At 37.1% G+C, this 543,570-nt stretch overlaps 2 protein-coding genes and 1 long non-coding RNA gene across 13 annotated transcripts; 2 read left to right on the top strand and 1 right to left on the bottom strand.

Annotated features, from left to right (window-relative positions):
* Positions 1–113,149: 113,149 nt before the first annotated feature.
* Positions 113,150–453,019, bottom strand: PLPPR5 (phospholipid phosphatase related 5). 10 transcript variants are annotated; one of them, XM_073008554.1, is made up of 9 exons: positions 452,901–453,019; positions 340,922–340,999; positions 229,171–229,359; positions 182,238–182,370; positions 178,465–178,715; positions 145,265–145,441; positions 137,946–138,065; positions 120,110–120,246; positions 113,150–116,001 (listed from the first exon to the last, which is right to left on the bottom strand). In XM_073008554.1, the coding sequence occupies exons 2-8, from the start codon at positions 340,991–340,993 to the stop codon at positions 120,112–120,114; spliced, it is 1,077 nt and encodes a 358-aa protein (XP_072864655.1). In that variant the 5' UTR covers positions 340,994–340,999; positions 452,901–453,019; the 3' UTR covers positions 113,150–116,001; positions 120,110–120,111. The 10 variants fall into 10 exon arrangements, with proteins under 10 accessions (XP_072864655.1, XP_037838620.2, XP_037838632.2 ...); XM_037982692.2 differs by lacking the exon at positions 120,110–120,246 and adding an exon at positions 136,054–136,116 and having other exon boundaries at positions 137,931–138,065; positions 452,901–453,016; XM_037982704.2 differs by lacking the exon at positions 120,110–120,246 and adding an exon at positions 123,777–123,811 and having other exon boundaries at positions 137,931–138,065; positions 452,901–453,016.
* LOC119618562 (uncharacterized) lies at positions 421,100–432,341 on the top strand. 2 transcript variants are annotated; one of them, XR_005234933.2, is made up of 3 exons: positions 421,100–421,217; positions 422,782–422,918; positions 430,476–432,341. It is a non-coding gene; the product is annotated as an uncharacterized lncRNA (long non-coding RNA). The 2 variants fall into 2 exon arrangements; XR_012090021.1 differs by lacking the exon at positions 430,476–432,341 and having other exon boundaries at positions 422,782–422,926.
* A 43,419-nt stretch (positions 453,020–496,438) lies between the features above and the next one.
* On the top strand, positions 496,439–542,241 carry PLPPR4 (phospholipid phosphatase related 4). The gene is made up of 7 exons (XM_007977848.3): positions 496,439–496,808; positions 520,407–520,592; positions 529,545–529,674; positions 531,836–532,031; positions 534,041–534,098; positions 534,869–535,042; positions 538,337–542,241. The coding sequence occupies exons 1-7, from the start codon at positions 496,587–496,589 to the stop codon at positions 539,660–539,662; spliced, it is 2,292 nt and encodes a 763-aa protein (XP_007976039.1). The 5' UTR covers positions 496,439–496,586; the 3' UTR covers positions 539,663–542,241.
* Positions 542,242–543,570: the final 1,329 nt, after the last annotated feature.

Below are 543,570 nucleotides of genomic sequence, written 5' to 3'. Positions count from 1 at the left end.
TTTCTTCTCTTTTTAGTTTCTGGAAAATAGCACAGATTTTACCAAAACGTATTCAGTGACAATGACTCATCTTTTACTCTTTCACTTTAGAGGCACCTTGTTAAACAGAAAAGGTTAGGGAAATGTAAATATTGCTAGTTTTAATAAACCTTTGCTATGACAACAATTTTTGATAAAGTGCTTTATTCTTACGTATTGTAAGTTTTTTGTCAAAACTTTGGAGTTACAGACTTAGCTCATGAAATTTATAGAAAATGTCAGCCATATAACCTAAATGATCAAGCCAGCCCTCATTGTGAAGTCAATCATTATATTTCAATTTAAATAAACATACAAATTCATATTTTCATGAGAATCATCTCCCTTCTGAATTTTAAGATCATTACATGGATAGATAGGTGATAGATGGGAGGATGGGTGCACAGATAGGTGAATAGATAGATCACCCTTTCTACTACCTTGTCATTTGCATAAAATAAAGCATCACAACTTTCAGCATTTCTCAATAGACTCATTGCTTTGCTCTCATGAGACACAGTCACTGGAGCAAAGCATTCTTTGATGATCTTCCAGAGACAGACGAGATTGAGGTCACTAAATGAAAATTAAATAAACCCTGCCTCACCCAAAATTATTCTGAACATTGCAACATTGACCAGAACGCAGCATTTTTAATTACACAGCACATACACACACCCCATAGATATATGAGAAATATTTTAATTTTAATTTTCTCTTTGTTTAGCGACTAGTGGATTTGCACTCTTAGGCAATTAGCCATAGTAAAATTCCAGATGTGTAAGAGCTGTGCCTCTCTTTTTTAAATTGAGAGAGCGTCTACTGTAAAAAGGAAGGAAAGAAAATTAGGTACGACTTCTAGAAAGGAGGAATATTCTCAAGCAGTTTTAGAAAAGAATAGATTTAGGAATTTAGTATCTAGGAACTGATAACCAGAAACACTACCCATACTTGAGTACTTTCTGGAAATTTTCTTCTGTAGCCCCAGGCTAGTTTGAAGACTACTGGTCTGAATGACCTTCCATACTTTCTCTTCACCTCCTCTAAAGTCCAATCACGTAGACTGACTTAGCATTCTCCAAACACAGCTGCACTTTCATCTTTCTATAATTGTGCTCATGTTTTTCCTTCTGTTGATGAGTTCTTCCTTCCTGCCTTTCAAACTCCTACTCATTTAAGACCCACCTTAATGTCATCCAGTCTTTGATGAATTTTCCTATTATCTCCAAGAATCACTCTTCCCTCCATCCTCCTGTGGCACTTTATAGCTACGTTTATTTTTTGTAACATGTACCACTGTTCCTGAAGTCTACCTGCTTAGATCATTCTGGGAATAATACAGTCACAGGAATAATAATTATTCTCTAATTCTCTGTGTCATATTCTCAGCCTCAAACTGTACTAGTTCTATGCCATTAGAGAAAAATATGAAAATGTTCAGTGCATAACAAACTGAAGAGCTATATTTGAACCAAAGGCTGAGATGGTAATTTAGAATTTATTGCTGTAGTCCCCATTAGAGATTACTGAGATCTTAACCAAACTTGTGGTTATAGATATTTGAAAAGAGTAGCTAAAACATTAGAGGAAAAAATTCAGAATTTTATTTTGAAAGCTAAGAAAGGACAGAGTTTCAGGATACATAAAAAAAATTAAAGTGAATTGCTCCAAAGAGAACTTATAGGAAATGGACCTACAGAACTAAGGAATTAGGAATTACATGCTAACTATAGTGAGTAGTGAGTAGTGAGTAGTGAGTAGTGAGTAGTGAGTAGTGAGTAGTTTTGTTTATAATTCAGTGGCCAGATTTCACCACAAATTCAATGGCCAGTCACATAGCACACCTACCTTTAAGGGGTATTGGATAATTTAATATTTATTTTTGCACACAGCTTCCACAGAATAAAATTAGAGCTCCATTACTAGGGTAAAATGGAAGTCTAGATATAGGGCGGATAATCAGCAGTATCTGTAATACACAACCTGTGGTGGACAGTACAGAAATCCCATTTCTCACTGCTGTCTGACTGCTGCAGTGAATTGCCGACTTGAAGACTAAGTCTTAGGAGATGTCTTCAAGCCTGATCCCAAACTTCATGATTGCCCAGAGCTCCTCTCATAGGTCTTATAGATTCTTTCCCCACTATTTATTTCTTCAGAATCATCATTGCAGTCACATAATTTTACTTTTGAATATTAATACAAAATATAAATATTCCTTAGAATAGCATCACAGTAACTTATCTTTTCCCCTTCCTTTCTTCATTCCTCTTTCCCCTTTATTTTCTTCATTTCTTATAATCATTCTTTCTCTTGGTATTTCATGCTCCTGTATATTTCTGTCATAATGTAACACATCCCCTTTAAAGGAATTCAGATTCTAATATTTCAAGAGAGAGAGAATTGTGCTAAAATCAATACTTTTCTGGAGAGAAAACCTTTTAATTTAATTATGATATTAGAAAAACATAAAAAACTCAAAGTGGCTTGATGGCATAATTTGTATCCTTTAATGAAGGCTTACCTACAACCAAAGAACTATATAATATCTGCTTTTAAATTTTAAATTTTAGGATTCAAAATACATAATAGCTGCCTTTTCTTTTTCCTTCTAGAAGGACTTATGCAAATTCTAACAGGCAAGATTACTTTGTGTTTCTTTGGAAATATGTGATAGAAATCATCAAAAATTTCATTTATGAGTTTTTTTTTTTCTTTAAGGCAAGGATGCTACAAATACTGGAAGATATTTTGGTGTATAATTCGCTTTTAGAGAAAAACATTATCAAATTCTGTTACAACAAGTGAAGATTATAACCTTTTCCATATAAGAAATATAAGGTGTTATACTGTCATGATGTGGAATTCTAAATTGTGGATGAGACAAGCTAACTTAGCAAATCAGTTCATGAATTCATAGATAAAACTGTGAACCCAGGTCTTTGGACACAGCATATGACCTGTGTCGTTATGCAGATTCCTAGGCTTACCAAGGCCTAACACTTGGTTTAATGCTCTGCTGTCACAGACTTGGAAGTCTTGTAATTTTTAAACAAAAGGTCTAATGTTTTCATCTTGCATTGTGCCCCACACATTATACGTGGGCCCTGGTTCCAGTTATTTGAAAACAGAGTCAGAATTAGAACTTTTCATCCCCTCTTTTTGTACTCTCACTTCCTTAGCCAAATATCGTTTCAAGTGAATCTCCTTACTCCTTGGAATAACTTTCCTCCTAATATACAGTGTCTGGCTGCCTTTCTCCAGATAGTATACAAGTATCTAATGCCATCTTTCTTAATTACATCAAGTAAATGGCAAAGAGTTGGGAAGGGAAATGCTTTATTTACAGTTTCCTTGCTCTATATAGGAGGCATTCTGTGTAGGCGCCTTTGGCTGTCATTCATCATCAGCACAAGTTCAGTGCAAAGTACACATCCACAAAAAGCTTTTAAAATTAAGGGTCAGGTTGGGCATGGAGGCTTACACCTGTGATCCCAGTGCTTTGTGAAGCCAAGCTGGGAGGATCATTTGAGACCAGTTGAAAATCAGTCTGAGCAACATAACAAGACCCTGTCTCTCCAAAAAGTGCAAAAATTAGCTGGGTGTCGTGGTATGCACCAGTAGTCCCAGCTACTCAGGAGGCTGAGGCAGGAGGATTGCTTGAGCTTAGGAGGTTGAGGCTGCAGTGAGCTATGATTATGCCACTGCACTCCAGCCTGGGTGACAGAGTTAAACTCTGTATCTAATATATATACATACATACATATATATATATATATATAATATATATAGTATTGCTAGTCTGATAGTAAATAGGAAATTGTATGTTTTAGAAAAAGAAAAGTTACTATTTTTTATATTTTTAAAGCATTCCTGTACCTATACAAGACGGGAGGAGAAACAGTCAATAATACATGAAAGATATTCAATATCTGGGAAAGATATATATGTGTAGATATAGTGTATTTATAACTTTATGTATTATACATTATAAATATATGCTATATAATTGTTTAGGGAGGAATAATACCTAATTACTTTTTTCAGATATAAATTTTCCCTCCTTCCCACTTGGTATCGATTGTTTTTTACATTTTACATTTTGAATGAAGATCCTTCTCTTCTTCTTTAGCTGTTCTCTGTCCATTTTGGGTAAATTATAGCCCCAACTATTACTAAGCTGAAGAGTTTTCCAAGGAAACATTTGCCAAATCTTCTAAAAAGAACTCTTTTCTCAGAGGGAAGAAATGTGTGAAGCTTCCCTGACCCCAGCTAAGTGAGCACCTTGCTCCTGAAATGGTTCAGAAGCACCTGCAGATTTTGTGTTTGTTTTTTGCACTGTTGACTGGTGGATACACCTCAGCCTCAGCACATGGGCCAGCTTGGGCTGCTAAGTCATTGGAAGTTTTCAAAATTTTCTTCATAAAGTAAAAATTTTCTCAAAATTGTTCTCTAAATGTTGTCACTCAAAAAATGAATGCCCCATATTCTTTTCCTCTTTACATGTAGAACAAGTATTTTTCTTTATAGCTTAATGCCTCCTAGATATTAATTTGCTTAACAATCCTTAAATAGACTGGTGAATATATTTATCACCAGTTATTAATTGTTGACCACCTAATGTGCTGAGCATGATCAAAGCCACAGAAGTACTTGACATTAGTTATGCAGATAAGGCAACCAGGTGCTCTCTTAACTAATGGTCAAGAATTAGGGCTCTGAGTTTAAGAATTAATCATTTATTATCTGTGTTACTTTGGGCAAGTTTATCCATTTTTCTGAGTCTCAGGGTTTTTATCTATCTATCTGTCTATCTATCTAAATAGTAAAATAGTGCATCAGTTTTCTAGGGCTGCCATAACAATAGACCATAATTCTGGAGGCTAGAAGTCCAAGATCAAGGTGTCAGCAGGTTTGGTTTCTTCTGAGTCCTCTCTCCTTGTTTTTGTTTTTAAGGATTGTCACTTTTTCACTGTGTCCACACATGGTGAACTGTTCCCCACCATCCTGAAGCAGCTGGCTTGATAGAATAGTGGAATGGCCTTTTGAAGACTCATTTACAGCAAATCTGAGGGGTGGTACCTTGCAGGGCTGGGTCAATATTCTGCAACAGGCTGTAGATACTCTGAATTAGTGTGCAATATATTGTGCTGTTTCTTCCACAGCAGACACTCAAATGTCCAGGAATCAAGGGGTAGAAATGGTAGCAGTACCATTTGTAACCAACTAGTAAAATATTTGCTTTCCGTTCCTATGACCTCATGCTCTGCTTGCCTAGGGGTCTCAGTTCCAAATGGGGGAATACTTCCACCAGGACAGATAACAATTATTCCATTGAACCAGCAGTTAAGACTACCACACAACCTCTTTAGGCTACTCATGCCTCTGAATCAATAGGCAAATACGGGAATTACTTGTTAGCTGCAGTGATTGATCCTAACTATTATACCAAGGAGAAATTGGACGGATACTAAGTAAGACTCTGTCCAATACAAGAGATCCCTTAGGGTTTCTCATAGTATTACCATACCCTGTGATTAAAATCAATGGAAAAAAACAACCCAATCCAGATAGAATTGCTAATGGCCCAGACCCTTCAGGAATGAAGGTTTGGGTCACCCCACCAGGGAAGGAAATATGACCAGCTGAGGTGATAGAAGGCAGAATGGGCAGTGAAAGAAGGTAATTACAGATCTCAGCTACGACCATGTGATCAGTTGCAGAAATATGTACTGTAATTGTCATAAGTATTTCTTCCTTGTTTTGTTATCAGTATGTTTGTGTGTATGCATGCACATACATATGTATGTATTAATATATATATAATATATAGTATCTTTGTTTTCTTCCCTTTCTTTTCCCCTTATTATGTGATATAAGATGTATTGACTTCGTGTCATAGTATTAAGTATTGTTGACTTCATATCATAATATTTAAATTACAAGGTATCAAGAAGAGAACACATCATGTAAGGACTTCACATCCTTTTCCGGGAAAAGAGTGCATTTTCAGTTGTACATAGGACAGTTGTATTATGCTAGATGGAAGTATGACCTCGTTATTGTCTTTATTGGAGATTAAAGTACAGTAGCCCCCTTATCTGCGGCAGATATGTTCCAGCACCCCCAGTGGATGCCTGAAACTGAGGATAATCCCAACCCTATAAATAATATGCAGGAATTTCTTTTTACTTCTTCACAATTTCACAGATAGAACATTCGTTTTCACTGTAGATCCTAACAACCTCAGCATACGATTTTTTTTTCTTTCCTTATTAAGTCAAGAACTTTCACTTTTTAACTTAAAGGAAGTACTTTATAACTTCTCTTTGGCATACCCAAATTGCCAGTATCACTACTCTTGCGCCTGGGAAATACAGTTAAGTAAAATAAGGGCTACTTGAACACAAGCACTGTAAACCATGACAGTCAATTTGACAACCAAGTTAGCTACTAAGTGGCTAATGGGCAGAGAGAATAGACAGTGGATATGCCAGACAAAGGGAGGACTCACATCTCAGGGACAGAGTGGGATGGTGTGAGATTTCAGCACACCACTCAGAACAGTGTGTAATTTAAAACTTATGAATTGATTATTTCTGGACTTTTTATTTAATATTTTTGGACCACAGTTGACTTCGAGTAGCTGAAACCAAAGAAATCAAAACAGTGAGTCTGGGGGGATTACTGTATGGTTAAAGATGTGTATGGGCACCAAGTTCACATGGAGTGCCCTTGTGATGATTAATTTTATGTGTCTACTTGGCTGAGCTATGGTGCCCAGATAGCTGGTCAAATGTTATTCAGAATGTTTCTGTGAGGATGTTTTTGGATGGCATTTACATTTAAATCCATGACCTTTGAATAAAATATATTGTTCTTGGTGATGCAGGCCTGGATAGAACAAAAGACTGACTTGCCCTGAGCAAGAGGAAATTCTGCCAGCAGACTGCCTTGGACCTTCATGTGCAACATTGCCTCTTTCCTAGGCCTCCAGCCCGCTGGTCCACCCTGCAGATTTTTTTTTTTTTTTTTTTTTTTTTTTTTTTTTTTTTTTTGGCCGCCTTCATAATCTTGAGAGCCTTAAAATAAATCTCCTTGACTTACAATGGGGTTATATCCTGATAAGCCCATCATATGTTGAAATATCCAGTGTCAAAAATGTATTTAGGACACCCAACCTACTGAACAGGATATCTTAGTCTAGCCTACCTTAAATGTGCTGAGAACACTTACCTCAGCCCACAGTTGGGCAAAATCATCTAACACAAAGCCTGTTATATAATACAATATTAAATAGCTCATATAAATGATTGAATATTGTACTGAAAGTGAAAAACAGAATAGTGCATGGCTACACGAAGTATGGTTTCTAATGAATACCTATTGCTTTTACACCGTCATAAAGTTGAAAAACCCTAGATCAAACCATTGTAAGTCAGGCACCATCTGTATATAAAATCCTATTGATTCTGTTTCTCTGGAGAACTCTTAACTACTACAATGCCTTATAGTCTGTGTGTTGTCTGAGTCCTAATCTCCTCTTCTTATAAGCACATTGGTCATACTGGATTAGAGATCACCTATATGAGTTCATTTTACCTAACTCATTTCTTTAGAGACCCCATCTCCAAATACAGTCACATTCTGAGGTACAGTGTTGGAAATTTAACATAAGGATTTTGAGGGGGACGTAATTCAGTCCATAACAAACAGTGTGATAATAGTGCCTCAGAGAGCTCTGAAGTGAGAATTAAATATGTTAATACATGTCAAGTACTAAATACAATGCCTGGCACATAGCAACAGAAATATAATCGGTAGAATTTTTTTTCACCATAACCTTTTGAGTTCACTAAAATTTTTATGACAAACTTAATTTGCATGGCTGATGAATGTTGGAATGGTGAGGCTCTGTATATCTCAACATTTCCTGGGTTGAGTTAACATAGTAAATTGAGGCATCCCTTTTCTCCTTAGGCAACTCCACAGCAGTAATGACTACTGGTGATCATTTTTGCAAAATATTCTCAAAATATGTCTCAAGAAAGTCAGAATTAGATAGATCATTGTTTTGGAGTTTTGTTTCTAATCTATAATGAACTAAGAAAGTCCAAATGAATTTATTCATAAAACATGTAAAATATATTTTTAAGTAAATAAGAGCAACCAATTGAGTCATTTATTTAAGAAATACTTATCTACTTATTGAATGATACTATGTGTCCTATTATACACCGGGAGGATCCAGTGGTGAAGAAAATGACAAAGTCTGCTCTCTTGGAGCTTACATTCTAGTGGAGAGAGATCTAGAGTAAGCAAACGGGCAAATGCTTAATATGATGGCAACAAATACAGTGAAGAAAACTATATCAAGGCAAGGGGTTAGAGAGTGGGGCAGCTATATGACACAGGGTAGTCAGTGACTGCCTCTTTGAGAAGACAGTGATATAGATGAAGTAGTGATGAAGCCAGTCTTGCGGGTACAGAGGGAGGAGTATCTCAGGAGAGGGAACAGTAAATACGAATACGCTAAGCCAACATTAAGCTTGGTGTCTTCAAGAACAACAGGGAAGCCAGGATGATTGGAGCAATGTGAGGGAGGGAGGGGAAGAGTGCTGGGGATGATATCAGAGTGGTCACAGGTAACAGATCGTGTGATATAATCTCTGCCTTTCTGCACAAATTATGTTAAATCAAATCATTTTTAAATTGAAAATTTTAAAGAGATATTTTTAAAGTTTGCTTATCTTCAAAGAGATCATGCTAACATATTATCATGTATTTATGACTTTGAAAAGATATAATATACATGAAGCAGCCTACCCATTGAGACTATTCCAAACATTGTAGCTATTATTTTTATTTAAAATAAATATTAATCTCCATAATTCACAGTTTACGATTTATGTACTATTTGATTCAATAATAAACAAGTATTTTGGAGTATGTGTGCCAGTCACTCTTATTGGTGATGGAGTTAATGTTGAAAAAGATGAACATCTCTGCTCACAAGCAGTCACCAGCAAGTACTTTTCTACCAAGTGTGGGCACAGGGAAATTAACACTATAATAGCACTTAGAAGAAAATCTAGGTATCAGATTACTAAAATCTGAGAAATTTAAATAAAATGGTTATATTTAATTTTGCATTCCTGGTTTGTATTCTCATTATATTTGGAAAGATTTCTTCTAATAGTTATTTTACACCTGACTATTAGATACTATTAGGATATTTAGTCTAGAGCAAATATGGATATATAGCTCCAAGAATCAAATGAATTTTATATAACTTTCAGTGTCCTTCTTTTAGTATAATGTAAATTGTTCTTGTCCTTGATGAGGATTACTCTACAATCGTGGAAATATTAACAATCAGATAGAGAGAACAACTTTATTACAGATTTGGCACAGTTAATTTATTCCTTTTAGCATTCAGAAATCCTTCATAAAAGTAGATAACAAAGAGTCTAATGTATAATCTTGTTGTGAGTGGGTGGTTATGCATTGAGATATCTGACACCCAGTTGTTAGAAGATCAGAAAAATGCAAAACCCAACTGAAAGTTTAATTGTGTTTTCTTGTCACATGTGGCACAGCAGAAAAAGGGAGGTACACTGTGCAGGGAACACTCTTTCTGAAGGCTGAGAGCCATTCATTTTGCACCATGTCCAAACAAATCTTAAGGAGAAGAATAAATTTGTTTCTATCATGCTCACCTTCATTCAATAATTTAATAATTCATTCACTCCAAGTTCTTTAAACATAAATAAGAGAAGCATAATTATATAAATGATTACTATTCCAACATACATTGACTCTAGTTCTAGTACAGGAAGCAAAGACACACTTGACTGAATTAATTCAGTGATTCTCAAACTTTGAACTTTTACCATTTCATTCTCTCCTGTTACACTGCTACACTGAGTTTTCAGGAGCTATTACCAACTAGCCACATGGCTCCCAGCCATTCTTTGAATCCAGCTTGTCTGAGGAAAAAGAGGATGTAAAGAGGGTAAAGAAGTGCAGAGAGGCATTGTACCCAATTCCACAGTTTTTTTTTTTTTGTTTTTTTGTGTTTTTGTTTTTTTTCTGAAATGGAGTTGCACTCTTATAGCCCAGGCTGGAGTGCAGTGGCATAATCTTGGCTCACCGCAACCTCCGCCTCCTGGGTTCAAGCAACTCTCCTACCTCAGCCTCCCAAGTAGCTGGGATTACAGGTGTGAGCCACTAAGCCTGGCTAATTTTTGCATGTTTAATAGATATGGGGTATCACCATGTTGGCCAGGCTGGTCTCGAACTCCTGACCTCAGGTCTGGAACTCCCACCTACCTTGGCCTCTCAAACTGCTGGGATTACAGGCATGAGCCACCGTGCCCAGCCCCAATTCCAGAAACTTATGGGTCATTGCCATCCCCACTGGACTGGCTTTGAAGCTCCATTGACACTATATTTTCAAGCCCACAGTCCTTTGAGAAGCCTGTGACCCCAGATAAATATGAAAGAGAAGTTTGTAATAATATGGTATTGATTTCATTATGATGTGTTTACAATACTTCACACGTGATGCGTGACAATTTTTTCCATGGCTACTTCAATAAATTTGTAATCTATAAAAATATCATTTTCCCCCATTATGAATCTAGAGTAAAATAAGGGTCTACCAGGCAACAATGCTCTTCCAGGAAAAGAAACATAGGAGATGGATAATTCTATTTTATTGTGACAACGGATAATATTTTTGACAGATACTGGGTTAAGCACCTTACATGTGATTATTCCTTCTCAGTATTATGAAACTGAAACAATTATTATATTTATTCACATAAGGAAAGTAAGCCTTGGAGAAGTGAAATAGCTCATACAATTTCACACAACAATCAATGTGTTTCACACCTAAGTCAGTGCTCTTAACCATGCCCCTAAGTTCCCTTCCCCAGTCTAAGAAATCAAGAATTTATTTTGGAAGCATCAGTCACTTTGTGTTTCTCTGAAACATTAGATCTACAGTGGTGGGAAGAGTGGAGCTTTCCCAGCAAAGTGCCTTGGAAGAGAGAAAGAGTGCCAGCCACACTATGTAGAGGCAGAATCACTGCCTGCTGCCAGACACAGCCAGCCTCCCTCACCTTTAGAAACCCTGTTGAACCTCAGGGAGGAGGACCTATCAGTGTCCACACATTTGGTGATCTACCTGGTAAGTCTTGGAGAACTACTAATAATCAGTCTGCTTGGGTGGACTTTTTTTTTTATTATTATTATACTTTAAGTTCTAGGGTACATGTGCATAACGTGCAGGTTTGTTACATATGTATACTTGTGCCATGTTGCTGTGCTGCACCCATCAACTTGTCATTTACATCAGGTATCACTCCCAGTGCAGTCCCTCCCCCCTCCCCCCTCCCCATGATAGGCCCCGGTGTGTGATGTTCCCCTTCCCGAGTCCAAGTGATCTCATTGTTCAGTTCCCACCTATGAGTGAGAACATGCGGTGTTTGGTTTTCTGTTCTTGTGATAGTTTGCTGAGAATGATGGTTTCCAGCTGCATCCATGTCCCTACAAAGGACACAAACTCATTCTTTTTTATGGCTGCATAGTATTCCATGGTGTATATGTGCCACATTTTCTTAATCCAGTCTGTCACTGATGGACATTTGGGTTGATTCCAAGTCTTTGCTATTGTGAATAGTGCCACAATAAACATACGTGTGCATGTGTCTTTATAGTAGCATGATTTGTAATCCTTTGGGTATATACCCAGTAATGGGATGGCTGGGTCATATGGTACATTTAGTTCTAGATCCTTGAGGAATCACCATACTGTTTTCCATAATGGTTGAACTAGTTTACAATCCCACCAACAGTGTAAAAGTGTTCCTATTTCTCCACATCCTTTCCAGCACCTATTGTTTCCTGACTTTTTAATGATTGCCATTCTAACTGGTGTGAGATGGTATCTCATTGTGGTTTTGATTTGCATTTCTCTGATGGCCAGTGATGATGAGCATTTTTTCATGTGTCTGTTGGCTGTATGAATATCTTCTTTTGAGAAATGTCTGTTCATATCCTTTGCCCACTTTTTGATGGGGTTGTTTGTTTTTTTCTTGTAAATTTGTTTGAGTTCTTTGTAGGTTCTGGATATTAGCCGTTTGTCAGATGAGTAGATTGCAAAAATTTTCTCCCATTCTGTAGGTTGCTTATTCACTCTGATGGTAGTTTCTTTTGCTGTGCAGAAGCTCTTTAGTTTAATTAGATCCCATTTGTCAATTTTGGCTTTTGCTGTCGTTGCTTTTGGTGTTTTAGACATGAAGTCTTTGCCCATGCCTATGTCCTGAATGGTACTACCTAGGTTTTCCTCTAGGATTTTTATGGTATTAGGTCTAACATTTAAGTCTCTAATCCATCTTGAATTAATTTTCGTATAAGGAGTAAGGAAAGGATCCAGTTTCAGCTTTCTACTTATGGCTAGCCAATTTTCCCAGCACCATTTATTAAATAGGGAAACCTATCCCCATTTCTTGTTTCTCTCAGGTTTGTCAAAGATCAGATGGCTGTAGATGTGTGGTATTATTTCTGAGGACTCTATTCTGTTCCATTGGTCTATATCTCTGTTTTGGTACCAGTACCATGCTGTTTTGGTTCCTGTAGCCTTGTAGTATAGTTTGAAGTCAGGTAGCGTGATGCCTCCAGCTTTGTTCTTTTGACTTAGGATTGTCTTGGAGATGCGGGCTCTTTTTTGGTTCCATATGAACTTTAAAGCAGTTTTTTCCAATTCTGTGAAGAAACTCATTGGTAGCTTGATGGGGATGGCATTGAATCTATAAATTACCTTGGGCAGTATGGCCATTTTCACGATATTGATTCTTCCTATCCATGAGCATGGTATGTTCTTCCATTTGTTTGTGTCCTCTTTTATTTCACTGAGCAGTGGTTTGTAGTTCTCCTTGAAGAGGTCCTTTACATCCCTTGTAAGTTGGATTCCTGGGTATTTTATTCTCTTTGAAGCAATTGTGAATGGAAGTTCATTCATGATTTGGCTCTCTGTTTGTCTGTTACTGGTGTATAAGAATGCTTGTGATTTTTGCACATTAATTTTGTATCCTGAGACTTTGCTGAAGTTGCTTATCAGCTTAAGGAGATTTTGGGCTGAGACAATGGGGTTTTCTAAATATACAATCATGTCATCTGCAAACAGGGACAATTTGACTTCTTCTTTTCCTAACTGAATCCTCTTGATTTCTTTCTCTTGCCTGATTGCCCTAGCCAGAACTTCCAACACTATGTTGAATAGGAGTGGTGAGAGAGGGCATCCCTGTCTTGTGCCAGTTTTCAAAGGGAATTTTTCCAGTTTTTGCCCATTCAGTATGATATTGGCTGTGGGTTTGTCATAAATAGCTCTTATTATTTTGAGGTACATTCCATCAATACCGAATTTATTGAGCGTTTTTAGCATGAAGGGCTGTTGAATTTTGTCAAAAGCCTTTTCTGCACCTATTGAGATAATCATGTGGTTCTTGTCTTTGGTTCTGTTTCTATGCTGGATTATGTTTATTGATTTGCGAATGTTGAACCAGCCTTGCATCCCAGGGATGAAGCCCACTTGATTATGGTGGATAAGCTTTTTGATGTGTTGCTGAATCCGGTTTGCCAGTATTTTATTGAGGATTTTTGCATCGATGTTCATCAGGGATATTGGTCTAAAATTCTCTTTTTTTGTTGTGTCTCTGCCAGGCTTTGGTATCAGGATGATGTTGGCCTCATAAAATGAGTTAGGGAGGATTCCCTCTTTTTCTATTGTTTGGAATAGTTTCAGAAGGAATGGTACCAGCTCCTCCTTGTACCTGTGGTAGAATTCAGCTGTGAATCCATCTGGTCCTGGACTTTTTTTGGTTGGTAGGCTATTAATTATTGCCTCAATTTCAGAGCCTGCTATTGGTCTATTCAGGGATTCAACTTCTTCCTGGTTTAGTCTTGGAAGAGTGCAAATGTCCAGGAAATTATCCATTTCTTCTAGATTTTCCAGTTTATTTGCATAGAGGTGTTTATAGTATTCTCTGATGGTGGTTTGTATTTCTGTGGGGTTGGTGGTGATATCCCCTTTATCATTTTTTATTGCGTCAATTTGATTCTTCTCTCTTTTCTTCTTTATTAGTCTTGCTAGCGGTCTGTCAATTTTGTTGATCTTTTCAAAAAACCAACTCCTGGATTCATTGATTTTTTGGAGGGTTTTTTGTGTTTCTATCTCCTTCAGTTCTGCTCTGATCTTAGTTATTTCTTGCCTTCTGCTAGCTTTCGAATGTGTTTGCTCTTGCTTCTCTAGTTCTTTTAACTGCAATGTTAGAGTGTCAATTTTAGATCTTTCCTGCTTTCTCTTGTGGGCATTTAGTGCTATAAATTTCCCTCTACACACTGCTTTAAATGTGTCCCAGAGATTCTGGTATGTTGTATCTTTGTTCTCATTGGTTTCAAAGAACATCTTTATTTCTGCCTTCATTTCATTATGAACCCAGTAGTCATTCAGGAGCAGGTTGTTCAGTTTCCATGTAGTTGAGCGGTTTTGATTGAGTTTCTTAGTCCTGAGTTCTAGTTTGATTGCACTGTGGTCTGAGAGACAGTTTGTTATAATTTCTGTTCTTGTACATTTGCTGAGGAGTGCTTTACTTCCAATTATGTGGTCAATTTTGGAGTAAGTGCGATGTGGTGCTGAGAAGAATGTATATTCTGTTGATTTGGGGTGGAGAGTTCTATAGATGTCTATTAGGTCTGCTTGCTGCAGAGATGAGTTCAATTCCTGGATATCCTTGTTAACTTTCTGTCTCGTTGATCTGTCTAATGTTGACAGTGGAGTGTTGAAGTCTCCCATTATTATTGTATGGGAGTCTAAGTCTCTTTGTAAGTCTCTAAGGACTTGCTTTATGAATCTGGGTGCTCCTGTATTGGGTGCATATATATTTAGGATAGTTAGCTCTTCCTGTTGAATTGATCCCTTTACCATTATGTAATGGCCTTCTTTGTCTCTTTTGATCTTTGATGGTTTAAATTCTGTTTTATCAGAGACTAGTATTGCAACCCCTGCTTTTTTTTGTTCTCCATTTGCTTGGTAAATCTTCCCCCATCCCTTTATTTTGAGCCTATGTATGTCTCTGCATGTGAGATGGGTCTCCTGAATACAGCAGATTGATGGGTCTTGACTCTTTATCCAGTTTGCCAGTCTGTGTCTTTTAATTGGAGCATTTAGTCCATTTACATTTAAGGTTAAGATTGTTATGTGTGAACTTGATCATGCCATTATGATATTAACTGGTTATTTTGCTCGTTAGTTGATGCAGTTTCTTCCTAGCCTTGATGGTCTTTACATTTTGGCATGTTTTTGCAATGGCTGGTACCGGTTGTTCCTTTCCATGTTTAGTGCTTCCTTCAGGGTCTCTTGTAAGGCAGGCCTGGTGGTGAGAAAATCTCTAAGCATTTGCTTATCTGTAAAAGATTTTATTTCTCCTTCACTTATGAAACTTAGTTTGGCTGGATATGAAATTCTGGGTTTAAAATTCTTTTCTTTAAGAATGTTGAATATTGGCCCCCACTCTCTTCTGGCTTGGAGAGTTTCTGCCGAGAGATCTGCTGTTAGTCTGATGGGCTTCCCTTTGTGGGTAACCCGACCTTTCTCTCTGGCTGCCCTTAAGATTTTTTCCTTCATTTCAACTTTGGTGAATCTGGCAATTTTGTGTCTTGGAGTTGCTCTTCTCGAGGAGTATCTTTGTGGCGTTCTCTGTATTTCCTGGATTTGAATGTTGGCCTGCCCTACTAGGTCGGGGAAGTTCTCCTGGATAATATCCTGAAGAGTGTTTTCCAACTTGGTTCCATTTTCCCCCTCACTTTCAGGCACCCCAATCAGACGTAGATTTGGTCTTTTTACATAATCCCATACTTCTTGCAGGCTTTGTTCATTTCTTTTTCTTCTTTTTTCTTTTGGTTTCTCTTCTCTCTTCATTTCATTCATTTGATCCTCAATCGCTGATACTCTTTCTTCCAGTTGATTGAGTCGGTTACTGAAGCTTGTGCATTTGTCACGTATTTCTCGTGTCATGGTTTTCATCTCTTTCATTTTGTTTATGACCTTCTCTGCATTAATTACTCTAGCCATCAATTCTTCCACTTTTTTTTCAAGATTTTTAGTTTCTTTGCGCTGGGTACGTAATTCCTCCTTTAGCTCTGAGAAATTTGATGGACTGAAGCCTTCTTCTCTCATCTCGTCGAAGTCATTCTCCGTCCAGCTTTGATCCGTTGCTGGCAATGAGCTGCGCCCCTTTGCCGGGGGAGATGTGCTCTTATTTTTTGAATTTCCAGCTTTTCTGCCCTGCTTTTCCCCCATCTTTGTGGTTTTATCTGCCTCTGGTCTTTGATAATGGTGATGTACTGATGGGGTTTTGGTGTAGGTGTCCTTCCTGTTTGATAGTTTTCCTTCTAACAGTCAGGACCCTCAGCTGTAGGTCTGTTGGAGATTGCTTGAGGTCCACTCCAGACCCTGTTTGCCTGGGTATCAGCAGCAGAGGCTGCAGAAGATAGAATATTGCTGAACAGCGAGTGTACCTGTCTGATTCTTGCTTTGGAAGCTTCCTCTCAGGGGAGTACTCCACCCTGTGAGGTGTGGGGTGTCAGACTGCCCCTAGTGGGCGATGACTCCCAGTTAGGCTACTCAGGGGTCAGGGACCCACTTGAGCAGGCAGTCTGTCCCTTCTCAGATCTCAACCTCCGTGTTGGGAGATCCACTGGTCTCTTCAAAGCTGTCAGACAGAGTCGTTTGCGTCTGCAGAGGTTTCTGCTGCATTTGTTATTGTTTACTGTGCCCTCTCCCCAGAGGTGGAGTCTACAGAGACAGGCAGGTTTCCTTGAGCTGCTGTGAGCTCCACCCAGTTAGAGCTTCCCAGCAGCTTTGTTTACCTACTTAAGCCTCAGCAATGGCGGGCGCCCCTCCCCCAGCCTCTCGCTGCCTTGCCGGTAGATCACAGACTGCTGTGCTAGCAATGAGGGAGGCTCCGTGGGCGTGGGACCCTCCCGGCCAGGTGTGGGATACAATCTCCTGGTGTGCCCGTTTCCTTAAAGCACAGTATTGGGGTGGGAGTTACCTGATCTTCCAGGTGTTGTGTGTCTCAGTTCCCCTGGCTAGAAAAAGGGATTCCCTTCCCCCTTGCGCTTCTCAGGTGAGGCGATGCCTCGTCCTGCTTCAGCTCTTGCTTGTCGGGCTGCAGCAGCCGACCAGCACCGATTGTCCAGCACTCCCTAGTGAGATGAACCCAGTACCTCAGTTGAAAATGCAGAAATCACTGGTCTTCTGTGTCGCTCGCGCTGGGAGTTGGAGACTGGAGCTGTTCCTATTCAGCCATCTTGCTCTGCCCCTCCTTGGGTGGACTTTTATCCTGTCTTCATGTGAAGTCGCTTGACTTCCTAGAATATCTGCAAAATTAGGGAATATATGAGCTGACTGTTGAAGTATTTTCCTACTCTGAAGTTATTTGGATCTATGAGATATCTCATTTGGATAGTCATTTACCCTCATCTTTACCTCAGCCCTCATTTTATATCATGATATTTCTTTTCTAATGTTCAGTCCGTCCTGCATTCTTCCTTCTTAGCAAAACCATTCAGAGTTAGGAAAGAAATTAAACTAGTGAATGTGCAACTGTCAACTCAGCTTTAAACTACAAGATTTCAAAGAAACTATGCTATTCTTCCCAGTTAAGCTTGTCTAAATCTTTTAATCTCCCAAATAACATCCTAAACCAAAACCTCCATTCTTACTATTAGTAAGAAGTTTCAAGCAGGTATCCTGGTAACTGTAACGCTTACTGACTTTTCAGTGACAATAAGTGATGAGGTATGCTTTGTAAATCTAGCATGAATATACTAATCTATTTATTGAATGCCATTTGAGGTTTCCGTTTAAGCTTTTCAGTGGTCCTTGGGTAAAGATTGGGCCAGTTTCTTGCTGGTGTGTGTTTAATTTAGTTATAACAGATGTTCTATTTATTGTGTAAATGGGATAATTCTGAGGTCTAGTTGTGATTTCCTCTCATTTCCTAATATGTCTAGAATACACGCCACGGACAATTTGCAAGTACCCAGCATCATTCCTCTAATGACATAGACACCTTAGGTTTAAGGAGATTAATACTATTATAACTTCAAAGTCCTTTGATGAAAAACAACACAATTATGGGATAAAAAATATTCACAAATGTTTTCTTAGTTCTTTCTAGTACCCTTAGCACCAAACATGAGACTACTATTCCCAGATTCATGTTATAGCTCTACATACAGCCAATTCAACCATTTTTGATTAAGCAATCTGCCAGTTTCATACTGTGTAATGATCCAACCAATTTAACTGAATTTTTAAGGATTTTGAAATAACCAAGCAGTCAATTCAGGCCAAACAGCTCATTTTACCTGCAGGTATAGTCTAAGCAATTGATTTGAAGGTTTATCAGTTAGTATGTTTTCTCCACACAAAAATTATGTGTTATTATAAAATATTTCCATTGCTCTATTGTGCTTTTAAAAAATATTCAATTATTTTTCTAAAATTAAGTTTACAGAGAAGTATCCTACATTTTAAAAAAGAATAAAATGTAGAACCAATAGTTTCTGTATTTATCTCTAGTGCCTATTGAGAACAGCTTTAAGTTGGCAACAAAAAATCAAAATTAATATCTAGTGCTTTAATAAACACAGCTACTCAAGAATAGTATTAAAGTATTAATTTTAAAAGGTAATTTTTAAAAAGATAAAGTGAGAAATATTTACTCAAAGCAATGCTCCTTAAACAACAACAACAACAAAAATTCTGGTTGAAGCCATCAGTTTTTCTGTTTTGTTTTTGTTTTTAGGTTTTCTTATGTGAAGTATTTTACAAAGGAACATTTGGGTCTACGTGATTGGTCAGACATAAAAGCTGCTATGGGAATATTTTATTCATTATTTAGAATTCTGAGGCTTTTGAAGTTATCACTTAGAAGCAAAATGAATACACTTAGGGACATATACTTCCAACTATGAGGGAGTAACATAAAACAGAATTATCACCCAACCTGAAAAATAAACAAATTGATAAAATGTATGAAATAAATGTTATCAAAACACTAGCATCAAGCAATGTAGGACAATGATTTCCGAGAGACAGGAGAAAATGATGTGAGCCCTGTTATTTCCCTATCTTATTACCTTCAAGATTGTTTCCAGGACAGATTATACGGAGGCAGAATCTAGGCAGAGCTGGACCAGTTCTCTGAGTTGAAGAGACAGAGCTGGGAGTATGTGGGACAGTCTGCTGGAGAAGAGAGAACTTCACAGAGCTGGAACTCCAGAAGTCAACAGCAAGCCCCTCCATGTCTTTAGCAGAGTGCTGCTAAGTGCCCATGCATGAGGAGACCACCCAAAGACAGAGGAAAAAAACTGCCTAAACAGAGTAAAGGTGACATTGCCTAGAGGTGACTTAAGACTGGACATAGCACCCATTCCCACCAGCCAAACTGGAGAAATCTCATGTTTCATGGGACACTGGGTAAAGCACACTGACCTGTCTTCAATAGTAGTAAATAATTAGGCTAAAACACCTTTCCAGTCATGCGAAACAAACCTTAAAAGCAAGCTTCAACAGTATCCAAATAAATTACTCATGTATCAAGAAGAAAGCTCAAGAATATCCATAGGAATCCAAAAACATTTAACATCCAACATAGTAAAGTTTGCAATGTCAGGAATTCAATAAAATATTATAAACTGGCAAGATAGTACAAAAATATGATTTATAATGAGAGGAAATGTCAACTGGAAACCAGAACTGACACAGATATTACAATTAGCAAATAAAGACATAAAAACAGTTATATAACTATTATATGTGTTCAAATATTAAGTATAGAAATGGAATTTATAAGAAAGACAAAAATGGAATTTCTAGAAATGAAAACTAACATGTGTGAGGGGAACAATATATTGGATGGAATTAATGACAAATGCAACATTGCAGATGTAAATATTGGTAAACATGGTGACATGAAAATGAAAACCATCAAGATAAAACACAAAAATAAAGGATAATTTTTTTAAAAATGAATGGACTATATAGATATAAGACAATTTCAAGTGGTCTAATATGTTTGTAAGTTAAGTGGCCAAGGCAGGGAGTGAGACAGAAAAAATACTGAAGAAAGTAAGTTTGAAAATTTTCAAATTTGATAAAAACAGTAAACTCACAGATCCAAGAAGCACAAAGAATCCCAAATTCAAGAAACATGAATACAATTATAACACAGTTCATCATAATCCAACTAATTGGGTTTTTTAATTAAAAATTTGTTTTGAGACACCCAATTTTTTTTTTCTCTGTCACCCAGGTTAAAGTTCAGTGACACAAACATAGCTCACTGCTGCCCCAAACTCCTGGGCTCAAGCAATCCTCCCACTTCAGTCTACTAAGTAGCTAGGACTACAGACATATGCTACCACACCTGGCTAATTTTTAAAATTTTTGGTAGAAACCTGGTCTCACTATGTTGTCCAGACTTATCTCAAACTCCTGGCCCCAGGTGATCCTGCATCCTGAGCCTCCCAAAGCACTGGGATTCCAGGTGTGATCCACCAAACCAAGCCTATAATCCAATTGTAAAAACCAATGATAAAAAGAAAATTTAAAAATATGTTATTTATTTATATCCTCCCCAAACTCAATAAAAGAGAAACAATTTGTTTATTAAATATAGTCAAAAGATTTGAACAGATACTTCACCAAATAAAATATACCTTTATGGCAAATAAGCAAATGAAATAATAAAAAATTCTGTTAGTTATTTAAAAATGCAAATAAAAACCACAATTAAATAACACCACATACCTATTAGAATGGATTAAACTAAAGACCAAGCATATCATGTGCTCACAAAAAATGGAGCAACTGCTAGTGAGAATAGAATGAGAGATTTCATTACCACCAGGCCTGCCCTGCAAGAACTCCTGAAAGAAGCACTAAAGCCAGGTGTGGTGGCTTGTACCTGTAGTCCTAGCACTTTGGGAGGCCCAGGTGGGTGGATCACCTGAGGTCAGGAGTTCGAGATCAGTCTGGCCAACATGGTGATACTTTGTCTCTACTAAAAATATGAAAATTAGCTGGGTGTGGTGGCGGGCCCCTATAATCCCAGCTACTTGGAGGTTGAGGCAGGAGAATTGCTTGAAACCGGGAGGCAGAACTTGTAGTGAGCTGTTCATCCCTGGGAGGCAAGGCTGGTTCAACATATGCAAATCAGTAAATGTAATCCATCACGTAAACAGAACTAAAGGCAAAAATTACATGATTATCTCAATAGATGCAGAAAAGGCCTTTGATAAAATTCAACTTCCTTTTATGGTAAAAACTCTCAATAAACTAGGTACTGATGGAAAATATCTCAAAATAATAAGAGCTATTTATGACAAACCCACAGCCAATATCATACTGAATGGGCAAAAGCTGAAAGCATTCCCTTTGAAAACTGGTACAAGACAGGGATGCCGCTTCTCACCTTCTATTCAACATAATATTGGAAGTTCTGGCCAGGGCTATCAGGCAAGCAAAAGCAATAAACGTATTCAAATAGGAAGAGAGGAAGTCAAATCATCCCTATTTGCAGATGACATGATTATCTATTTAGAAAACCCCATCATCTCAGCCCCAAAACTCTTTAAACTGATAAGCAACTTCAGCAAAGTCTCAGGATACAAAATGAACGTGCAAAAATCACAAGCATTCCTTTATACCAACAATAGACAAGCAGAGAGCCAAATCATGAGTGAACTCCCATTCACAATTGCTACAAAGAGAATATAATACCTAGCAATACAGCTACCTAGAGATGTGAACGATCTCTTCAAGGAGAAATACAAACCACTGCTCAAGGAAATAAGAGAAGACAAAAGCAAATGGAAAAACATTTCATCCTCATGGATAGGAAGAATCAGTATCATGAAAATGGTCATACTGCCCCAAGTAATTTATAGATTCAATGCTATTCCCATCAAGCTACCATTGACTTTTTTCACAGAATCAGAAAAAACTACTTTAAATTTCATATGGAATGAAGGAAAACCTCATATAGCCAAGACAATCATAAGCAAAATGACAAAGCTTGAGGCATCGCACTACCTGACTTCAAACTACACTACAAGGCTACAGTAACCCAAACAGCATACTACTGGCACCAAAACAGACCTATAGACCCAGGGAACAGAATAGAGACCTCAGAAACAACACCACACATCTACTACCATCTGATCCTTGACAAACCTGACAAAAACAAGCAGTGGGGAAAGGATCTCCAATTCAGTAAATGGTGCTGGGAAAACTGGCTAGCCATACACAGAAAACTGAAACTGGACCCCATCTTTACACCTTATGCAAAAATTAACTCGATGAATTAAAGACTTAAATGTAAAACCCAAAACCATAAAAACCCTAGAAGAAAATCTAGGCAATACCATTTAGGACATAGGAACGGACAAAACTTCATGATGAAAACGCCAAAAGCAATTGTGACAAAAGCTGAAATTGACAAATGGGATCTAATGAAACTAAAGAGTGTCTGTACAGCAAAAGGAAATATCATCAGAGTGAACAGGCAACCTACATAATGGGAGAAAATTTTTGCAATCTACCCATCTGACAAATGTTGAATATCCAGTATTTACAAGGAGCTTAAACAAAATTACAAAACAAAAACAAAAACAAAAAACCATGAAAAAGTGGGCAAAGGAAACAAACAGACACTTCTCAAAATAAGACATTTATGTGGCCAACAAATATATGAAAAAAATCTCAACATCACTGATTATTAGAGAAATGCAAATCAAAACCACAATGAGATTCCATCTCTTGCCAGTCAGAATGGTGATTACTAAAAAGTCAAGAAACAATAGGTGCTGGTGAGGCTGTGGAGAAATAGGAACGCTTTTACACTGTTGGTGGGAATGTAAATTAGTTCAACCATTGTGGAAGGCAGTGTGTCAATTCCTCAAGGATCTGGAACCAAAAATAGCATTCCATCCAGCAATCCCATTACTGGGTATATACCCAAAGGAATATAATTCATTCTACTATGAAGACACATGCACACATGTGTTTATCACAGCACTATTCACAATAGCAAAGACATGGAACCAACCCAAATGCCCATCAATGATAGACTGGTTAAAGTAAATGTGGTACAAAAACACTGTGGAATACTGTGCAGCCACAAAAAGGAATGAGATCATGTCCTTTACAGGGACATGGATGGAGCTGGAAGCCATCATCCTCAGCAAATGAACACAGGAACAGAAAACCAAATACCGCATGTTCTCACTCATAAGTGGGAGTTGAACAATGAGAATACGTGGACACAGGGTGGGGAACATCACATACCAGGGCCTGTTGGCGGGTGAGGGGTGAGGGGAGGGAACTTAGAGAACAGGTCAATAGGTGTAGCAAACCACCATGGCACACACATAATTATGTAACAAACCTGCACATTTCGCACATGTATCCTGGAACTTAAAGTAAAATTTTAAAAAGAAAAAGAAAAAATATTTGTAGGTCTATTATACAGTTACAACTATTATTAATATTTGGCATACCTTACCTACATTATTTGTATGTAAGTACATGTCATAATAATACTATTATGTGTAGTATTATAATTATATAATATAAATAGTATTATAATAATGCTATTATTATAATAATACTGTTGTGTATTATAATTATATAATATAAATAGTATTATAATAATACTATTATTATGTGTATCTTGCTTTTTTCACTTGATATTAAAGAAGAGATTTTTGTACTAAACATTCATTTTAATAGCCATTATAAATTCAATCATGTAGACATACCATAATTTATTATCAATCTCCTGTTGCTGTATGTTCACATAGTTTTAAATGGTCCACTATTATAAATAATATTGCAGTATTCATCTTTTGAGTACAGCTGCTTTCTTGGGAAGGTTTCTCTGACTTAGAATTATTTTCTTAAGAATATCTTTAACCTAAAAATGTCTCTTTCTAACATAAAAATTCATTATTATCTACTGAGCACTTACCATGCAAGATACCAAGATATCATTATGGCGTAAATTATGCTTTGAGTGGTTGCGTATTTACATGTGTTAAGTTGGTGCACAAGTAATTGGTTTTACTTTTTGCAATTACTTTTGCACCAACCTCATATGTCTCTCCCATCAGACTATGGCAGTCTCCCATTAGACCATGTCGTGAGGGCAGGACATTTGTCTTTTATCCTTATATTTCTGACACTCGATGTAATATCAGGAAAATGGATTATAACCAATACTTGAACTGAAATTAGAATAAAAATCTGGACTATTATTAAACTCACACTTCACTTTTATCATAATCTCAGGTGAGGCCAGTAGTTCTGATAGAAACAGAAGGCAGGGAAATTCTTGGCAGAAGAGAGTGGGTCCCCAGTGACGGCCCCACCCTCAAGCCTGGAACTGCGACCCAAAATGAGAACATACTTTCCCGCTCTCCCGCTTCAATAATGCCTTTTCCAAAACCACCCGTGGCCCGCCCTGCCCCCCATCCTGTGCCCATTAAAAACCGCAGGCTCTCCGGCAGAAAGAGGAGGGGAGGGGAAGCAACTGAATGTCAGAGACTATGGTTGGATGTCAGAGAGAAGAGGCTTGATTTCAGAGGGACAGCTTGATGGCAGTGTAGCTTTGGAAAGTAGTCCCTCTGAGTACGGCTGGACTCCAGGAGAAAATTACCTCCCCACTCCACCCCCTTTTCATCTCCTCTTCCTGCTGAGAGCCACTTTCAATGGCAATAACCCCACCCCACCACCACCTCACATTTACCGTCTCCAATTTGTTCCTGTAACATCATTCTTCTTGGACACTGGACAAGAACTCGAGTGCAGGTGCAAAAGGCTGTGACACTGACCCTCCACTGAGCTGTTAACACTTAAGCCATCTGCAGACGGCAAGCTAAACGAGCACTGATTGTAACACTCCTTCTGTGAAACTCCTTCTGGGGCTTCAAGGGTCACAGGCATCCCTCTAGACGCTGCTGTGGGGGCAATACAAAATTCATTCCTGCTGGCACCCAAAACTGCTTGCCCTGGATCCTGCACCTGCTCACCTGTGCGCCCCCTGTCGTGAGTGATAGAATGCAATGTGTTCAAGTGAGTGGAGTTCGTCCCTGCTGCCACTGAAGCACCTAGCTAGGTCCAGCGCCCAGGTACTCCAGTTCCCCCTACAAAGGGATCAGGAAGATTTCCTGCTTCAGTTTAGAGTTTCACCTTCACCCCTATGTGGCATTTTCCAGTCGCTATGAATTTGGCTCTTATATAGTCTGTGTATTTTCATCCAACTCTATAGTGCTGTTTATTTTAAAACACACACACACACACACACACACACACACACAAGATATTCTCTAAATTGTGTAATAATGTGCCTGCATTTTACTGGAGATGGCTCCCCACTGACAACTATTAATCCCACCACAAATATGTTTACTTTTCGAGATTCAAAAACCAAAAATGTGATAGGATCTTTGACTTTATGTCTGTGTTTGGTCTTGCTACCAACTGCCAACTGACTTTGAGATTCCAAAGGAAAATCTTTTCATATGTGCCTTCTGAGCATTGTATACTTTATGTCCTAAGAATTTAGGATTCAACTAGTTCTGCTCTGAGGGTGGGGTGTTTTGGTTTGTAGAAATATTGAGGCAGCAATGCATCAGCAAGTTTGTATTGGGAAGAGAGATGAATATTTCAAGCTCATATTCATATTGCCTTGGGAGGAATTTGTAATCTGGATCCCACAGCTGTTGCTGAGTGAACCAGTGGGGTCGTTTTCTTCTGGCTAAGCCAGTAGGGGGTTCCCAAAGCCTGTCTCTACTGCAAGATGTTCTCTGCATTTTTATTACTTGCTATAACCTTAACAACTGTGTTTGGAAATGCATAATTTTAAAAAAAACCTCTTATAAATTATGTATGTTTCTATTGACTTAAAATCACACTCATTCACAGGTTCTGTGTTGGGGAGAAAACAAAGAGCATTTGGATGGGGTTAGATTCTTAAAACATTTCTCAAAAGAGGAAGCTAAATGGAAAGACTAATTTATCTGAATATTATGTATGAGGGTTTTTGAGGTGATTTCATAAAATCTGGGGAGGGGGGAGTTGTGTGCCTAGCATGCTGAGATGGGATCCATCCATGTTATCTGCCTCTCCTTCGAAGCACTGTGCTGCTTCAAAAATGGACTCTAGATCTTAGGGCTGGAAGGCTTTGTGATGGCATGAGGCTGTCAGCTAAGGGACAGCAGAAGGGATCATGTTTTAGAGGAAAGAATTTTTTTTTGAAGTAGACATTGGGGACAAGCAGTTTGTGCCAAATTTTCTATATCACTATGCTGCTCACAGCAAAACAGTGCTTTGCATGTAGTAGGTTCTCTGAAAATCTTTGTTAGTCTGCTATTGTATTCTTTGGTTTTAGCTTTGAGGAATTCTTTGGGTCTGTTTAATTCTTTTACTTTTGAAGGATAAACACCTAAAGCTATATTAACAAGATATGGTTACATAATAGAAACATAGCAGCCTCTGAAAACACTTGCTGTTCTTTTGTTTCCATCAAACTTGCTTTAGAAAGAAAAAATAAATCAAGATTTTCCCCGATATTGTTCTCGTCTTTAGAGTTTCTCACTTTAATCTGAAAGGAGGCATTGAGTTCTTTGAGTCACACTGTTCTTATCCTTGACCCACTTGATTCCTAAAGTTAATTTCTTATTTTTAAAATGCACATTACATCATCTGTTTGTATGAATACTTACAAAAAAAAGAACTTGTGGTTAAAAATCCCCTGTGATTCCAAAAGCTGTTTTTATGACTTTTAAGTGTGCAATATTGAGTTGATGAACATAATAAGTTTTTTTTTTTTTTTAATTTAACAGCAATATGTTTCCCTCACTGAGCTTTGACTGGGTCTTATGAAGAGGATTCTCAGAGTGGAGCCTCAGAGAGCAAGGCAGTCATTACTGACTTTACTAAAGTTTTGTGAATATATGTTGCCATATCACCAACATTTCCGTGATTTAAATTCAACACCAAATTGGCTCTGGTAATGTTAACCAACAGACTGGATGCAATTCCAGTAGCACATATTTCGACATCTTATCTAAGGGACCTTAGCTGTTCTCCTGCAGAAATAAGTTTGGAGCAGGGCTGCAATGCAACCTTAATTATGGGGTAGATGGACCAGCTACAATAGGATGTTCTGCTGCTAGATGTTCTGTTCCAGAGAAGGATGCAATCAGTTCAAGCTATTTTTGACTGATGTTTCAGATTGTGGTCTAGTAAACAGGTCTGAAAATAGCTACTTTTTAAAAGACTGTAAATTCCTGTAATTAGGGTATGATTTAAAAATTAACCCTAAAAAGAATAAGTGTTGGAGGATGGAGCAGCTTTCAGTTTTGAATTACTAGCTGGATGCAGTAGCACTCCATTCTTAAAAGACAAGGAAGCAGGTCATTAGAGGGGAGGCATCTAAATGCTATGTGTCAGAAATGAAAGGAAAATGGTTTCTTTACTGCTGAAGAACTGTGTAATTAGCTGAGATAACAAGCATTGATATTTATTGTTGTGGAATGCAAGGAAGAAACTGAAAAACAGAACTCCTGGTGTCTCCACTCCACATCTGCTTAACTTAATTTGGGGGTAATTTTATCATTTTAATCTGCATGTTGCTCTTCCCCAGTTGCTAAAGTACCCTGGTGCATACCAGATGTCAGACACTTAATGAGGCTTCTGAGGTTTAGGATAAATTTGATTGCAGGTGTTTAGTGCCTGTCAGGCCTTTGGACAAACCCATAAGCTGGTGGTTCCTGGTTTTCAATGATTCACAATACTCAACTCTTTAGTAAATGTTAGTGGCCATTCTAGCCACTAGGAGGAGCTGGAGGCTACCCCATCCACTACTCAACATGTAAGACTGGTCCAGATGTAAGAGCAAAATATTTTACTGTAGTAGGGTACTACGAAGTCAGTACTACAAAAGATGGAATTAGATCTCAGCCCATAAAGATATGACTTGAAGGAGCATATAGTGGTTAATAGTGATAGTTCCTAGGGTCTAGGTTTTAAGTCCTGCAAAATAGCAAATTTTCCTAAGTCTCAAGTTTCCTCAACTTTGAAATAAAGTTAGTATTAGTACCTATCCCATAGGTCGTTGTGAGCAAGAAATAAGACAATCCAGGTAAAGGACTTAGCTACAGTGTTAGTACTGCCTCATCAAATTTATATATATTATGATCTAATGCTTAGGTGTTCACTTTATCTTGGGGAATCCTCTTCTGTAGAGCTTGGATTCCGGCTAAGGTAGATGATGACTTGATCACCTATACTAGGATCATCGGTTCCCTTCCAGAAGTAGTTTAGTCTAGTAGTTTGAAGCACAGAGTCTAGAGGCATACAGTTCTGAGTGGGAGTCCTGGTTTGGACACTTAGTAACCCTGTGACCCTGGGAAGGTTATTTAAGCTTGTTAGATGTCAGTTTTCATAATCTTTATATGAATAAAACAGTAATACCTTAATTACATGGTTGTTAGGATTACAATGAAAAGACTCTTGGAACTATGTTTTCAATAGTGTCTGGTGCATGGTAGTACTCAATAAATGTTTGCTAGTACTATTATTCCTTACTCCCAATACTTTATTTACTTAAAAAAATCTTCTGTGCTTTCTATTATACTTTACTTCAAAATTTCAGACATGATTGGTTATACAAAATTTTTTTATAAGACAAGTAGGTCTTCCCATTTCCCCTGAACTAGTTGCAACTTTGATTCTGATCATCTCTACCTCGGTCACTTTAGGATTACAAACTGTTGTATCAGGATATACAGAGTTCATTTTCTTATTCTTAGATGTCTTACTTTTTAGCTAATATACCTGGATTTGAAGACCTGTTAGATGTGATATTGTGAGAAAGAACCTCTCAACATTAGTCTCCTCATTCTTAAAAAGGGACTAATAATATCTAGTTTGTAGCACTGTATTTTAAAATACTATTATTTGGATAAAGCACAGTGCTTGGCACATGGTGGGCACTCAGAAAATGAGCCAGATTGCTGGGGGAAGGTGGGGGTTGAGGGGCAGAGGGGTTTACCTAAATTTTCACTTGGCTTCTTAATTTAATCCTTTTCCTTCCTCCCTTTGGGATAGATGTTTTCTCCTTTGTCCATTTTTATTTCCATTACTTTCCAAGCCACTAGATCCAACCTCAAAATCTACCAGCCATTAAGTAAGGAAATATAAGCTGGTGCCAGTTGCACTGATCACTGATGCTTTGGTATTTTCATTGCTGATGGGAAACAGTAAATAATAACTGAATACATTGTTTAGATTCTCAAGAAAGTCAAACATTAGGGGATTGTAAGGCTAGGATGGAAATCCATGGAACATTATGGTTGGAAAAGGGCAAAGAGCCTATGGTCAGCGCCAAGTAGGAAGACATTTGGTGCATCGATGTATAAGGGACTCTAAAACAAATACAGCCATTTAATTCAGGTTTCTACATACAACTCCTTTGGTAGCTGGCTTCTTTCATAGTTTGGCTTCTGCCAAATTGAAGTGCACTTTGGAGTAAAAATTAAAACAAAACCAAGCATTCCTTGCCACCTGTGATGGATCTCTGTTGGGAATTTTTCCAACAGGTGACAATCACTCTGAGAACAGCCAGTTGACAGCTGCATGAAGTCAGCAGTTTGAGCTGAAATTGAAAAATGCATGTGATAGTGCTGTTTAGTGAGAACTGGAAATTTTCCCCCTAAACTTTAAATGCTCTAATATACCTGCCAAGATGTTTTCTGATTTAGAAAATTGCAAAAGAAGCTAAAAAGAGAGAAAGAACTACCGAGAAGGTAAAAATATTTTGCTGACATAAAAGACAATAGAAAAGAGCTTTCAGTGTTACTTTGAACAGAATTTTGTAATGTATCCTTATAAGGTACTTCTGTATCCATACATATAAACTATGAGTAAAGAAAATTACAATAAATAAATAAATAAATAAAAAGAAAATTACAAAAGAAAAGAATATTCAAAATTAAGTTAGAATATTACATTAAATGCAGTGCGTGTGATTACCTTAGTTATCTTAAATACAATGAAAGAAATATAAAAAGACACTTTCTCTCTTTTTTAATAAATAATTGTTGGTTGGATATTTTGGAGATAGTGGTTTAGGTGTGCATGGAATTACTTGCTGGTCCAGTTTATCCATATACCTAGATGTGACTCTGGTATGAGCACAAGATATTCTGTTACGGAGTTAGATGAGCTGTTTCTGCTTTGGTAAGAAATAGGCTACTAATATGTCTAGTGATACAGATGCTGAGAGTTAATCCTGGATAACAAATGAAGAGGAAATTAAGTGAAAATATTAGCAACACTGGACTCAACAAGGTTCATTTTGCTATGTCACATTCCATAAATGTTGACTCATCATCTCTAACATATTCTCTAAATTTGGTGAAAATCCTTTTATCTGTTTTTAAGGGATGTGATCACAGACAGAAATTTTATTTTATGTATTTGCTACTTCTAGCATCTACAGCTAGTTACTGGAATCTCTGTGTTCCAATTAAGAGTTTCTGGGAATAAATTGGATGGGAGTGGAGAGCAGAGAAAGTAAAATGCCCTGTATGGGTCAGGTTGAACAAAGCATGGGGTCATGAGTTAAAGTTCTTTAAGGATAACTCATGGGTAGGGGAGGGAGGGGGGTTGAGAAGATACGGTAGGCTGCACACCCAACCCCAAGTGTGTCAAAAATACATTCCCTTTACAAATGAGGAAATGAGGCTCGGTTTTCTTCACTGTTTAGGATCTGAGTGAGATCTGAAGTCTCTGAGCCTTCAGGTAATTCAAAGTGAGAACGGTAGTCATCGTTAAAATACATGTGGCAAAGTCCATCAGTGTGTTGATAACTACCGTGATACTTTTTGAAATATTACATTCTTTCACATGTATTTTTCTTATTTGTGTGTGTGTCTGTTTTATTGTTCTCTAAGCGTATCATCTAGGGAATAGGAAAGTCCTTCACCACTCAGAAGAAAATCCTATGCTATTCTGAAGGGTGAAAAATGAAGGCTCTGACTTTTAAGTTCTTTGTGGTTTCCTGGATATAGACTTGGTCTTAGAAGAGGTTTTGTGAATTGGGGAACTTTTTTCCTAGTGGCATATGATAGTATGGGGCTTTTTGCTTTCTGGTATGTAATGCCCAAAAACCATATTTAATGAGAAAATATAGCACGATTTGTAATCCATTCAAAGGTATTCAAACACAGATTTATTTTTTATGTTAATTGAAGGTTGAAGGGTAACTTTTGTTGCTTAGATTAACAGTAAGCAGATCTTTCAAATAAACTACTTTTGATGTACTAAGTTACAAATACATGAGTCTTGCCCCTGTTTGAATGACCTGAGCTCCCTTTCTTTTTCTTTGGAGAGGGGGATAACTAGATAATATTGAACATAAATGAAACATATTCAAAGTTAATTGTCTTTCCTTTTCTGTGATGACCAATTTTTCCTTTTTTTTGTATTTTTATTGTTTTACCATAATTGTACATATTTTGGTGGTACATGTGATATTTGGATACATGTACAAAACATGTAGTCATCAAATCAGAATAATTGGGATATCCATTATCTCAAACATTTATCTTTTCTTAATGTTGGAAGCATTACAATTCTTCTCTTCCGGCTATTTTGAAATACACAGTAAATTATTGTTAACTACAATTTCCCTATTGTACTGTCAAATGCTAGAATGTATTCCTTTGTTCTAAGTGAATTTTTGTACCCTTAACCAACTTCTTTTTATCCCTTCCTCCTTACCTTCCCAGACTCCAGTGACCATCATTTTACTCTTTCCTTCTATGAGATCCATTTTTTTAGTCTCCACGTATAAGCAAGAACATGCAAGGTTCTCTTGTGTTTCTGTGCCTGGCTTATTTCACTTAATGTAAGGACTTCTAGTGACATCCTTATTGTTACAATTGACAAAATTTCATTATTTGTGTGACTGAATAATATTCCATTGTAGAATAGTTTTCTGTATTCATTCATCTGTTGGCGTACACATAGGTTTATTCCATATTTTAGCTATTGTGAATTGTGGTGTAACAGCTATGTGACTGCAGATATCTTGTTGATATACTAACTTCCTTTCTTTTCTTTTTCTGTTTTTTTTTTTTTTTTTTTTTTTTTTTTTTGCGACAGAGTCTAGCTCTGTCACCAGGCTGAGTACAGTGGCGCGATCTCAGCTCACTGCAACCTCCGCCTCCCAGGTTTAAGCAATTCTCCTGCCTCAGCCTCCCGAGCAGCTGGGATTACAGGTTCACACCACCACACTGGGCCAATTTTTTTTTTTTTTTTTAATTTTAGTAGAGATGGGGTTTCACCATGTTGGCCAGGATGGTCTCCATCTCCTGACCTTGTGATCTGCCTGCCTCAACCTCCCTAAACTAACTTCCTTTCTTTTGGCTACATATCCAGTAGTGGGACTGCTGGATCATATGGCAGTTCTATTTTTAGATTTTTGAGGAACCTCCATACTGTTTTCCATAATGAGTGTACTAATTTACAGTCTCACCAGCAGTGGACAAACATTCCTCTTTCTCCCCATCCTCACCAGCATTTACTTTTTGTCTTTTTGATAGTAGCCATTCTAACTGGGATGAGATAATATTTTATCATAGTTTTGATTGCATTTCCCTGATGATTAGTGATGTAGAACTTTTTTCTTTTTTTCAGATACTGGTTGGCCATCTTTTTTTTTCAACTTTTATTTTATGTTCAGGTGATACATGTGCAGGTTTGTTACCTGGCTTACTGACAGACGCTGAGGTTTGTGTTACGAATGTTCGCATCACCCAGGTACTGAGCATACTACCTAATAGTTACTTTTTCAACCCTTGCTCCCCCTCCTCCTCCCTCTGGTAGTCCCCAGTTTCTATTGTTGCCATCTCTATGGCCGTGAGTACCCAGTGTTGAGTTCTCTCTCTTATAAGTGAGAACATGTAGTATTTGATTTTCTGTTCCTGCATTAATTCGCTTGGAATAATGGCCTCCAGTTCCATCCATTTTGCTGCAAAAGACATGATTTCATCCCGCTTATGGCTGCATAGTATTCCATGGTATACATGTACCACATTTTCTTTATCCAGTCCACCATTGATGGGCACCTAGGTTGACTCCCTGTCTTTGCTATTGTGAATAGTACTGTGGTGAACATGTGAGTGCATGTGTCTTTTTGGTAGAATGATTTCTTTTTTCTTTTCGACATACCCCTAATGATGGGATTGCTGGGTCAAATGGTAGTTCTGTTTTAAGTTCATTGAGAAATCCCCAAGCTGCTTTCCACAGTGGTTGAACTAACTTATATTATCGCCAGCAATGTATATAAGTGTTCCCTGTTCTCTGCAATCTTACCAATATCTGTAATTTTTTGACTTTTTAATAATAGCTGTTCTGATTGGTATGAGATGGTTTCTCATTATGGTTTTGATTTGTATTACTCTGATGATTAGTGATGTTGAGCATATTTTTATAAGTTTGCTGGCTACTTGTATGTCTTGTTTTGACAAGTGTCGTTTCATGTATTTTGTTCATTTTTAATGGGGTTATTTGTTTTCTACTTATTCAATTAAATTCCTCATAGATTCTGGATACTAGACCTTTGCCAGATGCACAGTTTGTGAATATCTTCTACCATTCTCTAGATTGTCTTTTACTCTGTTGATAGTTTCTTTTGCTGTGGAGAAGCTTTTTAGTTTAATTAAGTCTGACTTGTCAATTTTCGTTTTTGTTGTAATTGTTTTTGAGGACTTGGTCTTAATTTCTCTCTCAAAGTTGATGTCTAGAATGGTGTTTCCTAGGTTCCTTTCTAGGATTCTTATAGTTTGATGTCTTAAATTTAAATCTTTAATCCATCTTGAGATAATTTTTGTATATGGTTAAAGGCAAGGGTTCAGTTTCGTTCTTCTGCATATAGACAGTCAGCTATGCCATTTGTTGAATAGAGTCCTTTCCCCATTACTTCTTTTTGTCAACTTTGTCAAGATCAGATGACTTTAGGTGTGCAGCTTTATCTCTGGGTTCTCTATTCCATCCTGCTGGTCCATGTGTCTGCTTTTATACCAGTACCATGCTATTTTGGTTACTGTAGCCTTGTAGTATAGTTTGAAGTTGGATAATGTGATGCCTCTTTCTTTCTTTTCTTTTTCCTTAGCATTGCTTCAGCTATTCAGGCTCTTCTTTTCTGGTTCTACATGAATTTTTGAATTTTTTGCAGTTCTGTGAAAAATGACATTGGTAGTTTGATAGAAAGTATGTTGAATCTGTAGATTGCTTTGGGCAGTGTGGCCATTTTAATAATATTGATTCTTTCAATCTATAAGCATGGAATATTTTTCCATTTGTTTGTGTCATCTGTGATATCTTTTAGCAGTGTTTTGTAGTTCTCCTTGTAGAGTTCTTCCACTTCCTCAGCTAGATGTATTCCTAGATGTATTTATCGTTATCATGAATGGGATTGCATTCTTAATTTGTCTCTCAGCTTGAACATTGTAGGTGGACTGAAATCCTACCACAAAAACACACTTAAGTATATAGCCTACAGGCCCTATCAAGCAACTGCACAATAGAAACTACAAAGCAACCAGTTAATAACTTCAATATAGGATCAAAATTTTATATATCAGTATTATCCTTGAACGTAAATTGTCTAAATTCTCTACTTACAAGACACAGAGTGGCGAGTTGAATAAAGAAAAACAATGTCCATCTGTCCATTGTCTTCAACGGACCCATATATAAAAACACCCATAGGCCCAAAGTAAAGGGTTGGAGAAAGATCTACCATGCAATTGGAAAACAAAAAACAGCAGGAGTTGCTGTTCTTATATCAGATAAAACAAGATTTAAATAAAAAATAGTAAAAAAAAAAAAACAAACAAACAAACCAAATAGGGCATTACATAATGATAAAGGGTTCAATTCAACAAGAAGACATAACCTAAATGCATATGCACCCAACATTGAAGCACCCAGATTCATAAAACCAGTACTTATAGATATACAAAAAGACTTAGACAGCCACACAGTAATAGTGGGGGACTTAAAGACCCCACTGACAGCATTAGACAGACCATCAAGGGAGAAAAGTAACAGAAAAATTTTGGACTCACAGTCGACACTTGACCAAATGAACCTAATAGACATTTAGATTACTAAATAAGTAATAGACAATATATTACTCCACTTATCAACCACAGGATATACATTATCATCTGCACACAGCAAATACTCCAAGACCACCCTCATGCTCAAAAATTTGGCCATAAAGCCAGTCTCAATAAATTCAGAAAATTGAAATTATACCAAACATACTGTTGGACCACAGTGGAATAAAACTAGAAATCAATACCAAGAAGGTCTCTCAAAACCACACAATTATATGGGAAATTATATGGAAATTAAACAACTTGCTACTGAGTGACTTTTGAGTAAACAATGAAATTAAGACAGAAATTTTTTTAAAAAATTAAATAAATGAAAACAGAGATACATCATACCAAAATCCCTGGAATGCAGCAAATGCAGTGTCAAGAGAAAGGATTATAATGCTAAATGCTTACCTCAAAAAGTTAGAAAGATCTCAAGTTAATTATTTAGCATAACACCTAGAAGAACTAGAAAAACAAGAACAAACCAATGCCAAAGCTAGCAGAAGAAAGAAAATAACGAAAATCAGAGCAGAACTGAACAAAATTGAAATCCAATATTTCATCTAAAGAATCAATGGAACCAAAAGTTGTCTTTGGAAAAGATAAACAAGATCAATAGACTGCTAGCTAGATTGACAAAGAAAAAAAAAAAGAAAGAAAAGAAAAGAAAGAGGTTCAATCAGAAAGAAAAAAGAAAAAAGAAAAAAAAAAGAAAGAAAAGAAAGAGGTTCAATCAGAAAGAAAAAAGCACAATCAGAAATGACAAAGATGACTGCATTAGTCTGTTCTCATGCTGCTAATAAAGACATACCTGAGATTGGGTAATTTATAAAGGAAAGAAGTTTATTGACTCACAGTTCCTCATGGCTGGGGAGGACTCAAGAAAGTTACAATCATAGCGGAAGGGGAAGCAAACATTTTCTTTCTTCACATGAAGGCAGCAAGGTGAAGTGCAGAGCAAAGGAGGGAAAAATTCCCTTATAAAACTATCAGATCTTGTGAGAACTCACTCATTATCACAAGAACAGTGTGGAGGTAACTCCTCCATGATTTAATCACCTACCACCAGGTTCATCCCATGACACAAGGGGGTTGTGGAAACTACAGTTCAAGATGAGATTTGGGTGGGGACACAGCCAAATCATATAAGTCCACCCCTGGCGCCTTCCAAATCTCATGTCCTCACAATTAAAACACAGTCATGCCCTTCCAACCATCCTCCAAAGTCTCAACTCATTTCAGCATTAACCCAAAAGTCCAAGTCCAAAGTCTCATCTGAGACCAGGCAAGTCCCTTCCGCCTATGTGCCTGTAAAATAAAAAGCGAGTTACTTACCTCCTAGATACAATGGGAGTACAGGCATTGGGTAAATAAACTCATTCCAAATGGGAGACATTGGCCAAAACAAAGGGGCTACAGGCTCTGTGCAAGTCCAAAATCCAATATGGCAGCCATTAAACCTTAAAGTTCCAAAATGATCTCCTTTGACTCCATGTCTCACATCCAGGTCACACTGATGCAAGAGGTAGTTTCCCATGGCCTTGGGCAGCTCTTCTCTTGTGGCTTTGCAGGGTACAGCCCCCAACTCTTAGCTGGTTTTATGAGCTGGCATTGAGTGTCTGTGGCTTTTCCAGGCTCACAGTACAAGCTGTCAGTGGATCTACCATTCTGGGGTCTGGAGGACAGTGGCCCTCTTCTCAAAGCTCCACTAGGCAGTACCCCAGTAGGGACATTGTGTGGGGGCTCCAACCCCACATTTTCCTCCCACACTGCCCTAGCAGAGGTTCTCCATGAGGGCTCTTCCACTGCAGCAAACTTCTGCCTGGACATCCAGGCATTTCCATACATCCTCTGAAATCTAGGTGGAAGTTCCCAAACCTCAATTATTGACTTCTGTATACCTGCAGGCTCAACACCACATGAAAGTTGCCAAGGTTTGGGGCTTGTGCCCTCTGAAGCCATGGCCTGAGCTTTACCTTGGCTCCTTTTAGCCATGGCTGGAGCAGCTGGGATGCAGGGCACCAAGTTCCTAGGCTTCAGAGAGAAGTGGGGCCCTGGGCCCAGCCCAGGAAACCATTTTTTTCCTCACAGACATCCAGGCCTGTGATGAGAGGGGCTGCTGCAAAGCTCTCTGACATGCCCTGGAGACATTTTCCCCATTGTCTTGGTGATTAACATTCAGCTCCTTGTTGCTTATGCAAATTTCTGCAGCAGGCTTCAATTTCTCACCAGAAAATGGGTTTTTCTTTTCTGTTGCATCATCAGTTGGCAAATTTTCCAAACGTTTATTCTCTGCTTCCTCTTGAAGCTTTGCCGCTTAGAAATTTCTTCTTCCAGATACCCTACATTTTCTCTCTCAAGTTCAAAGTTCCACAGGTCTCCAGGGCAGGGACAAAATGCTGCCAATCTCTTTGCTAAAGAGTAATAAAAATCACTTCTGCTCCAGTTCCCAAAAAGTTCCTCATCTCCATTTGAGACCACCTCAGCCTGAACTTTATTGTCCATATTACTATCAGCATTTTAGTCAAAGCCATTCAACAAGTCTCTAGGAAGTTCCAAACTTTCTCACATTTTCCTCTCTTTTTCTGAGCCTCTGCCAACCTCTGCCTGTTACCAGTTCCAAAGTCTTTTCCACATTTTTGGGTAAACTTGTAGCAATACCCCACTCTACTGGTACCAGTTTACTGTATTATTCCATTTTCACACTGCTAATAAGGACATACCCAAGACTCTTTCCTTTATAAAGGAAAGGTGTTTAATTGACTCACAATTCTGCAAGGCTGGGGAGGCCTCAGGAAACTTATAATCATGGTGGAAGGGGAAGAAAACATGCCCCTTCCCATGATGACAGCAAAGAGGAAGGGGAAAGCCTTTTATAAAACCATCAGATCTTGTTAAAACTCACTCACTATCACAAGAACCGCATGGAGGTAACCACCTTCATGATTCAATTACCTCTCACTGGGTTCCTCCCATGACACAGGGGAATTATGGAAATTACAATTCAAGATGAGATTTTGGTGAGAGCACAGCCAAACCATATCGGTGACACTACAACCAATCTCACAGAAATACGAAAGATCCTCAGAGACTATTATGAACACCTCTATACACACAAACTAGAAAATCTAGAGGAAATCGAAAATTCCTGGAAACACACAATCTCCCAAGATTAAATCAGGAAGGAATTGAGATCCTGAAGAGACCAATATTGAGTTCTGAAATTGAGTCAGAAATTAAAAATCTACTAACCAAAGAAAGCCCTGGACTGGATGGATTCATAAATTCTACCCAACATTCAAAGAAGAGCTGGTATTAAACTCTACTAAAATTATTCCAAACTCTACTGAAACTATTCCAAAAAATCGAGGAGGAGGGACTCCTCCCAAACTCATTCTATGAAGCCAGCATCACCCTGATACCAAAACCTGGCAAAGACACAAAGGAAAAAGAAAACTACAAGCCAATATCATTGATGAACATATACACAAAAAACCTTCAGTAAAATACTAGCAAACCAAATCTAAAATCTCATTCACCATGATCAAGTAGGCTTCACTCCTGGGATACAAAGTTGGTTTAACACACAAATCATTAAATGTGATTCACCACATAAACAGAATTAAAAGCAAAAACCATGCGATCATCTCAATATTCATGTAAAAAGCTTTTGATAAATCCAACATCCCTTCATGATAAAACCCTGAAGAATCTAGGCATCAAAGGAACATACTTCAAGATAACAAGAACCATCTATGACAAATCCACAGCCAATATTATACTGAATTGGAGAAAATGGGGAGCATTCCCCTTGAGAATTGGAACAAGACAAGGATGCCCACTCCTATTCAACACAGTACTAGAATTCCTAGTCAGAACAATCGGACAAGAGAAAGAAATAAAAGGCATCCAAGTAGAAAAATAAGTCAAACCATCTCTCTTTGCAGACAATGTGATTCCATACCTAGAAACTCTAAAGACTCCTCAAAAAGGCTCTTGGAACTGATAAATAACTTCTGTAAAGCTTCAAGATACAAAATAATTGTGTCTTTTTTTTTTTTTTTTTTTTTTTGAGAAATCACTGATGCTGAACACCATTTATAAATACCCCATGCTTTCTAGTAGGTCAACTGTCTGGCTAAGTGCATCAGTTTTCTAGAGAGGGGCTTTTGAGGCTTAGTTCAGATGGAGTATGAAATGATGGCTCTTTCCTTACTTTCTCAATATGCTCATCAAACAAACAATTTTAGACCACACCTAACAGTATGAGGGAACTTGGACTCATTTATTTTTGTTATGTCTAGCTTCTATCGCAATGTCTCACACATAGTAGGTACTCAATTATTATTTATTACATGAACAAAACAACTTTTTTCTTAAGAGTTTACTTGAAATAAGACATTTATTTGGAAATTTCTGTCATTGGAAGGTGTTCAGACAAGGCACAGTAGTCCAAATTGAAAATAAACCATAAACTAACCTAGAATGAGTGCAGTTCTGAGTGACCCTAGAAACCATCCAGTATTCACTATGCCATTTTTTTTCTGGGATATTCTGACAGATGCAGTCTTCCATATTCACCCAAGGCTGATGTGATTCTAGGCCAACTATGCTCATATGTGGCCAGAATATAGGATACAGAATAAAATAATTCATTTTCCACTATCTCTCTATACTCATATTCTCTCTCCTCTTCATTCCCATTCTTTCAGAAAATATTAAAGATGTGAACAATGTTCAGGGCCATGGGAACAGAGGTAGGTACTTACCTTCAAGGATCTTTCAGTATTCAAATTATAGTGGGAAATAATAGCTTAATGAAATATTATGAATCCTCTGACTAAGAAGTTATGGTCATTACAATGTTTGTACAGAAAAAAATGAGATTATTTTCATCTTGAAATTTGGAACGTGACACCACGATATCTTTGTAAAGTTTGTAACACTTTAAAAGAGTCTTAAAATATGAATAGTTATTCTTTAGATATTTCTTAAAGTTCATGATTGTGTCACTTTAGAGGATAAAGAAAATCAGGTGTTAACCTGTAAATGAGAACTTAAGAAAAGAAAACAAAATATGAAAACAAAACATTGAAAAATATGAAATTGAAAACAAAATATGAAAACAGAAATTGAAAACAAAATATGTTTAAGGTTATCTCCCTTTAGAAGAATAGTACATGTCATATTAAGCCATCTGCTGCAGATGTTTATCAGGTAGACTGTGAAGTAGAATGATATTCCAAAGCAGAGAGGAAGCAATCAGCATGGTGTGCTTGGTGAGCACAAGTTGTCCACTATGAAGCACGGGTTGGAGGTATAGATGATGCTAGAGATGTATCTCTCATTTGCTGATATGGAAAATGCATGACTTTCTTCTCTCAAATGTCTTTACTGCCTATCTGTATCTGAGGTTTGAATTCTGGAAGTTCTTGAAGATATTTAATGGTCATTTTCTAAGATATGACTATATAAAAATATAAGGAAGGCAGAAAGGAGAGAATACAATCACAAAATGATAAAATAAAAATTATAAGAATATATTTATTGGCTCTAAGTGCTATTCTCTAAATCTTAAAATTTCTAATGGGGTTTCAGATCATATGTTTTTTTTTTCCCCTAGCAGATGTTCATAGACAATTTCTGCTTGCAAAAAGCTGTGGGAAATGTCCAACCAAAAGGAGGCTGGAGTGATAAATCTGTGGCAGGTTTTTGTTGATAAATTTATTCAGATGATGAACACAATTTACATACTTAGATGCTCATTTTTATTGCAAGAGCCTTTGGAAAAAATATTTGATCCACTATTTAAGGTCTCTAATATCACAAATGCCTTTTAAATTGACCTATATCTAACCCTGCCTGTCATCTCAACTCAGCCTATTCTATTAACATCACCTTTTCTAAATCCATTGCATGGAATTTAGAAATGGAATAGTGTTCAAATAATACGATGAAAAGGGAAAACAAAGAGCCTTCTAAACTGAGCTTCCCAAGTGTTTTTTTTTTTTTTTTTTTTTTTCTCATTGTGCTGTCTTTCTCACATTTGTATACCCAGTAACACAATGACATGATCATAGTTCATTGGTCATAAAGACTAACTCATACTAATCAAATTTAAGTAAACTGATTTTTATTTCATCAGTTCACAATAAGGGATTTTCATTTCCAGCCATTAAGATATCCTTCTTCTGCCCAGGTAAATTCCTACCTAGTTACAGAGTCTGGAGTTGTTGCATTGGCTATTAGGATGTTCATTGATAGGCACAGAATCAGAGAAAGAGAAACAGAAAATTTGAGATAGGTTTTACTCATCCTTGGTGAGACGCTTTAAATCTTCCCTGCTTCACAACTGGTTACACCTCTCTAGTGAGTAAGAAATGTGTTTCTAAGATATCATGTCTGTTTTCTTTAGCAAGTGTTGAAGAACTACTGCCAAACTCATTCTCTGCTTTTCATTTTTCTATGACTCATAAAGGTTGTTTCCACTTTTCTTAACACATTTCTTCTTTATGAAGATTTTTGTCACCCAGTCTTGGAAGTCACATGGTGTAACTTCCACAGTACTCAGTGAGTGCAGGCAGTCACAAAACCCTACCCATGTTCACTATAAGGGGACACAGATACCACCACTCAATCACAGGAGACTCAAGATCACATTGTAAGATCACAGAATGAGAGAAGCTGATGATGGGCATCTTTGCAAATACAGTTTGCCACAATCCAGGCTCTGGTCACAACAATTCACATTACTTTTATAGGTAAAATACATCCACCCCTGCCTCAAGACTTCCAAAGTGTAATTCATTACAGCATCTGCTCAAAGCCCAGTATTTCATTATTTAGCTCAGGTCTATGTTCCTTAGATGCAGTTCCTCAAGTACAGCTCCTTCAGTACTTGAAGGAATTCAGTTCCTCTCAATTTAAACAGCTTCGAATTAAAAGAGACAAATTATCTGTTCTCTACCTTTCTCCTCACTGCCCCAACATATAATTCTGGGACAGAAATAAGATAACTACTCAAAACCGGGGGATATGATAGACGGTATTCACTGGTTCATAGCAGCTGTAATATGCAGTGGGACACATCTTGCCAATTCTTTGATCAGTCCTGTTCGTTGGGAGTTGTTCTCAGTATTTCTTGGTTGTGTCTTCTGAGTTTCTCCTTTTCCACAAGAATAGGTCTTTGGTTTCATTTGAGAAGTCGTCTCAGCCTGCTTTCTGCCTGTAGAATATTGTGAGTACAAAGGTTTCTTCTCATCTTGTACTGTTTCTGCTTTTTTCCACGTGTAATCCCAATGCTTGTGCCAAAACAATTTTTTAAAATGTTGAGACTGTTTTATGAATCTTACTAGGGTTCATCCCAATTTTAAAAAGCCACAAGTAGAAGTATCTTTAAGACTGGCCCTTGTCTATCTTGGAATCACTGAGGGCAGCTTCCCACCAAAATACAAGCTTCACATTTTGGTGCAGAGAATCTGCAAGACATTCTCTTAAACACTTGAAAGTGCTTTTTGTTTGTCTGAAAGCTTTTAATGAGGCACTATATTAGAACTTTCTAAAGTTTTAACAAAAGAGCTTATAGTCCCATCCAGAGTTTGACCTTTGGTGTGGTTCTTTCTTAATTTGAAAATCATTTCCAACCTGGAAACACTGGAAATGAAAAATAGTCTTATTTTCAAGTCCAGTAAGTCCTAAGTCCTTACTCCTTGATATTTATTAACAGGGTTTTTTTTTTCTTATTCGTCAACTTATTCTTTTCGTATTTTATCAAAGGCTTGGAAAGGAAGCCAGGTGACAATAGTAATATTATGCTGGAAATCTCCTTAGCTATATCATTACATTCAAAGAGCACATGAGGTACATACTCTATTTTTTATCACATTACAGAGGGCAATGGTGTTGATAAATTCTCCATCATTACATAACAAGGAACACATTCCTGTATTTGCAATAGTTCCCCCCCCCCCCCCCCATTTAAGCCTTCACTTAACAAGCTTTCGGGCTTGAGACCTTTTAAGTATCGGTTAAAACTCTCCTCAAATCCATTTCAGACATCACTAACAGTCTCCTCAAATTCCTTTAGTTTCCATTCACCACTGCACCCTCAAACCAATCCAGGTGCTTTAGGTCTTTGTCAAGACAGTATCCATTTACAGGTATCACGTTACATATTAGCTGCTCATTAATACATAACAAATCACTCCAAATCATAGAAGCTTAAAACAACAAAAATCATTTATTTGTTAACAATTCTATAATTTGGGCAGATGTAACTCCTTTTTGCTCCACGCAGTGTCAAACAGGACAGCCATTTTCATGAGGGTTTACTCACTGGAGGCTACTGCCTGCAAGCTCAGTCAGGGTTGTGGGCCAGGGACCGTGGTTGCTCTTCACATAGGTCTCTCCGTGTGGTTCTGGGTCTTCCTCCCAGCTGGGTTCTAAGGCTGAGAATTCCAGGAAAACAAAGTGGAAGTATGTGGCATTTTTGTAATGCTGACTCAGAAGACGCATAACATCATTTCAGCTGAAGTCTATTGGTTAAGAAGTTTCAAGGTCATATTGTTAGAAGAATATGTGGAATGGGAGATAATTGTAACTGCCATGTTTGGAAAAAAAACACCTGCTACAACGATTACTATTGAGAAAGGTCCTGTTTATGGGCCATTCCTGAACTACCTATTCATACTCATTGCCCATTGTAAAATCTTCAATTTTGACTTTTTATTGATTTGTATATGTGCTTTGTATATTGAGAATATTAACCTGTTGTCTATCGTATCTGTTGCCAGTATATTTTTTTTTCCTGAGGACATTTCTTTTAATGTGAATTCCAGTGGCTTCTTAACGGTGCTATACTGGGATAGGCATCCCCAATACACATGCTCGAACTGTGCTGTGGCTAAGATTTATAGGAATATTCAATTCTATCGGGCTCTTATTACATATTTGAAAATAAATAATTTATAAGTTAAAATAAGAACATTATACTTGCTTTGGGGTGGGGAAACAATATCATTCTGGGAGGACATTAAAGGGAAGTATTTCCCAGAGTAAGTAATAAAATATATTTTTTATGTGCAAAAATTAGACAGTGCCTAGCACCTAGTAAGTGCTTGTTTAATGGTCAGCTTCCTTCCAATTTCTCTTTCATCAGCGTTGATCTTCGTTTGGGTTCTCCCCAAAGGAATCTCCCAAAAGCATTCACTGGGAGAACGAGGTGGGTATGAGTAGTTTATTTGGGAAGGTATTCCAACAAGCAGAGTGAGGTAGTGGGAACAAGAGACAGGGAAGAGAGGAGGTAGGGAAGACAGGATGGTGTTACACTGGGCTACCCATGTGAACAAGAGGGACTGAGTCCACTGGGGCTCTTTATAAAGTTAAAAAAAAAAAAAAAAAAAAAAGGAACTCAGAATAATTGCATCAAGTAATGAGAAAGCTGGAGTACCAGACCATCAGATGTAGCCCCTCATTGGTTGTGTTACTCCTGGGATCATTAAACTATTGCACTTCTACCCTTCCATAAATGCAAGTGCTTGAGATAAGAAGCCATGGGCATGGACAGCAACTGCTTATGAAGCCACAGGTGACCTCTGTGACAGACATGTATATGGGCAGCGCTCTGGCAGCATTGATTGCAGCGATATATTGGATAAAGTGAAAAAGGAAATAACATCTATAAATGTGAAATAACAGAAATGGAGCAAGGAAAAAAAGAAATTCATTTGTGGAGGAAAGATTAATTCCCCTCTAACTTCTAAGAATTATGTAAAAATCAAATACTTTTACTAGGCCAGGCGCGGTGGCTCAAGCCTGTAATCCCAGCACTTTGGGAGGCCGAGACGGGCGGATCACGAGGTCAGGAGATCGAGACCATCCTGGCTAACCCGGTGAAACCCCGTCTCTACTAAAAAAATACAAAAAACTAGCCGGGCGAGGTGGCGGGCGCCTGTAGTCCCAGCTACTCGGGAGGCTGAGGCAGGAGAATGGCGTGAACCCGGGAGGCGGAGCTTGCAGTGAGCAGAGATCCGGCCACTGCACTCCAGCCTGGGCGACAGAGCGAGACTCCGTCTCAAAAAAAAAAAAAAAAAAAAAAAAAATACTTTTACTATAACTTTAGGGGTCAAATAAAATAAAGGTCTTCAAAAAAGTTTTATATTTAATTATCTGAGATGAACATGTGAATGGGTACATTTCTAAGTCAAAAGTAATGACTTTACCTGAGTTATCTGCATAAAAACTGTCTTTTTGAAAGAAATAGAAAAGGTATTAGAAAAGAGAATGCTGATTTACTACAGAGAGATATGACTTTGACAAAATGAAAAGACAAAATGAAAAAAGTTCATCCTTCCCTTTCCCTCCCTCCCTTTCTTCTTTCTTTCTTTCTGAGAATGTGCAAATCAAAGAGAAAGTTGTTGAAAAATGTTTATGAAGATAGATTTAACCTTCTATAACTTTACCTTTAATTTATAAAGGACCTCTTAAGATAATAACATTCTTATGATTAATTGTTGCCAATCTTTTAGTATTTATTTGACCCTTAGAAACTGTATACTGTTTACATTAGCTGGAAGCTGCCACAGTCTGATCATCATTCAGTGAAGATCTCCCTGTAAATGATACAAGAATTAACTTAACGAACATACAGAGTAAAATTAAATGTCAACTTTTATTCCATACTTTTCTTCCATCTGCCAGAGTGATTTTAAATGCCAGCTTTAAAAAGTGCAGAGCAACCAGCCGGCCTTTCAGCGGGGCTTGCACATGGCTGCCTATGGCGTGTGGTGTTCGGGTGTTCTTCTGCACACTGGCTCCCAGCACTGCTGAGCCCTAGCCTGGTGGTGGTACTGGGCTGCACATGGCAGTAATCCCTTGTCCATCTGTGCCCTTTCTCTGCCTGGAATAAGACGTTATGGTTGAACAGCTCTGTTTTGTCCTTTTTCTGATGATTTCTTGAATTTTGTATCTTGGCTATTACATTGGCAAAAGTTCTGCTTTCCTCTTTCAAGAGAATGCTTTATCTTCTCTTTCCTTCTAGACTGCTGTATTTGTTGGTTGTGAGCCAGCATTACACAACGTTACGTTTTGGGATTTGGTTGTAATTACCTGATGAAATATGAAAGCTTGTGAGTTAGACTGTGGGAGGAAACAAGAGTTTAATTTTTAAATTTCTCTGTATAAATCAAATAGCCTAACCTAGGATATTAGTAATCTACCTGGAATAAATTACTCACTTCCATCAGATTCTACAATAACACTGTGCACACTGCCTTCACATTACTAATTGACACTTGCTTAATATATATTTTATCCACTTGTTTATTTTTCATAGTCACATTAGAAAGAAAGTTCTAAGAAGACAGGGACTCTGAATTTCTTCTGTGCAGATATACATCCAGCATACCTGGTACATAGCAGGTGTTCAATAAACAAATCTTGAATAATTGAGTGCATGTCGTCTTGCTGCCTGTTGATCTCATCCACCTTAAATTGTGTTGTGTTAGGAATCAATAAAATCGGCAACAACTATGCCTACCTTTGTAAAAATATATCACTTGGAAGGGTCACTGCAAATTTGCCTCAGAACAGTTTTTTTAATCAATGTAGCATATAAGGAATTTAAAAAATGAACAAATTAGAAATAATACACTATCTACTTCTAGCTAAAATACATGTATTCTTCTATCAGCTTGCATGCACGTTAATCTGAATTTGAGGCTGGAAGGTACATAATCACATTGCTTAAGGTCAAGGTTCACAAATGTGAAGTCCAAAATAATAGGTAAAGAACCCCAGAAGGTAGTAATGTAGATATGAAAACAGAACTGTTGAAAGAGAAAAAATACAGCTAGAAAAGCCAGGGTCAAAAGCTGTGGGCACTGGTGAAGGGATCATTGGAAGGATATTTGGGAAGTTAAGGAATGGTGGTGGTCAGGCAAGGTGAGGGTTAAACTGCTTGGTCACAAGAGGTGGCTAATATGTATATTCTTGCTGCCATTTGAGTCAATAACACACACCTTCCAAGCAGCCTTGCTGGGGGTCATTCCTCTTTTTAAAAACGACCACTTCCTCCAGGCTGTCTGTTGATGTGCTGGCCTAATCACCTATGAAGCACTCCAGTGCTTTCTACAATGTTCTTATAGTGACCAAATACCAGTAGGGCTCATTTTTTTAAGACCTCAAACCATCTTGGTATAGTTCTGATTGTTAAGATGTTTATCTTTTGGTTTTAATTCTATTCTTAAGAACTGATAGATCATATCTTGTTACCCTTATATATGACTGGCTTCTTAAAATACTTGAAGAGAGTCATTATTCCTTGTACTGGTCTGGGTAATTATTGACCATATGAGACAAACCCTGAAATATTAAGGTCTTAGAAAAATAAAGGCTTATTTCTTTCTCATGTGGGTCAGGATGCCTTTCTGAATCCTGTACTATGCTTTCTGGAACATGTGGCCTTCAGGATTACTTTTCCAGAGGAAAAGAGAGATGGAAGCAGCAGAGTAACTGTTAATTGCCATGCCTTTGAAGTGATGTATCTCTCTGCCTACTGGCCAGAATTAGTCATGTGGCCACAACCTAACTGCAACGGACTGGGAAAAGTAGGAGAGCCCTTGGATATTTAGACAACACTAAATGTGTTGTCTGCTATGTAATGCTCCCAGAGTTTTGGTTTTTTTTTTTCCTTTATTGTTTCAACTGGCTAGATTTCTCAGAACCTTGAAATATTTTCTTTTAATTTCTCTTTCAATTATTTCTTATAGGACAGAATCTCAAGTACCCTAATTCCCCAAAACCTCTAACATCTTCTATATAGTTTATTAACTGTACTTTAGTACAGTTTTTACTGTCCAACATTGTATCCAAGCACTTTTGCTCACATAGCTTAAAGACTATTGGGACAAGCAAATAGGAAATTCAAGTAAGATGTAAGATGTAAGAAGTATATTGATGTTGCAAGTACAGAGGTGTGTGTAGCCACACACAAACAATATCCCTAACTTCAACCTTGCCTGAATGAAGAGATCTAATCTGAAATCGAAGAAATTAATTGGAGTCAGCCAGGAGGGAGGAAAACTGAGGCTGCCAGTGTCAGGGCAAAGGGAAGGGCATGCGTGAAATCCAAGGCCCAAGTGCACAGTGAACATGATGCATTCAGAGAACTACTGGAACCTCATTCCTACTGGAGGATGTAAGGTGAACGGGAATTGGGCAGGGATGAACTCAGATTTAAGCACTGGCCCAATCATTCAGAAGCCAGGAAAATATACTTACAGTTTTCACTTTATAATAAAAGCAATGGGATTCATTGAAGCTGTTAAGCAGGGAGATGGAAAGGTCAGACATATTTTAGAAAGATTTTTTTAGCTTCAATGGTCAGATCAGATTCAGACTAGAATGGCCTAAATTTAAAGGTAGAAAGATCAGTTAGGTGACACTCATAACAGTCTCAATGGGAATGTATAGTATTCTGTAAGAGGATTTTTTTAAAAAAAGATACTGAGGAGTTTAGACAGCAGGTTCCCAAGATACCTTCAACCTGCTCCATCCAGAACCGAAATCCACTTGGGTTTCTGACTCCAAGGAACCACATCCAATTAGGTGTTTCTAACCCGCTGATGTTGTAAATACCACACTTTTAGTTCGAGTTTAAATATGACACCGGGATAGATGTATATTTATCCCTCTTTCAGCTAAAATTTGAGCTTATTCGGGGATCACATTTTATACCTCACTTTACTTCTATTTGCAGTTGTAGGTTTATTATAAATAGTTTAATTAATGCTAATTTAAAACACAAATATAGCATAACATATAAAACAAAACCAATTTGAAATCATTATTATCATAATGCACTTGTACATGTATTATAATGTACATTATTATAATATATTATTATAAAGCACATGTACAATGATGTATATGTACATTATTATGATAATGGACATGTACATGTGGCTGTAATAATAAATAGTAATGTCTTTCTCTGTCAAGTAATCAGAGATTATCTAATAATTATTTATTTATCCAATAATTCCCTGATCTTGCAATGCTGCTCTGGAATATATTTACAGTTGAATGTCTTTATTCACCAACAGGAACAAAGTAACCAAAATATGGGTTAAGTAGATGAAGGAGCCCCCCGCTCAGGAGTGATATAGCTTAGAGGAAGGTTTGCATATGATTATCTCTTTGAACTACTAATCTGGCAAGGAAAAAATACTCAAAATAATTAAGCTAGTTCATTCTTTGAAAATGGATTAGAAGTATACATCTTTGAAAGTAAATGAAACATATTTGTCATAGGAAACACTGCAAATAGTAGTGTCTTTTTGACGTGAACTGGAAAAGAGGACAAATATTTACTGGATCCCCAGACCTCAAGGAATAAAGTGCCAACGTCTAAGAGAGGTATTGTTAACCACACCTTTACCACAAATATGGAGCTTCCTTGGTCATAAAGTATCAATGGTGAAACACATGTAAGAAAATATTTGTTAAATTTGCAAAGCACGTGTGTGGCATATATGAGGAAGCCTTTTTGCACACATATCTGCAAGTGAGTTACATTCACCATTTGCCTAAAAAGGAGCCAACATGTGCTTGCATAGTGGAAGCTGATCACTCTGTTTTGGCAAAGAAATGAACATCTCAGTGGGAGCTGAGCACCACCACAGAGCTGAGATTCTTGTTAAATTAAGATTATCCAATCTCACTGAGGAGAAAAATAATTTACATATTTATACCTCAAGCTCTTAATTTTCCAGACAGGTCTTAATAAGAACTGTGCTTTATATAAGAAAACAAGGAAACTAAATATTTATTGCATTCCTCTAAATATTAGTGTGGCCACTAATATTCCTAACAGACTTCAATTCCCAAAGTATTTAATTTCAAATATTTAAGCTTCTTGAAGAGAAGGATCTATTAGCTTTTGTTATATTCTTACCGCATACAAAGAAAGTGTTCAGTAAATATTCATAAAGTGAATATATGAATGAATGATTTACATTGATCCTATTTTGTATTTTGTTTCCTAAACTCCTAAATAGTTAATTTTATGATGTTCTTATTCTAATTAGGACTAGGTTTATAAAGTCAACACTATATCTTATAATTCAGTACAAGCAATAATTGTTTTCATTTTGAAATATTAACAAAGTCGGTTATAAAAAATCTATACTTTTTGCATCGATAAATGTTTAATGGTGCTAAATCATTCAAAATGTCTCTTCACTTGATATTTTAAGGAAACATGTTCAAGGAAATGTTACTCCTTTTTTCTTTTCCATCTGTAAAAGATTTGTACATTGGCTATTGACAAAATAATAATCCCTATCATCATTATAAGAATTCGTTTTCATAGAGAGAACAATTCCATCGGTTTCTTAAGATTAAAAAGAGACTTTAGGTAATAGATTCTTATTTGCTTTTCACAAGGTCTGGGTGTGCATTGCAATATTTACTTTTAGGAACCCAAGAGGACAGGAATGTGGCATGTGTAGTTACAGGTTCTGATTGAAGAAATTCCCAATTCAGCACTGCCAGCCGAACGTTTAAAGTTCTATCTGCCTAAATCTTCATCGTGCTAGCAGCTCTGCACCAGCGATTTAGTAGCAAATTGGCAGTAACTTTGTATCTTTCTTTGCTTTAAATATAAGAATAGGAGATTCAAGTCTATTAGCTATCAAAGTAAGTCAGTCTCTTGAAAGCTACACTTATTGTGAAAATAATAATTATAGAGATTACTAAAAACGTGAAGTCTGTAGGATGTAAATGTTAAGTGGAATAAATTTTATTAAAAATATAGTTGCAAATACACAAGGATTAGAAGCTAACACGCAAAAATTAAAAGAACTAGTTAAGATTTAGGGTTATAGGTAACTATTTTTCCTTTTACAAAATTATATTCAAGACTATTGGAACACTATCTTTTTTAGTTTTAAAATGATACAGCAGGACAATCTGGTGCCATTATAGCACAAAAGATTATTCTAGAAACATCAACAAACAGTCTGGGATTTCTTTGTAAAAATGGATATGATGCCTTTAGAATTGTTACAGTATTCTGTGTTTCTAATCCAGGCTTTTAGTTCATACTACCTTTTCCTACTTGTCCAAAACTAAATCTTCTTCATTCATGTTGTAACTAAACTACTAACTCCTGGGAAGTTTAACTGATAATTATTTTAAGCAAAAAATAAACTATGGATAGTAAGTATCCAGATAAACTAGAAGATTAGAAAGGACTAAAATAAAAATAATCATTAATGAAAAGGAAAACAAAATTGTCATACTCGTATCAACTATTAATCTGAGTAAACACTGAATTACATTTTGAAATTATTAAAAAATTCTTAACCATTTTTTATTTTTAAATCTTGCACATTAACATATTCTTACTCATGGAATATTTACCAGTTCGTGACAGATACAAATAATAATATTTTGTGATAATAAAACTTGAACTCATGTCTTTTGTATTTGCAACAGAGAAAAGATGAATAAGTGGTATGTGATTTATTTCATAAGTGGAATAAAACTTCTTTTTCTTTTCTTTTCTTTCTTCTTCTTTTTTTTTTTTTTTTTTTTTGAGACAGAGTCTTGCTCTGTTGCCAGGCTGGAGTGCAGTGGTGCAACCTTGGCTGACTGCAACCTCCTTCTCCCGGGTTCAAGCGATTCTCCTGCCTCAGCCTCCCGAGTAGCTGGGACTACAGGTGTGTGCCACCACACCCAGCTAAGTTTTGTGTTTTTAGTAGAGATGAGATTTCACCGTGTTGACCAGGATGGTCTCAATCTCCTGACCTCGTGATCTGCCCACCATGGCCTCCTAAAGTGCTGGGATTACAGGCGTAAGCTACTGTGCCCAGCCCCCTTCTTTTTCTTAAAGTTATACTTCTTTAGAACAATATGAAATAGTTATTCATGGGAAAAATGCAAGTTTTACATATAAAATTACCTTGCCATTTTTTTCTCCTTTCTTATCAGAGAGAGATCTTTAATTTTATGCAATACTCTAGTCCTGTCATCATCCACAGCCCAAGATTAACCTGAGCTTTTATTCTCAAGAAAATTTGCAAATCACTTTTATATCAAAAATAAGAAATGTTTTCCTCTATCTCACACCACCAAATAATATCATGTATTAAAATTTTTCAGTAATCAACTGAGGAATATAGTAAGAGGTTACACAAGGAACAAATAGAAAATGACAACTGAGTTTGATGTATGACTGCTTAACCTGGAGAAGCCAGGTCCTGCAAGGAAGAACTCTTTTATGAAACACACACACACACACACACACACACACACACACACACACACCCCACAGCCAGTTAGAAGGAAATATTGATATTATTAAATACACTAGGGTGCCAATCTGCTCATGTAATACTAAGCATCAGAATAACATTCTGAGCATAAAAGATTTAGAAAGAAAGAGAATCATGGCTCTGGAATGAACAGTCAATAATATGACAACTATAAAAGGCCTATTTGGAATTCAGAGATCAAAAAGGAGCTGTAGTCTTTGCTGCTCCATTAGGAATTAGGCCCAAATCACTTCCCTTTTTTATGACAGTATTCAACTGCGCACTTTAGATCTTCCCAACAGAAAGCCTAATGAGCCCTGTGGAGGCCACACTACCTGCCAAGAAAATAATCCATCCTCCAAAAGCCCCAGTGACAATATTTCTCAATGCTCAAAAAAAAAAAAAAAAACCTGCTGAAATGTTGTCACTCAAAAGACTTTCTACAATCCTCCCTGGCAATCCTATAGAATGTAATGACTGAAAAGCCAAAGTACAAAAAGGAATCATCATTTCCAAATTTAGAAAAGAAAAAAAGTGCCATAAGTCAGAAAATTAACTACTGACTGTCAAAGATGACCTTCAAGAAGTGTCAAACAATTCTGTCATGGCTTCTCAAACTAGCCTAGCAGGAATGCTCGATAACTAAGAAGAGGCCACAGTGCTTTCATTCACTGTCCTGCTAATGTGCAACCTGTTCTTAAAATTCTTATTGCTGCTTCATTTTGGAGATACATTTTAAGACAGAATAATCCAATCCCTAGGTCATTGAGTGAGGAAATTTGGTAACAGGAATGTTACAAAGAAGAGAGCTTTCTTTTTTCCATATTTTTCTTCTTTTTTTTTTAACCTCTTATTGGCCATCTTTTTCTTTTTTTCAATCAAACATCAATATTGTTTTTAACCTTTATATTTGAGAAAAGGACAGATTGCCCTCTGGGGTATTCAGAAATCAGTATTTATGACCCTGATAAGGCTACTTCTCTAGATTTCTATTATAGAAATAAATGGACATGCATCATGAGTAAGGTACCATATCTACCCTCAAAAAGCTTGTATTATAGTTATTATACGACAAATATAGGGTACTAAGGGCTGTAGTAAGGCAACAATAGAGATCTAAGTAGTCCTATAAATGTATACCAAGTTTAGTCTTGGAAAATGCAAGATATTTTTTCTGGAAAAAATGATGATTAAACTGAGACCATAAAAAGAGTACGATATGGGAGGCTGAGGCAGAGGATCACTTGATGCCATGGTATGAGACCAGCCTTGGCAACAAAGCAAGACCCCATCTCTACAAAAGATAAAAATAAAGAAGTTATCTGGGCATGATGGTGCATGCCCGTAAGCCCTAGCTACTTGGGAGGCGAAGGCGTGAAAATTACTTGAGCCCAGAAGTTCCAGATGTAGTGAGTCCTAATCATGCCACTGCACTCCAATCTCCAAACCAGATGACAGATGAAGACCCTATCTGTTAAAATAAATAAATAAATAAAGGAGTAGGAGTTGCCCTCTTAACGTGTCAGCCTTTGATTATACAATAAAGAACTTAGAAGATCAAAGTTGTTATTTCAGCTGGCAAGTCACTTAAGCTCTGTGTCTTGATTGTCTCTACTCTGAAACTAATTTTTCCAAACTTACAGGATTATTGTAAGCATAAGGATGTCTGAGATTAGGAAACTAAAAGTGAGTGCTCAGCGTGATATGGTTTGGATGTTTGTCTCCTCCAAATCTTGTACTGAAATGTGACTCCCAATATTCGAGGTGGGACCTGGGAGGTGATTGGATCATGGTGGTGGATTGTTCATGAGTGGTTTAATAATATCCCCTTGGTGTTAAGTGAGTTCTCTCTCAGTTAATTCACGCAAGATCTCATTGTTTAAAGGAGTCTGAGACCTCCTCTTGCTCTCTCTCTTGCTCCCTGTCTCAATGTGTAAAATGCTGATTTCCCTTTACCTTTCACCATGATCACAAGTTTCCTGAGGCCCTCACCAGAAGCAGATGCTGGCACCAGGCTTTCTGTACAGCCTGTGAAATTATGAGCTAAAATAAACTTTTTTTCCTGATAAATTACTCAGCCTCAGGTATTTCTTTATAGCAATTTAAGAATGGATTACCATAGAAAATTGGTACTGAGAATGGGGTACTGCTATAAAGATACCTGTAGATGAGGAGGCAGCTCTGGAAATGGGTAACAGGTAGAGTTTGAAAGAATTTGGAGGGCTCCAAGTAGATAAGAAGATGAGGGAAAGATTTCAGCTTTTTAGATAACTGGTTAAATAGTTGTGACCAAAAATGCTGATAGAGATACGGACAGTGAAGGCCAGGCTAACGAGGTCTCAGAGAGAAATGAGGAAGTTATTGGAGTAAAGATCACTCAGGTTATGGGTTCAAGTGATTCTGCTTCCTCAGCCTCCTGAGTAGCTGGGATGACAGGCATGTACAACCACATTGGGCTATTTTTTGTATTTTTAGTAGAGATACGGTTTCATGTTGCCCAACTGGCCTCCAACTCCTAGAATCAAGTGATCCACCCACCTGGACCTCCCAAGGTGCTGGGGTTCCAGGTGTGAGCCACTATGCCTGCCCAATTATTCTCTTTTCTAATGAAAAAACAAGGACCTAGAGAAGCAAATGATTTGGCCAGTCATCTAGCCCACACTAAATAACTAAATAATTTAGACACACACTAACAGATTCTATGTATATGACTTTTACAATAGACAAATCTATACTTATGGTGATAAATATTAGAGCAGTGATTTCCTTGAGAAATGGGAGTAGATTTATTGGAAAGGAGGAGCAGGAGGATATTTTCTGTGGTGATGGAAATATTCTACATCTTGCTTGCAGTAGTGGTTACACAGTTATATCTGTTGAATAAAACTCAGCAAAGTGGACATAAAATTATTTATTTCATTCTATGTAAATAATACTTTAATCTAAAAATAAAATATGAGGAAGAATCAAAACTGCACATGTTAAAAATAAACATTTTTTATTAAGAAAAGGCTTGAAATTTGAAACACAGTTTTGTGTTAATCTCTTTGGGATTGTTTTATTATTTGTTCACTTTTTTGCTATACATCTGTGTTCTCAAATTTTTCTAAAATTGAAATTCATTTATTTTTATTACCATCTAAAAATTTATTAGATGTTTAAGGACCTAGGAAGAATATTTGTTAAACTCATTCCCCTTGTGCAAAAGCTTGACTGGAGCATCATGAACGTGAGTGCTTCTGAGTAAGAAAGGCTGAAGACCAGAAAAGAGGAGAAAGAAACAGGAGGATTAAAAATACAAGTGTGTATTATTAATAATATATTTTGAAGGTGTAGATATGATCAACCAGAATTTTGAGCTTGGTAAGGTGAAAACTAAAATATCTAATTATGAAAAAGTATCATTAATATATCCTCCAAGATCAAAGAGAAAATAAATGAGAGCATGTTGCAAAGTAAAAATACGCATAACAATGTAAAGTTTATTTTTTAACTGAGAATCATGAAGGCTAATAGTTTATAAAAGAGGATGTGTCCTGATCCTAGGAGAAAAGTCTATTAGCAGAGGTACTATCTGACACTTTTACTCAGAGATGAAGTAATGGCAAGGGATGCATTCTGTTGACAGCAACTAGTGTTCAAAAATTTTGATCTATGCTAGTCAAAGTTGTTTCACCCAGGATTTTTGGACTTGGAAATCAATGAGAGCAAATGTTATTTAGCTTCTAATTGGATCTCCTTCTTCATGCTGACTGTAAAGGAATCTGATCTGGCAAAACAAATATTTGGTGTAATTTGTTAGCAAGAAGAGTATGTTTTTACATGACTTCAGGAGAGCAGCGGATCACTGCAATTTATTCCGAAAAGTCTCTAAACATTATTGACTAGTACTTAGTATTGTAATAATACTATGCATACCAACCTGGAGGTTTGTAATTGAGGACTTTGTTCCTTCCTTTAACTTTTTTTTTCACTTTTTTATTTTTTATTTTTATTTTTTACCCAATGTGGTGTTTCTGCAATGAGAGTGAAATACCTAATTTGTTATTGAAATATTGTAATGTACAACTTGATTGCAAACAAGTGGCAGATTCTTACCAGTACAGGCATACCTGAGAGATACTGTGGATTCAGTTCCAGACCACTACAATAAAAGGAATAGCAGCATAAAGTGAGTAATAATTTTTTTTTTGTTTTCTCAGTGCGTATAAAAGTTATGGTTACCCTACACTACAGTCTATTAAGTGGGCAATTACATTATGTCAAAAATGTGCATAAACTTAATTTAAAGATACTTTATTGCTAAAAATGCTAAAGATCATCTGAGCCTCAGGGAATCCTAATCTGATTGCTGGCGGAGGGGCGTGCGTCGATGTTACTGGCTTCTGATTGGTCAGAGTGCTCATTGGTGAATATTGGAGTGGCTGTGGCAGTTTCTAAAAATAAGAAAACAAGGAAGTTTTCTGTATCCTTTGAATTCCTTTCACCAAAGATTTCTCTATCATGGGATGCTGTTTCATAGCATTTTACCCATGGTACAACTTCTTTCAAAACTGGACTCAGTCCTCTCAATTTGTGCCACTGCCTAATTAACTAATTCTATGAAAGATTCTAAATTCTTTGTCGTCATTTCAACAACGTTTGCGACATCTTTACCAGGCATAGATTTCTTCTCAAGAAACAATTTTCTTTGCTCATCCGTAAGAAGTAACTCCTCATCTGTTTATGTTTTATGAGATTTCAACAATTCAGTCACCTCTTCAGGCTCCATTTCTAATTAATATTCTCTTGCTTTCTCCACAACATCTGCAGTTACCTCCTTCATAGATCTCTTGAATTCTTTAAAGTTATCCATAGTGATTGGAATCAACTTACTCTAAACTCCCATTAATGTTGATATTTTGACCTGTCTTAATGTTCTTAATGGCATTAGAATGGGAAATTCTTTTCAGAGGATTTTAATTAGTTTCCCCAGTTCCATCAGAGGAATCACTAGGCTTCCATAGCCTTACTTAATGTATTATTTCAAAGAATAAGACTTGGAAGTCAAAATTAATCCTTGACCCATAGATTATGAATGTTGCGTTAGCTGAAAACAACATTAATCTTACACATCTTCATCAAAGATCTTGGCTGACCAGGTGCATTGTCAGTGAGCAGTAATACTTTGAAAGGAATCTTTTTTTGAGCAGTAGATCTCAAGAGTGGGCTTAAAATATCGAGTAAACCATACCCTAAACAGATGTTCTGTCATCCAGGCTTTGTTGTTCAATTTACAGAACACAGGCAGAGGAGATTTAGCATAATCTTTAACGGCCCTAGAATATTTGAAACGGTAAATGAGCATTAGCTTCAACTTAAAGTTGCCAGTTACATTAACCCCTAACAAGAGAGTCAGCCTGTCCTTTGAAACTTTGAAGCCAAGCATTGACATCTTTTCTCAAGCTATGAATGTCCTAGATGGCATATTTTTCCAATAGAAGGCTGTTTGGTCTACATTGAAAATCTGTTGTTTAGTGCAGCCACCCTCATGAATGATCTTATCTAGATCTTCTGGGTAACTGGCTACAGCTTCTACATCAGCACTCGCTGCTTTACCTTGCACTTTTATGTTATGGAGACGACTTCTTTCCTTAAACCCCATGAACCAACTTCTAGCTCCAAAAATTTCTTCTGCAGTTTCCTCACCTCTCTGAGACAGTTACAGAATTGAAGAGAGTTAGGGTTTTGCTCTGGTTTAAGCTTTGCCTTAAGAAAGTGGTGTGGCTGGTTTGATTTTCTAACCAGATCACTCAAACTTTCTCCATATTAGACATAGAGCTGTTTTCCTTTCACATTATTCATGTGTTCACTGGAGTAGCACTTTTAATTTCATTCAATATATTCTCATTTATATTCATAATTTGGCTAACTGGCACAAGAGGCCTAGCTTTTGGTCTTTTTCAACTTTCAATATGCCTTCCTCACTAAGCTTAATCATTTCTACCTTGCCAGGATAGAAATCGAGGGCCCAGTAGGAGGTTTTGTAGCAATGCAAGTGAGAGATGTTGATAATTTAGGCCCAATGGTAACAGTGAAGGTGGTGAAAAATAATTAGATCTTGAATATATTTTAAGGTTAGAGCAAACAAATAAAAACAATTTGGATGTGTAGTATAAGATAAAGATATCCCAGAATGACTCTAAGTTTTTGATCTGAAGAACCAGAATTTAAGAGCACCTAATGAACCTCAAAATACATGAAACAAAAACTGATCAAACTGAAGGGGGAAATAGACAAATTCACAATTATGAATAGAGACTTAACTCTCTTCTAAAACTAACTAATAGAAGAAGTAGACTAAAAATTCAATAAGGATATAAAAGACTTAAGTAACACTACCAACAAACCTGACCCCATTTACTATTAATAAAATATTATGGCAAACAACTGCACAATAGCAACTCTTTCCTAATGCATCTCAACATTTTAAAAATTATTACCCCCTGACCTGAGAAAAAATTAAATTTAAATTCTCCCTAATAAGACAAATTAAGTCTTAAGTCATTGTCTCCCTAATGAGAGAAATTAAATCTTACATAGTAAGCGTCAGATAAGGTTGAGTTTTGGAGTGCCACACATCATTGTAACATCCAATATTTTTTTCTCTTATCACCAATAATCAACTTTCATCCCCTTGAAGCCAATATCACTCTATTAAGAACACGTACTGCAGAGCTGAAGTCATAAGGACAGTATAATTCCATGTATAGAAATTCTAGAAGGAGCAAAATTAATCTCCACGATGATAGAAATTATATAAAATGTGGTTGCCTGTGGTGGGTGGAGGCACAGGTAAATTCCAGGAGTGATAAAAATATTTCATATCTTCACTGTCCCATTGTGATATTGGTATCCCATTTGTCATATCTCATGAAATTTTGTACTTGAAATCACTATATGTAAATTTTTCCTCAATTTAAAGATTGATAATTTAACTTAAAAGAATATAGTTTCACAAATTTGTCTTCCCAAATATGTACAAATTTTTGTACATAAATAAAATGTTCAAATAAATACCTGCTAGTAAGCATATTGATACTCAGTGATTGATACTCACTTGATACTCAGTGATAAAATATTTTCATTTTGCTTTCTAAATGTTATATGAAGATTAAATCCAAGAAAGACAAGACGGCATAAAGAATAGTATATGGAAAGCGAAAACCAGAATGGCTGTATGGGCACTTGAAACATGGTTTCTACTGAATGCATATTGCTTTCACACCAGCATAAAGTCAAAAAATCGTAAGTCAGAGACTGTCTATCCGTTTCGGTTTAGACACTTCTCAGGGATTGTGCTGTAAATGACCTCTTAGTTTATCTATATAGGAGCAGCGTTAGGTAAAAACATAGAACCGATCTAAATTTCTTAAGTTCAGAGGATTTAAGTTTCTTTTTTAATTCATTCATATATACACTCATGATGAGTTCATTCATTAGTCATTTCTCACTCCTTTCTCTAGGGAGCAGCAGGAAGTTGCCTAAATTAGAATACCCAGATTCTAGTTCTATAATTTCAGTTTATATCAAAGCCCTTATGTAGGAAAAACAAAACAAAAAATTAGCTTGACATGGTGGTGGGCACCTGTAATCCCAGCTTCTTGGGAGGCTGAGGCAGGAGCATCACTTGAACCTGGGAGGCTGAGGTTGCCGTGAGCTGAGATTGCGCCATTGCACTCCAGCCTAGGCAACAAGAGTGAAACTTCATCTCAAAAATAAATAAATAAATAAAAAACCAAACCAAAACACACACACACACACACACACACACACACACACACACACACACACACCAGCTTTGAAGCTTGGAGGGTTAACTGACTATCATGAATGATGCCGGTGACTGGAGAAAGGGTCTGGCGATTTAGTGCCTACCTGTCATGCCTAAGAGGAAAATGCTGAGCGCTCTGACACTTTTGCCTATTTCCTCTGGACTCTGCCGATTCTTTCATCTCAGAACAGAATAGAACATGGGCTGAAGGCAAACAGAGACAATGAAGGCTATGGATGTGTAGTTTTCATTCAATCTGTTTGCTTCAGCCTCTTGAAAAATGTTACATGGTGAGAAGGGCAGAGGAAAGGCAAAATCTATAAGCAGAGTCTTTATCTTGAACTCCACTATCGAGTTTGGAATGAGACCTGGAAAATGCTTATTTATGACCACCTGGATTCCATCATTAAAAATTAATTTTAGAGTGAAATCACTATTTATTTGTTTAATTTTCTTGGCTTTGACGTGACAATGCATTCGGTACATATGAAGTCATATTGTTTTATTGTGCAAGAGAAATTAACATAACCTCAAATCATTCTTTTCAGACTCAGTTTTCAAACAAGTATCCTGGTTTCATTGGAAACTGATGTCCTATATATCTGCAATGTGTAGGGAAACTGCTACTTTTTGATTGTGTGCAAAAGTAAATGAGATGTCATAAAATCAATCAGCTATGTAAAGGATTGTCTGTCTTCAGTAATGAATGGTTTCCTCTTAACATTTGGTTAATTTTTCTTGCTGTGATTTTAAAGAGTGTCTCTTGAATTCAAGCTACAGATGATATATGGGATTAGCAGCCACTTATAATAATGTCACCTTGCTACTCTGACTGCTTTTGAAGTTGATTCTGGGCTACAACATATTTTTAAAAGGCTTTGTTTCAGTGACAACATTGCCACCAGCTGATGTTTCTTCTTTTTCACTTCTGGAAAATAACTGCAGAATCTTTGGGAAAACTCCGATTGCTGGTTCAACTCTAGTTTGAAGGAGGTACCACTTCCCTCTTCATATGACTGAACTGGGAGCCCTAGCACTAGACTAATTAAATAGAGACCTAAATAATAGAGCAAAAGAGAAGACAGACTCATCCAACCTAATCTTTTGTTTTATATCTGAGATAACAGAGGTCCACAGTGGTTTCCCCAGAGTCCTACATTGTATGTCTCTAGACTTAGCAACCAATCCCCTTTCCATTGAACCTCTCTTTTATTTAAAAATTAAAGCAATTTGGAAAGTCAGTGATACAAAATGTGTTAACCATGAAATTATTATGCTTACCTCTGTATTACTAGTTTCTAGGCCTTAATTATTAATTCTTATATCTGGAGCTCTTGGAATAAGTTGCTGGTTGTAGCTCTTATGAATATGACTACAGTTTATTTTGTTTTCCTTCTTACCATTGGTCAGGCGATTCATTCCTAAACCTTATGTTTTCCTCCTTGGAATTTGTAAACTATCATGTACTTTTTCTGTATTGGTAAAAGGTCTTCCTTTCCCTGCCATTGAAATGGTGGCCTTTCACTAAATGCTTAGACCCATTTAGATAGGCTCCTGTTTTACTGCCAGAATCTATTTCTTCCTAAATACATAAGTCTTTGATTGTATAACAAACAGGGTTAAACAAATTGTACTCATTTCATCTAACTTAGCAAATAGAATGGCTAGCCATTGGATGAAACTTCTAAAACTTCAATAAGCAATTGTCTCACACTATAATTATTTCTGGTATACCTATTCTCATCTATTACTAGTTACCTTTTTGTACTAAATTATAGTGCTAGTGCTTTTCTTTGATGAACTTTAATGGAATTCTTAAATAGATTTTGAACTTAAGTCAATACTGCATTTTTAAGAAGGCTCTATTATTAAACAAATAAAAGTAGCACATAGAAACTTCATGTTTTCTTTGAGTATCATTTGTCCCCCAGGCTTAATAATATTTGCAGATAAAATTACAGAGTACCAATTTTTTATCATTACTTACAAAAAATAGCCTTTGAAGGAACATGAGTGAGGAAACTATTCAGTCAGAAAATGTGTGTGTCACTCTGTGATTTCATCACTTATGACGGATATTAAAAAAGAAAAAAATAAATATATATTTGAGACACCCAGGCTAGATTGTGTAGTGGCATGATCATAGCTCACTATAGCCTCAATCTCCTGGGTTCAAGCAATCCTCCCTCCTCAGCCTCCTGAGTAGTTGGGACTACAGGTGCACACCAGCATGCCCAACTAAACTTTTTAAAATTTTGTAGACAGGAGGTATCCCTATGTTGCCTATACTGGTCTCAAACACTTGGGCTCCAGCAGTCCTCCTGTCTCAGCCTCCCAAAGTGCTGCAAATACAGGCATGAGACACCAGACCCGGCAGATTATATAATTTTAAAAGCTACCCAGGAAATAACAGTAAACTCTGTTCTTCTGTTAGGATAATATAATTTTTAATAAAAATGAATACAGTGAGTTATTTTCATATTGAACCCAAGTCTAAGTCCTCTAGCAAAGCATTTTCTATTGACTCACTTTAATACAGAACATTTAGCTCATAGATAAATTAATGCTGGTTATCGCATATTTCCCTTTGGATAGTTCCCCCCGCCTCAGTCTGGGACCAGCTATAAGTTATTTGGTTGCGTTTATTAGTTCTTAGAAAATGCTTTCACAACCTGGCAGATTTCTTGCATAACTGCACACCATGCATTGCATCAAAATGAGTGACATTCTCAGCACTGAAATTTAGAGCTTCTTATTGTGCATTAGCAAATCGTGCAGTCGTGCTGCTGACCTAGCTAATTTGAGGAAAAGGTCTTCTCAAAAGCCAAGTGCTGCTGTTGAATGCTAACTTTGTTTTAATGATCTTCTATCGAGCAAAATAACAACAACAACAACAAAAATACCCAGAAAGCTCAGTCATACCTCATAAGGTCAGACCCATCACACACAGAGTACACATGTATTATTAAAGACTGGCTGTGCCCAGTAATTATGTCCAATCTGATTTGTAGCCTTAAACTATCAGGGATAAGTGTAAGCAGAACCACGTGAAAACTCTTCACCCATGTCTAAATTCTTTCTTTAGAATATCACTCTGGAATGCTATAGTAGTAACCACGTTCCTGAAATAGGGTTTAGTAGCATTTCCCCTGCTTATTTCTCTCCTTCCTCTACCACCAAGTAGGATTTTCTACTCTTGATTACATAACAGACAGTGGATTTCAGAGTAGCCCAGAACCCCAGATAACCAACTTGGAGCTTTGAGAATGCTGGTTTTATGCCCATACTATACTCTGTATTTCTTCCCCATTTGGAGCTTACTCCATTTGGTTGCTATTTATAGATTTAGCTCTGTGTCAGTAACAGATATGGCTAAGCTACATCTCCTCCTTTCATAGAATGAAGTTGTTGCTGGAAGTTCTACTGAGTTAGGAACTATATGTCCTGACCCTTACGCATCCAGGTTAAATAATTTTCACCAATGGAACATGAATGGGATGGTCACTTTTGGACGGGGGTTCCTAAAAGTTAGTTATGTCTTCTCCAATGTCTCTCCCACTCTCTCCCTTTTCTCTTCTGCTGGCTGGAGCAGAGGACACAGAACTTTTAAGGGAATCCAGTGCCACAAGACAGGAGCCTGGTTCTCTGAATGACTCTATCAAGGAAAGCCTGTCAAATAGGGACTATCACCTTAGAGTTTTGCCTAAGAAATACACATCTATTGGGTTTGGGCATAGAAATTTGGTGGTTTATTTGTTACAGCAGCTAGCATTTCCTAACCATAATAGTTTTTATGTGTTTTCCAAGAAGTAAAATGACTCATTCATTTTTGAAACTTCTTATATGCTCAATTCCCACTCAGTATCTAGCACAGTATTTTCATACTAAATGGGTAACAATAAAACTGTTCCTTATTGAATACTAGAGATTGAACACAGAGAGATTGTGTATGTTGCTCAAGGTTATACAGTTAATAAGAGTTTAAACCCATGTTGTCTAATTTCAAAACATTTCTTTTGCACTAAGCTTAACTGCATCTTTGCAAATTTCACTTATGGAGAGATATATCTAGGCTAGCTTTTCATTTTGCACAAGTTGTCTCATTTAATCATCAAACAAGCATATGCAGAAGGTACTCAATCACAGAAGAGACAAGACTATTTTATAGAGTATATACAATTAAGCATTTTTTCAGCACTTGCACTGTGTACAGCTTAATGATATGTGAAATCCAAAGAAAATAGATTTATTTTCTCTTTCAGAGAGTGGTTAGACAAACACTAAACGCAACTGGAGAACTGAAGTAATTCATAATAGAACATTAAAATCAAGATAGCCTATAACTTGGATATGCAAGACTTAACTAGAAAGGTATTACATTTGTTTGGTAGGGCTTCCATAACAAAGTACCACAAACTAGGTGGCTCAAACAACAGAAATTTATTGTCTCATGGTTCTGGAGACTATAAATCTAAGATCAATTTGTTGGAAGGGTTGATTTTTTCTGAGGGCTGTGAGAGAGAATCTATTGTTCCATGCTTCTTGCCCAGTTTCTGGCGGTTTGCTGGTAATCTTTCACATTTCTTGGCTTGTAGAAGCATCACCCCGATCTCCGCCTTCATCTTCACATGGCATTCTCTCTGTATGCATGTCTATCTCCTAATTTCTCCTTTTCGTAAGGACTTCATAAGGACTCACTTGATTAATGCATATTCTAATAACCTCATTTTCATTTGATAACCTTTCTAAGACCCTGTCTCCAAATAAGGTCACATTCTGAGGTACCTGAGGTTGGGACTTCATCATATGATTTGTGTGTGTGTGTATGTGTGTGTGTGTGTGTGTGTGTAGCGGACACAATTCAAACATAGCAGATAGTCACTCATTTAATTATTGAACACATAACCATGAAATACCTGCTGGATGCAAGGCACTGTTTTAGATGCTGGGAAAGTCAGTAGTGAACAAAACAGATAAAGTTCCTGCCCTGAGGACTCATTAGTGCCTGTCTAGCCTAAGATGCTGTACACTGTACCCCTCTGGACTCCTTATGAATTATCTCTATACATTATTATAACAATTTAATTTCATATTTCAAATAGCTGAAAGAAGATACACTCTGCCCTTTGAAATCCTGGAAGATAAATAAATAATTTAGCTATATTTAATAAATGAATTCATTCCATCTAGTAGTAAAGTTTGCAAAGCTGTTTTTATTTTTCTTTTGGGCCCCGGCATGACACTTAGTGAATTAATTTTGGCTGCTCATCAAATGACATAGCATACAACAAGGTAAGCAAATTAACTCTTATTTAATGTAACATCGCTTTACATTAATCTTGCATTTCTAAATTATTAAAATGCTTTAAACACTCCAGGCCTGATACTTCTGGTGCTAAGCAATTTGCAAAATGATATACTAGTGACTTTTTAAAAAGTTATTGCCACATCTGCTCTTTGCCCAAGTGCAAGAGCCTAGTATACAGAAAATAATATTAAGCTCCAAGTGGATACAAGATACAGGAAAGGAATCTTGGCAAAAGGTTCAGCAGTGTTCAAAAGAAGGAGATCCTCATGGACAACAGCTAACAGGAGTTATTCTGAAAAGATGTATATTTTAGAGCTTCTCCTAGAAGGAATCCAGAAACAGGCCTTTATGATATAAAGTGAAAAAATTAACACTTGATACTATAAAATCTGCCAATTTCTTGAGAAAAGAAAAATAAATTCTCCTCAGGTATCCTCTTGGACCAGTAAGGCTCAGCACTCACTATTGTTGGCATCAAGGTGACATCTGTTGAATAGTAAGAGTGTTCCTCCATCTGAATATAGGACAGTTCTATGAAAACATTCTTGGAAACCTATTCCCAGACTTTCTTTTTCTTTTCTTTTCTTTTTTTTTGAATCGGAGTTTCACTCTTGTTGCCCAGGCTGGAGTGCAATGGTACAATCTCAGCTCACTGCAACTTCCTGGGTTCAAGTGATTCTCCTTTCCTCAGCCCCCTGAGTAGTTGCGACTACAGGCACAGGCCACCATGCTCAGCTAATTTTTGTGTTTTTAGTAGAGATGGGGTTTCGCCATGTTGGTCAGGCTGGTCTAGAACTCCTGACCTCCTATGATTCACAGCCTTTGCCTTCCAAAATGCTGGGATTACAGGTGTGAGCCACCGCGCCCAGCCCACTCCCAGACTTTTTTGTTTCTTCTTCCTGGAACACCTGGCCTTCCCCACACTTATCTTCTATTTGCCTAGCTAATCTTCTTAGCTTCAGTTGACACATTTGAGTTACTACCTTTGAGAAGTTCTCCCTAAGTCCTCAATTATAGATTAATGTGCTCTGCTATTTGATCCCCTAACACAGTGCTACTTAGCCCTGCCACAGTCTCCACCAGTCTTCGGGGTAAATATCAACCCACTCATTTGTCTCTTCTACTACACAATGAACTTCACGCTAGAAATCACATCTGTTTCACTGTTGTAGACCTGGTAGCTAGAACATAGAATTGCTCAGTGTTAACTTGTCAAAAGAAAAAGTGAGAATGATAAACACTGTATGCAATTACTTTTTCTAATAACCTTGTTATATTTAACTTACACTAGAAAAGCACAGCGTAGAGTGAATGAATAGTAAATGAATAGGGATTTTCATTCACTCTTGCTGTCCTATCATTCATCGTTGGGTGAGATTTGAGAAGTCAACCTGGCTGAGACTTAGGATTCTAATGAATAAGATATAAATAAAAATAATAGTCTTACTTCACAGGTTGAGGATTACTTGAGACACGTATGCAAAAATGTCTGTGACAGGTTATATAACTATTAGGTTTGTTCTTATCACTTAAAAAAATAAAACAATGTCACACGTCAGGAGGCATGAAATCCACTTTCGAAAATAAGCTTGCAAACATCCCCAAATCCATTTTTTTGCTAAAAATGCTTTTGGTAAGTTATCCTCTATATCATCAACAAATATTTACTGAACTCATACTGGAAATAAAATTTCTTTCCTTTCATCAAAAACATTTGCATTTTGGGTGAAAGCACAGGAGGCTTGGCATTGTCAAATGCATTTCTTAATTAAATAATGAGTCATTTGACCCTTTTCATTTTCTAGATTGCATCCTTTGGAAGACATTTGTTCAGAATAGAATCTTAATGTTCTTAATGTTGTTGTTGTTGTTGTTGTTTTCTCACTAAGCTCAGAGAAACTTTCGTGAGATAAAGTAACGAAACCTACCACTCTTTTTGGCTCTTTTTATCCTTATTTTTTCCTTGTGGCACAGTATCAGCTTACTGTTTTAGTTTCCTATTACTGCTGTAATGAATTACTACACAATTGGTGACTTGAAAGTACACAGTTTTTTTCTCTTACAAATCTGGAGTTCACCTACAATCAAAATGTTGACAACACTGTGTAACTTCTGGGGGCTTCATGGGGAATCAATTGTCTCACTTATTTCTGTTTCTAGAGGCTGCCTGCATTCTGTGGATCATCATCTCTTTTTTTTGTACCATTGTTACCTCTTGCTTCCGTTGTCACATCTCCTGACATCTCATGACCCTCTTGTCTTCTCCTCATAAGGACACTTGTGTTTACCTTGGACCTACCTGTCTAACCAAGGAAAATCTCCCCATCTCAAAATCTTTAATCACAACTACACTCCCTTTTGTAATGTAAGGTATCACATTCACAGGTTCTAGAGATTTAGACCTCCTTGAATCCTAATGAACATCTTTGGGAGACCATAATTCTGTCTACTTCAACGCTCAAAACATTTTTTTCTTTTTGAACTATTGCTACTAAAAGCACCAGATTCACTATTATCTGTGATTATAAATAATCCTTTCTGGGTTGCATCAGGTATCTTAATTAGGTTGTATTATATAGCTTTAGTTGCTATGTGACAAATTAAAACTTTGTGGCTTGAAAAAACAGTAGACAGTGATTATCTCACATAGTCTCTGTGGGTAAGGGATTCTGTAGTGGCTTAGCTGGGTGGTTCTGGCCCAGGTTCTCTCAGGAAGTTTCAGTCAAGATGTTGTCATGGCTGCCATCATCCGAAGGTCTCACTGAGCAGCAAGATCTGATTCCAAAATGACACACTCACACGTATAGTAAGTTGATGCTGGCTATCACTGGAGGCTTCAGTTCTTCACCAAATGACCCTCTGCATAGGCTTCCTAAGAATCCTCATTACATGGCAGCTGAGTTCCCCCAGAGAGAATAATCCAATAAATGGCAAGGTGAAAACCACAGTGTTTTTGGATCTACCCTTAGAAGTCATCACTATCAGTTCCACAGTGTTCACCTGATCGCGCAGGCAAGCCATGAGTCAGTGTATAGACGACTGTACGACATCGTGAATACCAGGAGGGAAAAATCTTTCGGGGCCATTTTTGAGCTTGGTTGTATACATAGGTTTATACAAATTAGTGTGCCTTTTGGTGTGCTTGAGTGTTAAATACATTTGAGATTAAAGGAGACACAGCTCTTCAATGGGTCTTAATAAATGACAAAAGGAAATTATGAACTTTTTCTCAGACAGAACTTTATTTCTTAATATATCCAGTCACATGTATAGTATTTTATGTTAACAAAATACAGTTGTGTATATTTATTGGTTACAAAGTGATGTTATGCTTTTAAAACATAACATGAAAAGATTGAATTAAGGCAGTTAACATATCCATCACCTCAAATTTCTAACGTTTTAAAACACTTTTATTTTAGATTTAGGAGTACATGTGTGGGTTTGTTACATAGGTAAATTGCGTGTCATGGCGATTTGGTGTACAGATTATTTCACCATTCAGGCAATAAGCATAGTACTCTATAGGAACTCTTTCAATCCTCACCCTTCTCCCTCCCTGCACTCCCAAGTAGGCCCTGGTGTCTGTGGTTCCCTTCTTTGTGTCCATATGTACTCAATGTTTAGCTCCCACTTACGAATGAGAACGTGTGGTATTTGGTTCCTGTGTTCGTTTGCTTAGGATAATGGCCTCCAGCTCCACCATGTTGCTGCAGAGGACGTGACCTCATTGCTTTTTATGGCTGCATAGTATTCCATGGTGTGTATGTAGCACATTTCCTTTATTCAGTCTACCATTGATGGGCATCTAGATTGATCCCATGTTTTTGCTATTGTGAATAGTGCTGTGATGAACATGCACATGCATGTGTCTTTAAGGTAGAATGATATATATTCCTTTGGAAAATCCCCAATAATGGGATTGCTGGGTCAAATGGTAATTCTGCTGAGTCCTTTGAAAAATCACCAATGTGTTTTCCACAGCGGCTGAGCTAATTTACATTCTCAGCATCAGTGTATAAGCATTTCTTTTTCTCTGCAACCTTACCAACATCTGTTATTTTTTAACTTTTTAATTATAGCCATTCTGACTGGTGTGAGATGATATCTCATTGTGTTTGTTTATTTGTTTGTTTTTGAGATAAAGACTCTCTCTGTTGCCCAGGCTGGAGTGCAATGGCACTGCCTCAGCTCATTGCAATGTCCTCCTACCAGGTTCAAGCAATTCTCCTGTCTCAGCCTCCCGAGTAGCTGGGATTACCGGTCCCTGCCACCACGCCTGGCTAATTTTTGTATTTTTAGTAGAGACGGAATTTCACCAGTTGGCCAGGCTGGTCTCAAATTCCTGACCTCTACTGATCCACCCACCTCAGCCTCCCAAAGTGTTGGGATTACAGGAGTGAGTCATCATGCCTGGCCTCATTTTGGTTTTGATTTGCATTTCTCTAATGATCAGTGATGTTGATCATTTTTTCATATACTTGTCGGTCATGTACATGTCTTATTTTAGTAAGTGTCTGTTCATGTCCTTTGCCCACTTTTTAATGGGGTTGTTTTTTTGCTTGTTAATTTGTTTAAGTTCCTTATAGATTCTGGATAATAGGACTCTGTCAGATACACAGTTTGCAAATATTTTCTCCCATCCTGAAGGTCGTCTGTTTACTTTGTTAATAGTTTCTTTTGCTGTGTAGAAGTTCTTTAGTTTAATTAGGTCCCTCTTGTTAATTTCCGGGGTTTTATTTGCAATTGCTTTTGGAGTTTTTGTCATGAAATCCTTGCCAGGACCTGTGTTCAGAAAGGTATTTCCTAGTTTGTCTTCAAGGGTTGTTTTAATTTTAGGTTTTACATTTAAATATTTAATACATCTTGAGTTGATTTTTGTATATGGTGCAAGGAAGGGTTCCAGTTTCGATCTTCTGCTTGTGACAAGATATTTAATCTAGCACCATTTATTGAATAGGGAGTCCTTTTCCCATTGCTAGTTTTTGTTGATTTTGTTGAAGATTAGATGGTTGTAGGTGTGCAGCATTATTTCTGGGCTTGCTATTCTGTTCCATTGGTCTATGTGTCTGCTTTTGTAGCACTACCGTGCTGTATTGGTTACTGTAGCCTTATAATATAGTTTGAAGCTGGGTAATGTGATGCCTTCAGCTTTTATCTTTTTGCTTAGGATAGCCTTGCCTATTCAGGCTCTTTTTTGGTTCCATATAAATTGTTACAGTTTTTTTCTAGTTCTGTGAAGAATGTCATTGGTGGTCTGATAGCAATAGCATTGAATCTATAAGCTGCTTGGGCAGTGTGGCCGTTTTAATGATATTGATTTTTCCTATCCATGAGCATGGAATATTTTTCCGTTTGTTTGTGTCTTCTCTGATTTCTTTGAGCAGTGTTTTGTAATTCTCTTTGTAGAGAACTTTCACCTCCCTGGTTAGCTATATTCCTAGATATTTTATTCTTTTTTGTGGCTATCTTAAGTGGCATTGCATTCTTGACTTGGCTCTCAGCTTGGATAGCACCGGTGTATAGGAATGCTAGTAATTTATGTACATTAATTTTGTATTCTGAAATTTTGCTGAAGTTGTTTATTAGCTCAAGGAGCTTTTGGGCGGAGACTGTGGGGTGTTCTAGGTGAGAATCATACCATCTGCAAACAGGGATAGTTTGACTTTCTCTCTTCCTATTTGGATGTCTTCTATTTTTTCTCTTGCCTGATTGCTCTGACCAGGACTTTCAGGATTATGTTGAATAGGAGTGGTGAGAAAGGTCATCCTTGTCTTGTTCTGTTTTTCAAAAGGAATGCTTCCAGCCTTTGCGCATTCAGTCTAATGTTGGCTATGGTTTTGTCATAGATGGCTCTTAATATTTTGAAGTATGTTCATTCAGTGCCTACTTTGTTGAAGGTTTTTAACATGAAGGGGTGTTGAATTTTATTGAAAGCCTTTTCTGCATCTATTAAGGTGATTGTGTATTTTTTTTTCAATTCTGTTTATGTAATGAATCACATTTGTTGATTTGCATAGGTTGAACCAAGCTTGCATCCCAGGGAGAAACTTTACTTGGTTGTGGTGGATTAGCTTTTTGAAGTGCTCCTGGACTCAGTTTGCTAGTGTTTTGTCGAGAATTTTGTCATCTATGGTCATCAAAAATATTGGCCTCTAGTTTTACTTATTTATTACTTATTTATTTATTTTCCCAGACAGAGTCTTGTGCTGTTGCCCAGGCTGCAGTGCAGTGGCACAATCTCAGCTCAGTGCAACCTCCACCTCCCAGGTTCATGCAATTCTCCTGCCTCAGCCTCCCGAGTAGCTTAGATTGCAGGTACACACCACCATGCCCAGCTAATTTTTGTGTTTTTAGTAGAGATGGGGTTTCACCATGATGGCCAGGCTGGTCTCAAACTCCTGACCTCGTCATCTGCCCGCCTTGGGCTCCCAAAGAGCTGGGATTACAGGCGTGAGGCACTGTGCCTCGCCAAGTTTTATTTTTTGTTGTGTCTCTACCAGGTTTTGGCCTCACAGGATGATTTAGGGAGGAGTTCTTCGTCCTCAATTCTGTGTGATACTTTCAGTAGAAATGATACCAGGTCTTTATACATCTGGTAGAATTTGATTGCAAATCCATCTGGTCCTGGACTTTTTTTGATTTGTAGTCTTTTTATTACTGATTTAATTTTGGGACTCATTATTCGTCTATTCAGGAATTAAATTTCTCTCCTGGTTCAGTCTTGAGATGTTATATGTTTCTAGGAATTTATCCAATTTATCCATCTCTTCTAGATCTTCTAACTTGTGTGCATAGAAGTGTTCATAGTAGTTTCTGAGGGTATTTTTTTTTTCCTGTGGGGCCAGTGGAAAAGTCCCCTTTGTCATTTCGAATTGTGTTCAGTGGATCTTCTCTCTCTCTCTTTTTTTTTTTTATGTATTAGTCAAGCTAGTGGTCTATATATCTTATTAATTCGTTCAAGCAACAAAATCCTGGATTCATTGCTCTTTTGTATGGTTTTTCCCATGTCAATTTCCTTTAGTTCAGCTCTGTTTTTACTTATTTCTTGTCTTACACTAGCTTTGAGATTGGTTTGCTCTAATTTATCTATTTCCTCTAGTTATGATGTTAGATTGGTAATTTGAGATCTTACTAACTTTTTGATATGGGTATTTCATGCTATAACCTTCCCTCTTAACACTGCCTTAGCTGTGTCACAGAGATTCTGGTGTGTTATATCTTAGTTTTCATTAGTTTCAAGCAACTTCTTGATCTTTGCATTAATTTAATTATTCACCCAAAAGTCTTTCAGGAGCTGGTTGTTTAATTTTCATGTAATTGTATGGTTTTGAGCAGTTTTCTTAGTATTTATTTCTATTTTCATTGCACTGTGGTCCAAGAGTGTGGTTGGTGTGATTTCAGTTTTTAAAATTTGTTAATGATTGTTTTGTGTCCAATTATATGGTTGATTTTAGAGTATGTTCCATGTGCAGATGAGAACAATGTATGTTATGTTGTTTTTGGGTGGAGGGTTCTATAGATGTCTATTAGGTGTATTTGGACAAGTGTTGAGTTCTGGTTCTAAATATCTCTGTTAGTTTTCTGCATTGATGATGTGTCTAATACTGTCAGTGGCATGCCGAAGTCTCCCACTAGTATTGTGTAGTTATCTAAGTCTCTTTGTAAGTCTCTAAGAACTTACTTTATGAATCTGGGTGCTCCTGTGTTGGGTGTATATATATTTAGGATAATTATATATTCTTGTTTAATTGAGCCCTTTACTATTATGTAATGCCCTTGTTTTTCTTTTTTCTGTTTGTTAATTTTTTAAACATTTTTTTGTGATGAGAATATTACAAATATACTCTTTTAGTGATACTGAAATTTACAAACTCAGTGATTAGCTATCTTCACGCTATGTTGTTGATCTAAAAATAAATCAGATATATTCCTCTTTTATAACTGAGGAAGTGCTCTATATTATTCTTCTTTTTAAATTGACATATAATAGTTGTACATATTTTAAAGGTACATGTGATATTTTGATACCTTTACATAATGTGTACAGGTATCCATCATGTCAAACATTTATGTTTTCTCTGTGTTGGGAACATTACAATTAATAGTTTTTATAAATGTAGATGTAGAGGCATAGGAGGTAAATTTGGGGGATCAAAATTCTTTACATACTCCCGAAGAGAATTTTTAAATTTTTGTATTTCTTAAGCTATGAATACATCCAATTTAAGTTACATTTAATTAATTTTTAAGCTATGTATTGAACAAATGCAACTTACCAAAAATAAAACTATTTCATGAAATTATGACTATTCCACAAAAATTAGAATACATATTTGTCATATAAATAATAGCAGTTGTTTAAGGCACTACTTACAGCTAAAATGGTGAGCTGTCAGGTGACCTGCAACCCATGATGCGTTACTTCCTATTGACTTTGGAATGTCTGGTTTTTACAAACTAAAGAGAGGGCTCCTAGGTAATAAATTCTCATTAGTCTTTGTTGATAGATTGTCTAGATTTCTTTGAATAAATGAAGGCCTCTGCAACATTGCCCAGCAGGTAGAAAACACTTAGCAAATCCTCTTCAGATGATACCTTATGGGATCTACACACAATTGCCATTTTCCAGTTCTATTTTTTTTCTTAGACTATTAACCTGGAGAAATAGAATAAATTGTCTTTACAGACCAACATCCATGTTATAGCTTCCATTCACATTTAAGATAAAGTCTAAATATGTGCAGACTTTCACAACTGGGTGTTTGCAGTCCTCCCCAGGTTCATCTCCCTGACCTCTCCAGCCCTCCCTCCTAGGATACATATTATTTTCTCTGACAGTATTAAATGATCAACATTTTTAAAAATTCACCAATCACTGTATCACCTCCATGACTTCGTATGTTCGTGTCTCTTCCTGAAATAATATGCCTATCATTTTTCCCCACTGATTTCTTACTGATTCTTTAGGTCTCAGCTCAGGTGGCTCCTTATCTGAAAAGTGCTTCTTGAGCCTACCGTTCTGAGTTATGTATCTCTCTTATGTGTCACGACATAATTGTTATAATATTATAATATGCAAGATCATAATATTATAAGACTGAAACTATGGCTCATAATGCCCTCTTTGCATTTCTTTGTATCCTAAACACAAAGTACTTGCTCACTAAATGTCTGTTGAATGAGCAGATGGTCAGTTATATGTATAAATGAATGGCTAAGGTATAAGTCCATCAGTTAGAAGCCTGACTCTACCTGTAAAATTATCAGCTTGTGATTAATGTTGAGGATGCACCTTATCTGACCTCATACTCAGTGGGGTTATGATGATAAGTGCCACTCACAACAAAATTACCTAGTAAGGTAATCCATTCATTATCATACTTAAAGAAGGCAGTAAGGCATCTCCATAACCCATGAGGTAACATTTTGTCTCAGAATTCTGTAATTTAAAGTTTTCAGGGGACATTTATAAATCTAGTAAAATTTAAAGTAGGTTCTCAAATTCCTGGGACTTTTTTGGTTTCTTGAAGCCCACTATCAAAAAGTAGTTAACAGATCCTATGGAAAATAAACACTTGTTATTAGGAGAAGTAGTAAAAGTTAATGGTGAATTAATCACGAATATACTTACGCATGGTTTCACTGTCCAAGGTTTCAGTTATTCTGGGTCAACAATGGTCTGAAAATATTAAACGAAAAATTCCAGAAGTAAACAATTCATACACTTAAAATTGCATGGCATTCTCAGTAGTGTGATGAAATCTTGTGCCAGCCTGCTCCATTCCAGCTGGGATGTGAATCACCTCTTTCTCTAGTGTATCTAGGCTGTGAATGTTACCTGCCCGGTAGTCACTTAGTAGCTGTTTCCATTACCAGATAAATTGTCATGTTATCGCCTTTCTTGTGTTCAAGAAAGCCTTATTTTACTTAATAATGACCCCAAAGCACAAGAATAGTGGTGCTGTCATATTGTTATATTTGTTCTATTTTATTATTATTTATTGTTGTTAATCTCTTACTGTGCCTAGTTTATAAATTAGATTATTATAGATACATATGAATAGGCTGAAACATACTATATATACATTTTGGTATTAGTTACTAGATGTCTTGGAACATATTCTCTGCCAATAATATATGCTGATAATACTGTTGTATCAGGAAACTGTTTGATGTATTAAGAAATCCTTCCTATTTGATAAATACTTTAAAGGTTTTGATGTGCCCTTAGGAATATTGGATTCCATAGTTCTATGCAGTTGACAGACTGGATCTGAAGAAACTGAAGTTCAGTATGTTATTTGTCCAAATCAGACAGGCAGACAATAAACATTTCTTGATTACCTTCTATGTAGATGCTGGTAATATGAGCTCCCTGGCTTCAGAGAGCTTGCAGTTCTATAGGAAAGACATACATTAATCAAATAAATAAAAATGTATACATTTCCAGTAGAATGCAAAAGAGAATTTCAGGGTGCAACAGGAGACTATTATCAGAATAAGAAGTATACTTAGGGGGAAAATTTTCTTGGAGAAAGAGATACTGAAAGTAAGATTAGTAGGATAAGTAAGAGGTTGGTCCTATAGCAGACTCAGGGTTGGAGTTCCAATACCCTGATTTAAAATTCAGTTATCTCTAATGCAAGACATGTTAGGAGGGAAAATTTAGTGAATGGTCCACTGCAAGTTATTTCACATAATTTCATCACACAAATGTTAGAAATTGATTTCTAACTGTAGTCTAATAATCTAGTAAATTAATCCCTAAGAACATTTTCCCTCTGCTGAGGAATCACCTTAAAGTGAAGAAATGTAGCAAAGACGAAAGGGAAATGGACATCTGGTCATCAATAATTTTTCTTCTTTAATATAATTCGACATTTTCCCAGCCTGAAAGTCTCATTTTTCAGAATTCCCTCTTGTTGCTTTCCGAATTCATCACATTCTGCTTAGTGTGCTAGAGAATACTGACAAATTGCATACTTCAGTTTCATATGTAATGGTTTCTCATAGTCTATTTTTCTTATTTTCTTGTTCTAACAGGAGCCAAAAGTGTTTTGAATATCTCATCATCTCTTCATTTGTCTTCCCTCTCTAAACGACAGAAAGGGTGGTAAGAAGAGAGAGGGAAGGAGCGAAGAAGTGAGGGAGACAAAGAGAAAGAGAAAGATAGAGAGAAAGAAAGAACCTCCGTCTCATCACATGGAAACTGATTTTGTTATCAATAGGTGTGAAATCTTCAAAGTTGTTAGTAGTTCGGGGGTTGGTTGAGACTGCCAGAGATGTAGCAGTAACACTTTCTTATGGCACCATAGGAAGCGTCAAGACCGACCAGACACTTCAGCAGCCAGAAAAGCAGATTTACTGCAGCCATTCTTTCCTGGGCTATTTATAGAGACCACGATTGTTGTCATCAAAAGTAAGTTTGAAATCAGACTCTCTTTTGAATCTCTGTGAGCATCTTTGAAGCTCTCCTGTGAATCTCTTTTGGGGTGGCTTTTCCCCTCCTGCTCTTGTAATGCATCAGGGCCTGGAGGTGGTGCAGGAATGCCTTTTGCTCCTACTGTCCCTTCCAGAACATTTTATTTCCTTTCCAAGCCCTACCCCTCATGTGTTAATCTCATGTCAACAAATGACACTCAGATGTAGCCCATATACCAATCTATCTGCTAACTAAAGTCAGCTTTTTCCTTGAAGATGTTAAATCCTGGCTTACTGTCCATCTCTTCCACAGTACTCCTATCATAACTGGGTGTGATTTCAGTAATCATATAGGTTATTTTTCTAAACCCCAACATTTCCATTTCCTTAACTGTTCTCCTCAAATGATATTTTTTTCCTCTAAACCGTCTCTGACATTCACTCCAATGACTGAAATCACTCCATAATCTTAAATGTAAGCATCCTAATCTCTGAAAGTATCTGTTATCTTTTCTGCTCATTCCTACTATTGTTCTGACTTAGTGTTTCAACCCCCTTTGAGAATGAAATCCATTGATTCTACCAGCTTTTTACTTATCCTCATGCCCTCCCTTCTTTCCTTAAATTCCATTGTTAATCTTCATAATCATTTCCTCAAATACCTTTCATGTGCTTGATTGAGGCAACGCCTCAATCCTGGTTAAATCGAAATCTCTGCTATCTTGCACCTGTAGCTGCTCAGATGCAAATGTATGGAGAAAAACAAACAACCGGGATTACTGGTCTCACTTAAATTCACAATTGATTACTTTAATTGTGCCTGTATATGCTGCTCAGCAGTAGTGCTCTTTTTCCCACTCCATTTATTTTTATGTTTTCCAAAATGAATACTTAGTACTTCCTCTTCTCTCCTGAAGCTTCTAACTTCCACCTCCTCTTCACCGTCCTCATTCTCAGCTGATAACGCAATCAGAATTTCCCAAGTTTCTGTCATTTCTGTACAATCTGTGTTCCCTCTTACAATAGAACTGCCTGTCCTCTGTTTTAAAGCCAACCTCTTTTTCCCTTTGGTGCTAAATCCCATTACCTTTTGCCCAATTAAAAATATCATTTCAACTAACTCTCTTTTTTTTCTTAATATCTGAATTGTAGTTATTTTCTCTCTGTTAGATTTTTGTTATTGGTATAGAAAAATGCTAGTATTTCTTATATCTTAAAAAATTATCTTAACCCAACTTTCTCATTATTTCTCTTCTTTTAGAAAAGCTATCCTCAAAACAGTTATCTCCACACACTGGCTTCTTCTGTATCCATTTTCTCTTACATTCACTACAGTGAGGTTCACACTCCCACTGTCTCACCTCAAGCGTTTTTCAGGTCACAAATTGATGGGTTCTAAATCAAAGGTCGATTCACAGTTTTCACCTTAACTTGACCTACAAGTGGAAGTTTACAAATTTGCTTATTTTCTCCTCCTTGAAACACTATCCCTCCTTAAAACACTTTAGTAGAGATGGGCTTTCACCATGTTGGCCAGCCTGGTCTCAAACTCATGACCTCAGGTGATCTGCTTGCCTCAGCCTCCCAAAGTGCTGGGATTGCAGGTGTGAGCCACCGTGCATGGCACAAGCATCTTAAACTAGTGGTTGTGATCAAAACTCAGCTCATACTATTTCTGCTCCAAACCTGGTTCTTTTTTAATCTCCCTCATTTCAGTTAATGGTGGCTTCATCTTTTTGTATACTCAGGCCAAAATCTCAAATTAATCCTTGACTTCTCTTGTTCTCTCAAACCTCATATTTCTCTATCAGCAAATCCTATTGTCTATGGTTTTACAATGTATTTATAATCTGACCAATCCTTACACTCTGTTACTATCCTTATCCATGCCGACACCGTCTCTCACCTGGATAAATGTAATAACCACCTAACTGGCATCTTTATCTCTCTTCTTGCTTCTCTTTCTTGCCTATTCTTACATAGCAATCAGAGTGATTAAACATATTTGCTAATATGTATGACAATTTATTCTTTGACACATTTATTTAGAAGTGTGTGGTTCAATGTTCATGTCTTAGGAGACTTTTCCACTTTAAAATTGATTTCTAGGTTTAATTTTATTGTAGTTAAGGAACATACTTTTTGTGATTACAGTCTTTTAAATTTATTAAGACTCAATTTTATGAGCTAGCTTATGATCTGTTTTGACAAATGTTCCATGTGTACTTAAAAGTAAAATATATTTTCTGCAGTTGTTGGGTGTCGTACTCCGTAAATTCCAATTAGATCAAGTTAGGTAATAAAATTGAAAATTCTTCCAATTTTCCATATCTTTATTGAACTTTTGTCAGTTACATCTATCAATTACTGAGAGAAAAGTGTTAAAATTGTCAAGTGTATTGTGGATTTTGCTATATTTTTCTTTTCCTCTTTTCATTTCTTTCAAATACTTTGAAACTGTATTATTCAACTAAATGTATTTAGGGTTGTTATACCTACCTTATGAATTGACACTTTAATCATTATGAATTCTTTCTTATCTCTATTAATCCTCTTTGTCTTTAAAGTCTGCTTTGTCTGATATTAATATAGCCATAGAATTTTTAAATTGGTCTTTGCCTGGCATATAATTTTCTATCCTTTTACTTTCAACATATCTATGTCGTTATACTTAAAATAGAACCTAAATGCTAAAATGGATCCTAAATGCTGAAATAGATCCTAGCACTGTAAACAGCATTTAGTTGGTCTTTTTCTAGTGGACAATCACTGTCTTTTAAATAGAGTGGTTTAGTCTATTTAGATTTACTGAATTTACTGATGTGGTGGAGTTTAGGCCCACCGACTTGTTCCTTGTTTTCTATAGGTCTATGTTTCCTTTGTTCTATTGTTATTCTAAACAATGTGTTATTAGAACATTTAAAAAATAACCTTTCATATTTACCCTCATGTTTCCCATCTTCAGTACTCTTCATTACTTCTGGTAGGTTCAGATTTTTATCTGGGGGCATAAAATAGGTAGGTTTGACGTGAGAATTTCCTTTGTATTTGTGTAGTGTGCATCTGCTGATATTGAACTTACTAAGCATTTATTTGTCCAAAATATCTTTATTTTGCCTTCATTTTGGATCATTTTTATGGATAGATATGTTTCCTGGAGAGATATATATATATATATGAATATATATAAACTGATATATATATTCATATAAAATAATATTATATATATTCATATATACTAATACTATGTATATATTCCTCTCTCTCTCTCTCTCTCTATATATATATATATATATATATATTCATTCTAGGCTAGTAGACTTTTCCTTTCAAAACATTAAAGACGTTCTCCTATTATCTTTTGGCTTCTATTGATTTATAATGAGAAGACAGCTATCATTCTTATGGTTGTATCCCTAAATATAATGTTATCTGCCCTTTGCTGGTTTTAAGATTTTCTCCCCCTCCTTTTTTTTTTTTTTTTTCTTTGTATGCTTCTGTTTCAGTTCGATGTGCCCCATGTGGCCTTTATATTTACTAAGCCTCCTGAAATTTTCTGGACTTGTGGGTTGATATTTTTAATAAAATTTTAAAATGTTTTGGCCATTATCTTTTCCAATCTTTTTTTGTCCTCCATTTTCTCACTGTCTTTCTGGATTCTAGTTGCATGTACGTTAACGTGACATTGTGTCACTTGATATGGAAACTTTAACCTGCATTTTCCATTCTTTTATTTTTATTCTCTGTATGTGAGATTAGATAATTTCTACTGACCTGACTTTGAGATTACTAACACTTTTTCTGCTTTTTCAAGTCTGCTGTTAAGCACTTCAATAAATTATTTGTCATAGAGAGATTTTACTTTTAGACTTAAAATTGCTCTTTGGTTCTTTTCTAGTCTTTCAGCTTTTTGCTGAAAATTCTCCATCTGTTTGTACCTATCTGTATTGTTCACTAAAGTTTTTGACATACTTATAATAGCCCTTTTAAATCCTTTACTGCTAACTCCAAAATTTGGATTATGTGTGGGTCTTTCATAAGCCAATTTTTTGTTGATGGATTTCAGGTTCTTGCTTCTTGCATATTTAGTAATTTTATTGATGCTGAATGTTGCAAATTATATATGGTAGAGCTTCTGGATTATGTCATTTCCAGCTCAAGAGAGAGCATTGTGCTGAACAACAGTCAAATTTGTGGCAGATAACTTTGATCTAATTTTCTCTGAGTCCTAGCATGTGGTTTTTACTCTTAGGCTGTGGTCCTAACCCCTGAGGCATGGGCTTCCTAGGTTCTCAGCCAAATACTAACATTGTTCAAAAAGGTGCCTTCATCTGGATAGATGGGAATGCCAATATTTCCCCAGCACCGTAAGACCTTTGAAGTCTCTATTCACCTTTCAGTTCCCCAACAGTTTTTTTGCTTATCCTCACAGAATCATGCCCCACCCATGTACAACTTAGAATTTGATCAATGTCTTGGCAGGAAACTTCTATGCAAATTTCTCAGACTTTCTCGATGTGGTTTTCTCTCTTCAGAGCCTTGCCCTAACAACTCCAAGATGACATTAAGTCCTCAAACTCTAATATCCATCTTTTTAACCCACTTATCTTTTTCTCTATCCAGTTATGTAGAGGTTTTTTGCTTGTTCAATTTTCTGAAAAATAATTTGGAAATCTCCCCCAGACAGAAAGCCATAATGAGTGAATGAGTGAATGAAACTGACTCTATGAGGCTCCCTTCTTTCAAGGATCACGGCCTTGTGCTTTCCATTGTTCAATATCTGAAAACAGTTTTTTAAAATAATATTTTTCCCAATTTTATAATTCTTTACTATGGGAGGATAAGTACAATACTAGTTACTTGATTGTGAACTGAATCATGATTTGTTATTTTTCATCATTTTTGACAGTTTTAAGTTTTCCCCTAGAAAAACAATTTTAAAATGGCAATTTTTTTTCAGTCCTAGGAAAATATGCTGTAGAAATTCTGAGTGATTAATATAATGAGATCACATTTTAAGCGCTCATGATGGTGGTTGAGGTAGAGATGGTCATGGGGTATGTATGTGTGTCTAGGGTAAATTCTCAAGTTGGAATATAAGACATAAGTTACATATGCTCATAATTGTTATTGAAAATCCCTCAGAGTGGAGATTCACATGTTGTCTCTTGGGAAGTCCAACAGATAGTTGCTCTGCTTCTTTGAGCATCAGGTGACGAAGTTAGCTAGTGTTTACGGCCCATGTTATTAAAAAAATTCTTCTATCCGCAAGCCTTAGATCACAAAGTGCTTATAGTAGGAGAGAAACTTGGGAGATTGATACCTACGGAGGAAACATTAGATTTATATTTCCTGTCTTGTACCCTCCTTGGGGAATGCACTCTTTAGTAAAATGATAGACTTGTTTTTCTTCTATCTTTTTCCTATTTAGTAGTGAATTTTATTCTCTCTCTCCCCCACCCCTTTTTCATCTGTGAATTTTGTCCTCTCTTCTTTCTCTCTCTCTTTGTCCTCACATCTCCCTCACTTGAGTACAGGGCTAGTGGCATTTTTCATAAGTTACATATGTAGACTGGTCTCCAGTAGTGTGCATAGCCAGAGACCTGTGTAGATGAATTGGTTATAGCATAGAGTTACAGGTTTGGGACCTGTTATGCTACAGGCTGATGAGTTTCTTTTCCTTGGTTACTTGGCCACAGATATCATTCTGACATTCATAATTATATTCAGGTGGTTTTGTATAAGATCAGTAGAAAACCCATGATGACTCTAATAATAATTCAGTGCAAGTGCCATGCTACAGGTTTTCAGGTATGGAGGATGTCAGGACAGTCTCTTTGCTCTTTTGTTACTTGAGTCATTAATTCTGGTCAGCACTGATGGCCATCTAATTTCAGCTTGTCTTGAGTAATTGGAGAGGAGGATAATTAAAAAATTAGAAAAAAATTGAAAATATTTTTTCTGCCAATTCTTTTAAATTTATCAACTTTATCTTCTTTTTATCATATAATGATAGGTATAGTTTTTATATAACTAAAACTTTATTCACCCATTTATACCTGAGGTTGCAATTTTTTGAATTTTTGCAATCAAAGTTTGGCGATGACCTTGAGCAGTAGGATATAAATAGCTACCACATGCTTAGCATTCCAATAATGGAACACTAGGCATAAATGACAAGATAAAATTAAAGTATAAAACAAGCACACATATAGAATATGTATAACTTAATTTGTTTTGATTCATGCATATTCTTGTGAAATTGTCACCACAATAAAGAAAGTGAATACATACATCATCCCCCCAAATTTACTCATGTCCCTTTGTAATCCATTCCTCCTCCACTCCCATTTCAATGAAACTACTGATTTGCTTTCTATCACTGTAAATTAGTTTACATTTTCTAGAATTGTATATAAATGAAATATAATGTATATACTATTTTAAGTTACTTCTTTCACTCAGCATAACACTTTTCATATTAATCTGTGTTATGTGTGTCAGTAATTCCTTCCTTTTTTTTTTTTTTTGCTGGGTAAATGTCCATTGTATAGACCTACCACAATTCGTTTTTCTCATTTAACTGTTGATGGGCATTTGGATTTTTCTGGCTTTTGTTTATTACAAATAAAAAAATCTATGAATGTTCATGTACAATCTTTGAGAGGACATATGTTTTTATTTCTTTTGAGTAAATATCTGGGAATAGAATGGCTGTGTGTATGGCAAATGAATATTTAACTTTTTAGGAAACTAACAGTTTTGGCTATACTGTTAGCCAAAATTGTGATACCATTCTATATTCTCAACAGTTGTAAACAACATCTTCACTTACCCTACATGTTCAACAACATATGATATGGCCAGACTCTCTATTATTTTTTAAATTTAGCTATTCTAACCTATACGTAGTGGTAACTCGTTATAGCTTTAGTTTGCATTTTCATGCTGCCTAAATATGTGAAACATTTCTTCCTGTACTTATTTGCCATTCACATATATTGTTTTGTAAAATTATCTGTTCAAATCCTTTGACCATGTTTTTAGAGTTGGGATCTCACTCTGTTGCCCAGGCTGAAGTGCAGCTGCACTATCATGGCACACTGCCGCCTAGAAACTCTGGGCTCAGGAGATCTTCCTGCCTCAGCCTCTCAAGTCATCATTTGCCCATTTTTTATTAGGTTGTTTGTCTTTGTACTATTGAGTTTTAAGGGTTTTTTATTTATATAAATATAAGGGGTCCAATAGCAGTGTAGTTACATTAATGTATTGTGTAGTGGTGAAGTCTGGGCTTTTGGTATAAACGTCACCCGAACAGTGTACATTGTACCCAGTAAGTAATTTCTCATCCATTGCCTTCCCCCCACTCTCCCACCCTTCTGAGTCTCCAATATCTATCATTCCACACTCTATGTCCATGTATTAAAATATATATTATTTGGCTCCCATTTATAAGTGAGAACATATGATATTTTGAATTCCGTTTCTGAATTGTTTCACTTAAGGTAATGGTCTCTAGTTCCATTCATGTTGCTGCAAAAAACATGATTCATTTTTATGGCTGAATAACATTCCATTGTGTATATTTGCCACATTATCTTTATGTATTCATCCATTAATGGACACTTAGGTTGATTCATTATCTTTGCAATTGTAAATAGTGCTGTGATAAACATACAAGAGCAGGTATATTTTTGATGTAATGATTTATTTTCGCTTGAGTGGATAACCAGTAGGGAGATTGCCAGATTAAATGGTGGTTCTATTTGTATTTATTTGAGAAATCTCCATACTGTTTTCCATAGTGGTTGTACTAGTTTACATTCCACCAACAGTGTATAAGTGTTCCCCTTTTCTCCACATCCTTGCTGATATCTGTTAGTTTTTGCCTTTTTAATAATAACAACTATTCAGTCTGGTCTAAGATGATAGATTACTGTAGTTTTAATTTGCATTTCTCTGATGGTAAATGATATTGAGCACTTTTTCATATGCTTACTGGCCATTTGTATGTCTTCTTTTGAAAAGTATCTATTCATGTCCTTCACCTACCTTTTAATGGGGTTATTTATTTCGATTGTTGAGTTGTTTGAGTTACTTGTAGATTCTGGATATCAATTTTCTATTGGTTTCATAGTTTGCAGATATTTTCTCCCATTCTGCAGATTATCTGTCCACTTTGTTGATTATTTCTTTTGCCATGCAGAAGCTTTTTAGTTTAATTACTTTCTATTTGTCTATTTTTGTTGTTGGAGGTGGTGGTGCTTTTGAGATCTTTGTCATGAATTCTTTACCTAGACCAATATCCAGCAGTTTTCTCTAGGATTTCTTCTAGTACTTTTATGGTTTCAGCTCTTACATTTAAGTCTTTGATCCATCTTGAGTTGATTTCTGTATATGGTGAGAGATAGGGGTCCAGTTTCATTCTTCTCAATGTGGCAATCCAAATTTTCCAGCACCATTTATTAAAAAGGGTGTCTTTTCCCCAGCATATGTTTTTGTCACCTTTGTCAAAGAATAGTTGGCTATAGATATATGGCTTTATTTCTGAGTTTTCTATTCTGTTTCATTGGTTTATGTCTCTATTTTTATACTAGTATCATGCTGTTTGGGTTACTATAGCCTTCTAGTATAATTTGAAGTCAGGTAATGCTATGTCTCCAACTTTGTTCTTTTTCTTTAGAATTGCTTTGGCTATTCAGTCTCCCATTTTGATTCCATATGAATTTTAAGATTTTTTTTTTCTAATTCCATTAAAATGGCATTGGTATATTGGTATTTTGAAAGCGGTTGGATTGAATCTGTAGTTTTCTTTGGGCAGTATGGTTATTTTAGTGATATTAATTCTTCTGATCAGTTAGCACAAAATATTTTTTATTTGTTTATCTTATATATAGTTTCTTTCATCAGCACTTTATAGTTTTCCTTGTAGAGATCTTTTACCTCCTTCATTAAATACATCCCTGGGTGTATGTGTGTGTGTGTGTATATATATATAGCTATTTACATGGGATTGCCTCCTTAAATTGCTTCTCAGCTTGATTGTTATTGGTGGGTAGAAATGCTAATAATTTTTGCACATGGATGTTGTATCCCAAAACTTTACTGAATATGTTTATCAAATCTAAGAGTTTTGGAGGAATCTTAAGGGATTTTGGTGTAATATCATAACATCTAAGAAGAGAGATAATTTAAATTCCTTTTTTCCAATTTGGATGCCTTTTCTTTCTTTCTCTTGCCTGATTGCTCTGCCTAGGACTTTCACTACTATGTTAAATAGAAGTAGTAAAAGTGGGCATCCTTGTCTTGTTCCAGTTCTTATGGGACTGCTTACAACTTTTCTCCATTCAGGATAATATTAGCTATGTGTTCATTGTATATGACATTTATTATTTTGAGGTATGTTTTTTCTGCTTTTTTTTCAGTGTTTTTTAATCATGAAGGATGCAGAATTTTATCAAAACGTTTTCTGCATCTATTGAGATGATCATATAGTATATTATTCTGTTTTCATGCTACTGATAAAGACATACCTGAGAATGAGTAATTTATAAAGAAAAAGAAGTTTAATAGACTCACAGTTCCACATGGCTGGGGAGGCCTCACAATCATAGTGGAAGGGCGAAAGCACATCTTACGTGGCAGCAGGCAAGAGAGAATGAGAGCTAAGCAAAATGGGAAACTCCTTATAAAATCATCAGATCTTGAGAGATTTATTCATTACTATAAGAATAGTATGGGGGAAACTACCCTATGATTTAATTCTGTCCCACTGGGTCCCTCCCACTCACATAGGAATTATGGGACCTACAATTCAAGATAAGGTTTGGGTAGGAACACAGCCAAACCATATCATTCCACCCCTGCTCCCCACGAAATCTCATGCCCTCACACTTCAAAACCAATCATACCTTCCTAACAGTCCACTAAAGTCTTAACTCATTCCAGCATTAACTCAAAAGTTCACAGTCCAAAGTCTTATCTGAGAAAAAGCAAGTCCTTTCTAACTATGAGCCTGTAAAATCAAAAGCAAGTTAGTTACTTTCTAGATATAATTGGGGTACAGCCATAGGGTAAATACACCCATTCCAAATGGAAGAACTTGCCCAAAATAAAAGGGCTACAGGCCCCATGCAAGTCTGAAATCCAATAGAGCATCCATTAAACCCTAAGGTTCCAAAACGATCTCCTTTGACTCAATGTGCCACATCCAGGACACACTGATGTGAGAGGTGGGTTCCCATGGTTTTGGGCAGCTCTGCCCCAGTGGCTTTGCAGGGTACAGCCTCCTTCCTGACTGCTTTCATGGGTTGGCATTGAGTGTCTGTGACTTTTCCAGGTGCACAATGCAAGCTATCAGTAGATATACAATTCTGGGTTGTGGAGGATGTAGGCCTTCATCTCACAGCTCCATGAGGCAGTGCTCCAGTAGGAATTCTGCGTGGGGTCTCCAACCCCACATTTTGCTTCTGCACTGCCTTAACAGAGGTTCTCCATGAGGGCATTGACCCTGCAGGAAACTTCTTTCTGGACATCCAGGCATTTCCATACATCCTTTGAAATCTAGGTGGAGGTTCCCAAACCTCAGTTCTTTACTTCTGCACTTGCAGGCTTAACATCATGTGTAAGCTGCCATTGTTTGGGGCTTGCACTCTGAAGCCATGCTCCAAGCTGTACCTTGGCCCCTTTTAGCCAAGGCTAGAGCAGCTGGGATGCAGGGTACCAAGTCCCTAGACTGCACAGAGCAAGAGGCCCTGGGCCCAGCCCATGCAACCATTTTTTTCTCCTAGGCCTCCAGGCCTGTGATGGGAAGGGCTGCCATGCAGACTTCTGACATGCATGGAGACATTTGCCCCATTGTCTTGGTAATTAACATTTGGTTCCTCTTTACTTATGCAAGTTTCTGCAGCCTGCTTAATTTCTCCTTAGAATTTTTTTTTTTTATTATTTCCTATCAGATTGTCAGCCTGTAAATTTTCTGAACTTTTATGCTCTGTTTCTCTTTTAAAACTGAATGCTTTTAACAGCACCCAAGTCACATCTTGAATGTTTTGCTGCTTAGAAATTTCTTCTGCCAGATACCCTAAGTCATCTCCCTCAAGTTCAAAGTTCAACAAATCTGTAGGGCAGGGACAAAATTCTGCTAGTCCCTTTGCTAAAACATAGCAAGAGTCACCTTTACTTCAGTTCCCGACAAGTTTCTCATCTCCATCTGAGACCACATCAGCCTGGATTTCATTGTCCATATCATTATCAACATTTTGGTCAAAGCCATTGAACAAATCTCTAGGAAGTTCCAAACTTTCCCACATTTTCCTGTCTTCTTCTGAGCCCTCCAAACTGTTCCAACCTCTGCCTGTTTGTCAGTTCCAAAGTTACTTCCATATTTTTAGATATCTTTACAGCAGTGCCCCACTCTACTCTATTAGTCTGTTTTCATGCCACTGATAAAGACATACCTGATACTGGGTAATTTATAAAGAAAAAAAGGTTTAATGGACTCATAGTTCCATGTGACTGGGGAGACCTCACAATCATGATGGAAGGCAAAAGGCACATTTTACATGGCAGCAAACAGGACAGAATGAGAGCCAAGCAAAAAGGGAAGCCCTTTACAAAACCATCAGATCTTATGATACTTATTCACTACCATGAGAACAGTATGGGGAAAACTGCCCCATGATTTAATTATCTCCCAATGGGTCCCTCCCACAGCATGTAGGAATTATGGGACCTACAATTCAAGATGAGATTTTGGTGGGGACACAGCCAAACCATATCATATAATTTTTATCCTTAATTTTTTTATGTCATGAATCACATACATTGATTTGCATATATCAAACCATACATTTATAGTATTCAATATATTACATGAGATAGTCACTATTATAAAATAAGCTTTGTGTTAGATGATTTTGCTTAACCAGAGGCTAATGTTCTGAGCTCATTTAGGGTAGGCTAGGCCAAGCTATAATGTTGGGTGGATTTAGTGTACTAAAGTGCATTTTTGACTTACAATACTTTTAATTTACTATGAGTTTATTGAGATATAACCCCATCATAAATTGAGGAACATCTGCATATGTGTTCCAAATATTTTCTTGCAAGCTCTGGATTTCCTCTTCATTTTCTTAATGGTATATTTCAAAGAAGAAATTGAGGCCAAGGCAGGTAATTTGACTTGCTTAAAATTTCTCAGTTAAAAATATCAGTGGAATTTGAACTCAATTCTTTTTGTTTTCCAAATCCTACCTCTTAGTCGTTATGCTTTATTACTAAAGAATCATGAAATTATTTATTTATACTAAAATATTTTAATAAATGCCTCTTATTTTGTAGTTTCAGCACTTGAGCAGTGGTTCTACATAAATGAACAACACATGCTCCCCATCTACTTTAAGATCCCAAGCAAATATAAGGAAAAATAAAAAATCTGAAAAGGTATGTTGAATGCTATCATAAAGGTAAATAGCACAGGTAAGGAAAACTGTTACTATCTGGGATTGTTGAGGAACTGGTCAAATAGAATTGCCGTTTGGTCAGTGTTCAAAAGATACAATGGATATGGATAGCTGAAAAGAATAGTGTAAACATGGTAAAGCCAGAGAGGTGTGAAAGCAAGTGGTCTCTGCAGAATTGGGACTAAATATTAGATTGCTTGAGAAAGTGGCAAAAAGCACCATTTTAAATACATATTTTGTTCTGATAATATCACATGCTTTGATGCATAGACATTAACCTACTATGAACATTATCTGATTATGATAGAAGCATAGATTTTAAATAGTTATTTGGGCATAAGTTTCAATGACTGGCAAAATGAGAATGAGACTTGTGGTCAGGAAGCAATTGAAAGCTTATTGTAATACAAGAAAAGAAATTAAACTGACAGGAATTGTTCAGGGGAAGAGGAAGGGCTGAATTTTAATGAATAATCAATAGTTCAGTTATGGAATAGGTATCATCCTCTTCAAGTACAATGAATTGGCCAAATTAAACATAGTTTATTAGATTACTAGCTAGCTATGAAAAACCCTGAAGGGAAAGAGTACCCAACACTCCACATATTAGGTAATTGGGAATCATTATTATTTTATAACATGGCTGGGCTATAACATTGGCTCAAATGCCAACAAGCTGAAAAGAAGGCAAGAAGGTCTGTAATAAGGAACAAACACAGAAAACCCATATATGTATATAAAATGAATATATGACCCAGAAAAAGGCAAGGTCATTCTAATATTCTACAATATTGCCAATAGCCAAGACTGTCTTAGGCATTTACATGAGCTGGGAAAAACTGCTGTAATCAGTATTAAACAAGGGTGACTCATGACGTTCCTTGCCCCACACAGTCCAGTAGGCTAATGTGTCCTAACACAGTTAGTCAAAGGTCTTAGAGAGCCAAAGGCTGCATATGTCCTGAGAAAAGTAACCAGAGTATCATTATTTTAGAATTAAAAAACAAATGATAGCATGTTGCATTGGATACACAGACCTAACTTGTGTATCCTCAAGTGGTTTATAAAAATCAGTCCAACTAAAGATTATAAATTTTCTCGTAAAATTCAGATTTCTGGATTCTCTTGAAATATTAGATGATCCAGTGGTGAAGGGTCTTAATTCTGGTATCACAACAACTGACATGAGCTACACATAGCAATCTTCACCCATCTGTCTGGGCACATACCCCTCATTCATACAATGAAAAACATATTCACAAAAAGACCAAGGTATCACTCATTGTTATCTTCCTGGTCTTCTAAGCATTTGCTTTCACGGTCTCTGATTTAAGGTGCAAGTAAAATCTCAAGTGCCAGAGTATTTCATAGCTGGATCCAATAGAGAAGAAACAATAGGACTCCTAAAGGATGAGTAAAGAAGTTGGAATTACTTATTTTCAAAGATATAATGAGAAGTTTTGAGAAATATCATCAGCATGAAGGCTGACACCTGGAAAAGAAGATCTCAACTGCATTAAATTAAGTAGGATTTCTGATGAGGTCCCACCTAAGGCAAATTTTACTTAATGTCTAAAAAGCCACCTTTCCCTTTGCCCCTTTCTTTCTCTTCAACATTAAGTTATAGCATCACATTTTCTGGTCTTTATGTAAAATGTGCATATATTTGTGTATAATGTATATATTATACATATACATTTACAAAATATCTTCCAAAATATTCTCAGTAGCTAAGAAGAATGGGATTCTATAATTATCTCTGGTTTTAATTATGGGGTACTGTCAAAGGCTTGGGTTTTAGATTCATTTATTCTTTCAACAAATATTTATTTAGTTCCTAAGAATCTAGTCATGGTCAAGGTTCTTTTTTTCTTGAAGCTTAAATTCTAGTAAGGGAATATATGTAATAAATAATAATAATGCAAGTAAATATTTCTGCATATTGATAAGAGTTATGAAGAATAAATGAGTTGTTGGGTTGGAGAGTGGCCAATGGCTATAAACAATGGCCACTTTCTGTGTAGCAAATTTCCCAGTGGAGATACTGTAGTTGGTTTTAAAAATTACTTAAAACACAGTGCCACCCAGCCACCTAGCTAGGAATTTGCTATTTGACTATTTCATATTCACTATATGTAAGGGTCATCCCAGCAGTTGTAATCTGCCAAGTGTTGCTATACAAAGATTTCTAGGATTCAGCATGTTTAATTACCTAATTGGAAGCACTCCTTGCATCTAATGGGCATTTTTTTCTTGGTACTTTTTTCCCCACTTATCAAAGAAGCCAGCACTTTCTTAAATGTCTAAGGTTTGCTAAGGCCAAAAGGTTATTTTCGAAGCAATGAGTCTATAAATTGCTAAGTTTTGTGGTGGAGGAAATAGAAAAAATATATTTTGGGAGGGAATGAAGTATGGTAATCACTCTAGGCAGGCTTAATTATGGAGAAACTAAGAGGTGGGCATGTGGGAGGAGACTTGAAACTTAATTTAGTCTCTTCCATAATTTTGTCTAAGTTCAGCTCTGTCAATACGCTTAGGATATCCTGACTTTGATGCGCTCTATCTCTAGGATTAATTTTTCCCTTCCAGAGAAGACATAATGTCATTAGAGTAAATCATGACTTCTTATATAATTGCTCATCTGCTGATAAGGAAGACAGGGCCACCTGATTCCAGCCATGAGCAGATCGTGTCTTCCCTATCCACTGAGTTGCTGAGTGAAGCCTGATTCTGAAGCTGCATTCAGGTGTTATCAGTGCCTTCTGTTCTTGTAATGTCTCAAGAAAGATTTCAATAGAAATCAAGAGAGATCACTAGACATAGCAGCAAAGAGAAAGAGAAAGCATTATTTTAGCTTATGCACAAGGTAGTCAGCACCACAAAAGGAAAAGGGCAGCGTGCTCCCCAAGGGTAGTATGTGGATTTGTTTTATGGGGACTTTCTATAGGGAAGGATTTCATCAGGGCATGTATAAGAGGGTTTTTTCTAGCACTTGTGCAATGACTCTACATGTTTCTTCATACACCACTTGTAATATTACAATTTTAAATCTCCACCGCTGGGTGTGTGACTTTTAGTATTAAAATGAGGGGGAGGGGCAGTTATAAGATAAAGTTTAAGTCTACCTGCACATATGGAGCTACAGGGAAGTCCTTCGCCCACTAAAGCAGGAACTTGTGGTTAATAGCTTCTGGGGTTTTTTGTTGCTGGTTGGCTGGAAGTTAGGTAAGCTACAGTTTGAGTAAAGGGTTTTTGATCTTTTTCTCTAAACCATATCAAAACAGGAAATGAGCCAGTCGGCCTGTCTGGCTGACTCAGTGAGAATGGATTCAGTCATAGATTAGCAATGTCTGCCATAAAAACAGAAATAAAAGCAAACCTATGAGGGCTTGGGACATAGAGTTGTGGCAAAATGAACTAAAAATGATTTATCAAAATGCTACGCTTTAGAGCTTCTTGACTTATAGATAAGCAGGAATAATAGGCTAAGCATGTTCCCAGACCATTTTCCCAGGATACTTGGTAGATCTTGGAATAGGCTTTTCATGTAGAAAAGCAAATAGGACTGAGAGGTGGCCGCCCTGGGATGAGAGGGGCCCTGTCCTCAAATTTGTCTCACTCCAAACTTGTCAGAAGTCAAAAATCCATGCTTGAAAGAACAAGTTTTCAGGGTGTGTAGAGGGTTAATTAACTCATCCATTGTTTTCAGTGTAAGCAGATGGAAATCACACAAATAGAATCCTATTTAGGCTGTGCTAGAAATGAATTGCAGCCTGGCAACAAGCCCTGTACCTTTAAGAGACATGAGCCTTGTTTCCCTTTATTATTCTTAATTTTTCATCAACGATCTCAACATGTCTATTTTTTTTTTTTTTTTTTTTTTTTTTTTTTTTTTTTTTTTTTTTTGAGACAGAGTCTTGCTCTGTCACCCAGGCTGGAGCTCCACTTTCTGGGTTCATGCCGTTCTCCTGCCTCAGCATGGGTAGCTGGGACTACAGGCGCCCACCACCACACCCAGCTAATTTTTTGTATTTTTAGTAGAGACAAGATTTCACTGTGTTAGCCAGGATGGTCTCGATCTCCTGACCTTGTGATCCGCCCATCTCAGCTTCCCAAAGTGCTGGGATTACAAGCGTGAGCCACCGTGCCCGGCCAACAATGTCTAGTTCTTAATATGTAAATGAATATTCGTAGAGAGGCTGCCAGGTAGATGTTAGGCATTTTTATGAGTAACTGATAACAAATAATAGATGATGTTGAAGTCTGGATAGCAAAGAAAGTCTTCTGTGACATTCAGGCTGTTCAGCAAGAAGATGCAATGAGTAAAAACAGTTTTTAAAAATTGTAACATAATAGGCATTAATTTTAAGTAAACTCTATTTTAGAATAGGTTTACAAAAATTGGTGAATGTGGTGTAAGAGAATTCCCATATACTCTAGTAAACCCATTTGGACATTTTACATTAACGTGGCGCATGTTTCATAGTTAATGAACTCAGCGATACATTATTAACTAAAGTCCATACTTTATTCTGATTTTCTTAGTTTTTACCTAATGTCCTTGTTCTGCTCCAGGATCCTATCTAGGATATCATATTATATTTACCTGTCTTATCTCATACTGTTCTTGGCCGTGACAGTTTTCCAGGCTTTTGTTGTTTTTGATGATTTGGACCACTTTGAGGGGTACTAGCCAGGTATTTTGTAGAATGTCTGTTAATGGAGATGTGATTGATATTTTTCTCATGATTAGACTGGGTTTATGGTTTTGAGAATACTACAGAGGTAAAGTGCCATTCTCAGTGCATCACATGGGGGGTACATACTATAAACATGATTTATGGCTATTAATATTATTTTTGATCATCTGACTGAGGTAGTATTTGTTATGTTTTTCCATTGTAAAGTTACTTTGTAAATCGAAAATAAAATGCTGAGCCCCTCTGACCATCTATATGGACCCCTTCTCTTGGCCTAGGGCATTCCAAAGTTAGCCTGGAAATCTCACTCAGCTCATGATGGAAAGGGGGAGTTGGACATGCCTCATTATGCCCACCTCCCTTTTGAAATTCAGGCCCAGCTGACTGACACTAGCATCAACACAGATCTTAACACTGATAAAACAGACTCTTTAAGTCTGATAAGAAACATTTACAATCGATTCTCTGAAGCCTGCAACATGGAGTGTTCACCTGCATGTTAGAACCTTGGTCTCTACAACCCCTTATCTTAACCCAGACATTCCTTTCTATTGAGTCTAAGTCTTCATACAATAACTTAACTCTCAGCCAATTGCCAGTCAGAAAATCTTTGAATCTACCCATGACCTGGAAGCCCCCACTTCCAGTTGTCCCACCATTTTGGACCAAACCAATGTACATCTTACATGCACTGATTGATGTCTTATGTCTCCTTAAAACGTATGAAACCAAGTTGTAGCCTGATTACCTTAGGCACATGTTCTCAGGATTTCCTGAGAGCTGCGTTGTGGGCCATTGGTCACTCATATTGGGCTCAGACTAAATCTCTTCAAATACTTCACAGAGTTTTACCCTTTTTATCAACACTCTTTTTCATATCATCCTTTCTGTACGGGAGTCACTATATGTAGGACACACTTAAGGAGTGGCAGCTATATTTCACCTTTGTGAGACTGGAGTATCTACCTATTCACAATTATGCTGTGTAGGTGTGTCTATTCCTCCCTCATTTATTAATGTATTAATTCAATCATTTATTTACATCTGTATGGAATCATTGTTCTTTTAATATATGTTATATAATCTGTACAATATTGTATTATTTATTTTCTTGCTCAAATTGTTCCAATATTGGCCATTGGGATAACGTTTAGTTGAGCCCTATGTCACTTTAACATCCACCTATCACATGTCATGGGGTTCAGGACACATTACCCCAAAATATGACCTTGGCATTTGAGATACAAGCAGAAGTAGGAGGATCACTCTCATCTTCCCGCCTTTCTTCTCTTCTGCATCAGATCGTAAAAGCTTCCTCCAGAGACATCTCCTTAAGCTTGGTCCTAAGGTACAGAAACATCCTGTCCTTGAAGACACAGAGACACTAAGAAGAATCTGAAGTTAGGCCTTGCTAAATTCAGTCCGATTTATTACCATAAGATCATCCCTCCCCCTTGTTTAACTATACTTCTGCACAGGTTTCCACTCTTTAAACCTAAGCATAAAAATACACAAATTTCCCTGTTTCTTTGGGTCTTCATTTCTGAAGGATCATTCTCGAGTCATGTACAAAAAGTTAACTTATGTGATTTTCTCTTGTTAATCTGCCTTTTGTTATAGGCGCTCCAGCCATAAACCTCACAATAGGTGAGAAGAAGATATTGCTTTTCCTTCCCTACGTGTGTGTGTGTGCGCGCGTGTGTGTGTGTATGTGTGCCACTTCTTTACTGTTCCAGGCTTATCTTGTATATTTTCTCTCCCAGTCTGAGAATTAACATTCTTTTAAGAAGTCCTACCTAAAAGGTGTGTACTTTTATTGGAGAATGGTATTAAAACCAAGATAAAGGCACTGGGTGTGCTCATTGCTACTGATTTGCATTTCTCTGATGACCAGTGATGATGAGCATTTTCTCATGTGTCTGTTGGCTGCATGAATGTCTTCTTTTGAAAAGTGTCTGTTCATATCCTTTGCCCACTTTTTGATGGGGTTGTTTGATTTTTTTCTTGTAAATTTGTTTAAGTTCTTTGTAGATTCTGGGTATTAGCTCTTTGTCAGATGGGTAGATTGCAACAATTTTATCCCATTCTGTAGGTTGCCTGTTCACTCTTATGGTAGTTTCTTTTGCTGTGCAGAAGCTCTTTAGTTTAATTAGATCCCATTTGTGTATTTTGGCTTTTGTTGCCATTGCTTTTGGTGTTTTAGTCATAAAGTCCTTGCCCATGCCTATGTCCTGAATGGTATTGCCTAGGTTTTCTTCTAGGGTTTTTAATGGTTTTAGGTCTAACATGTAAGTCTTTAATCCATCTTGAATTAATTTTTGTATGAGGTGTAAGGAAGGGATTCAATTTCAGCTTTCTACATATAGCCAGTTTTCCCAGCACCATTTATTAAATAGGGAATCCTTTCCCCACTTCTTGTTTTTGTCAGGTTTGTCAAAGATCAGATGGTTGTAGATGTATGGTGTTATTTCTGAGGCCTCTGTTCTGTTCCATTGGTCTATCTCTCTGTTTTGGTAACAGTAGTATGCAGTTTTGGTTACTGTAGTCTTGTAGCATAGTTTGAAGTAAGGTAGTGTGATGCCTCCAGCTTTGTTCTTTTCGCATAGGATTGTCTTCGCAATGTGGGCTCTTTTTTGGTTCCATATGAACTTTAAAGTAGTTTTTTCCAATTCTGTGAAGAAAGTCATTGGTAGCTTGATGGGGATGACATTGAATCTATAAATTACCGTGGGCAGTATGGCCATTTTCACAATATTGATTCTTCCTATCCATGAACATAGAATGTTCTTACATTTGTTTGTGGCCTCTTTCATTTCGTTGAGCAGTGGTTTGTAGTTCTCCTTGAAGAGGTCCTTTACATCCCTTGTAAGTTGGATTCCTAGGTATTTTATTGTCTTCATAGCAATTATGAATGGGAGTTCACTCATGATTTGACTCTCTGTTTGTCTGTTATTGGTGTATAAGAATGCTTGTGATTTTTGCACATTGATTTTGTATCCTGAGACTTTGCTGAGGTTGCTTATCAGCTTAAGGAGATTTTGGGCTGAGATGATGGGGTTTTCTAAATGTACAAATCATGTCATCTGCAAACAGGGACAATTTGACTTCCTCTTTTCCTAACTGAATAGCCTTTATTTCTTTCTCTTGCCTGATTGCCCTGGCCAGAACCTAACTCTATGTTGAATAGGAGTGGTGAGAGAGGGCATCCCTGTCTTGTTCCGGTTTTCAAAGGGAATGCTTCCATTTTTTGCCCATTCAGTATAATACTGGCTGTGGGTTGGTCATAAATAGCTCTTATCATTTTGAGATACATTCCATCAATACCAAATTTATTGAGAGTTTTTAGCATGAAGGGCTGTTGAATTTTGTTGAAGGACTTTTCTGCATCTATTGAGATAATCATATGGTTTTTGTCGTTGGTTCTGTTTATGTGATGGATTATGTTTACTGATTTGTGGTATGTTGAACCAGCCTTGCATCTCACAGATAAAGCCAACTTGATAGTGGTGGATAAGCTTTTTAATGTGCTGCTGGATTTGGTTTACCACTATCTTACTGAGGATTTTCGCATCAATGTTCATCAGGGATATTGGTCTGAAATTCTCTTTTATTGTGTCTCTGCCAGGCTTTGGTATCAGGATGATGCTGGCCTTATAAAATAATTTAGCAAGGATTCCCTCTTTTCCTATTGATTGGAATAGTTTCAGAAAGAATGGTGCCAGCTCCTCTTTGTACCTCTGGTAGAATCTGGCTGTGAATCCATCTGGTCCTGGACTTTTTTTTGTTGGTAGGCTATTGATTATTGCCTCAATTTCAGAGCCTGATATTGGTCTTTTCAGATATTCAACTTCTTCCTGTTTTAGTCTTGGGAGGGTGTATGTGTCCAGGAATTTATCTATTTCTTCTAGTTTTTCTAGTTTTTTTTTTTTTTGTGTGTAGAGGTATTTATAGTACTCTCTGATGGTAGTTTGTATTTCTGTGGGATCAGTGGTGATATCCCCTATATCATTTTTTATTTAATTTTTCACTCTTTTCTTCTTTATTAGTCTTGCCAGTAGTCTGTCAATTTTGTCCATCTTTTCAAAAAACCAGCTCCTGGGTTCATTGATTTTTTTCCAAGGGTTTTTTGTGTCTCTATCTCCTTCAGTTCTGCTCTGATCTTAGTTATTTCTTGCCTTCTGCTAGCTTTTCAATTTGTTTGCTCTTGCTTCTCTAGTTCTTTTAATTGTGATGTTAGGGTGTCAATTTAGATCTTTCCTGCTTTCTCTTATGGGCATTTAGTGCTATAAATTTCCCTCTACACACTGCTTTAAATATGTCCCAGAGATTCTGGTATGTTGTGTCTTTGTTCTCATTGGTTTCAAAGAACATCTTTATGTCTGCCTTCATTTCGTGATTTACCCAGTAGTCATTCAGGAACAGATTGGTCAGTTTCCATGTAGTTGTGTGGTTTGGAGTGAGTTTCTTAATCCTGAGTTCTAATTTGATTGCACTGTGGTCTGAGAAGACAGTTTGTTGTGATTTTTGTTCTTTTACATTTGCTAAGGAGTGCTTTACTTCCAACCATGTGGTCAATTTTGGAATAAGTTCAATGTGGTGCTGAGAAGAATGTATATTCTGCTGATTTGGGGTGGAGAGTTCTGTAGATGTCTGTTAGGTCTGCTTGGTGCAGAGCTGAGTTCAAGTCCTGGATATCCTTAATAACCTTCTGTCTCGATCTGTCTAACATTGACAATGGGGTGTTAAAGTATACCATTATTATTGTGTGGGAGTCTAAGTCTCTTTTTAGGTCTCTCAGGACTTGCTTTATGAATCTGGGTGCTCTGGGCGCTCCTGTATTGGGTGCATATATACTTAGGATAGTTAGCTCCTCTTGTTGAATTGATCCTTTTACCATTATGTAATGGCCTTCTTTGTCTCTTTTGATCTTTGTTGATTTAAAGTATGTTTTATCAGAGACTAGGACTGCAACCCCTGCTTTTTTTTTTTTTTTTTTTTTGCCTTTGGTTTGCTTGGTAGATCTTCCTGTATCCCTTTATTTTGAGCCTATGTGTGTCTCTGCATGTGAATTGTGTCTCCTGAATACAGCACATTGATGGGGCTTGCTTCTTTATCCAGTCTGCCATTCTGTGTCTTTTAATTGGGGCATTTAGCCCATTTACATTTACGGTTCATACTGTTATGTGTGAATTTGAACCTGTCATTATCACGTTAGCTGGTTGTTTTGCCTGTTAGTTGATGCAGTTTCTTCCTAGCATAGATGGTCTTTACAATTTGGCATATTTTTGCAGTGGCTGGTACCAATTGTTCCTTTCCAAGTTTAGTGCTTCCTTCAGGAGCTCTTGTGAGGCAGGCCTGGAGTTGACAAAATCTCTGAGCATTGCTTACCTGTAAAGGATTTTATTTCTCCTTCACTTATGAAGCTTAGTTTGTCTGGATATGAAATTCTGGGTTGAAAATTCTTTTCAATAAGAATGTTGAATATTGGCCCCCACTCTCTTCTGGCTTTTAGGGTTTCTGCTGAGAGATCTACTGTTAGTCTGAGGGGCTTCCCTTTGTGGGTAATCCAACCTTTCTCTCTGGCTGCCTTAGCATTTTTTCCTTCATTTCAACCTTGGTGAATCTGACAATTATGTGTCTTGGGGTTGCTCTTCTCGAGGAGTATCTTTGTACTCTTCTCTCTATTTCCTGAATTTGAATGTTGGCCTGCCTTGCTAGGTTGGGGAAGTTCTCCTAGATAATATCCTGAAGAGTGTTTTCCAACTTGGTTCCATTCTCCCCGTCACTTTCAGGTACACCAATCAAACGTAGATTTGGTCTTTTCACATAGTCCCATATTTCTTGGAGGCTTTATTTGTTTCTTTTACTCTTTTTTGTCTAAACTACTTTTCTTGCTTCATTTCATTAATTTGATCTTCAATCATGGATACCCTTTCTTCCACTTGATCGAATCAGCTACTGAAGCTTGTGCATGTGTCATGTAGTTCTCATGCCATGGTTTTCAGCTCCATCAGGTCATTTAGGGTCTTCTCTATACTGTTTATTCTAGTTAGCCATTCGTCTAGTCTTTTTTCAAGGTTTTTAGCTTCCTTGAAATGGGTTTGAACCTCCTCCTTTAGCTTGGAGAAGTTTGTTATTACCAACTTTCAGAAGCCTACTTCTGTCAACTCATCAGTCATTCTCCATCCTGCTTTCCTTTCATTGCTGGCGAGGAGCTGTGATTCTTTGGAGGAGAAGGGGTGCTCTGGTTTTTAGAAATTTTAGGTTTTCTGCTCTGATTTCTCTCCATCTTTGTGCTTTTATCTACCTTTGGTCTTTGATGATGGTGAACTACAGATGGGGTTTTGGTGTGGATGTCCTTTTTTTTGATCTTGATGCTATTCCTTTCTGTTTGTTAGTCTTCCTTCTAACAGTCAGGTCCCTCAGCTGCAATTCTGTTGTGGTTGGCTGGAGGTCCACTCCAGACCCTGTTTGCCTGGGTATCACCAGCAGAGGCTGCAGAACAGCAAATATTGCACAACAGAAAATATTGTTGCCTGATCCTTCCTCTGGAAGCTTCATCTCAGAGGGACACCTGGCTGTATGAGGTGTCAGTCCCTACTGGGAGATGCCTCCAAGTTAGGCTGCATGGGGGTCAGACACTCACTTGAGGAGGCAGTCTGTCCGTTCTCTAAGCTCAAACATCATCTGGGAGAACCATTGCTCTCTTCAGAGCTGTCAGGCAGGTACGTTTCAGTCTGCAGAAGTTTCTGCTGCCTTTTGTTTAGCTATGCCCTGTCCCTGGAGGTGGAGTCTACAGAGACAGGTGGGCCTTGTTCAGCTTCAGTGGGTTCCACCCAGTTCGAGCTTCCAGACTGCTTTGTTTACCTACTCAAGACTCATCAATGGCAGACGTCTCTCCCCCAGCCAGGCTTGCTGCCTTGCAGTTCTATCTCGGACTAGCAATGAGCAAGGCTCTGTGAACGTGGGACCCACTGAGTCAGGCACGGTATATAATCTTCTGGTGTGCCCTTTGCTAAGACCATTGGAAAAGTGAAGTGTTTAGGTGGTAGTGTCCCGATTTTTCCAGTACAGTCTGTCACGGCTTCTTTTGGCTAGGAAAGGGAAATCCCCTCACCCCTTGTGCTTCCCTGGTGAGGTGATGCCCTGCCCTGCTTCGACTTGCCCTCCGTGGGCTGCACTCACTTTCCGACCAGTCCCAATGAGACAAACCAGTTCCCTCAGTTGGAAATGCAGAAATCACCCATCTTCTGCATCGATCACGCTGGGAGCTAAAGACCAGAGCTGTTTCTATTCAGCCATCTTGGAACAGAACCCAATACAGTACATTTTAGCTTCTCAAAGTACTATAACTTTGTTTCTTATTTTACTCTCAGAACCATCCTGTGAGATAAGATAAATCTTATATATTTTCACTTTACAAATAAGGAAATTCAGGGACAGAATGTAAGCGGCTAGCACAAACCCATCCTTTTTAGCAGTGGAAATAAAGCAAAAAGCTAAGTTTCTCTGTTCCAGATATTTTTCACTGCCTAATCCAGGGTTTCCAAACCTTAGTACTACTGACATTTTAGGCCAGATCATTCTTTGTTGTGGGACTTGTCCTGCAGCTGTACCATACATTGTAGGATGTTTAGCAGCATCCCTGGCCTCTACCCAATGAATGCCAGGAAGAAACTTCCCCTCCCCAAGTTGTGACAGCAAAAATGTCTCAAGACATTTCCAAATGTCCCCTGGGGAACAAACTTGCTCTCTTTAGAGAACTACTAGCTTTAGTACATAATCCACTTTTAAGCAATGAAGGCAGAGATGCCTTGCCTCCAAACTTCAGTAATGTGGATATCAAATATTTAAAAATTTTTAATCTATGTTTTAAAATAATGTATTAGAAATGTGTTGATATGAGTTATCTTTGTGTCCCCACCCAAATCTCACCATGAATTGTAATGCCCAGGAGTTGAGGGAGGGTCTTGGTGGGAGGTGATTGGATCATGAGGACAGTTTCCCCTATGCTGTTCTTGTGATAATGAGGGAGTTTTCAGGAGATCTGATGGCTTAAAAATGGCAGTTTCTCCTGCTTTCTTTTGCTCCCATGGTACATATGCCTTGCTTCCCCTGTGCCTTACACCAAGATTGCAAGTGCCCTGCGGCCTCCCTAGCCATGTGGAACTGTGAGTCAATTAAACCTATTTTCTTTATTAATTACCCAGTCTTGGGTATCATCTTTATAGCAGTGTGAAAATGGACTAATACATATGTTATAGATTATTATATCATTCACTAAATTGCAGATGTATTTGTTTAAGGAATAGGGCACCATTTGCAACAGTAATTTAAAGTAGAAATCACAAAAGTGCTGATTTTATGATTATAAATTAGTATAGAATAAAGTTCAGTCAGATTACAGGATATAGAACTAGGATTTTAGTCAAGATCAAATCCATTGAATGGGAAGGCACTATTCTCTGTGGTCATTTTAATTATATTTTTTAGTTAATTACATAAGCAGTACTGTAGAATTACTTAAGCATTTGACAAAGGTAAAGAAATGACTACAGTGTTTTTTTAAATGACAACACATTTGCACATTCCAAATTTCACTTTTCCACGTTCACTTTTATTTATTTTATTTATTTATTTATTTATTTATTTTTATTATACTTTAAGTTCTAGGGTACATGTGCATAACGTGCAGGTTTGTTACATATGTATACTTGTGCCATGTTGCTGTGCTGCACCCATCAACTCGTCAGTACCCATCAACTCGTCATTTACATCAAGTATAACTCCCAATGCAATCCCTCCCCCCTCCCCCTCCCCCCTCCCCATGATAGGCCCCGGTGTGTGATGTTCCCCTTCCCAAGTCCAAGTGATCTCATTGTTCAGTTCCCACCTATGAGTGAGAACATGCGGTGTTTGGTTTTCTGTTCTCGTGATAGTTTGCTAAGAATGATGGTTTCCAGCTGCATCCATGTCCCTACAAAGGACACAAACTCATCCTTTTTTATGGCTGCATAGTATTCCATGGTGTATATGTGCCACATTTTCTTAATCCAGTCTGTCACTGACGGACATTTGGGTTGATTCCAAGTCTTTGCTATTGTGAATAGTGCCGCAATAAATATATGTGTGCATGTGTCTTTATAGCAGCATGATTTATAATCCTTTGGGTATATACCCAGTAATGGGATGGCTGGGTCATATGGTACATCTAGTTCTAGATCCTTGAGGAATCGCCATACTGTTTTCCATAATGGTTGAACTAGTTTACAGTCCCACCAACAGTGTAAAAGTGTTCCTATTTCTCCACATCCTCTCCAGCACCTGTTGTTTCCTGACTTTTGAATGATCGCCATTCTAACTGGTGTGAGATGGTATCTCATTGTGGTTTTGATTTGCATTTCTCTGATGGCCAGTGATGATGAGCATTTTTTCATGTGTCTGTTGGCTGTATGAACGTCTTCTTTTGAGAAATGTCTGTTCATATCCTTTGCCCACTTTTTGATGGGGTTGTTTGTTTTTTTCTTGTAAATTTGTTTGAGTTCTTTGTAGGTTCTGGATATTAGCCCTTTGTCAGATGAGTAGATTGCAAAAATTTTCTCCCATTCTGTAGGTTGCTTGTTCACTCTGATGGTAGTTTCTTTTGCTGTGCAGAAGCTCTTTAGTTTAATTAGATCCCATTTGTCAATTTTGGCTTTTGCTGCCGTTGCTTTTGGTGTTTTAGACATGAAGTCTTTCCCCATGCCTATGTCCTGAATGGTACTACCTAGGTTTTCCTCTAGGGTTTTTATGGTATTAGGTCTAACATTTAAGTCTCTAATCCATCTTGAATTAATTTTCGTGTAAGGAGTAAGGAAAGGATCCAGTTTCAGCTTTCTACTCATGGCTAGCCAATTTTCCCAGCACCATTTATTAAATAGGGAATCCTTTCCCCATTTCTTGTTTCTCTCAGGTTTGTCAAAGATCAGATGGCTGTAGATGTGTGGTATTATTTCTGAGGACTCTGTTCTGTTCCATTGGTCTATATCTCTGTTTTGGTACCAGTACCATGCTGTTTTGGTTACTGTAGCCTTGTAGTATAGTTTGAAGTCAGGTAGCGTGATGCCTCCAGCTTTGTTCTTTTGACTTAGGATTGTCTTGGAGATGCGGGCTCTTTTTTGGTTCCATATGAATTTTAAAGCAGTTTTTTCCAATTCTGTGAAGAAACTCATTGGTAGCTTGATGGGGATGGCATTGAATCTATAAATAACCTTGGGCAGTATGGCCATTTTCACGAAATTAATTCTTCCTATTCACGGGCATGGTATGTTCTTCCATTTGTTTGTGTCCTCTTTTATTTCACTGAGCAGTGGTTTGTAGTTCTTCTTGAAGAGGTCCTTTACATCCCTTGTAAGTTGGATTCCTAGGTATTTTATTCTCTTTGAAGCGATTGTGAATGGAAGTTCATTCATGATTTGGCTCTCTGTTTGTCTGTTACTGGTGTATAAGAATGCAGAATCAAATAGACACAATAAAAAATGATAAAGGGGATATCACCACCGACCCCACAGAAATACAAACTACTATCAGAGAATACTATAAACACCTCTACACAAATAAACTAGAAAATCTAGAAGAAATGGATTATTTCCTGGACACTTACACTCTTCCAAGACTAAACCAGGAAGAAGTTGAATCCCTGAATAGTCCAATAGCAGGCTCTGAAATTGAGGCAATAATTAATAGCCTACCAACCAAAAAATGTCCAGGACCAGATGGATTCACAGCTGAATTCTACCAGAGGTACAAGGAGGAGCTGGTACCATTCCTTCTGAAACTATTCCAATCAATAGAAAAAGTGTGAATCCTCCCTAACTCATTTTATGAGGCCAATATCATCCTGATACCAAAGCCTGGCAGAGACACAACAAAAAAAGAGAATTTTAGACCAATATCCCTGATGAATATTGATGCAAAAATCCTCAATAAAATACTGGCAAACCGGATTCAGCAGCACATCAAAAAGCTTATCCACCATGATCAAGTGGGCTTCATCCCTGGCATGCAAGACTGGTTCAACATTCGCAAATCAATAAACATAATCCAGCATATAAACAGAACCAAAGACAAGAACCACATGATTATCTCAATAGATGCAGAAAAGGCTTTTGACAAAATTCAACAGCCCTTCATGCTAAAAACTCTCAAGAAATTCGGTATTGATGGAACGTACCTCAAAATAATAAGAGCTATTTATGACAAACCCACAGCCAGTATCATACTGAATGGGCAAAAACTGGAAAAATTCCCTTTGAAAACTGGCACAAGACAGGGATGCCCTCTCTCACCACTCCTATTCAACATAGTGTTGGAAGTTCTGGCTAGGGCAATCAGGCAAGAGAAAGAAATCAAGGGTATTCAGTTAGGAAAAGAAGAAGTCAAATTGTCCCTCTTTGCAGATGACATGATTGTATATTTAGAAAACCCCATTGTCTCAGTCCAAAATCTCCTTAAGCTGATCAGCAACTTCAGCAAAGTCTCAGGATACAAAATTAATGTGCAAAAACCACGTTCACTTTTAATCTCACACATTTACATTTATGATTTTTACATAACAGTAATTGTAGGGTATAATTTGTATCTTTTTAACATAAAATTGTATCATAAACATTTTCCTGTTGCTACAGAATGTGCATAATTATCATTTAATGCCTACATAATATTCTACGTAATTGGTAAACCATAATTCATTTAACTGTTCTCCTATTGCTGTGTATTTAGGTTGTTTTTGCTATCACAAATAACGCTGCTACAATCATCTTTGTGATTATTAAATTATATTACTTTTGGAGACAGATTCACAGGAATGAAATTACTGAGTCAAGGTTATTCGCATTTTAGTGGCGCATGAAATGCAATGCCAAAGTACTTTCCAAAGGGATTTACACTGCCAGCAGAAATATATATTTGCATCAGAAATATTATATTCTTGCCAGAATTAGGCATTTTAATCTTTTCTGTGTTTTGTAACTGAATTGTTACAAAATTTATTTTGAGTCTTTCATTTTTGATGCTGGAATACACACACACCCCCAAAATTTAAAAATAATTTCCATGAGTTTATATCAGGATATAAACAGTATATACAATTCTCTGACAACATCTGGATTAACCTGGATAGAAGAGAATTTAGCTTACTATTGCTTCTGTTATCCTTACAATGTTCCTGGGAATTTGGTGAATTAGAAATAAAAAGCAATAATGAAAAAAAAAGAAGAGTTGAAAAACAGCAATGTTATTTTTCAAAATATATGTTGTTAAAGTGAACAGTGTTAGAGTTTCAATTGCTGGTGGCCCAGCTGCTACGTCTATATGTCTTTAGTATTTCAAGATTAGAACCAAGTACTCGGAATAAATATAAAGGCATCTGAAAAGGTATGGATCTGATCCCAGATGTTGTCACCATATGTCTTATGAAATTCCTATTTAAAAATATGAAGTCTATATCATTTGACTTCTCTCGTATAATATACAAGTTGTTCTCCTATAACACAAAACACTGAATCATAAATAAAGCAAGCTAGTTAAGATTGCATGAAATTTTTATAGCATTGAAATTTCACATTCAATCACTGCGATTTAGGATCCCAGAGGTTTAAATTTCATTTGTAATAAAACTGTTTTAACATCGAACCATATGCTGGAATCATTCTCTAAGAGAGCAAATATTATTATTTGAGATCTGTTTGGACGCTTGAAGATTATTCTTCATCATGACATCCATGAACCTCACGTTTCACTTTTTTACTTTTAGTAGTGAGAAAAAAAAATATTCGACTTAAAGATATACTTATCCACAACCATAGATATACTTATCCATAATCACAGTAACACTTTTGATGATCAAATAACTTTAATTTGAGCCATAAATAAAGGGCCATCTGAAATCAGAAGTACAGGAAATAAGTCAGAGTAGCAGCAATGGAAACATCCCTCACAAAGCCCAGACATTTTACTTTATATGACAGAAATAGAGTCCATTTCTGCCTATTTGACTTAATTTTACATACAATAACACCATGGTTATCTGTGTTACATTGGCATCCTTTAGTTCTTCTGCAGGGCATAACTATAAGAGATGAAATTTCAAGACAGTGGATAGCTGTTACGGATTGAATTGTGTTTCACCCCCCCCAAATTCATATGGTGAGGTCCCAATCCTTAATGTAACTGTGTTTGGAAATTGGGCCTTTAGGAGACAATTAAGGTTCAATTAGGTCATAAGGATGGAGCCCAAATCCCATATAACTGGTGTCCTTATAAAAAGAGACACCATAGATCTCTGTCTCCATGTGTGTATGGAGAAGGCTGTCATCTGCAGCCCACGGAGAGAGCCCTCACAAGACACCAATCCCACTGGCACCTTGATCTTGGACTTCCAGTCTCCAGAACTGTGGGAAAATAAATTTCTGTTGTTTAAGTCTCTCAGTCTATGATAATCTTTTATAGCAGCCTGAGCTGACAAATACAATAGCAGATTGGAAGTAGGTGAGCAAGTCTCTAAGATAGTTTTCAAGACAAGAAATAATGAGAATTAACAGCAGAGGGCAGATAAAGCCATTAAAAAAGGTGAACAGATAAAAACAAAACAAAGCAAAACAAAAAACCAACCAAATAAACAATCACAGTTTCTGAGATGCTTTAGACCAAGGGACCCAACTCCCCTATATAGCTCTTTATAACTTCCAAGAACTTTATTAGAGCACCAACAAATGATTCATGTTCAAAGGGTGTGGTGGGTTACATTATGTGTGTATGTGTACCAAGCCAGAATGTGAGCAATATAATTTTAAAAGATAGTTAAAATATTAAATACAGGCCAGGCATTGTGGCTCATGCCTGTAATCTCGGCATTTTGGGAGGTCAAGGCGGGTGGATCACCAAAGGTCAGGAGTTCGAGACCAACCTAGCCCACATGACAAAACCTGTCTCTACTAAAAATACAAAAAGTTAGCCAGGCATGATGGTGAACGCCTGTAATCCCAGCTACTCAGGGGTCTGAGACAGGAGAATCACTTGAACCCAGGAGGTGGAGGTTGCAGTAAGGTGAGATTGTTCCACTGCACTCCAGCTCAGGCATCAGAGTGAGATTCTGTCTTTGAAAAAACATCACTTTTGAAAAACTTTGGAAAAACATCACTTTTCCTCATCCCCCTTCCTCTGAATAGCTGAAGTGATACTCTAATACAAATACTTTTCTATCCATTGATCAGAACAGTATTTTAAAATTTGGCCATAGGAAAATAAGTGACCAGAGAAATACATCTAATAATTAACAGTTAGGAGACTACAAAGTTCTTTGCTGTGTATTAATATAAAGTATAGACAATATTTATTTTAAAAGGAAGGCATATATATGGGATTATATTCATATATATAGGGTTTTTTATATGTGTATATAGGTGTGTATATATGTATTAAAAATAGGTGTATATCTATATGTATTAAAACATATATGTATCAAATACATATATACACACACAGCCCCATATATATGTATAGACAGGACTGCCTGTTTATATTTACATATAGGGATATTTATGCGGGTGTGTGGTTTGTATATATATCTCTCTATATAAATACAGACAGGCAGTCCTTACTTTGTATAGCAGTGTGAGACCAAAAAAAAAGACCATGCAAGCTGAAACCAAGAAAAGTGATCTTAATAAGCAATGGAAAAAATATATAATTAATGTTACCTTTAAATGTTTACATTTTGTTTACATTTAACAAAATGTTTACATTTAACAAAATGCTTACATTTTGTTGAAGTATTTAAAACTCTCTTAATGACAGTTTTAAATATACAGAAAAATAAAAAAATGCTGATATTTATTCCATACTCTGTTATCTAAAACAGAAATGTTGAGAATTAAATGTCTTATTTCTTCATAAAAATTTTATCGAGTAGTTTTGTTATAGACTGAATGTTTGTGTTTCCCATAAACTCGAATATTGATGCTCTAATCTCCAATGTGGTGGTATTTGGAGGCGGGGCCCTTGGGAGGTAATTAGGTTTAGATTAGGTCCTGAGTGTGGGGCCTTCGTGATGGGATTAGTATCTTTACATAAGGAAGAAGAAACCAGAGCTCACTCTCCCTCTCACCATGTGAGACAGGTAGAAGGCACAGGGAGAAGGCATCTGTCTGCAAGCCAGCAAGAGAGCCGTCCCCAGAATCTGGCCATTGTAGCTGGCACTCTGATTTCGGATTTCCTAGCCTCCAGAACTGTGAGAAATAAATGTCTGTTACAGTCAAGTGCCACAGACTGATGATGTTTCAATCAGTGAGAGGCCACACCTATGACGCTGGTCCCATAAGATTATAATACCATATTTTTCCCATAACTTTTCTATGTTTAGATACGTTAGATACACAAATACTTACCATCGTGTTACAAATTCCTGGAGTATCCAGTGCAGTAACATGCTGTACAGGTTTATAGCCTAGGAACAATAGGTTATATATCTTAGAGTCTAGGTGTGCGGCGGGCTCTAACATCTAGATCTGTGTCAGGACACTCCATGATGTTCACACGACAAAATAACCTAATGATGCCTTTCTCAGTACACGGCCCCGTCCTTAAGTGATGCATGACTGTATTTAAGCCACTCAGTCTATGGTAGTTTGTCACTGCATCCCAAGCTAAGACAAGTTTGAACAGTGTTTACCACCACCTTCTTGTCATATAACTTAGGATATGGGTCAAGCATCTTTTCTGTGCCTACGCTAATTGCCATATCCTTGTCTAAGTTTGGATCCATTACTAATTAATTTTTTATCCTTTGTATTTTCAGTGTTGTGAAATATCTCCAAGAATTCCTTTAATGTGAGGTTTTTTTAGTCAGAATTATTTCCTCTATGATATCTTCATATTTTTCAGTCACAGCCTTTTCTCCCATGTATATTAATAAGCTCACTTTCACTGAGTTTCTCTGGTTGCATTTCTAGAGTCTCTCAGATGGTGGTGGTAGTTTCAGCATTTCCAAGGTTGGCTACGCTATGTCTTTTATAAGTCTATTTATATTCAATATTCAAATTTCACTTTCAGTATTGCCACCTTTTTGTCTTTGCTGTAGTTCCATTTTCGTTGACCAGATCCTGTTTAAATTATGCATTCTTTTGTAAGATGTCATGTGGATTTATTACTGGGAGACAAGGAGTCAGCACATACATGCTTTGCTGTCTGTGCATGAACAGAACGGCAAATATTCAGTGACAGATCACTGGAAGACTTTGAAGGAAGTGAGATGACTGGTCACTAATCATATGTGCATTTGTTATTTTTATAGTGATTTCTGGACTGAAGAACTGGCGGCAAAGTTTGTGCATTGGATCGTTACTCTCAGTTATTATGCTGTAACTAAAATTTGAAAGCTGTTTTGGGGGGAGTAGTGTTATTTAACTAAATCGTAGTAACTGAAATTTCTAAAAATCAGAATTATACAAAGCAAGCATATGCATATATATACACACACACACATCACACGTACATATATAGACTCAATGTGTCGTAACCTGATCTTATATTTTAGTTACTTTCCTATTCTTTCTGCCTAGGTGGTTTTTCTCCTTTATTTTTATTTCTGCTTGTAAAATTATGCTCTCTTCCTTCATTATTGCCTATTGAAGAAGATCTAGGAAATTTGTAGACAAAACTTCAGCAAGCTCCCTGTTGCTGTCAGGTGCTGGACAGACAGTTCTCTAGACAGCCATCACAAAGGCATTTTGGAATGTCCTCGGTGATTGGTGGCATGGCCAGTATTTTACAGTTACAACAAGCTTGCTTTCTATTGTCATTTGTGGGTTTCTCATGTTTATCAGAATAAATCGGTACTGGACAAGTTAGGAACTCAACTCTGGGGAGTACTGCTTGAACAAGTTTAGCAGCAGTAAAAGTGTATGATATATTGAATGCAAAAATGGCCCTTGTTCTCCACCCATCTCTGTGTTCACCTCTTTGTAATGTGACTTTGTAGCTCCTCCCTCACTTCTTAAATCTAGCTGGCCTTGGGACTTGCCTTGGCCAATTGACTGAGATGGCCAAGTGATAACGTACTACTGCCTTGCATGCCTCTACTCTCTCAGCCCATTCTGCCAAAGAGCCTACCTAGCCTGATGGAGTTTGAGAGACCATATAGAAAAAAATGAAGTTATTCCAAGAGAAGCCATCCTAGACCAGCATACAGCCAGATGACTCCCTTATATGAGACAGCCCCGTGAAGATCAGCCAGAGCCTCCCAACACGATCATGGCTGCATGGAAACTTCAGCTCAGACCAGAAAAGGGACTTGGCTGAACCACAGACTTATGAAGGATAGTAATGCTTATTATATAGAATTTTAGGGTTTTTAAAATTACCAATAGCTGAATAATACAATACTGTTTATGGAGGCACTGCTTTTTGTTTTCTTAAATTAACCTAGCTGCTGTTGTAATCTATAAAAAATGCCCTTTCTTTAGTCCTCAGCAGCAGATTAACTCCGAGCCAGTTCTCCTACTTGAACTTAAAAGAGATCTCTTACAGCTCCATCACCAGAGCTGCTGAAGTGTACAGTCTGGAAGGGCAGAGGCCAGATCCTTCTATGCACTGTTTAGTCAGCACATTGCAAATTATCTGCTTCACAGGATCACTCAATAAATAAGCCAAATGAATGAAGGCTGAAAGTGCTTCTTGACAAGGAGCAATACATCTAGAGATGCCTGATTAATGCTCAAAACATCTCACCATTTTGAAGAGGTTTTCCTTTAAAACAAAATTCAACTAAAATTTCATTTTTGCTCCTCCTAAGAATAAATAATTCTTTTTCTACAAGCAATAAGAGTTTCCATGCAAAAATGAGAACACATTTATAAATGAAATAATATGCTGGTAATCATACCGGAAGATGGTACCTGTCCATATCACTCGTCTAAAGAATGAAACCTTTGAGACACTGCTTTGAGTTTTCCTGTGAACACTAAAAGCGGTTGTGTCCACTCATCTATATTTTCTTATCTGAAGCTCCCTTGTGAGCAAGGCCACAGATTTGAAAGACAGGAATCTGAGTTTACAATTTAGATGCTATGATCCATTCATGGCTCATAAGACTTGGTGTAAAGAGAACAGACTTATTATTTTATTCAATGTTGGCCATGTCCTGAGGATCTATTAGGCTAAGATCAGACTATAATCTAAAGTGGACAGGAAAGAGTAATTTGAATACTCTCGTTTTTCTTAAAAGAGATTCATTCACTTAAAGTCTGGAGGAAATTCCCTTAATTGATATTCTAAAAGAACTGTAATTTGGAAAATTCATTAGAAAGCCCATGCCTGGCAAATTTTGAGATCAATATTTTCAAAGCATAAATAGAACAATTTGGTATATTTCCAGGGCAACTTTTTAGAGCATGCAATCAAAATGTAATAAATGGTGCCTTAGAGGCCGGAGTATGCTAATTTACATCCAATCTTAAATTCTTTGCTCAACATAGAAGTGAGCCTATACAGTGGATCATATACCCACTCAGTGTCTCAAATAGTTTCTAGGGAGTTGTGATTTGGAAATAAGGATGTTAGTAAGATCCCAGGATGGTCCACGAGATGCAGAGGGTAATTGAGCTGTCCAAGGAACTGGTCTAATCTGATCCATTGTGATCCATTTCCAAACATTCTTCAGTCACTCTGAGAATTCTTTCATGCACATTAACAAGCATTCCTTATTCCTCTACCCACTATCAAGACCAATATATCACAAAGTCAAAAATCAGTTTTCAATTGAATTTTTAAATTTTTATTTGAAAAATACAATACACAGCAGAGAATTATTTCCTCCCCTACTGTTCTTTCACAAAGGAAACTGTATGGTAAATGTAACTGAGATATTTGGCTAGGATAGATCCTGAGAAAAGAGAGGCCCAGTTAGAAGTGGAAAATACAAAGTCTGTCAAAGAAGATTCACCTCTCTTTTAACATAAAAGAGCCTTTTAAGTTATCATAGGAATCAGATAAAACATGTGCAGAATTTCTGCCATGCAAACAGAGACTACTGAAATTTTCAAGTTGACCAAATTACACTGACCTGGGCCCCAAGTAAGTAGAATAAAAAGGAGATGTCTTTATCAGAAAGATATGTGTTTGCCTGCTTTTACTAGCCTACATATGTACATATTTACATATTAATGTTTTCTGAAATACGATTTTCATTATTCTCAGTAATAGCATCATGAATAAGGGCTATTTTCTGGCTTTTGCCTTATTCACATGTATCTTGCCTTTTTCATCTGAATTTTCTTCATGACAGCATCACTCACTGTACAATCTTGAGCCCATGATGTGTAAATAGTAGAGGTGACTTTACTCTGGTTCTGGGTTAAATCTGAGTTTTTGAAGAATTTATAACACTTGTATTCAGATCAGGTTTAGCAAGGTGCAAAGAAGCAACCTTGACACGGGAATATATAGGCAAAGCTTCCAACAGGAAAAATATTCCTGGTTGGCTCCTTGGAAGTCTGATGTACAATCAATAGAACTGATAAAACTCTGGAAGCTTTACTAGTAATCTAGCTTTCTAAGACATTATGATCATCCCCTTCACTTTCATTCTCAATAAGTGAATTCCCTATTACTGTTATTGCCTAAAAAATCTTTAAAGAGGGTCAGGACATCCAAAGTTTCTTCATGTTCTAAATTTCCAACAGGACTGAATTGCTCTAGAGGTCTGAAATTAGTAGAAATTTGGATTTTCTTTTCTTTTTGGCTCTACTACAAGTGTTTTAGCTTCCACCATGATAGAAATGGGCAAATAAAATCTATCTGGGGAGTAATGGTCAATCTTTGGTTATATTTATTTGCTGATCTCTGTTGAAATTACAGAGAAAATTAAAAGTTTGCTTTCTTTAGTACTGTAAAGTTTAGAAAGATTCATTTCAGTCAATTACTGCCAGAGTTACTTTGCCATATAAGCTAAAGTTACTTAGGGTAGTTTTAATTATTGCAAAGTTATTGTTGAGGAGTTTGCCTTCCTTATATTATGGTGATTTTAATCTGTAATTCCACATGCTAAATGTAAGGTATGTCCCTTGGGCCCTCTCCTGAGTGGGAGGCTGGGGCCTGAGGGTGAGGGTGGAAGGAGAGATGTTGAGTTTAGGCTTCTCTTTTACAAAGAGCCTCACATCTAGACTCTTGATATTCGTTATTTTAAAACTGGATTACAATTATTATATAGTTGTGTATTTGCAAACTGTTCATTCTTAAAACAAACATTTAAAATACAGCAGAGCTTTCATAATTGTATTCTGGCATTTCTTTATTTTTTGAACCATAGGTAGTTGCCCAGGATTCTACTGAGCTCTGAAAGGCCTCAATGTCCAAAATGAGATGACAGCTGTGCTATATTAAAAAGGAATATGAGTTCAGGTTCAGAAAACCTGAATTTAGGCTTCAACTATGTCTCTTACTAGTTTGTGATTTGGCATGTTATTTACCCTGTCGTGGCTTCATTTTTCTTATCTGTAAAAATAAAGCCATACTCTTCATGTTTATACCAGGTTATTATGAGGATTACATAAAATAGTTGGTGTAAATATACTTTGTAAACTATAAAGTACTACACAAATGCAAAGTAAAATACATTAACCATATTTCTAGCATTTATATAATTTAAATTATGTGTCAGGGTATAGTTCTTTCCCGTTTAAATTATGTAGAATCTTTAGTAGTAAAAAAGCCTAAGAATGGAGCCTTTGACCACTCTTGAGACACTGCTACTCATGGGAAATTACTCAATAATAAGGGACCAGTGCTGAATTTCCTGATTTAAGCTATCCTAAATACTGCCTGCATTCAAAAACAAGTCTTGAATTAAGCCACAATTGTCAGGAGAAGAAGTCCAAATAAATAATTTTTAATTATGATACATTACTTATTACAGTAAAAATTGGCATTTTCCCCTTCAAAAGCAGAAGCACCAGTCTTAGAATGTATAATATGAATGGTATTTTAAGTGAAATATAACATAATATAATGTGGAAACATTATTTTACTATAGAACATACTTTCTAAAAGGAATTTCACACACTGAAATGTTAGAATGGAAATAATGTCATGCTGAATAATAAAATAAAAACCCCCATGACTTTCAAAGTCCACTTCAAATTAAACATGGCATACTGCTGACTAGATATATGAAAATTAAAAAAAAAAACTAGCCCAAAATAGAAGGTTTTCTATATAAATACGATTTATGTAGAGGTTTCCCTTAACATAATTGCAGTGATTCTGTGAGAAACTAAAGTGAATGTTTTATTGAAGGATTTTGTTCATTTGGTCATCACATTTTTGTTGAACACCTACTTTGTGCTAGGCTTTGTTGTAAGTGCTGGGGACACAGAAAAAAAAAAGACAATCCTGCCCTCGAGGAGCTCACAGTCTAGTGGGGGAAACAGATAGGTGGACATTGATTTTAAAATTATAAAAAATATTAAACAACGTTATAAACTTCCTTTGCAATCAAACAAACTTTGGGTGTTATGAGTGGATGGTAAAAAGGGATGATGTCCAATGCAGTGAAAAACCATCTGCTTCAATATCATGTGACTTCTGCGAAGGCAGTGATGTGGTTCTGCAAAAAGAAAAAGGAATGACAAAGTGAGAGGCTTGGGAACATTAGCTTTGCAAAACATGTAGTACCTTTACAAATAATCATTAGCTTATATGCTGAATGTTGAAGTTGCCAAAACATCCAGCATTATTAAACTAAGTTTTATGTATTAGTACATAATTTTCGCTGCTAATTACATATTTTATTCAATAATCTTAATTATCCAAATAGATTAAAATGTTATACCTGCTTTATTCAAAATTAACTCTGAAATTTGAAAAGATAAAAATGGCAATGCCAGACACGTTAATATTCTGTTCAGTGTTAATGGAATTTTAATGCTGCATGTTGGAGTTTCAGATTAATTGCTCCCTGAGAGACAGATGGTGTAGAATGAGGTGGTGAAATGCTGACTAAAATGGCATTTGCTAGTTGACAAAAATCTACTTAAACACTTCATTTTTGATGCATGAATCCTGACTCCAGACTGTAGTCTCTGTTGTTTACCTCTACCATAGAATTCTTTACAGAGCCTTTTTTTTTTTTTTTTTGGAAAGCAACAGAATTATGTACAAAGAAACTCTGTGGAATGGCTAATATTTAAATAGATTCAGGCATGAAACAGGCCATGTCATGCCTGCTGAAGTATTGCAATGAAAAACTACTATTACATAATTAATCATGCTACATATGGGCTTATGTCAAGATCTAACGTGACTGACAGCCCCAACAACTAACATCAACATTACAAAAGGGTTCTACCATCATACTACCCATTTTAAATGTGTTTGTGTAGTTTTTGTATGGATTTTGCATTGGCTTTTTTATAATAAATGATATCATAAACAGAATTTCATATGATGAATGTATGCCATAAAATTTTCTCAACATACATGTAGCTTTTTTCAAGTTTAAGTATTTTAATTCATCAAAACATATTTTAAATGTGTGTAAAGAAATTAAAATTCATTTTCATTGAATTTAGGCATATTAAACCACACAAAAGGAATCTCACTGATTACAATTTAGGGCATTATCTTCTAGGCTTGACCCACTTAATACTAGAGAAAAACAAAATTAGTAAGAATCAGGAGTGAGCAGAGCATGCTGAGTTTTTCACTAACTCCTGGTAACACTTTAGAAACTTTAATTTCCCATTTAAAAATGCATGATGAAAATGCCTGAACATTCAGTAGCTCATCTCTACGTTTTCTTTTGCTTTCCTTACAAAAGCTCAGGCATGACTTTAGGGTAAAGATGACTTGTCAGAGATATGTAATGCACTATGATTGAATTAAAACAATAAGAACTGTGGAAATCATACATCACAGTTTTATTTCCAGTGGCCCCAGGGGTACTTGAAACCAGTGACTGAGAAAATGCAATTTGATATAGAGTGTTTCAGCACAAAACCGTCAAGAACATCACACTTCTTAATAGGATCTAGAACAACATAATTTCTGGAAAGATGTTAAGATAGAAATTAAAGATTAATCAGTCAGTAACAACTGGTGGGTAGAAAAAGGGTCAATAAGGGGCAGTAGAGAGAAAAGAAATGAGGTAAGAAAGAACATGGGTGGTGTCCCAAAGGCCACTGGCGTTGGCCTCAGTGTTCCCATTGACCCAGATAATGAAGGGAGGGTTCGCAAGGCTCATTAAGTTTGCTGAAGATGATCTTAAGGGGACAACCACCAATCTGGAAGGCAGAATTAAATACACATTAAAGGACTTTAAAAAACAGAGAAATAATCAGAAGCAAATCACTGATGATCAGTGCACAGCTTGACAGAAATAGAGGAAAAACCAAGTGCACAGTGCAAGCTGGAGAGTGTGACAAAGAAAACTGTAATAACTGTAGGGTGACCATATAATTTATCATCTAAATATGGACATGTGGAAGGGGGAAAAGGGTGCTAATACTACACAAGGACAACAGGCTTAAATAAGGATTGTCCGAAATAGTAATATAAAGTCACCCTATACTGTGGTTTAATGTGTCCACTAAAATGCACATGTTGGAAACTTAATCTCTAAGGTAACAGTGTTGATAGGTGGGGCCTAATGGGAGGTGATTAGACCTCTAGGGTTCTGCCCTCATGAATGAATTAATGCCTTTATCATAGGTGAGGGTTTGTTATAAAAAAGCAAGTTTAGTCCCCTTCTCTCTTGTTCCCTCTTTTTGTGCTTCCACTATGTTATGATGCAGAAAGAAGGTGTGAGCACCTTGACCTAGGACTTCCCAGCCTCCAGAATCCTGAGCTGACACATTTCAGCTCCTCATAAATTACCCAGTTTGTGGTATTCTGTTATAGCAGCACAAAACAGACTAAGAAACCTTCATAATGAGGCATGGAATATATAACTGTAGGTGAGCTATTGAGATCTAGAAAATACTGGAATTCAGTCTTAGCATTTAAAATCACATGCTTCAGTGATCACTAGATCTCCCTTTAACTGCCCATAAATTTTAAGCCATATTAGTCTTTTCCTATGCCAAAATATTACCAAGTTAAACTACAAGGACAACAGTTAATTTCTAGACTGACTATATTTTTAGATCCCAGGATTCTAGGGAAAATTCTTGCCCCTTTCCCCAAAGGGGCATCCTTTCCATTTCACATCACTTAAGTTTTCACTTCTGAGATGATTTCATTTTTTCCTATTTGACTGGGATTAGAAGTATCCTGCTTGGGGCTCATTATTTTAAGGTAGTTGTGGTTAGCAGACAGATAAACAGATGAAAATAAAACATTGAAGTGACTGTGCCTAGGAAGAGAAAATTACATGACAGGAGTGTACAGACATATCAGAGAGCTTCTGTTCCTTCACTTTACTGTTTAAGAGCAAATTAACCTATGTCATAAATGAAAGAGATCGATTATTTATCTCAGTAGTTTTTTTTTTTTTTTTAAATTCTTTTCTGGCACAGGGGTGATTTTCCCTGAAGGAATCTAAAGAAGGGCCAAGATAATTACTGGAGGTCCTTTTATAAGAATCTATTATATGATGCTACATTATACAACTTACATTACCAAGGTGTATGTACATGCATAATTTGAAATATACAGATGGCCTAATTCCTGTGCAGGAAGTTATTGTCTATTCACTTCCCAGCAGCATTTTTCCCAGTAACATGGAAAACCAGAATTGTGTTTAATATTTTCAGATTGTTGTCTTGAGAAATGGACTGCCTATGAGGCAAAGTAGTTGATCAAGTGTTTTTCTTTTTCAATATGGCTAAATTCTTAATATGCAACACTAAATCTTATTAGATGATAGTGCAAAAAAGTGGTAGGCAAACCAAAAAACTCATGCTTAAAAGTTATATTCAGAATTGCGAGATGAAAGTGGTCATAAAATTTACTGTCACAATTCCTGGTACCTTCTGCAATTACATTAACAGAGGCTTACCACGGAGATGACAAAGCTTGACCCCAAATAGCTGAAGATCAGAATATGCTACATGAAGCATCCATTAGAAAGTGTTCACTCAGGTGCACAGCAAACCAGTGAGCAAAATACTGAGTCTGATCCTTGAGTGCAGGGGTCACAAGGGAAAGCAAACACTTTGTTTCTGGAAAGTTGTACTGGATACTTAAATTTAATACATTTGAAAGTCTCTATAGCATGTCCATTTTTAAAAGCTCTAAGTTCTGCATGAAAATCTCTGTTTTACTATTTATTCTATACCTCCCCATAGAAAATACAGTCTGTAATTTTGAAAAATGTTACTTAAGACAAAACTGTCATGATTAATGACATGAAACTTTGGTGATGACTTGCCATCTGGCAAGATCTGTCACTCAACAATCAACAAATCAGGGGAAAAATGTGGGAAAATGCAAAAAAAGCACTCCAGGGAAGTGTTTGGAATTACAGCTACAGGAATACAAGCAAAATGCCATTGTTAATGGCTTCTTAGTTAAGGAATGCTAAATTCATATTAATGATGGAAAAATAACATGTATTTGAAAGATTAATAATTATAACAACAACAGCAGCAACCAAAAGCTCTAGTTCCTATATTGCTTTTGGTTGTAAGGAAAACCTGCACAGAAGGACACATTTTTCTGCATTTGTCTTAGCTTTGCAACCCAATTCCAACACCAGTGCGCTCCAGCGCACATACGTTTATTGCCTTAATTGAAGGTGTTCACAGTGGCTTATTCCCATTATCCAGCTGAAGAGCCTGGCAAGACAGTCTTTAAAAGACCTTTCCTGTGAATTTTCTTCTTCACCATTCTCAATAGGTTGATTTCGGCACACCTACAAAAGGTGTTTTACATATTACTTAAATGTTTATTTAAACATTGACTTAATTTATTCAAAGTACTGGTTTATTTAAAGTTCTATGTTGTTACATTGTTAGGCCAAATGCTGAGATTAAATATTATTCCAGTTTCATTCTTTCAAGATGATTGATGATAAAAAGTTTTTGTGTTTGAATAGGAGAGGTTATCAACGATCAGCATAGGTTTTCAACCTAAACATAAAATGGGATCTGTGCATCTGTCTTTCATGCAATGATTTATGTCTTTGACTCTGTTGCTGAGGAAGCTGTGTGGTACAGTGGTCTTTGCAGTCAAGTCATCTGAATGTCAAGTGTTTAAATGTGGTCTCCATCACAACTGAAATTTTAACAAGCAATTTAACCTTTCACAGACCCAGCTTTCTCATCTGTGAAATAGAGGTAAGAATACAAACTTTTTGAATGGATTTTTATTAAGATGAAATGGGATTATATATACAAGGGTCCCTGTCCCTACTCAAACATATTCATCATTTATTTATAGTTACTAATAAAAGTCACAAGCTAAAAAGGAAAGTTAAAAAAAGAAAAAGTAAAATAAATAAATAATTTTTAATTGGTTAGAATTTTACAAATAAAGCTCACTATCTGAATATAAAATACACTATTCTAACAATCTGCAATGCTCATATCCAAACAAACTTTAAAACCCCAAAAATGTTTCTTTTAAGATTGGTGTAAACTAATTTGGTGGCAAAACCTGATGTGTTGTGAGGCAATTTACACACAGTTTTGCTGCAGAAATTCTCATCTGTGATTACAATTGTTGCTCCAGACACTGCTTGTGTAACTGAATATGCATATTCCTAAAATATAAAATATTCTGAATTCTGTAAAAACATCTGACACTAAGGATTCTGGAGAAGGAATCATGGTCCAACAAATTAATCAACAATTCTGACATAGCCTACATTGCATCAGGAAAAGATAGGTGGATGTCATGATCTCGAATACTGTCCCTGTTTATTTCGCGATTTGCTTCTTTAACTCATTCATTTGCTTCATTCATTGTGTCCTTTAAAGAGGGGAAAGTGAGCAGAAGAGAGGAAAAAAGCAGAGTATATGGAGTATGTGTTGGAATGTTCTACTTTGTCACATTGTTTTCCTTCTGCTAGCTTGTGAAGTTGGTATTTTAGTAAAGAGAAACAATGTTAAAACCATTTAAGAAGACATTGGTTAAATTCAGATTTGAAGCTGTGAAACTGATTCTAAAATTTATGTTCAGCAATTTCTTGTTAAGAAGCTGGAGACATAAAAGCTATCATGAGACAGAACCAAAGTTTTCTTGGGAAAAGTGACTTTTTGGGGGGATTATTAACCTTTCTGTACAGTGGTTCTGTTTCAGTTCAGAGTTTTATATTGGTTCAGAGTTTTGTTTCCATTAAGAAGTTTCCCTTTTTTTTTTTTTTTTTTTACTATTCAGAGAAAAGAGCTAACACAGCTATCTTCTGAAAGAATCTCTAGGCAGCTTTCTCTGATAATTAAATCAGAGGCAGGCCCAGTTTTTACGAGAGCATTAGCTACAGATCTTAGGAAGTATTTCCAAGTCCAGAGAAGCCAAAGAAGCTTAAGGCTTTTCACACCAAATCTTTAGAGGCACTGATTCTCTACTGTGGCTTCATGCTGGAATCATCAGGATCTTTAAGAAAATACTGATGCAACCCCAGAGACCAGGATTTAATTGGTATGAGGCATGGCCTGGTTACTGGAATTTTTAAAGGCTCTCTGGATGATTGTAATATACAGCCAATATTGAGAACCACTGTGTGAGAGGTTCTGCAGGCCCAGCTGTATGCAGGCCCAGCTGTATCCAGATCAAGTGCTGGCTCTAAATCCAGATCACCTGATATGCCTGATGTAGTACAACTCCTGGGGCCCAACCCCAGGTCTTCTGGATCAGAATGTCTTGGGGTGAAACCCAGATATCTTCTCTTTTTTCAAATGCCACAAGCAATGGATTGTCTTTTATGCCAGTCTGAGTACCACAGCCTAAAGTTAAAGAAAAGTGATTAATGAAGTAAGTATTATCCGGGATGTAAAATCAATTCCTTCTTTAAGATGCTATACTTTCAGTGGCAAAAGAGTATTGCTTAAAAAATCAGTGAACTTGAATAATTCCAAAAAGTACATCTTTGAATTCAAGCCTTTTGACATTAACTGCACATTATATGTCATGCTTAAAGCTGCACAATGCATAAAGGTGTTAAGAAGACCTTTAGCAAATACCTGTTTGTTTCAATCTTTTTTTTTGAGACAGCATCTTGCTCTGTCACCCAGGCTGTAGTGCAGTGGCAAGATCTCAGATCACTGCAAACTCTGCCTCCTGGGTTCAAGCGATTCTCCTGCCTCAGCTTCCCAAGTAGCTGGGATTACAGGTGCACACCACCACACCCAGCTAATTGCTTGTTTCACTTTAACTCAATGTTTCCCAAAGGTATTGATATGAAATTTCATGGAAGTCTATTAATACTAATGTGTCCATGGTATTTGTCTTCTAAGTTTGTTAACCTCCTCAACTATAATAACCTTCCTCTCTACCACACTTCTATCCCATATCCATAGCTATATTCTCAATCAGTAATCATGTTTGAAATGTAAAATCCCAACTTACCTCCTGTCTTACCTCCCTCACACAACAAGGTTTCTTTGGCCATGAGGAAACTTCCTGACTACTAATTTATCCATCTGATCCAGTCTATCACGCTCCTTACGAATTCTGCTTCTTTTTCACTCCTTCTGGACCTCATGGTTGATCATATGATCAATCTTTAACAGCATCCTCAAGTTTCTTGCCCTCGTGCCCTTATCTTGCCTGCTAAACAAAACCGTTGCATGAACTGGATTATCCACCCGGAACATTCTTCTCTTTCGCCCTCACTTGGTTCATGGTCCTGCAGCTCTCCCCTAAGATGATGTTTCAAGCATTGCTGCATTGCTTCAAGCATTGCTAAAGGTCTCCCTTTAAGCGTTCCTCCGGTATAGTCATCATCATCTTCTGTATATGATTACAAAATTCTCTCTGTCCCCACGAGACATACCATAGTGCTCCGTATTTGATATTTGTTACATTTCATATATTACAAATCTGATTATAATGATAAGGTAACTCAACAGTAAATTGTATCCATGCCTTGTTTCATATACTAATACTTTAACCTATAAAATTGGCTTCTTCTTAGTTATTTCATTTTCCTTTAACTTTTTAAAATGCTTTAGATTTACTAAATAAGCATCCTAACAGTACTTGACAGAGGAGAATCGGAGGATGTGGATAATGGACCAAGTGCATGATAAATTCTTGTAGAACCAGGAGTTGATTAAAACTCCTCATTTAAAAACTTGCTTATTTTCACAAAAAGGCACCAGTTGATAAAAATCTGAATGAGCTACAACTAGATTCATTTCAGAACCATTCAAAATCATAAGGGCCATTAGAAATGACACAGATAACTTGAAAAATGTTTCATAAAGGTAAATATATGCTTACCATGCCACCTGGCATTCTCACTGCTAGGTATTTATCTAAAAGAAATAAAATATATGTATTCACAAAAAACTGTATGTGAATGTTTATATCAGCTTTACTCATAATTGCCAAAAATGGAAATAACCCAACCTTCAATTGGTAAATGGATAAACAAACTGTGGTGCATCCACACAACAGGATACTACTCAGCAATTAAATGGGAAAAACACAGACTACAGATGCATGTAACAAATAAGTCAGACTCAGAAACTCAAAATGCATGAGTCCTCTTATATAATATCCTGAGAATGGCAGAACATGAGGAACCAAAACAAATCAGTGGTTTCTCCAAGTTGGAGATTGAAGGAGGGATGACTACAAAGGGGAAGGCAGAAACATTTGTGAGTCACAGAAATGTTATCGAACTTGATTATGGTGATAATTTCATGAAAGTAGGCATTCGTCAAAACTCCTAAAACTATATGCCAAGAAAGGATGTTACAAGATGCAAATTATGCTTTAATAAATCCCAATTTAAAAAATTAGGACCACCAGCCATAACATGAAGTCTAAAGGCCAAGACATGTCTTAAATTTGGTTTGTCAGTTATTGAATTATTGTTTTAACATCTGGTGGTTTCAGCACAAAAGAAAAATACAGAATAAGTTTATTGAAAAATATTCGAAAATATAAATTGAAATGAGAACTTTATTATTTTTGGCCTATAAGATTGTAAAGATTATGAAGAACAATATTCTCCACTGTTGTGAGAACATACGGATATGAATTCAACCAAAAGCCTTAAAAGTGTTCATACTCTGTTTCAGCATTTCTATGTCTATGAATTTATCTTAAATTATTAATTGAGCTTAGAAAAATATATACTTAAGGAACATTTACCTTAGTATTACTTATAATTGTGGGAAATTGGAAGTGGAAGCAATTATCTATGTCTAACAAATGTAAAGGTTTATATATGGATTATAACTTTTAAAAACACAATGTTATTATGCAGCACAGTGATTATGATTTGGAGCTCTGAAGTGACAAATATGGAACATATTTCTGTGAAAATGGAAAGTAAGGATTCATATTCTTGTTTCAGAACACAGACCAGTTGTGTGACCTTGGGTGTATTACTTAACCTATGTCCTGTTCTCTGTAAAATGGAAATAAGACACACTCAAATGACTTCACATATTTTATATGTGAAGTTCTCTGCATAATTCCAAGCACATATTAAGCTATAATTGAAGATTAGCTTTTAATATTATTCCTGATATGACTGTTGTATTTATTGATCTGAAATTATATGTCTATGATGCAATGTTACATGAATAAAAGCAATAAAATATACAGGGAAATTCTGTATTCAACACAAACCCACACACACATTCACTGGGTCTTGAAGGTTATTTTAAGAAAATGTTTCCTCTGATTATTGTGATAACCCTATAGATACTTCCTATTCATTTTTTGTTTGGCTTATTCAGATTTTCAGATCATAAATATATATAAATTATTTACTAATTGCTTCTTTAATCAAAACTATGAAAAATAAACTTCTTGTTTCATAGAACTGTGAATTGAGTCATTGCTTATTTACCTAGTTTTAGTCAAATACAATTTTATATTTTTTCAACAAAATGTTTTCACAGAACTGTGATTCTCTGATTGATTTTGAAGGCCCTCCATTGTGTCTCCAGGATGATCCCCAATAAGGAAACAGACCTGTAAAAAGAGGGAGATGAACGACTGGGATCAGGTTCCCATCCATGTGTAACTAATTATGTGTGCATTGGAAATGATGTTTAAATCTGTCATTGATTATTCTCTCCTTAATTAATGACTGAATGAATCATATAATTTAAAGATACAGTCATCAATTCTATATTTATTCACATAAATCAGATGAGAAAGTTTCTAGTCTATATTCCAAAGTAATTTAATAAGAGATGCTTTTATAAAAGGCCTGTTAGATAACTGAGGGGAAAAGCTGTCTTTTATTCTTCATGTAGTATGTAATAATTCATAAATAGTGTGGAAAAATAGATACTGAGTATACTGGAGTATAAATAGGAAAATGACATATGGCAAAATAATAACAGAATATGCTAGTATTTTTAACCTAAAATGTTGATGCCTGTTGGAAATTTTTAAGCTTCTACTTTCAATTTCCTTTTTTTAAACAAAATTAAATTTTACAAATGAGAACACATTATAGCATGTAAATATTGATTTACTTCAAATATTTTTCATAAATGCTCAAAGCTTAAAGAAAAATGCCTACATATGAATATATTTAGTTCCACTAACTATTCCAATATCTAATCACTAATAAGATTGTTTTGACAAGGTCCTATATAACATTTATATTACAGTTCAGCAGCTCCGTAAAACAAAGATTTGCATTATAGAAAATCAACTGAATCTTAAATAGATTGCCAGAGTTACTCACGCACAGCATTCTGAAACCTCAAAGGAATTTATCACAGGAAACGCAGTAATGTATAATCATATTTGTCTTGGCAAGAAACCACAGGATTGTTTTGCTATTGCTATGACACTAATATATGCAACATTTTATACTACAATATTTCCTGCATATGTGCAACGTATGAAATAGACAATCCGTATAAACTTTTAAATCCATGAAGTCTTTGTATGGGAGTATCCTAGTGTGAAATTAAAAAGAATTCTCATTAAAGAAATTATTGTTGCGGGAGGAAACTAACTTGTGTGAAGCACCTATGTGCCAAGAAGTCTATCTGTGATGTGTTAATTCCAACAATTATCCTACAAGGAAACCAACATCGGATCAATTCTTCAGATAAGGAGAGGAGTGATTTGTCTAACTCCACTTCAATATTATGCAGCTGCACCAGACTTCAAACCTAGCTCCAAAAATCCAAGCTCTCTGTCCGCCCATCACTCTGACTAAATTCCACTTCACGTTTCACCATGACCACTGTAATCTTATAAACTCTGCAAAAGAGTCAATCAATGTAAAGTTCAGTTCCTTGGGTCACCGGGAGCTCTTTCAGAACATTCCTATCGATGTAATTTTTTTTTTTTGCAGTTGCCATGGGAATTAAACATGGCAATTTTCATCTATAATAGTATATACTCATTATACTATTTCTAAATTTTTGGAGCTATTATCACTTCTTATCACTGTCATTCAGCTGATGTTTCTGTTAAGAGGGGTGTGCTTTTACATGATGAGCTTCATTGGGTAGTGTAGGTTGGTCAAAAGCCCCTTATCCTAGGTATAAAACTGAATCTTGTAAACTATTTCAAATATCATGACTTTCCCTTTCTTTTTGGCAAGAGAGAATTCCCTTTGGTTCAATTGATTAAGAGCACATCAACCTAAGAAAAAATAGTGCCTGGATTTAGATAGAAAAAATCATTTCCTCAAAAAGCATTTTCAAATTAGCCAGGAGTGGTTATTGTGGCCTGTTGTACTTGCCTTAATAAAACTATACGGATATTAATTTTCCTTAGATCTACTGGAAATATCCCATTTTCTATCAAATCCTATTCATCCTTGTATTTATTTTTAAGTATTTTTGTTCCTTTATCAGATAAAGTCTTTTTTTCTAGATTTTCTATATGGCATCAGTTAAAATGCATAATTCATACATTATCTCCCTGTGCTGACCTCTGCCAGTCTCATAGACTCAGCATTGGTCCTTGGAGTGAGAATAAGCACAGGCAGGAGAGAGAGGACTACAGAGCTCAGTGCTTTGCTGCTGGGGTGACTGCAGTCTGTCCTGTGAGGATTGTCTGAAAGGAATGCCAGTGCACACCTTACCCGTTAATTATAAAGGATAGGAAGCTGTGAAGAAAGAACAGGGAAAGGCCATAGATGAAGGATCAGCATACACTATGGGTAAGGGAGAGGGATGGTTTTCTTAGTGACACTCTGGCTGGGAGCCCTTTTCTACTGTAAATCATGAGGTGAGATAAGTCCTCTACATCAGCACCTTACAGCAGACTTTGCCAAATGACATCTGGCCAGTCACAATGGCATAACATGGCTTGGTTTTACTGAGATCTAGTAAGCATCATCTGCAACATTCAACTGGATTCTTAAGATAGCCTTTCAGATTCTTTTGTTGTTTCATATTGCTCTCTTATTCTCCTCTCTGAACCAGCCCTTTCCTTCCTTAAAGTCCTTTTTCGAAGGACTTTAAGGAAGTCCTTTTTGGAAGGTACCCAATTGCTTACAGCATAAAAATCAACTTCTTAATGTTGTATAAAAGATCCTTCATAACCGTTATCCAAGGTCACACAGAACACTTTTCCATGTATTTATTTCCTAATTGTATTTGCTCTCTAATGATTTGCCTATTCATGAACTTTACCAATCAGGATGTTTTCTATATTATAGACATCAACTTTTTGACATGTGTGTTGTTTATATTTTATACTTTGTAATTGGCCTTTTGTAAATAATTTTAAACTACTCTTGGTAACTTATTTTTTAAAATGCTTGAACATTTTTTCTAGTTGCCAATGCCAAGAATGAAGCACTGATAATGAGTCCCACCTTTATGAAATCTGCAGAATTTTATATTTTTACATTTTTGCTGGTATTATCTAGAATTCATCTCATTTTGTCATCTTAATTTTCTTTTCTTATATATCTTCTACTTAAATTTTATAGTTTTGTACAGTTTGTTACTTTATTTTACTAATTAGTTTTAATTTTACTAGTTTTATATTGAAATGATTTCTATTCTTTCTGCCAATTCATTCATATCCTGATTTGATCTCTAGTTACTGGTGTATTACTCAGTTAATTGCTAAATATTTTCTGTACCTTTTTGTGAGTAGTTTAATTCCTGAATTCTTGTATAGCTGATATTTTAAGGTTGTTTTAATACTTAAATGACCTTTTGGGTAGAAATAGGATTACATCATGAACTAATTCCTTGAAAATTCTGAAGACATTACTACATCTAGAAAAGATAGAGTAGGATAGATGTTGCATCTAATGTTATGCAGACACAAGTCTGAGACCAGCATGCTGTCAGCCTTGGATAGGTCAACAACTCTTTCTGTCTTTGTGGTTGTCTTAGTTTTCACTAGGTAATGCTATATACCCAGTATATACACAGTGTGTGGCTATATACAGTGTGTGGCTATATACAGTGTGTGTATATATTATATATATAATATGTGTGTATATATATAATGTATAATATATATAATATGTGATATATATTATATAATATATATTCTATATATTTTATATATACACACACACTAGGTATATAGTATTACCTAGTGCGTGTGTATATATATTGTATATATATACTGTATATATAAAATATATATATGTGTGTATATATAGTATAACCACCCCAAAGGCTCAGTGACTTCCAACAATAATACTTATTTCATCCTCATGCTACATGTTGTTGGCCAGGTTCTTAATCTGCTCTAGGCCACAGGTTGGGGGCAGGCTGGCTTCTCCTGTCTTTCCATTTTACAGCTCAGGCTGAGGCAGCAGTACTTGTCTGGAAAACGATCTTTTCCTGCAAGAAGGCAGGGGCAAGAACACTGGCAGAAACTCATGATAGCTCTACATGTTTCTGATTAATGAAGTTTATATCAGGTCTATTCACATGTTATTGACCAAGTCCACAGTAACTGGAGTAGGGAGAACACTCTGCCTAGGGAAGGAAATAGCTAATAACTGGGAACAATACTACTACCTATCACAGAACTTACAGAGTTCTTTCTTGAGTACTGAAATTCAAAAATTTCACTGAGAAACATCTAATTCCAATACATATTTCAATAGTTATTGTTTATCCTTTTAACCCTTCCAGCTTAAAGATTCAAGTATTTATTTGGAAGAAAAGTTCCTTTAAAGTGTATTTCTAAATGTTGCTATTGCCCCACTTGTCATCTCCTTCAGATACAATGATTCACATGTTAGGTTTCTGTGGTATGTCCTCCACATCTATGATCTTTTCTCAGATACCAATTTAATTCTCATTTTTTAAATTATAAAATAATATAACCAACAAGCTTTTCCAGTGTGAACTTTGTTCTTTATGGTTTCTAGTATAGTTTTAATCCCACGATGACATTATTTGTTTTCTTATATTACATTCCTGATTGTGTCAGCTATCTTTCATCTGACATTCATTTCACAAGTTTTCTTTAATTTCCTTGACTGTGGGAAGAAGATGGTATCTACAATAAGTTTAATTATTTTTATTGTTTATATATATATATATATATATATATATATATATATATATATATATATTTTTATGAAGTCTCACTCTGTTGCCCAGGCTGGAGTGCAGTGCCATGATCTTGGTTTGCTGTAACCTCCGCCTCCCAGTTTCAAGCGATTCTCCTGCCTCAGCTTCCCAAGTAGCTGGGACTACAGGCACGTGCCACCAGGCCCAGATAATTTTTATATTTTCAGTAGAGGCGAGATTTCACCATGTTGGCCAGGCTGGTCTCGAACTCCTGACCTCAGGTGATCCACCCGCCTTGGCCTCCCAAAGTACTGGGATTACAGGTGTGAGCCACCGCGCCCAGCCAAATTTCTTGTAATCTTTTGTTTATTTCTTAAAAAAAAAATTGTACCAAATGCACAATTTGGCAGAGAAAAATAAACCAAATACTTTCAGAAAGGTCGTGCGAGCCCTAAGGAAGTACAGGGTTTTAAATTACCCTGGGGGAGTTTTTCTGAGGGCCTTTTGTCTATCTGAACATATCAGCAGTCAATCCAATGAGGAAGCACTGGAACCTCTTCAGAGAGCAGGTTGGTTTGTTTGTTCGTTTCTTAAAAACAAACAAACAAAACCCCCCAAAAAAACCCATGCTCTATTAAAATATCTCTTTCTCTCTCTTCTGTGTCATTTGAAAGGATTTAAGTTCTTGTCCTGATTATTCATGCTTGAAATAGGACAGATTTAGCTCAGTTCATTTTCCTAAAATGAGTGGGAAAGGAGTCATCAGTTATCTCTTAATGATAACCATGAATTGCTAGGGAATCCTCTACTTAGATCATGAGCAGAAAAGCTGGAGGATGTAGTTTTACATCATCAGTCTGAGAGGACTGTGAGAAGAAGCTAAGACCATGAGCATTTTCAGGAAGGTCACTTTGTCTCTATACAATTTCATTCATTATGTTTGTTGAAACAAGGAAGACTACCGATCAGTTCAGTCGAACTTCTATTCGAGGAGTATGTGCAATCCTTGCAGGCAGGTTTTGGTTCTGGACAAAGGGAACTCCTCATCCAGGTGTGAGGTACCCATCCAGTTCATAAAAGCTTTCCTTCATCTGGCATGAACCCCTAATAGTGAGAAGCCTAATCTGAGGACAGCTTCTTGCCTCAGAGCTTTCTTTGGGCATTTGCTTATTTGCTAACTCTGTCTCAACATGGTGTTAATCCAAGGTGTTGAGATGTTCTCCAAATGAAATGAACTCCTTACTCTGTTAGAGATTGCTCCTCGCTCTCATTCCCACTCTTTGGAATGGGATATTATTGGGGCCGCATAGAATTTTAGCTACTCCTACAGCACTGTCTTTCTTAAAGAGCAAAGGAAAAATGGCATTGTCCTTTGTGGGATTTCCTAAAACTGGGTTTATTTGTACCATATCTAGTCAAAATGCCAAAAGAATTTTACTTTATCTAGTTTTCACTCTTGGTGACACAGCTATTAAGATATTAATTCCTACATTATTTTTGATAATATAGGAGTGTAAAGGTAATGAAATGTAAACGTCTCCATCTCTAGTTCCTAGAGTCAGACATCTGTTTCTTGGACTCCTAAGAATAATTAATAGAGACTTTGTGTCTTGGAGATATCCTGAAGCCAGCAACACCGAAGCTTTTGTTTTGTTTGAGATATGTGGGCCATTGAAGACCAGAGCCAGCAAAGCATGAATTTCAGAGAAAGGGGTGGTGTGGCCCATGAGGATATTTGGCTCCCTGGGTCCTTGGGTGGATGGGGGGTTTGTAGATCCTGTAAATGACAAGCATCTGCACACGGCTCACATGAAGGGCCCCAGGGCTACTGGTACCTAAAATAGGGATGGCTGCAGGTGCCACAGAAAGCTGAACCCTGGGTATGAAGGTATGAGAGATACCCCCAAGATTTCCATACACAATTTGGCAGAGAAAACTAAACCAAACACTTTCAGAAAGGTTGTGTGAGCCCTAAGGAAGTAGAGGGTTTTAAATTACCCTGGGGGAGTTTTTCTGAGGGCCTTTTGTCTATCTGAACGTATCAGCAGTCAATCCAATGAGGAAGCACTGGAACCTCCTCAGAGAGCACCTTAAATAATTGAATAATTTTTAAAAAGATAATGACTTTCAGTCATAAATTTATTCATGAATAGTATAGTATTTCATTGTAGGAAGAAGGAAAAGAAGGAAGAAAAGAAAGAAGGAAAGAAGGAAGGGAGGAGGGAAGGAAAGGAGGGAGGGAGGGAGGGAGGAAGGAAGGAAGGAAGGAAGGAAGGAGGAAGGAAGGAAAGAAAGGTCAGAAATGTGGAAAAGGTCATGGTCCACTAACCTCAGTTGACTCCTTCAGTTTAAGCATTGCTCTGACTGGTGTCTGTTTCTCTCTTTCCTTCCTTCCTTCCTTCCGTCCTTCCTTCCTTTCCTTCCTTCCTTTTTTTTCTTTCTTTCTTTCTTTCTTTCTCTCTCTCTCTCATCCACATGTCCCTTTCTATACTACTAAAGATAAATAGATGGTATTTTGCATAAATGATTTTATTATATATACATTTAATATACATATAAAGTCTTTTTTTAAAAAACTTTCCAATATATATGGAAAACTTCCCATGTCTTGATTTACCTCATCCATTTTAGCTTTTAAATAATAATAATAATTATAGTTATGATTATTAAGGGTTTCACTGGTACCAGACACGGTTTAAGTGCTTTACCATTAACTTATTGAACTCATATAATGATCAATTTATGAAAGAGAAAACTGAATCACCAAGCATTTAAGTGAGTTGCCTAAGTTCAAAATTATCCAAAATTCTCAGCTAGTTTGCCTCCAGAACCTAAGAGCAAAAGCACTACACTACAATGTACTGGATCCCGTTGATTTAATAATTCACTACTCATATATATTTAAGCTTTTCATGATCTAATACGACAAAGAGTCATAGAAAAGTTACTAGTAACCTGAATATTTAGTGGACGTTGGGATATAATGGGCCAGTTTCCACAGATTATTAATTATTTTCACAAACCAAATGTAATGAATGTTCAGATATACTTGGCTTTCAGAAAAATCAGGACTTTTCCTCATAAACTATGGTAATTAGCTATATGAAAAACTCCCTATAATTAAGGGATAAATTGCTGGTGTAAAAATAAAGAATGCTGGTATGCTATAATTACACTGCAGCTTATAGTTTGTCAAACATGTACTTTGAACATAAAAGGTTATATAAGTACATAATTTCTAAACGAAACCCTTTGCCTTCTCCATACAAAAGTGACAACCAGAAAATGACAGCTTGGCATAATAATGCTAAAACTCTTGGTCATGCTTGCAGACCAAACTTTCACACCAGGCTCCCTTACTTTTTTCAGAGGGCCAGCTTTAAGGTCTAATGCCACTCTCCAACTATCAATTATTAAGATCAAAGTACTGGGAAGAATTTTGCATTTACTTGTTTACCAATATGAGCCATGATTAATGCAATAAGGTGAGTACTCGCTTAGTGATGTTCACAGGCTCTTGGAAACCAAGTTTAAGTAGAATGAAGTATAATGAAACCAATTTGACCACAGGCTAATGGATATAAGCAGGAATTAAGTTTCTATGGCATATTTCTGGTCACAAAGACATCACCAAACTTCTAAATAAAGACCAAAATGGTTCTAATATAAAACACTGGAATAAATGTGATTATACATACATACATTTAAGAAAGATTAATAGAAACAAGCATGATAATGATCTGCCCAATTATTTTGGTTCAGGGTAGCATGTGGCCAGAACCTAGCATAGCAGCTCAGGGCAAAGGCAGTAACCAGCCCTGGACAGGATGCCATCCCACAGCAGGTGCACTAACACACACACATCACATTCACCCACACTGGGATCATTTAAGCATGCCACTTCACCTAATAGGTAGCCTTTGAAAGGTGGGAGGAAAACAGGGTAGAAAAGCCAAGCAGACATGGGGAGAATGTGCAAACTCCAGACAGCAGCCCTAGCTAGAGAGAGAAAGAGTGTGTGTGTGTGTGTGTGTGTGTGTGTGTGTGTGTTTTCTCATCGGTGTTAGAAATAAATGATATTGAATAAAATGATGTAATTCGAAGACCTGCTGTGTATTTATCCCAAATGCTCCCTCCTTATCACACACAAAAAGAGAAAGCTATTGTAGGCTTCCCTTAAGTGGTAGCCTTCCTCCCTTTCTGCCTGATGAACACAAATACATGTCCTCTCAGCAGCACAGTTCCAAAGGCATGCCTGAGATGTATTCTTAGCACCTGGCCTTGTGATCATCCCATGCTCTTTGTGAGTGCAGGGGGCAGAACTTGCACTGTGCAGACAGCATCCTGCCTGGGAACAGGAATACAAAGATGGGAGAGTAAAGCTGGAGCTCAGCAGGGTGTGGTGCCAATGTACTATAGTGAGTAAGGGGAGAACCGAATCAGATTCAAACCATTTTTATTTCCTAGCTACCGGAGTGAAAACAGAGTGCATAAATTTGTTATGAACCAAAAAATTAATAAAAGAAACATGCCACTTAACCTAATATGTACACGAATACATATATTAACGAATACTCATCTCTAACAATTTATACATGAATAGAATATTTTTGCTTTTACTATCAAATATTTCAAAGCTCCCTATAAATAAAAATGAACTAGCATAACATTGACAAGAACCTTTTAAATAATTTAATAGATATAATGATGTAATGATATATATGAATATTTGGCAATGCTAGAAAGCTACCAAAGAACATTCATGCAAATAAATGTTAAAAGGTAGAAGGCAGTGATTATTACTGAAGTTAATTTCAGACATATACAAAATGAAAAGGTTGTAATAGTTACCCTGACCATATTATTCAAAATATATCTAAGATCTCTTCCTATATTTCACAACCCTTATTTTTTAGAGATGGGGTCAGAGATGGGGTCTCTAACTGTTGCCCAGGCTGGAGTACAGTGGTGTGATCATAGCTCACTGCAGCCTGGAACTCCTGGGCTCAAGCAATTATCCTATCTCAGTCTCCTGAGTCTCTAGGACTACAGGCACATGCCACCACACCTGGCTAATTTTTATTTTTAATTTTTTTTTGTAGAAATGGAGTCTCACTATTGTTACAGCCCAGGGTGGTCTCGAATTCCTGACCTTAAGGGATCCTTCCCCCTTAGCCTCCCAAAGCACTGGCATTACAAGCATGAACCATTATCCCTGGGCTAAATTCTACTGTTTTTAATCTTTATTTAGTAAGTTAAACAAGATCTAATTTTGTACAGATTATTCAACTTTTAAACACATTTTCTTACATAGGTATGTGTCTCAAAACATTACATTGTATATTTTTTCTCAGCTGTTTATCAATGATCTGGACTTTTGCAAATTACTTAACCAGTTGGAAGTTCAGTTTTCTTAACTGTAAAATGGGAATATGCATTGTAATAGGATATCAGCTAAGTCACTATAGAAAAGAAATTAGAACAATTTAATGGCTGAGAGGAGAAAGTAGTTCACTTCTTTCTCAGAACCATCTAGGCTGGGTGAAATCTGCTCCATAAGCTCATCCAGGGACCCAGGTTAGCAGGATAGATTGATCATCTTACAAAGGGATTTCCGAGGTTGCTCCAGTCATACCTTTTTCATTTGGTGAGAAAGGGTAGAGAATGTCCAGGGCAAGAGTCTTCAAAGAGATAAATCAGAGGTTGAACTTATTCCTTCTGCTCACATTCCATTTGTCTAAACTTGGTCTCATGGTTACACCTAACTGCAAGGGAAGCTGGGAAACATAGATTGTAGCTGGGCAGTCATGAATATAGCTAAAATTAGGGGATTCAATTATTAAAAGGAAGAAGGGGAGAAGGAATACTGAGTATTAGCAGTTCTTACCATTATAATGAGGATCATGTTTAAAAATTGCTGTGAGTACTGAAATTGTATTTGTAGAGCATAGAAGTATTTTGTGGGATTTATATAAACCATCAGCACAGGACTTGACACATACTGATGATCATTAAATGGTAGTCATTATTAGTGTTAGTATATTATTATTATTAAATACTTCTATCCTTACCTGAATGCTTGAATTCTCTCCAAAGTATCATGGGCAAGTAATTATTTAGCTATTCTGGAATTCCTATAGTAAAAGGAAATTTTATCTCTCTTAAGGCAGCCATTTCATTTTCAGAGTTTTTCTTCTTTCTAGCCATTATTTATCTTCTTACACTCACTTTGCTTTGTCCTAATTGTGATCTCAGACACCCTCCAGAACAAATCTCACCCCTCTGTCACACAAGAGTCCTTCAGATTCTTATGGGAAGCTATTGCTTCTTTCATGAGTTTTCTTTAAGCACTTTTTTTTGTTCCTCCAACAGTCCCTCATAATCCATGATGTTGAGTACATCCCAAAGAAATTCATTCACTCATTTAATAAATATTTATTGAGTATCAACTATTTTATCAATGCCCACTTTAAAACTGTGTTGTCAAGATCAGTACAAAATATTCAAAGTTGGTCTGACCAGAGCCTAGCAGTGCACACCATCAACCCCCTCATTCAGGGTATCATTTTCCCCAAGTGGGCCTTAAGACCATTTAACTCTTTTGGTAGTCCTATCATACTGTTGACACATGTTGACTTGGTGCCTGTTACACCCCAAGCCTTTTTCATTTGTGCAATTAACCTAGATGTACCCTACTTTACACATGAAGTTTTTAAAAAATCCAAATATGAAATGTTTCCTTTATTTCTAGTTAAATATGAATTGCATCTCATTGCAGTCACTGAAGAATTTTTATTCTTTCGTTGAATATGTTAATTATCTTTCACAGATACACACAATCTGAACACCTGATTAGTGTGTAACTGACTCTTCAGCTAAGATACCGACCAAATGTGGAAGTGAACAAGATTGAAGAGAAGCCACTAGTATACCTCAGAGCAATCATTTAACTAGTTACAAATGCACATAACTGCACCAACATTTAGGAAATATTATCCTATGTGGTTCTTCCAAAAGTCTCAAGAAAAGTTTTTGTCAAATACTTGGTTTCCATGCTCACTGCCATGCCCCATGAGGCCTTGGCCCATGAGGCCAAGTGCTACTCTCTGGCTGCATTCAGCCCAATGGAGTCTCAGAATCTCCCTCATTAGAAGAACATGACTGGTGCTTTCCTGATGTCAGACCTTTGTGCACTGAGATTCAACAAATCTTTATTGAATTGTGAATGTGGGCCAGGCATTGTGCTGAGCACTTTCTCATATAAATGGAACATGGAAGACACGGAATATATTTTGTAAAAAATGCAATATATTCGCAAGGAAAACTATTTTATTTTTCCTATGTGTGAGACCAGTACACAATGTTCCTTATTTAGAAACTACGGCAAAGTACTAAATGGATTTCACATACAGGTACTCCTCACCTTTTAGCATGAGGAAGACAAACAGATATTTTATTTTTTGATACAGTCTCACTCTGTTGCCTAAGCTGGACTGCAGTGGCATGATCTTGGCTCACTGCAACCTTTGCTTCTCAGGTTCAAGTGATTCTGGTGCCTCAGCCTCCCAAGTAGCTGGGACTACAGGTGCATGCCACCATGCCCAGCTAATTTTTGTATTTTTTTTGGTAGAGGTGAGGTTTCTTCACGTTGGCCAGGCTGGTCTTGAACTCCTGGTCTCAAGTGATCTGTCCGCCTTGGCCTCCCAAAGAGCTGGGATTGATTACAGGCCAGGTGTGAGCCACTGTGACCAACCTACAGATTTTTAAAATGTGATATATATTTTTCTATTATTATCTCTTTAGTAACTAAATTCTTGCTAAATATCACATTACACTCTGAGGCTAAGTAAATCAACATAAACTGTGTGGACATGCTCCAGATATACATACAGGAATGATGATTCATTTGCTCTAGATATTATAATTTCGAATTTAAATTGTGAATCACCTGTACAGATGTTACCTTTTCCAAAGGACTTTCTACTCGAGGAATGCTGATTGTTGGCATCTGTGCCAGATTATCCATGTGTATATGCTCATTTTCTGCTTGTCTTCCTTTGAAATTATTTACCACGCACACAACCTAAAATTTCAGAAAACAATTACAGTTAAAGCAAACTGTGCTCACTGTGACTTTCACCCTTTTGAGGAGCTTAATAAATCTAAACATCTAAGAAAGTATTAAAGTTACTTAAATGTTACATGTATATGAATTTATACCGATTTATCATATACATTTATTGTAAAGTTTATTGTATAAATTTTAATAGCTGCTCCAATGCAGATATGTTTAAGAAAACTCACAGTTAATATGTAGCTCACTCAATTATGACAATTTTACTATTCCAACATTTTCATTAAAGTATAGTCAATGCTCAAATCGATCATAACACCAACCTTATAAAAACTCATAGCAAGCTAACCTTTTCCTAATATGGCTAACCTACAATTTAATTTAAATGCTAATTATTTTTCATTGCTTCAGTATCATTATATTCATAATAAACCTTTTACAATTGACACTCTCTAATTTAGCAGCATCCCTTAATTAACGTAGTTTGTTGTCTATTATTGTGTCCCATATATACTTGGCATACCCACAATAGCTTACTGGGGCTACCACTGAAAATAGAAAACCCTCTACATAAAGAAAATTGACCCTTGTTTCAATGGATTATATCTCACAGGTGACAGAATTTGAACAAAACCAGAGGTTCTCATACTTAATGTGCATAAAAATACATTTTTGGCATTGTTAAAAATGCATACTCTGAAGCCCTCCCCTAAAGATTCTGATTTAGTAAATGAAGAATGGGGCCTAGGAGTTGGCACTTCAAAAATACATTCAAGAAGCTTCTAATGCAAGCGAATCATATTTAAGAAATAATGAATTAAACATACCTGGAAAATTATTTGCTACTGTTTGCTTATACAATAAACAAGGTATTCTTGGGAAAGGTATTCTTGAGTTTTATTTTCTGTGCTTCATATTCTATTACAAATCAAAATACAGGACTTACTTGCAGCTATAACCTAACGTTCATTTTGTAAAGTAAGTACTTAATATATAATTATACATTTACATTTCATATTTTCACAAATGTTACACTGAAAAGCCTTTTCTTTAGTAGAATTCATTACTGAATATCTTCAAAGGCCAATTAGATCTTGGTTGCTTTCCAGTTTTTAAATAAAATTTACAAATCCATAAACTAATAACATGCACTGAGACTTTCTGTCAGAAAAAATACTTCTTTTCAAACTGTTATAGACTTCTTATCCTTCCACTTCCCAGAAGAACTACAGATTAGAAACATAGATCAAAGCCTGATAATTTGATACCTCAACTTTGCAGTTGCCACTTTAAAGATCTTTAAAGCAAGGGACAGTAAAGGCTTAGAGATGGGTCCTTGATAAAACTACTACCTCATGATGTTACCAGCTTCATGACCCCACAAAGGTCAAACAGATATTGATTGCTCTAGAGATAAGGTAAGCAAATTTTTCGTGTTAAAGGAAGATAGTAAATATTTTTGGCTTTGTAGCCTTACAACCTTTGCTGCAACTGTTCAACTGCCTTTTTGGTGCAAAAATAGCCATTGACAGTTCATAAACAAATAGGAGTGTCAATATTCAAAAATAACTTTGTTTACAAAGATAGGCAGCAGATCAAATTTGGGTCTGTGGGCTGCAGTTGGCTGACTGACCACTGCTCTAAAATACAAAGGATATAGTCAAGAATTTTAGCCAACAATAACAACAATGAAACAAATAAGCAGTTTCACACCCATTCCATGAAATACATACACATATACACATATTTCCCTTTTCACTAGTATTAAAAATTATTGGAAAATTGGGAAGATGAATAACATCGCTAATAATTATTTTGAAGTAAAATTTGTTAAAAATGAAATAACTATACATAGATATATGGATCTCATGTGATAAAAGTTTATCTAGAGACAATATGGGCTTCTGGAATGATAATTATTTTATATTATGTAGGTTTTGGAAACTCTTCGAAACAATGTATTGGTTATCTCTTTGCCTTAATTAAGGATCAAGGTAATTCCACTGAAGCAGCTAGGAATTTGCATATGAAATACTTAAGTGGCTAACCCATAGCAGATACTTATCAAATTGTATCTACTAGCATCATGATTATTCTTCTTATTCTTAGTATTTTAATTATCGGGAAATAAATTACCTAATCCTCTGTAGAGTTAGACTCCAATATTTAATAAGTCTTGTCTGCTAACATTTACAAGTATGGAACAGATGTCCTGTTTGTAAAAATGGTGATAAGAAAAAGTGAGGGACCTGGTTTTTGATCTTGAGCATGCCTGAGTCTATACATTCTCAGACAGTTCTCTGGGTCTCAGTTTTATCAATTTGAAAGTAAAAAGGTTGCAACAGATCACTAAATTAACTTCATTTCTTTGGCTGGCAAAGGTATGACAATTCAACAACTACTCAAAACTAAACTCAAGATCTGTCCCCTCCAGCACCCACTCCAAACTTGATCTTTTCTCTGGACACTTTCAAGGAAAAGCAGCATGCCACCCCATCCCTCAACACCCACCTCCACCCCAATGCAGCTGCACAAAGCTAAAAACTTGAATTAATCCTTTACATCTCTTACACATGACCAGTTACTGAATCTGCTCAATGTTACTTTCTAAATATCTTGATATCTAAGTATCTTGATTTCTTATATTTTCTTCATTTTATCTCCTCCACCAACTCCAAGAACTAAGCAACTACCACCTGTTGCCTGGATACCTACACAGCTTCATAAACTCTCTCTCTAAATCTAATCTTGGCCCCTCTATTTCCACCATAATGTGAGAATGATCTTTCCAAATGCAAACTGGATTGTGTTACCCCCTTAATGCCATTCATGGCTTGGCTTTCCCTATTTCTTAATGTGTAAACTCTGGCCCAGGCCCACTTTTGCAGCCTTCCTTCTCTGTTTTCAAAACACTTTCTGTTAGCTTTCACTTCCTGCTGTTTGGATACTCCTCACCTTCACTGTCTTTGGATGCCATATCTTACTCAGACGTGATATCTCATCTCAGCTTCACTTCCTCATGGATGCCTTCCTTGAACTCCTAGCTAGGATGGTTTATTTTTTGTTTGTTTGTTTGCTTTTTGCTCACATGGAGCTGTGATTCTTTTTATCAGAGCACTTAGTATGAAATTAAACATCATTTAAAGTAATACTTTGATTGATGTGTCTCTTCCAAGTTCCACAAATGCAGAGATATTCTTTTTTGCTCACCGCTGTGTTCCCACTGTCACAGTGAAGGATCAGATTAATGAATGAGCAAGCATCTAGGACAGAAATTGTCAAATTTTCTGATGTGCTTATACAATTTAACGTTACTCTGCTTTCAGACGTTCTGTTTTTACATGAGTGACTTCCACATGTATAATTCTTGTAATTCTATTCTTTCCTACCAAGATGATATGAGTAAATCATCACTATATATATATTTTCTTTTTCCTGTCGTGATGATTACTTAATCTGATCCATTCTTGTTCATTTTCACTCTTTGTGGTAAGTGAAACATCATTATTGTATGGGGTTAAGTGCATGGGCTTTGGGGTCAAACTGGTCTGGATCGTAATCCTGCATCTCTCAGTTACTAGCTTTGTGAACATGGGCAAGTTACTTCATATAATCAGGCTTCAAATTTTTTTAAACCTGCAAAATGAAGACAATAAAAACATTTCACTGAGCCGTTCTGAGGGTTAATTGCAATAATGTAGTAAAGAGCACAATAGCTATTATTGTTACTGTTATATATGATAACATGACAAGCTATTGTTGCGGCTCAATAAACTTGAGCTATTCTGCCTGACACTGTCATATATATCATAATCAATCTACAAATATTGTTCAACTAGTATTTGTTTTGTATTTTGCTAAGTATGGTGATTCTGCTGTCTAACCTGAAACAAAATCCCCATAAGAGTAATACAATTAACACAGCATTAATTCCTTATTAAATTATAAGAGGACAGACTCAAAGAGTGGTAGAAATTCAGGAAAAAATGGAAAAATCAGCCAATCAGGGAAACTTCCCAGGGAAACTGGATCTTGTCTGAGACAAATCTCAAGTGTCTAAAGGTTCTAAATATAGTCACCAAACGTGAAGACTGTGGTATTCAATGTCGTGTCTGCACTAGGCTGCACTTCTTACATGTGGGATTTCACTTAATCCTTAAAAGAATTCTGGGAAGTAAATAAAACATTCTTTATTCATTCTTTCATGTATTAATTCATTCATCATACATTTACTCAGTACTTCCTCTGTACCAGACCTTGTTCTAGTTACTGGGAATATGCAGTGAACAAAACAAACAAACTTCACAAGGAGCTTACATTCTAGTGGGATTGATAGGAAAGCAAAACCAAAAAAGTTCCATATGGTATATTGCACACTAATTTATTACACATTAATTAATATTACATATTAAAGGCTGAAACATCCTACGTAGAAAAGTAAAGTAGGGAATGAGGAAAGGAATCCTCAAGGAGAAGTAGTCATTTTAAACATGGTTCAGGGAAGGCCTCACTATTTTAGTAAGAAGCAATAATGTCTACAATTCAAAATTATGGTCAGAGAGCAAAGATACAAGACATGGAAGAAATATTTTTAGAGTGGAAATGAACCTGGCCTAAATGAATCACTGGTGTGTGGAATGAAACAGGAGAAGGAGCCAAAGGCAAATGTTAGGCATGGAGTCTGGGTGACTGGGTATTCTGGGTTCCCTTAACCAAGACAGAGATCTGGAGTAGATTAGTATTAATTTTATTTTGGAATCACTTTAGAATTCTGCACACATGGCAAGATAATTAGAAACACCCTAGGATATTACAACATATTATAGGCCAGAGCTGGAGTTACTGTTCAAAATAAATGTGTTGAGTTTCCCAAATGAGAAAATTGGGAATCATCATAGAAGGCTCCCTGTGCCTCATCCATATCACCTTCCATGTTCCACCAGGCTTCAAACCATTCCACCTGCTAAATATTCTGGAGGACAAGATGGATATCCTCCCTCTTTGTGCCACTGAGGACCAATCTGCACCATCCTGTTTCCCTGGTGCTGCATAACCCATCTCTTCTATCCTCAACTTTGTCTTATCGTCCTGCAAATATATTTTCAAAACACAAATCTCACATAGGGAAAAAGGGACTGAGAGGAAGCAAACTAGAGTTTATGGAACTTTTTCCAGTCATTCATGTAGTCATTCGCTGAACTCGTACTATTTTGTTTAACCTTTATAGAGCCTTATAATAATCCTTTAGGGAGGCTGTTATTTAGCCACATTTAAATATAACTATAGGCATTCACATTCATAAATGGTTGTGAATGAATGCATAAATGCATTTTTAGTCATTATATAGGCATTATTTACATATAATCTTTTCATGAAGTCATTTTCCTGGGAGAATGGGAATGTTCAAAGGGCTATCATGGAATGTTCTCAACATGTGCAATTGGAGGGTCTTGAGCTCAAGGGGGATCCAGAGCTCAGCTCAACATTCACTAGACAGGGAAGCGACTTGGAAGGCGCCAGCATTCTGGTGTTGGCTTTGTAAGGTAAAGTGTTCACTTGAAGTGTAGGGAAGGTGGCAATAGCCACAGATAAACAAGAAGGCTGATGAAATGCCAGTGAATATGTTATGGACCCGCAGAGCTGAAACACAGTTGCATCTGACACTACTGCTTTGAAATTTTGGCTACGTGTATGCTCTTGGCTTTGCCTGTAATCTTTTTGTAAGGATTTATGTAAAGTTTGTTGTTGGTTTTGCTTTCTGAATGTTAACCAGTTTCAACTGTGTGAGTGAATGCAAAAAAAAAAAAAAAAGGTTTTGGTTCAAGCCAGGGCCCCAGTTTTCATGAGGCTACAGGATACCTCCTGGAATGAGAGAAGGTTGAGTCTAAGTCTCCCAGGGACCTTGGGAATCACAGAGAGTGGTATCAAAAAGAAGCACAGGATGCAGTACAGAGATGAGGTCATGGCGACTACTTTACCGCAGGAGATTCTAGAGGAAATAACTTATTTAAAATGCCCAGTACATAAATTATGTTTCAGCATTTGGTAGCTGGAAAGATTCACTGAAGTGTTTGCTTACTGATTATTAACTAGTAAAATGAGGCCAACAAAGTAAAGTTACATGTAAGGACAATGTAAATGTAATCAAAATGGACATAAAATATTTTTTAAATTATAATGTGTCAATGCAAAAATATGTTTGATTCATAGTCTACACATTGTTTCATTTGTGTAAAATGTGGTATACTCATAATGACTAGTGCACATGAGTACAGAGGGAAGTTCGGGCTGTTTATCACATACTTATAAAATGTTATATACTCATGACTTATACTACAATTTAATAGTATAATCTAATAGTATAATCAGATTTTATGGTATAAACATCAGTAAGTATTTGGTACTGATAATAAGTTAGAAAAATACTTAGAAATGCATATCAACCCTTGACTATTGCCTCTCGTTAAATAAATAATGATGAATTCTAAAGTCAGACTAAAATACATTTTCTAACAACCAAAACCTATGGAGATATTCCTAGAAGATTTTATAATAAGAGTATAAATGGAATGCTTACTTCATAATAAGTCACTGTGTATGCTGTTTACTGTGTGGTGAAATATGATTTGATATGGTACGGTCTTGGAAACTATTCATGAGTTTTCAGTTACTGACGTAAAATGCCTCATCTCACAGGTGAGGTTGACCTGTTAGAAAGCACTGGGACATGGAGGCTCAGGGAGAGTACAGCAGGGAGGCACTAGGGAACTTTGGGATGCTCTCGATACCACAGGATGCCAACTTCCGTGAGGAATTTTAAAAAAAATATCCAAACCAGTCCTGAAACTCACCTATAACATTTTTAAAGATTTATATAAAGTTTGTTATAAATCCTTAAAAAATATTATAGGCAGTTTTTACCCCAGTCTTAAAAACTATTTGGGAGGGACAGTGTGTTTTTTGGCCAGTTCTATTTTATACAAAAATATATTGTTCAACTTTAAGTGTAGGATTTGTATTTTTTTCATCCCCAAACCTGACTTGTGGCAGAACAAATGGGGGAGGAGGAAGAAATGAATGACTTAAATGAATGACTTGTTTGATATACTACATTTAGACAAACCCAGTGATTCACACTTGTATTTTCTCATAGGTGATTATGCAAGTTAATTAAAAACCCAATGATATATACAGAAATTTGTACTTACCAGAAATACTGCTATAGATATTCCAACCAGAAAGCCTGCTATAACATCTGACCAATGATTTCGATATTCTGCTACTCTGTTGAGTCCAGTAAGAAATGCCAAACACATTAAGCCCAAGCATAGAACTGGCTTAGCAAGTCTGGTTCCCTTGGCTTTGATTGTGTTGGTAATGTACATCTGAAATGTTAAATAAAAAACATGACTTTTCATGAAGATATTTCCTTTATTAGCATAGAATATCATGTGTATATACAAACATATATTTATAGACATACATATGGCTGTATGGTTCAAATCATTAACTGGAGTTTATGAAGTTTTTGAAATAAGTTTCTTTTTAAAAGCAGAATTCAAGAGTAGCAATTGTTTCATTTTACTTACCTTATATGGCAATCTGTTACAAATGGCCAATTCTTAATATTTTAAGATTATTAATCATCTAGAAACACCAAGCACAGATAGTCCAATTGTCTTTTTTTCTTTTTATTCTTACTATCTCCATTCTTGTTTTATCTGAATTTTCATTTTAGATCAACCTCAACAATATTGTTAGAAGGGGGAAAACTCACGAAGTGTTTAAGTGTTTTTAATGTTTCCATTTGTGTATGCCATATTTAGAGGATGCATACTTCATAAAAACCAGGATTGTGAATATAGCTAGAAAAAATAAAATGGAATAGATTTCTACCAAACAGATGTTACTTTGAAGAAAGAATTTAAGATTCAATGTAATGCCAAGGTTGCTTTCATGTTGTTAAATGAAGTTGTGAAATTACTTTAACTACATTTTATCAGCCAGGATTAGGACAATAAAATACTTAAGTATAATAAGGGAAATGTGTCAACTAGAAACAAAACAATGAATAAATACCTACATTTCTGGCATCTGGACATACGCTAATGAACATATGGTGTCAACTGACTGCAAGGAATGAAATGTCATAAGCCACCATGCTCAAGAATTATTTGGTCCTTCCCCCATCTAACTTATTATATAGCTCAACTGCTCTTAATGTTATGCATTACTTTATAAGCCAATTTGTTGACTCTATTTAATTATTATTTCAAGTCATTAGTAGAGCAATTGTAAAAGAGATTACTTTGATAATGTAATCAGGTTTTATGGTATAAACATCAGGAAGTATCTGGTACTGATAATATACTCAGAAAAATTCTTAGAAATGCATATATACCCTTAACTATTGTCCCTGGTTAAATAAACAATACATGCGCTTAAGAGAGTAAACTAAAATCAGAATTTAAGTTTTAAGTTCATACCAGCCATTTTAGAGCACTATGAAATCCAGTAATTATCTTCTCTATTTTTTTTTTTTCTGGGCAAAGTTTGCAGCCCTTATAGCTGCCAAAAGGGGCTGTTTAAATATGTAAGCAGTCCAAGTGATACAAGGCATCTCTCTAGCCAAGTTCTAGCCTTTTACAATCCATCCCAGGTCTCAATAGTCTGGGGCAGGTAGAGCTGAACTGACTCCATCTTGACCTGTGACTTTCAGAGCTGCGTCTGTGTGTCTAAGCCTGTGCTTGGAAAAGCTTGATAATTTCAGTTATGGAGGATAAGTATACATGAGAGGGGAACAGGAAGAGATGAGAAAGAGAAAATGATGCTTTTGCCAATCTGAGAGAATGTGTTAAAGAGTTCTGCCCACATGAATAACAAGGCCAGGCTATCACACCACTTCAGGTTTCTAGTGATGCAGCTAATTGAGTAACTCCTTGTATGACTAGTGTATATGAATAGAGAGGGAAATTTGGGCTTCTTGTGAGGTTTTCTTTAACTCAGCTATAAGGCTGGTTAATTGTTTCTTACTTTTACATTTCTTTACATCTGTTAATACTCAATATATTCTGTCCTCATTAAGACAAAATAAACGTGGGATGATAACAAAATAATATTAATACTGTTAGTATCAATTATAGCTACCATTTCATGAGTGATTGCTCTTCAAGGCAATGTTTTAAGCATTTTATTAACAGATTACTTATCTCATTCAATCTACAAAACAATCATCTAAGTTCGGTATCATCATTACCTCCATTTTATAGGTTAAAAACTGAATCAAGACAAAGTTTATTATGAAGACTGCACAGTTTGATGATTGCGGTGGCACTGTTGAGAAAAGACAGGTGTAAATGGAAAGTAAAGGGAAGGCACTTGGGTATCTCCTAACCTTCCTTTCTTCCTTTCTTCATTGACTTCTTGCCTGGAGAAAATGGCCAATGAGCATAAGCTGAGTATCAGTGAATGCAGGCCAGTCAGGAACTAAAGACAGGAGAAAGGAGGCCACCACAGAATCATAGAACTATGATGGCTCTATGCTCTGCTATTAGGGAGAAGTGGGAAATAGTGTAAATGTGGTCCTTGTGCAAAATACCCTACAGAATCTATTTGGCTTCAGAAAACACTTGCCTTTCCCTCGCCCCCAAAGACCATCTCAGATACAGCCCAGCCTTTACTTGGCCAAGTTGTATGAGCCCATAGTAAAATGTGGGCTTGGGCTACATCCCTGTGAAGTTTCTCTTGAATGTCAAGTTGATTGTCAAATTGCCCTAATGACTCAAGCAAGGTTTATAAGGAGCCCACAGACAGTCTAGCCACAATGCAAACTCATGAAAAAGCTTCTATTTTAGGAATAGCCTGGTATTTGGCTTTTCCCTCCATCAGAGTGGAGAGTGGACAGTGGCTGAATTTCAAGGGTTATGTGAATTTCAAGGGTTATAGATTTAATTTTAAAGTAGATCATAGCAGTGCTTTATAATGTACAAATTTTTCTGTAGCATAATCAGTTGGCATGGATGTTACAAAAGAAAAATTAAGAGAGCTTTCACTTGTACTCAGCAACTCTTTAGTACTTTGTGAACATAAGTGCCTTTTAAACCAGTCTAATTGTGTTATCCTTACAGAAAGTCTATTATTCTTAATTTGCAGAAAGGAAATTATGGCATAATAATCTATTAAGCATGTTGGATACAGAACAGGAATTGATTATTTATGCTCTCTTGGTTTTTAATTCACTTATGAAACCATCTAGGTTGACCAGATGTCAAAATGTAGCTAAAATAAAATGCAAACAGCAGGGTGTGTGATTTGAGCAGGATGGTATTCACTCAGTCCTCTAGGGTCAGTAGATGCTCACTACCTCACAGGCCAACCCATTTAATCATTATTAGCAGAGCTTATTCATCCATTCCACAAATATCCATTAGCACTAAGATGCAGAAAGCCAAAGCTGATCATTTGCTCCCTGTTAAGAGCCTTGTGTATATTCTTCTATACTTTTTCTCTTTGCTTATACAAATATATACAATAATTAACACACATATAAAAAGGTTTTGCTTACTTGTTTGCTTTTACTAAAATATAATCATAATATCCTATTAGTTTGTAATATGCATTGACTCACTTGTTATAATATATATCTATTTTTTGTGTAAATTGAGAAAACATTGAACTATTATTAACAACAAAATAATACTATTATAAAAATAAATGAAAATAAACACACACACACATATTTATTAAGCACCTACTATGTACCAGAGACTGTGCTAGGTTTCTTCAAAGAGGAGACATCTATGGTTAGATCCTGAAGAATGAGCATGAGAGTTCCAGGTAAAAGGGAAGTGATGGGGGAAACGTATCCTAGCCAACATATGCAGTCCTCCTCTGTGTTCTCAAATCACCTTGTTCCTCATCTGAGAACACTGGCCACAATGTATGGTTATAATTTATTTTCATTGGTTCCTTCACTAGAGTGAGGACATAGAAGCCAAGTCTAGGCTATTCATTGTGGTCTAGCTTTTGGAGAACCTTTTTCCTTCTCTTGTTTTCATGCTTCTTTCACCTTTCTTGTGCTATTTAGCCCTAAAGACATCCACTAATTGTTTATTTGCAGATGATTGTATGTATTCTTTTACTATTTGCCTTTTCTACAGATGAAACAGCCTCAATTCCCCTCAGTATGGGAATAACTCAGTGGCCAGATCCCTCAGCACTCTGCACAGTCTAGTGCTTTTGACATCTGTTAGTACTTCTCTCAAAGAGTATAGCCCAAAATTAAGTGCCCACTTAATTTTGCCTACTATCAACTGACCAGCCCAAAGTGCAGCTGAGACTTTTCTAGATTGCACCCTATAGTCTTACTCATTGATCTGTATCTCATAGTCAGGTCAGGATTGGATTATCTTTAAACCGATTTCCAGATTTTGATGACTTTGATTGATGCAATCTAACAGGGTACTGGGTTTGATTAGTGTGCGTGTGCGTGTGTGTGTGTGTGTGTGTGAGAGAGAGAGAGAGAGAGAGAGAGGGAGTGTTTTAATAACTTCATAGCATTATTGGTCAAACTGTGTTTGCAGTCCACTGAATCTTCCATGACTTCTTCACATGAACTGATGCCTTATCAAGTTCCCCTTACCCTGGGCTCCTGAAATTGTTCAAAAAATCAAATTTATTATTGTTTTCAAAACAATATTTTACCCTGTCAACACCATTTTGAACTTTTATGCTGGCATCTATCATAGTATATTAGTTATCTTTCTCCCGGATTCTAGTTAGTTCCAGACAGATCACCAATAACAAGACAGCATCAAGGACAGAGCCTCATGGCACTTCGCCTGAGATCTGTTTACAAACTGCTACTGACATTTTTCGCATAACATTTTTATTTAAAAAAATGGGGCATTCATTTATTAAGCCAACCTTGTAGTGTCCTGAAAGTTTTATTTATGTACCCAGACTTCATATTCTTGTTTCATTGATAAATTTGCCAAACAGCAATGTAAAGGTGTCTGATGGGGTGTGTAACAAAATTGTGATGCAATGGTGGAAAGACCATGGACTTTGCCAGACAGACCTGTGTTCACTTAATTCAGACCTTTCAGGATTGTGATGGGGGTCAGGAGTGCTAATGGTGGTGCAATAAGCAGTGGGATATTGAAGTCATAAATTTTCTGTACGGTGCTATAATCTAGATTGCATAAAACATGCAATAACTCTAGTTTCCATAACTGATCTAAACTTCATCATAAGCACCCATCTTCCACTGCATAGAAATGGGATGGGAGGAATTCTGAATAAATGCTTAGTTGTTCTGTTTCTCACTATTCTCTCTTCTGGAAAAACAACAGTGGGGTCTAGTTGGAGGCCTGCAAGACCTCAAGGTCAAGGTGGGGAGGCAACCCACCAGCCTTCACTGGCCTCCACTGCCAGGTTTGTGTCCCACTGCTTCATTGGTGCCCTACTGACAACCACTGTTAAGGTCCTTGTGGCCCCATACTGACTTGGTCCATTTAGGCTCACAGGAAATAAAGATCCTTTTCATCTCCTGCACATCTTCCTTGTAGTCCCAGGTGGGCTGCCTACCCTCCCAAGCTCTGCTGCAGGGTCCCTGGGCTCCCACTGTCTTCTCTGTGGACTTACCTGCTGCAGGTATATTAAGAGAAATTGTTTTCCCAGTTTCAAGCCAGAAATGAAGTACAAGCCCTTCTACTTTCTGTTATCTCCACAACCTCTCTGGAGTTTCTGTTATCCAGTGACCAACTGCCTTCTTTGGGTTTCTAACGTATGGGTGCTCACCTAAGTGGGCACATCAAGCCCCTTCCTCTCCCCCAATCCTCCACTTCCTAGGACAGGAAGTACTCCCTTCCCTTCCCCTAGGTTCGTGTTATCACCCTTTATAAGTTGTGTTTTCTCTATAAAATACTCAGATAATAAAATATAATAATAATACTTACATTATATATAATATTTTATTACACTCAAAATATTCAGATATTCAAATTTTGCTTTTGATATGTAAAGCTTTGATATTTAGAAATTCCTGTTCTCTCTTGACAAAGCTAGCCTCATTTAATTACTGAAGCTAAACACTTCTTTTTCCTCTTATCTTGAAGTCTTTCCTTGAGGCACTGAACCAGTACGGTAGCCAGTAGCTACTGTAGCCATTAGCACTTGAAACGTGATGAGGCCAACTATAGTACTAAATTTTCAATTCTATTTGATTTTAATGAAAAGGATTTCAAAACTGGTACTCAATTAGATTGTTAGAAAATGTTAATATATGTTTGAAACAAATTGGGCTTCACATCTACTTTTTACACTGTAAATTTTATATCTAAATACAGAACAAGGATTTCAGAGGAAAAGGTAGTGTCTGAACTGAGATGTAGTTTGCAAGTGTCAAACATACACTGGATTTAGAAAATTTTGAAAAAGAAAAATGCAAACTATCTTATTACTAACATGTTGATACATGTTGAAATAACATATTAATACATGTTGAAACAATTGATAATAGTTTGGATATACTGGGTTAAACAAGATATTAAATATTAATATCACCTTTTTACTTTAAAAATGTGACTATTAGCCATTTTAAAATCATATATATATGGTTCACTTTCTGTTTCTATTGGACAATGCTGACCTAAAGAGCATCATAATTTAAAGGGTATACAAAATGATCAGTAAATATTCCAAAAAAGATTTTACCCATTTCCGCAGTTATTGCTACTTTATTATTTTTATTTATTTTATTGCTTCGAGGTGGGTACTGATCCTAAAACTATTTTACAGGCTACCTGAGCTTCATTAGACAACATTTATCCACATATTTTCATTTACATTTATTTTTAAATATTTGTTAATATATTACCATTTCAAATGGCACATAGTGCAATAAAATAATACTATCATGGAATTATTTAGAGTTTTCTAAGTTAAACTATCATATACAGCCTATTTTTTCAAATTCTAATTATCATAATGGCTACTTTTAAAAAAACTTTACTTCATCAAAGTTAACTGGTTGTTTTGTATTTTATGGATACTTTTAGAGACTTGGGAGATTCCGTATTTAGTCAGTGTAAGCTAGGAGGAAAAGTTCAGCTTTAGGAATTTAATAGTCAGGGTTAAAAGTTCAATCTACTACCAGTTAGCTCTGTGACCTTACACAAATTCGCTGACTCTTAGTTACATCACTTGTAAAATGAAAATAACTAATCTGTAGGATTTAGAATGGTAGTCACAAAAGAAGTGTAAGTTTCATTGCCGTCACATGGCACCATGAAAATTTTTGTTTGCTTTGTGATGAGAATAAACTAAAAGGATTAAAACAACATATTTGGATTAAAACTATGTACGTGTTAGGAGAAATAATGTATTCTAACTTATGGGCATGGGGATAAAGCTCCTTATTGTATTCGAAAATCAAGAGTAAACATCCACTTTCTTTACAATATCCTTAATGGGTACCTAACAAAAGATTACATCATCATGAACACAGAATTTATCCTGTAGCTGATGTCCTTGAATGAAAAACACTGAGTCACAAATGTGATGTAAGTAACAACAACCTCAGTGTTCAGGACCAGCTGGTACATGAAGTTAAGATCTGAATATGCTCAGTAACTCTGCTGCCCACAGCACAAAGGCCGATTGATGGTTTGGTTATGAATAACAGCTCCTTCATCACGGACACATTTACCTAATCCCTAAAATGCAGCCATGGCTGATTTTACATGGAGACTATTTATCTCCAGTATGACTGCCCCCCGACCCAATAAATATACTGCACATGTAGCATTTCATCCATCAGCTAGCAGAACAAATACACTTTTGCTTGACATTATCATCTATGAAATCAAGAACCATACATATTCACCACTTAACACTTGTTTTCCATACACCAGATAGAAAGTGAGATGATATTTACATAAAGATAGCTTGTGATCTTATTTCTGGGTTTTATACAAGCACAAAAAATATATAATAAAAAAGCTGTGTTGCATCTAAAGAATTACCTGCAAGCAAAAGATATTTGATGGTTACAATTCTATCCCATCATCTCCAAGATTTAAAATTCCCTGACAAGAAAGTAAGGAACTGAAATCAACATGTTAAAGACTAATCTGGAAATTTTAAATACTAAAAAAAATTATGCACAAGACTATAGGGTGAATTGAAGGGTTAGATTTGGTATACCTTAAATAAAAATGAAGTAGAATCTGCAAAATTTAAAACACATAAATAAAAAAATTAAGTTTACTGTCAGGGACAAGAAATTAGTAGTATAACAATAAAAGCATATTTCAAGTATCTCTGAGTAGTCCTCAAAGATGTCTGAATTTGTACTTAAATCTTTAGGACTCAAAATATTTCTCAGGATTTCTTCAGATAAGGAAAGAAACTATAATTAATGATAATGTGATTATCTATATGTCTGATCTTTGTATGATCTATACTATGTATATAATATACATATATAGAACCAGAAAATGTTAAATATTAAGTGACAATTGGATTCTAGATCGTGAGATACTGTCGAGATACTGTCTTAAATTATATAACAGAAAAAGAGTCATCATACCTTAGAAAGATAAATATAATATTGCAGCACATATAGGTTTGTGATCAGCAACAAAATACTGTACTCAACTCCACACTAATTTCAATAAATATCATTAATATTAATGACAATGTGATATATCAAAGGATGTCTTAAAATTTAAGAGTGTGCTTATAGCATATTTCTGACCTCATTCGTAACCCTCATCAGTGAGTAAGTAAAGGGCAGGGGAGAAGTTTTCCCAGTTGGGTCCTCAGGAAGTGCTCTTCTTTCCCCCTCTCAAGGCTTGCGATTTTCCTCCCCAACTCCTTCAATTTTCATTCAATGAAAAGCTTCCTATATCCATTCCCACTGAGTCCCCACCCAGCTTCCAACTCTTACTTTACTCCCTTTCAAGAAGGAGGAACGTGATGCGGGTGAACCTCTGTAACCTCTCTTCTCCCACACCTACAAGGTTCTACCATTCACAACAAAAACTGCGTTTAAGGCATGTTAAGTTATCAAAGGTGTCAAAACACATCTCTCTACTTAGTGCCTGCTTGCACCTCAAATCACATCCTCAGCCTTAGTCCCAGCTGTTGGAGGAGCAGAATGACTCTTTCTCACTTTGCTACCAGTATTCTGTTCATAATTATTATAAAAAGAGTTATTTTTACATAAAAATATTTATCTTTTTCTCCCATGCTAGCTTATATGGGCTAGAAATATCCCTTTCTCTTTGTAACCTCAGTGTCTGGTATGGTTCTTGGCTCAATCTCAGTAACAGCTAATCATAATAAAAGTTAAAGTTTCATGAATGCTTACTATGTGTCAAGAACTGTGCTCAGTGCTTTACATGCACTCAATCAGGTAATCCAAACAATTCCATGACACTGGTACTCAACAACAGAGGTAACTAAGACACAGAAAGGTTAAGTAACTTATCCATGGACTTAAGGTTAGAAGATGATGAAGCTGGGATTCATACTCAAGCAGTTCACTTACAGAGCCCATGCTCTAACAAAGATGCATTAATATATGCAGTACAGGAGTCAAGGATCCTTTCTCCCTCAGCCCTGGAGAGGAAGGCCGGGCTGGAGTAGTCCTCAAGCAGAGGTAAGACTACTTACCTTCAACAGCATGCCTGAAGCGGGAGCTGAAAATGACTCAGTGTGTCAGTCTGAAGGCTGTGTGGGTGGAGGCGGGGGTGAGTACAGAGAGGAGTAGCAGGAATTAAGCCAGAGAGGTTAACGGGAGCCAGGTTCAAAAACCTTTGTGTGCCAAGTGAAGGAGTTGGGATTTGTATTAAAAGGAAAACGGGAGTACATAAAGGGGACATGAGAACGTGACAGGAGTACCTTTGAATTTTAAAGTATCACTTTGGAAGAAGCGGCTCCCAGTGCTGGATCATCACATCCTGAACTAGAGTCATGGCAATTCTTGGTTAATTGGATGCGTGCTTATGTGCACCCATGAGTTTGAACTGGGTGAGGTCATGGGTGGAAGGTGAAAGTGCAGTGAAGGAGGAATAAAACATAACAAGTCTCAGGCCTCAGTGGCCAACAGAAGTTTCTAGGCAGGAAATCTATAGTTCCACTTGGAAGTACAATTATATCCAGACATACAACAAGAATCAAGATGTTCCACCTGCTTTCTCATGGAAACGCTGTACCTCATGGTAGTCCTATAGCACGATTGATAATATATTTTAAGTACATCATGGGTTAAATAGGGTTTTGAAGGCTGAGTTAGATACCTAAACTCTGTGTATGACATGATTTCCATCAGGTCACAGTTTCAAACAACTGAGTTAAAACACCAACTAGGCCTCCATGGAGACAGGGGATATGTTTGTTTTGCCCCTTACTCAATACTCAGCCCTGGCACAGGGTCAATCAATGGATGAATAAATGAACATACTGCTTTGGAGAGCTGGGCTTGTGTATATCACATTGCTTATATCTAATTAGAACAAAAATATATACAAAATGTACAGCAACTCTCACAATGAATAATTTATGTGACCTTTCAGCCTTATGCATTACTTTAGCTATTTTTTAGGTGTGTAGTAGTTACTGTATTTTGGAAATGACCTCTAAGAAACCATATATTTTCCAGGAATCTATTGATTTTTCTAAAAAACTAATGTACTTAACAGGCTGTGGTAAAAGAATCTCTACTTTCCCTCCAGCCTGCAGTAAGCATGCACATTAGTTGCCTATAATGAGTGGATAATGGCCCAGATAGCATCAGCGGATCTGAGTTCCAGTCTTGATCCTTCAGTACATTAGGGTTATGATGTTAGGTGGGTGATGACTTATCCTCACTGAGTCTCCTCACTGGTCAAATCTGGAAAGCAGCAAGGTCTGCTTTACTACAGCTCCACATTCCTTTATCTGAGCCCTCAAGTAGAGAAGTATTTCAGAATTCAGAACATTTTCAGATTTTGGGTAATATGATCTAGGTACTGGCCATTGATACCTCCAGTGTGGTCAGGGCTGCACCCTACCATAAAACACATTCACATTTCTACCTCAAAACAGATGGCTACTCACAGGAAGCAGAATAAGTAAAGAACTCCAATAAATTCAGGTCAGATAAAGTTTTTCATCCAGGGACAAACAAAATTTTGTCTTTCCTTGCATAGAGAGGGCTTTTTTAAAAAAAGATTTCAGAATTAAGAATAAAGGATTATGAAACTGAGCTGTTCTGAGGACCAGATGAGACAATGACACTAAAGAACAAAGTGCAGAGATGAAAAGCTGAGCTTTGCATAACCAAAGCTGGTGTTGTAACTACTTGGCAAGCTCCAATTATGGTGGCAGGAAGGCATTTCCATCTAGCTCTGAAACCTGAGAAAGTGCTGTAGACACACTGACCATTCGAATAGCCGGAGAATGTTGGTTGATTTGGGAAGGCCTTTCCTGGGAAAGGGGCAGCCAGGGTTGGGGTTGTCTCTGATGCATGTAGTGAGGTGAGGAAAGGCACCAGGGGGCAGGAAGTCAGGCACGATTTGGGCAACATGAGCAGATATGTATCTGGCTAAAGCTGGAGAATCATGGTGGGAAAACTAGCTTGGCCTTGAAAGCTGTGTGGAGGAATTTGTTACTTGTGCAAAAGGAGAGGGGGTAGTGTCCTAGGTGCTTGAGGGGCTAAAGGAAGATGTTTCTGGGAGGTGGGCACCAGGGGAGGAAGACAGAACACAGGGATCCTAGGCTCTCATTGGCAGCATCAGGAGACACAGAAGTTGGAACCAGAAGGCAGAGAAGTTTAACCATGCTTCTGGGATAAATGTCCATGGGAATGTGGGACACAGGAGAAATTATTTCACAGGCCTGTTCTCCCAACTCTTGCTTTTCTGGGACCTGGAGCTTGGGTGGCAATAGGACGCAGTGAGGGAGCAGAGCAGGCGTGTGCTTGCTGATAGGTAGGAGCCAATGGATGCAAGCTTGTCATCCCTGGGCAAAACACAGAAGGAAGAGTGGATGCAGACTGTATGTTTCATGGCAGATAAGAAAAGATTTCCTAGAATACCACTGAACATATAGTACACAGAAAAAGCTATTAATTAAAAGTTTAAAAACAGCTTGAGGCTTCATGAGAAGGAAAAAGCGTGCAGAATACATTCATTCATTCCTATTCTCATTCATCCAGTTTCAACTACTATTTATGGTGTCTTTCCTATGTCCTGGATAATGAGTTCGGGCTAGCAATATAGAGATAGGGAAGTTTGTTGCTGCTGACCTCAAGGAGCTCTTAGTCCAAGAGAAAGCGGAGACACATAAAAGACTAATTAATAAGCATAACTGAGGTGTATATTGAGGAGCACAAATCACAGAAATAATTCACAGGAAATAGAAGTCAGGTTGATCAACAGTTTCTTCTAAGTCTCAAGTATAAAAAGACTCTTACCCTCAAGCAAAATGGAAACAACCACCAACCTGGACAAGAGGGGAGTGTTAGGTACAACTTTCTGTAGGGGCCCTTTTTATGAGAGATTTAAAAATGAGGGAGCAGGAGAAGAAGAGTGAGGGGAAAGGAATTCTACGCAGATAAAAACAGGAGACACTATGTGTAAAGAAACGGTTACAAATTCACTTAAGGTAAAGTCAGGTAATATAAACGAGCCAAGTGTCCCAGTAAAGACAAAGCCAACAGCAAAGGCAGAGTGATATAAAGCCAATGGCTCCAGCCTTGTGTTGAAGACACAATGAGTGAGGACTGAGACCAACAGATGAGAACATGTGTCTTCTAGAGGGGAGAACAGTGCTCAGATCCAAACAGTTATTGTCATTACTGACCGTAAGTCCAGGGTCACCATATCACTCATATTTCAAGAATAAGATGTAAAGTTCTGATATGACATTTATCAACTTTAAAAGCTTGGCAAGTCATAAAATATTTTTTTAATGTGCTAGACTATTGTGAATAGTGCAAAGACTTGGATACAACCCAAATGTCCATCAATAATAGATGATAAAGAAAATGTGGCACATATACACTATGGAATACTATACAGCCATAAAAAGGATGAGTTCATGTCCTTTGCAGGGTCATGGATGAAGCTGGAAACCATCATTCTCAGCAAACTATTGCAAGAACAGAAAACCAAACACCACATGTTCTCACTCCTAAGTGGGAGTTGTACAATGAGAACACATGGACATAGGGAGGGGAACATCACACACCGTTTGTGGGGTGGAGGGGTAGGGGAGGCATAACATTAGGAGAAATACCTAATGTAGGTGACGGGTTGACGGGTGCAGCAAACCACCATGGCACGTGTATACCTAGGTAACAAACCTGTACGTTCTGCACATGTACTCCAGAACTTAAAGTATAATAAATAAAATGTGCTAGACAAATACTAACAGATTTTCCAGTTGGACTAGGAATGCACCATTAGTTCACTTCCCTAAAGGAGTGAGCAAGAGCACAGAAAGCTCACCAGACGGCAAGGAGTTAAGTAAATTCCCACTGCACTCAGAAAAAAGTTCCAGCTTCCAAGCATGAGGAGAAAGGTCTTTCCTGACATGGCCTTTCATTGCTTTTCCGCCTCATCCTATCCCTCCCTTTCCAGAATCTATGTTCTAGCCATGGTAAACTACTTACGGTTTGCTCCAATTTGCTCTGTTATCTCATCTCTCAGACTCCTTGTCGTGGGTGGAATAGGGGCCCCCAAAATGACACATCCAAGTCTTAATCCTGGCAACCTGTGAATATTCCCTTAGTTGGAAAATCGTCTTTGCAGATCTCATTAGTTAAAGATCTTAAGATGAGATCATTCCGGATTTAGGGTGGGCCCTAAAGCCAATAGGAAGTATCTTTAAAAGAAGAGAAGACAAAGACAGAAGAAAGGGTGGGATGCACGTAAAAGGCCACATGAATGTGACCTTGTGGAGGCGGAGATTGGAGTGATTCTGTCACAAGCCAAGGAACACTCATAGCCACCAGAAGCTGGAAGATGCAACCAAGTGTCCTCCCCTAGAGCCTTCAGAGGGAGCAGAGTCCTGCTAAACCCTTACTTTCAGATTGCTGGCCTCCAGAACCATGTGAGAATAAATTTATATTGTTATAAGCCACCAATTTCGTGGTAATTTGTAGCCCTAGAAAATGAATGCAGTCCTCAACCACCCACCATCCTTGCCTGTCTCTTCCTTAGATATCACTTCTGCCTCCTAAAAGCCTTCTGGCTGCCCCATTACCCTGTGCCCATGCATGAGAGCACTTATTATACACGTAATTGGTGGTGCTGGGTTGTTTTTGGCCTCCTACTCCCGCCTGCATCTGGGTGTTAAGCACCCTCAGAGTACGGGCTGCATGTCTTTGCCTTTAAGTTCCTAGACCCGCTGTGTGCTCAATAATTGTTTGTTAAATTGGCTAATAAGTGAATCAATTTTTATTTTCAATGTTTTGTAATTTAACTAACTTATAATTGCTTGGTTTTATGACCTATATTTCTTCTCTAATACGTAGTCTAGAAGTTATAAATTGATATAAAAATATAGTGAAATCGGCCGGGCACGGTGGCTCAAGCCTGTAATCCCAGCACTTTGGGAGGCCGAGACGGGCGGATCACGAGGTCAGGAGATCGAGACCATCCTGGCTAACACAGTGAAACCCTGTCTCTTCTAAAGAATACAAAAAATTAGCCGGGCATAGTGGCAAGCGCCTATAGTCCCAGCTACTCAGGAGGCTGAGGCAGGAGAATGGTGTGAACCCGGGAGGCGGAGCTTGCAGTGAGCCGAGATTGTGCCACTGCACTCCAGCCTGGGCGACAGAGCAAGACTCTGTCTCAAAAAAAAAACAAAACAAAAAAAACCAAAAAACAATTTTATATATATATATAGTGAAATCAAGATTCATATATTTTGAGTCCTTTTAGAAATCTCTTATTGGACACTAAGATAACTGGTGACAGTGAAAATGACTAATCAATAATGACAATCTAGATCTGTTAATGTAAAGGAAAAGATAAAGGTCACTACAGAAGAAAAATCCTGGGGATTATTTGTGACCACCAGGTCAATACAAGTCAAGAGCATGATGTGTCTGATCAAACAATTAAGCAAGCACACTACAAACCAAAACTAATGCCATATTTGATTCATTATCACTGGATCATTTTTGAGGTGTCTGTACAAACATTAGGTCTGTGACATCCCTCCATCTGTAAAGCACTTTATGGTTCATAGAATTAAAAAAATATTAAAGCTGAAGGAAGTTTACAGAAAATCTAGGTGCTTCTAAACCACATTCATGAATTCTTGGGTAACTCACAGAGGGGCTTCTGGAGTCTTTATGGAGTTGGGGGTGGGTTACATGATTGTATGTTATAGGACTGGGTATATAGTTTGTAGGGTCCAGTGCAAAATGAAAACGAATGACAGACAGTTTTTCAAAAATCATTACAAATTACAAAATAGTGACAGCAGAGCATTAAACCAAGCATGCAGCCCTCCTGAACACGGGCCCTGTGTGAGCTGGTAGGTGCTGGAGACAGGACCTGAAGCGGGTCACACATCCATGAAACCAGGCCAGCACATCATAATCTCCATTTCAGAAAGTTGCGTAGGCAATTTATATAAAGAATGAATGAATTTCAACCAGCAAGAGTAGAGGCTATTAGGACATTTTTATTAGCAATCCAGGCAAGCCATAATGAGGGCCTGAACTAAGTCTGTACAAGTGGGAGGGGAGAGCTGTTTTATCATCCTAGGTAATATGACTGTTCACCTTTACTATTTAATTTTCTTCATTTTAAGTATATTTGTAATAACCCCCAATTTATGATACCAACACCATAGAGCTTCATGAAATAGAAAGTACCCAATAAGAAAACTTTATGGGATAAGGAAAATCAATTACAAGAACAAGTCAAACGTCCCTGTGATTGTATGTTGAAAATAGCCCCACTGAATTAGTGGGTGTCACTATATGTAAGTTAAACTTCATAGCAAGGAATATGAGAACACAGGGGCCATTAAGAATAGTTAAATATAAGAAATATGCTTGCTTTATGTGCAGTGGTTCCTTTCACGTTCCTTATCTGGCGGGTGCACTCTGATTACTTGCTCACTCTTTACTGAGAAGCCCGCAGTATCAGAACACTGCATTATGCCATGGCCATGCAGGTAGCAAAAGACCATGCTGGAAATCAAAATCCCACTCTCTTCCAAAAAAACTACAGAGACATTCGCCGCCTGGAACGAAGTGCCCAGGGTAAGGGACCTGGAATTCTGCATGGACAGCCACCTCAACGTGCACCTGAGTTTACTGGCTGCAAGGGGGAGGCAACGGAATGAAGCAGTTCCCAGAATAGACATGGGGGATGTTCTGGATTCAGATCCTGTCTCCAGCATATACCAGCTGTGTGACTCTGGGCAAATATACCAGCTGTGTGACTCTGGGCAAATATACCAGCTGTGTGACTCTGGGCAAGCTACTGAATTTCTCTGAGCCTCAGTTTTCTCATCTTTAATTTGAGAATTATAATAGTACCTATGCAATTTGACTATAAGGATTAAATGAGATAATCTATGTAAAGCACTTAGCACAGTACTGGCATAAACAGTAGAAAGAAATCACTTATTATTTACACAAATACAGTGAACCCTTCTGTGAAAAAAATGAGTTAAAAGGTCTTAAGTTTAAGGGCTTTTTAGTGTGTAAGGAGCATTCTGAAGTGGGTTGCTGAAGGGTTCTGTGCTGTACAAGATGCTGAGGACATGGCTATGAGCAGCCATAGACTCAGCTAGAGACAAGGAGTCCTCCAGCCAGCATCTCCAAATTCAACCCAGTTGTCTCCATGTCTACAGGCATGTTGGGAGTACTCAGAATTATTTACGGGTGTGCAACAACATTTCCTGATCCTCAGGATGTGCATGGATCCCCTTCAGGCAGTATCTCCAACTATGGGATTGCTTAAAAGTTTTCCCAGTTGAGACTGGAATGGTGAAGAAGCTTAGTAGGAGGACGTGTGGGGTCTTATATAAATGCCAAGGTGCATCAGACAATCTCTCTTGGCTTTAACAGAATTGTCAGAGATAATGCAAATGGGTACTTTATTTAAGGAACTAGACCTATTTATTCAGAACAATCGATCCAGTGCTTTGTGTAGGCACAACCTCTAAGTCTTGGGTATTTTTTCTGCATCGGAATACATTGAGACAATAGATTTATTAGAAGACAAGGGCAAGTCATCTATTAGAAAGTCTTACTTCCAAATAATGAGCACTGAATATATGGCTGTTGTTGTTTGAACAAATCAACATATTTGTCTAAGTCTGGGTTATATTTACACACCAGCTGGCATTGTGATCACTATAGAGAAACAGTCTGTAGCCTCAGAGATGTTACAGTCTACATGAGGTAGGAATACACACATGATAACTGGACAAGGGTAATCTCTAAACTTTTTAAGTGCCACATCTACCAAGACCTGCAGAGATCAGAACACGGGCAGTGGCAAACTAAGGGTGGGGCGTAGCAGCAGTCTGCCCAGGTGCAGGCAGTGAGAGGATGCAACAGTAAAACCTACTAAATGTCTATCTGCTTTTTATTGTTGCCATGCTGTAGCAGTTCTAAGCAGTGTCAGTGATAACACACTCCTGCCCTCTAAATCTCTTGTTTGTTGTGGCACACTGTATTCTCCAAAGATAGCTGTAACAGTCTCTAACCCCTTGCATTCTTCAATCTTCCCTATTAAGAGGTGGAATCAAATTTCCCTCCCTCTGAATCTGAGCAGCCTTAGCAATCTGCTTGTAATCAAGAAAACACAGTAGATGTGGCACCATGAGCTCATACGATTGAGCTCGTAAGATGCATTTCTGCCTGGTTCACTGGAACACTGGTGCTTGGAGTCTTGTAGGAAGCTGCACTCCCTGGAGCTGCCACACTGTGTGGAAGCCAAGGCATGTGAGAAGATTATGGGTAGGTTGTTGTGTTCTTCACCTCCTCATAGCCCAAGTGCAGTAAGGTGAATGAACAATCCTTCAGATAATTGCAGCTCCTGGCTATCAAGTCACCTTTGAAGTCAGCCTTTGAGTCTTCCCAGTTAAGGTTGGAAACACCATGGAGAAGAGAGAAGATAGCCACATTTTGCCTTTTTCAAATATCTGACCTACAGAGTCTGTGAGCATAGTAAAATGGTTGTTTTATGCTAAGTTTGGGGTGGCTTATAATGGAGCAATAGTAAACAGAACATTGATATAAGTTGAAATAACTTGCAGTTATTGTTGAGTATTAATAATATGTATGTAAGCTTCAAATAAGCATGCTTTTGTTACATAATCTCTAATAAATACTGTATTACACATGGAAATTAATTCAAGGAATGCCCAGCTATATACATTTGCCCCCTAGCAGACATGTGGACTCAGCTACTCATAATCATCTAGAGAGTAAGCTCATAAAGTTTGGGAATCATTTGTGACTTTTGCTACATTTAGTGTCTCCAGTCCCTGTGGTGGTGCATTTAAACTGTAGATATGAAAAAAAGAAAAAGGAAAAAAAGACATGATAGCATAGTAATTATAAAAATGAAGAAGGAGAACTTGAGCTATTTCAGTTCTTCCAATCTATGTGACCACCTGGATTTTTTTTTTTCATGTCTAAATCTTAAAACAGTAAACTAGTGTGAATGCAAAGTATAGTATTTTTGCTGGGTGTGTTGGCTCATACCTATAATCCTAGATACTTGGAAGGCTGAATGGGAGGACTGCCTGAGCCCAGGAGTTCAGGGCTGCAGTGAGGAATATACAAATAATGAAGCAGCCTGAGAAACAGGGTGATTTTCTCAAAAAAAAAAAAAAAAAAAGAAGTATAGTATTTTTACTGGGTAAGTGCAAATTTTAGTCCATACATAAAATAGCATACTGAATATTTATAGCTTTAAAATTAAAATACATTTATATATTTATATAAATGTAAATATATATTTAAATTACTTATTATATATTCAAAGTAATATATATCATTCTGTCACAAAGACACATGTACATGTATGTTCACTGCACCACTACTCACAATAGCAAAGACATAGAATCAACTATGGGCTCATAAAAGATGATGAAGTTCTGCCTGGTACACTGGAACACTGGTGCTTGAAGTCTAAATTCCCATCAATGATAGACTGGATAAAGAATACGTAGCACATATATACAATGGAATACTATGCAGCTGTAAAAATGAATGAGATCGTGTCCTCTAAAGGAACATGGATGTATCTGGCAGTCATTATCCTTAGCAAACTCATGTAGGAACAGAATACCAAAACCAAATACCACATGTTCTCACGTACAAGTGGGAACTAAGTGATGAGAACACATAGAGAGGAACAGCACACACTGGGGCCTATTGAAGAGTGGAGGGTGAGAGGAGAGAGAAGATCAGGAAAAATAACTAATGGGTCCTAGGCTTAACACTTGGGTGATGAAATAATCTGGACAACAAACCCCTATGGCACATGTTTACCTAGATAGCAAACCTGCATATGTACCCCTGAAATTAAAATAAAAGTTAAAAAATTAAATATATCTTAAAATGTTTAAATTTAACAATGCACATATAGTATATTTTTAAAATATATTTTACCTATTCTTATCTTAAAACTAAAAAATAAATCAATAAAATAATGATTATTATCACATAATTATTACTGAAAATAATTTTTCCATATAGAGAAAGAGATGCTAAAAGTGATTTGCTTTTGTGTCAAATATGCTAGGTGCACCACTGAAGATGCGCAGATTAATTTTAAATAAAAAGATGAGAAAAAGCCTTAAAAAGGGGATTGGCCTTAATCTAGGTTGCAAAGGTAAAAATAAGTTTTTTCTTTTTTCCCACTACTTAGCATCTAACCCCCTTCTTGTGATTGGGAAATTCTCCACACGTATTGTCTCCTGTGTGGGAAGCATATATTATATCCCACTACCAAAGCTAAACAAAAATCTGAGTGTGGCCTTCCTCAAAGCCTTGGCAGGCCGGCCACTGGCACATGATCCACACTTAACCAGATGCTCTGCAAACGATGCAAAGAAGCGGGTGAAGTGAAACATCCCTGCCACTGGCAGCCACAGTGGTGGCAGCACAGGTGGAGGCATGGAGAAGCGGTGGTGCCGGCGACGCCAGGGTCCTGCAGTTACAGCCGTGTATCCTCAGCGCACCCTTCCTGTTGTCTGGTCTTGACTGTGGTTCTGGCTGCTTAGGTTCTAACGGTTCCTGCTCATTCCCTGGGCCTCATTTTCAAGCCTCTCCTTTCACCTCATTTTATTTAAATCAACTTGACTCATTTTCTATTATTTATCATAGAGAACGCTGATGGACACACAAAAAGGTGAATACAGTTTTGATGGGTGGAGGCACTGGAAATGTAGGTTGAGAGAAGAGCACAAAGAGTCTAGTGTAAACGAGTGGACTAGAGTGATCAAAAGTAGTCTAATATGGACTGGGTTCGCATGAAGTGACAGAGGGCATTATGTAGTAAGGGAGGGGGTTCAGGTTGGGCACCATGACAAAATGCCATAGGCTGAGTGGCTTAAACGACAAAACTTCATTTTCTCACAGATCTAGAGGCTGGAAGTCCCAGATGAGGGTGCTGGCATACTTGAGTACTGGCGTGGGCTCTTTCTGGCTTGCACATGCTGCCCTCTTGCTGTGTCCTCACATGGTGGAGAGAGCTAGGATGCAAGCTCTTTTCTGTCTCTTCTTATAAGGACACAATCCCATCATGGGGGCCTTACTCCTTCATGATCTCATCTAACCCTAATCAGTTCCCAAAGGCTTCATCTCTAAATATTATCACTTAGGGGTTAGGGCTTCAACATATGAATCAAGGGAGGACAAAATTTAGTCCATATCTGGAGGGAAGACAGCTTTTTAGCCAGGTCTAAGAGCGCCTTATATAGCGCACGTAGGAGTGTAACGCTTGAAAGGGCTTTCACTGGGAGGACAGGTTATGGAGAGATTTTATGCAAAGGGAGAAGTGCTGATAACTCATGCTTTAGGGATGTTACTCCAGTGGCGAAGTGCAGAATGGACAGAGATGAGAAAAGAATTATGTTAGGAAATTTATTGGAGATGATCCTGCAATAGGCAAGGCAAACAACACAAAGAAGCTAAATTCAACCAGTAGAATAACATATATGATGAGTCTGGATTTGAGAGATATTTCAAATATTTTAAACGAACAGAATTAATCAGACATCTGGATGTGGGGATGTGGAAGAGGGAGCAGTTGAGAGCGACTCAGAGATTTCAGGCTTGGGTAACTGGAGGGTAGGAATGCCAATAATCAAGTCAGAAGACACAAAAGCAGATGGTTGGGAGCAGTGGTAAGATCATGGTTTTGGTTTTGGAAATTCTGAGAGTAAGTGCTGAGACACTCCAGAGATATGTTCAAGTTAGGCATAAAGTCTGGAGCTGAAGAGAGAGGTTAAGGCCAATGAAGGAGTTGTGGGGTTCACTTGAAAGGCATGGAGGTGGGAATAGATGAGATCACTGTTGGAAGGGATAACAGAGGGAAGAAAAGATCTAGAACAGAAACTCGCTAACTGCTGGTAACAGCTTTCTGACATTGCAATAAAGCACTTAATGAGAAGAAAAGCAAATTTGAAGAATATAATGTTTCCAACATATTAAAAAGAGACAAGCTGAAATAGAGGGAATAATTAAGAGTATCCATGCTATTGAGAAGGCCAGCAAGACAAGGATCTGAAGAGGTTCTTGATAAGATCTGGGGTATGAGGTCTGAGGAGTGGTTTCAGGAGAGTGAGTGTGCACGTGTGTGTGTGCGTGCGTGTGTGTGTTTGTGGAAGTGGAAGGGGCAAACCCCATGTAACCGGTTTATAAGGTGAGAAAGTGTACAATAGTCTTTCCAGAAATTTCTTTCAAAGATGGGATGGTAGCTTGAATTAATGGAAAATTTTTGTGCGATTGTGGGTTTTGTTTTTTTGATAGTGGAATTTTTAGCCTGTCCAAGGAGAACATATTTCCCTATGATGTACAGAAGTTAACAGCATAAGTCTCTGTAATAGAAAGATGCCTGATTAATGTATTTGACAGAACAAAGAAAGCAGTAAATACACTGTACATAAAGTACTTAGCACAGTAAGGACACAATAATTATTTTTATACCCCAAATTGCTGTATTATTATAGAGAGATTTCTACTTGTTCTTTGGAGGCTTTTGTTCTCCTTCCAAGAGTTTCTTTAAACGGCATAAACAAACAAACAGCTCAAAGCAGACGGCTTATAAGAAGGTAACCTTTATTGTAATACAACAGAAGAGGTACCAAGAAATCTCCTCGATTTAAATGCATCCTCAATTTAGAAGGAGTTTGATAACTGCAATTACAGTGAGAGAGAGAGAGAGAGAAAGTCTCGCTCTGTCGCCCAGGCTGGAGTGCAGTGGCGCAATCTTGGCTCACTGCAACCTCCGCCTCCTGGGTTCAAGCAATTCTCCAGCCTCAGCCTCCTGAGTAGCTAGAATTACAGACATGCACCACCATGCCTGGCTAATTTTTTTTTCGTATTATTAGTAGAGATGGAGTTTCACCCTCAAGTGATCCGCCTCAGCCTCCCAAAGCTCTGGGTTTACAGGCATGAGCCACTGCACCCGGCCTACAGTGCTATACATTTTTTCCTATATGTTAAGGCACTTAAAATGTAAATATAGACACAGGGAGGTTCAGAGACGGTACTATACCATGCTGTTAATCTCTGGCTGTGCATTAGCTTGTTAGATCCTCTCTGCATTAGGACTAGGTGAAAGCAGTGTGGCAGCCACAGAGGTAAGTTTCTCTCATCTCTATTTCAAGAAATATTGTGTCATTCTGCTGTAAGGAGACCAGTGAGCTGAGTTTCCACCTCTAGTGCATTGGATGGTAAAAGCTTCCTGCTGATCTGGCTCCTACAAGCATGGAGAAAGTGATAGCTCTATCTGAATGACGGTGAACAGCCTGAATTGTCTTGGCAAATGGGTAGGAGGAGGAATTAAAAGGCTCCAGGAAGTGGGCATTGCTGGAATGTACACATCACGTGAGAACTGAAGGCCCACCAGATAATTATTAGCCTTGAGGGGTGGACACGTCATTCACTGAGGCGTCAGAGTGTACTGGTGAGAGGGACACCAGCATCACTCAGAAGTTCAGTGATTCCTTTCCTCTGCAGGACAGGGCTGATGGTAGGGGAGGCTGTCACAAAGCTGGGTGCCTTAATATCAACGGGGATTACAGGGTCCCTGAAGAAAGAGAAGCCAGATGCTGGGCTTAACCACCAAAAACTAGTGGGTTCCAACTGTCACAACAATGCACAAAGTCAGAGTGACAGCCAAAGGGACTTAATACACAGAAAGTTATAGAGGTGGTTTATAGAACATAGCATCCATGAGGGGCAAAATAGACAGGGAGCCACGAGATTACCTAATATGTATCATCCCAAGAAAAGGGGAATGTATGATCTGAGGGTGGGTGCCCCAGGGAAAATCTTCAACCCTTTGCACAGTTACCAACACTGAATGACTTCATTGCCTGAAGAGGCATCAGGTCCCCAGAGGGAAGGACCCTGAAACACTACAGGAGGTATACATTGTAATGACATCCCCAGTCCTTCTTCAAAAAGACCCACAGCCATTTACTCAGGTTGCCATATACTGGAGAAAGAAAAAAATCTAGATATTTTGAGGATGACTGGACACAAGGTCTGTGTAGACAATGATACCTGGAGACCTGAATTAGTGTCATCACGGCCCCCTGTTAGAGTAGGGACATATAAGCCTAGGTAATAAATGAGTCCAGGCCAAAGTCTGGCTGAGAGTGGATCTCTTAAGTCTGTGAGCATATCCAGGGGTCATTTTTCTCAGTCCATGAGTGCATAAATGGGGATGCACAATACTTGACAAGAGGAGTAACTACTTATTAGGGGAATTCAATTGAAATCTTCTGAAACTCCAAGATAATAAATAAAAACTACTACTGCATTATTGAAGGGAGGATGGTGAAGATTTAATGTCACCTCTTAAGATCTCAATAATGCAGGAGTGCTGGCTTTTCTATTTCCATGTAATTCGCAAGACTGTTCAGATCCTGAAGGATAAGTGTAGACCACTGAATCTTCAACCAACCAATATTGGCCATTGATTTGTTTAATGGGTTCTTTCCAATTCTATTCAAAAAAGAGGATGAGGAACAGTTCACATTCACCTGGTACAGGCAATTCTTTACATCATAGTTGATGTCAGTGCTATATTAACCCTCCCACTCTCTGCCATAACTTAGACTAAAGAGATAGAGATAGTTTGGATGTCCCACAGTTTAGATGTCATTGGTCATTTATATACAAGACATCATGCTGACAAGACAAACCAGAGGTGGCTAGCACACTGTAGGCCTTGGTAAGACATACACATTCCAGATTTGGGGAGATAAATCTTACAATATTCAGGGCCTAATGACATCAGTAAAGATTTTAGGGATCCAGTGGTCAGCGGCATGCCAGACATTCCCTCCAAAGTAATTGATAATTACTGCATCCCATACCCCTACCACAAAGACGGAAGCACAGTACTTTGTAGATCACTTTGAGTTTTGGGAAAAACACATCCCATACCAATAAGTATTGCTCCGCCCCATATACTAAGTGCTATTATCTGAATGTGTGTATCCCCCTCACAAACTTATATGTTGAGATCCTAACTTGCAAACTGATGGTATTAAGAGGTGGGGTGCTTAGGTTTTGAGGGCAGAGCCCAGAGAGCTAGCTCATACTTTCCACCATGTGAGGGCACAATGAGTAGAGACCATGTATGAACCAGAAAGCAGGCCCTTGCCAGACACTAAATGACCAGAGCCTTGATCTTCTACTGTCTAGTCTCCAAAGCTGTGAGAAATGAATTTCTTTTGTTTATATGTTGTACTCAATTTATGATATTTTGTTAGAGCTATCTGAATGGACTAAGATACTGGGTGGCATACAAAGCTGCCAACTTTGAATAGAACTTGAAGCAAGAAAGGGCTCTGCAGCAGCAGGTACAGGCTGTGGGGAAAGCAGCTCTGGTACTTGGGCCATGTGATCCAGCAGATGTTTCAGGGATTGATGTGTCAGTGGTGGGAAAACATAGAGTCTGGAGCTTATGGCAGGTTCCAGTGGGGGAATCGCAATGTATGCCCCAGGGGTCCGGGAGTAAGGCCATGTCACCTGCAACAGATAATTGTGTTGTTTGAAAAACAGACTCAAGCATGTTGCTGGGCCTGACATCAAATGACCATGGATTCAGAGTTGCTCATTATAAGTTGTTGTTGTTGTTCTGTTCCACCTTTTCAAAGTGATATTACCTACCATGGAGTTCTACCCAGCTATAAGCACTGCCAGTGTTGGTTTTGTTGTTACTCAGTCAATTGTTGCAAATGGAAAAGAAGTTAAAAATACTTAGAAGTTGTCACTTTAAAAAACAAACTTATTTAACATCTTAAATGATTTGCAGAGCAGAATATATAAAAATTATAAAATATGCATTCACTTAAAATTAAAGAACAACCAAAATCCAATAATCAAGACTATTTATATGGCTTTTAGTGCTTGAGCTACCTGGTCATCTGGAAAATAAGACATGAGACAGGAATTTCTGGAGCACACACGTTTTCAACTATCTTCCTAATTCATATTATGCATCATTTAATTAAAATCAACTAGCAAGTTTCCTTCACCTACTGTGCATGAAGCACTGCACTCAGGATAACTCAAAATTAGGCTGCCTTCTCTTCAATGGGGTGCATTCCAGGAGGTAGTATGATGTAAAAGATCAAATATCGACTTTGGAGCCACAGTGGCCTGGGTCACATTTCTGGTTGTAAAACATACTAGCTGAATATCCCTGGACAAGTTAACTAGCTTCTCGTAGTCTCAATTTTGTTACCTGTAAAATAAAGACAGTCGTACTTTCATTTTAGCCACTCTAAACAATTAGCCATATAAAGAGGTAAGGTAAAGTAACTAGTACAATAGTAGGCCGATAGTCACTTTTCAATAAATGGTAACTGGGACATGGGTTTGAAGTAAAACAGCAGAACAATTGGCCCATGAACTTGGCCACATTTAGCCATAGTGTAAGTAAGCTGGTGATGGTTTAGAAACTCTGAGGTGTACACTATAGTACTGGTTCTAGGTCTAGATCTGATTTGTTTATTCCTGTGCTTTAGGAGAAAGTGCTTAGAGATTCCTTAGCAGCTCCAATCGGTACTCACCCTGCCATGGCTCAGGCTTGGCAGCTCACAGAGTCCTAGCTTACTCCATCCCTCAGAAACTATGACTTTCATTTCATTTTATCTGGTCCTGGTCGCATCAGTATACGGGCTCCCAGTCTTAAGGAAACCAGCTAAATCCAAATCCAAATCCAAATCCAAATCCTGAGATTCTGTCTAGGGATTTTGATTTTATGCCCGAGATTCTGTGCTGATCTTCTTAAAAGCTTTCCTTTGCCTTTAGTTTCTTTCAATTTTAATTCCCTCTTTACTCTCTACCAGACCATTTTTAAGCTCCTGAAGGAGTTTATATCAGTATGTAGAGACTTTATGCATTCTAGGTATTCAATATATATTTATGGAATTGAATCAAACACAAGCATTCTGAAGCACTGCTTCTGTAATGTCATTTCTCAGTTCCACATTGCTTATTAATTCAAGTCATAAAGCCTCAGATTGGTTTACCAAGTCTTCCTGATTCATTCACCCTTGCTAATCCTTAAATCCCGCAGTTCCAAATATACGCCCCTGTGCTGATGTTCCCCCTTACCTGTTTCTGATTGTTTCAGTGTTTCTTGTTTTTTGCCTTTGCTCCTGCTATTGCCTTTCCCTGGGACACTTCTTCTCCCCCTATCCAAATAATGTCCATCTTCAAGACTCACCCGAAGTACCACTCACCTCTGAAGCACTTCCCGTGATGCTTGCCAGCAGGACCTCATCCCTCCTGGACATTGGGTGGGACTCGTCATTACCAGATACTCTAACAATCATATTCCATAGAGAACTTTATTATACCCACTCCTCAGGGCAGACTAATCCAGCATTACAGTAAGCACAGTACCTAGGGCTCGTGACACTTTGAAGCACCCGTGAAAATATCATAACTTTTTTTAGAAGCAGAAGGTAAATGTGAATTTTTAGGTTAAAGAAAATATTTACTGTATAGCAAGTATATATTATTTTTATAGAAATACACTTGTAAAATATTATTTTTAATTTTATTTATTGTGGAAGGGGCCCATGAAGGCAAAAGTACCTAGGGTCCATGGAAGTCATAATACAGCCCTGTCTTATATTGTCCTATAATAGAAAGTCTTCTTTTCTTGATTAGAATGTTCAAGATGCTATCAGCAGTACCCAAGCTGACGTTTGCTAACGTCTAAGAAACCCCAGACACATAAATATAATTCTGTGGCATATTTTTCAATATTTCAAAGAGCCTAATCAAATAGTATATTTACCCATAATAAGCCCACATGCATTAACTAAAACGTCAATGTTCTTTGCTTTTGGCTGGGAGTACACTAAGTCATTTGGTGACACTGGTGATCTCGTGCTGGTTAGTGGTTGTTGAAGACATGGGAATTTCTGTGATGTGACTGAAGAACCAGAAAACCATTATAAAGCCACACGTCACTCACAGAATACCCAAATATAAGTGTCTTTTACAGAAGCCAAGTAAAATTAAGGTAAGGATGCAGAGTATCCCTGGGTCTTTAGTCATTTACTTAACTGTTTATCATCATCTAAGCCATTTTAATAGTTTTATGTGTGTAATTGCAAAACAGCATTATTATATTTTTGATTATGAGCAATTATGTAATACCTGGGCCTAAGATAGAATGGGAAAGTATTTAAAGATTTAAAAACTGTTTTAAAGATTTTAAAACATGCAGTTCATGGAGGAGTGTGGGGAAAGGGAGACAGGGTTAATACTGAAAGGGGTCCATGGCAGTGAAAATAGTGGAACCGAGTGGATACTTCATGAATGTCTTTTGTACTGTCCCCAACTACATCAATAACACTTAGCTGAAGGCTAATAGGTGAAACATCAATCAACTAATAATAGTGGTCATGGCACCAGTAGTCATAGCAATAGTATAGCAGTCACATTATGAGTGCATGCTCGGTAAATATTTTTGATGCATTACATAGTAAACGCTTCATCAAATTTGCTTATTTGAAATTTAGAGCATAGGGACCTTATACATTTCAGCATTACATTATTCCTAAGCAGGGAGCTTTAGAGGAATGGCTTTCTGATTGCAGCCAGATCTCTTTTGCCAGTGAAAAGAAGCACATGATGGCAGCCTGGAGCTTTTCATCTGGCTCACCCTATTGTTTCTCCTCCAAACACAATCACTGACCAGTCTCATGAAATCACCTGCTACAAGTAAACTGACATGCACTCCCTGAATTCTTATACCTCCAAGTGAGGGCGTGCTCATGCTCTTGTACAGAATTAGGTAATAAGTCTCAAAAGAAGAGGGGGGCAAATAGACACTAGTGGGTTGTGTTTGTTTATTTAACCCTTGTCTCAGCAGCCTGTGAGCAGTGGTTGTTGTGCATGGGACTTTGTGAGCTTATTATAAAAGATGACTGTGTGGGTCATGAGAGTGGGATAATGCCAACGACTGGCCACCAATGGGGAGGGGGAGAGAGGGAATGATATTTTAGAGTTTCCACCAGTATTCTGGGAAAAGGGTGGGATAAATTGTTTAATGCCACAAATTCTTCCCATCCCAGTATATCCTCCTCATTACAATATGGCTTTGCTGCACTTCCCATCTCTAGGTGGAATCTATTTCTCTACTCCCAACAATCTGGGCTGGCCCTGTGATTTATCTGGACAATAAAATACAGTAACAGAGATGTGTAACAAGCTTAGGAACCTAAGTCTCAAGGTACCCTGCAGCTTGAGATGTTACCGTATTGGAAGGCAGCTCTGAGATGCCATCAGGGAAGATGACCCTTGTGAGAAAGACCTCTTGAGAAGGAGAGAGGCCCAGCTATTTGTGCTGCCTTAGCTGAGCCCAAACCCCAGATCTCTGAATTAGCTGAATGTGTCCCATGAGAGAAGCAAGGATTGACTACCAGGAAAACCTCAAGGTCAACCCTACATATCCTGACAATAACAGATTGTTGTTGTTTTAAGGTCTAGGGTGGTTTATAATGCAGCAACACATAGCAGAAACAGAGGCCAATACATACAACTGACCCTTTTTTCTTGACATTTTCAAAAATCTAAGGTCAGAATTGGAAGTGACCCAAGGAGGTCATTTCATGTCTGCCTATTTCAAAAATTTATGAGGTTAACTGGAAATTCACCAAACATAATTTTTCATTCTCAACCTTGATGTTCATTTTCCTTTAATTGAAAAAAAAGCTGTAACCATTTATATGAAAAGAAATACCACAACGGTAAATTTAAACATTCTAATGTCACTGAACACTGAATTGTAAATTTGATGACCGAGGGTTAAATAACTCTCACAATTTTTTTTTTTCCTGGAGAAAATAGGAATAGAGCTTATTCTTATTATTATTATTCCTGAAAGTTCTCAGTAAAGCAAAATAAACCTCCATGATCAACTCAGCCTCAAAACCTTAATTAAAGGCAGATGTTAAGGGAGAGTTCAAATTCCTTAGTTTTATTTCCTAATCCAAATAAAGAGGCATCAGAAACATATTTTTCAGTTATTATTTATGTACTCCATAACAGGGCTCATTTATTTTTATTTATGCATTTACGTATGTTTATAACACCAACACCAAATTAAATAAATATGCCTTTAACTAAATACAGCCATAAGGCCATTTCCACAGAGGATACTGAATATATGGCTGCTTTCTACTATTTACTATCCATCAACATTCTGGCAAACATTTCATGAGACTGCATTAGTTTGAAACACCCCAACATTCCTACTATCAAGTTTTCCCAAGGTGCCTCTAGTGAAAGTGGGAAAGCAGATATTTGTATGTAAGTTCAAATACAACAGCAAAACCTGCCTATAAGGCTGACATGTGCAGCAGGAGTTATATTCAGAGTTGCCATAGCAGCCACCCACACTTACACACACACAAAGGGGTGGTGGGGTAAGACAGAGAAATAGCAGGGAACAGAATCTATTGTTAAAAAGACAGAAGTACCCATCAATGTAATTACAAGCAGGAATCCTAGTTTGTAGTCTGAACCAGTGTTTAATGGTAGAAGATTTCCCAGTGCTGGAGTGTCTATTAAGGGATTTTGCTCTAAATGAATCTACCATCTGCACCCTTGGCCTTACAGTTTACTGGACGCTGGTATTATGCAGGAAAGAATTCAGCTGTAGATACACACACTAGAGCTAAAATAATCTAATGTTTCCTTCTCCGGAACATTCAGAAACATTGTCACCAGAAAAATTTGTGGTTCTATGGATCTGAGAAAGTTACTTTACTTTTTGAGTCTCTTAATTTATAAAATAGGTAAAATAATATCACATACTTTAAGAAAATGTTACGAGAATTCAATAAAGTATCACAAATAATCAATTATTAAATAAACAATAATTATGATAAATAACTTTAAAAATACAAAGGAATTAGTAAAGTATTAACTAAGTTAGTAAAAGTGAAGCAATTGGTGCCTGACACACGGTAAATGTTCAACAAATGTTTGCTATAATAATTATTATCATTAATATTTCCAATTTTTATTACAGAACAGTATGATTTATAATTCAGAAGTTTATAAAACAAATGCATGCTGGCGGCAAGTAGATTGTAGCAAGACAAGATGTTAAGATTTTTCTAGTGCATAAACAATAATACTTTCTCCTGTAGCAATGCCTTTGAAACACTATTTTGCCAGAATAAAAAGGCCAAGTATATTATTATAGCAGCACAATCAACACCACTGGCAAACATTGGTTACACAGCAAAATCTAACGTGTACTGTGTTTTAAATTTTCATTTATTTGTTTTTTTAGAGACAGAGTCTTCTTTTGTTACCCAGGCTGAAATGTAGTTGAGTGATCATAGCTCACTGTAACCTCAAACTCCTGGACTCAAGAGATTCTCCCGTCTTAGCCTCTCATGTAGCTGGGACTACAGGCATGCAGCACCACACCTGGGTGAGGTGTTGCTTTTTTTTTTTTTTTTTTTTTTCCTCTCTCTCTGTTTTTGTAAAGATGGGGTCTCCCAGGTTGCCTAGGCTGGTTTCAAACTCCAAAGTGATCTTTCTGCCTTGTGGTCTCCCACAGTGCTAGTATTACAGGTATGAGCCACCACGTCCCATCTGAATCTAATATCTATTAGTATTAAAATATTTGTATAAGAACATTTGGGGTCAGAGAGTATTCTTGAATTTGTCTCCCATCATTGACTTGGCCATGTATTTATCACAGATATATCTGCAATTCACACCCAGATACAAACATAAACATCAAATTTAGATGTGATGGCAATGAGTGAAAAGGATTTTGTGACTTCTGATTCACTCAAGCTTCAATCCCTGTTTTAAGGCTGAGGGCTTCATATTCTAGTAGAGGTGAAACATAGAGTCAAGCAATTTCTTTAATAGAAAAGAATATGCATGGGTTACCATACTCCATATCAGGCCCAGAGGTACCTTAGAATGTGCAAGAAAAAGCAAGGCTAATGGGCTAAAGGAAACAGGGGAAATTAGAATAACAGACTTTGGGGGCACAGTGGGATGGCAAGGAGAGAGTTGTAACAGACAAACTTTAGAAAAGTTAGGAAGCAGTGGAAGAGAAAATAAATAGGATAGGATTAAGGAAAGAATCCTTGACTCCATAAAAAGTTTCTGGATGGGAGTTTTAAAATGTCCAGGCAGTGAGGGACAGAATTAACTTGGCTTAAAAACTTTAAAAATGTTAAAATGTATAATCTATGGTTCTAAAGTTATCCTGTCATTCTAAATGTTATGCATAACGTTACATTTCTCTTCCTAAATTGTCCTTCTATTTAGTAATCTTTATTTGAATCTCAAGTAGCGATGTCACAAGGTATTCCATATATTCTCTCTGCCTTTAGAAATAACAAGATTGTATGGAAAACATTTCCATTATCAAATAGCTCTCTGAGCGAAGAAAAATAATTCCAAGTTTTTCCAAATCATTAGAAATAATCAAATTTGGTTTCAAATTGGTCCTGAGACTTTACAGATCTCTAGTTAATAAGCTGAAATTGGAAGGAAGTAGATTTAGCACCACTGGGAAGGAGAACCCCAGAAGACATTTAAATTCTCTGGTCTGGCCGGGTGCAGCAGCTAACGCCTGTAATCCCAGCACTTTGGGAGGCCGACGTGGGTGGATCACTTGAGGTCTAAAGTTTGAGACCATCCTGGATAACACGGTGAAACCCCATCTCTACTAAAAATACAAAAATTAGCCAGGCATGGTGGCGGTCACCTGTAGTCCCAGCTACTCGGGAGGCTGAGGCAGGAGAATGGCGTGAACCTGGGAGGTGGAGCTTGCAGTGAGCTGAGATGGCACCACTGCACTCCAGCTTGGGCAACAGAGCGAGACTCTGGCAAACAAACAAACAAAAAAAAATTCTGACCTTATAGAGGTTTGTGGAAAAGCCTACAGGGAACACTTTTGGAGTCCACCTCCTGAGCTGTAAGGCACATCTTTGTGAGGAGTGAGAGGTTGATGGTACCACTGCTGGGGACAAGAGCTGCCTGCCAAGGCTGCCCTTCTTTGTCCTTCTGTATATGGGTAATGCACTCACTCACTTCTAACTAAAGGTCCTAGGATAGCTGCATGGGGACCTGGCTCTTGCCACAAAGATGATGGCCAATACTTAAGATTAAAGGAAAAAATAGAATTTCTAAGGACTCTTTGGTTAGTTCTATGAGAAAACATTAAATGCTAATTGAGATATGATGATACAGTTGCCAGTAACAACAGTGCTTTCTAGAAAAAAAAAGGGCCCCTTTCACTCCTAGCAGTGACTATGAGAGCTTGGATAGGCACTAAGAGGCCTAGGTAGTTCTCTTAATCATGCTATTACAAGTTCATGGGGAATGCTACAGAACAAATTTGTTTCCACTAAGTCCTATTTAATATAAAGACAAACATATTCTCAAATAGAAATGCTAATGGCCACATTTTTTAATACAACCAACTATCCACACATAATCTCACGAGAGACAACTGTCTTAATTTTGTTCAGAATACCAACAGCTATTATGAAAAATAGATTAAATGGCCTACAGAAAGATATGAATGTGCTTTAAGTGACTTTCATTATGGCAGGGAAAAAGAATGTCTACACTGGAAAAATTAACACTAATACAGACTAAGACAACAAATGTATAATCCTTACTTACAGTCAGATACATAGCTGCATAGACACTGAGAGCTGCTTCTTTGGATGGAAAGGTTTTCCGTGCTCTCATGATGAGATCTGGGTTGCCAGTACAGGCCTCTTCCCCACTGATGAACTGTGTATACTGTTGACATCCAAGTGCTGTATAATTGGGCTTACACAGGGCAAGGAAATGTGGGGCCAGATTTCCTGTGACTACTTGTCCAGCATTTACAAAGATATCTGTAGCAAACAGTCCAAATGTATAAATTCCTGGGGAAGAAAACAAATAATTTTAACTTCTTGCTGTGTGTGTGTGTGTGTGTGTGTGTGTGTGTGTGAATTTCAGTTTATAATAAACCAAAATGGAAATATCTTAGAAACTATAAATATTCCGTACGTATACATAGTTCCTTTCATTTCATTCCTCTCCAGTTATTTCCTTGGCTTTCTGGCGTGGTGAAAGTGGTAATTGCGCTACTACTACATGGTTTTTGTGCATGGCAGGTTTATAAGACATAAGATAAAATAAGAACATGTATTCTCAGACTCCGGGTAATATAATTGTTTCATGGAGTCATGTGTTCCTTAAGAGGGTATAGTCTATCATGCTCTACTAATGTCAGCAATTTTATTTTTTCCCCTATTTTTGAATTTTTTTTAATCGCACTAACATAAAGCAAAGCAGTTGTCTCTCTTTGATTACGCTCTTACTCCCATTCAGACTGATGTTAACGCTGCTGGAGGTGCCAATTAGCAGTAAATCCAGCGCCATCGGTTTTCATTTAAATATGGAAAATCTTAAGTAAAGCAGAATGCTTTCAGAGCAATCTCTACATTGCCTTCAGAAACACATTTTGTTAAAGTCATAGAACAGCTAGCAATTTATTTCTACCTTATCTTTTATGGATTGACTTTCAACTGATCCAATGTGGACTATTTAGTAAATAAGGCACTCAAAATTATAGGCTATTAATTATTTTTACGTTTTAAAATTTATTTACTTTGGTTACCTGAAGGTATAGAACTAAGTGTGTAGATATTTTTTCCTCCTTTGCTAAGGAACTTCCCAATTTACTTGAATACTAAAAACATTTTCTAAATTCAAAGTCATTTGTCATTATTGTTAAAACTTATTTTTCTATTATACAGGCAAAACAATTTTTGGCATTAATTTAAATTAAACTTACAGCTACAATCTTTAAGGATGTGGTACCAATGAAAAGAAATTCATGCTTTTATAATTTTGGGAATAAAATCCAACAGGACCTTTTAAAACTATCCCAAATTAATACTTCTAAAAGTATTGATTTATTAAAATGTCATATACTTATGTTATAATAATTAGATGTTTTTCTTTTTAGTCATATATTTCTGGATTGTTTGTTTCCCAAGCCTTTTAATCATTATTAGCTGTTGTATAGTATATCACCATAAAAGTTGTACTAGATCAAATAATTTTCCAGTATTAGATGGATAGCTGTTCTTTTAAATTTTTAAAATATTATATAAGATTACAAAAGGTTTACATACAAAAACCCCCACACAGCAAAACGCTATGTATATACAAATGGAAATGAAACAAAGATATTAGTTCTCTCTTCATCTAAAAATTCTAAAAGAAAACAATAAGAAGCCCTTTTTTTAACATCTCACCAGCCTTCTATGAATCATACAAAGTAAAGGTTATCAAAATCAGAAATTTGAGAGAGGCAGAGAAATTAAAGAGAACCGAGCTCAACAAAACTTCTCCTTCCAAAATCTCATGGCCAAGCATGGGAACCTAAATTACAAGTCTTCTTCATTTGTACACATTTGAAATCTAGGCTGTTTGGTGCAATGGGTTTTCCTGTTGGTAACAGAAATATTTGATAAGAATGTGGAAATGTCTCTTGACACTCTAAAGTTCCCAAATGTGTTTTCGAATTAAAATGTCAGTGCACCAGGCCCAAGGCTAATACTGTAGTTGACTACAAAGATAATTATTAAAGTGAGATCCTTTGAGTGTATCTACTCCACTGACCTAAAGAATAAAGTCACTACACAGAATGATGTACTATTATACAGAGAGGCTTTGCTTACATGCTTCCACTTTATTATAGCTAGAAACATCCAAATCATAAGGGAACAAGAAACAAATGAGGCTTTCGTATTTTATAAAATCACATAAGAAGAAGCATGCAGAGACTTAAAAGCATACTGTAAGCCAAATATTCTTTAGAAATATGTGTGCAAATGCAGAAAAATATTTTACTTAAATAGGCACAATGTAATTTGCTTAACAGTATTTAGGAAAGCAGCGATTTCTTTAAATACTTTTAATTCTGAGCATATTGTTGTATATTGCTTTTTTAAAAAATTAAATGACTTATACAAAAAGAAATTAGTCAAGAACACAGTATTGACACATGTGAAGAAAATAACTTTTAGGGTTTCATATAAAAGTTGTCCCTTTAACGGGATAAATGAGGGCTTTGGAGATACAAAACTTGATGTCAGTAAAAATAACAGTCTCGGATATGAAGGCCTTTCATCTTCAGAGAGATCTAAAAGCCTGATGACATTTGGCTAGTCTTTAATGAGTTTATAGATAGATTAGGTGATCTACGCATAATATCTTCAAAGTCTTCATCTTGATCCCTTCAATATGAGAACTATGTTGAAGAGTTACATTATCTTTAGTGCATCTCTTAATACTAATAAAAAATTATCTTAAATGGCATTTAGTAGATACAGATATACTTATTTTTATCTGACAAATCCAGGAAACAATTATTTATATTACATTGTATTGTGTCAGTTAAAAAAAAATGTGTCTAGGCTAAGTTCCTACTGAATTAAAATGATTTTCAATAATTCATACATGCATATATTTATTATTGCTAGTATTTCAGATTAAAAGTTAAATTATTAGTGAATCTTGTCCTCTACTAAAATCCTCAATACGTTTTTGTTTATATATGTTCTCACTCATAGGCGGGAACTGAACAATGAGATCACTTGGACTCGGGAAGGGGAACATCACACACCGGGGCCTATCATGGGGAGGGGGGAGGGGGGAGGGATTGCATTGGGAGTTATACCTGATGTAAATGACGAGTTGATGGGTGCAGCACACCAACATGGCACAAGTATACATATGTAGCAAACCTGCACGTTGTGCACATGTACCCTACAACTTGAAGTTTAATAATAAATAAATTTAAAAAATAATAATAAATAAAAAAATAAAAATAAAAATCAACCTAGAAGTAGTGCATGGAGTGCTACATTTCTTCTATTTGCCAAGTTATTTTTCTGTCCTTCGTGATGTTCAACAACCCACCTGGATTATCACCACCCTCCCACTAAGTATGGTCCAAAGATTTTCATAAACACAGTAATCATGTAATTTTTGGTTCTTAAAGAATATTAAACATCCAAAGGTGGTGTTCTTTTTGCCTTAAAGGAATGTGGAAATGACACCCTAAAGTGGGATCTTGCTATATTACAGAGAAAGTAGTATGTAATGTTTACTTTAAAAATTTTTAGTTTATTTTTCATTTCAGTAGATTTTAGGGGAACAGGTGGTGTTTGGTTACATGAGTAAGTTCTTTAGTGGTAATGTCTGGGATTTTGATACAACCATCACCCAAGCAGTGCGTAATGTTTACTTTTAAAAGCAAATTAAAACATTTCAAAGAAAAAAAAAACAAAACAATATTTACCAACAGTTACAATGTGAGTCATTTTAAGGGTTAGCTTATACACAGACACTGTTTCAGAAATATTAAAAATAATTTAATGAACACATACCAAGAAATCGGACCGTTCGGCGCACCAGCGGGTTTATATAGCAACAGTCTCCAGTTAAAATAGTTTTTTCCTGGTTTTCAAAATCCCTTGTGGCTAGTTGTAGGCAAAAGACAGCAGTTTCTCCAACTATTATCTTGAAAGAAAATAAAAGATTAAGGAATATTAGAATTTAACCAGTATAAACGTAAAATATTTTTATTTTAAAAAGGTAAAATGGAGCTCTTTGGAACGGTAATAAACTCAATGTAAAACAGAGCCATAATCGATTTCCTAGATCCTTTGATTACAGCCTTGTCCCTATGTATGTAAACCACATTTTTCTCATATTGAAAAATTATGAACAAAAATAGACAACACTTTTTATTTTCTAAAAGTCTTAATTAAAAAATTAAAACATACAAAAGATATGTAAGGAAGTACTCATTTATTTTTGGTGTGTAATTAAGCTCCATGTTTTATTTTTTTAAGTTACTATCTTATTTAAATTTGACTCTGCTACAGAATTCACAACAGATTCTCCATGCAAATATTTTTTAAAGCATCGGATATACACATACTAATTTAAAATCATATTAATACTTTTATAAATGAGAAAAAATAAATCTGCACACGTTTGACCTTGAGAGCCTCCTGTTCTGACACATTACTAGGACTTGTCATAATTAATATACTACTTATACTTTAGTATAAATGTTATTTTGATCTTCATTAAAACCATATGAAACTACGAATAGCATCCTACCCTTTTTAGAAGTAAAGAAACACCAAGACTTAGAACACAAGTGATTGCCCAAGTGCTGGCAATGGGAACAAAGTTCTGTTACAGATGCTTTGCTCTACTCTGCTGATTTATTAAAGGACCTGGCTATCTTACACTGGTATTTGTACCAATGGTTGTGATTTTTATACACGGTCCTCAAAATCACCCAGTAAGGTATTACAGCAAGTATTATTATTCTATTTTACAAAAGAGGAAATGGAGATTTAGGGAGGTTAAATAATGTGTTCCTTTTAAGGCCAGTCAGAAGCCAAGCAGAAATTTCTGACTCTATTTAATACTATGAACAACAGCACGAGAAATAAGATTAAGAGAAAAAGAAACTGGAGCTAACAGTGTGTCTACTAATTTGTCATTGTGAAGTTTGCTTTTATTATGTCTTGTCAAGCTTAATTAACAGGTTATACAGGGAGTCCCTGACATTCCCTGGGGAAATTCTTTTGGGGTCTCTATGAAAAGTAGTATCTATGATTACAAGATATTCAAAATAGAAAGAGTGAGGTAGAGAAGGAGATTACAGGAGAGTAGGTGTTTGACCTATTTTACCCCAGTGTGAACAGAAGATTATGAGACATCTCTTTTCATCCTTCTTTCTACCTCCTTTTCCTCTTTTCTTGCTATACTTCTTTGTCCCAGTAGCCCAGGGTTCAATGTTAAATCAGAAGACGTTGAGTGGAATTAATTAAAAGAGACTAGTTCTTGCCTATTTGGTGAGACTGGATTGAGTTGGAAGAGATAAGAACTTCCAACTTCCTCCTGAGTTTTAACTATGGCATTGGTGAAGTAGAGCGGATGTGTGATGAAACAGTTCATCCAGCCAAAGGATGCACAAGAATTATTTTTCATGAGTATTTGGAGAATCTGACAAGTAGACGAACTGTGTGTTTGATACCTTATCTCTCTTTCTGAATAACTTTTTTCTCATGTCCTACCTCCTCTTCATTGCACCTTGAAAGAAATTACCATGATGATGTTTTCTGGGTTTTCAGATTCAACTTCTTCTGGGTCTGTTTTACCACAGAATGTTCCAAAGTCTAACAATGCATCATCCACTCCACTTCATGAGCTGACCGGCTGTGCATATGATGGCTGTCCTCTCAGCCTCCTATTCTCCACTGCAGCTTCCACTGGGTCTCCATCCCCAGGCAGGCCCCACTCCATGGTACACTGCACCCCAACTCAGGCTAACATGCTAACCTCCCTAGAAGGTAGTAGATACCCAATCATTCTTATTTAATGCATAAAGGCATCACATTTTCAAGAAACTCTCAGCTTCAATAGATCAGAATGTCCTAGTCTGCTATTAACCTTTTGCCTGACTTCTAATAACCAACTCTGGCTTGTTCCTATGATGAAGGATCTATCCTGTACCTAGTTCCTAAAACCGGAGTCTGTATATGAAGTCCTTGACTTGATAATTCTTTTTAGTTACCAGGGTCTTAACAGACCAAGAACTGCCTTGTTGGGGCCACCTTTCCCAGGGCTCTCTTCCCAGTAGCTTTCTAACGCTGACCTCTTGCTTGCCTGCGTCTCAGCACATTTCACATTGCTGAATTTCTGATTTGTGTCCTGGGCATTTCTGTCAGAACAGTTTCTCAGTCACTGTCAGTTGGCTGCCACTATAAGAAACACACTTGAACTATGTTAACCAAAATAGTAAGTTTATTCTAGAGTTAGTTTCCTCAGAATTGAAGGGCAGGGAGCTTGGGGATTAGGCCCATGAATGGAAAGTCCTCAGGAGTCCAGGCAACAACTGACGCCATTTCATTCTCCCTCTTTCCCTGGCGTCACACTGTCTCTCATCTCAGTTTCTCTGTGTATGCCTTTCTGCCAGCCAGTGTTCCTGATTCTGAGCATACATGATTTCCCCAATTGTCTTCAAGAAGCTTATCTTGAATTTGTCAGCTCAGTTCAAGGAAACAGTTCAACTGATAAGATTTTCCAAACCTCAATTCCAAATTCCCAGGAGGTTTAGGTTGAGACAAGGCATCTCCCCCAGTCCAATGAGCCAAGGTTAAGAAGGTATGTCATGTACATGAAAATGTCACTGTGGGTAGAGGAGGCAGTTCTCAAACACAGAGTTGCTGTGCTCAGATGCCGATGTCAAACGCCTGTCCATCACATCTTGCTGGACTCCCTTCAGCCAATTCTTGGTCTAGACTAGCTCTTTCCGGCATGTTCTCTGGATACTGCATTCTGTCCACCTACTTGGACTTCATCTGCAAGGACCTACTTGGACTTCTGCTTTCCTCCAAGGGTATGTCTAATTCACATCCCCTAGTTCTCTTTCCCCCAGAGCTCACTGTGATATCCATGGAACCCCTCATCAAAACCATATTCTCTCTTAACTTCCCCCACCCAACTTCCTGAGTTAAAACTCCAATTGTTTACTGTTCTCAGATAATAATAATAATTATTATTATTATTTTAGATGAAGTCTCACTCTGTCACCCACGCTGGAGTGCAGTGGCACAATCTTGGCTCACTGCAACCTCCTCCTTCCAGGTTCAAGCAATTCTCCTGTCTCAGCCTCAGGTGGGACTACAGGCACATGCCACCACACCGTTAATTTTTGTATTTTTAGTACAGATTGCGTTTCACCATGTTGGCCAGGCTAGTCTCGAATTCCTGACCTCAGGTGATCCACCCACGTCAGCCTCCCGACGTGCTGGGATTACAGGCATGAGCCACTGCGCCCAGCCTGCTCTCAGATAAATTCAAATAAATGAAAATAAAATAATCCTAATTATGATGAATGTATTTATGTAAATGCCTTCTGAGTTAAGGGCGCGGTGGTAGACACTAATGTTTGAAGAAAGGCTTATAATCTAATGGGGTAGACACAAGCAAATTGGTTAATAATGGTACAAAGTTGCACAGGCTGAGCTTTATTTGACTGGTTTGGACAATATATGCTAGGAGAACGCTTAGGAAGAAGTGTCACTGTGTCACTGAGGGAATCTGTGGTGGCAATGACACATGTCACTCAAATCTCCCACTGCAGAGATGTTTACAGACAGATGGCCCCGGCTGCTGCTCCTCTGGATCCAGTACTGTATCCATGCTGAGGCCACACTTCTACAGGCTCCTCCTAGCTAATGACTAAGCATGGTGGGGGTACTAAGGTGAGCCTAATCTTCTGAGACATGGGATACCTCCAACTGGCAATTTTGGTTTAAAGATTCTCCATGAGCCTGACCAAATCCTTCTTAGAGTCATGCTTCCTATACAATCCCACTACCCCAACGAGACTACCTAACCTAGTCTGAAGTGTTTCCCACCCAGTCTTCCTTCTTTCTCCCTCGTGCGCACGGAGCGGGGCAGACCTCCATCACAGTCTGAAGGCTGTCTTTGCTGTCTCTGGCTTATCCCTCAACTTCTGCTTTTCACAGATTTTTTTTCTAACAACTCTTGTACTTCTAATCTCACTTGATAATTGCTTCTAGGAGAATATAAACATACACAGCATCAAAGATAGACAGGGTGTGATCCTTACTACACTTAGAGCTTATTATTAGATAAATGTAGAGAATTCAAAAACAACTCCAACTAGAAAGTATTTGGAGAGGAGGAGGTAACCTTTCTCCTATTAGCTCTCAGCTTGACCTCAACAGAGGCTAAAGTAGACTGAGTTTGCCTTGAAGGCAGAGGCACAGCAGGTAGCATTTGGTAAATGTTAACCACTGTCATAACTGTTGAAAAAATTATTGGCAACAAAAGCATCATTAACAATAGCAATGTCGCTATTAAGGCCAACAGCATTAGTATACAGTCTAATATATATGTAATTGTATGCAGTTTATATTTCTATTAATAATTGATATTCATATCTATTCTTTCTTCCTAAGCTTAGCACACTACTAGGCACGAAGTAGGGAATTTTCATTTTCTACTGTCCTATATATCCACCCTTATGAATAATTTAATACCAGGTCATATTGACTCTAATGCATACATTTCTCTTTTTCCTCTTGAATTTGGATCAGAGACTCTGGCCAGTGAGTTACAGACCTCAGTTCTATATTATCTGGTATTTTATTTTGGCTCTCTTTTCCTGACAGAAGCTCTCCCTAGTGGACTTCATTCCTCCTAAGACTTTACCAACCTCTGCTCCACTAAGGAATCCCAGATCTTCATATTTCCCCTAAACCCCAGATGCAGGTCTCCATCCACCTATTAAACAGCAGCATCTCAACATGCTCATATCTACCTATTGGAAGGCCACACAGCCTTTACACCCAAAATAAAATCCATGTGTTCCTCCTAATCGTCCATGTCACTATCTCAATTAATCCATTCAATTTCTACTTGGACTCAAGCTAAAACTCTCATACATTTACGTATCATGCTGACACTTCCAGTTCCCTCATTTGTCTCTTTTTATCTGTTGCTTTTATTTATATTATTTTTAATTGACACAAAATTATATACATTTATGGTGTGCAACATAATGTCGTGAAATATGTATACATCATGTAATGGTTAAATCAAGCTTATTTAACATATGTATTACCTCACATAGTTAGCATTTTTGTGGTGAAAACACTTAGAATCTACTCTGTTAACAATTTTTAAGTATACAGCACATTCTTATTAACTATAGTCACCATGTTGTACAAGAGATCTTATTCTTCTAACTGAATCTCCATCAATTGCTAAATCCTGTTGATTACATATCTTAATTCTATTTCAAGTAAGACTACTTTTTTCACCACCTCCATTTTAAAATCCAGTCCCTCTTCACTTTTTTCCTGCATTAAAGAATACTCAGAACTTGCATTTGTGTTTCCATTTTCTCTGCTCTTCAAACTGTTACTGTCAGATTGGTCTATTGAAAGCAAATTTTGTATAATCCAAATTTTCTTTTCTTTTTCTGGAAACAGGGTCTCCCTCTGTCACCCAGGCTGGAGTGCAGTGGTGCAATTATGGCTCACTGCAACCTTGAATTCCTGGACTCAAGCCATCCTCCCACCTCAGCTTCCTGGGTAGCTAAGAGTAACTACTAGAGGTATGTGCCACCACACCTAATTAATTTCTTTTATTTTTTATTTTTAGTTTTTGTAGAGATGGGGTCTTGCTATGCTTCTGGTCTTGAAGTCCTGGCCTGAAGTGACCCTCCCAAAGCACGGGGATTACAGGCATAAGCCACCACACCCAGCCACACATTTTCTATTTACAATTTTCAGTGTGTCCTCATAGCTTGTGGATTGACTAAAATTTCATAAGAGATCATTTATTGCTGAGCCTAAACCTATCTTTCACAGCTTCAGCAATTCCTACATAGTCTTCAGACACTCTGTGCTCTAGTGACGGCTAGCATTTTCATTCTTCAACATATCCAGTATTTCCGTACATCCAGGTTTTTATGCTTGGTCCATGGCTTAGTATATCTTGGTAGGCAGTGCATGGTTCTGTGCTTGAGACATGATTTAAATATTGCCTATTCTATTGCAACTTTATTTTATTCCTGGTGCAGTTCATCCTTCCCTTCTCTGTGTTCCAATGGCACGTTGTACATTTATTATGATAATTTCCATATGCTTTTATAAGTATCAGTAACATCTGTGTCTTCCACTCAGTTGAGAGCTTCTCTGAGGTAAGGATTGCATAACATTTATCTTTAAACTTCTACTATTATAGCACAGTGACTGACAATAAATGTGAATACTGTATGAATGAATAAAATGCAGTTCAGTCTTCCCATCTCATAGGTAAGGGAACCTACAGAGAGAGAGAGAGAAAGAGAGGTTGAACATGCCTGAGTCACATGGTAACTGGCACAGCCAGAGTCTGAATCCAAGTTCAGAGTTTTAGTTTGACCATAGTCTCTGGCTGGGAACGTGTGAGCCTCTCCTCCAGCTTTTCCAAGTTAAGATAGGTCAGTCTCTGCTGCCCACTTACAGGTCACACACTGGAGTCCTACCACATTCCTAGCATCTTTACAGTTTCAAAAGGTTGGATATGGGGCATAAAGCACCTCAAAAGGACCTCTGGACTTCTCTGGTGTCCAGGTATAAGAGAGCTGAATATAGAAAAAAATATTTTCCTGATCCTATTAACGTACAAGCCAGTCTACCAACAAATACCAAAAACATTTACATCGCCCTTTCTAACTCCATTGTAATTTTTTGAGACACTCTTTTCACTGAAATGTCTTCATGTCTTCTTTGCATATCCTTGGCTCTTAGGTGCCACTGAGGATCTGGTGTTTTGGTTGTTTTCTCGCCTTTATCCAGGGTTCTTAATTCTGGAATCACGCACTAGATTCCCAAAGCAGCCCTGGGGCAAAGAGCATAAATGGTTTGCTTTCCCCACTGGGAGTGGGAAATATGAGGTTTCAAGGTCACAGAAGCCAGAGATAGAGATGCTAAAAGCTCTGTCACTTCATAGTTTTCTTTGATAAAACTTCCTTTCTTCTGTGAATCAACCAATGAAAGCTGTTTCTAGACAGAGTTGAGAGGATGGATGGTATTAACTGAGATCGACTGAGAAGCAGCATGGCCCCTCCTCCCTCCCACAGGCACCAACTGTCTATAGAGCAGGAGAAAGACGCAGAACCTTGGGAAGGACACCTGTGGTCCCGGTGGGAAGGATCAGCTGGCCTCCCATGAATCAGCCTTTCACGGAGGTGATCCTCCCCCACCTCAGGAAAAACTCTCCATTGCCTGGGACATGAAAGAAAAAGGAACAGAAAAAGGACTCTGCTGGTAGACAGAGGGCAGGCGGGCACAGTAAGGGCAGAGCTGTCAACCCTCACCCTGTTTCTCTTACATCTGACTTCCAACTCCCTCATCTGGGCCCACTAAACTCAACCATCCCTACTCCTCCTCTGCCAAGGGAGGCAAAGCACCTGCCTATTCCCAGTTGTACAAGAAGCCCTCAAACAACTTCCAGGGAAGATGAGTAACTGTTCGTAGTCCTTATCAATCTGACATGGAATGTGATGAGATGCCCACCAAGGGCTCAGAAACGAATACTGAAGAGCTTTCACTGCTTTATTTATTTATTTTGGAAGCAGGCTCTTGTTCTGTTGCCCAGGCTGGAGTGCCATGGTGCAATCACACCTCACTGCAGCCTCGACCTCCTGGACTCAAATAATCCTCCCGCCTCAGCCTTCCAAGTAGATGAGACTACAGGCATGTGCAACCATGCCCAGCTAATTTTTGATTTTTTTTTTTTTTTTTTTTGGTAGAGATAGGATTTCATTACGTTGCCCAGGCTGGTCTTGAATTCTTGGGCTTATGCGATCCGCCCACCTCAGCCTCCCAAAGTGCTGGGATTACAGGCATGAACCACCGCACCTGGCCTCACTATTTTATGCATTCAGAGCTGGGTCTGAGCAATCTGTGGTGTTTCTTAGTCACAGTCCCATCCTTATTGTAATCTGACAGTCCACCTCATTGGGAGGAAGAGTTCTGCTCCTGTACCCCAGCCTGATAGAAGCCCTGCACCTCACTGACAGACCATCTCGAACTTGAGTATCACATTCCTTATTACACTCCATCTCCTTGCTGGACATTACACTGTGCTTTATTGATCTCAGTGTTGAACATTATGAAGCTCCTCGAATCTTGCCCTGCCTAACAAGCTGAATCTACACACTGTCTGTCCCTTCCTAATGACTCAACTAAGTATCCATCCTGTCTTTGAGGACAGGTCTGGTATCTAGCCTTGTTTTTTTCTTTTTTTCTTTTTTATCAATTACCTTCTTTGGTAATGAGTAAAAAGTCCCATTCTGCTGATGAATAGCAACTTACAAGAATGCAGGTGTGAATCATAAATGTCTCCAGGATGCACACATCACTTTGTTCTCATACCTTAACCTTTGTTATGCATAGGCCAACTTCGTTATCTACGGTCCTTGATGACAAAATACTGAAGTTTTACTAGGAAGGGAAAAATCGCTGTAGATTTTCATCAAATGTCAAACTCCAAATAGCTCTATGTTTTCATTTATAAGTACACAATTAGAAATTCCTCTCCCCTTTAACTGGTGGTGACTCAAAGATATTCACGCATTGATTTGAAATTGGTACAAGAAAGCCATTTCAGATGTAATGCAGCAAAACAGAAGTTATGTAATCAGCGTGATAGTATTTGGCACGCGTTTCACATCCTTCAGAGAGGTGTGAAATAATATCCAAAAAGCAAAATTAATCCACAGAAGTACAGCTATGGGACACACCTAAACTTTAAACTCTGAATGTGGGAATCCAGTGAAATGTGGGGTTTTATTTGTTACAGAAGCTGGAACTTGCTAATTTCCCTGTTTTTAAAAAGAGACAGAGCAAGTCTCAGTCTCAGGGTCTTTTGCAGAAAACAATGCCTGGCTAGAATTTCTAAAACAATGTAGACTTTTTGTATTCATTTCACGGTTCCCTTCTGCTTATCAAGTGATACTGGTTTTCCATTTGTAGTAATAATAGAATGTATTCTTTTATAATAATTTGTTAGTAAAGTGAACTGATTTTAAGAAAAAATGAATGCTAGCTGGGTTGGTATGCAGCTATGATGTAAGGCATGAAGGTGATGTCCTGAGAGGAAAATTTGGGAAACATTTAACATATAATAAAAGCTCATTTACACTGTTGATGTACATAGGGCCTAGGTTTTAGGCACTGTTCTATGTGCTTTCCAAATATTGGCTAATTTAATCTTCAAAGCAATCTGATGAGGTAGGTGCTATTATTGAAATCTAGTTACAGAAGAAGAAAATAAAGAATAAAATACCCTATACATGTTACTAGCCATGGTTATAATTGTGGGGATGTGGCAACCAGGAAGCCCTAATACTCTGGGGAAAGCACAGTTTAAGCGAAGTGGAGGGACAAAGGCTGCTTAGATGGAAGGATATGAGGTCAAGAATTGGATTTGATCCTTTGAGTTGTGGATTTGATCCGTTGAGTTAAGATTTACAGTCTTTAGGAGACCCTTGTAAAATGTAGATACCAGAGGATAAGAAACATGAAGCTACCAACTCAACCACTGGGTGGGATGAGCTTATTAACTCACTTTTCAATTGGGAAAGATATGTGTCAATTTTGAGAGCTCTACAGACAGTAGCTCTCAAATGTGGTCCCTGAACCAACAGTATCTGCAATCTGGGAGCTTGACAGAAATGCACATTCTCCGGCCCCACCCCTACTGACTCAAGAACTCTGGGGGTGGGGTCTGGCCGTGTGTGTTTCAACAAGCCCTCTAAGCTCTGTAAGATATTTCAGGGGGTCTAAAACTCCTTTTTATTATGTTGTAAATTTGTCAAGGATATGTTAAAAGGGACTTTTAGATACTGATTCAAACAAATAATTATTATGTACTCACACTGTGCAAAGAGCTATTCTAGGTATTGCAATAAAAGGGTGGGATTATAGAAAGAGAGGTTAAATAAATCCTAAAGTAAAAACAAATCCAACTCTCTCACTTTCTGGATATTTTAAGTGAGATGTGAAGAGATGAACCGTCCTGAGAAGGATGGCTCACTCAATCAATGCTCAGCACCCAGGAAGGCCACTCCCATCCTGTCTGTGAGTCTACTGCATGGCCCTGCATGGCCCACCGTGTTTAAAACGGGGAGGACATCAAAGAAACTGATAACTTCGCTTGCACTTATTTATGCATATGCCAGTGCAGACACGTGTAAAAATACTAGTAGAGAAATGAAGGAGGGATGAGATTAGGGGTAAGTGATGATTGAGAACTGAGTGTGCAACTCACCAAAACTTGCACAAAAAGAAACTCAGTGCTCCTTTTTGAAACAATCTGGCAGAAACGTATCTAATCTTTCTCAGTCTCATGTAAGTGGTGTAATCAATATTAACCCTCCAGGGCCTGAGAACTTGAGAGTATAGGATGGAAATGTACTGCCTAGAATCTCTGTCTCAAGCACTGAAAAACGACAAACGCTTGTCCCTCCAAGGCAGTACAGTGAGTCTGAACTGAAGAGCCAGAATGCATGGGGGTGAGTGTTGACTTTACCTCTTATTAGCTGAATGACCTTAATTAAGTCATATAACTTCCCTTCACCTCAATGTTATCATATACAAAATGGAAACAATAGAAATAATGCCATCACGGGGCTGTGGTGAGGTTATTGTTATAACATTCATAGTAAAGGGGCTGGCACAGAGTAAGCACTATGTAAATTTTAGTCATTATTAGGTAGCCCTGAGGGCTCTTTCCAAGTCGTATCTGTGATGGATTAGTGTTTGTTTTAAGGGAGTAAAGGAGTCTGGGATGCCCAGAATAGGGTAATAGAGTTGTTTGATAATTTGAGACAAAGTAAAAGTCCTGACACTAATCTTTCACTGCACATGTAGATGCAGGATCGGTGGGAAGATAAAGAAAAAGGAGATTCAGTCTGCTGAACAAGAACACCAAGATTCACAAGCTACGAGCATCCTTTTTAAACGACAAGAAGCTGGTGAAACCATTAACAAACACTTCCCTAGCTAAAGCAAATGCTGCTGATTAAACTTTACATGATGTTTATGCTTTGCCCAACCACTCACATAAATGTAGCAAACATAAGCTCTAAGAAAAATGAATGATAAGAGTACTGTAATATAAACTCATGTTATATACTTATAGTTTGCTTTTAATTTTAATATATAAAGTCAATGTCTCCATGTCACAGATCTACTGTTGGCCAGTACTGTTAGAATGTACCTATCATTCCTCAAAACAGCAAGCTTATAATTAATAAAAAATTAGTATGTAAGTTATTAGTAAGCTTTCCAGTTATTCTAAAATACCCATTAGAATTATTTTTCCCTCTTATCAACAATAAAAAAGCAACATGATAAAATTTAAATACTCTCTAGGACTTTGAGATGATGGACATTTTAGAAATAAACCTTTGAAGCACAAGCAAAATTTAACTGTTCCCTAGGTCAATGTTTCTCAAATAATATTTATGTAGCAGGATGTTAAGTGATATTTTCTAGCAAAAAAAAAATTCTGGTGAAAAAACATCAGCTAAAACCTTACTTGTTCATCAAGATTCATAAATTATATTACTAGGCATTATATGCCTGTATCAAAATATTTCATGTATGCCATAAATATATAAACGTACTATGTACCCATAAAAGTGAAAAAAATAAATTTAAAAATAACATAAAAAGATTCATAATTTCCAGCAGCCGCATGATGGCATTATTTTATTGTGTTCAGCATACAGAAAAGGACACAATGGCACAGAAAGATTATATGACTTATGTAAGGTCATTCAGCTAATAAGGTACAAAGCCAGACCCAATCCCATGCAGTCTAGTTTTGGAGTTCAACTTGACATTATAATATCTTATTATTTTGCTTTATGTTAGGAAGAAAAGTCTAGCAGCTTAAGCTTTCTCATATGACACTCTGAATTTATGAGTACATTTTCCTCCCAACTACTTTTCTTGTATGAATCAAAAGCATGACAATCTGTTAAAGAAAATTGTTAACTTTACTGGCCAGTGTTTTCCAAACTTATTTGAGCTTAGAAATATATATTCTGGGGACAATCTTAAATATCTGGTAGAACTCAGGGCCCAGAAGCACTATAGGGAATAGGCAAAAGCAAAAGTCTTCTTCCTTTCTAGAGGACAGAAGCTTAGATTAAGGAAAGATAGTGTAGTGTAGCTACGGTATGATAGAGAAAAGAGTTAGAGGTCTTCAGAAGGCAAAAGTAAGGCTGAGAAACGCTGTCTTTAGAAAGTAACAAACTCATTCACCACTTCCCTGGTTATTAGAAAAAGAAGAACGGGAACTTTAAAACAAACGAGAACAAATATTACTTCACACATGGGATAGAAAAAATATGATTCTAAAAGTCAACCCAGGTAGGAAACTAAAAAGACATTTAAGTAGAGTTTTCAGATTTATGTGTGGCAGAAGTGACTAGGGGAGGATATAAGGATTTACCTGATCTTTTGGATCTATGGCTTAGAAGAAAAACATTCTTTTTCTTATAGTATGGAAGAGCTATACTTTTCCTCACTGAATTTCCTTGGAGTGTCTCTGACAACTGTATCTGGGGAGAATTATCACGGACCTGAATCAGTGGGGTAGCTCTCTGCTAATGTCTGGTAGCAGACAGTAAATCCTACCTCTTTTTCTTTTTCTCTTTCTTTCTCCCTTCCTCTCTTTCTTTTTTCTTTTTTCCTTCCTTCCTTCCTTCCTTCCTTCCTTCCTTCCTTCCTTCCTTCCTTTCTTCTCTTTTCTCTTTTTTTCTTTTTTAGCTAGTTCAGAAAAATCTATGTTGCTATGTGGTTGAGATGTCCTCAGTTCCAAAATACATGTTTCTGTTATACAATGGGACTGCATTATGAGTGGTCACCTGTAAGTGCCCTACTGCTGCATTCAGAGAATATATATTCAATTGACTAAACCGTGATACTCTGAGTTACACTCTCCTTTTCATGAAAATAGGCTTTTGAGGTGACAGCTCTGCCTAGAAAAGCAGAAACAGTATTTCTTGCAATTTCAAATTCATCATACAGATCATTCCCTTGAGGCCATCTTCTTCTGGTTTTCTTGGCTTTCATCTCTCCCATCTTTAAACAGACTGCCAGAACAAATGTCTTTTAAGGCCACTTATTTTTTGCTGAAAAAAGGACTAGACATTTGAAGGACTTTATTTTTAAAACGCTTTTCACAGGAAGAGTAAATGTTGATTACATAGGAAATCCTTATATTTTACCAAGCCATTAAAAATGTTTGATGAGAATACACAAAGAAAAGCATGATTGAAACCCAAAAATAAATGAATGAGTCTTGGAACATAAACTCATTTTGCAGTCTGGTCTCATTTGTGCTTAGGATAAATGCAGCTTTGCAGCTTACTGTTCACGTGTACCAGGAAAAGGTGCGATTATAATTTAAATGTGAAATCCTAACAGCTTGGAATGGGCTGAATTTATTATGCAAGCCAATTTAAGGGTTTCCAATACACAATGGGAAATATATTTAGAAAACAGATTATTATTCCAAATGTCTTTAATTTCAGTTTAAAATATATATGTATAAATGTATTTATTATACAAATTCATAAATATATTCCCTTTCCTTGTCATTTTAAAAAGCGACAAATAGCATTTACCCTAGACCAAGTACTGTCATAAACATCTTACATACATTAATTTGACTGGGTCCTCATAACTACCTTATGAGGTCGATATTATCACCTCATTTTACAGGTAAGGAAACTGAGGCACAAAGAGGTTAAGTAATTTTCCCAGGGTCTCACAGCTATTAAATGACAGACCTCACAGTCTGACTTCAATTTTAATATTATATTCATCATAAGAGATTCTTGTAGGAATGGAGTCAAAGCACTTTATGAGATACATATTAACCTACTTTATCACTCAATGTCAAACTTGACATTATAATATTTTATTATTTTGTTTTATTTTAGGAAGAAAAGTTAAAACTTTTTATCGGAACTTCTGCACTTATAATTTCTTCCAATAAGCGTTTCTGCATAAGGCATACAAATGCTTGATAAACCAATAAGACGCTCTAATAAACAGTGACATTTATTCAAATGAGGAGTAGAGAACAAAGTCTGTATTGGTGGCCAGTGTGATGAGGCCTGGAATGTTCATTTCTGCAGTGTTTTCCCAGACTAAAATACATCGTATTTTTAGAAGCAGCCTGCTACTCCAAAATGTCTTTTGAAATATTGGTGATGGGGCAGTTTGGTGAGAGGTGAAGAAAATAACATGATTTCAGATAATATTAACAGGAAGCTCATTTATGAAAAATAAACTTTGGAGAAGAGTTATACATTCATATCACTTCTCAAAGCAATAATGATTATGTATTTATTTGTAGATGTTGCATAGCATAGCAGAAGCCCATAGAAGTGGTGTGTAGGTCTTCCTATTGATTCTAAATGTTAAGGAAAAAAAAGTATGACTACACTATCTCTTTCACATATAACTTACTCAATTTTTATCCGATTTCCCCTCCCTTCAAGATTCAGATTAGCGTTTCCATTTTTGTTTTTAAACTCTGAGATAGGAATCCCTGACTTTTATACTTGTGAGGCAATCTGTCTCATCTAGCCCCTTCATCCTTCAGAATATTTGTCCAACTGTCCAAATCATGCACAATCTTAGATTCTGCTTTTCTACTGAGTCCTATTGTGGGCTGCTAAAATATTGAGAGTCATTGCATCCCAGCAGTTGGCATGAGTGTTGCTGAGAACATAAAATGCCAGCTGCAAGCCCCCTGGCACCAAGGTCTATAACTCTGAGCAGCAATGCCCAGAGAAATTTTTACAAGCAGATTCTCTCTGTTCTGTTCCTTCCATTTCATTCAAAATCAGAATTAGTCTTTCTGACCCCTTCATTCTGATGAATATTTTCATGTTAAGAGTTCTCATGTTGACCCAGAGCAGGCAAGGCTCCCCCACGGTCTCCCCAATAGGACCATCTGTGTTTCTGACTGGTGACAACACTTCAGAGGCTTGAATGAGCCCTCATTTGCAGAATACAATACTAACTTCTGTGCTACATTCTCCACCTGCCACCTCTGACTTAACCATGGAGGATCATGAGTGGGGTTGGGCCTGAACTAACCCTCAATGAGAAGAAAGAATTCCTAAGGGATGTGAAAGACAAGGATCCTCATTTAGCAGCCTCTCTTCCCTAGTTCCCCTTGGTACTATAAGACATTTCAAAATCACAATTTTTTGACCAATTATTTGTCACATTTCACAGCTGGCAGATATTTGAGAATTCTGTAATCCAATACCAAAAGGTGAATTTGCAATATATATTTGAAATCCTGTGAACAAATACTTAAGACGTTGCCTCAAAAAGCAACAGAAAACAATTCTACTTAATGAGCAATTCTGAGCACAGTTTGCTGGCCAGCAGTTTTAGATGGCTATTAAAATCTCAATCAAGTTTTCTTTCAAAATCTTAATTATAATCTCCCCATATGAACTTAAGGAAAATAGTATTAAAGTGAACCTGTTATGTGCAGTACTGATACTGTTTAAAGCCTATTTAACATCAGTTTTTATAATTTATGATACCATTAGAATATTCAGGTAAATCAAAATTCTTTACATTCTGAAGTCAAACTAAAGCCCTATTTAATAATTATTATTTGAACTTAAACTTATAAGTAGCAATGCTGTTGGCCTAATCAATGCTAATTACCTTTCCTTCTCAAACCTTAGTTTTGTTCAGTTACCAACCTGCTTGAATGGCTATGATCTTCAGGGGAGTCAGGGCCATACTTTGCCTCAAGGGATGAATGATTTGTCGGGTCCTGATGGCCCTGATCTGGGACTAGTATAGGCCTGGGCATGGCATGAGATTCTGCCCAATGAAGCATGAGGAGACTTCTGGTAGGGATAGATGCTTCTGAAATAGGGGTTCATTTCTTTTAAAGGGACTTGCAGAATACTTTTTTTTTAATGCTAGACATGCTTATATTTGGATGTGATGTTTAGAAAAAGGGTGATCATTGTGCAATCATGAGAGGAGTCAGCCAAGAGTAGAACAGACACATACTGTAGCAGAGTGGACAGAGAAGAGACACCTGGATCTTTGACCTGTTGTTCAGATATTGAATTAGTCATTTCTGAGTCATCCTAACTTGACACTGCTTGTTATGTGACAGAAAAAAAAGTCCTAATTGTTTATATATCTAAGCCACAGTTTCCTGTTATGCGCAGATGAAAGCAATCTAATCGTTACGAAGACCCTGAACCTGTGAAGTACCATAGAAGATAAAATTTAAAATATACAAATAACTATCTATAAATACAAATAACTGCAATACCATGTTGGTAAATGTAGGGACTGACAGTAGGAAGAGAATACCTTAAGTTAGGGACAGTAGGATAAGGAGAGAGGAAGAAAGTCTTACGAAAGTTGATGTTTTCATATGGCACCTGGCTTGAAAGGACAGGGTTATGTTGATCACAAAGAAAGTTAAACAGAGTGGAGACTGGGGAATAAGACTCAGAGAAGCAACACGCGGAAGAGCTTTACAGGTAGGGTGATCATATAATTTATCATTCAAACTGCTATACTTTTGAGTGTGAAATGGGAGGCTTAATAATAATGATACCAAGACAAAAGAAATAAACCAGGACTGACTCAGGCAAGCCAGGACATAGGGTTGGCATAGTTATAGTACAAAGAAGAATACAAATGAAGTCTCAGAGGAGGGGAAGTATAGAATACCCTTGAATAACAGTAAGTGGGCCCACGTGGCTGGCATGCAGACTAGATACAGGGGCCTAATGGGACATTATCCTGGGACCAAGATGTAAATGGTTTGGGATCTAAGTGAGGTACTGGTACTTAATTTTGGTCACAGTGGGAGGCCATACAATTTCTGGGCAGGGGAGGGGTGAGGTCAGACCTGTGTTGTAGGAAAATCAACCTGGAAAAAGGCAAGGGAGACTGGAGAGAGAAGGTAGAAAGCCCAGAAGTGGCTGGTAAATCCTTTCTGGGTAGGGAACCATGCTTAAATCAGTGGGAAAGCAAAAGGGCACATGCAAATAATGAGGAGAAAAGAGCAAAGGGAAAGGAAGGCTCCAAAGTCCATTTTTAGATCACTTACAGTTGGGGAGTGGGCAATAAAGAGAAGCAAACAAGAAGGAAACAAAGCACACTGGGCAGAAGTGTCACCAAGTCGGAAGAAAATTATCATGCCATGGAAACCAGAGGGGACAGACTTTCAAGACGGGGGTCCTCGATCAGCCACATGCAGTGTCACAAAGAAGTGGAAGAATTAAATGTTTAAGCAAGCAGGTTATCATTGGTGACCTCTGAGAAAAAGCTTGACAGTAATGAAAGCACAAAACTTTTTCACATTGCCTTTGCCTTTCAGAAAAAATGTGTTAGTTAACTTAATGGAAGAATTCTCCACACACACAGCAAATCTGACATTAGATGACTTGGCAATGGGTTTGACTTAAACGATGAAATCAATTAGATGAGGAGTAGAAAATGGAAGAAACTCTGAAATGGATTACAGGTGCTTCATCCTATTTCATTCTTAGGTCTGTCCCACCATCCCCACTCTCTTCACAAAGTCACAGGTGCTTAAATGTATTTCTTTTCCCTTGCTTTCTAAACTGTCTCTGATCTCTGAAAACTCCGATCTGAGGCAGGAGAGAGTTACACAGCTACAGCCCAAGCTGTGATTCAGTATCAAGTGTCCTCTGCTAATTCAGGTCGTACATTCTGGCCTATATTTGGTAACAAGATGTATGCATTATTCCTGAAATGCAATTTCTACTTCGTACCTGAATTCTATTAGCAGATCCCTATTCCTGAGCTTTTGCTTTGATCACTTACTTCGCACCTCAGTTGCTCTAAGGCTGGGACTGTCTGGGACTGTGATTCCTGTCTGTCTTACAGGCAGTGGAGTTTTGCTGCTAAAACCTATATGGTGGCTAAGGCACTGTTCTCTTACTTAGCAACAGGTTTTCTCAACACCCACCTGCTCCTAGATTCCTGGGAACTATGTTCTGCCCACCTACTAGGACAAGTCACTACTCCCCACAAGACCTCCCTGATGCAGTCTCTTTTGTAACTATTCTGTTCAGAGATCATGTTCTGTTGCGGGACCAGATGCCCAGAGAATCATCAGGAGAGTCTACCCTTCTATGCCTTGACTGCATCCATGTCTCAAATAATTTCCATACCCTAGTTCTTGCTGACTTAATTCATCTCATTGGTTTATAGAGTAGGACTCTGCCTCACCCTGTCCTGACGCATAATAGGCTTTTGTGTCCAATCCCATCTTTGCATAAAGTATTCAGGCAAGTGGTAACACTTGTAAATTGGAACCAGAAGAAAACAGATTTTGCATTGTTCTCTTCCATCGACAAAAATCACGGCATGTGATTCATGTCCTTGGAGACGTACAGGAAGCAGGGAGAAGCACTGATCCATGCATACAGATGAACTGAAGCCTTTTAAGGTTTCAGTGGAATATTTGTTGCCAATATTTGCAGTATGAATAAAGTTGTCAACAGAAGTACAAACATAGCCTACATGTTATTTGGAGATAGCACAGCGCTGACTTCTTTCAATATCTATCCAACCTGATCTGATGCCTCTGACAATTATGCATAAAAACAGACATAAGCTTCCCCCGATAGGAGTACTTACCGGGGAAAAGGGTCGGCTGGAACCCATACACATGAACATAATTTGTACCTTTAAGAAAAGTCAAGGAAGAGAGGGACACTTCTTGATGTGCAGCAAATCAGGATATCTGCACCCAAGCTCTACCAAACCAACAAGGAACAAATAATATGTCCTGTTGAGGGTAGCGGTGAACAGCATATGTCAATATTCATAATCTTCTTATACAATTTTCCCATTAATGTGAGATCGTTGAGGACTTCCTTTTCATTCTTGGATCCCATGCCTAGCAAGTTGCCTAGCATGTAATATATATACACTAAGAGTTTATTAATTAATACATATGTTAAATGGACTGTGATAGAGTCAGGGCAGTTGTGGCTCCACAGAATACACAGGCCCTGCAATCTGTAAGGCACGTGCTGAAAATGTGATCATCCTACTAAACATAAAAAAAAAAAAGCTAAATGATGCCATGAATAACCTTTCTCAAACAACTTTTTTTTTTTTTTTAACATATAAAACGAGCTAACAAAAGGAAGAGGGGTTGGGGAGAGAATCCACACATAGTAATGAATCTTTTCCTCCCACAGTGAGATACATGAAAGGGAAATCTGTAAAGTGCCCTGATTCAAGTTTAAGCTTCAAAAATGTTCTATATTTTCACATCCTTCTCTATGTCCTAACATTGATGAAAAAGTGTTTTTATGAAAAGATGATGTAAAAATGATATTTGACCCAGCACTTTGGGAGGCCGAGATGGGCGGATCACAAGGTCAGGAGATCGAGACCATCCTGGCTAACACGGTGAAACCCCGTCTCTACTAAAAAATACAAAAAACTAGCCAGGCGAGGCGGCGGGCGCCTGTAGTCCCAGCTACTCGGGAGGCTGAGGCAGGAGAATGGCATAAACCCGGGAGGCGGAGCTTGCAGTGAGCTGAGATCATGCCACTGCACTCCAGCCTGGGCGACAGAGCGAGACTCTGTCTCAAAAAAAAAAAAAAAAAGAAAGAAAAAAATAGTATTTGAAACAGGTACAGTAAACCAAGTATTTGAGAAAATGGCTTTAAAAATCTATTCAGATAAATATTCTAAAGTACAGATCAAAATAGTGCATATCAATTCAATGGTATTTCCTAAACACACAGAAAAAGTAGACTAGGAAACAAAATTTCTTTAATTAGCAAGAAAAAAAAAATCTAGATCTGCCCTGTCTGATGAAACCACCACTTGTCTTGAACACTTGGCAACTGAGCACCAGAAAGGTGGCTAGTCCAGATTGAGGTGTGCTGTAAGTGAAAAATTCAGACTGGATTTCGAAGACTTAGTACAAAAATGATAACTTATTAATAACAACAAAAATAACTTATTATTGATTACGTGTTAGAATATTTTGCATACAGAGAGTTAGTAAAATAAATTATTAAAATTAATTTCACCTGTTTCTTTTTTAAAATGTGGCTACTAGAAAATTTAAAATATGGTTCACATTATATTTCTAATGAATATCATGTGTCTAGATTCTCTTCTAAGGTCCCCTGGCCCATCACAGCAGCAGATAATTGCTCCACAATAACAATTGCTCAATAGGCCCCAGGTTTAAAAGGAGCCAGAGTGGAGGAGAGAGCTGCATAGGTATCATGGATATAGATTTTTTGAGGCCTCTTTTGCATACACATCGGATTGATTTTTTTAATAGAAATATAAATATGAGCAGAACTTTTAGATACATTTCATCTTGTTTCTTTATTCCAGTGACTTGGTCTTTAAAAGATAAAATGCCCTATGATGGAGACTCCACCAGGCAACTGGGCATACATTTGTGGATGGATTAAATAAATACATGTGAAACTCTAGTGTATTCGATGGGCATTTTAATCAATTGTCCTAGTATTTTTCATGTTCCTGAGTTAGATCCAGCTTAAACATGTCAATCACATCTGAGGTCTAACCTGTAACAATCCACGATCCATTATTCCCACATATTCTATGATAACTAAAACAAATAGATCACAATGGAATCAACTCAAAAAATTTGTTCCTTATTTTTTTCTCCCATCTTCCTGCCCCAAAGCAATGTTCTCATTGGCTCTATGAATGTATGCTAATACATCTAGAATTTCTAACCTGTTTTTCTTATTATGACTATTTGCTTATCATCTAGGATGCTAGGATGCTTAGATAATAAGAAAAAAGACCATCATGTCTTTATTGACATAAGTTATTTGAATGCAGCAAGTTCAATACATTCTTCTTTGTGAATCACATCCCCCTAGCTGGTTCCTCATGCTGATATTTGAATATGCCTTTTTCTTGGCATGTTTTTATTCAGGTTAATTTCTCTATACGTGGTGAACCGATCTCTAACATTTGCTTGGAAGAAAGGTTTATCTTCTGGTAGAGACCTAGCCTCTGACCCAGAGAAGGCTCTTAAGGAGCATTCACATCATATAGATTGTATACATATACTATAGTAAATGGGGCTTTAGAAAAGTACCTTTTCAATCAGTCTTAAAAACCAGTAACCAAAGAAAAAAAATAATAATGGCATGGTACAATATCAAGAATGCTAACTTTTTCAAAATGTCCATGCATAATCAACTCAAACTACCTCTGGTGGTATAGCTATGAAATAGACCATGAATGTGACTTTAGATATAAGTTGTAAAATCTTTTGCTTGCTCCAAATTTTGTCTGTCAAATGCAAGAGGAGAAAAGTAGAAATGATTTTTAATTCCTCTGGCATCGACACTGATTACATTCGACAATGAATTCCTGACTCTGTCTTTGTATCACTAGACCTCTTCCCAGTTCCTTACATAGAGAGGAAAATCAACTAATGATTGCTAAAGAAGAAATGAAGGAAGAAAGGGAGGGAGGGATGCTACATTTTCAATTGTATATTTCAATTGTTCAAATAGCGCTACATTTTCAATTGGTAGCTCAGCCTTTGATTTTCACACAGAATTTTCATCCCAGTTTCAATCTTCTTCTTCTCCATTAATGATGGTTCGATGTTGCATTGGAATTTGTTTCCACTACATGTAAATTATTGCTCTCTTCACTTGTTCATAACTCTCTTTCTCTTTCTACAAATTCCTCAATACTATATAATGGACTAAGTAGAAGCTCCTTGTCTTCAAAACTCCCCATGGACCCCTGGAACACGTCTCTTGCCGTTACTGGAGAGTGGTGGAAAAAGAATGAATCTTGAAGCCAGGCAAACCTGGTTTCAAATTACTTAACTTTATGCAGATTACATGATGGTTTTTAAATCTGTTTCTTCTTTTGCAAAAGGGTAATGATAATACGAAATGGTAGCTCTGTTGTGAAGATTAAATCAGCTCTCCTTACCAAAAAAAATTAAGATGTTCAAAAGCACTAGCTTCTATACAATGAACACATACCATAAGGAAACTAAGAATCAATGAGGTCAAATAATTCATTCCATATTACAAGAATTAGTAGGAGAGCCAAGCTTCAAACACAGGCATGTCTGATTCTAAATCCCCCTCAATAAATATTAGTTATCTTTCCTTCCCAACCAAATCCAAATACACCTGACAGGATGACATGAAAACATTCTGTCATTGAATTGCTAAATCGCATGTTCTCACAGAAGACTTCTCTATATCCTGAATTCAAATCGATTATTTTCTTCACTGGGCTACCCCAGCATTTCACCTACACTCATTTATACATGAAACGGTGACTGAGTACCTCCCAGGTCCCAGGCATTCTTCTAGGTACTGGAATGAATTTTTGAAAGTTTAGGGTCTCGTTTAGGTTATTTCTTTATGATTTTAGTGTTGACTGTAAACTTCCTGAGGTCAGAAGAGCCCTTCTAATTTATCTTCAGAGCAGTTTTCTTGTTCTTTACTCACTGCAAGGTACTTAACAAAGGTTTAAAAATGCTAGGGTTATGTTCTAATTTAAGTTTTGCTACTGTTTTGGTTGCATGACTGTGAGCAAGTGTAATTTTTAAGCCTCAGTTTTATCATCTCTAAATGACTGTAATATCCATGCCATTTGATTATTGTGAGCTATTCTCTCAGTGATGGAGCCTACACAAATGTAAGGGGCCATGTTGTTGCTATTATATACATCACATTATTATTTAATGCATGAATGCTAGGATGAATGTTCTGCACGTAGCTTCTGTATTAGCAAATGTAAGGTCAGACTGTTTGGTTCCATATCAAGGCTTTCATAATTATATTACCTCACATCTGTTGCTCAGACTCTCCTCAGAATCAATTTCTGGTCCCAGGTTGCAGATTTCTGCCTCCTACAATGGATTTCTGGCCTTTCACTGCTGGTAATCTGATGTGCTCTGCACCCCAGATCGTGTGCCTGGGACCTCATCTCACCATGTTCTATACTTTGCCCTCTCTTGACTTTGAAGCTGATCAGCCTGCCTCATCTCACTAAGGTGTCTTTTCTCAAATTCACCACACCTTTGCTTCCTCCAAACTGCTATCATCAGCCTTAACTCTTAGCATCCTGGTCCCAAGCTGCCCTCGTTTCTATAACTCTGGCTCAGCACTGCTCTGTCGTGTCCAAGTGACCCCCCTATTAGAGCTATCGGCCTGATGCCTGCCTGCCTGCCCATAATCCAAGCAGCCATCCTTATCTTTGTCTGCCTGGTCCTAAATGCACTACTGGTTTCCGTGGCAGTCTCTATAACCAAAGTCCCTTCAGGCATCAAGGATACTCTAGGCCCTTTTTCTCTTGAAAGAAGCAACAAAATCTTGTGGTCTGTCTCAATCTTCAGTTTCCTTCTTCCTATGCCCAGGTTTTCTGGCTTGACCTGCCTATATATTGCCAAAGCTTTTACTACTTTTGTTCTTCATAGTGTGTTCTCACCATGCCATTAACACGACTGCTTTTACCCGCTTCCTTTGCAAACTTTTATGTGTTTTCTCTTTCAGACTCCTTCAAGATCTCTCTCACAAGTGAAGGAAGCCAAGACTGTAGTATACTCACATAAAACGCAAATCCAATTAATCCAATCAAAGCTTATTTGTGTAAAAGCCTGTCTTATGTGCTCTTTGAAGTCATTTCCCATGAATGAAAATCTTAATTAGATGACTAAATATAGAAGGATAATGCATCTTGCAAGAAAACCAAGCACATTTAATCCTTAATAGTATAAACTGGAAAAACCTGAGTTTCACCTACCAGGAATAGTACTGTTTGACTTCACATTAATTACAATCAGTGTTTTTCTGAAAGAATTGCAGTTATCATATCCTCAAATTTATAGAGCAATATATAGGTGTTTGTGTTACACTTTAATTTCCAATTTATGAGAACATTGAAGACATGTATTGTACAGGTGAACACACCGGTTATGCAATTTAGAAAATGCAAGTTAAGATGACTTAATTATAGAAACAAAACATAGCAAGAGAAATAAAAATAAACTTACCAAGTTAAATTTTAATTCTACATTTCCAACACAAACTTTCATAATCGCACAAATACTTATCTTTTAGCACGTCCATGATGCAAATAATGGTTTAACGTCATGTAGTACGTTTGTGACAAAAGTTAACTTCTTAGTAACCATCTAATTAAAAATGTATTTCACAGTATTAATTTTTATTTCAAAGGGAGAAAAACCTAAGAATTCTGCAACACACTTAGCAGCTGAGACCCCTGTGCTAAATATTGCCCTAGATTCCTTAAAACTCTAAACCAATATTATATCTTTTTCTCTTTAGTTTACTAAACTAAAATTGGTCACAGAAATAGAATTACTTGTATGACAGAGGTAGATTTACAAGCCGCATTTTGCAGATAAAGAAAGTGAGGGTAAGATGTTAGATTGCGTATTATAGGTTTACCTCTTCAAGCTGGTAAAGGAATCTTGACTTCAACTTCTCAATATCATTGTAACACATTTTCGACTAAACAACTTTATGTTCTGAACCTAACTACCTCTGTGCTATACACCTTCCCAGTCTAGGCATTGTTGTAGTTCCTTCAACCTATCAAGCTTTCTTCAGCCTAAACAACTTTGCATGCTGTTTGCTGGGAACACTTGTCCTTCACTTCCCTGACTAGCAACATCACCTCCTCTCAGAAACCTTCTCTTTCATGATTACCTCTTTCATTTTTTTTTTTCACTCCACTCCACTTCATTCCACTTCCAGTTACACATACCTCCATCAGGATTAGTTAAAATATACAAATACAGGGATCCTTTCTTCTATCTCTGACTATCTAGAACCCATTACACACACAAAGACTTCCCCAAGAAAGACTTAAGTGGTAAATGTTTTTAATAACTACATGAAGGAATGAATTACTGCATACTGACTTAAGTATGCTTAAGCCATTGTGCTTTAACATGATTGCTAATAGGCCATTTCATTTTCAACCCATATGATAAGGTGAGAAGCTAATTTGCACTTGTTTGATATTTCACAAATTGGGAAATCCTGAATTTCAATGAACAATATCTATAAACAATAAAATCCTAATTTTATTTTATCTGTTCTGCCTGAAGCTAATTGAAGTTGTAAGTGATTGCCTGCCCAAGCAGCACCAAATCTTCCTTTACTCATTAATGTCGTTCTCTAAAGTACCACTAATTTTTATCACACTCCCAACAAAGAGGCTTTTCTCAAAAATAGTTCCATGTATTGAGTCAAATGTTTCAACTCTTACTCTGTGATTACTGATGAAAACGTACAGAGTATGATTCAGAGATCCTGAGTGACAATAAAATCATGACTCATCTCATTTAGAAACTCTGCCAGCTATCTGAATGCACAATGAGAACAACATCCAAAAAAGTGTTCTAATTTTATCATATATACACACTATAAGATGTAAATTGTACTGGTGTTGTTAGCCAATGGTTTGGGCTCACCTCCTGCACCAGGCTCAGTGAACCATACCAAAATGGAGTCACTCATACTAACATTCCATGTCTAAATTGTTTATCTGACCTTCCAAGAAATCAGAAGTGTGAGAGATAATAGCCAATTCCTCAAACAAGCCAGTTTTAGCTGGCAGGTTAAGGAAGTCCCTTCTGCTTTAACCTTTACACAGAAAGTAGCTTTGAAACAACCAATCTGCTTTTTGTTTTCTATTTCTGCTTTCCTCGGCCCTTTTCTTTCCATAAAACCGACCTCCTCTGCCCAGCTCATTGGAACACTCATTCTATTTTATAGAATAAGGTGTTGCCAGATTCCAGAATCACAAGTAAAAGTCAATTAAGATCTTTAAATTAAATGTGTTGTAATTTTGTCTTTTGATGGTTCTTGAAACCAAAGAGACCTGACAATCACTGCTAACAACTCCAGAGATCTCTTGAGGAAAGCAGGAGAGGCAGTGCTGACCCTTTTGAGGTCCCCTGTCTTCCTCATGGAGCTCCAAGGGTTGTAAGTTTCTCTTAGGTAGGACTCTGATCTTTTTGCATCAACCCGCTGCTTTTATGGGTTTTTGAAGCCAGACTTAATTTGTACTGTGAGAAGACATTTGATCTTGGGGTAGGTACCAAGGGTTAGTTTATGCTGTGAGAGAGCACATAACCTTTGGGTTTGGGGTGGCTGAGGAGTCACTGGTAAAAGCTGCAGTTTTAAAGCTAACTGACAGCTACTGCAGTAAGTGCTTATTACTACAGGGGGCATAAACTCCAGTTTTTGAAATTCACATGTAATTTGAATTCTATTCTCTTAATTTCTTTTTCTTGTCCACTTAGGTAAGGGAGGTCTCAGGTGCCTGAATGAGTCAGACAGAAACTGGAATATCACTATCTAAGTTGCTCAAGTGTATCTCAAAGCCAAAGCTACAACTTGACTGGTGGGCTCAGTTCAGGCACTTAAGAGCTATTAAAGCAGAGTGGCAACAGAAAATAAGACTATTATGTTAGCATAAGCTGGACATGGAACAGGGCAGTGTCTGCCAGCATCAAGAGGGTGTCCATGCAATAAGATACCCCGTTAAAGCATTACATGACCCAACCCTGTAGTCTTTCCCTCCTAGGATCTTATCTTTATTCTAAGAGAATCAAGATTCAATGTAAAACTGGGATCCTTAATTTCTAAAGAACTGAGTACACCCCATGCCTGCCTTTTACATGTGTAAGTATTAGTCCCTGGAAGCTTCAAATGCTTACAAAAATGGTGAAATCTTATTAAAGGTAATTTAGAATTAATGTGGCCATTATGTAGAATGTTCCAGATGAACAACACTGAACTTTAAGGAGTGTATCTAAAATTGAGGGCTCTCAAATTAAGCCCACTCAGGAACACCTATCAGAAGCTTCTAAAAAGATTTCAAAACATTTTATTGACTCTTTAAAACTATTCTTCTGCAAAGGTGAATACAAATCTTAGGTGACTAATTGATAAGAAAATTTGAATCTACTAACCCTTTCCCTTAGTTACTACCCTATCCCAAAGGTGAAAAGAAATCTAAGATGTTTATAAAGGTTAGAACCTCAGGTAGAACAGGTTTGCTTCCTTTTCAGAGGTATCCATGCTGAGTCCAGGCAAAGAAAATACTTTCTCTGTTCTATTTGTTAATAGGTTCCACCCTGTAGTTGGTAATCTAGTAAGGAAACAAGCTAAGTCGAGAAAAAACTACCTAGCTAACTAAATTTGTCTCCAAAAAGATATCTTTCTTGTACTGAACTAGCTATGTAAAAACTCTTCATAAAAATTTATATCTACAAGAAAAACCACTCAAAATTCTTACAACAGAAGAGCTCATTGGTCTCAACAAGCCTGACCTTTGACTATTTTGTCTTAACCTGGCTTCCTACCTACACCTTTCCTGTTTGGGATGAAGGAGCTCTTAGAACAATGGATGACGGCTATCTAGGTTTGGTGAAGTCTCCTCTCCTTTAATAAAAGTGAATCGTCCCTGATTGCTGGAACGTCCTAGGGAGAGGATTGATAATAACTGAGTTCCTCTGGGATGATCTGTCTTTAGGCAGATAAGGGGAATTCAGAAAGCTCCTCCTTGCTTTATACTGTTTTTCAGGTGCCCTCAAACTAATCAACAGAGTTACGGGCTGCATAATAACATTTTGGTCATTGATTGACTACATAGATGACTGTGGTTTCAAAACCTTTTCAGTGGAGCTGAAAAATTCCTTAGTGATATTATACCATTATAACATTGTAGCACAACTACTTTATTTTTTTTAAATAAATTTAGTGTAAATTTATTTAGGCTAAATGTACAGTGTTTATGAAGTCTACAGTAGTATACAGTAATGTCCTAGGCCTTCACATTCACTCATCACTCACTCTCTGAATCACCAGAGCAGTTTCGAGTCCTGCAAACTCCTTTCATGATAATTGCCCTATACAGGTGCACTGTTTTTTAATCTATCATACCATATTTGTACCGCACTTTTTCTGTTTAAATATGTTTATATACACGAATACCACTGTGTTACAACTGTCACAGTTTTGAGTATAGTAACAAGCTGTACATATTTGTACACCACCTAGGAACAATAGATTATTCCATACAGCCTGAGTGTATATACATTACGCCATTTAGGTTTGTGTAAGTACACTTCATGATGTTTGCACAATGACGAAATCACCTAAGAATACATTTGTCAGAGAGTATTCCTGTTGTTATGAGACATAATGACTATATACAACGCGGCATATTTTGAGGTGGCATTTCCTCAATTCCTTCAATGGCTAGTTTCGTTTAAGGAACAACTGAAGTATAATTGTTAAGAATGAGTAAATTTGGAGAATGAAAATGGGATACACGTTTACCAATGCACTTGTCAGTGTTTCAAAAATACTTTTTCAGTAACTTGAAATCTTAAAGTCACATTATATCAAATTAAGTAATGGATATTTATGAAATGTCTGAGTCATTTCTAAGTTAGCTAAAATACTGAAACATTAATTGCTGAACATATGTTTAAAGTATATATACTTTGGCATCTTATTTTTATACAGTATGGAGAAACTAAATATATTTAGGTCTGTTAGTAAACATGAAAAAATTGTTCTAGAGGAAACATATTTTTAAAAATTATAAAATGTACTAACATTCATAAAATGTTAGTATAAGACACGGAGTTCAAAATTGCTTAATTCCTAGGTTTTCACTAAAACATAAGGTTACTAGGAATCTAAAATTCTAATTAACATGTGGTAATTAAAAGTAGGAATAATAAGGGGAACAACTCTGGATGTGAGGAAAGTAAGGCTTTTTTAATAAAAGAAGTTATGAAGTATGAGGATATATATTTGTTAAAGGAATAAGAGAATAATCTTTGTTCCAAAGTAGAGTGGTTATTCCAAAATGAGAAAATAGGAAAAGTATAGGACAAAAACTGAATGGATAAGAAAATTGTAGAATATTTGCGGAAGATGAATCTTGTGAAAAGAATTTTATGCGTGATAAAGCTGGCTAAAATTAGAAGGTAACTCTTTATGTTTTTCTAAATAGGGAGCATTATGCATCAAAAGTACACTGATGTAAAATTAAAATTTGATCCGCTGTTACAATGACAAGGTTTTCTTGAGTGTTGATCTGCTCTTAATAGAAAATACTGAATTTTTTTTTTTTAAATCTTTTAGGTAACTGGCCTAGGAAACAGGGATTCTCTGTTATCAGAATGATTCCCTGTGCTTCAAATTTTCTTTATTAGTTGTTTGATTACTTAAGAAAATTGAGTCTTCTCCATATTGAAAGAGCTAAGGTTTTCTGACAACTATATAACCTCCTGTATTTCCCTCTTAAAGTCTTTCAGTTATCACTCTGGATAAATAAATGACTATTACTTTACAGTGATATGTAATATTGTTTTGATCACGTGTTTTAAATACTTGGATACTGACAAACTTCCCAAAATCAAACGCTAAATTAAGTCTTCCTGATCTCAAGTTAACTTTGGGATTTTCCACTTAAGCCCTGGAAAAACCTCTAAGGATGTGTCTCTTACGTAGTATAAGAGAGGTATTAAAATAATTAGGCTTAGTTGATATGTTAAATTATATGGGAAGCACTTTCAAATATTAAATGATTTTTCTTTAAGTGATATTTATGGGTATGTTACTAATGAATGTCCTAAAATATTGTATGAAATTACCAAAAATCTGATCTGTTATTAGTCATAGTTTTGGTTTTTATTTTAAAACATGGTATACAACAGAAATACCATATTTCCCTATGAGTTGTACTATTATCATAATGAACTCAAAACAGATCTTTAACTATGGTCATTTTAAGTGCTTTTGTCCACAGTTAATTGCTTTATTCTAATGCTTTTCTGAAAGCCTTTTGCAAGCAACTGTAATTCCAATGTGTTATGCATTCAAATAAATTCATGGAAAGGACTCTGACAAATACTGTTTTCTGATAACTTCAGAACATACCATGGACTGGGTAAGAATTTCTATCACCCTAATAAAGAAACCAGTGGGTTCATGAAACTGTTAGCCAAAGGCAAGCAGAATAAAAATTAATTATACGAGATGAAATAAACTGATAAAGAATTATGCACTTTACAGTTTTTTTTAAACATTGCTTATTCTTTTTTGATTTGTTTTTCTAGATTTAAGAAATTTTTTTTCTCTTAGGCTACCCAAAAGAAATATTTACTTTTTCTCCATAACTGATCCCTTCAGAATTTGGAAACTATTATGGGCATTCTTATTTTTATGGAAATACAGTTATTTGCACAAGTTCAGTAAGAATATGTTCTGCTTATAACAGTATAGAGTCAGAAATGTTGGTTATATTACCAAAACTTTGACTGGGATGTAGTATCTGAGAAAATACCTAGAATGAATCTATATGTACTACAGGTAAAGTCTAAAGTCCACTTTGATTTGACTTCCCAGCCTTGAGAGGTTTTAAAAAGTCAAATCTGAAATTCCTTGTCAAAAGTTGCAACAAAGCAAACTTACAAAGAGCCTATGTGGTCAATTACTATTCTTGTTTCGTTTATGTAAGTAATCAGGCCAAGTTTAATGAGATTAGACCTACGTTGCAAACAAATTGGTCTTACCGTAATTATCTTTATTATAAATGGGATAACTGCAGAGAAAAATCTTATGTTTATGAAGAAAAATTATACTATACCTGTTATTAGGTTATAGCCCTATTCATTGTTTTCAAGACTTATTATCAACTTGTAGGTTAGACTATATCCTGAATTATCTAATTTCCTCCAATATCGGGCTACAACTCTCTAAGAACAAGATCTGCTTTTTTCCTGAAGCCCTATAAGCTAAAACTGGACAACTCAATTTAAATTTCAAGGAATAAGTCTCATGCCTGATGTGTGGGCCATACTGAGAGCTCACCAAACACCCAATACCATAACCAGAAACATTGACACTATAAATTAGGAGAAAAAGTTGATGACTTCATACCATGTACTACTTTTCTCAAGATGTCTGAACGTATCATAATGAGATTCTTGCTTCTCTTAAGTTTTCCTTGCTTATGCCTATATTTTTTCCTTGGCAGGATCACGCTACAGTTGTAATTTCACAATCAGTGCCTTCTGTGGGTAATTTGATGAAATATTGGATCTGACATGCCAAACTCAGATCCTTATATGAACTAAGGAATCCTTTAGTCCACCCAGTACGTAACTTTAGCAACATCCCTAACACAACTGCTGTTCAAGTTGTACCAGCGGTCCCTTTTATGGAGTAAGACTTCTAGATCTGTCTGTCCTCACTTCTCTTTAATTTAACAGAGCCATGGATTGTCAGATTAGCTACTAACTGAACAGGGAAGAGTCTGTGCAGTTGCTGACACTTCTCATTGCACATGAATAAACACATGAAGCACTGTAGGAACTCAGTTGCAGAAAGTTAATAAACAGCCTATTTAGTTAAAATGGGCAGGATTATCACATGCTCAGTCTTTGATTTGTTCAATTTTAGTTGGTTTGGTTCATGCAGACCCTGGCTAAGAAACATATTCCAAACTCTTGGAATTATTCTCCTGATAATCATAATAGTACTCTCCTTGGTATGCTGTATTATTTCAAGTGTTAAATGTTTGCATTCAACTATTCATGGAATGTCAAATGGTCTCTTTGACTGGAATAGAAAAACTTCAAAGAAATGCTTAATCATGAGGACACTGTAACCTACAAATAGTGTGTTAAGACTCGATACCCAGAATAATAGTAACAGAGTTGTGGTAATGCTCCAATATACCTAAAGAAAGAGTGTGATCAAAAGAGGAGAACTGTTAAATAAAATGTACAGAACACGGGCTTGGACTGAGCTCCTGCACTAGGCCTAAGGAACCAAACTAAATGTAATCATCCATGCTAAAGTTCCATGTCACCAAGTCAATCTAAGTTATTTATCTGACCTTCCAAGAAATCAAGAGAATAAGAGACAATAGCCAAAACCCCAAACAAGCCAGTTCTGGCTGGCATGATAAAGAAGTCCACTCTGCTTTAACCTGTATAAGAGAAGTGACTGTGAAATAACCAATCTGCTTTTTGTTTTCTGTTTCTTCTTTCCCCAGTCCTTTTATATCTATATAACCAGACTCCTCTGCTCAGCTCATTGGAACTCACTCTGTTTTATAGAATGAAGTGTTACCCAATTCAAGAACCACAAATAAAAGCCAATTAAGATATTTAAACTAAAATTGTTGTAATTTTTTGACAGTGGTTTGATTTATAAAAGTGAAAGGAAGATGATCTTAAGTCATCTAATTAATTTCAGAAAAAAAATTGTCAAAAAGTGTACAAAGTATATAAAATATCACCCTTGAAAAAGAAAGAGCAGGCCAGGCATGGTAGCTCACACCAGCACTTTGGGAGGCCAAGGTGGGTGGATCACCTGAGATCAGGAGTTTGAGACTAGCCTGGCCAACATGGTGAAACCCCATCTCTACTAAAAATACAAAAATTAGCCAGGCATGGTGGTGCATGCCTGTAATCCCAGCTACTCAGGAGGCTGAGGCAAGAGAATCGCTCGAACCCAGGAGGCGGAAGTTACAGTGAGCTGAGATCACGCCACTGTACTTCCCCTTGGCTGACAGAGTGAGGAGGTTCATCTCAAAACAAAAAAAAACAAAAAAAGTAAAAGCACATACAGTACTACATAAATGCTTAAGTAGTGACAATTTAAAGTTATGAATATATGTGCTATGTATAATTAAAGATATGGGAATGTGAAATAGTAATTATACAGGCAAAATATGACAATGTTAAAGATTTTTAAAACAAAATGATGAGTATGTGAAATATTCTCCATTTGAAGTAAGTGAGATTTATTTTGGACTGTCTTATACAGCTTTGATTAAATGAAAAATGAAAAATGAAATGAATATACATGAGGAAGATATTAGAAATCAGTGATGATTAGGAAATAAAGTAAAACTAAAGACAAGTTTTGGAAAAATAATTTGGACTTTATAACCTAGGCCTCTATGGATGGGCAGTGCACCTAAATATATTTTCTCATAAAAATTATATTTTATTCAAGTGCCCAGGAAATTAATAATAGTCTTAAAGAAACAAGAGTATCTAAAATAATTTTAATTTCGATTAATTTTATTTTTTAAATACACAACTATTAGAGTTACTTATACCGACAATTTTAAAGTCATTGTGGTAGTCAGGATGTGGTGAGCAAGAAGCAAAAATATGCAAGACAAATACCCTAGTCTATGGGAACATATAATCTTTTGACAGCCAAAATATGTGTGTATGTAAGTAACTATAATGCACAACCATATAGTATACTACATCGTATATACTACATACAATTGAAAGCATTTTAATAATCATCTGATTCCAAGACAGTAAATCCAATTAGATGAGGTTGCCTGGAGTGTTCTCTTAAGGTTTAGAAGCCCAGCTTAGTCTCAGCAGGAGAGAAAATGCCATGATCTCTTAGCAACATTTATTGTTTTCATGAAGCAGGCCAGTGTCACAATACCGTGTTTTGCCTACTTGGGAAAAAAAAAAAAGATGAATCTACTCTAAGGATGAGACAAATTAACCACAAGGTATCTTTATACCCACCCCAAGTCTAATGCATTGGGGGAAAAAAAATAGCATGCAAAACAGGTACACTTTCTGTTCTACTTGCAAGAGTGAAAGTACACTTAAAATACAACATTCAGTAGCGGTGACAACAGTTAAGAATGTAAGACATCTTGTGTACAGTCAGATATGGGCAGCCAGAATAGTAGAAGGGACTCAGGTCCATGTTACATGAAGTTAAAGATTCTCAGTTCAAGAAAAGAAGAGTCAGAGAACTGAAAAGTAACTTCAAACACTATGAGACCACCTAAGTCGTTCCAAATAACTTCAAAAGGTTGAGTGAGGTCAGTGAGGAGATTCAGAGAGACAGACTTTATTTCACTGGAAGGTAGAGCATCCCAATAGTTAGACTTGATTTTTACATAGAAACAGCTGCCTGGGGAAGCAATGAGTCAGTATCCTGTCCCAGTTGGAGTTCAAACCTTTGCTAACTAGATAGCTAATGATACAGAGGCTGAAAAAAAAGGACCAGACTTTCTCAAGGGCTTACAGCTAGTAAGCAGCAGAGCACGGAGGAACACTTAACGTGACTGCCTGTCAGGCCAATGAGTCACTGTTCATTTCATTTGTCTTGCTTTCTCTCCAGCAATCCATCACATACCCACAGGTACCCTTTTACCTTATGCAAAGCATATAAGGTAAGGGAAAAATACAGGAGTTTATAGAAAATATGGATTACTGTTGAGTAGAAGCATTAAGGAAAGATTATGAAAGTGATAGTATTGGAGCTGTCTAAATTAAATGATGGAAAGTGTTTAAATAAATCCAAATTAAGAACAGAGAAAATAACATCAAGTGCAGTAGCTTATAGAACTGCTTTATCAAGTCACTGCTGCTTGCCAGGAAATGGTACCAGGCTGGACCAGTCCTGCTATTACGTTTGCTATTATTTTGAAAGTACTCCTAGGAACAGATTGTGTCCCTTAAGAAATAAATATGAGTTCAAAATATAAATATATAAATGTGTATGCTTTTCTCTTAAATTTATACCACTGAATAACTCTTCTGCCTTTAAGTAGTTGTCAAACTAATGACTATGTCTCAGGTGCAATAGATATTCTATATGTTACTTATGCTATTATATTATGTGTGAAAATCACAGTGTAAGAATTCAAAATCTGTGCATCAAAAATGGGTAGATTTTGGTTATATCCACTTGTAGCAAGTTTCAAATGTAGTGTTACTTTTTGTCTGAAAAGATTTGATGTTAGAAACAAAAAAGCATCATCATCAAGCCAAATGATGTGGGTGTTAAATGCTCTTTTTCCCTGTCTTTTGCTACCTCTTCACTATCACAGTATTTAACTATAAATACAGTGTTCAGTAAAATCTTTTGGGACAATAGTATAGTCACTGGGAAAAAACTCTTATAGTAATCACATACTCTTCATCTATCTTCCAATTAATACTGCCATAAAGAAAGATTCATTGCAGATCGCCTTAACATCTCTAGGAAGTGGCAAAAAAATAAATAACATAGTACTAGTGAGAAGGGCCATCCCTTTATTAAAAGCACATATGGAACCATTGTGTTGAGGTATGTCACTTCCTTTATGTGGGGTCATAGATTAGGCGCTTAATCTTTCTGTGCCTCAGTGTCCTCATTTGTAAGCTGAAATAACAATAGGGTCTCATAATGCTGATGTAAGGGCTATGTTAGTTAATATGTATCAAGTAGTTGAAACAATGTCTGCTACACACTAAGTGCTCTACAGATGTTAGCTACTTGTGTATTTGTGTTAGCTCATTAGTTGCATAACCTTGGGCAAGTCACTTAGTCTCTCTAGGCATTAATTTGCAAATTACGAGATAAAACTATATAATCTCTAAGCCCTTCTTCATGACTAAAAAGTTCCGGTTATAAAGAAGCATGTTCTCTTTCACATTGGATTCACGAATCTTTTCCAAAAATGGGATGACAGAAAGAGCCTGATAGTGTGGCTTGAAAAAAGTGTCTACTGAATTCTCAAATCTGTATTCTAGATTTAGCCCAGGAAAAATAAAAAGGGAACCCCAAGTAATCATGTGATAAGGAGCCAGAGAGAAGAGGAAATAAAGATCTCTCTGTGAAAGACCTAAAAGATTGTCACGTAGTTTTGACTAAGTCTCTTCATTTTAGTGACTGAGCAAACTCAACACTGCGAAGACACATGTGAACGCAGAGGACATTGTCACCAACCCCAAAAATACTGTCTAGTATTTTTTTAATTGGAAATTTTAGGAGTTCATTTTAAATTACAAGATGAATCCCCAGGTGCCTTATCTCTATCCAGGACTGCTCAATTTTAGTGTGTGTGAGAACATAGTGTACTGCTTTGAGGAGATCTCTGGAAATACAAGACGTTTCTGAGTGTAAAAGATACTTCTATGAACCCCAGTGTGAGAAAATGCTAAATATGAAATAGATATTAAAAAGTGCAGTTTCTGCTGGTACTATCCAAAGCACCCTTTAAAAAAGGGATCACTGCACTAGAACACAATTTACTTAGCACAGAGGTTCTGGTGATATCAACACAAATTCGATTTTCCTTAGAGAGGAAATGCCACATGTTATTTTAGCATTATGCAGATATGTCAGGGGTACATTTGTACATAACTGCTCTATAATTTCATAAGTATTTTATTTCCAGATATTTCTTTCAATGATTTGAAGAAGGAGTGGTGGGGGCTGGGCTTTATCCTAGTTTTAGGATTTGGCACAAGTCACTTAACCTCTTTAAGCCTTAATCTCAAGGTATGGTGCACATAGAAGGTGTTCAACAAATATTTGTCCAGAGAAAGGAAGGATGAGAGAGGGAGGGAGAAAGGAAAGAAGGGGGAAATGAAGGGAGAGAAGGAAAAAAAAATGGAAGGAGGGAGGGGAGAGGGGAGAAAGAATGGAATTAGAAAAAGTTCCCTCCTTTACTCTCCTCATTTTGTACTTTCATTCTTTCTACACTGTTTCAATTCCAAGTGTTTTAGATATTTCCATACCATGCCAAACACAAAACAGGTCATCAACAAATTAATGAAAACTTGAAGAATTCAATAGACTAGCAAATGTAATTGTGGCAACATGGCAAATAAAATTCAATCACTTCCATAATTATTAAGTTATCCATTAGCTAACAAATTTTGTATGTCTATTCTAGAAATAATGAGGACAAAGAAGACCTAGTTCCTAAGTTATGAAGTTTGTAATTTACTTTAAAACACTTCACTATAATCTGTATGATATGTACTTACCAGTTTGTTTAAATTCTGATTTAAGGAGTAGTCAGCTAAAATGCTATCAAAATGCCAAGTCCTTCATGGTCACCAGCATTTTATCAGAAAGGCCCCACTCCAAAGTCTTTTTGCTATCTGCATATTAATTAACAACTAATTTAATTAGCATTGTGGATGTAAAAAAGAATTTTTCATTGATGAAAGTAATGACTGAATTCGCATGATGAATGCTAAAGATGAACTCACTGGTAAAATCAAAGATTTTCAAAAGAAGATATACTTGCAGCCAACAAGAATATGAAAAAAAGCTCAACATCACTAATCATTAGAGAAATCCACATGAAAATCACAATGAGATACCATCTCACATCAGTCAGAATGGCTATTATTAAAAAGTCAAAAAATAACAGATGCTGGCAAGGTTGCAGAAAAAAAGGGAATGCTTATATTCTGCTAGTTAGAATGTAAATTAGTTTAACCATTGTGGAAAGCATTTTGGTGATTTCTCCAAGAACGTAAAACAGAATTGTCATTTGACCCAGCAATCCCATTGTTCGATATATACCCAAAAGAATATAAATCACTCTAGCATAAAGACATATGCACATGTATGTTCATCGCGGCGCTATTCACAATAGCAAAGAAATGGAATCAACTCAACTCCAACATGGAGTATATATGGACACAAAAAAGGAAACAATAGACACTGGGGCCTACTTAAAGGTGGAGGGTGGGAGGAGGGTCACGATCAAAAAACTACCTATAGGATACTATGCTTATTACCTGGGTGATGAAATAATCTGTACACCAAACCACTGTGACATGCAGTTTACTTATAACAAACCTGCCTATGTACCTCCTGAACCTAGAATAAAAGTTTAAAGAGACTTTCAAGCTATGTGGGTTCACTAAAATAGTTCGGAGTACTTCCTACTCTTGAATGAAAAGGGTGTAGGACTCTAGTAATGCCTACACCCTCTCTCCGAATGGCTTATTCTTAATGGATTTAGAGTCTAGCCCTTGGTTTAAAAGGGTTTCTGCTTGGAGCATGTCCACTTGGGGGCCTAGAATCCCACTGAGGCTGTGCGCACTTTCATACAGGATTTCATGAACTAAAAACTTCTCAAGGACAGAGAGTTGGGAATCAACTGAACTTAGAGAACTTAGAGAACAGAATATGTAAACTGTTTGCTTAATAAATTGTTATTAAATAACTGTATGCAAAGCAGAATTTGTTCTGACACTTGAATTTAATTCATTATAACATCATCACCAAGAACTTCAGTTGGTGCCTGGACACCTTATCTAGTAAAAATAACCTAAAAGCTGGGCATGACAAAATTGGTTTGAATCAGATAACACCACGTGACTTTGAGATGCTCGTCTAGTTATGGAAATGTAAATAAAATACAATATAAATTATAATATGAAGTTATTTGAGTTTCACAACTTCTATAAATGATGAAAGGATCATAGAAGAGAATGCAGTTATTCAACTTAGAGACTCCAAGAGACCTACATAAAGGCATTGGTGCTAGCTTGGAAGAATATATCAGAATATTCCAGGAAGTTGTTTTTGTTTTTGTGGGGGTGGGGGAAGCATAACAGAGGTGAGAAGAAAGGAACATAAAAATGAATTCATACAAGAAATTACAAATGTATTATACACACACATACACTACCCCCACCCACACATACACACACACGCTTTAACTCATACATGTTGTATCAGTGAGAAAAGCCCACAATAAATTATCTATAGAGTTTTAAATGTACCTGGCCTGGAGAGTAAAGCTCTAGAATCCCGTTTTTGCCATCAAAAAAAAAAAAAAAAAAAAAAAAATGGTGATTTTACTGACAGTGATTCTCAAACTACATCTGTCATAATAAGACTAAAAAAGTAACCAGCCTGCTGAGTGAAAACTGGCATTCTCATAAAAAGTTTAAATAGTACTGAATATAGAACTCCACTTCACATATGTTAAAATATCTTTCATAATAATGATACTCCTTATGATTTTCCAAAGTCTGTTATAAGGGTGCTGCTAACTATAGGTTAAGATTCTAACTCTGACCTCAGAACTTACCTTCTAAATGGGAATGATGGGCTGGGAAAATTTAGTTCTACTGGCTATTCCACTGGTTTAAGGAATCAATAAAGTTTTATCTTTAAACATAGATTTTTTTTCTTCTTTTTATGTTTGGTTGTAATTAAACTTACATATTAACAAGTATGTGGATACGGTAAAGAACATATTGATGTATACTCAATATGTTTTAACTCTCCCTTGCCTGCTAGGAATGCCATCATTTATGCTATAAATCAAATCAGTGGGCAACTGCAGCCAACAAAGCATCAGACCTGAAGTAATAGGTTCAGATCCTAGATATGTGATTCACCAACTGGAGCAAATTGCTAAAGCTCCCTGGATATGTTCCTATGTATGCTATCTGAAAGGATTAAAGAGTAAACGGTTTACCTCATTCATTCAACAAAAATGATTAAGTACACATAATGTCATTTGCTCTGCATTATCAATAAAAATTATTAGCATTTATGTTAAATAACTAGCTATCACTTATTGAGCACTTAGCGCGTGCAAATATTTAACTCTTATCAGGTATCAGGTTAAGTATTACCTCAGTTTTACAGATTAAAAAAACTGAGACTTGGATATGTAATTTTAAGTATTTTTGTCTGAACTTCCGAAGGGCAGCGATATGCCTTACTTACTTTAGAAGCCCAGGCAATAGCACTGTACCTCTTCCGTAGCAGATACATTGTCTTCTTTCAAAACTTTTGCAAACAATGTGTTTGTGGCACAGTACCAATTTAAAAATTCATATGATACATGACATACTTAATACATGGTATCAGCTATGCTCCCTAGAAACATTATTTATTTCAAATTACAAAATGAACGAGATGATTCTTTCTAATCATGTTGACAATACTCAGAGCTTATTGAAATATTTTGAAAACAGCATTGCATTAATAATTAGGAGACCATTTTGCTTATTTTTTTAAATCTTTGCTATTCTTTCTAGAGAAAAATCAGAAAAGAAGTGTAAAAATCTTACTCATTTTTCCACACCACAGACTAAGGCTGGCAAAGTAGTGCTACAAGCAGTGCTAACAATCTCCAATGACCAGGTAGCCACACAACCCAGGTAACCTGCTCACGTTATATTTTCCTTATATGTATGAAGTGATTTACTGTCTCCGCAGTGTTTTCTCAACCATTTCATTCTCACAACAGCACTGAAAAGTAGGAAGAAATAAGTCATTATTTTTCAGGTAAGGAACTGGCAAGAGAAGCCACATGGATAATGAGCAATGGAAGACAGAGGGAGAGACCGGAACAGGAAAGAGAGAGAAGGGTGGGAGAGGTGAAGGGAGAAAAAAGCACTACTGGTGTTATGGGTCTTTGCTTTTCCCTCAGCATCACCATCTCCTTAGCAGTATGCAAAGGAGAGAAAATAAATGGAAAAAGAGACAAAGAGGAATGAAGAGAGAAAGGGAAAAAGAAAGGGAGGGAAACAAGAAAGAAGGGAGAAAATAAATGAGTATGAGTGAAAGTATCTAAGTGAAGCAAAATCCTAAGAGACACAAGAAGTTCAAACAGACCCACATATCCCCAAAGAGTAGTTCTTAACTTTTAGGGGATTTTGGATATATCTGACAATCTACTAAAAGCACAGAGGCTCTTACTAAAGAAACTGCATATGTATATACATACATGCAATATTTTACACATAATTTCCTTTCCTTCACTGCACCCCCAAATCTAGTGCCAGGTCTCATTTTAAGAAACATGCCTTAGCAACAGAAGTACCTTCACCTCTCCATATACCATGGTTTGCAGATCTAGAACCAGAGTGTGGTTCCACATAAATGTGGTGCTTGTAGCACTGTAGTAGAGTGTGCTACTGAGATGAGATGCATGCCTTCAAATCAAAACAATAGAAATATCTTTGACACTCCCTTCTGCTGCCACCTACTCCCCTACAACATTTCCAAGCTTAATAGGAAACAAACAATGTCCTACACTACCCATTGAAATGATCATCTACAATAGAACACGAAGTTTTCCACCAAAGCAGGAAAATTGAAATCGAGGATAAAAGGTTTGAGAAAATTTTGACTCCTGGTATTGAATCACTATGAGTGAAAATCTTTAAAGACTAATTAACATGTTAGGATAAAAGTATGTAACAAAAAATGAAATGCACAGCCTTTGGTGATTATGCCATTGCCATCATGAGACTCCAGATTGGTCATCTAACCTCTTTACTTCCAAATCTCTTTCATAAATTTGTTGTGAAAATTGATTATATTAATGAATTTAAATAATCAGAGTCTGACATACAGTAATCTCACTAAGCTTCCCATTTCTCATTTATAAAATAAACATATTTAATGTTAGTCCCTATATGTTTAAGGAAAATACTATCCTGGGGAGTATTAAAGGAAGCAATGCGTTAAATGCACCTAACATAGTGGCTGGTGTGTAAGAAATGCATGACGAATTTTAGCTGATATTAGCCCACTTGGACAAACAGAGGAGTCACCAAAGATAGGAATCATTAATTTCATTCTAAGAACTGAATTTTGATTAATTTTTGCTTTTCTTCCTATTCAGACTCCCAATTTGTGAAGTGAAGGTCAGCAGACTAAACTAGGTGTTTTCTATCTACATTTAATTTCTTACTGGCCCTGGAATCCACTAACAAACTGAAGTATTTTGCTAGGTGTTTTAAAGAGGTTTCCTGATTAATCAACACAGGCTTGGAAAGCCTAATAGGAGCTAACACACATACAGCTGGGCACTGCTCTGATACTTACACATGTTAACCCATTTCATACTCAGTAATCCTGTGAGGCTACTATTTATATTTACCTCAATTTTACCATCGAGAAAATGGAGGCATAGAGAGGCTAACTGGCTCAAATTCTCACAGCTGGAAAGTAGCAGATCAAACCCAGCAGGCTCCAGAGTCTGTGATCTTAACCTGTACAGGTACTGAGTCTCCGAGAGGTGGGTGTTTTTATGTCCAGTTTATGAATGAAAATTTTTTTTTTTTTTTTTTTTTTTTTTTTTTTTTTTGAGACGGAGTCTCGCTCTGTCGCCCAGGCTGGAGTGCAGTGGCCGGATCTCAGCTCACTGCAAGCTCTGCCTCCCGGGTTCCCGTCAATGAATGAGAACATTTTGACTGAGGTTACACGGCTAGTAAGTGGGAGAAACCAGGATAAGCATCCAGACACATCTGAAACCCGTGTCTGTGCTTTGTCTCCTATACCACACCACAAGAGTGTTCCAGGAATGGGGATGGGCAGTGAGCCCAAGGCCAGGTTTGGGGGAGAAGAGGTCTACGGGAAAGCTCTAGGCACGTTGATCCAATGGGGAGCTCTGGGTATGAGATGACTTTCTATCATCTATCTTCACCACATACAATGACGCCAGCACCCGGGGGATAGCAGCAGTAGCTACATTTCTCAAATCTGAGTCTCCGGGTCCAGAGGGAGCTTCCTAGGGTTGCAGATATAAATAATCTGAGCTGCACCTCAACATTCAAATCTGCTGTGCTCAGTGTCAGGGGCTGCCTTGGTTGGTGCTGGTTTTCTTTATCTTTATTCTAGCTTTGTGAAGATGGTGATCTAGCTTCATCTCCTTTAAATCATCTATGTTGCTCAGAGATCTAAGGAAAAATAGCTGCTAGTGGCTACTGTATCCAAATGTGGGGAGCAGAAACCACTGCCATCACCAGTTCTTTTAATCAATGAACACCAAGGATCACTAACTAAACCTGTATCTGTACAAGCAGTGTCCAGTGCTCAGGCAAATGCTATAGAGAACCAACTGAACAGTACCTATTTTCAAAGAGTTTATAAACTGTATCATCTGAGTAAATAAGCCCAAATTACAGGTGCTTTCTGAAAATGCAATTACAGTAACATTAGACAATGCAAAATAAACTTGGAGATGAAGAGTTTGAAATTATGTATTTTGATAACATTAGAGTCCTATACACTACTACCTAAAAACAGTCCTAAAATACCACCCATCATACTTTATCTCTGCTAAATTCCTACCAAATTGAGAAAATCTCTCAGCCTGGCATGGCATTTCAGGCCTTATCAATGTGACCCCAGCCTTCATCTTCAGATATATACGCCATTTTCCCCACACACCACCCTTAGAAACAAACCAACCAACTGCTGTTTCAAGAGTACAGTCTCCATTTGCTGCCTCCATGGGGTTGTTCACGGAGCTGTTCACGGAGTGATGTCCTAACTCAAATTCTATTTCAGCCTTTCCTTCAAGACACACCTTAAATGCCACCATCTTCTCCATGAAGCCTTTCGTCTTGTCTCCAAACAAAAGTGATTTATCCCATCCTCTTCTGAACCACTAGAGGTCTTTGTGGTATATGCAGATGCATGTATACGCATATACACATGCACATGCATAACTTCTGTCATAATTATTTATGTTATGAGCTGTGCTATGGTTATCTGATTTCACAAATTAGGCTGTAAACGCCTTAGGATCAGTTACTATGGTTAACTTCTGAAGTTGCCTTTATAACCTCTACTCAGCCAGATATAATGCTTGGAACACAGGAATCCAATAAATTTTTACTGATTTTTTAATAATAATAATATTAATTATGTAGTGAACTCTTATGGAGTATCAACTATGGGCCAAAGATGACATTTACGTATTATAACTAATTTGATATTCAAAACCTTGTCACTAAGGGAATTGAAGCTTAAGGAGCTTAAATACGTTGTTCAAGGTTACACAGCAAGTAGAGTTCCCAACTCTTAACAATGCAGCAGAGTGTACTTTGGATTTGAATCCAAATTTACTGGACTCTGAACCTGGGGCCCAAGTTAGCATTATATAAAAGTGATAAAATTCAAAATATATATTGTTTTTAATGTGTACATAAATCAATTTAGCAAGTATGAAACAAATCTGTAGATTGTGGTAGTGAGAACGACTTTTCAAAATCACCCTCAAAAACTAGAAATGAGTTTGAAAGTTAAAGATATATAGATATATCATATCTATATATCTAGATATATATATGAACCTTTATTACTACAGGACAAAAAATGTAAAAGAGACTTTTTGAGGCATTTATTTAGAAGAATGATTCACGAGCAAATTGAATTTTCATCCTGTAATAGAAAAACCACACTTCAGAGTATGATAGAGTAAGGGGACAATTCTGGGTGTAACATTCTTAGCCTTGGTCCTTGGAGAAGATACTTAATCTTTCTAAGCCTTCATGTTCCCCAATATTAGGTAAGAATAATTATTATTGCTTTCAGATATAATGCAAATATCAAAAGGATATAAGGTATGTAGAAAGTTTATTAGAGTATACAGAAGAAAGTAACAACACATGATGGGTACTGTTAATATTTTTGTTATTATTATTTTGATGCCCAAGTGAGCATGCTAACCCAGTGTTCGTAGGAGGAGTGGAGAGGCAGAGCTGCCCTTACTGCTCCCAGATCCTCACATGGTGACAGAGTGCACTATTCCTAGAAGCAAAAGGGAAAACAAACGCCAGCAGCACAGCTATCCTCCAAAACCCACCACTTCCTTCTCTTCTAAACTGATTCCCAAATCCATTCTCCTGTACCTAAAATAACTAAAAGCCAAAGCATTGAAATCAAGTTGGATTCTGACTTCAGAAAAATCTATCCACTTTTATTCTCAATGCCTGCCTGACTAGCCAGCTTCCACCTTCTTTCAGAGAACAAGCTCTTTGGAAGCAATGGAAGTAGCATGGCATTCAGGCATCAGTCCTATAGGCATACAAATGCCATACCCACCTTTTTTTGTTTGTTTGTTTTCAGGTATTCCTAATTTATTATCTGAACCTCACTTTCTTCAAATATTAATTGGAGATAATATCTCCTGAAAGAGCTGCTCTGAGAAATATACATGACTATGACTATTTGGTACCCAAAATAGAGTAGGCACTAAATAGTGACTAATTCATTCCTTTTCTCCGTCCTACATTCCCCCTAAGTGGAGAATCATCCAAATCTTTGGGCCAGTGTGTTCTTGTCTCCAACTAGCACCTGCTATCATGATTGGATGGTTAGGACTGAAAAGTGCTATCTTATTTAAATAAGACATAGAATGATAATTAAAGGAAGAGTTACAGACATTATTGATTATAGTTATGACCAAACCAATGAACTGAAAGTGACAGTCTTTTCCTTTTTTCTTTAAAACAATCCTTGAAAAATATCTGAGCTAGTCTGTCTCCTGGAAAAAAATGTATATGGGAAACCCCGATCTCCAGAAAGTAAAAAGGACCCCAAAATTTCTCTGCCAGCTTGTCAAATGGAGAAAAGAGAACACAAACATGAAGGCTGGATTTGGGGCTTCGACAAATTTTAGCAACTTATTATATATATAGTAAAACACCTGGGGCAAGGTCTAACACATTTCAAACTATTGTGCTAGAGGCAATTTGAAGTCAACTATTACAGGACATGTGATAAAGATACTTTAAGGTTATCAAGAAATTCCTTCATTTGTTCATTGAATTCTATTTTATGTGTTAGAAACTTTTCATTATTTTGCAAATAAATAAGTCATTGCTCCCAAAATAAATTTAAAAATGATGAATATCCAAACCTAATGGATTCAACAGACATTCTTAACATTCAGTTTACACATTTAGCTACTGAAAATAAAACTTCATTTTTCCTTTCTCCTTCATTTTCTTATTTCCTGGTTGTTATCTGCTGAGGGAGAGAGAGAGCGCGCATTACAGGAAGGGAACCTCCAATACTTTGTCAATTTTAAAGGAACCATAAAATACCAGGTTTTCTAAAGAAACACTAACAATTCTCCTAAGAATAAATATGTAGCATATTCACATATGTAAATTATAATAAAATTAATATTATGTGTAACTTATCCCAATAATTTCACATGTATATAAGTGAGAGGTGTGTGTGTGTGTATATATATATATATATATATACGTGCGTGTATCTGTATAGTCATTCCTTCTCTCTCACACACACATAGACTCAATAAATCCAAAAAGCATGTTCTGTGAGGTTCTAAGAGAAAAGGACTTAAACTGCCCAGGGAGCGGAGCAGCCTTTAAATAAATCTGAAGTGCTCTTGTAATTGAGGCACAGCTCCTGCTTTTCAGCAAGGCACTGGTGCTGAGGCCTCTTCATTTAGAAATTCTCAAATTCTTTTTTCAGATATTTGTTCCCTGGTCAGCTTAGTCCCATTGGCACCTTCATCTGAAAAGGAAGGAGGTGGTGAAATAGAAATACGTGCCCCGACTCGGGAAGCGGGAATCCCTTCCACACCCCAGCAACTGATCCCCTCTCTCCTCGCCGGCCCGCCAGCCGCTGCTCTTCTTCCAGGCGCAATAGGAGAGGAGGCAGTGAGTGAGGCAAGGCCACAGAGTGAATCGAATCAAGGTTCATCCCCAAAGCTCACCTCCTTTGCAACCCCGATCCCCACCCCTCACCACCTACGGCCGCTCTTCTCCTCCATCCCCCGCCCCGTCACCCAAAGCTGAAGCCACCGCGGGGGGTGCGGGGGTGCGGGGGTGGCGTGTGGGAAGAGCTGGGGGCTTCCTTCGCACCCACCCCTCACGCGCCCTAGAATGTCCTCTGGGGAAGGGGCTGCCCACAACTTGGAGGAAGTTAGAAGGCAAAACCTACCGCGCCCCAACCCTCCGCGGGGCCTCAACCCCGAAGGCGAGGGGCGAGAGAAGGGAGTCGGCGGCGAGAGAAAGCGCCCCGGGGCTTACCACGAGCACGGGGACCCCGGCGGCCAGCGAGTAGAGGAGCACGGGGGGCACGGCGCTGCTGTCCTCCGGGCCCGGGTAGGGCTTGCGGTAGGCGCTGTCGTGGCAGAAGAAGCCCTGCACGTTCACGGTGAACGTGTCCGTATACTCGAAGTAGTACGCCAGCATCACCGTCCCTGCCATGATCACCATCTGGAAATAGAGCATGCTGCTGGTGAGCGCCGCGGGCAGCAGGGGCATGCACGCCTCCCGGGCCGGGCCGAGCCGAGCCGAGCGGGCGGCAGACGCGGTGGGCCCCCTCCCCGGTCCGCCGAGGCAGCCACCGGGGGCGCGGCGGCGGGGGCGGCGGGAGGACTAGGCGCGGGAGGCGGGATGGAGCCGCTGGAGGAAGAGGCGGAGGCAGGTCCGGGCTTCGAGGCGCCGGCAGGCTGCAGAGGAGGCGGCTACCCCCGGACGAGCCCCCTCTCCCCTGCCCGCCCCCTGCCCGCCGCAAGCGCCGCCCGCCCCGGCGCGGGGTCGCGAGGGAGGGCGGGGAGTCCCGGGCGACGGGCAGCGGCCGCTGCGCCCCTGCACGAGACCATTCGAGAAGCGGCGTCGCTGGGTCAAGCCCCCTGGCCAGCCCGGAGGAGGCGGCTTGGGCGGACCGGGCGGCAGCCGGCGGGACAGCGGCACCTGTACCCCTCAGAGGGCGGACGCTGTGGGGCTGGAGAAGCTCCTCGCGGGGGTAAAATCAAAAAGGGGGGAGGGGAGGCAGTAGAGATGGAGCTTCCAGAAACTCTTCCGAGGCACCAGCTGAGCGGTTTAAGAAACCCGCACAACGCCTGGGAAAATGGTGCGTGAACGCGTCTTCCGAGCGCAAAGCCCACCAAGGCGCAAAGTGCCTATGCGGCGCCTCGAGTTTCAACCGGTGCGTCCAGCCTGCATTCCTCGAATTCCTTGACCCAGTCCGGGGCTGGAGCCTGGCGGTGGTTTCTAGGTGCTGTTAGAAAAATCTCAGGATTTTAGATTCGGGGTTTCTTTGCCTCCTCTGCAGCCTCCCAGGGCTTTGTGTATATATATATATGTGTATAAATAATAATAGAAATCATAGCCCAGTAGCTCCCGAAGCATCATCTCTTGTACAGCGGCCCCTTCCTGGATCCATGCATTCTCTTGCTCATCTTTTCAGTCTGTCTTTATTAGCTGCTTGTGAGAGGAGGCATTGCAGATTCCAGGCACTGAGCGGTCCCAGCCACCAGGGTAGGAAAAAGGACTATTTGCCTCATCTCGTTTTTTATTCCCTGAATTCCAGGGAACTGCAGGGATTCCTCAGAGGTCAGGATAAAGGAGAGGGAGACCAATGCTGGCTCACAGCACATGCATACAAAAATTCATACGTCCATGGGTGTCCACGCCTATGCGTGGGTATGTAACTAACTATGGAACTGCATATATGCAAGGAGCCCGTTCTGTCATGCCATGTGGGTCCCTGCTGCAAGCTTAGTCAGCAGACTCTCCAGGGGTCTTTCTTTGAGCCTCAGGCTGACACCCCTCTACTCCAGTGAGCGGGTAAGGAAGCATGAATACAAGCGAGAGGAGGAAAATATTTTTAGAACCCTGCCCTGCTCATTAAAACCTGGAATCACCTTAGCAGAGTTCTAGAATGTTGGTTCATTGTAATAGGCTGTAGCTTGATGAATTTTAGAGGTGGGCCTTTATCATCAGGAAAAACAAAACAAAACACTGTTGGCTTAAAAATCTGTTGAAATCTGGCAAATGATTGGTAGTTTTGGGATGGGATAGTAATGACAGTGTGAGTTTCTTATGCATACCTCACCCTCCGCATTGTTATAAACATAATTCCACAACTAATTACTTAGAGCTACAGGATAGACAACACTAAGCAATGTGTATAACAAGCAATTTTGGGCAGTGGGAGTAAGCTGTTCCAAAATGGACATGAGCAGCTTATATTATGAAAATATAACTACTACACAGATACACGTTTTAAGGCTTCATTAAGAAAATCATTATAAGACTGTAAGGGTATTTAAACTGCTACTCTGGTTCTAAATAGGAATCCCCCCAAACTATCTCATTCACTGAGGAATGCCCCTGAATGCCCCTGAAGTCTTGTTTATAGACATTTTTCCTGTTTTTGGAAGAATGATATTAATTTTTAAGGGTAACTCATTTCTTCAGTCTAATGAAAGTGTGCATTATTTTCACAATTAAGACTCATTGTAATGTGTTGTTAATGCATATGCAGTGCCCAGCACAGTACATGCAACACAGCAGAGTCCTTGTCCGACCTGTTCACTACTGTGTGCCCAGCATGAGCACTGCACTGTATTGCACATTATGGTTATTTAAGAAAAATTTGTCGAGTAAATCAATGAACTGGCTCCTCTAAGAACAATGGGAAACTGTTTTCACATAGAAAATTTGTCGAGGGTTAAGGAGTCAGAATCTGGATAAACACAGCCCACATACTTACATGGTCACACTGAAGTAGAAGGTGTAGGTTCAGCACAAGAAGAGTGACTCTGGTATTGCCTCAGTGCAAATGCTAGCTCTGCCACTTACCACTTCTGGAAGCCTGGGCATGATGCTTCAACTCTTTCTGCCTTAGTTTCATCACCAGGAAAATTGAGGTAATACTAGTACCTAATTTACAAGGTACCTATAAGGATTACATGATGCTAAGCTTATTATGTCTGGCACATTTAGTAAAATTTAATTTCTAGGCATAAATGTATCTAACCTACCTCAAGTAACTGAGGGCATTTCAACAACCATCACCAGTCACTTCCTTCTCATTTTATTGCTTAGAAAATGATTCTGGTTGAACCCATATTTTTGTAAGTATGCAAATATTTTTTATAGATTTGTGCACATTCTGGCTTCTCCTTCAAGTGCTATCCATCTCAGGAATAAGATATTATATTCCTTCAGAATTCTAATATCCCCTAATATTTGTCTGTTTTAGATGGTGAAAGAATGTTGTTGACTGATTCATGGTTGACTAACCACCCAGTGCTGAAATTCAAAGTTAATATTGAATCTTAACACATGTTATAAGGATACCAGTATTAAATTCACCTTCCATGAATATTTGAGCAGACTAGAAATTCATAGAAGTGGTTCAGGGTGGATGAAAGAGCATGTGAGTTATGTGCCCTTGGGCTAATTCCTTTACCTTTCTAAGCCTGAGCTTCTTTGGGGGCAAAAATGAAGTATTTTTTTTTTTTTTTAACCTTTGGGCTTATTTTGGCAATTAAATGAGAATATGTGAGCTGCCTGGTCCAAAGTAAGCACTTATTTAGGTGTTTCTTCACTTTATTTTCTATTAAGTCATTTAAGCTGATTCTTTTCCAAAATACATCTTTCCAGCTGCAAAGAATCCCTTGGAATCCTGCCTCAATTTTTACTTGTTTCTGGCTCTTTCTAGATGAAAAAAGCACTACTGATATTTAATCCTTTACAATCCTGCCTGAATCCTTAATTTCATTCTTAGGCACATCACTGTGCTTTCAAATGTATTATAGCTGTCAGTCTTAGCAAAACACTGTCTTCAAACTGTCCCTATCTCAGCTGCTACCAGCGAGAATAATCTAGGTTAACAATGTGGAATTTATAATTTTTATTTTCCAATTTCTCATCATTCAAATTATAGTTAGATGTGCATGACTTAACCACTCTCACTCCCACCTTGTTTCTCCACCATAAAACATGAACATGGTAAACGTTAAGACAAATCTTGGGAGGAACATTTATCAATTCCAACACCTCTCCTCTCTCCACCCCAATACTATATGCTCTAGTAAGAACTAGTAAGAAATAGTAAGGTGCTCGACTAGCTTGGGAAGATATAGTCCTCGTCCATATGGTTTATAACTCTTCTTCCACAGACAGAAGATGGACATACAAAAAGTCAAGGTGGAGGGGACCTTTATCTTGGTAGGAAGTACAAAGACAAACTGAATAGTCCTTGGATGGGCGAGGATTGAATATTTCTTGATGGCTTAGATAAGCGAATGTATTCTCCCTATTTAACTTTGAAAACCTAAGGTGCCTGCTAGAAGAGTACAGAACATCTGTACCTGGCTCCTCAAGATTATCTTCAACTGGGTCCTATACAACAAATATTTTATTGTTGAAAGAGCTAGATTGAGATTTTCCTCTAAGGGCCAAGGATTTGACTTTCATTGGTTTATAGATATAGTGTTGTTGGCAAAGACATACCTGAGCATTTAAAAAAAAAAAAATACAGAATGTTAAATGTTGATTTCCATGTGTTTCGGGTAAATAGTGCATAAGCCCAGACGTTCTCCTGAAATGTTCTCATTCCGTATGCAAAAACAGAAAAAAAATTATAGCTGAGATGGTGGAATATGAAGGATTGAGACAGTTTTACATAAGACAAACTAGGGAAGCATCTTCAAAAGAATAGATTTCTCCTTTAAACAACAACAAGAACAACAGCAACAACAAAACCTATACTCACAATGTCAAACCTGAGCTAGAGCTAGTTAAGGAGATTCAAGGGTGCACAAAGTTAGATGAGTTTGAACTAATGCGGAACTTTAAATATTAACATATAGATTGGTGGAAGATCTCATGAGGATAAATTTGGAAAGAGATTTTTTTTAATAGGCCAGGTAACTGCTTCCAGACTAAGTAAGAGTATCTGGTATTTTATTCTAAAATTATCTAAAAGCCTACAAAAGGCAGTATCTAGCAGCTTGTTATTGGACTGAATCTGGGGAATGAACAAATACACTAATCTACTAACTCCCAGACTACTTGATATGAGGAATGCCCCTGAAGCTTGAATAAGAGAAATAAGATGTAGAATCTGGTTAACTCAGGAAATGTTGTGCTTAAAGACATTCACATAAATTCAAAGATACAATATTCTGAAAGGCAATTTTGAAAAGGTAGAAATATTTGGGATTACACCCTTGACCTCTTCTTATTGATACCATATGGTATAAGATCCTTACAAAATGATTTCCAGTGTTTAATTTAGGACATAGCTGCTTTCTTAAGCAAACAGGAAGAAAAACAGCTAGGGTAGTAATTGGAGTGTCTGTCTTTGAATTTCCGGTTGTTATGGGATGTTTAATTCAAAGGCCAGATGCTTCTGACCTGGACAAGTTGTACTTATCTTGGGCCCACTGAGATGTCTTTAAAATGCCTTACTCTGTGTCTGTATTACAGCTTATTCTGTTCTACATTTCCAGTATTTTAAGTTTTCACTTTTAACACAGTTATCACAAACAAAAGGTATATTTTATTAGAGAATCCAGTTATATTTCACCGAGTGTACAGATATGAAATTAATGGACCAGGTGAAAAGAGCTAAAATAACATAAACTATTAAGGCTGGGAAAGAAATGAAATACTTAACTGATATGTAAGGGAACACTCCTATGTGAACATAACATTTTTAAATTATTAAGTTAGCAAAAGTTAATTGGAACATGCTCATAATGTTTACTGTGTAAACCTGGCAATTACTTAGTCTGTCTGAGTCTCAGTTTGCTCATCTCTAAAATTGGGTGAATGAATCTTAACTATGCAAAGATGTTGAAGGGCTTATATTTATAAAATGCTTCATAAATAGTAAAGCATTGGGAAGATCTGCATTAGAAAATACGTGATCAGGAAAAGAGAATGCTTAATCTATGTAGGTCCTGGGTTTTCTTCCCATCACTGGGTTCCAGTTCACAAAAACTCAGATTCATCACTGCCTCGTCTGTTTCCACATCTGTGAATATTGGATTGTTTACTATACGTTTTCATCATAAAAATACACATTGTTAAGTATAAATCCATGAGTCTATAAAATCAGAGGATGTTTCAAAATATTCAAATTCCCTGAGAATAACTTTAAACAATTACTAAGAAAAGTACGTAAGAGTGTGTCAGTGAAATATGGTGGTTAAATGCAAGGATTGGGGATTCAACAGATCAGAGTTTGTATCTTTGCTGCGTAGAATCGTGACTGTGGGATTTGACCAGGTCATTTCAGTTTCTCAGTGTCTACAGTGTCCTAAAATGAGGCTGATGTTTCCTGCTTCAGCGAAACGCTGTACCGAGCCTAGGCCATTCCTGATAGCCACTGCTCATTACTGCGATTGTTATTCATCACCACCCTGGTATAATTCTGCCACTGCTGGATCAGCAAACCTTTCCTTGATCCATTTGAAATTGTGGCAGCATTCCTGCAGAAGTGTTTTTGTAACTTCGTGTTTCTTGAAGACACTTGAAAGTCACTATTTGTGTTATGATAAATGAGGACCACTCTAAACTAAATCACACGTCCTGTTGATACTTTGAGAAACAAAAGTTCTTTAGCAGTGATACAGAACACACGGGGCAACTAAGCTGATGACAGCTGCAGGTTCTTTGTCAAAGCTTCAGACTGTGAATGCTCATCAGTATTTGCCTGGTTGTCCTTCAGTGTCCTGCACTAGGTAAATGACTGAAATAAAAATGTGGCAGAAACTAGGCAGTCAAAATCATTCTTTATGTTAATACTTGGACCATAATCAACTCTTAATTTGCATCCTTAAAAAGTGGGATCAAGAGCAGATGAACGAATCAAGGTTCATAATCTTGATGAATGAAAACCTGATTTATTCGTAACTGGACCCCCTGCCACATTGGAAGCCTCAATTAAATGGAGAAGATTTAATAGTATTCTGCACACCACTTTTTGGAAGATAAGTAAACCAAAACTAATGCTGTTACACCTCTTCAGTAAACTGGATATAGTTGTGAGGGTCAGAAATTTGTGAGTAAAATAGCACTCCCCTCCTTTCTGATGTATAGTAGTCACTAAATAGTCTTGTTTAAAGAAAAATAAACATATATCAGGCACTTTTTTACGAAAGGCCCAGAGTTTACCCTACCATCAGCACTTAAAAAAAATCAATCTTCTACATCTTGTTCTGCTACAGTAATGAACAGTAAGAACTGAGCATTAGAATAATGACCCCTATGTCAGACCGTCAAAGATAAATGCAGTATATTCAGCATGTTTTGATTACTAATTTAAGAGTCCTGACAGAAAAGAGGGTTTCTATTAATAAAAGCTGTAGTTCCTCAGGAAACCCTCTTTTATGAGACTTTTATGAAGTTAATTGAGTTTTTACTATTTGTGTTCTGCTATCTTTATTAGAGATCTATATAAGCCTAAAGATGTATTAAAGCAAGTCATCAGTGACTAAAAAAAGAAGTGGAAATATTTTGTACTTATCCATTAATTAAACATGTAAAGCATCATTATACATTAAAGCATTGGTTATAATGGCTGATTGATATAATAATGAAACATCTTTAGAAATACTGATACAATAACAGTGATATTCAGAAAAGTAAACAAAACAATATTCACAGTGATATGCTTCTCTTCCAAATACTTGCCTTGACTTTCTTTCCAAATGATTTTGTTTAATTTCACAGTGGTATAGTATATAAATACTTATTGTTAATTATTGTTATTTTTGGGAAAGAATCTTGCTCTGTAACCCAGGCTGGAGTGCAGTGGTGTGATCATGGCTCACTGCAGCCTTGACTTCCTGGGCCCAAGCCGTCTTCCTACTTCTGTCTCCTGAGTAGCTAGTAGCAGATATGCACCACTACGCCTGGCTTATTTTTTGACATTTTTGTAGAGAGGACATCTGACTCTGTTGCCTAGGCTATTCTTGAGCTCAAGCTCAAGAACTGTCCTGAGTTCAAGCTATCCTCCTGCCTTGGCCTCCCAAAGTGCTAGGATTACAAGTGTGGGCCACTACATTTGGCCTAAATAATTATATCTATGTATATTTTTTGAGGTGGAGTTTTGCTCTTATCGCCCAGGATGGAGTGCAGTGGCGTGATCTTGGCTCACTGCAACCTCCACTTCCCAGGTTCAAGTGATTCTCCTGCCTCAGCCTCCTGAGTAGCTGGGATTACAGGCGCACGCCACTACACCTGGCTGATTTTTTTTTTTTTTTTTTTTTTTTGTATTTTTTAGTAGAGATGGGGTTTCACCAGGTTGGTCAGGTTAGTCTTGAACTCCTGATCTCAGGTGATCCACCCATCTCAGCCTCCCTAAGTGCTGGGATTACAGGTGTGAGCCACCGTGCCAGGCCAATAATTATTATGTTTTTAAAGTTAAAATTTTCCATGACTTAGTATCTTCCAATTCGACAATTAAGATGTTATTTTCTTTCCTTAATGAAAATTACATTCCTTGCTTATAGTTGTAAACTCTTGGGGAGAATATAGACCCATAATTTGGTAATCCATTCAAGTATGATGAAATTTAGGGCAGAGTTTTCACCATCACCAAAATAGCATTCTGAAAATCATCTGAAATTTTTATGGAAAAACGCCCTTGAGACAATTGCTGCGATTCGTCCACTTTTTAATTCTTCATGACAGAATACCTCGTTCAAAGCAGACGATTAGGAAACTAGACAGAGCATGAAGGAAGGTCTGTTTTTTGTAAGTCTGTTATCATTCTCAAAGACAAGAAGAGCCAGAAGTGAACCTTGGATTGAGCTACAATTTGAATCCCATTCATCTTAAACTAAGAAACCAGTCCCAAAGTAATTAACTAATTGTCTGAGGTCACGTAACTACAGAGCAAGGAAGAGAACCTCTTGGTTTTCTAATTTCCAGTTTACTTTATTACTGTTATTATTTTCAGCAAGACAAAGTCCTGTTTTTATCATAATCAAGTAGCTTAGTTCTCTGGACTGAGTGTATCTGTATCTATTATATTTAACTCTGTCTAAATGACTTTGTATGAGAAAGGATTCCAAGCATGTCCTATATCTAGGTTCTCTGAATCTTAGTCCAGATGTTCTTCTACTGTAAAATATTGCTTCTTGGCCAGGTGATGTGCCTCACACCTGAAGTCCCAGCACTTTGGGAGGCAGAGGAAGAAAGATCACTTCAGCCCAGGAGTTTGATACCATCCCGGGCAACATAGCAAGACCTCATTTCTATAAAAAATAAAAATAAAAAAAAATTAGCTGGTCATGGAAGTGTGTGTCTATAGTCTCAGATACTCTGGAGGCTGAGGCGGGAGGATCGCTTGAGTCCCAGGAGGTTGAATGCAGTCAGCCATGATCGTACCACTGCATTCCAGCCTGGATGACAGAATGAGATATTGTCTCAAAAAAAAAAAAAAACAAAAACCTTCTTTATGTATCTACCTGATTAATATAAATGTTAAGGAATAAAAGTTTATGTGGAAAATTTCAGTTTGCATAATGGGCCTAACAACAACGTGTGTTTTTGGTTGAGAGAAATAAATGAGAGAACATATACAAATATACTTTGTAACTTGCGTTACAAAGGGATCTGCCACAGGTGTATTTGCAGTTTCACTCTTAAGCCTTGTTAACTGTTAGGAAACACATCGCTAATGGTGGCATTTCAGGAATGTGGCAAAGTGAATTTGGGGCAGAGTGGACAAAATACATGATAAGCACAGGACTTTCGTGGGCTGTTACAGCATGCAGCACAGAGACCTCAAGACATTTCAAGCTTGAGTCTGCAGACTTTTAAACCTAACATATTTGTAATTCTACAAGAGCATAAAATTACTCTTTTGGAAATAGAAATGGAAGTTACTCTTGAGTGATACAGAGTTTTCATTTTGGTGTTCAGTGGACCTGCAGATGAGGCTGTAGGTTTGAAGAGTAGGTGCCCCTATATCCCTTTAATATTTGATAATCTGTCTTGGTTACCTAACCCGGAGATTAGAGGAGAATTGGGTGTAGACACCTGTATCAGTCTCCTCAAGCTGCCATAACAAAATAACAACAGACTGTAAAAAACATAAATGTATTCTCTCATGCTTGTGAACACTGGGCGTCCAAGACAAAGATACCCATCAGGATTGGTTTCTGGTGAGGCCTCGTTTTCTGGCTTGTGGATGGCTGCCTTCTTGCCCTGTCCTCACATGGTCTTTCCCTCTGTGTGTGCACAGAGAGACATTGATTTCTGCTGTTGCTGCTGCTTATAAGGACGCCAGTTGAACCTGATTAGGACCCCAACCTTATTTCCTCTTTTAACCTTAAATTACCTCCTTAAAAACCCTGTCTCCAAATACCATTTCGTTGGAAGTTAGGGCTTCAACACATGAATTTAGGGGGATACAATTTAGTTTATAACAGCTTCCGGAGTAGCTTAGATTCTACTTGGGAGGGTGTTACACACTAAATTCTACTTAAAAGAACCCACAGCTCTCCTAAGTCAACATCTTGGGATGTTTTATTAGGTTGAACCATGTGAAGTTGCCATTTCTTTAGGTGAAAAAGACTTGCTCACTGACAACTTTAATTGCACCAGTCTATACAAGGTCATGTAGGTATGCTTTATTGCTGAACCATCTAGGTGATTTCATAAATTATAACATTGAGAAATAAATCATATGTACTCATTTTTAATGATGTCATGCCTCCCAGTCTGACAGATTTGAACAAGTGTGAGACAAAGTTAATTTTTATTACCTCATTATAAAAGTCAAAAAGCATGAATTAAAACCGAATTAATGGCACATAACTTTAATGATTTATTTGGCAAAACAACTCCACTAAAACCCTTTTCAGTGTGATTTTCATACTATAAATATTGATGATGAAGGTCACTCTTACTCACTTACATATAGTCAGAAGTAGGAAATGGCAAAATATGAGGAGTCTGGAATAAGCACACTCATATTTTTTATCTTTGGATTAGAAATTTAATTGCATCTTCTTGCTTATACTGATAAAGTCATACGCTATGCTTCAGGAATTGCAACAAGTCAATTACTGACAAGTGATGCGGTCCAGTATCAACTGAGATAAGGATGCTTAGAAATGAGCTTCATCAGAAGACTTTCCTAATGCTGTCTGGACCACCCAAGCCTTTTTTGCACTTAAGTTTTGCTTCCTTCTTTCTAGTTGGATATGACTGCATGAAAAGGAACAGAAAAAACTTGTGTCAATCATTTATCAGCATCAGATTACATGGTGTCACCAGTTCTGCTGGTTATATTTCAAACAGATGTACCAAATTCCTGGCCTCTGGGAACTCACTCCATAAGATGACCTTGTACTAGAAAGTCATGCTACCTGGTGTTTTGCACTTGTATAGAAACCTACTTGTTAAGAATTTATGATATGCAAAGATCTCTATTATGCATAGTACTATAGATTATCTCTGGTCTGTTAACAAAATCATTCATAAAAATGTCAGTATTAAGAGTTTCCACACCTATAAATCAGGATGATGACGATTTCTAAACATACACCAGGCTACCTCAACTTTATGACAGATGGGGGGAGAGATAGACGTGTTTGGCTATTTACTCTGTGCCAGACACTTTACATGCTTTAATTTTATATAATTATTTTGAAAATCGTATGAAAGTAATATCATTACTCTCTGCTTTGCAAATTTTGAGGGTTCGAGTACTTTCCTACTTGCCCACAATTCATAAGTAGCAGAATTGATGTTTGAATCTAGATCTGGGTAGTTCCCAAGGTATTTCTATTGCATCATATTGACAATTTTTAATATGTTATACCAATTCCAAAAATACCATTATATGTATTCAACAATATATTTGAGTAAACAAGCTGTGATATATCCATATAACAGAATACTAATGAACAATAAAAGAGGGACGGGCGCGGTGGCTCAAGCCTGTAATCCTGGCACTTTGGGAGGCCGAGATGGGCGGATCACAAGGTCAGGAGATCGAGACCATCCTGGCTAACACGGTGAAACCCCGTCTCTACTAAAAAATACAAAAAAATAGCCGGGCGAGGTGGCAGGCGCCAGTAGTCCCAGCTACTCGGGAGGCTGAGGCAGGAGAATGGTGTAAACCTGGGAGGTGGAGCTTGCAGTGAGCTGAGATCTGGCCACTGCACTCCAGCCTGGGTGACACAGCGAGACTCCGTCTCAAAAAAAAAAAAAAAAAGAAAAGAAAAAGAAAAAATACTCCGTAATTTGGATGAATCTCAAAGACATTATACTTCAGGAAAGAAGCCAGTCTCAAAAGGTTATGTACTGTACTGTTCTGTTTTTATATCATTCTTTAAAAGACATATCTGTAGTGACAGAGAGCAAATCGGTGGTTCCCAGGGCTTTGGTGTGACTATGAAAGAATATCACGAGGAAGTTCTTTGGACTGATGGAACTGTCTTGCATCCTGGTTGTTATAGTGATGATCTGAACTGTATACGTATTATAATACATAGACCTGTATACCAAAAACATCAAGGAAAAAGAAATATCTGAAACATGGAAAAAGAAGAAAGGATGACAGTATACTAAAGCTTCCAATATTTTTATGGTTTTATTTTTACACAGAAGGTGACGTGTTTTGTGAGAGTCTTTAGTCCCATATGGACAGATACATATTCTGAGGTATCTGCGTTTGGAAGATGATAAAACGTGATGCTTAGGAATAATGGAGACTGACATGTAACAGTCTTTTGAAGTTGGTATGTACTGTGTTTATCCTAAGGAGTATGGTGGACACCTCAGTCAACAAATCAATGCATTAAGAGCAGATTCCATCCAGTAGCCAGAGAGAACTTAGATAAGTCCTTAAATTCCATAGTTCCTTCCCAGGATAGTCAGTGGGTGGCAGGTATAGGCACCCTGTCTCGGTGATTAGGGAGACTGTACCGATTCCTATGGAGAACAAGGGGCTAGGAAAGAGGCATTGGAGGGGAACAAAACACATTTGTGTCAGTCGAACTTAGAAAGTGGAGTTTGGCAGGATGCTGGGGCTGGTGAGGGTGGGTAGAGTGCCAGAATCCAATCTGGCCATATCAGATAGTAGGTCACCCTCTGACCACATCCACTGACCACGTCCACTACCTGAATCTAACAGCTTATTCAGAATTAGCTTAGGAACTTGCATCTTTAAAGGTTAATGACGGAGGCTTGGGGGAAAAAGCTGGCTCTTTAAGTGGTTTACTTGTAGCTTCATAGGGTTATTGAACCTTCCCAAGGGTTCAGGAATGCTATTAAATGAGTTCATGTATGTGAAGAGTACTATAAACATTAGGGTACCACACAGGAGTTAGTCATTATTAATCTTGAAATTGGGAGACTGACTCAATGGAATACAGTTAACTAAAGGATTAACATCTGTAAGGTAACCAAAATACCAAATGCTCAGTCTTTCAAGTTTTTACACATGCATTTCAGGTAAACATAATCCATATGTGCTTGTACATTGTGTAAATATTCATATTGCATATTAGCAAACACATATAAATGAGTTGAAAATTGTGACTTTCTCAGTAAAACCGTAGTAGCTCATCTTGATTAGAAGATTACCCTTTCAGAAAAACCATTAAAATGCAAATATATTAAATAAATCAAATTTGAGGGGGTCAAATTTTCTGGGGACATACAATCTTTTAGCAATATTGCATCTCTACAAAATTTCCATCTGAATTGTACTAATGATGTGCAGACTGAGAGTGCAATGAAAGAAAAATGTTTAAGACTATGGGCTTGAGCTGTACCAGATGTTATATGTTCTGACAACTAAATCAAAAGGAGATGGATAAAAAAAATCTTTGCACATACTTTATATATATTTGGTAGGAGAGATACACTCTATAATAAATAATTCACAGGGAAAATAAAATAAGTGTGTATTATTTTTAATGAAAACAATTCACGTATATCAAAATATTAAGTATATTTACAGCATTATGCCAATATTTTTATGAGGCACACTGAGTAAAGGCCTGAGTTCTGTTTTAACAATGACTTTTTCAGGCAAAGCCCCTCTCCACCCAACTGATTCACAAATGTTATATTCAGAGATGTATGTTCTGACAACAAAATCAAAAGAAGATTGATAAAAAATCTTTGCACACACTTTTTATATATATGTTAGGAGAGATATACCCTATAATAAATAATTCACAGGGAAAATAAAAAAGTGTATGTTATTTTTGACTAACATAATCATATATATCAAAATATTAAGCATATTTACAATATTATGCCAATATTTTTTACAAGGCATACTGAGTAAACGCCTGAGTTCTGTTTTAACAATGACTTTCTCAGGCGAAGCTCTGCTCCATTCTACTGATTCACAAGGGACACTGAGGAGGTCACCTTTGATGTATCTGTGGCTACCAGGCTTCTCAAATGAAAACGACGATTTAGGCTGAGATAGTAAACAGCTATTTTGTCATCATCAGTGTCTTGTTTTGCTGAATGCTTAGTCTTATCCTTTTGAAGTCATCCAAGCAGGATTGTTCAAAGCCACTCTCTGAGATAACCCACTGCAGAGGAAGTCTGACAGACTCTCAGAACAATAGTTGTTGTTGTCTTGTTGTGTTCTGTGACTTCACCTTTTTTAACCCTGACAGGGCTCCCAAACTTTGCTGCTCATTGAAATCGCCTGAGGAAATTTAAAACTCTTGCTGCCCAGGTCACACCCTATACCAATGAAATCAGAATGTATGTGGGTGGGAGCTAGGTAGTCACAGTTTTTAATAATCCCCAGGTGATTTCAATATGTAGCAAAGTTTGGGAACCACTGCTTTATGGCCAATCTGATATAGAGTATAGTGCCTGACACAGCCAGCACAGCACTTGTATTTGCAGAATAAATCAAAGAATCTAGCCTCAGGATAAAAAGACTTCTAGCTGTTGCAACCTTCTAGTCCTGCACCCATTCTTGCTGTAATTTCCCCAACATTCAGTCTCTCAGATAATTTGTATACAAATGTTAAACCTCATTAAATATGGATGTTCAAATGAAAATAATAACACTACATTACTTTTAAATTATTGGATTACTAAAGATATATGCAATGATAAAAACCCATGTGAGTGAGAATGTGCTGAGATGAATATTTTCATGCACTATTTGTAGTACAGCCTTGTTGGAAAGCTATTTGGTGATAGTGACAAAAACTGGCTTCTTGACCCAGTAAGTCTATATTTTTAAATCTGTCCTAAGAAAATAATTGGGACCTATGAAATTAAATTATGGTTTAACCACACGATTTACATCATAATGAAATGGAAAAATTTTAATGTCCAGAAACAGAGCATGGTTGAATAAATTGTGGAATAGCAACTCAGTAGTAGATCATGAAGCAACTAAAAATATTATCAAAAAAACTTCTAAGAACACTGAATGAAAATCTTTTATAAGAATTAGAATTAGACTTTTATTCTCTTTTTCTTTTTCTCTATTTTCCACATCTTTCTTTAGAAAAAAAAATCACATTCATAGTGGAAAAACATAACAAAATGATATTGCTAAGAAGGTCATAACATAGGTCTAAATTGACATTTGAAGCCAAGATGATGGTGCCTAAAATAGGAAATAAATTGCGTTTTGCAAGGGATTTCTGCCTGTGAAAGGCCCAGTCTTGTTTAGCTCTGTCACAATTACACAAGTACTATCGGGGTTTAGGGGCAGTGCCCTCACGCAATGATCTGGATTGGTTAGGGAACATTTCACAGAGAAGGGAGGATTTGAGTGGAATCAATTGGTTTGAATTTTAGTAAGAGGAAAGATTTTGGCAGGAGTTTGAAAACCTCAAAACTTTGAATAAAGAAATGAAAGGCAGAAGTGAGATAGATGTGTTTGCAAGGCAAGTGGAAGATTGACTTAGCCAAACCAATCAGTGTTAGGAAGAAGTGGAAAACTATTTTCGACAAGGAGACTGAACCCAGATGCTAGCAAGCTTTAGCAGAACAGATCTAATAGTTTGGGCTGTATCCTAAAAATAATGGGAAGCCATCTAAACTATTTGATCAGGAAACAGATAAGATTAAAACAGCACCCCGTGATGATTATGTGGACATTGGTATGTATAATAATTCACAAGGTGAAGGGATAGGAGGCACGCATACAATCAATTGGGAAACAAAGGTAGTGATCCAAAAATGCAAAAGTGATCTTTTGAAAATTCAATCTGATCAGGTCACCCCTTTGTTTAATCATGTCGATAACTTTCTTTTATTTCAAAATAAAGAAAATATTTCTTAACATGTTGTACAAGGCTCTACATAGCCTCTCCCTACCTCTCCAGTTTTCTGACTCTGTACCATGTTCTCCCAAATCAGCACTTAGCTTCTCGCAACCTGTCTTCACCATGCTACCTCCAATTATAAGGCATCTGCACATGTGGAGTGTGACCTAGAGTGTTCTGCTCTGCTTTCTTTGTCTAATTAACTCCTACTCATACTTTACATTTCAACTTGAGTGTCACTTCCCAGAGAAGTTGTTTCCCACCTCCCTAATCTTCTGATTATAGGCTCACATAGCACTAAGTGTCTTTGAGACATTGCAGTTGTCTGTGTTGAGTCTACACATTTGTTTGGGCTACTATTTGATAACTCTTCATTCACTTTTCTAAGCCCCATGAAGGATGAATTGATGTACCTTTCTTTTGTATCCCCACTGCCTAAAAAATGTTCTGACATTTGGTATGTCCTTAATCAATAGCTGTTAAATGAATGCATGACAAATAAAAAGTGGAATAGGATGGCAGAAGTACAAATTGGAGAGAAAGGAGAAACACGAGAGATATTTTAAAAGAAGAACCAATGGAACAAAGAAGAGTGATGAATAAAAGATGATGCGAATGACGATTACTGAAGAGTCATAGTGCCGCTGACCAAAGCAGAGGGGAGCATGGGGGTAGGGGATGGAGAGAGAGAGAAGGCAGTTTTAATAATGGAAAGTTTAGACACACATAATGACTTGGAGATACAGACTTGGGAATTATTTACATAAAATGATGATCAAAACATAAAAATGGAGAATATCCCACACTGTGTATGTACACATGGCTTCATATTTCCTTGTGTAGAGACTTCTACTAGAGTCCTATTCATGGTGTCTTCCTCATTTCTGCCCAAGTGGGAGCAGTGATTTACCTTACTGGGAGTGACAGTGACATACATTGGTTCACATTTTTCCACTAGACAAATGTTATTTACTTAAAAGATGAAAGATCCAGAGATATGTCCCCTCTTTTTGTGGGGAGGCAGCAATTCTGAGTATATATGTCTGCCCCACAGATCTATTTTGTTTCCTTGAGTAGTTTCTTTCAATCTTGGAGCTTGGACTAAGAGGGGAGGCAGAGGATGTTAACATTCCTTTTTAGTCACGGGTCTAAAGAAATAGTTAATATACCTTTGCTGATCTGCTATGTCTAATTTTGTAATTAGTTTAAAATTATTTGGTAGGCCTGGTACAGTGGCTCATGCTTAAAATCCCAGCACCTTGGGAGGCCCTAGTGGGAGGATCTCTTGAGACCAAGAGTTCAAGACCACCCTGGGTAACATAATGAGACCCTGTCTCTACAAAAAGTATTTTTGAAAAATTAATTGAGCACAGTGGTGTACGCCGGTAACTCATGCCTGAAGATGAAAGGCCGACCTAAAGTGTTCCATCTCCAGGACACATGTCCTGCCCTCCCTTGCCTCCGTCTGCTTCCCGAACCACCCCTTTTTATTCCCTTTTCCTTTGGAAAAAATAGCAAGAATACACACAGTTTTATTTTTATTTTTTAGCAGCTAAAATATCTTATGAATATGACTCCTTTTAAAAGAATCTTATGTCAGAGCAACTAAAGTTATGCCAACTTCACCGATTGATCCAATGCCATGTTTTGAGACTGAAATAAGTCACGGGCACATCAAATCAGCATAGCATGGGAAAAAGGCAAAGGAGAAAATTAATTTCACGAAGTTTTTCATGTGGTCTAGCACTTGTCAGTGAAAATTAAGAATGTGTTATGGGCCCTACCTTTTTTTTTTTATGAGAAAATGTTAAAATGTTTCAAATATGCAGTAAACAAAAGGCAAAAGCAATGTAATCATTGATGAGGTTACATATAAAACATTTTATTTATTAATGATAAAGTTATATGTAACTTTATCTGAAAACAAACACTATTTCCTCTTTAATTTAGCTCTGTTATCAAAATCTTTCTTTTAGATCATAGAGTAAGTTACATATTGGTTTCATATAAAACCTTTATATTGAATAATGATTTTCTTCAAGCAATTTGAAGCACAGAAAAATAAACTGTATTAACAATGAACTTTCATTTGTTTTTATTTTTAAAAATAAGAAAATTGAGTTATAAAAGGAGTAAGATAATTCAACAATTTCCCCATAATCAATGAGTTAGTCTCAATTGAAAATGAGTTTCTTAAAATTCATAAGAAGACTGAGATCCATAAAATAATGAATAAACAGTCATAGTGGGGTGCCGATTACTTTCAGGACGTGATAATAAGAGCTATAACTTATATGTCTCTTACATGGGAGGTACTGTACTAATCAACCTATTTTTTGTACTATTATTAGGAAACATTTCAAACCTTCCAAAAAATACAGAAATAATGTCTTAAAAGAATCCCAGTGACATCCCATAACTAAGTGATGTTAGTTCGGATGTTTATCCCTTCCAAATCTCATATTGCAATGTGACTGCCAATATTGGAGGCAGGGCCTTGTGGGAGGAGATTGGATCATGGGGTCAGCTCCTTCATTAATGGTTTAGCACCATCCCCTTGGTGATAAGTGAGTCCTCCTTCAGGTAATTCATGGAAGATCTGATTGTTTAAAAGAGTCTAAGGCCTCCCTCTGTCATATTCTTGCTCCTTCTTTTGCCATGTGATATGCTGGTGCCCCTTTGCCTTCCACCATAATTATAAGCTTCCTAAGCCTCTCATCAGAAGCAGATGCTGACACCATGCTTCCTGTACAGCTTGTAGAACTGTGAGTCAAAATATGCTTTTTTCCCTTATACATTACCCCCACTCAGGTATTTATTTATAGCGACTCAGAAATATGCTAATACAGTATTTTTAACAACTCTGCTTAAAAAGTCATGGAAACTTTCCAAAATGTATATAATTAGAGAATAGTATAATAAGCTGTCCTGTTCTTACTGCCCATCTGTGATAATTATCATGTTGTAATCAATCTTGCTTTATCTTTACCCTCATTCTCCGTTTCCCCCAGATTATTTGGAAGCAAATCCCCAACCTGTCTTGTCATCCACAAATAGTTCAGTATATATTAATTAATCCACAAATAATTCAGTATATATGCAATGTAAGCATATATGTTTACATATGCTTTTAAAAAATAAAAATAAAATAATAACTATTAAATATTCAATATCCAGTCAGTATTCACATTTCCCCATTGTCTCTTTTCTAAATAGGTTCTTCAAATAAAGAACCAAATAAGGCTCAGATTTTGCAACTTCTATATTAATTTATAGGTTCCTCTTCCATATGTTTTTCCCTTGCAATTTATTTTAAACATTAATCATTTAAACCATAGAGTCGCCTGTAATCTCAGCACTGTGCGAGGCCAAGGCAGGTGGATGACTTGAGCCCAGGGGCTTTAAGACCAGCCGGGTCAACATGGTATAACCCCATCTCTAAAAAAAACCAGAAATTGGCCAGGTGTGGTGGTGTGTGCCTGTAGTCCCAGCTACTTAGGAGGTTGAGGTGGGAGGATTGATTGAGTCTGGGAGGTCAAGGCTGCAGTGAGCTGTGATCATCCATTTACATTCCAGCCTACATTTACATTCCAAGCAACAGAGAAAGACCTTGTTACAGAAAGAAATAAGAATTTTAAAAAATTGAAAATAAGCGATAGAGTCCCCACAGGCTAGATTTTGATAATTGCAACCTGATAGGGTTGATTGACATGTTCCTTTGTCCCCTGCATTTCTATGTATTAAAAGATTAATCTAGTGTTTGGTATTTTTTTTTCCAAAAATACCTCATAGGCATTGGCATGTACTTTCATTAGGAAATACATAACATGTTTTGTTTTGTTTTTCTCTATTACTGATATTATCCACCATGGATGATTATCTCTTAGATCTGTTTATTCTTTTAGGGGTTGAAAAATGTTGAAATTTTATTTTTATCATTCATTCCTCATTTATTAACTGTAGTACATATATAAAGAGAAACTTCACCTAATCAATGATTTATTCAGTAGTACAGTTTATGTAGTAAAACAGGATAAATTTTTCTTTAGCTCCCTTTTAGTGTAAAAAGTGAGTTGGTTCCCTAGCATCCTGCAAAGGTGAACAATCTAGATATTAATATATTTTATATAATATTTGTATATATATTTCATGATATATAAATTTTAATATATTGCATACATTGTATATATTAATATAACAGATTATGTTATTAGTATTTAATGTATTTTATATTACTTATACATCAATTATATAATTATATATTATTAATATATAATATATTTTATAGTTATAAATCTATTAATTTAAAGGCATTTAATATATTTCAATTCATTATGTTGTTATTCTTGACACTCTGGTTATTCACTTTTTGGCCAGTAGAAGCCTCTTCAATTGATTTCCTGTATCCTTTTCACAGAACTATAATTACAGTATCACCATTAGCTTCCTTCTGGTATAAGATGTAGCAGTTATCTTATATATATTTTGTCTCAGAACTAGAACTAGCTATTTTTCCAAGGTGCTTTGGTTCCTTTTAGGGGGAAATGGCATTTATTTAGAGACCAAAATCTGGTCAATAGGGTTGCCAATTGTAACCTATTGGCTGGCCATTGTTTCCAGTTCTTTTCAGTAGAAAGAACTAGATTTTTTTTTTCTTTCAGAGAAAATATGCCACTAGTTTATACTGACGTTCCAATTCACAGTCAAGAATACAGGATTTGTGCTTAATCTCTTTAATTTTACATTTGTACTTTCTCTCATGCTGAAAATCCTGCTTCACAAGGATATCAACATAATTATGCATCTGTTTATCACACATCACACAAATAACAGACCAACAACATCGACATTACCACAAATAATATAATCATTGAAAAGAGTTAAGTGTTTTTATTGTTGTCCTTTTTCCCACAACAGTGGGGCAGTTTTGTCTGCTTGATTGGTTTTAAGCTATTTGCCACTAGAAATATAGAGACAAATAAATTCCTGTGTTTTAAAGTTATTTTAAATAGTTCCTCTCTATGTAGTTATGTCACCAACTTGAAAAATAGTAAAGTTCATTTGTTTCATTTTGCTTTTAAGTTTTAGTGATTATATTTTTTCTTCAAAATACATTATAGCTACATAAACTATTGACAATATAATTTGGAAGCAAATTCTTCTTTGGTCTGACCTTGAGATGACAGCAACCCTAGCTGACATTTTGATGGTAACCTTGTGAGAGACCCTGAGCCACAGTTAAGCTGTGCCTGAATCAGTGACCTATGGAAACTGTAAAATAATAAATATGTATTGTTTTTAGCTGCCAAATTTGGGGATAGTTTGCTACTGGCCAACAGATTACTAATATACTGCATTTATTTTCTTGGTTATATGTTTAGCCCAGTTTTTTTATAAAGTTGCTGGTACTTTTCTATTTTTCAAGGCTCTTTATATGTTAGGGCTATTATGTTACTACATGTAATATAAGTATATTCCCAGTTTGAAATTATTTCATTTTTATGTACTCACATTTTTAAATCTTTTCTCTACTTTTTCTCAATCTTGAAAACAATGAAGTTTTCCCAGTACTAATGTATCCATTCTAGTTTTTGTATGTCTTTATTCATTACATTCTGGCCTTTCACCCATTTGGAATTTATCCACAAGTTGCAATAGCATAAGACGGTAAAACATTATATAGCTTAGGCAGCCTGGTACAGTAGAATCATAATGAAAATTAAAAAGATCTGGGTTTGATTCCCAGCTCTGCTTTTATAAGCCTTGTAACCCTGGGCAAGTTATTTAACATCTGTGAGCTTCAGGTTCCACATCTCAAAAATGAAGTAAAATAAATTTACAGTGTGGGGCATAGTGTTTAGATATTCATTCTATTTTAGTTGGTGCTAAAATTATTGCTCTTATTCTATTTCAGTTGCTGATAATATTGCTCTTATTGTTAATATACATTTTGTGACTCACCTATGTTTGCATTAAACCTATGGGTAAAGCTAAACTGCAGTTTGCTGACCACTAACCAAGCCCCAGCTTTCACAAAGTTTGTCTGCATCTGGGAACTTCACGTAAGCTTATGATAATGCCATCCTTTGAAAATTAAGATTATAATGGGTCTTTTGTACTCAAATGCAAGCTCCCTGAGGGCAATGTGTGTGTGTGTGTGTGTGTGTGTGTGTGTGTGTGTGTGTGTGACAGAGAGCGAGAGAGAGAGAGAGAGAGAGAGAGAGAGAGAGAATGAGAGAGCTGCCTTCAATTTCATCACTGTATTCAAAATAGTTCTAATGAAGTTTTCAAGTGTTCCCCTAGCTGTCTTCTTAATTCATTTATTCCTTTAATATCTAGGTTTTTCCTTTGTTGTTTTTTTTCTTTCTTTTTTTTAAGCAGCGCTTTTTGAGAAGAATGGATCATATCTACCGAATTGAATTCCTTGTATCTCGTTCTCATTTTATTTCATGGTAATATGGCTTCTGCTCTCACTGCTCCATTGAAACTGTTCTTTGTAAGTTCAACTAAATGCCCAATTTTTAAAAACATATTATTGTCTTTATAGTACTTGATCTCTATGAGTTAGAAGTTTAATATTATGAATTATTCCTTCCTTCTCAAGATTCTTCACTTCCTTGACTTCCATGAGGCTGCCCTGTCCTGGCTTTTCTTCCATTTCTCAGATTTCTTCATGCATTTCCCTTCCTCCATTAATCCCTTAAATGTTGGTATTTCGTTACATCACAAATTATACATTGTCCCTCATTTTCACGTGGGACTCTAGCATCTTATGTTCATGACTTCTGAAATCCATCTTCCTTAGCTTCCTTTATTTGTCTCCATAGTGCTTGTCACCATCTGGCATTTTTGCCCTCCTCAACTAGGAGGTAAACTCTATGATGGCAGATAAGTGATCTATTTTGTTATTTCTCAGGATCTAGAACAATGCTTGGAACAATATTCAAGAAATAATTACTGAATGAGCAAATTTTCCCATTCATTCATTTATATACAAGTGTTTATTGCATGCCTACTTTGTGCCAGGCACTCATCTAGACACTGTGGATAGAGCAGCAAGGAAAGCAGACAAAATCTTTGTGCCCCAGGGAGCTTGCATTTGAGCACAAAAACAAGACATGTAAGTACAATGTAGTGTAGGTTAAATAGTGATGAGTACAAAGGAGAGAAAAATAAAGCTGAGAATGAAGAGATGAAATGACAAATGAGAGTTGAAATTTTAGATACAATCACACAATTTTAGATACAATGGTCCCAGTGAGAAAGAAGATGGCTTTTGAGTAAAGATCTATGGGAAGTGAAAGAACCCATCACAGGTTTACCTGTAAGGAAGAATGTTCCAGGAAGAAGGAATGTCAGGTGTAGCAGTTTTCAAGCTCCTCGCTTGAAAAATAACAAAGAACTTGCCTGGCTGAAGTAGGAATTTGCCTGGCTTGAAAAAGAACAAAGGCACCTGTGTGCCTAGAGAGGAGTATGTGAGAAGGAAAGTACTAAGAGATAAGATCAGAAATGGCCAGAAAGCAGCAGATTATATCTGGCCTTGTGGGTCATAGTCAAGACTTAGCTTTTCACTTTGAATGAGATGCGAAGCTATTGTTAGGAAATAGGGAAGGGACAAAATCTAACTTACTGTGTAGGGGGAACAAGTTGCAGAGGGATGCGAAGAGCAGAGACAGAAACAAGATCATATAGGAGGCAATTATAATGATTCCCTGTCCTCTGGGTCCATCCACCTGCCTGCCTAATAGATGTCTCCACTTTGATGACTTACAGTGCCTCAACCTTAACATATTCAGAGTTAAATCCATAGTTGCCTCCCACCTTCTGTACACCTGGTTTTTCTCCTTGTTCCCTATTGAAGTAAGTAGCATCACTGTGTATCCAGAAATCATGGTGGAATCTTGGACATTATTTCATTGTTTTCCCTCTTTTTTATCCTAACATTAAATCCATTCCAAGTGCAATAATTATAACTTCTTTCTCTTAGAAATCTTCTCCCTCCTCTTCATTCCCTCTGCCACCATCTTAACTCAAGCCTCATCATTTCTTCCCTATTTCAGGCAATAGCCTCTGATAAATGCCCTATCTCTGAATTTGTATCCCTCTAATCTCCTCTCCATATTGCTTTCAGAGTGAACTTCCCAACACATGAACAGATTATGTCATTTTCCTTGCTTAAATAATAATTATTAATATGATCTTCTCTTTGTATAATTTCCATTCCTCTATTGGCTTTAAGATTTCAAACTCTTGTGTGCTGTACGGCTCTTCCTTATCCCTCCCTTCATCTGTCTCTGCCCATGGCAAACACTTTCACATATACATGATAAATCATAATCTTTAGAAAGCCTTTCCTGATACTTCCCATTAGGATTAGGACCCTTTTTTGGGGTGTTCACATAGTTTTCTATGTTTTCCTCTTATTGGAATCATTTTACTTCGTTGTTGTGTTTATAGACTTATTTCCCCATAAGCAATGCACTATATAGTTAAGAATCAATCTTTATACTCTTGTTTCTCCTCAGATTGCATACATCTTTTGCGTTTTACTATATAGCTAAGAAGCAAACTTTGATATTAAATATACTTAGGTTTACATTCTGGTATTGTCTGTTCCTAGCTGTGCAATTTGGGACAAATTAAGCTCTTTGAGCCTCAGTTTTCTCATCTGTGAAATGGTCAATTTACCATATAGGACAGTTGTAAGAGTTAAATAAGGCAATGCCTATAGAGTGTTAGCATTTTGTATAACTCATAAGAACTTTCTGTAAATATGAGCTCTTACTACTATCATTTATGCAATAGAGAATTAGTGAAGGTAAAATGAGGACAAGGTCAGCCTCCAAGGGAGGCAGTCATATCACTAGAGAGGCAGGTACTAAAACAAGAAAAGCAGAACTGGGACCCTACTGGGGACAGAGACTGTAGGTCAGTCAGTGGCTCGCCTAATTAGACCAGGAGTGACAGCTAAATCAGACCCAAGAGGCAACTCTCAATTGAGGCTGTCAGGAGCTGGCTGAGAAGAAAAGTAGGACGCACAAGGGACAGTTCTCAGAAAAGTGCTTTTCAAATAGCTTTTTTGGGTTGGGTGATTTGAAGTTACATGGCTCTCCTAAGCAGCAGTACTTTTAGTGGATGTTTGGTGTTACAGGTTGAATTGTGTCCTCCCAAATATATATAGAAAAATCCTAACTCCTGGTACCTCTGAATGTAACCTTAATTTGGAAATGGGGTCTTTAAAGAAATAATCAGTTTGAGTTCTTTTCACCTCGCTTTTTTTGGGGTGGGCGATTTGAAGTTACATGGCTCTTCTGAGCAGCAGTATTAAAAGTCGATGCTTGGTGTTGCAAGTTAAATTGTGTCTTCCCAAATATATATTTTGAAATCCTAACTCCAATTACCTCTGAATGTGACCTTATTTGGAAATAGGGTCTTTAAAGAGGTAACCAGTTTAGAACGGGCTCTAATTTGTATGACTAGTGTCATTATAAAAAAAGGGAAATTTGGATACAGAAACAGACCTGGATAGAAGGAAGATGATGTGAAGATGAACAAGGAGAAGATAGACATGGAAAACCAAGGTTACTATAAAACATTAGAAGCTAGATGAGGCAAAGAAAGATTCTCCTTCCTAGAACTGTCAGAGAGAGGATGGCTTTGCCAACCCCTTTATTTCAGACTTGTAATTCCCAGAACTGTGAGACAATAGACTTCTATTGTTTTAAGCCATCCATTGTTTGGTACTTTGCTATGGCAGCCCTGAGAAACTAACAAACCTGATGATACAAAATAACAGCCAGTTCTTTAAGACTAATATACATTAGGCAATGTGCTAAGCACGTTTTTTAATTTTAATTTTTTAACTGACAAATAAAAATGTTATGACCATCCTGGCAAACACGATGAAACCCCGTCTCCACTAAAAATACAAAAATTAGCCAGGCATGATGGCATGCACCTGTAGTCCCAGCTACTCGGGAGACTGAGACAGAAGAATGGCATGAACCCGGGAGGCAGAGCTTACAGTGAGCCCAGATCACGCCACTGCACTCCAGCCTGGGCGACAGAGTGAGACTCCATCTCTAAAATTAAATTAAATTAAATTAAATTAAATTTAAATTTAAATTAAAAATGTTGTATATTCATGTCATATAACATGAGGTTTTGATATATGCGTACATTGTATAATCATTAAATCAAGCCAATTAACATATCCATTACTTCACATTCTTATCATTTTGTGGTGAAGTCATGTAAAGTCTCTCTTAGCAATTTTTATATATATACTGTATTGCTATTAAATATATTTTCTGAATTTATTTCTTCCTTCCAACAAAAATTTTGTATCCTTTGACCAATATTTCTCAAATCCCCAGTTGATATGGTTTGGATTTGTGTCCCCTGCTCAAGTCTCATGTTGAATTGTAATCTCCAACTTTGAAGAAGGGACCTGGGGAGAGGTGATTGGATCATGGGGGTGGATTTCCCCCTTGCTGTTCTTGTGATGGTGAGTGAGTCCTCACAAGATCTGGTTGTTTAAAAGTGTGTGGCACCTTCACCCTGCTCTCTCTTACTCCTCCTCTGGTCATGTGAGATGTGCCTGCTTCCCCTTCACCTTCTGTCATGATTGTAAGTTTCATGAGGTCTCTCCAGAGATGCTTCCTGTTCAACCTGCAGAATGTGAGTCAATTAAACCTCTTTTCTTTATACATTACCCAGTCTCAGGTAGTTCTTTATAGCAATGTGAGAATGGACTAATATGCCACCCCATACCCTAGCCCCTGGTAATCACCATTCTACTTTCTGGCTAAGCACTTTTCATGGATTTTAATATTCATTCCTCATAGTTTTATGGGTTGTGTACTATTATGTCCATTTTATAAATGATAAAACCAAGGTTTAGTGAAATTAAAGCAACTTGCCTGGGACCACACAGCTAGTAAAGGAGAGAGCCTAAATTTGAACCCAGTCTACCTGACTGAGAGTTCATGCTTTTAATCACTACCTACTGTTTTCCTGGTGCATACAATAGGACACAGGAGCTTTAGAGTAAATGTGGAGCAAAACCCCAGTTCAAGAATGTTGTTATCTTGAAAGTGATGTCAGCAAGATGGGTCTGACAACCTCTGTCCTGGCTGTGAACCCTGAAGCTGCCCTCTAACTCAGCTCTGGCCTCACCCTACCATAGGCTGGGGGCAGTCTTGCTCACTCAGGGATCTGGTGAGAGCCATGTCCATCAATAACCTCCCTAACAGGCCTGCCGACCTTGGACCTGGATGTAGACCCTGAGCAGCCCTATGATTTGGTTGTAATCCTGCTCTGCTGCAGTCTGTGGGGCAGTTTTGCCCACTCAGGGACTTGCAGGTAGTCATACTCATCAGCACCCACAGTAGCAGGCCCATTCGCCTCAGACCTGACTGTGTACCATGAAGCAGTCCTGTGATCCAGCTCCAGCCTCCCTCTACTTCAAGTAGCTGGATAGCATGCCCAGAGGGTTTGTGCCTTAACTTCATCCCCCAAGGACCTAGATGGAATCACACTCATCTATACCGCTGGAATAAAGGCATCCCATACTTTGACCTGGCTCCAGCCCTGCTTGACTATGCTCTCAGAGGCAGTCCCATCAACCTATCATCTCAACAGGAGAAGGTATTTACCTACCAAAATCAGCCTGTAAAGAATGAAAAGAGCTGTTTGCTCCTTCAAATATACAGACACCAAGGCAAGGCTGCATAGATTGTGAAGAATTAGGAAAATATGACACCACCAAAGAAAATTAAGCACCAGTAACCAATCTTTAAAATGAAGTTCTATGAACAGCTTGACAAAGAACTTGATATTCTTAAAGAATATCAATGAACTGCAATTTAATAGACAATCAAATGAAATTAGGTAAACAAATGTAAACAAAATGAGAAATTTTATTTTAAAAATAGAAACCATTAAAAAGAACCAAAAAGAAATCCTGGAGGTGAAGAATACAGTGACTGAACAGCAAAATTCAATAGAGAGCTTCACCAGCAGACTCAATTATGCAAAAGAAAGAATCAATAAACCTGAAGACAGATCATTTGAAATTAGGCAGTTAGTGGAATATAAACAAAAAAGAATGAAGAAGATTGAAGAAAGCATACAATATGGTACACCGTCAAATTAACCAACATATGTATTGTGGGGATACTGGAAGGAGAAGAGAGCAAACTGAATTCAAAGCATATTAAAAGGGTCATACGTCATGACCAAGTGGAATTTATCTCTGTTATGTAAGAATGATTCCACATATGCAAATCAATCAATATGATACACCACATTAACAGAATGAAAATTTATACTACATGATCATCTTAATAGATGTAGAAAAAGCATTTGACAACATTTAACATCCATTCTTAGTAACAACTCTCAACACACAAGGCATCAAAGGAATTTAACACAATAGACATCATATGTAAAAAGCACACAGCTAACATCATAATTGATGGAGGAAAACTCAGATCTTTTCCTGTAAGATCCACTAAAAGTCACAGATGCCCACTCTCACCACTTCTATTCAACACAGTACTGGAAATCCTAGCCAGAACAATTAGATAAGAAAAATAAATAAAAGGTAACCAAATCGAAAAGGGAGAAGTAAAATTATCTTTTTTTTTTTTTTTTTTTTTTTTTTTGCAGATGACACAGTCATATATGTAGAAACTTCTAAATATTCAACCAAAACAGTACTATAATAAACAAGTTCAGTAAAGTTTCAGTATACAAATTAACATACAAAAACTGGTTGCATTTCTATACACATACAATGAACTATCTGAAAAGAATTTCATTTACCAAAGCTGGAAGCAGCACACTTCCTGGTTTCAAAATGTATTACAAAGCTACATGATCAAAATTGTATGGCACTGGCATAAAAATAGACATACAGGCTAACAGAGCAAAAGAGAGATCTCAGAAATAAAATCCAAGCATTTACAATCCATTGGTCTACAGCAAAGTTTCCAAGAACACACAATGGGGAAAAGATGGTCTCCTCAATAAATAGTATTGGAGAAAACATATATCCACATGCAGAAAAATGAAACTAGAACTTTAACTCACATCATGTATAAAAATCAACTCCAAATCAATTAAAGTTATAAATGCAAGACCTGAAATGTAAATCTTATAGAAAAAAATATAGGGAAAAACTCCATGACATTGGTCTGGGCATTGATTTTGTGGATATGACCCCAAAAGGACAGGCAACAAAAACAAAATCAGACAAGTGAGATTGTAGCGAAGTAAAACACCTGTATAGTAAAGGAAACAATCATCTGAGTGAAAAGGCAATCTACAGAATGGGATAAAATATATGCAAACCATGTATATGATAAGTAGCTAGTATCCAAAATATATAAGGAATTCAACTCAATAGCAAGAAAACAAATAATCTGATTTTAAATGGGCTAAGAACTGAATAGACATTTCTAAAGAAAAGACACAGAAATAGCCAACAGGTACATGAAAAGTGCTAAACATCACTAATTGTCAGGGAAATGCAAATCAAAACCCCAAGGATATATCACATCACACCTGTTGGAATGTCTGTTATCAAAATGACAAAAGATAACAAGTGCTGGTAAGGATGGGGAGAGAAGAGAACCCTTGTACACTGTTAGTGGAATTATCAAAGCCATCATGGAAGCAGTTCGGATATTCCTCCAAAAATTAAAAATAAATCTACCATATGATTCAGCAAATCTCAATTCCGGTTAAATGTTCAAAGGAAATTAAATTATTATCTTAAAGAGATATCTGCATTCCCATGTTCATTGCAGTAATATTTGTGATTGCTAAAATGTGGTTATAATTTAAATGTCTGTGGACAGGGAACAGATAAAGAAAATTAGGTATATATTTATATAATAGAATATTATTCAGCCTTTAGAAATAATGAAATCCTACCATTTGCAACAGCATAGATGAGCCCAGAAGACATTAGGCTAAGTGAATTGAGCCAGACACAGAAAGACAAATACTGCCTTATTTTGTTAATATTTGGGATCTAAAATAGTTAAACTTATAGAAACACAGAGTAGAATGATGGTTGCCAGGGGGCTGAGGGGTGCAGGAAATGAGAAGATGGTCAAAGATAAAATGATTCAGTTATGGAGGATGAATAAGTCCTGGAGAGCTAATGTACAGCATGTTGACTATAGTTAGAAATGCTGAATTTTAAACTTGAAATTTACTAAGAGGTTTGTATTAGTCCATTTTCATGCTGATAATCAAGACATAACCAAGCCTGGGAAGAAAAATAGGCTTGATGGACTTACAGTTCCACATGGCTGGAGAAGCCACAAATATGTTGAAAGGCAAGGAGGAGCAAATCACATCTTACATGGATGGCAGAAGGCAAAGAGAGAGAGCTTGAATGGGGAAACTCCTATTTTCAAAGCCATCAGATCTCATGAGACTTATTCACTATTACAAGAACAGCACAGGAAAGACCCATCCACGTGATTTAATTACCTCCCACCAGGTCCCTACCACGACATGTGGGAATTGTGGGAGTTACAGTTCAAGATGAGATTTAGGTGGGGACACAGCCAAACCATATCATTCTGCCCCTGACCCCTCCCAAGTGTCATGCCTTCACATTTCAAAACCAACCATGTCTTGCCAACAGTCCCGCAAAGTCTTAGCTCATTTCAGCATTAACTCAAAAGTCCACAGTCTAAAGTCTCATCTAAGACAAGGCAAGTCCCTTCCACCTGTAAAATCAAAAGCAAGTTAGTTACTTCCTAGATACAAGTATTGGTTAAATACAGCCATTCAAAATGGGAGAAATTGGTCAAAATGAAGGGACTACAGGCCCCATTTATGTCCAAAATCCAGTGGGGTAGTCACATCTTAAAGCTCCAAAATGGTCTCCTTTGACTCCATGTCTCACATCCAGGTCACTCTGATGCAAGAGTGGGTTCCCATGGTCTTGGGAAGCCCTGCCCCTGTGGCTTTGCAGGGTACAGCCTCCCTCCTGGCTGCTTTCACAGGCTGGCATTGAGTGTCTGTGGCTTGTCCAGGTGCACAGTGAAAACTGTCAGTGGATCTACCATTCTGGTGTCTCAAGGATGGTGACCATCTTCTCACAGCTCCACCAGGTTGTGCCGCAGTGGCAACACTATGTAAGGGCTCCAACCCCACATTTTCCTTCTTCACTGCCCTAGTAGAGGTTCTCCATGAAATTCTTGATTCTGCAGCAAACTTCTGCTTGGGCATCCAGTTTCCATACATCTTCTAAAATCTAGGTGGAGGTTTCCAAACTCCAGTTCTAGACTTCTGTGCACTTGTAGGCTGAACATCACATGGAAGCTGCCAAGACTTGGGGCTTTCACCCTCTGAAGCTACAGCCCGAGCTCTACATTGGCCCCTTTCAGCCACGGCTGGAGCAGAGCAGTTGGGATGCAGGGCACCAACTCCCTAGGCTACACACTGCATACTGGACCCAGCCCACAAAACCATTTTTTCCTCCTAGGCTTCCAGACTTGTGATAGGAGGGGCTGCCGTGAAGACCTCTAACATGCCCTGGAGACATTTTCCCCATTGTTTTGGGGATTAATATTTGGATCCTCCTTATGCAAATTTTTGCAGCCAGCTTGAATTTCTCTACAGAAAATGGGATTTTCTTTCCTATTGCATAGACAAGCTGCAATTTTCCAAATTTTATGCTGTTTTCCTTTTAAAACTGAATCCTTTTACCAGTATCCAAGTCACCTTTTGAATACTTTGCTGCTTAGAAATGTCTTCTGCCAGATACCTAAATCATCTCTCTCAAGTCCAAAGTTCCACAAATCTCTAGGGCAGAGACAAATGCCACCAGTCTCTTAGCTAAAACATAACAAGCATCACCTGTGCTCCAGTTCCCAACAAATTTCTCATCTCCATCTGAGACCACCTCAGCCTGAATTTCATTGTCCATATCATTATCAACATTTTGGTCAAAGCCATTGAACAAGTCTCTAGGAAGTTCCAAACTTTCCCACATTGTTCTGTCTTCTTCTGAGCCCTCCAAACTTTTCCAACCTCTGCAGCTACTCAGTTCCAAAGTTGCTTCCATGCTTTCGAGTATCTTTTCAGCAGCACCCCACTCTCAATATCAGTTTACTGTATTAGTCCATTTACCTGCTGCTGATAAAGACATACCTGAGACTGGGAAGAAAATTAGTTTTAATGGACTTACAGTTCCACGTGGCTGGGGAAGCCTCACAATAATGGTGGAAGGCAAGAAGGAGCAAGTCACATCTTACGTGGATGGCAGCAGACAAAGAGAGAGAGCTTGAGTAGGGAACTTCCTGTTTTCAAAACCATCAGATCTCATGAGACCTATTTACTATCATGAGAACAGCACAGGAATGGCCCACCTCCATGATTCAATTATCTCCCATAAGATTCCTCCCACAACATGAGGGAACTGTGGGAGTTACAATTCAAGGTGAGATTTGGGTGGGGACACAGCCAAACCATATCAAAGGTAGACCTTAAGTGTTCTCACCACACACATACACACAGATGCACAAATGTTAACTATGTGAAATGATGGTTATGTTAACTAATTTAACATGTTGTACACCTTAAACTGTAGAATTTTTGTCAATTATACACCAATAAAGCTGAAACAATTTAAAGAGTCAAAAAACAAAAGGTGATATTGTCATCTTAGTAAATGACATGCACCATCTCTGTTATGTGCCATATTCCTGGATAATGCCAAAGGTGTAGTAACCTTGAAAAAGAATAAAGTTAGAATTAGATGATCTGAGTTCAAACCTCTACATTTTGATTAGTTAACTATATGGCATTGGGGCAGATATTTAACTTTTTTATTTATTCTTCTGCAAAAGTGACTCCTGATGCTTCAATCCCTCTTTGTATTTCTTTATATTCATTCATTCATTCATTTATTCATTCAACAAATGTATCTTAAGCGATTACTACACACTGAAGAACAAGATGTGGCATTGGTATTTCAAAAGGGAAAAGATAGTGCCTTCTCAGAACTTTCAGTCCCAATTTCTCACTTGTATTACATTATTTTAGGTGATTATCTTGGTGAACATTAGGGATGAGTCAGATTTTTTCCTATTTCTTTATTAGTATATACAGCAATTAAGAGCACTGATTTTGGAAAAGACAGATCTGGATTCGAATCTTGGATCATCATATACTATTTACGTGACTATGGACAGGTTACGTAAGCTCTCTACACTTAAGCTTTCTCATTTGTAAAATAGGAATGTTAATGCTCACTGCATATTGTCATTTTGAGGGTTAAATGAGGTAAGATATACAAAACAAACAGTTCAGTTACTGTCAACTGGAAAATCTTAATCTGACATGATTATTAATCATTTGGCACATTTTCTGCAACATAATTACTCAAATTGTTAATAAATTATTGAAATAAGATAACATAAATGAAGGGATTATATAAACCACTGGGTTATAAAATGTAACATATTGTCTGCAATATCTGCATATCCAATAAATCATTCTCTGTTACCACTTGTTTTCTAAAGGATAATGTTTGTTAACCATTTAGAATGCTGCTAAATTTTAATTTTTTGAAAATATTGGTGATAAAAGAGATTATTAATACTTGTTCCACAAGTTAGAAAAAATAACTCAGTGTGAAAAAGTTGGTGCTTTGAGAGCTCACTTATATGCAAACCTTTGATTGGCTATTTTACTTGAATTAGTTACTGAGTTAAAAAGTAGTCTGTATTTAGCTGGCAAGATGGCAGAATAGGAACAGCTCCAGTCTGCAGCTCCCAGCAAGACCAATGCAGAAGGCAGGGGATTTCTTCATTTCCAACTGAGGTACCCTATTCATCTTACTGGGACTGGTTAGACAGTGGGTGCTGCCCATGGAGGGCAAGCAGAAGCAGGGTGGGGTATCGCCCCACCTGGGAAGTGCAAGGAGCATGGGAGCCTCCCTTTCCCAGCCAAGGGAAGCTGTGAGAGACTGTGCTAACTGGCACAGATACTACACTTTTCCCATGGTTTTTGCAATGTGCAGACCAGGAAACTCCCTGGTGTGCCTACACCACCAGAGCCCTGGGTTTCAAGCACAAAACTAGGCAGCTGTTCAGGCAGACACTGAGCTAGCTGCAGGAGTTTAATTTTTTTTTTCATACCCCAGTGGCACCTGGAACCCCAGGGAGAGAGAACTGTTCACTCTCCTGGAAAGGGGGCAGAAGCCAGAGAACCAAGTTGTCTTGCTCAGAAGGTCCCACCCCTGTGGAGCCCAGCAAGCTAAGAACCACTGGTTTGAAATTATCACTGTCAGCACAGCAGTTTGAAGTTGACCTGGGATGATCAAGCTTGATGGGGAGAGACGTCTGCCATTACTGAGGCTTGAGTAGGTGGTTCTCCCCTGACTGCACTAAAAAGTCCTGGAAGTTCAGACTGGGCAAAACTAAACACAGTATGGCAAAGTGCCTGTGGCCAGTCTGCCTCTCTAGATTCCTCTTCATTGGGCAGGGCATCTCTGAAAGAAAGTCAACAGCCTCAGTCAGGGGATTATAGATAAAACTCCCATCTCACTGGGACAGGGCACCTGAGGGAATGGGCAGATGTGGGCATAGCTTCAGTGGACTTAAATGTTCCTGCCTGCCAGCTCTGAAGAAAGCAGTGGACCCTGACAAGGAGGGTTCTACTAGCACAGTGCTCAAGCTCTGCTAAGGGACAGACTGCCTCCTTAAGTGGATCCCTGAACCCTGTGCCTCCTGACTGGGAGAGAACTCTCAATAAGGGTTGACAGACACCTCATACAGGAAAGCTCAGGCTGGCATCAAACTGGTACCCCTCTGGGATGAAGCTTCCAAAGGAGGGAGCAAGCAGCAATCTTTGCTATTCTGCAGCCTTCCCTGGTAACACTCAGGCAAATAGGGTCTGGAGTGGACCTCCAGCAAACTGCAGCAGACCTGCAGAAGAGAGGCCTGACTTAGAAGAAAAAACTAAGAGAAAGCAATAACATCAACATCAACAAAAAGAACTCACACACAAAAACCTCATCAAAAGGTCATCAACCTCAAAGATCAAAGGTAGATAAATCCACGAAGATGAGGAAAAACCAGCATAAAAAGACTGAAAATTCCAAAAATCAGAATGCCGCTTTTCCTTCAAATGGTTGGAGCTCCTCTCCAGCAAGGGCACAAAACTGGACAGAGAATGAGTTTGATGAATTGACAGAAGTAGGCTTCAGAAGGTGGGTAATAACAAATTCCTTTGAGCTAAGGGAGCATGTTCTAATCCAATGCAACAAAGCTAAGAACCTTGAGAAAAGGTTATAGGAACTGCTAACTACAATGACCAGTTTAGAGAAGAACATAAATGACCTGATGGATCTGAAAAACACAGCACGAGAACTTCATGAAGCATACACAAGTATCAACAGCTGAATCAATTAAGCCAAATAAAGGATATCAGAGATTAAAGTTCAACTAACTGAAATGAGGCATGAGACAAGATTAGAGAAAAAAGATAGAAAAGGAATGAACAAAGCCTCAAGAAATATGGTACTATGTTAAAACATCAAACCTACGATTGATTGGGGTCCCTGAAAGCGACAGGGAGAATGGAACCAGGTTGGAAACACACTTGAGGATATTAACCAGGAGAACTTTCCCAACCTAGCAAGACAGGCCAACATTCAAATTCAGAAAATACAAAGAATACCACTAAGATACTCCTCAAGAAGAGCAACCCCAAGACACATAATCATCAGACTCTCCAAGGTTGAAATGAAGGAAAAAATATTAAGGGCAGCCAGAGAGAAAGGTGAGGCTACCTACAAAGGGAAGCCCATCAGACTAACAGTGAATCTCTCTGCAGAAACCCTACAAGCCAGAAGACAGTGGGGGCCAATATTCAACATTCTTAAAGAAAATAATTTTCAACCCAGAATTTCATATCCAGCCAAACTAAGTTTCATAAGTGAAGGAAAAATAAAATGCTTTATATACAAGCAAACACTGAGGACTCTTCTCACCACCGTGCCTGCCTTACAAGAGCTCCTGAAGGAAGCACTAAATATGGAAAGGAAAAACTGGTACCAGCCACTGCAAAACACACCAAAATATAAAACCAATGACATGATGAAGAAAGTGCATCAACTAATGTGCAAAATAACCAGCTAGCATAATGATGACCGGATCAAATTCACACATAACAACATTAACCTTAAATGTAAATGGGCTAAATGTCCCAATTAAAAGACACAGACTGGCAAACTGGACACAGACTCAAGACCCATCAGTGTGTTCTATTCAGGAGACCCATCTCATGTGCAAAGACATACATAGGCTCAAAATAAAGGGATGGAGGACTATTTACCAAGCAAATGGAAAGAAAAAAGAAAAAAAGAAAGAAAGAAAGAAAGAAAGAAAGAAAGAAAGAAAGAAAGAAAGAAAGAAAGAAAGAAAGAAAGAAAGAAAGAAAGAAGAAAAAAAAACAAGGGTTACAATCCTAGTCTCTGATAAAACAGACTTTAAACTAACAAAGATCAAAAACAAAGAAGGGTATTATATAATGGTAAAGGGATCAATGCCACAAGAAGAGCTAACTAACCTAAATATATATGCACCCAATACAGGAATATCCAGATTCATAAAGCAAGTTCTTGGAGACCTACAAAGAGACTTAGACTCCCACACAATATTAATGGGGGACTTTAACATCCCACTGTCAATATTAGACAGATCAGTGAGACAGAAAATTAACAAGGATATTCAGGACTTGAACTTAGCTCTGGACCAAGCAGACCTAAAAGATACTTAGAGGACTCTCCACCCCAAATCAACAGAATATACATTCTCCTCAGCACTACATAGCACTTATTCAAAAATCGACCACATAATTGGAAGTAAAATTTCTCAGCAAATGCAAAAGAATGGAAATCATAACAACAGTCACTCAGACCACAGTGCAATCAAATTAGAACTCAGGATTAAGAAACTCACTCAAAACCACACAACCACACACAACACATGTAAACTGAGCAACCTGCTCCTGGATGACTACTGGGTAAATAATGAAATTAAGACAGAAATAACGAAGTTATTTGAAACCAGTGGGAACAAACACTCTACCAGAATCCCTGGGACACAGGAAAAGCAGTGTTTACAGGAAATGCCCACATCAGAAAGCGGGTAAGATCTAAAATCGACCTTCTAAAATCACAATTAAAGGAACTAGAGAAGCAAGAGCAAACAAATTCAAAAGCTAGAAGAAGACAAGAAATAACTAAGATCAGAGCAGAACTGAAAGAGATAGAGATGTGAAAAACCCTTGAAAAAAATTAATGAATCCAGCAGCTGTTTTTTTTGTCAAGATTAACAAAATAGATAGATTGCTATCAAGACTAACGAAGAAGAAAAGAGAGAAGAACAAAACAGATAAAAGGGGATATCACCACTGATCTTACAGAAATGCAAACTACCGTTAGATAATACTACAAACATCTCTACGCAAATAAACTAGAAAACCTAGAAGAAATGGGTAAATTCCTGAACACATACACCCTCCCAAAACTAAACCAGGAAGAAGTCGAATCCTCCGTATGCTGAGTGCCAGTCTCCTGGGCCCACTGTTCTTTCTCTATACTTTGTCTCTGTGTCTTATTTCTTTTCTCAGTCTTTCATCCCACCAGATGAGAAATACCTACAGGTGTGGAGGGGCAGCCACCCCCCCTTCATCTGAAGTTCTGAAATTGAGGCAGTAATTAATAGCCTACCAACCAAAAAAACCTGGGACCAGATAGATTCACAGCCAATTTCTACCAGAGGTACAAAGATAGAGCTGGTACCACTCCTTCTGAAACTATTACAAACAATAGAAAAAGAGGGACTCCTCCCTAACTCATTTTATGAGGTCAGCATCATCCTGAATCCAAAACATGGCAGAGACACAACAAAAAAAGAAAATTTCAGGCCAATATCCCTGATGAACATTGATGCAAAAATCCTCACTAAAATACTGGCAAACTGAATCCAGCAGCACATCAAAAAAGCTTATCCAACACGATCAAGTCGGCTTCATCCCTGGGATGCAAGGCTGGTTCAACATACACAAATCAATAAACATAATCCATCACATTAACAGAACCGATGACAAAAATCACATGATTATCTCAATAGATACAGAAAAGGCCTTTGACAAAATTCAACACCAATTTCTGATAAAAACTCTCAATAAACTAGGTATTTATGGAACGTATCTCAAAATAATAAGAGCTATTTATGACAAATCCATACTGAATGGGCAAAAGCTGGAAGCATTCCCTTTGCAAACCAGCACAATACAAGGATGCCCTCTACCACCCCTATTCAACATAGTATTGGAAGTTCTGGCCAGGGCCTATTATGGCAAGGGGGGAATGGGGAGGGATGGCATTGGGAGTTATACCTGATGTAAATGACGAGTTGATGGGTGCTGATGAGTTGATGGGGCCAGCACACCAACATGGCACAAGTTTACATATGTAACAAATCTGCACATTGTGCACATGTACCCTAGAACTTAAAATATAATAATAATAATAAAAGTTCTGGCTAGAGTAATCAGGCAAGAGAAAGAAATAAGGGGTATTCAAATAGGAAGAGAGGAAATAAATTGTCTCTGTTTGCAGATGACACGATTGTATGTTTAGAAAACCCCATTGTTCAGACCCAAAACTCCTTAAGCTGATAAACAACCTCAGCAAATTCTCAGGATACAAAATCAATATGCAAAAATCACAGGCATTCCTATACACTATTAATAGATAAGCAGAGAGCCAAATCATAAGTGAACTCCCATTCACAATTGCTACAGGGAGAATAAAATACCTAGGAATACAACTTACAAGGGACATGAAAGACCTCTTCATGGAGAACTACAAACCACTGCTCAAGGAAATAAGAGAGAACACAAACAAACAGAAAAAACATTCCATGCTTATGGATAGGAAGAACCAATATTGTGAAAATGGCCATACTGCCCCAAGTAATTTATATATTCAAGCTATTCCCATCAAGCTGCCATTGACTTTCTTCACAGAACTAGAAAAAGCTACTTTAATTTTCATATGGATCCAAAAAAAGACCCTGTACAGCCAAGACAATCCTAAGCAAAAAGAACAAAGCTGAAGGCATCATGCTACCTGACTTTAAACTATACTACAAGGCTACAGTAACCAAAACAGATATATAGACCAATGGAACAGAACAAAGGCCTCAGAAATAACACCACACATGATCTTCGACAAACCTGACAAAAACAAGCAATGGTGTAAGGATTCCCTATTTAATAAATGGTGATAGAAAAACAGGCTAGCCATATGCAGAAAACAGAAACTGGATTCCTCCCTTACACGTCATACAAAAATTAACTCAAGATAGATTAAAGACTTAACATAAAACCTAAAACTATAAAAACCCTAGAAGAAAACCTAGGCAGCTGGGTGCGGTGGCTCATGCATGTAATCCCAGCACTTTGGGAGGCCAAGGTGGGTGGATCACGAGGTCAGGAGTTCAAGACTAGTCTGGCCAAGATGGTGAAATCCCATCTCTACTAAAAATACAAAACTTAGCTGGGTGTGGTAGCGAGCATCTGTAATCCCAGCTACTTGGGAGGCTGAGGTGGAGAACAGCTTGAATCCATGAGGTGGAGGTTGCAGTGAGCTGAGATTGTGCCACTGCACTCCAGCCTGGGTGACAGAGCAATACTCCATCTCAAAAAAGAACAAAAAAGAGAAAGAAAACCTAGGCAATACCATTCAGGACATAGGCATGGGCAAAGACTGCATGACTAAAATACCAAAAGCAATGGCAACAAAAGCCAAAATTGATAAATATGATCTAATTAAACTAAAGCGCTTCTGCTCAGCAAAAGAAACAAGTGCCAGAGTGAAAAGGCAACCTACAGAATGGGAGAAAATTTTTGCAATCTATCCATCTGACAAAGGTCTAATATCCAGAATCTACAAGGAAATTAAATTTACAAGGAAAAAACAACCCCATCAAAAAGTGAGTGAAGGATATAAACAGACACTTCTCAAAAGAAGACATTTATGCAGCCAACAAACATGTAAAAGAGCTCATCATCACTGGTCATTAGAGAAATGCAAATCAAAACCACAATGAGATACCGTATCACACCAGTTAGAATGGCAATCATTAAAATGTCTGGAAATAACAGATGCTGGCGAGGATGCGGAGAAGTAGGAATGCTTTTACACTGTTGGTGGGAGTGTAAATTAGTTCAACCATTGTGGAAGACAGTGTGGCAATTCCTCAAGAATCTAGAACCAGAAATACCACTTGGCCTAGCATTTCCATTACTGAGTATATACCGAAAGCATTATAAATCATTCTACTATAAAGACACATGCACACGTATGTCTATTGTAGCACTATTTACAATAGCAAAGACTTGGGACCAACCCAAATGCCCCTCAATGACAGACTGAATAAAGAAAATGTGGCACATATACACAATGGAATACTATGCAACCATAAAAAAGAAGGAGTTCATGTCATTTCAGCGACAAGAATGAAGCTGGAATCCATCATCCTCAGCAAACTAACACAGGAACAGAAAACCAAACAGCACAAGTTCTCATTTATAAGTGGGAGTTGAACAGTAAGAATACATGGACACAGGAAGGGGAACATCACACACTAGGGCCTGTCAAGTGTTAAGGGGCTAGTGGAGGGAGAGCATTAGGACAAATACCTAATGCACACGGAGCTTAAAACCTAGATGAACGCGTTGATAGGTGCAGCAAACCACCATGGCACATGTATACCTATGTAACAAACTGCACGTTCAGCACATATATCTCAGAACTTAAAGTAAAATTAAAAATAAATAAATAATTAATTAATAAAATAGTGTCAAAAAGTAGTCTGGCATAATATTGACAGAGTAAGTTAAGCAATAACCATAAAATACTGGAACAAATTATTAGAAGTAGGTATTGCTGCCTACTTTATTTGCTTCTATCTTGACTATCTCTAAAGTCTAAATTAAATCTACTTATTTAAAGTTGGGCTCAAATAACACCTATTCCAGAAACCATTTATAACTGCTAGCATAAAGTAAACTTCAGTTTCTGTTTCTCTTACTCTTCTCACCACAGACCATGTGGTATTAATATTTGAATATTGGTCTTGTTTCTTCTGTTGGGATCTAGATTTCTTGCAAGAACGAAATATATTATCATTGCTTCCCATGACACTTTATATAGTACTTGGCATAGAATATCTGTCAAATGAACGAACTAAAAAATCAGTGCATGAATAAATGAATGGTTGCATTTATGAATCATTACGTTATTTAGAAACATTCACTATAAGCATTACCAAGATCTTACATGTATGCTATTTCTAAATTTAGAGGAAAATGGTTAATGTATTATACTCAGGCAATCTCCCCTGAGTCCTACATGCCACCGTTCACTCACTCATTCATTCAACATTTTTTTTTTTTTTTGAGATGGAGTCTCTCTCTGTTGCCCAGTCTGGATCTTGGTTTACCGCAACCTCCGCCTCCTGGACTCAAGCAATTCTCCTGCCTCAGCTTCCTGAGTAGCTTGGACTACAGGTGTGTGCCACCACACCTGGCTAATTTTTGTATTTTTAGTAGAGATGAGGTTTCACTATATTGGTCAGACTGGTCTTGAACTCCTGACCTTGTGACCCACCTGCCTCAGCCTCCCAAAGTGCTGGCGTGAGCCACTGCACCCGGCCTCAACATTGTTTTTTGAGTGCCTATAATATATAGTTCTCCCTCAGTAGCTGCAGTGGATTGGTTCCAGGACCTCTCTGAGAGACCTAAGTCTGTGGATGCTCAAGCTTCTGATATAAAATGGCATAATACTTGCATAAAACCTGTGCACATTCACCCGTATACTTTGTCATCTCTTGATTAATACCTATACAATGTAAATGCTATGTAAATTGTTGTTACATTGTATTCTTTATGGAATAGTGACAAGAAAAAAGTCTGTACATGTTCAATGCAGACACAATATTTTTTCCATATATTTTCTTTCTGTGGTTGATTGAATCCATGAATGTGGAACAGACAGATACAATGGGCCAACTGTATCAGGTACTGCACAAAGCAATGAACATCATTCTTTACTTGCCAACTGAGTGTTCTTTTAAAAGCAGAAAATCTCCTGTGTTTCACTATTATCTTCCAGACAAAGTTGAAATTTTTTAGCATGGTACATATGTATCTGCCTTCATCTCATTCATGTTGCTAATAGTTTTGTCTACTTTTTCGGAAGACAGAAAAAAGAAAATAAGTATATCACTATGTAATCCAATAAATCTGATTATTTTCAGAGCAAGGGGTGCATTATTCATTAAGTACTAATTGAGTAGCTTTAATGAGTGCTATGGGAATCTAAAAGGGAGGATTTGATGGGCATTCTGCTCTCCAGGTTCCTCCTTCTCAGTTTGAACTTTGGTCCCTAATTTCAGAACTTCCTGACTGAGATTCAAACCCTATTCAAAGTTTGTTTTCTTAACGTTTCAATGTAAATGGTATAAAATATTTTTTGAAAATGTTAATTAGCTCAAGTGGATTTAAACTGTGCACTGTATGTTTCCTAAAGAAAAAAAAAATGATTAATCATTTATGTGTATGTACACATGATATACAGAAGACACACTAACCCCCTCCCCCCCACGGAATTAACATATCCTTATAGTACAAATATTAAGCCTGACTTAAGACCAGAGAGAGTGACATAGAAGAAAGTCGGTAACATTTACAAGTTTTCATATCAAGTCCCTATTCTTGGAAAATTCAAATTCAGAGATCTTAATAGCTGGCTAAATTTTCACATTGGTTAAAAACACCATATATCTTATTTTTACACTTTAATGAACTAATTTGTATCAACATTTCCTGTTTTAAATAATGATTTTCTCATATTCTATTTTTTTTTTTTTTTTTTTTTTTTTCCAGACAGGATCTTGCTCTGTCTCCCAGGCTGGAGTGCAACAGTGCAATCTTGGCTCACTGCAGCCTCCACCACCTTGGGTTCAAGCAATTCTCCTGCCTCAGCCTCCTGAGTAGCTGGGATTAAAGGCATGCACCACCACACCCAGCTAATTTTTGTACATTTAGTAGAGTCAGGATTCCACCATGTTGGCCAGGCTGGTCGGTCTTGAAGAACTGCTGACCTCAAGTGATCTGCCCACCTTGGCCTGCCAAAGTACTGGCATTACAGGTCTAAGCCACCACGCCTGGCCATCTATGCTTTATTTATAAACTGATGATACAAAAAGTCTTCTGAGATTTAATGATACACGATTCTTGCTCTTTAGAAAACTAAATATATATATAAATATGATTTTCTCATATAACTGAAGCATTCATTACAGACAGCCTTTAAATAGGAAGCTCTTGATGAATTTAAATGCTGACAGTTCATCAATTAATTGACAGAATATCCTGAAGGGCAGAGAAATGGCAAAGGTGTTATGAAGGATTGTCAATTGCAAATCAATCAGGAATGCAGAGAAAATAAACTGTTCTAATGCAAGTCAATGTAAGTAGATTTGCCCTTATCTAATTTGCATATAGCTTTTTAGAAATTTACCTAATTAATAAAAGACACATTTTCATAATGTTAATTCAAAGCGTTAACATTTCTATGCTCTTGCCTCCAGGTTGGAAATTTCTCAAATTAATCTCTAAATTTTTTAAAACATGATTTTGGCCCAAAGAGACTAGCCTTTCTTACACAAAATTAATTACATGTATATAGTAAACTCTTTATACATTTCCAAGCTCTAAAAACTCCTCTGCCACACCAGATTGTCCAGCTTTTATGCAAAGTTCAAATCTACTTTTTTTGTCAGGATTTTTTTCCTGCCCTTCAGTCCTATTTTTCAAACTCCAAACAAAAAACATGTTTACTAAATCCTCAAACCCGGTAGAGCATGTTTGCTTTAAAAACCTCTTTAGGGAACACCTTGTGCTAGGTACCAAGCTAAGTGCTGGTAAAGCAATGCTAACTAAATAATACTTTCCCAATATTATTTAGGCTCCAATCTAAAACCATCTCCAAACTCCCTCCATTACATACAAGCTTCCAATTGTTCCTCCCATTTAAAATCACACTTCAGGCTGTATTCTCTGAAATCATTATTTTAGTTTTTCTTTCTTTCTCCTCATTCTTTATATTCAGTTTGCTACATAGTACTACCTTCTACAAAATTTTGGTAATATTTATTTATTTATTTATTTATAAAAAATTCATTGAACAACTACCACGTGTTCACTATTCTAGATTGTGGAAATATATAGCAATGAAAAACAGACAAAACATGTTACATATTACAGGGGAGGTATAGATAATAAATTAAAGTGGTAAGGAAAGTTATGAAAAAGCAGTTCCTGAAAAGGATTAGAAAGTGTCATTGTGAGCAGATTAATTTTAGTAGTCAAAGAATGACCATCTTTTGCTCTGTATATGACATAGAGTATCCCTGGCCTCTTATCATCTCTTACTTGCAATCTGCAATCTCCCTGGTTCCACATCTCACCCTCCCATTCATCTTTTTTTTTCAGTCATTCCAGACTACTCTTCAGAGGGGATGAAGTTGATCATATCACACATTTTATAATGACTTCCAATGGAGTTTATATTAAACATTGACTCTATTCTAACTAACTCTGATCTAAACATAGATTCAATTCTAAAATCATCTGTTTGCTCTGAACCTCCTGACGTCACCTTAAAATGATTTCCCACTCCTCCCTGATGCTGACTCCCAAGCTTCACGGATCTTCCTTTCGTATCTCTGTTCATGCCATCCCCCTGTCTTGGAATTCTCTAACTCTTTCTTTTCAGTATTCTTTCTACCCTTAAGCTTCACCTCAAGCCTCACTTTTCTTTTGAAATTATTCTGTCTAATCTAGTATTTATACACAGTCTCTCTCCCCAAACTTCCACATGAAGATTGAAAATCAACAGCTTAGTTCTTCATTCTGTCCCAACTTACATTACTCTGATTACTGCCTGTTAGGCTCCATCCTCCTTCAGCCCTCAGTACTGACATCAGCGCTACTCATCACGTGGTATCTTTGTCTTCTGGGAGCAGGCACAAAGTTTTTGAATGTTCCTTTAAATAGACCCCATTTTCTATAGCAAGGGCTCCATGTGTGCTTTATGTCCACGTGTACTCAATGTTTAGCTCCCATTTATAAGTAAGAACATGTGGTATTTTGTTTTCTCTTTCTGTGTTAATTCAGTTAGGATAATGATTTCCAGCTGCATCCATGTTGCTGCAAAGGACAGAATTCTGTTCTTCTTCAATAGCAAGTTTATTGATTGTGAATATTTTTGTTTGTTTTTGTTTCTTAAGACAGACAACCTGGAAACACTGTCTTTCTTAGGTTTTAGGCGGCTAACCTCCCCGTTCCAACAAAACCTTGAAGCCCCACTTGAAATATTCAATCTCTTGTAGATTCATTTTGCCACTACCTATCTCCAGTAAATAATTTCGTCTCCTACATCAAAAGTTTTCACTAAATAATAAAGTTACAAAACTGTAACTCCAGAGAACATTATTTAGATTACTTCTTCTAGAGAAAAATATTTTTCAAAAATAATTTCAACGCTTATATTAGATTCAGCGGGTGCATGTGCAGGTTTGTTACAGGGTATATTGCATGATGCTGAGGTTTAGGGTATGTATGATCTGTCATCCAGGTAGTGAGCATAGTACCTCATAGGTAGTTGCTCTGACCACACCCCATCTTCCTCCTCCCTCTTGTAAAGGCCAGGGTCTATTGTTCCCATCTTTATGTCCATGTGTATTCACTCAATGTTTCACTCCCACTTATAAATGAGAACATGTGGTATTTAGTTGCCTGTTTCTGTGTTAATTTGCTTAGAATAATGGCCTCCTGCTGCATCCATGTTGCAGCAAAGCATAAAGAGAACATAATTTTGTTTGTTTTTATGGCTGCATAGTATTCCATAGTATATGCATACCATATTTTCTCTATCTATTCCACCATTAATGGGTACCTAGGTTGATTCTATGTCTTTGCTCTTATGATTAGCACTGTAGTGAACATAGGAGAGCATGTGTCTTTTTGTAGGATGATCTATTTTCCTTTGGGTATTCATACGGTTTGCATCTGTGTCCCTATCCAAATCTCATGTTCAAGTGTAATTCCTAATGCTGGAAGTGGAACCTTTATTTATTGATGGATTTTTGCCCTGGGTTTCACAGGTCGTGTTTATTGTATATTGGTGTTATAATTTGTGATGTGAACCAGTAGATGATGGTTAAGAGTAATGACTGGCAGATAGGTTCTTACTCAACCATGCACCTCCTTTGTATTTCAGCACATTTGCAGCAGTTCTTTGTGGTATGGGAGGGGGAGAAAGATGATCCCCTCACCTTGTCTCCTCCTGGGCCTTGGAGGAGCTCTCTCCAAGCACTGGCAGAAGGCCCGCATTTCGTTTGCTAGGTATTCTGAGCCATAGGGCTCCATCAGGCAGAGGCCGCAGCTGGCAGACAGGTCACAGCCTTCTAGGACCAGCCCTGTAAAGGAAGGCACATCCTGCTCTGGCACTGGCCCACTAGCCCACGCATCTCACCTCTCTCAGTGTTCTCAGAGTGGGGGCTCCTTCCCAACATGAGAACCAGCTTTGAATCTTGGTTCAGCACTCCTGAGCTGCACTGCAGCCCTGTGGCATTGAGACCAGCCCATGGCTCCATCTCCAGTCCCTTGAGGTTGGGCACCAGTGGCGCTGGAGGATCCAAAGTACACCCAAGCTTCCAGGAAAGTACTCAGATGGGCCCCCTGCAAAACACCCAAGTTGGGCAGCAGAGGCTGCACTTTGTACACAACACTGCAGGAGCGGCCAGGTGTGGGCATTGGGAGGGACTGGCAGGCAGGTAGACCTGAAGAACAGATGTGCTCCAGTCCCAGTGGAAAGTCTACTGTGCTCTCTCTTGGCCCTGTGGTCAGCTTGGACTAGAGCTATTCAAAGGGAGATGGGGAGCCTTGGGAGTTGAACACCTATTAGTATGTCCACATTCCACTGCAGCTGCCCTGTGCGCTCAAACGCCCTGGGCTCTGGGCAGGTGAGAGCTCAGACCCTGACTACTTTTGGTGCAGATCCCCCTGCCAGTTCAAATGTCTATGGAGGTCGTGGGCTCTCTTGTAGTTAGGATCCCAGGGGTGTGCAGCAAGAGTTGGCTGTCCCTCTGTCCTTTCATTCACCCCTTCCTTAGTAGCTACTGAGGGGCAGCCACTAGCCCTGGCATTCAGCAACCCCACACAGGACTCCTAACTTTCCCCCTCTTCAACTTTGGTGTCTGAGCCATGGCTCCATTGACTCAGTGTTTTCTCTCTAAAGATCTTTTCAAAGTTTGTTGGTTTACTTGATAATTTGATCTCTCTCCATGGGAGTAGCACTTCTGGATGCCTCAAATGGCACATCTTATCTCTCCTCAATATTTACTTTTATTCACTGTCAAAACTTCCTTTAATCCTAGACTGCATTCTAGAATCTATAGTTGGTTTTAAATTATAACAGTTTGTAATTCATACCAAAATTCATCTTTGTGTACCAAAAATCCAAAAATAAATTTGTCTTTTCAACCTTGTATGAAAAATTTTGATTATATTTTGTCATCCCTTGATAGTCTATCTGTTTCAGACACCTCTGGGCATGGTAAAATTGTGACCAAAAATTTGCTTATCACTCTTCAATTTACAAGACAGATGAAGGCAAGGCAATCTTAGTCTGGTCCAGTTTTCTATAACCCAGGAGACCAAAGAATGTAAGCATGAAAGGGCCCTCTAACAGAGTACACGGGTCATGTTTTATGTAGCTAATCTGTCCTTGGGTGCATCCTCGTTGCGTAGTTTGTAAGAGGTACACAGATAGAAATCTGAATTATTTATATTGTTTTCTGTGCTCTTGGCTGCTTCATCCCAGTAATATCACATATAGCATGCCTCATAGAAACAAAAAGTTTAAATCTTGTTGGAACTTTGCCTAGGGAGATTTTGTTTCTTTTTTCAACTCCATTGCCATAACTTCAGAGTCTCCCTAGGATAATATACACACAAAGAGAGAAAAAGCTGATTCTCTGCTTTACTTAAATGCTTCTGGGCATGATAAAATAACATTCTGTTCCTTTGTATATCAGTATAATTTCACCCAGCTTTACCTTCTATTGTTAGTTTAAAATTTGAGTTATTTTTAAAGGGAAAAAATACAAGTACATATAATGCATATTTTTATTATTGCTAACTCTGTTCATTCTAGCTCTATGCTGAAGGGATTAGCCTATGCTTGTAAAGAGAATGAGAGTGATCCATCCCAATCATGTCTAATCTTCATCTAGCACCTTAACTGGAACATAACAAATCCTTGAAAGGGAAATTTCAGATGTATAAATAAATAAATAAATAAATAAATGCAAGTTCTTTTTTTAATTTAATATTTCTACAATGAGGGCTCTTCTGATAATTTTTAAGTACATATCAATATTTAAACAAAAATGATCATATTGGGAATTAGAAGAATATTTTGAAGTATTTCAACCATAGCAAACTTTAAATAAATCATGTGAGTTTTCAGGCATCATTCGGAACCCAAGGTTGTGACTAGTATAAAAATGAAAGAAAACAAATTGATCGAATTATGAAAAAATAAGTTGTCTTAATGTCCACATCAATTTAGCAATACTATCTTTTGTATCCATCAAATCGAGGTGAATTCTTTTACTCAGGCGGGATAATCTTCCTTATTTGGTCAGACTGAGCTATTTCCTAGTTCCTGTTTATACTCTCTCATTTTGCCTAGGTTTCCCTTCCCCATCTCTCCGTACACAAATTCCATCTATCCTTCAATAACAGTTTAAATGGCACCTCTTCCATAAGTACTCATAATTTCAAACTTAAAATATTATTTTCTTTATAAAATTGTAGCTATTTCCTTATGAAACTTGCCATAATGACCATTCATTAATTTCAAATACTGAAAGCCTGTTTAAAGTTCCAGCTCTGCATTTACTAACTGAACGGTCAAAAGCTTGTCTATCAACCTTTACGTATCTCATTATGCTAACCTGACAGAGAGGAATACTAGTTCTTGTGGCAGAGACAATGCTTTTTCTTTGTTATACGATTTCTTTTTTATAAGCCCATTGGAAAACAGGATTTTCTAACTTCTTTTGGATTTACCTTCAGATCATTTGACTGATTCTGATCGAGAAAATGAGAGTAGAAATGACCAGACTGAGGGAGTTATCATGTAGTCTGCCTCTTTCACTGCACCCTATCCCTTATCCAGTAGCCTTGTGTTGAGATGGATGGACTAGCACTAAGACTTGTAAATGGTAACCATTGTCAAGGATTTTAGTCTCTCTGATCTATGCCTGAAGGTGGATGCATGCTGACCCACATGGCACTTGGCTTGAGTGAGAAATAAACTTGTGTTGAATTATGTCGGGTTAATTTATTATCACAGACAGCTTCTCTTACCTGACACCTATACTCTCATATTTCATAGAGTCAAGGTGAGAATCTAGTGAGGAGTACCACTTTTTGAGCATGTAGTATACACCAAATATTATGTTAAATATTTACATGTATAAACTAATGTAATAGTATAGTGAAAGTATTTTGGGAGCTATAACTATTAATTATATGAAAAGATTAATACCTTGTGCCTGTACATATTTTAACATTTTCCTGATCTACAGGTTCTTTAAAAATGGATTGGAATACAATATATACATTGAGGGCAGTGTAGCATGATGTTTAAGGATATGGGTTTTAAATCTGAATCTCATCCTTGCCATATACTAGCTCTGTGACTTTGTAAAAGTTGCTTAATATCTCTATATCATAGTTACTCATCTGTAAAACAGGGTGGATAAATGCACCTACCTCATAGAAATTTTACAGAGCATAAATTTTTTAACGCATGTGAAGTGCTTAGAAAAATACCTCTCAGAAACCAATGGTTCAAAAGAGTTTAACTGTTCTTATTCTTTTACAAGTTCTTCCCAAAATTTAGTCTTTTAGAAAATGAATAGGTGGTAAAGCTAAATGTTTTCTTGTCTCCATTATAAAGAATTTTCCTAGATTATAATGTGACTACTTATTATGTCTATAGTCAAATGTCCTATAATTTATTTTCCATATTTATTTTTTCCCTTTCCTTTTAGCTTAACTTTTTAAATTAAGAATTTCCCTTGAAAAACAAAGAAGCAACTTTTATTTTTGTGTCATGTAGTTGTATAAATTATGTGGGACCTGGTTGATCCCAAATAAAGATACTCATACATCTGCTGAATCTGCAGAGGCAGTTGCTGTCAGACATCTATTTGCACAAGTTTCTTTGAATATGGCAGAGTATGAAGGTGATGAAGGCAGACAACGTGACTTCTTTTCCCAGACCAATACTTTAACCTAAGTAAATCTCAGCCTTGTAGAGGAAAGGACAAGAGGCATAAACTGAAGGAGATGCTTTTATGAGGGACATTGTAAGAAGAGTATCCATATCCTGAGTCAGATGTGCCTTCACTTTTAATTAGGGAACCTCAGCATATATGGTCTCATAATTAATGCTTTCTTGATAAAGTTGATATTCCAGAATGAAAATTTTGCTCATTTAATATAAAAAAGTAAAACCCTACCATATGACTGTACATATTTTTGTTTTGTCGATAATTTTAAGCTTACTTAAGCTTAAATTGGCTTAAATATCTTGTAAAATGACCTAAACCAAAGAATTTTGAAAATGAAAGTACAATATTTCAACAAAATGGAATAGTCAATCTTTACTAAATTCATCAAGCAATTCATTCAGTTGTTTGTTCATTCATCCATTCAACAATTATTTATTGAGAAACTACCATATGCCAGGCATTGCACTAGACCCTGGGTCTCCACTGGCGAGCAACATAGACATTGTTTCTGTCCCATGAAGCTTAGTCTAATGAAAGACACATAGAATAAGCAAGTAAATAAGTAATTGTGAGGCAAAAGGTATTATGAAGAAAATTCAAAAATATTATGAATAAAACTCTGACGAAGAATACAATGAGAGCAATTACTTCGGGTAGTCAGAGGGAGCCTCTCTAAGGAAAAGTCATTTAAACTGAGATCTGAAAGTGAAAAGAAGCCAACCCTGCAGAGTTTGGGAAAGAGCATCCTAGGCACAGGGATGTTCACCCGCAAACCTTTCAGCAATGTTGCATGCACAGAATGGTAGGCAGTGAGAGAAAGTGGTATTAGCCAGGCTAAACACAGAATCTTATAGCTTACAGTAAGGAGTTGAACTTTTTTCTTTAACACATTGGGAAGACATTGAAGTGTTTTGCATAAACTTGAATTGATTTGTCTTTAAAATAAATCACACCGGCTGTGTATTTAAAAGATTTGACAGCTGGAAGACATGTGAAAGTTGTTGCTATAATGCAGGAGCTTGGGCCAGGGTTGCAGCAATAGACAGACAGAGAAGTTCATACACTGGAGAATTATTTAGAAGGTAAAGTCAACAGGATTCAGTGATTGATTTGATTTAGGGGACAGAAAGCATGGTGAGAGAAAAGAAATGCCTAGGATGATTTCCAGGGATAGTGGAAATAGATATGGTACCCCTGGACAAATGACATAAACATGCACGGAGATGAACAAGACAGAGGGGGTCAGCAGTGAAGGAAAGGTTCTCTCTGTCAATTCCAGCTTCTTTCAAGTTTCTAGATATTTATAGATTCACTCTAGAACTTTAATATCATTGTTTCCTTAACAGGGGATTATATGGGAGTGAGGGAGGCACATCTAGAAAATTACAGAGAGAATTTGGGAGGGCAAATTCTACTTTTTTCATTAATTTGCTCTAGCCTATATTGCATCTGTAGGAATTAGAACTATTAAGTCCTGGGAGATGGGATGTGGGAGTGTGGGTAGAAAGTAATAGAAAATTGGCGGCATAAAAATAAAGCCTGCAAAAATATTAAAGGTTGGGTTATTGAAAAATTTAAATTGATGAATAAAACATTTAAATTCAAGTTTCATAATACATCATTAAAGCTTACTGTTTCCAAAAATATTTCTAAAAATAAAAGCTTCCATGTCTCACTGAGCTGAAATGGTGTTTTTCCAGACTTTCATGCTCAATAGTTTAGGCAACTCCATTATTTTGTAGAACTCTAAGTGTGTTTTCATTAATGAATATGTGTTTTCATTAATGATTATAGAAGTAAATAAAGGCAAATGAGAAAATAGTTCAAGTAGTTAATTCAACTGCAATTTCTATAGATCAAAGTTTCAAAAGTGTATATGTGATACAAAGAGTTAACTTGATGCTTAACTTAGTGAAATTTTCCTAAAATAACACAGGTTAAATTAAATGTTGGAAAATTCAACTAAAATGTAAAGTAATAGTAAAAGCCTTTTGTTTGATGGTTAGGAATGAGGTTATTGAATAGTAATCATGTTGCTGATTTAATCTCTCTGAATGTGCTTCTGCATCTATAAAATATTAATAATATTCTTATCTCAGAGTTGTAAGATATAAAACAGATAATGTATATAAAATGCAGGTCTAGTGTTTGACATCATTGGTTACTCTAAAGAAAATAAAGTATATGTATGTGGAACAACATACATAGTGAAAACAAGTTATAATACATTATATAATAGAAGATCAAACATGTTATTTAGCCAGTAAATATCTTTTGGATTCCAGAGAGTGAAAGAACAAGTGGCAAGTGTGATTATTGATAACTTATTGAGAGGTTTTACTGCAAAGAGGGGTGGAAGAAGAAAATAGTAGCTGGAAAAACATGTGGGGTAAAGAAAGCCTTTTTCTTAAGATGGGAGATATTGTGGCATGTCTTTATGCTGGTAAAAAATTATCTACAAAGAGGAGAAAAATAATGATAGAGGAGAGAAAGGACCAATTACAGGAAAATACCTTAGAATAAGTGAGAAAAATATATCCCTGTGCACAAAGGTATGATTTGTTCTTAGATAGAAGCACAATCAATTTGTCATTATCCTAGGAAAGAAGACGAGTTATATGAATATAGATGTACATAATTTGGTAAATTTGGTAAGAAGAGCATGGGAAAATTGTATTGTTGTTGCTTATATTTTCTCAGTGACATAAGAATCAAGGACATCCCATATGGATGAGGGTATTGGAGTTCTATGAGTGAGGAGAAAATGTGAAATATTTACCTAGGATATTGAGAAAGTGAATTAGCTGAAGAGATGTGGTAGAATGACTTGCAACTTAAGGTCTGTGTTGATTAATTTAAAATTACAATGGTTATTGTGACTTTTTTCCTCTAGCCATGTTTTGCTACTTGGGGCAGGAGAGGAAAAGGAAAAAAAATGAATTTAACCAGGGTTGATGTTTTGATAAGGTATTACAATGGAGAGATACTAATTCCAAATGGAGAAATCAAAGATTCGTATAGAACTTGAATGGCCAAAATATTTGGATGGTCTTTCCAAATAGAAGGACAGTTTTGGAAAACTAAAAGTCTAAGTGAGTCAAGGAATCATGGAGATCATCACATAGATGGGTCTAATTAGCCTCTACATTATAAATATCCTAAATCTTTTAACGGAGTGAGCATGGGTGGGAGGTGATGAAAAAGAGGGAGGACGGAAACCTCTACCTGTTGGAAGGGACCAAATGTTGGTGACTTTTGACTCATGTCTTTTGTTAACACATACACACAAATTATGAACTTTGAATTTGACCAAATACCCTATTGGATGCATTCTTTTTACCCACACAACTAAGACATTTTTCTGGGTTTGAAAACCTGCACCCAATTTAAGAACTAAAATGAAATGTTCTTTTAAAAGAAACAAACAAAAAAACTTTGTCATTTGGACAAGATTTTAACTTTTAAAATTCCCTGAAGATAATAACACAAATCGGTAAAAAATAAGATTGATCAGGCAACCTTGTGATTAAATATGCATTTTAGTATGTTTACTTTTTTTCTATTTCATTTTTGAAAGTAAGTCATTTTTATGCCTTCTCTATTTGATATTTTGGTGGACAAAAAATACCAGCTTATGCCTTGTAATAAACCAAATGTTATTTCCCTGTTCATCTCTTCTTTTTAAAATTTTATTACATTTTAAATGTATTTTAGAGACAAGATCTTGCTATGTTACTCTGAATAGACTTGAACTCCTGGGCTAAAGTGATTCTCCTGCCTCAGCCTCGAGAGTAGCTGGCACCACAGGTACACCACCATGCCCTGCTAGGGATTCATCTCTTTGTGCCCCACCCACCACACTCACTCCAATCCACCAGTGGAATCAAATGAATATAGAAAACAAAAGGTTTTACCCTTAAATTTTTGAAACTCCTGTAATGTTCATATCCCTAAATGACTCAACAGAGAAAAAAAACATTTTTTTTTTAAATTTATTGGGATCTATAACCCCTTTAAGGAGATTAATAATGCTCTCAAGTACAGAAGATTAAATGATCAGGATTTCACTTGATGCTCTCTAATTTTTTTAGTTCTAAAATTGTATAACTCTTTGTAATTAAATCAGTATAATCAATAACCCATGAATAAGTTACCATTAATAGCTTCATTTTTATTTTCTTTGCATGGTATTTTTTCTATTAGATGCATAATGCATAATTTCATTAAGTCATTAAGTTGAAATATAATTTAAATTGTATTTCTGTATAAATGATTTTCTCTAAATAATTCTCCTAAATGATGGAAAGAATGTCCTGGCCAATGTACACAATAATTATTGTAAAAAATATCTCTGCATTGTTAGTGTAATAGCATAGTAATATACAATTTAGAAAGAATATGTGTTTAGTGTTTAAATGTTTGTTCTTTTATTTTTTAAGAGAAATGTAAGACATATAGGGTACATACCATAAATTAGTTCTGTTGAAAATTCATGTTATCTTACTTAATCCTTGTAACATCAATATGAGATAAGTGTTATTATCTCAACATTATTTATGAAGACTTCCTTCAGAAACATAAAATATTTTCACAATATTGCATAGAATGTAAATCCTTGAGCAAATAACTAGATACATAGATACATAAAATAATGCCTACATAAACTATTGCCAATTCAAAATTTGTGGAAATATTTTTAAATAAGTGATTCTACATCTTAAAAGTATATATCATAAACTGTAACTAGATATTTACCACTTATTTATGGAGTATATTATAAAGTAACTTTCTGCATCAGAGATTTAAGTACCTGGATGTCAGAGTTCCTTATATGGAAGAGTCTATTATCTCTGTTGTTTGTATAATAATTTTGATTTTGAAATCTTACCTTGATTGAGTAAAAGAAATTTATCATATAAAAAGCTTGCCTGCCAGATGTTTGTGCACGGTATGGAGGTTGTAAAGTGAAGCACCAGGAAAGGAGGCTGAGGCCAGGTGGGAGTAGGGGAAGAGGAGACAGCACTCTACACCAGTGAAGGTAGCAGTCAACTGTAGATGAACCATATATGGGATACTGGAAAACTTTTTCTTGAGAAATTTGTGTGTTGATAGTGATTTGCAGGCCTGTAGTGAGTTATTGCTTGGCTCGTTGGCAAGATTTCAAGTCAGAGGAGAGTCAACAGTCCCAGGAGGATAGCTGTGAGGTCCCAGAAACAAGCCAGGATTCTGACTGGATTGAAAGAAGTCATTTCCAACACCTCCACTGATCCTGTGACACCAGGATCCATAAGAAGTTCTACATATTCTTAGAAACAAGGAGTGCAGATGAAGAGAGGTGCTTATTTCGACTGAATTCCAATAGAAGGATTTTTTTGTTATTAAACCAGATTTTAAGACTGTTGGACTTAATAGCCTTCACAGAGATTGCAGAGGCAATTATGAATTAATTACTTGACTAAAGACTATCTGTGACATAGATGTCATCACATTTTGAAATCCTTACTATCTGCTTTAATTTTTAAATTTACTTTATATTCTTTGAAGTTTTTTTGTTGTTATTCATTTTTAAATTCTTGAGCTAATTGACTTGTGTATACCTTGTATAACAATGAGGACATCCATGATTAAAATATTTTCTCTGAGAAATGCTTTTTTTCCCTATCCCATAACTTTAACTCTTGAATTTTAGAAAAGTTTGAACCTACACAGAAGTAAAACAGTGTCATGACCCCCCAGTGTGCATCGATTACCCAATTGGAGCTATATCAATTGATAGCCAATCTTCTTGCATGTATAGGTGTCCAGATAGATCTCACATCATTGGATCATTTTGAAGTGAGACATTGTATCGTTTTATGTAACGATTCTTATCTTCTTATGTAAGTTGGTATGTCTTTTAAATATACTCTACAGTTTTCTCTCTGTCTCTCTCTCTCTCTCTCTCTCCCCCGCCGACCCCGCCTTTCCTCTCTGTGTCTCTTTCCCTCCCTGCTCCCCTTTTTTATTGAAGAAAAACTTATTCTATTATTCAGTAGCATTTCCCTCAGTACAGATTCCGATGATTATTTCCTTTTGGTGTCAACTTATTCTATTATTCAATAGTATTTACCACAGTATAGATTCTGATGATGATGGTTTTTTTTTTTTTTTTGGTGTCATTTGCTAGGTTTTCTCTGTCTCTTGTTTCACTATAAATTCATTTGTATGTTGAGAAGCTTAAGCATATTCATTTCATAGGTGGAGTAATATGCTTTCATCAAGAGATACATAATATGTTTATTATGTTTTTATCATATTAGCAGCCATTAATGATTACTGCCTAGATTGTTTACATTAGATTTACATTAGAAGTTGCAGAATGGCCATTTGCAATTTTATCATTCTTTATTTATTAGCTGCAAAATTTCCACAAAAGAGAAACTTTCACTCATCAATTATTTGATTATTCGAGATATAGTTCCTATGGGAAAAGAAGGTTGAATTATTCCTTTTGCTTATTTTTTTTTCCAAAATATTGAGTTAGTTCCTTAGTGTTTTCGTAGGTATTCAAGGAATATTTTGGGGAGTTGGAGAAGTACTTAACCTTATAGATTCAGGGATTTAATCATATATGATTTGTTTCCATCCAGAGCAGATATTATTGTTATTGCTCAAAATGCTCATCTTTGTCTTCATGTTTACTCGTGAGTCATTCTGATAGGAAATTTGCATGCTCTGAGAACTTCCTTACTTTCTGTTATGACAAATGATCCAGACTTATCTTGTGAATTTCCTTACCCAGACCTGAAATTAGTTTTCTTCAGTGAGTCCCGGTCCTAAAAGTGGAAAAAGACATTGAGATGCCATAATCACAGTACTGACGTCGTAGCTCCTAAGTTTTAATGGAAACTCCTTATCACTGTTTTCTAAATAATCTGCAATTACAACTTTCATTTCTTCTTTGACCCAAAAAGTATGTTTAAACATGTTTCAGTTTTCTTCAATTATCTATTTTCATTTTTGTTATTGTTTTCTTGAGCAAAGAAAAGCATTTTTACACATTTTTGCTTTTGTGGTTGAATGAATTTCTTCTGGCCTAACATATTTTAAAATATTGTATCAGCTATTGAAGAGAATGTATTGTATCTGTTGTAGGATCCTTAAGTTGTTTTATATCAGTTAAACAAATTTACACCTGTATTATTGAAAGGCTGATTCTTTGCAGTTTATCTCTATGGACACCTACGTGATAGTAAGACCCTAAAGTAAAAGTAGCTTAAAGAAGTCCAACATTTCTTTCTCTCTGTCTGTCTCTCTGTAATAACTGCAGAATAAGCAATTCAGGGTTAATATGGAGGTCCTTTCATCTTATTGCTCTGACATTTCCAGAATGTTGCCTTATCCACATTGAGGAGGGCTCCCCACCATGCTCACATCTCAGCCAGCTGGAAGGGGAAAGGGAGCAAAGTGGTAGATACACTTCTTTCTATTCAGGGAATGGGCATGAACTAGAAGCCATGTACAAATTCTGCTTATATCATTGGACCAGAACTTGATTACATGGCCACATTGAGACACAAGGGAGACAGTGAAAGAGAATCCTTACTTTAGTAGCTTTGTTAAAATATTCTTACCACAAAAGAAGATGAGAGGAGATATTTGGAGCAGGGGGGATGAAGAAAAGGGGGAGGTGTCAATTAGCAGCCTCTAATATGACCGAAAAGATGTTTTGTTCTTGAAATTAAAATTTTTCTAACATTCGTAGAAAGGATTCGGTCTCTTTCATTAATTTAGGCCTTTGAAACATACTAATTTGCTTTGATATAAATATAGGTTTTATTCTGAAGCAGGTAAATTTTCTTCAGTCTCACATGTACAGTTCTTTTCGTCAGGCTCATTTATTTCTCTAAGGTCTGCACCTTTTAAGTTCAGATGACAAGCACCTAAGTGCACAGTTACGAAGAACATCATTTTGCTCAGTGGAGGGATTCTGGCTGGATGATTTTTATGGGTGAAGAGGAATCTCTAAGTCTTGGTAGAAGCTTTGACTGATGACTTCTGAGAATCTGCTCAACTTTAGGATTATATCTGATACTATAAAATGTTCATACAATGTTGAGCTTATTTTCTCTTTTGTGTGCTTCATATGAAGCTTAGCGACCCTGTGAAACCTACAAGGTGTTCTAAAAGAAGTCAAAGCTGCAATGACCAAATCAAGGTGCAGTTGTATGATTTGTGAGGAAATATTTGCCTACACAGAACATTTGATCTTGACTGAACTACTTACGAGTCCTCTGGAGCATCATAGGACAAAGTCTCTTGGCTCCTATCCCTTTTCTTTTCCAAGGTGGTGTCTCATGAACACATGTTTGGGTGTCCCTTAGTGCAGAGAGATTTGAACCAGGCATATACTCATTCCTATTTGGTTGTGTCCTTACCACATCCAGACTCTGTGTTGTAAAACAAAGCTCTAAAAGACTTGCCTACGTCCTTGTGGATCTTATGGCCTAGATACATGATGAGGCATCTGATTAGAAAATTTAGCTTGAAAAGTGTTTTACTTCTGATTTCATATGTACTACAAATAGCTGTGAACAGTAGAAAAGGATTAGTTCTGATAAAGTGTTAAAATTAGCTATCGCCAGATGTGGTGGCTCATGCCCATAATCCCAGCACTTTGGGAGGCTGAGACAAATGGATTATTTGAGCCCAGGAGTTCTAGACCAGCCTGAGCAATATGGCAAAATCCCATCTCTACCCCCAAAAAAAAAAAAAAAAAAAAAAAGAGAGAGAGAAAGAGAGAGAGAAAAAAGGAAGAAAAAAAAAAAGTTAGCCAGGCGTGTACCTGTAGTCCCAGCTACTCAGCAGATTGAGGCTGTCAGATCGGTTGACCAGGGGAGGTTGAGGCTGCAGTGAGCCTTGATCATGCAACTGCAACCCAGCCTGGGTGACAGAGTGAGACCCTGTCTCAAAAAAAAAAAAGAAAAGAAAAAAAAAAAAGAAAAATTCAGCTATTGGTGAAGCACAAAAGTAATGTTTACATAGACCAGTGTTAATGTTAGTTCAGCTTACTGAGGAAATAAAGTAACCTAAGGTCATCTTGAATTACTGATTAAATAGATGAATCACCAACAAATCAGTCTACAGAATTTTGGAAGAAAATAATACAGTATAATTTTTTTAAATGGTCTTTATGTAGATATGGAATTATAGGGGTACAATAGTTTAACATCTATCTAACATATACAGATCACTAGATTTTTCCTTTTACTGTTTTAGAAAGAAATTATATAACAGTTCCAATGCTCTTTCTTATGAAAACAATCAGAGGCCAATTTTCAAATTGAGTGAAAGCATTAGTTCCATAAATCATGTGATTTTATTTTTGTAATATATAAGTGGTTGAGTACCGCTTTGTGAGATTTAGCACAAAAGACAATTATTGAGACATAAAAATGCCCTACGTCTTAAAGAAAAACTTAGTGAAGTACTCACAGTCCATGCCCAGTGGGCATGCAACCTAATTAGACTGATAGACCTAATGTAATCCTAGGAACTCACACTACATTAACAAGTCAGTTAATTACATTTTAAAACTGGGCCGACAATGTTAAAATTACATGAGGTTCATTATGCCTTAATGCAAACTGGGCATCTTTAAAATTGTAAATAATTTGAGAAAATAAAGACTACTGACAACAATTTGTATACTACAAAGCGGGATCCAGACACCTTTTCACCTGCCAAAGGATATATCTCTATTATGTTTGTTTGCATCAATTGCTCAGTCAGCCTCAATCAAAAGCTTTTGCAGCCACTTGGTGGTGGTGGTTCTGCTTTATGGGCTGTGACTTAAGCTCATCTAATCCTATGTACATTACTAAGTTAGGTCAATTCTTAAATGGAAAATTCCAGGGGAGATTAAAGACCTTTTATAGCACAAGCTGGGAATATAGGATTTGTATCATACCTGACATGTACACGTGGCTATCACACCAAACACCAATTGTGACATGGAGACATAAATCAGCTGCACTGAGGCCTAGGTCAAGCGCTGTCTAAACAACTCTACCTCAAAGAGGACATAGCGTCAGACATGTTCCTTCTGACCTCCTCTTGGAATCTTAGGCAGAATAAGAGCCTTAGATAAAACTTCCAAGTCACTCTTAACTCCCACATGCCATGGAAAAGTCTTGGAAAATACCACATGCCCACAAAGCCAGATGAATGTGGGGATGTAGAGATAGTTGGGAGTCCAGCTATGGTAACTGCTGGAGTTCCACAGTGGTCTGGCAGGCATCGAGTGATCTAGGAATGAAGTACAGCCAAGTACAGTACCCTGCAGTAACACTCACGCCCTCTCAGCACCAGTAAGTAAAGGTAAGCTTGAGTGAAGAGGGGAGGATCTCTGGGCCTTGATCAGATCCAGGAGGATGCAGTGCATTCCCCAGGCACAAACGTTAGTACGGTACACCAGCAGAGAGCGAGACCTGTGAGTGCAGCAGACCTTTTCTCAACCACTATGGGTTATGTAACCCTCCCCGTTTTGCAATTTAAGACCCTCTTGGACATACCAGAAGGATAGGTGGGAACCCTGAAAGATGCAGAATTTACCCAAAAAAGATGGTCATCTGTAAAACAAAGTTTAAATTGTTGGATCAATATAAGTTACTGAATTAAACTAAATTATATTTTCTCTGCTCTCCAGCATTGTTGGTGAGGGTGGCATGGAGATGGTCTTAAAGAAGGATTACATCAGTTAGGGTTGCAAGTAAGCCATATTTTATGTGTAAATTTGTGACCCTTTTACAAACATAAACACTGATTTAGTGCAAAATCAAGTTGCTATGTCTTTGTTACTAATTGCCATGTGGAGTTTATTGATGTTAGAACAGTCAAGAGTCAAATATAAAATTCAAACTATCAAGTCTGAAAAGCTGTCAGAAAACTCACTGTGTTCAAAAATTCCAAAGATCTGAATTAGATATTAACTATCTAGGCATATCTGAGGCAGGTTGCTGAATCACAAAATAGTCATTCATTAATTGCGAGAGCAGCAATTTCTGTTTTGTCTACTACTATATCTCCAGAACCTACAATATAACCTGGAATGTAATAAATGCTCAATAAATAACTATTGAGTAAATGACTGAAGAATGAAATATGGATGTTGAAATTATAAATACAGAGTTCAGGCTCATAAGTTAGCCATGATACATAGTAGTAGACCAATCATCAACTGGAAGTAAAGTTATGAAAGATTAAATGTCTGGCTGCTCATAGCTGTTTTTCTTCTACTTGTTTTTACTGTGAGGTCAATCCCTGAGTTTGGTTTACTGACAGTTTTTCTGGTCCTAATTGGTGGTCTAAAAAGATTCCATAGCAAAATATGGGTAAAGCTGTGGCGGTGAGTTGACTCAGGGCTGCAAGGATCCACCTCTGTTTTCCCGTGGGTATAAGATACTTCTCTACATATCTAGACCAGATATTACTACCCTTTAAAAAAGTGTAGAGTTCTTCTTCATTGTGACATAATCCAGCAGCTAATTTATTTTTGACCTAGTTGTTTTAACTAGTGGTTGAATAACCTAGAGATAAAACAAAATTTCCCACAAAACAGGAAAGGGTTGTTGAAAATAACAGAATGTTCCTGCAAAATTAAAGACTGCCTCAAAAAGTGCTGTATATGTTATCTTATTTGCAATTCTCTATATTTAAAAACATAGAGTTTAATGAAAAATATTAACAAAATAGTTACAAAAGCACAGAATAATGGAAAAGTTTATAACAACAACAGAAATTACATTTATAGTCAAGCTAGTTTCAAACTCTTGCAAGAATTTTTAATTGCAAGATCAGTGAAACTGAATTGAGGAGTAGATCATGACTTAGACTTGCTTTGCCTTCAGAAACAAAATAGATTTCTCAGTATATGCTCCCCCGTCAGACACATTCTGATTTGTATGTACCAGCAAATGTTCCTGATTTTTAATACATGTTCTGCAAAAGACTAAAAAATGATCCATTTGTTCATCTTTTGGATTATAATGGGACAAATGCACAAATATATATGTAAAAGAATATTCATTTTAGTATACATTTTAATACTAGAACTAATTTAAATGCTGATTATTGGGAATGGATATATAAATGAAGATATATCCATACAATGGACTACCTCAAAGTATTAAAAATGTTGATGTCTATATGTGTTAACATAATTCTTTTGTTTTTGTTTTTGTTTGTTTGTTTGTTTGTTTTTGAGACAGAGTCCCACTCTTGTCACCCAGTCTGGAGTTCAGTGGTGCAATCTTGGCTCACTGGAATTTCCGCCTCCTGGGTTCAAGCAATTCTCCTGCCTCAGCCTCCTGAGTAGCTGGGATTACAGGCGCCCGCCACCGTGCCCTGCTAATTTTGTATTTTTAGCAGAGACAGGGTTTCACCACATTGGCCAGGCTGGTCTCGAACTCCTAACCTCAGGTGATCTACCCTCCTCGGCCTCCCAAAATGCTAGGATTACAAGTATGAGCCATTGCACCCTGCCTAGATTTTTTCCAATGATATATTATTAAGAAAAAAAAACACACACACATTCTTAAACATTAGTAAGTGCTTTAAAAGTGGATGTAACACTTTACTTTTTCTAATGTATGTGTGATTATAACAGAAAAAGCCCAAAGAGATTACCACCAAAATATTAAAGGAATTGCCTCTTGGAAGTAGAATCACCAAAGATTTTCATTTTCTCTTCCTTAAGTATTTTATCATTTTTTGCAATGACTTGCCTTATATTATTTTAAAATCAAGGCAGTTTTTGTGGGAAAAAACCTTAAGGTTTGTATATAACTGTGAATAACTGACCAAGCACTATTATAAAATATAAAAGGGAAGTAGTCACAGTGTCACAAGTTAAATAGTAATCAACACACAGAGCTCTTCCTCCACACTGTAGGAAAGACAGAAATATGATGTGAATTCAACAGGCTGTCCTTCCATTATAATGGTGAGTAGTCACATCCTTGGCTGAGTGTGTTGAATTTAGCTGTTGTTGAAGAGCACAGTTATTCCCTCTCCCCTCACATGGCTATAGAGGGTTAGAGACTTTTGCAATATGCTTGAGGAAAGAGCAGCAATTATTTCAGTAATGAGAGTTAATTTATGTGAAATCATTTAGTCTCCGTGACAATTCAGTTAGAGAGTTTGGGCCACTAACCACAAGGAAACACTGCCTTTTTCCGTTAAAACAAATATTTTCTGATATCTCCACCTCTTTGTTTACTCATCTCTATTGCAGGAGTGAATGATAAAATGAGGAATTTTGTGTATCTTTATTAGGGATATAGATGTTCTATTAAAATGTGGACAATGGGTACTTCATCTCTTTCCTCTAACTTTATCTTTTAGTTTCATCTAAATTTTGTAAAGTTCAAAAAATACTTTAACCTAATTAATCATCAGTACCCTCATCTGTGTAACTTGGAAATAAGCATGCCTACCTTTAAATCTCTAGGCATAAGATCTGGCACCTTGTAAATGCTCAATAAATGTCCGTTGTTACAATTAACATTATTATTGCTCTAGATAAGAGAGAAGAAGAAGAGAAAATTTTGAGAAATTAGTAAAATTTTAAAAGCTCAGCTGGGCGTGACTGACAGAAGTAGGGAACAGAGAGAAATAGAATACTCTGGGGAAGTGCCAAAAAGATGGCAAAGAGCAGAATTTGGCATGACATGGCAGGAATCTAGGAATTGAAGCTCTACCAACTCCAAAATTCCAGAAAGGCAGTATTGGGCGAAGTGCACAAAGAAAGGAAGCATTTGTCCTCTCTTAACCCACTAAGGCACAAGCTTTGTAAAAAGCAGCAGCTGCTTCAGTTCAAGAATCTCCTGAAGGAAAATCTCCAGCCAAGGCAATTGTGATGCAGAGACAAGGGAAAGAGCCCTCTAAGGCACAGGATTCATAAGCCCAAGGAATTCTAGAGGGGGAGGCAGTAGCAGCAGACAAATGGCACACTGCTAAAAATGCCTTTAGATATTTTTGTGGTCGGAGAAATCCAGAAACAAAAAAGCGGAAGATTGACATTGTAGAGAATGCAATGCAATGGATTCTGGAGGATGGACTCTTTAAATATGGGACACTCAGCTCTCCAGAGGAAGAAGAGGTTGTATCCCTAGGCAGGATGTTCACCCTTCAGCATCCACACGCCAGCATCATAAGGCTCCGAGGAGATACGGAAATGAAAAAATGTGAAAAGAATATAAAATGAAAGAAAAGAGTTTCAAATAAGGCCTGAAGGTTGGTGAGGCCATCACAGCAAATTTATATGTATATATTTTTGCGACATGAAAGAGTGTATTAAATGTAGAAGCAATGCTGTAATTAACTTCTTAATTAAAATATTCTCATACTTACATTTAAGTTCATAGGTTAAATATTCAATAAACTAACCTAGATTATTGGGCATTCTGATAAAGCTGAATTCAAATCTACTCTCTTCTGCTTTTCTATGGTTCAATGCTGGCAATTGCAATATTGCATTATATTATGAACAGGAATAACTGCTTTGGGGGAATTGAAATTATTTTGTCTATTCTGAATTGCATGGGTGAAGGCCGCAGCTGAGATCATCATATGTATCCTATTGACTTTTTGGGTTCTTTGTCTGATGGCATGTCACACATGATGTGCCTTGAAATTCAGTGACTTGAAATTGGAGTAATTAAATTTTGAAGTTACTATACTTATTCTCAGGGAAAAGGGCCAATCTGCTTCTGAAAGAGCCCAGATTCCACATGAGTGAAATTGTTCTGGCTGAAAACAGAAAACCATTGGATAGAAAAGATTTTAGATTTTAATTTATTTAAAATCTAATGAACTTTAATCTGATTTTGTTTTGGGTCCCTAATTTCTCTCTGAGAATATAATAATCCAGGGAATCCTAAGTGATTTAAGTTTGAATCAACCATAAAGTTATACTGTATTATTGGAGGTATTTTTGTTTGAATTTTTTGGCATATTCTCTAGTAAGAACTATGTGACAATATGGCTGGGCATAATTTAAAGTTGGAAATTGAACAGAGAATGAGCTATTGGCTAAAGTGCATTGTACCCTGCGAGTTACATCAGTTAATGGTTTGTTCTGAGCTACACTGGAAATTTTTGGTAACAAAAATGAAACTATTCACTAATGTCCCAGAAGGAGATCCAGAGGGGCAGTGGTAGGGAGTGAAAAGAGCCTTCCCAAATAGGAAGTGGTACTCCTCTGATACTCTGCTAGTCACTCCTCTGAAAAGATACAGCCACAACCTTGGTTGACCATATGCTTGGTTGTGGTCAAAGGTTAAGGGAAAAAAAAGTTTGAGAACGTTCAAGAAGAAAGCTCATTTCCTGACTTCTTTTTCTATTATTCCTTGTAGAGAGGGGAGTTTGAACATAGTCACATAGGAGCAGAGGTAAAATATCTAATTGATGAGTTCTTGAAGAGCTTAATATCTGTGAGCCACATTGGGAGGCAGAGGGTCACTAGTTGAACTGCTGCATTGCTAAGGGTGTCCCTTTTCCCTACCCCATTCCAAAAATCCATTTACTCTCAAGTGCTAAGGGCCTGACTTGCACTTCCATCATCCTTCTGTAACCAAACCAAACAAGACCCCTGGCAAGCCCAGCTTGTCATCTGCTCTCTGATCCAATGTCTCTACCTGTGAGTGGATGAATCATCCCTAAAAGCCAGGTAGCCTTAGTTCAGAAGAGGGCATAGGAAGTGCCAATCTGGCCTCAAATCTACGCAGGGCTCTCTATCTAGCTTTACCAATAATAAAGTTGGCACTGAAATTTGTTCCTTATTTAATCTCTTGATTCTATTTCTCAATTAGCTAGCACCAGGAGTTATACAACACATATGCCCATTTTAATTGAAATATTGCTATTTTAGTTCTCAAAGAACCATTTTCAAAATTAAAGCAAAAAGAGAAAGGGATTTAAGAAAGAATTTTTAAATTAAGATTATTAAAACAAGACAAAGAACTTTAAAATGTAGGAAATTATATAACAAGCATAACCACATGGGCAAATAATTCTGTTTCTGTCTTCAGAGGGAAGAAATAAAGGCAGTCTCTGAATATGTATAAAACATATACATGTATGTTTATATAGCTGGATGACTGGACATATGCAGAGAAGACTTAATTTTAAGGAGAATTTAAACTTTTTAACCTATTATAAGTCAAATTACCCTGGCTACACAGAAAAAATCCAACCTTTGAAAAAAATCTTATTTCCTACCACGGCACCCCTACCCTAACTCCACATACCTGGCCATGAATGATTCTGAGAGTACCCAAGAAATGTCTCATACAACAAGACCTAATTCAGCATCGATGCTGCTCCCCTGACTGTATGCTCTATATGGTGCTGCTTTGATGCAGCAGTTTCTCTACTAGTGGTCTTTGCAGTTCCAGAGTGTGTCAGAGGCTGCTTGCTGATCACCACACAGCTTGTTGGTTATGAGACACTCGCCTCTTGCTTGTCTGGGCACCCAAGGTCTCTGAATGCCCACACTAAGGCCTTAGTTACAACAAAGCTGGATGTGGTCTGTGAAAGGATTTGAGAGTTGTCCTGTTTCCCTTCACATATTTTTTCAACAGATTTTTGTTACGGTGGTGAAAATTAGTGTCACCTGTGCCACAAAGTGTTTACACACTTTACAGGAAGCAGCTTCTGATACACCCTGGAATTGCAAAGACCACTAGTAGAGAAGCTGCTGCATCAAGGAAGCATCATATAGTGCTTTACAGTGTTTAGTAAAAAAAAATACAAAAATCTTCCTGTTTTAACTTTTAGATCCATGAAGCTGAGCCTAGAAAGAAATCATGCGACAGCCAAGACATTGTACCCAGAGTTCTTTCTCCTCCGATGGCTTTGTTGTTGGCTCGGGGCCATTTGCTTGGTTCCTTGGAATGAATTCCCTAGAGCTCTTAATCTCCTGCTCACAATCAGACTTCTTTGGGGACAGCTCACCAGTTCATCAGATAGGATCAGATATGTTTGAAACTCAGCAGAGGACACAGCTTATGTTCTTTCGTAGAAAGCTTCTTAGTCATGAAAAAATTTCTAATAAATCTGTTCTATAACTTATGTAACCTCAACTCAACCCTCGCAGTGGACAATGAGAAGACAATAGTTTATTCCGAGATTCCCCCAACACTATTTATAATTATTTAAAAGCAGAATATGGAATCATGTGGCTAAAGGGACTCAGGTAGCAGCACCTCAATACCTCATTAACTGCTAGCAGTGTCACCAAGACATGTTTTTTGTTGTTGTTGCTTTTGTTTTTGTTTTTGTTTTAGATGGAGAGTCTGGCTCTGTCGCCCAGGCTGGAGTGCAGTGGCGCCATCTCGGCTCACTGCAAGCTCCGCCAACCGGGTCCACGCCATTCTCCTGCCTCAGCCTCCCAAGTAGCTTGGACTACAGGCGCCTGCCATCACGCCTGGCTAATTTTTTTGTATTTTTAGTAGAGACAGGGTTTCACCATGTTAGCCAGGATGGTCTCGATCTCCTGACTTTGTAATCCTCCCGCCTCGGCCTTCCAAAGTGCTGGGATTACAGGTATGAGCCACCTCGCCGGGCACGACATGTTTTTATAAATACATGTACCAGGGAATTCAATTGCCTGCTTGTAGACCTTTATTGCTCTTTATTTTCTGAACCAATGGTATTCCCACAAGCACAGCTGCAGGTACAGTCCTAAACTGTAGTACCCATAACCTTCAGTTGAAGTAATTCCCATTTTGATGTGGTGCTATGATAGGCAAAATCCCACAAGTATTAATCACTTTGATTGTCCAAAGTGTATAAGGACTGTCAACTCTTAAGTTGATTTAGGAACAAGTTGGATAATTCTATATTTGTGAAAATGATCTTGAATTACTTTGATTATTAAAGACTTTCTATTTTAAAGCATTTAAAAATAGTGTTGCTCTATGACCCTTTTCTCTAGAGAAAATAACTTTTAAATTTCTGGAAAATTAAACTCATATATAAAATATGACTTTCTATCACACTAGAATAATTATACCTAAGAGTTGCTTTGGGATCCTAGACTGGGTGAAAATGGGTGGTAAGAGGGGAAATACCATTGATGCAGAAACAAGTAGAGCCTGGTTCAAAGGAAAGAGGATTCACAAAAAGAAAGAAAGATGAAAATTATTCAAATAAAAATTGAAGATGTAAGGGACTTTGAAATCAGCTGCTGATAAAACTCCCATGAATCCACAGAATAATGCTTAGAGCCTATGGTGAATGTAAGACAATGTAGGATTGTTGAAAGTTTAATATTTCTGTATTTCAATGATAAGAAGGCTTATGAAAGCAATAACTGAAAGCAAGTGCTCTTCTTTTATTTGGCAGCATAGACTAACAGAGGATTGTGAGCGTATTGATGAAAGGAAAAGATTTCGAATTTGGAAGTTTTTGTCTAAAAGTAAAGGAAACAAAAAGAGAGTATAGGTCAAAGGCTTAAAAAAATTTAGAGAGTAAATATAAGAAATAAATATATCCCAAAAATAGAACTTGATACCTCTTACATCTACAGAATGACTATGATGAAAATACAGAAAAATGACAAGTAACTGGAATTGTCATTAATTGCTGGTGGGAATGAAAATCTGTGCAATTACTTTGGAAAATGGTTTGGCAGTATCTTCTAAAGTTGAACATATGCGTGTCTTATGGCCTAGCAATTCTACTTCATATCTCCAAATAGCATGCACTAGAATGTTCATAGCAGCACTAGCAGTAATAGTTCCAAACTGGAAATTACTCACACGTCCATCAACAGTAAAATATATAGGAAGAAAGAGTAATTTTTCCTCTACCCCTCTGAGTTCTTGGCTGGGATATCTGCAATAAAAGACAGATTAACAAAGGAAAAGCAAACGGAAGCTTATTAACATGTGTATTTCATATATACATGTGACATACCCAAGAAATGAGTAATTCTCAAAGAGATGAACTAGAATTTTAGTTTATATAACATCTTTATCTCAAAGAAAGGAGGAGGCAAGTTATGGGAAACTAATGGTAGGTAAAGTCTAGTTAATAAAGTTTGCTTTGTTGATTCCTCTGGTTCTGTCTCCTGGCTTATAAAATTCTAAATTTATCTCTGGTGATCAATCTTTGTTTTTCCTGGTAAAGAAGGAAGGTAAGACATCTTTATAAATGTATGCCCTGCTTTTAGGCAAATGTGGGAGGACAGAAAGCTTTTCTTGTATCTGCTTCTTCTCAACTGCCTTCAATTCAAAATAGCTCTTATGCCAAAGTGGCATATTTTGGGGTGACATATTTTGCTATCCTTCAAATGAGTAAATTAATTTTGATAGAATCACTGATTGAATGGTATAACAGCAATGAGAATTAACAAATTATAATTGCATGCAGAAAGATGGAAAAATGTTAAAATATGGAAAGATGGGAGTGAAAGACACGAACAATTACGATTCCAGTTACACAAATTACCAAACGAGACAATGCAAACTATCCCAACAAAATGTATTTACCTATGCTGTTAAAAGTGAGCGTAGTGGTGGTCCTTATAAGAAGAGAGGAGCGCCTCCTCCCAGCCCCCAGACCGTCTGGGAAGAGAGGAGCTCCTCTGTCTGGCCACCCCACAGTCTGGGAAGAGAGGAGCCCCTCTGCCTGGCAGCCGTGCAGCCCTTCAAGTGTGAAGTGGCAGTCTTGTGTGTGATCTTTCTGCCCTCCCCAAGTTTGAATTTTTGACATTAAAATTTACTTTTAAATTAAGAGTTTTAAATTCGGGAAAAAAAAAAAAAGAGAGAGAGAGAGAGGGTAATCATGCCTGGAGGAGAAGTGAGGGGGTTTCAAGAGTACTGGCAAGACTTTCAAACAGTAATGACGCTCTCCTCTTCGCTCCTCTCCTTCAAGCTGCCATTACCTTTTACCTAGACCATGAAGACAGCATCTTAACCAGTTTTCTTCTGTTCTTTGCCTACTCGCAAACTATTTTCCACTTCATGACCAGGGTGACCTTTTTGCATATAAATAAAATTGGGTCAGTATCTTGTTTTAAACCCCTTCTGTGGCTTCTCTTTACACTCCAGATATTTCCCAAAGCTCATCACAAACTGAATGGTCCTGCATGGTCTGCTCTCTGCCCACCTCTTCAAGATCACTGCCTGCCATCAAAGCTCCCCTATACTGGCCTTTCATTTGCTTCCCAAGCATGCCATTGTTCTTCTGTCTTTGCACTAGTTATTTGCCCTGCCTAAAATCCTCTTCCTCCCTAGATCTTTATATGACTGACTCCTCCATACTATTTACCTCTCAACTCAAATATTACCTCCTCAAAGAGACTATCTCTAATCCATTGTTTCAAAAGCAGTCCCATCATACCCATACCACCAGTGTATTTCCACCATATTATGTATATGTGTATGTGTATGTATATGTGTATGTATATGTACATGTATATGTATTTCCACCATATTATGTATATGTGTATGTATATGTGTATGTGTATGTATATGTATATGTATTTCCACCATATTATGTATATGTGTATGTATATGTACATGTATATGTATTTCCACCATATTAGGTATATGTGTATGTGTATGTATATGTATTTCCACCATATTATGTATATGTGTATGTGTATGTATATGTATATGTATTTCCACCATACTATGTATATGTGTATGTATATGTACATGTATATGTATTTCCACCATATTATGTGTATATGTATGTGTATGTATATGTATATGTATCTCCACCATATTATGTATATGTGTATGTATATGTATATGTATATGTATTTCCACCATATTATATCGTGTTGTCTTTTTCAGAGCACTTATCATTATCTGAAATTTTGCTAATTTCTGTGTTTTCATATACATTGTCTGTCTTCATTGCTATAATATGAGGTCCGCAAAAGCTAAGACTCTCTTTTTGTCTTGTCTACTGCTTTATCTCCAGCTCCAAATACAGTGGCAGGCACAGAGAAGATGTTCAGTAATTATAGACTAAATGAAAAGCCTTAAGAAACTTCAAGGGTTTAAGAGCTCAAAATGTTGAACAGAAATTTTCTGGGAAAGAGGTGATGGAATGAATGTTAAGTCTGAGAAAACTGAACAGTCAGGGAACTTAGGGTAGAAAAAAGTTGGAGTTTGAGCAACTTGGAGAAGTATAAAGCTTTAGGAGAGATAGTAGAGGCCGGGCGCGGTGGCTCACGCCTGTAATCCCGGCACTTTGGGAGGCCGAGGCGGGCGGATCACACGGTCAGGAGATGGAGACCATCCTGGCTAACACGGTGAAACCCCATCTCTACTAAAAAATACAAAAAAAAAAAAAAAAAAAAAATTAGCCGGGCGTGGCGGCGGGCGCCTGTAGTCCCAGCTACTCTGGAGGCTGAAGCAGGAGAATGGCGTGAACCCGGGAGGCGGAGCTTGCAGAGAGCCGAGATAGCGCCACTGCACTCCATACCTGGGCGATAGAGCAAGACTCCATCTCCAAAAAAAAAAAAAAAATAGAGATAGTAGAGCGGTCCAAGGTAGCTCAGAAGTATAGGCAAACTATTAAGGTCTATTATGAAGAATTTGGATTTTGTCTTTCATCAGGAAAGCTACTAGAGGGCTTTCAAGGCGAGCCCTAACACATTCCTATTGATACTTTTAACAGATTACTTGGTTGCTGGTTGAAAGAGGAAGATCAACTTGAAAGGTGGGCCTTAATGAAAGATGATGGTAGCTTGAATTAGAGGCTCATAAGAAATATGGAGAGACCCGGATGGATTTATGACCTGTACTGGAGGGAAATTATTTAAATTTGCTGATAAATTGTATGTATGTAGTGTGTATGGTTAATGGAGAGGAAGAAGTCAATTATTTGTAAATTTCTCATTTGGGCTATTGGGTAAATGCAGCAAAACTGGAGAAAAAAATGTATCTTAATCTTTATATCCCTGGAGTTTTGTGGGTTGTATAAAGCAAGTAACAAACATAGGTAAAAGGAGTAAGTGAATAAATAAATGAATGAATGAAAAGTGCAATGCAGAGAAGAGAGAGTAAGATGTAATTGCTATCTTATACTGTTTAAGGGAAGCATATCACTATATAGGGTCCTATGGCAGGTATTATATTTTATTACATTTTCACATAGCTAACACATTCACACCTATGTAATGTAATACTTATGAACTTAAATACTTTTAATATATGAAAATTTAGCCTTGAAGGTCTCCAGATTCCATGAAGATTAGTAGTACTATTCCTCCCAGACCCTTCTTACAACAGAAGAACTTAGGGTATATGTAGCAAACAAACATAGGAAGCCTCCAAAATATAGAAGGAAGATGTTCTGCCTAGGGATCTCAGAACTTGAGGAAAGACATAGCAGTGGGTCCACTGGATGTCTTAGTGCCTTCCATATATCCTGGACAGGGAGATCCAGAAGCCTGCAACCCCAAACCTCCAATAGACATGGACACAAAGCTCCAAAGAAAACCTGTCCCTTTAGCCAAGAGACATGACAAAAGATTGCCTGACAGCAGAAATGTTCCTTTTTTTTTTTTTTTTTTTTTTTTTTTTGCAATATCCTCCCTACTCCAGCTAAACACCAGTAAAAAAACCTCATTCATCCCAAGGAAGTAGGGAGCAAATTTCCACTCCCCAACAAGGTGGTGTTGGAGTGTAAAACACAGTTTAATAGAACCAGATGGTGCCCTGACTCCCTGCTGGGGTAGTGTCAGCATTGAGCAGGGCGATGTGTCTCTTTTTCATGCTAGTACCATACTGTTTTCATTAATATAGCTTTGCAATAAAGTCTTAGATCAGGAACTGTGATGCTTCCAACTTTGTTTTTTATTTTATGAATTGTTTTGGTTATTTGGGGTATTTTTGGCTTCATATTGATGGATTTTGTTACTTCCATAAAGAATGCCATTGAGATTTTGATAGGGATTGCATGAACCTGTATATTGCTTTGCATAGTATGGACATTTTAATAATATTAATTCTTCCTGTCCATGAGTACAGAATATTCTTATATTTATTTGTGTCTTCTTCAATTCCTTCCATCAACGTTTTAAAGTTTTCAGTCTATAAGTTCTTTGGTCAAATTTACTCCTGAGTATTTTATATTTCTTGATACTTTTATCAGGAAATATAATGGGATTGTTTTCTTTTTTAAGTGGGTTGTGATTTCTGGATAAAAATGCTCCCAATTATTGTACGTTAATTTTGTAACCTATAATTTTATTGAATTTAATTATTAGTTCAAACAGTGTGGAATTTTTACAGTTTTTTAATGTATAGGATTATATCATGTAAAGACAGACATAATTTTACTTCTTCCTTTCTGATTTGGACAATTTCTTTCCTATATGTACTAAAAATGAATATGTGGAAACTGAAATTAAAGGATCAATACCATGTATAATCTCTCTAAAGAAAATGAGATACTTAGGTATGAATTTAACAAAACATGTACAGGAACTGTATGCTGAAAATTCCAAAATGCTGATGAGAGAAATCAAAGAAGACTTCACTAGATGGAGAGGCATACCATATTTATGGATTGGGAGACTTAGCATCATGAAAAGGTCAATTATCTCCAAACTGATCTATAGGTTTATGCCATTCCTATCAAAATCCCAGGAAGGTTTTTATAGATACAAACAAACATATTCTAAAATGTATAAGGAAAAGCACCCTAGAATAGCTAAAACAATCTTGAAAAGGAGGAATCCAGTAGAAAGAACCACACCATTTGATGTTAAGTTCTACTATGTAGCTATAGCAATCACGACAGTGTGTGGTGTCAGTGGAGGGATAGATACATTAATCAATTGAACAAAATAGAGAATTCAGAAGTAGACTGACAAAAATATGCCTGCATTCATCTGTTTTGTGTTGCTATAACAGAATACCACAAACTGAGTAATTTATAAAGAAAATAAGTGTGTTTCTTACAGTTGTAGAGTCTGGAAGTCTAAGGTGGAGGAGATCACATCTGCTGAGGGTGTTCTTGCTATATCATTTCATGCTAGAAGTGGAAGGACAAGTGGGCACAAGACTGCAAGGGGGCCAAACTCACTTAAAACAAACCCACTCTGTGATAATTAACCCAGTTTTGTGATACTGATATTAATCTATTCATGAAGGCAGAGCCCTTATGATCCAATCAACTCTTATTAGGCCCCACCTCCAAATACTGTTTCATGGAGGATTCGGTTTCCAACATTTGGACTTTGGAGGACACATTCAATCCATAGCAATACCAAACTTACTTTTGAGAAGGATGCAAACACAATTCGATAAAAGAAAAGTAACCTCTTGCACAAATCATGCTCAAGCCAATGGACATCCATAGACAGAAAATTTAAACCTTGGGCTGAACTTCACACCTTTCACAAAAATTAACTCCAATTGGATTGTGAACTTATATCTAAAACATAAAGCTATAAGGCTGTTTGAAAAAAAATAGGAGAAAATATTTGGATCTAGGACTAGACATAAACTTATTATACTTTACAGCAAGAGTATGGCCAATAAAAGAAAAACCTGACCAACTGAACCTCATCAAAATTTAAAACTTTGATCCTGCAAAGACACTGTCAACATGTTGAAAATATTACTACAGACTGAAAGAAAATTGTTCAAATCATATTACCAACAAAAGACTAATATTCATTACAAATTAATTATCATCAGGGTACATATATTAAGGATAGTAACACATAGATGTTCATTAATATGTTAATGAATATTAATACAGAGAACTCTGAAAGCTCAACAATAATAAGAAACCCAATTAGAAAAATGGACAAAGGTATGAAGAGATATTTCACTAAAGAGGATATACAAGTGGCAAATAAGCATATGATAAAACGTTTAACATCATAACCATTAAGAAAATGCAAATTAAAACCACAAAGAGGTATAATCATACATCTATTAAAAGTGTGAGAATAAGAAAGAGTGACAACACCAAATGCTGATGAGGTATGGAAAAATTGGATTTCTCAAGAATTGCTGGAGGGAACGTAAATGTTGAGCGGTTTTGGAAAACTGATAGTTTCTTTTAAAACTAAACATTCAACTACAATGTGGCTCAATCATTGTACTCCTAAGCATTTATTTCAGAGAAATGTACCCTTATGTTCACAAAAAGCCTGTAGATAGATTTTTATAGCAGATTTATTTGAAATAGAAAGAAACTGGAAACAACCCATATGTCTTTCAATGGGTAAACGTTTAAATAAACTATGGTACATCCAAACCACGAAATACTATTCAGCAATAGAAAAGAGTGAACTACTGTATTGATACATGCAACAACTTCTATGGATCTCCAGGAATTATGTTGAGTGAAAAAAAGCTAATTCTAGGAGGTCATATACTATGTGATCCCACTTCTATGACATACTTGAAATGTCAAAATTATAGAAATGAAGAAAAGATTAGTTGTTGCCACCTGTTGACGACAGCGTTGGGGAGATGGAAGTGGTTGTGGTTTAAAAGGCAACACAGGGAATCCTTGCAATGATGGCATTGTTCTGTATTGTTCTGTATTTGTCTGTATCTTTACTATAGTGATATCAAAATCCTGGTTGTGATATCATAGTAGAGTTGTGAAAGATGTTATCTTTGGGGAAAACTAGGTAAAGGGTATTTGGCATCTCTCTGTACTATTTCTTACAACTGGATGTGGATCTATACTTATACAAAATAAAAAACTTAATTTTAAAAAGGTAGCATTGGGGGGAAAAAAATGGTCTCCTAAAGAATATTCCAGAATTCCAGAGTTCAAGAGAGTGCAGCTGCTTAAGGGAGAAGGGTTCAACACTGGTTGCTGAGCGCACAGTAGAAAAAAACTAGATGACAATTGGCATCGTTTGGGGAGAAGATTGTGAACATATGGTTTTAAGAATTATATGTGAATTTGGTATGAACAAAATAAGATGGTAAATAAAAATATTTGGTGTACATTCTAAGAAAACAAATATGCTATCATGTATAAATACATAAAAAAAGAAAAAAATGACAAGACATCTTATTGAAACAGAAAGAGAAGAAACTGTAAGAGGAAAGAATAAAAAATTACTTACTGTGATTATATGAAATGCATTAGCTGAAGCTTAAAGGATAAGAAGTTAGCTAGATTGACAAAGGGACAGAAATGAAGAGGGGATATGTTCTAGTTAGAGGAATAACAAATGCAAAGCCCAGGACTGTGATTGAATATTTTAGGAAATGCCACTAATTGGGTGTAACTGAAGCTGAACATGAGGTGTATTTATAGAGGTTACAGAGGTTCCAAGAGCAAAGAAATGTCTTGTAAACCATGACAGATAGTTGGAAGTCTATCTATACTGAAAGTGGTAGGAAATTATTGGAGAAATATATCTCTTTGCCTACTTGCTATCCCTTATTCTCATCCTTCCTGCTTCTTTCTTTCTTTCTTTCTTTTCTTTCTCTTTGTTTTCTCTTTCTTTCAGTCTTTCTTTCTTCTTTCTTTTTCTTTTTTCTTTCTCTCTCCCTTCCTTCCTTCCTTCCTTCCTTCCTTCCTTCCTTCCTTCCTTCCTTCCTTCCTTCCTTCCTTCCTTCCTCTCTTTCTTTCTCTTTCTTTCTCTTTCTTTCTTTCTTTCTTTCTTTCTTTCTTTCTTTCTTTCTTTCTTTCTTTCTTTCTTTCTTTCTCTTTCTTTCTTTCTTTCTTTCTTTCTCTCTCTCTCTCTCTCTTCTCTTTCTTTCTTTCTTTCTTTCTTTCTTTCTTTCTTTCTTTCTTTCTTTCTTTCTGCCTTTCTGCCTTTCTTTCTTTCTGCCTGCCTTTCTCTCTTTCTTTCTTTCTCTCCCTTTCCTTCCTTCCTTCCATTTCCCTGCCCTCTCCCCTCCTCCCCTCCTCTATTCTTCTGCATTTTTCTCATATTATTTTCTACTCTGCAGTAATACACTAAACTAGGCACCAAAAGTGCAGACAAAAATGACTGCTCTAAGTGCTTATAGTCTAGTAGAAAAAAGAACACATGCAATTAGCTTATTATCTTCGGAATTTAGTTTTGTTTACTTTTGGTGACATAGAAATGAAATATATTAAACCCTATAATGTTTCTCTGTGCTCAACATTTTGCTTGTGGTATCTCATTTTATCCTCATAGTAGGAAAAATTATGTGTAAGCATATTAACATATTATATAAATACTTTTTATAATTAAAACTCTGTGGAATTTTGTACACGAGGTGTTCAAAACAGTCTAGACATCCTTCTGTTGTGAGTACTCCAGTGAAACCTTGAGAGATGCTGTAGTCTTTGACTCAATGAAATTGTCAGTTTCCATCTATTTCAAAAATTCTATTACCAGATGGATGTGGTAGTGAACTCTTGCACTATTCTTAGATGATTTAAATATGATATATATTTTTTGAAGACAGAAACCAGTGTTTTACCATATCTTCTTATTAAAAATGCCATGCCATTCTCTCTGGTGTGGTGGTGGCTATGCTCATGCCAGGACTAACTTCCAAAAGAATCATTTCACGTGGCTTGCCTAAGTTCCCTAGGAATTTCGGAGGCTTAAGACATTGTTTTGTTTTGGTTTCAGTAGTTGCATAGTTGTATTGATCATAATTACACTGAAGTTTAAATGGCGTTAAATGCACATATGTGTATAGATTTACATATGTGTATGTAAAATTGAATCATCCTATGTCCAAAGCAGTCATATCTAACAAAATAATATGATTTGAAGAAATCCAAGAGTCCTGTAAATGACTGCTGGTGCTCTGGCACACAGAATTCAGAAAGAAAAGGGCAGTGTTATTAAAGGATTCTTGAACATTTCTATGACCAAGAAGTGTTCCTAGGTGTGAAATGTCATGTTTCTGTTTCCTGAAAACTGTATCCTCAATGGGAAAATTTTGATTGATTTTTATACAAGATGCTTTACTAAATCAGAGATATTATCTCTAAGCAAAATTCTATTAAATTTTGGTTTATGATTAATTGACTTTGATGAAAGTCAATACATCATAGAATATATCATTAATATAGAGTAGTAAAAATTAATGTTGTAAATCTTGATATTCTAGTATAACTTTTGTCTCCACTGAACTATTGCCCTGAAGCAAGTAGCTTTATGTCTGTGGGTCTCTGTTTTCTTCTCTAGAAAATGAGGAAGTTGGAAACAATGACTTTGAAATTGTGTTTCATGTCCCAAGAATCACTGGGTCAGGAAGAGGGTACTGTGTTCAATGGATCTCATTTTCTGAGGTCAGAGACTCTCTAGGCTCTAAAGACCGGAGCCCACTGGGTGGTCAAATGCAAAAGAGAAGTCTGAATAGTAATCCTTTTCAGCCTTATGATTGTGTCATGATTGATGAGAGGTTCATACCAGACATAATTTCTAATTTATAAAGATGTACCTCTAGACCACACGTTTCTGAAAATCAAATCATCCACCCTTTTGCAGAAGCAGAAGCAGAAGAACAGGGAGGAGGAGGAGGAGGAGGAGGAGGAGAAGAGAGGACTAAACAAAGGACTGTCAAAGTTATGCTCATGTATAGTGATCATAAAGGCAGAGATTTTTTTTTTTTTTTTTCATTCCGTGAACTGTCTCATTTTGGGGAAGTCTTCAGAAATTACTTTGCTGTAAGAGATTGAGAAACCAGATCCCTTACGCATTTGTGAGATCACCTGATCTGAAAGCAAGTTTCAGCCAGGGTGGCTGCTACCTCAGAAATTCAAATACTGTGCAGACCAGAACTTTTTTGTTAAGAAAATCTGAAAGAAGTTGCCAATCAATTTAGTTTCTATAAATCCAAAAATAGAATTTCAAAAGTCTAGTTAGATTTTTACGGCAGTGAAACTATTCTGTGTGATACTTTAACGGCAGATACATAATCATTAAATATTTGTCAAAACCCACAGAATGTATGACACCAAGAGTGTACCACAAAGTTAACTATGGACTTTGGGTAAAAGATGTGTCAATATAGGTTTATTAATTGTAGCAAAGTTCCACTCTGGTGCAAGATGTTAATGGTAGGGAAGCTATGTGTTAGGGCAAGAGGTTTCAGGGGAATCCTACTTTCTGCTCAATTTTGCTGTGAACCTAAACCTGCTCGAAAAAATAAAGTTTAGTTTTTTAAAAACTCTACCATGACTGCTTCTTTATTTATCAGCAAATAAAATGTTTTCATTAACTGAACAAATACTTGTAAAACACCAACCATGCATAGGTCTGTAAGCTCCATGGAGCAGGAACCAATTTCCTCAGTGCTATTTCCCTGTCATTAGAACAGTGTCAGATACAGAGAAAGCATGCATGTATTCAACTGAACGGTGAGTAAATAAATGCTTGCCTACATACATGTATGAATACAAAGGAACTGTGATAGGTGTTTCAGATACAATGGTGAATATGAGATCTACTGTCCACATTGTCTTGGCAGAACAGATAGAGGCAAGTTCATTTTCAGTTGTGACCAACAACTTGAATGGAATCAGGTTGTGTGTGTTTGTGTGTGTGTGTATGTGTGCGCGCATGTGAGTACATTTGAGTGACAGATAATCATATTTAGGGCAAGAGTGTATCACAGATGGGTTTCTAATTTTTCAGATGACATCACAGATACAAGGATTGGATGCCATGAATTAAGGAAGCCTCTCTACAGTTTAAAAATATCAAATGGATATTATTGAGATGAAGACTACAGTTATTCTTATAACCAAGGCAACTAAATTTCTTTCCCTTATCTCTATGTGTTGGGATAACTTATATTGCTGCCCTGGAAATGAGTAATATCTGGCTAATGGTGCCAAACGGGAAAACTGTATCCAAATTAGTGCAAGAGGCCATAAAACTGTCAGACTCTGCTCGAAATCATTTGTATCTGTGTGACAAATTTCCAGGAGGTAGGTCTTAGTGCTGCTGAACTCTATTTAAGCAATCCCAGGTGCACAGTTCCAGTTTTAACAAGCTTATTTGCTTATGCTTCAGCTTAAAATTTCATTTAACATAATTCATAAAAATTTTAAAACTACCGGGCTGTTAAATATTCCAGTTCTAATACATATTCTAGCTCTAATTGAAATTAGAACAGACTCTAGTTTCTTTATTGATTCACACAAGGAAACATTCTAGAATGTATTAATTTGTACCTTATGAAGTTCCAACTGTAAACATTACTTTACTATTCTGTACTATTTTTTCTTAACAGCGATATTATTAGCTTTATTTTTCAGCTGAGGAATCTAAGGCAAAGATTGGCTCAGCTAGAGACAAACCAAGTGTCATATCCAGAAAGAGACCCAATTTGTATTAATGTTAGAACTGACAGTCTCTTTGAAGGCAGGAAATATGTCATTTTCTCCAGAGAATCCCTTCATTCCCTAGCAGCATGCTCTGAATTTAATTGACTTGAACCAAGCACCAGATAACACCGTATTCTCAGAATGAAGTAAACAATATTGACCTGGATACTCATGATAAATGATGATAAATGAATTGCTTAGCTGAATTTCTGTAAAAGCCATAAATACCAACCAAACAACAACTATGACTTTAAAGAAAATTTACATTTTTAATGTTGTTTTGATTTAACATAAAGATCCAAGACAATTTATCAAACCGGTGATATGAATACAAAATATAGAAACCTGGAAAAATTATAGAATTTAAGAACGACGCCACCAAAGACATTTCCTAATGCTTGTGAGGCTTCCAAATTAATGTCTGATTAATATTTTATCTGTTATTTAATCATTTCATCATTATTTAAATAAATTATGTTTATTGAGTATTTTGGTCACTAATTAATTTTATGTAGTCAGCCACTAACACATGCTTCAGTTTGTCAGGTGATAAGCTAACAAACTGGCAGGCTAGTTTGTTAGTGCTTATATCAAAGATGATGTGCTTGAGTCCAGCTTAAATAAAACAGCTTGTTAGTAGTAGGAAAGAAAGTCTAAGTTTCTATACAAAACTTTTCTTCACTTATCCAACACCCAACTCTGAACCATTGTGGCTCATTCCTTCACTTAATACTCTGTCCTAGGCACTCCTCCAGGCACTGGACATATAGCCATGAAAAAAAAAAGATAGAGTCTCTGCCTTTCCTTGAAGCTCACATTTACATGGCGGGGGGGATATAAATAAATAAATAAATAAATAAATAAATAAATAAATAAGAACAAATATGTATATGATGTCAGATAATAATAAGCATTACAAGGAAATAATAAAGTAGGATAGGGATCAAATGACAAATATGGTCATTTAGAAAGGACAATGAGGAAAGTGCTATTTTGGGGAAGGTATTGGAACAGGCATCTGGATTAAGTGAGTAAATGAGTTATGTGACTATCTGGGAAAAGAATTCTCAAGTTAGAGAATGGCGAATCAAAGGCCCTGAGATGAGAGCTTTCTTGACATGGTAAAGGAATTGCAAAAAGGCCCGGTTTGGCAAGAGAAGAAGTTGTAGAAAATGAAATCAGAGAGAGGCCAGGTGATGTGGTTTGGATTTGTGCCCATACCCAGATCTCATGTTGAATTGCAATCCCCAGTGTTGGAGGTGGGGCCTAGTGGGAGGCTATTGGATCAGTGGGCAGTACCTCATGAATGGTTTAGCACTGTCCCCTTGATGCTAAGTTTTCATGGGATCTGGTTGTTTAAAAGTGTGTAGCATGTTTCCTTTCTCTCTATTCCTCCTGTTCCAGCCATGTAAGATATACCTCTTCCACTTTGCCTTCCACCCTGATTGAAAGTTTCCTAAGGTCTCCCCAGAAGCCGTCACACTTCTTGTTCAGCCTGCGAAACCCTGAGCCAATTAAACCTTTTTATAAATTACCCAGTCTCAGGTATTTCTTTATAGCAGTGCAAGAACAGACTAGTATACCAGGCATGGTGGCTCATACCTGTAATCATGGCACTTTGAGATGCCAAGATAGGAGAATTCCTTGAGCCCAGGAGATCAAGACCAGCCTGGGCAACATAATGAGACTTGAAAAAGGAAGGAGGGAAGGAGGGAAGGAAGGAAGGGAAGGAAGGAAGGAAGGAAGGAAGGAAGGAAGGAAGGAAGGAAGGAAGGAAGGAAGGAAGGAAGGAAGGAGAGAAGAGGAGAGGAGACAGGAAAAGAGAAGAAAAGAAGAGAAAAGGAAAAGTAAAAAGAAAAAAGTAAATCAGAAAGGTAAGCAAGAGCAAAATAATGGAGTCTTATAAACCATAGTAAAGATTCTAGATTTAATTTTTTCTAAGTTACCTGGAAACACTATTACAGTCTATTATTTGCCAGACAAACTGTACATATGATAGGCAAGAGAGGAACTGATATGGTGTGACTGTGTCTGCACCCAGATCTCATCTTGAATTCCCATGTGTTGTGGGAGGGACCTGGTGGGAGGTAACTGAATCATGGGAGCAGGTCTTTTCCATGTTGTTCTCGTGATAGTGAATAAGTCTTATGAGATCTGACGGTTTTACAAAAGGGTGCTTCCCTGCACAAGCTCCTTTCTCTTATCTCCCACCGTGTAAGACATGCCTTTCACCTTCTGCTATGATTGTGAGTCCTCCCCAGTCATGTGGAACTGTAAATCCATTAAGCCTCTTTCTTTTGTAAATTGCCCAGTCTTGGGTATGTCTTTATCAGCAGCATGAAAATAGGCTAATAAGTTGGTACCAGCATTGCTGAAAAGATATCAGAAAATGTGGAAGTGACTTTGGAACTGGGTAATATGCAGAGAGGTTGTAACAGTTTGGAGGGCTTAGAAGAACACAGGAAAATGTGGGAAAGTCTGGAACTTCCTAGAGACTTGTTGAATGGCTTTGACAAAAATGCTGATAGTGATATGAACAATAAGGTCCAGGCTGAGGTGGTCTCAGATGGAGATGAGGAACTTGTTGGGAACTGGAGAAAAGGTGGATCTAGTTATGTTTTAGCAAAAATACTGTCAGCATTTTGTCCCTGCCAAGAGATTTATGAAATCTTGGACTTGAGAGAGATGAATTAGGGTATCTGGTGGAAGAAATTGCTATACAGCAAAGCATTCAAGAGGTAACTTGGGTGTTGTTGATGGCATTTAGTTTTATAAGGGAAGCGGAGCATAAAAGTTCAGAAAAATTGTAGCCTGACAATGTGATATAAAAGAAAATCCCATTTTCTGAGAAGAAATTCAAGCCAGCTGCAGAAATTTGCATAAGTAAACAGGAGCCAGATGTTAATCCCCAAGACAATGGGGAAAATGTCTCCAAGTCATGCCAGAGGTCTTCACAGCAGCCCCTCCCATCATAGGCCTGGAAGCCTAGGAGGGAAAAGTGGTTTTGTGGACCAGGTCCAGGGTCCCTGTGCTGTGTGTAGTCTAGGGACTTGGTGTTCTGCATCCCAACTACTCCAACTATAACTAAAAGGGACCAAAGTACAGCTCACACCATGGATTCAGGGGGTGCAAACACCAAGCCTTGGCAGCTTCCATGTGGTGTTAAGCCTATAAGAAAACAGAAGTCAAGAATTGGGGTTTGGGAACCTCCACTTACACTTCAGAGGATGTATGGAAATGCCTGGATGTCCAGGAAGGAGTTTGCTTCTGGAGCAGGCTCTCATGGAGAACTTCTGCTAGGACAGTGTGAAAAAAAATATGTGAGATTGGAGCTCACACACAGAGTCTCTACTGGGGAACGACCTAGTGAAGCTGTGAGAAGAGGGCCATCATTCTCCAGACCCCAGAATAGTAGATCCACCAACAGCTTGCATTGTGTACCTGGAAAGCTGCAGACACTCAACACCAGCCCATGAAAGCAGATGGGAGGGAGGCTGTACCCTGCAAAGTCACAGAGGTGGAACTGCCCAAGACCATGGGAACCCACCTTTTGTATCAGTGTGACCTGGATATGAGACATGGAGTCAAAGGAGATAATTTTAGAGCTTTAAGATTTGACTGCTCCATTGAATTTGAAACTTGCATGGGACCTATAGCCTCTTCATTTTAGCCAATTTCTCCCATTTGGAATGGCTGTATTTAGCCAATGCCTGTACCCCATTGTATCTAGGAAGTAAATAATTTGCTTTTGATTTTACAGGGTCATAGGTGGAAGAGACTTGCCTTGTCTCAGATGAGACTTTGGACTGTGGATGTTTGAGTTAATGCTGAAATGAGTTAAGACTTTGGGGGAATGTTGGGAAAGCATGGTTGGTCTTAAAATGTGAGGCCATGATATTTGGGAGGGGCCAGGGACAGAATGATATGGTTTGGCTGTGTCCCCACTCAAATCTAATCTTGAATTCCCATGTGTTGTGAGAGGAACCTGGTGGGAGGTAATTGAATCAGGGAGGCAGGTCTTTCCTGTGCTCTTCTCATGATAGTAAATAAGCCTCATGAGATCTGATGGTTTAAAAAATGGGAGTGTCCCTGAACAAACTTTCTCTTTGCCTGTTGCCATCCATAAAACATGACTTGTTTCTCTTTGCTGTCCACCATAATTTTGAGGCCTCCCTAGCCATGTAGACCTGTAAGTTCATTAAATTTTATTTTATAAATTGCCCAGTCTTGGGTATGTCTTTATCAGAAGCATGAAAATGGACTAGTATAGGAATCAGAAAATTATTTGGCTATTCTGTGATCTTTGGGGAAATGATGGAGATGATGTTGGAATGGAGATGTAATAAGTGGTTGGATTTGGAATATATTTGTCATCATTAGAAGCAGTAACAAGAAAGGTTTATGATATCTATGTTTCTCAAGATGACTTTTCTATTATTAGCTCAGACTTTTAGAGTCAAAAGGCACGAAATTGGTCAGTCCCATTGCTGTACTGTAGCAGAAACCATGCTGTATAATATAGAGAGAATTTATATAGAGGAGCAAATCTTAACAAGGAGATAGAAAATCCTTTCTAGTTTACCAAGTAACAAAGCTAGCTCCCATCTACAGAGCAAAGTAGAGGGAAGCAAAACTTACCTAGTTTCTGGTTTTTCTAAAGCTTTTATTTTAGGTTTAGGGGTACATGTGCAGGTTTGTTATACAGGGAAACTCCTGTAACAGGGGCTTGTTGTACAGATTATTTCATCACTCAGGCACTAAGCCTAGGATCCAATAGTTATTTTTCCCAATCCTCTCCCTCCTCCCATCCTCTACCCTCCAGTAGAGCACAGTGTGTGTTGTTCTCTTTCTGTCCATGTGTTCTCATCATTTAGCTTCCATTTGTGAGAGCATGCTGTATTTGGTTTTCTATTTCTGTGTTAGTTTGCTAAGAATCATGGCCTCCAGTTCTATCCATGTTCCTGTAAAGAACATGATTTCATTCTTTTTTTAATGGCTGTGTTGCATTCCAGGGTGTATATGTGCCACATTTTTTTATACAGTCTACCATTGATGGTCATTTAGGTTGATTCCATGTCTTTGCTACTGTGAATAGTGGTGCAGTGAACATACATGTACATGTGTCTTTATGACAGAACAATTTATACACCTTTGAGTATACATCCAGTAATGAGATTGCTGGGTCGAATAGTAGTTTTGTTTTTAGCTCTTTGAGGAATCGTCACACTGTTTTCCATAATGGTGTAACTAATTTATACTCCCACCAACTGTGTATAAGGGTTTCCTGTTGTCCACAACCTTGCCAGCATCTGTAATTTTTGACTTTTTAATTACAGCTATACTGACTGGAGTGAGATGGCATCTCATTTTGGTTTTGATTTGCATTTCTCTAATGATCAGTGATATTGAACATTTTTTTCATATGCTCATTGGCTGCATGTATGTCTTCTTTTGCAAAGTGTCTGTTCATGTCCTTTGCTCACTTTTTAAGGGAGTTCTTTGGTTTTTCTCTTGTACATTTGTTTAAGTTCCTTATAGGTACTGGATACTAGACCTTTGTCAGATGCATAGTTTGCAAATATTTTTCCAATTCTATAAATTACCTATTTGCATTGTTGATCGTTTATTTTGCTGTGCAGAAGCTCTTTAGTTAGATCAACTAATCAACTGATTAAATTGTCAATTTTTGCTTTTGTTGTGATTGCTTTTGTCATCTTCATTATGAAATCTTCACCAGTTTCAATGTCAAGAAAGGTATTGCCTAGGTTAGCTTCCAAAGTTTTTAATAGTTTTGGGTTTTACAGTTAAGTCTTTAATCCATCTTGAATTTATTTTTTGTATAAAGCGTAAGGAAGGGGTCCAGTTTCAATTTTCTGCATATGACTAGCCAGTTCTCCCAGCACCGTATATTGTATAGGGAGTCTTTTCCCCATTGCTTGTTTTTTCAGCTTTGTTGAAGATCACATGGTCATAAGTGTGTGGCCTTATTTCTGAGCTCTTTATTCTGTTTCATTGGTCTATGTGTCTGTTTCTGTACCAGCACTATGCTGTTTTGGTTACTATTGCCCTGTAGTATAATTTAAAGCTGGGTAACATAATGTCTCTAGTTTTGTTCTTTTTGCTGAGAATTACCTTGGCTATTTGGGCTCTTTCTTTATTCCATATGAGTTTTAAAATAGTTTTTTCTAGTTCTATGAAGAATATTATTGATAGTTTGATATGAATAGCATTGAATCTATAAGTTGCTTTGGATAGTATGGCCATTTTGCTGATATTGATTCTTCCTATCCATGAACAGGAAATGTTTTTCCATTTGTTTTTCTCCTGTCTAATTTCTTTGAGCAGTGTTTTGTAATTCTTATTGTAGACATCTTTCACCTCCCTGGTTATCTGTATTCCTGGTATTTTAGTCCTTTTGTGGCAATTGTGAATGAAATTGTGTTCCTGATTTGGCTCTCGGCTTGGCTGAGGTTGGTGTAAAGGAATGCTCATGATTTTTGTACATTGATTTTGTATCCTGAAACTTTACTGAAGTTGTTTATCATCTGAAGGAGCTTCTGGGCTGAGACTACGGGGTTTTCTAGAATCATATCATCTGCAAACAGGGATAACCTGAATTCCTTTCTTCTTATGTGGATGCCCTTTATTTGTTTGTCTTGCCTGATTGCCTTGGTCAAAAACTTACCTAGTTTCATTAATAATGAAGGCTTTTCATAAATTTGTTAGTCAATGATCTTGACTGCAAAGAAGAGGAAATGATTCTGATTTATTTAAGCAGAAAAAGCATTTATTTAAAATATATTAGGTTTTTTCACAGTATTTCTGACAAAGCTGGAGAAATAGGCTTTTAATATTGTGCAGAAGCAAAGGAAGATAGCAGCAATAAGAACCTCAGCCAGAATCACAGCACAGACAAGTCTGGTAGAGCTATTGCTGCTATTGCTGCCTTTGGCCACTGGGAGCCACAGTATGTATTATAACTGCCACTTTCACAAAGGCCAGTGCTGGATACTGGACATTTCCACTGGAGTCACGGTAATAACTGCTTTTGAAAGGATACTGCTACATCTCCTGCAACCACCATCACAATGTCTGTATCTGCTTCTATCTGTCACTGGCTTCTGTCTGAATACCTATAGCATTTGGTTGGTTTAACCTAGATCAATTGCATGTTCCTGTGCTATAAGAGAGTTTGGAATGAAGATTATGTAACCATTTAGGCATTAAAATGGCTCACCTCTCACCAAGGCCAAGACTTATACAGTGGTGAATTCACACAGCACAGGAGGAGAGATCAAATGCCAGGAAGACAAAAATATAGAGAAAAAAATGTATTGTAGAAAATGGCATATATATAAGCTAAGATTAATAATTTTCTTCAAGAACTAGTAAGGTATCTTATGAAAGAACATTTTGTTCTAGTACAAACTTCGACAGGAAAATGGTGACAGTCATTACATTAAAAAAATAATAAAGAGAACCTGGAAGAAAAGCAATTCAGACTGAAGATAATACCCTGAATTGAGAATTTCTATCAGTTCGTTAAGGAGGAATCAAAAATTTATATATGAATCTCTGATAAGAACTGAATTATAGCTCATCAAATTTTATATGTTGAAATCCAAACTTCCAGAAGCTCAGAATGTGACTATGTTTGGAGGCACAGTCTTTAAAGAGGTAATTAAGGTAAAATGAGAACATATAGGTGGTCCCTAATTCAATATAATGGGTACCCTTATAAAAAAAGAGGACTAATGCAGGCAGTACAGACACAGACAAAGGGAGAAGATGAACACCTGCAAACCAAGGAAAGTGCTCTCAGGAGAAACCAAACCTGCTGACACCTTGATCTTGGACTTCTAGCCTCCAGAACTGGGAAGAAATAAATTTCTGTTGTTTAAGCCACCCAGTCTGTGGTGGTTTGTTATGGCAGCCATAACAAACTAATAAAATAATGAATCAATAATTCTTATCCAAATCCCTTCATCTTTTACAATCTAGTCCAAAAATGGCAAATGTACACCATATGAACCTTCACTCCATGTGCTGAGCTAGTTTAGATATTAATAATAAAGAATTATATTCTTTCATGTTGAACCCAATCTTAATTTCAGATTTCTTCTCCATACAATGGTCAGGCAGCCACTGCTAATAGACTAGTGTTGGTGAGTCGGTGGAAATCCATTTTCCTCTCTGTTAGTGAACCTGTTTGGTAAAATGCCTACTTCCCCCACAAAAAGTAGGCCCAATAATTTCTAAGTAATCTCTATTAGATTCATGAAACCTTGAGTTAAGTAACTTCTTGATGTCATAGATATACACTAGAGTGTTATCTATGTTGTTGTATATATCAATAGTTTTGATTGCTGAGCAGTATTCCATTGTATGGATACACGAGTTTCTCAGTCAAGGATCTGAAATAAGGCTGGGTGCAGTGGCCTTACAAATCCTAGAACTTTGGGAGACCAAAGTGGGCAGATCACTTAAGGACAGGAGTTCAAGACCAACCTGGCCAACATGGTGAAACCCTGTCTCTGCTGAAAATACAAAAATTAGCTGGGTGTGGTGGCACATGCCTGTAATCCCTGCTAATTGGGAGGCTGAGCATAAGAATTACTTGAACCCTGGAGGCAGAGGTTTCAGTGAGCCGAGATCACACCACTACACTCCAGCCTGGGCAACTGCGTAAGACTCTGACATGTTTTAATCATCTGTTGTAGATGTATGTATTTGATTCTGTACTCTGCATACTATTTTATTGGTTTATTTGTCTAGTAAAAATACCATACTATCTTGTCCTCATTTCACCCTCATTCTTGAAATATATTTTTATGGGTGTGGAATTCTAGGTTGGCAATTTGTTTTTCAGTTCTTTGAAGATATTACTTCATGGTAGCCTCCTTGCATAACTTTCCACCAAAAGACTGTTGTCATTTTTTTCTTCCTTGGACAAAAAAAATTTCCTTTTATGACTCCTTTTCAGAAATTTGATTACAATATGTCTGGATGAATTTTTCTTCATGTTTTGCTCTTATTAAACTTCTTGGATATGCAGACTTCTAGTTTATGTGAAAATCGGAATTATTTTACCCAGTCTTTTATTTATATATTTTTCTGACTTCCCCCCTCCACCTTTGGGCACTCCATCTGCAGGTGTACCATGTTACTTGTGTATTATTATGTTGCTCTGTACTTTCCTGTTCATAGTATCTATGGCTATGTTCTCAAGTTCACTAATTTTTCTTCTTCAGGTTCTAATGTGCTATTAATCCCATTCAGTATACATATACTTTTCAGCAATATAGAAACATTACAGTTTTTATATCTAGGTTTTTATTTGGGTATTTTAAAATATATTATTCCTACTTAATATGTTTAATCTTTTGTTTATCTTTTTGAACCTATGAAACATAGCTAAATGATTGTATTATTGTCTTTGTCCACTAATTCAGTCATCTTTGTAATTTCTATTGTTAGTTTTGATTAATTTTTATTTTCATTATGAGTCATATTTTCTGCATTCTTGAATGCCTTGTAGTTTTTGACTGTGCGCTAGACGTAAATATTTCTCTTTTGGGTGCTGGATATCTTTGGATTTCACGTATAGAAATACATGAGTGAATGAATGTGATGTGCTGTGATGTGAAGAATCTGTTAATTGATAACTGCTTGATATTTTTGAGGATTGCTTTAAGCTTGTTATTCTGGATCAAAGCATCATTCAGTTGATGGCTTTTTTTTCCAGCTACTAAGACAATACACTTCTTAATACTTTGAACAAAATCTCATGAAATGTGAGGGTTTTTTGGCAAATTCTGACTAGTGGAAATGCAAACTACTTTCCGATGTGGGCATTTAGTGCTATAAATTTCCCTGTCAACACTGCTTTAGATGTATCCCAGAGATTCTGGTACATTGTCTCTTTGTTCCCATTGGTTTCAAAGAACTTCATTATTTCTGCCTTAATTTCGCTATTTACCTAATGGACATTCAGGAGCAGGTTGTTCAATTTCCGTGTAGTTGTGTGGTTTTGAGTGAATTTCTTAATCCTGAGTTCCAATTTGATTGCACTGTGGTCTGAGAGACTGTTTCTTGTGATTTCAGTTATTTTGCATTTGCTGAGGAGTGTTTTATTTCCAATTATGTGGTCGATTTTAGAATAAGTGCTATGTGGTACTGAGAAGAATGTATATTCTATTGATTTGGGATAGAGAGTCCTGTAGATGTCTATTAGGTCAGTTTCATCCAGTACTGAGTTCAAGTCCTGAATATCCTTGTTAATTTTCTATCTCATTGGTCTGTCTAATATTAACAGTGGGGTGTTAAAGTCTCCCATTAATATTGTGTGGGAGTTTAAGTCTCTTTGTAGGTCTCTAAGAACTTGCTTTATGAATCTGGGTGATCCTGTATTCGGTGCATATATATTTAGGATAGTTAGCTGTTCTTGTTGCATTGCTCCCTTTACTATTATGAAATGCCTTCTTTGGTTTTGTTCTGTTTTGTTTTTTGTTTTGTTTTGTTTTGTTTTAACTTTGTTGGTTTAAAGCCTGTCCTATCAGAGACTAAGATTACAACCCCCTGCTTTTTTTTTTTTCTATTTGCTTGGTAAATAGTCCTCCATCCCTTTATTTTGAGCCTATGTGTGTCTTTGCACATGAGATGTGTCTCTTGAATACATCAAGACGCCAATGGGTCTTGACTCTTTATCCAATATGGCAGTCTGTGCCTTTTAATTGGGGCATTTAGCCCATTTACATTTAAGGTTAATATTGTTATGTGTGAAATTGATCCTGTCATCATGATGCTAGCTGGTTATTTTGCACATTAATTGATATAGTTTCTTCATAGTGATGTTGGTCTTTATATTTTGGTGTGTTTTTGCAGCGGCTGGTACTGGGTTTTCCTTTCCACGTTTAGTGATTCCTTTAGGAGCTCTTGTAAGGCAGGCCTGGTGGTGACAAATCCCTCAGCATTTGCTTGTCTACAAAGAATTTTATTTCTCCTTCACTTATGAAACTTAGTTTGGCTGGATATGAAACTCTGGGTTGAAAATTCTTTTCTTTAAGAATGTTGAATATTGGCCCCCACTCTCTTCTGGCTTGTAGGGTTTCTGAAGAGAGATCTGCTGTTAGTCTAGTGAGCTTCGCTTTGCAGGTAACCTGACCTTTCTCTCCGGCTGTCCTTAATGTTTTTTCCTTCATTTCAACCTTGGAGAATTTGGTGATAATGTGTCTTGGAGTTGCCCTTCTCAAGGAGTATCTTAGTGGTGTTCTCTGTATTTCCTGAATTTGAATGTTGGCCCATCTTGCTAGGTTGGGGAAGTTCTCTTTGGTAATATCCTGAAGTGTGTTTTCCAATTTGGTTCCATTCTCCCTGTCACTTTCAGGGACCCCAAACAATGGTGGGTTTGGTCTTTTCACACAGTCCCATATTTCATGGAAGCTTTGTTCATTCCTTTTTATACTGTTTTCTCTAATCTTACCTTCACACCTTATTTTAGTAAGTTGATCTTCAATATCTGATATCCTTCAGTAGAAGGATTATATATCATTCTACTGTAAAGACACATGCACTCATATGTATATTACAGCACTATTTACAATAGCAAAGACTTGGAACCAACCCAAATACCCATCAATGATAGGCTGCATAAAGAAAATATGGCACATATACACCATGGAATACTATGCAGCCATTAAAAAAATCAGTTCATGTCCTTTGCAGGGACATGGATGAAGCTAGAAACCATCATCCTCAGTAAACTAACACAGGAACAGAAAACCAAACACTGCATGTTCTCACTCACAAGTGAGAGCTGAACAATGAGAACACATGAACACAGGGAGGGGAACACCACACACTGGGTCCTGCCTGGGGATTGGGGAAAGGCAGAGGGAGAGCATTAGGACAAATACCTAATACATGTGGGGCTTAAAACTTAGATGATGGGTTGATAGGTACAGCAAATCACCATGGCACATGTATACCTATGTAACAAACCTGCACGTTCAGCACATATATCCCAGAACCTAAAGTAAAAGAAAAAACAAAAACAAAAACAAAAAAACAAACACAAACTATTCCTGGCCTTATGTAATAACTATCAATTGTTTCCCCTACTTCTTTTAAATAATCCTTTTTCTAGCTTTGAGTACTTTTCTCAAATGCATGTACTGATCCATACTCAGCTAGATATTCAAAGAGGATCCTCTGCATTTCTCTCTCTCTCTCTCTCTCTCTCTACTAATACCCTGCTCCTGGACTCTCAACTTCAATGCTTCAACTCAGAAAGAACATTGGGCTGTACTTAGGTTCCCCCTCTGTTCTGTGGCCCCTGTGGAACTGCTGAGACAGTCATTTGACTTACGTTATCATTTCGTCTCTCTCATGTATAATTTTCTGGCATTGTCTGATTTCTAACATCTGAAAACTGTTGTTTTACATATTATGTCTGCTTCTTAAGTTGTTTCATACAGGACTGCAAATACAATTTTTGCTTCTCCATTTGGTTTGATGCAAAATTCCATGTAAGGACTTTAAATAAAATGTGGTATATTTGTAAGTAAATAAATTATAATATATTTCATATATATATAATTTAAGTTCTGGGATACATGTGCAGAACATGCAGGTTTGATACATAGGTATACACATGCCACAGTGGTTTGCTGTACCCATCAACCTGTCATCTACGTTAGGTATTTCTCCTAATGCTATCCCTCCCCTAGCTCCTCATTCCCAAACAGGCCCCGGTGTGTGATGTTCCCCTCCCTGCGTCGATGTGCTCTCATTGTTCAACTCCCACTTATGAGTGAGAACATGTGGTGTTTGGTTTTCTATTCCTGTGTTAGTTTGCTGAGAATGATGGTTTCCAGCTTCATCAATGTCCCTGTAAAGGACATGAACTCATCCTTTTTCATGACTGCATAGTATTCCATGGTGTATATGTGCTGGAAATAGGAACACTTTTACACTGTTGGTGGGAGTGTAAGTTAGTTCAACCATTGTGGAAGACAGTGTGGTGATTCCTCAAGGATCTAGAACCAGAAATATCATCTGACCCAGCAATCCATTACTGGGAATATACCCAAAGAATTATAAGTCATTCTACTATAAAGACACAAGCACTCGTATGTTTATTGCAGCACTGTTCACAATAGCAAAGGCTTGGAACCAACCCGAATGCCCATCAATGATAGACTGGATAAAGTAAATGTGAGATATATATATATATATATATATATATATATATATATTTCTAAAAGCAGAAAACCTTTTCCTGAAAAAGGAATTCTTAGATGGTAAAGCATTTGACATCTTTTCCAAATTTGTAAGATTTTAGGCAAGATTTTAGGCAAAAATTTTTGTTATTTCATTCAACTTACACCTAGAGGAGTAAATTTGGACCTCTCTTCCTTTGGAATGGTTTCTTAAATTTTTCAGAAATTAAGCCCCAATATGAGAAGTAAATATTTCTGATATCCAGCAACACATAAAAATTAGAATTAAGGATGCATTTGCATAAAATTTGTTTTACTACTGAGGAAAGCTCCTCTTTAAGTCTCAAAATAATCTACATATTTTTCATGTTTATAATTTTTTAATTAAGTAAAATTAGAATCCCAAACAAGTGACTTTAACTAATCACTGTAGAATTAGCAGAAGGTAATTTACATATTTTATGTGGGTTCATTAATATATATCATTAGTATAAAATATTACCTTATGTTTTCAAAAACATTTTCCAGGGACCCAGTATAAACAGTTACTATATATTCACTACTGTATTCCATGTAGAAAATACATTAGAACATGAGTCAGGGCATTACTGGGGCACACAATTTTGAGGCATGGATTTTTACCATTTTACTAACAAATATTATTTGCAAGTTATAATATCAATGAACTTTGACCACTGCTATTATTAGAAGTTCCACAGTTTCGTAGCTTAGATTTTCATAAGGAAATGGTTGAGAATAAAAGTCTGCTGAGGAAGCAATAATACATTCAACACAATTTGATTTGGGTCCCGGGCATGCACTAACTTTGCTACTCAGTTTTGGTTCAGTTTTCAGTCTTCTCTTTCTACATCTTCTCTTTTTATGATTAACAACAAATCTTACATCAGATTGGACTTGACTTCCAGATCTTTAAATATTAGTTCACTCCCTCACATCAAATCATGTGTCTTAGTTAAAGCACTTTGGTTTTAAGTAATAGAAATTAAACCATACAAATTGAAAAAAAATGATTAAGATACAGATTCTTAAATTTAACCCACAAACAGCAATTACAGTTTACTTTTACAAAGAAATGGAACCAGAAATTGGAAAACTTACAGAAAGCAAAGCAACTGTACTCTCAGTCTTTTTCACTCCTACCTTATCAAATGTCTCTGATTCATTTTGGAATTAGCTGATCATGAATCTCATAATTTCTGACTATGCTTGTCCTCAATTCACATAATAATCAGAGGCCAGTTTTCATTTTTGAATGTCAATTCAAGATTTCCTAAAGCCATAAACTGACTGGTTCACTGAATCGAATATCAACACCTGGTACAATCACGCAATCAAAAGAGCAAGATCATAGAAAACAAATACAGCCTCCAGCACTTGCCGCTATAGGTCCTGCTCATTTAAATGACTTGTCTGTGACGTTATCTTTTATATTAGATTGGAGACTCCTTGAGTGCAAAACTGTTCAATTTGTAATATCTAGAAAGGATTACAACATGAAAGTAGAACAGTAGACATTTTTTAAATAAATAAAAAGAATTAACTAACACTAAGGAGAACCAAATATGTATCAGGCATGTTGATAAATACGTTACATAAAATAATTTATCTATTCCTTACAACAATCCTCTGTGGTAGCCACTATAATTATTTTCATTTACAGGTGTGAAAACTTGAGTCTCAGAGAGAGACTGCAGTAACTTACTAAGCTTTCACTTCTATTGAGACGAATTTGAATCTAAGACTCTAATTCCCAAATTATCAACAAATCAAAACTTATTCTGTACAAAGTGATCCCAGGTTTCCCAGGGATCCTCAGCATCTCAACTTCAGGGACTTCCTCTCTAATGCACTGACCTTTCATCATTTGTATTAGTATTTAGTAGCCTCAGTTAAATTTATAGCTATTTTTCTTCTCTAAAAAATGAACTGAGTAAAAGCAAGTATTCATCACTATACATATACCCAGCTACTTATACAGAACTTGACAGATTACCTTTCTTTGGGGAAGTAGATTTTACAAGGTGTTCCATTATATCTTTCATCAGAATGAAGAAAAACTTTTTTTTTTTGGAGGTTGTTTTTTTAATAATTGTTTTTAACTGGCCAATTTTTATAGAGATTTAAATGCCAAATCTAAACATTTCTGCTCGTACCATTTGTCTGGAAAGTTAGCAATGATAACCATCAAGCCATCTTGTGATGAATGTAAGAATCACAGCAGGGTGTTACTGGGACCAGAAGTTGTGGTTGGGTGGAAGGTCTGTTGTCAGAAGTTGTCTTCATACAAGACTCCATAGGTTTGAAAAAGCAATAAGCCTGCTGTGGAAGATGCCTTAGTGGAGTCTGAATGCTACCTAAAGGGAGTGAATGTAAATTGCTAGGTTACCAAAGCAATTCAAATTGTCTGATGGAAAGAGTATTGTATATGGCAACAACCCTGCTCTTTGATGCTTTAGAAGTGACTTTTGAAAAATGTCTTTTCTCTAAAGATAAAAAGAAACATGAGAGAGAGGGATGAGGGATCAGCAGGAGTCACAAATAATTTTTAAGAGCCAACTGAGTTTAAAATATGTCAGATGGAATATAAATAAGATAAATATCTTATTGTCTTATAGTAAAATAGAATAGAAAACACTATCTACTTAGTCATGGTGAATTTTTGAGACAGTATGTGTTCTAGTTATCTACTAAGTTAAAAAAAATCTAAGACAAATTCAAACACATAGAAGTAATCTGTTGGAAATGTTGCTCCATTTCCTCATTTATTTTGTTTGCTTACACATTCTCTATTCTGACAGTTTTGAAGAATTAAGATATGTAAGATTTTTTTCTGGCAGAGAATACAGAGACAATTTCACTTAAGACTTAGTTTTTTTTTTAATTTTATTTTTTATTTTTAAATTTATTTTTATTTATTTATTTTTATTATTATACTTTAAGTTCTAGGGTACATGTGCACAACATGCAGGTTTGTTACATATGTATACTTGTGCCATATTGGTGTGCTGCACCCATCAACTCGTCAGCACCCATCAACTCGTCATTTACATCAGGTATAACTCCCAGTGCAATCCCTCCCCCGTCCCCCCTCCCCATAATAGGCCCCGTTGTGTGATGTTCCCCTTCCCCAGTCCAAGTGATCTCATTGTTCAGTTCCCACCTATGAGTGAAAACATGCGGTGTTTGGTTTTCTGTTCTTGTGATAGTTTGCTGAGAATGATGGTTTCCAGCTGCATCCATGTCCCTACAAAGGACACAAACTTATCCTTTTGTACGGCTGCATAGTATTCCATGGTGTATATGTGCCACATTTTCTTAATCCAGTCTGTCACTGATGGACATCTGGGTTGATTCCAAGTCTTTGCTATTGTGAATAGTGCTGCAATGAACATACATGTGCATGTGTCTTTATAGCAACATGATTTATAATCCTTTGGGTATATAGGAGTAATGGGATGGCTGGGTCATATGGTACTTCTAGTTCTAGATCCTTGAGGAATCGCCATACTGTTTTCCATAATGGTTGAACTAGTTTACAATCCCACCAACAGTGTAAAAGTGTTCCTGTTTCTCCACATCCTCTCCAGCACCTGTTGTTTCCTGACTTTTTAATGATCGCCATTCTAACTGGTGTGAGATGGTATCTCATTGTGGTTTTGATTTGCATTTCTCTGATGGCCAGTGATGATGAGCATTTTTTCATGTGTCTGTTGGCTGTATGCATGTCTTCTTTTGAGAACTGTCTGTTCATATCCCTTGCCCACTTTTTGATGGGGTTGTTTGTTTTTTTCTTGTAAATTTCTTTGAGTTCTTTGTAGGTTCTGGATATCAGCCTTTGTCAGATGAGGAGATTGCAAAAATTTTCTCCCATTCTGTAGGTTGCCTGTTCACTCTGATGGTAGTTTCTTTTGCTGTGCAGAAGCTCTTTAGTTTAATTAGATCCCATTTGTCAATTTTGGCTTTTGTTGCCATTGCTTTTGGTGTTTTAGACATGAAGTCCTTGCCCATGCCTGTGTCCTGAATGATATTACCTAGGTTTTCTTCTAGGGTTTTTATGGTATTAGGTCTAACATTTAAGTCTCTAATCCATCTTGAATTAATTTTCGTATAAGGAGTAAGGAAAGGATCCAGTTTCAGCTTTCTACTTATGGCTAGCCAGTTTTCCCAGCACCATTTATTAAATAGGGAATCTTTTCCCCATTTCTTGTTTTTCTCAGGTTTGTCAAAGATCAGATGGCTGTAGATGTGTGGTATTATTTCTGAGGACTCTGTTCTGTTCCATTGGTCTATATCTCTGTTTTGGTGCCAGTACCATGCTGTTTTGGTTACTGTAGCCTTGTAGTATAGCTTGAAGTCAGGTAGCGTGATGCCTCCAGCTTTGTTCTTTTGACTTAGGATTGTCTTGGAGATGTGGGCTCTTTTTTGGTTCCATATGAACTTTAAAGCAGTTTTTTTCCAATTCTGTGAAGAAGCTCATTGGTAGCTTGATGGGGATGGCATTGAATCTATAAATAACCTTGGGCAGTATGGCCATTTTCACGATATTGATTCTTCCTATCCATGAGTATGGTATGTTCTTCCATTTGTTTGTGTCCTCTTTTATTTCACTGAGCAGTGGTTTGTAGTTCTCCTTGAAGAGGTCCTTTACATCCCTTGTAAGTTGGATTCCTAGCTATTTTATTCTCTTCGAAGCAATTGTGAATGGAAGTTCATTCATGATTTGGCTCTCTGTTTGTCTGTTACTGGTGTATAAGAATGCTTGTGATTTTTGCACATTAATTTTGTATCCTGAGACTTTGCTGAAGTTTCTTATCAGCTTAAGGAGATTTTGGGCTGGGATGATGGGGTTTTCTAAATATACAATCATGTCGTCTGCAAACAGGGACAATTTGACTTCTTCTTTTCCTAACTGAATACCCTTTATTTCTTTCTCTTGCCTGATTGCCCTAGCCAGAACTTCCAACACTATGTTTAATAGGAGTGGTGAGAGAGGGCATCCCTGTCTTGTGCCAGTTAGAAAAAGAGGGAATCCTTCCTAACTCATTTTATGAGGCCAACATCATCCTGATACCAAAGCCTGGCAGAGACAAAACAAAAAAAGAGATTTTTAGACCAATGTCCCTGATGAACATCGATGCAAAAATCCTCAATAAAATACTGGCAAAATGAATCCAGCAGCACATCAAAAAGCTTATCCACCATGATCAAGTGGGTTTCATCCCTGGGATGCAAGGCTGGTTCAACATATGCAAATCAATAAATGTAATCCAGCATATAAACAGAACCAAAGACAAAAACCACATGATTATCTCAATAGATGCAGAAAAGGCCTCTGACAAAATTCAACAGCCGTTCATGCTAAAATCTCTCAATAAATTCGGTATTGATGGAACGTATCTCAAAATAATAAAAGCTATTTATGACAAACCCACAGCCAATATCATACTGAAGGGGCAGAAACTGGAAGCATTCCCTTTGAAAACTGGCACAAGACTTAGTTTTAAAGAGAAAGTTGGGATTTAATATAAGCCATGAAATGATATATTGACCTCAGGCAACTGTCAATAGTTGTTTGCCATCTTAGGTATATACTTTTTCTCCTAATCAACTGTAATATTTTATCTGTCTGTACCCCTAGTGTCTGCTACTATACCATGCATTAGTAGATACCTGGTTATGTTTATTTTAGGGAATGATGGTACCCATTTATCTATAGTATTCATGACATTTAGGTATAGTCACTTGCTCATCCCACAAATATTTATTATGCAATGTGAATGAAACTTGGGCATGGGACTAAAACAATTAATACTATTTAACAATTTAACCCATGTTAAAAATAGGAGGGAAAAAGATGGATTTTAAAAATATTATCAAATTATAAAAGCTTGCATAAAAAGTATACACTTCTTAGTTTGGGAATTATCCCATATGAAGAAACTGTGTTATAATATTCAAATCACTACATGATCTGAATAATAATTTTTAAAAATCCAGAAGTGAATAGAAATTATATGGACATTTCATTCATACAGACATACAGAGTGTTAAGTAATTAAAGAGTTGTTGCTTTTAAGATATAATACTTCAGGAAGAAGCCAGAAATTTGCTCATAAAAATGGAGACAAGAAAGAGATAAGACTAAATGGAGAATGACTAAAATTTTTAAAATGTAAACAGGAAATGCTGAGGGTCTAGATCACTTATATGCTGTATAATAGCAATATTAATGGTTTCAGTATTAGAATGCTACCTAATACTGAAACTATTTCTTAGCACACAAATTTATTAAAGTTGGTTCTAAGCTTGAAGTATTTGTTATCTTTAACTTCTCTATTCTCTTTTCTAGGTACTTAATCTTTGAGTGACTATTGATATTTGCCTTAGAAACAACACCTTAGATGCATCATTTCCTCTTTATATACTATGCCGCTTAATCGTTTAGGATTTTATCACTACAAAAGTTAATTAATAAAATATTGCTCTGTGTGATCTCCCTGCTACCAGACTTCACTTCACAGAAAAGATTCATCTGGAATACCACCACCACTTTAATTTTTATAAAAAATATCCACTAATAAAATTACTTTCACGGACTTGAAGTGGAGCAAGGTGGTGGAATAGAAATCTCCACTGATTGTCCCCCCACCTCAAGGACACAGATTTAACAACCATCTACACACAAAACAAGCAAACAAACAAACAAACAAAAGCAGCAGCAGTAGCCAGGGGTGGTGGCTTATGCCTGTAATCCCAGCACTTTGGGAGGCCTAGGCAGATGGATTACCTGAGGTCAGGAGTTCGAGACCAGCCTAGCCAACATGGTGAAACCCTGGTTCTACTAAAAAAATGCAAAAATTAGCCAGGTATGGTGGCATATGCCTATAATCCCAGCTACTCAGGAGGCTGAGGCAGGAGAATTGCTTGAGCCTGGAAGACAGAGGTTGCAGTGAGCCGAGATCACGCCACTGCACCCCAGCCTGGCCAACAGAGCGAGACACTATCTCAAAAAAAAAAAAAAAAAAAGAAAAACAGCAACAAAAAAACCATTTTTTGCCCTTCGTAAGAACCAAAAAATCTTAGTGAGCACTCACAGTTCCTGGTTTTAACTTGATATAATTGAAAAAGACACCGAAGAGATAGAAAAAACAGTCTTGAATTGCAAATGCCACCCCTCCCCCTCTCTTGGCAGTGACAGAGTGGTGTGGAGAATGTTTCTGTGTTCTGGGGAGAGGGAGAGCATGGCAATTTTGAGGCATTAAGCTCACTGCTCCCCTATTATAACAGAAAACAAACTGGACCACATCAGTTGCTGCCCAGCCACAGAAAGAGTATTTAAACCGGCCCTAGCCAGAGGGGAATCACCAATCCCAGTAGTCCAAACTTGAGTTCCTGAACTTGAGTTCCCAAAAGCCTCACCACCATAGGCTAAATTGCTCTGGGGCTCTAAATAAACTTGAAAAGCAGTCCAGATCACAAGGACTGCAACTACTAGGTGAGTCCTAGTGCTGAACTAGACTCAGAGACAATGGATTCTGGGGGCAAAAGACCTACTGAGACACTAGCCAGGGCAGCTAATGGAGTGCTGGAATCACCCCTCCCCTAACCTCAGGCTGCATAGCTCACAGCTCCGAAAGAGACTTCCTTCTACTTGAGGACAGGAGAAGGAAGAATAGGGAGGACTTAGTCATATGTCTTGGATAACAGGTCAGCCACAGAAGGATAGGGCACTGGCCAGAGTTGTGAGACCCCTTTTCCAGGCCGTAGAGCCTAGAAGACATTTCTAGACACACTCTGGGCTGAAAGTGAACCCAGTGCCTTAAAGGGAAAGACCCAGTCTCAGCAAGATTCATCGCCTGCTAACTGAAGAGCCCTTGGGTCCTGAATACCAGCAGTGATACGCAGATACTATGTCGAGGGCCTTGGGAGAGACTCTGAGACTTGCTAGCTTCAGGTGAGACTCAGCACATTTCCAAATGTGGTGGCTAATGGATGAGACTCTTGCTTGAGAAAAGAGGAAAAAGTAAAGAGAACTTTGTCTTGCACCTTAGGAACCAGCTTGGCCACAGTGCGGGTAGACTGCCAACTGGGCTCTTGGGTCCCTGACTCCAGGACTTGGCTCTTGGACAGCATTCCTGGACTTCCTCTGGGCCAGAGAGAAGTCCACTACACTGAAGAGTGAGCCCCAGGCCATACCACAAGCTGACTGAAGAGCCCTTAGACCTTAAGGGAACCTTGGTGGTAGTCTGACAATATGTATTCCCCATGGGTCTGTTGTGGCAGTGGCCATGGGATGAGGCTTCCTTGCCTTTGGAAAGGGGAGGGAGAAGTGAGAAGGACTGCATCTTGGGTTTGAGTGCCAGTTGAACTGCGGTATAATAGCACACCAAGAGGACTTCTAAGGTTTGTGACTCTAGTCCCTGGCTCCTGGATGATACCACCGAACCCACCTGGGGCCTGGAAGAACTCGCCACCCTGAAAGGAGGGACAAGGCCTGAAATGATTTGCCATCTTCTGATTATAGACCCCCAGGGCCTTGAGAGAACATAGGACATAGCCAGGGAGTGGTCACAGCAGGCCTTGGATGAGACCAAAGCTGTGCTGGGTTCAGAATGGATCCAGTGAAAAGTCCTAGTGGTGGAGGCAATAGGGCTGCTTGTGACACTCCACCCCCCACTTCAGGTGACTCAGAACAGAGAGACTCCATTTGTTTGAAATAAAAGTAAGAAAAGAGAACAAGAGTCTCTACCTGGTAAGTCAGAGAATTTCTCTGGATCTTGTCCAAGCCATGAAAGTGGTACCTCTAAGAGTCTGCAAGAACCACAGTGTTACTGGGCTTGGGGAGCCCCCTAAAGCAGACACAGCTTAGATCACAACACCCACATCCTTTTGTATATCTCAAAAGCCTTCACAAGAAGGATGGGCACAAACAAGTCCAGACTGAGAAGACTACAATAAATACCTAATTCTTCAATGCCCAGACACAAACATCTACCAGTATCAAAAACATCCAGGAAAACACTATCTCACTAAATGAACTGAACAAGTTAGCAAGGAACAATTCTGCAGAAACAGAGATATGTGACCTTTCAGTGAGCTGAGATCGTGCCACTGCACTCCAGCCTGGGCAAAAGAGTGAGACTCTGTCTTAAAAAAAAAAAAAAAATTCCAGAAATAAATGAAATTAAGAGCTAGTGGAGACAGTGCAGGACACAGAAGAAAATTTAAAAAAAAAAAAATTTTAAGAGACAACATTGCATCAAATTGCATCTCTAAATCAAGAAAAAGAATGAGATGAAAAAGGACATACTACAAAGGGGCCAAGTACAATTCTTATAAATTACAAATTTCATAATTAATTTATTATTTAAAATTCAGTGAGAATGTTGGAAGATAAAACTTAGGAAAATTTTGGAAATCTTTCAGAAAGCAAGGAGTTAACAATAAAACAACAGAGAATGTTGAATGTGTGTGTGTGTGTATATATAATTTTCCCTTTTTATATATTTATACACTGTGTGTATGCATATGTCTGTGTAATATCTCTTCTATCTCATATACGTGTGATACAGTTTGGCTCTGTGTCCCACCCAAATCTCGTGTTGAGCTGTAATCCTTGTGTGTTGAAGGAGGTGCTGACTGGGAGGTGACTGAGTCACCGGGGTGGACTTCCCCTTTGCTTTTCTCATGATAGAGTTCTCAGGAGATCTGGTTGCTTGATAAGTGTGTGGCACATCCCCCTTCACTCTCTCTCTCTCCTGCTTCACAGTGGGAAGACATGCCTTGCTTCCCCTTCGCCTTCCACCGGGATTGTAACTTTCCTGAGACCTCCTCAGCCATGAGGAACTGTGAGTCAATTAAACCTCTTTTTTTCATAAATTACCCAGTTTCACATAGTTATTTATGGAAGTGTGAGAATGGACTAACACAATGTGTGATATTTAGGAAGTCCAACATCTAAACCGTTAGAGCTCTAGATGGAGAAAATAGAAAAATGATGATGAAATCATCACTAATTGCAAATAATTAGAAAAAATTCGGAATGGAAAAATGTGGAACAACCCCACCTAAGTGCCCAAAACAATAAATAAATAAATAAATAAATAAACTAAAGTTTGTGAAATTTTGTAATACCGATAATAAGAAGGCCTTGAGATTTAAAACTCTTTGAGACTCAGAACATCATCTTAGTTGAAGAGCAATTTGCAAGATGCAAGAGATGAAGTAATGCTTTATAAATTTTTGTTGGAATTATTTTCAACCTAGAATTGTACACCCAGCCAATCCATTAACTAGATGTGCATGTACAATGGAAACTTTAGGACACTTTCCAAGCACCTCGTGGTATGCAGAATAATGGACTTCCAAAACATGTCCATGTTCTCATCCCTGGAATCTGTGAATATGTTACTTTAAATAGCAAAGGAAAATTAGTTGCAGATGGAATAAAGTTTACTAACAAGCTGTCCTGGGAGATATGGAGAGTATCCTAGATTATCCAGATAGACTCAGTGTAATCACAAAGGTCCTTAAAAGTAGAAGTGGGGTGCAGAAGAGGAGGTCAGATGTAATGTGAGAAGAATCCAGTCCACCGTTGCTGGCTCTGAAGAGGGAGGAGAAGGTCACCAGTCAAGGAATGTGGGGAGCCTGCAGACACTAGAATAGACAGAAAAAAGTGATATTCCCCTTGATTTTAGCCCAATGAGATCGAAGTCAGACTTCTAAACTACAGGACCACCTGGTAACACATCTTTGTTGTTTAAGCCACTAAATTTGCAGTAGTTTGCTACAGAAAAAAATAGAAAATGAATACATATGCTTTTGTGAGAACCTGCAGTAAGATTGTCTCCACTAAAATGGGAGAATAAATCAAGAACAGGAGACCTAGGATACAGGTCAATACGGGCCCTATGACACAGGAGAAAGGGAAAGAAAAGGTAATTCCCAAGATGGCTGCAGAAGAAAATTTCAAGACAACGTTTGTGGACCAAACCTAGAGACTGAATAGACCAATCTGAAACAAGGGGATAAAAGGCACTTGGATGGAGCTGGAAGCCATTATCCTCAGCAAACACAGCAACAGAAACCCAAACAGCACGCTCTCACTTATAAGTGGGAGCTGAACAATGAGAACACATGGACACAGGGAGGGGAACAACACACACTGGGGCCTGTAGGGGTGAGAGGGAGAGCATGAGGATAAATAGCTAATGGATGCTGGGATTAATTCCTAGGCGATTGGTTGATACATGCAGTGAACCACAATGGCACATGTTTACCTATGTAACAAACATGTATGTCCTGCACATGTATCCTGGAACTTAAAACAAAATTTTTAAAAAGGCACTTGAAGGATTCAGAGGAAAAAAGTAATTAATAGATTATTTGACATATTTGATCATGCAGAAAATTATAGCAAGATATTTTTAACAGAGTTATTAAATTGTGTGTCAAGAGTTAGCCAGATATTTAAAGAAAACTAAGCAAAAAGTTGTGAAAAAAAGGAAATTCACTCACCCACAGTACAGTACTTGAGTAGAACCTATGTAGTCATAATAATAATGAAGACATTATATACATTTTGCCAAAAATTGTGATCCATCTATTATAAGAGAATGATTAGGAGGAAAAGGAGTAGGGGTAAAAGCTAGAGACTTAATTCCCTTAAACAGAAATCAATAGATAGTATTTAACATTTATAAGTCAAAACATAGCAGTCTACACATATTATTTGGAGAAATAGATTGTTATTTCATAATAGGGGGATATAGAACAGGTAAAATTATTTTATAGTAGGGGGACATAGAATTAGTATACTGCAATTTTTTGTTTTAATCTTCAACACTTTTTTAACCTTTTAAGCTATGTGTATGTGTTAATAGATTAAAAATTAAAATAAATGTTAAAAAGAAAATGTATGGTAATTTATAGCTAAAATATTAACAGATAAACAGCAATATCATAAGGAAAATTATGAGGCCCCATCTGCCATCACCAGACCTCACCCTCATCTCCTGATTTGTTTTTCTCCGTAGCATTTATCCACAATTACTACCATAAATACTCTACTCACTTATTTGCTAATTGTTTTCTCAGATCATTGGAATGTAACATTCATGAGGAGATAGATTACATAATTTCACCACCATTGTATTTCTAGAACCTAAAACAATGTCTGCTACATAGAAGGCATTCAAATAGAAATGAATAAATGAAATTTTAAAAACTTTGCTGTAGTATTTTTTAAACATTACAAATATTTATTACTTTAAAATTAGAAAAAGAAGTCTATTTTTTCATGTAAGAAAAAGAAAAAGTGCTATCTAGGAAGAAAACAGGGGAGTGAGGTGGATGACGCAGTGGAGCTTGCGGGTTTTGTTTCATTGCTTTGAGAGACTAAGGACATGGAGCATGGAAAATGCACATGGGTCTGTGAAAGTCCAGAAGTTGAGCTAACAAAGGAGGATCCAGGAAACCACGTCAGAATAGGATTTTGTATTCTCACCTATCTAATTAAGTAGAGAGTGGATGCAGTTGGTGCAATAGTTGGGAAAGAAGGGACATGCCTGGATTTCCCCTATTAGTTATGCAAAGTTAGGTAGGTAAGTGAATGCTATGTGACGTGTGTGTGTGTGTGTGTGTGTGTGTGTGTGTGTGTGTATTTTATCCAGTCTCTAGTTTACTCCACTGGGGCATGGGTTAACATCACTGAAAGTATATCAATAGACCAACAACCTCTGTTCCTACATAACATCAGTCAGAATACCATTTAAAGGTAATTTAAAACACCTAGTCACCATTTCTACCTTCCCTACATCAGTCCCAACTATTTTCTGTCTCTGCTTAACTGTCTGGATTCCTGGATGTACTCCACAGATAATTTAGCCAGCATCCCCAACTTACCCTAAAGCATTTTTTTCAGTTGTTAGAATCCTTCTAAAGAACATCCATTGCTCCCCAAACACCAGAATTGTTTCAGTGTAGAGAGCAACGTGATTTGGCATTAGAGGTTGTCATTTATCCCGCTGTGCTCCAGTTCTCTTGCTCTACATAATCTCGAGAACTTTCAGTAGCAAAAACTCTCATATCAGTGCTACCCATTGCCAGCCCTATTCAGCTACCTAGGAGCTTCTTCCTGTATTACTTGTGGTCTGAAATTAAAATTTCAAATTCTTCCTACTGCCGTAATTTTTTTCCCCCCAGATTAGAGAAAAATGATTGGTAGAAATAGCATGTTAGATATCTTTTCACCCAACCATACAGAAAGCCTTGTCTACAGTCCATCATTTGTAAGTTTGTCTTTAGGTAAATGTTGCTCATGCTAAGGCTAAAGTTCTTTGCCATAAATACTAAAAATAGTTCATTTTACCTTACTTTTGGATTTTTACTGAACTTTTTTCAAAACATAGTTTCTTAAAAGAGCTGTACTTATAGTTCTCATTCATTAAAAAATATTTTAAACAATCTATAAGTTTGAAAACTAAATGAAAATGATTTCATTACCCACCCTCCCTTACTATACTGATATCGTTGCCTCCCAATACATAAAGAAAAAATGATTTCATTACCCACCCTCCCTTACTATACTGATATCATTGCCTCCCAATACATTAAGAGCACCTTAGATCATTTTATAGAAGGATACTAGAAAAGTATCGCAATCATAAAAAAGGAGGCAGACTCCAAGAAAGTAATTGTAATGGCGGAGCCCTAAGGTATAATCTTGTTAAAGTCATTGTTGAAAGACGCTATTACCAATTTAACATTTATGGCTTAATTAAATTATTAATTTTACTCACTATAACAGGGGAATTACATACATATCATAAAGGTGACATCATTGTAAAAGTGTATTTGTGATATTTCTAATGCTTTATATACTCTTTAAAAAAAAGAAAATATACAGCAGTAGTTTGGGCTGGCCAAACAGGTTCCAACTGGGTGTCCCTTGATTATTGTTGATGCACTACTATAGATATGTTGCTTATGCACACACAATCTAAAAAAGCCAATGTAAGTAATGGTTCTTTCAGATGTACAGTACATCTTCCATGAGGTTCTTCATGGCAGCAAATGATTGGACTGTACGTATATGAAAATCTTGGAGATGTACCCTAACTTCCCATTAAACCAACTTTCTTTCTTTATATATATAAAAAATATATAATATATACATATTGTATATAATATATATTATAAACATTATATATTATATAATATTACATATAAAATTATATGTAATATAATTATATAACATATATTATGTTATAAATATTGTGTGTATATTATACTTTAAGTTCTGGGATACATGTGCAAAATGTGCAGGTTTGTTACATGGTATACACGTGCCATGGTGGTTTGCTGCACCCATCAACTCGTCATTTACATTAGGTATTTCTACTAATGTTATCCCTCCCCCAGCCCTCTACTCCCCGACAGGCCTGAGTGTGTGATGTTCCCCTCGCTATGTCCATGTGTTCTCATTGTTCAACTCCCACTTATGAGTGAGAACATGCAGTGTTTGGTTTACTGTTCCTGTGTTAGTTTGCTGAGAATGATAGTTTCCAGCTTCATCCATGTCCCTACAAAGGACATGAACTCATCCTTTTTTCATGGCTGCACAGTATTCCATGGTGTATATGTGCCACATTTTCTTTATCCAGTCTATCATTCATGGGCATTTGGGTTGGTTCCAAATCTTTGCTATTGCAAATAGTGCTGCAATAAACATATGTGTGCATGTGTCTTTATAGTAGAATGATTTATAATCCTTTGGGTATATACCCAAAAATGTGATTGCTGGGTCAGGTGGTATTTCTGGTTCTAGATCCTTGAGGAATCGCTACACTGTTTTCCACAATGGTTGAACTAATTTATACTCCCACCAATGGTGTAAAAGCATTCCTATTTCTTCACATCCTCTCCAGCATCTACTGTTTCCTGACTTTTTAATGATCACCATTCTAACTGGTGTGAGATGATATCTCATTGTGGTTTTCATTTGCATTTCTCTAATGACCAGTGATGATGAGCTTTTTTAAAATTTGCTTTTGTTGGCTGCATAAATGTCTTCTTTTGAGAATTGTCTGTTCATATCTTTCACCCACTTTTTGATGGGGTTGTTTTTTTTCTTCTAAATTCGTTTAAGTTCCTTGTAGATTCTGGATATTAGCCCTTTGTCAGATTGACAGATTGCAAAAATTTTCTCCCATTCTGTAAGTTGCCTGTTCACTCTGATGATAGTTTCTTTTGCTGTGCAGAAGCTCTTTAGTTTAATTAGATCTCATTTGTCAGTTTTGGCTTTTGTTGTCATTGCTTTTGGTGTTTTAGTTGTGAAGTCTTTGCCCATGCCTATGTCCTGAATGATATTGCCTATGTTTTCTTCTAGGGTTTTTACGGTTTTAGGTCTTAAATTTAAAAGTCTTTAATCCACTTGAGTTATTTTTTGTATAAGGTGTAAGGAAGGGGTGCTGTTTCAGTTTTCCGCATATGACTAGTCCGTTTTCTCAACACTATTTATTAAATAAGGAATCCTTTCCCCATTGCTTATTTTTGTCAGATTTGTCAAAGATCACATGGTTGTAGATGTGTGATGTTATTTCTGAGGCCTCTGTTGTGTTCCATTGGTCTATATATCTGTTTTGGTACCAGTACCATGTGGTTTTGGTTACTGTAGCCTTGTATAGTTTGAAGTTAGGTAGCATGATGCCTTCACATTTATTGTTTTGCTTAATTGTCTATACGAGCTATACGAGCTCTTTTTTGGTTCCATATGAAGTTTAAATTAGTTTCTTTTTCTAATTCTGTGAAGAAAGTTAATGGTAGCTTGATGGGGATAGCATTGAATCTATAAATTACTTTGTGCAGTGTGGCCATTTTCATGATATTGATTTTTCCTATCCATGAGCATGGAATAGTTTTCCATTTGTTCGTGTCCTCTCTTATTTCCTTGAGCAGTGGTTTGTAGTTCTCCGTGAAAAGATCCTTCACATCCCTTGTAAGTTTTAATCCTAGGTATTTTATTTTCTTTGTAGCAGTTGTGAATGGGAGTAAACTCATGATTTGGCTCTCTGTTTGTCTATTATTGGTGTGTAGGAAGGCTTGTGATTTTTGCACATTGATTTTTGTATCCTGAGACTTTGCTGAAGTTGCTTATCACCTTAAAGAGATTTGGCGCTGAGACGATGAGGTTTTCGAAATATACAATCATGTCATCTGCAAACAGAGACAATTTGACTTCCTCTCTTCCTATTTGAATACTTTATTTCTTTCTCTTGCCTGATTGCCCTGGCCAGAACTTCCAATACTATGTTGAATAGGAGTGGTGAGAGAGGGCATCCTTGTATTGTGCTGGTTTTCAAAAGGAATGCCGCCAGCTTTTGTCCATTCAGTGAGATATTGACTGTGGGTTTATCATTAATAGTTCTTATTATTTTGAGATACTTTCTATCAATACCTAGTTTATTGAGAGTTTTTAGCATAAAGCAGTGTTGAATTTTATTGAAGGCCTTTTCTGCATCTATTGAGATAATCATGTGGTTTTTGTCATTGGTTCTGTTTATGTGATGGATTACGTTTACTGATTTGTGTATGTTGAACCACCTTGCATCCCAGGGATGAAGCTGATTTGATCATGGTGGATAAATTTTTTGATGTGCTGCTGGATTCAGTTTGCCAGTATTTTATTGAGGATTTTTGCATCAATGTTCATCAGGGATACTGGCCTGAAATTTTCTGTTTTTCTTGTGTCTCTGACAGGTTTTGGTATCAGGATGATGTTGGCCTCATAAAATGATTTAGAAAAGAGGCCCTCCTTTTCTATTGTTTGGAATAGTTTCAGAAGGAATGGTACCAGCTCCTCTTTGTACCTCTGGTAGAATTCAGCTGTTAATCCATCTGGTCCTGGGCTTCTTTTTTTTTTTTTTTTTTTTTTTTTCTTGTTTGGTAGGCTGTTAATTAGTGCCTCAATTTCAGAACTTGTTATTGGCCTATTCAAAGATTCAAATTCTTCCTGGTTTAGTCTTGGGAGGGTGCATGTGTCCTGGAATTCATCCATTTCTTCTAGATTTTCTAGTTTATTTGCATAGAGATGTAAATAGTATTCTCTAACGGTAGTTTGTATTTCTTTCAATCCTTCATGTACATAATGAGACTGAAAGAAGAGAACACTAGAACTCAGATCTTGTTATGTGTATGAGGAACGAAGGTGAGAGAAGCAAAGTTAAATGGAGGGAACCGAAACTGGTGAGTAGTGCTGCTCCAGGAGAGAGGAGAAAGATCCCAAAGTGCTTGACATTAACCTCAGGGTTTGCTGGTTAAATAGGGGTCAGTTGTAGCTGTATCATCCAATCAAGTAAAGGTAGCATTATGGGGTTCTCAAACAACGCTGAGAAGTCCTGGGATAAGGAAGAGCTTGTGAGAAGAGGGGTAGACACTAGAAAATGGGGACTGATAGAAAGAGATGCATCAGTGAGGTAATAAAAGAGTAACTCTGGATATAAAAAGGCATTCGTGCATGATGCAAGTACTGCACCTGTGTTCCTAACTACAATGGCCATAAAACACTTCAGATGGAAACAAGCCCATGACCTTACATGTTTCTATAGTTAAATTATCAATGTATGTCAAAAAGGATACATGAAGTAAGTATTAAAGGAGCAGTCTATTTCTTTTGAATAATACATATTCTAATGGTAAATGTCCAGAGCTTTCTTACCTCTACAAAGATGAAGCAGGGGAAAATTGTGTCGCTTCTACTAAACTCTTGGCTTTGATGATTTGGAAACATATTTTCCTGTTGGGATAGGAGGAAAGAATACAATGATTTTGAAATCCAGTTTGTACACGGCTACATGCGCTGTGGAAGCTGAATAAATTCTAATTACAAAGCTAACTTTGTCTTTACCAGGAACTGACATCTGGCATCCTGAGTAATTGTTTGAAAACATCAATATCTTCCATTTACATTACATCTAGCATCTACAAGGATCCTTCCTTTTTAAATGTTCCCTCTGACTTGAGAGATCATCAAACATTTTCACTACTACCTTAGTTCACACATAATCAGATAACAAACATTTGACTATATCTGTTGGACAGAAACACATTTGACTAGCAACAGTATGTTGGAGTTTACTGGGTACCATGGCAACATCATCCTCTACAGCTCTGCACCTGTCCTTCCCCTAGTTCCACCACAATTTTAAGCATTTTCTTAGATGGACTTTTATTAATAAACTTGTCAATAACCCCTCCAAAGGTATTCCTGCCCCCAAGATTATGGGAAGGAGAAAGAGGTTCTGAAACCTAAGCTGCAGCAGAAACTCAAAATCCAAGGAGTTTCCATACTATCCCTGCTATATAGTTTAAAATTTTCAAAATAAAATGTTCTTAATATGAAATACCTGATTTAGGTATACATGGGTCCAAACAGTAGAATCATCTACACAGAATTATCAATTAATACTTTGATTATGATCTTTAAGAAAAAAATACACAAGTAAATAGTTTGACCTCCTTTCAAACAGCCAAGTAGGCAACACCAGAAGACCTTACAGAGTTAAAATTAGATGTTTATATGGAATCAGTAGCAGAGAATGATGTGCAAAAATGAATATGATTCTATAACCCATCAAAACAGAAAACATACATAAATTCTTCTGTAGAAGAAACTGAAGTGGTCAGTGTATTAGTCTGCTTTTGCACTGCTAATAAAGATAAACCTAAGACTGGGTAATTAATAAAGGAAAGGGTTCCACATGGCAGAGAAGGCCTCACAATCATGGTGGAAGGCAGAGGAGAAGCAAAGGCATTTCTTACATGGCAACAGGCAAGAAGAAGTGCATGTGCAGGGGAACTGCCCTTAATAAAGCCATCAGATCCCGTGAGATTTATTCACTATCATGAGAACACCACAGGAAAGTCCTGCCCCCATTATTCAATTACCTCTCACTGTGTCCCTCCCACAACATGGGGGAATTGTGGGAGCTACAATTCGAGATTTGGGTGGGGACACAGCCAAACCATATCAGTGAGGAAGTGTAATTTTTTTTTTCCGGTATTGCAATATCATGACCAGGATGCTGATGTATGCAGTATTCTAAGTTCAATTTGCTATGAACATTTGAGATCAGCCTCCTTACTGAGAGGAGCCAAAGCACTGCTCTCTCTTCATAGTTCAGTAGTTTTCAATAGAATGTTTCACTTCAGAGGATATTTGGAAATGGTATATGGAAAGTGGGTTTTCATAATGAGTTAGACCCTTTATTGATAGGTAGGCACAATGACCAAGGGTGTTACATGCTCTACAGTGTACAGGACAGTTCAACGTGTAGTAAAGAATTGTTCCCATATCCTGCCCTATATTCTAATGCCCTATTTTGAAAATATGTTCAGTTATTATAATAATAAGAGTATAAAAACATATATGAAAATCCTGGTAATTTAAAAGAAGGCTGTAATTCATAGGGAAGCTTAAATGGAAAAGAGCAATGGTTTTGCAATTATAAAAATTATACTTACATGGAACATATTGTCACCAAAAATTATTCCCCATTACATACTTAATTTAAGAGGTTTTCATTGCATGGTGCAGTAATGCAGTTATGACAAAAGCAAAGAAGTGATCACAGATATGTAATATTTAAAGATGTAAGGTTTTCAAGATATAAGACTTTTAAAAGATTCATATCTAATACAACATTATCTAGCTAGTGAAGTTTATGCCATGCTTGAGCGTGACATTTGGATTTTATTAATAGATTCATTTTAAAACATTTTGTTTTACTTCTTTATATGTATGCTTTAATTTTTGAGCATAATGATAAATCTGTGCGACGACAATTAGATATCTAAATTATCCATTTATTTTGGGGATGCACATATTTTTCAGTTTTACTCTGACACTTTCACTACAGTCTTGGAAAGAAATGGTAAGGCTGAAGAAATGGGCTCATGGAAAAGTGACCTGTATTCCCAGGGGCAATTGAACAGAGGGTGAATGGAGCTGACACAAGAGAAAGTAGTTGGACTTTGGGCTTTATTGCCAGCACTATACTTGAGACAGCCACTTTTCCAGGCTACAACATCCAAGAAGCAAGAGAATGTAGGGAGGGAGACTTCAGTGAGGACTGAAGGGATTGGAAGAGATGGAGGTGTTTCTGAACTTCCTTGCAAATCACTTTCATATAAGCCTTGGAAGAAAAGTAGAGCTGACTGTGAAGTAGTTCTACATTAAAAGATTAATCCTAACTGACGATGATGAAAAACAAACAAAATGAGAGCCCCAAAAATTTAAGATGAAGGAGAAAAAGGTGGGAGAGAGAGGGAGAAGCTAATGACTCAGACTCTTACTTCAGCTGTGGGTCATGTAGCCCTTAGACACCTGCTACACTGCAAGTGTTGTCAGCCTGTGTCACCCAGGACGTTCATTCCCGTAGCCTCCCTCTCTTCTCCCCACATGTAACACAATGTAATATTTCACAGAATTTAAAATGTACAGTGAATGAGTGATGAAAAAGGAAATGTGATATTTATTAAGCTGGAATGAAAATAAGGATTGATGCTACAAGGTCATATTGCAAACATCATTTTAAGTATTTTTAGATCTTAGTATAAGGTATCAGGGACCTCCTTTGAAAATGAAGACATTATTCTTCAGCTCTTGATGCTGTCTTTTGGAGAGCTGGAGCAAAAGTAAGGAGGAGTTTTTGATAACTTTTGTACACTGATTTGTCATACTGCTTATGACACTATACATCTTAATCTATTTTTTTTTAAATTTTGTACAAGTTACCCATGCCTTTGGGATTTAAATAAAGTCAAAAGGTGAATAGAACCAGAACATGTCCGTAAGGGATGAGCTAACCATAAATAAAAGGCCACTGTTGTCTAATGTGTACAATGTTTTAGAACCAAAAAAAATATTTTTGTACTTTTAAATAGGCCAAGACAAATTACTGCTGGTGTGTTTTGTTTTGTTGACATACTTTTCAGAAATGGTTCAGACTTGTTTAACTTATTTAATGTATTCCATTATATGTGACAAGGCTAAGACCTAAATAAGCCCATCCTTGAACTTTAATTGCTGTTTGAGAGCCATTTAATTTTCTGAACTTGATTGTTTCTTCACACCGCATATATGGGCAGTAGTTATAGACGTGTCGACAAATTCTATGATGGTCCTCCTTTTAAGAAGTGAAGCCTAGTTCCCCTCTTCTTAACTGTGGCCTGAACTTAGTGACTCACTTCAAATGGATAACATATAGCAGAAATGATAGTTTAACTTCAGAGACTGGGTCATAGAAAGCACTGTGGCCTTTTGTTCCCTGGCTCAGTCTTAGATTTCTGGGTCTAGAGAATGTCAGCTGCCATGCTGTGAGGAGAGAACCACATGGCTAGGAATTTTGACTCCCTGCCACAAGCCAGTGAGGAAGTGAGGCCCCCTGCCAATAGTCGTGTGAGGAAGGAACCTTGGAAACAGATCCTTCATCCACAGCCAAGTCTTCAGATAACAGCAACTTCTGCCAATGTCCTGACAGCATCAACGTGAGAGACCTTGAATCAGAACCACCCAGCTAATCTACTCCCAGATACCTGGACCACAACATCTGTGAGATGTTCACTGTATTAACTTATGCCATCAAATTTTGGGGTAATATTTTGCACAGTAATAGATAACTGCTGTAAGTATTGTCGGTGATGCATTAGCATATTGGATATCAGTCAAGATGAAAGTTGTTTTGGTTTGTTTTTTGTCTGTGTGTGTTTTGTAAAGAAATAACCATCCTGGGAAAGGGAATCTCCAACAGTAATCTTAGTAGTGGTTCCTGTGTTTTACTGTTTGCTCATGATCCACTCACTTATTTTCTCCCCAACATACATACTATCATGTCTGTCTTGACCTTTCTAGTTTGGTCTCAGGTTGTTATCATGAAGGGCACAACTGGTTGAGAAATGGCGAGGTTTTAGATGGGGTCAGGTGAAAGGCAAACAGTGAAGGTAAATCTCAAGTGAACGCGTGCAAAGGAGACAAAACCGGAAAACCCAGTGTTGGCTGTAAATTATTTCTAAACTGAATCATGTGGAGTCGTGCTTTTCTAGGTCAAAGCTGGTTGAATATTAGCACTTTCATCTGGTGCTTTCCTTTGGTATAACTAAAGACTAATCCTTGTTGACTCTATAGCATCTGAAAAAATAAAAAGTTAAATACAGCATCTAAAACAACAAAAAAGAAAAAAAAATAGACAGGAAAGAAAGTAGAAAGGAAGGAAGGGAAGAAACAGACAAGCTGGTTGGTCAATTCCTTGCAGGAGGTACAGTGTCCGATGACTGCCTGAGTCCTAGCTTTATCAATCACTATGAACCTTGTGCAAGCCATTTAGCCTGCATGGTTCTCAATTTTCTCATCTATTTCATGAGTGCAATAATAATACCTACCACACAAGTTAATGTTGAGGCTCAAATGCAATACTGTGTATGAAGAGGACTTTTTAAAGTACTGTCCACTCCATCTAGGCTGTGAATATGGAACCTGATCCTCCAGAGCTGAATTCCCAACCAAATGGATTAATTGCACACTCCTGTCTCAGAAACTATGTCTGAGATACATGTGATACAAAAGAAAAAAGGGAGACTATATTTTCTAGGTGTTATGAGCTGAATTGTTTTCCTCTAAAATTTTTATGTGGAAGTTCTAACCCCTGGTACCTCAAAATGTGACTGTATTTGGAGACAGGGCCTTTAAAGAGGTAATTAAGTTAAAATAAAGCTGTTAAGATGGACTTTAATTCAGTTTTCTGGTCCCCTTATAAGAAGAGGTGATTAGGACACATGCACATACATAAAGAAAATCATAGAAAATGACTACCCGCAAGCCAAGAAGAGAGTTCTTGGAAGAAACCAACCTGCTGATGTCTTGATCTCAGGTATCCACCCTCTAGAACTGTGAGAAAATGAACCACTGTTGTGTAAGCAACCCAATCTGTGGTACTACGTTATGGCAGCCCTAGCAAATTAATACATTAGGTAATAGCTACAAGGTGGTAAGAGTGGGGGCTTACATGCTATTTCAGATTCGATACTTATCTATATACATTTGGTACTAGCTGGTATCTGGGTAGCAGTTGTGTGGTGATAAAAGATGATGAGATTCTGGGGGGAAATCCTAAGAACTGTTACTAGCTGTGTAATCTTGAAACAATTGCTACAAAATAGACAAAAATTTGAAAGAATTATTCAAGTTATTTGAATGTAAGTTATTCTGGAAGGTTTTTTTTTTCTCACTTAGGGGAAATTTAAAAATTTTTCACATGGAAAATAATATACACAGAAAAACCTACTTAATTTGCACATAGCTTAACTTGGCAAATTTAAATTCTAGAATCATTTTCCTTGTGGGTGTGAATTGAATGCTAATTAATGTTAATATTAGCCTCAGAAAAACATAATTAGGAAGGTAAATCTGCTGCTTTTCCCATCCCCCAAACCCAATAATGTATCCCGTTAGCAATTATTTAGGGGAAGATCAGAAATTTGGACAACTTCACTACCTCTATTCATCATTAGTGCAAAAAATGGACAGGGAAATGGGCAGCATTACTATTTTTGTAATACTATTTTATTCTTAAAGTATGTGAATATCAGCAGAAAAAGTCACAATGTTTTCAAGGCAAAATTAATGTAATTGTGTTGCACCAATGCTATTCTGTTATTGCCAGCGATCCCTACAATATTATTCTACATTTTATTACCATTTATATATTGTTTTAATACCATCTTCTGTACTGATTGATTTACATTAATTGTCCACTTGTGTCCCAAGCACTTGCATAAACATGAACGCACCTTCTACAATACAATAACCGCATTGGAGATTGACTGTAGCTTCTATTGAGGAATTTCCAAAAAGAGATTAAAATCTTCAATAACTCCAATAACTTTGTGTGCTCTAGAGTACTACTATAATGGGTTTGTCTAATTTCAGAGAATATTTGGCTCACTTATCTTTTCACCAGCCCGTAGTCATTAAACTGGTAGCTTCTATGATGCATTTTCTTGGAGAGGAGAGGGGAGGGGGAAAACCTAAACATAAAAGTTTCCTTTTTGTAAAGTTCTAACCTTGATTTTTAAATTACGAGGTTTTAAAATAATAAGTGAATGTGTTTGCTTTTCAGCAGGTAAGGAAGCAGCATGTAAAAACCTACTGGTTTCAGAGTGAGAAAAGTGACTGAGAGCAGCCTGAGCTCCAGGAGGAATGCAGGCCCAGAGAGACAGGAGCACAGGACCTGGGTCATGTTGTTTAAAGTTACTTTGTTCCTATCTTTTTCACCCACGATCTTCATGTTCTTCGAATCTGTGATACAAGGAACGACAGGTAGCCAAACAATACTTATGTTATTTTACTGTGAATTCTTGGTAAACAACTTTGGTACAGCCTCTTCTTTTCCTTTAAAAACCTGCTTATAACGGTTGCTAATTGGTGTGTATATTCAAGGGCACTTAGATCTATGCTTCCAGGTTGCAATCCTCAAGCTTGGCCCAAATAAACTCTCTGCTTACATTAATTTTGCCTCAGCTTCCTCCTTTTAGGTTGACAATAGTGAGTCCTTAAATATGACAAAAGTGTTTAAAAACTGACTCTCCCAGGAAAAGGCTATTATTCCCTTGTTATTCCAACAATTTTGAACATAAAAGTGGATCACTTAGGAAAGGCTTAAAACTTTCATGACTTTACTTATCCATTTGTGATGAATTCAGTATATAAATTAAAGGACTAAATTAGAAGACTAAAATCACAATAGTTTAAACAAAACAAGGAATTGTATTTCCGACTTAGTAAGAGTCCACGTGTACATAGTCTAGGGCACGTAAAGCTGCCCAGTGCTGAAGATCTAGGCTTCTTCTGTCATGTTACTCTGTCATTCCACAGTGTCTCCTTCATCTAAGTAGCCCAATATGGCTCATTTTCACCAGGTTTGCTTTCTGGGAAACAAGAATGAGAAAAGGGGTGGGAGGAAAGTATGTCCTATCCTTTTAAGGATATATGAACATCACTTCCAGACTGGCCAGACCATATTCAAAAGGCCACAGCCAACTACCCATGAGGCTGAGAAATCTGTCCCACTGCAATTTCTTATATACAGAAGAAGTTAAGGGATGAGCAAGTTCTTCCACCTGAAAGAATAGGTCAATTCCTTTTTTCTTTAGAAATCTTAGTTCAGAATCCAGAAATTCCACAAACACCATGTCGGAAACTGAGGCCATGTCCTTAGGCTTTGTGTGATATTCAATAGCCCACTGTAAAATGTGGAGCAGCATAGCCGATATCCAGCAGTATACCTTGGCTGCTTCACAGTGAATCAGAAAGTCTCCCCACGCATTTCAGAGCTGTGGTCATGTAAGAGCTGTGACAGTATCCTTTTCTCTCAGTAGGAACAGAAATTGTGAGATAAACATAGGCTATAAAACTTTGGAGTGGAAAAAAGCACTTTAGGTGGTTACTGATCATTTCCACTTTCTTTTGGTCTAATTGAACTACTCTTAGTTCCTCTAGCAGTATGTTCATTATGGCAGCCTGAATTTACCATTACTAACACAGTTCTAATTTCTATTTCATCAGTTGGAAACAATTGCTTTTTTTACTGAATATAAAAGTATTTACTTCTCTTTATAAATGAGTGTAAAAAGAGAAAAAGTAAAAATATTGCATAATTTTACCATCCAGAGATAATTCCTGCTAGCATTTTCGTATATATTCCTCCAGATTTTGTCAATGCACAGGGACCATGAACTAGTAAGTTCATTACCGCACACTATCTTAAGTACATGCTATCATGCTATTTGGTAGCTATGATACTATTTCAAGTTTTAAGGGAAACTTGCTACGGGGGTTACTTGGAAATCCTCTGGCTTTCTTGGTGCTCTACTTCCTACATGTTCCATCAGAGTCTCATCCTTAACTATCCCATGGTAATCTATCACCTTGGTTTGGGGATGCTTAAAACTTTTATGACTTTACTTATCCATCTGTGATGAGTTCAATATATTAATTAAAGTCTGTGGAAAGGTTTGCTTTTCTCCAACATTCTGATTTGTAGTAACTCAGAGAATAGGTCTCATGATGCGACTACTCTGAGTCTTTCTCCCATGGGTCCTGAGTGCTTGTTGCTGGGCTGTTCACCTCCTGGCTGAGAAATATTCCATGTATTATTTATATAGCTACAGTCTCTTTGGCATACTCAAGAAAAGAAAGAAATTTTACTCTCCACTTTTTAACAGAAAAGTCAACCATTTATTAAGGATTTTACTGAAAAAATATCCTTATAGCTGATGATTAACTAACTGTATTAGTTTGTTCTCACATTGCTATAAAGACATACCTGAGACTGCATAATTTATGAAGGAGACAGGTTTAATTGACTTAGTTCCACATGGCTGTGGCAAACGAGTTCCTCATGGCAGAAGGCAAACGAGAAACAAAAGCACATTTTACATGGCAGCAGGGCTTGTGCAGAAGAACTCCCATTTATAAAACCATCAGATTTTGTGAGACTTATTCGCTACCACAAGAACAGGATGAAGGAAACCACTCCCGTGATTAAATTTTCTCCACCTGGTCCCACACTAGACGTGGGATTATTATAATTCAAGATGAGATTTGGGTGGCGACACTGCCATACCATATAACTAAGCTGTTACAGAGAAATTTTATGCCCACTCTTGTGTTTTATTTTCCTTATATTCTGAAACTTTTTTGGTGGGGATGGACAGAGTCTCACTCTGTTGGCCCAGGCTGGAGTGCAGTGGTGCAATCTCAACTGCTGCAACCTCCGCTTCCTGGGTTGAAGCAATTCTGGTGCCTCATCCTTCTGAGTAGCTGGGACTACAGGCATGCACCACCACACCTGGCTAATTTCCTATTTTGAGTAGAGATGGGATTTCACCATGATGGCCAGGTTGATCTTGAACTCTTGACCTCAAGTAATCCTCCTGCCTTGGCCTCCCAAAGCACTGGCATTACAGGCATGAGCCACTGCACATGGCCTATTCTGAAACTTTTTAAGTGAGGGATGTCTCATTGTGTTTTGCCATCCAGTGTTGCCATTGAAAAACATGTTGTTATTCAATTTCTTACTTCTAGAATAAAATAGTCAATTTTATTCTGTTTTTAAAATCTTATTTATTTATTTTTAAATTTTAAGTTCAGGGTTACATGTGCAGGATGTGCAGGTTTGTTACATAGGTAAACTTGTGTATGGGGGTTGATTGTAAATATTATTTCATCAACCAGGTATGAAGCCTAGTATTCATTAGTTATATTTCCTGCTTCTCTCCCTCTTCCCACCCTTCAACCTCCAGTAGTCCCCAGTGTGTATCGTTCCCCTCCATGTGGCCTTGTGTTCTCATTATTTAGCTCCCACTTATGGTAAGAACATGCAATATTTGGTTTTCTGTTCCCATGTTAGTTTGCTAAGAGTAATGGCCTTCAGCTCCATTCATGTCACTACAAAGAACATGATCTCATTCTTTGTTGTGGCTACATATTATTCCATTGTGTACATGTACCACATTTTCTTTGTCCAGTCTATTATTGATGGACATTTGGGTTGATTCCATGTCTTCCTATTGTGAATAGTGCTGCAATGAACATATGCATGCATGTGTCTTTATAATATAACAATTTGTATTCCTTTGGGTGTATACCCAGTTTATAACAATTTGTATTCCTTTGCGGTTACTGGGTCAAATGGTAGTTTTGTCTTTAGATCTTTGAGGAATCACCACACTACCTTCCACAATGGTTGAACTAATTTACACTCCCATCAACAGTGTAAAAGCATTCCTTTTTCTCTACAACCTCACTAACATCTGTTGTTTTTTGACTTTTTAATAATAGCCATTCTGGCTAGTATGAGATGGTATGCCATTGTGGTTTTGATTTGCATTTCTCTAATGATCAGTGATGTTGAGCTTTTTTTCATATGCTTCTTGGCCACACACATGTCTTCTTTTAAGAAGTGTGTTCATGTCCTTTGCCCACTTTTTAATGGTTGTTTGTTTTTATCTTGTAAATCGTTTAAATTCCTTGTAGATGCTGAATATTAGACCTTTGTCAGATGCATAGTTTGCAAAAATTTTCTCCATTTCTGTAGGTTGTCTGTTTACTCTGTTGGTAATTTCTTTTGCTGTGCAGAAGCCCTTTAGTTTAATTAAAACCCATTTATCAATTTTTGCTTTTGTTGCAATTGCTTTTGACGTTTTGTCATAAAATCTTTGCCTGTGCCTATGTCGTGAATGGTATTGCCTAGATTTTCTCCAATGGTTTTTATAGTTTTGGGTTTTACATTTAAATCTTTAATCCATCTTGAGTTAATTTTTGTACATGGTATAAGGAAGGAGTGTAGTTTCGGTTTTCTGCATATGGCTTGCCAGTTACTCCACCAACATTTATTGAATAGAGAGTCCTTTCCCCTTTGATTATTTCTGTCAGGTTTGTCAAAAATCAGATAGTTGTAGGTGTGCAGTTTTACTTCTGGGTTTCCTATTCTGTTCTATTGGTCTATCTGTTTGCTTTAGTACCAGTACCATGCTGTTCTGGTTACTGTAGCCCTGTGGTATATTTTAAAGTTAAATTGTGTAATGCATCCAGCTTTTTTTTCCTTTTTGTTTAGGATTGCCTTGGCTTTTGGGGCTCTTTTTTAAGTTTTATATGAATTTTAAAAATAGATTTTTCTAGTTCTGTGAAGAATGTCAGTGGTAGTTTAATGGGAATAGCATTGAATCTATAAATTGCTTTTGGCAGTATGGCCATTTTAATGTTATTCGTTCTTCCTATTCATGAGCATGAAATGTTCTTTCATTTGTTTGTTTCATCTTTGATTTCTTTGAACAGTAGTTTGTAGTTCTCCTTATAGAGCTCTTTCACTTCCCTTGTTAGCTGTATTCCTAGATATTATATTCTCTTTGTGGCAATTGTGAATGGGAATTCATTTATAATTTGGCTCTCAGCTTAATTGTTGTTGGTAAGTAGGAATGCTAGAGATTTTTGCACATTGATTTTGTATCCTGAGAAATTTCCGAAGTTGCTTATCAGCTGAAGAAGCTTTTGGGATAAGATAATTGTGTTTCCAAATATAGGATCACGTCATCTGCAAACAGGAATAGTTTCACTTCCTCTCTTCCTATTTGAATGCCCTTCATTTACTTCTCTTGCCTGATTGTTCTTACCAGAACTTCCAATACTAGGTTGAATAGGAGTGGTGAGAGAGGGCATTCTTGTCTTGTGTTGGTTTTCAAGGGAAGCACTTTCAGCTTTTGCCCATTCAGTATGATGTTGGCTGTGGGTTTTTCCCATATGGCTCTTACTTTGGAGTATGTCCCTTCAAAATCTAGTTTATTCATAGTTTTTAACATGAAGGGAAGCTGAATTTTATCAAAAGCCTTTTCCACATCTATTGAGATAATCATGTGGTTTTTGTCTTTAGTTCTTTTTATGTGATAAGTCACATTTATTGATTTGCATATGTTGAACCAACCTTGCATCCTAGGGATAAAGCCTGCTTGATCATGGTGAATAATCTTTTTGATGTGCTGCTGGATTTGGTTTGCCAGTATTTTGTTGAGGACTTTTGCATTGATGTTCATCAAGGATAGTGGCCTGAGGTTTTCTTTTTTTGTTGTATCTCTGCCATATGCTGGCTTAATAGAATGAGTTAGGGAGGTGTCCCTCCTTTTCAATTTTTTGAAATAGTTTCAGTAGGAATGGTAGCAGCTCTTCTTTGTACATCTGGTAGTATTCAGCTGTGAATCCATCCGGTCCTGGACTTTTTTTGGTTGGTAGACTAGTTATTATTACTGCCTCAATTTTAGAGCTCATCATTGGTCTGTTCAGGGATTCAATTTCTTCCTGGTTCAGTGTTGGGAGGGTTGATGTATCCGGGAATTATTTCATTTATTCTAGGTTTTCTAGCTTATGTGCATAGAGATATTTATAATATTCTCTGATGGTTGTTTGTATTTTTGTGGTGTCAGTAGTGGTGGTGTTGGAAATATCCTCCCTATTATTTCTGATTGTGTATATTATATGTATATTATACTTTAAGTTCTGGAATACATGTGCAAAATGTGCAGGTTTGTTGCATGGTATACACGTGCCATGGTGGTTTGCTGCACCCATCAACCCGTCATTTACATTAGGTATTTCTACTAATGTTATCCCTCCCCTAGCCCTCCACTCCCTGACAGGGCCCAGTGTGTGATGTTCCCCTCCCTATGTCCATGTGTTCTCATTGTTCAACTCCCACTTATGAGTGAGAACATGCAGTGTTTGGTTTTCTATTCCTGTGTTATTTTTGAGTTTTTTTGTGTTCTTGTGCTGATTCTTTCTCATCTTTGTGAACTTATCTACCTTCAGTCTTTGAAGTTGCTGATCTTTGGATGGGGTTTGGGTTTTGTTGTTGTTGTTTGTTGTTTTGTTTTGTTTACTTTTTCTTTTTAATATTCTGGCTACTTTTCTGCAGGGCTGCTATGATTTGCTGGGCATCTGCTCCAGTCCCCAGTCACTTTGGATTTTCCAGTACTGCTTCCCTGGGTTGGGGGAGGGTCCCCCCCACTCTGTGTTGCTTCTGGGTGGGCCACCACTCTGCCCTGACTTTCTCATTCTCTGGTTTGAACTGTTTTCCCCATCAGTCTCAATGTGAGAACCTGGATGTTTCAGTTGAGGTTGCTGTATTTACTTTCCCCTTTTGTTACTCTCGGTGAGGGCCATGCACTGTAGCTGCTTCTAGTCAGCCATCTTTGCTAGCTCCTCCAATTGTATTCTATTCTAAAATGCTTTCATAAGCTTTTAGGATCCTTCTTTCCAGCTTAAAAAAACTTAGGAGTATGGGCCTAAGTGTGGGTCTTTTTTTTTTTCTTTAACTTATATTGCTGGATATTTTTAATTTGAAGGCTTGCATTTTTTCTTATCTTTGGTAAATAGTCTTACATTTTTCCTTTGACTAATGTCTCTCCTGTATTCCTGTATTATCTCTGGTCTTTCTCTAGACATTCTTTTCTTTCTTTTAGCTACAGCTCAATAGACCTGAACATTTTTTTTTCAAAGTACATTTGGCCTCCTTATTTGATTTTCCATGTCTCATAACTCTCTTTTATATTCTTAATACTTTGTGCTTTACATTCTGGGACATTTTCTCTTATTGCATTCAGTATTTTTGTATTGTAGAAACATCCATATTGAGGCAAAAGGATATATAAGTTATGATATCCCTGCTTAGCAACATATACATTAAGAATTAGAAACTATAACTTTCCCAAGTAACATTAATTTGTCATCACCAAATTTTAAGTAATTGTCTACTGCAACTATGTAATCTCTCAGTTAGAATTGGCTTAGATCCAATCTTCAGGACCATAAAATAAACTAGAATTTCATGAATAATAGCTAAGTGAATATACCGAGGCTGAAATAACTTTAAAAATGCTAGAAAACTTAAAATGAAATATGAGTAATTTAAATTCAGTTGAGGTCATATACAGCAGAATTGAAACTACAGAAAGACAACTCAATGTTTGATTTTTAAAAATTAACATGTTATTCTAGAATACAGAAATTTAAAAAGGATTTGATATAAAATAGATATGTGAAACAGAAAAAAAGAGAATTACAATATATATTATTGATTTTTTTTTTTTAAGTAGAAATGGATTAAAGTTCAGGACCCACATCTGTTTCTTAATGTAGTTTTTCTCAGTAGCTGATATAGAAATAAGGACATTGAAGCTACTTGTTGGAAGAAATAGCAGCCATTGCTCTGTCTTTCTGGCTTCCCTTTTTTGCCTGCTTAGGGAGTTTTTCCAAACATTGATGAGGTGAGGGGAGCTCTGGGGCCACGGCAGCTGTTCAGCATTGGAAAGCCTTGCAAAGGAATCCTAGGACTGTTCACCCTAGACCTTGGGGTCAACATTTTTTTCTTTCCCATTTCCATATGTTCTAGATCCCTTTTTCTTGCCATTGGAGTAGTAAGAGGCAAGCCTTGGGAAGAGCAGACCCGTTCTTGACTTGTCAGGAGTCTACACTATTGTAGGCAAGAAATATTTATTCGTGTGATGATTTTTAACTCCTTGGAGAACTAGCACTAGATAGAGGTTAAAACTAAATTTAAGATAGTAGTTCATAATTTTAAAGTATTCCTTTGCCAATATTTTTCCCTAGGAAGAAATTATCTTTCTTTTGTGATGCTTAGAAACCTGTGACTACATAAGCCCAAGTGTGTTTGTTTAGGATCCTTGTTCCTGAGGCCTCTTTCTCTCTTAATATCTAGCATTTCCTTTTTAAGTGCTAGTTAAATACAAAGTAAATAGAGCAGATCATATTGGCATATAAACAGGGCTCGATATCTGATTAGCAAAAGACAAATTTTTTTCAGACTACATTTTTATTACAGAGACTGAGAATAGTGCAAGATCTCTGGGAATGGAGCAGGCATTTCAGAGATCTTCCATGGAAATGGTAGACCAAATTATATTGCATGAAGTATGGGGCTTTTGAGTTTGTGATTATTTCATTTAGTTTTCCTCCAACTTTTTTTGAGAAGAAGTCACATTCCTCCAGTAGTAAGAATATTTATTCTTTATCTGTTCCTTGGGAAATTGATAAATTCCACTATTCCTTCCCTCTGGGTCTCTAACATCCACAGTCACTGGATTATTTAATATCTACCAAAGACTCTAAATGGGGAAATAAAGCAGAGTGCCCTCTCAGACGTTTCTCAGTCAAGGCTCACAGATCACAAGAGACAGGATCTTGTGCCTAACTCAGTCCCAGAGATCAGGGCTTCTCAATGCTCAAACCAGAATCAACTGGAGAACATAAGGAAGGTGTGCATCAAAGATTCAAAGACAAGCCACATGCATCTTGAGGAATTAGTACAACTATGATGTTCTGTTTGACCTGAAAGAACACAGAAATTGATGAATTGATAAAGGAAAGAATAAAAACTTCTAAGGCAGCCAGTCTAGTGCTATCTGCTTCTGCTTAGCACTAACTTTCCCTAAAGCCCCACATGTAGAAAAGAAATCTTATTATTATGCTAATTTACGGGTGAAAGAAGTGAATCTTAGAGTAACTTGCCCAATGTCAAACAGCTAGTATCTGAGCTGTTGTGATGAATTACAAGGTTCATATACTTTCTAATATGCCATCACATCTCACAATTAAAATATAATGTGATAAGTGCTGGATGTAGGTAAGCCTGGGGAACTATGGTTTCAAGTATGCCAAGGAGGACAGTCATGAAATAGTTATCAAGGTCAGTGACTTATAAATTAAACACTCAGAATATGTTTATTTCCTAGAGTAGTGACTGTCACAAATAGGCTATCAAGGAGTATTATTCATAAGTGTAATTTTAAAAATATATATATGGGGCCAGATGCAGTGGCTCACACCTGTAATCCCAGCACTCTGGGAGGCCAAAGAAGGCGAATCACGAGGTCAGGAGTTCGAGAGCAGCCAGACCAACAAGGTGAAACCCCGTTTCTACTAAAAATACAAAACTTGGCCAGGTGTGGTGGTGGGCGCCTGTAATCCCAGCTACTCAGAAGGCGGAGGCAGGAGAATTGCTTGAACCTGGGAGGCATAAGTTGCAGTGAGCTAAAGTTGTATCACTGCACTCCAGCCTGCGTGAGAAAGTGAGACTCTGTCTCAAAAGTAAATAAATAAATAAAAATAAATAAAATTTTAAAAATATGATGCTATATTCAACAGAGTAAATGATACAATCAGGAGAACCTTAGTTTCCATGTTCAGAGAGCACACTTCTGGCGGAATCTCTCCTTCCATGGAGATACAGGAAATGAGAAGAAGGGATAACATGGCAGCAATGCAGATGACACAGCAGAACTCTCTTTATGAAAGAGAAAGAGTGCCTTTAGGAGAAATAAAGTATCTGGCCTGTATATACATGTTAATATTTGTTAGAATTTTTTTGTTGTTTGTTTTTTATTTGTATTTTAATCAAATGCTCCCAGATCAAGCAGGAAATTGTGGAGAGGATGATGAGAGCCCAGCTGCTGCCTCCAGGGAGGGATGAGTGGTTTTGCCAGCAGCTGGGAATCCTCATGTAACAGCTGATAGGTCAAGATCACAAATGGATAAATCCATCTCTACTCCTACTCCCATAGGATTTTAATTCATTGAGGTCTTAGTTTGTTTCTGACCCAAATAAAATGTACAGGACTCTCTTCTTACTTTTCTCCCTCATGTTTTATTTCCTGCTTTTCTTTTGTTTCTATGAATCATGTATTTGCAATAAAACTGGCTGATCTGAAAAATCCACGTACTCCAAAATGTAATTATTCCGTTCAACAACAGTCTTTTCATACATAAAGGCTTACTTCATCTTCCTATTGGGGTCACCCATCTGGCTATCCTGGTGAGAGAAAAAGCAGCTTTAACAAGAAGATTCTCTTTGGTCAGAGTAAATGAAAACTATCAAGAGAAAACTCAAGCAGGGTTCAGTGTAACTGACCGTGCAGTTTCCCTTTTTGATCTTTCCTCCACCCCCTCAGTAAGCCAATTCATTCTTCCAGGTGTGGAGCACTGAGATGAATCCTAGCACTGATCTGTAGCTCTTCTCTAGTATATCACAAAGTGTTTACAAGTTCATTTCCATCCAGCCATTGTCTATTGTCCTTGGACGGTTTTCCTCTTTTCATTTGTTACCCATTGTGCTTGTTTTGTTACTTGGTTTAATTTTTCTTTTATCAGATTCCATTATGTTTCTGTAACTCCCACTTTATCTCCCATTCCCTTTTAAACAGGCATCTAAGAGGAAACAACTGTGTTTGCTTCTGTAGAATATAGTGGTTATATTCATAAGATTAAAAAAAAAAATACAAGATCTCTGGTTTAGAAGTCTCTTAAAGAATAATGCTTATCATAAGGACAGTCCGTAAGTAAGTGTTCTGTAAACATTTGTTAAAAAAAATAAATGAAACAGACAGAAACTCAGTTTTTCTTTTTCCTCACTGTCAATCTATGCTGTCTTCAAAAGTTAACCCCTTCCAAATGCTATCCAGGCAAAACCCACAGAGCTACATGTATCTCTACCTGACAACCTTTGATATCAAACTTAATGGAGAAAGGATATTAATATATATCAGGTACCACCTACCAATATCAGGCTCCAAACTAAGTAGTTTTCACATGATATATTTAAATCCTCTCAAAATTTTCCCTTATAGAGAGAATAAAATAGTGACTCATAATCGTTAAGGTAAGATTTTCTCAGTTTGTATATAGAAAATCACAAACAATCGTTGCTTCCAACAGAACACCTAATGAATTTTTTGGAGAGAGCACAAAGAAATTATAATTTTTAATACCCGTCAGAGAGGTGAGATGCACAAAAACATTAAAGGAACTAAATCTCAGAGCTCTACAAGCTCCTCCTAGGAGAAAAGGCAACTCCTGATAAATTCATCCATAGAAACATAGTGGGAGAATATGCAGACCCAACATAGATGGTGAAATTTACAGGGTAAGGAGAAGCCAGCCAAACTTTTAAAGGGCACACACAGGCTGGCATGACGTTAAAATCTTGAGGAGCTCCAGATGCAGAGCGAGTTTGTATCCACCTGCCAATTCTTTCTCAGAGCAGAAGGTCAGAGAAAGATGTATAGAATGATGAAAGCTGGAAATAGGACTGGAGAGCACCGAAAGTTTCCTCTTAATGTTGAAAGCAAAACATATAGAGCACTAAGACATCATAAGATTTTTATGGGTGCCTATATCAGTCAAGTTCTGCTTGAACGAGAGTCCTAAGAGGGCCCTCAAATTACTTGGAACAAGTAGTGCCTTGAAATTTACTCAAACTGTAACCCCTCCCACATGCAGCTAAATTACAGATTAGAAAAAAGAACATACTCGACTAGGGGGATCAGTATCATTTACTTCAATCTCTATACCATCTCTGTTGAGGTGCTTTCAACCAGAAGTCATCTAACGTAGATCACAAAATGACTGTGGGCAAGGTCTGTGTCCTCTAAGTCAATTCCATTCTGTGTAATCCCAATTTGAGGTCTCTTCATACAAAAATCCTGACATACATGTGGTCAAAATGGAATGAAATCTACACTGAAAGTCAATTCAGATGGAGAGGTTGGTAGATGCAAAGTCATATACAGGCATAGATGTTCTTTAGAGCCTTTTTGGTTGGATTTTCAACTAGTCTTGGTGATCCTATGTCCTTTCATTTTCCCTCCCAGATTCCAAATTTGCTACTTTTTTGATCCAATAGAGCAGGAGTCTCAAAAATCAAATGTCTTCTGTAACCAGGAAGGTAAACTAACTGTAATGAGCCAAATCAGCTGCTTAATGAGGCAATAGAGAGTAATAAGAAATGCAAACAGGCAAAGAGATGCAAAGTGATGCCATGCCAAAATGTGTTCAAATTCATGTATATTTTTAACAGTCTCCTGACCAAGAAAGATCTGTTTCTTACACCACCAGTTTGTCCTATGAAAAGAGTGGTTAAAAATCCACCGTTTTTGATGACAGACAAAACTGGTTTCAAGGTCTAGCTCTGCCACTTGCTGACAGTTTTAACTCAGGCCCTGTCATTGAGCACGACCAGTCTTAGATCCCATTTTAATCAAAGGAAAATAATAACACCTGCTGTATACGTTGTTGTATGGAACAAATAATGAGGGAATGTGTATAAATTGCTTTGAACAGCACCTGATACATAGTGAGTTCTCAATATACATGAACTATTATTAGTATGAATGAATCATGCTGGAAACATCTTTGCAAAATTATCACAGTAAGAGAAATCTGACATAGTTGACTCCATCTTGCTTCAAACCTCCAAGCTGTCCTTGGTCATTCCTGGGCATAGGCCATTCGGTTTATAGTTTATCCTTAAAGCAAGGATGATAATAGTGCTTCCCCAAACTAAATCACTTTTGTAAAACTAATAAAAGTCTCAAGGTTAGCATTATGAGAGGGACCTAAATTCTGATAACATGTAGGTATACTTTCTATAATTCCTTACTGCTCAGGAGTCATGTGGCCAGAGGTCACAAGATCTGTGACTTCCCCAATTCCTCCTGTAGATAACATCACTATTGTAGAGCCTGAGATTAGTCTTTTGAGATTTTTTTTTATCAGACTTTTGCATTCTTGCAACTAACAGACCCCACCTGGACATGTGACTCAAGACTCAACTGGTCCTGTGGCCCTACCCAGACTTAGTGTACAGAGATAATTTTCTATGCCCTTATGATTTCATCCCCAACCAATCAGCAGCACCCATTCCCTATCTCTCTGCCCACCAAATCGTCCATAGAAACCCCAACCTCTGAGACTTTGGGGAGGCTGATTTGAGTGATAAACCAGTCTCCCATGTGGCTAGCCTCATCTCAGTTAAAACCTTTCTCTACTACAATGTCACTGTCTAAGTGAATTGATAATTGTGCAGTGGACAGGAAGAACCCATTGGTCTATTATTATAACCAAGTTTTCCAAAAAGGTTTTACTGTTAAGTTTTCAAATGTATTCTTAATAGGATCTAGAAAGATTTATTTTAAAAGTTCCTGGGATTTTATTATTAGGATTTATGCTTGCAGTTATTCATACAAATATAGTATATATAATCATGCAAGAAATCAGAATATGCCACCCCAAAATATGCCTCTTTGCCATAAGAATTATTTTGAGCTGATTATTTTTAGAAATAGCAAACACATAAGAAGCCCTGAAAAGAGAGTAGAAATTACCCTTTTGTAAGAGCAATTTACATTTATAAAGGAAATCTGCATTTGTAAGGATGTCTCTCTTTCTGTATCAGCAGAAGGATGACTAAATCACCAGAAAATCTTATCAATGGAAAAGTAACCAATTTAAATCTGTGTAACAAACCTGACTCTTGTTTTACCCTACTTTTTCTGGTTACCTCCCTAACCAACCTTCCTTTACCCCCATTTCTTTGTTTCCTCTGAGGATGGTATTTAAGTCTCAATTCTAAGCTACCTCTTTGGGTATCTGCTACGTACAGTCATACACCACATAACAACCTATTAGTAAAAAATGAACCATGTATATGACAGTGGTCCTACCTTTGCTGAAAAATTCCATTGCCTACTGATGTCATAACCATCATAACATCACAGTGCAACACATTGCTCATGAGGACTAAACTCAGATTTTTATCTTGCCCAAATTCTTATCTAAGGGGTCTGGGAAGTCATGCCCTACAAATCATAAATTCTCATCAGATGAGTTTTATTTAACCCTATATATCTTGACTTACTTTTCCCACCCAACTCTGAGGCATAACATTACAAGACAAGGAAGAAAATCAAAATATTTTACCCCAGACATGTTTCTTTGCCATATCTTGAAATAGCTCTGCAAAGCTGTCCTCCGTAGGGGGAAAATTTGCATCTGTAAAGAATCTCTATTAACAAAGCTAGATCTTTTTCTTCCAGGCCCTCCCAATCCTAAAGAGATTAACTGAAAGTCTAGCACCTTTTAAAGATCGGAATAGGAAACATTTGTTATCTGTTGTCTCTAAGGACAGCTGCTATAAGACTTCAAAGGAACCTTGGTCCCCACAATCTTTTATCTTAACCTGAACATTTCCTTTCTATCAAACCCTGGTCTTTAGACAAACTCGACCAATTGTCAACCAGAAAATATTTAAATTTACCTATAGCCTGGAAGCCCCTGCTTTGAGATGTCCTGCCTTTCTAGACCAAACCAATGTAGTTCTTAAATGTATCTGATGGATGTCTCATGCCTCCCTAAAGTGTATAAAACCAAACTGGGCCCCGAACACATTGGACACATGTTCTCAAGACTTCCTGAGGGCTGTGGCATGGGCCATGGTCACTCACATTTGGCTCAGAATAAATCCCTTCAAACATTTGACAGAGTTTGTCTCTTCCTTTGTACTCACGTACTTGTGGTGATGCTGGTGTAAACAAACCTACTGCATTTTCAGTCATATAAAATTATAGCACATACAGTTAGGTATGATACATAATACTTGATAATAAATGTAAGGGAGGAGACCACCCCTCATATCATCTTATGCCCAATTTCTGCCTCCAAAGAAAGAAGAAGTAAAAACTAAAAGGCAGAAGTGAAATCCACAGGCAGACAGCCCGGCGCGGCACCCTGGGCCTGGTAGTTAAAGATCGACCCCTGACCTAATTGGTTCTGTTATCTATAGATTACAGACATTGTATAGAAATGCTCTGTGAAAATCCCTATCTTGTTTTGTTCCAATCTAATTACCAGTGCACACAGCCCCCAGTCACATACCCCCTGCTTGCTCAATCAATCACGACCCTCTCACATACACCCCCTTAGAGATGTGAGCCCTTAAAAGGGACAGGAATTGCTCACTCGGGGAGCTCGGCTCTTGAGACTGAAGTCTTGCCAATGCCCCTGGCCGAATAAACCCCTTCCTTCTGTAACTCGGTGTCTGAGGAGTTTTGTCTGCCGCTCGTCCTGCTACAAATGTATTACTGGTCTATGTATTTACTATACTATACTGTTTATCATTATTTTAGAGTCTACTCTTTCTACTTGTTAGAAACATAGTTCCTTGTAAAACAGTCTCAGGCAGTTCTTCAGGAGGTATTCCAGAAGAAGCCATTCATAGGAGATGACGGCTCTATGCATGTTATTGCCCCTGAAGACCTTCCAGTGAGACAAGACATGAAAAGACAGTGATATATATAACCCTGACTCTCTGTAGGCCTAGGCAAATGTGTGTGTTTGTGTCTTAGTTTTTGACAAAAATGTTTAAAAAGTAAAAAGTAAAATAAAAAACTTTAAAAGTAGAAAAAAGTTTATAGAATAAGGACATAAAGAAAATAATTTTGACTGGGCGCAGTTACTCACACCTGTAATCCCAGCACTTTGGGAGGCCAAGGTGAGTGGATCACTTGAGGTCAGGAGTTCGAGACCTCCCTAGGCAATGTGGTGAAACCCCGTCTCTACTAAAAATACAAAAATTAGCTAGGTGTGGTGGTGCACACTTGTAATCCCAGTTACTTGGGAGACTGAAGCAGGAGAATCACTTGAACCCAGAAGGTGCAGGTTGCAGTAAGCTGAGATTACAGCATTGCATTCCAGCTTGGGCGACAAGAGTGAAATTCCATCCAAAAAAATTTATATATTTTTGCAGAGCTGTACAAAGTGTTTATGTTTTAAGCTAAGTGTTATTACAAAACAGTCAAGAAGTTAAAATTGGAAAGTTTATAAAGTAAAAAAGTTACAGTAAATAAGGTTAATTCATTATTAAAGAAAGAAACATATTTTAATGAACTTAGTGTAGCCTAAGTATGCAGTGTTTTTGAAGCTTACTGTACAGTTATGTACAATACTGTACAAAACCATACAAAACTGTACAGTAATGTCCTAGGTGTCTTAACATTCACTCAGCATTCACTCAATGACTTACCCGAGAGAAACTTCCTGTCCTGTAATTTCCATTCACGGTAAATGCCCTGTATAGTTGTGACATTTTTATCTTTTATACATTATTTGTAACCGTGCCTTTTTGTTTGTTTGTTTTTGGAGACTGAGTCTCACTCTGTCGCCCAGGCTGGAGTGCAGTGGCACAATCCCAGCTCACTGCAACATCTACCTCCCGGGTTCAAGGATTCTCCTGCCTCAGCCTCCTGAGTAGCTGGGATTACAGGCACATGCCACCACACCCAGCTAATTTTTTGTATATTTAGTAGAGATAGGATTTCACCCTGTTAGCCAGGCTGATCTCAAACTCTTGACCTCTGGTGATCTGCCTACCTTAGGCTCCCAAAGTACTGGGATTGCTGGCGTGGGCCACTGTGCCTTTTTTATGTTTAGATATATTTTGATACAGAAATACCTACCATTGTGTTATATAATGCCTACAGTATTCAGTAAAGTAAAATGCTATATAGGGTTGCATCCCAAGAGCAATAAGCTATACCATGCAGCCTGGGTTTATAGTAGGCTCTACCATCTAAGTTTGTGTAAGTATACTCTATGATGTATGCAGAGCAATAAAATCACCTAATGACACATTTCTCAGACAATAGCCTTGTCATTAGGTGATATATGACTTTATATAGAAAATATACATGATGAAAAACTTCTGCTTGTTTTTCTCCCGTTAATCGGTCTTTTGTTACGGGGGTTTCCAGCTGAGAACTCAGAAAGAATAAAAGAAAATTGTTTTTCCTTTCCTATAATCATAGATTAAGTACAATATATATCATATATATTAACAATAATGACTTACTGATGGTTCAGGGTTAGTACATTGTTTATTAATGGCATCTAGATATTTTCTGCCATATATATGGAGATCCAGTTATTTCTATATTTTTGGAAGCATTTTTCCCTTAGAAGTGTGCTGTTCTGGATATATACCCTTGGAATATTATTTTCAGAATTATTGATCATTTTACAGACCCTTTCTTATTAAAAAACTATAAATATTCAATAAAAAGTATCTAAATGCAATGACAAGATTTCTTCGGGAAGTAACAAGTGAAATAAAAATGAAGCAGTATTATGTTTATGTATTATGTTTTATTTCATGTTATTTTATCCAGCTGTCATATTAATAAATTGCTGTTGACACAGTAAACCTATGGCTGCTGTTTCAATGGCTAACAGCCTATTTATATGCACCCTATCAATGTTTTATGAATAGATTTCCCATCATATTTTGACTTAGAACAAAATGTGTTACTTTGCTGAAAGATATCTTCTGTGATCACAGTCTCTTAATGACTTTTAAAATAAGGACTTTAGGCCAGGCGCAGTGACTCACACCTATAATCCCAGCACTTTGGAAGGCAGAGGTGGGTGGATCACGAGGTCAGGAGTTAAAGACCAGGCTGGCCAAGATGGTGAAATCCCGTCTCTACTAAAAATACAAAAAATTAGCTGGGCATGGTGGCGGGCACCTGTAGTCCCAGCCACTCTAGAGGCTGAGGCTCAAGAATCACTTGAACCTGGGAGTCAAAGGTTGCAGTGAGCTGAGATCTTACCACTGCACTCTAGCCTGGGCAACAGAGCAAGACTCCATCTCAAAAAAAAATAATAAAATAAAAACAAAAATAAAAATGTAAAACTTAAGGACTTTAAAGACTCCTATTATAAAATGGGATTTTTTTCTGAAATGTCTATTGATCATTTATATAATAATTTTTCTATGCAAATATTTCACATAAACATTTGCTAAGGTCTCATAATATCCCTAAGAAATAATAATAATTTATTTGATGAATATTTTTTGACAAGCCACTCTGTTCCAGAACCAGACAATACAATGGTAAATAAGATTGACATGGTCCCTGATCTCCTGGAGCTTACTATCTGATGAGAAAGATATTGTTAAAAAATAAGATTAGTTGCATTCAAATTTTAAAGAGTTTATTTGAGCATTCAGTGATTCATAAATCGGGCAGCACTGGACTGCAAATAGTTTGGAACTGCGCTGGAGAAGTGAGAAAGGAAACTTACGAAGTGTTGGCACAAGCAAGACAAACGCTTATATAATTGGTTAGAATGGCAAGTTCCTAGTTAGAGGTTAGTTGATGTTTTCTGAATGGCTAGAGGTTTGATTTGCTTTGGTAGGAACTTAAAGTGCTAGAGCCATGCCAATCTAATAGCCCCCAGTTACAATTATTTTTAACAGCATTCATTAAAAAATAGAATAGTTACACAAGACGTATTCCCAATTATGACAGATATTACAAAGTAAAAGTAATTTGTATTTACTGCATTCATTCATTTATCAAATGCATATGTCAGGAAACATGCAAGGTAAAAAAAAAAAAAAAAAAACATGAATATTACAGTTCTTCTATCAATAGCCTAACTTGTTATCTCTAGGAAGATAGATAAATAAAAACACAGTTAAAGACGATGAGGATAAAATAGAGACCGATAGATAGTAATACAGCATTCTAGAGGAGAGGCTAAGATTCTACCTGGGCAAGTATAAATGAAGGCTTCTCAGAGGAGTTTACATTCTGTGTGGTTATGGCAGAATAAACAGAATATGGCTGATAGAAAAGTTAGAGAAAAGGAATCTAAGTAGAGGATACTTTTAAAAAGGCGTTGGGGTACAAAGAATGATATATTCCTTAAAAAACTTGTTTCAATCACAACATATGTGGGAACTATTGTATAAAATGCAGAGCTGAAAATAAGTCCTCCTTGTCCTTTTGGAGCTCAAAGTCTAGAAGTTGAAGAAAAAAAGTACAAATAAGTATATGTTATAAAGCGTTTATTATATTAGAATCCTATGCCATATCTATAATCTGATTTCAAAATATCAGAAAACTATTACTTTTGAATCTAGGAAAATGATCACATAAATATCCATCAAATTAGTGTGGGAAAAGAGCAAGAGGGAATAATGATCTACTTAAATACTAAAATATAATCTTTGACACCTTTATCATTTAAATAGTTGGGAATTGGTGAATGAATGGACAATTGTAGGCCCATGAATAAGAATAAATGAAGTAATTGAACATGTGGCACTTCAAATCAGTGGGGAAAAGTGTGTTTTAATGACAGATGCTTAGAAAAAAAAAATAAACCTGAACCCTTACTTTGAGGGATCAGTGAGACTTCTCCTCTTTCCTTCTGAATTTCTCTAAGCACTTCTTGCCTCTCAACACCTCCTCACAGTCATTAATAGATTTGACAGGAAGACCTGGGTTGAGCGCCACCTATTTCTCTCTTCTTTCTCCTTGGAATTGACTTGTCTGCAGAGAGCATGCCATTGATCTACTCTCAAATATGCAGTAAACTGGTAGTAACTGCCTTCTCCCTCCAGTAGGCACCTATATTGTCTTGTGCTTCCTGTGACTGGGTGGGTGAGGCTACCTGAAAGATCAATGAGGTCTGGCATTTAGCTTAAGGAAAGAAAAAAAATAGTCGTCTAGTGTTGTTAGAGTGAATGCTTTCAAGCTTTGCTGAGGCTTGACAAAGTACAGAACATGTGGGTTTGTGACTCTAGCAGGTGTTGCTGGTGTATATCATGCCATATTTTTCCAGGTATACTGATGGCTGCAGACTGAGCCAGTGGCTTTAACCCTTGGACATGGAACAGGCAAACCAGGCAAGATTTTGACCTTGCTGCATTACTGCAGGTATGGCAGGTTTGCCTAGAGGTGAGTGGCTGCTTTTGTATAGGAAGGATTGCGGGCAAGCGGCCTTAACTAAAGAGCATGCAGGGTTCACAGACCCTAAGCTGCTGCAGCTTATCCTCTTGTCTTCAAAGGAGCAATCTGCTCTGCCGTTGCTGGAGAGGCTGACATAGAATTCAATCTATTTTCATGCATTGGGAGGGAACATCATAGTTACTACTTTTAATTGCAAAGAAGCTGCTGTCCCTGTGAACTAGTGAGCTTCTGATTTTTAATTGTTGGTACTAGCCCTTAAGAGTGTCAGAAAACTGCTCCAAATTCCATCCTACACCCACAGTCCTGTGGAGGGACAAATCTTGGATCCATGTGGTTGGTTCAGACGCTCCAGTGTGATGCCCCGGCATGTGGTCTCCAACTGGTCTGGATTAGTTAGTAACACAAGCTCTGACCATGACTTTAGGGTTACCGAATCCAGTGTGTGTGGAATCTTGTGGGCACATGGCACAGGTATTGATTCTTTTCAGGCCCTCTGGGGCACAGCTTCAGAAGCATCCGTAGCAGCAACACTTGGCTGGCACAGTGGCTCACCCCTGTAATCCCAGCACTTAGGGAGGCTAAGGCCAGAGGGTCACTTGAGCCCAGGAGCTTGAGACCAGCATGGGCAACATAGTGAAACCCTGTCTCAAAAAACAAAAAACAAAAAAAATAAAAAAATTAAAAAAAGAAATTAAAACTATTAGCCAGGCGCGGTGGCATGTGCGTACTCGGGAAGCTGAGGCGAAAGGATTGCTTGAGCCCAGGAGTTTGAGGCTGCAGTGAGCTATGACTGCAGCACAAACAAACGAACAAAGAAATAAATAAATTTTAAAAAATAGTGTTAACAACTTAAGAATCTGAGGAAAGGATTTCTCCATTTAAACAAATGCGGAGATGAAGAGAAAACCTTCCTAGGTGATAGATTTTGGGACATAGGTCCAAACAGGTGTGTGCAAAAAGGAATGGCAATAGCCATGATGGAAAAAGTCCATCAAAGCCTGTTCTCGAGAGTGTTTGGATAGATCCTACACCCACAATCAATTCAGTGTGAGGATACTAGAAACTCAGTGTTCAAAAGCAAAATGGAAATTAAGAGATTTTACACAGAGAAAGATATTTTATTTCCCTACAGATGAGAATTTCATAATGTCAAAATTAACCTCTTGTAGAGGGATTTCTCTCCAGTAAGTTTGATTCCACTGGCCACTGATTCTGGCAAACTGGCATAGAATCAGCGTAAAATCAAGATTTGTTATTATTTATCCCCTTCACGCATATGCCACTGTGCTCCTGTTGCTGTTGTGGCCAACGTAAGTACAAGCAGGTGTCCAGCATCACAGCGCTGCCTGAGTTAACTCGTTAGGGGCTAGAGAGTCACTCATTTTAAATCTTGGAAAGGGGAGCACAGCTATAAAATCTTTCATGTCCTTCTTAAATCTTTGAGCCTCCTTAGCATAATGTCAGTGACTAAATTGTTAATTCTGAGACCCTGGAATAATCCCTTATTCCATTAAAATAATCCCCCATTCTGTTAAGAGACAGTCCAGAATGCAGCAGTTGATGAAACCCCAAATCCACCCAACATGAATTTTCTAGCTGAGAGGGGGCAGAATTAAATGTTTTGGGGGACAGATGGAAGACCTTTATTTCCTTGAACATTTTATTCATAAGACAAGATAATTTGACATCAGATTTGAATTCATTTTAGACTTTAATTTTGGATTTATAAAGACAGTTAATCCTTAGAATTAATTTCTCCCAGGAAATTTGGTAATACGACAAAGTTTACAGTAAAAATTTTTAGCATCTCAAGAATGTTTTCATTGATTATTAGAAGATCTTAATTTCATTGTTATGCCAGATCACGTGGATAGTCATATTTTGGAAGAGAACACAAATCAAAAATAAACATTTGGCTTTGAATTTAGCGTTACCTTTAACTTAATTTAATTTAATTGATTACAATAGTGACCCACTTCAGAGTCTTCCGGAGTAAAATGTGCACTGTCTACCAGGAGGATGTAGAGAGGGGCAGTGGTTGGAATAGAAGGAGGGGCTTATGAAGGTAGAAGCCAAACTGCCCAACAGGCTGCGGACCTTTGTCTTTGAGGAACTGATGGCAGAGGCCAGAAAGCCTGCTTCTGCCATCACCTGGCTGCAGTGGGGAGGTGCTCCCCAGGCTGCACGCTTCATGGAGCTAGCGGGAGCCTCGCCCCTTCCAAGTTGGAGTGGGTACTTCCTGAGTGCTGCTGCAGCCACCCAAACTGTGGCTGCAGACCCAGGTGTCCTGCTCCAGGGACCAGGCTGGAGTCCTGTCCTCCTCGGAGGGGCTGCCGCTGCCCAAACTGCAGCTGTGGATCGAGCCTCCCTGTGCTCTTGGGAGCCTGGGAAGATTCCCACTGCTTTCACAGTCTCAGAAGTGCCTGCTCCTGCTGCCTGACTTATCCCTGCTGTTGGCACCTGCTCAATCTTAGGGCAGAGTCCTGCTGAGCCTGGGCGGTGATGAACAGCAGCAGGAGGCAGACAGATTTCCGGGCAGAAGGGGCGGGTCCCTCATGAGGCTCCACCTTCAGGCCAGGGAGGGCCTGAGGCTGGGGTCCGGCTGCCAGTCCGGTGGACCAAAGTGAGAATCTGTGGTGCCTTTTCCAAGCCCCCCATGGCTGCTCATGGAGCAATTGGCATCCACTTCCTCCTCTCTGAGGCCCATAAAAGACCCATGCTCAGCCAGAACTGAGCAGATAATTGGGTGACCAGCTGCAGAGAGGAGCTACCCTCTCTGCTGAGAACTTCAGAGACCTACAGAGATGATGGGACTACCAGTTCCAAAGAGGAGCTGCCCTCTCCGGGGCTTCTTCTCTGCTGAGAACTGGACACTCACTGGGATGATCTGTCTGCAGAGAGGAGCCTTCTCCTGCTCACTCACTCCAGAGCCTCCACTCCTCCTCCTCCACTCGCTCCAGGGCCTCCTCTTTGCTGAGAACTGAACACTCAACAGGACAATCTGCCTACAGAGAGAGGTTACCCACTGTGTGTCTCTTCTGAGCTGTTTCTAACACTCAGTAAAGCTCCTCTTCATCTTGCTCACCCTTTATTTGTCTGTGTACCTCATTCTTCCTGGACACAGGACCAGAACTCAGGCAAAGGTGCCACTGGCCACAGAGGTTTCCAGCCAGAAAAGTGACACCCCAAGAATCCCATAACAGAACTTGTTCATGCTCCTGCTTAACTTATGCTTAATTGTTAAGTCCAATGTATTAAAAGCACAAAGTGTGTATGTTTGTGCAGAGGGTACACTTTATCTCTAATTTTCTAGTTTCCAGGAGGAGGGATTGTCCTTAAACACTAATAGCCTCTTGATTCACTTCCTTGATTCCTCCCACCAAGGTAGACTGAGTTATCTGCTGTTTGTGTTTTTTGTTTTCTCACCTAGGTAAACTTTAATTTTCCCAAATCTTAAACCAAGAACATTTGTTCTTTTACCTTTACCTGCCCTCCACTAAGATTAGTGATATGGGTGCTAGTGTCTGCTCTGAAGATCCAAAACTTCTCTCCAATTCTAAAGACTTCCCTACTAATACTACTCTAAAACCTAGTCTGGGGAGAAGTCAGAGGCTCATTTAGGGCTTAGTAGTGACTAATTATAATATTAATAATTTGCTATTGTCATAATAATGCCACCTAACAAACACTCCAAAATCAGTAGCATACAACAATAGGCATTTAGTCGCTTGCAGGTCTGCAGATAGACTAGGGAAGATATTCCATTCCATGTGTCTCATTTTGCACCCAGACAGGAGGTACAGCAAAATCCTGAGGTATATTTTCTCGTAAGGAAAATCAGAAGCTCCCAGATAGGGTAGTGGGAATAGTTCATAAGGATTAGGTTTGGCACACTCTCACTCTCATCTACTGGGCAGAAGTCCACAGGTCAGGGCAATGTCTGGGGTTAAGGTAGTACTACTTCCATAGAGGTATTGGGTGTGGGAAGGAAGTAAATATTTGTCAAACAATAGCATATCCCACCTGGAAATATTAAGATCTAAGTCACTATTTCTGATGCAATTAATATGAGAAATAATAATTTGTTGCAAAACTTGCCTTCTTTTATCTTTTCCTATGCTGTACACAATAAAAAGATTTTTTTCTTTTTTTATACATGCCTTAGTTTATGAAAGCTTAATTTGATTGAAATACGCCAGAAAGAACTAAGGTAGTATATATATATTACACAATTGAGTGTAGAACTCATTGTATTACATTTTTATCCTCTGAAATTCTCATAATTCTGCCCTCACTTTCTAGAGGTCATTTGTTAGTTTATGAAAAGGTAATAATATAAGGAATCAATCACAAATTTTTACTGAATATTTTGCTCCTTCAAAAAGTTTATGTATTTTTAATCTATTTGACTTTTACATCAATCCTATGATATAAGTATAGATATAGATATAAATATAGATAAGGAGACTGTAGAAATTTATATATTTAAAAATAAAGGAAATCCAAGAAGTTCTGAAAATGTAAATGACCAAAGTCATTCTACTGGGCTTAAACTTAAAGCTTTTGACTCTAATCCTACACTTTTCTTCTACCCAGCAATCTTTAAGACAACTCAATAGATCCAATAACAGGTACAAATTATATACATATGAAGACTACTTACTGTAATATTGGTCTTTGTTATTCATATAACTTTTCAAAGAAATAAAAATATATTCTATATTTCCAATTGTGTTTTTCACTGAATTTTGCATGTATCATTTTTAGAAAATGTTTTGTGAAGTACTTTTGCTCTGAAAAATATAGAAATTGAACTTTGCATCCCTCTGTTGAATCCTTTACTTCTCTGTATCTTTACAGATTGATTCCTCTTTCTATATCTCTACTTCTCCCCCTACCCATATGTATACCAGTATAGTCTATGATTTTATTTGCTAAGAAGATTGTGGAGTGCCTGGAGTGGTAACTGTCTATTTAAAATATTAATGGATTAAAAGTGGGAACTTTGCAGTTCTAAATTTCTCTTTTAAAAACAGACTGTAGAGAAATGAGAGCAGTTTGGCAACAAGTCAGAAAACCCAGGTGGTAAGTGAATCATTTCAGTAAAAATTCAGTAAATGGCAATTTTTTTGAAGTGTGGTTTCCTGTAACATAGAAGTCTTGGTGGCAAATATTGTAAGATGAGGTGGCAGGATGAATGCAAACGAGTGGTGAGTGGCTATGGAAAACAGCACTTCTGAAATTATTACCATCTGCTTTTAAAATGAAGGACAAATAAGGTGACTCTTTGTTTTGAAAAACATAATTATAAGCAGTTTTTTAAAAACTCTGCCCCAACTAATATTCCCCACTGCTGCTTCCCCTAAACCTGGGACTTCTGAAGATCACGGATTTGAGAATGTTTGACATGTAAGCCATTCTTGGACCAAAGCTTTTGTACTAAATCAGTTCTATGTTGAGGATAGAAAAAATGAAACAAAAATAAAAAACTAGAGAATCCTTTTATTGTTCACCTTCACAAAATAAGTATTTAAGCCAAGAAAGGGCAGAAATATTTTTTAAAGGTTGTAATATTTTAAAATTTGAATAACTACATTAATAAGCCTCAGAACAATAGCTTATGATTGCCACCACAACAACCCATTAAAACCAAACAGTGCAAGTTGCAATATGCTATCCTTTAAATTGAGTGGGTTATACTATATTTTTTTAAAGTGATTATGTTTTTATATAATTTATAGTAAAATGTTCTTTGATCCAGTTTTAATCCAATTTTCTAAAGTACAACAGTCCTCCCTAACCGTGGTGCTTTTCACTATAGATGCATGTCTAAAAGGAATCCGCCCCAAGAGAAATTATGTGTCTTATCTACCTCCATCTAATAAAGAAAACTATGCACTTATGAAGTAAGAAGTAAATTTCAAAATACTAGTAGGTGATTTCTGACATCTCAGCCATTTTCACACAGTAAACTCTGTGCATCCTTATCAATAGGACAGACCAGAGCCTGGAAAATAATGCAAGCTAGATTGTAGGAGTCAGATTTATGGAAATTGCATTGTGGGCCAATCCTCTCTTCCTGGATCTAGCAAGAAATAGGAGGAAATACTCAGAGTTAAACTGGATTTCTTGGAATGGAATGGAAAAAAAGGAAAATGTAGTAACAAATATGTATATTACAGTTTACAGATATAATCTGTACAACAGCATTGTATTTCACCTGGATGGTTGCAATAACTTTCCAACTGGTCCCTCCACTTCTACTCATGACCCCATGCTGTCTATTCTCCATAGAACAACCTTAGTGGTTTCTTTAAAATATGTCATGGTATGTCACTTCTCTTCTCAAAACCCTTCAATGATTTCCCCTGTCTCTCATGATAATATCCAAAATCCTCACCACAACCTATAAACTGTACTTGGTCTGTCCTCCCGCCCCCAGATCAACTTCTTCTCTGATGCCATTTTCATCCTTTGGTCACTGTGATTCAGATACCCTGGCTCCTTAGATTATACCAAGTAATCTCCCATTTCAGGGTGTATGTATTTGCTGTTCCCTTTGCTTGAATTATTCTTACCTTAGAAATCTGCATGGCATGGTACATCACTTCATTCGAGTCTCTGCTCAAATGCTATCCTCTCAGGGGCCCTCTCCGACTGCTATTTGTGAAAGGACATACACCACTCCGCTGGCCTTCAGAACCAAACCATCATTACTCTTTTTCATGTTATTGTCCTTATCACCAAGTAGCATGGTTTACATTTTTTATCATCCCTATTTCCCTACTGGATGTAAACTCTATAATGGTGGCCTAGTTAATAAAAATCAGCAATTGTCACAAGATCTCTTTGTACATAAGAAAAGTGAAGTTTATAAGCATAAATAGCTTACCAAATATCATAATTACATAGCACAATCGTAATGGAACCCTGGTTTTCAGACTTCAGGCCCTACTCGCTTTTCTTGTCTTTAACCTCCAGTTATTGTTCTTGAAAAGGAAAAGCATTAAGAAAATGCTGGGACATAGAAAATGTGATTTGGGGATGCTGTAGGAAAGTTCTTTACATCACTACGTCATCTGTGTGATTGAATTTCATTCACACTCTCCTTTTACCTGGAGTTGAATTTCCTCTTTTTGTTATCTACTTAAACCCCTTTCAACGCTTCCCCTTTAGTAAAAACTTCTGCAACCTTCTTGTTTCTACAATCAATTGACTATTATTTTTAGCAGCAGAGCCCTTTCTTTAAGGTAAGCCTGAAGCAGAAAACAAGAAGCAAAACAAACAAAAATGGAACTTCTCTGCAGAAGCAGTTTTGCAGGATTTCTTGTGCATTATCTGATCTTTACCATGACTTAGGTACTACCCAGACTTAGAGGAGGAAAAAAAGAAATGATCCAGGTCTTTCTCTTGAGTTAAAGGATGTATTAGTCCATTCTCAGACTGCTGTAAAGAAGTACCGGAGACTGGGTAATTTATAAAGAAAAGGAGTTTAATTGGCTCATGGTTCCACAGGCATCACAGGAAGTATGGCTAAGGAGGCCTGGGGAAACTCACAATCATGGCGGAAGACGAAGGGGAACCAAGCACGTCTTACATGGCCAGAGAACAAGGAAGAGAGGGTGGGGGGATGGTGCTACCCACTTTAAACAACCAGCTCTCATGAGAACTCACTCACTATTACAAGAACAGCAAAGGGGAAATCCACCCTCATGATCCAATCACCTCCCACCACGCCCCTCTTTCAACATTAGGGATTACAATTTGACATGACATTTGATCAGAGACACAAATCTAAATCATATCAAGGAACAAGACATATTCTCTAAGTTTGCAGGTTATCCAGCCTGGCTCATCTGGGTAGGTAATCAGGTTGTACAGAAGAAATTAACATTTTCCACAGGAGTTCAGAAAGATATGAATATGATCAGTATTTCTCTTAGGAGTCATATTTTTCAATCCAGAAATGTAATATCTGAAACTTTGCATTAGTATTCTGTTTTTATTTTCCTATTTGTAAAATATATAGCCATAATACAGAGACTGCATAGCCAGAAGATATAGAAGAATTTCACTGCAATTCTGTATTTGTGATCAAGATTGATAGTTGTGTAAAACAGCTTTGATGGTATTTTATCTTGTTTTTCCCTATCTGACCTTTTAAGCTACTGAATTGTGAAATGTGGTTTGTCTGACCCTTGTAACATCACATCCTTTAAACCAATATATTTCCCAATTGCACATGAAACAAACATAATATCTTAGTAATAGATAACCTCTTGAGCTAATTATCCTATAGATATTATTTCTGCTTTACTGGAAAAGATGACTGTACTGAATGGAATATCCCCAGAAGCCATGTATGTGTTTTCTTCCTCTAACACTCACCATAAATAATCAATCTTTTGGTAGATACCTGGTCCAAACCGGGCAAATTAAATTTTCCCTAGGCATTTGAAATCTAAAAAGGAGAGACACTGAGCCTGCGTCCTTGGATTTAAGTAATATGATTGCTCAACTCTTTCTAAATTACTGAAGATGTCCAGTGTCTTGTCAATAAATTTTCTCTATCTCCTCCACATCCTCCCCTTTGTTTGCAAAAGTAATGGAGTAGTTGTTGGCAACTAAAATAAATTTCATCTATCTATCTATCTATCTATCTATCTATCTATCTATCTATCTAATCTATCATCTATCTTTATCCAATAAAGATATAGTCCAGTCTTCATACTTTGAAATGCTTTATTTTCTTATTAATAGCAGCATTTAAATTTTACTTAGAATGAATATTATTCCACTCAAACTATAACTCCCACTAGAGAATCAGATTCTTTTTTCCCCTATATACTAGACCAAATGAACATGTTTATACTAGACTGCCAGACAATACATAGACTCAGACAATAAAATGCCAGCACTCCTGATTAGCCAGTAGCTCCTTGTCGGTACAGAGCATGATATAGAAACATTTTCTAGCATATAAGCCTCAGTTTCTCCACCGGAGAAATGAGATAGATTCTGAATTTAAACTTACTACTGACAATTCAAACTGACTACTCAAAATAAATTTATTAAAATTTATTCCCTGAATGTAAGAACCCTGTATTATACTTCTGTTTGTATGTATGTATATGAGAGAGACAGGGTCTTGCTCTATCACCCAGGCACAAGCAATCCTCCTACCTCAACCTCGTGAGTAACTGGGACCACTGTCATGCGCCACCATACCCAACTGTCTTTGTATTTTTTGTAGAGATGGAGTGTCGCTGTGTTGCCCAGGTTGGTCTTAAACTCCTGACCTCGTTCTGCCCATCTTGGCCTCTGGAAGTGTTGGGATTACAGGTGTGAGCCACCAGGCTTGGCCTATTATATTTCTTTTTATCCTTATGATCCCTAGTATGTAGAAGGTGTTCAGTTATTTTAATTCTGTTGAATGAATTCGAATATTTAAAACAATTGGGAGATTTAAATTAGTATATTAAATTAGAATTTGTAGGTTAGATATAAATGTTAATTTTATGCTGGTGAAGCTTTCAAATTTTATATAGCAAAAGAATATACTTAAATGTTAAGCATATTCTGAATAAATATTTTTATACTTAAACATAAGTGTTAATTTTGAGAAGAAGTAGAAGACATAACATCAACAGAAAGCAGATTGGTGAATGCCAGAGACTGGGAAGAAGGAAGAATGGGAGTAAATGCTTAATGGGTAAGAGATTTTCTTTTGGGGTGACAAAAATGTTTTGAAACTTGATAGAGGTGATCATTACACAACATGGAGAATATAACAAATGCAACTTAATTATACCCTTTAAAATGGTTAATTTTTTATTATGTGCATTTCATTTAAAAAATGTTATCAGGAAATAATGTGAAAAAGTCAGACAGGAGGAAAGAATCTTCGCATTCTTAAACTTTCATTATCTTGAGATTAATGTAAGAAAACTGCAAATATGTGCCACGCATTGGATAAAATTTCTCCCTTTGCTCTCTCCAAAGGATAAATATGGCTTATAATGAGAGAAAACAGCAGATGAGAGTTGAGGCGAACATTTCACGAATCATAATTATTAGCTAAGAAGATTTTCATGGTCAGAATGTATTATAGATATGCTTTTGTGAGGAAAATTAACAACATTAACTTGGTAAACTTATAGCAAGTAAATATCTAAAATCAGCCAAGTATATATAAGAGTTTCTGTATATAGAGGATATATCTGGCTTAAACGCAAAGCATTGTAACATAAAGCCCTCAAAAATAAAGTAATACCTGGAATTATGGTGTGAGCTTTAAAATTTCATTTAACTTTACAAGGTCACTGTGCAGTGACCAATACAACACATTGTTTTGGAAAGCAGTGTGACATTACTAAATGCCTTATCTTACCTATGTAACAAACCTGCACATCCTGCACATGTACTCTTGAACTTAAAATAATTTAAGAAAAGAAATCACAGACCTTTTTTTGACAGAATCTTTCCCAATTGCACATGAAACAAACACTTTAGACAGAATATTTTTTGGCAGAATATTTTGTCATTAAATAAAATCTTTAGCCCAGGTCTAAAGATTATACCATATGTCATTAGGGGATAATTTTATTCTTTCTTAAGGTAGAAGGAAATATCTGTATTATAATAATAAATCAGTCTTTTTGTTATAAGAAAAGTCTAATGTGTGGTCATAAACATGAGTCATTTTAAAGACTGATTTTTATAAATATTATTGAAAAATCCTTCCTGTCTGTACTCTTCATACTTTCTTATTTAAATTTGTTAAGAATGACAACAAAAATAAATGCCCCATCTTAGTGAAGGACAACACCATCCTCTAAGGTATAGGTGTCAAAGAGGATTTCCAGCTCCCTGATTTGTGACTACACAAACCAGGTAATCATCAAACCAGGTAATCACCAACCAGGTAATCATATTTGACACCTCTATCTTCCTCAAACCTTAATGTAATGTATCACCACAGCTGGTTGACTTTACCATCTATCCATCTATGCATTTATGTAATATCAAATTTATCTACTCTTAACAGCCTCACCACCAGCAGTCTATTCATCTACCATAGGTCCTTATACTATGTGAACCTCTTATCCCTATCAAACCTGCTCTATGCTCTCCCAAACCTATTGAATATATACATGCTAGAAGATCCTTAGAACATGAGAATCTGTTCGTGACATTCCCTGTGCAGAATCCTTCACTGGCTTTTCACTGCTCTTCACATGGTTATAAGAACCTATGAAACCAGCCTTTGCTTGACTCTTCTTCTCCAGCCGGGCATCTAGTCCCTCTAGTCACAACAGTCTCCTCTCACTTCCTCAAGTACACCACGCTTCCAAAGATCCAGAGGCTTCACCCATGATTCTCTGGAACCAATGCTTTTCCTTCCACCTCTACCCCTGTCTTCTCTTCTGCTCTTCATTCACATTCAACTCAAATGACACTTGAGCACAGAGGTTTTTTCTGATGACAGATTAGACCAGGCCCCTCAAATGTTTTCATAACACATAGGAGTATTTATTTTATAATGATCATTGTGGTTTTAAGTCACAGATTTTGTGTAAATATTTTATCTTTTACTAGATCATAAGCTCCATAGAAGTGGGACTATGTCTATTTTCCTTGCTACTATGTTCCAGTTATAAAGAATAGATGAATTTACAGTTGACAATAACTAAATTAGAAAAAGAATCTAGCAAAGTAACATTAGATATTATTTGACAACTACCACTAATACTAATCATCCTCTTCCCCAAATTCTTATTGATGAGATTAACAAATTTAGCACTTAAATGTACTATAATTAATTTACGATTTTAGCGATACTTCTAGTTAGCTTGCAAATTTCTTAGGGAAATAAATATGTCTAGGCCAGGAGCGGTGGCTCACGCCTGTAATCCCAGCACTTTGGGAGCCCGAGGCGGGTGGATCATGAGGTCAGGAGATGGAGACCATCCTGGCTCACACAATGAAACCCCGTCTCTACTAAAAATACAAAAAAATTAGCCGGGCATGGTGGCGGGCACCTGTAGTCGCAGCTACTGAGGTGACTGAGGCAGGAAAATGGTGTGAACCCAGGAGGTGGAGCTTGCAGTGAGCGGAGATTGTGCCACTGCACTCCAGCCTGGGCGACAGAGCAGGACTCCGTCTCAAAAAAAAAAAGAGAGAAATAAATACGTCTAATCTATCTTCTGTATTCCTCTGGCATCTTACACTGTGAAGAGCACATAGAAGGTACTCAATAAATACTACTTGATTAATTGATCTTTCTTTTTTTATTTTTTATTATACTTTAAGTTCTGGGGTACATGTGCAGAACTTGCAGTTTTGATGCATAGGTATACAAGTACCTGTGGTGGTTTGCTGCACCCATCAAACTGTCACCTACATTAGGTATTTCTCCTGATGCTATCCCTCCCCTATCCCCTTCCCTGCCACACCCGGACAGAACCTGGTGTGTGATGTTTCCTTCCCTGTGTCCATCTCTTCTCCTCATTCAAATACCACTTATGAGTGAGAATGTGCAGTGTTTGGTTTTCCTTTCTTGTGATAGTTTGCTGACAATGATGGTTTCCAGCTTCATCTATGTCCCTGCAAAGGACATGAACTCATCCTTTTTATGGCTGCATAGTATTCCATCGTGCATACGTGCCATATTTTCTTTATCCAGTCTATCACTGATGAACATTACAGTTGGTCTCAAGTCTTTGCTACTGTGAATAGTGCATAGTATTTCATGGTGCATATGTGCCACATTTTCTTTATGCAGTCTATCACTGAGGGACACTTGGGTTGATTCCAAGTCTTTGCTATTGTGAATAGTGCTGCAATAAACATATGTGTGCATGTGTCTTTATAGTAGAATGATTTATAATCTTTGAGTATATACCAAGTAATGGGATTGCTGGGTCAAATGGTATTTCTAGGTCTAGATTCTTGAGGAATCACCACACTGTTTTCTACAATGGTTGAACTAATTTACACTCCTACCAACAGTGTAAAAGCATTCCTACTTCTCCACATCCTCTCTAGCATCTGTTGTTTCCTGACATTTTAATGATCACCCTTCTAACTGGCGTGAGATGATATCTCATTGTGGTTTTCATTTGCATTTCTCTAATGACCAGTGTTGAGCATTTTTTCATATGTTTGTTGGCTGCATAAATGTCTTCTTTTGAGAAGTGTCTGTTCATATTCTTCTCCCACTTTTTGATGGGGTTGTCTATTTTTTTTCTTGTAGATTTGTTTAAGTTCTTTGTAGATTCTGGATATTAGCCCTTTGTCAGATTGATAGATTGCAAAATTTTTCTCCCTTTCTGTAGGTTGTCTGTTGACTCTGATGAGAGTTTCTTTTGCTGCGCAGAAGCTCTTTAGTTTAATTAGATCCCAATTGACAATTTTGGCTTTTGCGGCTGTTGCTTTTGGTATTTTAGACATAACGTCTTTTCCCATGCCTATGTCCTGAATGATATTGGCCAGATTTTCTTCTAGGATTTTTATGGTTTTAGGTCTTAAATTTAAATCTTTAATCGATCTTGAGTTGATTTTTGTATAAGGTGTAAGGAAGGGGTCCAGTTTCAGTTTTCTGCATATGGCTAGCCAGTTTTCCCAATACCATTTATTAAATAGGGAATCTTTTCCCCATTGCTTGTGTGTGTCAGGTTTGTAAAAGATCAGATGGTTGTAGACGTGTGGTGCTATTTCTGAGGCACCTGCTCTGTTCCATTTGTTAATATATCTGTTTTGGTAGCACCACCATGCTGTTTTGGTCACTGTAGACTTGTAGTATAGTTTGAAGTCAGGTAGCATGATGCTTCCGGCTTTGTTCTTTTGGTGTAGAATTGTCTTGGCAATGCGGGCTCTTTTTTGGTTCCATATGAAGTTTAAAGTAGTTTTTTCTAATTCTGTAAAGAAAGTCAGTGGTAGCTTGATGGGGATAGCATAGTATTGAATCTATAAATTACTTTGGGCACTATGGCCATTTTCAAAATATTAACTCTTCCTATTCATGAGCATGGAATGATTTTCCATTTGTTTGTGTCCTTTCTTATTTCCTTGAGAAGAGATTTGTAGTTCTCCTTGAAGAGGTCCTTCACATCCCTTGTAAGTTTTATTCCTAGGTATTTTATTCTTTTTGTAACAATTGTGAATGGGAGTTCACTCATGATTTGGCTCTCTGTTTGTCTGTTATTGGCGTATAGGAGTGCTTGTGATTTTTGCACATTGATTTTGTATCCTGAGAATTTGCTGAAGTTGCTTATCGGCTTAAGGAGATTTTGGACTGAGATGATGGGGTTTTCTAAATATACAATCATGTCATCTGCAAACAGAGACAATTTGACTTCCTCTCTTCCTATTTGAATATCCTTTATTTATTTCTCTTGCCTGATTGCTCTGGCCAGAACTTCCAATACTATGTTTAATAGGAGTAGTGAGAGAGGGCATCCCTGTCTTGTGCCAGTTTTCAAAGGGAATGCTTCCAATTTTTGCCTAGTCAGTATGATATTGGCTGTGGGTTTGTCATAAATAGCTCTGATTATTTTGAGATACATTCCATTGATACTTAGTTTATTGAGAGTTTTTAGCATGAAGGAGTATTGAATTTTGTTAAAGAACTTTTCTGCATCTATTGAGATAATCATGTGTTTTTTGTCATTGGTTCTCTTTATGTGATGGATTACGTTTATTGATTTGCATATGTTGAACCAGCCTTGCATCCCAGGTATGAAGCCGACTTGATTATGGTGGATAAGCTTCTTGATGTGCTGCTGGATTCGATTTGCTAGTATTTTATTGAGGATTTTTGCATCAATGTTCTTCAGGGATATTGGCCTGAAATTTCTCTTTTTTGTTGGGTTTCTGCCAGGTTTTTGAATCAGGATGATTCTGGCCTCATAAAATGAGTCAGGGAGGATTCCCTCTTTTTCTATCGTTTGGAATAGTTTCAGAAGGAATGATACCAGCTCCTCTTTGTACCTCTGGTAGAATTCATCTGTGAATCTGTCTGGTCCTGGACTTTTTATGGTTGGTAGGCTGTTAATTACTGCCTCAATTTCAGAACTTGTTATTGGTCTATTCAGGGATTCGACTTCTTCCTGGTTTAGTCTTGGGAGGCTGTATCTGTCCAGGAATTTATTCATTTCCTCTAGGTTTTCTAGTTTATTTGCATAGAGGTGTTCATAGTATTCTCTGATGGTAGTTTGTATTTCTGTGTGATCAGTGGTAATATTTCCTAAATCATTTTTATTGCATCTGTTTGATTCTTCTCTCTTTTCTTATTAGCCTGCCTAGCAGTCTATCTATTTTGTTGATCTTTTCAAAAAACCAGCTCCTGGATCTATTGATTTTTTGAAGGGTTTTTCATGTCTCTATCTCCTTCAGTTCTGCTCTGATCTTAGTTATTTCTTATCTTCTGCTAGCTTTTGAATTTGTTTGCTGTTGCTTCTCTAGTTCTTTTAATTTTGATGTTAGGGTATCAATTTTAGATTTTTTCTGCTTTCTCTTGTGGGCATTTGGTGCTATAAATTTCCCTCTAAGCACTGCTTTAAATGTGTCCCAGAGATTCTGGTACATTGTGTCTTCGTTCTCGTTGGTTTCAAATAACTTATTTATTTTTGCCTTCATTTTGTTATTTACCCAGTAGTCATTCAGGAACAGGTTGTTCAGTTTCCATGTAGTTGTGCGACTCTGAGTGAGTTTCTTCATCCTGAGTTCTAATTTGATTGCACTGTGGTCTGAGAGACTGTTTGTTATGATTTCTGCTCTTTTGCATTTGCTGAGGAGTGTTTTGCTTCCAATTATGTAATCAATTTTAGAATAAGTGTGATGAGGTGCTGAGAAGAATGTACATTCTGTTGATTTGGAGTGGAGAGTTCTGTAGATATCTATTAGTTCCGTTTGGTCCACAGCTGAGTCCAAGTTTTGAATATGCTTTATAATTTTCCATCTTGTTGATCTGTCTAATATTGACAGTGGGGTGTTAAAGTCTCCCACTATTATTGTGTGAGAGTCTAAGTCTCTCTGTAGATCTCTAAGAACTTGCTTTATGAATCTGGGTGCTCCTGTATTGGGTGCATATATATTTAGGATAGTTAGTTCTTCTTGATGCATTGATCCTTCTACTATTATGTAATGGTCTTCTTTATCTCTTTTGATCTTTATTGGTTTAAAATCTGTTTTATCAGAGATTAGGATTGCAACTCTTGCTTTTTTTTGCTTGCCATTTGCTTGGTAAATATTCCTCTCTCCCTTTATTTTGAGCCTGTATGTGTCTTTGCATGTGAGATGGGTCTCCTGAATACAGCACACTGATGGGTCTTGCCTCTTTATCCAATTTGCCAGTCTGTGTCTTTTACTTGGGGCATTTAGCCTGTATACATTTAAGGTTAATATTGTTATGTGTGAATTTGATCCTGTTATCATGATGCTAACCGGTTGTTTTGCCCATTAGTTGATGCAGTTTCTTCCTAGTGTAGATGTTCTTTACAACTTGGTATGCTTTTGCAGTGGCTGGTTGGTACTGGTTGTTCCTTTCCATGTTTAGTGCTTCCTTCAGGAGCTCTTGTAAGGCAGGCCTGGTGATGACAAAATATCTCAGCATTTGCTTGTCTGTAAAGGATTTTATTTCTTCTTCACTTAAGAAGTTTAGTTTGGCTGGATATGACATTCTGGGTTGAAAACTTTTTTCTTTAAGAATGTCAAGTATTGGCCCCCATTCTCTTCTGGCTTGTAGGGTTTCTGAAGAGAGAACTGCTGTAAGTCTGATGGACTTCCCTTCATGGATATTCTGATCTTTCTCTCTGGCTGCCCTTAACAATTTTTTCCTTCATTTCAACCTTGGTGAATCTGATGATTATGTGTCTTGGGGTTGCTCTTCTTGAGGAGTATCTTTGTGGTGTTCTCTGTATTTCCTGAATTTGAATGTTGGCCTGCCTTGCTAGGTTGGGGAAGTTCTCCTGGATATTATCGCGAAGAGTGTTTTCCAACTTGGTTCCATTCTACCCATCACTTTCAAGTACACTCATCTATCATAGGTTTGGTTTTTTCATATATCCCATATTTCTTGGAGGCTTTGTTTGTTCATTTTTATGCTTTTTTTTCTCTAATCTTTTCTTCTCACTTTATTTCATTAAGTTGATCTTCAATCACTGATATCCCTTCTTCCACTTGATCAATCTGGCTATTGATATTTGTGTACACTTCATGAAATTCTCATGGTGTGTTTTTCAGCTTCATCAGGTCATTTATGTTCTTCTCTAAACTTGTTATCCTAGTTAGCAATTCGTCTAACCTGTTTTTCAAGGTTCTTAACTTCTTTGCATTGGATTAGAACATGCTCCTTTAGCTCAAAGGAGTTTGTTATTATCCACCTTCTGAAGGCTACTTCTGTCAATTCATGAAACTCATTCTCTGTCCAGTTTTGTTCCCTTGCTGGTGAGGAGTTATAATCCTTTGGAGGAGAAGAGGCATTCTGGATTTTGGAATTTTCAGACTTTTTGTGCTGGCTTCTCCCCATCTTTGTGGATTTATCTACCTTTGTTCTTTGATGTTGGTGACCTTCAGATGAGGTCTTTGAGTGGTCATGCTATTCCTTTCTGTTTCTTAGTTTTCCTTCTAACAGTCAGGCCCCTCTGCTGCAGGTCTGCGGAGTTTACTGGAGGCCCACTCCTGACCCTGTTTGCCTGGGTATCACCAGCAGAGGCTGCAGAATAGCAAAGGTTGCTGCTTCTTCTTTCTTCTGGAAGCTTCGTCCCAGAAGGGCACCTGCCAGATGCCAGCCAGAGCTCTCCTGTATGAAGTGTCCCTCGGTCCCTACTGGGAGATGTCTCCCAGTAAGGATACATGGGGGTCAGGGACGCACTTGAGGAGGCAGTCTGACCCTTAGCAGAGCTCGAACGCCATGCTGGGAGGTCTGCTGCTCTCTTCAGAGCCATCAGGCAGGGACTTTTAAGTCTGCTGAAGCTGCGCCCACAGCTGCCCCTTTCCCCAGGTGCTCTGTCCCAGGGAGATGGGGAATTTATCTATAAGTGCCTGACTGGGGCTGCTGCCTTTTTTATTCAGAGATGCTCTGCCCAGAGAGGAGAAATCAGGCAGTCTGGCCACAGCAGCCTTGCTGAGCTGCAGTGGGCTCTGCCCAGTTTGAACTTCCTGGCTGCTTTGTTTACACTGTGAGCACAAAACCCCTGCTCAAACCTCAGCAATGGCGGATGCCCCTCCTCCCACCAAGCCAGAGCTTCCCGGATTGATGATCTCAGACAGCTGCTGTGCTCTCACTGAGAATTTCAAGCCAGCAGATCTTAGTCTGCTGGGTTCCTTGGGGACGGGATCCGCCCAGCCAGAACACTTGGCTCCCTGGCTTCAGCGCCCCTTTCCAGAGGAGTGAACGGTTCTGTCTCCCTGGTGTTCCAGGTGCCACTGGGGTATGGAAAAAAACAAAACAAAACAAACCAACAAACCCTCCTGCAGCTAATTCGGTGTCTGCCCACACCGTCGCCCAGGTTTGTGCTTGAAACCCAGGGCCCTGGTGGGGTAGGCACCAGAGAGAATCTCCTGGTCTGTGGGTTGAGAAGAAGACGGTGGGACAAGCTCAGTGTCTGGACCAGAGTGTGCAGGGTTCCTCAAGCTCAGTCCCTCACAGCTTCCCTTGGGTAGGAGAGAAAATTCCCCAACCCCTTGCACTTCCTGGGTGAGGTGATGCCCCAACCTGCTTCAGTTCGCCCTCCATGGGCTGCACTCACTGTCCAACCAATCTCAGTGAGATGAACTGGGTACCTCAGTTGATAATGCAGAAATCACCCATCTTCTGCATTGATCTCGCTGGGAGCTGCAGAAAGGAGCTGTTCCTATTCGGCCATCTTGCCAGTAATCTCCATCTTTCATTTTAACAATATTGTAGCCATAGTATTTTCCTAGAACTCCAGGACATTTAATGATTATATATGGATATTTTATATGTGCATCATACCAAGGAGAGCTGAAGCAAAATTCATGATTTTCCTCCAAAGCAGCTCCTTCTCTCACCTTCCTAGTCTCTGTAAATAGCACTACTGCATGATTGAAGTGATTCTTGAAAAATTCTACCTGCCTAAATACTTTCCTGCTTAAAATTCTATTAAGCCTTCCCATCAGATGTAGAATAACACCTAAACTCTTTACTATAAACTGAGTTCTCACATGATCTGGCCCTTGCTTATCTTTCCAACTTTATCTAAAAGCTTTGCTGCTCCTTGTCCTCCTTGCTCTGGCCACATTGATATTCTTGTAAATCAAAGGTGTCAAGCTCATTCCCATTTTAGACCTTTTGCCTCAATTTCCACTTCCCTAGAAGGCATTTCTTCTGATTTTCACTGACTGAATCCATCTTTGTCATTTGCATATGTATTAGTCCATTCTCACACTGCTATAAATACCTGAGACTGGGTAATTTATAAAGAAAAGAGGTTTAATTGACTTGTGGTTCCTGCAGGCTGTACAGAAAGTATGGCTGGGGAGACCTCAGGAAATTTACAATAATGGTAGAAAGCCAGCGGGAACCAGGTGTGTCTTCACTGGGTCAAAGCAGGAGGAAGAGGAGGAGGGCAGAGTTGCTACACACTTTTGAACAACCAGATCTCAGGATAACTCACTGATATGGTTTGGTCCTGTGTTCCCACCAAGAATTGGAAAAAAGTGACTCTTGTTAATGTTTTAGCAAGGAGGTAGGCAGCATTTAGCCCCTGCCCTAGAGATTTGTGGAACTTTGAAGTTGAGAGAGATAATTTAGAGTATCTAGTGGAAGAAATTTCTAAGCAACAAAGAATTCAAGATGTGACTAGGGTGCTGCTAAAGCCATTCAGTTTTATAAGGGAAGCAGAGCATTAGAGTTCAAAATATCTGCAGCATGACAATGTGATAGAAAATAAAAACCCATTTTCTGAGGAGAAATTCAAGTTGGCTGCATATATTTGCATAAGTAAGGAGGAGCTGAATGTTAATCCCAAGAGAATGGGGAAAATATCTCTAGGGCACATCAGAGCCCTTCATGGCACTCCCTCCCATCACAGGCCTGGAGGCCTAGAAGAAAATGGTTTTGTGGGCCAGGCCCAGGGTCCCCATGCTGTGTGCAACCTAGTGACTTGGTGCCCTGCATCCCAGCCTCACCAGCTGTGGCTGAAAGGGGCCAGCGTAGAGCTGGGTCCTTGGCTTCAGAAGGTGCAAACTACAAGCTTTGGCAGCTTCTATGTGGTGTTAAGCCTCCGAGTGCACAGAAGTCAAGAACTGAGGTCTGGGAACCTCCACCTAGATTTCAGATAATATATAGAAATGCCTAGATTCCCAGGCAGAAGTTTGCTGCAGGAGTGGGACACTCATGGGGAACCTCTGCTGGGACAGTGCAGAAGGGAAATGTGGGGTTGGAGCCCCCACACAGAGTTCCTACTGGGGTACTGCCTAGTTGAGCTTTGAGAAGAAGGCCACTATCTTCCAGACCCCAGAATAGTAGATTACCAACAGCTTGCACTGTTCGTCTGGAAAAGCCACAGACACTCAATTCCAGTCCATGAAACTAGCTGGGAGGGAGGTTGTATCCTGCAAAGTCACAGGGGTAGAGCTGCCCAAGACCATGAGAATCCATTGCTTGCATCAGTGTGACCTGGATGTGAGAAATGGAGTCAAAGGAGATCATTTTGGAACTTTAAAATTTGACTGCCCTGCTGAATTTTGGACTTGCATGGGGACCCTCTAACCCCTTGTTTTGGTCAATTTCTCCTATTTGGAATGGCTGTATTTACCCAATGCCTCTACCCCCATTATATCAAGGAAGTAACTAGCTTGCTTTTGATTTTACAGGCTTATAGGTGGAAAGGACTTGCCTTTCTCAGATACTTTGGACAGTGGACTTACGGGTTAATGCTGAAAAGAGTTAAGATTTTGGGGGACTGTTGTGAAGGCATGACTGGTTTTGAAATGTGAAGACATGAGCTTTGGAGGAGCCAAGGGTGGGATGATATGGTTTGGCTCTGTGTCCCCACCCAAATCTCAACTTGAATTGTACTCCCATAATTCTCAAGTGTTGTGGGAGGGACTTGGTGGGAGATAATTTGAATCATGGGGGCACTTTTCCCCATACTTTTCCCATGGTAGTAAATAAGTCTCATGACGTCTGATGGTTTTATCAGGGATTTCCGCTTTTGCATCTTTCTCATTTTCTCTTGCTGCTGCCATGTAAGAAGTGCCTTTCACCTCCCGCCATGATTCTGAGGCCTCCCCAGCCATGTGGAAGTGTAAGTCCAATTAAACCTCTTTTTCTTCCCAGTCTCTGGTACGTCTTTATCAGCAGCATGAAAAATGGACTAATACCCTCACTCACTATCACAAAAACAGCATCAAAGGGGGAATCCGCCCCCATGATCCAATCGTTTCCCACCAGGTCCCACCTCCAACATTAGGGATTATAATTTGACATGAGGTTTGGGTGGGGACACAGGCTCAAACCATATCAGCACCTCAGCATAAGTGTCAGCTACATGGAGAGGCCTTTCATAAATCATCCAGTTTAGGGATGTAAATACCCAGTCTGTATTTATAAATAAAATTGAGATCCGGGAAGAGGACAGATCAATGGAGTGAATGGGGGTGGGGGTGGAGGTTCAAAAAAGGCTTCTCTGAAAATATACTGAGGAAGGACCAAAGAACAAGCCATGTGGATATCTGGACAACAAACCTTCAATGTAAAGGAAACAGCTGTGTAAAAGTCATGAGGCAAGATTTGGTGTGTCAAGGAAGCCATGATGGCTGGAGATGAGTGAGCGACGAGGAGAAAGGCAGGGCATGAAGTCAGACAGTAGCAGACCAGATCATGGGCTCGTAGGTAGGGGACTTAAAGGCCATGGTAAGGATTTGGGATTTTACACAGAGAGACGGTAAGCCCTTAGATGCTTGTGAGGAGAGGCATTATAAAATCAAGCATATATTTGTTTAAAAATAGATGAACAGATAAATGAACAAAAATGGAAAAGAAATTAGTCTGGAGACACAGGACTGTAATGATATCTCCTATAGATATGGACAGGGAGAAGTCTTTTGTCAGTATCTAGCTAATAAAGCACAGGGGAACTCTAAGATTCAAATAGTGTTGAACCGATTCTTGAAGGGTGGCTGACCAACCATCTACAGTGACCCCTCCTAATTCTGCCTGTGCCCCAACCCAACTTTACTTTTTTCTCATAACTCTTATGTTCTAATATTCCACTCTTTGGTTGATTTATTTTGGTTTGTCTTCTTTCACTAGAATAGTAGCTTCTCGAGGACAGACAATTTTGTCTGCCTTAGTGAGTACTTTTTCTTGAGTGTCTAGAACAGTGTAAGTGTTCAATGGAAAATTGCTGAGAAAACAAATGAAGAGATGCTGGTAGAGTGTAGCCACGGGTATCCCGTTGTACCTGAGGCCATGACATGAGTGCTATGTGATGCCGTCTCCTCTCCCAGACTCACCCTGCACCACCACACTGTGGCTCAGAGACCAGCAACACTGCCTCCCTTTCTCCTCCTTCCACGAAGTTCTATGTCTCCTCTACAGGACTTACTCAATATAAAGTTTCCCTCTGGAACAAAAAGGAGATTCTTCCTTCTTTCATGGTCTGAGAAAACACATTGAGAAAACTCCAGTGGTTGAAAAAGAGACTTTTATCATTGTTATAAAATACAAAAATCATTGTGTACCTTGAGATCCAGGAGAGCAGCATATATTCGCAATATCCAAATCCCTAAAACAATGGCAGCTTGGACAATTTTGTAAGTACCTTATTTTCTCAACATGTTTTCTATTTAGGATATTTTTTTTCAGGCTGCCAACATATGGCTAAGATTTATCTTGTTGAATAGATCATCTGCTTTTAAATGAAATACACAATACCAATAAGCAATTCCCTGCTGTGACAAAAAGAGAAAGATTAGAAAGTATTTATGTCTCAAAAGTACACCCATAATTATTGTTCAAGTTTACTTTGACTGAAAGAATGAAAAGGAAAAAAAATCTGTCTCCCCAAGGTAGGTAGATGTATGTAAAATAGACAAGTTTAGAAGCATAGTCTCGAAATTTGGGATACAGGTTTCAAATTCATACTACTTTCAAGGTCATTCATAAACTGTAAAGTCGTTATTTGTTGCCAGGAGAGATTATAAATGTCATACAGAGTAGTAACACATGCACACACTGACTGAACCAAATTGTTTCAATGTTTTCATCTTTGCCCAATGCTTTGAATTGTAAATTTATATATATATATATATCTCATTGGCAATAGAAGAAAATAGGCTGTAGTTGGCAATGACATATAGCTGAGAATGATTAAATGCAAAATACTGCTTTTCTCTTGAAATAGGAAAAATATACTACTTCTTGTGACATTAACATTTATGTTTTGGGTAATTATAGTTGATGCTTGATTAAGCTTAATATCATGGAACATAGGGCAAAACATCTCTGTCAATTCTCATTTTCTGTGATATATATTAATTTTTACATTTGGTGAGGGGGTAGAAAAGAGGTAGACAAACAGAAAGACACACTGAGCTGTTTATTCCCTGTGATTTCATATATTATGGAAGGAAAATTTCAAATTGCAGGTTGAACTGAGATTATCCCAGAAGACACTCTGGTTCAGTGCTTCTTAAATATTAATGTTCCTAAGAATCACATGGGGATTTTGTGAAAATTCAAATTCTGATTCAACAGTTACAGGATGTTTCTTGGGATTCTTCATTCCATGCAAGTCCCCAGGAAAAGATAATACAGCCAGTCACAGAATCATACTTTGTAAGTGCTAAGGTCTGGTCCCTCACCCAATGTGAACCTATAAAAAATGTGACTATTACAAAGAAAAATCTACTTCCAAAAATAAATATAACCTATTCTAAATCAAGGGAAATATTTCTATATCATATATTATTATTTTTTATTTGCATCAAAGTTTACTTCTTATTGTGAAATCAGAGAATAATCAAAAAGTGACTGTATTTGAACACAGGAGCCTTACTTTACTATATTCCAAAATTTCATTCTAGGTCTGAAATCATATTATTGGTGAGATACTGTTAAAATACTGGCTTTCTAATATAACAATAAGCAAAATTACGGAATTAGTAATACATCTCAGAAAACTTTTCTGAAAATTCCTAGTAATGGAAATATCTTAATCTGAATTTTTTTTCTTTTAAACTCCAGATAGTTTGTTTTATGTTTGTTTAAATTTAAGTTAAAGAGAAAACTGGGTTGGGGAGAGTTGCTAGAAGACTCTTCTAGTCCAGGAGAGAGGAGGTGACGGCTTCTCCTGGTTACTGGCAGTGAGAAGAAATGGAAGGGCCAGGAGCCAAATCAATAGGTTTTTTGTCTCTGCTATTACAGACAATTTCACTTCCTCCTATGAGGCTTGCTGGTTATCTCAATGCTATTTATTGAATAATCTATTTGTCTGCCATTAATTTGAAATGCTACTTTTATCATATACTTTATGACAAAATTATCCCACATATATTTGATTTATCTCTTATATCTGGCCCTTGCTATTGATTTCCCCATTCTGAGGCGGTACCACACTGCTTTATTGCTATGTACCACATTACTGCTATATTTTAGATTTTCCCCATGCTTACTCTTCCACATGAACTTTAGAATCACGTAATAAAGTTCCGAACATTCTGGTAGGATTTTGAGTAGTAGTACATTGCATATTTAAATTAATTTAGTAGAATCAACATCTTTCTAATTTAAGAATTTCAAAAGAAGAATAGAAGATGTCTTTATTTTCATTCAAATTTTATTTTATGCTTCTTAGTAAAGTCTGTGGCTTGTACATATGTATATTGTACAATTTATTCACAGTTTTTTTCCTTGGAAATTATCATTGTATTGTTATTGTAGATGACATTTCTTTTTCCTTCATTTCCCTCTATCTTGCGGTTGTTGGCATTACAAAGACTTTTACATTATCTTGTACATTATTTAGATTATTTGGCAGTTTTATTTACCAAACTCTCTTATTTGCTTCTATTGGTTTTTCGGTTTATCTCTTGGCATCTCTAGGCATAGCATATAACAATATCATTTAGAGGCATTCATGTATTATATTTTCTTTTCTAGTGCATACACATTGTATTTCCTTCTTTAACTTTTAACTCCTTTAACATTTCTCTAAGAATATTAAATAATAGAGATGATAGCAAGTATCTGTGTCTTTCTAGTTCATGACTTTAATAGAATACTTTTATAGCTCACTATAAAGCATTTTGTAAACCATGAGATATATATCATAGTTATACATTAAGGAGCATTTAATATAATGATCTTTTTAAACATGATATCATTTTAGTGTATAAGAAATAGAAATGATATCCATCTTGTGTTTATGATTTTTTTTTCTTTGAGACAAAGTCTCACTCTGTCACCCCAGGCTGGAATGCAGTGTCACGGTCCCGGCTCACGGCAACATCTGCCTCCTGGGTTCAAGCAATTCTCATGACTCAGCCTCCAGAGTAGCTAGGATTACAGGTGCCCGCCACCACTCCCAGCTAATTTTTGTATTTTAGAAGAGACAGGGTTTCACCCTGTTGGCCAGGCTGTTCTCAAACTCCTGACCTCAGGTGATCCATCCGCCTCAGACTCCCAAAGTGCTGGGATTACAGGTGTGAGCTGCCGTGCGAGCCTATTTATGATTTTTAAAAAGGAATCATAGTTGAGTTTTAGCAAACCTGTTTTAATAGTCATTGATAAGATCATTTACCTACTCTTGTAACTTCTTAAAATAACTAATAAAATTAATAGATTCTGGATGTTGAACTATTCCTTAATTCCAAGAATAATTCCACTAGTTCATGTACAAAAGTATTAAATACATTATGATATTAACCATTTGGGGAGTATGCCATATTTTTGCATCAATATTCAAATTTTGTTTTTTAAATTATTATTTTGTTTTACTGGGGTTGTTTTTATCTGCACAGATTAGAGAAAGATTTGTTTTTTAATTCTATATTATCTCTATCAGATTCCAGTGTATGTGTAATTCTTACTTTGCAAAATAATTGAAAATATTTATTTCTTTTTCTGAAATCAGGCACAGTTTAAATACCAATGTTTCTATTTCTATTCATGCTTTGAAAGAATACATCCTTGAAATCATTTTGATTAGAAATATTGTTCAAGGATTGCTTGACAACTTTCTCAAAATATTTTCCAGTTATTGGACTTTGGATATGTTTCTCTTCTTGTATCAAATTATATAATTTATATTTTATCAACAATATCGGTTTATATAGGATTTTAGTTATTATTCATTAGTTGAGAAAATTATGAATTTCTAATTTCTAAAATATTCCTATCTTTCATGATTTAATTTTCTTGTTATTGTCGGTTTTGTTTTTCTCTTTATTTGGATTATCAAATTTATTGGCAATAGAAGAAAATAGGCTGGAGTTAGCAATGACATATAGATGAGAATGATTAAATTCAAAATATAGGTTTTTTTGTGAAAGAAGAAAGATATACTACTTCTTGTGACATTCACATTTATGTTTTGGGTCATTATAGTTGATGTTTCATAAAGCTTGATATTGATGCTTGATAAAGCTTGATATTGATGCTTGATAAAGCTTGATATCTTGCTGCTGTTGTTGTTACCTCTGCTGTTTTCAAGAACCAAACCTCGGGAATTTGTGTTTGATTCTGCCTTCCCCCATTGTTCCCAAATTCATTAATATTCTTATTAAATCATTGCTATTGCTTTCCTCACATATATTTTGGTGATCTTTCCCAGTTTCTTGGGTTGGATGCTTAATTAACTGATCTCAATTCTCTCATATTTGGTTGTGAAGCTATTTAAGATACCTGCCCTTCTATGTACATCTCTGATTTCATCTCCTACTATTTTTTTGCTTGTATTTGACTCATACAAAATTAGTCATACTTTAACTAGATTTAGATATGACTCATCCACATAGCATGCATTGTAGTTGGACTTTGTTTCTTTAGTAGAGCTGACACTATCTTTTTAAAATTTAATTCTGTCTTTATGTTATTTTCTAATCAATATTTTTAATAATTATGCATTGTTTTATTTCACTCATTTATTTAATTCTTTTTGATTGTGTGCTTGTTTTTGTGCTCCCTCTGATCCTTTTATAATGTATTATGTGCTATATGGTCTATGTGCTTTTCCCTAAATAATTTGGAGGGCACAGTCTTTTAACAATTATATCAATGAATACCTACCAGACTTCTTAAGGTTAATTAGAATTAACATACAACATGAGTGCTATGGTAGACATTACTAGTGTTCACCAATGAACAGTTCCCCTGTTCTTCCCTGCTGAGAGAAGCTGTGCTTCCCTAAGACCATAGTTATATGGGGCCCTCAGACTTGTCCTGGGCAATAGAATGTGAGTAGAAGTGACTGCGTCATTGCAGGTGAAGGCACTGAAAAATCTGTGCCGCACCCCATTCTCTCTCCCTCTCGTGAAGCACCTGTGAGGTTCCAGAAGGTGGAGCCTCAGTCTTCCTGGGACCTTTAGTGCAGAGCTCCAGTTGTCAACTTGACAGCGCGCATGAGTAAGAAATAAACCATGGTTACCGTTAAGCCATGGACATTTTAGAGTTAAATTGCTACCACGACAAATCCTAGTCTACCCTGACTGATCCAAGTAGAAAAGAGACTACAAACACGTGCAGTGCAACCTAAAATTAACGCTAAAATAGTTGGCACTGGCTGAAAATAAACACGCTGATTACAGGAAAGACAGTCTAATAGTAAAAGCACAGGCTTTGAAAGCAACCTTGAGGTTGATTAACGAATTGTATGAGTTTGGCTCTTTTCTTAACCTCTGGATGTTTATGTTATTCTTATTTGTAAGATGGGGTTAATAACTACCTTGGAGAATGTCTTGGAGAATTATTAAACAAAAAATAGTATCTGTTAACCACTTGGAGTCTACTTGGTCCCAGTGAAAATAGATACAATAATTATTATGAGTTTCTTTTATTTATTCAAAGTATATTACAAAATGAAATATTTCTAAAATTTTCTACTAATACAATCTTATATTAATGGAATTTATCAGATAAAGCCAATAAAACCACTGGCCCAACTTTCATTATTTAATAACTCATTCCATGTCCACAGCAAACCCCCAAAATCTTGAGGTTCTTCAAAGAAACCATATTCTCACACATACAATATATTAAATTCTCTTTGTGGACATAATCAGAGCTTGAAATTTGAGTTCTTTATATTGCAAAGTTTATGTCAAGGTATTTTCTCATGAAATGAATACCTATGAGATAAACATAAAATATAGGACTTACTTTAAAATATAGAATTAATATAGAATTAGAAACTTCTATTCCCTCTCCCAATATCAAATAACTTAATGAAGATGTTAAAAGACAGAAAAGTGTCTTGATATTCCTAGCTTAGATGGCTAAATATCCTTATCATTTTCTTTCTTGTTTATTTTCCTTCTTTCTTAAAAACAAAACTCTTAAGATCTTGGGTACATGTTCAGGTTAGTTACCTAGGTAAACATGTGTCATGGGGATGTGTTGTGCAGATTATTTGTTCACTCCCTCCTCCCACCCCCTACCCTCTGATAGGCCCCAGTGTGCGTTGTTCTCCTCTATGTGTTCAGGTGTTCTCACCATTTAGCTCCTACTTATAAGTGAGAACACGTGAGATCTGGTTTTCCGTTCCCACATTACTTTGCTAAGAATAATGGCCTCCAGCTCCATCTAATTTTTTATTTAATTACTGAGAATTTTATTGTACTTTAGTCACACTTTGGAGGCAATTGAGTCAATTTTTATTTGTTTAGAAATTAGAAATACATGGATGTAGGGGTAAATATATATACATGTATGTGTGTGTATACATACATAGGTGTATCTGTGCATGTTTGTATAAAACAAGATATTTTTTTCTGACATCATTGACAGGGAAATCTTTAACATATTATTATTATCTACAGCAGTCCCTTATTTCTTCTTTATCAAACAGGGTTTTTTAACAGTTCCACCAATAACAAAGCTTAGACAAATTCTGAGAGATACATGTTAACTCATATACCCACTCACAGTACAGTTTGGGAAATGTAAGTATTTCTTATCTGACAAAAATAACAAAATGATCTCAATGTTTTAAAAGTTCCTTGAAGCAAAAATTAAAACCACTGAAAATAGGTTTCACAAATATTTTTGCTAAATCTTTTCATAAATATTTGTCTAATTAAAATATTTAGATATCATTTTCTATATCTTTTTTACTTCTAATATCAGAAATAAAATTATACTCAGCAACTTCAATGGACAAATTACTTCAGGAATATCAACTTGATTTTAAAAATGTGATTCAAAATATACTCACGTAAATTTTAAAATCTAAACATATACCAACAGACTTCTATTACTAATAATTTAATGGAAAATAAGGTGGAAATCTAAAGGTAACTTGTTTAGTTTCGGAAACCAGATGCTGTTATCACATCAACTTGAATTTTCTTTCCATTTTTAAAATACATCCCAGAAATAGGTCAAGAAAAAAAAAAGCACACATGATAAAATGGAAAAAAAAATGTAATTATGACTATGGCAACAGAGTAGCAATATTTTGCCAAGGAATTTTTTTTAACTCAGATATACCAGTTCCAAAGAATACACTCCAGATGGCAAATCCATGGTTTATGTGGGTGATTTTATCTTTACTACCCAAAAGGATCTTGCAGGCTGCCATCCTGAAACTTACATCTGCTATGAATGAAAGTGATTAGGATTTGAAGTTGTAGCTCTCTTGCTATGACTTCCTACCTGGTTGCCTGTCTCTGGCAACCTGGGAGGCAGTTATATTTCCTCATAATGACTCACAGCAAATGTGTTTCTACCTGTGAAAGATAGTTACTAGTCAAGGGGTTGAAAGTGATCTTGAACTCCAGATTCCATGTTACACTTCCTGATGGTAGCCCTGGTAATGGATGTTCCTAAGGGATAGAGGTAGAGATCACACAAAATAACCTGGATAGAGACATCTACTGGAGATGGGAAGTGGGTATATTTGCTTATTTGTTTGTTCAATATAGTACTCAAAAAACAAATTCCGGTGGCCGATTTTAACAGGAATAGTCACGTTTGAGGCCTTTTTTAGAGGTTTTACAGCAGAAGAAAAAAAACGGTGGGCTCTATCATAAAATGGAGAACAGGATTGACTCTCATTATCAATACTTGTTAGCTCTGTGATTATGAGAAAGTTACTTGGCCTGTAGTCTCAGTAGTCTTATCTATAAAACGGAGATAATAATCAATTTGAGACTGGGTGTGGTGGCTCATGCCTGTAATCCCAGCACTTTGGGAGGCCAAGACGGGTGGATAACCTGAGGTCGGGAGTTCGAGACCAGCCTGACCACCACGGGGAAACCCCGTCTCTACTAAAAATACAATACTTAGCCAGGCACAGTGATGCATGCCTGTAATCCCAGCTACTTGGGAGGCTGAGGCAAGAGAATCGCTTGAACCCAGGAGGCGGAGGTTGTGGTGAGCCAAGATTGCACCATTGCACTCCAACCTAGGCAACAAGAGTAAAACTCCGTCTCAAAAAAATAAATAAATAAGCAAACAAACAAACAATAATAATTATCTTGAAAGGTTGTTGTGAAGATCAGAGATAATACACTTAAATACCTGGTCATCTAGTAGATACTCAATAGTGAAAGCTAGATTAATATCTGCATTTGTAATTTCGAAGCTTCTCATGCACTATCCTAATCTAGGTTAGGATGCTTTGTCTTTTGATGTAGTTATGTAAAAACTGAGTTTCTTCCTTTTCCCATTCTTTCTTTCCTTTCTTTTTTTTTCTCTCTCTCTTCCTACTACCTCACCTTTTAATTCAATTCTCCTTCTTAACATAATTTCTGGGTGTATTTAGTTCCATTGCTAATGGTAAATGACATTAAATGTTGAGATTTCCAAGTCATCTTAACCAGGTTGTCTTCCTGCTTATTTCTCTAGCTTCATCTCTTTTGACATACACAGGAAGAAAAACTATAGCTGTGAGGCTTTTCAGAAAACATACCATTTGTTTCACTCAGGGTTTGTCCCTGTAACAAATTGAGCTTCCAAGCAATAAAACTGCCATGTACAAGTCTTCTTTAAAAGAAATTCTACTTGAAGATGTATCGGGAACTAGAATATTTGAAGAAAGTGACAGACTTCTGATAGCAAAAGCAGCTATTCCCTTTACTAAAGAGAAATAAAATACATTTCCTAAGTAAATTTATTGTCACCGCATTTAGTGCAATATTGAACTATGCCTCTATGGGGTTTCTCTATGAGCCTAATCAGACACTTAGCCATGGAATCATATTTTGTAAACTAGAGCACTAGAAAAGAACTTAGGGGGCTCATGGGAAATACTCAGCAATACTGGTGGTTCCGAGGAGAGCACTGAACAAGTCATTTAGTCCCTCCTTGAATTACTATTCTCCCTCATGGAGTAGTTGAATTTAGGATTTTTCTTCTTCTTAGGAATAGAAGGTTTCTACACTCTTTTAGTTCCATCAGAACTAAATCAAGATGAAAGGACCTGAGAAAATGATACTTGAGAGATGCTTAGGATAAGATCCAGATTCTTTAACCTGGTCACCAGGATTCTGCCTCCCTGCCAGTCTCATTTAAGGTGCTTCTCCAACCCATGCTTACTTGTAGCTCCAAGATTTTCCCACAAGTAATTTTACTTTTTATTTCATTTTAATATTTTATTTTGAGTCAGGGTCTCTACAAAAATAAAAATAATTAGTCAGGCATGGTGCCACATGCCTATAATCTAGCTACTCTGGAGGCTGAGGCAGGAGGATTGCTTGAGCCAGGGAGTTTGAAGTTGCAGTGAACTATGATTGTGCCACTGTACTCTAGCCTGGGCAACAAAGGGAGACCCTGTCTCAGAAAACACACACACACACACACACACACACGCAGAAAGAACACTAATATTTTAACTTTCATTTAGCACTTTAATATATGAATTTCATGGGGTAGTCCATTTAATCCTCAAAATAACATGAATGTTATTATCCCCATTTTATAGATGGGGAAATAGATTTCTGAGAGATAACTAACAGGTTAATATTAGCTGGACATTCCAACTGGTCTTGGAACCCAGGTGTGGGTTCCTTTTCCTATTAAGCCCCACCTCTTCATTCTCTAGCTTGCATCTCAAGTGTAGCTGGACAAGAAACATGGGTAGAGCTTTGAAGCTGTAACATACTTGGGTATGTTATACAAAAGGAAGCTAAATCAGAACTCAAGAGAAAACCTATAGTGAAATCCAGAAAGATGGAAAAGGGGGATGGTGGTGACAGGAAATAAAGTCACTGAAGGGAACTTCTACCCCTCCCTATTCAGAGACATAGAAATTAAGAGAGAAGTATAAGTAGTTAGAGTGGTATTCATCTTGTTTTTAGTTGCAGAACTTTTTTTACTCTTTTGCAAATAAAAATATTTCAGAGAACCTCAAAATGTGAACCATTAAAAAGTTTCTCTGCAACATGCTGAAAACCCAAGCTATGCCTGCTCAGATACTTCTCAGATCCTTCCCCCAAACTCGGAAACACCTGAGATGCTTCTTGGTCTCTAAGGCATCAAGGAAGCCACTGACAAATAGCTGGGAAACCACTAAGTCAGGCAGGTGTGGGTTCCAGTCTCAGCTTTGCATTACTTTTTCTAGGAACTTGAGCAGCTTAATTACCCTGATTGGCAGTGTCTTTTTTTTGTAAAGATAGTGAGAGATAATAACCATAAAACATTAGTACATTACCTGAGTAACAGTATAGATGCTCAGTAAACATCTTTGTTGGAAGCAAATTAGAAGTTAACACTGAGCTCTTCCTAATAAATGAAATTGATGAGGTTCGAAAATTACTTAAATAGTAAGCTTGTATTTAAAAGATGCTTTGACCACATAAAATTTCATTTGGAAAGAATTGCAAGTTTTTCATATCATCTCTATTTTTAGAGTGGAGATGAGAAGAAAAAAATAAACACACACACACACAAGAAAAAAGCACATGGCTAGGACCACTCATTATGATTCAGAAACACGAGTTAGAAAGTGCAGCTGTCTCCCTGCTTTCAGAGCAGATAGCAGCATCATTTTATAAATGAAAGTAGAGATAAAGTCACTGTGATACACATTTCTGCAATAACAAACCAGAGAACATTAGAGACAAATAAATACTCATTGCCAGGGGAATATTTTCTCCCGGGTAAAAGGCATGCATTAACTCTCACAATAGAGTCATCTAATAAATGATTCATCTAGACACTAATATTTAATCAGTTCATATCATCAATTGCTCTAAGAACCTTTTAAACTCTATAGCATATTTAAACATATTCAGGGTTATTACTTGTTCAAGGTTAATTCCTTAGTCAAACTTGTTTTAAAATGAATAAATGACACAAAAGAAAAGAATATTATTGCTTCATACTAAATGCTAATGTAATTATTTTCTTTAGATAAGTAGATTTTTACCTGTAATGTTTTAACTTAGAATTTTTCTGACAATTTTAAAAGTTAATAGGAACTATTTGTAACACCACGCAGTTTGCTCTGCTGTTACTTATGAAATGGATTTCAATTTTTCTGTGGAATTGTTTTTTAATTTAATTTTTTACAGCACTGCAATGTTTTACCTAATTTCATAATGTGAGTCATCAATAATGCATTTCCTACATTCAGTGAAAGCAAGTGTGATGCCAGATTTAAAAAATAATGAATTTTCTTTACACTTAGGATTTCTTTTCACATATATGACAATCCTTAGATAAATAAAAATGCTATCCTGGATTATTATACTTTTCCACAAGAGGGCTCTTGAAAGTCAAAAATATTGCCCATGATTAGTAATCTGCTTACATCTATTGGTAAAAACCAGAGAAACAATATTTTGAAATATTTCCTGGATAATTAACTAAATTTAAAAAAAATACTTTAAATTAAATAAATATTTCCACTACTAGAGTTAACTGATAGTAATCAAAGCCAAAATTGATTGAATGCTTTCTGCGTGCAGATCATGTGGTTAGTGCTGGATATGTAGCTATTATTATTATTCATTGCACTATAGAGAATCAGTTATGGTTCAGCATGAAACTCTGGAGATAAGATTGACTGAGTTTGAATCCCAGCTCTGCCATTTGTATTATTTCTTTGACTTTGGGCAAGATACTTGGTATTTAACTTTATCAGTCCTTGGTTCCTTTTTCTGTAAAATGTGGTTGTTGTAAGGATTAAGGGAATTAAGATACATAAAGCAATTAGAAGAGTGTCTGGCACCTAGTAAGTGCTTTGTAAGTTTTAGCTACTACTATCATCACAGAGGACAAAACTGAGGCATATAGAGATTAAAAGATATGCCCTACATCATGCGCCCAGTGTCTGGAAAGATACAAGGTTTTGCCCTATCAGTGTGCTAAAAGATCTACTAGCCAATACACCTCTAATGTAAAAGAAGATTGGTAACACCATCTGCTTATTCCTACCTCCACTGACAGCACTGGGGGACCCACCCCTGCTTGACCATACTGCCCACCTGTCCATGCTCCTGAATTATCCATACCTCTCACTGTTATCTCTCATCATAATAATCATTGATTTATGTATTGAACTCTGTCACAAGTCTACTTGAGTTCCAGGACAATATCTTCTTTATTTTTGCTTTCATAGCACATTTTGGTTAGCAAGAATTAACAAGGATGATTTAAAAAAAATAAGGGTGTGCTAATATTTCCAACTGTCCTATAAAATGATTTTTGTTAAACCTATTTAACAGATGAAGAAATCAAAATTCTAAGATCAAGATCTCTTGGCTTGAAATAGCCATGCTATTGGAAACCAGATCTGAATCCGAAGCCTGTGTTTTCTTCACTATAATGACCCACACACATGCTCAGGGTTGTTTGTGCATTTACTGACTGAAGAGAGACTGTGAACATTCCACCAAGAGACATAACTGAGTGTTTTCAATACATATATGGGCTAAGGGGAGATTCTTTTTGCAATAAGTCAAGTATTCAAATGAGGATTGTTCCCTTCAAATAGTTTTGGTCTGTGTTTTTTTGTTTTCAATAATGTTAATTTTTTTTTTCAAATTGATTTTGTGACTTCTCTCTTATAACTATTTTTGTGGAAAATTTTAAAAATTTTATGAGCACTAAGAATAACAATATTATACAATGAAAGTGTACCATAAGGAGAATTACCTGGTCAGGGACTGGGTTAAAGTGTCCTTCAAAGGGAGATATCTGAACTGAAAACCAGAGGATGAGTCAGTGTTAACTAGGTGGAAAAGGTGAGGAAAGAATGTTATTCCAGGCAGACGAAACCATTTGCAAAGGCCCTGTAGCAGGGGACACCATCCTACTGAGGAGGAATAAAAAGAATAAAGGTAAGGGGATGCAGAATGGTTCAGGAGAGGCTGAAAAGTAAAAGGCAGACAATTAATTAATTTCATAAATATTTATGGAAAACCTACCACAGCCCTGCTAGTAATGTAGGTACAGAGGAATAAAAAAGTAATAAAGCATTTTTCTCTCAAGGAAATTCTTAATCTGGCAAAAGATGACTAAACACACACACACACACACACACACACACACACACACACGCTTACCTCTAGATATAATGTAACAGAAGCGGTATTGTAACAGTAGTAAGAACAAAAGACTGTGGGAGCACAATAGAAGGAGAAATTAATTGTGGTTAAGGAAATATCCAAAGAAGGGATTGACCAATATTTGATTGTGTAATTGACATGTGAGCTGATCCTTAAAGGTATTCCAAGCAACAGCATGGTGTAAATAGTGGCCAGAAGTCTATTAAATAATAATTTCTTTGATGGATCAGTTTATTTATTTTAAATATCAGAGGAGGTTCCATTCTCTGCAGAAAGTAGAATTAAACTAGAAAGGAGTAACACAAAGATAAACAGAAAAAAAAACCCTTAATAATTGCTGTCAGGTATATAGGTGTTAAAACATGGTTGAGAAAGCAAGTAATCACAATTAAAATTAGAAAATATTTGGAAATAAATGATAACATGGTTGGCATATCCAAATATGTAGGATGCAACTAAAGTCATGCATAGGTAAAATGTACAAGCTTATATGCATATATTAGAAAATAATATTGAATATCAACACTCTACATATCTATCTGAAGAAGCTATGAGAAAAGCAAATTAATCCAATTAAAGTTGAAGAAAAAGATAATGACACACGCAGAAGCCCAGTGAAGAGAAAACAAACATAAAATTAATAAACAAGACCAAAAGTTGGTCCTTCAAAAATATAACACAATTTATAATCCCCAAGGTCAAGAAAAAAAGAGAAGTCAAAAAGTTCAGAAATAAAAAACGGGATATTACTTTAGATTCTATAAATGTTAAAATATAATAGATATAAACAATGTTATGTCAGTAATTTCAATATTTAAATGAAATAAGCAAATACGCTTAAAATATTTTTTTAAAAATAATGCAATAAGAATGGGGAATCAGAATTGTTCTATATCTTAAAGAAAAATGAAAGGAAGAATCTATTTATAGAGGTAGGTATTATTCTCTTCTCTTTCTGCTTCCTACTACCAAAAGGTAACAATGTTTACTATCTCTCAGCATTGCCACCACTAGGTGGCAAACGTTTCCAAACGATTGCAGGAGCCTGCAGTGACTATCACAGTTTGTTGGACACCATTTTTTGTGCTCTCCAGCAATCACAAACAGAATATTCTAAAACAGTCTCATTATTGTCATTATAAGCACTCTCACTGTTTTCGTAACACAAAAGATAGCAACAGGAACAAAATTGCACTGAAAAAAATCTAAACACAGGTTTTATTGGAAGAAATTGAAATCCTACTCTAACAATAGAACCTTCCACTTCAGGCTCAGAACAAGGCCAGCGAAGTGGAGCAGACCTATCACAGATTCCCATCTCCATGACAACCTTTTCAGTTCCATGCACAATTAAAGCTACAGTATCAGTTTTTTTCAGGGAAAACAAAATCTGAGTCCTGGTTGGTCTTCATTTTTTATAATAGATATGAGAAATTAAATTGATTCTCATTAGTGCAGCTGAATTAGTGGGTACTAATAATTCATTACATAAGCAGCCCTAACTCACTTCTCCAAAAGCAAATGAAAATATATATTTTGTGTGGTTTAATGTACTATCATTATCACTATCCTTTTTAGCTTTCTTTGACAACAACTCTTTTGTGCCAGGCATTCTCGAAAATCCTGGCTTAATTCCCCTTTAGGCTATACTTGTGGATAAAAAAAAAATGTGTTCATTTCATTAGCAATTAGATTTCAGCCAGATGGTCTGGAAAGTGTTGGGGCTCCCTCAGAATCCTCGAATAACCTTTTCTCCAGACCCCGTGCTTCTTTTCGTCTTCTGAAGACATTTCTGGAGTTTTTAGTTGTTACTGAAAAATATGGGTAGAGCTCAGATTTCTGCTGCCCTGAAAGAGATTGTTCAGAAATTTTGAAGAGTTAAAATATATATATTCAAAGTGTTAAAAAATGCAACTTGTAAAGAAAATTTAGTGGATCAAGAGTTTAGCGTATGGAGAACAAATGATTGGTGGAGGAATTTACAACTTAATAACATTTTCAAGTACCATATATATGAAGGTATTTAAAATAGAGTGACCAGATATATTTTTCCTCTTTAAAAAATTATTAAACATAGAAAAATGGGACGTGAGTTTTCACATTATTTCCTATAAGCAATAAAATGAAAACCTAGTTGAATTTAAGACATTTCTGAGATTGCTAAGAATGGAATCAAAGTGGTAATACATTACCAACAGTTATCATAGAATACTATGCCATGAAAATTGTAAGCATATATTATTTTCCTCCTTCTAGAAATGTGCAAGTATAGCCTTTCCTTAAATCAGAGGGCTGAGGCAGGTGACTCTTCATGAACCCTTTCATTACTAGCATCCCATGATTTTTATAAGTAAGAAATGTAGCTACTATGGCACTGTTGCTTCACTCATTTTAACCATCTCTAACATCTTGTGATGATGGCTGGGACAAATAAAGCAGCCAGTTTGCAATCCAGCTTACCTGTGGATAGATGGTGTCATTGCTTGAAGAAAGTATGATTATTATTACCTTTTTGCATGGTCAAATTGAGACAAAGAGAAGTTAAATGTCTTTCCCAGCACTAAGTCCAATAGAAATGACGTGTTTTCTGTCTGTCCAGCATGCCTTTGGTCAACCGCATTTACTTCATTCTTGTCTGGAAATGAATGGGGCTGGCTCAACAGTGGACATAAAATGAATGCCTAGATAAAGAGAAACCTCTGTCTCCTCTCCAAGTGATACACTGAGGAATGGGCATAGGACATAGCTTTGCCAAAGAAAATTGTTTCCTCCCAGAGAACTCTGAAGCTATTGAGAAAGAGATCATTTCTTTTTTTCTTTTTCTTTTTCTTTTCTTTCTTTCTTTTTTTTTTTTTTTTTTTTTTTTTTTTTTTTTTTTTTTTTTGAGATGGAATCTTGCTCTGTTGCCTGGCCTGGAGTGCAATGGTGCAATCTCAGCTCACTGAAACCTCCCCCTCCCAGGTTCAAGGGATTCTCCTGCCTCAGCCCAGCCTCCCAAGTAGCTGGGATTACAGAAGCATGCCACCACGCCCAGCTAATTTATTTTTTACTTTTTATTTTTAGGAGAGATGAGGGTTCACCATGTTGGCGAGGTTGGTCTCGAACTCCTGACCTCAGGTGATCCACCCACCTCAGCCTCCCAAAGTGCTGGGATTACAGGCATGAGCCACCACACCTGGTCAGAGATAACTTCTTTTTGCTTGTGGGGCAAACATAAACCTGAAATTATTATCATCTTATCGGGAGAGCTTTTCAAAATGAAGCCAACACAGATAAAGGGAAGAAAACATAGCTTACACAAACAATATTTAACATATAGATTTAACACATGGAGATGTAGAGATCTGCTTGGATTTTTAACTGTAGGGTCGAGAAAGAGAAAATACCTCTAATGTTATTGTATAAGCTCCTTATAGCTAGAACCTGACAAACTCATCCAGATCTTTGTCAGTTGTAAGCATGGGGATTTAAAAAATACTAATTTTGCTTTTAAATTATCATGTAGTCACAGACTTTGTTGTACAGGTCTTTGAATTTTGATACTTTTATAGATTTAAGTAACTGCCACCATTATCAGGATATGAAAAGAGTTCCTTCTATCACCTCAGACTCCCTGGTGTCATTTCTTTATAATCACAGCACCCCACTCCCCTAACCTTTGGCAACCACTGATCTCCTATTCATTTCTATCTTTTATCTTTTGGGAATTTCATATAAATGAAATCATGTGATATGCAACCTTTGAGACTAACTTCTTTTTCCCATTATATGCACTTGAAATTAATTCAAATTCTGATATAAAACAATAGTTTGTTCTTTTTTATTGCTGAGTAGTATTTCATTGTACTGAGGTATCATAGTTTCTTCCTCCATTACTCATTGAAGGACTTTTGCACTGTCTCCAGTTTGGGGAATATATTATGAAGAGAGCTACTATATTAACATTTGTGTACAGGTTTTTGTTTGAACACAAGCTTTCATTTCCCAAAAAATCAGAGTTGCTGAGTCATAACTACATGTTTAACTTGATGAGAAACTATCAAACCATTTTATGTAATAGCTATACTATTTTTCACTACCACCAGCAATGTATGGGAGTTTTAGTTGCTCTACATCCTTGTCAGCACTTGGTGTTGTCAGTATTTTTTTATTTTCTGAATTCTAACAAGTATTCGGTGATATTTCATTAATGCTTAACTTTGCATTTCGCTTACAGTTAATGATGTTGAACATTTTTAATATGCTTATTTGCCATCCTTATAACCTTCTTGGTAAGTGTCCAAGCTTTTGCTCATTTTAAAAACTGATTTCTATGTTTTCTTACTATTGCATATTGAGTTGTTTTGTTTTGTTTTGTTTTTTCTTTAATGGAGTTTCACTCTGTTGCCCAGGCTGGAGTGCAGTGGCACAATATCAGCTCACTGTAACCTCCGCCTCCTAGGTTCAAGCAATTCTCCTGCCTCATCCACCCAAGTAGCTGATATTACAGGTGCTCACTACCATACCTGGCTAATTGTTTTGTATCTTTAGTAGACACGGGGTTTCTCCATGTTGGCCAGGCTGGTTTTGAACTCCTGACCTCAAGTGATCTGCCCACCCCAACCTCCCAAAGGACTAGGATTACAGGCATGAGCCACTGCACCTGGCCTGAGTTTTATATATATTTTGGATGAGTAATTTACAAAGGAAAGAGGTTTAATTGATTCATAGTTCCACATGGTTGGACAGGCCTTACAATTATGGCAGAAGGTGAATGAGGAGCAAAGTCACACGTCTTACATGGTGGTAAGCAAGATAGCATGTATGGGGAACTCCCATTTATAAAACTATCAGATCTCATGAGATTTATTCACTATCATGAGAACAGCATGGGAAAAATCTGTCCCCATGATTCCATTACCTCCCACTGGGTCCCTCCCATGACACGTGGAAATTATGGAAGCTACAATTTAAGATGAGATTTGGATGGGGACACAGCCAAACCATATCAACATGTATATTTGGTCAACTTATCAAACAGAACTTTGGAGAGCTAACTATTTAAAGGACTAAGGAACTTCCCAGAGAAGCTAATTCTAAAAGACAAAACAGGTAGACACACACATCTAATAACAGATTTCTGAATTTGAAATAGGGGAAGATTTTTGAGTACAACGTACTATCACTCAGAATTGTTTCTGATACTGTCCTTGTTTGAATTCTAGGAGAAGGCAGAAAGTCCAAAGTAAAAGATAATTTCACTCAAACAGACCTGATTTTATCTTTAATGGAAAGAAAATGAGAGTACCTTTTTCCCCCAATTTATTGTAGAGTGCCAGAATCTCTTTGCAATGGTTACCATGCCTATTGTAAATGACACCTCGTGGAAGTGAAAGCAATATGTGACAGCTGCCAACAAAAGCAACTGCCCAGTGGAAAGGCCAAGAAAACAGAAGGCAGGAAAGAGAAAAACATGGCCAAATGCACAATTGCTCCTCGGATTGTTCTGAGAGTTTGGGAGACACAGGGTCCTAGTTTATCATGTCAGTGCGAGGGCCAGTGAATCACAGGGTACTTGCTGACATTGAATTTCTTGCCTATTTTAGTCACTAATTGCATTGTAATAAGCTGTACATTTGAATAGTTTGTTTCTTTTTAAGTGGTTTAAATAATAATAAACCAATGGAAGCTGGAGCTTACAACTAATATCTAGGAGTTGATCTTGCCTTTCAAAAGGACTGTGCCATTTATATGCTTTTAAAAATATGATTTCCCAGGCTCTACTCAGGAACTTCTGTTTCAGTCACTCCAAAGTGCAGTCCATATGTCTATATTTTTAACAAGCTCCACAGAGTATTCTGATCCAGAACAAGACTTGAAAACTCTGCTTTGAAATTCAGTAAAGAAAATTAAACAGCTTATGTGATGATGAAATAACATAGAATTCAAGCAGCATTCAATTTTAGTAACTACTTTTGGAGTAGTCTAAGTTAACTTTAAAGATACTTTCACAAGTCTTGCAGGTGAACCTGTGTTTTTTTCTGTAGACCTGAAACCCATGCAGATAGAAAGGATATAAGTTGGACTATGGGGATTCTGTAAAGGGCCACCCAGCTCCCCAGTTCAGAAAGGGAGAGTGTACTCACTCAGCTGCTGGGAGTATGGCCAGGGAAGGACCCTCAGCTGCCACCCCACTCCAGTGATTGCCTTGGTTGCAGAAAAATGTCTCACCATAACTTACACACTCTTTCTAGCATGGCTTACATCTAATGACTACTGAATGTCAGGGGAAAACATCTCCTGCCCCAAATTAGAGCAGACCTCTAAGGCCGTTCCAGCTTCCAGGCTGTCTTTCAGGTCAGCTGAGGTCTTCATTGAGATTGCATTACATCTCAATTTCTCCTTCTATCCAATCCTGCTGTCTTCCCTTCCCTTCACAGGAGTTGATCCCAAGAACACACCTGAGCAAATGTTCTGTATGCCAATCGTAATCTCAAAGTTTGCTTCTTAAGGAACTCAGCCTCTGTCAACCCCTTAGCTTGCAAATGGTCAAAACCAAACTAGTTTAAAGTAAAGGGAGAAATTCATCATAAGGATACTGGGCTATCTCATGTCGAACTACAAAGAGTGGACAGAGCAGAGATGCAACCCAGCTTAGAAACAACTAAAATGACAGAGTGAAGACTGCCAGATCACTCTCTCATGACATCTCACTCTCTTACGCTTTCTTCTCCTTCACTTGCTCTTTCTGTAATCCAGCTTCTCTTTGCCTACATGGTTTATTCTCTCACTGTGGATGGACTACTTCTACTGAATGAGAAATGTAGCTGTAATATTATACATTTTCATATTTCTACCATCAAAGAAGAACCATGTCTATTTCTTAATCTGGTTCGTAAATTTTTAAGGAATATTCTGTAGGTCCAGGCTTGGGTCAGTTTCCAAGGACTGGACCAATCACTTGTTGTTAGGAGGCAGGGGCAGGTAATATGCCAACTTTCCCTGAAATCACATTGGGAGAGGAAGGAGATAACTCCCCTAAGAAGGAGGCTTTTCAATACGGAAGGGTTTAGAAAATGGTGTGTGTAAGAGTGTATAAAACATATAAGATTTGTTCTGAGTGGAAGTCTCTACAATATCTCCTCGCACACACACACAACTATATATTATTATAATAACATACAACAATATGCTTTGTTTGAATGCTTTCCAGTTCAAAAACACCTTACTTGCCTCATTTTTATCTTTACAAGACATTTAAATATATTAAAAAATTAGTCATAAATTATATTCTTGAAAATTACATGCCTATTATGAGTTAGATCTGGAATTCAAACCCGATATTCTGATTTCAAGTCTAAGTCCAAAAGTTGTCCACTTCTGCACCTATTTACGATTTTTTTTAAATTTTTAATTTCTGTGGGCACATAGTAGGTGTATAGACTTATTTACATATTTTTTTCTAAAAAAACATATGAATCCTACTTGGTCCCCCATTAAAGTTAAACACAGTTATCTTTTCCTGAGGTGAGTATATAATGCAACCAAATGATTTCCAATTGTCTATTGGCCATTTTAGGTGGGTGTGCTTCTTGATGGCTATATTAAAGCCTTGTCAAATAGCCGATTGCTTATAATACCCATTCGTGGGCACACAGGTCGCTCTTCCACCAGCTTCCCAAACAAAACAAAGACCAAAAATCATCTTGCCCGAAATTCCCACCAGCAAATCATGCTTCTTAATGGTCAGTCTGCAGGTTAGAATGGTGATCATTAAAGAGTCAGGAAACAACAGGTGCTAGAGAGGATGTGGAGAAATAGGACTAACTTTTACACTGTTGGTGGAAGTGTAAATTAGTTCAACTATTGTGGAAGACAGTGTGGTGATTCCTCAAGGATCTGGAACCAGAAATACCATTTGACCCAGCAGTCTCATTACTGGGTATGTACTCAAAGGAATATAAATCATTCCACTGTAAAGACATGCACACGTATGTTTATTGCAGCACTGTTCACAATAGCAAAGACTTGGAACCAACCCAAATGCCCATCAATGATAGACTGGATAAAGAAAATGTGGCACAAGTACACCATGGGATACTATGCAGCCATAAAAAATGATGAGTTTATGTCCTTTGTGGGGACATGGGTGTAGTTGGAAATCATCATTGTCAGCAAACTAGCACAGGAACAGAAAATCAAACACCATATGTCCTCATTCATAAGTGGGAGTTGAATAATGAGAACACATAGACACAGGAAGGGGAACATCACACACTGGGGCCTGTCAGGGGGTGGGGAGCTAGGGGAGTGATAGCATTAGGAGAAATACCTAATGGAGATGACAGGTTGATGGGTGCAGCAAACCACCATGGCAAGTGTATACCTATCTAACAAACCTGCACATTCTGCACATGTATCCCAGAACTTAAAGTATAATAATAAAAAATGTATTATTTCTTCACAAATATACACATTAGACAAAAACAGTTTTGTTCAAGAAGTAACCACTTTTATTTTAATTTTCCAGCACTTTTCCCTACATATAAGGAATCATATTATAATACAGTTTAGAATATTGAATTTGACTTCACTTAATTGTAACCTGAGTATTTTTTATAGTTGTTATTTACATTTTAACTGAGGCATAACATAGATTAAAATTATATATGCTTAAATTAAAACCTTAATAAGTTTTTATGTAACTATGTCCCCATGCAACCATCACTTAGATCAAGATACAAAACACTAGTTTCTGTGTGTCCTCTGCCCAGTTTACCCCCCTCTCAGAAAATAAAGAATATTCTGACTGTTACCATTATTGATTTGTTTTGCCTATTCTCAAAGTTTATACATTGAATTATACAACACCTGCTCTCTTATAATTGACTTCTTTCATGCAGCATAATGTCTCTGAGATTCAACCACATCATTGCATGTACCATTAGTTCATTTTTTTAAACTGCTAGGTAGAATTCATTATATGAACATATCACAATTTATTTTTTCATTCTATTCATGGGCATTAGAGTAGTTTCTAATTTTCAGCTACTATAAATAAAGTTACTAGAAACATTTTTATCTTTAGTGTTTGTATGAGGGAGTGTAAATGTAAGCATTCATTTCTTCTGAGTGTATGCCCCAGAGTTGAATTGCTGGATCATAGGACAGGTTTATGTTTAGATTTAGCAAAAACAGCTAATTTTCTAACGGACTTATATCATTTCATATTCCCCCAAAGCAAAATATGAGAGTTCTAGTTGCTCATCTTCACCAGCAGTTGATATAGTCAATCTTTATAAATTTGAACCATTTGGTGTCAGGGGAAATATTACCACTCATTACTTTAATTTGCATTTCCACGATGAATAATGATGTTTCTTACCTATTCATATACTTACAGATTATTAGATATCCTCCTGGGCTAAATGCCTGTTTAATTCATTTATAATTTTAAAATTTGTATTGCTTGTCTTTTGCTTATTGATTTGAAGGGTTCTACTCTGGACGTGTTTTAGATATATGGGTGCAAGTATTTTCTTCTATTCTGCGGCATAATGTTTCCTTTTCTTTATGGTAGTTTTTGATGGACAGAAACTTTTCCTTTTACCTTTAGGTACCTGCTTTCTCTCAAAACTAATTTTTAAGTGTGATATATGAAGTAGAGATCAAAGTTCACATTCTCCCCATATAGATATCCAGTTGGCCTAGCATTACTTTTTCAAAAGACAACCCTTTTCCCCACTGAATATATTGATGTTTTTGTTTTAGATCAAATGACCAGATAAGTATGAGGCTGCAACTGGATTTTCTATACTGTTCCATTTATCTATTTATTCATCCTTGTTCCTATACTATACTGTCTTATTAGCTGCATCTTTACTGATAGTCCTCAACTTTTTTTGCTCCTTCAAGATTGTACTGTTTCTTTTATATCTTTGACTATTTCATGTAAATCTCAAAATGAACTTGTTAGTTTACACAAAAAAACCCGGGTCAAATTTTTATTGAGGTTGCAAGAGTACGTGTGTCAGTTATGAACATGTACGTATTTTCATCTACTTGGCCCTTCTGTGATTTCTCTAAGCAGTATTTTGTAGTTGCCAGTGTTCACATCTTGCTGGCACTGGCCTTTCTACAGTTGGAGAGCATGTCGATGAGCCAGGCTGGAGAATAGGCCTCAGGACACAGAGGAGACCAGAGCTGAGAGGTACGGGTGAGCCCCAGGAAAACTAGGCTCACCTAGGAATTTAGAATCTTTCTTCACAAGCTCCATTGACATTAACAATATATTTTTCTAATTGAAAATAATACTATTATACTAGCTAGTCTAATAATCCTCTATACTTAAGATCAATTGATTGTAAATATTAATCATATCTACAATATACCTTCACAGCAACACCTCAGTTAAATCACTGGTTACTATAACCTCACCAACTTGACACAGAAAACTAACCATCATACCAAGAAATGCCAACAGCCCCCAGAAGCCGGAAGAGATCAGGAATGGATGCTTCCACAGGGTTTCTGGAGGCAGTGTGGTTCCGATGACCCCACTAATTTCAGTTTTCTAGTCTCCAGAACTGTGAGACAGTGAATTTCTGTTGTTTCAGACCTCCCAGTGTATGGTAATTTGTTGCAACAGCCATAAGAAATTAGTTTAGGGCTGCAGATTTGGGAGTCACAGGCATAATGGAAGGAGGAAGAAGAACAAGATGGAAGGTGTGGCATCATAGAATTCAGGAGAAAATCATTTCCAAAGGTGATCTAGGCCATCACATGCTAAAGAAAGATCAAGTAAAAGAGAGACTAAAAGATTTTTTATTAGATAAGACTGTAAGTATGGCAATGAGAATCTTTGTGAAAACAGTTCGATTGGAAAGATAAAAAGCAAATTTTAATGCCCCGAATGGTAAATGGTTAAATGAGGACTTTACCTCATTTAATGGCAGTTCTAGATACCTCTTTTCTTTCAAACTGCTTGAGTTTGAAGTGAAAGAAAGAAGTAGCTCTCTGGTTAAACTGATTTGTAGGGTTAACTTAAGGGTCTTATTCACTTCCTTAACATAAAAAAAAAAAAAAAATAGACTATCAGATGTTTAAATTTTCTTAAACAATTGAAATATCAAGGAGAAAAATGTTAGCAATACAAATAAAAGAGTGTAAAACACAGGAAATAGGCAGGTTTAGAATCCTCAACCTTAGACATGGGAAATGGCACATCTTCCATTGTGAACACAAGCATCAGGGAAGAATGAGTTCAGGTAAATTGTGTATGTGATTTAAGGAACCTGAAGAAAATCCTGTGTGATGGTTTCTATTTTCTATTTTCTGTGCAAAACTGAAGAATAAGTTATTTGCTAGGAGCAAAGGGTGAAGCCTGGAATTAGAAAGTTTTGAAATGAATTAAAAAATTGAAACAGCCAATCTGGACAATGAGAAGGCAGCCAGTGAGAAAAAATAAAAAATAAAACAACAGGATATTTCCTGGCAGAGCTGAATACACACTTTTGGTTGTAAACTATCAATTTATAGTGGCATCAATCTGCAGTTCCCATTATAATGCTCAGAGTCCATGGGAAAAAAAAGAAGACACTTGGATTGGTCAGTATTCATATTGAATCAGTCAGGGACAATGGAAGAACAAATAATTAATGGAGATGAAGACAAGAGCAAAGAATGAGTGAAATAAAGGGACACATTATATCTAGGCTCATTAACATATTTGTTTGCATCCTTTTCTTCTAAAACCTCAATCGTTAAAAGAAAGACATATAATCCCAGCATTTTGGGAGGCCGAGGCGCGCAGATCATGAGGTCAGGATTTCGAGACCATCCTGGCCAACATGGAGAAACCCCATCTCTACTAAAAATACAAAAATTAGCTGGGCTTGGTGGCACATGCCTGTAGTCCCAGCTACTCAGGAGGCTGAGGCAGAAGAATCACTTGAACCTCGGAGACGGAGGTTGCAGTGAGCTGAGATTGTGCCACTGCACTCCAGCCTGGGCAACAGAGTGAGACTCTGTTTAAAAAAAAAAAAAAAAAAAAAAAGACAGACATAGGCCAAAAGGAATCAAAATGGAAAACAAAATAAAATGGAAGTGAATTGAGGAGAAAATAAAGTGAAGGGACAGAAGAAAATGATAGATATGATAGTATTTGATTGTCGGGATGGCTATACCATTTGCTTCAATAAATTTAAGTGTTAAAAATGTGATTATTTATGAAGGCTTTTAAGAAATATTTCTAAAGAGCTAGAACAGGAATGGTGGGAGGGAAGTAAGGTCAAGAAATCTAACCGCATGAGAAAGCATTCCCAGAAACAGATTTGATGTGTCTCCTCTAAGATTACCGAATGAAATATACGATGCCTCATGAAATTTGAATTTCAGGTAAATACCATGTAAGTTTTTCCATATAAGTATATTCCAAATATTACACGGAATATACTTAAGCTAAAAAAGTACTCATTATCTCTCCGAAATTAAAATTTAACTGAGTGCTTGTGTTTTCGTTTGCTGAATCTGGCGACTGTCCCATGTTGGAGAAGGCCTATAGTCAATTTTGCCAAGGAGCAGCATTGCACAAGCTGAGAGAGATTAAAGTGCTAGATCTTTTTAAATGTTGTATTTATAATGTCTGTACCATGAAGTTTCTTGAAGAACTACTCAAACAAGATTTGGGTCAGAAGTGTGTGTGATAGCAAAGACATGGAATCAACCTAAATGTCTATCAATGATAGATTTGATAAAGAAAATGTGGTACATATACACCATGGAATACTATGCAGCCATAAAAAAGAATGAGAATATGTCTTTTGCAAGAACATGGATGGAGCTGGAGGCTATTATCCTTAGCAAACTAATGTAGGAACAGGAAACTAAATACCACATGTTCTTACTTATCAGTGGGAGCTAAATGATGAAACTCATGAACACAAAGAAGGGAACAACGAACACTAAGGTCTACTTGAGGGTAGAGGGTGGGAGGAGGGAGAGAAGCAGAAAAAATAACTAATAGGGCTCTAGGCTTAATACCTCGTTGGTGAAATAATATGTATGACAAACCCACGTGACACAAGTTCAACTATATAACAAATCTTCACATGTACCCTCAAACCTCAAATAAAAATTTAAAAAGTGTGTCTCTGTGTGTGTGCGCATGTGCTTGTGCACAGGTGCACGTGCACACATGTGCATGGCATATTTTATTTTGAATTATCTTCATTTATTTTCTTTCTAAAAGAAATATTATATTTGATAGTACATCCCAGAAACAAATTCAATGCTTATTAATGTATAACTGGTTTGAACCTATTTTCAGAGTGACTATTTGCCCTCATCATGGGGATATCTAGATTAAATCTGTCTTTCTGTAAGTCACTAATGAGTGCGTACATTTGACAATCTTTATGGCAGTCCATGAAAATTTAACCTAGGAGAAAAGGTTGAGCATCTGAAACTGAAGATAAAGAGAAAATGCCTAATGAGTTCGTTTAAATTGACACGAAAAATGACATAATAGAAATTAATACATTTAGTGTAATTAATCAATATCAGACAGTGTACTAAGTGCTTCACATGTATTAATCTTACCACAATTTTATGGATCAGACATCATTAATATCCGTATTTTGTAAGTGATGAAGCTGTGATGTTACATTCAAGATCCCTCAATTAGAAAAGGGCAGAGCAAGGATTTGAACCCAAGCAGCTTAGTACCAGCATCTCTGCTCTTAATCACTGAACTATATTTTGCCAACATATTCAGAAAAGCAATCAGATTAGAAGACATTTAAATAAATACTTTATTTTTACAAAAGAAAAAAAAGTTCTGTGTAATGACAGCACCTAGCACAGTGCTTAGCTCATATATTGTTGGTCAATAAATATTGGTTAATTGATTGTCTGAAACAATCTTCTATCCTCAGTGCACCCATAGCACTGTTTATACCTGTGTCACAGCATTTATAACACTGCACTGAATTTGTTATTTAAGTGTTTCATGTAGTAAAGTACAAGCTCCTTTGTTCTTGGGATTAGGTATTTATCTTCCCTTTCTTAGCTCCCAGCAGAGTGCCTTGTACATTGCTTTAGCTTGGTAATATTAAATAAAGGCGCAAATGAATGCATAAAAAATGATGAATTCTAAAGTTAGAATTCAAAGTGTTTTTTGCTGTTTTGGAGGCATAAATTTTCTATAAACATTTCCAAATATGCCATGGAATTGTAGACAAGAAGGTGGCTTTCCAGTGTGAAATGCTGGATAACTAAAAGCATTGCAGTGATGAATTTCCAGCTTGACATGCTTAACATTTATACAGCAGAACTACCTTTAGGGCCCTTTGTAGGTTTCCTGATTTTAGTAATTTTATCTGATTAGTTGTGTCTTAGAAATTGATAGGGTAAGAAAGACTATTTGGGCAAAAATATGATGTTTTTCTTAGTACAAATTGCAGAGGAAATCCTCAATTACATTTCTAGTATTTCATCTATAAGTATTAACGTGGAAAATTAGCAAAGGGTACTGAAATTTAAAAATGGAAATGTGAAAACATTTGTAATATGTATGTAATAGCATAAAATTTATATACCTATTTCATATTACATATGTAACACCATAAAGTTTATATAAAAGGAAATCCAAAATACCAAAAGATACCCACCACACTATAAGCATCATTACCTCTGGATAATGATGCAACTGAAAGTGGTGAATAAGTAAATCATGAGTTGTGACTATGGCAGAATACTTTTGTTCATTTTTAACATAAATATATTTAGGCCTCATTGATGTAATTAATTTTTAAGGTCTAATGGTGTCTCAGTTATCAATAAGAGAAGCATTATATTTAACATAGTCATGGAAGTCCTGGCCAGAGCAATTCAGCAAGAGAAAAATGTAAAGGCATCCAAATTGTAAAGGAAGAAGTTAAATTGTCCCTGTTTGCAGACAACAGGATGATTTTATATATGGTAAACTCTAAAGATGACACAACACACACACACACACACAGGCACACACACGCACACACACCACTGTTAAAACTAATAAACAAATGCAGTAAACTGCAAGATACAAAATGAACACACAAGCATCAGTAGTGTTTCCACACACTAACAACAAACTATCCAAAAAAGACAATATTTAAAAATCCCATTTATAATAGCTACCAACAACAACAAAAAAGCCTAATGTCATTAAATTATTTGACATTCATGGGAAACAAGTGAAAAACTCTAATAAATGTTAGCTCTTAAAGACTTAAAAACAGGTTCACATAAAAATATCTGATTGTAAAATCAACATATACTTATTAAAAATTCCAACAACACAGACAGTAAGGTACAGTAAGGTAAAAAGGGAAAGTCTTCTTTATTTGGGAAGTGGAGGGTGGAAAGGGCGTGTAGTATAAAAGGAGCATGAACTTGAGACGTGTGTTGTAAATACGATTTGGTAATAAAATTCTTACGTTTTGGTAGGACTACTTTGACTTGGATGCTTCAAAACGGCCTTATCAAAATTATCTGTCACTTCAAGGTGAATTAAAGCACATGACTGACCTTTCTCTTTTCTAAAGCAAACACATCGTCTAAAACCATTTGTACTTTTTAGACTGATATTATCCTGTGAGCTATTCTCTGTACCCAATGAGCACTCTCTTTAAATATCTTCTCTTTTTATTGGCATTTAAAACCTGTCATAATGAAGAAACGTCTTTCTGTTGTTTCCAAACTGAATACCTAGAAGTTATTGATGCATATGTATTTCTGTCAAACATCTAGAAAACTAATAATAAGGTGTTCTAAACATACCTTCTCTAAGATTATTTATTTGCATATGTTACTTTTGAATCCAGAGATCACTTTACTGCTATCAAAACACATCATCAAAATCATGTTGACGCACAGCATAACGACACTTCAGTCAATGATGCCCGCCCATACACGAGTGGTCCCTCAAGATTACGATGGAGCTGAAAAATTCCTCTCACCTGTAGTGTGACACATTATTCATGTATTTGTGGTGATTCTGGAGTTAACAACCCTACTGTGCTTCCAGTCATATAAAAGTATAGCACGTACAATTATGTACAGTACATAGTACTTGATAATAATATATAACTGTTACTGGTGATGTATTTACTATTGTCTACTTTTTATTGTTATTATGTAGTGCACTCCTTCTACATTTTAAAAAAATAACTAAAACTGCTTCAGGCAAGTTCTTTAGGATGTATTCTAGAAGAGGGCATTCTTATCATAGGAAATGACAGCTCCATGCATATTATTGCCCCTGAAGACCTTCCAGTGGGACCAGATGTGGAGGTGAAAGACAGTGATACTGATGATCCTGACACTGTGTAAGTCTAGGCTGACGTGTGTGTTTGTGTCTTAGTTTTGAATTTAAAAGTTTGAAACGTTTAAAAAATAGGAAAATGCTTACAGAATCGTGATATAAGAAATAAAATATTTTTGTACAGTTGTACAACATGTTTGTGTTTTAAGCTAAGTGTTATTACATAAAAGTCAAAAAGTTGGCTGGGTGTGGTGGCTCACACCTGTAATCCCAGCACTTTGGGAGGCCAAGGCAGGAAGATCATGATGTCAAGAGATCGAGACCATCCTGGCCAACATGGTGAAACCCCGTTTCTACTAAAAATACAAAAATTAACTGGGCATGGTGGTGCATGCCTGTAGTCCCAGCTGCTTGGGAGGCTGAGGCAGGATAATCGCTTGAACCCGGGAGGCAGAGGTTGCAGTGAGCAGAGATTGCACCACCACACTCCAGTCTGGTGACAGAGCGAGACCCCATCTAAGAAAACAAAAAGTCAAAAAGCTTTTTAAAAATTAAAAAGTTTATAAAGTAAAAAGTTTCAGTAAGCTAAGGTTAATTTAATATTGAAAAATATTGTTTTATAAATTTAGGGTAGCCTAAGTGTACAGTGTTTATAAAGTCTTTGGTAGTATACAGTAATGCCCTAGGCCCTACCACTCACTACTTACTCATCTGGGGAAGCTTACAGTCCCATAAGTTTCATTCATGGTAAGTACACTACACAGGTGTACCACCTTTTAAAATCTTTTACACCATCTTTTTACTGTACCTTTTCTATGTTCAGATATGTGTAGCTACATCATGCTTACCGTTGTGTTACAATTGCCTATAGCGTTAAGTAGAGTAACATGCTATAAAGGTTTGTAGTCTAGGAGCAACAGGCTACACCATATCGCCTGGGTGTATAGCAGGCTCTACCATATAGGTTTGTGTAAGTACACTATATGATGTTTGTACAGCAATGAAATCACCCAATGACCCATTTCTCATCGTTAGGCAACACAGAATTGTACTTGTTAACTTAAGACAACACAGGAAGAGCCTATAATTTGCTTGGGTTAGAAAATCATCTACACTGACTGGGCAGTGTTTAGTGAGTGCCTCCTATATGCTTAGTCTTGTTGTATGTCTTGGGGATACAGCAACAAACAAGACAAAGTCTCCATCTAGTTATAACAATCAGAATCATCTTGTGTGGTATCTAGAAACTGACTGTATGGTAGAATGAGAAGTCTCAAAATCATACACTTTATTGGTACTAAGACTTAAGAAGACCTCTAATTGCCATCATTCTTCAAGGTTGAGTCTGGAATTCTTAATTATTTACCTTTTAAAATCTGCAATCTTAAGATGCAAGTTTTTCAAATTTTGGATCAAGATATAATTCCTCTCCAGTAAATTGGAATATATATATATATATATATATATATATATAGAGAGAGAGAGAGAGAGAGAGAGAGAGAGAGAGACAGAGAAAGAGAGAGAGTTATAGCGGTAGTTATATATACATAGTTACATGTACAGTTTTTCATTCATACACAGTTATATATAGTTATCAGAACCTATGGTCAGTAAATATTTCTAAATGCTCATCAGTGTTCCAAACATATCAGGGGAACCAGTCCTCAATATTTCAAGGTAAGTTCTTTCTATTTTCCCTAAGTGTTGGCCGGTCTGAGAAATAAAGAGAAAGAGTACAAAGAGAGGAATTTTACAGCTGAGCCTCCGGGGGTGTCATCACATATTGGTAGGACCGTGATGGTGACCCCAAGCTGCAAAACCAGTAAGTTTTTATTAGGGATTTTAAAAGGGGAGGGGGTGTACGAACAGGGAGTAGGTCACAAGGATCACATGCTTCAAAGGGCCATAAAGATCACAAGGTGAAGGCAAAATTAGAATTACTGATGAGGGTCTATGTCCCATTGTGCATGCATTGTCTTGATAAACATCTTAAGAAGAAACAGGGTTCGAGAGCAGACAACCAGTCTGACTAGAATTTACCAGGCTGGAATTTCCCGATCTTAGTAAGCCTAAGGGTACTGCAGAAGACCAGGGTGTATTTCAGTCCTTATCTCAACTGCATAAGACAGACACTGCCAGAGTGGCCATCTACAGACCTCCCCCGAGGAATGCATTCCTTCCCCTGGGTCTCAGTTATTAATATTCCTTGCTGGGAAAAGAATTCAGCGATATTTCTCTTACTTGCATGTCTGTTTATAGGCTCTCTGCAAGAAGAAAAATATGGTTCCATTCTGCCCAACCCCGCAAGCAGTCAGACCTTATGGTTATCTTCCCTTGTTCCCTGAAAATCATTGTTATTCTGTTCTTTTTCAGAGTGCACTGAAAACACATACTTTACAATCAATTTGTACAATAGTGGTCCTGAGGTGACGTACATTCTCAGCTGACAAAGAAAACAGGATTAAGAGATTAAAGTAAAGACAGGCATAAGAAGTTATAAGAGTATTGATTGGGGAAGTGATAAATATCCATGACATCCTCACAATTTATGTTCATAGATTGCAGTAAAGACAGGTGTAAGAAATTACAAAAGTATTAATTTGGGTAACTGATAAATGTCCATGAAATCTTCACAATTTATGTTCTTCTGCATCGGCTCCAGCTGCTCTCTCCATTCGGGGTCCCTGACTTTCCGCAACATAAACATGCACAAAAGTAATCAGCTAAAACTAGCCCATGAACACATACATTAACTCTGTAATTGTTGAGCCCCGTGCTAAGGGCTGGGCTGAGTATTGCACAGTGAATAAATCTTTCCAATCCCTGTCCTCCTAAAGCTAACAGCTTAGTAGGAGAATTAAAAATATAAATCACCAAGTAAACCCATAACTCTGAGCTGTGAAGATAAACAGTTAATAATTGCAGAGAATGACAGTGAAGGCTAATTTAGATTTTGGTGGGAGGGGGCCATTGGAGACTCATATTTTTGTCTGACCTATCTCTGTGATAAGGAAATACTTCTAAAAACCATGGCTGAAACTTACCATGTTAACATTATTACCTGGTTATGGCTTTTAAAATATGTCTCAAATGACACATTCCAATTGTACATTTCACTCTCAAAATTATTTTAAAATATTATGTATGTCATAATTACATCAAATATAATTTAGCCTTTAAAAATTTCTGTCTTTCTCGTTAATAAAATGAATGTGAACATATAACACATCACTCGCATTAATTAGTGATATGAGGTTGAAATCCAAATGATCACACTTATATGTGCATTAGTAAATGTCTCATAAATTATAATGCTACATAAATCTTACTCTACAACTGTGTGTTGGGATTATCCTATTACTATATTTCTCCTCTATCTTCCATAGCTTTCCCCAGGAAAAGATGGACCAGCATGGAGATTTTAAGCCTGGGCAATTTATATTCCCTTCACTTCGTGTTTGGCAAGAAGTAGAACATAAAGAAGGAGCTAAAATTGTGGACAAAAAATGGTAGATAAGCAGAGGTAAAATGGGAGATCAGTGTAAATTCAGGGATGATTGGTCTGCTATGATGTTTGAAAGCTTTTCAGAAGATTTTTCGTAATGTGAAAGGGTTTTTGAGCAATTACAGTAGCTTCTGTTTCTTGGGAAGGGAAGAGAAGGGAAGTGACTTGCCCAGTGTCACACAGCTCATAAAATGCAAGAGTCAGGCTTCAAATTTATATCTATTTGACTCCATGGTGTTTTGTTATATTGTAGCACCTCTTTGCTGAAGGAAAACTGTTCACAATTTTCCTAGGCTTTCACAACAACATGGAAACTATTTTTGCTGAGCCTAAAAGATGTGGTACTGGTCATAAAAATCTGCAAATTGATTTATGCTCAAATCAATGAATTTTGAGCTAATATTCCCCAAATGGCATTTTATAAGGTGCAATGTTTGGTATTTGTAAAGCACTATGCTATGTCATACTTTGGGATAGAACAAATAAATGTATGCCTGTGAAAAACACTTATTGAACACACCAGTGGCAACTGAAATTCCAAAATGTTCTTATACTTTCACTGGTGATTCTAAAGTAGAAGTTTGTGGGTTTCTTCTGATTTGAATAGGAGCATAAGTATATTACAAAATTCAGCTCTTTCCAATTTATTCTGAGATAAGCAGTAGATAATAATAATGGAAATTGTTTAATATGAAATGTTCAGAGAATATCTAATGGATACTTTTAAAATTAAAAGGAGGAATAACACCTCCTCCCACTTCTTCTGCTGTTGCAAGTCCTTTTGGAGGCACTGAGGGAGGGAAGTAGCATTGGAAATTCAAGTGAGTCCTTTATGAATCTGCAGCAAATCTTCACATCCCAAATTTTTAATGTGCATTCCTAGGTGTATTAAGTATCTGCTGCTGCATAACAAATTCCTCCAAAGTCAACATTTATGATGTCATAGTTTCTGTGGGTTAGGAATTTGGGTATGGCTAATGAGATTTTCTGGCTCAGAGTCTCTCACAGGTGGCAATCTAAGTGTCAGCCAGGGCTGCAGTCACCTCAAGGCTTGACCCAGAATGGATCTGCTTCTGAGTTCAATCACAGGGCTGTTGGCAGGCCTTAGAGGATCCATCCACTTCCAAGTTCACTCACATGGCTACTGACAGGACTCGTATCGTTACTGGCTATTAGATGGAAACTTCATTTTCTTCCTATGTGGGCTTCCCCTAACCAGGACAGCTTGCTTCTTCCAGATCAAGGTCTCCAAGCAGGAGAGGATGACGAATGGTGGGCAAGATGGAAGCTATAGTCTTTTTGTAATCTAATGTCTGAAGTCACATCTCATCACTTTGCCCTATTCTTTTAAAAAAAAAAATTTATAATTATACTTTAAGTTCTAGGGTACATGTGCACAACATGCAGGTATATTACATGGGCATACATGTGCCATGTTGGTTTGCTGCACCCATCAACTCATCATTTATATTAGGTATTTCTCTTAATGTTATCCCTCCCCTAGCCCCCCAACCCCAGACAAGCCCCAGTGTGTGATGTTCCCTGCCCTGTGTCCAAGTGTTCTCATTGTTCAACTCCCACTTACGAGTGAGAACAGGTGGTGTTTGGTTTTCTGTCCTTGTGATTGTTTGCTGATAATGATGGTTTCCAGCTTCATCCATGTCCCTGCAAAGGACATGAACTCATCCTTTTTTATGGCTGCATAGTATTCCATGGTATATATGTGCCACATTTTCTTAATCCAGTGTATCATTGATGGACATTTGGGTTGGTTCCAAGTCTTTGCTATTGTGAATAGTGCCACAATAAACATGCATGTGCATGTGTCTTTATAGTAGCATCATTTATAATCCTTTGGGTATATACCTAGTAATGGGATCACTGGGTCAAAAGGTATTTCTAGTTCTAGATCCTTGAGGAATCACCACACTGTCTTCCACAATGGTTGAAAACTAATTTACACTTCCATCAACAGTGTGAAAGCGTTTCTATTTCTCCAAATCCTCTCCAGCATCTGTTGTTTCCTGACTTTTTAATGATCTCCATTCTAACTGGTGTGAGATGGTATCTCATTGTGGTTTTGATTTGCATTTCTCTGATGACCAGTGATGATGAGCATTTTTTCATGTGTCTGTTGGCTACATAAATGTCTTCTTTTGAGAAGTGTCTGTTCATATCCTTTGCCCAATTTTTGATGCGGTTGTTTTTTTCTTGTATATTTGTTTAAGTTCTTTGTAGATTCTGGATATTAGCCCTTTGTCAGAAGGATAGATTACAAAAATCTTCTCCCATTCTGTAGGTTGCCTGTTCACTCTGATGGTAGTTGCTTTTGCCATACAGAAGCTCTTTAGTTTAATTAGATCCCATTTGTCTATTCTGGCATTTGTTGCCATTGCTTTTGGTGTTTTAGTCATGAAGTCCTTGCCCATGCCTATGTCCTGAATGGTATTGCCTAGGTTTTCTTCTAGGGTTTTCATGGTTTTAGGTCCAACATTTAAGTCTTTAATCCATTTTGAATTAATTTTTGTATAAGGTATAAGGACTTTGCCCTATTCTTGTTAGTTTAAATTGAGGCCCCAGATCCAGCCCATGCTTAGCAGAAATGATTATACAAGGATGTGAATACCAGGAGGCAGAGATCATTGGGGATCTTTTTAGAGGCTGCCTACCACAGAAACTAATACTTGCTGAATTATAAGACATACATTAATCTCACCAGGATTACAGTTATTCAACAACATTAGTAATGTATACATGTACAGTAATTCACATTTTTCAAAGTTGTAGACAAAGCCTACCACACCAGAGTCTGATGACAAGGACGAGTAGACATAATGGGCATGTGTGAAATTCATCCTCTGGACTAGACTTAACCCTGTGTATATGACCAATGCTTATGGCCTATACCTAAAAGTGGGCAGTAAAGGAATAGTGAATCCATCCTAACAGGATGTTAAAACATGCTGGTGTTCTTGTGCATATGCCTTTGCAATATAGCTGACTTTGCTACTGCTACTACTACTATGACTAATAATAATAATAATAATGTCTGTGACCTTAGGACTGGATAAAGCCAACGTGAACTGCAAGATGGTTAAGCCAATGACCTTGGCCTCTTTAACCCCAACCAATAGGGTACTTGATCCTAATGCTAACAATGCGTGAGTAACGCAGTGACTGCAGGCGTCTAAGTCCGTGGCCACTAATATCAAGGAATAAATACATGGAAATGATAAAGAACACAGCTTATTTTCCCTTTAGGAAAACATTTCCTAAGCTTACTATGTTAAAGTCATCTGGACTCTGCTGAACACCTAAATTCTAAATGTCTGAAAAATGAAAATAATCATTCAACGTTGTGTTCTTTTCGTCAGCTTCTTGATGAATTCACTCATTTCCAACTGACAGCAGAAGGATTACTCACACTGATAAAGGAAGTTTGCTGAAGCTGCCCAGACAGGCCATACCTCCAAAAGGTTTTATTTTAAGTACTTGAAACACTTATGCACCTGCCCTGCCTGGTAAATAGCTTGTCTGTTACCAGGATGACATGTTGCATGGGATATGAGCTAAGATTTTTGATGCTGAACTCCATCTCTTCCATTTGTTAGCGCTGTAACTCTGGGAATGTTTCTCAAACTTTCTGAAATGCAGTTTCCCCTCCTGTGAAATAAAGATGATGCTCAGTAGAGGTCTTGAAACTGTGTTTGCCAGTCCCTTTGGTACAGGAAGTATACATGATCCTGGTGTTGCTCCTTGAAACACTGCCTGTGTTTGCACTGAAGCCATGCCTCAGCCAGCGACTGAGTGTGACAAGGATGCTCAGTCCTGTTCCTGGGAGATGTGACATTCCTTTGCTGGCAAACTTCAGCGTGAATATTCCCCAGGTGCCTCGCCAAACCTTCTTCAGGTTGTTTGCTTCTCTAGAACATTTCCACACAACCTTCTATCTCTCAGGATCAGACTCAGGTTGTAATCTGTTGGCTCCTTTCTATATTAACCATGTCTTTTTATTTTCTGGATTCTGATGTTTTCGTATCTGGAGTTCGCTAAGCATGGAGCGATTCCACCCTCTTCCCCCAGGGTTAGCCAATTCCCAGAGACAATACAACAACTTGCTACACTAGCATGCTTTTCAGAACCATATCTAACAATTCAAAGCCCTTACACCCAACCACCTACTTTATCTGGCTCTTGCACTCTGGGTCACTATCCACTTGCCCTAATAACCTCAGGACCAGGCACCAGACAGCTAGAGACAGACCTTTTACCCTAGAGCCCACTGACATTATTGAAACAAACCAGCCTGCTCAATTTGGATTCCCATATCTTTTCATCAAGGTTTCTGCCTCAGCCATTGCTTCCAGCAGAAACCACAATAAAGGGTTTTGCCCATATTTTCCTCTGCTCCCTCTGTCTCCCAACTCAGCCTGGTGCTTACCTGGTAAGAACAGATGGAAATGATACTTACAGTTTCTTGGAATCAGGAGGCATGTCACACTGCCCAGGACCCTACAGGGATGTGCCAGGTTGTGGTAAGAGACAGAGGGAGCATAAAAAACTGTGGGCATAAGCCTTTATTGTGGTTTCTGTGGGAGGAATGAGTGAGTCAGGGTGAGCAGGTGTAGGATTGGCTTGTTTGAATAATTTCAGTGAGATCTAGGGTTTAAAGGTTGTCCTTCATTATCTGGTACCCGGCCCAGGAAGAACACCTGTGTGGAAGGAAATAAAATGCTTTAAGGGTGCTCAGGGTATGTTTTAATCAGGTATGGTAAGGTAGGCAGTCCCCCAAATAACAAACTTGCACATTTAATCCCCTCTTGGCATTTGTTTCTTGAATAACCTGGACTAATTTAAGCTGCCTGCTCAAAATGGTATTTGTAGGCTAGGCACAGTGGTTCACACCTATAATCTCAGCACTTTGGGAGGCCAAAGTGGAAGAATGACTTGAGGCCAGGAATTTGAGACCAGCCTAGGCAACATGGTGAGACCCTGTCTTTACAAAAAAAGTAAAAAAAAAAAAAAAAATCCAGGTCTAGTGGCACATGCCTGTAGTCCCAGCTACTCAGGAGGATAAGGTAGGGGGATCGGTAGAGCCTGGGAGTCCAATGATACAGTGAGCCCGATGTTAGAGTCTAAGTGACAGATGAGGAAAGTAACTCGGGTTAAGGAAGTCATCCAAGGTAGCACAGTAAGCCATGGCAGGATCTAGATTAAACTTGAGTTTTAAAACTCTTATTCAAGACTGAGCCTGAGAAACAGCCATAATATATATAAGTATCAGCTGTATTTTAGGGTTGCCTAAAACTTGCTTTACAGGTGATATACAACCTTTTGTAAACTTGCTTTTCTGTACTGTGAAGGCAGTCACCATAATAATTTTCGGAGCATATGAAATTGGAAGACCATGTGTATTTTTAAAAAGAGCAGAATTAGCCTCTAAACTCTTAGTGAGAGGATAATGTGGATTCCCATACCTCTTCATCAACCCAGGCATTGGTTCAGGCCCTCAGGTCTGAACCCCAGTTGGGGGATCATTTAGAAAACACTTTAATACGCCTTACAATATAATGATGCATTTGTCACAATTAATGAACTAATACTCATATTTAAGTCATTCAGTATAATTAATATTTTACTCACACTTCTTTAGTTTTTTACTGAATATTTACCTAATTACTAAAATATAATGCTGAGGAAAATGAAATAATATGTAAATAAATGAGATATTTGTGTTCATGAATTGAAAGACTCACTGCTGCTAAAATGTCAACTCTTTCCAACTTGTTCTGTAGATTCAATACAATACCAAAAAAACACTAGTAACTATTTAGGAGCTGTGGCAAACTAATGTTAAAGTTTATACGAAAAGGCAAAAGACAATATAGACAAAACAATACCTAGAGAGAACATACTTGGAGGTTTCACACGACCTGATTTCAAGTGTTACCACAAAGTAACAAAAATCAGGTAAAAATCAAGATGATGTACCGGCAAAAGAATAGACACACAGATCAATGGAGCAGAATAGAAAGCTCAGAAGCTGACCTGCACAAATATAGTCAACTGATCTTTGGCTAAGCTGCAAAGAAAAGGAAATAATCTTTACCAAAAAAAAATGGTAGGGGAACAATTGAACATCTAAATGCAAAAAGCTGAACCTGGATAGAGACCTTACGTCTTTCACGAAAATTAAATCAAAGTGCATTAAAGGCTTATATGTGAAATGAAAAACTTTAAAACTTCTGAAGAATACACGAATCTACATGAATTTGGAATTCAGGAACGAGTTTTAAATACAACACAAAAGCACAATCCATGATAGAAAAGGTTGATAAATTGGACCTTGTTAATTTCATTTTTTATATTTTCACTCCAGTTTTTATAATTGTTTTCAATAGGTATAGCATAAATTTTATATAGTATGTGTTCTGTGTTTTACACCATTGGTATATATTTTTCTGTTTCTTTAGAGAAAGAAACCACTGTTAATGATATAAAGAATTCTAATAATATAAAGAATTTCTTTTTGGCCGGGCGCGGCGGCTCACTCCTGTAATCCCAGCACTTTGGGAGGCCGAGGCGGGCAGATCATGAGGTCAGGAAATAGAGACCATCCTGGCTAACGCAGTGAAACCTCGTCTCTTCTAAAAATACCAAAAAAGAAAAAGAAAAAAGAAAAAAAAAATTAGCAGGGCATAGTGGCGGGTGCCTGTAGTCCCAGCTACTCTGGAGGCTGAGGCAGGAGAATCAGGTGAACCCGGGAGGTGGAGCTTGCAGTGAGCCGAGATTGCACCACTGCACTCCAGCCTGGGCGACAGAGCGAGACTCCGTTCCCCCCCACCAAAAAAAAAAAAAAAAAAAAAAAAAAAAATTTCTTTTTAAAGAATGGTATTTTCTGTGAGATGCATTGTTCAGTGAGATACTACTATGGTGGATATATATTCCTTTTTGGATTTGCCCTACCCAAAGCCACTCCCTATAATTTGAGTACCGCTGACCCACCTCTCACTAGAGGGAAGACAGGACACTTGAGGTTGGCAGGTAACTCTGACTATGGTGGTTGGTTCAGGGAGGGCACATGTGTACTATGTTAGGTCCCAGGTCATTTTCTGGAGCTATTGGGACTGTTAGCTTCCAGCCTCCAGTACCCAGTGAGCAAGCTGTGCCTGAGAATGAAACCAATCAGGAGAAAGCCAAAGTGAAGAAGTTGAGAGAAAGAGTTCAAATGTAACAATAGACTTTACAGTCATCTAAACCAATAAATTTTCTTTATTTGAGAAATGTAGTTTGAATTGGGTTAGTATAGCCTGCAAGCAAGAGAGTAAATGTTCTGATTAACAAACATTAAATACATTTGAAGCAAAACTGTCTTTAAAATGTATTTTCTGCCTTTGCTAAAAATCAAAATGATTGGTAAGAATCAAGACAAAATCATTACTCATTTTCTTAACCTCTCTTTTCCTCATTTTCTATAAGGAGTGAATTTATAAGTCTGTTTGTGTTGCTGTAACAGAATACCACAGACTGAGTAATTGGTAAAGAACAGAAATTGATTTTCTCATCATTCTGCAGGCTCAGAAGTCCAGGACCAAGGTTCCAGCTGTCTGGCTACATCTACATATGGAGGAAGGCAGAAGGTCAAGCTCCCTGCATAGTGCGTAAAGCCTTTTTTATAAGGCCCTTAAGCCCACTCACGAGGAAGGAACCTTCATGACCTCATCACTTCTCTCTCTCTTTTTCAAATTTCATCTTTTATTTTCGATACAGGGGGTCCATGTGCAGGTTTGTTACAAAGGTATATCGCACCCAAGTAGTGAGTATAGTACTTAATGGGTAGTTTTTCATCCCATGCCCCCATCCCTCCCTCCCTCCTCTAGTAGTCCACAGTGTCTGTTGCTCCCAAGTTTATGTCCACGTTATGTACTCAATGTGTAGCCCACACTTATGTGAGAACATATGATTTTCTGTTCCTATGTTATCTCACTTAGGATTATGGTCTCCAGCTTCATCCATGTTGCTGCAAAGGACATTGTTTCGTTCCTTTTTATGGCTGCACAGTATACCATAGTATATATGTACCATATTTTCTTGATCCAGTCCACCATTGTTGGGCACCTCGGTTGATTCTATGTCTTTGCCATTGTGAATGATGTGGTGATAAACATGAATGATGTGTCTTTCTGGTATAATGATCTATTTCCCTTTGAGTATATACCCAGTAATGGGATTGCTGCGTCGAATGGTAACTCTGTTTTAAGTTTTTTGAGAAATCTACAAACTGCTTTCCAAAGTGGCTGAACTAATTTTCATTCCCATCAACAGCATATAAATGTTCGCTTTTCTCCACAGCCTCGCCAACATCTGGAATAACTGGCTAGCTATATGTAGAATGAAACTAGATCCTTACCTTTCACCATATACAAAAATTAACTCAAGATGGATTAAGTATTTAAATGTGAGACTTCAAACTATAAAAATCCTAGAAGAAAACTTAGGAAATCCTCTTCTTGACATCTGCCTTGGCAAAGAATTTTTGGTTAAGTCCCCAAAAGCAATTGCAACAAAAACAAAAATTGACAAGTGGGAGAATGAAACTAAAGAGTTTCTGCACCGCACAGGAAATTATTAACAGAGTAAAACAGATAACCTACAGAATGCGGGGAAATGTTTGCAAACTATGCATTTGACAAAGGTCCAATATCTAGAATCTATAAAGAACTTAAATCAACAAGCAAAGAAAAAATAATAATAACCCCATTAAAAAACGGGCAAAGGACATGAACAGACACTTCTCAAAAGACATTCAAGCAGCCAATGAACATATGAAAAAAAGTGCTCATTATGACCAATCGTCAGAGAAATGACACTCAAAACCACAATGAGATATCATCTCCTGCTAGTCAGAATGGTGATTGTTTATAAGTCTAATTATCTCTTAAAAGTCTCACCTGTTAATACGATTACATTGCAACATCTAAATTTTGGAGGGAACATATTCAAACCATAGCAGGAAATAATAAAAATACGTACCTCGCTGGGTTGTATTGAGGATTACATGAGTTAATATGTGGAAAGTACCTGGATAAAATGCAAATGCTGGTTGTGTTTTTATAATTGTTTTTGTTGTCATTTTGCCACTCTTTGGACCCAAAAATTGCATTTACATTCAGGTATTATTTAATAATGGGGATATGTTCTGGGAAATGCATCCTTAGGAAATGTTGTTGTTATAATAATATCAGAGTATACCAACACAAGCCTAGATGGTATAGCCTAGTGCACGTATAGGTGATGTGATAGAGCCTGTTGCTCTTAGGCTACAAACCTGTACAGCATGTTATGTGCTGAATACTTCAGGCATTTGTAACGCAATGTAAGTATTTGTGTAGCTAAACATATCCGAACATAGTAAAGGTACAGTAAAAAGATATGAAAGACAAAATATGGTGCATCTCTATAGGGCACTTCCTTGAATGGAGATTGCAGGACTTTTTTTTTTTTTTTTTTTTTTTTGGAGACAGAGTCTCGCTTTGTGGCCCAGGCTGGAGTGCAGTGGCCGGATCTCAGCTCACGAGATTGCAGGACTTTCAGTAGTTTCTCTGGGTAAGTGAGTGAGTAGTGAGTGAATGTGAAGACCTAGGATATTACTGTACACTCCTATAAACTTTTTTCTCTTTTTTTCTTTTCTTTTTTTTTTTTTTTAGACAGAGTTTCACTGTCACCAGGCTGTAGTGCAATGGCGCGATCTCGGCTCACTGCAACTTCTGCCTCCCCGGTTCAAGTGATTCTCCTGCCTCAGCTTCACAAGTAGTTGGGACTACAGGTGTGCACCACCACGCCCAGCTAATTTTTGTATTTTCAGTAGAGACAGGGTTTCACCATGTTGGCCAGGATGGTCTTGATCTCTTGATCTCATGATCCACCCGCCTCAGTCTCCCAAAGTGCTGGGATTACAGATCTGAGCCACCATACCCGGCCCTACTATAAACTTTATAAACACTGTATACTTAGCCTATATTAAAGTTATAAAATGATATTTTTTTCAGTAATAAAGGAAACTTAGCTTACTGTAACTTTTTATTTTATAAACCTTTTTTTTTTTTTTTTTTTGAGAGGGAGTCTCGCTTTGTCGCCCAGGCTGGAATGCAGTGGCGTGATCTCGGCTCACTGCAAGCTCCGCCTCCCGGGTTCACGCCATTCTCCTGCCTCAGCCTCCGAGTAGCTGGGACTACAGTTGCCCGCCACCTCGCCCGGCTAATTTTTTGTATTTTTAGTAGAGACGGGGTTTCACCATGTTAGCCAGGATGGTCTCGATCTCCCGACCTCGTGATCCAACTTTTTTAAAAACCTTTTGACTCCTTTGTAATAACAGATTAAAACACAAGCACATTATACAACTGTAGAGAATAATTTCTTTATATACTTATTCTATAAGCTTGTTTCTATTTTTAATTTTGTTTCTTTACTTTTTAAACTTTTTGGTTAACAACTAAGACACAAATACACACACTGGCCTGGCCTACATGGGTTCAGGATCATCAATATCACTGTCTTCCACTTCCTCATTTGGTCCCACTAGAAGGTCTTCGGGGCAGTAATACACAAGGAGCTGTTACCTCATGTAATAGCAATGCTTTCTTCTGGAATACCTCCCGAAGGACTTTCCTGGGGCTGTTTTACAGCTAACTTCTTAATCTATAAGTAGAAAGAGCACACTCTAAAATAAAAATTAAAAGTGTAGTATGGTACATACATAAACCAGTGGCGTAGTCATTTATTATCAAGTATTATGTACTGTACATAAATGTATGCACTATGCTTTTATACTACTGGCAGTGCAGTAGGTTTGTTGACACCAGCATCACCACAAACATATGAGTAATATGTGTTTGTGACTTTACAACTGCTGCGGCGTCAGTAGGTGATAGGAATTTTTCAGCTCCATTATAATCTTACGGGACTGTGGTCATATATGGTCCATCACTGACCAAAAGTCCTTATGTGGTACACAACTATACTTTAACATCTTATAGTTGTGTATCATTTTACATAATAGAAAAGATATACAATCTTATTTAATTCGCATAGTGATCTGGTGATATGGAAATTATTGCACCCATTTTATCATGAAAAACTGAGGTTCAGAGAGGTTAGATTCCTGGCTTAAAGCCAAAGACCCAACGGTGCAGAGCCAGAACCAATGTACTGTGATGACAGGAAAAAAAATATTTCCATTTATACCAGTATACAATCCAATATGGGTCAATATCTGCTAGGGACTGACAGTTTCTGTTCTTCCAAAATTCATATACTGAAACCCTGATTCCCAAAGTGATAGGATTAGGAGGTGAGGCCTTTGGGATGTAACCGATTTTGGATATGGTCATGGTGGTAAAGTTCCCATGATGAGATTGGTGCCCTTATACGGGGATGAAGAGACCCCCAACTCTCTCTCTCTGCCATCTGAGGAAACCAGGAAGAAAGCCCTCACCAGAACCTGGCCACACTAGCACCCTGCTCTGGACTTTCCAGCCTCCAGAACCATGAGAAATACATGTTTGATATTTCAGCCATGCAGTCTATGGTATTCTTGTTACAGCAGCCTGAACTAAGACAATGTCAAAGCATGAAATATTTTATTTCCTTCTGGATACAGAATCACAGCAGTAGGTCCAAGTTTGGAATAGGATTAATAATGTTTTCTGACAACCAGTGAGACTATGGTATATAAGTAGAGCATAACTGCTTCAGTGAGAATTATGTGAAGAAGAAAAGGCCTTAAACCATTGAATTTATAGGGAAAATTCCATTCTCTTTGCATAATGCAGTTTTTGCCCTTACCTACCTGCTCTGATTAATGATAAGGCTTATGAAATGGACATTCGTAATGTCACGAAAACTTTCATGCATTTTACAAAGGACATCATTAATAATCGAGTTAAAATAACCCCAGAGGAAAACATCACGTTTCTTTAAAAGATTTAATGATGCTCAAAGAATGCAATCTTGACTTTTCTGCTAATGAAATAACTCCCAAAGTTTACAAGCATTTGTAGTGCTATATGTTTAAAAAATGAAATAAAAAATATCATTTGTTTTTTGGAAAGTTTGTGTGCATTATACCAGTTTGGTTTGGGATAAGTTTGTGTGTTTATTTATTCTTCAATTTATTTGGTCTTCATTGAATAATAATTATTTTCCCAAATGTGCCCTGAAGTTACAAAATAAAACAGACACAATCCTTGCCCTCAAATTTCTTATACTATACTTGGAAAGATAGATATTAGGAGGGTAATTTTAATATTCATCAATAAAGGACATTTCAGATGTAAGCAAGGATACTATGGCAGTCTAGGGAAAAACATCTAACCATGTGTCAGGGTGTCAGGAAAGTCCTGAAGGAGACCTAAACGTGGCTAGATAACTTGGAGTCCAAAAAGGTCAGGGTAAGAGTTTGGAATTCCATGCAGAGGAAAAAGCCTAAGACCAGAGATTGGAGACTGGAGTTGTTGGTGAATCATGACTAAAGAGATAAGCAGTGCGCAGGTTAACAGAGGTCTTGTGAACCATTTATGGAGTACTGGCTTTGACTTTTTAAGCAATTTAAGCAGCAGAATTATATAGTTGATTTACATCTTCGTAAGAGCTTTCTGGTTGTAGTGTGGAAAATGGATTTGAGGGTGTCATTACTATTAAATTTAAGACATTACCTCCACCTCTTCAGAGATATTTTCTGTGACAATATGATAATAAAATATGTTTCAACATATTCCTTTTGACTGTCTCTACTCCCATTCTCCTCTCCCAAACTCAGGCCCTACGCAAACCTAGTAGTTAACTGCTAAATACTTCAATATAGTGAAGACAGCCCACCATAAGAAACACACACACACACGCACGTGTGCACACACACACACACATCTTTGACTCTGCATTAGTTATTTGTTGTTGCAAAACCATTATCCCTAAACTTAGCAGTTTGAAATAACAACAAATATGTATTATCTCACAGTTTCTATGAATCAGAAATTCAGCTTAACTGGGTGGTTTTGGCTCAGTGGTCCTTAAAAGTTTTGTAGTCATCATATTAGCTGGGCGGCACTCATCAGCATCTTGGCTGGAGGATCTGCTTCCCTGATGGCTCATTCAAATGACTGTTGCCAAGAGGCCTCAGTTTCTTGCCATGTGGACCTCTTCACAGGACTCCTTGTGTGGCTTCATGATATGGTGGTTGAAACTGGACACCACCTCAGCCTCGAGATGCCTGACTAGTCTTCTTAAAATCTTTATGGTTTTAGAATTTACCCAGAGGAAGGAAACACAAGTTCAGAGATGACAATTTAAATCACTTGAGACTGAGTTAATTATCTCAAATGTGGCCAAAAGTTATTATGTTTGTCTGAACTTACATGAATCATCTGAAAAGAGTTGCCTACCAGAAGAAACCTGGGGGCTGAGTCTGAAATCAAAACTAGTTCTAGACATAAAATTCTACTGGATAGAGGCAAATCTTCTTAGCTGTAATTGATGAAATAGAATACAAAGTAGTGGGGAATATGGGCTAGCTAAGCTTATGCTTGGTTCCAAAGATTCACTGAAGACTCGGTTGTGGTCCAAAAGGTTACTCAAGAATATCTGACTTCTAGATCTAGTATAATTTTGACTCAGCTCTTAGAATTCAAATCTCACATATTTACTTGGGAAATCAAGGATGATCCAAAATATTATCATAATACTAGTATGCAGTAATTCTTAGAACCCCAAGTGAAAAGAAGCCAAGGGAACCTAATAATAATCTGAGCATCATTTAACTTGAGACATTTGGTTTAATAATATTACAATAATGTGTACACCTCTATAATAAATATATTATGATATCTTGCCTAACGATACAACCTGATAGGCAATAGAATGCATGTTAAAAAGTAAAACAATGAGATTTTTCAAAAACATCATGTCTACCTTAATAAATTATGTGAAAGATTGATGATCAATTAATTTTAGTATTATCAACGAGCTTAACTACCAGGATAATTTTTCTCCCCACAAATTAAAAGCTTACTTCGTAAGAAACTTAAAAGCATGAGAACAAGCAAAATAATTATCATGTCTCAAAAACTCCACTTTAAACATAAGGGGATTGTGTGCCTTTTCAGCATAAAACCAGCATGAAATGATTTCTTAATACCTAGGTTTTCTTCTAGGGTTTTTATGGTATTAGGTCTAACATTTAAGTCTCTAATCCATCTTGAATTAATTTTCATATAAGGAGTAAGGGAAGGATCCAATTTCAGCTTTCTACTTATGGCTAGCCAATTTTCCCAGCACCATTTATTAAATAGGGAATCCTTTCCCCATTTCTTGCTTTTCTCAGGTTTGTCAAAGATCAGATGGCTGTAGATGTGTGGTATTATTTCTGAGAACTCTGTTCTGTTCCATTGGTCTATATCTCTGTTTTGGTGCCAGTACCATGCTGTTTTGGTTACTATAGCCTTGTAGCATAGTTTGAAGTCAGGTAGTACCATTCAGGACATAGGCATGGGCAAGGACTTCATGTCTACACCAAAAGAAACGGCAACAAAAGCCAAAATTGACAAATGGGATCTAATTAAACTAAAGAGCTTCTGCACAGCAAAAGAAACTACCATCAGAGTGAACAGGAAACCTACAGAATGGGAGAGAATTTTTGCAATCTACTCATCTGACAAAGGGCTAATATCCAGAACCTACAAAGAACTCAAACAAGTTTATAAGAAAAAACAAACAACCCCATCAAAAAGTGGGCAAAGGATATGAACAGACATTTCTCAAAAAAAGACATGCATATAGCCAACAGACACGTGAAAAAATGCTCGTCATCACTGGCCATCAGAGAAATGCAAATCAAAACCACAATGAGATACCATCTCACACCAGTTAGAATGGCAATCTTTAAAAAGTCAGGAAACAACAGGTGCTGGAGAGGATGTGGAGAAATAGGAACACTTTTACACTGTTGGTGGGATTGTAAACTAGTTCAACCATTATGGAAAACAGTATGGCAATTCCTCAAGGATCTAGAACTAGAAGTACCATATGACCCAGCCATCCCATTACTTGGTATATACCCAAAGGATTATAAATCATGCTGCTATAAAGACACATGCACATGTATGTTCATTGAGGCACTATTCACAATAGCAAAGACTTGGAATCAACCCAAATGTCCATCAGTGACAGACTGGATTAAGAAAATGTGGCACATATACACCATGGAATACTATGCAGCCATAAAAAAGGATGAGTTCGTGTCCTTTGTAGGGACATGGATGCAGCTGGAAACCGTCATTCTCGGCAAACTATCGCAAGAACAGAAAACCAAACACTGCATGTTCTCACTCATAGGTGGGAACTGAACAATGAGATCACTTGGACTCGGGAAGGGGAACATCACACACTGGGGCCTGTTATGGGGAGGGGGGATGGGGGAGGGATTGCACTGGGAGTGATACCTGATGTAAATGACGAGTTGATGGGTGCTGACGAGTTGATGGGTGCAGCACACCAACATGGCACAAGTATACATATGTAACAAACCTACACGTTATGCACATATACCCTAGAACTTGAAGTATAATAATAAAAAAAAAGAAAAAGAAAAAAAAAGAAATGATTTGTTAATATTTCTAAGATGCACATCAACTTGATTAATTAAAACCTAAATGAAAAATAAAATACAGGCAATGAAGGAAACAATTTCTCTGTGAAGTCTTCCTGTAAAATTACATAAGCATTTTTAATTATGTTTTTGGCACAACTGAAAATTACCATACTTTCTGTCTTGAATTGCTGCTTCTTTCAAACGTTTATAAATTCATCATATGTAACTGAGGATGTATTATAATACCTATCTATGTGAAAGATCCACTGGACAAAGTTAAACGAGCCAGGGAGATGTTATTCAAGGCTATTGCCATAGGGGAGTGACGCCAGAGCTCAGTCTCAGCTCAACTCTGTTGAAACATAGGCCTGGGGAGTTTTTTTAAGAGTTGAGAAGAGGGAATCATAGGTCAGATGTGTTTGCTAATTGGCTTTACCTAAAAGACAAGTGAATTTTCTCTGAACTTATGACAGTAAGTAGTTTTACAACTTGGAGCAAGGCATGCACCGAAGTTTGGCTCCCACCCTCCCACAGAAACTGGAAAATAGGAATACTATCTTCCTGGTGATTATATTCCAAAGGGATGACTCTCAGACCCTTAAGAAAGATAGTCCTGGGATGTAAAACTGGCAAAAGAATTGTCAAAGTTGCATTTTGTTTTTAATTGACACATAATTATACATATTTATGGGACACCATATAATGGTTTGATACATGTATACATTGTATAATAATTAAATCAGGGTAATTGTCATATCAATCACCTCAAACATTGATGATTACTTCTTGTGGTAATAAAATTCAAAATCATTTAGCTATTTTGAAATATACTATACAGTATTGTTAACTATACTTGGTCAATGGGTACAGAAGTGGGGTAAGATAGGAGGAATGAATTCTGGCAAAAGTATTTTTTAAAAAATATATACATCTCAGAGGGGCAGGGAAAGAATCTAAAATTATGTTTCCTAAAGCAAATGCTCTAAGAAAAGGGAGGTCAGGGGCCTAGAGTCAGGAAGAAGCCTGCCTAATGTTTGTTCAAGCTGTGGGGAACATTAAGGCTGTTTTGGTCATACCAAATCTATATTCTCATATATGGTTTTCAGTTAGTCTGTTAACCTTTCACCAGCGATGGACTCTACTTTTGTGCCAGATTTCAAGTCCTTTTCCTTTATTTCAACTAACAAGTCAACTGAGAGAGGGATGAGAATCAGACACCACAAACTGGAACTCAGGGCAAATAAGCGCCCTTGACACCCTTTTAGTGTAATCTCCCCAAGTCTCTAACCGTATCTTCACAAATAGGTGAGAATCTCTTCTGTACAGAGACTTTAAAAAATGTAGCCCCTGCCCTCAATAATCTCCTACAACATCTTACAGCCCTCATAGGCAAGACTTCTTTCACAAATCTAAGTCAAATCCCTCATGCTCCATTTTAACGTTCTCCTGGCTTCTCTTGGAGATTCTGTTTTTCACCCTCTGTGCAACTATTCTTGGTATAGTTAAAACATGAATTTTCCCCCATCCATCCACTTTTGCATGCTAAATTATTCCAGTCCCATTCTATGTCTTATTTTTCACAGCTGACTCATCTTTGTGTGGTCATAGTTTAGTACAACTACTTGGGAGCTGGAGAAATCTAGATTCTGATCTTAGGTCTCCCGCTTTTCTCTGGCTATAAGCCTTAGGCACAACTACAGAGACCCATTTTCCTCATTCTAAACTAGAGCCAATACAGTTTATTTTGAAAGAAGATTAAATGAGGTAATGGGTTGAATATGTTAGAAACCCCTAATAAATACTAGTGCTCTTCACCTTCCTTGTTTTCTGAACTGCTTATTTGGTGTTTTTTGACCCAATACACTAGCCCCTGTTTTTTCCACACTGAGAAGTGAGAAAAAATAGTTCAACAATATATACAGTTTTTTAGTTTCACCAGTGATGAAATCTATATTAAAGTCATAAAATACATTGTGAAGAATCGGAAATATTGATCAATCCTTTATTTATTAGAGTAATGGGATAATAATGTTGGAAGCAAAATTATGGTTCAATATGATTGATTTTAAAGGGGCATTAGAAAAATCATTTTTCATTTAATCTTTCTTAAACCAGTTATGCCAATTTTCTTGTGTTCACAAGAGCCAGAAAGGCTTGCAGATTCATTTCCACTCTCTGATTAAGAAAAATGTCACATATGAATTGTAAGAATGATTCCTTTAGTGGAGGGATGTGGAAGAAGAAACTAGCTCATCTGTTATACTAATGATACAGTAAAGATATCAGTTTTTAAAAAGAATTGATTTTTAATGAATGAAATAAGCTTGTAAGACCACTTGTCAATGCTCTCTGTTATGGATATAATATATTCAGCACACACGTCTATTGGTCAGCTTTTTGGGAAGGAAAGGGAAAGAAAAAGAATAGCCTTTAATTACTAACCCCAGGCTTATTTTAATTTAATTCAGTTTATTTTTCCTTTGACTCTGTGTTAACTCATAATACATAGCTGACTGTATCATTCAACCCTTCCTTAAAATTCAAAGATCACTTAGAACTTTTAAATAAGTCCCCCAAACAAATATAAAATCAAATTCTTATCTAAAAACTGAATGAATTCTGTCCTCACAGGACACATGAGAATATTACAGTCATTTTAATGAACTAAATATCTTGAAAATTGTCACCACAACTTCCTTGATATTCAGAGACATCTTCTTTATCATGAAGGGGATCTGTTTCTGGTGCATTTCTTCTTCCAGTCAATACGACATTTGTTGAGCATCTAACTGTGCAAAGCAATGTTTTAGACACTTTACTAGTCGCTGAGAGAGACAGATGTGGAAAACATAGGCTCTTTCTTAGGAAACTTAAAATCTATGTGGAGATACAAAATACAGAGAAATAACTATAATAGCAGGCATATTTCTCATTTTATTTCTTGTTTGAGAATTACCAGATTACCATTTCATTGCTTGGAAATTATTATCTTTTGTTAGGTGGGGGAATCAAATGTTAGGTAGGGTTGTGAATGAAGGCTATAATTTGCTAAAACTTGTCAATGACATAAGAAGTAAAAGACACAGTAGTATTGAGGAGGGAGAATTATCATTTGGAAATGGAGTAAATACGAATAAGTTTTGAGTGCATTTTATAAATGAGTAAGAACGAAAGTGAGTAACAATCAGAAATAATGTAAAGAATATAATTCTATTGTCTGATGCCCAACGCAAAACAATTTAGAAATTTAATACGGTCCTTAAGTCGTTGGTAACTAAATATCTGCTCACTGGTTGAAGCTTTTGCTGAATGAACTTGATACAGGATAGCACAAACTATCTAAGGCAATGTTTGTTCTAACATATATTTATTTCATACTAAGAAATTCAAACCACTTCAGAGTAGAACTTCATAATGGCCGTCCCCCTAACAGCAGCTTCCGTTTGGCTGGGGCTTTGCACGTTGCAATCTTTATTGTAATTCCAACACAGCGGTTTATCTGGTTTATCTGTGGAAAATCAAGAATTAATACTGGCAATAGCCAAAGTAAAGCAGAGTTTGTAGAGATGAGGGTGATGTAACTTGATCTTGCCTTATGATACAAACACCTGCTACTATCACTTGGTCTGGGTTAAATGCTTTAACTGAGCAACCGATCCGGTGGTCTAGTGTCAGGTAACAAGACAGTTAGGACTGCGGCAAGGGTGTTACATGCCCTCATTTCAAATGACAGCTAGGTTTACTTTCACAAACTGACTGAACAAAAGAATGGATTCTGGTCTAACAAGTGATTTTAAAACCTACTGGCTGGGACTCAGCTGTTCAATTAAATTGAGCTTAGAGAGAACCAATTAATAGAAGAAATTTAACTTTTGGAAAAAAAAAAACAAACTGCTTCTAAAGACAGCTTCGCACAGGATTCAGATCTAGTCCTTTTGAAATATAAGTCATGTTAAAATACACAGTCATCAAAAAGTTGGTAGAAAGGACCCAGGTTTCCCCCATTAAAAAATCTCTCTCCTCCCTCTCCCCCCACACCAATAACCCAATAACTATTATAATTTAAGTAAAAACTGAGCATAGCTAGGACTTGGCACCTGACACTATGTGAGGTTCCAAAATGTTTTCTTAGAGAGGTAGGGGCTGCTGAGGTTGTGAAACTCCCTGTCCTCACCTTTCAACCCTTAACCCAGAGCCCAACTTGGCTCTCCCATGGCTGGAGTGGGAAGATGGTGCTGGCTCTCACCCTTTGCTGTGAGGCACATGAGCCCTCCCGAAACCTAAGGCTCCTCAAGTCCCCAAAACACACCCCTCATGCAATTGGGTTGCCTTGGGAGCTCCAAGCTGTCAGTTAGAGCACAAGGACAAATAGGCATTAAAAATAAGAGGCTTAATTCTGGCAGATGAAAATAGAAGAAGAGATTTCCCTCTCCTCTTTCTCAGAATATTTACATTAGAAAACTTGTCATTGTAAATACTTTATCATCTCTTTAAAATGTGTATAAATTATTTAAAGATGAAATAGGCCTTTTGTCAACTTTATGACTGGAGAATGTCTTTCTCAAGGACCAGGGATCCACCTCTTTGAAACATAAACATTAAAAAGATACCACCCCTATCTTCCAGTTTCTGTGGGAACCTAGGAGTCTAACTTCAGTGGGCAGGCACCCTGCTCCAAGTTGCAAAACCACCTACTGTCATAAAAACATGAGAAGTTTGTTTTACCTAATTGTAAGCCTATTAGATAACACAGATGGTCACCTCAATTACCTAATCAGATAAAGTAGGGATCAACTATGTGCGACAAGTGGTGTTGTCAAGCCTTTTTATTTGAGGACTAGTAATTGTTTATCTTGAAAACGTGGATGTATTGGGTTGTATCTGCTTAGCTTCAGAAAAGAGTGAGATTTCTTTCTGTCTTTGCAATCTCTTATGCAGATTGCTGATGATGAGTATCACATGCTGGTTTAATGCTTAATAGTGTTTGTTTTTTTGGTTTTTTGTTTGTTTGTTTGTTTGTTTTTCTTTCTCTACTACCTTTATGGAAAGGATTTCTGGGTTGAGAGAAGATTTTATTTTTTAGTACATTTTCCCAACACAGAAAGAGTCCAATTGACTGCTTAGGGAGCCCTGAGTTTCTGTCTGAGAGCCGTCGGTCATGATAACAGAGCTAGATACTTACTTATTCACCTATTTGAAACTCACCCCCTTTTGCCCTCACCCTAGAGTAAGGGAGATTTTAAGCAGTTCCTCTTGTCCTGGAGATGTACAAATACTCAGTGACCTCCATGTTTCATTTAGACAATAGCCATGGTAGCTTTTTGTATGTCGGCTTTATCAGAGTCATTTATGAATGGAAACAATTGAAGTGAAACTTTGCTAAGGTTCAAAAATGTTTTCTGTAAATAGAATTTTTGTTTTTGATAAATCATAATACCCTAAATCTGTAATCAAAACAACAATTATGGCAAAAAAACATTACTACCCCAACTTCCCCTGTACCACCACCAACCAGGCTTGGGTCTTTTCTTCCAGTCAAATGAAAATCCATGTAATACAAGATCTACTCTCTTAACAAAATTTTAAGTGTACAGTGCAGGACTATTTATGATATGCACATTGTTGTACAGCAGATCTCCAGAATTTTTCACCTTGCATTACTGAAACTATACCCATTGAACAGTAACTTCCACTTCTTCCTCTTTCCAGCTCCCAGCAACCAATATTCTACTTTCTGTTTCTATGAGTTGGACTGCTTTATATACTTCATGTCAGTGGAATCATACAGTATTTATTCTTCTATGACCAGCTTATTTCACTTAGCATAGTATCTTCAAGGTTTATTCATACTGAAATATATTACAGGATTTCCTTCTTTAAGATTGAATAATATTCCATTGTATGTATAAACTACATTTTCCTTACAGTGGACATTTAAATTGTTTCCACGGCTTGGCTATTGTGAATAATGCTGCAATGAAAATGAGATTGCAAATATCTATTAAAGATCATCTCTTCAATACTCTTGAATGATTACCAAGAAGTGGGATTTCTGGATCGTATGGCAGTTCTATTTTTAATTTTTTAGAGGAACTGCCATACTGTTGTTCATAGCAGCTGTATCATTTTTATATTCCCACCAACAGTATAAAAGAGTTCCAATGTCTCCATATTCTCACCAAATCTTGTTATTTCTGTATTTTTAAAATAATGGCCATCCCAGCAGGTAAAATATCTGATATGAGGTAAAATATCATTGTGATAATGACTTGCATTTCCCCAATTATTAGTGACATTAAGCATCTTTTGGCATACTTACTACTTGTATGTCTTCTTTGAAGAATGTCTATTCAAATCCTTTGCCCATTTTCTAATTGAATTATTTATTTATTTAATTTTTTGCTATTTAGTTTTAAAAGCTCCTCATATATTTTGGATATTAACCCATTATTATATGTGTGATTTGTTAATATTTCCCCCATTCTGTTGATTGCCTTTTTAGTCTGTTGATTGCTTCCCTTGCTACACAGATACTTTTTAGTTTGATGTAATCCCATTTACCTATTTTTGCTATTGTTACCTGGGATTTTTGTGTCAGATCCAAGAAATCATTACTAAGACCAACATTATAAGACTTTCCCCCTATGTTTTTTTCTAGAGGGTTTATAGCTTAGATCTTAAATTTAAGTTTTTAATCTCCTTTGAGTTGATTGTTATGTATGGTGTAAGATAAGGGTTCATTTTGCATGTAAACATTCAGTTTCCCCAACACCAATTGTTAAAGAGACTGTTCTTTCCCCCTTGTGTAGTCTTGGCACCATTGTCAAACATCAGGTGACTAAATGTGTGGCTCTCTATTCTGTTCCATTTTTCTGTATATCTGTCTTTATGCCAGTACCATACTGTTTTGTTTCCTGTAGCTTTGTAATATGTTTTGAAATCAGGAAGTGTGAAGCCTCCAACTTTGCTCCTGTTTCTCAAAATTGTTTTGACTATTCATGGCTTTTTGTGGTTTCATATCAATTTTAGGTTGTTTTATCTATTTCTAAAAAAAAAAAAAAATTCAATTGAGATTTTGACAAGGATTGCATTTAAGTCTATAGATTACTTTGGATACTCAAACTCTTCCAAAAAATCAAAAAGAAGCAACAAAAACTACCAAACTCTTTTTATGAGGCCAGCATTATCCTGATAGCAAAGCCAAAGACACTGAAAGAAAATAAAGCTACAGACTAATATTCTTGATGAATATAGATACAAAAAACAATACTCAACAAAATATTAGCAAACTGACTTCAACAGCACATTAAAAGGATCATACACCACGATCAAGGGAGATTGATCCCCAGGATATAAGGATGATTTAAAACATGAAAATTTGACACACCACACTAATAGAATGAAGATATTAAAAATCACATGACCATCTCAATCCATGCAGAAAAAGCATTTGACAAAATTCAAACTCTTGTGATAAAAACACCACGCAGACTGGGAATGGGAAGAAATTATCGCAACATAATAAAGGTCATATATAAAAAGTCGACAGCTAACATCATATTTAATGGTAAAAAACTGAAAACTTTTCCTCTAGGACCAGGAACAAAACAAGGATGATCACTCTTGCCACTTCTATTTAGCATAATACTAGAAGCCCTAGACAGAAAAATTGGGCAAGAAAAAGAAATAAAAGGCATCTAAATTATAAAGGAAGCAGTAAAACTATCTCTGTTCACAGATGACATGATCTTATAAGTAGAAATCCTAAAGATTCCACAAATATATTAGATGTGATAAACAAATTCAGGAAAGTTGCAGGCTACAAAATCAACATAACAGAAATCAATTCTGTTTTTATACACCAACAATGAACAATTCAAAATGGAAATTTAAAAACATTCAATTTACAAGAGCATCAAAAGAATAAAATAGTTATGAATAAACTTAACCAAGGATGTGAAAGACTTGTACACTGAAAACTATCAACCATTGCTGAAAGAAATTTTTTTGTAGATTTCAAAATAACTACAGGAGTGGATTTGAAATGTGCCCAACAGAATGAAATGAAAAGTGTTTGAGGTAATGAATATCCCAGTTACCCTGATTTTATTATTATATATTGTATGCTTGTATCAAACATCACATGTACGCCTAAGTACATAAAACTGTTACATACCCATAACAATTAAAAATTTAAAAAATTAAAGAAGACACAAATAAATGAAAAGAAATTTCCTCTTTTCTGAGTGGTGCCTATTGGTATCCTGTATTTTGATTAACTCAAATCTTTAAATGTATACTTAGCCTGGTTAGCTCTGACTAGATTAATCTATATGTTGATGCAATCACTTTACAATTAAATGGATTTTTTTAAAACCTCTAGATGGGATGAAGCAGGTTAAGTGGGTAGGCTTGATGTGGAATACAGAGCCTGAGGAGGCACAGTAGAGAAAAGTGATAAAGAAGGGACTGGGAAATAAAGAATCTGGGAAATATATGTACTTTTAGAAAGAGGAAGAGTTAATAGAATTTAGGGAGCTCAAACCAATGAAATGCCTGTAGGCAATTAAGATTTTTGCGGTTACTCTGGACCAAGGATTCAAAGGTAAGAGCAGCTAATTTTAGGTGTTATGGGTAGATTATGATATGTACCATTTGCTTGAACTGGGAGATATCCCTCTAGCTAATCCAGACAGTGTCCTAAAGGGAAGAAGGAGAAGAGACAGATATTATCCAACAGAGTAAGTCCAAGTTCAATTAAAAAAAAAAACAAAAAACTTTACATAGAAATACTAACTCTAATTATATGGCCAATCAAAAATTTGCCTGCTTCTCTGTAGTTTATGCACAAAAAATCTAAATTGAATTAAAAAGTAATTTATATACATTATACAATTAGTTGAGATTGTGCTGGTTCCTGGAAGTCACTGAAAATTGGAATTTGGGTCCTGTTCCTCAGACCCAAAGAGGTCAAGTGTTCTCAGTCCCTTGAATGATGTTTCTAGAAGAGACTGGTGGCAGAGGTATCCACTCTCTATTACAGAAAAGTATTTTCAGACACTTGACCTCATTATCTATTATGCCATATTTATGTTTATAATTTCTGGCCTCTTAAACTGAGATTTTATTGTTAACCTAGAACTGAGTGTGTGGGGAAGAGAGTATGAAAGGCAGTTCTCCTATTGCCAAGTCTGGTAAGCAAGGGACATTGCAAGAGAGAAGGTAACATGGGAACCACAAATGCAGTCAGAAACATCATTTCTTCTTTTCTAAATATGACCCCTAAATATGGCAAACAAACTGGTTCTAACTTTTGAACTGACCCTTCCAAAGACCTTGAGGAGCAAAAAAACCATTGGTATATTCAGAACCAGTGAGGATGATGGATGCTTTACTCAAAAATAGTGTAGCATATCTGCCTCTGAAAATTGGAGGTTTAGTCTGACTCAGGAATTTATGAAGGTAAATACTATACAATCCAACCAATGTCTGTTCTTTCTGTTTGGGGCAAATTGAAATCTATTCATGAAAGGACTTTGTAGCTGCTAAAAAGAATAATTAATACTTAGCTGGATTTCATATGATGTGTTTGTTACAAATATTGTTTGACTTCCCAATTTCTCATAAGACAGGCGTTAGAGGAAACTCTCATACTTGAAACTCCCCAACTGTGCTTTATTCATCATTTTAGTTACCTTATTACTTGCAAAGTTCCAATTACAATGATTTATGTTCCAAGGAGGCAGCCTTTTTTGTTGTTGTTTTTTTGTTTTTTTAATGGAGTTTTGCTCTTGCTGCCCAGGCTGGAGTGCAATGGCATGATCTCAGGTCACTGCACCCTCTGTCTCCCAGGTTCAAGCAACCAGCTAATTTTTGTATTTTTAGTACAGACAGGGTTTTACTACAGTGGCCACATTGGTCTCGATCTCCTGACCTCAGGTGATTCTCCTGCTTCGGCCTCCCAGAGTGCTGGGATTGCAGATATGAGCCACCACACCTGGCCAAGGAGGCAGCTTTTGAAATTACCAGCTCTTTAAAGAGCACAAATGGATGCTGAAGAAACAGGTAACTTATTTGGTATATGGGTTTTATAATTTTGATGGCGTTTTTTAATACTGTACCCATTGAATAACAGAGAATTGATGTTGAAGCAGCTGATAGTGTAGCACTCAATCAATGAGCATGTAATGGCAAGAGTTATTCAATTTGTGCCACTGCCATGGAACTCTATAGGAAGATCTGTGCTAATTTTAGTCATCAGAAAAAGATATTGATGTCCTTGAAGAGGACATTTTAGTATTAGTTTTATTAGAGAATAGAAAAGCCTCTTGTCCTCAAAATCTCTTTCCACATTATCTCATTTGATTCTCCAACCAACTTTTTAAGACAGATGTACTATTGTGACCTCTATTTTACAGATATAGTAGCAACTAATATTTATCTAGTGGTTTGTAGTTTCTGAAGTGCTTTCAGTGTCTTCTTCACAATTACATCTGAGGTGGGATGAAGACACTTGGGCTCAAAGTTCTTACTAACATAGCAAGCCCCCAGGTGACTGTTTTTGCCACTACTCCTAAAAGAGCACCATCATCTCCCCTGGTAATTTTTTGAAGAATGTTTATCAACAATATTTTAGATAACTTCAAATCTATTTGGAACTCTTTATTTAAGCAAATATCCTCATAAATTTGGAATAGTGTCCCAGTAATCAGTGGCAAGATTGCATAGCCATTCCAAGTGTGAAAGTCAAATTTGTAAAATGTCATTTTTGGGAAGAACTCCTCTTGGAAGCCAACTATTGCTGCTCTCAATGCTCAATAAATAAATGAATAGTATAAGAAAACGCTACCTTTCCGGCAATCTCCAGATGAAGATTCAGTAATGGCAGCTTCTAAAATTGGCATGGGATCACAGTTTGCATACATTTATTATAAAATATATGACCTGATATCTGTGAACAGTAGAAATTGATAATGTCTGCTCTTGTAGAAGGTTGTGGTAAGTCAGATGTGATGGTCAAGTCACAGGTTTATGTCCTAAACTCACAAAGCAAACATTAAGCCTGCGCTGCTCATCTTCAGCCAACAAATATTTGCTACGTGTCAACAATGTACGAGTGAGAGAGGAGAATTCCCTTGACCCCTTCATAGGACACACAAATGGGGTGGCTCATTTACTCACCTGCCATGCTCAGTACTTTATGAGAGGGAGCACATGAGTGGACGGGAGCAGGAACTAGAGTAAACAAAAGCTGGAACTGGCCAGTTGCTCCTCTCTGGTGGGGAGCAGGCTCTGTGTGGGCCCTGTGGCAGCTTCTAAGTGGGTTACAATGCTCTTTTAGCTCTGCTGTCCAGGAGGGGGTGTCTGTGACCCCCCAGATCGCAAGAGGGTGTGTGTTACAATCAGTGCTCTTTTAGCATTTGCTGTCCATGGACAGCGAAGTGTTAACCAGTTCAATGGAGGGTCAGGGTGACAGCCTTTTATATCCTTCCCTTTGGTATCCAAGTTCTTGTCCAGTGTCCAGGAAGAATTAGGTCACACAAATAAATTGAAGGGTGGTGAATGTGAAGGACTTTATTGGGCAATGGAAGTGGCTCACAGTGGGAAGGGAAGCTGGAAAGGGGGTGAAGTGGAAAGATAATCTTCCCCTGGAGTCCAGCCCTCCCTGGCTGAGCTCCCCTCTGACTATCCCTGGCAGAACTCCTCTCTGACCATAATCTCTGATGTCCAGCTGCTTCTCTTCTTGTGTTTGTGTGTGTATGCATGTCCTGAGTCTGGGGTTTGGAGTTTTTATAGGCACAGGATAGGGGGTGGGGTGAGCCAAAAGGCAACATTCTGGCAAGAAAACAGGGATAGTTTGCACTTTGGGCCACAGGTCCAGGCTTGAGAGTGGAGGCCTTGCCAGGGACCCTGCTCTCTTCTACCTAGTATTTCCCTGCCTCCTGTCCATATCACCAGTTGCAGTACTAGGCATGTGAAAGACTTAGATGTGAGTGAGACAAGATTCCTGAATTGTTAAAAGAACGAGAAGAGCATATATTCAAAAAATATTAACATTCTATAAATACTAAATACTCACTGAATGTAACACAGAATTTATAATCTCTAAATAAGTATAATGCTATATTATTATTACTAGTAATTTTTATTACTGCTATAATATTATTTATTGTTAATAGAGATATTTATGACTGTACTCTAGTTTATGAGCTAATATTCAGATTCCTACTTCGTCTTACCAGTATTAAAAAATCAAACCATCAAAAACTATTTAGTAACATTCCACAAGATATAATTTGATCTTTTCAGAGTACGACTCTAGGCCTTGAAGCCATATCTAAAGAGATTGACTTTTTTAAAAAAATTGAAGAAGTGATATTTTCCTGGGGCTCCTTGGATTAAATCCAGTCTTCTCATTCTTATTTCCATAATGTGTATTGTGCTAGATCTTGAAAATGCATTTAATCTCTTGGCTATTGTTTCGTTGCTTTTTAAAACTGATACTGGCATGAGTTTGCTTTGGCAAACCTAAGTGCGTGGGCACTGAGCTAAGATTCATGGTGAAAGGAGAAGCACTGTGGATGGGATGTTGGAATTATAGTTCAAATTTGGTTAGAGGTTGGGCCTAAAAGTAGGTGTTAAAATTCAGGCTGAATGTAGATGCGCAAGTGAGTAGGAAGTATAAGAGAGAGCTGCTGAGACCAGTGAGAAATACGCAGCTCTATCTCCCCAGTGCCAAAGTCAGTCCTAGAAAATAGAAACATTCAATCAACGGATGATCATGCTTCTGAAATTGTTTTCACTGATGCTCCTTATCACGACTTCCCACCACAGACCTGGGTGTTGTGCCAACTCTAAAGCTAAGCAGAATCTCTGCCTTTCTAGCTGAATTGTTAAAGAGACTGAGCTCAATCTCCATGGGTAGAATGTGGGATGAATGGGGACAGAGGAAGCGAAAAGACAAACAGCTGTTCCTCATTAGGTGATGAAGGGCTACAGTCACTTATAGAACAGAACAATGTATTTTTGAGTATCCCTTTAGGTCCACCCAAATTATTTACAGGACTCAATCATTCCTGCCTTCACTTAGTGAAGAAAAAAATGGATCTCTTTTTTACTCATACTTTATACCACAGCCAAATCAGGAAAGGATAGAAATCTATCTGCCTACAAGAGATGGAGAGCTTTCTAATAAGCTAGCTATTTCCCCTCTCCTCAACACATGGAGACACACACACACACACACACACATTGACATACATAAACATACATTTTGGCCTTAATGGAGAAGGCACAGGATCTCCCCTCTCTCCTGGCTGCTGGTTCATGACCGAAAACCCAGACAAGGCCCTCCTTCAGTTTTCTGAGCTCTGATCCTCCTGCCCACTGTCACATACTTACCTCTGACCTATGTCTTCCTCATTAGTAATTCATCTGGAATACGCATCAGACTCAATCTGACCTTGTTCGATATTTATATGAATTCTGAGTTTCTGTTAGATGTCCTGAATTTCTTTTGACTTCATCTCTACTACAGAGCAATAATCACCTCTGTGCAAAACACAAGCACACACACATACCGACACCCACAGCAAAATGCAAACAGGCTATACACACACATACACTCACCAAGAAAAGTCTCGAATTTTCAGCCCTTGGGCTTGGTTTTATGCCATTAATGTATTCCTTGCCATCTTGATCTAAATGTGACCGATTTGAGGTGCTGCCCAATTTTACAGCTTCATTGAGTCACATTTTAAAGCTCATTACAGGGTCTAAAATGATTTGTATCGCCTCCCGCTTTGAAACATAAGCGTTTTAAAAATAAAGTTTCACTATAAATAGAACTGCTCTGAAATTACATGTGGCACGTAATTAAGTGATACACATTTAAGCACCCAGCTGTTTCATGATTTTCCAGGACCTGCTGCTGCTGCACTGAAATTCAGAAAATACACTGCCCTTATTCTGGACACACTCAAACCAATGAGAGAGGTAGGCACAGATATAGTTCAGCAGGATGCCTTGTGAATAAGCAATATTTGGAAGCAGAGCGCCCCACATCTAATGGGTTTTCTTTCTTCAACTCAGAAGCACCAAGACATCAATGCCTAGAATCTTGACTGAGCAGTTGTTCCTCTGATGAACAGAAGCTGACCTTTCCTCCTGCTGGGAGAATAGCCTCCGCACATTCCGATAAGTATCAGAAAAATGTTTAGCTTGCACGAGAAGTGGAGCTTCTCCCTGGGTAGTAAATCTATTGACACACACATGGGTTTTTCTGTCCTTGGCAAGCTTGAAGTCCAGAGACTACAGAAGAGCAAGGAATGGAAGGAAAACATGTACAAGTCACTTACCTGCTACAGAACCTGTAGCTCCCCTTGCCTCTGCAGAGTGCCAGCCACAGTTACATTAGGAAGCGGCTAGTGTGATACCATCAATATTTAAAGGGGAAAGAGGGCATGGTAGGAGGGGGTGTCAAGTGAGGGGAGGGATGAGAGTAATCTTTTCAAAAGAGGCCAGAGAGTATCTCCTTTCCTTCTCTAATAACTCATTGCTCTGAGCTCTGGGACTGAATGGTAATGCCTAAAGCAAGCCTTCAGGTAAGAACAGGAGTACAAAAAGGAGGAGGGAAAGAATAGAATGAGGAATAAAGGAAAAAGATGGAGAAGAGAAGAGAATGAGATGAAGAAAGAGGGAAACTGGGGAGGTGGGTATATTGCAAGAAAAAGAGAAGCAAGAGAAAGAAGAAAAAAGGGATGATAAAATGAAAATAGAAAAGCAGAACAGAGAAAAAGATTTATTTAACCTGAGCATAATCAAATACTTGTTTAGTATAGTCTTGGTGGAAGAGTTTTTCACTTTCCTAGTCAGAGGGGAAACAGACATGAATGATCATTTACCTCTGTAAATAGTGCTGAATGATACAGCATCATGGGAAGTTTCTCCGTCTGCCTCACTCAAGAGACAGTTAAAGAAGCATATTATTTTAGCACTGAAATGAAATTTAGAGGGCATTTAATTCAATCTCTTATTTAATGTAAGCTTTCTCCGCAACGTTTCTGATAATTAACTCTCCCTCTTCTTCTCGCACATCTCTTAATACAAGGGAGTCACTCCCAGAAAAATCGTTTGTGTCAATTTCAGATAATGCTCAGATTTCCGAAAGTTCTTCATCTTCTGAGTAGAAAACTGTTTCCTTAGAGCTTCCTTCCATTGGTACTCTTCTTTCTTATGCAGGGACAAAGAGGAGAATAGAAAAGAAACACATAGAAAGGAAGGGAAAGAGGGACATTATGGTGGAACATCACACAACAACTAGAAAGAATGCAAAAAAACAAAAATAAATACTTAAAAGGGATGTAAAAGTTGTGACTCTGAAAAAAAGGGAAATTGAATAAGAAAGATGAAAGAAGATACAAAACAGAAGAAAGAGAGAGTGAAACACGGAAGAATGTTTTGTCATCTAATTATTGTCATCTAATTAATTTTTATTTTAATATTTCTCTAATGACTTTTATTCTTTTATGTATTTTCCAAACTGGAACTTTATTGTCATGAGGAATAATGGCAGCAGCTTAATTGTCTTTTTTTGTGTTATAATTTTGAAAGTGTTATTTTTCTCTCATTTTCCAAATGTAGTCATAATCTCCAGAGTCCAGCTTTTGATTTAAAAATGATGCAGTTAAATTTGTGATTCTTCTGTCTAACATGGTCATTACACGGTTGGAGATACAGTAATTGCTTTTTTTTTTTGTTTTGTTTTTCAAGTGTTAATGATTTCTGTACTATAAATAAACTGGATGTTCTCTAGTTGTTCACAAACAACTTCCATCTGGGGTTCAAAATTATAATGGTTTTGGCTTGGTTCATATTTATGTATTGTTAGCATCTGAAATCAACTAAAAGGAGAGATTTTATCTACCACCGACTTGTTCCTAGCCCGTTTCTGAATTTTCAAATCATTTCAAAATACTCTGCTCATTTGTATCTCCTTATAGCAAATATAACTTTATAGAATCAACATTAATTTTTAATTTATTCTCTAAGCAAAATAGGAAGCCATAAGTACATATTATTAACTGTGGAGGAAACCTCTTCACATAAGATACATTAGGTTAAAAAAACTAAAGTCAATGGCTACAGTAAAGAGATTATATTCACTTGAAGGATTTTTTTTAAGTTCAGTTTTTCTATCTATTTATCGGAAACCTTTCCTCTAAGGAAACATTTGAGGAACCAGTACTGTCAAGAAAAAAAGAATTTTCTCAAAATTATGTTATTTAAAATAAAGGCTTTGTTAGGAAAACCCTCCAAGTTTTATATAAAATCTTCTCTAATTAGCTTGAATAGATGTCTTGACACAAAAATTTACACTGAAAGCTTCTTGTTATTGTATCATTTGGATGTTGCCTTTAAATTAGAAAATATCTCCTATAGTCTTTTACACTTAAAATGTTTTCATTATTAGTTTTTAATTGTATAGTTCTCAGGTAAAATAGCAGCATTTTGAGAATTTTTTTAAAAATGCCATTTTCTTCCTCAATGTAAGAACAGATTTGAAATCTAGGAGGGCAAAAACATTTTTTCACCAAACCAAGATTTAAAAATAATGAGTTATTTTGTATTAAACAGTATAATTAACTCACATGAATGCTGATGGCAAATGAATATTGTCATCAGATAAAGAATTGTTCATATGCTCTTATCATTTTTGAGACATTTCCTAAGATCTTACCCATATTATTTGCTGAAAAATTTCAAGTTAAAGAATATCTATATAACTCAAAACTGCTGTTTACAATAACAAGATCTGAGAGTAAGTAAAAGTTGTATTTCCCCAACCAGGGATTCAATCTGTTTTGCTTCTTTATACATTTTTATCTCTGATACCTAAAATTTGAAAGACTTATTTAAGAAATTGATAATGATTACTATATGGACTATATTAATCCATATTAACATGGATATTCTGGTAGCTTTTTTTTCTTCTCGTGCATTCTTTTCTCTGAGAACAGAGTTGAGTAGAGTTGAGTTGAACAAGAAATTTCTCTCTCTTTCAATTTTCTACCTAGGATGCTTTCTCTGAATGTTACAAAATACTTTCTGCTGTTTTAGCTTTCTAGCCTTTATCTACTTACTCTGTGACCCTTCCAGTCACTAACCTTTCTGGCTTCTCTTGTCTTCGGCTGAGGCCTTGCTGGGATTAATCATTAGGCTGGGATCTTAAAAAAACTTTCACAGATGGATGGATGTGTTGGAAAAGAAGAAGAGATAAAGGATGACTAAATTTTTCTGGTAAAGAGATTTGGTTAATCTATACTCATACTACTGCCACTCTTACAAAAACCGTAGAATGGATATTTTTATTAAAATGTCACAATTATTATTTCCTGAGATAGAATAATAACTGTTTAAAAAGAAAATCAATTATTGTAACATCAGGAATAATTTCTTTTTCCAGGAAGAAATAATCTAACAAAGGAGAAACAACTATTTTTTAAAATAAATGTGTCATAGAGTTGATATCTTCTATGTAGGAAGTAGCAGATAGACTGCAAAGCATTTAGGAAAGGAAATGATTTACGTCACTTTATATGCTAGGTACTTTTCTAGGAGTAGGCGAAATAATACTGAATAAGCCATAGTCCTGGACACTTAGTTTATTTGTATAAGTAGAAAAGATGAGACATTGTGCAAATAAATGAGATACTAGGCACAATACAATCAATGGGTAGTAAACGAAAGAGAGTGGACTGCTTTGGGCACATTATACCCATCAAATAAAATGTATACTTCTAAAGCCACTGGAGCCAGTGGCTCCACCAGAATCTGGGGAAAGGGTTAATCAGAGAAGGCAGTGTGTATTACTGTTGTCTCTAGCGTTCCCTCACATTGCTTTGTGGAAATTGAAAACCTGGAGCTGTTTCTATGTTCTTCAGCCTTTGAGAAAGCCTGTCTGGTAGACAAACAGGAGCTTTATCTTGCCTAGAAGAAAATGGGACAGACAACACCAATACAATGGTCTTAGGCTTTATTTAATTCCTGAGTTTAGAAAATATCAGAATAAAGTTGATTTTCTTAAGCCTTCAGCAGCAATAAAGCAGCTTCAGCTACTAAATGGAAGTATTGTGTCAACGTTAGGATATTGCAAAACCCTTTGCTGCCTACTCAGGTCTGATTTTATAAAAAGGCACAAAACTCTGCGTTAGATTTGAGATTTTAGAGAGGCTTGAACCAAGAAGCCTTCCATCACATCACTAGAAATACATGTTTGTGTTTTTTATTTTTTAAACATCACTCTTTCATTCATTTAGTCATTAGTTCCACAACATTTCTTGATATGCTATTGTGAGCCAGGCACTGTACGTGACACTAGGAATAAAAAATCTCAGGGGACAGAGTGAAGTGGACAATTGAAAAGATTTGATAGAGATAATGATTAAGCTGAGACTTAAAATGTGCTTGGGAAAGAAAACTTATGCATTCTGACAATACTTTAGTAGGAGTCAAGATAGCAAATGGTTGTGTCTAGCAACTGGAGAGTCTAGGGCAACTGGACCACATTTGGAATTTGGGCCTGGAGGGTGGAGGGAATAGACACCAAAATGGGGCAAAAGCTTTGAAACAGAAAATGTGGGTGCTGCTAACTTGTTTGGCAACAGCATTTTTTAATGACAGCCATTTCTAGTAGTCAGATTATCTTAGTCTATTCAGGCTCTTGTAACAAAATATTATATACTTGGTAACTTATAAACAATAGAAATTTATTTTTCACAGTTCTGAAGCTCAGAAGTCCCAGATCAAGATGCTGGCAGATTTCGTTCTCTGGTGAGGGCCTGTTTCCTGGTTTATAAACAGTGCCTTCTCACCACGTTTTCTCATAATGGGAAGGACAAGGATCTCTCCAGGGCCTCTTTTATAAGAGCACTTCCCATCGATAAGGGCTCTGATTTCATGACCTAATCACTTCCTATTTTCTAATTTTAACCTTGGGGGTTAAGACTTCAACATATGAATTTATGAGAGACATTCAGAACATAGAAGAGGTGTTTAGGAGATTAAAACATCATGTTTTTTCAAGCAAAATCCCACTTTATCAGATGAGCTGGCCTTTTACCATCCACTTCTGACTGCTGTTGCTTGATCACTAATAACTCTTGCATGAACAGAGCTCCAACCCACTATTTCAGTTGAAATATGAAATGTCCTTCTCTGATGCTGGGTGCATCCCAACCATTCTGGATCCTGTCCCAGGAAATAGCACCTGATGAAAGTTTTGCCCCATGTTGTCCATTAGTTAACCAGTGGGTACACAATGAGGAAGTAAGCTCTCTGGGTGCATCAGGTGCCGTGTGGCAGGTGTCCCTGAAGTTTTATCTCTTTATTCCAACCACAATGAGCAAGCAGTAGGGTTGCATCCAGCAAAGAAGCAGATTATTTTTCAAAAACAACTAGACGAACATCAAGTTAGAATCTGGTTAGAAAGCTAATTTCTAAACATAAGTGGTATAAAAGCTATAGTTGAAGATTTACAGTTCTGTGGGAATATCTATGCTGTATTACTATTATAAATGAATAGAATAGGCAACAAAGTAATATGTAAGCAATATTTTGGAGGGAAATGCATATATAATTTGAATGTGTAAATATGTGTGATACTGGAAGGGCTCTTATCAAAATGCTTAAAGCGATCGTCTTTGGGCAATAAGAGTAAAGGTGATTTTCCTCTATCATTTTCTTTGTTTTCAGGTTCTTTTTGTTGTTGCATTGAGGATTTTATACCAAAATGTTACATACATATATAATTTGATAAAATGAAATAATTCAAGGTTGGAATTGTGCACTGGAGAAGCATATGTCTCCATTTTGGTCAGGAAACTGGACCTCTGACACTTTTAGAGTCGTAATTTTATTCATAACTTTTTATTGTTAAAAAATTAAAAATATGTAAACAACACACTTAGCTTCATTGTGAGGTGGAGTCTCTCTAAAATTTATTTTAGGCGAATAAAGCTATAGCCTGTCCAGTCCAGTGTCCTTTGCTAATAGGTATTGTAATTAAACAAAAATATGAATATGTATCACTTTCTGAATTTCTCTTTGTCAAATGTACCATCAAGCACATTTTGTAGACCTCCCTGGCTTTTCTTATTACAGAACACCAGATGGACATGGAAGCACACAGTGTGCTACAAAACATTTACTCCTACTCAAGATTTGCGCTGACAGATTCTACTCCACAATTTCCCTTAAACTGTATCATAGCCGATGCCATTATGGAATTAACTCACTGCCAGCAAATACAGTGGTTGGTAACTTTTATTACAATGAAAGCTAAGCTGCTGACATTGAATCAGGATACTCAGGATGCTAGTTTTGATTAACTTGTACCCTTCTTGTATTTTCTACTATTAAAAACAAAACAATATTGCCATTACTTTGCAAAACTTCAGCTTGACATGAAAATTGGGCAAGTTAGTAGCATTCTACTACAGGTGCACTTGTTGAAACTTACTAGTGAATGCTATTGGTATAAATACTCACACTGCACCATAGATTTCATCCAAAGTTGTATTTTTCTGCAACTCTCCGGTTAAAATTCTTCTCTCCTTGTATAGCACCTTCTCTCACATTTTAAATACAAAATCATAAATGAAAGGGTAAGAAATTGCTTTATATTTAATTCATCTGCAAAGGATGCATTGTTCTTTGCAGCTAGGTTTGAAAAGAATCCAGTATTTACCTTCTTTTCCCAGGGAAGTATATAATTTTAACTTCAATGTTAAAATGTCATCTATGGTTGATACAAAATATTTTAGCACCTTTCCCTTCAATATTAAAAACAACAACAATGATGATAAAAGTAATCTGAAAACGCAAGTAACAACTTAAAGAGTGGAGCCATTATTGTGTTCTTAGGGTAAATACTGCCGGAGTGATTGCTGATGCTTTTCATGGTGCATAGTATAAACACTTTTGTGCACTGGAATTATTGTCTAAAAGTTTTCACAAAATGTAAGCCAATCTCTTCAAAGACCTAATTGACTCAACCCTTGAGGTATTCCCTTGAGGAAGAGGGGTTTTGTAGCAGCCTCGGGTTGGTGCATTCTCGGAAGCCCTAACCTTCAGTGACGGAAATGTTAGAAAAATATAAAAATCTAGTTTTTCTGCAAAATACTTCCGGCAACCTGCAGGATACAAAATAGTGCTAAGAGTGCTTCCAGAATGTCCAATTTGCTGGCGGAGCTGGTATTACTGGGCACCCATCTAGGGAAAGACAGTTGTATTACAGCAGCTCTAGAAACCAATGCATTACACATATAGTCATGGAAGGCCAATGATGGAGCTTGTGAATAGAGATATAAGGATTGATTTAAGCTCTATCACAAGCAACTTTCTGGTTGTAGTCTTGGAAAAACTGTTATGTCAGTAAACTTTAGGGTGGACCATCTTTTTGAGACTAACCTCTCAAGTTACTTCCTAGGTTAAAATTTAACTATTACTTATTAACCGTTAGACTTTTTAACATACATTATATCCATCTTATGAGTCTCAAATCTCTTCTAACCTTGTCACTCCCAAATCTTCGATCAATAAGTCATGTAGTAAATTAATCTGTAATTTTGAAAAGCAACTTTTCTTCTTTTAGAGTCTATGCAAGTGCTTTCTAGGGGTAGTTGTTTCACTATTGCAGTCAAAAGGTGAGATTTTAATAAAAACAATTTTAAATAAGCAAGAAGTAGAGAACAGACCTGTAGAGGAACATTGTGTAATATATGGTGAGAGAAGAATATCTTTCAGAGGGTCTGTCTCAAATAATAAATTAAGCTTTATTATGCCACAAATTATGGTACTTAATTTATTGTGATCTACATATTATGTATACATGTACACTCACAGCATTGCCATGTAATCCTTTGGTTTTGCTGCATATTAAGGTTGAGTCTCTTCTTATAAATCATGATTTTGGGGAGCAGGCAGCAACTCTTGGGGATGATGCAACCCAACTCTCTTACTTTTCAGATCCAGAAACTGAGACCTAGAAAGGTTAATGATTTGCCACAGTCACACAATCAGTTAATGACAAAGCCTAGTTTAGAAATCATGAAGCTTGACTCCTTGATAGTGAGCCGGTAGGTAAATTCTGCCCTGCCTGCACATTAAACTCTCCCGAATCACTGAGGTACCATTTTGTAAACCATTACTGTAAGTCATTAAGGCTGTTTATTCGTAAGTATCTTAGAAGCAATTTCAAAAGTGGTGCCCTAATAGGTCTTGAGAATAAGTGGAGCTTCCCAAAGTGTTTTTTTGTTTTTTGTTTTTTTTTTGTTTCTTTTTTGGCTGGGGGGTTCCTCAAGAGAAGTTCACCAGTAAAGATAATCTAGTTCATTGTATTCAAAGCAGCACAAAATACCATATATTCTGAAAATAAGAATATAATTTTACAAATGGATGCTTCAGAAAGAAACACTAAAACATAAACAGACGGTTTGTGTGTCTTGGAAATGCAAAGAATGATAGCTTGTTTTCACAGTAGAATTATTAAAAAGCAATCCAGCACTACTAGTCTTTCTTTTCATCTCTAAGAGATGATCTCAGTTGTAGATGAGGAGAATGCTGGAGAAACTAATATGTTTCTAGATTTCAAAAAAGCACTGGATGGTCTTTTGTGATATAATGATGGATAATAAGAATAAATATTATGTGAGTAAGTAGTTCATTAAATAATGACATGCAAGAAAATTGATTTATGTCACCTAAAGAAGTCAGTCATGTCTGTTAGTTTTTCTTGTTGGTCTTGGCTTGAAAATGTAGAAATGATTGTTATCAAACACTCTGATTATTTATTTTCACTCCTGTTCCAAAAAGAAATTTAGCATAGCTTATAATGATATTTATACTAAAACATGAAAACAACATTTAGAAAAAGAAAACAATTAAAGAAAAGTAAGAAAAGTTTAAGCCAGAAGTGAGGTTGGCACTCCAAGCACATGCTACATATACCATCCATCTTTCACACAACAGTGGCAACTAACTTCTCTTTTTAGGATTTCATGAATAAGAAAGTTTTAGAGTTAGGCATACAGGCTCAGTATTTTCATCTTTAAAATGGGTATAATAATAGTATCTACCTCATAAGGTGGGAGAAGATTAAATGAGATAATGCTTTTATACCTTTAACACAGGTATAGGTTCAGAATAAAGATACTAATTAATATCTGTTGAATCCACAGCTCACTTATAACATGCATCAAATTGCATGTGTTTTGATTCTGTTGTCTCTCATGCCCGTTTTGACACATGGAAGGAACTCCATAAATATCCACTGAAAGAAAGAAATCTAAATATTTCATAATGGTTTTAGAGGTAGCCAATTCAGAAGGTGATAGATCAATATTCATAAACTTTTCAATACACTGTAAATGTGGGCGTATGTATCAAAAACGAAATAGAATTGGGAAACTTGTAAATTCCTGTTTTTAGCCATTAATTGCAAAAGTGCAACATGTGAGCAATCTAGCTTAAGAGCAATTCACATGAAAAAATTTGGGCATCAGGTAGACATAAAGCCAATACAAGACAATAGTATTATATTGATAAAAATACACTGGATTACTATTAATAATAGCACTTATTTAGATGTAAATATTAGGTCATTCAATTCTCATAACTACACAGAGATATCAACGGTTTGCAGATTAGGAAAGAGTGGCTTAGAAAGGTTAATTTCCTTTTTTAAGGACACGCATCTAATGTGTGCCTGAGTCGTCTTTCGGATTCTGAATCTAGTATCTACTGACTTTTGTGTGTTATGTGATATTGAGACCAAGGTGGAAAAGGCTGGTTGTATGCCATAGCATAAAGTGACCCTTTGAAAAAATACTGACATTCTGAAAGATTCCAGAGAAAGAGTTGATATTACACGAGAAGCACTTGACGCGACGAAGAGATTTAGCATTTAGGAGAGATTTAAAATTGAACCACTCTAGCTGTCATCAAATATTGAAGATCTGTCATGTAGAAGGCAGTTTTGGTGGTCCATCTGGTGATGGCAAGAAATTCAGTGCAATGCAAGGGAGATATTAAAATTCAACATGTTCAACAGTGAATAGATTTCTTCAACAAGTAACATGTTTCTTATTACTAGAGGTGTTCCTGTCCTGTGAGCTTTAATTTTGTATTCCTCTATAAAAAGTGATTTTCTTATTAAAAATGTTGCTTATTTTTCAGTGTTAAAGTCTTCTTTCTTGCTACCAGTTTTTGCATGAGTTGTCCCTCCCACATATCAATTAATAGAAAATACTCAAAAGCAACTTTGGCCACCACTGATATTTTTCTAGACCCAAACTTTAGGTATCTCACTTATTTATTGCTGGCCTTCTGATTTTCTCATTCTAACATGACTTTTGTTGAACAGCTTAGATTTCCTTCTCTGACTTACAGTTTTGGTTTCCCAGCTCACCTGGTCCTAACTCAAGATATGTACTTAATTTCAGCAAATCCTTTCCCGGCAGATAAAAGACAATCAATTTACCTGGGCATTTAGTTCCCTCAACCCTCACACCCCACTAGCTTCTCAAGAGTAGACTAGGCTTCCATTAACTTTTTCTCCAGAGCCCGCTGGAAATTCTTGGACTTGACATAGAACCTAGGAATTGAGGGTCAAACGACTGTCAACTTGTGAGAGGCTGAGATGGATAAATCTTTGTGGTGGCTGGTTAAGTCAAGAGAGTAACAAAAGACTATTTATTGAAATAGGATTAAGGTAGCAAGTAAGCCAACTGATTTGTGTCATATTAAAATGCCCTTTATTGTTTAAAGGCCATGTTCTCATCTCTGCTTCTATTCAGACAAATAGTTTAAATTTCTATAACCTTACAACCCATCTCTTTCAGAGGAGTAAATGGTTTACTCTAATTGTAAATATTTACTCCACAAATCAACAGGAACATATTCCAGTCAAACAATACAAATATAAATACATAAGTGAACAGTCACAACTAATCTAGTTTTTTACCATCTATTTTCCATTCTTACTTTCCTGCCTTTCTAATCTTGACCATGTGGTCAATTTTTAGATTAAGTTCACATTCCTCAGGCTATCAAGGAGTCCTCTTTTTGCCATCTATTTTCATTCTTTTTTCCTGTCTTTCTGATCTTGACCATGTGGTCGATTTCTAGATAAAGTTCACATTCCTCAGGCTATCAAGGAATCCTGTATTGATGGACCCATTGAATCTATTCTATCTACTGTTCAAGAACAATTTCATAAACTCCCACAAATTTACCAAACACCTACCACAGGTACATTTTAATTCTGACCAAACGTATCCTACTACCCCTACAAACAAATGGATTTCTGCCACCAGACCTTTACTTTTCATGTGCTACCTTTCAAGAATAAACCTCTCCACCAACACATTCTCTTATAATTAATATTGAGTCCAATTCAGTTCCTATTTCCTTCATTAAGTCTACATAAGACTTTAGTTTCAGATTCTTCATTATCTAAATTTCTATAAAATTGATATTTTAGACTAGTCTATTACACATTTTCTTATAGTCTTCTGTTTGTTGGTTGATCACTAACCTGTAAGTAAATCAAAGACTTGGGTCAGTTAAATGTTGATTGGAATCTCAACTCTAAACTTGCCACGGAGCCAGCTGGGCAAATATTTTAACTTCTCTGAGTTTCATTTTCTTTAACTGTAAAGTGAGAATATTATTTTTACTTCAGTGCTTTTGAGAAAATAAAAAAGTAGTGTATACAATGACCCATAAGATGTGTTTAATAAATATTGGTTAATTCCATCTCCCTTCTCCCAATATTTCATGAGTATCTTTTGAATCACCAACTGAATTGTTAAATATGTAGTTACACAAGTAGTGTCTTTTACTATTACCATGTACATCCTTACTGTTCTGAGTACTTATAGACAGAGTATATATACTCAATGAAATAAATGTTTATAGGAGTAATAATCATCATAACAATGATAACAGATGTCTCAGATACCCTTTGCTGCATAATAACTACCCTAAAATGAAGAGGTTTAAAAAAAAAAAAAAAAAAGGCAGTTATTGAGAACTACTTCCAGAATAGCAGTGTGGGGAGCTCAGCAGATCCTTTTCCCAGTGCCACAATCACAGCTGGGAAAATTATATTTTAAAAATCACTTAACAATCTCTGTAAGCTGTTGTTAGGGCATACAGCACATGCAAACATATTCAATCAAGAAAATATACTAAATATCTGAAGAACAGCATGAGTCTGTGGCATGTGAGCCATGACAGGTGCTCTCCCTTTCCTTTCAAGCTCAACATCATGAACGCTCCATTCCAGGCAGGTGAGGCCAAGAACAATGTGCTCTCTCTCCCTCCAGCTCCCAGTTGAGGGCTGTAGATATCCCCAGACAGAGTAAGTCAACAGCATTTCTCATTCCCTCGTCCCCACTCTGTGTTGCAGAATCAAGACTGCCGGCTGAAGACACACATTTGATTCCTCTTATTGGCAGAGTTCCATGGAGACTGCATAATCCAAATAAAAATAATAAATATATATCAGTGTTGAAAGGCAGGATATGAAGAACCAACAATATTTCTTTCGAATGTCTGGAAATCGTAAAGCTTATGGGATTGTATTGAGAGTGAAAACAGAATGGAGGAAATGCCACCACAGCTGGGCCCCGAAGGAGGATAAATGTCTTTATTTCTAGCAGAATCGCAGAGTCACTGGCACAGAGAGAAGGAAGGGCTAATGTATGTAGCTCTTCCATCAGGGTAGTAATAAAAGAACTGTCACAAATTGGCTAAGCCACTTAAACTTTCCAAGCACCATGTATTAGATTTTCAAAGTACTAATTAATTAATCAAACCCCTCTCCACTTTTGGGAATTAATCTTAAAGAAATAATCAGAGTTGTGGATTTTTTAATGAGAACAAAAAATATGATAACAACTCAAATGTCCAACGAAATTTAAAGAGTATATGTACTATGCACTAATATGTAACTAATTGTCACTATACAGCAAAGTGTTTTGAGTGTTTTCTTAGATTTGGCAAATTTTATGTATCAGATACTTGTGAAATAAACATGTGTTTTAGAATAGAGAATTGAAGATGTGTAGAGAAAGAATCATTAAAAATGTTGGTGCATTTTCTTCATCACACAACCCCTGTTGCCTAAACTAAATTCAAATGTTTTGCCTTCAATGGTTCTGGCAAACAGCTTGAAAAGCTCTTTGGCTGGCTTTAAAAAAAATAATGGACTATCTGTGTCTGTCCAGATGTATGATTATGGTTATAATACCAACTTCTCTTTAAAGAATGACTACTAAAACCACATGAAAGACCATTCACAAGCATGCCCTAAGTAAGAGGATAAAACTGTTCGAAGCTGTTTTGGCAATTGATGCTAAATTATATTCTGTCACATGTCTTAGAAATATGTGAGAAAAGACATACACAGACGAAAAAAAAAGAAATGGGGCCAGGCACGGTGACTCACACCTGTAATCCCAGCAGTTTGGGAGGCTGAGGTGGGTGGATCACGAGGTCAGGAGATCGAGACCATCCTGGCTAACACAGTGAAACCCCGTCTCTACTAAAATTACAAAAAAATTAGCCGGGCGTGGTGGCGGGCACCTGTAGTCCCAGCTACTCGGGAGGCTGAGGCAGGAGAATGGCGTGAACCCGGCAGGCGGACCTTGCCGTGAGCCGAAATCGTGCCACTGCACTCCAGCCTGGGCAACAGAACGAGACTCCATCGCAAAAAAAAAGGAAGCTTACAATTCTAATTTTTAAAATTTATTGGTTCACTGACTTAATATTTATGTAAGACTGAGGAAGCAAAGGTGACTAATATTCTTTGTAGGTCTTCAAGTAACCTATGACATAAGGTGAGGTACCAGTATGCATATAAACGATTGTACCACAATGAAATAGACGCTAGAATATTCAAATAGATACAAAGTATGATGGGAAGAGATGTGAGAGAGAGTGATAAACTGAAACTGTAGGTCTAGATTGTGTATTGCTTTTTGTTTTTTGAATGGTGTCATTGGATTACAAAACAATGGCCAGAAAGTAGCCTGCCTGTACAATTCTTGATCAAGATCTAAAATACTCTGTGAATAGCATCCTTTGCCATTATGCAACATGGAAGCCCTAAAAAAGGAAAATATTATGGTCTTTGGAAGTTTACAAAGACCTCCAAATGTTGGTTTTTGAATCCAGCACTTTCTAGCTCCATTAGTTGCTCATGCTTTTATTTGCAAAAGCTTAAGTTTATGACTTATAAAATAAAGATATCATTATCTCAAGTTACAAAAAAAAGTGAAACTATATGCCTTAGTTCACTTGGGCTGGTACAACAAAATTCCACAAACTGGGTGGTTTATAAACAACAGAAATTTGTTTCTTCAACTTCTGGAGTCTGAGAAGACCAAGATCAAGGTATCCGGTGATACCAAATCTGCAGGTGTCTTGATCTTGGACTTTCTTTTTTTTTTGTCTTTTATTTAAATAGTTTTGGAAGTACAGGTGGTTTTTGGTCAGATGGATAAGTTCGTCAGTGGTAATTTCTGAGATTTTGGTTCACCCATCACCCAAGCAGCGTACACTCTAACAGTGTACAATGTATCCAATAAGTCTTTTATCCCTCACTTGCCTCCCATCTTTTCCTCCAAGTCCCCAAAATCCATTATATCATTTCTATGCTTTTGCAGGCTCATAGCTTAGCTCCCACTTATAAATGAGAAAATACAATATTTGGTTTTCCATATCTGAGTTACTTTACGTAGAATAATGGCCTCCAGCTCCCTCCAAGTTGCTGCAAAAGCCATTATTTCATTCCATTTTATGGCTGAGTAGAATTCCATGGTGTATATATACCACATTTCTTTATCCACTTGTTGGTTGATGGGCATTTAGGTTGGTTTCATGTTTTGCAATTGTGAATTGTGCTGCTATAAACATGTGTAAGCGTGTCTTTTTCATATAATGACTTCTTTCCTTTGGGTAGATACCGAGTAGTGAGATTGATGGATAGAATGGTAGTTCTACTTTTAGCTTTTTAAGAAATCTTCATACTGTTTTCCATAGTGGCTGTACTAGTTTACATTTCTACCACCAGTGTAAAAGTGTTCCCTTTTTACCAAATCCATGTCATCATCTATTATTTTTTATTATAGCCAGTCTTGTAGGAGTAAGGTGGTATCTCATTGTGGTTTTAATTTGCATTCCTCTGATAATTAGTTATGTTGAGCATTTTTTCATAAGATTGCCTTTCTTTAATTTTTACCCCATCATCTTCACTACTTGACAAATCTTTATTTTTATATTTGTCTGTTTCCTTCTGTTAGAATGTAAGCCCTTTGAAAGGCAGGGACTTAGTCTTTTTCGTTTACTGCTATATGTCCCATGCCAATTCTCCCATGTAGTAGATGTTCAGTAAATATTTGCTAAATGAATGAATGAGTGGATGGCTAGTATACATGCATGACTACCTCACCATCTTTTTTGTGTACAAAGCATGCACTTTGTGCAGTTCAGCTATACTGAGGTAAATGCTTTTTAATTCCTCCTATCTGATTCTCTCCCACAGTAATGTATTGGAATCTAGGAAAAACTGCAATCCTTGGGACATACTTTAATCTAGCTCTTCAGACTTCCTCTGCTCCTGCTTACTATATTTTACTTTGGGGAATTAAGTTATTTGAATTCAGTGCAACATTTCAAGTCTCTCTCTGTTTGTTTTTGGAAGTTGTAGTCTCTGAATGAATGTAGGAACACTGGGATAATCCCACAAAGTAGCAATTCCAGAGGAAAAAAAAAAAACAGCCCCTCATTTTCCTGTTTTGTACAAAATCATTACTTGAGCCAGGAGCCATTTGATTGATGAAGAATTTAGATTTTTTTAACCTTTTCTCAGATTGGAAGAATTGCTTAGCTTCTTGAAACAAAGCATTAGTAAGATATCAACTACATTTCTTAATTAATGGAAAATCTACTCTGATTCTAACAAAAGATTAACAACTATAATGTTCAGTGTTACATGTTTTTATTCTTTTATTATTTATTTTTCTGTCCTCATTAGTGTGTTTTCTAGAAAATATGCTAAGCTAGTTATAATCTATTAACCAGATAACTTTTTCAACCTGAAGTCAGAAATTGTCATGAAGAAGCTAGTAAACATCTGCTAGTGATGTTAAAGAAAAAAATTTCTGCATCCGATTTCTAGATTGAATTAGGTGAAACTTAAATTTTCTTTCAACTTTCATATGCTTTTGAAAGTAAATTTATCTAAAAGTTATTCAAATAAAAGATGTTTATCAAATATAAAAACATTGCCTTACATTTACTTGTTTCTTACCTGCACAAACACTAGGCAGAAACTGCTAATTGCTCACCTGAATGTCAGAATTGTGATTTTGTTGGGTTAGGCAATGTGTCCATCTTGAAAATTACATTATGCCATTTCTGATGCTGTTAGCCTTTTCCCCTCCTCCTAGATGGAGAAGCCAACTTGTGACTAAATAAGCCCAAGGTAAGAATGCAGGAGTGAAACGGTAAAAGAAACCTGGGTTCAGAAGGGATTCATGGAATTTCTGTACTCACCCTGGACTACCAACTTCTGGTACTGTCACGTGAAAAATAGCAAACACCTTATTTCCTTAAGCCACTTTGGTGTGTGTGTGTTCTATTACTTGCAGCCAGAAGCAATTCTAGCTTTTTCACATTATATGTGTGTGTGTGTATATATCTTATATATATAATTTATATAATATATATATCATATATAACATATAACATATATGATATATATATCTAATATATATTTATATATCTTATACATATCATATATATCATATATATGATCTATATCTCCCCTTTGCTGTTTTAAAAACACTGAAGAACTAATAGAGAGTAAGGATTAATTACTAAGCCAAAATTGAAAAAGAAAACAAGAACCTGGAGAGACAGTTGAGCACAGAAGCTATTTATGGTCTTAAGGCATTTGTTAATACTGGAAATTCAGAACCTATATCTTGGTTACTTGTAGGGCAACGGTGACAGAAGCCCAAAGCAGGCAACAAGTGGGGCTTACTCCCCAGTGAGCTGGGACCATGGTAGGATACATTCTCAGGGTAAAGGTGAACCAGAAATAGTACAGCCCTTTCAAGGAATTGCAGCCCCTTTTCAAATTGTCTGATCAGGAAATCTCAACTTTACTCAAAATGATTTCAGGCTAATAATCCTACCAGTAACCCAGTAGGAGCAACTGCAAAACTACTATGTCAGAATTGACCTTAACATAAACCCCTCAACACACTGAAAAACAACTTTTTAGTTATAATTACCAATATGTTTGAAAACAATCAGGCCTACAGAAGTTGATGGTGACAACCAGCAGAAACAAAGACAAAACAAAGATCCACAGGATCTCATATAAAATAAGTTATTGGAGACAAATTATAAAACATCTGTATTTTGAATATGTACTGGGCAACAAGAGCAAAACTCCATCTCAAAAAATAAAAAAGAAAAGAAAAGAAAAGAAGATAATATAAAGCTTGAAATGAGGGGGAGAAACTGTCATTATTCTCAGACAACATGAAGAAAATTACAGAAAAACCATGAGGATTAATGACAGAGTCTAACAATGTTTCTATATATACAAAATCAATAAACAGCTATAACCCATTTTCCTATACAACAGTAACAAACAGGAAAAAAATGCCATGTACACAGTAACACTAACAATACCAACTACCTCAAATAAATTTTGAAAAGAGATGAAAAAGAAAACTCTGCAAAAAAAAAACCCCTATAAAATCATCGTTGGGAAATTTTACAGGAGACATAAACATATTGAAAAATAGGTTTGTCTGTGGATTAGAAGGCTAAATATTGTAAAGAGGTCAATTCTCCATAAATTAATCCATAGATTTAATGCTATTTAATTAAAAACCTCTTCTTGTTTTTGATTGTTTGTTATTTCTGTGAAACTTGACAAGTTAATTCTAAAATTTATAAGTAAAACCCCAAAAGAAGAACAGTGTGGAAGGGAATCGCTCTACCTTATATCAAGATTTATCATCATATCGTAACAATAGAGATCGCAGGGCAGTGGTGCTTGGGTAGACAAAATAGATAGACTAAATAAAATAGAATTCTCACACAGAGACTCATGTATATACGGACATTTGATTTATGTAAGTGGCATTATAGCCAAGTGAAAGGGAAAGTTTTACTTTTCAATACATAATGTTATGACATTTGAGTATCTTTTGGGAAATAAATATTGTAACTCATTCCATAAAAAAATAATCTGAGGAGTATTATAGACCTACATATTAAAGATATTAGTAGTTCATTAGCAGACTATCTTCTTGATTTCAGATCTTAAAAAACTCTTACACCAGACACAAAAAGCCATAACTATAAAGAAAAAAGTTAATCAAATGGACATCATTAAGATTTAGAGCTTTATGATGTCATTTAGAGATATCATAAAGAAAATAAAAAGTGATAGACTGTATTTGTCAGAAAAAACTGGCAAAGAAAACACATCCAGAAGATATTTTTTAAAATCCACACACAAATGAAAAACAAAAATGACAAGAACCTTCATAGAAAAACTGGCAAAGGATCTGAGCAAGCACACCACAAAACAGACTATTCAATGGCCCATAGATGTATGAGAAGGTGATCATCCTCATTAGAAGTTCAGAAAATGCAGCCACATGCAGTGGCTCACGCCTGTAATTCCCAGCACTTTGGGAGGCCAAGGCAGGTGGATCATCTGAGGTCGGGAGTTCAAGATCAGCCTGACCAACATGGAGAAACCCTGTCTCTACTAAAAATACAAAATTAGCCAGGCATGGTGGTGCATGCCTGTAATCCCAGCTACTCAGGAGGCTGAGGCAGGAGAATCAGGAGAATTGAACCCGGGAGGTGGAGGTTGTGGTGAGCTGAGATCACACAATTGCACTTCAGCCTGGGCAACAAGAGTGAAACTCTGTCTCAAAAAAAAAAAAAAAAAAAAAGGAAAAAAAAGTTTAGAAAATGTAAGTAAAACTTAAATGAGGTATCACAAACCAACAACCACATTTGTTGCAATTAAATAGTCTCACAATACAGAATATGTGGAGCAATGGGAATTCTCACACATTGCTGGTACCACCACTTTAGAAAACAGTTTGCTGTTACGTGTGGTAAAATCAAAATATTCATTCTCTATGACTAGCACTTCCACTCCTAGGTACCCTAGAGAAACTAGTGCACATGTGCACCACAAGACATGTATGGGAATATTCTTAGAAGCCTGATTAGAATCCCCAGAAACAAAAACTAACCTAACTGTCCGTAATCTCTGAAATGCCTAAGACATTGTCGTATTTCCACATGCTAAAATTTGTAGAGCAACGGAAAAAAGAACTACATTTACATATCATACACAGAGGATTCTTAAAAACATCATGTTGAGTGAAACAATCAAGGATCTAAAGAAGGAACACATCAGGAGTTTTTGGTAGGCTGGCAACCTCCTATTTTTTGACCTGATAATTACTCTGGAGTTAACCGTGTTGTAACTTATTAAATTATACATCTGTCTCTCTATATTTTTCAATATGGGTGATTATATTTCATATTTTTAAAAGCAAAATAAAAATATAAGTAAAACCTTATATTTGTCTTGTAGATTCATTATTCTTAAATATGTGGGGATTGAATACATTTGTGTGCAAAAGATATCTGATAAGCCGGAGAAATAACTCAATTTAGGACAACTTCCTGGAGTTTCAATACGTATAATGGGGAAAAGAGGAAAGACATCAATTCATGTATGGAGGCCTTTGGAGGGAGTGAACAGATTTAAATGGTAAATAATTAAAATACACATGATTCAATGTGCAATTACAGTGTGATGATTTTAAAAATAAATAAAATTTTAAAAACACCACACGATTATATTATAGAGTGACAGCTTAATTCACATGAATTAAAAAAATAAAATACAAGTCTTCAGATAAGTTTATCTCTTTTGTAGATATAAATTTATTATCCTCTTATGAAAAGTGGAGAAGTTTGACAAGTACTGCTGAATGGAACGGGACACCATTAAAAATGTGATCACAGGTGTATTATATGCTGAGGTTTGCATTTTAGACAATTACTCTGGCAACAGAATATGGTGATTAATCAGACGCAAAACTGCAGACAGGGCTAACAGTTGGGAGGATTGTTCAGTATTCTCAATGAGAATAGATTAGGACATTGTGACATAAATGAGAAGATACCTCAAGAAATTAGCAGAACTCAGGGGCCAATAGGAGAGGTAAATAAGAAAAGTGTCTTGGGTAGCTGGGTGAAACTAATAAAGGAATACAGGAAGAAGAACATTTTTAGGAAAGATGAATCACGTGTAGTTATATGGGAGTTGGGAGGCATTAAAATGGTATTTCCACCAGCAGCTCTATGTCAGTTTAGAGAGAGGATTGGGTGTCACTAGCATTATATAAAATTTAAAGTCTTGGTAACAGTAAGAGTATATAGAGCAAGTCCAATTCTTGTTTAAAACCATACCATGTACTCCCTTCTAATGTATCATTTATATGTGAGGTCTTCAAAATGAGTAATGGATATCCTGTTAGATACACTAGACTAAGACTTCACTATTGCATAGTTTTTTAAAAAATATTGTCCAAGTGCTAAACTGCCATATAAACTCTTTCCTAAATTTGGTCTACCTCAGAAAATGCCATGCTGTTCTCCTTTCTCATCTGCTCACTGGCAATCACCTTTCTCTTACTTTATAAAAGACAGATAAAATTTTCAGACACCTTGACTTGTTGCAGTAGGTAAGATCCCCAAATGCAATCTAGGATTCAATATGTTGAATTTTTTTTTTTTTAATTTATTTATTATTATTAAACTTCAAGTTGTAGGGTACATGTGCACAACGTGCAGGTTTGCTACATATGTATACTTGTGCCATGTTGGTGTGCTGCACCCATCAACTCGTCATTTACATCAGGTATAACTGCCAATGCAATCCCTCCCCCCCCCCCCCATGATAGGCCCCGGTGTGTGATGTTCCCCTTCCCGAGTCCAGGTGATCTCATTGTTCAGTTCCCACCTACCAGTGAGAACATGCGGTGTTTGGTTTTCTGTTCCTGTGATAGTTTGCTAAGAATGATGGTTTCCAGCTGCATCCATGTCCCTACAAAGGACACAAACTCATCCTTTTTTATGGCTGCATAGTATTCCATGGTGTATATGTGCCACATTTTCTTAATCTAATCTGTCACTGATGGACATTTGGGTTGATTCCAAGTCTTTGCTATTGTGAATAGTGCTGCAATAAACATACGTGTGCATGTGTCCTTATAGCAGCATAATTTATAATCCTTTGGGTATATACCCAGTAATGGGATGGCTGGGTCATATGGTACATCTAGTTCTAGATCCTTGAGGAATCGCCATACTGTTTTCCATAATGGTTGAACTAGTTTACAATCCCACCAACAGTGTAAAAGTGTTCCTATTTCTCCACATCCTCTCCAGCACCTGTTGTTTCCTGACTTTTGAATGATCGCCATTCTAACTGGTGTGAGATGGTATCTCATTGTGGTTTTGATTTGCATTTCTCTGATGGCCAGTGATGATGAGCATTTTTTCATGTGTCTGTTGGCTGCATGAATGTCTTCTTTTGAGAAATGTCTGTTCATATCCTTTGCCCACTTTTGGATGGGGTTGTTTGTTTTTTTCTTGTAAATTTGTTTGAGTTCTTTGTAGGTTCTGGATATTAGCCCTTTGTCAGATGAGTAGATTGCAAAAATTTTCTCCCATTCTGTAGGTTGCCTGCTCACTCTGATGGTAGTTTCTTTTGCTGTGCAGAAGCTCTTTAGTTTGATGAGATCCCATTTGTCAATTTTGGCTTTTGTTGCCGTTGCTTTTGGTGTTTTAGACATGAAGTCTTTGCCCATGCCTATGTCCTGAATGGTACTACCTAGGTTTTCCTCTAGGATTTTTATGGTATTAGGTCTAACATTTAAGTCTCTAATCCATCTTGAATTAATTTTCGTATAAGGAGTAAGGAAAGGATCCAGTTTCAGCTTTCTACTTATGGCTAGCCAGTTTTCCCAGCACCATTTATTAAATAGGGAATCCTTTCCCCATTTCTTGTTTCTCTCAGGTTTGTCAAAGATCAGATGGCTGTAGATGTGTGGTATTATTTCTGAGGACTCTGTTCTGTTCCATTGGTCTATATCTCTGTTTTGGTACCAGTACCATGCTGTTTTGGTTACTGTAGCCTTGTAGTATAGTTTGAAGTCAGGTAGCGTGATGCCTCCAGCTTTGTTCTTTTGACTTAGGATTGTCTTGGAGATGCGGGCTCTTTTTTGGTTCCATATGAACTTTAAAGCAGTTTTTTCCAATTCTGTGAAGAAGCTCATTGGTAGCTTGATGGGGATGGCATTGAATCTATAAATTACCTTGGGCAGTATGGCCATTTTCACGATATTGATTCTTCCTATCCATGAGCACGGTATGTTCTTCCATTTGTTTGTGTCCTCTTTGATTTCACTGAGCAGTGGTTTGTAGTTCTCCTTGAAGAGGTCCTTTACATCCCTTGTAAGTTGGATTCCTAGGTATTTTATTCTCTTTGAAGCAATTGTGAATGGAAGTTCATTCCTGATTTGGCTCTCTGTTTGACTGTCACTGGTGTATAAGAATGCTTGTGATTTTTGCACATTAATTTTGTATCCTGAGACTTTGCTGAAGTTGCTGATCAGCTTAAGGAGATTTTGGGCTGAGACAATGGGGTTTTCTAAATATACAATCATGTCGTCTGCAAACAGGGACAATTTGACTTCTTCTTTTCCTAACTGAATCCCCTTGATTTCTTTCTCTTGCCTGATTGCCCTAGCCAGAACTTCCAACACTATGTTGAATAGGAGTGGTGAGAGAGGGCATCCCTGTCTTGTGCCAGTTTTCAAAGGGAATTTTTCCAGTTTTTGCCCATTCAGTATGATATTGGCTGTGGGTTTGTCATAAATAGCTCTTATGATTTTGAGGTACGTTCCATCAATACCGAATTTATTGAGCGTTTTTAGCATGAAGGGCTGTTGAATTTTGTCAAAAGCCTTTTCTGCATCTATTGAGATAATGATGTGGTTCTTGTCTTTGGTTCTGTTTATATGCTGGATTATGTTTATTGATTTGCGAATGTTGAACCAGCCTTGCATCCCAGGGATGAAGCCCACTTGATCATGGTGGATAAGCTTTTTGATGTGCTGCTGAATCCGGTTTGCCAGTATTTTATTGAGGATTTTTGCATCGATGTTCATCAGGGATATTGGTCTAAAATTCTCTTTTTTTGTTGTGTCTCTGCCAGGCTTTGGTATCAGGATGATGTTGGCCTCATAAAATGAGTTAGGGAGGATTCCCTCTTTTTCTATTGATTGGAATAGTTTCAGAAGGAATGGTACCAGCTCCTCCTTGTACCTCTGGTAGAATTCAGCTGTGAATCCATCTGGTCCTGGACTTTTTTTGGTTGGTAGGCTATTAATTATTGCCTCAATTTCAGAGCCTACTATTGGTCTATTCAGGGATTCAACTTCTTCCTGGTTTAGTCTTGGAAGAGTGTAAGTGTCCAGGAAATTATCCATTTCTTCTAGATTTTCCAGTTTATTTGCGTAGAGGTGTTTATAGTATTCTCTGATGGTAGTTTGTATTTCTGTGGGGTCGGTGGTGATATCCCCTTTATCATTTTTAATTGCGTCGATTTGATTCTTCTCTCTTTTCTTCTTTATTAGTCTTGCTAGTGGTCTGTCAATTTTGTTGATCTTTTCAAAAAACCAACTCCTGGATTCATTGATTTTTTGGAGGGTTTTTTGTGTCTCTATCTCCTTCAGTTCTGCTCTGATCTTAGTTATTTCTTGCCTTCTGCTAGCTTTCGAATGTGTTTGCTCTTGCTTCTCTAGTTCTTTTAATTGCGATGTTAGAGTGTCAATTTTAGATCTTTCCTGCTTTCTCTTGTGGGCATTTAGTGCTATAAATTTCCCTCTACACACTGCTTTAAATGTGTCCCAGAGATTCTGGTATGTTGTATCTTTGTTCTCATTGGTTTCAAAGAACATCTTTATTTCTGCCTTCATTTCGTTATGTACCCAGTAGTCATTCAGGAGCAGGTTGTTCAGTTTCCATGTAGTTGAGCGGTTTTGATTGAGTTTCTTAGTCCTGAGTTCTAATTTGATTGCACTGTGGTCTGAGAGACAGTTTGTTATAATTTCTGTTCTTGTACATTTGCTGAGGAGTGCTTTACTTCCAATTACGTGGTCAATTTTGGAGTAAGTACGATGTGGTGCTGAGAAGAATGTATATTCTGTTGATTTGGGGTGGAGAGTTCTATAGATGTCTATTAGGTCTGCTTGCTGCAGAGATGAGTTCAATTCCTGGATATCCTTGTTAACTTTCTGTCTCGTTGATCTGTCTAATGTTGACAGTGGAGTGTTGAAGTCTCCCATTATTATTGTATGGGAGTCTAAGTCTCTTTGTAAGTCTCTAAGGACTTGCTTTATGAATCTGGGTGCTCCTGTATTCGGTCCATATATATTTAGGATAGTTAGCTCTTCCTGTTGAATTGATCCCTTTACCATTATGTAATGGCCTTCTTTGTCTCTTTTGATCTTTGATGGTTTAAAGTCTGTTTTATCAGAGACTAGTATTGCAACCCCCGCTTTTTTGTGTTCTCCATTTGCTTGGTAAATCTTCCTCCATCCCTTTATTTTGAGCCTATGTATGTCTCTGCGTGTGAGATGGGTCTCCTGAATACAGCAGACTGATGGATCTTGACTCTTTATCCAGTTTGCCAGTCTGTGTCTTTTAATTGGAGCATTTAGTCCATTTACATTTAAGGTTAAGATTGTTATGTGTGAACTTGATCCTGCCATTATGATATTAACTGGTTATTTTGCTCGTTAGTTGATGCAGTTTCTTCCTAGCCTTGATGGTCTTTACATTTTGGCATGTTTTTGCAATGGCTGGTACCGGTTGTTCCTTTCCATGTTTAGTGCTTCCTTCAGGGTCTCTTGTAAGGCAGGCCTAGTGGTGACAAAATCTCTAAGCATTTGCTTATCTGTAAAGGATTTTATTTCTCCTTCACTTATGAAACTTAGTTTGGCTGGATATAAAATTCTGGGTTTAAAATTCTTTTCTTTAAGAATGTTGAATATTGGCCCCCACTCTCTTCTGGCTTGAAGAGTTTCTGCCGAGAGATCTGCTGTTAGTCTGATGGGCTTCCCTTTGTGGGTAACCCGACCTTTCTCTCTGGCTGCCCTTAAGATTTTTTCCTTCATTTCAACTTTGGTGAATCTGGCAATTATGTGTCTTGGAGTTGCTCTTCTCGAGGAGTATCTTTGTGGCGTTCTCTGTATTTCCTGGATTTGAATGTTGGCCTGCCCTACTAGGTTGGGGAAGTTCTCCTGGATGATATCCTGAAGAGTGTTTTCCAACTTGGTTCCATTTTCCCCCTCACTTTCAGGCACCCCAATCAGACGTAGATTTGGTCTTTTTACATAATCCCATACTTCTTGCAGGCTTTGTTCATTTCTTTTTCTTCTTTTTTCTTTTGGTTTCTCTTCTCGCTTCATTTCATTCATTTGATCCTCCATCGCTGACATTCTTTCTTCCAGTTGATCGAGACGGTTACTGAAGCTTGTGCATTTGTCACGTATTTCTCGTGCCATGGTTTTCGTCTCTTTCATTTCGTTTGTGAGCTTCTCTGCATTAATTACTCTAGCCATCAATTCTTCCACTTTTTTTTCAAGATTTTTAGTTTCTTTGCGCTGGGTACGTAATTCCTCCTTTAGCTCTGAGAAATTTGATGGACTGAAGCCTTCTTCTCTCATCTCGTTGAAGTCATTCTCCATCCAGCTTTGATCCGTTGCTGGCGATGAGCTGCGCTCCTTTTCCGGGGGAGATGCGCTCTTATTTTTTGAATTTCCAGCTTTTCTGCCCTGCTTTTTCCCCATCTTTGTGGTTTTATCTGCCTCTGGTCTTTGATGATGGTGATGTACTGATGGGGTTTTGGTGTAGGTGTCCTTCCTGTTTGATAGCTTTCCTTCTAACAGTCAGGATCCTCAGCTGTAGGTTGTAGCTGTAGGAGATTGCTTGAGGTCCACTCCAGACCCTTTTTGCCTGGGTATCAGCAGCAGAGGCTGCAGAAGATAGAATATTTCTGAACAGTGAGTGTACCTGTCTGATTCTTGCTTTGGAATCTTCCTCTCAGGGGTGTACTCCACCCTGTGAGGTGTGGTGTGTCAGACTGCCCCTAGTGGGGGATGTCTCCCAGTTAGGCTACTCAGGGGTCAGGGACCCACTTGAGCAGGGAGTCTGTCCCTTCTCAGATCTCAACCTCCGTGTTGGGAGATCCACTGCTCTCTTCAAAGCTGTCAGACAGAGTCGTTTGCGTCTGCAGAGCTGCTGCGTTTGTTATTATTTACTGTGCCCTGTCCCCAGAGGTGGAGTCTACAGAGACAGGCAGGTTTCCTTGAGCTGCTGTGAGCTCCACCCAGTTCGAGCTTCCCAGCAGCTTTGTTTACCTACTTAAGCCTCAGCAATGGCGGGTGCCCCTCCCCCAGCCTCGCTGCTGCCTTGCCGGTAGATCACAGACTGCTGTGCTAGCAATGAGGGAGGCTCCGTGGGTGTGGGACACTCCCGGCCAGGTGTGGGATATGATCTCCTGGTGTGCCTGTCTGCTTAAAGCGCAGTATTGGGGTGGGAGTTGCCCGATTTTCCAGGTGTTGTGTGTCTCAGTTCCCCTGGCTAGGAAAAGGGATTCCCTTCCCCCTTGCGCTTTCCAGGTGAGGCAATGCCTCACCCTGCTTCAGCTCTCGCTGGTCGGGCTGCAGCAGCTGACCAGCACCGATCGTCTGGCACTCCCCAGTGAGATGAACCCAGTACCTCAGTTGAAAATGCAGAAATCGCCGGTCTTCTGTGTCGCTCGCGCTGGGAGTTGGAGACTGGAGCTGTTCCTATTCGGCCATCTTGCTCCGCCCCCCAATATGTTGAATTTTGAACAACTGGCTTCAATTAACTAAAATCGGTTTATCCTCCTCAGATAGAGTTATGTTAAGTCAAATTCAAAATTGTAAATTTAATTTTTAACCATAAAAAATTATCAGTTTCTTGGTAACAATTCTTGTGTCAATTTCTCTGTTTTTTTTTTTTTTAAATATATTTTCAAGTACTTTGAGTGCCGTTTCAAACAGATTTGGCATAAACGTATCAGTTTTTACTTGTAATTAATGAGCAAACTCCAAATGTAAATAATACCTAATTTTATAGAGTTACTTTTACTCCTTTATAATATAAGTTTTACTGGATAAACAAAGTGGTTTTAAGTGGATGAGCAAGGTATACTTTAGAGTCATTTGCGATGTGTTGGTAATATTTTTTAATTATACTTCTATGAAATTGAGGAAACAATGACCATAATGTCTAATCAATAATTTTTTAATAAAGGCAAAATTCATGGCTTTTTAATTTTATATACATTTTAGAAGTAGATTGTCAAGTTGCTCACATTTTTATTGGGACTGTCTTGAATTTATAGGTGAGTTCAGAACTAACAACTTTTTATTACTGAGTGTTTCACTCCAGAAAAAGTATTACTTTCTTAGTATAATATCAAGAACTTTATTTTGTGTCATTAAAATGTTTAATGTTTACTGTAGAAGTCCTGCACAATCCTAGGTTAATTTCTAGGGTCTGCATTTTTTTTCATACTGTGGCAAATAAATACAGCTACTCTAGTTTATTTTGGCTAAGTTTTTGTATGGTTTACTATTTCTCCTCTCTATACTTTAAAATTTTTTAAATGTTTTATAAATATGATGAAATTAATTTTTAAATATCATGTGTTAATCCTTGCATTTTAATTAAATAACTTAGTCAATATAAATTCAAGTAATTATATACATAAATATATTATACATATGCATATTATATATTTTTTAATACATATATATCTTCCATTGCCTGGTATTTTTTTATTTGCTCTACGTGTTATATTTTCTTTTCCTCTTTTTTTTCCTATGACAAAATGCAAAGACCTTAGCATACTCTAGATCTATTTAAACTTTTCTTGACTTACATGCTATTTTTATTATGTTTCTTTTTCCATGCTTTCATCAAGGTCTAATCTACTGCTAAACCTAGCTATGTAATCATTCAGTTACATAATTTTTAGATAGTTCCTCTTCAAATATGCAAACCTAAATCCCTTAAAAAAATTTGTTCCACTTTTATCTCCATGAATAGACTGAGTGCTTGTTTTATTCTGGTATCCAATATCTAGAGTTAATTTGGATCTGTTTCTGTCTGTTAATTCTGCTGATTCTGATTTGTGTGAACTTAACTCTTTACATGTATTGTGATTTTAAGTTATTTACCAGCCAATTTTATTTGAAAAAGTATCTTTAGATAAAGTTTGTGACTCAGTGTGGCATTATCTTCTTCAGAGAGGATTTTGTTTCCTGCTTCCAGTTACCTATGGGTAGTTGTACTACAAGATCAAGGTTTGAGAACTCTCTATCTGCCTGGGTGATCCGCAGAGTAATATTTACATCCTCCTTCCTGAATTTAGCCTCTGAGGTGTTTGCCCAAAACCAGAGTGTGTTCTTCTATATTCCTTACTAACTTGTTGGGCGTTTCATGCCATTAAGAGGATACTTTCCGGGCCGGGTACAGTAGCTAATGCCTGTAATCCCAGCACTTTGGGAGGCTGAGGCAGGCGGATCACCTGAGGTCGGGAGTTCGAGATCAGCCTGACCAACATGGAGAAACCCCTTCTCTACTAAAAATACAAAATTAGCCGGGAGTGGTGGCGCATGCCTGTAATCCCAGCTCCTCAGGAGGCTGGGGCAGGAAAATCGCATGAACCCAGGAGGCAGAGGTTGTGGTGAGACAAGATCGCCATTGCACTCCAACCTGGGCAACAAGAGTGAAACTCCATCTCAAAAAAAAAAAAAAAAAAGGATATTTTCTTTTCCATGTTGTGTCTAGCCTTTTTTATTTGTTCTTATGATGAATGTTAGTCTGAATTACCTAAATCACCACTACTAGAAGCACCTTTTTTATTTACATTGTTGATGTATGAGTGTAAGTTTTAAATAATAATGGTATTTTGATTCTATTGCATACATTTTAAAAAGTGATATAACATTTGAGTGTTAATTTATGTAATATCAATATTTGCCAAAATTATATCATTAGCAGTAATTTAAACATTTGTTAAAATTTGAGATACTGATATAGAATGGTCAAAAGAAAGCATTTTAAAATATCATTTTAAGAGGTATATGAGAAAAACTTTTGAAGTCTGTTTTCTAAGTATTTGATTTCGTATAACTTCCATTAGTATAGTATGAACTTGTTGGGAACAGGAACTGTGCTCATTTATCTCTGTAACTCTAATGCCTGGTGCAATACCTTGTCTAGAATACTCCCTCAATAAATATTTGTCAAATATTAAATTTTTAGTTTAGCTTAAATTTGGTTGATAAATATGGATGAAAATGTAGCTATCTCTCTTTTATATGTGCATGCGCATACACATATATGTGTGTATATACATGTATATGTATATCATTATATATACTTTTGAAATTATTACTGTGTTATGATGGTAATGAGTAGCTGGTCAACAATAGAAGACATTGTTTCCATTAAATCAAGTCATATTCCTTTCCAATCAACACAACATTTGGTTTCGGCGTTTAAATAACATTAAGACTGTTGGTCAAATGACATGTTGATTACATCTAAAAATCTGGTTTTCCTGAAATAATCTTTAATTTACTCTGATTTGGATGCCATTTAAAATAACTTACAAAGGACTCAGCACAGACTGAATAAATTAAAGATATTTTTATAATGTGGCTTTTGCCATTTTATGACATTTTAAGGTTTAAATTTTGCTCTGAATAATATTTGCAGAGGCAAGTAGATGTCTGAAGTTTAAATATCATATTAAAATATTACTTCCCTGTATTTTATGGTGTATTAGGGAATATATTTCATTTCTGTCAACTTTTTTAAAAAATAAATTTTAAACTCTACTTTGTGTCCTTGTTATTCCTGTGTGTCTGAAGTCATGTCAGAAAGTCACTGTGCTAAGAAATTCACATCCATAGAATGTGACATTAAAGAGTCAAGCACTATATATTGTGGTTGGGTAGAATGTTATTTAAGAACTTGGTCATGAGGGAAATTAGTGAGAAATGGTATATGAGGAAAAAGTCATGGTCCTTACTAGAGACAGTAAGATCAATCACATGGGTTCAGACCAAACTCAGAGACTAAAATTCAGAATTAGTGAGAATTAGGATAGATGAAGTGTTGGAAATTGTGGAAGTTGTTGAATATCAGGGATCAGGATTTACTTTTCTGTACAGGGCCTGAGAGTAAATATTTTAGGTTTTGCATACATAATCTCTGTCACAGCTACTCGACACTGCCATTGTAGGGTCAAAGCAGACACAGACAATTCAGAAATGAATGGGTGTATTTGTGTTCCAATAAAACTATTTACAAAAGCAAGTTGGATTCAGGCTGTGAGCCAGTCATTCTCCAGCCCCTGCTCTAAAGGCTCCAAAACCCCCAAGGTCCAACTGGTTCATCAAAGAGTTCAGTCCACTTCCAATGTCAGAAAAGAGAAAATTGAAAAGCCTCATTTTTCCTGTGGCATTTTTGCTCTATTTGCTGCTGCATCCTGATCCTCCACAGTCCAGTGCAGGTCACCTTGAGGATGCTGAGGCTCTCTCCCTCACTTGGAGCCTGACACAGACTCCAGTAGTGGCCCACCTTGGGACTGCCAGGTTAGAGCTCTATTATTTCACAATCTCATGCTGATTCATGGTTCTTCAAAGCACAACACCATACAAGGTGCTACAGCTGAGGAAATGGGAGATGAGTTTCAAATCTATCTTCCCAATCGATCAAAATAAGGGGTTTATATAGTGGGGCAGGAATGTGTCTAAAGTGCAGGTAAACAAGAATTAGGGAGGGGTAGGTAAGAGGAGTTAGTCAATAGGCAGCAGGTGGTTGGTAAGGCAATAAGGATGAATAACGGATCTGGTGTCTCCTTGTCCAGATGCAAGAATTTAGTAAGTTTCAGTTCCTTAATACTACTTGGGAATCCTGATAGTCGATTTCCTGAGAAAGGAATGCAGGAAATTATCATCTCTATTGCTATCATCTTTATCATCTATCTATCTATCTATCTATCTATCTATCTATCCATCCATTCAGATAAGACAAATATGTTTCTCAAGCTTTAAGATTGAGTGGTTCACAATGAGATACCATCTCATATCAGTCAGAATGGCTATTTAATAAGAAACAATAATTACATATTAATATAATAAAATACATTGATCTAATATTGTATATTAATATACTGTTTTAAATTAATAATTTTAAAAATACAAAATGACTTTTTAATAATGATAAAAAATAACAGATGCTGGTGAGGCTGTGGAGAAAAGGGAATACTTATACACTGTTGTTGGGAGTATAAATTAGCTCAACCATCATGGAAAGCATTATAGTGGTTTTTTCAAAGAGCTAAAAGCAGAACTACCATTCAACCCAGCAACACCATTACTGGATATATACCTAAAGGAATATAAATCATTCTACCATATAGACACATGCACATTAATGTTCATTATAGCACTATTCATAATGGCAAAGACATGGAATCAACCTAAAGGCCCATCAATGACAGATGGGATTTTTAAAATGTGGTACATATGCACCATGGAATACTATGCAGCCATAAAAAAGAATGAGATCTTTACAGGAACATGGTTGGAGATGGAGACTCTTATCCCCAGCAAACTAATGCAAGAATAGAAAATCAAATACCTCATGTTGTCACTTATAAGTGGGAGCTAAATGATGAGAACTTACGAACACAAAGAAGAAACAACAGATACTGGAATCTACTTGAAGATGAAGGGTGGGAAGAGGGAGAGGAGCAGAAAAGATAACTCTTAGTCACCAGGCTTGATTCCTAGATGATGAAATAATCTGTACAACAAGCCCATGTGACATGAGTTTACCTAGGTAACAAACTTTCACATGTAACCTTGAACTTAAAACAAAAGTTTTAAAAAAATTAAAAAATTAAGACTAGGAGGTTCAATTTCTATGTTTATTGAACTGTAAATATCAATTATATGGAACAATATGGCTGGTTTCAATTTCTTACATGAGGATCCTAGCTTTTTAAATTAAATCAAACAGATTCATTTGTCAAAATACCAGAGCAAACAACTTTCGTGGCTTCCTTGGCCTTGAAAGTCTTCCTTAGGGATGTTGGGTCCTATTCTATTTACATTTGCCTAGATCAACTCTTTTTAAAGTAAAGATCTGCTCCAAGATGACTTCTCTCTTTTCCTGTAGAATGAACTTGCAATTTGTCTTCATGAAAATAAAATTTAGCCTTGTTCAAAAGAAACTCTTATTCAGGTGTGAGCTCGTTTTCCTGGAACGCAAGAAGTCCTTTCTGGAAGGGCTAGACATTCTAAATTGAGCAGAAGCTCAAGTTTTTAAAATGCAAATTAAACCAACACTTTGTATATTGATTCTTTTTAACTTGCCAGTGCCCTACTTATCTTTACTCTGGCATCACCTCACACCTGCTGGCTTCTCACACAACTTGCACAATTCACCAATCACAATTCACCTGCCAGCTTCAGTTAACCCCAGTGAGCTGCGCCCATGGTCAAGACATATGTGCCTGCAAGTAGAGAAACTCCAGAATCACTACATAAGAGGGGTTGATAGGCATCCTTGTCATCACCTCTCCCTGCAAGTTGTGGGTGGCAGCAAATTATGCAGTGGTGAGTAACTGGTGTTACGGCTTAATTTGTAGTCTACAGTGATGCATTTCAGGATGATGGCATAGTAAGATTAATTATAGCTTGAAATCAGATACTGATTGGTAACACTTCATACTTTACTCCCACAAAAAAATCTTACAACATCATTAGTATCATTCTACATTTTTTTGCATTTTATAAAGTGTAAATTGCACAGAGATTTTTGTTTATAAGTGAAAGGAACTCACAAACAAGTAACTTAGGCAAAAATAGTCAGGGGAGAAGGTGATTACTAACTCATATACTGAACCTCAAAGGTTGAACAGAAAGTTGTGTTGGAGCTCTTCTTCTAAGTAATTGAAATGAGGGACTAAAAACTCTTGAGAATTTCTATATCTCATCTCTTCTCTATTAATGCCAGTTTTATTCTCTTTTACAAGTGTAAGACTTTCTTCATTTGCTTAAGGAAACATGACCACAGGAAGTTTTGGTACTTACATCTGTACATCTTTGCCACCAGAAAGGGAAAGGCACTCTTCCCTCCTGACTCTAGTCAGAACACTCCTGGGTGGGTATTCAGATAGGCTCCCACTGGTTTCATGATCATCTCTGGACAAATCTCCATGACCAGAGGATATAAGGTAGCATAAATGATAGGCTTCACTTCAGTCGTGTGCTCACCCCATCATTAGTGTGGTGCAATCTAACAGAAAATGTCCGGATGTCCCAGGACCACATATTAGCTTGTATTTGGAAGAGAGGACCTCCCTCAAAAGAAGGGAGCAAACGAAATCGACAGATATTTCCTACACGTGGAATCAAAGATAAAGTTTTATGAAAGAACATTTTATTGAATGATAAATTAATAACATACAATTCCATGTAAAGGACAAGTCAATGAATCTGAGAATTCTAAAGATTAAGTGAGCATAGTCTCCCTATTTGCAGAGACAGGACTAGAGATTCTCTGTTGTTTGTGACTCCACATATATGCGAAATCAAATCTGCAGCCAAGAGTGGTGGCATGTGACTGTAATCTCAGTGCTTTGGGAGGGTGAGGTGGGAGGATCACTTGAAGCTAAGAGTTTAAAACCACCCCGGGCAACATAGTAAGATTCCAACTCTACAAAACAAAAACAAAAACAAAAACAGGAATAGTGGCGCACACCTGCCGTCCCGTCAGCTTGGGAGGCTAAGGTGGGAGGATCATTTAAAGCCAGGAGTTCGAAACTGCAGTGAGACATAACCGCATTACTGCACTCCAGCCTGGGTGACAAAGAAAGACCTCGCTGGAAAAAAAAAAAAAAAAAAAAAAAAAGGAAAGTAAAGAAAGAAATCAGGTTTGTATTACTTTTATACATCAAAATGGAGTCCAGCATAAATAGAGTCATTTTTCAACTATCAATGAACACATCTACATCAAAGGAGTAAGTATAGGGTTAAAAAATATTTACAGGGTAAATTTTTATGTATTTTATTTTATTTTATTATTTTTAGATGGAGTCTTACTCTGTCACCCAGTCTGGAGTACAGTGGCACGATCTCAGCTCACTGCAACCCCCACCTCCCAGGTTCAAGTGATTCTCCTGCCTCAGCCTCCCAAGTGGCTGGGACTACAGTTGCATGCCACCATGCCCGGTTAATTTTCATATTTTTAGTAGAGACGGGGTTTCACTATGTTGGCCAGACTGGTCTCAAACTCTTCACCTCAAATGATCTGCCTGCCTTGGCCTCCCAAAGTGTGTGATTACAGGTGTGAGCCACCACGCCTGGCCAATTTTTATGTATTTTATATATTGCTGTGAAATTGAAATAAACTTTAATTCTATGTGTTTTAGTTTAAAGTATGAAGTATCTTAATTTTAGGAATGATCTTGCTTCAGTTCTTTTGATAAGAGCTTTGATAACAGATAGTATACATGAAAGTTGTATGAATGTTAGCCAAAGTTGTTTTGCATATCCAGGAAGGTGTTTTCTTTTATTTATTTATTCTAAAATCATTGGGAATTTGCCCTGATTTTTCTTACAATTGGTTCTGAAACATAACGGTTATCATCACAGCAGTCAAATTAAGAGAGCGTGTAAAGAAAAGTTGTATTTTAATGTGACAAATAAAAGTCCCAGTTCATAGAAGAGTTCAACAGGTAAGAACAGGACAGGTGGGAAGATGTATGCAAGAGCCACATCGATGCACAGGTAGAGAAAAAGAGGACAACTAACATATAAATTATAGAACCATTTGGAGCTGTCATAGCCTGGGAATAAACTAGGAAAACTTCAAAGGGGAAGCGAATCTTCAGTAGAATTTAGGACGCAATTTAACAGAAGGCATCAGGCTAGACGCTGGGGAAAGAAGACGGGACAACACAGATCCGCTTTACTGAAGCACATTTCTCAGCAGCTCCAAAGAGATGCTCAATATTCCCATGTTGTACTAATTATAATACATAATGTAACTATGCAACCAATGGATAATCACTAAAGGATTGAGAGAATGCACTTCTTGTTGGGGCCAATAGTGTTCTCATAGTGCTGGGAGAGAGAAAGAGAGAGCAACAGGGTGCTTATTAGTTTACATAAATTATAAAATCAATAATTGTACATTCAAAACACTTATGTTGTTCCAGTGTTATACTTATCACTAGAAGGAAGGGTAAAAAGAATGAAATTTATTTATTCAATAAAGATTCGCTGAACTCTTGATATGTACAAACTGCTATGTCAAGGGTTCAAAAGAAAGGTGAATTAGATATAACTTATACTTTCAAGAAGCAAAATAGTTTTTGGGGGAAAATAAGACAATCAAGGCAAAAGTTTTATAATGTGATCTACATAGCTGTCCAAAGAAAGCTCTAACGGATCACATAGGAGGGAAGGTTTGAGGAAATCTCATAAGGAGGTTACTTTGGTTTGAAATTTGAAAACTCATTAAAGGAAGGGTACAAAAAAGACTTTGATACAAGAGAATATGGTTTATAAAATGCCATGTAGCCTAGGATGTCTGGAGTTAGTGATTGTATAAGGAGAAGGAGAGGTGAGATGGAAAGATTGGTGGAGGCCAGACCACAGAGGCCTTTACATGCCAGGCTGAAGACTGAATACAATTTTATAGGCAATGAAGAATCACAGAGAATTTTTGAGCAAGAGAGTGGCATAATCAAAATTGTGTTTTAAGAGAATTTTCATGGTGCAAAGTTATAGATTTGATCAGAAAATGGAAGATTCATGGTTAGGAAAATTAGCCAGTAAGCTATGACACTGTCACTGAAATAATGAAGTGAACACAATGGTAAGAGCAGACATGGAAGAGAGGAAATGGAGAAAAGAGAAATGACGTGTTGTTTCTCCACTTCACTCCTACAATTGGAAGTACAAGATGAAAATATATCAAATCAAATAAAATGATTTATAGTCACGTGCTAGATTGTGCAGTCAAAATAAGTTCTACTGGTATTCAGCGAGATGCCTTTGAGAGCTAGAGTAGCAAGGACAAAATTCAGAATGTGAGATATGAATTCATTCCAGGACAGTAGAACAGCACACGAGGAGGCACAGGAACTGAACAAAGATGGTGCAAGTGCAGCTCAAACAAGCTCATCAGAGGAGAGGACACATCTCTGCAGAGGGGCACACAAGACAAGTGTCTAGTGGGGCAGGACTTAGCCAGAGGGGTGTTGTATGATGGAAGAGCCCGGAGGCCATAGCAGACTTTTGTAGGAAACCAGGCAGTAATTGATGCTAATGGAAATATGGAAGAGAAAAATACGAAAGGGCAAAAGTTCATTGGAAATTCAAAAGGATTTGGAGACTAAATATAAGGGACACAGGCATGCATAAATCAAGGATGATGACTAGATTTTTAGATTGAGTGGTTTGGATCATCTTATACTTTAATTAGCTACTCCTTGTTACTTTCCAGGAAGACAGTAGAGAACCAGTTGCAGTGTGACACTGAAAAAAAAGGAATAGCCTATTCATATGTATGTATTTCTCAACCCTTTCAGACATAAACTAGTGTATTAATACAGCACAATAGGGTAAATGTTTTAAAAGGGAATTGAGGGCTGCTGTGCAGAACTTGGTAGGAAAAAATCACGTTTTTATAGTACGTGAACATGAAGAAAATCAAGTTTTGGAGAAATACATTAAATTTAAAACTTCCAAATACTATTCAATTTTTAAATGAGAAACTTGAGCTTACTTTTACAGAGAATGGCTACGTACATTTTCTCATCAGAATTTTTACTTTTGATCTCTTTAAATCCCTGATAGTAACCATTGAAGAGAAATTTTGCACAAGCAGGTGATAAAAGTCTGATATCACTGCTTTGCAATCATTAAAAATATAACAACCTTTGAAATTACATGTGAAGAATTCAACAGCTCTGCCTTCATTGACAAAAGCAATGTTTAAATTTCTTGTGATAAACTTAGATGTTTCTAAATCAAATTAAATATTTTTATCACGTGTTGCAAAAAAGAAATGATGCTTTATTTGCAGAATGTACATTCATTTTTAGAGCTATTGCTATGTAGGTAGCATGGAAGCCATATACAAGACTTATCAGTACCCATAGATAGAATTTACAGAGAGAAGAGAAATAGCAATCACTTCCCTCAGTTGTGCCCATGAGGAGAACTGCTGGATCTCTCCACTCTCCAAGTACCTTTAACAGACCACACCTAGGGGTGTGCCCAGTGCTCCTTGGGTAGTAACATATGCCGCAGTTGGCTGTCCAGTGGGTTTCCAGGTAGTGGGGCTCCCTCTTGGCTATATTTAGTACACTGGGGTGGAGCAGCAAATTCTGAAGTCATTCCTCTTTTCTCCTGGTTTATACCCTTCGGAGCTTGCTGTCACACACTGTTCCACCTTGAATCTGAATTATTGCAACCAGGAGCAATCTGCATTGAGACTTGGCACAGACCCTGCTAAGGCCCTGAGGGGATGAATATCTTGTGGGAAAGCTGAAACCCATTCACAACACACTAGTGTCACAATGCACAACACAATTCTGCAATAAACATTTTATTTTATTCCCTGTGTCACTGCTATAGGTTTTCTTGGGATAGCCACTGATTTCTAGGGCAGATATGTTCCTGTGGGATGAAGCTCCACAGATTCATGTAAATCAGCTTCTACCATATCCTGATAAGGAATCACAGAGGACCATAGTGGACAAAGGTTATTGATAGTAAAACAAATAAACAAACACAAAATTATATTTTAAACATCTCTTGCCTGGGCCAGGGATGGTGGCTCACACCAGTAATCCCAGCACTTTGGGAGGCCAAGGCAGGCAGATCACTTGAGGTCAGGAGTTCAAGACCAGCCTGGCCAACATGGTGAAATCCCATCTCTATTAAAAATACAAAAATTAGCCTGGCATGGTGGCATGCACCTGTAGTCCCAGCTATCAGGAGGCTGAGGCAGGAGAATCGCTTGAACCTGGGAGGTGGAGTTTGCAGTGAACTGAGATTGTGCCACTGCACTCCAGCCTGGGGAACAGAATGAGACTCCATCTCAAAAAATAAAAAACCTCTTGCCAGAAGAATTGCTGAATTGCTCTTAGGTAAATTTGGTGTTAAATTAAAAAACAAAAAAGGCATGTCTTCTTATCAAAGGTATGTGAATTTTTTTGTTGTGGGCACAGAAAATGTTTTGATTGGTTGTGGGCACAGGAAATGGGCTCTGGCTAAATTAACGAGAAAGACAGGAAAGAAGAGAGGAAAGGATATATTTGGAAAGACAATAGGGATATAAAAAGGAACAAAAGAAAAGAAAAAAGCCAGACTTCTTAAGGGAAAGTTAACAAGGACAGTTCAGAGAATCAAAAGGCCAGCCTTAATTATCATACTCTTTTCTTCTACCATGCATCAGCACCAACAATTTTCTGTCTCTGTATCACTTTCCTCAATATTCAGATTCCTGGGGAACAGGGTCCAGTTGTTCACATTTTGGTCACTATCCCATCTGGCCTAGGGCAGACTGAATACCTTCATTTACAGTTCCAGTTTGGACTGTAGAAGTGGGACAGTTTATCAAGAAAATTCAAGAAACCACCACAAAAAGAAGGAATGATGGCTCCTGAACAAACACAACAACATATGTCCATTTCACTCATCTAACTCATTCATTTTTAGATGTGGAAATAGAGTCCCTGAGTTAAAATGCTCTCATCTACAGCCATGGAATTAGTCAAAGATGAGGCTGGAACTAAAACATCACTTTCCTGTCCTTCAGAAACTTCTCATTTCAGTGCTTTTCCTGCTTCACACATCTACATATTCAGTTATGTTAAGTCTCTTCCGTTTAGAAAAATGCAATAAAATCTTACATTGTCCCCTCAAAATGTGGTGGAGTGGGCTGATATCTGAGAAATACATAACTAATTTAAATATATTTTTATGACCTTAAAGATAAATGTCATGCAAATACCCAAAGGGCAAATAGTTGCCAGGAAACAGAAAAGCAGTGCATTTGGCTCTGGGCACACAAAACCAATATGTAGAAAAACGACTTCTTTCTTATCTGAGAAATCTGACACTTTTAATAATAATGTCAAATGCACTTTCAGGCATATTTTTTCCATGTTATTTGTGCTATGAAGTACTGTCTTGTGAAATGTCAGAGTGCTGCTTTTTCAGTGGGTGCCATTTTTCATTTGAATGCACTGAAACAGGATTTCCATTGAAAATGTTCAAGTTCTGTGAGGCACATTAAATTGTTTTTAATTTCACTATTGTAATGTAGAGCTGCAACTAGCATACATGAAGCAACATTCAATATAAAAGTTTTGCACTTGGCTTCAATGTGAATTTACATGGTAAAGATGGGATGAAACATATTTTTTAGTTTTGGAATGTTCTCTAGTAGCCTCTGTGCTGTAAGTGGCTTGAATGTCAACTCCTCTCATGGACTTCCTTGACTACCATTCTTTTTATTATTATTATTATTATTTTATTATACTCTAAGTTCTGGGATACATGTGCAGAACGTGCAGTTTTGTTACATAGGTATACAAGTGCCATGGTGGTTTGCTGCACCCATCAACCCGTCACCTACATTAGCTATTTCTCCTAATGTTATTCCTCCCCTAGTCCCTCACCCCCAACAGGCCCCGGTGTGTGATGTTCCCCTTCCTATGTCCATGTGTTCTCATTGTTCAGCTCCCACTTATGAGTGAGAACATGCAGTGTTTGGTTTTCTGTTCTTAGGATAGTTTGCTGAGAATGTTGGTTTCCAGCTTCATCCACGTCCCTGCAAAGGACTTGAACTCATCCTTTTTTATGACTGCATAGTACTTCATGGTGCATATGTGCCACATTTTCTTTATCCAGCCTATTAATGATGGACATTTGGGTTGGTTCCAAGTCTTTGCTATTATGAATAGTGCCACAACTACCATTCTTAAGAAGTTTCTCATAGTGATTACAACTGCACCTTAACTGTTTCTTTAGTAGTCTACATCAAAAGATATGTTTGTAAAGAGAGGCAGTATATGTAGCCCTTAAGATCACATAGCCTGGAGCAACCTACTAAGTTCAACAATCTCAGCCCCATTAATTATATCTGTGGTCCTTCCATACAATCATAGTTTACACCTCTGAGTCTCAGTTTTTTAACTATAAAATGTGATAGTAATGATACTAATTTCATAAGGATCTTGTGAGAATTACATGAGGTAAGATGCAAAGTATTGTTAATGGTTCCTTTTCCATAGTGAGCTTCACGGAGGTGTTTTCTCTTACTATTACTAATTAATTGTCTGTAACTGTCTTCTCTTCACCTACATTAGCCTGTGAATTCTATGAAGGCAACAGGCATATATATTCTTTTCTCTAGTGGGTGTCTTGTGAGAAATATGCCTCTCACATAGATGGGGATCAATAAATACTTATAGGCTGAATGGATGGACTGATGAACGGATGAGGTAGTTTTACGTTTCACCAAGTGCTTTCACATATATTGTCACAATTAAGCTACTAGGCATTGTTGTCAGATAGTACCAGTACTCTTCTCATTTTACATAATAGAAAACTAAAGCTTGGAGATACTAAGTGACTTGCTTATGAGCAGAGTTCAAACATTACAAATCCTGATCTCAAATTCATGTCTTCTGACTCCAAATTTCATTCTGTTTAGGTTCAAACTTTTCTATTTATTTATTCTATCTCTAATTTCTGTCTACCTACTTTTTTAAAAAATAGGGAAATCATTTGCCCTGTTCACTTCATTGCATTGTTTTGAGCATCAAAAGTGAAAGTAGGTAATATATATCAAACTGTTACCCCAGTGTAAGACATTATTATTGTGTTTAGTATTTAAGGGAATCTTTAGCTTGATTGTTTTAGGAAATGCTATACATTAGAAAAATAAAATTCAAAAGAAGAGAGACCGAAGGAAGGAGAATCTGACCTAATGGAAGATAAAGGATTTACGATAAGAATTGTCTTTGAATTCTGAAACATTTCCTAATCCTTGACAATGTGAGCAGGTCAATCTGGGCAGACCAACTAGGGAGGGAAAAAAGGGTCCCTTTCTGATGTTTGGACAATTTGTTGAATTGTTGAGGTGTGGTCAACATACATCTCTGATATTTTATCACATACCTTCAGGTTTTTTGCTATTGAAATTAAGCAGGTATAGGTTTAGTCTTATATTTCACCTCTTCTTAAATAAAAACACTGAGCTTCCAGGATGATAACATCTGTCTTAAATTACATATGTTCTAGCTTATTTTTTACCTCACCAAAGATTGTAAATTTTCTTGAGGTACCAAGAAGGTTGAAAAAAGAAAGACCTCCAGTACCCAATACCCAACCCCCACAACACAAAGTAACATTGGTAGTAATGAAGAGTATAACTACTGATTGATGTAATAGTTAAACAGAATCAACAAGCACTTAATGAACATATACTATGTGAAAAACTATGCTAACTGGTTACATATGCATCACTTAATTTTATTGTTCCATTTATTTCTTCACTGTATACTGATAACCTACTCTTTGCCAGGCACACTTCTAGTTAGCAGAAAATATAATAATGAAAATGTACTGGACCTTAAGGAGTTTACTAGTGGGTGAGGCAGGCGAGATAAAAAAGGACACAGAAATACTTGATATACTATCAAACGGTGATAAATTCTATGAAGGAAAATAAAATAGTATAAAAGAATAAAGAGTAACAGAGGTCTGAGATTATGAATCTACTTGGTGCATCAAAGACAACTTCCCTGAGGAGTTAAAATTTGAGCAGAGATATAAATTAAGTGAGGGGGTAAGCCACGCGATTTTGGCGGAACAGAGTTCTTGGACAAAGGAACAGTAAGTGCAAAGCTCCGGAGGCAGTGAAAGGCTAGGCTGGAATGGCCAGACCATTGAGGTGCAAAGTGATGTGAATGAGGTCCTAGAACCAAGCAGGGTGGCCAGGCAGGGCTTTAAGGAAGAGACAGGAAGTTTGGACTTTCCATTGAAGTGGAAGAGAGCTCTTGGAGGGTTTGGGTAGGGGAATAACACAATTGGGTTTACTTTTCAAAGGACTTTTCTGGTTGCTGCATAGGAAATGGTTTGTAGGTTGTGGGAATGGCAAGGGCAAAAGCTGGTAGAACAGTTAGAAGGCTGTTATGCCAGTCTAGGCAAGAGATGGCGGTCACTGTGTGTGGTGGGAGGTGGGGGCAAGTAGTGAGTTTGGGAAGAAGATGTAGTTCTCTTCTGAGTACTTCCATTTTCTAACTGAAATAAGAGTTAATGTCAGGAACTGAGAATGAGGAGATTTGAAAAGTGAGAAGTTGTGAATGGAAAAATGGCGGGACAGAAAAAAATTACAGAATTGTGGGGGCAACTCCAGGACCTACTTAGAGTTTGTGGTCACGAGTTGGATGTGAGACAGGAGCATGCAGTTGCGTGTTTTCCTCCAGTAACTTTCAGTTGCTCTGGTAAGGGCAAAGAAGTTGGCTCAACTAAGCTGGCATATTATCAGGTGAGTATGGCAAATTGGGAGGCGGAAACAAGCAATTACAATGCAAGACTTTGGAACCCAAGCCTGGCAGAGGAAAGTGGGAGCAAGAGGTGGTGTTGGCAGTGAAATGTGTACATTATCAGATAGGGTGGTCCCATATTGCTAAAGACCTATTGGAGGAGCAACTAAAAGAGGGAAATGGATAAATTGGTTGGAAATTGTTCATCACATGCTTGAAATGGAGACTTGGCGATACTGGAAATGGCCTGGGACATATGATCACAAAAGTAACTTATCTTTATTAGTATAATACCATGTTTCATGTTTGCTGGGTGTTTCTCTCTTCTGTATCAACTTGATACTCCTGGTTGCCAAAGCAATCACAAAATTGAGACTAGCCATGTATACCGCCAATCTGAAGGACTTCAGATTATTAATATCTGAAGACATACTTCTTTTTACAGTTATGATTGTGATACTGACACTGTTCTGGGAGTGTGACAGTGAGATTAGAACATACAGTAGCCTCTGGGCTCAGTGAGGATGCCTATTACCTGCTCATTCACACATCTGCCTCTCTGGATGCAAGGAACCCACATCATTCCCACGCAACCGGTAGTGTTTGTTAGTGGGTGTTTCGGTGTGGAAGGGAGCCAAAGAGTCTCCTAGGTAGAATCCCCTGTAGGAGCTGTCATTCCTGGTTAGTAACCAGCTTTCAGTGAGTGCCTACCTCGGCCTACTTTTAGTATGGGATCCAAGATCTCATTTCGTGCAGATAGGGGTTGGTTTTCTTGCTATGGGTCAATGCGCTAGAGCAGGGCTTCTGATCCTTAGCATTCTTGAATAGCATTCCTAGAGTGACCTGGGAGGGTTTCCAGAAGGGGACTAGGTGGCTAGGCTCCTCTACCTCCTTACTGCAGAAACCAGGAGTGCGTCCCCGTTTTCGGATTCTTGACGTCAAGCTCCGGCAGCCTTGGAGCCTCCCAAGGGCGGTAGAGAGCTGAGGGAGGGTGACAGGGAGGGGAAGCCATTGCAGCAACAGCTTGGAGGAGGGAGCTGGACATCGTCTTGCACCAGAAAAACGGGGAGCAGAAGCCAGACTAGGGGAGGAAGAGGACTGGCACGCTCAGAGAATCGCTAGGTTGCTGCAAAAAGGGGCGGGGAGAAGGCGGGGGCGCTGCATGCAGCGCGCTGGCTCCAGCGGTGGCCGCGGGGAATGTGACATCAGCGGCGCCGGACGCTTGGGGCTGGAGGAGGCAGCTCGCCTCAGCTGCGCTGCGCACACCTCGCCCGGGGGAGGACGCAGACCCGGGCAGGCGGCAGGGATGTCGGCGAAGGAGAGGCCAAAGGGCAAAGTGATCAAGGACAGCGTCACCCTCCTGCCCTGCTTTTATTTCGTGGAGGTGAGTTGGCCCAGCGCCTTGGCATAATGCAGATCCTCTGGGCATCTCCTGAGCGAAGTCAGGTCCTGGACAGCGCTGGAGGCGGAGAGATCGTGCCAGGGCGCGCGCCGCTGTCCCCAAATGCCCGACCCTCCCCTCTTCCCCTCGATTTCACAGCAGCTCCCCGAATGTGCCTGTGAATACCTGTCAGCCCGGGGTGATTACCATTAGAGATGTCGCTGCTGGGTGGCCTACGGGGAAGGGATACCTGTGTGAGTGAGTGCGGTTTTAGTTCCTTGGCCCTCCTGTAGTGCCTGTGTGCACAACGTCCGCTAGTGCCCCAGAGGGGCCATGATGCCCATATTTCGGGATTTATGTCTTCAACCTGCCGAGTACGTGTCGAGAACTCTGTGTGCACACAGCTATGCCTAGGGCATATGAGGGTTGAAGGTGTTTACATAGTACAAATATTGTTGATTGCTTTTATTACCCTGCCCCCCACACCCCCCACAAATCCTTCTCCTATTATATTATTATGATGCTCACATACGCTTCTGAAATTGGATCTGCATCTCTAAACATCAATCATCGATGTACTGGCCTCTTTCCACAGTAAAAAAATACATATTATATATGTGTGTATACATAACTATATATAATATTTGAAATCTATGACATCATCTGATTTTACATGATTTGTATCTGTGTATTTACTGTGCTGAGCAGTATTATAGATAAGCAATTAAATGCAGATGTATCCATCATGACCCTCTAACTTGCCAAAATGCAGTATTTGAGGGAGAAACAATTGGTAGGAGTTATAAAGATTGGCAGATACAGTGGTTCTATGTACTGTGCTCCATTGCATTAGGAAGACATTTTCAAGCAAGATGTTTACTAAATTACAGATATAAAAGGGGTATATTGCATATGTTTAGGGAAATCAGATGGTTTTAGGCAAAAAACTATATTCTGTGTAGTTAGAGTCTGGGTTGCATAGAGAATTATAAGACTGTTGCTGAATCATTAATAACCTTCTCTGGCCATCTTTTCAGCCAAATATGGAGGTTTAGCCCTTCCAAGTACAAACAGTAGATTCTGTATTCAATGATTGCAAGGCTTATCTGTGATGAGGAACAGTCACTGCCTTGAAACTTGGGAGAAGAGACCTTGTCAGTCTGTTCTTATAGGTAACAATATATTTGGAAGTTTTGTAGAGGTGTCATAATTTTTTAAAATAATTTCAGTGTTAGGAAAGATGTATGTGACTTGCATAAGTTTCAGAGAAATGATGGATGACCCTTCATTCGTGACCCATAGAAAAGAAGCAAAAAAAAAAAAAAAAGGACCTATGTATTTAAAATAATGAATTCATTTATTATCCTTTCTCTTTTCACAAGAGATTTTTTGAGACCACAATTGACCACGATTTAGGTAATTTTTGTTGAAAGATAATGAAGAGCTTTCTTAAGAATCTAATGTAGGTAGCAGAAGATTCCATAATGAAAAGGGTGAAGGAATAGAAAGATGAGATACCTGCCTTCAAGTTCAATCTATGAGACCACTTGTCGCATTGCTAATCCATGTAGTTTTGTGTTATAGTGATTTCATTTGTGTCTGAATCAATGACATTTGTCTGGGAGAAATCAGTTTGTCTGAATTCCATCTCCAGGAAGGAACACACCTGAGGTCAGCTAGAAGCTGACTACATGGGGGCTGCAGCTATATGGCTTCAAGGAAAATGCCCCCATGAAAGAGGATGCAAACCAGACAATTAAGGATGTGCCTTTACGGAATGTCCGTGTGCACTTTTGAGGCATCTTTAACAGGAGTACATGTCCCTTAAGCAAGAATTTTAAAAGTACAAGTGCCTCATAATGCATTTGAATTGTGTGTTTAGGAACAGACATCTGACAATTGTTACTTCTTTTCCATGAGTGGAAATAGCCCAGATTCATTACTTTTACTTTGGCCCATTCAGATATCCTCTATGAATTCCTTAGCAGGGCAAGCTATAGAACAATTACTTGAAGACAATTCATGGAGTTTAAATGAGCATTGATGACATTGTGTCTTGGGGTTAACAGACTTCAAAAGCAGATCCACACAATTGGATTGCAAATTATCTTCCTAAAAATTAAATGTATGATGAACCACTACAGAGCCTCCAGAAAATGGGAGACTGCATTAGCATAACAATTATTTAAGGGTTTGACCAGATGCACTACCACGCTCCTTTGAAATGACTCATTTTGAAGGTGGTGACAATGCACTAAATTTACATCTCTTTTGTAGGATGAATAAACATAGCTTGAATTTGCATGTTAGTAAAATGCTCTAGAGTAATGACACTTTGCTTTCCAGCACAGTTTCCCAAGACCTTAGAAATTAAGATGGAAAAGTGAAACATGAGTGAATCTCTTTCCATCACATATCAGTCTAAAGCACATATTTTTAGCCTTCTCTGTTACTCAAACCATAATTTAAGTAACAAGAGGATTCTAACAAAACAGATCTCAGGAGAAAACAGTCCCTGGTTCTCAAGTCAGTGACACCATGAGCGACTTACACTTTGCCTTTTTTCAAGGAGTTTAGGAGTTTGACATCACTAATTCATGATAGGTATAAGATGTAAAGAAACTTTAATTGGGAAAATGAGGGAAGGGAAACTTTCACTTGAGTTGTGAAAGGGGCTAAAATCAAGATGGACTGAGTTATATCAGGAAAATGGCAGCATACTCTGGGAAAAACCTGGGCCTTGCACACAGATTGACTTGGTTCAAACACCGCCTTTGCCAGATACTACATGAATAGTTCTGGCCAAGTTACTTCTCTCATCCTTAGTTTCTTCACATATAATAGAAATTACATAATATAAATATAAATACACCTGTATTCATACATAATAGAAATTATTATACCTATGTCTTAGAATATTGAATATATCATGCGGTTAAAGGATCATGGCTGAGATATGGTAGGCAATCAAGATATGTTAGTTCTTTTCCTTTCTTATAACTGTTCTTGACCTGAAATAAATTATTTTACTTATAGTTTGGACTTAAAAGATCAAGTCCTGACAAGGTCCAGCTTGAGAGTTCCCATTGTTGAGAAGAAGTCATCTTCTCCCCAGTTTCTAGAAACAGTTTGGGCTCCACAGGCTTCTTGAAATGGATCTGTATTAATTGATACAAATAGAGAGAGTGAAGTACTATTTAAAGTTTGTACAATAATAATGACAACCATTTATAAAGTACTTAATATGTACTAACAATAAGCTAAATGCTTTACATGACCACGTCATTCAATCTTCAAAGTTTCTCTTTAAGAAAGAGCCATTATTATCTGTGTTTTGAAGAGAAACTGAAACTCATAAAAGTTAAACAACTTGACCGTTTTTATAAAGCAAAGTTAGAGGCAGGGCTAGGTATTAACTCAAAGCTCGTGCTCTTCACCACTGCAATAACAATCTCTCTCAACTTGTTGAAAGAACATTCATAGAGGCAAAGTTACTTTCTATGGTTTCTCACTGGTAAAAAAGGAAGATGTAGTAAGCCAAGGGCACACTGACAAAGGTAATACAGTTTTCTCTGACAACAGATCGGTTTTCTCAGCTCAATTCCTCCTCCACTGGGAGCCTCCAAGCACAGAGAGTTGGTGGACAGTGCATACTCCCCACATTGGCTCATCAGTTAGTGGCTAGTGCCCCTCAACAAGAACTCTGGATAGATGCAAGGAAGGAGTAAAGATGTTGGCAGCCCATTTGCAGAGTGTCAAGGTATCTCTAATTATACCCCTATGGGCATTAGGCTGAGGTGTTCGTGTTCAGCCACTAAAAGCAAGTAATCTTGTCTTTATTCACCGCCATACCTGATGTTAAAGCACACATTGGTTTAAGGGATAGAATTATTTTTTCTTACATTTTTGGTTTATGCTGCTGTTTGCTAATGAAATGGCTTATGGTTGACAGTAATATTGGATGGCGATTTGAAAAACACGGTGATTTTTCATTTTGCATATCATTTTATGAGCAAGTTTCATAACTCAGTTTTACCCTGTACAGCCTGGGAAAACAAAGGTCAAGTTGTGAAAAGAACTCTCAGATAAGCATAGCCACACCTTATTAGGATAAAGAGAAAAGCAGGTTAAAAAGGAATGTTCCACTAAAGAAAAGGTCTATCATGCCTTTAAGTTCCCAAGTACCCTGCAAGTGATGGCTGTATTACTTAGAGTAGCAATTGCAGCCAGCAGTATACCTAGAGTTAGCAAAAGAGTTTTCAAACTTTTTTTCTTTATTATTAAACTTTAAGTCCTGGGGTACATGTGCAGAACGTGCAGTTTTGTTACATAGGTATACACATGCCTTGGTGGTTGCTGCACCCATCAACCTGTCACCTATAGTAGGTATTTCTCCTAATGCTATCCCTCCCCTAGCCCCCAACCCCCAAAGGCTCTGGTGTGTGATGATACCTTCCCTGTGTCCGTGTGTTCTCACTGTTCAACTCCCACTTAAGAGTGAGAACATGTGGTGTTTGATTTTCTGTTCTTGTGTTAGTTTGCTGAGAATGATGGTTTCCAGCTTCATCCATGTCCCTGCAAAGGACATGAACTCATCCTTTTTTATGGCTGCATAGTACTCCATGGTGAATGTATGCCACATTTTCTTTACCCAGAATATCACTGATGGGCATTTGGGTTGGTTCCAAGTCTTTGCTATTGTAAAAAGTGCCACAATAAACATATGTGTGCATGTGTCTTTATAGTAGAATGATTTATAATCCTTTGGGCATAGCCCAATATTGTATGCGATAAGGCTGGTTGTCTGGGACTAGTGCACTTCCTTTATGCAAAGGATTACAGTGGTCCATCTGGGGCTAAGGCTCACAATTTTGTTCTCATTAGTCATCCTGCTCAAAGAGCAATTCATTATGTAATGTAAACAAATCACAAATTACCTTTTTAAACCTAAAAAGATATAAATTCTTAACATGAAATAAATGGGAAAGAGATTCTTTTTCCTTAAACATTCTGCTATATGACAAAACATTTTTATAACAAACCTGATGCTAACTTTATGAAGGCAGAAGAGTTATGCTTCACCTATACGCAAATATATTTTGACTGGGCTACCGATACAGAAAAGAGTTTGAAATTGCCTGTTATTCATATGAGAAAACACACAAAGACACATATGTATGCACACACTTCTGTGCATTGGTATGTAGAAATACACATGGAGTAAGAATATCATCTCTCTCTCCACTCAGTATAAAATTACAGTATCTGAAGCATTCCAATTCAGAATATTTTAATCTCAAAAAATTAAGATTACTCAGAAAGTTTTCATTCCTTTTGTTTTTTTCTTTTTGTGGCAAGGTCTTCCTCTGTCACCCAGGCTGGAGTGCACTGGCATGATCTCAGCTCACTGCAGTCTCTGCCTCCTGGGTTCAAACGATTCTCCCACTTCAGCCTCCTGAGTACCTGGGACTACAGGCATGCACCACCACACCCAGCCAGTATTTATGGTTTTTGGTAGAGACAGGATTTCATCATGTTGCCCAAGCTGGTCTCGAACTCTTGGGCTCCAGCAATCCTCCTGCCTCAGCCTTCCAAAGTGCTGGGATCACAGGTGTGAACCACCACACCGGGCCTACTCAGAAAGTTTTCATTACTTTGAATGTGTACTTAGCAGTAGATATGTTGCAGGATTTTGTTAATGGAGCTTAATTACTATAAGGTCAGTAACTAAACAGTTTGTTCAGGAGTAGAAGCCATTGCTGCTACTCTGTTGCCATCCTACCTGGGGAAGTTCAACAAGCCTTTGAGCAAAGACACACATTTTGAAACACATTTTGAAATTGTAGTGTCTTGACAAAATATTAATACAATTTTTATTTTCTTCCCATTGGAAGTTGTTCACAGGTTTTTAATTGTAGCAAACATTAATTCACAAGATTTCTGTTCTATCTCATGATCTATGTTAAAATTACATAACTCACTTGATTTTCTTGCTAAGAAATATTGCTAACTTATTCCCTTTTACATAAACTTCAGCATCAGTAGGAAATATAAAATCACATTTCTGCATTGCATATACCAAAATAGTAGCTGTAGATTTTCTTTCTTTTCTTTAGATTGTATAGAAGTAGAGTCTGCTCAAAGAAGTACTTCAAACCCTGCCAAATGAGATGAGTTGGCAAGTCTCTTCTCTTTCAAAGTCACAATGCATAAACTCTGATGCAAAATAAAATAAATAGAGACTAGAGCCCTAAGTTTTAGAGATAGAGTTAAATGAGGACATTTCTACAAATCTAAGTATTGAACATAGCACTTGCTATTAGGGAATTATTTTCTATTTCTAAACACCATGACTATCTTACTGTTTCTTCATGGCCAAGTTACTCAAAATGTGATTTGTTCTACTTTATCAGGAAAGAAAAAATACTTGGCTTCTGCCAATTTCAAGGAGATTTTAATAATAATGATAATAATCATAGTAATAAAAAAGAATAGTCCATTTCAAGTCTTCTTTATATGACGGACTATCTAGATACATAATTGTAGCTCAGAGAGCTACTGTTTTTACCAGGGTCGCATAGCAATGAAATGAGGGAGTCAGGATTTCAGAGCCTGTCCATCTTGCTCTTGCATTATGACTACACCATACTGTCTCACACATGCTTCCAACAACAATGCTAAACCTAGTGAAGAAGTGCAATGGAGAGCCCTACCTCTGCTGTGACTTGGCTAGCTTCATGATATCTGGATGCGTGTCTTTGAAACATGTCTGGTTGTGGCTCTGTCAGAGTTGTGGATCAGAGTTTTTCTCTACATTCAGCTACAAAACTTGGCTGTGTTAGTGCTTTTTCCTACTTAATAGTAACTGGTTTAATTTTTGATATGTCTGAAAGGCACAGTGTCCCCTAAAAACAAGCTCCCTTTGGGCAAGCACAAATGGCACCCGTGAGTCTCTGATGAAGATTAATGAGGATCAATGGGTGGGGGTGAGAGGGAAGACTTGGAAATTAAATAGAGTGTAGGAGAGTAGAATATGTAGGTTGATTAAAATGATAGAAAGAAAGAAATTCAAAAAGATAATAGAAACAGAGAGAGGTCAAGCCAAGCAGGATTAGAAGAAAAAGCATTAGAAAATTGAAGGTAGGAGTGAAGTGTGTGTGTGTGTGTGTGTGTGTGTGTGTGTGTGTGTGAGAGAGAGAGATTGAGATCCAATCTATGAGCAAACCATGGAGACCCTTTAAACATTTTGGTTGTCTAAGCTGGCTTGTTAAAGATTATTTGAGACACAATTATTGCTGTTTATGTGGGAAATGTATTACAAATGTTACTCATAGCAAACACATTTTCTCTCAGCATATGTATACAGCATAGGCTATTTCTCAAGCAACCTTTGTATTTAAAAGGTGAGGAAATGTCTTATAGAGTTTAAAAGTCTTATTACAGAGATAAGTCTAATAAAATTATATAATCCAGTGACATATGGCCTCACTGTTTCTTCAATCATGTAAGAAAATTTTGCCTTGAAAAGGTTAACTGAGTTAACCTTTGGACATGCCAAGTATGCCCGAGTTACCTAAGGACACACTGGTTAATATCAGATCAGGAATAGAACCTAGGTCTCCTGACTCCTGTTCTAGTGCTCTTTCCTAATTATTACTATTTCTAGAATTCCTTATATTAGAAAGTTTCCCTCTGGATTATAACATTTAAAATACAGGTCATTCTAATTCTACATGTGAACAAATTGGGCTAGCTGTTTGTGCTAACTTCCAAACACATTTCATGACCACCGTACATTAAACAAGCAATTATGAATGGATCTTCCACTGTTCCAAGTTGTTAGGCTCTTTGAAAAGCATGGTAATAGCTAAAGATTAGAAAATCAGAAAGGATTTTTCTCATTGCCTACATACCCACCTGTAATTTCACAATTAACTCCCCTGACATGAGGTCTCTAACAGATAGTAAAGGAAAGCATAAACAAGGGAAGGAGTAAGAATATAATTTATGTCATCAGCTATAGAATAGTTTTGAATTTTCCCTTATACTTCAATGTAAATTTTTCATACATTATCTCATCTGATCCTTTAAATGCAACTGAGAAATAAATATAAACTCTATTTTAAAAATTAAGTAACGAAGACTCAGAGAAGTCCAAAAACTTGTCTAAAACTCAAGTAGTGCTATTTTCCATCTTGGTCAAAAGGAAAAAAAAGGTGATACTTAAACTGTGAAATGTCTAATTATGAGCATCATGGTAGCCTTTTATGGTATGAATTAGCTGAGAAATTTATTTACAGTTAACTATGGAATGGAGTAATCTTTTCATGGTCAAGTGGATTTTGAAATATGGATGCCAAGGATAGAAATGCTAATTTTGGCATAAGTAACGTAGAGGTGTATTTCTTATCAATAGTTAGACTGAACCAATTGCACTATCTGGACTAAACCAATCATTACTATCTGGTTGTTTGTCAAGCAACATAGAGGAGGATAATTGCTTTCTTATTTGCTGTAACAAGATGGTTTCTGTCTGTGTGAAACTGGTATTTAGATCACTTAGGAATAAATTAAAGAAAAGGTGAAAGACAAGTAATTAAAATCAATGTATTTGTGGAAAAGGTAAACATGGAATCAGTACATTTAACAAAAGAATGATGTTTGGGAGTGAGAGCAATGGAAGTAGATGTGACTATATTGTTAACAACTTAATGCTCTTACCAAAAGTCTGTGCTATGGGTTTGCTTAGAGGTAAACTGCCATTTAATGAAATCCTAGATATGCTTCAGAAATTGAGTCCTCATGGATAGAGTCCAAAAGAGACTGATCTTATATCAAATGTTCTTCAATACAGAATGCTACAATGAAATTCCAGGGTATAACCTGTTTTGTACTCTTACAACAATTTATTTATGTACTGAGTAAATATTTATTAATTGCTTATGATGTGACTTTTGGTAAAAGTAATAGAAACGATAGAGAATCATCACTGGCATACTTTCTAGTCAGTAGTAGAATTTCCATAAATTTTAACTGGATGTAATAAAACAAGACTAATCATATGAACATAAATTTTTCCTTAACTGTCTTTTATCAGCTTGTGGAGACATTTTTATTTGCAGACTGATCGTAAATTCCCTATTAGAGACATTGCTCGGCCTTGTGGATTATTGAACAGTTGAAGATTAAATCAATATCCAAGGTCTATATGAGTCCTTATCTCTTAATTATGCTTATGTTCATTTTATGATCTAGGACCTACCTATGGATTGTTTGAGATTTGAAATTTCAAAGGCATCAGTGAAGCAAAGAACTTGCAATTTTAGTTTTCATAGAAAGTTGTTTCAGTTAGATAAGGCACATATACCACAGACAATTTTTTGTGCCTATGGTAAAACAAACTATTAGATATAGATATATATATTTTTTTACTTTTGTAAAAGAATATAGCATTTTTTTAAACTTGATCTGCCAATTAGCTTTGTAATCTTTAGCAATTAACTTATTTCCTCTAAGCCTCATTTTCCTCATTTGAAAATGATTGAACTATTGTGGTCAGGATAGAGTAATTATGACCCCTTAATCATATACAAATTATAAAATATGGCCAAGAATTCTAAAGCAAAGTCAGGCCTAGTAAACGAATTTTCTCTTTCCCATTTACCAACACCCCCTCTCCCATCTTGTCTGAAGTAAACTTTGTGGTGGCTTTAGATGCTACCAGATTACCTGGAAAGGGGCTGGTTCTCCTGATTGTTTTCTATTGGTATCACACATTTATGTATGTTTTATACAGTGTGCATACAATGGTAGAGCAGTTTATTATAATGTTTAAATACAATAACAACAAATATTTACTGGAATTTCTGCTCATTTGTAAAGATAGAGGGACATATGCACACACTTACAAAATAGAGACCACTTCTTTTCAGTACCCTCACCTTGACCTAGTCAGTGGAGGGGAATTCTCATTTACTGAGCATCTTCTACACACAGTGCCCAGGTAACACTCTACTGAGAGTCCTTATTCCAGGGTTGTTGGGAGGCCCATAATCTGTAAGCCACTGCCGTTCTCAGCTTTCCAGAGTTCTAATGTGTCATATATAAACTCATCAGCAGCAGGGTCTGTTCAACGCAAATTAAATATCCTCCCATGCCTCAGCTAAACCATCTGTGAAATAAAGAATATTACGCTTTCTAAAAAATGATGAATAAATTAGATTTAGTCTTTGGGAAAGAGTCATCTCATTTAGGCTATTGTATGATTCATTGAAATCTTTTTTTTAAGGCAGTTGCATACACCCTGAAGAATTAACAGGTTACTTATCCCTTGGGTGATGATCTGAAAATTCTTGTATTGTAGCAACTGAGATTTGACTGATTAAAACATGGAGAACATCCAACTGTGAAGATTTGGACATAAATAATGTCTTCTTCATGGCAAAACCTCATAAAAAGGATGGTCAGCAATCTGTTATAAACAATGTACTATAGAGAGATGAACTTTTGAAAACTCTTCTGCATTAAGACCTCATTTAGTTTCTAGCTTCCAGTTGAATTTGATGTACATGAAGGAAAATTATTTGATGGTGTTATGTTTCTCAATATTTAAGCCTCAGACTAGTGGCTATTCCATAGAAAATACTGGTTCTAGTAATTTTTAGATGATTGACCCAGGACGTAATTAAGAAAAAAATCCTTTTATTATTTATTTTTAAACTCCAGCCTGTAGAACAATGCAAATAGCAGAGAGCAGATACTCTCTCAATAGATCTGTGATGCATTAGTTGTGGTGTTGGTCAATAAATCTAGCAGCTTAATTAATGAATATAGGGAGACAGAGCCTGGACTGAACCTCAGCTTTGGCCTTGGCCTTGGCCACATTATTCTTTGTCTGACCTTGAAGGCTAGTGGTCTTTTCAGTCCTGTTCAGAAATAGAGGAAGAGATTGCTAAGACTTCACTGCTCAAATGTATGTTCCAACATGACTAAGAATGGCCAAGTGTAGCAAATCCTAGAAAATGCCTACTCTATGGGACTACAAAAAACTTTAAGAACTGCTCATTCCTCATTTCAAATCCCCCAGCCAACCAAACTCAACAGGCTCTGTTTTCTTCCTCCACCACTACCCTTCACCTTCCCAAGATTCCAGAGGTCAATGCAGCACAGTAGGGAGAGGGAGCGGGGTATAAGGTATCTCATATGAGATGACCCTAAGAATCAAAATGTCCTTAGTCATCTGTCCTCAGTTCCACATTCTTTCCAGGACATGTTAAAAAAAAATCACAGAGAGGACAGCAATTTACAATCTAGGCAGAGGCTCTTTAGCGTGGAGACTGAGCTTGGGCAGTGAGGCAGGGCAATTTAGCTCTCTCTCACGCTATCTCTATTTACTGTTGGTTCAAACCACTTACCTTCCCAGGTGATTGTGTTGGTCAAGCAATCCAAAAGCAGTTATATTTTTTCATTTAAGTATTTAGTAATAAAGTGACTTTCTTTGGCAGTTACATAGCATTTTATTTATATATATTGTTCATCTGTCTTTTCGATGCATTTTCCAGTAAAATACATAATACAATCCTTCCTACTTTAATAAATATAATCACAGCATTAATATGTTAGAAAATAAAATAGAAGTTCTTAATGTCCCACATTAACAGCTCAACTTCAACATCTCTTTTACATGCACCAAAACTTTTCAAAAGTGAAACTTAAATAACTAAGGCCTTCAGCAGCATTGGAAAGTTTTAACTTTGAAGAAGGACTCATAATATGCATCTAAGTGTGCATCTAAGTGTGTATAAAGATGTGTACGTGGGAGACAAGCTCAGAGGGAAGAGAAACTTGTGATATGCTATAGTGTTCTAATCTCTGAAATTAGATGAGAAATTCCTTTTCTGGATAATTAATAGGTCAAATAAAATGTATCAGGCACAAGCCAAATACTAAAAATATTTGTTAAATAAATTCAATAAATATAATAGAAAATATGAACTTTCATAATGTTTAAGTAAAATGGTTTAATGATAAAATTGATACCTTATTTTAATAAACATTGTGAAACTATAATTAATTTAGAAACACTGATGGTCTTTAATTCAGTCATTTCTGTGTGTATAATGTTAAGATTATATGTCAATTTAGATCTCAGAATCAAAAATTTGCTTCTCTTATGCTATAACTCAAATTCAAGGGGACTTCTAAACATTCATGGAAAAAATTGGATTAAAAGATAAAAATAAAAAACATAAACTTTATTTCTCAACATAAGCTCTATCAAGTTCAAGATAGTTTTGTAAGCAATGATAAAAGCTGTTTAGTCCATTCCTAAAGAACTGATGCTCCTGGGAATTTAACCATGTCATTGCAAAATTTTTTACATTATCAACTGAAGAAAAATGGATGCCTTTGAAAGATTTCTTAAGATTAAAAAACAAAAATAAGTCAGAACGAGCCAAATTAGGACTGTGAAATGGATGTCTAATGATTTCTCACTGACACTCTCACAAAATTGCCCTTGTTTGGGTGAGAGAGATGAGCATTGTTATGGTGGAGAAGGATTCTCTAGCAAAGCTTTCCTGGGCATTTTTCTGCTAATGCTTCGGCTAACTTTCTCAAAACACTCTCATAATAAGTAGATATTACTGTTCTTTGGCCCTCCAGGAAGTGAACAAGCAAAATGCTTTGAGTATCCCAAAATGATGTTGTCATGACCTTTGCTCTTAACCAGTCCACCTTTGTTTTACCAGGACCACTTTCCCATCTTGGTAGCCATTGTTTTGATTGTGCTTTGTTTTCAGAATCATACTGATAAAGCCGTGTTTTATCACTTGTTACAGTTCTTTGAAGAAATGCTTCAGGACTTTGATGGCCTACTTGTTTAAAAAATTCCATTGAAAGCTCTACTCTTGTTTGCAGTCAATCTGGCCACAGTCACTATGGCACCCATTGAATGGAAAGTTTGCAAAACTTCAATGTTTCAGTCAGAATTGTGTAAGCAGAATCAAGGGAGAGGTCTATGTTGTTGACTGTTGTTTGTGTCGTTAGTAGTCAGTCCTCTTCAATTAGGGTATGAGCAAAACAAATGTTTTCCTTGCAAATTGATGTGGATCGTCTGATGTTGTAGGCTTCATCTTCAACATCATCTTTTCCCTTCTTAAAATGAATCACCCATTTGTAAACTGCTGATTTCTTGTTTTTATAAACCTTCTGTAAAGTATCAATGATTTTGCCATTCTTCTACCAAAGTTTCATCATAAATTTGATGGATGTCCTTGCTTCAATTTTAGCAAAATTCATGTTGCTCTGATAGGGGTTCTTTTCAAACTGATATCTTTCTTGGCATTTCAAACTAGATCTTTTTCAGACACGTTATGAGTGAGTATGAGCTTATTTTGGTGCAAAAAAATTGAAATCCATTCACAGTTTTTTCATAATATACATGTTCCATGACTTTTGAAGATCCCTCATATAGAAGTTTTAGTTATGTCACTTTTGCCTGACATTATTGCAATAGACTTTTTCCCCTTAATGTTTGTTTGGTATGCACTATGTCTTTCCTTTGCCAGGTTATGTGAACATCTATATGCTTTCTCTGTATGAATATAACAATCCCACTAATAGGGAAAACACTATTTAATCTAAGTATATTAAAGTCTTACTTTTGTTAGAGGACATCAAGAATATATGCAATATCACACATTATAGAAATTGTAGGGTAGCATTAACAATCTATAAAGAGAAATATTCTAATTTTTTTATTTTGTTATTTCTCAATGTCTTTGGAAACCCATTGGTCCATAGTATAAGCTTCCAGGAAGAGGTAGTATGTACAATAATCACAAACATGAATTGGGAAGCCAGATTTCTTGAGTTTGTAATCCAGCTAACAAGCTGTATAACCTTATACAAATCATGGAATCTTACTGTATAACCTTGTACAAATCATGTAATTTCATGTAATCTCAGTTTCCTCATCTGTAAGATGGCAGTAATAATAGTACCTTCATCAAAAAGGTGTTGTGAAGATTGCATGAATTCAAACATATAAAGTACTTTAAATGGTACCTGTCAAATATTAGTAGCATTAAATTACTATTATTACCCCAATTTTAAAATGTCTGCTGTATGTTGTAAGGGAAGAGAAATTACAGCTGGAAGAAAGGATTTAAAAGCAATTACTTTTAACAATTGAAACACAGATCCTCAGCCTCAGGTCTTAGTCTCTAATTCGGTTTAAAGAATAAAATGCTTCCCAAGACAATGCACATACTTCAGTGTCTATGTAAGAAGAACAAATTTTTACTACCTGAAGTTAAGACTGGTGATTACAAAACCTACTACCCCAAGCCTAGTGCTAGATCAATATTCAGGTAATAAAACAACCATTTATCAATATTTTTGACTTTACTGTTAGATCATTGAATGATTGTATTGGTCCTTTTAGAGCTGTAAAGATGTAGTTTCATATTCAGGTATAAAACATAGAACAGATTTTTTCCCATTCAACCTAATATATCTATTAGGTGAGGTAGCTCTTCTCTATTAATTATCATTGCTATGGAGGATCCAATGTAAGTTTCTTGATTTTTTTAATGCTAATGAAATCATTAGAATTCTAGAAATTTAAAATAGAAAGCATTCTTGTGGTAGAATAAATGAAGATCTTTTTACATGGGGGATATTTTCTTAACAATACGGCAAGAACGTCTCAACATTTGGCATCTCTCTTCAAATTATCCATATATGTATTAGTTTATTGTATATTATTGTATATATTAGTTTATTGTATATTGAGGACACCTAATATGTCAGGGATAAAGAGATGGATAAGACAATTTCTCTGCTTTCAAGGATCTTGTGGCCGAATAGGAGAGAACGTAAAGGAACAACTGCCATCCCATATGACAATTGCTATGATCCAGGCATTCATCAGGATATCTCTGTATGGTCAGAGAAAGTGATCCAAAGGAAGCACTAAAAGCAGGAAAACATCTGGAACTTTACATTTGCCTAATTTCTGATACTTTATATTAGAAATCATTTACTAGGGAAGACCAAAGTGAAAATAAAAGCAGACCATATCCAAAATATAATTAAATGCTCTTAAGATATTCCCAAAACCAAAATAATACAAATGACTTCAAAGAAACTGCACAGGGAAGAACCTTCAGGACCTGAGGGCACCACATCAGTGAGAGTGTGATTTGAAAGTGCCTGCCAGCCCTTTGCTGTTGTTGCCGTTGAAACCCCTTGACACATGGCCATCTCTCTCCTTGTGTCCTTTAAACTGGCAATCTCATTGAAGCCTGGGGCTATCCTTTCCTGAAAAGCACTAGACTAGTGCCAGATGGTGACATGTGGCAGAATGGCAGCAGGATACACGGCGGTGCATGCTTCCAGGAATTTAACAGACCAGGTTTCTATTACTGGCCTTTGCAGCCAGGCGTTCTATTTTACTTATCTGGGCCACGGTCTTTATCTTAAATTTATCTTAAGAATCCCAAGGAGGTTATAAGAATTAAATTAGATAATTAGGAGGAAATGTCTAAATGAAAACTCAGTAAATGTCCTTTGCTTTTTAGGTCTGAGTACATACCTAATAAATTCTACCCAAACTGAGAGGAGCTCTAGAAAAGACAGATCTCAGATTGGAACAAACAAAGCAATTTTCATGTTTGGGTGACAAGGAATAAGTGAGTAGAGAACATGTTTAAGAGTAATAAGAATTAAGAGAAACAGAGTGGCCGTCCTCAAACTGCACCTGTCCCCTAGGACCCCCTCTCCCCATATGGGCGCCCCACATGCAGTTATCTTAGCAGTGTGGAGGAGGAAAGCCAGTTGAGTTCCATGAGCAAAGAATTTTGAGCACATTTCCCAAATTAGACACCTGGGTAGGAGTCTGGGTGTTCCCACTTGGGGGCTTTGTGGCTATTGCACAATTTATGTAAACTATTTTGTAAACTATTATGTAAACTATTTCTGCCTCAGTTTTCTCATTTGTAATTTGGGGACACTAATAGATACTTTATACAGTATAGATTGAATATAGCAATCTTTTAAACTTAACTAGTATCTGGCACCTAAGTCCTCAACACCCGCTGTGTATTTTTCAGAAATTGTCTATGTTTTTTGTTCCTTTGATCAAAATTTCTTGATTTCTTTCAATTAAATTCAGTGAGCATTTATTGGGCACCTAAAACATTCAAAACACGTGGTAAATTGCGAAGGTTTCACTTTTGAGTACTTGATCTTAGGGCAAGGGCTGGTAATATATAAATAACTATAATTAGAGGCAGAATAACAGATCCTTCGATAAAGTTACATATGAAGTATGTGAGATGGAGTCTTCAATTCTGAGTGGAGAGCCTGGAGAAGGTTTCAGGGAGAAAAAAATTCTATGACCTCAACCTGAAAGGATAAGTCCAATTTTTATGAGAAATAAATGTGGGACTGTAACGTGAAGCAGAGGCTAGAACACGTCTTTTTGAAATATAAATATAATGGGAACATGGGCTGTCTTTCTGGTTTAGGAGAGTGGAGAGTAGGTGGAAACAAAATTAACCAAGAAAGGCAGATCAAGGCCATATTTTAAAAAGTCATAAATATCATTCTAAAAAATTTGCACGTTATTTTGTTATTAATGGGGCACCATTAAATGCGTGATGAGGTGTGAATTCCAGGAAAATTAGTTTGGAAGCATTGTGGAGGATGAAACAAATTATGAAGAGAATAGAGTTTTTTTTAAAGGCCCTAATGCTTTATATAAGGCAGTGACAGTGTGAAAGAAATGAGAGAAATGATTCTTCATTCATGACAGTGTATGAAGCATTTCAGTATTAGATTGCAATGTAAAAAAAACCCATCATTTCATTGATAAGAAATGACGCCCAGAAAGGTTAAGTGACTTTTCCAAATCCCAGAAGAAGCTGGCAGAATAAATAAGGGGAGAAACTGGATTCTCCTGGTTCTGAGGCCAGACCGGTTTCCCTCAATCACACTGCCCTGTTTCAATTTGTATCTATTCATGTCATACAAGCCGCATCTGTTTTATGTATAAAAACCAGTTTAGACTTCTAGACCTTAAATAATGTTGCAGACTCATTCTGACCAATTATTTCCCTTAATGATACTTTAAGTGTTCGTGTATGTTTATAATCTGTATTTTTGAAGTTCTTTGCAGCCAATCTGAATATGCTATACTTAGAGCGAAGATAGTTTTATATATCATAAAGCCTAATATTATTTTATTATTATCAATATTTGAAGAAAATATTAATCTGTATTAGCTACAAGGCAAAAAATACTACAGAATACCACTAAAGATCATACTGTAGGAAGCAGAAAATTCCCTCACCACGTGTGTGTTGACCTGTGGCAACCTTCTTCACGGCTACAGACTTTCATACAATTGCTTTGATCTGCTAGCATTGTTTTCCCAGTTTGAATTGAATTTCAATGCACTGTATTACTGTTTCAAATTTCACATTTTATATGATTTCAGGGTATTTATCAAGTTGGTTCCAAGCATCTCATTTTAAATGTGTTATTAATATTAAAATCTTCCTTTATCTCTTATAATAGATCTTGCATATGATTGGCACCAATATACACAATTATTTTCTTTGCCTTCTTGTGACATTACTTATATCAAAGCTAAAATAATTTAACTTTGAAATGTCTTAAGCTAGCGTTGTTCTCCAAAAGTGAGGATTTTGCTGCTTAAATCATCTAGTACCAATAATTTGCAGCTTTATGCCTCCAGCCTTGGTCTCTCCTGTTAGCTCCAAGTCGACATCTTACTTTAATAACTAAGAGACATAACAGTTTTAATACTTTCAAAACAGAATCTTCTATTCTTTCCATCCAAACTTCTCCCTATCCCAAGGAATGACATCACTGACCTAATTCCTCAAACCCCATCTTTGAAATCAACCTTTATTGTTTTATCTTCTTCATTGATCAAGCCATAAACAAGGTTTGTTATATCCGTCTCCAAAACCATATCAACAACCTACCAGTTTCTTTGTATCTCCAGTACTAAACTCTAGGAAATGCTGCCTCATCTCTCCTGGATTTCCGCCATTGCCATGCATCCACTAGAATGTAAGCTCTGTGAGTGCATGGAGTTCTCTGTTTGGTTTACCGCTACATTCCTTACACTTAGAGAAGTGCCGGGTGCCTACTAGGCATTCAATACATATTTGTTGAGTTTTGAACAGCCTTCTAAATTTTTACCCTATTCCTACTTTTGACCCGCCATGATCATCCTCAATCTGACAGCCAGAGATCTTTGTAAAATACACTGCAAATCCTATTACACCTCTGCTTGAACTCTCCGAAATGTTTCTGATCCTACTTTAAATAAAATTCTAACTTCCTCCTTGGACTTCAGGACTCTGCAACGTCTGGTCCCAAATCTACCTCTCTGACTTCATTTTGTATCACTTCCTCCATTTGATTATACTTTTCACCTGGTTTTTATCCAGTTAGTTCTTTCTTGCCCATTCAAGTCTCTGCTTAAATGGCACCTACTCAAATAGGTCTTCCTTGATCTAAAATAGGAATTCAGGCACTTAATTACACAGCCCTCTTCTTTATAGTATGTGTTCTTTCTGATATATATATTTCTGACATACATTTAATATATATAATATATATTTTATATTTTTTTACCTGGTTTCCTCAATATTCATAGGGACAAAGATTTTGTTTTATCATAACTGTATTCCCAGGACCTAGAGCAAGGCCTGGGGCTAGCAGGCTCCCAAAGATATTTGTTGAATGACTAAACGGATGAGCCACCATTACCATATGTATTAATTGGCCCTTTGTGGCTATGGTTTCCGCCAGTTCAAAAGGCTCTTATAGGACTCTGAATTCATGATGGCTATGAAGAAGGCAAAGAGTGGAGCTGATCTGTTTTGCCCTAGGCTCAGAGCAAAGTGAACTCTCCCCAATGAAAAGTAGTTTGTCCTTATTATAATCATGCTAAAAACAAGTAAGCTATCAGATCTAGATAAAGTGCCATGACAGAATTGATAAAATGTTTCACTAAAATGGATATATAATCTAAATTTGTCTTTTTAAAGTTGACATCAGAAAAATCAATATTGACTAGCAAATGTGGTATTTTGAAACACCTTTCTTTTGTTTGCCCTGTTCTCTTATAAAAACAGTTATAATTTTTCTTCTTAAAAATTGCTCTACTATTTTCACTCACAGGTTCCTTGGTGGATGGTAATTATAAGAATCAATCTTTTCTTTTTGAAAATAAACTGTTTTTCTAATCCTCAGGTAATTTCCCTCCTCTCTATTGCTGCATACAAATAGCTTGGTTCAGACGGGCACGGTGGCTCATGTCTGTAACCCCAGCACTTTGAGAGGCCAAGGCAGGTAGATAACCAAGGTCAGCAGATCAAGACTATCCTGGCTAACACGGTGAAACCACATCTCTACTAAAAATACAAAAAATTAGTCAGGCATGGTGGCACACGCCTGTCATCCCAGCTACTCGGGAGGCTGAGGCAGGAGAATCACTTGAACCCGGGAGGTGGAAGTTGCAGTGGGCCAAGATGGCGCCCCTGCAAAAAAAAAAAAAAAAAGAAAGTTTGGTTCACACTTTTTTGAGGGCTATATTATGACTAGAGAATAAAATTTGTAGTGTTTGGCTACATACTTTTAAAAAATCTCTTTAAATCTCATTTTCAAAATCTCATTTTAAATGCAATCAAAACAAGTCTGTGTAATTTTATTATGTGCATATCAATTCTATATGTATGCCAAAATTGGCACATACCATCTGTTAAATTCCTTACACTCAAAAAAAAAAAAAAAAAACTCTTGTTGAGCATTTCAAAGATAAAAAGGTAACTCTGAAGACAATTATGTTAGAAATAAACATTGTCATTTAATTCATTACACTGGGTAGTAAACTACAGTATGGGAACACCATGTATAAAATTACTTATTTCTAAAATATAATAAATATAATGAAGATTTTATACAAGTAACTCTTTATTAAAAACAAAATGATATAAGGAACAGAGTAAATATGCTTTTGAAAAAATAAGAGAAATAGATATCAAAAAGAAAAAAAGATTCTTTTTAATAAAGATGGGATTTCACCATGTTGGTCAGGCTGGTCTCAAACTCCTGACTTCGTGATCCGCCCACCTCCCAAACTGCTGGGATTACAGGCATGAACCACCGGGCCCAGTGAAAAAATGATTCTTATTATGGAAACAAATGAAGGTTTTAAAACATGATTCTATAGAAATGTAGAAGATATTAATATGGAAAATTATATAATTGGAAAAATGATATAATTGGGAAAATTGTCAGTTTCAGGAAGGCTACTGGCTGAAAAGACTAATGCATAATATTAGTGACAAATTACTTTAATTCATATGTTAATGTAGCGTATATGTATATATAGAGATACATGCATATATATTTGGAAGTCACTATAATGTATATTAGTGGCAACACAGAAATCAGTACGATTAGGACCCTGCCTTAAGGTGATTTTAGTTTGGGAAGCAAAGCAAAAGACTAAACCTAATTTATAGCAGATAAAAAAGAGCAGTGGGTAAAAATTTCCTAAAAAGAAGTACTAGGGGATTAAGACTAAAGAAATTACTCTCAAAAGGTATTATCAAGCAAAGCTTCATGAGAAAGGTGATGTTTAATGAATATATTATTGTTACTAGTTATAACAATAACAATACTTAATAACATTTATAAGCTATTTATTCCAGATATTGTTGACTTTGGAACTAGAATTCATGTATTCAAAATCCACTTCTGTCACTTATGACAAGTAACTGCTTACCCACCTGCAAAATGAGGATACTGATAGCAGTTATCTTATATCACAATAGAAAGTTTTTGGTTAAATGAGTTTAAAATGTGTCAAATTAATTAAAATATCTAAAACAGAAAAATTGACGCATAGTAAGCACTTTATGAAGTACTTGTTAAATTAATACTTAAATATATTTATATGGATTTAAGTGGAAATTTAAATAATGTGCATGCACCATGAAGTGCTGATTTATTGGTCAAGATTGAAAGCTACTATTCGTGCACTATCGAAGAGGGAAGTAGTGAGGCGGAATGATCAGATACTTGAAGTGATCGAATAATAGTCGATAAGAAAAAATAAATGTTTTTGATATACTTTTTGTTCTCTACAAAGCATCCATCTGAAAAACAGAAAGATAATGCAAGATTACTTACTATGTATTTCTTTTTTCCCCCCAGTAAACCTAATTATTTCTTAATTACCAAAAAAAGACCTCTTGGGAATAGAAGGCATAATGCTGTCTTCTAAAAATAAAAATTAAAAAATTGTTTTTTCAAACGAAACAATCAGAAATCATGAGTAGTTAATATTGTCTTTATAAAAAACATTTCCTGTTTGCTTAAATAAATATTATATCCTCTAAAGGAACAAAGCCTTAAACTAAGCAATTATTTGAGTGTTATATAAGTCTACATTTTCAGGTTCTGGAAAGTCTGGCACTAGATTAAGCATTTGTGATATTTTCTCCTTAGCTGAGAGCAGGTCTCTCAATAAGCTACTTCTCCTTGATGACCAAGTCTATCTTTTGTTCAATGTATTACATCTACCTACACAGTGCCTGGCACATTCACACATGAATGAATAAATAATTGAACCCAAAAAGGGTACACAAAACCTAGAAAGTACACTGTGCCTAGTTTAGGGAGACCAAATAGATGAAACCCAGTGAAGTCAGGATTTTCAGATAAACAATGAACAATTTTCAGTGTAAGTCTCTCTCAAATATTGCATGGGGTATACTTACACTAAAAATTATTCATTACTATCTGAAATTCTGGTTTCACTGGGTGACCTGTATTTTTATTAGCTAAATCTGGTAGCTCCAGTCTAGTTATTGTAATTAAATTAAGGTTTATACATTTATTCAATTAGCTAGTTATCAGCAAGTATTGATTGCTTCCTTAAATTATTAAATGATGTATTCCCTGCCTACTAAGTGCCAGGACTTATAAATAACACTGGCAGACTCGCACTTCATAGAGCACTTATTTCAGTGGGAGACTGGGAGAGATGAAAAACAAATAAGTGAAGTATTAAACTGGCAAGGTAATTTCAGTTAATGATAAGTGTCATGAAAAAGTCAAGCAAAATGATAAGGTAGAGAGTGAAGGATGGATCAAGAGCTGCCTTGGGTAGAGCGTGCAGAAAGGCATCATTAAATGATGTAAAGAAGCCAGTAGTATAAAGAGCCAGAAAAAGAGCACAAAAGGAAGAAGAAACAGCAAGTGCAAAGGATCCTGGGCAGAAATGAATTTGACTATTACAGGAAAAGAATGAAAACCAATTAGATTTCAGTGAGCAGGGGGCTGAGGGGTGATGAAAATGTGGTACAAGAAGAATCAAGAGTCAAAGCATAAGCAACTTGCATTGCATGGGATGGCATTCGGATTTTATTCAAATTGAGTGGGAACCACTAGAGTGATTCAGATAGGGAGTGATACGATCTGAAATACTTCGTTGTTTGTTTGTTTGTTTGTTTTCTTTATTTCTTCTAAAGAAAAGGGGGATACATGTGCAGAATGTGCAGGTTTGTTACATAAGTATACGTGTGCCATGGTGGTTTGCTGCACCTATCGACCTATCTTCTAAGTTGCCTCCCCTCAACCTCCACCCTCCAGCAGGCCCTGGTGTGTGTTGTTCCCTTCTCTGTGTCCATGTGTTCTCAATGTTAAACTCCCAGTTATGAATAAGAATATGCATGTTTGGTTATCTGTTCTTGTGTTAGTTTGCTGAGAATGATGGCTTCCAGCTTCATCCATGCCCCTGTAAAGGACATGATCTCATTCCTCTTTATGGGTGCATAGTATTCCATGGTGTATATATACTAAATTTTCTTTATCCAGTCTATCATTGATGGGTATTTGTGGTTCCATGTCTTCGCTATTGTAAACAGTGCTGCAGTAAACATACATGTACATATGTCTTTATACTAGAATTATTTCTATTCCTTTGGGTATATACCCAGTAATGGGATTGCTGGGTTAAATGGTATTTCTGGTTCTAGACCCTTGAAGAATCGCCATACTGTCTTCCACAATGGTTAAACTAATTTACATTCCCACCAACAGTGTAAAAGCATTTCTATTTCTCCACAGCCTCACCAGCATCTATTGTTTCCTGACTTTTTAATAATTGCCATTCTGACTGGTATGAGGTGGTGTCTCATTGTGGTTTTGATTTGCATTTCTCTGATTATCAGTGATGTTGACACGTCTGATCTGAAATACTTTTACAAGACCCCTTAGAATGCTGTGTGGAAAATGAATGGGTATAGTGGGAGGGTGGGAGTGAAAGTGTAGCACCAGTTAGAAGGTTGGGGTCGACTCGTAATAGGCTGTGACTAAGGTGGGTGAATTGGAATCCACGTTGAAGGTAGAAGCAATAGAACTTACAAATGATTTTTAACTCTGGAATCAGAGAGGAATAGTGAGAGAAGGAGAGAAAGCCACTTGTTTTCTATGTATGGCCTGTATGTCAGGTAAAATAAATTGATCTTCTTTGTCCTTCATTCTTAGTTGCCTATATTGGCATCATCGGTGGTTAGCCTCTATTTCCTCGAACTCACAGATGTCTTCAAACCTGTACACTCTGGATTTAGCTGCTATGATCGGAGTCTTAGCATGCCGTACATTGAACCAACCCAGGAGGCAATTCCATTCCTCATGTTGCTTAGCTTGGCTTTTGCTGGACCTGCAATTACGGTAAGAATTACCCCCAAAATTGTTTATCAGTCCTGAAAAACTAAAAATCACCACATTTGTATAATAAATGAGTTCAAAGCAAACAAAAGATGAACTGTAAATCTTAAATCAAAATCGTGTCTTTGAGATATATTGACAGTATCATGTGGAAGTTAATAGCATAACGTTATTGGCATTAAAATTTAAACATTCTATGATTTGAAAAATGATTGATTCCTAGTGTTTATTTTTATAAATCATTATGAAAAGTTTTGTAACTTTATAATTCTCTTTGAATGGCTAATAGGACATTTCTGATACACTTCCTAATTAACTTACTTTACATGTGTGTATTTGGTATCTAAAGCCTGAAAAAATGGGGGGGAAATTACATATTCAACAGACTGTCTTCCAAAAGTGCATTTGGTACCACTTACAGTTTCATTTTTTTACTAGATTATCACTGTTTATTGATTATGAGTACTGAGCATAAATAATTATAAAGTAAAGATATAAAAACTCATTCAAGGCATGCATGCATGAACACATACACAGACATACAGACATGCTCAAAGAATAAACTGTTTTATATTCAGAAAAGGCATTTGCATTTTAAAATGTTCATAAATTCAAAATAGCTAGAAGAGAACAATTTAAATGTTCCCAGCATAAAGAAAAAATAAATATATAAGATGATGAACACCCTAATTACCCTGATTTGATCTTTACATGTTATATGAATGTATCAAATTATCAACTATATCCTGGAAAGATGTACATCTATCATGTATCAATAAAAAATCTAAAATAAATAATTAAATAAATAAAATATGTACATAAAGAAATGCTCTAATGTACTGGAACTGAATTCAAAACATAGTTGTTTTTAATGTGTTAATATACATTGTAACACACTTTTAGATAAATCTATTAACAAATAAGACTGGCCAACCGTTTTCACCACCTCTTTTGCCCCAAAAATACTACCTAAGAGGACAAGAAACACTTTTCAAGGGAAATGATATTGACTTCTACAGTGAAAAACTCATGTTTTGCTTTTAGCATGTTCGTGAATGTCAAAGGAAATGGCTATGAAATTAAAAGCTTTATTTGAAAGCTTCACATTCTAGTTAATTGACTTGTTCAGGTTCAGTACAGCGGCAGTTTAAGAAGAGTCTCTGCATAGATGTTCTAAACTCTACACTTTTATGTAGCTATGGATTTTTAAAATTCCCCAATACTAAATAATGCTGGGAATTATTTACTATAATGCTGTTTACACTTTAAATACATAGTGTATAAAATATTCTCAGAAGATAAAATGGAAACTTAATTTTCATAGAACTTTATCATATTTAAAAGGTCTCTAAATACTTTACAAATTTATGAGTTATTCTATAGTGACTGTCAGATTATTAGAACTATTAATGATGTACTTGGAAGAAGCTGAGACTCTGAGACTAATAAAATATTCTTGGAGTGCAATATTGCTCAGAATAACAGTATTTTCCTGTCATTTACTAAAGTTTTAATAAAAAATTCATATTATGCAGTCATTTTACCAGGGCAGAAAAACAGAACTAAAGACAAAAGCCACATGATTATCTCAATAGATGCAGAAAAGTCTTTCAATAAAATTTGACATTGCTTCATGTTAAAAACTCTCAATAAACTAGGTATTGAGGGAACATACATCAAAATAATAACAGCCATGTATGACAAACCCAAACATCATACTGAATGGGCAAAAGCTTGAAGCATTCCCCATTGAAAAACAGCACAAGACGAGGATGCCCTCTCTCACCACTCCTATTCAACCTAGTATTAAATTCTGGCCAGAGCAATCAGGCAAGAAAAAGAAATAAAGGGCATTCAAATAGGAAGAGAAGAAGTAAGACTATTGCTGACTAGTCACCAGAGGACATGATTCAATGTCTAGAAAACCCCATTGTCTCAGTCCAAAAGCTTCTTAAGCTGATAAGCAACTTCAGCAAAGTCTCAGGACACAAGACTATTGTGCAAAAATCACTAGCAATCCTGTACCCCAACAACAGTTAAGCTGAGAGCCAAATCACGAAAGAACTCCCATTCACAACTGCCACAGAAATAATGAAATATCTAGGAATACAGCTAATAAGGGAAGTGAAAGAGCTCTACAAGGAGAACTACAAACCACTGCTCAAATAAATCAGAGATGACACAAACAAATGGAAAAATATTCCATACTCATGGGAAAGCATCAATATCATGAAAATGGCCATACTGTGCAAAGCAATTTATAGATTCGATGCTATTCTCATTAAACTACCAATGACATTCTTCAGAGAACTAGAAATAATCTATTTCAAAATTCATATGAAACCAAAAAAGAGCCCAAAGAGCCAACGTAATCCTAAGCAAAAAGAACAAAGCTGGAGGCATCACGTTACCCAAGTTCAAACTATACTACAGGGTTACAGTAACAAAAACAGCATGCTACTGTTACAAGAACAGACACATAGATCAATGGAACAGAATAGGGCACCCAGAAATAAGACTGCACGCCTACAACTATCTGATCTTTGACAATCCTGACAAAAACAAGCAATAGGGAAAGGATTCCTTATTCAATAAACGATGCTGGGATAACTGGCTAGCCATATGCAGAAAATTGAAACTGGATCCCTTCCTTACACCACATACAAAAATCAACTCAAGATTAATTAAAGACTTATATGTAAAACCCAACACTATAAAAACCTTGGAAGACAGCTTAGGCACTACCATTCAGGACATAGGCACAGGCAAAGATTTCATGATGAAGACACCAAAAGCAATTGCAACAAAACCAAAAATTGAAAAATGGGATCTAATTAAACTAAAGAGCTTCTGCACATCAAAATAAACCTTCAACAGAGTAAATAGACAACCTACAGAATGGGAGAAAAATTTTGCAAATTATGCACCTAACAAAGGTCTCATATCTAACATTTGTAAGAAACTTAAACAAATTTACAAAAAAATCCAATCCTATTAAAAAGTGGGCAAAGGACATGAACAGACACTCCTCAAAAGAAGGCATACATGCAGCCAACTAGCATATGAAAAAAAGCTCAACATCACTGATCATTAGAGAAATGCAAATCAAAACGACAATGACATACTATCTCATACCAGTCAAAATGGCAATTATTAAAAAGTCAAAAAATATTAAGATGGTGGTGAGGTTGTGAGAAAAAGGAACATTTATACACTGTTGTGGGTTCAACCATTGTGGAAGACAGTGTGGTGATTCCTCAAAGACCTAAATTCAGAACTACCATTCAACCCACCAATCCCATTACTGGGTATATACCCAAAGGAATATAAATCATTCTATTATAAAGATACATGTACACATATATTCATTGCAGCACTATTCAGAATAGCAAAGACATAGAATCAACCTAAATGCCCATCAATTATAGACTGGATAAAGAAAATGTGGTACATATACACCATGGAATACTATGCAGCTATAAAAAGAATGAAATCATACCTTTTGCAGGGACATGGATGGAGCTAGAGGCCATTATCCTCAGCAAACTAACACAGGAACAAAAAACCAAACACCGCATGTTCTCATTCATAGCTGGGAGTTGAACATTGAGAACACATAGACATACAGAGGGGAAAGACACATACTAGGGCCTACCTGAGGACAGAGACTAGGAGGAGGAAGAGGATCAGTAAAAGTAACTAATGGATACTAGGTGTAATACCTGGGTGATGAAATAATCAGTACAACAAATCCCCATGACATGCGTTGCCTGTGTAACAAACCTGCACATCGTGCACATGTATCCCTGAACTTAAAATAAAAGTTTAGATAAAGTTTATAATATATATAAAGTTTATATATATGTATATATACACATATAGATGCTTTAAATGTATCATACTGCCACACCAGAAAGCGCTTATCCTAATTGGGTAAAGTGCTCAAAATTATTATAATTGATATATTTGAATTTGAAATAAATTACATAAAATACTATACGAATGATCATGCCTCTGTTATAAAAGCTGTATTGATATTTAATCATTTAAACAATTTGATTGTACATATCCAGAAGTCTTTCTCCCCTAGGGTATTTTATCAAGTTGCTAGGAAAGCAAATTTAGTTATGGCACTCCCTGCCAGCACTATTTATTTCATGTTGCTTCTTTTGCTGACACTGTTACATGTCCAGGGGACAATAAGCTTGGTGTCATCACTGTGTGCCTGCTTGTGTTGACTCCTTCACATCCTATAATAAATTCTCAATATACAAGTTTGGGATGCTTTCTGAGGGATCTGGCATTAAAGCTTTCTTTCTTGAGGTCTGAGAAATAAAAGAGAAACTCCACCATGGCTCCCTTTCACCTGGCTGACCTGGGAATTCCAGTGCCAACTCCTTCCAGAAAGGCATCATTCAATTCCTAGGTCTCCATGGAGCCTCCATAGCTGTTGCATGCCTCTTCATGGAAGGAAAGGCAAACTGGGGAACTATTTATGCTTCAGGATCCCTGATTTCCCTATATCACTTCAGGATACTCCAAGATGACAGCAATTCATCCCACCACACTGGTTTGATAGGTTTTAGGTAACTAACTGGATGGTGAGACAGACTAGACTTTGCTGACATCAAACACTGTCACAGCTTTCTCTCCAAACATATACTATACTTCTAGATTTCACTCTAATTTCATTTTTTTTTCCTTGGTTTTGAAGGCCTTCTCCCAAAACATACATTTTCTTAGCAGTCATCCTCTAGAGTCTGCTGTCATCTTGTTCTAAAACCATAATTCTATCTCGAATCTTCCTACATATATAGCTATGCTAACTCCTTTCCCCCTCTCTTCCTGAAAGTAAAAATAACAGACTCTAATTTCTGACTTTCAAGGATGTCATTTTCTTTTCTATCTTTAGGGCAGCATAAGCCTGTTCCAAAAACGGGGTAGTGAGAAGGGGTAGGGAGGTAAGCAGAACTCTCCGTTTGGGGATGAGTGTCCAAAAGGACTTGTGTGAGAAGAATTGCCACCCGCCACGTTGAGTGGAGGGAAGGCAAAACAAAACAAAAGGCCTTGCTTCAGCCAGATTCTCCAAAAGGACCTTCATATGAATACAAAGATCAGCTAATTTGTATGCAGGAATTTAAATATGAATCATTCAGTATTTGCTTCCCAGATTTTTTAATGCTTTGAGAGATGTTTAAAAATAACTTGTCTTCGTGATGTTATACATGAAAGTGGAAAAATGTATTTCATTTATGTGAAATGTATATGTTTATTTTTCTGAAGTTGCCCTTAAATTGAAAAATTTCTTCCTTAATATTCAATTTTCATTTACTTTTGAGTGATAAAACAAGCATTCTGTTTTAGGTTCTTTGGAGATTATTTCTCAGAGAAAATGAGAAAGACTATTTGGGTTTATCATAAATCTTCATGAAGTCTATGTGAACAGAAAAAAAAGTGCACTTTTTCTTCCTGGAAATACAATTTTACTACATATTGTTATCCAATTAATACATCTAATTTTATAGAAGAATTCGATCAGAATTTAATTCTAGCTCCTGGGATAGACTTAGCTTTAAGAGACTACACAATCAATATGCAGAATATTTTGTTAGGGCTTCCAAAAAACATTCATTGAAAATTTAAATATTGAGGATACTGTGATGAATACTATCATAATTTTTGTTGTTTTCTTTTACAAGAAAGACTTTTTGGATTGTGAGTTCCCCCTATGATGACTGTTCCATGGCCAGGTTCCTTATAGTACTAAGAAATATATTTCTTCTCAAAACCTCCCCTGAAGTAGTCATTATAATATCTCCTCCCAACACCTGTCCATAACAACAACAACAAATTGTGTTCTTTTCAGGGTTGGGTGCGGGACAAAACAGAGATTGTGAAAAGAGACTTGCTGTAAACTGTTTTCTGTTTACAAATGCAACAGCAACAAATAATTTTCTTATCAGAACCTAAATTCTGACACCATACTGCAGTACAACAGTGTGCCATTCAAAAGGGGGAAATAAGCTGGGCATTTGGAAATGCACTAGGAAGCAGATCCCCATACCCTGAGGAGACCTAGCTTTATGCCAAATTGAATTATTTTGAAAACTCGTGAATGACATTAGCTGAGGTTAAGTGACAGAAGTGAGTGTGAGAAAATTAATGTCCTGTTTAATGACAGGAATGGTTGGGTGATGTCAGAATATTGACAAGAAACCTCTATACACATTACGTGGTCTAGCCAAATAAGCGTTGCACTTCTTTTACATATGAGTTTTGAACATATTCAAACAACTAAAATAAAACTCTTGACCCGGAGCGATGGCTCACGCCTGTAATCCCAGCACTTTGGGAGGCAGAGGCAGGTGGATCACTTGAGGTCAGGAGTTCGCGACCAACCTGGACAACAAGGTGAAACTCTGTCTCTACTAAAAATACAAAACTTAGCCAGCCTTGGTGGTGCATGCCTGTATTCCCAGCTACTTGAGAGGCTGAGGCAGGAGAATGGCTTGAACCTGGGAGGCACAGGTTGCAGTGAGCCAAGATCGTGCCACTGCACTCCAGCCTGGCCTACAGAGCAAGACTCAGTCTCAAAAAAAAAAAAAAAACAACTGAAATCTCAAGGTCTCAAGGTCATTTGAGATAATGACTGTTGTACTGTATGACAAAAGACACTTTTCTATACAGATAAATTCTTATGTAATTCAACACTCATGGACAAGACGTGAATCATTACAAATATAATTATAAAGAGAAAACAAAATTATTCACAGAATTTTTATTGAGGAAGTGAAGGTGAAATTAATCTCTTTTAGCTGAATACAATACATTTCAGGAATAAGTGGTTAATTTTCTGGAGATGATGAATTTGAGGTAGCAGTTATATTATTCTGTGTAAGTGTTGTATTATGTTGTATCTGTCTACACAGAGTATAGAACCTATTGAATTTCCATGTCTAACTTGAAGTGCTAATGTAGGACTGTATTTTTCAAAAAGTATAAATGGTTAACTCAGCATCCAATGGTTTGAAATGAATTCTTTTTGATTGTTTCTATAATGATTGATCTTTTTTTTTTTTTTTTTTTTTTTTTTTTTTTTTTTTTTTGAGACGGAGTCTTGCTCTGTAGCCCGGGCTGGACTGCAGTGGCCGGATCTCAGCTCACTGCAAGCTCCGCCTCCCGGGTTTACGCCATTCTCCTGCCTCAGCCTCCGGAGTAGCTGGGACTACAGGCGCCCGCCACCTCGCCCGGCTAGTTTTTTGTATTTTTAGTAGAGACGGGGTTTCACCGTGTTAGCCAGGATGGTCTCGATCTCCTGACCTCGTGATCCGCCTGTCTCGGCCTCCCAAAGTGCTGGGATTACAGGCTTGAGCCACCGCGCCCGGCCTTATAATGATTGATCTTAAAAGAGTTTATTATGCCACATGATTTTCACACATATGGTTATAAGTAGAGTTCTACTGTGATAATTATTCTTTACATTTTTTATACAAAGTATGATTATTTATAATTAAACATGTACCATATTCCCTACAAAAGTAATTATAGTCATTTAAGTATTCAAAGCAGAAGGCCACAGGCTTACTGTCATTAGTTTTTTTTTTTTTTTTAACTATAATTTTGAACACTTCATAAATGTTAAGCTAGTAATGACAACTGAGAGGTTTTCCCTGGAAAACTTGTTTCAGTCCTAATCAGGGTTATAATATTTACAGTGACATGATTATTTGTATTTAAGAGACTGTTAGTATCTCATTTAAGAGACTGTTAGTATCTCACTAATCGTACTTTCCTCAGCTCCACACATTTATAGCAAACCAATATCTAATTTCACAACAATCTTTTAGCCACAATTATCTCAAATATTTGAAAAAATTTTTCATGAATACAATGGATCATTTTAAATCTTGCTTCTGTTGTACAGGATAATTGACAACCCAAATGCCTAAAGTAGTTAGCAAATGTGAGTCCCACAGTAAAAGCCAAACATGCAAATCTCACTGTGCTAGACAGTGAAGGTGAAAGGTAAATAAGAAATGGTTCTTCCTTCACAAGGCCCTAGTCTAGTGAGAGACAGCCAAATGAACAATTTCATAAAGCTATGCTAGAGGGAAGGAAAAGATGCTAAGGGAGCCACATAGATGGAGGTGTAATTCAATTTAGGGTACAGTAAGAGGTTTCAAAGAAAACTTACTGAAGAAAATCACGCCTAAATCACATTGAGTTCCTTCATTGATCTCACGGGTCCTAAAATCCTACAGCAAAGTGCCCTGTTCCTTATCTTAAGAGAGTCCTCTTGATACTACTGTATGATTCTCTGTCCATTGTAAACACCTTGTCTAAATGTCTATACCTAGGAAATATTATCCTGCTGACCTAGATTCTCTTGTAATCTGCATTCTCTGATAAGACAGCCACTAGCTACCTGTGGCCACTTCATTTTATATTTAAGTTTATTTAATTTTTAAATAATTAATACAATGGAATAAGATTAAAAATTCAGCTACTCATTTGCGGTAGCTATATTTCAAGTGATCAATACCCACATATGGGTAGTGGCTACTGTATTGGACAGTGCAAAGGACATCGTCGCAGAAATATTTATGGGACAGCTATGCTGTAGACAGCACCTTTCTACATTCACACACTTTCCACGGATTGATCCTTCTGCTCAATCCCAAATTGATTTATGGACCTAATCTGCTGGTAAAATCTTCCAGTACATAAGAGTCCAGAAGACCCTACCAAATCTCATTAGAGTGGCCTGATTACTTAATTCTCACTGCTTGATCAAATTCTCAGAAGAAATTACTGTGTCTCTAAAACTTTTAAGAAAATTTACATCCTTACTTTGTTGAATTGATATGTTAAAAAGTGACATGTAATTCCTTTATACCTGTTGGCTTAATAGGTATTCCAACATGCCTTTTCCTGAATACCCTTCTATCTTTGCAGATTATGGTAGGAGAAGGAATTCTCTACTGTTGCCTCTCCAAAAGAAGAAATGGGGTTGGACTGGAGCCCAATATTAATGCCGGAGGCTGCAACTTCAACTCCTTCCTCAGACGAGCCGTCAGATTCGTTGGTGGGTGTGGGGAACCACAAAGAAAAGAAATGTTTTCTTTTTCAAATAGAAATGTCATATTTAATTATAGATATTAAGTCTCTTACACTAAAATTTAGATGTATAATTTCAGTACATGATGAGTTTTACATTGTACAAGAAACTGTTAAAACACCAAAATTTGGGCTTTGTATCTGAAATGTGTTATTTACATTTGTTGCCCTTGTTTTGAGAGCTAATATGCCATGCATTTCAACTTATTTGTGCCTTAGCTCTGGTTGAAGCATGAATTTATTTTAAAATGGTTTCAGTGGATCTGTGTTCAGTTTTTTAAAATGGAGAACAAACGTCAGCAGGCCAGAATGAGCAGACAACTCTTCAGAAATTACTTCAGTCACACGAATGATTCCATTTCAATTTTCCTGGAGTGTTTTCATCCAGAAGTTACTACACTTTGAAATGTCACCATTGAGTACTGCATCATGGCCATTTTTCCTTGGTTGTAGCCCCTAATGTTACCTTTCATCTTTCATGAGACCTATAGAAAATCTATAGACCTGGCTATCATCATCTGAATCAAACCAGTTTTTAAACCTTTGTCTCTTCTGCATAGCATCGGCCATCTTAATGTTGTTCCAGTCATAGGTCTTTTATTTTTTTTAATATAGTTGAATAGTCACCCACAATACATCACACCCACCTGAATGTTTTCTATTCATTCCCGGTAAGTCGGCATAAAATTATTTTTACCTATAACATGTAAGCTCAAAATAATTGATGGCTTTGCTTAATCCCTAGTAGATAATTATACACAAATTTCTTTCCCACAAGAGGAAAAATCAGGTCTAACTCATGCCCCAGACTCTGCTCCACTAAGCATTTTCTTCCCATCACATTGAGAAGATAAGAAAACAATAGACAGCTTAACAGCATCGCAAACTCAGGCAAGGAAATAAAACTCCAGGACATGTAGCTGAACGCAGAGAAAATATTCCCTAATGTAACAAAATATTGTGGACAAAGGGCCACATACCCTCTCTCGACTGGAAGGATGATCCATTCCACCCTAGAGAACAATGTTCCAGAGCCTGCGTCAGCAATAGGTCTAGAAAGTCCATTATCCGAAGGAAAAAGTAAGTCTTTGCATGCTTCTAGGAATTAGAATGTGGAAACAAAGTTTCTGTGTCATGAATCCCAGGTGTGTGGGTGGAGAAGCAATTGGAGGAGTGGTGGTTAGGTGACAGTAAGCAGTGAAGAAAAATGCAAAACAGGGTAATGTGCAAGCCAGCACTCTTGGTCTGGAGGCGGTGACTGAAGAATTACCCTGGTCCTCTCATAATGATTTCTATGAGTAACTCATGAATCAGAATGCAAGCTGTCAAGTCAGAATGAATCTAGGGTGACAAGAAAACCTAGAGTGAGCAGGTTCCAGATCATGTGCCTGTGAGCAGAGAGTTGGACTCCCAAAGATAAGGCCAAGCAAGCAATTTCAAGAAGATATGGAGTTTGCATGTACAAGTGCAAGGATTTTTTATTTTATAGTTTAAGACTGGTCCTAGGAGAGAGAGAAAAAAGAATTTGGACCAAGAGATGTAAGAACAGCATGTCCAAACTCCAAACACACAGGTAGGCTCCCCACATTAGTGTACCTAGGATACGACTGTCATTTCCATGTCAGGGCCTGACGTCATCTCTGCTTTAATTAGCATTCCTAGTATGATCACAGCTTGAAGAGAATTAGAATGGATTCTGCAGAGTGTGACGACTGTGGCTAGTGTTAGAGACCATCAGGGAGAAATAACCCTGGCAACTTAAAAATGCTAAGCAAATTAAAACTACTTTAAATTTTGCTTCATTCCACACATGTCATCCCTCTCAAATCATACCTTAGCATGCTCCAAGTGTCTGACAAGTGACTTACAGTTAATGTTAAGAATTGGTCCTTTATAACCAAATTAACAAAAGTGCCTAAAGTTACTACTTTGGAGATACACATTGCCTTTACTTTGGCCGTAAATATCTGTTTAGAAGTTTAGGAATTTTCTATACTGTCTTCTTGAAATTAACTTAGAGAAAATGAGCACAATAAATTTTAAGATCTTAATTCATTAATGTTTAATGAATACGTTTGATGCTGACACAACCACCAACTTGGTAACAATTTCTTTCATTTTGCTTATAGGTGTTCATGTATTTGGACTATGCTCTACAGCTCTTATTACAGATATCATACAGCTGTCCACAGGATATCAAGCACCTTACTTTCTGACTGTGTGCAAACCAAACTATACCTCTCTGAATGTATCTTGCAAAGAAAATTCCTACATTGTGGAAGATATTTGCTCAGGATCTGACCTCACAGTTATCAACAGTGGCAGGTTAGAAATAGGTCTAAAAACACTCTGCATCATTGTTTTCATTATTCAAATGTTGTTTGGAGTATCACTTTAAGCATGGCTTTTTCAGTCGTAATGGTTTTTTTTTTTAAATTTTTATTTTCAATTCAATGATCTCTTCAATGACTAAACCGTAGAAACCTATTGGGGGCTTATTCCAAATTCTTCCCTATGTCTCCAAATTTCAGCCCACCTTCTTGCTACCAGTCCCTATATCACCAAACTCCACCATGTTTTGTGATCGATCCTATACTCATTATGGTTTTAGGTTACTATAAATGGTTTATTTCAGAATATTTATAGTCAGTCATGGCTGACAGTCAATATAACTCTAGGACTGGTTTAAATGGAAGACTAAACATATATGAAAGTTGTATCTCCATTACATGTTATATTAAAAAAATGTGAATTGTCCTTTTTGTAAAGTTTGAGAAGGGGTAACATCTAGGATTGCATATGATTTCTTTCAATCAGGTCTAACTCATGCCCCAGACTCTGTGCCACTAAGTTCATTCATTCTTTGAATGAACCTAGGTGTGCATAGCTTCTGGCCTTACATGTCAGAATATAAAGGAAACTCAAGAAATTACCAATGCATAAATTTTTAATAAATAAAGCAAAAATAAACTTATATGGCCGGGCACGGTGGCTCAAGCCTCTAATCCCAGCACTTTGGGAGGCCGAGATGGGCGGATCATGAGGTCAGGAGATCGAGACCATCCTGGCTAACACGGTGAAACTCTGTCTCTACTAAAAACACAAAAAATGAGCCGGGCGTGGTGGCGGGCGCCTGTAGTCCCAGCTACTCGGGAGGCTGAGGCAGGAGAATGGCGTGAACCCGGGAGGTGGAGCTTGCAGTGAGCTGAGATCCGGCCACTGCACTCTAGCCTGGGCGACAGAGGGAGACTCCGTCTCAAAATAAATAAACAAACAAATAAATAAATAAATAATAAAATAAAATAAACTTATATGACAAGAGATAGTAGTTTAGAGGCTCAAAAGAAATAAATTGCAGAGGGATAAGGGCCAATCAATTATTGTAAGAATTGAATTTTCCCTTCAATACGTTCCCAAATATTGACTAAGGAGTCAAAAATAAGTTAATAGGACAACTGAATAATTAAAGCCTGATGTTATGTGATTATACACATTAAGGTTCTCATATATCATTCAATAATTTTGGACCTACAGCCAAGACCTATGTCCTCTATTTTTTTCTCAGTCCTATTGTATTAACTTATCTCTATTGAATAGGGATCTTCTTTATCATGGTACCAAATAATTAGGAAGGCACTAATTTAAGTGAATTTTATTTTTTCTAATTTTTTAATTCATTGAAACAAGTCTCTATTCTTCTTTCGCCTGCCCTTTTCAGTGTCTCTTCACCATCCTTGCCTGCTCTTTAAACTGTTTAAACAAGATGATTTATGATTCTTGAGATGAAATTACTGTAAAGTGTACTACATTTTTTTAATTTTGTAGAGAAACGTTTTGTTAAAATTAGACTTTTCTTATGCTTTCTAGAGTATTAATAATATACATTTAGATCCAATGCCATGAGAAAATAACTTCATTTTAAAAAAATTCTATGTAAATAAAACAATGTATTTAGGAGCATAGAAAAAATTTACAGCTAGGTTTTGTGAGCTGTTACTTTGAACTGGTATAACTCTTACACCAAAGAACAATGATGTTTTCCAATCCATTTCTACTTTCAACCATTGTTCTAGTGATGTAATGAAGTGGCCCCTTGCCAAGCTAGCAGTTCTTTATACTGGAAAGTACATCACTATTATTTGTTAATATTAATGGTGACTAGCAGTATTTACTTTATCACTAAGGTCTTTCACCAGAAAGCTGAACAGAAAGTAAAATTATTGCTTATTGCCTTGTGATTTTAAGTTGAACGTTCTAACCACTCAGTGTCTTTGGGATTATTGCTAACAGTGTATCTGAACTACAAGGCATAATTTGACTATCTTCTTTGGCAGAAAGTCCTTCCCTTCTCAACATGCAACCCTTGCTGCCTTTGCAGCTGTGTATGTTTCGGTAAGTAACTGGTTCTTTTTGTTGAGTTGTGTTCTGCAGAAAATCTGAGAAATGAATGTTGTCTCCAGGTGACTAATTATACCCATGTAATAACAGAATGGTCAATTTAGTACTGCAGCCTTAAAATACAATGGCATCCAAAGCAGAAATCAAATGCTACTATAAAAAATAGTACAGTAAAGGAATTTTTCTACACAGTTATAATAATATTTATTTATTCTGGTATCCCTTTAATATTATACTTCATGGAAGGATATTGTGAATTATAGGAATGTTACAAAACTTGAAAGAATCACAATAAGTACCCACAAAGACATACAACGTGCACACACACACACACACACACAAGCACACACATATGCTACTTTAGTATTTCTGTAGCAATAAGTTTTAGGTCAGTGTAAATTTGGAAATGTTGTACAATGAATAGTCATTTTATCTAATTTAAACAATAGTCCGTGAAGTCTTTCCTGAGAAAAATGAACGAAATTATATGACAAGTAACATGGAGACTAAACAGTTAAATGGCTAACTCTACTGGTTTGGTATTTTTCCAACTTTCATGTAATTAAATGAGAGATCTGTTATTTATTTGGTAAATTTCATCATGCATATCTCTTCTTGGTAGGTACAGAACATAGCCATAGGAAGGGGGAATGAAACAGTAAAACTGAAGTCAGTTGTATCAGACTTTTAACTTTTTATTTGATTATAATTTACTAACAAAATGGCCTTTCTAACATACTTAACCCACTTCTTCCATTTTTAAGATGTACTTCAATTCCACATTAACGGATTCCTCTAAGCTTCTGAAACCTCTCTTGGTCTTCACATTTATCATCTGTGGAATAATCTGCGGGCTAACACGGATAACTCAGTATAAGAACCATCCAGTTGATGTCTATTGTGGCTTTTTAATAGGAGGAGGAATTGCACTGTACTTGGTAAATAATTTACTATTATCTTATAAACCAAAGTTTAAAATGGAAAACATGCAGAGAATATTTTGCACTATAATAACTTCCTTGCAATATATTTTAAATTTACAAGGAAATGGCCACATCTCCATTCTATGCCAAAACACATATCCCACTTTCAACAAAATCATTTATTGAACTCTTACATGAGCCAAAAATTGTAATTTTAAAAAGATTTTTGAATTTTGTCTTTATGCCAACCAAACAGGAGGTGGGCAGGGACTACTATTGATAGTATAATTATAATGTTACAGATGAGGAAAGTGATTATTGCCAAAAGTAAGGTTAGTGGAAACAAAAATTTAGTTAAAGGTTATATAACTTTCCCAACACCACAAATTTAGCACCTGAATGTTACTGTGATACAATTAGTATTGACTTCTTTAACACCACTCTTTTTTCAAGAGTGGTCTTCCTCTAAGGGAAATATCCTCAGCATAAGGAAAGTGAGATTGTCCATTTCATTTTGTCATGCATGTATGCATTCATGCATTTTACATTTATTCAATATCTAATCTGTGCCAGGGATTGTATTGAATATGAAAACACTGAGAAATAAGATGTATTCTTTAGAAGTTTACAATGTAAAGATTAACATAAATATAAATGGTTACAACATGTTCAATGACATAACAGGATATGAACAAAGTATTTTGGGAATAGCAAACTGCCTGAGGACGTTAGAAAACACGTCACAAAAGTGATGTGTGTGTGTGTTGCTGTTGTTGTTGTTTTTAATGAGAGTTCCATGGGGTAAAGAAAGGAGGGAGGGCATTCAAGAAGAAGAAACTACATATGCAAAGAGACAGGCATCTGAAAAAGCAAGTGGAAGTGGAAGGTGGGGGAACAGGAGGAAGGAGACATAATGGCCAGGTTTCCAGCATTGAACACTGGATCGATGATGACTTCATTAGCAGACCAGGTAAATGACAGATGAAGCAGATTTGTAGGGGTAAAGGGAGTTGAGGGGATCAATTGAATCAATAACCAGTTGAGTAGTTGCTTCTGGAGTTCAAAAAAGCAATTAGTACTGGAGAAGGATATTATTTAATGGAAGTACCATTGTAGTTACTACGGGTATATAAAATTGCCAGGTCATAAAAATAAAAGGGAGCCAGGGAATACCAATAAACAAGTGACAAGCAGAAGAAAAGGCAATAATGAAAGAAACTGAGAAGAGCTGACAGAAATAAAAATAAATTATCTGTAGCTACAGTTCTCAATCATGTGGTCTTAGTGCCATTGGAAAGGTATTACAAGAAAATGATTACCAAAATACAGGTAAAGGACTGAAGTGTGCTATAAGTTTATACGTTTTTTTTTTTATTTTCATAACTAGCATAGTCAAGATTGTCACTTTAAAAGTTATTCTTACTCACATGCATTCTTCAGTGCAGGAGAAAGGGATCAAATTAAAGTTAGTGTGCCAGAAATTGTGCATAAGCCTGGGTTGCCTATAGGAGTGTTGGCAATGTGCATTGCAGAAGAAATAAAGAAGACTGGAAATGCCACTCTCTAGTTTATGTATCGCTTTTTGCATGTGTGTCATTTCATGATGTCCTGGAATTAGTGTGGGATTTATAGCCCAAAGGATTTGATTATGAATCCAGATTTTCCTCCACTTAGCCAAGTCACACAGCTTCTCAGAAGTCTGTTTCTTCACCTACAAAATAAAGATACTAACTCTCTGTCCCATGTCATAACAAGAATTAAACAACTACAGTCATATGTCACATAATGATATTTTGGTCAACCATGGACCACATATATAATACCATGATGATCCCATAAGATTATAGTACTGAATTTTCTCTATATGTTTTCTATGTTTAGATATGCGAGTGCTTACCATTGTGTTACAGTTCCGTAGAGTATTCAGTATAGTAACATGCTGTAGGATCTTGCAGCCTAGGAGCAATAGGCTATACCATAGACCCTAGGTGTGTGGTAAGCTATACCATCTAGATTTGTGTAGGTGAACTTTATGATGTTCACACAATGACAAAATCACCTGTCAATGCATTTCTTATAATGTATCCCTGTCATTAAGCGACACATGGCTGTACTTGTATGGAGAGCTTATAGTTTAGTGGAGGATTTTCCCCAACTTACAAATTTAAGTACAATTATTAATAGAATTCATGTAAGGACTGCTCATTCTGGTGAGAGCATAGAAAGATACTTAGAAGAAGGAATTAAACTACTCGAAGAGGCAGGGGCTTGACTTTATTTCATTTCTGTCTGCACTCTTGCCCTAAAATTGGGAACATTTCAGTTCTAAGCCAATGTTTTGTTCATTGTTAAGCATTCTATAAAATGTTAAATCAATTTTTTTTTTGTTTTGACTTGAAAAGTAGACAGCGGTTACCTCCTTTTGAAATTAGCATGCAAATAGGTGTCTGCTGCTTGATTTTATCTGTAAACCAAGTATCTCAAAAACTGAAAGTCCAGCAGGGATTAGATCTTCTATGTGCCAAAAGGGTAATGATTTTGAGGCTAAACTTTAGGCTTTTTCCAAATTTTGCTTCCCAGATCTAAAAAAAAAAAAGATACACTGTGTATGAAGAAAAAATTAAATAAAATCTGGCTCAAATTTAGTGCAATGGTACTAAATTGATCAAAGAGTATTTCCCAATTTATGACCAAGTTTAAATCAGGAAAGAATCTAGGTGCCCCAGTCTGGTGATAGTTTTTGCCCTCTCTTCCAAGAGCACCCTGTACAATGCCGAACACACAAGGCTGTGCTCAGTGTGGGTAGCAATAATACATGTCTCTGACCTTATTTCAAAACCAGATATCATGTTTTATGAATGATATATTGTTCTATATTTTGTACACCTCTTCTACTTTCCATCATATGATTGAAAATGGAAGGTAAAATAAATCATTTAAGCCATTTGAGATGTCACTCAACAAGAAGTTCCTAAATCTGGAGAAATGAATCGCTTTGAAAAGCAGGGAAAAAAGTCCTTATTTCTCTCTTGTCTTCTTTTTCTTCTGAAAAAATACACAAGATAAGATTGACAAAAACATCCAATAGGATGGAGAAAAGAATGAGGTTCACATTGCTGAGCAATTCATGCAGTGATTTATAATATAACTATTTTCTTGCAAAAATATAGTTTTCATGTTTCATTATTTGTATTAGTCAATGGTGTGTAAGAAGCATATACCCATGTATGTACTTCAGTGGGTATTCTAAGGAAATCCTCGTGACAGTCTTCTAGTGCATGATATTTATTGCTTTTTCTCAAACACTAGGGCTTATATGCTGTGGGGAATTTCCTGCCCAGTGATGAGAGTATGTTTCAGCACAGAGACGCCCTCAGGTCTCTGACAGACCTCAATCAAGATCCCAACCGAGTTTTGTCTGCTAAAAATGGTAGCAGCAGTGATGGAATTGCTCATACGGAAGGCATCCTCAACCGAAACCACAGAGATGCCAGCTCGTTGACAAACCTCAAAAGAGCAAATGCTGATGTGGAAATCATTACTCCACGGAGCCCAATGGGGAAAGAGAACATGGTTACCTTCAGCAATACCTTGCCGCGAGCCAATACCCCATCTGTAGAAGACCCTGTCAGGAGAAATGCGAGCATTCATGCTTCTATGGATTCCGCTCGATCAAAGCAGCTCCTCACCCAGTGGAAGAATAAGAATGAAAGTCGAAAGTTGTCCTTGCAAGTTATAGAGCCTGAGCCTGGACAGTCACCACCCAGATCCATAGAAATGAGGTCAAGCTCAGAGCCTTCGAGGGTAGGGGTGAATGGAGACCACCACGGTCCTGGCAACCAGTACCTCAAGATCCAGCCTGGCGCTGTCCCCGGATGTAACAACAGCATGCCTGGAGGGCCAAGAGTGTCCATTCAGTCCCGTCCTGGGTCCTCACAATTGGTGCACATCCCTGAGGAGACTCAGGAAAACATAAGCACCTCCCCCAAAAGCAGCTCTGCTCGGGCCAAGTGGTTAAAAGCTGCTGAGAAGACTGTGGCCTGTAACAGAAGCAACAGCCAGCCCCGAATCATGCAAGTCATAGCCATGTCCAAGCAGCAGGGTGTCCTCCAAAGCAGCCCCAAGAACACTGAAGGCAGCACGGTCTCCTGCACTGGCTCCATCCGCTATAAAACCTTGACAGACCATGAGCCCAGTGGGATAGTGAGGGTTGAGGCTCACCCAGAGAACAACAGGCCCATCATACAGATCCCGTCCACCGAAGGTGAAGGCAGTGGCTCCTGGAAGTGGAAAGCCCCTGAAAAAGGCAGCCTTCGCCAAACTTACGAGCTCAACGATCTCAACAGGGACTCAGAAAGCTGTGAGTCTCTGAAAGACAGCTTTGGTTCTGGAGATCGCAAGAGAAGCAACATTGATAGCAATGAGCATCACCACCACGGAATTACCACCATCCGCGTCACCCCAGTAGAGGGCAGCGAAATTGGCTCAGAGACGCTGTCCATTTCTTCTTCCCGCGACTCCACCCTGCGGAGAAAGGGCAACATCATTCTAATCCCTGAAAGAAGCAACAGCCCTGAAAACACTAGAAATATCTTCTACAAAGGAACCTCCCCCACACGGGCTTATAAGGATTGAGTGATGTCCATTCCATCATTTGGGCTACTCCCAAACGACCATTTGTCGATTCTACCTGTGCTCTGTTCCAGCGAATTGGGAAGTCTCACCAAGCTAGATTGTCTACCATCAGCCCAGAACTCTGTAACTTTTCAGAACCGCTATACTCAAACTTGTAGATCTCACATCAAGGAGAGGGAAAAGCACAATGCAAGAACCTAACTAACGTGATGGTGTGAAGAGTTTTCTTAAGACGTGTCGTCAAACTTAAAAGGTTTTGCAGAAAGCAGTATCAAAAGAAAGTGGTTTTCTTCAAATGTATACTATTTTACTTCCTGAATGTGCCAACTTTGGGGATTTTTCTTTATAGTGAGCTGTGGGAACCCAGAACACACACGTTTTCCCTACAGCAGAGGCCATGCAGTATTATATATTCATTTTGCAGAATCTGCACCTACAGCTCAATACGGTTGGTGCTGATTATTATAGTACATATACCATGTAAACTCTCAAACTCTATTTAGCTGTGAAATAGTGGTGTGCAATTCCTTGTTAAAGAAATGCTACTTTATTAAGAAGATGCTGGCTGCTTTGTGTTAGAATAGGACACCCCGCAGCTTCTCTGTAGTGGCTCTGTCACAGTCAAAAAAAGAAAAGGTTTTTGTGCGTTTCTTCAAAATTCTGCTTTCTTCAACATCAAAAATTGTGTAGGAATATTTTCAGTGAAAGGGAATAACTAGTACTTTTCTGCATAGTTTTTCTGCTGCTTACTTTTGATTTAAGTATAGGTACTGCTAATGAATCTGTTTTCTTAGTGAGTAAATTTGCATAATTTTATACATATATTATTTTAGAGAATTTTTTGAAATTGTTGTGATCATATTTTGCTTTCTATGGCTTCTCCTTAACCTAATTTTTTGATGTTATAGATACGTTCTCCTACTTTAAAAGCAAAAATAACAATTGACATTCCTTGAGCAAAATATACTGCTGTGAATTTGCAAACAAGAAATCTGAGCCAAAACTTGACATTGTGGGTTACATTGCCAGAAATGTTGGTCAAGTTTGCCCTTAGATGTCTACAACTAGCTGGCATAGGTTGCCATCTTAACAAGTAATCTAAACGTCCCATTTGGTTCTACATTATTAACTTTTTTTTTTTTCTATATCCTGCTGACCAGTAAATTAGAGCCACACTGATTAAGTTCGACCCTTGTCTCTAAAACATTTTTGTTAATTGGACACCAAGAGGAAGAATCTTCTTTAAAAAGAAAATGCATATTGGTAAATCAAAGTAGCTCATGGTATAAATTAAGAGTGACTTCAAAATATCTGAATACGCGCAGTTTTAGTTTAATATGCAAACAACCATTTTTGCTACCTATCCTGAATCAAGCCTTGAGCCTAAATCAAAGGAAACCAATACCATTGATAATAAGAAGATAAAAACAAAATATTTTGGAGTGTTTTCCAACTTAAAGTATGAAGACATATTCAGTTCTTGGAACTTAGTATTAAACCTTTTTAACGCCATTTCATAAGAATTCTGATATATACTTGATGATTGCCAAGGGGATGAGAGGAAACCACAGAGACGGTTGATCTAATCTTAGCTCACTTTCCAATAATAGAAGGGGTTGTTTACAGATGAATAGTATCACATCATTATCAATTTCTACATGAAAAGGGCAGAGCTTTCTAGAAAAACCAACCTTCTAAGGCATTAGGAATTTAGCTGAAACCAGCAGAATTGAAAACTCTGGCAATAAAACATGGACTCGACCATATCCCTTCTGGCAATTTCCTTCTCAGAGAGGGGAGTGGGAATAAAATGTTGCCTTCCCCACTTCTCACCACCACCACCATCATGATGCTTCTACTGGCTTTTGCCGGTTTGTAGAGGGAAAGGTGGGTTGGTTTTAGTGCTCCGAAGAACAAAAACAAACAAACAAAAACCCCTGCTACAGCATTTCAGGTGCAGTATGATATTTCCTAATCTTTCCTATTTCTTAACAAAAGATTTTAAAGTACTTCTCTAGTCATTGAAGTTTTTTTTTTTCTTTACATAAATATTGATACATTCTTTTTCTACTCAAAGTGCCAAAGGCTACAGTTTTTAATGACTTAACAAATTGTACCACATTGTTAAGGACATGTAATGACAGACACTAGAACTCAGACCTCTGCATGTATATTTGATAACATGTCTTTTGTAAAAAAAAAAATTACAAAAAAATTTGTTTACATTCCACTGGTACCTTAATTTAAAATAAATCAGACTAACAGGTGGTATCTCTTCTTAGTGTTCTATTTATCTTATTTGCTAATGGGAGCACTTCTTCCTTTGTTAGGCTGTGCTTTACTGATAAAACCAAGTATTGAATAAAGAGAGTTAATTATCTTTTTAAAGTAAATAAAATTATGAAAATATATATAGTATATATAAAGTATTGTGTTTAATAAAATGTTATGCAATGTTTTCCAAACTGATAAAGTTTGTAAAGTGCTATAAATGTATTTTGTTAAGTACAGATAAAAGCTATTGTGTGAGTATATTGTGCTAAAATCATAGAAATAAAGATTAGATTTCTTCATCAAAATTGGAATATTTTTGTTTTTACTTCAGAGTCTGAATAGATGATAGCTTGGCTTATAAGAAAATAACTGAGGAAATAAGAATAAATCAGAATTGATTAAATTCATAATCAATGAATTTAATACATAAACATAAACATAATACATAATCAATATTTAGGAATGGGTTACAACTAAGAAAGAAAAGTTTCTCAATCTATGACATGTTTTCTTATTGTTTAGAATTTTATTTTATGCTTATTGAAGGAGGTTTTTTATACTTTAAACATATTTTTGCATATCAATGTTACAGTGTATAAAAAAGAAAATATGAAGGACTTGAATAAGAACAGTTGATGTACTTATTTTCCCAAACAGTAGCACCCTTTATGCCATCGTGGCCATTGGTGCTGCAGCTTTTCTTAAAAGAATGCTTCACCATTAATTCCATGATATTCTTCCGAGCCATTAAGACTCATTATATGAATTTTACTGCTGATGATTTGTACATCTAACTAGAAGGTATTAGCACAAGTTTTTAGACCATAACCAGAACTTAGGATTTACTCAAATGGTCCTAAGGAGTTTGTTGAGTGATATGTGAAGTTACAAATGTCCAGTAATGCCACCAAGTTCATGTAGCTGTCCAATTGCAACCAAGCTCATACATACCAGGCAACAACATCACAATCGCTACCTGACCAACAGCCAATGTAAGATACTGTTGATTGTAGGAAACATCCTGGTTTTAGAGAAGTTAACATGTGAAAAAAAAAATGTGTATCTTATATAATGGGTGAAATACAGTTTCTCTAGGTCTTTAAATTAAACTTCTCTAAGTCTTGATTTTTTCATTTCTAAAATGGGGACATTCAGTCATATTTCCCTTTCTAAAGGATGTCCTAAAGTTCTCAGTTTCTATGGATTATCATTATGTATTTTATCCAATGAGCAAAAACTGGTAAGAAAATAGGAAATAACTTAATGATCTAAAATAAGTAACTATTTAGTATTGCCATCTTTGACTACAAGGTTAATAGAAGCAAGCCAACTGAGGTTGCTGAAAGCCTACATCAACCATTTCACCACATAACATATCAAAACAGGTGGCCTGTATACGTATATCCCTGGTCCTAGTACCTTTCTCATGAGGCAACAGGTGAGTAGATTCTTGGTTATTATATACTTAGGAAGCTATCATTAAGGGCCCTGTTATTTCTGTCTTTTATAGGTCAAGTCTTTATGTCTATGGGTAATTTCATATTACAGGTCAAAGGGAATATGAACATGTATGCATGATTCAGAGAGTAATTTAATTAAAATAATATGAATAAAAAATAAAAATGAATTAAGAT

The sequence above is a fragment of the Chlorocebus sabaeus genome, chromosome 20 (genome assembly GCF_047675955.1).
Source record: "Chlorocebus sabaeus isolate Y175 chromosome 20, mChlSab1.0.hap1, whole genome shotgun sequence".
NCBI lineage: Eukaryota > Metazoa > Chordata > Mammalia > Primates > Cercopithecidae > Chlorocebus > Chlorocebus sabaeus.
Note: the sequence above shows the minus strand (reverse complement) of the source record. Positions and strands in the feature narration are given on the sequence as shown.

Excerpts from the sequence above, each read along its gene's own strand:
- PLPPR5 (XM_073008554.1), bottom strand. The coding sequence starts at position 340,993 with ATGTTTCCAAATCATCAAAGCCAAGAGTTTAGTAGAAGCGACACAATT. Across the intron at positions 229,360-340,921 it reads CCTGCTTCATCTTTGTAGAG|ATGGTGATCATGGCAGGGAC; the intron begins GTAAGAAAGCTC and ends CTCTATTTCCAG. Across the intron at positions 182,371-229,170 it reads CCGGGGTCCCCGTGCTCGTG|ATAATAGTTGGAGAAACTGC; the intron begins GTAAGCCCCGGG and ends TTTTCTTTCAAG.
- PLPPR4 (XM_007977848.3), top strand. The coding sequence starts at position 496,587 with ATGCAGCGCGCTGGCTCCAGCGGTGGCCGCGGGGAATGTGACATCAGC. Across the intron at positions 496,809-520,406 it reads CCTGCTTTTATTTCGTGGAG|TTGCCTATATTGGCATCATC; the intron begins GTGAGTTGGCCC and ends CTTCATTCTTAG. Across the intron at positions 534,099-534,868 it reads TTGCAGCTGTGTATGTTTCG|ATGTACTTCAATTCCACATT; the intron begins GTAAGTAACTGG and ends TCCATTTTTAAG.